The sequence below is a fragment of the Pongo pygmaeus genome, chromosome 4, assembly GCF_028885625.2.
Source record: "Pongo pygmaeus isolate AG05252 chromosome 4, NHGRI_mPonPyg2-v2.0_pri, whole genome shotgun sequence".
NCBI lineage: Eukaryota > Metazoa > Chordata > Mammalia > Primates > Hominidae > Pongo > Pongo pygmaeus.
In genome coordinates, this window is record NC_072377.2 from 132,104,476 (window position 1) to 132,546,894 (window position 442,419).

The window sequence follows — 442,419 nt, forward strand, 5'->3', positions numbered from 1 at the left end:
TGGACAAGCCAGCGCAAATGACAATTGCTAGCAATATAAGTACTTTTGAAATTACATTATGGTTGAATATGACCAAATACAAAATGGTAAAGACACTTGAATACATAGGTACTTAGTCAATCATTTAAGATGAAATCCTAGTAGCAAAAACTCACCTAGCAAAGCATCACAAGAAACTCCACTGGAAACAATGATGAAGGCTTCACAATTTCTAATTACACCGTGAAATGATTTTTTATTTAGATCTTCACAGAATATGCTTCTGCTTGCAATGCATCAGATTTGTTTTCATTATGTAAATAGCAACCTTTGAAAGGAAAATAGCCAGTGCTATCACCAGCCACTATGTTTGAATTGTACCAATTACTCAAATCATGGTGGATTTGAATTAGTTCTCTTTGTGTTTATGAAAACATGCTTGTAGAATTGAAGTTTTCTTTCCCATTATTTATCAGTAAGAAGAAAGCTCAAGTATTTTAGAGTAACAGTATAATTCCCTATGATTGGCCAACAGACAACATTAAGCTATTTTGATACGCAAATGAATGTAGAAAATATTTCTGGATATTTGATATTTTCAATTTAAATGGTAGGATTGTGCATAAAAGTTGATATTGTGCTTTATTCACAACAGACGTGATTATCTCTTCTACCTCCCACCCCCACCCCGACCCTCCAGAGAGTACCGAACAAATATTAGAGCTGAGTAGAAGTTCCTGCAAAATGAAAATATGCCTCTCCCATTCACACCATGTTTCAGAGCCTTCACCCCTCAGATTTCAACAGCTGACTTCTAACTCTGCCGGTGAAGACTTGAGGCAAATAGGAACGTAGAGCTACCCCCATTTCCTTCTGTCTTTGACAGAAGTAGACTGTAAGGCAATACTGCAAGATATTTTCCTAAAAAATGTCCATGGGAACCCAAGAAATCAGTTGCATCTTCCAGATGAATATTCCCTCCTGATGTTCCTCTTGACATGCTGGTGACCTATTCTTTGCTGGCAAGGTGGGGTTCTTAAAGGGCTTGAACTTGCTCCCATTATCCTGAAGGACATGCTGAGTATTTTGGAAAGCTCAGCCATGCACGGTAAGAGAGTGATAATGTTTTCCTGTGGACATTTTATAGATGGAATCATACAACTTTCAGTCTATTTAGGGTGCTCTTATTTTAACAAGTGGAGAAAGTGGGACCCATGAGATGACTTGCTTAGGGTAACTTTGCCCCATGGCCAGTGTAAGAATGCAGATCTCTAGGATCCTTATACCACTTTGCCTCCCATAGGTCACAACCAAAGGGCCCAGGAGTCTTCAAGCAACTCTCAATCCTCTTTTCTCAGTAGGAGATTGCACTGCCTTGAACCATTTATTTCCAAAATTGTATAAAATTTTTTGCAAATTGCAGCGCGTTTGCATTCTGGTTGTAATGTAGCTTGAAACTCAGAAATAGTCTTCCTAAAATAAAGGAACTCAATATCCTTAAAGTAGCAAAGCATTGATTGCCTTATTTGTTGTTGCCTCCTGCAGTGCAACATCACTGAGAGGGAGTATGGAGCTGTCTCTTGGTTCCACACTAATTAGAATACAGTTTTGAGACATGATTTTATAATGGAAAACACAAACATGGAAAATATTGATGAAAATTTCTTCTTTAAATCAAGTGGTAATGATTTTTGGACTTTTAAGTGAGACAATTTATCCTAACCTCCAACCAGTCTCTGACCCAGTGCTATGCTGAGTTTGGAGCCACCTGTTATGCAACATTTTAACTCAAGAGAAAATTCAACTGTGTAAGGGGTGGGAGTGGGTAGCAAGGGACTGAGGGGACTCAGCTGCCCACTTGTTGAGTTAGCGCTCTTGCTACACGGTGGCCACTTTGAGACTCATGTTAGCCTGAAAACTCTTTAAATCCATGCAAGAATGTGAACAGGCTAATTTTTTTGGAGAACACTGACTATAGGTCTGGGTTTTTTGATTAGTTTGTTTGTGTATTGTTTTTTGTGAGGAGCTTTCTCTGTCTGCTCTCAGGAAGGCACCAGGCTTGTGTTGTCCTCAGAGAAGAATGAAGAAGCAGAAACATTAAGCAATGTTTACACCTTGTGGGGTCCCAGTAGTCTAACACTTACACCTCATTAGAAATGTTGCTGCTTTTTAAAAGTCTTGATTCTACATGCGTCCAGCAAAGGGGTTGGTGAAGATCAGAGTGGGTAAAAGAAACATTTCAGACACACTATCCGGTCAGAAGAAAGCAATGAAACAATAAAAGATGGCACACGAGAAACAGAAAAGACACACAAAAACAGTCTCTGATTAGCAATCTATTCTTGAATATTGAAGTAGGTCAGAAGCATGAAGAAGAGCCACCTAAATAAGTTTTCTCTAAGGATCTCAGACCCAAAGAATAGTTGCCTGATTATGGAGATCAAGCTCCCTCCCTGCCACCCACCTTTCATACTCACCTAGGCCACACTTCCTCTTCATCTACAGGAACATTTCTGCAGACCAGAGAGACAATTCTCAGACTCCAAATCTGATGCAGTCTCTTTCAATGTCTCCATTGAAAGAGACATCCACCATCTCCACTCACTGAGAAAAGAATGTCATTGCTCTTCCAGAGGCCCCTATCAAACTTTGAGTTACATTGAGACCCACCATGGTTCTTTCATTTTTTGTTTTTTTCCATGACACAGCCTCCAGAGGTCCTAAGGACATGCGCCGCTGGTTCTTTATTTTAGACACTGCAGAAGAGCGAGAAGTGGGCAAAAATGTTTTCAATGTTATCTTTGTCTTCTTGAGTAAATAATTTAACCTCCTCACATCTTGTCTCTGTGGCTATAAAATTACAGTGATAATATTATGTGTCCTGGGATGGTATGGCTCCTGTGAGGTACTGGCTGTAGTAACTGATCCATTAGGGATGGAGCCAGGACACGGGAGTGCATCTGGAAGTGTCAGACTGTGCCCCTGCCCATTAGGAAAGATCTAGAGTTCTGGAGTGGCATGAGAAGAGCAACACGCTAAATAGACAGCTGTATTGTGCTGAGCTAGAAAGGAGACAAGATGTAACCTGAAACAGGATGCAGTATACCAGAGGCTAATGAAACTAGGTAAATTAAGGCACCACAAGCCAACATGAGGCTAGAAGCAAAGAGAAGGCAAGGAGGCTGAAGCAGGAGGTTCAAGCAAGTGTGGGTGGAAATGGAGCAAAGACTGGAAGATATTGTTGGTGTAGGATGAAGCTCATGTATGCTGAGATGGGGAACAGTTATGCTAAAGAAAGGTTATCTTGGGGACATAATCTATGAAGAGTCATTCTGTAAAGGGTAACACTCTAGTTAAATGTAGTTGTAGACTGTGTCATTGCTTGACAGTATTCCATGTTCCTTCCTAGGGAAAGATTATACTACTTAGCCTTTTAAATACAGAAGTGGTCATGAGATTTGCTTTGTCCAGTGCAATTTGAGCCACTGGTAGAGTCCTTAAGAGCCAGTACATGCTTTGCCATGCCCTCTTTTCTCTCTGCCTCCTCATCTGGTAGAATCCAACCTCTCTATCTGGGTCTTGGAATAAAGATGATGGTGACATAGGAGCAGAGTCCCTGAATGATCTTTCATGAATAAGTAGCAGGAAATAAACTTTTGTGGCTAGGTGTGGTGGCTCACACCTGTAATCCCAGCACTTTGGGAAGCCAAGGCGGGCAGATCACCTGAGGTTGAGAGTTTGAGATGAGCCTGGCCAACATGGTAAAACCCCGTTTCTACCAAAAATACAAAAATTAGCTGAGTGAGGCAGCACACACCTATAATCCCAGCTACTGGGGAGGCTTAGGCATGAGAATTGCTTGAACCATGGAGGTGAAGTTTGCAGTGAGCCAAGATTGTGCCACTGCACTCCAGCCTGGGTGACAGAGTGAGACTCTGTCTCAAAAAATAAACTTTTGTTATTTTTTGCCACTGAAAAATATTTTTTTTAAATCATAGCATTATTTAGCCTATCTTGTCTGACACAAATGAAGATTGCTAGTTGGAAGCTAATAATTAATGGTTAAGCCAGTTTACACTTATTTTACTATGACAGGCAAAGTATAGGAACGATGTTGCAAGAGAAAACAACTGGAAAGAACTCCAATTGCTTTGATTGTTTACAATGATTTGTATCAGAGAGTGAAGTCTGTGGATAAATGTGCTACCTCTCCTAAAATCATAATCACTCAAGTGAAAAATAAATTAATAAAAAACTCAGCTTCCTTTATGCTTATATATCTTACAGCCTAACTGGAAGTCAAAAGAATTACACACAGGCACACACACACATTTCACTGGATAAAAACCTGTAAAAGGTCAAATTCTTTTCTAAATTCATTTTTTATTGAGATAAAATACATAAAACTTATCACTCTTACTATTTTTAGGTATATTGTTCAGCGGTAAAAATTCATTTATATATATTTTTTTCCTTCTTCCCTCCCCTCTCTCTTTCTTGGCCTCTGGTAACCACCAATCTACTTTCTATCTTGATGAGATACATGTTTTTAACTCCTACATATGAGTGACAACATGAGATATTTGACTTTTTGTGCTTGGTTTATTTCACTTAGCATAATGGCTTCTAGTTCCATTCAAGTTGCTGCAAATGATAGGATTTCCATCTTTTTTTATGGTTCAATAATATTTCATCGTGTATATATACAGTATTTTCTTTATCCATTCATCTGTTGATGAGCACTTAGGTTGACTCCATATTTTGGCTATTTTGAATAGCGCTGCAATAAACATCAAAATGCAATTCTCTCTTTGATATATTGATTTTCTTTCTTTTAAATATATATCCAGCAGCGGAATTGCTGGATTGCACAATAGTTCTATTTTTAGTATGTTGAGGAACCTCTACATAGTTCTCCAATGCGGCTGTACTAATTCACATTCCCATGAACAGTGTATGAGGGTTCCCCTTTCTCCACATCCTAGCCAGCATCTGTTATTGCCAGACTCAAACAAGACAAGGATGCCCACCTTCACTGCTATTATTCAATATAATAATGAAAGTCTTAGCCAGAACAATTAAGCAAGAGAGAAATACAGGGCATCCAAATTGGAAAGGGAGAAGTAAAATTAGCGTTGTTTACAGAAAACATGATCTTATACTTAGAAAAACCTAAAGACTCCACCAGAAGAGCTGTTAGAATTGATAAACAAATCCAATAAAGTTGCAGGATACAAAATCAACACACAAAACTCAGTAGCATTTATATATGCCAATAGCAAATCATTTGAAAAAGAAATCAAGAAAACAACCCCATTTACAATAGCTACAAAAATTATAAAACACCTAGGAATCAATCTAACCAAAGAAGTAAAAGATCTATAATTGGAAAACTATAAACCTCTGATGAAAGAAATAGAAGAGAGGACACCGAAAAAATGGAAAGATATTGCATTCTCCTGGATTGGAATAATTAATATTGTCAAAATGGCAATACTACATGAAGCAATTTATAGATTAAATTCCATCCCTATCAAAATACCAATGACATTCTTCACAGAAAAAGTAAAAATAATTCCAAAACTTACATGGAACCAGAGAAGACCCAAATAACCAAAATAATCCTGAGCAAAAAGAACAAGGGTATCACACTACCTGACTTAAAAATTTACTACAAAGCTATAGTAACTAAGAGAGCATGGTACTGGCATAAAAAGAGATTCATAGACCAATGAAACAGAATTGAGAACCCAGATATAAATCCATACATTTACAACCAACTCATCTTCTACAAAGCTGCCAAGAACATACAATGGAGAAAGGATAGTCTTTTTAATTTATGGTGCTGGTAAAACTGGATAATTATATGCATAAGAATGAAACTTGACCTCTACCCCTCACCACACACAAAAATCAAATCGAAATAGATTAAAGACATGAAAAAAACTGAGGAAATTCTTTAAGAGTTTTTTTGCATAAGGCCCCAAAAGCACAGGCAATCAAAGGAAAAATAGACAATTGGGATTACACCAAGCTAAAAAGCTTCTGCACAGCAAAGGATACAATCAACAAAATGAAGAGACGACCCACAGAAAGAGAGAAAATATTTGCAAACTACCCATCAAACAAGGGATTAATAACCAGAATATGTAAGAAACTCAAGCAACTCAGTTGCAAAAAAACCAAACAGTCTGATTTAAAAATAGGAAAAATTTAAGCAGATATTTCTTAAAAGAGGATATACAAATGGCTAATAGGCATATGAAAAAATGCTCAGCATCACTTATCAGAGTGCCCAATTCTTGCCATTATAAGAGTTCAGTTTCTAAGAATACCAAAGGTACAAGGTTGATGAGTTTTGTTATTGTGATTGTGGTATTAATATTAATATTAATATTAGTTTACTGTTGCTTTTGCAGTGTTAGATATCAGAAAGACATAAAAACAGGAGTTGACTGAAATTGCAAAAATACGTTCTACTCTTTGTTGTATTTGCTTTCCTGAGCCACATAGTCAATACTTGAAGGGAAACGCCTTGGAGAAATTTATTGTTTTGAGGGTGATGGGACTACAGAATAAGGAAGGTTAAAAAAGAGATGCAAGAAACTATACCAGACAGAGAGACAAGTTGTAGATTCCATCCCTGGAGGGAAACCAAAACAGAGCCCTAGAAGTCAGAGAGACAGCTCATCTCAGGGCATAGAGGCCAATTCTTGAAGGCAGGGCCAGGGAAAAGGTGACCATTTAATGATGAATGGCCCAGTCTGCCATCCTGACTTGACCTGGGAGAGTGGGCATGTGTGGGCAACCATGGAGAGATTTTTCTTCATCCTTTTCCCATTTGCAAACAACTTTTCTTGGATTACACATTAGTAATTCATAGTTCACTAAATATCATATTGGCATTTGATCCAATCCCCAACAATATTCATAATATGCAGCTTGAATCTCAGGGCTATTGGCAATACCTAATGTTCATTTTTCTCAATTGACCCAACATCCACTTTTGAATTAAGAAAAATGTTGCAAACAAAAGCAAGGACCCTTCCTAAAAGCAGTGCAGAAGGACATTCTCATGAGAATGAAAAAAAAAAAAATGGAAGCAAGACTTGGCTAATATCTGCTCTATGTCAGGTTATTTTAAAAGTGTTATTCTTGAGCATTTCAAATGAAGAGTTGCTTTTTTCACAAGCTCTTTGAAAATTGTTCCTGAATTGTATCCAGTTGCTATTAATTTACCAGCCAGCTTTTTCACCTTTGTGTTAGTAAATAACACTGAACATATTGAAGTATATGCTATTGCATTTGTCTATGTACAATTGCTGCAAAAATAAATTAATAAGGGACACAGTTTTTTTAGATTAAATATGTGTAGTGTTTCAGCCAAACAATCATTCTAAAAGGATTTTATTTTTCAAAATTTGAAAACAAGTACATCCAGCCTTTTATTAGACTATCAATGAAAAAATTACATGATTTTTACATAAATACATAATTACAGAATATCACATAATAAACATAATAAACGTGATATTCTGCTACAACTAATGACATATAATCTACTACATAGCTTTCTTCAAACATTTCTGAAATGTAATGGGGTATAAATATATACACACATAAATCACATAAATAAATGAAAAAATAAATAATTAAATAGAAGTTAGCTATATAAGTGAATAAATAGCTAACACATATAAAAACAGATCATGCCTACCTGCTATGGAAAAACCAGGGCAGTAGTTTAGATTTTATTGCACTGCATGTGATTACAATAAATTGCATCTTAAGTGTACATAATATGCTTGAGGAGAACCAAGAAAGATTAGCTTTACTTATATGCAAAGCAGACCATAATGAGGGAAGACTCTGAATGTTCTAGAAGCCCCCTGTCCTCAAAGAATCATCCTCCTTTGGTGTTGGTACCTAAGATGCTATTATATGAGATTTGTTGCCTTGGTTAAGGGCGAGGTTTTATTTTTTAATGGTTTGCCCACACTATATTGATAATTTTTGCAAAGTAAATTGCACATAGTTAGCCAACATGTGCATGGTTAAACAATCAAATTGCATAAAAGGGTTTGTAATGAAAAGCAGCAAACCTGTGCACTGTCCTCATCTTGAAGGTCTAAACACAGGGAGAAGGAATTTTAACAGTTGCTCTTTTTAATTCTCTTGTTGTTTTCTTAGTAATAGATATTGACATCATTCCTGCTTATCTTATCAATGCTGACAATCTCCATGACGTTCTTACAATCATAACTGGTAATTTAGCTCAATCTTGCCACCACCTGTCCCAGCAGCTATATCAGGACTCCTGACCCACTGGCTGCCTCCACAGCCTTGGAATGTGATGGGTCATTCATTTGTCCATGGAGCTTCCACCTCTCCCTAATTTAGCCTCATTTCTCCTTCCTGACTATAGTCTTTCCAGCTGGGCAGTCACTCTCTTCAGCTGGAGCTGCCTCGGCATGTTTTCTAAGCTCTGTCTCCATTCAGCATTCCTCCATTCGCTTTCCCTTTCCCAGAAATAGACTAAGCTTGTCTCTGCCTCTTGTTCTATTCTGTTGTCTTCCTCCTATGTGCTTTATGCCAGTCATTCTTTACTACCACTTTAGTGGAAGGAAACAAACAGAGGGAGAAAGGAAGGGAAGAAGAGAAGATATATGTATTTTGAATGGGAATTCCAGGCAGAGGTTCTTAATGCAGGGCATGTATATTTTTCTAATGGTGGGTCCATGGATGAAATCAGTTTTCACGGAAGTCTGTGATATTCGAAAGGCTCTTTCCCCACACAGTTAAACTGCTTATAGTAGCCAAATAATCAAAAAGGGGAAAAAATCATTTACTTTATAATTTTTCAAAGCGTGGACTTCATATGCCCTACATCATCAATCACATAGGTTTCTTATTCCAAATACAGGTTCTTGGCCTTACTGAGAAATTACCCGGGCCTAACTGCCCTCCTCACTGCCTCCAGGCTAAATATTCATGCTTAACAAGCTCATAAGGTAATTTAATATTATAGATAACAGAAATACAGGTGATATATAATATTCACATACTTACTATACATAAATATGTAATATATATTATTTACAGGCAAAATTATAGATGATAGGCCTCCTATCAAAGTTTGGAAGAGATAGATATAACCTTAATAGCTGCCTATTTTAATAATATATTACACAACTGAAACTCTTGATTGTTCCCACTGAAATTTTGAAATATCTGTAAAGTTAAATATTTTTGCAAGCAGCATTTAAGAGCATCATCTATAAGATGTAGCATCGAGGGGGCTGAAATTTGCATTCAATGCCCATATATCACAACTTCTGTTTATTGCCACTTCCTCAAACTCCTTTCCACCACTCTACAAGTATAAATATCAGAAATGGAAATCGGGTTTCCATGATTTTTTTTAAACAAGCATTTTTTAACTGCTTCATATGATATTTTTCTCCTCCGGGTGTTTTCAAAATTGATTTATCGGTGGAAATATTTTCAGTTCCAGAATTGTGTTAGGTATTAAAGTCGGGCTAACAGGTCAGTTATTCCCAGGTACCTTCTATTTCATTTTCTCAATTATCCTAATGTTCTAAGCTGCTCAATCCTCAAACTGTCCATGCAGTAGTTTCCTTTCTAAAATGTAGCTGTTGAACAGAGAAAGAACAGTTCCAAAATGACAGCATAAAAATACAGAGGAATGATTTGTATAAAACTCTAATTGGCACTTTGTATGACATTTTAAAGGCATTAAGTATTTCAAACCCATTAAGAAAATTGTTATTATTGTACAAGTCACTTTAAAAGAATAAATTTACCCACCAGGCTGTTAAAGCCAAAGTATTTCTTTTGAACAGTGAATAATCCATAATGATGTCCTTATACTTTTATACTGTAATTAGAATTAATAACTTAAATGTTGCAAATATTGCTTCTAAATAGAACTACTGCTGTGTATTTTGTGAAGCTGCTCCTTCTTAGGGTTGGAGATCAGCTTTTTGGCAGCATGATTCATCTGCTGGCTATATGCTTTATTGTTCTTACTTATACAGGAAAGGATGAACAAAATTTTATAGGGCAATCTATAATCCTCACAAGTATTAAATTCTGTCAGTGTTTTTTTTCTTGCACATATATTTCCACTTCGTTGCAGCATTCTCATCTTCATTTTGAGTGCTTCTCTATTCTAGATGTATCAGCTACTAATTGAGCATTTAGCATTAAAACAGATGTGATATATACAGAAATGCATTCAAGAAAAGATCAAACCAGGAGGCTGCCAATCTGCAGTTGGACTTTAACCTGCTTGCTTTTAATAGCTCTTAAATATAGATCCCAATGTATAGGCTTGATGTGAATATCATTAAACCTTTCCCACTGTTCCCTTAAGCTTTGAATGTTCACCGATCTGTGAAGATAGCTGAATGGATAAATAAACTTAGACCTGGCAAATTAGAAAGATTTTAGAAATAGAGCTAATCTTGACTTTTTTTTTTTAAAGCAAAGCTTTATTTTGCCTGATATATTTATTTTTTAAAACAAGAAGACAGAAATAAAGATAACACACATAAACTGACTAGCACTTTTTTAAAATGAATTAAAAAGTGGCGGGGTTATTAACATGTATCCTAGCCTGCTTGTCTTTCCACCTTCATTTCTCATTTGCTGGTAGTTGCATGAATTTTATTTGGCCTGAACCCCAGAGTGCAAAAGAGAGGCGATGAAGAGAGAAGGCACCAAGGGAGAGGGGCCTAAGGGCTGAGATATACGTTCCTGCCACTCACTTTAATCCATGTATTCTTTATCTGAACCTTCCTTTCAGTGAGTGTTCAGCTGTGTTCAATGTTGCCAAAAAGCAAGGAAGATGAACACTAAAAGGACTCTTTGGCTTAAGGCAACCAGAAGCCACTAGTGACCTTGTGAAATCAGGTCGTGTAGAAAGGTGAGGACACAGTTCAGACGTCTGCTGGGTGAGCCATGAAGCGGGAGGTTGGGAAGGTTAGGAATTGGAATTTAGCGGAAGTGGGCCAGTCTGTCAAGAAGCTCAGCAACCATCGCTAGAAGTGGAGCTCCTCAGGGCCCTGTTTACCAAGGAATCTCCTAGAGTTGTTCAGTGCACAACCTGAACAAACAGAAGCCAGGACCTAGTATTCGTGTTGTTTATTCTTTGCAACACCTAACACAGAACATATCTGACATTGAGAGCTAATGAATGATCCCTGGATAAGTGAAAGAAAGAACATACACAAAGGAGGGAAGAAAAGATTTTTACGAAGAGTCTATTGATAAGAACCATGTTTATATTTTGAAGGTTATATAGAATTTTTGTTCAATTTTATTTTGAGAATTAGGCAGAGTTAGAAAGAAACACAGTAATAATGATAATACAGCCTTGTACTGGCGTGAAGACTGATGGCTTATAGAGTCCTTTTTTCAGATTCATTATCTATTTCTTCATGGAAAAGTGCATCATAGGACATTCAGGAAAGAATTGCAAATTAAAGAACATTAAAGGTGCGGCTTGAAATAAAAATGTAGAAGAAGTTTTTAAAGTAGATTTCTAACTAATATTAACTCATGATGTTGTGTAACTAAAGAGAAAGACTAAATTACACCCAGAGTGGCCCTGGATCAGAATGGATAAGTAGAAGCACTGCATATATAGGCATTTATACATCATAAAATCATCCTGTTTCATCACAATTCCATGTGTATCTGAGCTGTGTACAGCTCGGGGTAGTAGTCTAGGCTTCCTATTTAAGGTTGCACCAGAGAGCAGAAATTTTAAGAATTCAGAGAAGAGATATAAAGATTATTAAAGACGAAAGAAATAGGATCTACTATAAAATGTTCAAATGGAACTTTGGTAAACCCTTATTCATTGTTTTAGAATTCACGATGAGTCACATAATATATCTGCATAAGGGGAAGGGCTGATTTTAATAATTTCAATTATAATTATCTTTAAGAAGAGAGGTTTAAATTTGGCTCCAAGCATAACACCAGATCTTCATCAAATACTCTTTGGTTTATCTAGTTCGGCCTCCCTGAAAGGAAAGGGCATTCTAACAAAATTTTGGAGTGGTTAGTGCCTGACTTTTTGCAGCAAGGACAGAATGAAAAGAAATGCGCCAACCCATTTAGACTAAGTAAGCAGCAGAGGAGTTCGTTTAAACAGAAAAAGTTATGGAATCTACTTCCCTGGAGAGTTTTTAAAATAGGCCAGGCACTCATCTCTCTGGGATGGTTTCAGCCTGCAGAGTAGCTAGCGGACAGCCCCAGGCCTTTTCAGGTTCCCTTCTACCTCTACCAGTGTGTAGGCTAAACAATATCCGAGAAGGCCTCTTTGGCAGGGCAAGCTACAGTCACCCAGGCTCATGTCTAACTATGATATTTTCTCACCGCATGGAATGATAATTATAGGAAGGAGGGTGAGGTCGGAAAGATTCCTCAACCACACTCTGTTGGCATTGCCAAAACAGGCACTCCCTCTGCCAGCATTGACTAAATGCAAGAGGGATGCCAGTTAGTACAGGATAATCGTGCTCGGTTGGATTTCATGTGTCCCGTTGTCTTACGGTGTGTGGTATGTGTGTGTCTGAAAACAGGGTAAGTAAAATGAATTGGAAAGAAAATTCAGTTAAAAATTAGGAAAACAAATGGGGAAAGAACCTGCATATTGTCTTGAGGTTAGACTCTAAATCAAGCATTCGATCCTAACATTTAGCATTTGATTTGAAAGGTTCCTTTTGGGTCAGAGGCCTATCCTATCCAGGATTGCGGTCTGTTGTGAGCAGATGGGGTTTCCCTCTTAGAAAATGAGCTTGGTTCCAGTTTCCTAGAGCCTTTGGGTAATGGCCGGTTGCTCACAAGAGCTGAGGAGACAGCATAGCTGACAGGCACAGTCAGAGGCAGCTTTAAATATCACGCACCCCATCATTTGGTGGGTAGGTGTGTTGTCGCTAACTGTGCTGCCACTTCAACAAAGAAAGTGGTGAGTTGCCAAAAAACAAGCATGCTCCATCTTAAGCATTAGGCTGAATTCTTTTTAGAGAAGTGTTTTTTTAATGAAGAATTTTATCCTAAAATATTTTCCAAATTTACTTATCCAACGAAAGTAATTTAAGCATTGTAGCAAGTAACTAGAATCTGCAGAATGAGAACAACTTTCTCTCACAAAAATCAATCTTCTTTATTCATCAAGTGGTCTCTGGGGCCCTGTGTGGGGTGGGGACTTTGCCAATGCCACGATTATGCAGGCTGCTCAGAGAGACACTGGACCTGGCAACCTACTGCCCAGCTAATTTACAACCAGGTGACAGGTGGTGAAACTATGATTTTGATCTTTTTAAATGGTTCTTTCCTTCCCATAAATGCTGCTTTTTGGAAAGGTCACTTTAGTTTTCTTTAGGAAAATGAGCCTTTTCTTCCTCTCCCGAATGCTAAGTTGATGCCCTTCCCCAGAAGTCTTCTTATTAATTGAGTTGGCCTGAAGGTCATCAACTATAATCAATATGAAGAGTTGCTGCAAGGTGCTAATTGACACTCCCAAAGAGGAATAGTGTCAACAATCAATAAAGAGGACAGAGCACTGGTAGATTTATGGCTTTGATTTTGAAAAGGTGTAGGAATGCCCTGTGATGTTTCCCCACCCCCCCCAACCCCGTACTCCTTTTGAATGTTAATGCTTTCTTGAAGATGATTTCAGACACACTGCTAGGATACTGCCTCTACTCGCTGAAGCAGAATCCTCTGAAGAGTTGCTGAGGCAGAACTGAAATCATGGCTCACCTCAAAGAAGCAGCAGTATTGGCCGTTAATGATGCCTCACACAGAAAGACGGTGCTCCTTTAACTCGGGGTTTTAATGGGAAGTTTCTAAGCCTGAAAAAACAGCTTTAGACCTGGGGTGTGCCATCAGCTGCCTTGCAGCTACCACTGTCTACTGCTTTCACACAGCGTGGTCGGGAAGAATGGAAACTAAAGAGGCTCGTAACTACCTGTAACTGTTCCACCAGGATACGGATCAAATGTTTGTTCAGCCAGAGCCAGGTACTTGACCCAACCTGTATCTTTGACGGGCTAATTAAATGCTTTTCTCTAACTTTACAATGGATGCATGAGCAATCATCGCATACATGCCTTTCGGATCATAGTTCTGAATTTAGATCTAGCTGTTAGATAAGTCTAATTAAACAGTTGCTAGATAAAGTTAAGAAGAGAGGGGGTAAAATGTAATGATGCCTTTATTTTTAAAGCATGGTTAAGTTTATAATGTTATTGATACTGGATAAAGAAGTAGTAAAACAGGCTTTTTTTTCTTCCCTAAGCTGCAGTAATTTATATCTGAAAGCTGTTTGCTCATTATCGTATTTTTTTTTCAGTCACCTAAAACGTCCAACCTTCCAAAATGTAACAAGGATGTTCTGATTTGTTTACAAAGGATCACAACTCAACCACTCGTATTGACAGCGTTGACTGTCCCTGGCTGATAAGCTGTGTGCAGCACTAGCCTTTTGAGGTATCAGCAAGTAGCCGTTTTCACTATGAAACACACAAAGAAAGACAAAGAAAACCAGGTGGAACAGTAGGGCTTATTATTTGAAGTAAAAAGTTCCAGTTTGCTAAGGGTGCCTTCTGATACCACCGATTCCTGACTAGGCACCCTCATGGTGTTTTCTGATGTTCGCAGCTAGGCAGTAGCCTTGCCCTGCAGTCCCTTAAAAATTCCTCAAGCAGATATTAGGAGGAAGATGAAGATGGGGAAGAAGTAAAGCTGAGATTGGGGCTGAGGCTGAAGAGAAAGGTCTGCTGACCCAGAGCTTACAAGCAGCAGTGAGTTGAGAATAACAGGGTCCACTCCCAGCCCAAGCAGACGTTTCTGCAGGCTGACTTTGCAGGAACAAGCAGAGAACAGACTTCCCAGTGCAGCAGTGGGGGCTGGCAACAGTTCTGAAACTGCCTGTTGACATCTGTAGCTGAAGATGTCATGTTTATAAAATCATTGTTCGTAGGCTTTCTAGTAGACTTGAGTCTATGTTTTGAGAGTATAAAATAATATTTACCCTTAGCTCCCCTTTGAATTTTGAAGCATCAGGGCTATTGTATTGGAACAGGAGGGCTGTACTTGGAAAAAAATATATAGATGTTGCCGTGTATTTATATGAGCCAAAAACAAGGGGAGTGGGAGGATTTAACATCTGTGAAACACCTAGAAAGAGCCAGGAACTCTTTACCCGAAGTTCTTTGCTGGTAAACAAGAGGGCCATGAATTCTTTGAATTTATATGAAATATTTTGTATCTTTGTGTGTATATCCTGAATGCAAGTTACTGTTCACTAGAATAATACACAGAATTTCTAAAAGATTTGTAGGGGAATAATATTTGCTTATGTGGTGATTCCGTTGCTTAGATAACGAGGTGGCTTATACAGATGGCTCACAGTTGTGGTGGGAATGGATAATAGGATCATTTGGGAGATTTACACATCTAGGGTGGGTGAGTGGGTTGGAGAATGAAATGTACTTTGAGAGACTACAGTTATACAAACAGGAATGCAGCCCAGGCTTCCTTTAGTGCTAAAAGTAGAGAGGGATTCTATTTAGGCTCAGTATCAGGATGTGTATTACTTGAATCATTCAAAGCCTTGTTAACATTTCCACAGTTAACTTCAGAACTGTTGCAGAATAATGCAGCATTTTGAGTAAATTTGTCTCTGTCAGTCTCTGCAAATTCAGTCCTGCCTAGCTAGACAATTCCGTTCTGTTAAAGTCTAAAGATTGGTCTCACTAGTCTGCCAGATAAATATAAATAAGGTTCATAGTATATCTTTGCAGGATAAAGTGTCCTGTCTATCACACGTGAATGGAAACTGGACAAGCCCACGAGTGTCCTTGCTCAATGGATGGGCTATTTTGACACCTACTTTTGAAACCACATCAAGTCACGTAACTAGGTTTCTGATCCAGAAGTTTTAAAAATTAGGTACTGCAATTATGCGGTTTAGGAGTATTTGAAATACAGACAGCATTGCTTCACTGCGCCCTATAGGCCATTAACACCTGAGGGATAACACCTTCAATTCATTCCAACATGCCAGTGAAAAACTTGGGATCTAACATCCTTTGGCGGTGGGGTGGTAGGGGGTGGTGCTACCTTTTTGGTAACTGATTTTTGTAATTCTGGGCAGTTTATTTATAATTTTCATGCCTTAGTGTGCTTGATCACATAATAGAAATGAAAAATAAACATCATTTTGCACAAAAATGGTGTAAAAAGAAAACACTCATTCATCCCCACCTATTTATCAAACCCCTACTATGTGCCAGGCAGGACTACACAGGTACTGCAACTATTAATATGATCATTGCACCCTATTGCAAAAGGGTGGGCTCTTGAGTTGATGACCTGTACAATCAAGTCCCTGTGTGTGGCTCCACAGAACAAGGTGTCCAATGCACTTAAGTAATTCTGTCACTGTCACTTAAAAAAAAAAAGAAAAGAAACATGTCATTGCTCTAAGATATATTTTCTTCAGAGAAAGTATTTTTTCCTTACTGTGAAATTGTATAATGAGATGCTAATGAAATAAAATGTCCAAGGGATCCAAGCCTGAGAAGGGTACATGTTGACATTAATAGTTTTCGTGTAAGACATTTGGATTCAGGATATTTTAAATGGCTGCCCTTCCCCACCAAAAAGTAGATTAGGTAAGAAAGAATTGACCTCTTAAATAAAAGGGTAACTGTCGATCTCTGGCTGATTTTTATATTTCAGATTCCACCCATCAACACGGAGGCCAAGGAAAATTTAATGAGCCAAATAACTTATGGCTCTTCAAATTACAAGATCTGTGGGTTTTAAAGTGTCATTGTGACTTGAACTAGCTGTGGTTCTTTCAAACAAGACTTACTTCAAATGTGATGATCCAGCACCTCAGTCCGGCTTGATGACTTCTGCTTTTGTTTTTCCTCTCTGCATCAGTTAGCTGGCACCTCGGATTTTGAATTCAGTTCCCTGCACTGTAAGGGGTTGAAGATTTGATTTAACCTATATTTAAAGAGGCAATGATCCCAGAACAGCAAATAATTCCTCAAGGAGCTTATTGTATAATAAGGAGGAGATAAACACTGTCAAGACTTGCACTGTAATCAGTGCTGCCACAGAGTACAGGTGATGTCTCTGGAGATGGAGTAAAAAACACCCCATCCTTGGTGAAGGGAGACAAAGAAGGCCCCACCGAGAAGGGGGTATTCGGTGTGAACCCTAAGGGAGGGAGAGATGGAAAGAAGGAGAGGAAAGATGCTTGCCTCATAGTGCTTGCCTCCTCTCCTCTCCACAGATGGAAAGAAGGAGAGGAGGCAAGTATTATGAGGTAGGAAACCTGGAGGCGTTAGAGCACAGCAGGTATTGGATCAAGCTGAAAAACAGACAAAATGAGGACATTCTCCACGGGTGTCCACAGATTCAGTTACGTGGAAGTTTATTCTGATCAACACGTTGGCCATTTTACTGAGAACTAAATGTGATTTGGTGTTGGCTCCTTTCTAAACTTATAAAAATAAAACTCAGATCTTAAAAATTCCATTGTCAGCATAGGTCCTAATCTGTGGTCCAGAAAACATCTGGGCATCAGGCCCACAAGGGGGTTAATGGGCTGTGGACACTGGGATGCAAAGGTTTTCTGAGGGGAAGAGTGGTGAGATCTGGGCTTAAAAAGATGAATCGAGATGCAGTGTGTAGGAAGTATGGGCAAGGGATGAGGTACGCCACTTTGAAAATTACTAAAACTAAAGCAAGTGGCTAAGAGTGTGAATGACCCTGGCTGCAATGACTGCGCCCACTGGGCTTCATAAGTAATTATGGGTATCTTCTGTGTTTGTCAGTATCGCAAGGGAGCTTGACTCGAGCAAGGGAATGTATTATATGACTTTTGAAAAGGGTATCTTTTAATTAAGGTTTTCTTTAATTTTTCAGTATTAAAATTAGACTTTATCTCCGGAGCACCCACAAATGGACCTGACAAAGGGAAGACACAGATGTACTGCATGATGAGGAAAGCCTATCAGGATTAAAATATGGCTGTGAGTAACTGTGGTCTTTCTTTATACTTAAAATAGCTGCCATGTGTTATTATGAAGGCTTCTGATGGTGGTATCAAAATCCTTTGAAATAATAGACTTGCACAGATTTCCCTGGTCATCTAAAAGAAAGATGTCATTGTTCAGTTAAAAGCAACCTTGCACATTTTCTAAGAATCATTTTTACCAAAAAGGGACATTTTACTGCGAGACAGACATTTAAAAAATTTACATGTCTTGAGATATTTTTGTATTGTGGTAGCAAAATGATTACATTTATTTCTTTTTCTCCACCTTATAATAGCTGATGCTTCCTTCAACTTATACATGCTGTTGGAGCTTTCTAAATTGGTAAATTATTGATTAGCTGATTGCAGGTTTAAAATCAAGCAGACTCTTCCAGGGATTTCAATCAGTCCTGGGCAAAATTGTGAATTAGTCAGCATTGGTTTCTGGATCTCTTTATCCCTTTAGCAACCACTTCCTGATTGTCTCTACCCACCATCCCTCATCCCTTCCCTAGGGCTCTCCAGTGGGCCCCCTGTTCACACCGCCATGCCTGTCTTCCTGTCCTGTCCAGGAGTCCCTCATTCCCAGCAAGGTCTTCCTTCAATCACCTTTCTACTTACCACACTTTCCCCTCCTTCAGGTGGGAACAGTCCTCACAAATTCCTGCTAGCACATTAATGTGCCACTTTCCTAGGTAAAATATTGCAATTTAATAGGAGACGTTGACACTTTGACCAAAAGCAGTTATTTTTATAGGAACTTGGGCACCACAGTGTGCTGGGGGAGGAGAGGTTTACAACTCCCAATGTGCTACAGAGTTTTAAAAATTCTTTCACCTCTATTTGCTCATAATTTGGTATATCAGGAAAGGTTTGGTGATGAAGACATTGGAGAATACACATATTTATATTTTAGGAGGCTTCTCAATGCAAAGAGGGCTAACCTTTCCTTTGTACCTTGCCTTTTAATCAGTAGAGGATGGTAAAACTTCAAATTAAAACTGATTTTAAAAATCATTCTAACACTTGGCATCCTTGTGCAGAATCTGAGTCCCAGAGTCATTCCTAGGGTGATTGAAGAGGCAGATATGGCAGATAATCTGAATCAGGATGACTAAGTTATTTGCTGGAGTTTCTGGAATGGTTGCCTACCACTGCAGCCCCCAAATGAATGGTTTGCTTGCTCTAAATCCTGGGTTGTGGGTGAAGCCTAGAAAGTATGAGAGTTGATCCAGGAGAGAAGGATTTGACATTTTCCCTGTATGGAAGAGAAGGCTGGGGAAGACTACTCCTGGGGTCACAATGTTGCTCATCAAGTGGAGACCCCCGGTGGGATGGGAGGGACTGAGCAAGATATCACCGTCCTAGTCAGCCTTCTTGTGCTGAGGAGGTCATTCTCAAGGACTCAAAAGGTTCTCTATCTAGTTCTTACCTGATTTTTTGGATTTCACAGATCCAGAAATCCTTACGTCAGTTATACAGTTAATGGTCTTTTCTGTTCTTACATTTCCTTTTTGGATTATGTGGTGTTTTCCTAAAGAACTTTCTGAAAATGGCCAGGCATGGTGGCTCATGCCTGTAATCCCAGCACTTTGGGAGGCTGAGGTGGGCGGATCACCTGAGGTCAGGAGTTCAAGACCAGCCTGACCAACATGGAGAAACCCCGTCTCTACTAAAAAATACAAAATTAGCTGGGCATGGTGGTGCATGCCTGTAATCCCAGCTACTAGGGAGGCTGAGGCAGGAGAATCACTTGAACCTGGGAAGCGGAGGTTGCGGTGAGCTGAGATCGCGCCATTGCCCTCCACCTTGGGCAACAAGAGCAAAACTCCGTCTCAAAATAAAAAAAAGAACTTTCTGAAAATGCATACCTGTCTCAGCTCTGTTGAGAATGGACAAAGAACAGGACTCTGGCCTCATTTGGACTGGATGGAAAAAGGACACAGAATGAGATTCTGATAATCCCTAAAGGAGAGCAGGAATCAAAGTGAGAGGATCCTCAGTAGGATATGAAAAAGCAAGGAGTATGTCAGGGATGGACTCAGCATCTGCTCCTCTGTCATCAGTGGGCTTTCCTTTGGCCCAGCCCTTGGAGAATTTTATATTTCGTATGATTAAGTATAGTTTGAATATTTTTGGTGGACACAGGTGGCCCTGGTCTGATGTGCTGAGGAGACCTGCATTGGAGGCTCTGGCCTCCCTTCCTGCCCCTCCCTTCCTGGCCCACAAGGAATTAATACCCAAGGCTAGGAGGGTGCTTAGAAACAAGCAAACCAAAACAAAACCCAGTGCATTAATATCCTCTGAATTCCTAAAGAGCTTATTTATTAAAAATGCAGTCAAATTTTTATCCCTATCTTACTTCCAAACAAACATGAATTATAAATGAGTTTTGCAACTTTTATAGCCTTTAAAAAAATTCAAAGTGATAGAGCTGCAAAAATGATGCATTACCCAACTGGTAACTCCTTCCCCCCAGATCCTGGCTGTGATCCCCCTTATAAATTGTTTTTTAAACTGTAATTTTATCAACTTTGAAGTGTCAATATAATGCAAACTGTTATGCTATGATTACTAATGCTGTACTTGAAGGCAATGATTATAGGTTAACTGAAGAAACATTGTATGGATGCTTTAGGTCACATATTCTATTTTTATTTGGTTATTTTCATTGAGCAAAATTTATTTTGTGTCCATGTTAATTTCCATAGCTAATTACTGTGCTCTGTAATTTTTATTATAAATAAATTCATAATAAATATTATTTAATGTTCTATATAGTAGTGTCTAATGTATATACTTTTATTTACAATGTGATTTAAGTAGATTTAGTTCAGTATCTGAAGCTTTTAATGACCTCTGTGTATACTTGTCATGTATATACTTGTATATTTATATGGTAATATGCACTTGTATATTTATACAGTAATATCTACATATCTAAGTTTTTCCACCAGTAAAATTAAAATAGTGTTAGCTTGTCCTTTTCCTTCTCTTCCTCTCTACTGAATAGTCTTAAATAGTAGGAAGCCACTCTAAGGAAAACTGTCCTTTTGAAAATATGCATCGATCAATTCCTTTCTCTTGGCTTAATTCTCTAGGTGCTTCCCAGGGTCAAGTATTGAATCTGGTCTTTGTTTTCTGAGGAAAAAAGTAAAAGCAGCAGTAACTTGATAGTTTGGGAGACTGAGATACCTCCGTTCTCCCTTGGCTCAGGCAGTAGAAAGGAAAGGAGACGCAGCATAGCTCCCTTAGTTGTGTCTTAGGTGAAGCAACACTTGGCTTTGTTGTTTTTCTTTTTTGTATACTTTTCAAAGGGTTTTCACAGCTCTTCATCCTTATTACAGCACCATGAAAGATGCAGGCATTGCTACTTGCATTTTTACAGCTTGGTGACCTCTCCAAGGTCCCACACCTATTTTGCAGTAGAGCGGAGCCCGGAGCCCAGAACTCAATGCTCCTGGAGAAGGTTTCTATTTTCAGCACCTTTTCCAGCCTCAGTTTCCTTGCACTGGGGCTAAAGAGATCCCTGCTTTCATGAAGCTTGCAGTAAAGTGGCTAACGTGTTTCAAGTTTAGCCACTGTGCTGACACATAGCTGAGGCTCCCTCAATGGCGCTATCATAAGAACAATGTGAGAGTAATATTAGTGGAGCAGAGCTGGAGGAGACTTGGCAGGGGAGGCTGGGTTCAGATGTCAAGTTGACAGTACACCCTGAGGTCAATATTACTGTGCACATTTCTCATCTTCTGTATTATAGTTGTATTCCCTGTCCATCCCTCCTAGCCCCAGGTGGCTCTTCTGAGAACAAACTGGTAATTTCATGCAAGAGTAAAATATCTTTCCCGATAATTATACAGAATTGAGCATCTCTGGTGAAAAAGAAAGCTGGTTTACAGATTTCTTTTTCTGTCTGAAAAATATGACTGTGAACCTAAAAAAATAAGGCTGCTATTTTATAGGTATTCCTTTCCCTTTCTTTTTCCCTGCAGATAACTCAGCCTCTCCAGAGTGCAGCCACCATGACCTCCGCAGATTGATGATGGAAGAAAAGAAAACCAGGATATCCTGTGCTCTGGCTTCCCTGGACCATGGATGGAGGACAGCCCATCCCTTCATCCCTAGTGCCGCTTGGGAACGTATCAGCAGATTCTAGCATGTCCCTGGAGCAGAAAACGACATTCGTTTTTGTGATTTTGTTGTTTATTTTCTTGGGCATTCTCATTGTCCGGTGCTTCCGGATTCTTTTGGATCCATATCGAAGCATGCCAACCTCTACCTGGGCTGATGGACTTGAAGGCCTGGAGAAAGGGCAGTTCGACCATGCCCTTGCTTAGGAGGGATGGCGTGGGATCTCCTCCTGAGGAGATGAAGTGCTTTGTGTCTTGGCGAGGATTCCCTTTATTTAGTGTTCTCAACAAATCAAATTTAAACAATATTTGGTCCCAGGACCATAATCCATTATTCCATAAATATGCAGTTGAGTTAAAGACATTTGAGGATGATGGAAATGGACATTTATATAACTAATCCAACATAAGAAGGTTTAAATTTTTATGTTTGCTCAATGAATGAGTACTCTTAAAATTGTGTGATTGTGAAACCAAGAGCATTAATACTGACATAGATTTGCTATCAAACAAAACACCACCTGATCTGACTAAAGAATAAAAGACTAGAAAGGATCTCATATGAATCTGGTGACAAGGCCAGGAAGAGATTTCCTTGCTCTAATTATGTCTATATTTGTTTTATTTCATGGACACCTATCTGGGTCCTGAGCAGAATGAGGAAGATTGTGCTGAATGGACCCAAAGTAGTTCCTTGTTTTCTCCTAAAGCAGGGAGCATTGGGAAGCAATGGGAAAGCTTAAAAGAGATGATTCTGTCCTTGGTGAATGTGAATGAGAATAGCGTTTTGTTTTTCAAGTAAAACTTAATTCAAAGGCTACAGAGTTTTAAAAACTATTTACCAAGCCAACTACATTATATGTATTCATATTAATAACATGTATAGAGGTAGCTATACATTACTTGAATTTACATGTTACACAAATGATTTAAATAATAGGTTGCAAGTGCAGCTTCAAGTTTTTTTTTTAATGAAAAGTTAATTGTTTAGAGGAGAAGACTTTTATAGTCTTCAGAGGAATGTGTATTTATGATTGTATATAGTCACCAAATAAAACTTTTCAAGAAACAGAAATGCTTCCTCTCTTATTTCACCAGAACAAATGCACTGAGGGTGCTACCTGGTATTGAGTGCTGAGGCTTAACATTTTTCCAAGAGAGGAGAAAAGAGCTAACAGCATGAAAGCTCATCTAATTCATCCCTCTCCCATTTCAAGAAGAGCTCCTATAAATTGTCCTGCACAGATAAAACCGATAGTTTTTAAGACCACCAAAAAGGGAGATGTAAATACCTCTTATTCCAACTTTTGTTGGAAGAAAAAGCTTGTATCTAAACCAACCCTGCAGATAACTCAGCCTAAACCAACCCTGTTAGGCTGCATTTATAATCTATGTCTTCTAGTTTTCTCCTCAGCTAGCCATTACCTTTTTTAATTAAAAAAGCACACTTCTTTAACCTATTAATTATGAGATTTTCTTTTTCTTTCAAATGTACTGTGTCATGTGTGTCCTCATTAATTTTTTTGTATTTTTGTTGGAGTCTATTCAAACCCACTCATGTATTTATGGAGCTCCTGCTTTGAGCCTGGAATTGCTAGCACTAGAAAGACAGAAAATAGACAGGGCCAGTTCTTAATGTTGAATACTTTTCTACCTTGTTGGATGGAGAACACATTTAAAAAGGCTTATAACTGAATCATTGTTCAAATGACTAACATGGACCTGATGGTTCCCACATCATCAGAATCAACTGGGGAGGTTAATATGTGTGCTAATTTTTATTATTTTTTTACTTTCTATTTTTTTTATTTTTTTTAAGAGATGGGGTCTTGCTCTTTCACCCACTGGAGTGCAGTGGCACAATAGCTAATTTTCATTATAAAAGTTGTACATCATCATGGTAAAAAATTTATTATACAATATGGAAAAATATAAACAGCACTGGTCAAAATTCTACCAGCTTAGGTCACCCTAACTCCTAACTCCAATTTTTCCTGGGTAGTTTATTGACAATGGACATTATTACAGCCTTTCGTCCCTACGGGTTGATTCTGTAGAGTTGGGTTAGTAAACAAATGCTCGAAGACATAAAACATGAGGAAAGATGAATGTAGCCAAAATAATTAAGGAAATGTCTAGGAGACAATGGCTCAGGTATAATTGTGCACGTTTCAGTGCTTGGCATAAAGTTTAATGCAATGTAAGTTATTATTATGAAATAAATTAGATCTTGACCTGAGAGGATGGAGGTAGTTTAGATATGTGTAAAGGAAAGGAAGAGGGAAAACCATAGAATAAGGAAACAGAGGTACGGGTGTGGGGCCCGAAGGCAGGAGTGCAGCCTGGCTGGAGTAGAGAGTTGGAGGGGCAGCTGCAACTCCTATGTGAAGGACAAAGGCAGAGCTGGACCTCAGAGGATCCTAAACGGAAAAATCAAGGGTGGGAGTCACCGTAGATTCACGAGGAAAAAAATGAACTAAGGAGTGGTGTGTCAGTTCCAGCTTCCGCGCCCTTCCTCAGGGCAACACTAGGATCCGCTTCTGTAGTGGGAGCACACTGAAATAGCCACCTGCCCCCTTAGAGGCCTTTGAGCACGGGCATTGCCCACAAGCGCCACAGGGCCTCCCAAAGCCTGCCCTTCTTTCACTCCTCCCTTTATTTCCCACTCTATTTTTGTTTTCCCTTCTCAGATTACTGCTCCTTGTTCAACCTCCCCTCACTGGCTCTCCTGCCTCCTCACTTGTCCAGAGCAAGAGTACCATAACAAGTGAAAGAACACTTTGGGCTATTCACAGTAAATTGATCCCCCCTGTAAGAAGTGCTAACTCTCTGTTTTAATTACTCTGGGCTTCTTGGGGTGAACAACTTATTCTCAAAAGGTCACATAAGCCCTCTCTTTCCCGGCTTTCTGGCTAAAGGAGTTACAGGGCAGCACTTTGCCTATCTTACAAGATATTTACAATGAGTGCAGCTGGCCTTTATGGAGTATATCTGCATCCCAGGATGGGGGGAAGAAACCCTGGACTTTCCCAAGGTCACTCTGTAGAATAGACCTGCCTTTTGATTCAGAAAAATGTGCAACCTCATTCTTAGCCTGAGCTTGGAATCACAACCCTATGTTTTATTCCCCCAGAGATCCCAAGTTCTAGATAAACATTTCTCCCTCCAAGAGACCTTTTAAAATATTTTAAACACTGTGTAAAGCAAGTTTAACTTAGGTGCGAAGGAGCCTAATTTGACTCTGCTGTTAAATTAATAAACATTTCAAGACAGGCAATTCTTTTGCTATTTTTAAGGGTTAAGGCTGAGGCAAAATAAACAATTTTAGGAGGCAAAAGTTAGATAGAGCAGATGTTTATGCATGCAGAAAAAATATGTATTCAAGTTCCTTTTTTATTGGATTCATTGAACAGTGTTTTACTGAAACACTGAAGTTTTTATTTGGAGATGGAGTGTCGCTGTGTCACCCAGGGTGGAGTGCAGTGGCGGAATCTCGGCTCACTGCAAGCTCCGCCTCCCAGGTTCACGCCATTCTCCTGCCTCAGCCTCCCGAGTGGCTGGGACTACAGGAGCCCGCCACCATGCCCGGCTAATTTTTTATATTTTTAGTAGAGACGAGGTTTCACCATTTTAGCCAGGATGGTCTCGATTTCCTGACCTCATGATCCACCCACCTCAGCCTCCCAAAGTGCTGGGATTACAGGCGTGAGCCACCAAGCCCGACCTGAAGCTTTTTGTAATGTGAACATACTGATAAATTTGGTACAATGAGAAATTTCACTTGTTCACCATAAATTATTTTTTTAAAAAAGCCTAATTGTTTCAAGATGTCAACTTTCAGAATTGACATGTAAAATATATTGAAACATGGTTTTTTCAATAAATTTTATAAGCCCAAAAACATTGAATAAAACCTAAGATATGATTTGTGAGATGTGTGTCGACCAAGACAAATTATATAGGATGGGTGTCTCAGTTATTGATTAATCCAAAAGTTGTAGAGTTGAGCCATGATCTCCAGAAAGTACCCAAATGACTATATGTGTGTATGCAATCCAGGCTCCAACTGGCCTACGCCAGAAGAGATTTTTTTGTTTTGTTTTGAGATGAAAAAGGAGAACCCTCTAAGCTTTGTTTGTACTTCCCATTTCTAACAAAAATAACTGAATTATTTTCAGAGAGGGGTCTACTCTGAGGACATGAGGCCTCCCCATCTGGCATCTTGCTCTGGTCAGGTGAACCAAGCCCAATACTTTAGCCAGTCTTTAGTCCTTTCCAAGGTCATGTTTTTATAATAAAGTTCCCTGCTGCATTTAGTACAGTGGAAATTTTGCCTTCAGTTTCCTGCTATAAACTATACTCATGTCTTTTTCTAAAGCACCACAAGATCCTCTTAGATCCCTCCATCCCATAGCCTTTCTCAATATCCTGATTGATGTTTCTCTACTTTCTGTGCTTCAGAGTAAGAGAAATTCCCTTTAAACTATCTTTTCAAAGAGATTTCCACCCTTATTCTCTTCTAGGCCCTATGACCAGCCCTAGAGCACCAAACTTATGCCAGCTTTTAAGAAAGAGGCTCTTCCTGGGTTCTTTGGAGTTTGAAAAGCTGGAAAGAAACATTGCTGTCATCTATTTCAACCTGCTCATTTTACATATAAAGAAACAGAGAAGCAGAGAGGTCATATGGCATGACCATAGCCACTTCTCCACCCACTGGTTGTAGCTGTAGCATCTTACATATGTGGTGTGCAGATGAGTTCAAACAGAAGGGCCAGTTGATATAACCATAAATAAAAATATCCATTTGTTAATTGACATGAAAGTTACAATAATATTAAATAGTCTCTTTTGGCAGGGAGTGGGGAAGACATATTTTGTTTCTGAAAAAATTCCTATGGATGATGTATTTTCCTTTGGAATATTCTGAAGCTTCAGTTTAAGTGTCCGGGCAACGAGAAGTATTTCCAGTCAGATTGTAGAGAATGCCTTAACAAAGATTCTGTTTCTCAAAACACAGGATAATCAATCTAGGATAAAGAATCAAAGTTTCTTTTTTTGTTTTTCTTTTTAATTTCCAAGTAGACTTTTGAGCTGTTTTTCTTAGCTGAAGAAGCTCGACAAGGGAGATTACAACATAAGTTTATAAAGGCTCTGGATACTGCTCTATCTACGGCTTATCAAAGAATTATCTGGATCCTCTTGGGACATAGATGTGACTTCAGAAAATATACAATTAAGTATTTCAAGTTTGAAAGTACACTTTATCCTTTTCTGTCCTGTCTTTTTTCCTGGTTACTTCACTTCTTTTTTTCCCTCTACTTTCTGATGACTGGAGTGCTGGAAGAAGTTTAATATAACCACTACATTCACTGCTTCTCTGGTATATTAATATTTTCCTCAATAGTCAACAACAAGTGGCTGCCTGGTTTCTTCCTTAACATGTCTAATGTCTTAAAGTGTCCATCCCATTTTTAGCTTGTTCAGTTGTTTATAAAATATCTCTTTATCAACCCCAAATTTGTCTTTCTGTAATTTTTGCCAGTTGAATCTTGTTTTGTCTTCTGGAGTGACAGAGATTTCTAATACTTGTTAACATGACAAGTCTCAAGTTATAGTTATTGTTGAAAGTCACACTCCATGGATCATTGTTGTTTCCGCATGTCTTTCCAGCAGAGGCACTGACAACATTTTGTTTTTTTCAAAGAGATGTGTTTAGAGGTAGTATCTCCCTTTCCCTAAAAAAATGGCTGGGCAGGTTTGCTTGCAGCCCATTATGAAAGACTGGGTTTTCCTAAGCTCAGAGTTCCCCTCCTGTAATGCAGCCCATTGTGTGTGCAAGCACCATCTGGCTTTTTTTTGTGTTGCCCTGTGGGAACTGGAGCTTAAGGAATTGGCACAGGAAAATGCTGATACTCAGTGTTGTGATTGCTGTAAATGATAAACTGTCCTTTGCCTCTGACCCAGAGGTCTTGTGTCTTCTGCCAGCATCCATGAAACTGTGGCAAACTAGTTATCCTACAAGTAGGGTAAAATCTCAGATCCTTCATTGTTCTTGACGGTTATCATATTCCCCCAGGATAAACAATTCCAGCAACTTCAACCACCCTATATAATTTTCACGTGCTTTGAATTATCTCTTATCCTTATCAAAAATTCTGGATGCTCTTCAGTTTGACCATCTCCTTGGTCCCTAGAAAGGAAAATAATAGTTCATAGGTAGTCTGACTAAAATGAGGGGAATCAAATTATCACTTGCTTTGTTTTGAAAACCACATGACATTTTATACCTGACTCCCTCATTATCATATTCATTGCAGTCTCCATCTTTGTATCACCTGCAAATTGGCTCAGCAAGCCTTCTATTTATTTATCCACATTAATGATAAAATTTTGAACATATCTGAGCCAGAGAGAGAGAGAGTCCTGGGCCTTGCCACATAGATTTCAATGCACATAAGAAGTCAATTGGCAGCAGTATTTGTTAGCAACTGCTCCCGTGGAAAGCTCCATGGAGGTGCTCCATGGAGATGTTCAAGGAGGGCGAGGCTATGAAGCATGATGACTTATACAAGTCATGCAGTGAAGCTTCAAAAGGAAACCACCACCAAAGTGATACTTGTGTAGCTTCCAGAGCTCAGCTAAAATGTCATGGATTCAAATGGGCAAGTGGAAGTCAACACTGAGTAGCGACAAGGGACTCTGAACACATTGTCTAGGACTTAAAATTCACTGGCACTGAAAAGACTTTTGGCTACACCTCCACGTCTCTGCCCAGCACGGTAACAGTTTATACATAATCTTGCCTTATTTGCCTGAGGAAAACTTTTCCTGGAAGGGATTATCAGTTATTTATTCACCAGCTAGAGATAGCACAGGGTAGTGAAAGAGTGCATGCCTGGGACTCTGGCAACCTGGGTTCATTACTGTTTCCATAGGGAGTTAGCTTAGAGGCTTTTGAAAATCACTTAATTTTGGCCAGGTGCGGTGGCTCACGCCTGTAATCCCAGCACTTTGGGAAGCCGAGGCGAGCAGATACCCGAGGTCAGAAGCTCGAGACCAGTCTGGCCAACATGGTGAAACCTGTCTCTACTGAAAACACAAAAATTAGCTGGGCATGGTGGTGGATCCGTGTAATCCCAGATACTCGAGAGGCTGAGGCAAGAGAAATGCTTGAACATGGGAGGCAGAAGTTGCAGTGAGCCAAGATAGCACCAATGCCCCCTAGCCTGGAGTCTGAGGTGGACAGACTCCATCTCAAACAAACAAACAAACAAACAAAGAAAAACATTTAATTTCTCTGGGCCTCATTTTTTTTCATTTGTAAATTAAGTTTGGGCTAATCTCTAAATTCTGTTTTGCTTCCTAATAAACACTTATAGCTGGAATTTTGGGAACAATTTGCTGAATACCAATATGAAAGAGGCTTGAAGAACTTGGATAGTAAACCCCAGGTCACATGGTCCATGTGAAGCAAAGTAGGAATTTGAATTCAGTTTGCCATGAATGCCTTCCTATCTACAAAATAGAACCAGGCTTCAAGCAAATAGAAAAAACTATAGGAATAAGGAAAATTCTAGAAATAGAAATAAGGTTTTCCAGGAAACACTAAATTGCATTAACATTCTGCTGAAGTTATTATTGGCGTTTTTATGAAACCTCCAGGAAAAGAGGATTTATTAGCTAAAAAGTAGCTTTTGACAGGGCTGTGAGGTTGTTCAGTATACAACTTTGTTTTGTTTTGGATAGATACTTATCCTGTTTGCATTTAGCCTCCAACTTTCACAATTTCTGTGACCTTTGGAAAATTAATTTTTTTATACCTCATTTCCTCATCTGTGAAATGGACATGGTATGAATAGCATCTGCTCCACACAGGTTTTTACGAGAACTAAATGGGAAGGTTAGAATAGTATCTAATAAGCTTGTAATAAATATTGGCTCTATAAATATTACATTGCAGGAGATATTTTTTACATGGGTAGCTTGCTGAAATCCTAAATTATTTAAATATGTGCCAAAGCACAAAACTCTGGAATTAAATATTAGACTAATAAGTGTAAACTTTATAAAATTTTTCTTTATGATTGTTTCATTTATTTTTCCAAATTCAGAATATAATAAAGAAAATGTTTAGTTAGAGTGAAGATTAATTTGAGCTCTGTGCTTGAAATAAAAGCTTTATCTTTGGAACTAGCACAGACCTCTAGGCATTGAGAGAACAAGTTTCTCTTTTTCATTCCCAGAAGTGCTCTTTCATCATACATATTTTTTTCTTTATATGAGCCAACTTTCAAAATATTTGGAAGAAGAAAGGATTCATTCTCAGGTTTCTCATCATTGCTTTGCTGGTGACCTTGGGAAAGTCAATTAAATTCTTTCATGTTTTTCATAACATGGAAATAATAAGTGAGACTATTCAGCACATAAATCAATGATTTGGGAGTGCTTAAAATCCTGCAAAAATATTCAATACCAAAATATTACTATTTGAAAATAACGAATTTCTGTTTGTGTTCCAAAAACAAAATAATCACATATTTTATTGATAAAGGAAGGTACATTGCACATGTGACAAATGCTATTTCCTAGTCCCCAGTTAACATATTCAATGCTGAAACATGGAGGATTTATTGTGGATGTTCTGTAGCAGTGTAATCCTTGCCCCTTGCCAGCCTGCCTCCCCCTCTAAGATAAGTAGAGGCTTTTGCAGCTATTTTTAGTTTGAAATTAGATTTAAATAGGGAAAACATTAATCTTGTGATTACCCTCCTCACAGAATTCCAAGCCTGAGCTTTCACAGAGGTCACACTGTTCCTTAGAGTGATCTGTAACTGAAGTTTCAAAGAATACCCAGCTAGTGAGTCCAGGAATGAAACTGTGTGTTTATTTAAATATCTCACCAAGGAGGGCAAAATATGAGAATGATATGTCCTCTAACATTTGCAAAGAAATCTTTGGCAATAAATCCCAATGACTCTTTGGAATTGGATAGCTCTGCTCAGTATGTTGGACAGATTTACAGGATATCAGGTTATGGAGCACAGCTTTTGGTGATGATATTTCTATGGAAACAAGACCTCTGGGGAGATGTCTACAATTTATGTACCCTACAGGACATCTCTGGGAGGTCAAGTGGAGTAGGCCCTGTGGTCAGCTGCCATCTTGCCCTAGCTCCTCTTCTTAGGGTAACTTTCCTCTTTGGCCCTAGAAAAGACCTGCCTGGTTTCTTGGATTGTTCTATATTACCGAATCATTATTTTGTTCTGTATTACCGAATCATTCTTTGCTTACCTTTGTGGATAATTAGAATTTAAGAGGTGAAGTTTTCTGAATACTGCCAGGCCTTATGTTTTATTTATTAATTAATTCATTCTGAACATGCAATATTGAGTGTCCATTGTGTATCAGGCACTGTATAAGATCCTCATTAGCTTTACAAAGAGAAAAAACAGAGTACCTACTCTCAAGGAGTGTACATTCTAGTTGGGGAGCAGAAAAGGTTCTGCTTCTATGAATACTTATTGACTCCTTAGTAACTTTTGAAGAAGCTAACATTTTGATAAAATTTTGCTCGAGATGCCATTTAAGTTTGGTTTGCATTTTACCTTCTAGAAACAAAATTATCGTTAATTTTTCAGTGAATATGATTTTAAAGCATTTCATAGAATTTAGTAAAATATGATATATGAGTAAATGTTACTGAAATATGTTAATGTTTTGAATGAGTTCTTCAGATTCTAGAACTGCTCAAAGTTTCATTTCTGAAAATGGGTTTAAGGCAGATTTAGAGAAAATGCTTGGATTTAAGTCAAATAAAGAATCTTAAGTTATAGAAAGACAAATTAAATATGTTAAGTTATGACTAGAAACAGTTATCTGGGTAACTGAGACACCTTCTTTCCCAGGAATCAGTGCTAACGTCTGTATGTGGAGAGAGGTTGATATTCAGATCAATTGATCTATGAACAGTATCCATACTGCCCAAAACTTCTGAGGATAGAAATTATTTGTAATCATCCTTAATGACCTTATATTTCCTAGCCAACACACTGCCTTGCATATAATAAACATTCAACAATTATTTGCTGCATAGCATTGAAGTGAATTGAATTAAGTCAAATGTCTAAGTATCTGCTTATCCCCATGACTACTAACCACTGGCTGTGATAAACTTTCTTGGTTTGACTCTTAATATTGAAAACACAAGGGCCTGTTCCTGACTTTTTCTTTCTACCCTCTGTGTCTCATTAAAAAAATTACTAGTAGGCCCACTGTGAGTGAATTTTGTTTTTGTGTGTGGATTTTCCTTAGGACTAATTTCATTTGGGGCTGAGCTTTTCCTTCTAACCCTCCCTCAAGTCCTATGTAAACAACATATTTAAAAATAGAAATGTATTGATTTTTTTAAAAGATGATCCCATATATGAGGTATATAAAATTACTGCTTTTAAAAAGTCGCTGCCTCTCCCTCATCCAGCTTGAAATAGCATTTAGTATAATAAACATTTACTTAATAAACATACTGGAACAGAAGAATTGGGTGATAGATTATTTTGTTTAAACATCCACTGGCAAACAGTAACCAACTCTTTTTCAAGTTAACTAGACTGGGTCTTTTTGGCTGGAAGCCTCTCTTCACTCAGCTGAAATGGCACTCTGCATGTTTTAAGGAGATACATGGATTTCCAAACTTAATTTTAAATCCCTAATACTCAGTCTCTGCTATAATTCACTAATTCTCTTCTTGTTAAAAGACAGGCTTAAAGAGGAGGAGTGAAATTATTTTTAAAAAATCAATAGCAAACTTCGAGATGTGTGTGGAAGCTTTTTGTTCAAGGGAATCAGAATGGATTGCATGTTTGTTTTCACGTTTTCATGCATCCATTTTCTAATATTATAGATTTAGTAGCCAAGGTCTAAATTGATACATCTTTTTCCTTTGTTTAATAATTTATTTGACAAAAAGGCATAGAGAGTTTCCTGTGTGGAAGGCATCTTCTCAGTGGACACACACTGCTCAGATAGCATCATCACCTTCACTTAACCTATTTACGATCCAAGACAAGAGCTAAGGATCACAAACATCTAGCTGGTTACAGACTGAGTGTGGGCAAATAGGCTGAGCGGTAGGTCACTGCTGGTTGGACACTGTGGAGGAAGTGCCATTTATCTTAGATCCTGAAGAACAGGAGGAATTCTAACATGCAAAATCAGAAGAAAAGAAGAAAAATGTATTATGTGGTGAAAAAGTACAGGACTGGAAAGTAGCAGATCTGGGTTCTGGCTTCTGTCAGAAATTGATTTCAGGAGCTCTAGGACCTCAAGCTTCTCATTTATAAAATGAAGAATTGGACTAGATGATCTCCAACTTATTTTCCAGTTCTACCATTCTGTGACTACATGGCACTTCCAGCGAGGGGAATGACCGAGCAAAGGTATAGATTTAGTATGAATGGTAATGGATGAACAGTAATCATGATGAGCTGGTATGTAGGGCTCATGATGAAGAAAATAATAGTAGGCTTTGGTTCTGAATATCAAAGTGAGATTACCTGGAAAAATATTAATGATCATAACAAGATCTAATATTAAAACAGTATTTCGATTGTAGTTTGGAAAAGCAAAACCTTTTAGTTTGCTTTACCCATCTTCTGACACTCAGAAAATAGTACTGAATGGCCAGATACTTGCATGAAGTTTTGTTGCTCTTCTTGTTGTATATCCAGTTGCTCCAATTAATTGCTTCAGGAAAGTTTGGTGATTTCTTGCTCTTCTCAGAGAGAAACCAGTCCCAATGGTGGGTAAAATTTAGATATTTGGGATGTTTAAGAAACAATGATATCAATCTTGGCATCTCAGAGGAGGAGCTAAGGCCTTCTGGGGGCATCAGAAACCTTTCTTTCTAGCCTGTTTGTTATATAGGTTGCTGGTTTTTGTCAACAAGTTGGTGGTTTTGGAAATACATGAAAGAAGATGTACTATTTCAGGTTATAAAATCCTTGTGAAGGACATCTTTTTCTGAGCCAGGCTTAGTCAAGTCAAAGTCACTGGGAGGTGCCATGAGACACCCTCACCACACACACACACACACACACACACACACACACACACACACACACACACACGAAAAGTAAAGTTCTTCCAGCTAAACAGAGCTTCATCTTGTTGTGCATTTCTTTGCCGTCCTAAAGCATCATAGCTCCTATATGAAGAGCAAGGAGTAGCGGGCTGCAACAGTTTGGACTTTATTTGAAGGACAGGGAGGAGTAATTGTTTTTGTTTTTTTATTTTTGAGTAGAGAGTGGTTTTATTTGAATCTTTCATTAGTAAGGTTGATTTGGAGACAGAATACAGTTTGGATGAGACAAATTGGAGTAGGGAGATTGTATAGGCAGAGAAATCTGCTAGGATGTATTATAAGAAGCTTGAAATAGATAATAATAGAAAGACTAGAATGGAAGAAATTTTTTAAATGTTGAGAAGGAAGACTAGAATGATATAGAACAATGCTGTCCAGTAGAAATATAAAGCAATCTACATATGTAATCTAAACTTTCTGATGACCACATTAAAACAAGACAAAAATACATGGGAGAAATTAATTCTAATAATGTATTTTATTCAACTCAGTCATTTCAACATGTAACCAATTTTTAAAAAATATTAGTGAGATATTTTATATTCATGCTTTTTGTACCAAGTTTTCAAAACTTGGTGTGCACTTTGCACTTACAGGTCTCAATTTAGACTAGCCAGATTGTAAGTGCTCAGTAGACACATGTGGTTAGTTGCTACCATATTGTTCTACACAGCTCTAGAATGATGACAAATTGTATGAATTGGACTAGAAGAAGGGGAGGGAGAATATGAGGGATTGAGTTTAAAGGGAGAAGAAGAGTACCTCCTTTATTAAAACTGGAAATATCAGAAGATGCATATGATTGAGGAAGAGAGTGGGGATGGAGGATGAGCAAGTAATGATTCCATCATTTTGACTTAAAAGGGCCAGTAAAACACCTGTTGGGGGATATGTGGCAGGCAACCATTAAGGTAGGGTTATTCAGCATGGAAGACAGAACTCAAAATGGAGATAGAGCCTTGGGAGCTGGTTCTAAGAGCATGAACATCAGAAATGGTGATATTCAATGTGGTTACAAGTGCAGAGGTAAGGAGAGAGAAGAAAGCCTTGAGCAACCCTGAAAGTGGAGGGTTCAAGGAAGAAGGCAATTTGGTGAAGGAGAAAGGGTCACAGTCGAAGGCTGGGAGGAGAGCCAGTTCTGGCAGTGCCTGAGTGAAGGATTATTGAGCTGGAGTCTACCCAGGATTAGGAAGGCACATAAGGCAGGAGAAAAATGGAAGCACGAGAAGAAAGTTATGGTAAAAAAGGGGTGTTTCAAGTTTGAATTTCATTCTGCCATTAGCTAACTAGATAACTTTAGAGAAATGACTCCATCTTTCTAAATCTTTGTTTTCTAATTGTAATAACAAAATAATAGACTCTAATACATACTACTTGATTATTCTCCTATATGCCAGACACTTTGTTAAGTGCTTTAAGACCATTATTTCATTTCATTTTTGTAAAAAACATTGTACAATATATTTTAGGGGTTATGCTGAGATAGGATATTATTAGATGATAATACAATCAAGGCACCTATTTTTAACTTATCTTAGACAACTTGCTTCCTAATGAAGCTCTTATGAAGTAGACAGATACATAAGGGACATGAAAAATAGCAAGTGTGGTACCCTTTACATTTTCTGGGTTCTGTCTTGAATCCCAACTTAAGCCTCTAATAAAAAGGCTGAAATGCATGAGCCTTTTCATTCCTCCTTGGGAGACCATGACTCAGCTCACCACCCAGCAGTTTAAAGGAGACATGCCAAAGACAGACACACTCATATGCATTTTCTTTCTTTTTATGAGACAGAGTCTCATTCTGTCACTTAGGCTGGAGTGCAGTCGCATGATCACAGCTCACTATAACCTTGACCTCCCAGGCTGGGCTCATGTGACCCGCCTTAGTCTCCATAGCAGCTGGAACCACAGGTGCACACCACCTCACCTGGCTTTTTTTTTTTTTTTTTTTTTTGTAGAGACGAAGTCCTACTGTGTTCCTCAGGCTGGTCTTGAACTCCTGGGTGCAAGCAATCCTCCTACCTCAGCCTCCCAAAGTGCTGGGCTTACAGGCATGAGCTATGGCACCCAGCCCATGCATCCAACTTTCTTGTGCACAGTGACCTACCACTAGTAAAAATGGCTCAATAAATTACTTGGTCTCTAACCAAACATGTTAGTTGAGGGTGTAAACAGGAGTGATGGCGGAGGGGTGGATAAATTAAATACTCTCTGACTTTTCTTTGAGGGCTCCAGGAAGTTTTCTTGTCCCTATTTTATGAGAAAATTGAGGCCTGAAGAACTTCCTGGAGACTTTTGGAGTGGCAGAACTCAGATTCAAAAGCAGGCCTGACTGATTCCTAAGGCTCTTAATAATTGAACAAACTTAGAACTAGCATTCTACATTTCTGCAAGTATTTTATTAGAAAGTAGGATTCTCACCAATTTATTTTGACTTCTAAAGTCATATTATTTATATTACACTTCACTGTCTTTTTTTGTTATTGCTAACTTCATTTCTACAAGGCAAATTAGTTATATTGCACTGACATGGGAGAAAACATAGGCAGAGGGTGTCAAGGGAAATAATATTTGCACAGTTATTTGGAACTAATGTTATTACCTAGCTGCCTTCTTGGTCTAGTTTTGATTTTAATTATTTTATCTCACATTTCAAATACATATATATATACACACACACACACATACATATATACATACATACATACGTATATACATACATATATACACATATATATGTATTTGAAATGTGAGATAAATGTAAAATATATTTGTATATATATTTTATACCTCATAAATTCAGGAAATTTTGCATTTATTTTATATATATGAAATTTTCTATACATACTATATATACATATTACACACACACACACACACACACACACACACACACACACACAGATCTAGTTTACATATATTTCTCCCAAGATCAACATCATTTCTGTCAACTTAGCCACATACTTTCTTAGGCTGTGGAGGCAAATGAACCTCAGAACACCAGGTTATTATATTAGGTTTGCTCCTAATGTCAACTTTCTCTTTTCAATTTGACCTAAACTGTTAGGTGAGGATCTAAAAAATGATTAAGATTGGGGAGGGATAATAGTTCAGGCTTTTGGTACAGGCTAACCTTGATCATTTTTGTCTTGTGTTTGAAATAAACCTCCCATCATTTAATTCAGACCTCACCATCCATATCTTCTTAAACAGATTATTTGTCATCTAGAATCTGAGCTTAAAATGCCTTTGGTTTCTTCAAGCCAATACCAGCCAACTTTTTGTGTAAGTGGCCAATTTAGAAATCTAAGCTACAATTTTCATTCAGTCATAGCAAAATAGTCATTATTTGTACAGTGCTTTCTAAATACAAGGTCTTGTATATGCTGTTCATGAATTAATTTATTTAATTTTCGTAGTATTCTGTGAGTTAGATGCTATAACTATTCTTACTTTATTGAAAGTAAATCTAAGCAGAGGACATTTAGGTTACTTGCTCAAGATCATACAACCAGTAAATTGGAGAGCTGGGATTCAAGACAATGTGGCTTTAAATGCTAAGCTATGTTATATTTCAAACAGAGGACGTGAATGCCTGGAATGCACAGCAACATTCTAAAAATTTTAGTCCCCAATTACAATTTTGTAATCAAAATGACAAGCTAATTGGAAACTTGGTTATTTCCATCTATTAATATTTATTTATTTAGCATCCATGACATGGCAAAGCAGGAGAGGATATGGTAATGCATAATGATAACACGAAGTCCTTGCCTTTGAGTCATCTAGTTGGGAAGATGAAACTGCCACATGGAATATTCAGAGAGCAATAAAAGCGTGTAGTTAAATGCTGAGTCATGTGGTGTATTAAGACATGTACTAGAAGAGCATGGAGAAGAAGAAGATTGCAAAAGACCAGTGGTCAGGAAAAGACTTGTAGAGTCCCTAACATTTAAGATAGGGAGAAACAGGGTGAGGAGAGAGGCTATAAGGAGACCCTGGCAAGATGAGTAAGATGAAGGTGACTGGAATATCAGAGAGTGGAATGAACATGGTATGGTTTCTATATTCTTCATTCCCTTGGTTCTCTTCTCTCTCTCTATGCACATACATACATGCATGCATATTTGTGCTGTATATGAGTATATATAGATATACCTCACAGATTTATAATGTTTGTTTTGCACCAGTATTAAAATGTCTCTGATAAACTCAGAAACATGATGGGTGTGATGGTTAATACTGACTGTCAATTTGATGGGATTAAATAATACAAAGTATTAATCCTGGGTGTGTCTGTGTGGGTTTTGCCAAAAGAGATTAACATTTGAGTCAGTAGTCTAGGGAAGGCAGATCCACCCTTAATCTGGTGGGCACAATCTAATCAGCTTCCAGTGAATATAAAGCAGGCAGAAAAATGTGAAATGGAGGGAAGGACCTAGGCTTCCAGCCTACATCTTTCTCCTGTGCTGGATGCTTCCTGCCCTCAAACATCATACTCCAACTTCTTCAGTTTTGGGACTCCCGTTGGCTTTCCTTGCTTCTCAGCTTGCAGACAGCCTATTGTGGGACCTTGTGATCATGTGAAACTCAATCTTAGTAACCTTCCATATCTATCTATCTATCTATCTATCTATCTATCTATCTATCTGTCTGTCTGTCTATCTATCTATCTATCTATCTATCTATCTATCTATCTATCTATCTCCTATTAGTTCTGTCCCTCTAAGAGAACCCTGACTAATACAGATTTTGGTACCAGAAGTGGTTCTAGAGGAACAGAATATTAACAATGGAGTTCTTTCACTGGTTTTGGGGTTTCTGGAGTTGGCTGCTTCATGATTAGACTCAAAAATGCTAAGTACTCTACTTTTAATAGTATGGAGAACACTGATAGTCCTTGGCATGAGCTGTTTAGGGAGTTATGCAAAATAAATGCATTTGACACTCTTGATTCACTGCTCATGAGAGGCAAGGAGTTTAGTGACTCTATACATAATACCTTTGACCATATGTGGAGAACCAAGGAACATAATGAAGCTGGTTGGTTGCCCCTAAATTCAGTGGACAAAGTGATGAAAGAAAATTATGAACTCAAGGATTCTGTCTCCCGGCTTCAGAAGCAGATATTGAACCTCAAATCTGCTAGGATTGCCCTGACTAAGAGTCTTATCTCCTGTAGAAAGAGAACTGAAATTGTGAACAAACAGACGCAAGCTCTTGTCATGCTAGTGGCTGACCTGCAACAGAAGATGCATGCACAGCCTCGCCAGGTGTCTATTGTTAAATGAAGGTATTGATTGGAAAAGAATAGGCCCCTGAAACTTGGAATGGGGATGTGTTGTTAAATGAAGGCATTGATTGGAAAAGCATGGGGCCCTGAAACTTGGAATGGGGATGTGTTGGAGGACCCTGATGAAGCTGAGGACACTGAGTTTGTAAACTCTGATGAAGTTTTTTTGCCAGAAGAAACAGCTTCCCCTTCCCCAGTAGTGGCAACATCCTCTCTATGATCCATGTTGCCATCAGCCTATCCACCTTTGTCTGAAGAGATAAACCCTGTGCTGCCTGAGGCAACAGTGATGGCCTCCTATTAGGCAGTTGCCAGGCAAGATAATGTTGATTCTCCTCAGGAGCCACCCCCAACACCTCTGTTTGCTTCTAGGCCTATAACTAGACTAGAGTTCCAGTGGACCCCTAGAGGTGAGGTTGAGAGTATGACCCGTTAGGAGGTGCGCTATACTCAAAAAGAACTGTTTGAGTTCTCTGATTTATATAAATAGCAATATGGAGAACAGGCATGGGAATGGATATAAAGGATGTGGGTTAATGGTGGAAGGAACATAGAGTTGGATCAGGCTGAATTTATTGATTTGGGCCCACTAAGTAAGGACTCTGCTTTTAGTGTTGCAGCTTGGGGAGTTAAAAAAGGTTCTAATCATTTATTTGCTTGGTTCACTAAAATATGGATTAAAAGATGGCCCACTGTGAGTGAGCTGGAAATGTCTCATCTCGCTTGGTTTAATGTAGAGGAAGAAATCCAAAGATTTAGGGAGATTGGGATGGTGGCATGGACTAGTCATGTTAGACCTACTAATCCCAGCTGGGAGGGCCCAGAAGATATACCCTTGACCAGGTATACCAGTTGCAAAATAGATTTGTTAGGGCAGCACCTGAATCTGAAGAGCCCTGTAATTTCTCTTCTCCATATGTCAGATCTAACAGTGGGATCCTCAGTGACTCAACTACAAAATTTAAATACAATGGCAACAGTTGGATCCTGAGGTGGCAGGGGCCAAGTGGCAGCACTCAACAATCAAAGGCAAGGTGAGAGTAGCTACCATAATGGACAGCAGAGGCAAAGTGGCAATCAGAATAGTCTGACTCATGTAGAGCTCTGGCACTGGATAACTAGTTTCTAGAAGTGAAATTGATAGGAAGACTACTGCATTCCTACTTAAATTACACAAACAGAAAACTTCTAGGTTGAATGGACAAAAGACTAATTTGAATTACAAAAATAGAGAATCACGGCCCCTCAATTAATTTCCAACTTGAGCCAGTTTACTGACCCAGAACCCCTTGAATGAAGGGGAGACCAGGACCCCTTGAGGAAGGACCCCACTGCATTACCAACAATTTATGTGGTGAATCTTACTCCCATTCTTCCCCAAGGAGACCTCTGGCCTTTTACCAGGGTAACTGTGCCTTGGGAAAAGGGAAGTGATCAGACACTTTGGGGACTACTGGACACTGGCTCTGAGCTGGCGTTGATTCCAGGGGACCCAAAATGTCACTGTGGTCCTCCAATTAAAAAAGGGGCTTATAGAGGTCAGGTAATTGATGGAGTTTTAGGTCAGGAGTGGGTCCCTGGATTCATCCTGTGGTAATTTCCCCAGTGCCAGAATGCATAATTGCCATAGACATACTTAGCAGCTGACAGAACCCCCACACTGGCTCCCTGACTGATAGAGTGAGGGCTATTATGGTGGGAAAAGCCAAATGGAAGTCATTAGAGCTGCCTCTACCTAGAAAAATAGTAAATCAAAAACAATATCGCATCCCTGGAGGGATTGCAGAGATTAGTACCACCATAAAGGGTTTGAAAGACACAGGGGTAGTGATTCCCACCACATCTCTGTTCAACTCTCCCATTGAGCCTGTGCAGAAGACAGATGGATCTTGGAGAATGACAGTGGATTATTGTAAGCTTAACCAAGTGGTGACTCCAATTGCAGCTGTTGTACCAGATGTGATTTCATTGCTTGAGCAAATTAACACATTTCCTGGTACCTGGTATGCAGCCACTGGCTTGGCCAGTGCCTTTTTCTCCATCTCTATCCATAAGGCCCACAAGAAGCAATTTGACTTCAACTGGCAAGGCCAGCAATATACCTTTACTGTCCTACCTCAGGGGCTATCAAATTTCCAGCTTTGCATCATAATCTTATTTGGAGAGATCTTGATTGCTTTTTGCTTTCACAAGATATCACACTAGTCCATTACATTGATGACATTATGCTGATTGGATCTGGTGAGCAAGAAGTAGCAAACACACTGGACTTATTGGTGAGACATTTGCGTGCCAGAGGATGGGAAATTAATCTGACTAAAATTCAGAGAACTTCTACCTCAGTAAAATTTCTAGGGTTCCAGTGGTGTGGGGCCTGTCGAGATATTCCTTCTAAGGTAAAGGATAAGTTCCTGCATTTGGCCCCTCCTATAACCAAGAAAGAGGCATAATGCCTAGTGGGCCTATTTGGATTTTGGAGGCAACACATCCCTCATTTGGGTGTGTTACTCCAGCCCATTTATTGAGTGACCCAAAAGGCTTCGAGTTTTGAGTGGGGACCAGAACAGGTGAAGGCTCTGCAACAAGTCCAGGCTGTTGTGCAAGCTGCTCTGCCACTTGGGCCATACAACCCAGAAGATCCAGTGGTGCTTGATGTGTCAGTGGCAAATAGGGATGCTGTTTGGATCCTTTGGCAGGCCCCCATAAGTGAATCACAATGGAGGCCTCTATGCTTTTGGAGCAAGTCCCTGCCATCTTCTGCAGATAACTACTCTCCTTTTGAGAGACAGCTCTTGGCCTGTTATTGGACTTTGGTGGAAACTGAGCTTTTGACCATGGGTCGTCCAGTCACCATGTGACCTGAACTGCCTGCCTATGATCAACTGGGTGCTTTCTGACCCATCTAGCCATAAAATGAGCTATGCACAGCAGTATTCCATCCTCAGATGGAAGTAGTATCTACGTGATCAGGCTCGAGCAGGTCCTAAAGGCATGAGTAAGTTACATGAGAAAGTGACTCAAATGCCCATTGTCTCTACTCCTGCTACCCTGCCTTCTGTCCCCCAGCCTGCACCGATGACCTCATGGGGAGTTCCCTATAATCAGTTGACAGAGGAAGAGAAGACTAGGGCCTGGTTCACAAATAGTTCTGCATGATATGCACACACCATCTGAAAGTGGACAGTTGCAGCACTACAGCCCCTTTCTAGGACTTCCCTGAAGGACAGCAGTGAAGGGAAATCTTGCCAGTGGTCAGAACTTTGAGCAGTGCACCTGGTTGTGCACGTTGCATGGAAGGAGAAATGGCCAGATGTGTGATTATATGCTGATTCATGGGCTGTAGCCAATGGTTTGGCTGGATGGTCAGGAACTTGGAAGAAGCATGATTGGGAAATCGGTGACAAAGAAGTCTGGGGAAGAGGTATGTGGATGGACCTCTCTGAGTGGTCAAAAACTGTGAAGATATTTGTATCCCATGTAAGTGACCTCAGCAGAGGAGGATTTTAATAATCAAGTGGATAGGATGATCCTGAGTGTGGACACCACTCAGCCTCTTTCCCCAGCCACCCCTGTCATCACTGAATGGGCCCATGAACAAAGTCGCCATGGTGGCAGGGATGGAGGTTACGCATGGGCTCAGCAACATGGACTTCCACTCACGAAGGCTGACCTGGCTATGGCCACTGCTGAGTGCCCAATTTGCCAGCAGCAGAGACCAACACTGAGCCCTCGATAAGGCACCATTCCTTGGGGTGATCAGCCAGCTGCTTGGTAGCAGGTTGATTATATTGGACCTCCTCTATCATGGAAAGGGCAGAGGTTTGGCCTTACTGGAATAGACACCTACTCTGGATATGGGTTTGCCTATCCTGCACGCAACACTTTTGCCAAGACTACCATCCATGGACTCAAAGAATGCCTTATCCACCATCATGGTATTCCACCCAGCATTGCCTCTGATCAAGGCACTCACTTTTTGCCTAAAGAAGTGTGGCAATGGGCTCATGCTCATGGAATTCACTGGTCTTACCATGTTCCCCATCATCCTGAAGCAGCTGGATTGATAGAAAGGTGGAATGGCATTTTGAAGTCACAATGCCAACTAGGTAACAATACTTTGCAGGGCCGGAGCGAAGTTCTCCGGAAGACCATGTATGGTCTGAATCACTGTCCAATATATGGTACTATTTCTCCCACAGCTAGGATTCACAGGTCCAGGAATCAAGGGGTGGAAGTGGCACCACTCACCATCACCCCTAGTGATCCACTAGCAAAATTTTTTCTTCCTGTTCCCATGACATTATGTTCTGCTGGCCTAGCAGTCTTAATTCCAGAGGGAGGAATGCTGCCACCAGGAGATGCAACAATGATTCCATTAAACTGGAAGTTAAGATTGCCACCTGGACACTTTGGGCTCCTCCTGCCTTTAAGTCAACAGGCTAAGAAGGGAGTTACAGTGTTGGTTGGGATGACTGACCCAGACTATCAAGATGAAATCAGTATACTACTCCACAACAGAAGAAAGGAAGAGTATGCATGGAATACAGGAGATCCATTAGGGTGTCTCTTAATATTACCATGCCCTGTGATTAAGGTAAATGGGAAACTACAACAGCACAATCCAGGCATGACTCCAAATGGATCAGACCTCTCAGGAATGAAGATTTGGGTCACTCCACCAGGAGAAAAACCATGACCTGCTGAGGTGCTTGATGAAGGCAAAGGGAATACAGAATGGGTAGTAGAAGAAGGTAGTCATCAATACCAGCTACCACCACGTGAACCAGCTGCAGAAATGAGGACTGTAACTGTCATGACTATTTCCTTCTTTTGTTAAAAACATGTTTGTGCATGTAAACACTTGTACTAAGAAAATATCTTCATTTTATTTCCTTTTCATTTATCATGTAACATAAGATTTATTGATGTCATATCAGCATTTAAGTACTGTTAACTGTTAACTATATGTAATAGTATTTGGATTAGGGATTGGTGCGTTTCCAGTTGCAAGAAGGACAGTTGGATTATGTTAGGTATAATTATGACCACATTATTGCCTTTATTTGAATATTATGTATGTGTATGGGTTCACATACACATACACATATGTATGTGTATGGGTTCACACTGAGTCAGTGTGCTGGGGAAGGCAGATCCACCCTTAATCTGGTGGGCACAATCTAATCAGCTTCCAGAGACTATAAAGCGGCAGGAAAATATGTAAAAAAGAGATATGGGCCTAGCCTCCCAGACTACATCTTTCTCCATGCTGTATGCTTCCTGCCCTCGAACATCAGACTCCAAGTTCTTCAGTTTGGGGACTTGGACTGGTTCTCCTTGCTCCTCAGCTTGCAGACAGCCTATTGTGGGACCTTGTGATTGCACATATATATGTGTATACATATGTGTGTGTATATATGGTGTATATATATATCCTATTAGTTTTGTCCCATAAAAGAATGCTGACTAATACAGTGGGTTACTGGGAGATGGCAGTTGATAACTTCTAAATCTGCAATGGCTCACCTGTAAGAGAGAAATGAGATAATGGGTATCCTTCAACCATATCCTGCAATACTACCCTCCTTTCAGAAATCAAGGACAAGTCAATACTTATACCAGAAAGATATTTTTATTAAAAAAAAAAAACTCTCTGTATATGGTAAAATTGATTGTGTTTTGATTGACACCACATTTACTCTTGTACACATTTTTGGTTTTATCATTGCTGTAGGCAATAGAGAGGAAATTGCTCTGTAATATTATCCCTCTGTGTTTGATAATAAAATCCAAGAAAAATAAAGTCTTCCTCCTGTACAGTGAGTTAGGTGATTGAGATGAAAATTCCCAGTTTTATGGGTAGGTAGAGTTGTGAATCATGGGTGCTGTTACCAGAAAAAGCTACATTTTTAAGACCAGGATAGGAAATTCTTACATAAAATTCTCCCGTCTTAGGCAGCCTTGATTATATGAAACAAAGAAACCAAAATTCCTGTTTTTTTAAAAAAAAAGTTTTGAGACATAGTAAATTGGTTTTTATTTGACACAAGATTTTTTTACAACTGATAAAAAAATTTCTTCAATATAATTCTTATTTACCCCAAAACTGTAATCCACCGACTTGACTTAATAGCTATCTCTTTTTCGGGCTGGGCGCGGTGGCTCATGCCTGTAATCCCAGCACTTTGGGAGGTTGAGACGGGTGGATCACGAGGTCAGGAGATCGAGACCATCCTGGCTAACATGGTGAAACCCCATCTGTACTAAAAATACAAAAAAAAAAAAAAAAACAGCCGGGCGTGGTGGTGGGCACCTGTAGTACCAGCTACTCAGGAGGCTGAGGCAAGAGAATGGCGTGAACCCGGGAGGTGGAGCTTGCAGTGAGCTGAGATCACGCCACTGCACTCCAGCCTGAGTGACAGAGTGAGACTCCACCTCGAAAAAAAAAATCTATTTTTTTCATGTCAGTTGAGTATAATATTCTTGTTCTATTTTTGTATCCTTAATAACCCACTTTGAGCAATTAGTGGAGGAAAAACCATATCTGTATTCTGCACTCAATGGGGCCATTTATATTTGGACATCATCATATCTGGTAGTTCACAGACAGTTGAACCAGATGGTAAAATTGATTCTCTTCTTATTTCTTTTACAAAATTCATCACAATCTTATAGATATTACAATAAGCCTCAGTGATAATGTTGATCTTGATTTCATCAACAGGAGGTACATTTGTATGTAAGTCTGTGTGTCTGTGTGTGCAACCAAAATGGCAGCCTCTTGGAGTAATTACATATTCTCTAGATTCCTAGAGTCGCTTTTCCTTTAGTATTGAAGCAAAAAAATTATTCAATTATCTTCTTACATATTATTGGAAACCTAGCATATTTTCCCATAGCTACGTTGATTCCTGTTGAGTTTGATCAGTGGGGGGATGTCACTTGCATTTTTTCTGATCGCTTCTGACTTCTAATTCTTGCTCTACTGAATTATAAAGTTATTCTCAACCTTTCACTTCCTATCTGTAAGGCCATATTTCACTGTGCTTTACACTGCCCAAACTGTTTACTACTAAAGTCCTCTGAGTCTAGAATATGTGCACAGCAGACTTTCCTGAAGGACTTGGGGGATTAAAGGAGAATTATATAAAATAGGCAACATATTTGATGTAATCTAACCTTCTGTGTTAGACAGCGTTGGTCTTAAAAGTCACTTAATCATTCTCATTGCAGTTAATCATCATTGGTTATATATTTGACTTTGCCTTCAGCTTATTGCCATGCTGTTGGACTTCCCTTTCTTCCTTCAACTCTTTTCCCTCTCTCTTCAGCTTGCTAATCTCTAACCCCAAATTCCTGTTCATTTCTTCTATAGAATAGTTTATTCATATCCTTGAGTAGAAGAATATTAACAAGAATGGCTATACTCGGCTTTGCTCTGAAGTTCTTTTCTCTGTTGCCAGAATACCCCTTGATATAATTTATATGGTCAACTCATAACCTAAAAATGTTTTTCTAAAGAATGATACATACTAAAAATATTATAGAATAAATGATATGTCTGGGGCTTGCTTGAAAATAATCTGAGGGAGAAGAATGGGTAAACATAGAGGTGAAATGATATTGACTATGGGTTGTTTTGTTAATATTGTTGTGCTATATCAATATTGACCATAAGTGTTGAAGCTGGGTGATAGGTGCATGGGGGTCCATTATATTTGTTTACTTTACTTTTGTATATACTTAAAATACTCTATAATAACAAGCTAAATTTTTTTCTACTATGTATTGTAATACATAGTATATGTTCTATAAATAATAATAGATAATTATGTAGATAATTACTATAAGCCAACGTAAGAGATTAATAGACTAAAACTCAGGGTAAAAGCAAATATTGGAAGGGAGGCAAACTTAAGGGTACATTGAAAAAATTGTAAGGAGAGATGCAATGATAACAAATATATTTGTTAGCTTCCAGGGCACAAAAAATTACCAAAACTTAGTGGCTAAAAACATCAGACATTCATTATCCCAAAGTTGTGGGTCAGGAATCAGGGCAAAGTTTAAGTGGATTTCTCAGGATCAAGATGCTTTGCAAGGGTGTCATGAAGTTGTTGGCTGGAGCACCAATCATACGAGGCTGGGCTAGATGAATATCCACTTCCACAAACACACTTATGTAATTCTTGGCAGGTCTCAGATCCTCGCTGGCTGTTGTCCAAAGACATCATTTTCTTGTTCACATGGTTCTCTCCATAGGGAAACTCTACAACATGGGAGAGATTTCCCTTAAAGAGTGATTGAGAGAGCAACTCCAGGTAGAAGCCACAGTCTTTTTGTAATCTAATCTCAGGTGACAGACCATTGCTTCTTCTATATTCTATTTTTTAGAAGTATGTCAATAAGTTAGGAGGAGGGTATCATTTGGGGCCATGTTAGAGGGTGCCTACCATAGTCTGGACTTTGGGCTCCAATAATTTACATTTCTCTCACATTCCAAATACATTCATTCCCTCCCAAGGTCCCCAAAGTCTCATGTCATTATAGCATCAGCTCAAAGTCCAGGATCTCATCAACTAAGTCAGATCTGGGTATGGATGAGATTTCTCAGGGTTAGTTCCAAAGTTCAGCTCCTTATATGGAGTTTCTCTTACTATAGAGACCTGTGAAAATAGAAATCCAGGTTCTCTGCTTCTCACACATCGATATACAATGGTGAAACAGGTATAGGATAAACACTATAAATATTCCTTCAAAAACAGGGAAAATAGAGGGGGTGGGCACAAAGGAGTCTCTGATCCATAACAATTCTGAAATCTAACTGGGCAAATGTTGGAAATTCCTTAATTAGGTCTTAAGGCCTAGCAATAATTCTCTATGGCTGTTGGCTCTGCCCTCTGGAATTATACTGTCAGCCCAGGCTCCTATCAATATACTACCAGCTGGATGCCTTAAACAACAGAAATTTATTTTCCCACACTTCTGGAGGCCAGAAGTCCAGGATCAAGGTGTCAGCAAGGAGGTCTTTCTTCCTGGCTTGCAGATGGCTGCCTCCTCACTGTGTCCTCACATGGTCTTTCCTCTGTGTGTGTGCAGAGAAAGAGGGGAGAGAGAGCGAGAGAGAGCACATGCATGAGAGGGAGATAAGACCAGTACAGCATGAACATAGAGATTAGAGGAACAATTTTATATATTATTTTATATATTATTCATACCAATCATCATAATAATTTCCCAGGATGCCTTTCTTGTAGGTGAAGGTAAAGCCACTAAAAATTCCACTGGATAAATCAAAATCATGTTGTCTAGCACTTAAAGAATTATATAATTATACTATTATTCGATTATATTTTTTATCTAATACAACCTTGATTTTGTTAATATTTCATCTACTCATTTATTCAACAAACTATTGTTAACCACTTACTAATTGCTAGGTATTGAGGTTACAATGGTTTCCACCTTAAACGAGCTAGCAAATTTTAGTTTCTAATTCTATACGGTGATTTAATTTTCTATGTAAGAAAGTACCTTAACTGAAATAATTTTTTCAGGCTTTTGGTAGACTTCCTAAATTGTTCCATTTTTGTAAATAGTTAGAAAAAATAATTTTTTCATGAACATGTTTAAAAGCTAGAAGAACAATTGAAATTTTCTAAATATATGAATATTTTTAAATTTAGATTTTAAATACGTATTGGCTTTTTCACATCTGGCAGAGAAGATACTTGTGGTTTACAGTGAAACAGGTAGCTCAATGATTTATACTCTTTAAAGGTGACTGTCCCTATGGAAGACTCAATAAGAGAAGGAATGATGCTCAGAAATCCCCTGGCTTGCTGTCGCCTGAATCAAGAGCTACATTTTAATATTAGTGCTTGGAAGATAAACACTGCAGCCTCCAAGGGAGATGATCCTCACTGGGTATCAAATGACCCCAAGTGGGAGAACAGAAAAACGACTCAGCTGTTTACAAGCAGAGTAAGTAAATATTTACGCTAGAAATGTACACATTTGCTATAATAACATCACCCCTACTCAGCCGCCCCAATAGATAAATAGATATTTTAGATTCCTCCCAGGAATATGGCATTCGTGGGATATTATTTTAAGTTATGTAGCTTTTGGTGGGATGTTAAAGAGGATTTCTGTACAGACAAATATACTACATACCTGATAATTCCTTGGATAATTTAACAGAGCCCCAGCCAATGTTCTTTGTGGTCAGAGGCCATCACTTGACTAGCCTAAAATATCACCAACAAGTCTCTTCTAGTCAGCATGCTCTACTCTTCTAATGCCTGGTACAGGGAGGTGTTCTGCCCCACTGGGAGAATATTACTCAATATTAGGAATGACCTGATATCCTACATTCATTTTGACAAATGAAATATTGTCCTAGAGTCCTTTTGCAGTTCCATCTTCCAGGCCATTACTGAAGGCATAGTGTTCAGAAACCCAATTACCTTTTTTTTTTCCCCTTTGCTAGAAATGCCACACACATTGCCAATTTTCCTTCCAAAATTCAGAAGTGATACAACACTTAAAATGGATTTCTGTGTAGAAAGTGGTAGAGCCTAGCAGCTCAGCATTTTTTCACTTAAAAGTTGAAAATTGTATTTTCAAATAGTCTTCGTATTAGAGGAGACTTTTGTAAGCTTGCTTTGATTCTTTGCCTTTGATTCTTTGAATACTGAGTTGTCTTGGTTGGGATATTTTAGTTTGTTTAGTAAAGCCCACATTATCATTTTCTCGGTGTAGGGAAAAGTCTTAGTTAATTAAGCCACATCCATGAATTGGATCCATTTCAATTATTTTTGAGATGTGATGCAATAGCAAATGTTCTTTAGAAAAATAACATACGAGTCATAATCGAATTCTAAACCACCTGAAACATAACTAAGTGAATGAGGAAAATATGCCACTGGAAAGAAGCTGAAAAGTAGAAAAATTTTTCTTGAGTTTATAATTACTATAGACTCTTTGGCATGAAGTATTGAACAAGTTACAAGAGCCTCAGTATGGCTAAGAATCTTTGTTTCACTGTAGCCTCATAAGAACAAAGGAGAGATTCCTAATTCACACGTGATGTTGTTCTTCATTTCTCGTGTTGTTTTTTTTTATAACTACCAGCAGTTTCTTTCAACCAGGTTAAAAAACAAAAAAACAGGTTCACTTTTGCCAGATATCTTAGAATGAAGAAAACCACAGTGCAAGTCAGGCAAAATGAGAAATCTTGAATAACCATTTTTCATTGTGTAAGTTGCTGTGAGATTCTCTGGTTTTTATAATAAACAGTACATACAATGAATGGAAGAGAAAATACCAAGTGTCTCAGAATTCCATCTCAGAAACTGTAAAATGAGAAAAAAAAAACCCTCTAAAAACTCTCCTAATATATCTCTCAGGACTGGAAGAACTATAACTATTTTAGGCCTGCCCTTCTGACCCCACTTTCTTTCTAGCAAGTCAACAGAATTCAATAATCAAATGCTTCAAATGATGCCAAAAGGTCTGACATAATACCCAAGCACAGTTATTGGAGTTACAGCTGGGGAGAGGCAGAAACCATAGGTGGGTCTTTGTTGAGTCTAGGTCTGATACAAAAACCAGAGAAAAACCATAAAAGCATCAAGCTAAGAAGACAATTGTATGTTTGGCCTTCCTGTAGAGACAATGGCAGGACTATTAGACTTCTGCATTGTTTCAAAGTGAGTTCCTGGATTTCCTGTATCATAATTTCCCTTTCTGAGACTTTCAGAGCCACCTATATTCAAGGACAAGGCACCATGTAAAAACAAGATTTAATTAGGGACCCAGGAGGTGGTGAAGATTTAGTATTACCCAATCAAATTAAATATTATTCTGTAGCTTTTTATTTTCTTACAACTTAGCAAAGTTACTCGAATATAAATAAATCTAATGGAGAATAAGCCCAAGTGATTAACTCAATAGTGGCAAATGCTATGACCTTCTCAGAGAGCCCTTGGTTTTCCACTTTTGTCTGAATCCATTTTAAGAAGAATTAAATTCAAAAATAATGTGGAAAATTGTTTGATCCAGTGTGCAAAAATTCAGGATTCTTTCAGAAAGAATAAAATTGTGCCATATGTCTAAGAATTTACAGAAAACTATTTAAAGTTCTAAGTGTCCATTGTGGAATAGCTAGGAAAGCAATGGGGTCTAGTTCTGGTTTCATTCATTCACTCATTCACTGTCTCACCCATTTATTCTTTCCATAAATATTCATTGAGAACTACTATATGCTAGGAACTGTACTAGGCACTAGTGATACAATGTTGATCAAAATCAGATTTTGTTCTCCAAAGTTTATTAGTCTAGAGAGGAGGAGGTATATGTTTCTAAATAATTGCTATATTATAGATTCAAAAGGAATATGATGCTATGGGTGTAGACCTCAACCAATCTAGGCATCTAGGAAGGGTTCCTTGAAGAAGCAGGATTTAAGCTTTGATCTAAAGGATGAGTAGGAAGAGTTCATTATGTGAAGAAGGAAGGACATTCACTTAGAGGGAACAGCATATACAAAACTCATGGGGAAGCAGAGAGCACAGTATTTTGGAGACATTAAAGCCAGTGTTCCTAGGGACAACAACATCCTAAAAGCCATGAGTAAACTAAGTGTCTAGATCTTGGTTTCTAAATATCACTTTTTACTAAAAAGAGACAGTACGCCTCAGAGAAAAGGCCAAATTTTCCAGGACATCTTGATGTATCAGAAAGTAAGAAAGTGCTGAAAGAATAAAGGGACTCGGAACTTGTCAAAATAACACTGAAGCAACTCCAAGAGGTTCCTTTTGGCCAAATTTCTGACAATTTGAGTACCAAAATAAATGATGATAGCAATAGATTATAAAACATGGGATAAAATAATAAACCATGAGTCTATGTTGATCAAATTACTAGGCATGAATAAATTAAAAATTTGATAACAAATAGGATATTCACATAGTCTCAAATTACTTTCCCACAAATACTTGTCAATTACACAGAAAAAAATAATACTTTACAATGGAGAACCTTGGCAAACACCACCTTAACAAAGTTAACATCATTAGTATTGGTACAAAATGAAATTGTGTGCCATTTTATAGTAATCAGTGAGAAGAAAACAGATCATTTCTCTAGCATTCCTACAAAAGTATGCAACTATCATGAAGGAAAATCAGAACAATCTAAATTGAAGGAAATTCTCCAGAATAATTGGCTTGTAATCATCAAGTTTCAAGGTCCTGAAAGTCAAGGGATTCTATGAGTAACTTGTCCTAGTTGAAGGAGACTAACCAAACAGGATAAGTGACTCCAAAATGGAGCTTTGGCTCTAAAGGAAATTATTTGAGTACTTTGTGAAAGTTGACTGAGTTCTGAGAGATGAAATGACTTTAATTTCCTGATTTTGATGGTTGAATTTTAATTATGTAGGGGAATGCCCTTGTTTAGGAAAAAAAATGCATTGAAGTATTTAGAGGTGATGGTATATCATGTCATCAATGTGTGCACCCAAATGGTTCCTGAAAAAAAAATTACATGTACTATACTTGGAAGCTTCCTAGAAGTTTGAGATTGTTTCAAAATAAAAAATAAATCAATTAATTAAAAAAAAAGGCCAGTGTGGCTAGAAACCTTAGACTTCAGTTTCCACATTGGGACAATAAAGAAGGGAGCTGAACTCCGTGAATCTCAGATCCAGTTGTACTGTAGTGTGCTAACTAGTCCCCAGGAATGACATACAAAGGGAAAAAAATGTGCATTACTTTTCTATTGCTATGTAACAAAATACCCCAAATTTGGTAGGCCAGAAGTTTGGGATGGCCTGAGTTTTCTGGTGAAGGCTGAAATCAAGTTGTCGGCTTGAAGCCCCCACCTTCTTGCTGGCTGCCATCTGGGGACAGCTCTCAGCTCCTAGGGATTGTCCTCAGGTCCTTCCCTTATAGCTCCCTCTATCCCAGCAACAGAGAGCCTTCCTTACATCAAATCTCTCTCACATTTTAAATTTTCTCTTTCTCATCTGTTACTGTCTGCAGTAACTCTCTGCTTTTAAGGGCCTTGTATGATTAGGTTAGGCCAGCTAGATAATTTTTCCATCTTAATGGATTAGTAACCTTGATTATGTCTGCAATATCCCTTTTGCCATATTATATAACAGAATCATAGGAGGAACAGCAGTGGGAAATATTGTGGGGGCCCTCACAGAATTCTGCCTATGACAAAATAGTTGAGAAAAATGAATTTGGGTCTGTTATCAATCAATATACGTAAAGAAAAAAAGAGTATAAAACTCTGCTTCTCTGATTCATGAATTGAGGGTTGGGGAATTCTAGACTGTGGTCTCTGAGACATCGTCAGCAGTGAAGTTCTTTGATTTGTCTTTATTAGGCTGTAAGAGCAGGCACAGACTGTTTCTGATTTACTGTTGCATTGCTAGCACTTAGCCCAATGCCTTGAACCTAGTGGATGCTCCAAAATGAGAGTATAAAGAATAAATAATAAGAGAATAATTACATATAGCAACCAAAAATTTATTTTCTTGTTTGACTAATCAAAATCTTCAATGCCGGTCCCTCAGTGAATTATTCTTCCCGAATAGCCAGGTTAAGAAGAAATCTGACAGTTAATTTCCAGTTCCATTTTGATAGATAATATTTGTGTGTATATAGAATTCTGGAGGGATTTTTTTTAAGTAAATGTAATTTTCCAAGACTTGGAACATATCCATTTATCAATAGAAGAGGAAAATACATTGAGCGTGAAAGGATCTTATGATGCTATATTGTTCCAATTAACAGATATAATAATGAAAGCTTGAAACATTCCTATATGAGGGTATAGGAGGAAATCATTTTAAAGATTATTTTGGAAATAGCTTTATTGCTTTTTAATATTATGAAATGTGAATATGCTCAAGATAAAAAATTGGAAAATAAAGAAGGTATAAAGAAAATAAAGATAAGTTGTTATCCACAAGTCAAAGATAATCGTTCTTAATATTTTGATAGATATCTTTTCACACATTTTCCTCTGCACCTATGGGTGTCAACACACCAGCATATACACATGCAGTTCTATATAGATAGTTTGCTCCTTTCATTTAAAAATATATCAAGATATATTTTCATGATAATAAACATGATCATTTTTAACAGCAACAAGATATTTTATTTTATAGTTGTCATAACATATTTTATTTAGCCAATCCTTCCTGATATACTACTAAATAATTACCAATTTTTCTAGCAGTATACATATAACTTCAATGAACATTCTTGTACATCAATCTTTGAACTTTGGCTTAATTATTTCTGTAAAATAAATATCTAAAAGTGCTATTGACAAGTCAAAGAGTATGCGAATCTTAATATTTTCAGATTGCCCTCAGAAATGTTTAACCACATAAGTAGATTATGAAGTACCTGTTTACCCTTGCCAACAATAGATATTATCAACTAAATGTTTAATGTTTGACACATGAAAATGATATATTGTTTTAATTTGTATTTCTTTTTATATAGTATTTTACATCTTTATTTCTCTTTTGAGTTTTAAAAAATATTTTAAGGTGAGGTTTTTAAATAGCTCTTAGACATTATTTTTTCTTATTACTTTGCTGGAAACTATAGTTTTACCATTTTAAAATATTTGTCATTTTCTACATCATTTTCAAGTGCATCAGTGTGGTGGGCAACCTCTAAAATGGCGCCCAAGGATCTTAACCACCTGATATTCACAACCTTCTGTAGTCTCCTGACCTTGAGTATCAGCCAGTCCTGTGATTTGCTTCTTTGTACAGCCAGCATAATATGGAAAAGGGAATGGAATGTTGCTTCTGTGATTAGATTATAAAATCTCATGACTTCTATCTTGTTAGCAGATTCTCTCTGTTGCCTTCTTAGTTTGCATGCTCTGATGAAACAACTTGCCATGTCAGACAGACCCTCCTGGCAAGGAAGTGAAGGTAGCCTCTGGCCAAGAGCCAGCAAGGAATGGTCAACAGCCCATGAGGAAATGATTTCTACCAACAACCATGTGGTCATATAAGTGGATCCTTCCCCAATTGTGTCTTCAGATGAGACCCTAGGTCTGGCTAACACCTTGATTACAACCATTGCCATACTCATTCTTGCCACACCAATTCCATTCTTGCCATACCCATTCTATTATTCCAATATCTCCAATGTTTACAATGTAAAGTTTCCGATGTACAGAAATGTGACTCTAGCTTTTATTTTATAGTATATGGATTAAGTATTTGTGTTGAAATTTCATATTACGAGTTATTATATATTGTATGGCAATTGGGCGATTTCAGTGTAACCAAATGGAAATTTGGTCTTAACGTCTGTTTAGTTTTGACAAAGAAAGATGATAAAAGCTCTTGTAGATGAGCTGTAAGTTTCTTAGTCTGATAGGTGGTGTTGGAAGAAGAATAAATAATTATATTTACTTAGCATCTTCTGTAATGAGATTTTGTTTGCCTTATTAATTACCTGATGTATTTGATGTTATTTGTGTCTTGTTTTTGTTAAAGAGCTTATTGGGTATACACTCAACATTTTACTCTTCAGCTAGCACTGAGGTTTTTAAGGACACTCCTGTTTTGATTTCCTGATAAACATTGGAAATTTTATAACAATTTATTTGCATATACTTGTATTTATATATATTTGAGAATATGCTTACTATGTGTCCTGACTCATCTAGATTCTGTTAAAAATAAAAGATAAATATCTTACTTTTTAATTCTGGCATGCATAATTCCCCTGGGAAATGTTCCCTGGGAGGGCTGGGAATTATATAAAGGCACCTCCATTTTGTCTTGAGAGGATTTGAGAGCACCTCAGTTTCCTCGCCTAGAATAACAACAGTTGTCTCTCAGCAGTTCTGTATTAATGTGGGTGAAAGTAGTTAAAGATTTAAGCCATTTTATGAACATAAGGGAATTATCCATGAATGTCTTATTTGGCCTTCTGCTTATAAGGCATTGTCAGGGACCTAGAAATTGTAATTTAGGGAAAAAGGAGAAAGCCTCTCTTGCTTCCCACATTACCTTCACCTCCTTTACTCCTTGACTCCTGCCTTCACCACATTAAATATCACCTCAAGAGATTCCTTTGAGAAAAGGAGAGTAACATTATTTTCTTTTCATTTAAATGTCCATTATTCCAAGAGATAGAGCTAAAATTTAATAACACCTTATTGGGATTTTATTCATACATTCACTAAGTGTAAGTTTCCACATTTTCACAAAATATTGAATTCAGTAGTGAACAAAACAGATTCATGGTTTTATCTACCATATACTTAGCTATTTCTATTTTATTCTCATATAAAGGAGGTTGACAACACAGGAATTTGAAAGGTGTAAGTTAGTGGTAGACTGAAGTGGGTCAGGGGGAGAACCCAAAATAAATAGATGGATGGAAAAGAGGAAATAGATCACCTCATTCGCAGTTGTACCCTAATCAAGCCACTTTTGAGTAACCACAAACTTTGTTCTAAACAAAAGAGATTATTTGCTTCCCTTCTGGCCCAAAGTCAGATTCTTCTTCCTAGTATGAACTTTCAGCACTTTATTTTGATTAGTTAAGAGAAGTCCAAAAATCCATGCTAAATATCAAGAGAATTCTTAGCCTTGGCAATTCAAAAAAGTTAAAACTTATGATGTTTCCCATAGAGGAGTTAAGAAATTAATCTACTTTTCCTAAGTACAGAGAAAAAACCTGTCTTCAATGCAAACTTCAACACTACATCTCAGGAAGAAGATGGGGACTGACCCACTTAGAGCATCTCCAGTCCTCATTACAGAACACTAAAGTAGTAAGATGATAATTTAACATAAGAAAACTGCCTTCCTGAATTTTCCTTGAGAAGTGATTAAAATGTAAGAGTGGACAACTCAGGGCTTCACTTCTACCTTCTCCATTTGATGACTATCAGAATGACCAGATATGCCATGCATGGTGATGGAGAACAAGAACCATAGTTTGAAATCAGAACAATGGGATTCCATGCAGCACTGGTCCCTATTAAATCTCTTCGAATCTCAGTTTTCTCATTAGTAAAAATCTCAGCAGGATTGTTTTGAAATTCATTGATAAAAAGTATGAAAAGAGTTGCTGTACACATTACCTTTGTGATTTTTCTTGTGTCATGTGTGTAAGTTCCAGAACATTCTAAAAGAAGCAGCACGATTTAGTTATTCAAACACAGATACTGTGACAGAAATTTAACTCTGCCACTCATAAGCAGCATGAAGAATTTAAATCTTCATTCCATTCCTTCAGGGTACATCCAAAGATATGCCTACACAAGGGATCCCTGGAAAGCATTTTTCAATTGACATAAAATTTTTAAAAAGACTTTGAAGTTCATCACGTAAATTTTAAATATTAAAAGAATTCAACTAAAATATTTTTTTCTAAAAATATATTTTCTTTCATCTACCACACAGAAAAACACCAGCCAGTCTTGTTATATAAATGACACCCTTTTAATTAATATGAGTTTTAAGAGAAGCAAACCCTTGAATTATTATTGTTGAATTAAGTTGCCATGTCCCTTGCAGTAACAGAAAGTGACTGCAAAAAAAGGTGAAGTTTGAGGTAATATTACTATCTGTTGCTGAAAAGATGTGAGGCAGTGGGATGAAAGGAAGAGGGAATCATAGCCACTTCTCTAGTTCCCAGAAGGATATATTGTGGTCATTAGGCTTCTCTGACATATTTAGTGGATGAACTTGAGTGCCCTCTTTTATGATCTATGATAGCCAACATATATTTGGAGCGATGGGAGTGTGTAGGCAATAGATTTATAGCACAGAGATAAAAAGTATGAATTTTAGCTTCAAAAAGACCTATATTTGAATCTTAGTCATTCTGGTTCCTGGCTGTGGGATCTTAAAAAAATTATTAAATTTCTGTAAGTATCATCTTCATATGAGATGGAGTAATAATCATAACAATTGTTACCAGAGTTGTGAGAATTAAATGGAATAATATAAATAGAACACTAAATCTTGTACTTTATGAGAGCTCAATAAATAGGAACTCTACATATATTGCTATTTTCCATGTGCTCTTAAATTGTGTATAAAAATTGAGATGTAGTCATATATTTTAATGATATTCCTAAGTTTCTGAGCCCATTCATCCTCATATTCAATACACGTATATTTCTCATTTAAAGCGTCATTTTTCTTATACTTTCTTTTGTAATATAGATGTAGTCCTGATAAACTAAATCAATGTTTTGTAAACCAAATTATATTTGGTGATGAGGGGTAAGTATTACACTAGAGAAACATATTCTTTTAAAGGAATAATTTTCAAATGTATTAAAATACATATTCTTTTGAAAATCTGATGATAGCTACGTACCTGTTTTCTACCCAAATGCACAAATCCTTACATGCAACAAACTTTATATATAATTAAAGGGATATATGGACCTTCCCTACAATTTTTAAGAAATTTTTAATGAAGTGGCTAAGCATTTGAGCCAATAGTTCAACCATTATTTACCTGTATAAAGTCAAATGTATGTATGGTAACTTTTAATGAAGTACCTCACATTAACTCTAATGTTTAATTCCATCTGAAAGATTTCATATGTCACAATGTTTGCTAATAAAATTATTTTTAGCCTAGGTTTATTAACTATGCTGTACCTAGCAGTTTCATATCCAGCAAATAAACTGTCACCGGAGAACCATTAATATTAGTGTCAGGTGGAAATACCAAATTACACAATCTGATTAATTACTTTTCTTTTATGTTTCTTCTGTACCAAAGAGCCAGAAAACATTTTTTTTTTCTAGAACAGTTCTTTTAAAACTGTATATTTTCAGTAAACATCTTTTAGAAATTTCTATAAAGTATTTATTCTCCCAGCATATCAAGATCTAACAGGCATTTGAATCTTAAAATGAGTCAGCAAGGTGGTAAGTTTACAACTAAACACTCAGCTTCACTCCAACACTCGATATTGTATTAAAGTTAATGCAACATGGTGTTCTAGTATTTAAAAAATCAAATTATTAATAGACTGCAAAGACTTCCCTGCAGCAAAATTTGGTATTTCCTTTAATAAGAATAAATCCCAGTGACACCTTCTGAATCTGAATTTAAAGATCTGTTTCAGAAGATATGAGATCGTAAGGAAATGTAGTTTAGCTATTAGATAACCTTTAAAATTTCACTTATGAAGTTGAACATTTACCGGGGATAACCTAGGTTACCATCTCATTTGCAATTTGATCTCCATTATGTCTCCAAAATTCAACTAAGAGAGCCCAATTGTTGGCTTCACCTTTTTTTTTTTAACTATGAGATTTTGATAATCCGTTATCTGTGATACCTTATTGCAAGATTTACCTTCATTTGTTTGCTTTAATGTCATTAGGTAAATCAAGAGGCACATAAAAGCAGTTCCCATCATGGTGCTGAGAAACAACCTACGCTGGCAGTTGGTTGGGTTGTTGATCTGGTGCATCTGACATGTGTAAAATGACAGCAGGATCACTCAGGGAATTCAATATACCCACACACAGAAGCCAAATATGTCAGCTTATTTTGGGAACCACTCTATCATGAAGATGCATTTGTTCTTGGAGCAGCCTCAGAAAGCCTCTTCTTTATCCAACTGTCTCTTGATTAAAGAAACAGCCAATGTATACTACATAAAGAATGGTTTTTCTCTGGAAAAGTTGTCTTATAGTCAATATTTTTCTTATTGCAAGGAAGATATTTTATTGCTAAATATTTGTTAATTGTCTGTTTTGGTAGCACAGAATGAAAGATGGTTCCTGGAAGGCTTGTCATAGTCATCTGATAAATCACAAATAGTAAATCCTTGTAATAACGTATATGACATTTTTATCATATAAACAATATGCTTCTGAAGCACGATGTATGGCAATGTATCTGCTGTTTGTTTAAAATGTTAGTTTTTTATTCTTTATACTTGTAGCATAGTTCACCAAAAATTATTTAGCAACTAAAATTTAAAAATTAATTCAAATGCTATTGTGTTTTTATTAGAACATTTCAATAAAAGCAAATAATACTATATTAATTGTGACTAAAAATTAAGAATGATATGTGTTAGGGGACTAAACCATGCTTTTCCTCTTTCATTCCCTTGAATTATTTTCTTTACTTTACCTATAATTTCTACCCTATCTTGGGATTTGCTGTTCATGTAGCTTCTCTTGCTAATTCTATCCAGAATAGCCAAAATAATACTTTATAAATGATAAGTGACAAATATGATATATTGAAAGTATGCGAGTACCTCTGTCTTATTAGTTTCTGGGACTTGACACTACTGAATTGCTTTTAGATTCAGCAAGGATTTCACAAAACTCACAGAAAAATAAAATAATCATCAACATCTCGCAAGGACAAGCAATGCTTCACTGGTTGAGATGTGTCAGGTAGGTTTGGAGCATTTTTTCTCTGTGTGATATAGATTTAATGTTTCTAATTAAAACCAAGAACTGTGACAAAACTGTTTGCCTTTTTGAGCTTGTCTACTGAAAAAAAATACTTCTTTTTTGTTTCTAACCTGCCACACGTTAAACCTCTCCAAGATCAAATTGTTCTTTCCTTACATTGCAGTTAACAATTCATTTTCTCCCCAAAATTAAAACTACAAATACAACATTTCTCTATACTTTCTAGTTGTTTGAGATAAACTTAATTTTGAATAGTTTCCATACGTTTTTTATGAGGCAAATACTGTTGAGTTTTGAAATGGGCAGTTTCTAGGAGGAATTATTTCTCCACCATTTTTGGCATTAACCACACTGATAGTGCATGATGATTAATACTTCTAGAATGGCGACACATTCCCTGCATTGAATAAGTACAGATGGTGCTGATTGTTTTTCCTACTTGTCATTGACTTTTAACTCACATTCACATTGAGTCCCAAAGTGTTATCCTCTTGGTGAAGAATAATGATGAAGATGTGACCTCCAGGTTAAAGATGTGACTTGTCAGTCGTTTTCAGACTCTGGCATTCAGAGCTGAGAACTCTTTTCCTGCTGCTCAGTGGCTTGGTATTAGCACTTTGTAAAGGCAAGATATGTACCTTTATTGCATCCCTGTTCTCTCTAGTCTCTACCTCAACTCTGAATCTCCAATCTCTCCTTCCTTGTTCTATGGGCTTCAGGAAGGGTTCCAGAAACCTCTTAAATTCCTTTTCATTTGTGCAAACACCACCCACATGCACACACATACACACACATATTCAGTGCTTAGTGGAGTGCCCAACACAAACTATTAACAAAGTTCGGTAAATTGCTGATAAAATAAAAGAATAACCAATGAAATTAATTACATTGAAATATGAAGGAAGGTTCCAGTGAATTTTGGAGTTGGATGAAAACGTTTGTTTTGTTGCTGATTCTATCAAGGTAAATATAAAGAAAGATTCATTATTTGAGGGAATAGAGAGATTAATGTGGATACCATTTATAAGTTAAATGCATTAATAGACATTAACATCTCAAAATAATTCCTAAGCTACAACTACAAGGTGATTGGTAATTTTCTGAAAGTAATATAATTATTACATTGTGAAAATAAATTATATATATAAAACTAGTTACTGTTTATTAAGTTTAAAGTTTTGTCTACGAAAGTGATTCTGAAATTATTTTTCAGATTAAAATCTTAACTGTTCTTCTCACCCTTTCTTTAACTTTTTGTTTTCCTTACTGGTACATTATACCTCATTAAGAAAGAATAGAAATAAAGAAAGAGAGAAACAACTGTAATTGTTGCAAAGTAAATTAATCTTAATGAATATTTTTCTAGTCTAGATAATATCAAAAAGATGTAAAACGTATATATGTCAACACCTTATATTAGTAAGATATGAACGTTATTATTTCTATGGTTGAGAAATGAGAAATGTATGTGAATTACATACAAATTATATGCAAATATATACCTGCATTGGATAGTGTTAGAGCTCCCATACAGATTTCACCCTTCCCCACTATGTAGTAACCCTGGAATTTGAGTGGGATTGATCCCACTGACAGCTCTAAGGGTGAGTTCTGATGGATCCTTTCTCATTGTCACAGTGATTGGTTTGGGGTGGGCATATCTTTCAGATGGAAGCCAGTCAACATGTCCTCAGTCGTAGTGATTACCTATTGAAGATCAGTCAATTAGAATAAAACGTAAGACTTCTGTTCTAAGGTCATGGAAAGCAACTCTGTCTCTATCTCTGGCCATGAACAAAGTCATCTGTAGTCCCAGTTCTGCTGGCAGCCACTCCATGCCCGCAAGGAAAGCCAGCCCTCAGAAGAAGCCACACTGTTTATGGAAAGATACCACATGCTGATAATATCAATGATTAACCTTGAAGTACCTTTAACTTCTGGACTTTATAGGCACATGAGCCAGCAAATTCCCTTATGAGTTAACTACTATTAGTCACCTTTTCTGTTACTTGTAGCTGAAAATATCCTTCACAGAACAACAGCCATCAAAACATCTTCATCCATTTGACAAAAAGCCATGAGAAAATCCTGGAAGATGATTTTTGGGAAATGTCTTCTTAGGATTCCCTACTGTCTTGTTTGTTTTTACTTATTTGAGACAAGATTCTTTATTGAAAGTATATGAAAATGATTTTTAAATGAAATATTTAGATGAATTACATTTAATTTTACAGCTAATAAATTTATAAGAAATGTTATTGGAGTCATAACTAGGGACATAAAGAACATGGATTCCACAAAACCTAGAGTAGCAAAGCATTAGAAAAGACATGAAGAATATTTTAAAACATACTGACAGCAGAAACAACCTGGAAGACATTTCTCGGTGAGGATAGCAGCCTAACAAATATGTCTTGAAACCATGACTGTTTTGAACCATGCCTATCTCTAATGGCTTGCATTGTGATAGGCATGAGACAATGATAAATGTTTCCAAATAAGTGATCTACTCTCAAGAAGTGAATGTTATAAAGAAAAGTAAATCAATCCTAGGAAAACCATAATTAGGTACTCACCAACACAGTAGTAACATTTTAAGGAAAACAGTGTATATAAGCAAAAGAATGAATAGAGATTGTGCTGTAAGTTGAACAATTGTTTCCTGGGTAAAAATCAAGAATAATACGAAAAATATAAGTATGTAAACTAGGCATTTATTGGTAGAAAGTAATAGGAAGCAATTCTGACTACAAAAGAAAAAAGGAATTGATTGTTGGCGTATTGGGGCTCATGGAATCAGGAGAAGGCTGAGTTAGGTTCAGAAACGAGCAGAAACCAAGACCACTCCAGAGACTAAGAAGCAAGACTTATAACAGGAATAGTTAGGTCAGAATGCTGCTGTTTAAGGACAAGATAGAGGTTGGTGGTGGCCAAATGAAAGGTGTTTCGGAAGAGTCTATGGATACTCGATTGGAGAAGATTGAAGAGAGAATGGAAAAACAAGCCACTCTTCTGAAGAAGTTTTCACAAAAGGGAGCATAGAAAAAGATGAGGTCAAGGGAGGTTTGTTTGTCTTTAAATGGTGCTACTTGAGCATGTTTCTGTGATGACGGGACCGAATCACCGGCTGCAACACATTTCCCTGCAAGCGCCCCAAAGCTGGTTCCTTCTCATCTTTCACATCTCTGCTCTATGTCACCTCCTGGTCCTAGTCTTACGACATCGTTTTATTTTCTCGATAGCGCTTGTGTCTGTCTGTAATTATCTTCTGTATTTGTTTGGTTGCCCTCTACCAACTAAAGTACGAAATTCATGAGAGCAGCAACTTTGTCCTGCTTATCACTGTCATATAAGCATCCAGAACAGTGTCTGTCGCAAAGCTGAACCTTAATAAATATTTGTGGGATAAATTAAAAAACAGATAACTAGAATTTCAACTATTTCTTTCCTTCTTATGTTAACTGTTTGAGATTCAAAGACCCAGGATCCAGTTGCTGATGAGCCAAGTTCAACGCTGTATAGTCCTTTGTCTGGACAGGGTCTGCACCCCCTTAGGTTATTTAATGGGGGCTAGCTAGGTAACTGAGTTTACTGTCAGTCCAAAGCCAACTATGAGGGGGAAGAGGCCATTCTCACAGGAAAATCAAATACTGCTAGGAATCTCCAAATGACAATTGCTCAACGCAGTAAAGCACAGTAAGGAGGGAGAAGAAATGTTCATTTCTTGCCACAAACAAGCCAGAAATGAAAAGTTTACATTCCGGCTGATCCATTAACACCTGTCAGTTTCATCCCTAGGTTTCCCCCCAAAAAATTTTAGGACCAAAGGGACAGACCAGTCTGTCTGCTTACACAGATAAACATCCCTCTTCATTAAAACAGGCTGGGAGTCTGGAGATAATTAGACCCACTGTGTCAAGCAATCAGCAACACAGGGAAGAGGTTAGAAAAACAATGACAAGTGACCTGGCTAATTCTTAAGAGAAACAGAGGAAAGCCTTTGCAATCAGTTGAAAGACTTTTTGGTTGTTGTGGCTCATGGCCTGATCTGCACTTGTTTGTGTGCTGTTACTTTGGTTTCTCTGTCACTTTCGCCCTTCCTCTTGTCCTCCCCTAGCACAGACACACTCACCTAGACTCTCAGACACGGGCACAGTCACCATGTGTTCATCAAAATGAAAACATAGTGAACTTTCCGAGGTCAAATTTCGGAAGGGCAGTCATTTTTCTCTGCAAGATTCTACCTCCCCAGGAGGAAAACCTAGGAAGTGCTCCTGTTTGTTTTTATTTGCTTTTTTTTTTTTTTCCAGTGCTTGGGATCTGTTAAGTTAGAAGATCTTTTTGGAAATCCCAAACGTGCTTCATCAATTTTTTCCAATAAGACGTTAGTAGCTACTAGAATGATAGCGTGATAAGATAATGAGCTCCACGAGGGCAGGAACAGTATCGATTTCATTCGTGCCGAGCACCTTGCCTAGCACAAAGTGAGTTTTCAATAAATATTTGGTGAATAAACAAATCAATACATAAATGAAAGAGTGAGCGGACAGATGAAGCCGAAGGGCTATTTTCCAAGCAGAGGCTCCAAAGACCACTGCAGCTTTCTCTGCTCTCCTCAGCCACACCACTTCATTGTGAATCTATTACCACTTCTGTCTTGCCCTTTTCTCATTGCAATGTTCTCCCTTCCATTCTCCTTTCTGATCCTATTGATATTTACTCACCTAAGTTAGATAAGACATCCTGATAAGCACGAGCCATGGAACATATAAAATATGCATATTCTTAAGATTCCTCCTTGTTATATATGCATTATATGATTTCTGATTCTAAGAAAAGATATGTTTTTGATAGGCTACAAGGTAAGTTTTCAAATTGTACGTAATAATCTACAAGATCCCCAATGAGCTTACAGCATTTTTTCAATTTAAAACAATGTTAGTGGTGGAAGTGTCAATGATTTATATGTATTTCTAGAAGTTTTGTTATAATACCTCTCAGTTTTCTTTACATTTAGAGGGGGAAAATGTAGTTTTTCTAAACTAAATCTCAACTTTTTAAAATAAAATCATTTGAGTGACTTTCATAAGTACTTTTCCTTAATTATAAAAGAACAATACCATTAATTTTATTAGTTAGCATGCTTAGAATTCTGTAGGTCAATATGCCTTTAAAGACCCAGCCAAATTCCTCAGCACCACCTTCTGAAATCCTTCCCATGCAGTATTTTTTTAAAGGAGAAATGGGACTGGAAAAGTCACTTTGTTTTTCAAGGACTTTCTGAAAGTGCTTTTGTACTAGCCATATCTCTCCACCTCTCTTTTTGATCAGCTAGATGTATGATAAGATTAATAACCATTACAAATAATTAGTGCCTACAGTGCCTTTCACCAGCCATTATTGAGATGACTTTTCTTTTATAAAATATTATGACTACAACTACACAGTGAACATCTAGACATTCCTCTAAAATGCACTAAAGTGTAATCTACTCTGTGGGTTTTTTTTTTTTTTTATGAGATGAGCTAAAGAAACAGAACAAAATGTTAGAGCTAGAAGGGAGGACAGAAATAGTTCAAGTGGTTCTTTCTTTTCTTTTCTTTTTTTTTTTTTTGAGACAGAGTCTTGCTCTGTCACCCAGGCTGGAGTACAGTGGCGCCATCTTGGCTTACTGCAAGCTCCGCCTCCCGGGTTCACACCATTCTCCTGCCTCAGCCGCCTGAGTAGCTGGGACTACAGGCGCCCGCCACCACACCCGGCTAATTTGGTTCTTTCTTAAAGTAACAAATCCAAAGCATAGAGAGGTAAGATGATTTCTGATCCCCAACAGGCTGCTAACTACATGCAAGGCCAATTGCCCAATCCTTGCCTTTCCACAACTACCCATTAAGTGTTGGCTTTTCTATCCAGAACAACTGCTCAGTAGTTCTTAATTTTATTCATAGGGTTGTTTTTACCAAGGGGCTGGATCACTTGAAGTTTTGTTGAAGAAGTAAATGCTAATTATACTCTTTAATAGATCAGTCTTAAGTATTCATTCCTATTACTATTGTAGTTACTTGCTCTATAATGCTATAACCCTAGAAACAAATTCTGTGATTAGAAACATTGCTGTCATGCCAATCTAATTTATTTTAGGATGAGCAGTGTGACTTGGTTGGGTGAGTCCAGGACATTCAGACCAAAATCCAGGAGTGATTCTGAGCTGTGGACTGCAGGGATCCTACCTGTACTTCCCTTCAGAGCAGAAAGTGAAGTGGATACAGGTTCACCTGGGTCTACAAATGCATCCAGGGAGAGATACAGCAACTAGCTAGGAAAAAGTAGCTGGCGTCTTTGGACAAGCAACAGGGAAGATGGAGCAGCAGTTGCAGGTGAACAGTGAGCAAACTATCAGCTAATCAGGCACAATGAATCACTTGTGCAATCTTGTGTTAGGAAAGAAGCTTTCATGAGAATATGGCCGGGTGGGGTCTTCTGTCTGGGGCCGGTGGGTCCCAGGGAAAGCAGTTCATCACAATAAGGGGTTGGTCTGTGGTGAAACCACTGATTGCCTGTAAAACAATGCATTTCTGGGTGTGCACCCCTCTCAGACAGCAGTGTGGCTGTTTCCTTAACATTGGTTCTGGATGTAAACATGCCTTGGTTTGAGCAGGAAACCACTGTTTCTGTTCCACTTTGAATGAGTTTTCCAGAAATGATGACTATGTGGTGATTCTTCACCTATTCTCATGCCTGGATCTGATTTGTGAGATGTTTTGAGAGGTTACTGCGGCTTTGTAACCGAGATTTTTTTCTTTGGGAAGTTAACTGTCTTTTCCACAGCCATTGTGGTAGCCTAGCAACAAGGGACAGCAGAGCAATAGCAGGGATTCTAAAACTCTAAAGAATGATGCCCGTTGACGTCTGTCCCAGGGACAGGGGCTCACAGTGGGTCTGGCTTGAGATGGGACAATGCTATAGCAAGAAATCTGTGGTCTCAGAGTCTGACACCCCAGAGAGAAGCAGGTGAGTTCCCAGCTCCTCTCATCCCAAAATAATTCATGGGAATTTCTGGGTAAAGTAGCTTTCACTCAGTACTTCAAAGAAAATCTTTCTTTAAAGTCTGGGGAATAATAGCAGACAAACTTTTTATCCTTTCCTGGAGAGTGACCCCTTTCTTTGAAAGCTGCTGTCTTCTCAGATCATAGGGCATGGCCTGACACACAGTAGGGGTTCAATAAATATTTGTTGAACAAATAAATTGTCCCTTACTTGGTCTTCTAAAAATCACACACTCACCCCACCCCAGCCATTTTACTGATGTGGGAAGGGGGAGGGTATGAAGCCAGCCTTCTTTCAGTTGAAATGAAATGTTATCTTCACTACTCTCTCGCCAAGAGATGCACACACAAAACGCTGGGTCATTCCTCCTCTACATGTTCCCCACATAAAAACCTAGATCAGTGTTGGCTAGAAATATGGAAGTACAGTTCACTTTTCTAATTGATCTGCATTTAATTACTAGAAATTTTGCATGTTGACACCATACTCATTTCCCTTTCAAATGTGGAAATATCTTCCATTTACAATTTTCTTTTAAATCTTGAGTGAGAGGTGGCCACATCTCTGTAGCAGGAGCTACATCCTATAAGGCAGTATCCTTGTGGGATGTTCACATGCAACCATGGTTCTGCTTTTTAAAGTTTTTGTTTGTTTGTTTGTTTTTGAGACAGAGTCTCACTCTGTCATCCAGGCTGGAGTGTAATGGAGCGATCTTGGCTCACTGCAACTTCTGCCTCCCGGGTTCAAGTGATTCTCCCACTTCAGCCTCCTGAGTAGCTGGGATTACAGGCATCTGCCATCATGCCCAGCTAATTTTTGTATTTTTGTAGAGACAGGGTTTCACCATGTTGGCCAGGCTGGTCTTGAGCTCCTGACCTCAGGTGATCCACCCACCTTGGCCTCCCAAAGTGCTGGGATTATAGGCATGAGCCACCGTGCCTGGCCTGCTTCGTTAAGTTTTAAAACGTATTTTCCTTATGTGAATGTGCGAGCCTTGTTCTTATTTGCTTTTCATCTTGGGTCTATGGTCTGTGGATGATATGAGAAATTCACAAATCTAAGATTTTATGTAAAATGTTGTTTATTTGTGCAAAGGATTCCATAAGCCTCAACAATTAAATAATCTGTGGGAGGGAGTAAGTCTTTATCCATTTATTAAAGCTAATGAAATTTAGCAAACACTCATTTTCTTTTATTTTCCCAGAACAAGTGGCTAAAGAGATAACATATCAATATGTAGACAATTGGGGAGTTGAACATAAAGTTACCAAATGGAGGGAAAATGCCCGTGATGAACAACTTTCAAATGAATAGCCCAGTGTACAATCAGCAGAAAAAACAAGTGAAAAGCAGGACTTTGCTCTCTCTGTAAATTATTGTTAGTATTTTTTACTCCTGGTGTATGGAGCTGAGTGTTCTGTGCAGGTAGAAAGCCAGGCTTTTGAGGCAGGAGACAGGGGAGTGTCACGCTATTCTTGTTAATCTGTAGGTGACTTCAGTTCAGCTTCTTCACTTCTAAGCAGGAACAAACTGGTCCCATGTGTCTTGTTTGCCATCCCTTCTCCTTTCCCTTCCACTTTTCTCTTCTCGTGCCCTTGAGACAGACCTTCTCCACAGTTTACATAAACTGAATGGGAACTTGCTCCTATGTTGTCTAAGTAAGGGAGAGTCAGGCCCTGAATGCAGTTAATCTAAGGAACAAAACAGAGTTTTCCCAGGAAATCCTGTCCTATAAAAATTAAGTTCTCAATAGCTGTATTTCCTAACCAATTTTATTAAAATCATTTAGGCCAGGCGCGGTGGCTCACGCCTATAATCCCAGCACTTTGGGAGGCCGAGGCGGGCGTATCACAAGGTCAAGAGGTCGAGACCATCCTGGCTAACACGGTGAAGCCCCGTCTCTATTAAACAAAATACAAAAAATAGCTGGGCGTGGTGGCAGGCATCTGTAGTCCCAGCTACTCGGGAGGCTGAGGCAGGAGAATGGCGTGAACCCTGGAGGTGGAGCTTGCAGTGAGCTGAGATCACAACACTGCACTCCAGCCTGGACGACAGAGCGAGACTCCGTCTAAAATAAATAAATAAATAAATAAATAAATAAATAAATAAATAAATCATTTATTCACCCAGACTAATTGGTGACTAGTCCTCTAATTTGACATAAAGCATGAAGTATAAAGTTTAGAAAGCAGATAGAAAGACATTTCATTTAAAGGAAGGAAATTTCAAAGGTCTTATAACGCACTGAGAAAAATGCCATATCATTACGCTCTGCCAATAAAAATTTAAAGAAGTTTTTCCAGGTTTCCAGTGAACCCTGAAGTAAGAAAACAATGCAATAAAAACAGACTTTATAAACACATTTGTTAATTATATTTTATCTTTATCTCAAAGCTAATAGGCTTTCTAAAGCTTTCTTCCCTCCTTAATTATTGTACAACATGACTTCTCCTGTGTATGCTGGGTTACCATGGTTACTCTGAGGCCATGACTCATGACCTTTAAATATAATTGTCAGGCAGCCAAAGCTCTCATTTTTAAATCACCAGTTTTGTTTCAGGCATTATTATTTAAAAGTAGTCTCAAAATTGTACTTTCTGTGATGCATTTGTGGCACATCTGAGTATGCACATAAGGGTATTGCACACACGTATTTTGTTTTGTTTGATTTCATTCGGTGACTGAATATGACTTTCTTGCCCAGCATAAAAAACAAACGAAGCACAGTCCTTGTCCTCTATGAGAGTGTCACTGAGAAATGCAAAACACAGGTAGACAAATAATCACATACATCATGAACCATAATAAGGGCTGCAAGAGGTGGATGTCCAAAACCTGCTTGTGGAATACAAAGGCAAGAAATACTTCTGACCAGTAGGGTCAGAGGGCCTTCAGGGAGAGGCAGCATTTGAGTTATGGTGTAAAGAAATGTAAGATTTCAACAAGCAGAGAAGAGAGTATGAGTGTTCTGGCCAGAGGAAACAACTAAGAAAATGATAAACACACATTGTGGACTATTAGGCTGTACAGTTGAGGGAAAACAACTGTTTTGTGAGTTTCACTGATAGAAGATGAAATTCGTTAGAGGGCTCAGTTTATTAAGATCCTTTAAAGCCATTTGTTGGTTTGTCCAGCAACTGTGATGACCAAGAGTTTGTTTTCCATTTCATGATAAAGAGGTGTTGTCAAGTAGAAAGTACCAAAATACTGTTTTTTTGCTGATATGGGTGTCGTGCGAGAAAAGCAATTACATCTCTTAGAGCCCCAGTGTCTCCTTCCACTAAGTGAGAACTTAATTAATTTTGTTCAGTAGTCACTGATTACTTTGTGAACATTTGTAAATGGTTTCAAATTTTTTGAAAAGTGAGTAAAAGAGAGAAATGTGCACAGAAATATGGAAATAAAACAATGTATTCATGAGGAAGATAGTGGGATAGAAAATAATAAAAGTACCTTGGGATTCAAAAGTAAGGCTTTATTGGCTGGGCGCAGTAGCTCACGCCTGTAATCCCAGCACTTTGGGAAGCCAAGGTGGGTGGATCACGAGATTAAGAGATCGAGACCATCCTGGCCAAAATGGTGAAACCGTGTCTCTACCAAAAATACAAAAATTAGCTAGGCATGGTGGCATGCACCTGTAATCCCAGTTACTCGGGAGGCTGAGGCGGGAGAATCACTTGAACACGGGAAGTGGAGGCAGTGAGCCGAGATTGTGCCACTGCACTCCGGCCTGGGCGACAGAGCAAGACTCCATCTCAGAAAAAAAAAAAAAAAAAGTAAGGCTTTATTGATTGACAACAATAGAAAGGAATCTATTACATCTATGAGGTTTATTAGATAATTCATTTATTTATTCAACAAATATTTGTTGACCACCCTATCCTTCTTCAAGATGCTGAGGGTAGAGTAACAAAAACAACAGAAAAAATTTCCTGTCTTCAAGGAGTTTACATTTTCAGATGGGAGATGACACAAAAAATATAATAAATAAGCAAACTATATAGTATGTTAGAATGTGATAAGTATCACAGAGAAAATAGTATGGTGATGAGGTGAGGGGTTAAATTTTAAATGAGATACATATGGTAGGTCCCACTGAGGTGGTGACATTTGAGCAAAGACGAGAAGGAAGGATGAGTAAGCCAAGTGGATAGACTTAAAGTATCCAGGGCCCTTGGATGTGCTGGGAACTGAGTGAAGAAAGTATTTCAGAGAGAGTGATAAGTCATGTCAAAAGCTGTTAAGGTGAATTGTGTAAAATAATCACTGGGTATAGGAATGCAGAGATCTTTGGTGAATTGGACAAGTGCAGTTTCTGTGGAGTGGTACTAGTAGTGGTACTAGTCTAATTGCAGTGGCTTTAGCAAAAAAGAAAGAAAACTAGAAGGGAAGGAATTGGAGACAGTGAGAATATCATTTTGCTGTAATCTGAATAGCAAAAGAGGTCAGTATAATCAAGTGGAAACTAAAGCGGTAAGAAGGCTCTAGGCATGATAAATAACATGTTTATAAGCTAATGAAAATGATCCAGGAGATAGAGAGAGAAGAGAGAGGGAGAGAGAACAGTGTAGGAGACAAAGAATTCTCCATGTCTGCTGATTCTTAGGAGGTTATGCTTTCCTCTCCCCACTTTTTTTTTTTTTTAGTTGAAATACAGGATTGTTCAGGTTTTCAGAACAGATTGTACTGTTCAGACTACTTATTCTCAAGAGAACCTTTAAAGGCTATTTTATCTTCTGCGAGTAAAGTTTACATTCCATTATTTTTATTTCCCTTAGAAATGTCCAGAAATTGACATTTGGAGGAAATACTTTAGAAAATTTATTTTAAATGTTACAGTGTAATGATCTATTCATTGTAGGTGCGGGGGGGTGTGTGCGCACATGAGTGCCTGAAATAAAATTTTGGAATTCTAAACGTTTACTTTTTTTCAGCATGACGTCTGGAAGTTTAGAGTCAGATACACAACAAGAAAACAAAGTATCGGTAAGAAATGAAGTTTGTATGAATTCTTATTTAAAAAATCATTATAGGTAATGAAACTAACTTCTTTAATTAATATTGAGGTTTTCTTGATATTGTTTAGTTTTCACATTTTGCTAGTAAAGATTTTAGAAATAAAACATAGAAAATTGTTTTCCAAGTAGAAGATTGATGTAAAGTGGGGTGGAGTGGTAACTATGGGATATTACTGGGGCTTTGGAAAAGTTAGGTGTGATGTGGCACGGCCTTTCTTATTTTGACATGTAATAAATGCCACACTGCTCTCTGTGGCCCTAAAATACTATAGACATCCTGGGCTATTTTTGAAGTGTCAGCTTGTGTATGAGGAAATCCTGGAATTCACACATGAATGATACACACTGGGTACAACACAGTATTTGGTTTAGCTAGACTTAGGTTTAAATCACAGTCTATTCCAGATATATCTAGTTTTATTCTCTTTGAAGTCGCTGTGACCCTTGAAGGCTTCTTACACCATGAGCTCCATTATGTCTTGGGAAAGCTGGGTCCTTTCTACCTGAGCACCACTTGGTCCCTCCCTAGGCCTGCAGTGAAACTGTGGGTTGCTGAGAGGTGCTGGAGCTAGGTGATGGGTATACAGAAGATCATTATACCAATTCTCTACTTTTATGTAAGTTTGAGGATTTTTCTTTAAAAAGAAAAGAATTAGCTATCTCTATTTCCCTCAATCTCCTTCATTCAGGTTGAAGACCCTCTGGACTCCACCATAGATATTTCTGGAACAATCTTTTCAGCTCTAATATAGAGGCACTGTAGTATGGAGAAAAATTACAGACTAGGAATCAAGACTTGGGATGAGGCCAAAATTTGCCATCTCTAACCTTTGTGGTGATAGCCAAGTCATTTAAACTCTCCAAGCTTTACTTTTCATCTGTAGAATAAAGATAATGAGACTTAACTAGTCTACTTCAAATAAGATTTTTGGGATGTGAAAATGGTTAAGTGCCTGAGAGTGTACAGGAGCATGGTTATTCGGAATTGATAGCATTCCACTGGGCTTCCCTGTGGGCCAGGGGACTTTGTTCTTTAATTTCTCTATTTCTTTCTGGATTCAGCAGTTCTGTCCTACCACTCCCTTGCAATCCCAGCATCACTAGCTGTATTAGTTCGTTCTCACACCACTATAAAGAAATACCTGAGACTGGGTAATTTATAAAGAAAAGACATTTAATTGGCTCACGGTTCTGCAGGCTGTATGGGAAGCGTAGTGGCTTCGGCTTCTGCTTCTGGGGAGGCCTTAGGAAGCTTCCAATTATGGCAGAAGGCAAAGGGGTGATGAGGCATCTCGCACAGTGGGAGCAGGAGCAAGAGAGAGAGAGAGAGGGCCAATGCTACACACTTTTTAGCAACCAAATCTCCTGAAAACTCGCTCACCATCATGAGAACAGCACCAAGGCACCAAGGGGATGGTGCTAAACCGTTCATGAGAAACTGCCTCCATGATCCAATCACCTTCCACCAGGCGTCCTCCTCTGACACTGGGAATTATAATTCAACATGAGATTTGGACAGGGACACAGATCCAAACCTTATCACCAGCTAAGAATAATTGATTCTTTTGTGAGTGATATATCTAGAACCTCACTTCTGTACAATTATTTTTGATTATAAAATGTTAACATCTCTCTTCTCAGTGTAGTTCATTTTACCTGATCCTAGACAAACGGGACATAGCTCTCAAATTTATAATAATTTTCAGAAAGAGAGTTTCTCTTGAAGAAATATTAGCCAAAGGCAAATCAAATTAGTTTGGTTTCAATTAAAAATGTATTTTCTAACTCTAGTGATAATTTAATCTTATGTTGCTTTTTTTTCAGCTAAGAAAACCTGATAGTGAAGTTTTGCTTCATTTAATGGAGCTGTTTATGATACTGTTGCCCAAAGAGTGTCCCTCACTGAACCATATGAAAACAATTTTTCTCTGGTTGGTGGGGACCCTTGAATTTGGGACATGGGAATCTTCAGGGCATCAATTTCTACTTAACTGCCCTGTCTTCTAAGGATGCTAATCAATCAGCACCCTGGAGGTAACCCTCTCATGGGCGGTATCTACACTGAAAAGGACAAGGTGTCAATTACCTACTACCTTTATGATTTCTGCCAAGGGCTTCAATTAGCTTCCTGGAGTTCAGAATCCTTCCCCTTCCAATTTACATTGGGCAAGCTTGGGATCCCTGGGGCTTGAAGGAACTGGTTGTGCTTCAGTTTCTGATTTTTTAAAAAATATTTCTAAAGAAATACATTTAGCTGGAGGGAGTTGGGATTAGAGACCTCAAAGTGGTGGGGATATCCATGATTACTGCTGCCTCCTTCCACAACACAGTCTCTTTTAAGTCATGGAACTCACAGAGCACAGAACTCAGCAGAATGGATTCTGCTGTGAACCATGAGGAACCAAATTGCAGGTGGATCTCAGTTGCCTCTTTTAAATAACTGCTTTTAGTTTTGGTCGAGAAGACAGAGATGAGAAAATCTTTTCATGAAGACTTCTTGACCACCAAGCAGAATTAACCCTGCTCTCTCTGCCTTTGTGTCTTGGTGGTTCTTTATTTGCCTTTACTGCACTATTCTCTGAATCTACTTTGACTTTTGAACTCTGTTGGTAAACTGTGCATTCCTAGAGAAAGGACTGAGCTTTATTAGTCTCTGGGACAAAATTTCAGACATCAAAATGGCTCTCAATCGATATCATTTGAAATAAAACAGACTAAGCTCCAGGCGTAGTAGCAGGTGATTGAAATTCCCTATCCCTCTGAATCCGTAGAGCAGCCCATGAGGGTGGTGTCTGGCATCATCATTGTTATATTGATCATTTTCTTCCTATTGTTATAATTACCAATTTAGAAATTAAGAAATTGAGATTCGGGGAGATTCAAGGAGGTCCAGATGTTAGGTGATCAAAGAATATGTGTTTACTTTATCGGAGGAACCTGACGGGATAATCCAGTAAGACTTTGTTTAAATCCACTGTCAGGTGCCAGGTAGTCCCCATTTATCTCAACCCTATCTATTCCTTGGGCCTGCTGGAGAATTAGAATGTTATTTAAACTATTGCTTTTGCTGCATTTTAACATCTTCTGACAGAATAGCTAGTGCATATAAATTATCTCATTTGAAACTGTTTAAGAAATAAAAATTCTATCGCAAGAAGGGTTGGCCTAAATAGGACCAGGACTGCTCCCTCTGAACTATTTCTGAGAATCTAGACACATAGAAATGAGCAATGTAAACATATAATGTCATTGGTTATGTGGAGTGGCACATCTAAAAGTAAGACTATGGGTATGAATTCATTAGCTCTAGAATATATATGAAGTATTTTACTCAGTGTGCAAAACTAGGCTTATTATAAAATCCCATAAGCCCTTTAGCTTTCAAGTAGTAATTTAGTGATGACTTTATTAAAGAATCTCTATTTTAAGTGCCAAAGATATGAAAGCACTTTTTGGTTTTTAATTTGTAAGATCAAATAATAGCCAACTATATAGGAAATCAGCTTTACAAAGTGACCTTAAAGTAGCTAAAAGATATTATATTTGATAAGTTGGAGAAAGCAAGCAGTGTCTTAGTTGTGTCAAATTATATAAATTCTGTTCTTCTTTTAATATTTAGTGTAATATGCTATTAGTTTTGCTGGAAGCATACATTTGGTCATATTTCTGGTATCTATAAATTTTAACATTCTAAGATGACTTTCAAAAGATTCTTTGATGAGCAAACTTTCAAATTGTTAGTGAATCAAGGTTATCAATACATCATTTGTGTTTTAAATAAGTGATTTAAAGGAGATATCACTGTTTATTGTTAAGATGAGAACAATATAAAATTGTATATGTATCTATATTTAAATAAAGATTTGTTGCTGTTCTGGGAAATAGGTTTTTTTTTTACCACTCTAATAGGTAAGAAATTACATCTCAAAACTCTTTGTTTTGCCTCTCCTTTCCTTCTCTCTCTTTCAGCTTTACTAAGACATAATTGACACATTTAAAGTATACAAGTTGATGAGTTTTGATACCATGTGAAGCTACCACCACAATCAGGATAATGAGCCTATCTACCACCCTCAAAAGTTACTCATGCGCCTTAGGAATTCCCCCACCTGCCTCTCCCCACCTGCCCACACCCCTCAAGCATTTCCTTGAGATTTTTATAAATGGAGACATACAGAATGTACCCTTTTTTACTGCTTTCTTTCACTTAGAAAAATTGTTTTGAAATTTATCCATGTTGTAGTGTATATCAATAACTCATTTTTATTGCAGAATAGTTTCCCATTGTATAGGAGGTACCAATTTGTTTATCCCTGCTACAAATTGGATACGGTTTGTTTGTCCCCATCAAATCTCATCTTGAACTTTGATCTCCAGTGTTAGAGGGAGTTCTAATGGAAGGTGTTTGGGTCATGGGGGTGGGTCCCTCATGAATAGATTAACATCCTCCCTTGGGAGTGAGTTCTCAATAAGCTGATTGTTAAAAAGAGTCTGGCATCTGCCTGCGTTGTCTCCTTGCTTCCTCTCTCACCCTATGATATCTGCACATTCCTGCTCCTTCTACCATTAGTGGAAGCAGTCTGAGATCCTCCAGAAACTAAGCAGATGCTGACACCATGCTTCTTGTACAGCCTACAGATCCATCAGCCAAATAAACCTCTTTTCTTTTCAAATTACCCAGCCTCAGATATTCTTTTATAGCAACACACAACAGACTAAGACAATTCTTTGTCTGTTGACTGACATTTAAATTATTTCCAGTTTTAGGCTCTGAAAAATAAGGCTTCTATGAATATTCATGCATGAGTCTTTGTATAGACATATGCTTTCTTTTCTCTTGGGAAAATACACAAGAGTGGAATGGTAGAGTCATATGGTAGGTGTACTTTTAACTTTTAAAAAACCTGCTAAACTGCTTTCCAAAGTCGTTGTATCATTTAACATCCCCACCAGCAATGCATGAAAATTTTAGTTCATCTACATTCTTTGCAACCCTATGAAGTTCAGCCTTTAAAATTTTAGTCATTCTGTGGCTGGGTACAGTGGCTCACGCCTGTAATCCCAGCACTTTGGGAGGCCGAGGTGGGCAGATCACCTGTGGTCGGGAGTTCGAGACCAGCCTGACCAACATGGAGAAATGCTGTCTCTACTAAAAATAAAAAATTAGCCGGGCATGGTGGTGCATGCCTGTAATCCCAGCTACTCAGGAGACTGAGGCAGGAGAATCACTTGAACCCGGGAGGTGGAGGTTGCGGTGAGCTGAGATCACACCATTGGACTCCAGCCTGGGCAACAACAGCGAAACTCCGTCTCAAAAAAAAAAAAAAAAAAAATTTAGTCATTCTAATAGGTTTAGTTATAACTCATTGTGGTTTTAATTTGCATTTCCTTAATACCTAATGGTGTTGAGCAACTTTTCACTTGCTTATTTGCCATCCTTCAATCTTATTTAGTGAAGTATTTATTCAAGCAAGCCTTTTGTCCATTTTCAAATTGTGTCAGTTTCTTATTTGATAATGAGTGTTTAAAAAAATATAATTTGGATGTAAGGAATTTTTCATATATATTTTGCAAGTATTTTCTCCTGTCTGTACGTGGTCTTGGAATTCTCTTAGTAATGTCTGTAGATGAATGGAAGTTTTTTATTTTGATGATATCTAATTTATCAATTTGTATTTTCATGGACCACGCTTTTGACATCTGATCTAAAAAAAATCTTTGCCCAAGGTTACAAATATTTCTCCTAATTTTTATTCTAGGAATGTTATACTTTTAGGGATTTTTTCCTGTTGTTTTCATCTTTTAAAAGTAATTGACACATAATAATTGTATATATTTATGGGGTACAGTGTGATGTTTTAATATGTGTATGTAATGTGTAGTGATCAAATTAGGATAATTAGCATATCTATTACCTCAGACATCTATAATTTCTTTGCTAAGAACATTAAAAAACCTCTTTTCTAGCTATTTTGAAATATACAAATGTATTATTGTTAACTGTAGTTACTCTGCTTTGCAGTGGAACACTAGAACTTATTCCTCCTATCTAGCTATAACTTTGTATTTAACCCCCTATACCACCATCTTCCCAATCTTCTTCAACCTCTGGTAACCCCTATTTTACCCTCTATTTCTATGAAATCGATTTTTTTAGATTCCACATATAAGTAAGATTATGCAGTATTTGTCTTTCTGTGTCTGGCTTATTTCACTTATCATGATGTCCTCCAGGTCCACCTATGTTACTGCATATGACATAATTTCAGTCTTTTTTGTGGCTGAATAGTATTCTATTGTGTAAATAGATCACATTTTCTTTAGTCACTCATCCATTGATGGACAATTAGTTGGAGTTCATATCTTTGCTATTGTGAATAGTGCTGCAATAAACATGAGTGTGCAGATATCTCTTTGACATACTAATTTCATTTCCTTTGGATATAGACCCAGTAGTGGGGCTATTGGATCATAGGGTAGTTTATTTATTTATTTTTAGACAGAATCTCACTCTGTCACCCAGGCTGGAGTGCAGTGGTATAGTCTTGGCTCACTACAACCTCTGCCTCCCAGATTGAAGTGATCCTCCTGCCTTAGCCTCCTGAGTACCTGGGACTACAGGCACATGCCACCATGCCTGCATAATTTTTATACTTTTTTTTAAGTAGAGATAGGGTTTCAACTCCTGACTTCAAGTGATCCATCTGCCTTGGCTTCCCAGATTGCTGGGATTACAGGCATGAGCCACTGCGCCTGGCCAGTAGTTCTATTTTTAATTTTTAAGGCACCTCCCTACTCTTTTCCACAGTGGTTGTACTAATTTACATTCTCACCAACAATGTATAAGAATCTCCCATTTTCCCTGCTCTCACTGACATTCATTATTTTTTGTCTTTTCAATAATATCCATTCTAAGTAGGGTGAGATGATATCTTATTGTGGTTTTGATTTGCATTTTCCCAATTAGTGAAGTTGAGCATTTAAAAAATATACGTGTTAGCAATTTGTCTTTTGAGAAATGTCTGTTTAGGTCTTTTGCCCATTTATAATCAAATTATTAGGTTTTTTTTGCTATTGAGTTGTTCAGGATCCTTATATATTCTGGTTATTAACACCTTGTCAGATGCATACTTTGTGAATATTTTCTCCCATTCTGTAGGTTGTTTCTTCACTGTATTGATTACTTCCTTTGCAATACAGAAGCTTTTCAAATTGATGTAATCCCATTTGTCTAATTTTGCTTTTGTTACACGTGCTTTTGAGGTCTTATTTAAAAAATCCTCAACCATACCAGTCTCACAAAGCGTTTTCCCTATATTTTATTCTAGTGGTTTCATAGTTTCAGGTTTACATTTAAGTCTTTAATACATTTTGAGTTGATTTCTGTAAGTTGGAAGAGATAGGAGACTAGTTTCATTCTTCTGCATGTGGATGTCCAGTTTTTCCAGCACCACTTATTGAAGAGACAGTCCTTTCTTCAGTGTGTATTATTGGCAACTTTGTTGAAGCTCAGTTGGCTGTAAATGTGTGGATTTCTGTATTTTATGCCAGTGGCATGCTGTTTTGTTTACCATTGCTTTGCAGTATATTTGGAAGTAAGGTAGTGTGCCTCTAGCTTGGTTCTATTGATCAAGATTGCTTTGGCTATTTGGAGTCTTTTGTGGTTCCATACCAATTTCAGGATTGTTTTTCTGTTTCTGTGAAGGATACCATTGGTATTTTGATAGGGATTGCATTTAATCTGTAAATTTCTTTGGATAGTGAAGACATTTTAACAATATTAATATATGTCCATGAACATGAGAAATCTTTCCATTTATTTGTGTACCCATTTCTTTGATCAATGTTTTGTAATTTTTATTGTAAAGATCTGTTTTTGTGTAAAGTCTTTGAAATTTCATATACAAAAGATCATGTCATCTGTAAACAGGAACAATGTGATTTCCTCCTTTACAGTTTGAAGGCCCTGTATTTCTTTCTACTGCCTAATTGCTCTGGCTAGATCTTCCAGTACTATGTTGAATAAAATTAGGAAAAGTGGGCATCCTTTTCTTGTGATTTTAGTAAAAATGTTTTCAACTTTTCTCCATTCAGTATGATATTAGATATGGCTTTGTCATATATGGTCTTTATTGTGCTGAGGCACATTCCTTCTATACCAAATTTGTTGAGAGTTTTTATCACGAAGGGATGTTGCATTTCATCAAATGCTTTTTTTTTTTTGCATCTGTTGAAATGATCATATGTTTTTGGCCTTCATTCTGTTGATGTAATGAATAATGTTTATTGATTTGTGAATGTTGAACTCTCCTTGTATCCCTGGTATGAATCCCACTTAATCATGATGAATAGTCTTTTTGATGTGCTATTGGATTGGATTTGCTAGCATTTTGTTGAGGATTTATGCCTCTATATTCATCGGGAATACTGGCCTGTAGTTTTCTTGTTTGTTGTGTCCTTGCCTAGTTTTGTATCAGGGTAATGCTCACTTCATAGACTGAGTTAGGAAGAATTCTCTTCACTTTTGTTTGGAATAGCTTAAGATATTAGTTCTTTAAATGTTTGGTAGATTTCAGCAGTGAAGCTGTCAGGTCCTGAGCTTTTCTTTGATGGGAGATTTTTATTACTGATTCAATCTTCTTATTTGTTGTTGGTCAGTCCAGGTTTACTATTTCTTCATGTTTTACTCTTGATAGGTTGTATGTGTCCAGGAAGTTCCTCTTTTTATATTTAGGTCTATAATCTCTCTAGAAATTTCCCTCAGCTGAGGGAGCTCCAATTTACCACAATTACCTGCCCCACCTCCTTCTTCATAGGATTAACCTTCATTCAGTGACTTCTGATGCAGGGCCATAAGATGTGACCTCCTTGCTTTGATTAGGAACAGTTTTGAAGGGATATCCCAGCTCCATATCTCCCCTTGGAATTGGCTGAAGCCTCTGTTGTATTTTTCCTTCTCTCCTTACTTTATAGGGGCCATCTCCAATAAGCCTTCTGCAGCCAAATCTCTCTTTCAGACTCGGTTTCCTGGAACCCGAACCTCATACAATCACAAGTATCAGAATAAATCATAACCTAATGAATGAGGTTGTGTGAATAGAAATTACTAAGAAATATTAAACAGCCATAGTGTTATCACTGAAGGCAAGACAAAAAAATATGAATAGAAACTGTCATTGTAACTGACAGCCTTTTAGAGAAATCTTTCTTAATATATAAAAGAAATTAAATGAATATCTGCTTGCAAACTTCAGGGAAGTAAAATATTTTATTTAACAAATCATTGCAATGTTCATATATTCAATTTTAAGAATTTACTTTTTGCCACAAAAGGACACAAATAGTATGTAAATTGAATCTTTATTTCTAGATTCTTCTGCTAAGGGTAAGTAATGTTATTTTCCCAGATCTTATTTATCCACATTATAATCTCCTGTTCCCATTCTGTTCCCTGCCCCTATGTAACTATATTCACCCAGTTTAAATAGTGTAGCCTAAATTCTCTGCAGAAAAAAGCTTCTGAAGATTTCGGCTAAAGCAGTGCATAGAAAGGTAGTAGTAATAGTACCCTTGTCATTGGGATTTTTTTTTTTTGCCTGATATCAAGAAAGATCAAAATTTCAATTAATTTTATTTAATTTGATTATCATTAATTTTTTGAATGTTATCTGCTGCAATTGACTAAATTCTTAATATTTTATTTACCTTAATAATTTATTTCTCCTTCATAAAACCCATTAAAGTTGGGAAGCTGAAGGTCTCTAGGAAACTCTCTGGATGGACTCTTCACCTGGGAATGCATTTCTGCAATCTGGGCAGCAATGGGTAGGAGGGGGAAAATTGTCATTGTGAGGGCTCTATCCAGAAGTTACACATATAACTTCTGTACTCCTTCATCAGCCAAAGAAGTCACATAGTCCCAAACAACTTCAGGCTTGTGGAAGTAAAATCATATTATGTGCCTGGGAAAAGTTTTAGAACTATCTTATGACCAGAAAATTATAGCAATATAAAGCTAGAGAAAAACAAAAACAAAAAACAAAACAAACAAAACAAAACAAAACAAAAACACAGAATTAAACCTAAGAAGGAAGCATTATCTCCAGATAATTTAACTTGAGAGCAGAGGCCATAAAAAAGATCTTAGTGATTTAAAATGAGGTTGGCCAAATATCTGGGAAGTGTCCTTTAGAAAATGATCCTTCACAAACAACTGGGCAAGATGACCAATTTCATTTTTAATTTATTTGATAGTGCAAATGTATAAGAAAAAAAAGGTCCTGTCTTCATGCAAATGTGTTCTTTTAATTTTTTTAAATGTCAACAGACAAAGAAATTTAGAAAACATGTGGCACTGAAACAGATTGTTTACAGAAAGAATGTTTTTCAGAATTTCCCCAAGAGGCACCAGTGGTGCAAAGAACCTCTATAAATGGAAGCATTTGAGTGTCTCCAAATTTGTTTCATCAGATACCCATGACATTTTCTTCTCCATTTGGCTCCTTCAAATGGCAAAAAGTTCCTAACAACTGGCATAATTTGAGGAAAGCATACTAATTTGTGCTGTGTAGTGCTGGCACATTTTATTCTCTATGAGGGTGTTGAGGAGTTTGTATGTATAGAAGGAAGGGAATTTGGTAATGTGAAAAAAGGAGAGAAATATATATCCTTAGAGTTTAAGGGTTACTCTGTACTAACATTTTGAATAAAATCAGATTTTATGCGCAATTTGCTCATCCTCTGGAAACTGAATGTTTAGATCAGGGAAGACTGGGCAAGGGGAAGCAAGTTTTGAGGATCATCTTGTTAAAAATATTTAAAAATTTTTAATTGTTATGGGTACACAGTAGGTGTATATATCTATGGGGTACATGAGATGAAATATTTTGATACAGGCATAAATATGTAATAATCACAACAGGATAAATGGGTACCCATCACCTCAAGCTTTTATATTTTGTGTTACAAACAATCCAATTATACTCTTTTAGTTATTTTTAAATGTACAATAAGTTATTGTTGACTGTACTCACCCTGTTGTGCTGTCAAATACTAGATCTTATTCATTATCTCTAACTACATTTTTGTACCCATTAACCATCCTCACTTCCCCACACAGACCCCTTCCAGCTTCTGTTAGCCATCCTTCCACTTTTTATCTCCATGGATTCAATTGTTTTAATTTTTAGCTCCCAAAAACGAGTGATAGCATGCAAAGTTTGTCCTTCTTGACAGGTTTATTTAACTTAACATAATGTCCTCCAGTTTCATCCATATTGTTGAAAAGGACAGGATATCGTTCTTTTATATGGCTGACTAGTACACCATTGTGTACATCTACCACATTTTCTTTTTCTATTCATCCATTGATGGACACTTAGACTGCTTCCAAATCCTGGCTATTGTGACTAGTGCTGCAGTAAAAATGGGAGTGCAGGTATCTCTTCAATATGCTTGTTTCCTTTATATATATATATACACCAAGCAGTGGGATTGCTGAATCATGTGGTAGCTCTATTTTTAGTTTTTTTGAGAAACCTCCTGTGTTAGTCCATTCTCACGTTGCTCTAAAGAACTACCTGAGACTGGGTAATTTATAAAGAAAAAAGGATGAACTGGCTCAGTGTTCTGCTCATGGTTCTACAGAAAGCATGGCTGGGAGGCCTCAGAAAACTTATAATCATGGTGGAAGTTGAAGAAGGAGGCACGTCTCGCATGGCCAGATTAGGAGGAAGAGAGGGGGGAGGTGACACATGCTTTTTAAACAACCAGATCTCATGAGAACTCACTCACTATCATAAGAACAGCAAGGGGGATGTCCAACCCCCTGATCCAGTCATTTCCCACCAGACTCTTCCTCCAACATTGTGGATCACAATTCAACATGAGATTTGTGCTGGGACACAAACTCAGACCATATCATTTCACCCTCACCCTCCCAAATCTCAGGTCCTTCTCACATTGCAAAATACAATCAACCTTTCTCAACAATCTCCCAAGTCTTAAATCATTTCAGCATTAATTCAAAAGTCTACAGTCCAAAGTATCTTCTGAGACAAGATAAGTCCCTTCTGCCTATGAGTATGTAAAATCAAAACCAGTTAGTTACTTCCAAGATACAATGGGGGTACTGGCATTGGGTAAATACTCCTATTCTAAAAGGGAAAAATCAGCCCAAACAAAGGGGCTAAAGGCCCCCATGCAAGTCCAAAACTCAGCAGGGCAGTCATTAAATCTTAAAGCTCCAAAATGATTTCCTTTGACTCCATGTTTCACATCCTGGAAACACTGATGAAATGGGCAGAATCCCAAGGCCTTAGGTAGCTCTGCCCCTGTGGTTCTGCAGGGGACAGCCCCCATGGCTGCTTTCATGGGCTGGCATTGAGTGTGCCTGCAGCTTTTCCAGGTGCATGGTGCAAGCTGTTGGTGGATCTACCATGCTGGAGTCTGGAGGATGGTGGCTCTCTTCAAACAGCTCCACTAGGCAGTGCCCCAGTGGGAACTCTGTATGTAGGCTCCAACCCCATATTTCTCCTCCACACTGCCCTAGTAGAGGTTCTCCATGAGGGCTTTGGCCCTGCAGCAGACTTCTGCCTGGACATCTAGGCCTTTCCATACATTCTCTGAAATCTAGGCAGAGGCTCCTAAGCCTCAACTCTCACATTCTGCACCCACAGGCTTAACACCACATGGAAGCCTCCAAGGCTTACAACTTGTACCCTCTGAAACAACAGGCTGAGCTGTATCTTGGGACCTTTAAGATACAGATCTTAAGATGGCTGGGACTGGAGTGGCTATAATGCATGGCGCCATGTCCTGAGGCTGTACAGAGCAGCAGGACCTTGGGCCTGACCACAAAACCATTCTTCCTTCCTTGACCTCCAGGCCTATGATGTGAGGGGCTGACATGAAGTTCTCTGAAATGTCTTCGAGGTCTTTTCCCCATTATCTTGACTACCAACATTTGGCTCCTCTTTACATATGCAAATTTCTGTAGCTGGCTTGAATTTCTCCCCAGAAAACGGGTTTTTCTTTTCTACTATGTGGCTGGGCTGCAAATTTTCCAAACTTTTACACTCTGCTTCCCTTTTAGATATTAGTTTCAGTTTCAGATCATTTCTTTGCTCATGCATATGACCATATGATATTAGAACCAGCCAGCACATATCTTGAATGCTTTGCTGCTTAGAAGTTTCTTCCACCAGATACCCTAAATCATCTCTCTCATGTTCAACATTCCACATATTCCCAGAGCAGAGGCAAAATGCCTCCAGCTTCTTTGCTAACACATAACAAAAGTGACCTTACTCCAGTTCTCAAAAAGTTCCTTATCTCCATCTGAGACCACCTCAGCCTGACTTCATTGTCTATATCACTATCAGGATTTTAGTCACAACCATTCAACAAGTCTCTAGGAGTTCCAAACTTTCCCTCATCTTTCTGTCTTCTTCTGAGCCCTCCAAACTCTTCCAACCTATGCCCATTACTGAGTCCCAAAGCTGCTTCCACATTTTCAGGTATCTTTATAGCAATACCCCACTCCCAGTATCAATTTTCTGTATTAGTCCATTCTTGAATTGGTATAAAGAACTACCTGAGACTGAGTAATTTATAGATAAAAGAGGTTTGATTGGCTCATGGTTCCACAAGCTGTACAGGAAGCATGGCTGTGGAGGCCTCAGGAAACTTGCAATCATGGTACAAGGCAAAGGAGAAGGAGGCATGTCTCACATGGCTGGAGCAGGAGGAAGAGAGAAAGGGGGGAGGTGCCACACACTTTTAAACAACCAGATCTCGTGAGAACCCACTCATTATCATGCGAACTGCAAAGGGGAGTAAGCCCCAATGATCCAGTGACCCCCCCCACTAGGCTCCTCCTCCAACATTGGGGATTACAATTCAACATGAGATTTGGGTGGGGATACAAATTCAAACCATATCACCTCCATACTGTTCTTTATAGTAGCTGTACTAATTTACATTTCCACCAACAGTGTATGAGGGTTCCCTTTTCTCCACATCCCTGCCAGCATTTGTCATTGCCTGTCTTTTGGATAAAGGCCATTTTAACTGGGGTGAGATGATATCTCATGTAGTTTTGATTTGCGTTTCTCTGATGATCAGTGATGTCAAGCACTTCTTCATATGGCTGTTTGCCATTTGTATGTCTTCTTTTGAGGAACGTCTATTAGGATCTTTTGCCATTTTTAATTAGAGGATTAGTTTTTTTTACTATTGTTTGAGCTCCTTATGTATCCTGGCTATGAATCCCTTGTCAGATGGGTAGTTTCCAAATATTTTCTCCCATTTGTGGGTTGTTTCTTCACTTTGTTGATTATTTCCTTTGCTATACAGAAGCTTTTTAACTTCATGTGATCCCATTTGTCAATTTTTGCTTTGGTTCCCTGTGCTTATGGAATATTACTCAAGAAATATTTCCCCAGAACAATGTCCTGGAGAGTTTCCTCAATGTTTTATTTTAGTAGGTTCATAGTTGAGGTCTTAGATTTAAGTCTTTCATCCATTTTGATTTGATTTTTGTATATGGCGAAACATAGGGGTCTAGTTTCATTCTCCATATGGATATCCAGTTTTCCCATCATCATTTATTGAAGAGACTGTCCCTTCTCCAATGTATGTTCTTGGCACCTTTGTAAAAAATGAGTTTACTGTAGATGTATAAATTTATTTCTGGGTTCTCTATTTTGCTCCATTGATCTGTTTTCATTTTTGTGCCAGTATCATGCTGTTTTGGTTACTATAGCTCTGTGGTATAATTTGAAGTCAGGTAATGTGATTCCTCCAGTTTTGTTCTTTTTGCTCAGGGTATTTTTGGCTATTCTGGGTCTTTTATGGTTCCATACAAACTTGGATTTTTTTTTAAATTCCGAGAAGAATTTCATTGGCATTTTGTTAGATATTGCATTGAATCTGTACGTTGCTTTGGGCAGTATGGACATTTTAAAAATATTTATTCTTCTAGACCATGAACATGGAATGTTGTTTCCTTCTTTTGGTATCCTCTTCAATTTCTTGCATTAATGTTTTATAGTTCTCATTGTAGAAATCTTTCATTTATTTGGCTAAGTTTATTCCTGGGTATTTTATTTTATTTTTATCTCTTGTAAATGGAATTACTTTCTTGATTTCTTTTTCAGGTTGTTTGCTGTTGGCATATAGAAATGTTACTGATTTTTGTATGTTGGTTTTGTATTCTACAACTTTACTAAATTTGTTTATCTGTTCTAATAGCTATTTTTTATGAAGTCTTTAGGTTTTTCCAAACATAAGATCATATTATCTGTAAACAAGGGTAATTTGACTTCTTTCTTTCCAATTTGGATGCTCTCTATTTCATTCTCATCTCACTGCTCTAGGTAGGAGTTCTGGTACTACGTTGAATAACAGTGGTGAAAATGGAGAGACCATCAAAATTAATCAGTCTGACTTTGAAAGCACACTTCAATTGCTATGATCTGAAGAAAATTACTTTTCGAAACTGTTTAAAATTTCCTTAAGAGAAGATATCCTTCGAAGGAGTTAGGACAGTTGCTCAATCTAGCCTTTCCCTTTGACAGGTTTTCTCTGGATACTTGGGGAAGTTGGCAGAGAGTGCAGGTGGCAGCAGGGTAAATAGCACAAGGATGCAGCCTCTCAGGAAGAAAGTCTGACCTCTGGCTGCCCTCGGTCTCACCAGGCAGATTGCATAACATCAGCTTATTTTGATAGTTTTGTTAAACTGAAATTTGCTGCTGGAAATAATAGCCCCAGGTCTTCATGTCAATAGCTAAACTGTTTATGTTAGATCGGGTATCAGAGTCCATTGGTTATTTTGAAATACGTTAAAATATTTCAATCAATGTGGTGTACTATCTGTACTTAGGTTCAGAGAAATGGAGGGTTTTTCTAAGTTTGATTAGAGCTTGCTTCTTCAAGAAGTTGATTGAATGAGGTTTTGCATTAACACAGAAAGATGACAAGATAATTTGGATTCTGAAAATTCTGTATCTCATAAGAAAATTTATCACTTACCATTTTTTCAACTCATTTAAGAAGCATTTCCAAATACTCAAAGTAAGAGATTGAAAAATATTTATAATGTTTATTACAGTGTAATATCCTTCATATATTAAGGTCTTGCCTCAAATGCCTAAGGAGAATGCTATAAATTCTAGAACAACCTGCTTTTTCTAGGGCCTATTTCTACCTGCGCTTTGTGATCACTCATCATGTAATGCTCAAATCCAAATGTACTAAATGGTTGGAATTGGTTTGTGGTTTAAAAAAAAGTCTAGGCCGGGCACGGTGGCTCCTGCCTGTAATCCCAGCACTTTTGGAGGCTGAGGCGGGTGGATTATGAGGTCAACAGATCAAGATTGTCCTGGCCAACATGGGGAAACCCCGTCTCTACTAAAAATACAAAAATTAGCTGGGTGTGATGGCACGCACCTGTAGTCCCAGCTACCAGGGAGGCTGAGGCAGCAGAATCGCTTGAACCTGGGAGGCGGAGGTTGCAGTTAGCCGAGATAGTGCTACTGCACTCCAGCCTGGTGACAGAGTGAGACTCCGTCTCAAAAAAAAAAAAAAAAAAAAAAAAGAGAGGAAAAAAAGAAAAGTCTAGTGCCTGCAAGGTAAGTTTCAAATATTCAAGTACTTACCCCTATACATACTAGGAAAATAGTATCATCATTCACCATCTCAACTGAAGAAATCCATCTAAATTTTTTTTATTTTTTAAGTCATTTTTCAAATAATTTACAGAAGGATAATGGCATAATAGAAAAACTGATTAGAAATTTTAATAAAAGTTAAACATAGCAAAACTCTTTATATCAAATTAAAAATTTGGCACACAAACATTATAAAAGATAAAAGAATATTGCCATATATTCAGTTAGCAAAAGAGGAAAGTCCAAATTCTTATTGCAAAATATGGTGTGATACAGTCCGTCCTGTATGAAGTACTCTATTTTCTTTATTTTCCATGGAGACAGGTTGTTTACTCATTGATTCATGAATTTGAGGAAATTTGTTAACGTTTGTAGGAAATCATGATCTAAAGATTCATAGTCTGTTTCACTTACATGATTGATTCCATCATCAACATTAGTGTGTAAAGTAGCACTGTCCAGCAGAAATATATTTCATGTTATATATGTAATTAAGAAGTTTCTAGTAGCCAAATTGAAAATTTTAAACAGGTGAAATTAAATTTGAATAATACATTTTATTTAATTTTGCATATTCAAAGTATTATCATTTCAACATAGAATTGATATAAAAATATTAATAAGATATCTGACATTCCCATTTATTGTACTAAAGCTTCAAAATCAGTGTGTATTTTATACTTAAAACACATCTCAAGTCAAACTAACCATATTTTAAGTACCCAAATGTCACATGTAGTTAGTTGCTACCCTATGGGACAGTGCTGGTCCAGAGAGCTTGCTGTAGCTCTTTGTATTTGTTTTCTGATTTGTCTAAGAATTGTGAAATGTCTCCCTCTGTCAGTTTTCTTCTGTTTGGTCATTATAGATGGAAAAAGAAAAAATCAGTATTCTCAACTGTGTTCAATGAAAGCTAAAAACATACCATACACATGGTGTCTCCTCTTCTATACCATCTTGAAAGATGATGCAATACTTTTGGCAACACAGTATAAAATTGAAAGATGATTATTAATTTCACTATCGTATTTGTCTTTCTAGTAGGTTCCATTTTTTTTCTCTTTAGTCTTTTTTTAAGTCATAGTTGAAAATAATTGATGAATAAGAAAAAAATAATTCCTAGTATAACAAAATAGCAAAATGTTTAAAATGTTAGAAAAAGAAGATTACTAAGATCTCACAATATATCTTAGCTTTATAAAAGGCTCAATGGACTTGTGTGATAATTGCAAGATAGAATAAATTTTATTTTAAAATAAATATATGTTATCTTTGTTCTTTGTAAGACTACTAAGAAATAATAAAATTCACAAAATATCAATTTTTACAGATAGAACTGCTCAAAAAAAGAAACAAAACTATAATTGAGTCCAGTGAACTCCTATGGTATATGGAGGGTTAAATTGCATTAATTAAACAACATGTCAGGGAAAACTTCAGGGACACATTTATTTTTTAGTCCCCCTTTTCTTCTCCATAAGCTTTCATCTCATAGGACTTTTCCCAAGTTTTCTCCTCAAAAATTCTTTGAAAACCTTTCTCTATTAGCCCCAGTCCACACTCTCTTCATCTCAAAAGCCCCAAAGAACCTGTCTAATAAGAAAGTCACCCAGGGAAGGGGCAGCAGCCATCACTGCAGCTCCAGTCTGCCATTTTCTCCTGTGGGTGCTGGGGAGGCTGGGCAGTTTGGGCCCAGGAGGAATTCCCCACAGCACAGCACAGCACAGCGGCTGTGGCAGATCATGACCAGACTGCCTCTTGAGGATGGACTTAGACCCATCCTTCCTCACTGGTCAGGGCCTCCTTGTGGGAATTTCAGCCATTCTGGCCAGGGGTTTATGGACAGAGCTCTGATCTCCCTAGGATGAAACCCTGGGGTAAAGGGATCTGCAGACTTAGTCTTTCCCCTTGCTGGCTCTGAGGACTCCAGGCAGTCTGGACGAGTGGGATTCCTCCCACACAGTGCACTTCCTCCACCAAGGGGCCGCCAGAGTGCTTCATTAAGCAAGTCTTTGATCCCATGCCTCCTGATTGGGTGAGACTCTACAACAGTGGTTGCCAGACACCTTATACAGGAGCATTCCTGCTGGCATCTGGTTGGTGCCCCTCTGGGACAGAGCTCCCAGAGGAAGAAGTGGACAGCCATCTTTGCTGTTGTGCAGCCTCCTCTGGTGACACCTCCAAGTGTGGGAGGGACCCTGACAAATAGGGTCTGGAATGGACCCTCAGCAAACCATAGCAACCCTACGGAAGAGGGGCCTGACTGTTAAAAGAAAAACAGGCTGGGAATGGTGGCTCACGCCTGTAATCCCAACACTTTGGGAGGCCACAAGGTGGACGATCTTCTGAGATCGGGAGTTCGAGACCAGCCTTACCAACATGGAGAAACCCCATCTCTACTAAAAATACAAGATTAGCCGGGCATGGTGGTGCATGCCTGTAATCCCAGCTACTCAAGAGGCTGAAGCAGGAGAATCACTTGAACCCAGGAGGCGGAGGTTGCGGTGAGCTGAGATCATGCCATTGCACTTCAGCCTGGGCAACAAGAGAGAAACTCCATCTAAAAAAAGAAAAGAAAAGAAAAACAAACAAACAGAAAGCAACAACAGCGTCAACAAAAAGTCCCCACACAAACCCCATCCAAAAGTCAGCAGCCTCAAAGATCAAAAATACATAAACTCATGCTGAAAACTCAAAAAGCCAGAGTGCCTCTTCTGCTCCAGATGATCACAACACCTCTCCAGCAAGGGAACAGAACTGGGCTGAGGCTGAGATGGATAAACTGACAGAAGTAGGCCTCAGAAGGTGGGTAATAATGAACTTTGCTGAACTGAAGGAGCATGTTCCAACCCAATGCAAAGAAGCTAAGAACCACAATAAAACACTATAGGAGCTGTTAACCCGAATAACCAGTTTAGAGAAGAAAATAAATGACCTGATGGAGCTGAAAAACACAACATGAGAACTTCACAATGCAACCACAAGTATCTACAGCCAAATAGACCAGGTAGAGAAAATAATTTCAGAGCTAAAAGACTATCTTGCTGAAATAATACAGGCAAACAAGATTAGAGAAAAATGAAAGAAAAGAAACAAACAAAACCTCTGAGGACTATGGGATTATGTAAAAGGACCAAATCTACAACTGATTGGGGTACCTGAAAGAGATGGGGAGAACAAAACCAAGTTGGAAAACATACTTCAAGATATCATCCAGGAGAACTTCCCCAACCTAGCAAGACACACCAACATTCAAAGTGAGGAAATCCAGAGAACCCCAGTAAGGTACTCCATGAAAAGGTCAACCCCAAGACACATAATCATCAGATTCTCCAAGGTCAAAATGAAGGAAAAAAATGTTAAGGGCAGCCAGAGAGAAAGGCCATGTCACCTACAAAGGGAAGCCCATCAGACTAACAGAGGACCTCTCAGTGAAAACCTTGCAAGCCAGAAAAGACTGGGGGGACAATATTCAACATTCTTAAAGAAAAGAATTTCCAAACTAGAATTTTATATCCAGCCAAACTAAGCTTCATAAGCAAAGAGGAAATAAAATCCTTTTCAGACAAGCGAATGCTGAGGGAATTTGTCATCACAAATCCTGCTTTGCAGGAGCTCCTGAAGGAAGCACTAAATATGGAAAAGAAAATCCATTACCAGCCACTACAAAAACACACTGAAGTACAAAGACCAATGACACTATGAAGCAACTACATTAACAAGTCTGCAAAATAACCAGCTAGCATAATGGTGACAGGATGAAATTCACACATAACAATATTAACCTTAAATGTAAATAGGGTAAGTGCCCCAATTAAAAGACACAGAATGGCAAGCTGAATAAAGAGTCAAGACCCATCAGTGTGTTGTATTCAGGAGAACCATCTCATGTGCAAAGACACACATAGGCTCTAAATAAAAGGATGGAGAAAAACTTACCAAGCAAATGCAAAGTAGAAAAAAACACAAATTGCAATCCTAGTTTCTTTTTTTCTTTTTTTTTGGAGATGGAGTCTGGCTCTGTCACCCAGGCTGGAGTGCAGTGGCATGATCTCAGCTCACTGCAGTCTCTGCCTTCTGAGTTCAAGCAATTCTCCTGACTTAGCCTCCCGAGTAGCTGGGACTACAGGCGCATGCCACCACGCCTGGCTAATTTTTGTAGTTTTAGTAGAGACAGGGTTTCACCATGTTGGCCAGGCTGTTTTCAAACTCCTAACACCAGATAATCAGCCCACCTCAGCCTCCCAAAGTGCTGGGAATACAGGCATGAGCCACTGAAACTGGCTGCAATCCTAGTTTCTGACAAAACAGACCTTAAGCCAACAAAGATCAAAAAAGACAAAGAAGGGCATTACATAATGGTAAAGGGTTTAATTCAACAACAAGAGCTAACTATCCTAAATATATATGCACCCAATGCAGGAGCACCTAGATTCATAAAGCAAATTCATAGATACCTTCAAAGAGACATAGACTCCCACACAATAATAGTGGGAGACTTTAAGACCACACTGTCCATATTAGACAGATCACAGATAGTAGTGACAGAACACTGACAAAGATATTCAGGACTTGAATTCAGCTCTGAATCCAGTGGACCTGATATATATCTGCAGAACTCTCCATGTCAAAACAACAGAATATACATTCTTCTTGTGGTCACATGGCACTTACTCTAAAATCAATCACATAATTGGAAGTAAAACACTCCTCAGCAAATGCAAACGAACTGAAATCATAACAAACAGTCTCCCAGACCACAGCACAATCAAATTAGAACTCAAGATTAGGAAACTCACTCAGAACCACACAACTATGTGAAAATTGAACTACCTGCTCCTGAATGACTCCTGGGTAAATAATAAAATCAAGGCAGAAATCAAGAAGTTCTTTGAAACCAATGATAACAAAGAATCAATGTACCAGAATCTCTGGGATGAAGCTACAGCAGTGTTAAGAGGGAAATTTCCAGCACTAAATGCCCACATCAAAAAAGATTAGAAAGATCTCAAATCGACATCCTAATATCACAACTAAAAGAACTAGAGAACCAAGAGCAAATAACCCCCAAAGCTAGGAAAAGACAAGAAATAACCAAAATCAAATTGGAACTGAAGAAGATAGAGACACAAAAAACCCTTCCAAAAATCAATTAATCCGGGACCTGCTTTTATGAAAAAATGAATAAAATAGATAGACCAAAAGCTAGACTAATAAAGAAGAAAAGAGAGAGGAATCAAACAGACACAATTAAAAATGATAAAGGAGATATTACCACTCACCCCACAGAATATACAAACAACCATCAGAGAATACTATAAACACCTCTATGCAAATAAACTAGAAAATCTAGAAGAAATGGATAAGTTCCTGGACATATACATCCTCCCAAGACTGAACCAATAAGAAGTTGATATCTGAATGGACCAATTACAAGTTCTGAAATTGAGGCAGTAATAAATGGCCTACCAACAAAAAGAAGCCTAGGACCAGACACTTTTATAGCTGAATTCTACCAGAGGTACAAAGAGGAGCTGGTACCATTTATTCTGAAACTATTCCAAACAATTGAAAAGGAGAGACTCCTCCCTATCTCATTTTATGAGGCCAACATTATCCTGATACCAAAACCTGGCAGAGATACAACAAAAAAAACTTCAGGCCAATATCCCTAATGAACACTGATGCAAAAATCCTCAATAAAATACTGGCAAACTGAATCCAGCAGCACATCAAAAAGCTTATTCACTGCGATCAAGTCAGCTTCATCCCCAGGATGAAGGCTGGTTCACCATATGCAAATCAATAAATGTAATTCATTACATAAACAGAACTAAAGACAAAAACTACATGATTACCTCAATAGAAGCAGAAAAGGCCTTCAAAAAATTTCAACATCACTTTATGTTAAAAACTCTCAATAAATTAGGTATTGATGGAACATACCTCAAAATAATAAGAGCCATTTATGACAAATCCACAGCCAATATCATACTGAATGGGCAAAAGCTAGAAGCATTCCCTTGAAAACAGGCCAAGACGAGGATGCTCTCTCTCACCACTCCTATTCAACATAGTATTGGAAGTTTTGGCCAGGGCAATCAGGCAAGAAAAGGAATAAAGCACATTCGAATAGAAAGGGAGGAAGCCAAACTGTCTCTATTTGCAGATGACATGATCCTATATCCAGAAAATCCCACCATCTCAGCCTCAAAGCTTCTTAAGCTGATAAGCAACTTCAGCAAAATCTCAGGATACAAAATCAATATGCAAAAATCACAAGCATTCCTATACACCAATGATAGACAAGCAGAGAGCCAAATCATGAATGAATGAACTGTTCACAATTGCTAGAAAGAGAATAAAACACCCAGGAATACAGCTAACAAGGGGAGTGAAGGACCTCTTCAAGAAGAACTACAAACTACTGCTTGAGGAAATCAGAGAGGACACAAACAAATGGAAAAACATTCCATGCTCACAGATAGGAAGAATCAATATCGTAACAATGGCCATACTACCCAAAGTAATTTATAGATTCAATGCTATTCCTATTAAAATACCATTGACATTCTTCACAGAACTAGAAAAAAACTACTTTAGAATTCATACAGAACCAAAAAAGAGCCTGTATAGCCAAGACAATTTTAAGCAAACAGAGCAAAGCTGGAGGCATTATGCTACCCAATTTTAAACTATACTACAAGGCTACAGTAACCAAAACAGCATTGTACTGGTACAAAAACAGACACATAGACCAATGGAACAGAATAGAGAACTCAGAAATGACTACGACCATCTGATCTTTGACAAACCTGACAAAAATAAGCAATGAGGAAAGGATTCCCTGTTTAATAAATGGTGCTGGAGAACTGGCTAGCCATATGCAGAAAATTGAAACTGGATGCCTTCCTTATACCATATACAAAAATTATCTCAAGATGGATTAAAGACTTAAGTGTAAAACCCAAAACTATAACTTCCCAAACAGAAAATCTAGGCAATAGCATTCAGGACACAGGCTGTGGCAAAGATTTAATGACTAAAACATCAACAACAAAAATAAAAAATTGACAAATGGGATCTAATTAAACTAAAGAGCTTCTGCATACCAAAGAAACTGTCATTAGGGTGAACAGACAACCTACAGAATGGGAGAAAATTTTTGCAATCTATTCATCTGACAAAGGTCTAATATCCAGAATCTGCAAGGAACTTAAAGAAATGTACAAGAAAAAAAAAACCATTAAAAAGTGGGCAAAAGACATGAACAGACATTTCTCAAAAGAAGACATTTATGTGGCCAAGAAACATATGGAAAAAAGCTCAACACCACTGATCATTAGAGAAATGAAAATCAAAACCACAATGAGATACCATCTCACACCAGTCAGAATGGCAGTTATTAAAAAGTCAAGAAACAACAGATGCTGGCAATGCTATGGAGAAAAAGAAATACTTTTACACTGTTTGCGGGAATGTAAATTAGTTCAACCATTGTGGAAGACGGTGTGGCAATTCCTCAAAGACATATAACAAGAAATACCATTTGACCCAGCAATCCCATTACTAGGTATATACCCAGAGGAATATAAATCATTCTATTATAAAGATATATGCACACATATGTTCATTGCAGCACTATTCACAATAGCAAAGACATGGAATCAACCCAAATGTCCATCAATGATAGACTGGATAAAGAAAATGTGGTACATATAACCATGGAGTACTATGCAGTCATAAAAAGGAATGAGATCTTGTCCTTTGCAGGAACATGGATGGAGCTGGAAGCCATTATCCTCAGCAAACTAATGCAGGAACAGAAAACCAAACACCACATGTTCTCACTTACAAGTGGGAGCTGAATGAAGAGAACACATGAACACAGGGAGGGGAATAACACACACTGGGGCCTGTAGGGGTGAGGGTGGCAGGAGGAAGGAGAGCATCAGGGTAAATAGCTAATGCATGTGGGGCTTAATACTGAGGTGATGGGTTGATAGATGCAGCAAATCACCATGGCACACATTTACCTTTGCAACAAACCTGCACATCCCACACATGTACCCTGGAACTTAAAATAAAATAATACAATTTTTAAAAAAGAAGGTAAAGGAAGAGAAGAAATGGAGCAGATCAAGTAAAAATTCTCTTTAGCTGGCAGGGGAGGATGCAAGGCTGTGCCCTCCCCACTTGCATTTTTAAATTTTTGCTCTTCGTTTATGCATAACTATGTGCATTTTCTAACAAGGAGTAACCAGGCTAGGAGGTATATTCACATAAAGCCAAGAGTTTCTGGTCCTTACAATCAACTCCCAGACTCTCTCCTAGGCTGGGAACTCCCAGAAGCTAGACCATAGGAATATAAAACCTACAGCTTGAAGAGAGAATTTTCTTTTTACTTGCTACTGTGGACCAGCTGTTATACTAAGTAAAATTCCTGAATTACCCCATTTCATCATCACAGCAAACCCTGGAGTTATCATCTCCTCCATTTTTATAGATGAGGAAATGGGGGCTCAGAATAATTAAATTACTCTCTTAAAGTCACACAAACAATAAATATAACTACATCAAGGACCTTGCATCAGTCAGATTCATATCTGAAATCAACAGAACCCATACTAGTTAGGATTCAGGGGGGGAAGAATTATTGGAAAATATTAGATATTTCAGAGGTTCTTTAGGAGAGCCAGAGAATCAACCTTGGAGGCTACACTCAATTATCTTGCAGATTCTGAGGACAAACCTGTTACTGCTGCCACCAGACCTATAACCTGTCACTTTCCCTGAATCTGAGATATTATTTCTAAGTCTTCTGTCACTGTATCCTCTGAAAACAGAATGGCCCTGTCCACCAAGCCAGATTCCACGCTGTTTGGTACCTTTTTCATTTCATTCTCATCCACACTGAAGTTTCATGCTGATGTGTCTGACTTGGTGGAGTCTACGTCTCCTGACTACACCTTGGCTGTGAAGAATGCTTGGGAAGGAGCTCCTGGCTTTTAACTTTGAAAGATAGGATTTATGGGATGGGAAATTCTCCAAACAGAGAAAGACACTGGGCAGTCAAAACAGCTTGCCAAATGGCCAGTGCAGAGGTCAAGTTGAATGAGGTACAATGGTCTTCTCATTTCACAGACGGGAAAACTGAGGCCCACTGAGTAGCTACAGTTAGCTGTACTATGCTTTCTTCTCCAATATTTTTGCCATGCCTCTTAGAAGCATTTTGACTGCAAGACCTTAAAAGAAGTGGAAATTCACAGCCAAAGTGAGCCTTTCTATCTGTCTTCTGTGCCTTATCATATTGGAATGTACTATGGAAATTGTTCCTAAACTTTTATCTGATATGAAAGGATGCATAACACATTTCTCCTTCAGATCTTGGTAAAGAACGGAGTCTGTGCAAATGCCAGTCTGGGAGGAAATAAAAGGGTTTCTCATGAAAAAGGTTTCTATGAAACTTCAAGTTCAACGAAGGATTTCCTTGCTAGGTTTTGGAAATAGCATTGCTAGAATATTGAAGTTCTTATCATTGTAATTAATTTTTTAAATTTTTTAAAAATTTACCTATTTAGAATCAAACTCTTTAGTAGAAAAAAATTACCTCCAGTCTGAACACTGTCAATCATAAAACATTTGCTGTTGATTTTACACAGTATAGCAAAATTTATACAACAAAACTAACTTTGAAAAGCCACAATCAACTTGGGCAATGAAATGTCATCAATTCTATCACTTTACTCATGAGCTGACTTGAAAGTCCTACAGGCATGTGCATTTCCTAAAACACTAAAATTCAGTTGGAGAATGAAAACATAATTGGTCAACATGCCAAAGTACTCAAAATCTAAACTCATGCATGATGAGTGAGAAAATAAATAATCCTGTCACACAAAAAAAGTACCATCTTTACAAATGGCAAACGTATTTGCAGTATTTTATATCCCACTTAACTGAAAATTTTATTTAAAAACAAATAGGGTTTTTTTTATTTTGTTGTTGTTGTTGTTGTTGTCATCATTGTTGTTGAGACAGGTTCTTGCTCTATCATCCAAGCGGGAGTGCGGTGGCGTAATCTCGGCTCACTGAGCCTCCACTTCCCAGGATCAAGCAATCCTTCAGCCTCAGCTTCCCAAGTAGCTGGGACTGCAGGCACACACCACCACCACCTGCTAATTATTTTTATTTTTTTGCAGAGACGAGGTCTCACCATGTTGCACAGGCTGATCTTGAACTCCTGGGCTCGAGAGATCTGTCCATCTTAGCCTCCCAAAATGCTGGGATTGCAGTCATGAGCCAGCACACCCAGACTGTAATTTATTTTTGAATAAAAATTAAAGGTGGCTAGCATGTGATATTCCCTCTAAATAAGGATTGCTTAATGTGGGCCACATGAATGGTATTGAGAAGGGTGCTTAAACACCCTGAAAGCTTATACAAAATTATGTGCATGTGTGCTTACTCTATGTGTGTGCAAGCTGTGCACATACTTTTTTTTGATAAGAGAATTCACAGATGTTATCAGGTGTTCAATGGAGTCTCTGTTGCTCATAAATCAAAATGATAGAGGGCTATTTTAGGTCACAGAACAGATTCTGTAACATATGTAATGTAATATGAACTCGAATTCAGGACTCCTGTAGCCCAGATCCTATTTTGCTGTTAACTTTAATTTAAACCATGGAAGATATCCATCTTTTGCAAGGTCCTTTTTCTCCTCTGATGCTGTTTACACAAGGTCTCTAAGAGCCTATAAAGCAATGTTACTAGAGATAGACCTGGAATATTTGAAAACAGATTAGAACTGCCTCTTACCACCTTCTAACATCTACCAGAATCTTCATCAAAGAGGAAGGAACAAAGCCCTAAAGCACAAAGCAGTATATTAGGAGTGAGCATAAAAATGTTAAATTAACCACCAAACTTGTGACATTCTTTTCATTTTTACATAAACCTAATCCCAAGATTTCTGTATTGGAGAGAAATTCTAGACTGAGACTCCTGGTGAGCGTATTAACCACGTCTGCCTTGTTACTCCTTATTTCCCTGTTGCCTAGTATAGTGCCTGGCAAATAGTGAGCCTTCGATAAATATTTTTTGAACTTAAATGAATTGAATTGCTTTGAGCTGAATAAGAGTTGGCATGTTAAGAGTTTTGGGTCAGCCATTATTTAAAGTTATTTATGAAGCTATCAAATGTCACATGGTCATTTCTCTTTAACTTCCATGCCAACAACCTTTTTATAAATTAAAATCTGAGTCAACAATTTCTTTCCAATATCTTTTTCTTTTATTCTATCAGTGATGCTATAGAAATGGACAGGTAGTTAAATCTTTCACTGGGTGAAAGGTTGACCTTTAGGAATGTGTTTATTTCTAAAAAAAATAGTATCCCGGAAACTTGCTAAGGCAGATAAATTGATATAGAATACAGGTGCATCTTGGACTAGGTCCAGGGGAATTCAGGGACCCTAGTTCTGCAAAGGCCACCTGATAAAACATTCAATTCACAATTTAGCAGAGATCATTTAGATAGGAGGTCTCTATACTTAGATTTCATAAACCAGTAAGAATTTTCACACCCAAAATAATTAGGGTTAGTTCTCATAGGGCTGCCAACTTTTCAATTTTTTTCAAGACACTAAAACACAGTAATTTCCATGTACCACCATCATTTGTTAAAGAAATATCCTCTTAACACCAAAGAAAGCAGAATGATTATAATCTCAGAATAAATGACAGTCTTCAAAGTGGAATCAATTTGGCTTCATGAAAAATTCACAATGTTCTCTTTAAAAGTTTGCCTTGTCCTTTTGTTGCTGACTGGCACAAATGTTATCACAAACCAACACTGATCTATGGGGTGGCATTTGGGAACCACTAATATAATTAAACCCCTTTGGGCTGAGGTTTCTTTGTTTCCTCCTCCCTATCCACTCTCCACCCTTCCCAACTCATCTTTTCAGGGAACGCTGATCTCGCTGGACATTTATTTGGGTTCTCTTGCCCTCTGGCTTGATGAGTTCAGCCCAAGAGAGACACAGACAGGAGAACAGGGGATGAGAGGAGAGAAGGTCAGGCTATTTACTCCGCTGGTTTGTTTCCCCTCCCCGCTTCCCTTCAACCACCACGACTGCCTAGACATAGTTGGCTGTGGCTGTGTTCCTCTCCTCAAGCTTTCTTTCTAGACTTGTCAGTTTTGCTCTTCCCCTACCTCTTCAGGTCAAGATAAGGCAAAGGACACCCGTACTTCCAGGAAATGCTTCACCAACCTTTGTTGGTTCCTTTAATCTTACCCACACCTTCTAAATCATCCCTTCATTTAACTCTCCTCGATTTCTGCATTGGAGTAGCCATCTATTTCCTCCTGTCTTGATCAATACATTCTTCATTTAAAGATGAAAATGTTGAGACACAGACAAATGAAGTAGCTGGTCCAAAGTCACATGGTCACTTAGAATCAAGTCAGATATAGACCATGCCTTCCAGATTACAAGCAGAGTGCTCCTTAGGCTGTGCTCATCCAGGCCACCATCCTCCCAGGGCCACCACCTGCTCAGCCATATAGATGGGCATTTCAACAACTAGTTGTAGTTTGTGCACATTTCTAATTTAAATATCTTCTTAGGTGACTATTGAGGCAAACCCAAACACACAGGAATACTGTTTTCACTGGAGTGGATTAGAACCAGGAAAATCGAGTTTTTAAATGTTTGCCTAAGTAGAAATGGGCAATTTAGTATAAGAAACTATTGCAGGGCCAGGCGCAGTGGCTCACGCCTGGTGGATCACGAGGTCAGGAGATCGAGACCATCTTGGCTTAACACGGTGAAATCCCGTCTCTGCTAAAAAAAATACAAAAAAATTAGCCAGGCATGGTGGCGGGCGCCTGTAGTCCCAGCTACTCGGGAGGCTGAGGCAGAAGAATGGCGTGAACCCAGGAGGCTGAGCTTGCAGTGAGCCGAGGTTGCGCCACTGCACTCCAGCCTGGACCACAGAGCGAGACTCCGTCTCAAAAAAAAAAAAGGAAAAAAAAAAAAGAAACTATTGCAAACGCTAAACACAAAAGAACATGAGAATGATGAAATTACCACTGTGACATGAATTCTGATCATGAAAGGGGAGCGGGGAGAGATAAAATAAATGTGCTCAGGGTGAGGAGCTGAGGCATGGGTGGTAGGTGGGGGAGAAGATGATCAGCGGGGGAAAGACTTGAATCTGCATGAGAAAATGAGTAGGTTGCAGAAGGGTAAGGAAGAATAGGGTGATAGGTGCCTGTCAAGCAGAAGGAGAGAGGAATGGACAGCAGTAATGAATAGATATCAAACAGGATATTTGTAAAATGTGTTTATCTGGCAGGAAGTTACCACTGAGCAGGGGCTGCTGCTGGAACCCTGACATATTAGAAGCCTCAGATTTTAGAGACACTGAATTCTCCAAAACTGACCTATGTCAAAATGCTTTTCCACAAAGGTGAAATTTGCCATAACCACACTTTTATTTAAAAATCTTGCTCTTAAATAAATGCACATGCACATATTTAATACATTAACTGTTCTTAATTACAAACTTGACTGAATTTCCCACTGCTGTTTGGCCACTTGCTGTTACAAAAGTGTCCCCATGGGTATTTTCTTTTACTTGGGTTTTAAAATAAGCTAGAGAGTCTTAATACCAAATTATTCTCTTTAAAGGGATTGGGATAATGGAATTATTAACATTTATTGAGCACTTCTTCTGTCAAAGCATTTACCTGCTTTACCTCATTCAATTCTTAAAACAACCCTACCATCACTCAACCTCGTGACCACATTCTTGCCCTCATCTGCACAGTCTGGCCCCTGACCATGGCAAGCAGAGCTTCTCTGTGGCTCTGATCCCTGTCAATGTCCCAGGTCAGATGCATAAAAAGTATTGCTCAAAGAAGTCACTCTTATAGCCTCTCAGCATGAAGGACTGCTTGTTCTGGTACAGCCACCTTCCTTGACTGCCAAGCCTTTAATCAATCAACAATTATTTATCAGGCTCCTACTTACTGTTCAGCAAAGTCCTGTCTGACTTCCACAGACAGGAACCTTTCTAGATACCGCACATGAAGTTGGATCAGTCAGAAAGCTTGAGCCAGTCCTTAAGGGTCAAAGAGTTTGTACAGCTGTCATTTTAGGACAGAGAAATAAAGGCTTAACAGCAAGGTAGAGGATAATGAGAAGGTACTGAAATAGATTAAGAAATCAAGAAATATAAAATTAGAAAATAATATGCAAATTTTCCTTTAAATTATCCAGTGAGAAACCTTTGCAACCAAAATGAAGTCTACTCTTACAATGTCATATAAGATTTGTTCAGTTAGTAAACTATCAACCTCAACATCCATGCATAATAATAGTCAGGTGTCTTTACTGTAATCAAATAGTTTATTGAATTTTTAGTGTTATTTAGTATCATTTTAGATGGATCATCTTGGTTACATTAGGTATCTGTATTTAGATAACTTTATATTTAGGTAGACAATTTTAAGACAAAAAGGAGAAATTAACAATGAGAATTATTATTAAATTGTTGGAATTTACCATTTGGAAATCCATACACAGGTTCAATTCCCAAACACCTATATATTGCCTATATTTTCATCATTTTGATGTCATGTAATAGACTGTTAACTAGTATAATTCACTTGCAACTACTTTAACCACTGAGAGTATTCATTTTCATTATTAATACAAATTGCATGTGTCCACACGTACCTGGAAGTAAAATAAAATTAATAATGGAAGTCCTATCTTTCTGCCCTTCTGCCATTGCACCTTGCAAAATTGGGACAATGATTGAGCACATCTAACATTTTTAGTCTTTGAAATCACATATCCACCTCCCAAACCTCTATCTTTATGTGTTTACTTATTTTTGAAATTGTTCTTGACTTGATTTTTGTTTGCCTTTTTTCTGTTAATGGGGTTACCTCCTATTTAAAAAGTGCTTGCTTTTGTATAAGCTCTTTCCCTTAAGGGAGTGGGAGAAGCTGAAAGGCAGGTCAGAGAGCAGGGTGTGCTCACTGCAGCTGGAGTGAAGGGGTAAAAAACTGACTGCATTCTCCACGGTTTGCTCAGGTCTTTCCCTATCCTAAAACACATGACAATTTCCTAAATTTGTCTGTATGAAAAGTCCTGTGTTATTTAATAACAGTCCTTGGTTATGCCTGTTTCATCTGGCTTTGACTCGTAATGCTTTTATCTTATGGAAATGTTTGTTCTTCTTAGCTGGGGAAATTTTGGGTGTTTGGAGAAGGTCTGGAGATATGGATTAGACAATCTTGCTGAGTCTACTCATACAAATTTTAAAAACTTCCTCTTGAGATCAAACATTCAACAAGAAAAATTTCCCTGGAAATAGCATTCTAGATCAGGGATTCACAATCTTTTAAAAATAGTCTGGCCTCGTGACAATTCCCCATTTCTGCATATAATGTCTTACAACATGTATTCATCTCTAAGTGTAAATACACAAGAATTTTGTTTAAAGCCTTTTTTTTTTGAGAATTTTTGAACCCATTTTTGAAATTACTGGAACCATCAGGGATCCAAGGACAATTGGTTCACTTCCTAGTATCACCATTCCAGCTTAAGCTATTCCTCCCCTAATGGCAAACTTTTGAGGGTGAGTATGCACCTGTAGTGGCAGAACTTGACTGTGGAGCCAGGCTGTTGGTGACATAGCAATGTTTTCTTGCCCCTCATCCCATAGAATTCTGTTTATATCAGGGGCTAGTGGCAGAGACTCAAGGTTCAATGTATAGTATGAACAATTACAGAAACTGAGTGAATGCTATATTTTTATGCCTGGTTCCATTTACCACCAGATGGCTCTATTGTATCATCAGGAAATGCACACATGTAAAATCAGTGGTCTCATAAGCCACAGGGAAAAAAATAAAGCAGAAGTTAGACCTTTAAGGTATGTAGGAATGCAGTTCATTCTTTATGGGGTTAATTGGAAGCAGCTGCAGCAGGAGTATTCACAAGAAAACAGGACACACCCACAGCCAAGCTGTAGGAAGGTCATCATCCTAGCATGTACAAGGTTTTCCAACTTTTCATATTTCTTTGTAATTATTAAGTATCACAATAGCAAAAGAGTAGGTAGGAAGTGCTGTAGTCTCACAAAGGCCTGTACCTGGTGTTTTCATACCAATTTTGCATACTCTTCAGCTTGTAGCTGAGAAAAAGTAACTTTAGAAACATTTTGAGTCCAGGCGCAGTGGCTCACACCCGCAATCCCAGCACTTTGGGAGGCTGAGGCAGGCAGATCATGAGGTCAGGATTTCAAGACTAGCCTGGCCAACATGGGGAATCCACGTCTCTACTAAAAATATAAAAATTAGCCGGGCGTGGTGGCGCGTGCCTGTAATCTCCAGAGGCTGAGACAGGAGAATCGCTTGAACCCAGGAGGTAGAGGTTGCAGTGAGCCAAGATCGCTCCCTTGCACTTGGCCTGGGCAACAAGAGCAAAACTCTGCCTGGAAAAAAAAAAAGGAAAAGAAAAATTTTGCGAGGCAGAGTCTACACATCTGCTAATTTAAGTCATATTAGCCAGGCTCTGGGGAAGAATGATCTGATTCTAAAACGTGGTATCTTTGCTTTAATGACATATGCTGAGAAGGTGAAGATCAGAGGAAACAGGGTTTCTCTGAGTTCAGTTGACTCTGTTCCTACTGTTAGGTGAATGTTAAAAACATAGGCATTCTAGGTGACATCTTCCATCAGGAGTGTGAAATTTTAATCCTAACCTTTTGAAGTAATAATAAAAGTTTCAAAGTAATCAAATTCCAATGACAGTTATTTAATCTAACTTTCTAAAGCTGTTCTTTGTCATCATTTATTTTTTACTCTTTTTACATTCTATATTTTACATAAAACTATTGTTAAAACACTTTGCTGTTTTATTTCCATGTTAAGAAAAGGGGAGGATTTGTGTGAGTTTATCAAGCCTATCATTAGTCCATAAGATTGTTTGAGATGCGCTCAAACTATCCATGTCAAAAAGTAATACTTGATTTTTTTTTTTAAAGAAAGTGTCCCTGGATACTGGACAGATGGCGTTTACCTTGGCCCAACTTGAGTCCTTGGAGATTTGCCTGAAAGAAGCAGAAGAAAAGGCTAAAGCTTTATCTGAGCAGGTAACACCTGTCATGGGAACTGGAAACAAATGTTCCTCAGGGTGCGGCATGGCAAGTGTAAATGTAAACACACGTTTTAACCTCTGCCTCTACTGATACACACACACACATACACACACACGCATACACATTGCAGTTATGCCCCCCCACCCCACACACACACAGCATTCCATTCATTTTAGACATAACAGTGCTTACTTTAGTCTGTATGGACCTTTTCAGCGTTTAAAACTTTTTTCATCTTTATATTTTATTTGACTTTCATTCACCACAGGCCATGAGTTAGGCAAACCTTTTTTAACTAAGTGGTTTTCCTGAATAAGCAAAGCATATTTGCATTATAAACAGATAAGCTCAAAGATAAAATAAAGCCTATTGGAGCCATGCAGAAGTAATTTTCTTTTATTTTTAGGAAACTTTACTTGGAAGAGAGTTGTTCAAATATTGACATCCCTCTTGGGTTTTTGAAACTTACAGAAGCAAAGCAGCAGGTGATAAGTGGAGCCTGGCCTGCCCCAGATAGCCTGGACACCTTATAGGTGCTTTGCATGTACAGCAGTTCCATGATTTCAGAGGCAGTGGCTGTGGGTATAAGTAAAGCTCAGACCAGGGCTGGAACATTTCCCAATAAGATTATACTTTGCAAATAGTGCAAGTATTGTTGCCTTTCCTCCTGGTCAGAGAGGCTTGGCCCCATGGGACAAACTGCTTGGAGTCTGGGTCCCCAAGTGCTCTCTTTTGGTGACAGTCAGTGAAGGGAAAAGGATGGAGGAGGCCCTGCAATGTTAGAAATGTTTATTAATTTCTTCTGGATTGATACATTTAGATAAAAGTATATTTTAGATACATTGAAAAAAGAATTTTAAGATACTTTTAATAAAGGTAGTCTCTCTGTATAGTAAAACCTAATTGCATCAGAATTTTAGCAGAAACTAAGGAGGAAAGGTGCTTGTGTTATGAGAAAAAGTATAATTAATATATAATTTAGTGATACACACACAAATGCCCTTCATTTCTTTTTCAGCTTACCAAAAAAGGTGCATCCCTTACTTTGGCATGTATTTATTGTTTACTGACTAAATGCAATTGATGCAAGCGGTCACAGGGGACTTGTGTCAATTAATAAAAATGTGTTGCCCTTTTGGAAAAGTTTCCATCTCAGCCTCAAGCCATAGCTCTAGCCTGCCAACTGTTGTTTTTTTTTTTTTTTCTAAAATAAACAAAAACAAGCCTTGAACTGTGGCAAAATTCAGAATCACCAAGAACATGATAAACATAAGGTACCATTTCAAAGCAAAAAAAAAAAAAAAACCTAAGAATTTCAGAGTCTCCAAATTGGGAAAGATTTTTCAATGGATAACTAAAAAAGGGCACCCATGTTGGGATTAGGTTACACTAAGAAGGTATATAAGATTTTTTTGGGGTAATCAAATGGCTTTTAATGATTTCTCATTTGAATCAGTGAGATTCAATTCACTCATAAAAGTACCCATTCCCGCACTTTGGGAGGCTGAGGCGGGTGGGTCACAAGGTCAAGAGATCGAGACCATCCTGGCTAACACGGCGAAAGCCCGTTTCTACTAAAAGTACAAAAAAATTAGCCCGGCGTGGTGGCAGGCACCTGTAGTCCCAGCTACTTGGGAGGCTGAGGCAGGAGAATGGTGTGAACCCGGGAGGCGGAGCTCGCAGTGAGCCGAGATCGCGCCACTGCACTCCAGCCTGGGCGACAGAGCCAGACTCTGTCTCAAAGAAAAAAAAAAAAGTACCCATTCCTTTTGTTCTTGATGAAATATTTTTATCCAGTGCAAATGTAACCACCCAGTGGGTTCACCTTGCCCGCTGCCTAGACAGAATCGATTTATCAAGACAGGGGAATTACAATGGAGAAAGAGTAAATCACAGAGCCGCAGAGTCGGCTGTGCAGGAGACTGGGGTTTTATTATTACTCAAATCAGTCTCCCTGAGCATTCAGGGATCAGAGTTTTTAAAGATAATTTGACGGGGAGGGGCCCGGGAAGTGGGGAGTGCTGGTTGGTCGGGTTGGAGATGGAATCATAGGGGCTCGAAGTTAGGTTTTCTTAATGTCTTCTGTTCCTGGGTGCGATGGCAGAACTGGTTAGGGCAGATTACCGTCTGAGTGGTGTCAGCTGATCCATTGAGTGCAGGGTCTGCAAAATATCTGAAACACTGATCTTAAGCTTTACAATAGTGATGTTATCCCCAGGAGCAATTTGGGGAGGTTCAGCCACAGGCTGCATGACCCCTAAATTGTAATTTCTAATCTTGTAGCTAATTTGGTAGTTCTGCAAGGGCAGATTGGACCCCAGGCAAGAACGGGGTCTTTTCGGGAAAGGGCTGTTATCAATTTTGTTTCAGAGTCAAACCATGAACTGAATTCCTTCCCAAAGTTAGTTCGGCCTGTGCCCAGGAATGAACAAGGACAGCTTAAGGGTTAGAAGCAAGATAGAGTCGGTTAGGTCTTATTTCTTTCACTGTCATAATTTCCTCAGTTATAATTTACAAAGGCGGTTTCACAAATAGCTCCTAATACTTAAGATTCTTAGCTGGATGATCTCTTTGTATAATACCAAACAATTAGATGTATTTGTTTTTTCAGTAATATAGCAGATTAAATATATAAAATGGAAACTGGATTTCACTTAACTTTTTTGTACCTACCATAAGTAAGGTGCTGGTTAGGTATTTTGTGGGAAAGACATATAAGCCAGAGCTTCTCTACCCAAGTAGCTCACAGACAATAGAAAAATTGGAAGACATGGAGAATGAAAATAGATGTTTATATGATTCCAAGATAAACTGCACAATAGCATTAAGTTGCAGGATCTGTACGTGTTAATTGTACTAAAGGATAGTTCTTGAAGTTGCCAAATTTGCATAACCAAGTGAGTTTAATTGGAAGTTGGCCATAGTTTGAGAAAAGGGAGAGTATGATGTGTAAAAGCACATTGCAGGCATTTCAATATTACATGTTTAATTAACTTGAGCATTTTATGACATCTGGCTGTCTTCATTGTTACTGTTGAGAGGGGTCAATCAACACTGTTGTCAGAGGATTTAATCCTGAGATTTTTGCTTTCTCCAGTGTTTGAGTCTAGTCTTTTCCTTGAAGAGATAAAAACTTTAAGAACAGTCCTCTGTGCCCTATTTTAAAATTTAAGTCGACATTAAAAACATATGGATGAGAGGATAGGGAAAGGGGAGAAACTGATATCTCGTAAGAATGTTCTTGAGAATATTTCAGAATAGAACACCTGTCTCAAACAATCAAACATTTGTCCACTGGGTGCCACTGCCTTCCTTACCAGGCCATGCCACTAAGGGATTGCAGTAAGACTGTGTTTAGTGTTAAAGACAAGGATTACACACACACACACTCTCTCTCTCTCTCTCTCAATCTGTGTGTGTTTGAAGGAATATTTTTGCCTGCTATACACGTTAAGCCTTTTTCTAAATGTCATTAATTTAGGATTTGTCACAAGGATGTTGGGAATGCTAGCTTGCCTTTACTGGTAACCCAAAATATGGGCTGGCCCGGTGAAGTAGAATGAGGTGGGGAGTGTGGAAGAAATGACAAGAACCAAGATTTGTGCTGAAACAAAGCAGTGGAAGCTTGCAGTATTATCAAACAATGGATCCTGCCTTTGAGAAAAGGGTTAGTCTCATGTTATTCAAGACCTTGTCTCTTAGCTTTGCCTCAGAGAACATAGAATTAACTCAGAATAGAAAGTATAGGTGCCTAGAGTTGTTACCTGCATTAATCATCTGTTGGTCCTGGTCCTCAATTTATGCAAACTGGGCATTTCTAAGGTCTCCTTCAGCAAGGTCCACTGTTAACAAAGAAAAAAATCAGAAATAGCCAACAAATAAGAAGGTTGTGGCCGCTTCCTCTGATGAGGTCACACAGTCAACAGAATTCTTTGTTGGGCTTCACTTTAGCTTACAATTATTCTTTATTTCTCTGCAGCCAAGTCGTTAACGTCAAAATAAAAGAAATATGAGATCAGGATAACTTGCAATTAAGACTTATAATCTGGGTTAGTCAGGGCTTTGAGAAATAACTGCACCAATTCAGCCAAAGTAGAGTGAGAAAGTGTCATTCGGCTCCAACTTCTAACCTGGGTTATAATGATCAACCACTCAACATATTACCAAGTTTTGCTTAAGAAAATACTTTATTATATTTCCCATAGGTTAAGATCAGGTGGGAGGAAAACTAAATGCCTGGATGTTGGGTAATAGATAAAGAAAAAGGGTGAAATAAGAAAGGGAGAAAAGCTGTTAGGAATGTGAAAGAAAGATGAAAAGTAAAAGCGTTTCTAGAGAAGCCCATAAAAAAAAAGTCTTTTCATGTGTGCTGGCTTCTATCACCAGTGAATATAAGACGACAAGGAAAGGGACTCTGGTGGACTGCTGTTTATGACCATACACAAGCAAATAGACCATACAGCTTTTGGCTGAAACAAAAGATAGTGTCAAGAAAACCCATACTTTTGCAATGAAGTCTGGATCCAGATGCATGCCAACGTAGAGCTTATGAGGTAACATTCCCTTTGGCAGCAGAGTTAGCCCAGAGTCTCTCCCATTTATCAATGGCTTCTGGTTCCCAGCTCCAGGTATCAGATCACGGAGAGCCCAGGCTTTGTTCCTGCTCCACTATTTGCTAGCTTTATGGCCTTGGGCAATTCACCTTGTCTCCCCAGCTACAGTTGTCTTATCTAGGAGGGTGTAAGCATGCTAGTTACATAGGGCTATTGTGAGGCTGTTATTAAATGGGATAAGTATCTGTCCCTCTGTCCCTTTGTGGGTATTATGGCTGAGTGTTTCTGTCCCCTCGCCAAAAAGAAAAAAATCATATATTGAAACCTAATCCTCAATATGATAGTATGTGGTGGTGGGATCTTTGGTGGATGATAAGTTCTTGAGGGCACTGCCTCAGGAATGGGACTAGTGTCCTTATAAAAGAGGCTCAAGGGAGCTCCCTCACCCCTTCCACCATGTGAGGACAGAGCAAGAAGCTGCCATCTGTGAACCAGGAAGCAGACCCTCATAAGACACCAGATCTGTTGGTGCCTTGATCTTGGACTGCTCAGCCTCTAGAATTTGAAGAAAGAAAGAAATTCCCATTGTTTATATGCTAGCCAGTTCATGGTATTTTGTTATAGCAGCCCAAATGAACTAAGACAGTAGGTTCTCAAAAATATCTGTTTATTTTCACTCCTACCAGTGGTCATAGCAGAACTGTGTAGTTCTCTTTACGCCTTCAGCCACATAAATTAACGAGTCCCAACCTACCGCAAAAGTCTTTCTTTCTCACACACACACACACTGCCCTGCTACCCAAGCTCTCTTGTCCTAACTTGGCTGGCTTTTCTACTATCCAGTTTTCTCTTCTACTCTTTCTCATCTGTTCATCTGGTAAAGGGATTTTAGTTCTTTAACCTTGTCTTTCCTTTCTGCTTCATCTCTTGGAGCTTCTGTCTGTTTCTGCCCATTATCTGATTTTGTACAGACTGGGAGCTGTTTTCCTTGGCAAGCTGGGGCAGGGAGGGTGTCAGGAGGTGAATCCAGTAAGAACTATGTAGTAAGAATTCATTTCATATGTTTTCTGGGTACCATACCTAGCAAAATATAGTTACATATGAGAAAACTTTGTAAAGTTCATGGAAAAATGGAATTAAACAATAAGAATAAAAAATATAAATTTTATTTTTCAACATAAGCTTCATCAAGTTCAAGACACTTTTGAAGTGATGATACCAGCCCTTTAGTCCACCTTGAAGAACTGAGGGTCCTGGGGATTTAACCATTTCAATACAGTGTTTTTTTACATCATTAACTAAAGAAAAATAAGTGCCCTTTAAAGGTTTTTTAAGACTAGGAAACAAAAATAAGGCAGAAGCGGCCAAATCAGTACTGTAAGGAAGATGCCTAATGATTTCCCACGGAAACTCTTGCAAAGTTGCCCTTTTTGATGAGAGGTGTGGGTTAGCATCTGGTACTGAAGCGAGATGAGGTAAGTTTCAAAACTTTGCATTTATAACAAGTTCCCATTTTGCTTCAGTACCAGATGCTAACCCAGACCTTCAGGCCGAGGTTCTTTTTCACCCTTGTCCTGCATTCTCCAGCTGCATGGCTAACACGGTGCAACCCCATCTCTGCTAAAAAATACAAAAAATTTGCCGGGCATGGTGGCAGGCTGAGATCGCGCCACTGCACTCCAGCCTGGGTGACAGAGCGAGACTCTGTCTCAAAAAAGAAAAAAAAAAAAGGAAAGATTGAGAAAGAATGACGAAATAATATTGCTCCAAGAGCCCCGTGTTATAGTTTGCAGAGATAATCTCAGCAAGACAGAAAACCAAGTCTCAAGTTAGCAGAAGATGGCAAGAGCTGAACTCTAAGATACCCCTCCTTGTTGGAGTCGTATGATGAGACTCCTGGAATGTAAGAGGTGGGGATAAATTACCTGTAATCTATATTTGAAGAAAGAAAATATTATGTGTATGTTGTCAGAATGAACAAGAAAGTTAAAGGAAATTCAAGAGGAGGCAAAAACGCAAAAGAAACATTCCATTCTGAAAAAGACTTGTATCTATTCTGACTGGTTCCCCAACATCCTGCTCCCCTTCAGGCCCATTCTGGCTTATTGCAAGAACCTAATTTGGGGCATTTGTGGCTTTGCACGCTGTTCAAAGTCAAGATCAAGCCAAGTTTAGTTTCTTTGTTGTTTTTTCTGTTTGTTTGTTTTTGTTGGCCAGCACTCATTTGTTCATTTAATAATTGTTTATTGAGGATTCACTATATGCCAGGTACTATATCTAGAAGTGGGAACACAGCAGTAAACAAGATTGATAAGATCCCTGACTCATGGAGCTGACATTCTACTGGAGGACACAGACAGCAAACAAATAAACATTGAAAATACATAGAGCTTCAGATGGTGTTAAATACTTTGCTGGGCCACACTAAAGGGTACCTGTGGGACTATGCTTAAACTTAAATCCACTGGGAAGTCTGGTTCCTGAGAATAACCTTGTGGGCCCTTGTCCTTGAGAAGCTGGTGACTGTAGCTCTATGTGCATGTGTATGTGCATGTGTGTGTGTGTTGGAGTGTGTGTGTTATTCCTGTTGTTTTTGATATTAAACAATAAAACCTAAGGCCAAATTATTGCTCTAGGTTAGATCAAGGTTCTTGGGGCTCAGGTTTTCTCTTCAAGATGGCATTTTCAAAGAAACGGAAGGATTTTAACAGTTTACTTTCTCTTGAGAGTTTCAACTATTTTGCTAATATTTACCCTAAATTCTTCAGGTATATTTTTGTGTATTGTTATAAAGCTTGGACTAGAAACAACACGCCACAAAAAAAATCTGATAAGTTACGTTTAACTCTAATCAGCAAGAAATTATGAATCATTTTATGCCTAAGGCCCTAACAAAGCTCCCATTATTTTCTCTTAGTACATCTTAGTGTCCAGTCTATCTTTTCTTTATGTTTAGGAATAGAAGGAACAAAGATACGAGCAAATTTTTGATACTGAATTTGTGTATTGAGTGGCTAAAAGTAATCTGATGCATACTGAGATTGTCCAAAAAATGCTCTGTTATTTTTTTCATTGTTTATATGCAACAGTGGATCTTTTGATGTCAAGTTTATTTGAAATAAACAATGTGCCCTTGGTAGGAGTATTCATTTCTGCAAATGCTCAGAAATTATGCTTCACATGCCAATCTGAAATCATGAGTTTTGTGAATGAGTTTTTGTTTTCAGAACTATTTTGAAGTGTACTTTAATGCCATAAAATCACAAGCAGTCTGTTTGACCCGAAATGAGTTCCTTATCAACATGAAACCTAGTTATCAGGAACTTCATTAAACAATTTGGCTAGCCAGAGTTCTGATTGATTTTACAGCAGACAACTTCCCTCCTTATTAAAAAGCAAAACAAAATCCAACAACTTCTCATTTAAGCAGATGTTCATCTTCATCTTGTTACTGGGTTGTTGGCATAAATTGGTAGCCTCAGAGAATGCAAGGAAAAAAATAGAAGCTGGTGAAGAGATGGTGTTGTTTTGAACAGAGTCAAACACAATGACAAATCGGCTTCTGTAGTATATTGTTGTTGCAGGCGGGATGTGTGGATTGTTGGCCTGTTACGTAACTAAAGACTTCCTCTTGCTTGTAAATGTCAAGATCAAACAGAGGTCAGTTTTAAATAGCTGACCGATGCTAATAAATGTGACTTTCTTGTCTTGGAAAAAGCAAAAATCCTCATGCCTTAAGAGTCATGGCTCTGCTGTTAGGAGGAGGTGTCTTTGTGTATGGGCTTAACCTGTATTTTGTTTATGAGATTTTCTTTGAGATGGTAAATGAACTTTCCCTTTGCTTATTGTCTACAAATAAATTAGTAAGTTAGGTATATGCTTTTGTTCAATTATTCATTTAATAAATATTTATTGAGTTTATACTATGAGCTAGGCATTCTATTTGGTACTCCTGTGAATTTTAGCTATGTATTTCTCCAAACAGTCCTGGAAAATTGTATATGCCATTTTGCAAATGATGAAAGCTCTTTTGTGGGCTTGCAGCCCTCTTGTCTGCTCCTTCTATAGACTCTCCTTGGTGATCTGACTTTAGGGTACACAATCTGCTGAAAAGCCTGAAGTCCTCACTATTAGTCCAGGTCTTCCCTGACTTCAGACCTAATTATGTATACTGAACAGCTCCACCAAGGTTCTCACAGACAACTCAAACTCTCCATCTCCGTCTCCAAAATTCAACTTACCTGCTTCTTGCCCCAAACCTGTTCCTTCTTCCACATTCCCTAGGCCAGTGATCAGTGCCACCAGCCACCCTGTGCTGCTTTGATTCTTTCCTTTTCCTCATGCCTCATATGCAGTCAATTGCTGAGTACTACAGGTGATGACTCCTAAATCACTCTTGAATCCATCTTTTTTTCTCTATCTCCACTATCATCATTTTTGTCCAGGCCACCTTCTGCAGTGCCTCTCCTGACTTTACCTTCATTATGGCCCTTGTTTAATGACTCCTCAACACTACACCAGAATGAAGGTTCTATAACAAAGATCTCATATTTCTCAACTTTAAATCTTAAATTAGCCTGATTTCACTGTCAGGGTCAAATCTATCCTCTAACAGATCTTACAATGCCATTTATGATCCGACCACCTGCTTGTTTCTCCAGCTTTACCTTACACCACTCCCTGTATACCACTATTAAACACTACTTTCAGTTCTTTAAAGGTATCATATCCTCTCTCACCTTTCTAATCTAGAAAAAGCAAAGGCCTCATTTCTTAGAGTCAAATTATCATTAATACACCCCTTTCCCTCTGCTTCTGCCTAGAATGTCTCTGCTAACTTTCTCCACTTCCTCTTATCGCCTTCCTCATTATCCAAAGAACCCCAAGAGACTTCTTTTCAGATCCTCAGTTAGATGCCATTCCCTCCAAAATGCATTTCTTCTTTCAAGTTTGGGTTAGATGTCCTTAGGTGCTTTCATAATCTCTCTCCCACCTCCCACTGATAATAATTGCTTGTCTGTGTCTCCCACTACACCATATAACACATGGAAGAAGCTCAGACAGTAACTCCTCTGAGGTCCTAAGTCAAATTAGAATTCATTACTTGTCCGTTTTCTGTCAAACCTCATGTTTTTTCCATTATACACTTGGAGTTGACCCCTACGCAAGGAGGGCCATTGAAGGAGGCACATTCAGATCTGTGCTCAAGAGAGAAAACAATGAGGGACTGAGAAGGACAGATTTGAGAGACCAAAGCCAGGCATATCAATGTGTAGGCTCTTATAAAAATCCAGTTTGGAAATGATAAAGGCCTAAATTATTGGTGGAGAGAAGACAGAGACAAGATATATTTATGAGTTGGATTTGGTGATTAATTAAATGTAGAAGTTGAAGGGAAAGTAGGATTCAAGACTGATCCCAAGTTTCAGGTGACTATGTAACCTGTGGTTACCCAACTATCTTATGTTAGAATCATTAGATGTTAAAAATGATTCATTTCTTATGGACAACTCCATGCAGGCTCAATTTACCACTTATGCTATAGATTCTTCATCCAAGTTTTGGGTGATTTTAATTTCCTTTATTAGATCTTCTGAATCTTGCAATCCTTGGATATTATGTCAGATCCTTTAACTCAGGGGTGTCTAATCTTTTGGCTTCTCTTGGCCACATTGGAAGAAGAAGAATTGTCTTGGGGCACACATAAAATACACTAACACTAAGGATAGCTGATGAGCTAAAAAAAAAATTCACAAAAGACCTCATACTGTTTTAAGAAAGTTTACCAATGTGTATTGGGCCATATTCAATGCCATCCTGGGCCACATGTGGCCCACGGGCTGCAGGTTGGACAGCTTGTTTTAAGCCATTTCCTGGAAATAGGTTTTCTTCTATTTTTCAGTCCCTGGAGTTTCAGGGAGAAAATTTTGGAAGACTATGTGTTTTGTATATGAAGATCTCATTTATTAGCCTGAGAAAGTGTTTAATGTTGAAGTCTGGAGTTATACCAATGCAAATCTCTTGAGGTTATTGAATGAGTGTATAGTGACATGCAGTGGTCTAGTACAGAGGTCTTCAAAATTTTGTCCAGGAGGTCCCTTGGAGGTTGCAAACACTCTTAAATGATCTTTAAAGTTAAAAGATTTGGATAATAATTAAAATTATTTGGATAATAATACTAATAGGTTTTTAATCTTTTCTACTATCATTCTTTTATGAGTAGAGGACAGTTTTCCAGATTCTACATGACAGAATGTATGCAGAAGCAGACATGAAAGTCCCAATGTCCTTTATTAAACCACACATTAAGGAAATATGCAAAATGTAAAACAATACCACTTTTTTACTGTTTCCTTTTTGTTTAGTTTTGAAAGAGTTATTTTTAATTAAAATATATTTTTGTGTTAGCATATACTGAGTTTATTTTTAAACAAATTAATAAAAGCACTTTTAAATTTCTAAGTTTTGCTTTCTGATACAATAAATATCAGCAGATATAGCCCATATAAACAAAAGCTTTTTAAAGTCCCCAGTAATTTTTAGAGGTGTAAAAACGTCCTGAGTATCAAAAGTTTACAAACTGCTGATTTATGACTCTGTAGAGTGTAATTCAAGGAGTGCAGCCTGTTTGGGAATATGAATCACGTTGGAAACCACCATTACATAAAATAGATATTAAATTGACATAATTTTATTAATAAACAAAATAATAAATGCTAAACAGACCTCCAAAGAGGGGAGCTTCATCAGTGGCTGGTAACTGTAACTGTTGGTCTCTCTATCACTGAACAGAAAAGGTCCTTCAATTAGTAGGAGGATATCAATGAAATGAACATGTTCCCTATTCATATTTCCACAAGACCGTGAATGAAAAAGGAATTGTCCATATTATGGAGACTCTTCGTTTTCTTCCTGATCCCCAGTATTTGTGCGTCTAAGCTCCCTGAGCCTGTTTTGTTTTTCCCTGCTCACTGAAATTCTTCCTCCACTGCCTGTTGTCAGCTTCTTAAGCCTATTTTCACAATATGCCCTATGTTAACCCATCCCACTCACTTATGCCCTATGTTGACACTGCATTTCTGATTCTGACGGGATGATTTTAAATTTATAGCACACCCAGGCAGATAAATGCCTTTTTCAGAATTGTTTAAGGGAGGAAAGGGTAAGGGCTTCTCTCTGGTTTTGCCTAAGATGGAGAGCAGTCTTGGTGTCAGTGGTCTGAGTCTGATCTGCTCAATCAAGGAAAAATACCTCCAGGGAGTGTTCTTTAACATGGTGAGCAGCAGAGAGGCATTTGTTGAGAATGACTGATTACACAGAGTATAATGTGCAGGCAAATATAGAAAAAAAAATTCTAGAGAGGATATATAATGGGTTATGAAATCAATCAATCAAATTCAAATTCAATTTCCTCTCTAAGGAACTGGTAAACAAAACAAAACAAAAACCTGTTACCTAATATTAAATAAGGGAGCAGTTCTAACCTTTTCTAGATTTTAATTTCAGGCCATGGGACTTCTGTGGATTCTATTCTATTCTTGTCCTACCCCATCCAAGATGTCTACTTCTACTTCAAAGTCCATTATTATCTGTGTATGTGCTTATGTCCTGTGTAAAAAAAAAAAAAAAAAAAAAAAACTACGAACTCTAAAGTTTCACTTACCCGAACTACCTCGAATATGTTGTCTCAGGTTGTTTCCCTTAGTAACACAATGGACTGCTGCATCATCCTGCCACTTTGAGTGTGTGGTGTCCTTGTCCACCCCCACTTCCCATCTCTATTCCTTTGTTCTCATCTTGAGTATTCTGTGTTTTCTTTGGAACCCACACACTCTCTAAAGAAGCAGTAAGTTGAATTGGGATTCCATTCTGGTGGGAACAATCACTTCCTGCTTTAAAATTCATCTGGGAACAGTTGCCTTCCTCATTCAGAGTAGGGGACTCTATTTGCTAACCTCAGGGACTTTCCCTGAAGTTGCCTAATTTTTGTTTCCAGAAGCCTAAATCCATCAAAGAGACTAATAAGGCCTTGAGAGAAAGGGAGACTCCTGAGACAGACTCAAAGATAGCAGAGTGCCTTTTCCCCATACTGGAAAGTAGAGAGTCAGCTCACTGAGTCACACCAGCATGGGAAGCCTGTACCCTGTTCCATGAAAATGCTCTGAGAATGTGCCAGTTAGAGGGAGTGTTGTATCCTAGGAATGTGTCCCAGGCCCCTGTGAAATGTCAGCTACCCTGTAGGATCTAGGATTCCACACAAGGGTTTCTGGTGGGACGAGAAAGGTATTGCCAGTGCCCTGAAGATATATAGGGTTCCCAGATGGGTAAACTACCCTGGGGAGAGAAGATCTTCAAGAATGGTTGTGTAACTAGAGGTGAGGACTTAACGTTGAAATAAATAAGATTTATAGAAAGTAAAAAATGTGCTATTTTTTGTACACTTGGATTTGTGGATTGAGAGCTGTCTGCTTTGCAGTAGCTCTATTTCTGCGTAATTACTTTATGTCCAATCTCATGTTGACTTTAATTTCTTAGAACCCAATATTATTGCTTTTTGACCTTTACATTTAATGATTGCCCTTTATATCCAAGTCAATGATTGATTGCCTCACCTTTCCCATGTCTTTTCATTTCTCTCTGGTATTCTTATCTATTCTTAAGGCCTAGAGAACTTTTTTGAAGCTTAAAGGAAACTTAGGAATCTCTTTGCCTGCATCCCTAACTTTATATTTCTATTATTGATTGACCTGTTGGTAAATATTTCTATTTTCACTTGGAGTTTAAATGATCCTTTGTTAAGGCTTACTAAATGATCCTTTATTAAGGATCATTTTCCCCAAAATAATGTGAGGGTGTTATGGTTTAAATTTTATGTCAACCCCCCAATTAATTTGTTGAAGTTCTAACTCCCAGTACCCTAGAACATGACTTTATCTTTTAAAAGGGTCATTGCACATGTAAGTAGTAAAGATAAGGTTGGCAGGGCGCGGTGGCTCACTCCTGTAATCCCAGCACTTTGGGAGGCCGAGGTGGGCGGATCACAAGTTGAGGAGTTTCAGACCAGCCTGGCCAACATGGTGAAACCCCGTCTCTACTAAAAATACAAAAATTAGCCATGCGTGGTGGCACATGCCTGTAATCCCAGCTACTTGGGAGGCTGAGGCAGGAGAATCGCTTGAATTCAGGAGGCAGAGGTTGCAATGAGCCAAGATCCCACCACTGCACTCCAGCCTGGGTGACAGAGAGAGACTCCATCTCAAAAAAAAAAAAAAAAATAAGGGCATACTGGAGTAGGATGGGCCCTAATCTAATCTGATTGGTGTCCTTATGAAAAATGAAAATTTGGGCACACTCATATAGGGAGAAAGCCATGTGAACCTGAAAGCAGAGACCAAAGTGATGCTTCTGCAAGCAAATGAATGCCAGAGATTGCCAGCAAACCATTAGAAGCTAGGAGAGGGGCTGGAATAGATTCTCCCTCACAGCCCTCAGAAGGAGCCATCCCTGCTGACACTTTGATCTCAGAATTGCAGCCTCTGGAACTGTGAGATAATAAATTTTTGTTGTTTAAGCCACCCAGTTTGTGGTACTCTTTTATGGCAGCCATAGCAGACAAACACAGGAGATAATTATGCTTCTAAGTAGACCCTTGGAGGTCTCTTTTATGTGCGTAAACCTAGAAATGACTACAAAAGCTACTAAAGGCAAAACGTATTAATAAACATAAAAGTCTCTTCTGTCTAGCATGGGGTTAAGATGAAGATTTTGTTGTTTGTTTAACTCCTAAAATTGAAATGAGACTAAACCCATTCTGTGAGCTAAATCTACACTCAGATATAGGGCTTCCTGCCCAATCCACAGGTAGGATAGGTAATTTTTAAAGTGCTTGCCTCTGTTACTTACTGCCAGGAAATTTCCTAATTTGTGTTACTAATCCAGTTCAGCTTGCAAAGCATTTAGCACAAGAGAACGCTTTGTTTTTAAATTAAGTCCCTCCTTTCTCTGTAGCATGAGCTCTACAAGGTCTGGCAAAGCTTAATTTGTTTTTCAGTGGTTTTTGAGTGACAGTGGAGAACTATTCTGCAATATTAATTGCTGTATGTAAATGTGTGGGTTGTGGAGGAGAAAATTTTGGAGAACAGACAATAAGAAGAGATAAATAGGAAATTCACATTACTTAAAGGAGTGGTTTTAATAATTGCACCAAGTGATGGATTGGGTGAATGGTGAGAAAAAGAGAAGTCTTTTATCTTTGTGGCTTAAACATATGAATGGATGGTGCCATGTATTGAAAGAAGGAAGTCTGGGGAAGGAACATTGTGAGGAGTTCATTTTGAACACATTAATTCTGATTTGCCTAGTATACATTCAAATGACAATATCAAATAGGTTGTTGGATTTTGTGTGTGTGTGTGTGTGTGTGTGTGTGTGTGTCTGAAGCTGAGTGGTTGTACATTTGAAAATTGGGAGTCATAAATATGTGATTGGCATTTAAACTGTGGTACCTAATGAGATTACTTAGAGAAAGAGTATAGATAAAGCAGAGAGGAGTGCCCAGGAACAAATCCTCAGATCTCAATATGTAGATTTGAAGAGGAGGAAAATCCGGCCAATGAAACTGAGAATCTGAAAGAAATCCAGAGAATTCTGTCCTAGAAACAGAAAGAGGAGAGTGTTTCAAGGGGCATGAGGTGCTCAAATGTGTAATATTTTATTGTGAGGTTGAATAAGGTGCCCAGAAAATTGTATATGGCATTTGGTAAAATGAGGATCAGAGGAAACCTTGACAAGATCCATTTCAATAACGTAGTGGAGGGCAGAAGCCAGATTGGAAGAGGGGTTGGGAGAGGAATGTAATTTAGGTTGCTGGCAGCCCTCTTCCCAGTTACTGGAAAATTTTTTCCATAGTGAGAGAAAGATATAGAGATAGAGATAGAAATGGAGAGAGGGAGGGAGGAAGAGAGAGAGATTGAGAGAGAATGGGCAAAGAGCCAATGGTAGAGTGAGAGATTTCTAAAACTCTAATTTGAGATTTAGGTTCTAGGGATGCCTCTACTTCCCAGTTAAATGAACCAATTTATTTTTTATTTTGTTTAGAGACTGGACCCCACTCTTTTGCCCAGGCTAGAGTGCAGTGGCATGATCATAGCTCAGTGTAGCCTTGAATGCCTGAGCTTAAATGACCCTCCCACCTCAGCCTCCCAGGTAGCTGACATTACAGGTGCAAGCCACCAAACCTAGCTCAGTTATCTTTTTAACCTAAACATATTTGCACTGAGTTTCTATAATATAACTGCAGTGACCTTGACAAATAAATAAATTGGTGACATACCTGAAACTGGAATTTAGTACAATTCCCCCCAAAGGAATTCTCGGTAGCTCTTTTCTTGGCTATGGCCATGGAAGTAAAGGACAAAGAAAGCTCTCAGAGGTCAGAAACAGTCAAATTGTTCAGCTACCTCCACTCACTGCACTGCCAGGACAGTGAGACCTTTCTATCTCTGACTAATAGAATGTGCAAATAGAATTTGTGATGGCTGGTGACAACTGTAAGTGATTTCCGCTTGCTCCTGATTGTCCTGTTTTTCTGTATATTGGGCATATTAGGGATGGTACATTATTTATTTAATTTTAGATGCTATATCATGACAATTCTCATCTGGATCTGATTCAGGAGGGAATGCACATAGTTTGGAGATCTGAATGTAGAGCTAAAGGCAGTAACTTGATATAATTTTGGCTTGTTTCCTTTTGAGAGGGAGTAAATGCATTATAGGATTAACATAGAATAGATGCATTATATTATGCAGGAACATTTTAGGAAATGCATATTATGTATAGGTATAAGGGTTTAATTGTGCTGAACACCCACGGGGCAAGGGTGGACTGTAATTGGCTTCCGTTTTTATGTCTGCTTTATTTGGAGAATGGCTCCTTTCTCACTCCGATCTTTTAATAATTCTATGGCTGGAAATCACAGTATTCCTGGCTAGAGGGAATGATTTTGAACACAAGATCTAGGTCCTTTCAATTATATTAGCTTATTTTCTTGACCATAAAAATTGATTCAGGAGAGGCTATATGATCTAATAGAGTCTTTTTTCAATTTCTACTGGTAGATGAAGTGCCTTACTACTAAGGCCATGAAACTGGAAGTCTATAGGTGCCATTTTTCCTACTGTGTGAAGATAGCTTGTCTGCACTGGGAAATAACAAGGCAAACACATAGGAGCAGCACTAAGATTTGGAGGTAGGAAGAGACAGAATACTGTGACCTTGTTTGAGTTTGTGGAATCTAGTTTATGTGAAACAATACCTATTTCTGACTCCTTACTTATATAAGCCAATAATTTTTATGTGCCTTTTTAAAAGAGTTCAATTACAAAAAATGACAACAGTATGAGATGATTGTTTTACGAAGTTTTGGAAAAGAAGCAAAAGTATGGGATGATAATGGAGAGGGAGGCAATGGAGAGTTCAGTGGACACCTTTCATTCATGGAAATGTCTATGTCATGTTTATATGCTGATTGGAATCTTTCAGAAAGAGTAAACTAGAAAATGCAGAAGTGGATTGGGGGGTAGGGTACAGAAATTACAGGAGCAAAGGCTTTGTGACAGGTAGGCATGATAGGAGTCAAAGCCAAGTGCAGTGGCTGGCCTTTGATAAGCAGAAGAATATCATCTCTATTTGTTCAGTAAGAATGCTTTCCTCTTCAAATAACAGAATCCCAATTAAAGTAATGTAATAATGTTGCAGGACTTTCCCTTAGTTCAGCTAAAGATAGGGTCCTTGTCCCATGGCCAGGAAGGTTTAGGCTCACAGGTTTGAAGGGTGAATACAGCAGGGTTTTATTGATTGAAAAGGAAAAAAATGGGAAGCAGGGACTCTCCGCGAGGCCAGAGTTCCCATTGGTGTGCTTCCCGCCTTGCGTTTGAATCCCAGGTTCCACACAGGAAGAGGAGGGGCAAGCTCCTGCCTGCTGCAAATGGTGTGAACTGTGTGGCTCGGCCCCACTGTGCATTCCTTCCACTGCGCATTCCTTCCACTGCGCATTCCTTCCACTGCGCAGGCCAGTTGAAGTTTTGCCAGGCACCCCTTCCTACCTGGCTGTTTTAATAATGCCAGCTATCATCTTATATAACAATATGTCTATAGGTGGGCCAGTTTCACAGCTGGTTAATTCAGTGGTTCAAGAATGTCACCAAGGGCCAGGTGCAGTGGCTTACACCTGTAATCCCAGCACTTCAGGAGGCCAAGGCGGGTAGATCACTTGAGATCAGGAGTTCAAGACCAGCCTGACCTACATGGTGAAATCCCATCTCTACTAAAAATACAATGTTAGCCAGGCGTGGTGATGCACACTGTAATCCCAGCTACTCTGGAGGCTGGAGCAGGAGAATCACTTGAACCTGTGTTGGGGGGGTGCGGATGTTGAGGTGAGCCAAGATCACACCACTGCATTTTAGCCTGGATGACAGAGTGAGACTCTGTCACCAAAAAAAAAAAAAAAAAAAAAAAAAAGTCACCAAGATCCTTTGCTCTACCCTCTCTATTTGTTGGTTGTGTCATACTTGCAAGTTATCAGCAGTAATTCCAAGCAATAAGCAGCCAAAACTACATCCTAATAAAAAGAGATGTGCTTCTTCCTGTGCATCTTTTTAAAAATCTGGTAAAAATCCTCCTCAAGCTCCGGGGGCCTCTATATATTGCATGCCCATGTCAGAAATGATCTCTTATACTGGAAATGAAACAAACATGACTGATTTAGTTCAATCATGATTCATGTCTCAGGGCTGGACAAGGCCAAGCTCTCCTGAACACATGGATGCTAGCTAATCCAAGTTGGGTTTTGGTTAGCAAGAGATAAAAGGGGAAAAAAACTCATGGGAAATAGATGATCAGTATCTGCTACAGTAAGGTTTATAGATTAACTGGTGGGAAGGTGAGGGAGTGGCTATCTGGCAGCTTCTATTTTGGGTGGGTAGAATTTTTGAAGAGAGGGGAAGTATGAAATGATATTTGAGGAGAAAGTTGAGGGCAATAAATAGCTACCTCACAGAAGAGAAAAGTCAGTTTACTAGGAGAAAAATGTAGTGGTATTTTTATTTCAGGGTATTGTGGAGTACCGACCTGAGGTTTGTATTTATTAATTTAAAATGAAACCAGTGAATCCAATTTTGTGATGTTTTTTCTGGCAACATTCAATGAGTAGATGTAATGCTAACAATTTTCTAAACCTAAGAAAATCATTCATTTTCTATTTTTAATGGGGGTAAAATTCACAGAACTTATAATTCATCATTTTGAAATATACAATTCTGTCACATTTAGTGCATTCCCAATATTGTGCAACCAACTCTCTCAAGTTTCAACGCTTTTTCATCACCCCAGAAGAACACTTTATGCCCATTAAGTAATCACTCCTCGTACCCTCTTTCTCTCATCCCTTGACAATCACTAATCTGTTTTCTGCCTTTATGGATTTGTTTATTCTGGATATTTCAGATGAAAGGATTTATCTAATATGACCTTTTGTATCTGGCTTTTTGCACTTAACAAAATGTTTTTGAAGTTTATCCAAGTTACAGCAAGTATAAGTACTTTATTCCTTTTTACGCCTGAATAGTATTCCATTGTGTGTATATAATGCAATTTGTTTATCCACTCATCTGTTGATGGACATTTGGTTTCCAACTTTTAGCTATTATGAATAAATATTTGTATGCCATATTTTGTGGGTGTAAGTGTTCTTTTTTTTTGTTATATATGTACAAGTAGAATTGCTAGATCACATGGTAATTCTGTTTAACTTTTTGATCGGTCACCAATTATTTTCCACATTGCCTGTAACATATTACATTCTTACCAGCAATGTACAAGGGCTTCCATTTCTCCATATCCTCAGCAACACCTTTTATTTTCCATTTGAAAAATTATAGTCGTAATAGTAGGTATGAAGTAGAATCTCACTGTGGTTTTGATTTGTACTACCTTAACGACTAAAGGTGTTGAACATCTTTTCATGTGCTTCTTGGCCATTTGTGTGTCTTCTTTAGAGAAATGTCTACTCAAGTCCTTTGCCCAGTTTTCAATTGGGTGGTTTGTCTTTTTGTTGCTGAATTATGAGTTCTTTATATATTCTGCATACTAAACCTTTATCATATATACGATTTGCAAATAGTTTCTCACATCTTGTAAGTTGTCTTTTCATTTTCTTGATTATATTCTTTGCTACACAAGTTCTTAATTTTGGCCAAGTCAAATTTAACTATTTTTAACATTTTTGTTTGTGTTTTTGCTGTCAAAGAACCCATTGCTTAATTCAAGATCATGAAGATTTACCCCAGTGTTTTCTGTTAACAGATTTACAGTTTGTGCTTACATATTTAGGTCGTTGATCTAGTTTAACATCATTTTTGTTTATGAAGTAACATAGGGGTCAAACTTCAAGCTCTTGCATGTTGGTTATCCATTTGTGCCAGCACCATTTGTTGAAGATCCTCTTCTTTGACTATTAAACTGTCTTGGCACCATTGTCAAAAATCAATTAGCCATAGATCTTTGGGTTGATTTCTGAACTCTCAGTTCTATTTCAGTGGTCTATGTGTCAATCCTTATTCCATTCAGATACTATTTGGATTACTGTAGCTTTGTAGTAAGTTTTGAAATTGGGAAGTGTGAGTCTTCCAACTTTTCTTCTTTTACAAGATACCATAGGCTGTTCTGGATCCTTCGAGATTTCATATGAATTTTGAGGACTGACTCTCTTATTCTGAAAAAAAGAAGCCATCGTAATTTTAATAGAGATTGCATTAAATCTGTAGGTTGCTTTGAGGCATATTGCCATCTTCATAATATTAAGACTTTTAATCCATGAACATGAGACATCTTTCCATGTATTTAGTTTTTCTTTAATTTCTTTCCATAACATTTTGAGTTTGCATTGTACCAGTGTTTCCCTTCCTTCGTTAAATTTATTCCTAGGTAGTTTATTCCTCTGGATCGATTGTGAATGGAAGTATTTTATTTCCTTTTCAGATTGCTCATTTCTGGTTGTATAAATCATGCCTTTTTTTCCCTGTATTTCTGATACTTTGACATCTGAGGCCTTGGTGACCCTGGTTACACTACCCCTCCCTCCCAGGGCTAGCCAATTCCTAGAAATAGCAAATAACTTGCCTGGGAGCATTCCTTTCATATGGAAAGTAACCAGTCTAAAGCCCACACCCCCATTACCTCCTCTACTGGGTTCTCAAGCTCAGGGCCACAATTCTTCTGCCCAAATCACCCCAAGTTTTGGTACCACACAACTAGGGATAAGCCCCTATGTTCCAGAGTTTGCTGAAATTTTTCAAACTAGCCAATCCAATGCTTGCCTACCTTGACTTATTTGTCCCTTCTTAAGGAAACCACAAGGGCTCTTGCGCATGTTTTCCCCTTTCTCCCTCTGCCTCCTGACCAACTCCAGTGCTTTTCTGTGTGCCCCCTGTGGTGTAGCATGCTACCTCCTCTTGGGAACTGAGTGACAGACTACCTTTTCAGTGGCAATCATCTCCTGATTTCTTAGCGTCATCACACCTGAATAATAATAAAACCTACACTTTAAAACACTGGTGTATAGAAATATAAACTGACTTTTGTGTGTTTATCTTTGATGTGGTTTGGCTGTTTCTCCACCCAAATCTCATCTTGATTTGTAGCTCCCATAATTCCCACATGTTGTGGGAGGGATCTGGTAGGAGATAATTGAATTATGAGGGCAGTTCCCCCATACTGTCATTATGGTAGTGAATAAATCTCATGAGATCTGATGGTTTTATAAATGGGAGTTTCCCTGTACAAGCTTTCTTTTTGCTGGCTGCCATGTAAAATGTCCCTTTGCTCTTCCTTCATCTTCTGCCATGATTGTGAGGCCTCCCCAGCCATGTGGAATTGTGAGTCTATGAAACCTCTTTTCTTCATAAATTACCCAGTCTGGGGTATGTCTTTATTAGCAGCATGAATACAGACCAATACAGTAAATTGCTACCATTAGTTACTTGCTGCTGTAAAGATACCCAAAAGTTTAAAAGCAACTTTAGAACTGGGTAATGGGCAGAGGTTGGAACAGTTTGGAGGGTTGAGAAGAAGATAGGAAAATGTGAGAAAGTTTAGAACTTCCTAGAGACTTGAATGGCTTTGACAAAAATGCTAACAATTATATCTAGGCTGAGGTGGTCTCAGACGGAGATAAGAAACTTGTTGGGAACTGAAGCAAAGGTTGCTCTTTTTATGCTTTAGCAAAGAGACTGGTGGCATTTTGCCCCTGCCCTAGAGACTTTTGGTACTTTGAACTTGAGAGAAATAATTTAGGGTATCTAGCAGAAGAAATTTCTAAGCAGCAAAGTGTTAAAGAGCTGGCTTGGGTGCTGTTGTTAAAAGCATTCAGTTTTATAAGGAAATCAGAGCATAAAAGTTCAGAAAATTTGTAGCCTGACAATGCGACAGAAAAGAAAAACCCATTTTCTGAGAAGAAATTCAATCAGGCTGTAGAAATTTGCATAAGTAATGAGGAGCCAAATGTTAATCATCAAGATGATGGGGAAGATGTCTCCAGGGCATATCCAAGGTCTTCACGGCAGACCCTTCCATCACAGGCATAGAGGCCTGGGAGGAAAAAATGGTTTCATGGACTGGGCCCATGGTCCCTCTGCTGTATGCAGTATAGGGACTTGGTGCCCTGCATTCCAGCCACTCCAGTCATGGCTAAAAGGGGCCAAGGTACAGTTCAGGCTGTAGCTTCAGAGGGTGCAAGCTCCAAGCCTTGGCAGCTTCCACATGGTGTTGAGCCTGCACGTGCAGAGAAGTCAAGAATTGAGGTTTGGAAACTTCCACCTAGGTTTCAGAGGATGTATGGAAATGTCTGGATGTCCAGGAAGAAGTTTGCTGCAGGGGCAGTGCCCTCATGGAGAACCTCTGCTAGGACAGCACAGAAGGAAAATGTGGGGTGGGAGCCCCCACACAGAGTCTTCAGTGGGGCACTGCCTAGTGGAAATGTGAGAAGAGGGCCACTGTCCTCCAGACCCCTGAATGGTAGATCCACTGACAGCTTACACCCTGTGCCTGGAAAAGCCACAGTCAATGCCAGCCTATAAAAGCAGCCATGAGGGAGGCTGTATCCTGCAAAGCCACAGCGGCAAAGCTACCCAAGACCATGGGAACCCACCTCTTTCATTAGCATGACCTGGATGTGAGACATGGATTCAAAGGAGATCATTTTGGAGCTTGAAGATTTGATTGCCCTGCTGGATTTCAGATTTGCCTGGGACTTTTAGCCCTTCCGGTTGGGCCAATTTCTCCCATTTGGAATGGGTGTATTTATCGAATGCTTGTACATCCCTTGTATCTAGGAAGTAACTAACTTGCTTTTGATTTTACAGGCTCATAGGCAAGAGAGACTTTCCTTGTCTGAGATGAGACTTTGGACTGTGGACTTTTGAGTTAATGCTGAAATGAGTTAAGACTTTTGGGGACTGTTGGGAAGGCATGACTGGTTTTGGAATGTGAGGACATGAGATGTGGGAAGATCCAGGGGTGGAATGATATGGTTTGACTGTGTCCCCACCCAAATCTCATCTTGAATTGTAACTCCCATCAGTCTCACATGTTGTGGGAGGAAGCCAGTGGGAGATAATTGAATCATAGGGGCCATTTCCCCCATACTGTTCTCGTGATAGAGAATAAGTCACAAGAGATCTGATGGCTTTATAAATAAGAGTTCTCTTGCACAAGCTCTCTTTTTGCCAGCTGCCATGTAAGACATTCCTTTGCTCTTCCTTCATCTTCTGCCATGATTATGAGGCCTCTCAAGCCACGTGGAACTGTGAGTACATGAAACCTCCTTTTTTTACAAATTATCCAGTCTCGAGTATGTCTTTATTAGCAGCAAGAGAACAGACTAATAAAATCTTATACTCTGCAACTTTACCAAATTCATTTATTAGCTTGTGTGTGTGTGTGTGTGTGTGTGTGTGTGTTGTTTGGAATTTTTCTTAAAATAGAATTATGTCATTTTCAAATACAGATAGGTGAACTTCTTTGTTTCCAATGTGGATGTCTTATTTATTCATATCATAGCTCTAGCTAGGACTTTCAGTACAAGGTTGAGTAACAGTGGTGAAAGTAGACATCCTTGTCTTGTTCCTGATCTTACCAGAAAAGCTTTCTGTCTTCCACCATTGAGTATAATGTTAGCTGTGGAATATTCATAAATGTCTTTTATCATGTTGAGGAAGTTTCCTTTTCTTTTCCTACTTTGATGAATATTTTTATCATGGAAGAGTGTTGGATTTTGTCAATTTTTTTGCACCTGAATTGACCATGTAGTATTTTTCCTCTATTCTGTCAATGTGATCTATTGCACCAATCCATTTTTAGATGTTGAACCACTCTTGTACATCTGAGATTAATCCCACTTTGTCATGGAGTATAATATTTTTACTGTGCTGTTGGATTCTGTTTGCTAGTATTTTGTTGAGGATTTCTGTATCTATATTCATAAAGGATATTAGGCTATAGTTTTCCTGTACTATTTTGTCTGACTTTAGTATTAGAGTAACATATTAGGAAGAATTTCCTTCTCTTCTGTATTTTGGAGGGACTTGAGTAGTATTAGTGTCAGTGTTAATCCTTGTTGAAATGTGTAATATACCAGTGAAACCAACTGGTTCTGGGCTTTTCTTTGTTGGGAGTTTTGTTTCTTTTCTTTTCTTTTTTTTTAAAAAATGGATTCAATCTCTTTAATTGTTGTAGGTCAATTGACATTTTCTATTTCTTCTTGAGTCAGTTTTAGTAATTCATGGTTTCTAGGAATTTATTCAGTTCATCTAAATTATCTAATTTGTTGGCACTCATTTGTTCATACTAGTATCTTAGAATCCTTTTATTTCTGTAAATTTGGAAGTATTGGTTCCACTTTCATTTCTGATTCTAGTTATTTACATCTTCTGCTGCTTTTCTTAGCAACGTAGCTAAATATTTATCAACTTTGTTGATTATTTCAAGGAACCAATATTTGCTTTTATTCATTATCTCTGTTTTTTTATTCTCTAGCTTGTCATCTCTGCTTTAACCTTTATTATATCCTTCCTTTTGTTGGCTTGTTGATGTGACATCTTTTTCATTTTGTAATGTAGGCATTTTCAGCTATAAACTTTCCTCTGCATCACATAAGTTTTTTTTCTATATATATATAGATAGATTTTATATGTGCATATATAAACAAATAAACATATATGAGGATCTATGTAAAATTTTTTTTTTTGAGATGGAGTCTCGCTCTGTCACCCAGGCTGGAGTGCAGTGGTGTGATCTCGGCTCACTGCAAGCTCTGCCTCCCAGGTTCATGCCATTCTCCTCCCTCAGCCTCCCAAGTAGCTGGGACTACAGGCGCCCACCACCACACCTGGCTAATTTTTTGTATTTTTAGTAGAGATGGGGTTTCACCATGTTAGCCGGGATGGTCTCGATCTCCTTACCCTGTGATCCACCCGCCTCAGCCTCCCAAAGTGCTGGGATTACAGGTGTGAGCCACCACACCTGGCCTGGATCTATGTAAAATTATATAACATCACCAATGCAGAACCCATGCATAAAATAAGTAAGTTGTCATCAACCTGAGACTGATGTTCAATTAGTAACTTCTTTTTTCTTCTCAGTCTCCTTTGTTCTTTTTTTAAAAAATGTTTTTATTTTTCCATAGGTTATTGGGGTACAGGTGGTGTTTGGTTACACGAGTAAGTTCTTTAGTGGTGATTTTTGAGATTTTGGTGCACCCATCACTCGAGCAGTATACACTGCACCCTATTTGTAATCTTTTATCCCTCACCCCCCTCCCACCCTTTCCCCTAAGTCCCCAAAGTCCACTGTATCATTCTTATACTTTTGCATCCTCATAGCTTAGCTCCCACATATCAGTGAGAACATATGAGGTTTGGTTTTCCATTTCTGAGTTACTTCACTTAGAATAATAGCCTCCAATCTCATCCAGGTTGCTGCAAATGCCATTAATTCATTCCTTTTTATGGCTGAGTAGTATTCCATCATATGTATCTATATTTATCTATATATATATACATATACACACACATATATACACACACACATATGTATACACACACACACACATATATATATATCACAGTTTCTTTATCCACTCGTTGATTGATGAGCATTTGGGTTGGTTCCACAATTTTGCAATTGTGAATTGTGCTGCTATAAACTAGCATGTGCAAGTATCTTTTTCGTACAATGACTTATTTTCCTCTGGGTAAATATCCAGTAGTGGGATTTCTGGATCAAATGGTAGAACTAAAAAGTTCTACTTTTAGTTCTTTAAAGAATCTTCACACTGTTTTCCATAGTGGTTGTACTAATTTACATTCCCACCAGCAGTGTAGAAGTGCTCCCTGATCGCTGCATCCATGCCAACATCTATTGCTTTTTTTTTTATTTTTTGATTATGGCAATTCTTGCAGGAGTAGGGTGATGTTGCATTGTGGTTTTGATTTGCATTTTCCTGATCATCAGTGATGTTGAGCATTTTTTCATTTATTTGTTGGCCATTTGTATATCTCATTTTCAGAATCGTCTATTCATGTCTTTAGCCCACTTCTTGATGGGATTGCTTGTTTTTTTCTTGCTGATTTGTTTGAGTTTGTTGTAGATTCTAGATATTAGTCCTTTGTCAGATGTATAGATTGTGAAGATTTTCTCCCACTCTGTGGATTGCCTGCTTACTTTGCTGACTGTTCCTTTTGCCGTGCAATAGCTCTTTAGTTTAATTAAGTCCCAGCTATTTATCTTTGTTTTTATTGCATTTGCTTTTGGGTTCTTGGTCATGAAATCCTTGCCTAGGCTAATGTCTAGAAGGGTTTTTCCAATGTTATCTTCTAAAATTTTTATAGTTTCGGGAAAGCACATAAGATTTAAATCCTTAATCCATCTTGAGTTGATTTTTGTATAAGGTAAGAGATGAAGATCTAGTTTCATTCTCCTACATGTGGCTAGCCATTTATCCCAGCACCGTTTGTTAAAAAGGGTGTCCTTTCCCTACTTTATGTTTTTGTTTGCTTTGTCAAAGATCAGTTGGCTGTAAGCATTTGGGTTTATTTCTGGGCTCTCTATTCTGTTCCATTGGTCTATGTGCCTATTTTTATACTAGTACTGTGCTATTTTGGTGACTATGGCCTTATAGTATAGTTTGAAATTAGGTAATGTGATGCCTCCAAATTTGTTCTTTTTGTTTAGTCTTGTTTTGGATATGGAGGATCTTCCTTGGTTCTACATGAATTTTAGAATGTTTTTTTCTAATTCTGTGAAGAATGATGGTGGTATTTTGATGGGAATTGTGTTGAATTTGTAGATTGCTTTTAGCAATATGGTCATTTTCACAATATTGATTCTACCCATCCATGAGTATGGGGTGTGTTTCCATTTTTTTGTGTTGTCTATGATTTCTTTCAGCAGTGTTTTGTAGTTTTCCTTGTGCATGTCTTTCACCTCCTTGGTTATGTATATTCCTAAGTATTTCTTTTTTTTTTTTTTTTTTGCAGCTATTGTAAAAGGGGTTGAGATCTTGATTTGATTCTCCACTTGGTTGCTGTTGGTGTATAGAAGAGCTACTGATTTGTGTACACTAATTTTGTATCCAGGAGCTTTGCTGAATTCTTTTATCAATTGTAGGAGCTTTCTGGAGGTGTCTTTAGGGTTTTCAAGGTAAACAATCATATCATCAGCAAACAGTGACAATTTGACTCCTCTTTACTGATTTAGATGCCCTTTATTTCTTTCTCTTGTCTGATTGCCCTGGTTAGGACTTCCATTACTATGCTGAAGAGGAGTGGTGAGAGTGGGCATCCTTACCTAGTTCCAGTTCTCAGAGAATATGCTTTCAACTTTTCACCATTCAGTATTATGTTGGCTGTGGGTTTGTCATCTTTTATTACATTGAGGTATATCCCTTGTATGCTGATTTTGGTGAGAGTTTTAATAATAAATGGATGCTGGATTTTGTCAAATGCTTTTTATGCATTTATTGAGATAATCATGTGATTTTTGTTTTCAATTGTGTTTTTGTGGTGCATCACATTTACTGACTTGCATATGTTAAATCATCCCTGGTATGAAATCCACTTGATCATGGTGGGTTATCTTTTTGATATGGTGTTGGATTTGGTTAGCTAGTATTTTGTTAAGGATTTTAGCATCTATGTTCATCAGGGATATCGGTCTGTAGTTTTCTTTTTTGGATATATCCTTTCCTGGTTTTGGTATTAGGGTGATGTTGGCATCATAGGATGATTTAGGGAGGGTTCTTTCTTTCTCTATCTTGTGGCATAGTGTCAATAGGATTTGTACCAATTCTTCTTTGAATGTCTGGTAAAATTCTGCTGTAAATCCATCTGGTCCTGGACTTTTTTTTTGTTGGTAATTTTTAAATTACCATTTCAATCTTGCTGCTTGTTATTGGTCTATTTAGGGTATCTAATTCTTCTGATTTAAGCTAGGAGGGTTGTATCTTTCCAGGAATTCATCCATCTCTTCTAGGTTTTTTAGTCTGTGTGTAAAGATGTACACAATAGCCTTGAATGATCTTTTGTATTTCTGTGGTGTCAGCTGTAATATCTCCCATTTTGTTTCTTATTGAGGTTATTTGGATTTTCTCTTTTCTTGGTTAATCTTGCTAATGATGTATCAATTTTATTTATCTTTTCAAATAATCAGCTTTTTGTTTAATTTCTCTTTTGTATTTTTTGTTTGTTTGTTTCAATTTCATTTAGTTCTGCTCTGATCTTTGTTATTTCCTTTCTTCTGCTGGGTTTGGGTTTAATTTGTTCTTGTTTCACTAGTTCCTTGAGGTGTGACCGTAGATTGTCAGTTTGTGCTCTGTGAGTCTTTTTGATGCAGGGTTTTAGGGCTATGAACTTTCCTCCTAGCATTGCCTTTGGTGTATCCTAGAGGTGGGTTTTTTTTTTTTTAAGACGGAGTCTCACTCTGTCACCCAGGCTGGAGTTCAGTGGCACGATCTTGGCTCACTACAACCTCTGCCTCCTGGGTTCAAGTGATTCTTCTGCCTCAGCCTCCTGAGTATCTGGGACTACAGGCACATGCCACCACGGCCTGCTAATTTTTGTGTTTTTAGTAAAGACCATGTTTCACCATCTTGGCAAGGATGGTCTCGAACTCCTGACCTTGTGATCCACCCTCCTCAGCCTCCCAAAGTTCTGGGATTACAGGCATGAGCCACTGCACCCGGCATCCCAGAGATTTTGATAGGTTGTGTCACTATTGTTGTTCACTTTGAAGAATTGTTTAAATTTCCATCTTGATTTCATTTTTGATCCAATGATCATTCAGGATCGGATTATTTAATTTTCTTGTATTTGCACGATTTTGAAGGTTTCTTTTGGAGTTGATTTTCAGTTTTATTCCACTGTGGTCTGAGAGAGTGCTTAATATGATTTCAATTTTCTTAAATTTATTAAGGCTTATTTTGTGGCCTATTATATGGTCTATCTTGGAGAAAGTTCCATGAGCTGTTGAATAGAATGTGTATTCTGTGGTCGTTGGGTGGAATTTTGTATATGTATCTGTTAAGTCTATTTGTTCCAAGGTATAGCTTAAATCCATTGTTTGTTGTTGTTGTTGTTGACTTTCTGTCTTGATGACCTGTCTAGTGCTGTCAGTGGAGTACTGAAGTCCCCTACTACTATTGTATTGCTGTCTATCTCATTTCTTAGGTCTATAAGTAATTGTTTTATAAATTTGGGAGCTCCAGTGTTAGGTGCGTATATATTTAGGATTGTGATACTTTCCTGTTGGACAAGGCCTTTTACCATCATATAATGTCCCTCTCTGTGTTTTTTAACTGCTGTTGCTTTAAAGTTCATTTCGTCTGATGTAAGAATAGCTACTTCTGCTCGTTTTTGGTGTCCATTCACATGAAATGCCTTTTTCCACCCCTTTACCTTAAGTTTATGAGAGTCCTTATGTGTTAGGTGAGTCTCTTGAAGGCGGAAGATAGTTGGTTGGTGAATTCTTATCCATTCTATTGTTCTGTGTCTTTTAAGTGGAGCAATATGGGCATTTACATTCAATGTTAGTATTGAGATGTGAGGCACCATTCAATTAGAAATCCTTTAATTTTCTTTATTTTCACGCATTAAAAATGAAACACACTGAACAAATGGTTTTTCATAGCAGATTACACATGGGTCCATTCAGACTTGCTCTCAAAGTGCTGCCAAAATGACAAGTGCTGCCAATAAAACAGCTGCTAATTGGGGAGCCCATGTCTTGATTTAAATGCAGTAGCTTGCAGCCTTCAGCATGGGAGGTTCGGTCTTCTCTGTTCTTAAATTAGGGTAAATGGCATGGGTGTCCATATTTACAGACTTGAAATGTATCTATCCTGAGCAGTTCCAATGTTAATCTGAGACCAGCTGATGGGAGTCTTGGTCTCAGCTTTAAAAAGGGAGGTACAATGGTGGCAGGCTGGCTGCTATAAACTTGAGTTGTTTCCATTCTTGCCAACATGAACTATTTGTTGTGGGACACACAGTCAGACCCTTTCTAGAGGGTTAAGCCAAGTAACTGTAGGTGTGCTTTTCACCATCAACTTGCTCCAAATATTCTTTCTCAATTAGAATGTCAATGCATTTCTTGATCAGGGACCCGGGGTTTGAACCTGGAGGATAGCTGAGTGAGGGCCTCATCAATTAACTGCTGGTGTTTTAGAACTTTCCTCATCTTCATGATTCTCATGATAGCCATCTGAATCAGTAGTTTGCAGTCTTCCTCAATATTTTTGTGTGTGGTTTCTTGTTCCTGCTTCTGTTCAGTTTCATTGGCACATTGATGTTAACCCTTAATTTCTAATTTTTATAACCAAGATATAATTTTATTAAGGTATCTGTCTTCAATTCCACCTCATCAGCATTTGCATTTTCATCTTCCAAGACCAATAACTTCAACTTTAATAAAATCTGTAGGACTTATGCCAAAATGTCCATTTTAATTTGAGTGCTATCAGTCAGCTGCTGTACAGTGTAGGCATCTTCTGTGTTGTACTGAAGCAGGATTGCCATCTGGAATGTGGATGCCCGCAAAGTATATCTGTTTGTAAAGCAGTTAGTTACCAATTCTCCCTTAGACAACTGATATAACCATGTCAATTTTCAGCCACTGTGACGGCTGGCATAGAAAGCTGTGAATTGCCAATAACTACATTCCAACCCTAAGGGAAGGCAAACACACAAGACTGCTCAAAGGGCCAGGACCCAGAGCTCAGCACCTGAATGCTGAAATCCCAGTCTAGGGGTTCTGAATTTGTCAGGTGATTTTTCAATTGCTCATTCAGATCTTTGCTCACACCAGTGTCTTTAAACATCCACTGAAGTTTAGAGGTATACTCGAAACCACAAGCTTGCTTTAACTTAGAGAACATGCTGGCTTCAGCATTGTCACTCACTGCCTTCCCTTAGAGTTGGAACGTAGTTATCAGCAGTTCACAGCTTTCTATGCCGGACGTCACAGTGGCTGAAAATTGACATGGTTACTGGCATCATCACTCGCATCATCGCTGTTCTGGTGGATGAGCCTCTTGGCCAGCATTTTTGCATAGAACTTCTGAAGCACATCTTTGTCCTCTATGTACTTGAAGACAACCATTATATGATTGAGTGTATCTTCTAGTTCTGCCTCATCTGTGTTCTTGGAACTTTTCTTCAAGAACGAGTCACAGTATTGAGCCAATGACTCATGGGATTTACTGGATGAATAGGCCATCTTGGTAACCGCATTGTTGTTTATGAAGCAACCACAACCTTGTCAAGAGTAGCCACAAAGCCAGTGTCATTGTTAAATGCAGACATTACCAAGGCAATGCATTTTTTATGAACATCAAGCACCGTCTGTACATACATTTTGGGGTCATTTAAAGCAGCTTCTCCACACTTTTCAATAGCTAAAAGACCCTGATTATGAATGTGTGTCTCCAGCGGTTTTTTCAATTCTCCTAGGTCATTCTGGATTCTAGATACAAGATTATACACGTATTCCAAATCTTTATTTCTGCCAGCATCCAATAAATTCTGAAGTTCTGTGTGGAAAATTTCCAAGTGTTTTTCAATGAGGACTTGCTCACATATCCTTGCTAATTCATCTTGTGTGCCTTCATGAAGGTAAACCTGAACTCTTCATTGTTCCTGAAGCACACAAGCCTCTGCCTTATTCATATATTCAGTAACTGGGTTCTGCTGCAAGAATTCAGTACTCTCTTTGACATAAAATCTCTCTGTGACAGAAAAAAAGAGATTCAAACGATTCTTTGTACACTGTTAATGTAGGACCCTTTGCAAATGCATCATCTTTATTCAGCTCCAATTCCATGTAACACTGTACAACTCCACTCACAGTTTTGTATTGATGGTTTCACCATTTCCTTCCTTTTTGATCAGCTTTGAAACAGAATTTCTCACCTGTTTATTCAGTGGCCTAAATAGTCTCTCCAAGTCACCAAAGCAAGGGAATAGATTTCACATATTCCTTTCGTCCTTTGTCACATTCACAGTGAACCCAATGTCTACTGAGGTAGGCACAAATTCCATTCAGCACTTTGCTTGAAAATCAGTAATCTTCCCATTGTTGAGTGTAGAATTTCAATACACTCTTGTCCATCAAATCTTCTCCATGCTTAAGAAGACTTGTCAAATAATTATTCAAAAATTACTTAAGTTGTTTGTATAATTCCAGGCCGACAAACTGAGCTCCTTCAGGTGTCTGTCCCTTTTTTGACTTAGAAACTCTGGCTCCTCATGCTTGGTTTGACTGGTGTACACTAGCACACTAGTTATGAACATGAGTGTGGAGCTCCATGTGTCTGGACCTGGTCATGCTGTGCCACACATGCACCTGCTGGATGGTGGCTCTGAGGTCATCCCAGATCTGGTCCAAGCCAATCTGCTTCAGGCCATGGGAGTTCTGGCTCTGGGTTTATGACATCGTGAGGGATATTCTAAAGCTGTCCAGTGCAGCAATCCTTATTCAAATAGCTAGTTCTCCATTAGATAAAAATATGCAGTACCATTCCAAATTTATTCACAGCAGTTTGGAAAGAATGTCCTTTAAGTGTAGAGAGTGAAATATATTGCAGGCAAACACACATCTCCATGGTACCCAAAAGGCTCCCCTGATGCCTCCACCTGGTCACCAGGCCTAGGCCTTCGCAAAACCACCATCCCACCAAGGTCTGGCTGCATCTCTCAGCCACTGGGCTGCCCTGCCTGGAGTTGCATGTGACATGGCGCCTACCTGCTCCTCACCTGCTAGCCCAGCCCTCCTCCTCCTGCTGCCACCACCTCATCCCATAAGTTTTTGTATGCTATGTTTTGTCTTCATTTGTTTATAAATATTTTTTAATTTGCCTTGTGACTTTTTTCTTTGTCCCACTGGTTGTTTAAGAGTGTGTTATTTCTGTGTATGTGAAAATTTTTCAATTTTCCTTCTGTTATTGATTTTTAGCTTTATTCTCTATTGTTGTGAGAGAAGATACTTTAAATGATTTTATTCCTTCTAAATTTATTGAGAATTATTTTTATGAACCAAATTATAGCCTATCCTGGAGAATGTTTCATGTGCACTTGAAAAAAATGTATATTTTTCTGTTGTTTTGTGGATTGTTCTATCTGTCATACTATGTCTGTTATGTCTAGTTGGCTTATAGTGTAATTCAAGTCCACTTTCTTATTGTTTTTCTGTGTAGATATTATATCCATTTCGAAACTCGAATATTGAACTTTGAGAGGTCAAGGCAGGCAGATCACTTGAGGTGAGGAGTTTGAGACCAACCTGGCCAACATGGCAAAACCTCATCTCTTCTAAAAATACAAAAATTTGATGGGCATCATAATGCATGCCTGTAATCCCAGCTACTTGGAAGGCTGAGACAGGAGAACCTCTTGAACCTGGGAGGCGGAGGTTACAGTGAGCCAAGATCACACCACTGCACTCCAGCCTGGGCGACAGAGTGAGACTCCACCTCCAAAAAAAAAAAAAACAAAAAAAGTGGAATATTGAAGTCTCCAACTATTCTCACAAAAGTGTCTACTTCTTCTGTAAATTCTATCAATAGTTGCTTCATGTATTTTGTGACTCTGTTGTTTGGTGCATTTATGTGTATAATTTTATATCTCCTTGACAAATTGCCGCTTTTATCAATATGCAATGTATTCCTTTCACTTTTATAAAAATTTTTGACAACATCTATGTGACTATGTGACTATGCATATAGTCACATTAGCTGTCTTTAGGCTACAATTCACATGCAACATCTTTTTTCATTCTTTTACTTCCACCCTATTTGTTTCTTTGAGTCTAAAGTGAGTTTCTTATAATCAGCATATAATTGGATCACACTTTAAAATTTATTCTGCTAGTTTCTGTCTTTAATTGGGAGTCAAAGCCACTTAAATTAAAATATTACTAATAATAAAGAATATACTTCTGCCACATTGCTTTTCATTTTCTATATATTTTATGTCCTTTTTATTCCTCAATTCCTCCAATACTATCTTCTTTTGTGTTTGATTGATATTTTCTAGTGTTCCATTTTGATTCTGTATCTTTTGCAGTTATTTGCTCCTAGAATGTGTATGTTAGTATGCTTAATAGTGTCCTGTAGGCCTCTTAGGTTCTGTTTATTTCTCTTCATTGTTCTTTCTTTCTGCTATTCAGACTGGGTAATTCCAATTGCTGTATTGCTATGGACTGAATATTTACACCTCCTCCAATTCATATGTTGAATTCCTAATTTTTAATGTGATGGTATTTGGAGGGGGTACATTTAGGAAATAATTAGGGTCATGAGGTTGGAATCCTCATGATGGAATTATTGCCCTTATAAGAAGAGAAGGAGATAAGAGCTCTACTTTTCTCCATCATGTGAGGATATAGCAAAAAAATGGGGCTGTCTGTAAAACAGAAAGAGGGGCCTCACAAGACACTGAATATTTTGTCACTTTGGTCTTGGACTTCTGAGACTCCAGAATTGTAAGAAATATTTTTTCTTTAAATCACCAAGCATATGATATTTGTTATAGAAATCTGAACTGACTAAAATAAATTGGTAACAAGAAGTGGGATGCTACTGTAACGTATACCTTAAAATGAGTTTTGAGCTTCATGCTTTAAAAAGCAGATATTTCCATGAAGGGGCTGCTGAAGACAATCTGGTGAGGCCTGACCAAAATAGGAGAACTGGAGAGAAATCCTCCCTCTTCTTCAAGAAGACATAAATAATCATGAGCAGAATGTTGATGGAAATCTGATCAGTAAAGGCCATTTTGATGAGGTTTTAGATGGAAAAGAGGAACATGTCATTGGAATTCAGAGGAAAGCAATCCTTGTTGTAATGTGGCAAAGAACCTGGCTAAATTATCTTTGCATTCTAGTGTTTTGCAGAAGATAGAACTTGTGAGTGATAAAAGTGGATATTTAGCTGAAGATGTTTCTAAGCAAAGTGTTGAGAATACCAAGGGTGTGGCCAAGCAATTGTTTGTTAAGGAGATTGGTATGGGTGTGAAACATGGACCTAATCAGTACTCCACCAAGAACACTGCCAGTCTGAACTGAAGGAGATGAAGGTGGGGGGAAATGAAGAAAGTTTCTCAGACTTCTTAGAGGCTACAGGACATTATGATAAAGCTATTCAGTAGTCTTGTGCTGTTCTAGAAGATGGGGGAAATAGCCCAAAAGACAGTTCAGAGATTATCAGGGACATCATCTCAGCTTCAACAGGCCAAATATCCTCCAACTAAAGCCATGATGGTGAGGTCACCTGAAGCCATGAGAGCACAACCCTACCTGGAAGAAATTTGAAACCAAGATCCTCATGTGGTAGAGCCCTTGGGGTTTAGCTTCTCTCTGACAGAACCCTGGAGGAGAGATCACCATTCTGCAGAGCCTTTGGGCATAACCCCCATGCAGTAGGGCTGGGTGGGCACAAGCCCTGCTCAACCTAGCCACAGCATGGGTGGATCTCTGCCAAGCTGTGGGGGTGACACTTCCACTCCAGTGGTCCTGGAGGGCAGATTATCAAACCAAAAAGGATTATTCTAGATTATTCTTGAGCATTAAAGTCTAGTGGAATTTGCCGTGATAGGTTTTGGATGTATGCGGGACTCATCACCCCTTCTTCCTTCTTTCATTTTTCTCCATTCTGGAATGGGAATATCTATCTTATGCCTGTACCATCCTGTATTTTGGTGCTTGGGGGCCATTTTGCGGTATGTTTTGTACTGATATATCATAGTTGTACATATTTTGGGTACATATAATATTTTGATATATGTATACAATGTATAATGATCAAATCAGGGTAATCGGGACATCCAACACTCAAACATCATCTTTTTTTGTATTAGAACATTAATATTTTTCTTCCAGTTATATTGATACACAATAAATTATTGTTAACCATAATTTTCTTACTGTACTAATGAGTACTCGAACTTATTTCTCCTATCTAACTACTTTTGTACCGTTAACCAGCTTCTCATTATCCTCTCCTATTCCTTTTTCTTCCCAGCCTCTGGTAACTACCATTCTACTCTCTACTTATATAACATCCACTTTTTTAGCTCCCAGATAGAAGTGAAAACATATTAGGCATTCTGCCTAAATTCACATTTAATTATGGGTTAGGAAACAAGGCATCAACATAAATAAGAGGAGATTCAAGTTAACAACTGCAAGATATCAGAGCTGAATTTTTAAGCTCTGAGAAACTTGGGCATAGCTTCCTTTTTACTGCTTTTTAAATGTTTATTAATGAAAACTGCTTGTTTTTACAGCATAGAAAAAGAAAGCTCAGCCTAATTTAGTTTCACGTATTTGCTTACAAAAAAGAAAGTAGAAATGCATCCATTCTTTAAATGACCAATTTCTATATATTGTAATTAGCCACCTTTGCTGAAATATATAGTTTACATGATGTTGGAAAGCTGATATTCTACGTATGATACCTTATGAAGACCAGGACTCTGTCTCCTCCACCTGTGGTCCTAACAGGTTTGGAAGGAGAAGATCATTTAAAGAGAATGAACAACATTCGTCTGAAAAATTGTGTACAGCAAAATAACAATTGTCATATTATAAATTTGAAGCTCTGCAAATCTACTCAGAAAATTCAACTTTCAATATTTACTCCAATGTCCAATAAAAGAATACAATAAAGTTATTGCAATATATTAAAAGTCAAAGAAAGATAAACTATATCTATTGTACCATATTGTTGCAGTCAAGAAAGGGTACTGATATATTTTGGAATTATATTTAAGTAACACTTAAAGTGATTTGAACATCACAGAAGATGACAAAATAAGAAGTTCTAGGAATTGGTCCTGTCACAAAAATAACTACTGAACTGGCAAGAACTGTCAGAACCAATCATTTCAGAACTCTGGAGTGTAGCAGGACAATTTCAGCTTCCAGAGAAATGCTTGATGAAGAAAGATACTGGAATACAAGGAAATTCCTGTCAGGTCACTGGCTGCAGAAATATTGTAATAGAGACTTCAGTAACCATACATGATAAGGAATATAGTCTTTGCAACATTAGTTGAAAAAGTCATTGAACAAATGGATGATTGCAGTCTTCAACAAGTAGCAACAACAAACCTTGGGATAGGAGGAGAATCTGATTTCTAGAATTATGAAATTATAATATATAAAATGTTAAATTCTCAGCAAAATATTACAAATCTTACAATGTAAAGTATGGCCCATTCATAAGAAAAAGAAGACACTGACAGAAACCATTCTTCAGGAAGCCCAGAGAGCAAATTCCAGACTTACTGGAGAAATGAATATGTTCAAAGAGGTGAAAGAAACCATGTGCAAAGAAGTAAGGAAAATCAGGAGAATGATGTATGAGCAAGTTGGGAATATACATAAGGAGACAGAAATTATAAGAAGGAACTGGTGGCTTATGCCTGTAATCCCAGCACTTTGGGAGGCCAAGTTTGGTGGATTGCTTAAGCTCAGGAATTTGAGACAAGCCTGGGCAAAAAAGTGAGATTCTGTCTGTATTAGTCCATTCTCACACTGCTAATAAAGACATATCTGAGACTGGGTAATTTATAAAGGAAAGAGGTTTCATTGACTCACAGTTCAACATGCCTACGAGGCCTCAGGAAACTTACAATTATTGTGGAAGGGGAAGCAAACATATCCTTCTTCACATGGCAGCAGCAAGGAGATGTGCCGAGCAAAAGGGGAGAAAGTCCCTCAAAAACCATCAGATCTTGTGAGAACTCACTCACTATCATGAAAACAGCAGTGTAGGGGTAACCACCCCATGGTTCAATTACCTCCCACAGGGTGCCTCCAATGACACATGTGGATTATAGGAACTAAAATTTAAGATAAGATTTGGGTGGGGACACAATCAAACCATATCACCATCTCATATATATATACATATGTATAAAAATTAGTTGGATGTGGTGGTGTGCAGCTGTAGTCTCAGCTACCCAGGAAGATGAGATGGGAGGATGGCTTGAGCCCAGTAGATAGAGGTTGCAATAAGCTGATATTGTGCTGTTGCACTCCAGCTTGGGTGACAGAGCCAGACCCTATCTCAAAAAAGAGGCAGAAGCAGAAAAGGAGGAGAAGGAAAAGGAGAGGAGAAAGACAAGAAAGAGGAGGAAGAGAGGAAGAAGAAGAAGAAGGAGAAGAAGAAGAAGAGGAAGAAGAAGAAGAAGAAGGAGGAGGAGGAGAAGGAGGAGGAGCAGGAGGAGGAGGAGGAGCAGGAGGAGGAGGAGGAGGAGGAGAAGGAGAATAAGAATACAAATTGTGGAGTTGAAAAGCACAATGGCTAAAAGAAAAATATTCACTAGAAGGGTTCAATAGCGGATATAAGCTGGCAGATAAAACAATCACCAAACTTGAAGACAGATGTCTTAGTCATTTCAAGCTACTATAACAAAATATAGCATAGATTGGGTGGCTACCTATTGGGTACTATGCTCACTACCTGGGTGATGGAACCATTCATACCCCAAACCTCAGCATCATGCAATATACCCATGTAACAAATATGTACATATACTTTCTGAATCTAAAAAAAAAGTTGAAATTATTTTTAAAATCCTATCATAGGCACTAAGGTTATAGAGTCAGTGAGTTGTGGAATTAAGACTAAAGCATAGATATCCTGATTCTAAGTCAACATTTCTTAGAATTAAGCTGAACATGAGCTAAATATATCTGAGTCAAAGAGATATTCAGTAAGAAACTAGTTACAAAAGGAGAGGAAATAAGGGGTTAGTGTCTATATAAAAGGAAGCAAGATGGTGGGTTAGAGAGAATTCTAAGGTATTAGAAAAAAGTTTCCTTTGAGTGTATAAGTTAAGATCCTGAGAAATATTGCTGAAGTCCACATGGTAAGGAAAAAAACATCACAGGCCTCATTGTGGCAGGCAGCCTGAGTTAGGATTTGGATATGATATAAAATCAGGAATGGAGGCAGACAAATGAGGGCCCAAATGTAACCTCTTCTTCTTAGCTTTGGAATCTTACACAAGTTAATTCACCACTAAAGCATTTAGTTTCTCAATCTTTACAATGAAGATAACAAAAAATATAAAGAAAATTGCTGATAGGATTTTGAGCAATGACGTAAGGTAACATTTATATATGTGGCACCCAGCAGAATACCTAGTATACTGTATCTACCAAATATATGTTAGTTTCTGCTGTTTTTCATAAACTTTTCTTACTTTTGGTCAAGAGCATGGAATCTTGGAACCAAACAGCATATTCGTAGAATACTTTTGGCAACAGGTAATAGAAAACTCAACTCCTTAAACAATAAAGGAATTTATTGGCTCACTAAGTGCAAGTTGTAAGGTAGGGTATGCTTCAAGATTGGTTAATAAAGCACTTTAATAATGTCATCAAGAACTTAAGTTTTTTCTGTTGTTTACTCTTCCTTTCTGAGTATGCCTGGTTTCCTGATGTCTGTGGGATGGCTGTAGTAGCATTCGCGTCTGGTCGGTGACAGAGGGTGCTTCTCCAAATCACTCTCCAATTCTGTGCAGTGTGAGTAACCCAAATTAGGTCACATCTCCTTATACGATAACTGTTGCTACAGGAAAGCCAGGCTCTGATTAGTTTATGCTTTGATTCCTGAACCAATCAGCAGCAAAGAGAATAGAATTGTCATGATGACCAGGGCCTACTTTGGAGCTGGGGTCAAATTTGGGTGTAGGGAGTCAAACCTGATATCCACTACTGAAAACTTGAACTCCAGAACTTACTTGCTATGTCCTTTGATAAGTCATATAATTTTGTTGAAACTCAACTTCTTTATCTGCAAAATGGGAGCTATAATAGAATGAACCTTCAGGATGTTTTGAAGATAAATTGAGATACTAAAATAAACTTGAAAACAGAAGGCTCTGCAGACTGTCTGACATGTAGTAAGTGCCCAAGAAATGTTAACTATTATTAATATTATTTATTCACCTATATAGTTTTGCATTATATAATAGCTATTTTTAAATGATCTGACTTTCTGGCTAAAGTATGAGTTCTTTGAGGCTGTGAACAATATTGTTTTCATTTTTTAATCTACAAATTCTTACATATAATAAATGTCCAACTTATTTCTTTAACAAATGAGTGAATAAATGATGTCTTTTGAGTGAATGAATAAAGGCTTTCAAACAATAGAAGGTAGATTTAAAAGAAAGACAATAAAATGGTAACGATGGATCACATAACAAACAGGATATGGGAATAAAATGGGCCCAACTGAGAGAGATTATATTTGAGAAAAAAATAATTCCAGACATAGAGAGGAGTTTTCTCTGAACATTAGAGTGGTTATAGGAAATGAACAAATCAAATATAGTTTGAATTCAGGGTATGCAGCTCATAAAGATTATGATGTCTTCAGATATTTTGTTTTTGTTTTACAATTTGATAAATAGGCCGAACACAGTGGCTTACACCTGTAACCCCAGCACTTTGGGAGGCCAAGGTGGGCGGATCACTTGAGCTCAGGAGGTCAAGACCAGCCTGGGCAATATGGTGAAAACCCATCTCAAAAATACAAAGAATTAGCCAGGCGTGGTGGTGTGAGCCTGTAGTCCCACCTACTCAGGAGATTGAGGTGGGAGGACCCCTTGAGCCCCAGAGGCGAAGGTTGCAGTGAGCAGCGATCGCGCCATTGCATTCCAACTTGGGTGACAAGGTGAGACTCTATCTCAAAAAAAAAAATTTTTTTTGATAAATATTTAGATAAAACCCAGAATAACACCTACTGTGATCTAGAAGAGGTAGAAGAATAATTATAATGAGAGCTGCTAGATGCTTGATATGTTCCAGGCATTGTTCTAAGTGTCTCTGTTGTTTAAACTCATGTAATCCTCAAAACCAACTGTTGAGATAAATAGTATTCTTTTCATCCCCATCGCTATTTACAGATTAAAAAACTCAAGCTCAGGTAGGTTGAGTAACTTGCTGAGATCACACAGATAGTAAACAGCAAAATTGAGATTTTTTTTTTTAAGACAGAGTTTCACTCTGTTCCCCAGGCTGGAGTGCAATGGCACGATTTTGGCTCATTGCAACCTCCGCCTCCTCGGTTCAAGTGATTCTCCTGCCTCAGCCTCCCTAGTAGCTGGGACTACAGGCACCTGCCACCAAGCCTGGCTAATTTTTGTACAAAATTGAGATTTTTTTTAACCCAAAGGATAAAGACACTAGACTCCTCGGCTTTAACCATTACGCTATACTGTGTCTCTAATAAAATAGAAGGGTAGGCAGAGAAGCCAGACTACAATCCCAAACCACCATGCACTCAGGAGTTAAACACGTGTTGGTGATCATGAGGAGCACTGCAGGTCTCCAAGGCCACCAAGAGCCAAAAGGCATGGCCAGCAGTTTGTAACATCTGTGTTCCCTCTAGCCCTTATTTTGCACTTTGTTAATCTGTGGCACATAACACAATGGCTGTGGAGGAGGCAACTGAACAAACATTTGTCTAGTGAATGAGTGTGTGGCTGGATGGTTCGGTGCCGGTATGTATGATGTGCTCACAGTATATATGATATGCCAGTATATCTGATGGGCCAGTATAGATAATGTGCTTATTTCCTTGGCAGACTGACCTGCTTCCACATTTGGTAGATTGTCTTTAAAAATTTAAGGACAATTAAGTTTTCTCAAGATGGGACAAGTTGCCTTGCAATAACATTCAGAGTAATGCAAAAGAAATGTAGAGATAATCCATGCTTCAGAGAATACCCTGGGAGTTGCAGTGAATACAGAATTGTGTGTCCCTTTCCAGGGAGTCTTTCAGGACTGTTGCTGACCTACAGAAAAAAAGCACAATAGCAGTCAGAATGAAAGGAGAAGCTAGTACAGGCACTCTCCAAGGGAATTAGAGACTAAGGACTATCAAACTACCACTTTCCTCAAGAGGAATCTACAAACAGTCAAACAAAAACAAAGTCATTGCTAGGAATTTTTTGGTTGTGGCTTAGCATAGATCTGCCTTTGATCAGACTTTAACTTGAAATTCCTGCATATACCCCAGTTCTATGCACCCTGATGCTTCTGTGGCGAACATTCAAGGGAGTCAGAACTCTCACTCTTTCTAGATTGCTGTAGCCCCGCAAGAGTTAAGTTTCAAGGACCATATATAAGCCAGAATACAAGTTTCAGATTCAGCTTTACAAATAAAGTGCAATCTTGAAACACAGTGAAGATGAGTGTTGAGATCTTTGCATTCAAAATTTCTCTATTTCTAGTATTTCTATATTCTCCATTGTAACTATGTGATTTCATCTCTTGCTTAGAAAGATCTTAGTTATAAACAATAAATAAAATCAATTTTTCCTTCTTTCTCTATGCTAATTTATCATCTGTGAGGAATGCTCCAGAAGCTATTTTCATATTTAATAGATACTAGTGGAAGATAAATTATTTGTAAGTTGTATTTTTAAAAGGAGCTTTTAAAATACCACTGTACTTACATACTCTTATAAAGAAAATATCTTTAGCTTTCAGTCTCTGAAGGAACAAAATCAAAACTGCTTGAACAAGTATCCCGGCTGGAGGAAAAACTGGAGGCTGTGGCCCACAAGGAAGCCAGTGGGGAACCATATGAAAAAATGGTTCTTGTGAAAGACCAGGTATGTTGTACAACAAAGTCATCTTTATTTTAAAAGTTACCTAATTTTATATGAACTGACAATCCTGGGAAGCCATTTCAGTCTGGATTAAAAGTCCGTATTTTTAAGTTCACAATGGTAAATAACAATATTTGTATTTGCTAAAAGTAATTTTATTCCCTGGCAAATATTGAGATAAAATTTATTTTGCTAGTAGTAGTTTTAAAGTTTGTTTGATATGTAACCTTTTGAATAATATTAGCTGAATATTCTATTTATTTTATAAATGGTATTGACTGTACAAATGTCTCTTAGTTGTTAATGTTGGAGTGTTTCTTTCTGTGGAGTAAAACAAGAGGCTCATAACATTTGGCATATGTTTTTTAATCAATTACATTATAAGAAATGATTAATCTCTGAATATCTGAGCATTAAAATATATATCATTATGTAAATTTACCTCTTGTTCAATCCAAAGTGTTTGTATCTGCTTTTGGAATATATGGATATGCTTTCATGTGAAGGTATATATATATATATATATATATATATATATATTTTTATATTTATATATATATTTCTCTATATATTTTTATATTTATATATTTATATATATTTCTATATATATTTGTATATATATATTTATATATTTATATATTTATATATATTTATATATTTATATATATTTATATATTTATATATTTATATATTTATATATATTTATATATTTATATATATTTATATATTTATATATTCATATATTTATATATTTTTATATATTTATATATATTTTATATATTTATATATTTATATATTTATATATATTTTTATATATTTATATATTTATATATATTTATATATATTTTTATATATTTATATATATTTATATATATTTATATATTTATATGTATTTATATATATTTATATATATTTACATATTTATATGTATTTATATATTTATATATATTTACATATTTATATGTATTTATATATTTATATATATTTATATATTTATATATATTTATATATTTATACATATATATTTATATATTTATATATTTATATATATTTATATATTTATATATATTTATATATTTATATATATTTATATATTTATATATTTATATATATATTTATATATTTTTATATATTTATATATATTTATATATATTTATATATTTTTATATATTTATATATATTTATATATTTTTATATATTTATATATATTTAAATATATTTTTATATATTTATATATATTTATATATATTTTTATATATATTTATATATATTTATATATATATTCATATATATTTATATATTTATATATATTTTTATATATTTATAGATTTATATATATTTATATATATTTATATATATTTTTATATATATTTATATATATTTATATATTGATATATATTTATATATATTTATATATTTATATATATTTATATATATTTATATATTTATATATATTTATATATATTTATATATTTATATATATTTATATATATTTATATATTTATATATATTTATATATATTTATATATTTATATATTTATATATTTATATATTTATATATATTTATATATTTATATATTTATATATTTATATATTTATATATATTTATATATATTTATATATTTATATATATTTATATATTTATATGTATATTTATATATATTTTTATATATTTATATATATTTATATATTTATATGTATATTTATATATATTTATATATATTTATATGTATATTTATATATATTTATATGTATATTCATATATATTTATATATTTATATGTATATTCATATATATTTATATATTTATATGTATATTCATATATTTATATATATTTATATGTATATTCATATATATTCATATGTATATTTATATATTTATATATATTTATATGTATATTTATATATATTCATATGTATATTTATATATTTATATGTATATTTATATATATTTATATATATTTGTATGTATATTTATATATATTTACATATATTCATATGTATATTTATATATTTATATATTTATATGATATAGGGAATATATATATTTATACATATATTTATATATTTATATATACATATTTATATGATATAGGGGCATTTGCATTAACCGTAGCACATCAAGCTAACATTATCTTACTCAGGCATATCCTAGTTCTTAATATATTTGTGTGTTTTTTTTTTGGGTTGTTTCATAGAATGGAAGAGAAATAGGAATGGGGGGAAGATTTCTCCAATGATGATATTCAAAACGTGTAGCTGAAATAATGCTGCCATTCACAAGATTTGAAAACTGATACACATTTATGTCTGCAATACGTTGAGTATGTAAAAGAAAGAGTTACATACTTAGTTTCTAAACTTTTCTCCTTTTCAGTGCATCCAGAAATTGCAAGCTGAAGTAAAAGCTTCCCAGGAGCAACTTATAGCCCAGGTAAGTGTTTTCCTCCTTTTTTCATCCCTTTATTTATGTCATTGTTAGCTTGGAAATGAACAGAACATGGAAAGAAGTTATAAATGAGTTTTGTCTGGAGCAAACCAAATCACAAGGCTAAAAATGAGTATTTTTACTGTGTCTACACAGTTTATTTTCATACATAAAATTCTGATTTTTGTGGATGACAAAAATTCCAAAGTGAGCTCTTATGTATAATCAGATGGTCTAATCAGGTGCTATCAGGAGAAGAGAACTGGAAACTTAGGACAGAAGGATGAAGAAGCCAGCCTAGTTGGGTGAGTAGGTGGAAGTGGAGAGATGTGGTAATTATTGACCCATCAGATAAAGGTCTAGAGCAGTGCTTCTTAAACTTTACTGTATTTAATCACCTGATAGCTTCTTAAAACAAATTGCTCAGATTCTGTTTCCTGCATGCCTAGGGTGGGGCCTGAAAATTTGCACTTTTGGGTGATTCTAGATTCAGACAATGCTGATGCTGCCAGTCTTCAGGACACACGTTAAGTAACATTATTTTTTATACAGACATATATATTACATATATTTAATATATATTATATATATTATGTATATATATAAATATATATATTCACTCTGCCCCAGTCTTATGATTTTAGGCAAGTGACCATATAAAACAATCAGACTACATAGTTGCCCATTTTCTCCTGCAAGTACTCACCTGAGAGAGACCCCATGAATTTCTATAGCAAATTTCGTTTACACACTAGCCTATGTTTGCTCTATGAACAACACATGAACATCTCCTGCCACAATACCCTGTGTGTCCATGACCATAAATCTGTTACCCTGCCACTATTCCTTCCCAAGGATCTGAACAACCCAAATGCCTTAGACATCTCCTCAAAGACTTGATTGCCATCCTTTTGGTCATCTTTTTCACCCACATCTTGGCTGCTGTGGAATGACTTCTTGATTGAAGACACTGACCAGTCATGCTAATGGCCAATCTTAACTACACCAGGCCCCTCAGACAGACCTGAGACCTATGAAGTTGCCCTCCAAAAGGCTGCAAGATAATACATTCTGGTGACCATTCCTTTGGGGTTTGGAATGAACTGACTTGGGTAAAATATTGGTAATTGTCCCCATTTTTGTGCTAGAGAAGAGAAAAGCTAATCTGCTGTGGCAGTTAGCAGAGCTTTTAACTCTAAATTCAGAATCTTTTTTGGGCTTGTATGCTCAATTGTCCAATATTGAAAATGACTAAGGCTTGCATTTGTAGCACTGTGACATATTTAGACAGAAATATGTCTCATTAGCCAGTATTTTGTTGCAGATGCCTTTCCCCTGGTCTCCCCCTGAGGGTGCCAGATAATGACTATTGTCAGAGGATGTCCCGTCATGACAATTTGATACCCACAGTCATTCACATGGAAGAGGCTTTTAGCTCAGGATTTTATATGGAGGGTAAATGTATTCACTAAGGCTCAGATATTAGCTTCCAGCATCTCTTTGTGAAAAACAGATGAAAAAACCATAGTTCCTGGTGCCTTAGGGAAATTCCTATGGTATCTTCTTTCACTGCCTAGTTACTATGGATGCTATTCCTGTACCATGCTGTTACTGCTTGAGACTTGTCTGAACTAGAATTGCTTCCCTGTATTAGGGTATTGATACCAATGACTGAGATTTCTCATACGTAATTGTCCAACATTCAGGTTTCAATACAACAGTGTATTCATGAAAGTTTTGCTTCAATATGTCAAGAAAAACTTAAATGAAAGCAGTATTAACAATAGTATTTATTGAAAGTGGATTACGTATTCTCTATGTGGAAGATATTTCACATATCTATTTTAAATCTCAACACAACCCAGCAAGGTAGTCATTAATTTTCAGAAAGAAAATGGAATCTGAAAAAGATTAGATCACTCGTCACACTCTGAAACCCATGATTTTGCTATTACAACTTGCTGTCTCTCCAAATTATATTCTCTATGTGCCATTTGAGGTATCAAATGGTGTTTATAAAGGTTCTATCTCCAACCTCCTTTTCTCTTTCTGTTCACTTTTGGTGATTCAGCAGTTCATAATGCTTCAACTCTCACTCCCATGCAAACAACCTGCTTTCTCCCACAGCAAGTTCCTTCTATCTTAAGCCTCCCCTGATTAGAGATCCGTAGTGTTTTAATGAGCATTTCTTAGAACATTGTCCCTGAAAAAAATATTCCATAGGATGCTAAGAGGTATTCTGAAAAAAAAATAAACAACAAAAAGTAGGGAGACTGTTGGAAACAAAGTTAAATGGGTTTATTTCCTGCAAGGGTTATCCATGTACAATCTCCAAGAACAGGCTGTTGTCAGTCATTTTTCCAAAAGAGTTTGATTATGAATGGTGATTTGTAACACACAGGTTTAGAGATGGCTGGTACATGGCATCAAACTGAAGTATTCTGGTTCTTAAATATGACCTGAATATCTTTCTGACACCTCAGGCTAAGAATATACAAAACCAAATTTATCATCTTCTGTTATTATCTCTTAAATATGTTTCTCTATGCGTATCCCACAGCCATGGTGGATAATATCACACTACTGTTATTTTTTCTAGATTCAAACTACAAAGCAGTTTTAAAATCCTACCTCTCTCTGCCTCTGTCCTACTTTGGTTAATTGTCAGGCCCTGAATATGTTTCTACAAGTTATCTCACTTCCATGTCTTCTATTCCATTATACTGCCACTTGTCTAGCTCTTTTTAATCATCTTATATTTTAATTATTGTAACTGCCCCCAAATTGTTAACATATGTGAGTGAATTCAGAGCCTCCCACAACCCCACTCCCTGTTACAAAGTAGCCCACTTGCTCTGACACCATCAAGCCCTATTGAGAGAAGAGAGAGGATAAAAATCTGTGTGTAAAGATTTGGAGTGGGTGCAGAAAACCAAACAGAGCCAAAGTATAACACTCACAGGGTGAGTGTGATCTGCTGGAGTGGCAGAGAAGAGAAAGGGGATTTAAAAACCAGGGTGATAGGAATGGAACACTGAAGATGGGGTGAGGGTTCTTCTGGAATAAGAGATGAGAGTTCTGAGGATGCTGAAGATTAGGAAATAACTTTAAGTATTAATAAGAGTTGCCTGGCAAAATATATACCTGAACCCCTTTAAGTGAGAGTCCCATGGAAAGTTTGGAATTTCTGTTTGGAGTGTGCCTCCTTAATGTAACACCTGTGGGACCTGACCTCTATAATAGTCTCCTGGTTTCCGTGCCTCCATCCTGAGTGAAGTTTCCAAAGCATAGTCCCTGCCCCTCATCTTCTCTTCTCCCTCGCTCCCCTCTCTGCCTCACACTGAGCCTACTACTAGAATGGAGCTGCTGTCTTTCTTTACACATCCAGTATTATTTGATGTTCTGTGATTTTGCTCACAGTATTCTCTTAAACTGGAATATCCTTCTCTCTTCTCTTCATTCAAATAACTCTTTTCTGTCCTTGCAAGACTCAAGTTAGGTACCAACTTCTCCCTTAGTCCCCAGATTACTTTCTGTGGGTCCCCACAGCCTCCTTTAGATCCATCTATTTGAGCTGTTAAAGTAAACATTGTAGACAAATTAAATTTACCAGAGTTCATTTGAGCAAAGAATGATTCCTGAATTGGGTAGAAATCAGAACCAGAAGAGGTTGAGAGAGCTCCATCCAGCAGCATGAGTAGCAAGCTTTTATAGGCAAAACACAGAAGCAAAGTAAAGACATTATCTGTTGGCTACCTAAGTTAGGTGTTTGCCTTATTTGGGTGTGGTTGGATCAGTTGGGTGCCTGTGATTGGCTGAAGCTCAGCTGTTTGTGACTGGCTGAAACCCAACTATCTGTTACAAAAAATATACTCCTAAGTTAGGTTTCAGTTTGTTAAGTAGGAACGCAAAATAGGGAGAGAACTTCAGGCCAATGGCCTCCTGCTTATTTAACAGAGCTCAATATACTACGCTTTGTTGACATTATCTGTTTATGTATCCGTCACCCACTGGACTCTAAGGACATTGAAGGCAACACTAAGAATGTGTCTCTGAATGCACTACACCCAGTACAGGGCTGGGTGCATTGTAGCTGCTCAATACATTTTGCTGAATTGCATTGAATTTTACTCTGATCATGTCATTTCCTTAGTTCCAAAGCCTTGAGTGAGACATTGCTTGTCCATTATCCTAGAATAAAGTCTAACCTCTTGACCATGGCATTTATCATGCTGACAATGGGGACCTGACCCCCTTTCCTGCCTCATCTCCACCTCCATCTGTGACCCCCAAATGCACCCGGCATCCCTGCCCTAGCAGCTTTGCTTGTAGCTCCTTGCTACCCTGAATACCTGTCCCTGCCATTGAGTTTGCCAGACTTTCCCCATTCTTTATCAAGACTGTTTTTTCCACGAAGTTCTCCCTAACAATCCAGAAGTAATCTCTCCTTTTTTGGTGCGTTCACAGTACTTCTCTGCACCTCTTTTCAGTCATTTGTCACACTATGCCCCACAAGAGAATGATCTGATGCAGCCTCTTTCTCAAGACTGCAAGTTCCTGGAGGAAGTATGTCTGTTTATCTTTATTCCTCCCACAGTATCTGGCTCAATGTCTTGTACAGATTTTATTGAAATGAATTGTTAAAATGGCTAAATTAAAAATAAAATTATTTTGGCATTTGTAGAAGCATCCTTTATATATCAGGGAAAATCACTTTATGACAAAGGATTGTATTCCGTGAAGATGTCAATATTACATCAGGCATTAATTTAATGAGGCTGACCCTTTCACGATATAACATGCAAGTGACAAAAGGTAAGGATCTCTTAGAGTGGAAACTGAAGGAAAAAATAGCAGAGAAAGAAAACACAGTTGCTGGAAATTCCTATTTCACGTGAACTAAAAAGAGTTTCTAAAGGAAACATGGTCTTAACATGAAAATTAACAACGTAATGTCTTGGTTTGCTTTTATTCAGAGTTCACTGCTCTAGAACTCAATAGTTGAATAATATTATTGTTTAATTAAATTGATAGCTATGAAATGGAGAGGAGATGAAAGCCTTAACATTTCAGAGTTATCGTTTGCTAATACTTTGAAGATTAAATTCTCATCCCATGAAATTTACTGTGCCTAGTCACAACTTATACTTCTAAAGAAATTATTAAGGGTTACCCCTCCCAGTACACATGTGAGCACCCAGCCTGAGCCACCACCGGGCTGAGCTGCCCTGGGCATCTTTATCACTCTCTCCCATGATTACTTATCCGCTTAAAGACGTACGTGGGATAAAACAAATATTTGAAATGAATGTTTATAATTACTTAAAGATATCTGTTCTTATTAGGGCAATTTGAGTCAGGACTAGGTATCTTAATAAAAAAATCCTTTTAAAATTAATGCCTTCCAAATTATGGAATCCATATGTTGCCTATGTTTAGTATTGGCAGGTATAAGTGCTCAGCCCCATCTGTTCACTCCTTCATCGATGACCTGAATATCTGCAGTACTCCAGATGTCTGCCTCCCCTCTTTACCTCCATCCCAATGGCCATCCCATCTCTCAGTTTCCAGCCACCCACAAGACCTGACCAGGACCAAAAGCTCTATAATATTCAATGGGTTTATTTCAAAATGGAAATCTGGGTAATTGGGTGGTAGGCACTCAAGTATGATGTTATTCTCTATACTGTCCTGTATGTTTGATACATTTCATAATAAACTAAACAGTTAAAAACATCCAGATGAAGGAATCCTTCAAATGAATCGTACAGCATGCTTAAAAGTGTAGGACAGATGAGTGAATTTTGGAAACCAGAAGATACTGAACCACTGAGGCCTGGAAGTTCAGGGTGAGGAACTCAGGGCATGGGAGACACCCAGGACGGGGGTCTCCCAAAATGCCGGTTTAACTTCCTTTCCTCCTCTAAAGAAGCTGTAAACTGCCATTTTACTTTCTAAATCAAGAATCTACAAGAGCGGACCGCTCCCTCCTAGAATTCCAGGCCCTCTGCTAATTAATTGACTTGTTCTTACCATAACAGAGGACATGGCCTGTTTCCTTGGGTTTGGTTCTGTTTTGTTTTGCTGCCTAAGCATCCACTGACACACCTTTGGCAATAATACCCAGATATTCTCTACAATTGCATCTCTCCCATTATGTGCAATCTTCCAGGGCCTGTCATTCAAAGAACTCTGTCAGCTACTAGCTGAGGGGTGGACATGTGCCAACTGGACTCTTTCTCCAGGGACTCAGCACATTAAATTCAGGTGAGGAAAGAGAGAAAAGACAGTTGGAGCTGGTACACTCTACCAGGGATGCCCAGGCATCATGGTGAAGTAGCTTATGCTGCGTGAACCAGAACTGTCCTAGATCCTCTCCATTTCTGAATCTGTTTCCTATTGATTTTAGGAGGTACCCCCAAACCCTCCAATAAATTCTCTTTTTCTTTAAGCTAGCCAGAATCAGAGTCAGTTGTTTATAACTGAGAACCCATCATTCTTCTTTTATCCCAGTTGTTCTCAAAATGTGGCTTCTGAACCAGAAACACTAGCATCACCTAGGACTTTGAAATGCAGATTTTGAGGATTCATCTCATTCTGCTAAAATCAGAAACTCTGGGAAAAGGATGCAGAGTTTTAAAAGTCCTGTAGGTGACTGTGATGGTAGTAACATCTGAGGTGTACTGCACTGTCCAGTGAAGCCCCTAGCACTTCCAGCATAGACCCTTACTTTCTGACCAGGACATTGTCCCAGACCAGCATCTCACAGATGAGGCTGGCCTCACGGGCCTCATGCTCCTTGTGCTGGGATACCTCTCCGGCCTAATTCCTAGTGCCGTGCCGGGGATTGAGACATGGAGACATGCTGCAGCACACAATACGTGTCTGTTCAACTGATGAGTCAAGTGAGAACGATCTTCCTGCCCTCCCTCTCCCAACCCCACACTTCTATGTGCTCTAGAAGCGTCACTTCATTCCTGATGCTTGTCATGACTAATTCTACTGTAAAGTGACAGCAGTTAATCACACCTTAGAGTCACATAACAATATATAGCTTCCTAAATGCTCCCACCCACATCATGTCACTTATATTTCACAATAATCCTATGAAGTAGATATCACTCCCCCTCCTCGATCAGCAGAAGAAAGTGAGAGTCAAAGACACAAAGATCCCTGCTCACAGCAAATAGCTGGTATGTAGCACAGCAGACTTGCATGTAGATGTTCTGACTGTAAAGCTCCTGTTTTTAAAGCTGAATTTCACTTCTAAGTCAGATTTTTTGCTGCATATGTATGCCAATGCACAGATGCCAGCTGTGGCAATAAATTAATTTTAATGATCTTTTAACTTTATTGTTAAAATATCATATGGCAGACTCAGACCACATGGCAGAGTTAATCAGTGGTTATAATAGAGTTCTACCTGTGCCAATGAGGAATAGAGAAATTCCTTTCCTGCGGGCCATTCTCTTAGTGCCACATGTACATTAATCTAAATGGAAAATTCCTCAGTGATTATTTATGACCAGAACCAGGTGGTACTGAATGATTGCATGTGAGATAAATCTAGGAAATATTTTTGTTGCATGTGTTCATTATATTAAAATGAGCACCTCTCTGTATCCCACCTTCTTTGGTTAGATTATCTGCACTGGATGATTATTTAGCCCCTCATTTTAACCCTTTATGTCGTTACCCCATGGCTCATCTTTCCCATGCTGAATCTGGAAAGGTTGAATATCATAGAAGAATAGCAGAAGCTTTCAAATTCCATTAGTGGGTCTTGCTGCCAAGCTTCTCTGTGCGCTCAGAAGAGGAGGGGGTCTGAGCTCTCTTCACATCAGCAGGTTGCTCCTAACCTAGATAGAATCGGCACTCTCTGAACTATGATCCACTAACAGATCCTGCCCAGTTAGACGTGGTTAAAAAGCTAATCTGTAATGCATTGAGGCAATATTCAAAGTGAAACTTTGGAGCCCCACCAGGATATTATCTTTTCTTTTCCCCACCAAATAGCCAATGCACAATAAATTGCTCTAGAAGTCACTAATTAGTTGTTGGCTTTACTAGTGAGGACACACTGAGGGGCAGAGACCTAAAGTTTGAGTTGGGTTCATTACACCACACAAGGACCCTGGCTGGCACCCAGGAGGCTTATTTTCCCCTTTCTGATCAGATCTAAGTACTGTTTCCTCATTTTCTACAGATGATGAATAAGTTTAAACTGAACAACCGCCTGTACCAATTCCTGCTATCCCCCCGTCCCCAGCTATCCTTGCACATGTCTAGTCTTTGCTTAGCTATTTGATTGGACACAGAGGGTAGACATTTTTTATAAATACCTATTAGCTAACCATGCATTTCTTCAAACATGTATTTCAGTTTCTTACTTAATAAGCTTAGACTTCTCGTATCAATAATCTATCAAAGGAATATACAGATTTTAGAGGTTCTCATATTCAAATACAGATCATCATTACAATCCCTATTTACTTGTTGAAAAATCGGATGGGAACAATGTAAGAGAGTCTCAGCTCTTCCCCACTCTGATCCTGAGCCACATTTCCCTATATAAACCTCCAGCCATCGAGGCTCACCCAGAACTCACCCTTTACTATTACTGTAAGAATCTAATAGAAATCATATTTTTATTGTTCTTAAAAATTTAAATTACTTTAAGAAGACTGAGAGGCATACCTCTTCATTATAGAGAGCAGAAAGATGAGCTATTTATGCGAATCATGAGGGATTTTAAAAGGCCTCTGGTCCTGCTGCCTAATCCCTGCCAGAGAGGAAGACAGCATTGGGGAGTGAGACACTGGGCTAGACCCCAGCTCTGGTACCATCTGTGGACCTGGCAAAGGTTACTCTACTTCTGTTCCTCCTGTCAGTAGAAAGAAGCTGACATTACTTAGCCCCATAGGGTTTTTTGGAGGTTATGTAAAGTTGTGAAGTGAGATAATTCACATGAAGTGGTTAGCAGAGTGCCCAGAACATAGTATGAGTTCAATAAATCTATTAACAGGTTATTCTAAAATCGAGTTATCCCTTACAGTAACTGTTCCCCAGTTTATGAGATTATAGTTTATAATTCTATAGAATAAGGCACCTCATGTTAGCTGCCTATTTATTTTATAGACAATACTAGGAAGTTAATTAATTAAAGACAAAATTGCTTTCTGAAGAGAATCCTGTCATGTCCTGTCAGGTCAGTACTTTCTTGGCACATTTCTTTCCATGGTCAACGTCTTCTTAAGCCTTTCCCAGAGCTATCTGCTTGTCATTTAATTGTCTGTTTCTTTCTTTATCCGCCATTAGATTATAAGCTTCTTGGGGGTAGAGCCTGGGTCTAGTTCACTATGCCTTCTGAGTACTAGATTGTCAATAAGTATTTGTTCAGTCAATCAGTTGTTCAATCAATCCTTCAGTCAATCAACAGATGAGTGGATAAATGAATGTGGTAGTTCTTCAATTCAAGAAATATCAAGAAAATCATTTCCAAAAGATTTCTGTTCTACCCCTAACCCAGCTGGCCATTTCTACCAGAGAGCTCTGTGCTTCACTCCACTCCTGGGCTGATCAGGAGTTGACATTTTAGCTCAATGCTTAGCTTTAAAAAGCTTAGGTGAAAAGAAGCAGGACTATCTAAATATAGCCCTTATTTTCAGATATATAACTTACAATCCTTCCTGAATTAAGTGAGATCAGCAGAGAGCCACATTCCTAGACTTCACCAAGGTGCCCTAGAGCTACTTTATTGAGTAGCAGGCAGAAGGGGGTAGTCTGATGTTCATGACGTACTGTGGGAGGATTTTATAAGAAACTGCCCTGTGAAGCTTATTACTGTGTTTACTGTCAGGTTATTATTGAGGACATTTATTATTCTATTAGGTAGTATGCCTTCCTTCACCAGTAATGTTGCTGCTTCCACTGAGCGCTGGGCTTGATTTTATTCCATGGATGCGTTTTTGTTTTTATAAATGGTTATTTTGACCATCAGAAAGACTACAGCCAACTTTTGCCTTACCTCTAACAAGTGAGTATTTTATGTTAGGGCATGAATTATGTGAACCTTCCCTCTTGCCCCATTTTACTTCTCTGCCCTTAAATTGTCTTTATCACATCTTTTGAGTTCTTATTTTAGTGGCTTCTCACTTAGTCTATCTACCTTTTTTTTCAAGCTACACTAAATCCTTTCTGAAATGTACAGTCTCGAAGTAAATCAATGAATCCTAAGGGAAGTAGTCAGATCCATATTGGCCCTAAGTGGTTCTTCCAGAGTCAGTTCCATGGACTGTGGATTCAGTTACATAATTCTCACTTAAAACCCTCAGTGGCTGCCCATAGGTCTCCTGACACTCTCCCCCTACCCTCTACTGCTAGTTGACAGCCAGTGATGGTGCTCATTTGAGGACTTGGAATTCACTAGGAATTCCTCTAAGTTCAGGCCTCCATCCCTTTGCAGAGTGAGTCTTTCCCTCTGCTTCATCCACTACTTACTTTCAACACCTGGCACTTATCTCCCCTAAAGGACAAGCCTTTCTGGACTTCTCAGTGAGAAGCCAACCTCTCCTTGTGCATATTCCATGGATCTCTTTTTTAGCCTTTATTCTACTCCATTAGTTGAGTTCCCCAGGTTCTGGGACTTGGCTTTATTCACATACAGTTCTTGACACACAGGAGGTGCTCAGTAAATACCTTGTTCAGTGAATGAGAATGGAGTAAATGAGAGAATGTATAAATGCCATATACCTGGATTTAATGTTGATTTTTAAAAATGAGCAAAGCAACAACAGTTAAGTGTATCTCTCTATAGCAAATCATCCAGAAAAGATACTAAGAGATTTATTTGTAATTTTATCTTATTTTCAAAAAGGAAGAAACAAAATCAAATAAAAATTTGCATCTCAATGGGATATAGCCTGTTACTTTAGGAATGTTAAACTTTTGCTGTTCTCTTCATACAATTTCACACTGTTATTAAATATTAACTATAATGTTTAATTTAACCATATTTATTTATTTATACTCTATTTAATTTCAAAAAGGATCTGAGATTGTTTATAAGACACAAATGTGTGAAATAGTTGAATTTTTAAAAAGCACTTAAAGAGCGATAATTGAGAGTATATATTTAAATAAAATAGAAATATCGGGAAAAAAATAGAATACGCATGTGTGAGTTCTAACATCCCATGCAATATAGTTGAAACATAAATATGGCTTTTATCTTTCTAACAGCCAAAGGCAGATCAAGGAAAATGATCAAATAAATAATTAGTGTGTTGGGGGGATTCTATGGGATGCTACTATTTATTTCTATTGAGTTAACCCTAAAATGAGATTCTATGTTGAATTTTGTATAGGGAATATTGAAAGACATAGTGGGGGGAAAACTCATGAACAATATTAGACCAGCAAATGTAATAATTGGTTTTATTTGGCTGTTTCTGTAATTTCCATCAAAAGAAGCCAAGGACATAACATGTAAATAGTTAAAGTAATCTTTCCTTATTGTAATTCTAGGCTAGCTAGTATTGCATATAGTTTTAATCCCCAGCTATTTATGATAATCCAGCTGGCAAAGTCAACTGCAGTCGAAGGCCAAGTAAGTAATGTAGAAGAGGGAAGATGGCCAGAACCAGTCATATGGGTCTGGAGGGTGCCTGACTCACATAAAAAGGAGAATAAAGCCCAAGATCGCTGATTTTTCAGACAATGAAAATCCATATTTTTGGTGTGAAATCTTCTCATTTGTAAATGTTTTCAACTGATTTGAATAAAATAGATTGCTCTGTGTGGCAAACAAAATACATTTATTCATAGCCTAAATATGAGCCTTACACTGGATTTTACATTCAGGCTGCTATTTTCTTACATCTGTTCTACAATTTGAAAGATGTTCTTCAAAAAAGGACAGGAATAAGTGAGAGAGTATTAGGTTTTGTGGTGGTTGTTTCAGCCACTTTAAGTTTGCTAGTTAGATAATGCTAGCTTTTGTAACAAATAGATCCCAGAATTTCAGTGCTTACCACAATAGAAGTTCATTTCTTTCTCATTCAAATAACAGTCCATTGTGGGACTTGCTGGTGGGCAGACTCTGCCCATTCATTGTTATTTAGTGTCATTCTGTGATAAAAACTGTTGGAGCCTCTGCTGTGCTCAGCATGTAGGATCCAAGGTCATTTTGGGGTCATCTCTATCCCAATTGGCCAAAAGAGAAGAGATTGTTGAGATGTGGGCTTGGAAAATTTCTAATTGGTCATACCTGGAAGTGGTACTTTGGTTAGAACTCAGTCATGAGACCACATTAATTACAAGGAATGCTAAAAAGGGTAGTCTAGCTGTATACCCAGAAAGGAGAGGGGAATATGGATTTTTGTTAAGCAGCCCTAACATAAAATACTCACTTGTTAGAGGTAAGGCAGAAGTTGGCTGTAGTCTTTCTGATGGTCAAAATAACCATTTATAAAAACAAAAACGCATCCATGGAATAAAATCAAGCCCAGCGCTCAGTGGAAGCAGCAGCATTACTGGTGAAGGAAGGCATACTACCTAATAGAATAATAAATGTCCTCAATAATAACCTGACAGTAAACACAGTAATAAGCTTCACAGGGCAGTTTCTTATAAAATCAAATCTGACTCAGGCTCCGTGTGTCATTGTTAGCAGAAAGTTCAGTTTCAGTCATTTGGGAGGAAGGGTGGTCCTCTCTCCTTCCTGGGATTTGCAGAAGTACCCCAGCAACTTTACTTGCCAAAAGTTGGGGCCACTAACTTCTAGTGGGTTGTGACTTTCCTTCCCTCTGCTCCATGTCCATGCCTAAAGGCCCATTCAGAGCCTTGTGGCTCTTTTTATTCAGTGCTAAGCTTTAACAGAGGGTTTATGGCAGCTACTGGTCTATATACAACACTCAGCATCAGGCCTCTCTACATATAATTGCCTATTTCAGGTCTTATTACCCAAAGGACCTGTGTACAAGTGCAGTACGCTCTCTGCTGTCTTAAGAACCCCCAATACTTAATCTGCTCTAAATTCTGAAGCAACTTCTTCCCCTTAGGTTTTTCTACTTCCTTTTCTTTTTCAAAGTATCAATCTCCATTCCCTCCCTTGTTGGGGCATTTTCAGGTTGTTTTATTAATGAGACCAGGTTTCCCAACCAAAGGCTTTCCAGATGCTTAAACTCTACTACAAAAGTTAATTTCCTCTCCTTGCATGGGAGTTGGGGGTAGTGTTGGTAATGTAGTAGCAGCAATTCCTCTTTATGAAGAAGTTAATGTTTTTAGGCTGAACTTATTTGAAACTCAAGGGACTTTTTTTTTAGAGGGTTGTGTACTTAGTAATGCTTAGATGGGAAGGCTTAAACAGAAATGCTTAGACAGAAATATGTGCTTAGTTGAGTCAAAATGTGATATATTTTTATTTATTTTGTTTGCAAATGTGAAGAAATACTAAAATTATTAGGTAAAATAAAATCAAAGCTGTAAGCGTTAGTTACTAGCACTGAAATTGACTTTGCCTATTCTTTCACCTGTTAGATATCTTTTACTCCCCAGTGATAAGTTTATTATCATCAGATTTACCAGGTGGTAACATACATAAGAGGAAATGTGAGTACCTACACCAATAATCACGATATGTGATAGAGTCATTGGCAAGGTCTGAGAAGAAAAGGGAGACTCAATAAATGCCTGTCTCTCCTCTCCCCAGCCTCTCCTCACACTATCTACATCCTCCATACACACTGCTCCCTGCCCCAGTAAATTGGATGAGTTGACTAAATAAGAAATTCTTGAGTATAAATTGCATGTATAGAACATTTTCCCCTCTGAACATTCAAGACAGATTGCTTGGATTTAGAGCCCAGCTCTACCAGTTACTAGCTGCGTGTCTTTGAGTAGATTGCTTGATCCTTCTGAGGCTTAATTTCCACGACTGCAAAACGGGGATACTAAAGGTATCTAGCTCACAGATTTGTCATGAGGATTAAATGTGTTAATTTTTATAAAATCCTTAGACTGGTACCTACAACACAATCAATTTTATGTAAGTGCTTGCTAAACAATAAAACAAAACAAAAAATAAAACAACAAAACCAGCATACATTTCCATGTTTTGCTCAATGGTAAGTTTTAACCACATTCTTTGTGAGAGAATGTTCTGAATGTTCAGCATCGTGATTATCTGTAAAATGGAATAATGGTAGAACCTACCTCAACAGGATTATTGTGAGAATTAAGTGGGATGACACTGGTGGAGAACTGAAAGTGGTCCTGGGGTATAGCCAGCCCTCATTAATGTTGATGATGATTATCAGTGCATCGGTGCTGCTGCCATTGTTGCCTTGTCCTGACCCTCATTTGCTATATATGCTTTGACATTTATCCAACTGTTTAAAAGCATATATTTTTTGGTACCAAATTCCATTTTATTGATTTTAACTCTTAATTATTTCACTGTCTTCAAAAAAACTACATGTCCCTGTTGTTGAGCCCAAGATATTACTCACTCATTCTTTCTGTGCACGAGGAGAGCATGTAGGAGACCGTTTTGTTTCCGCCAAAGGAGGAATTAGTATGGGGCGTTTCTGCTCACCTTCACTTGAGTAAGAACACAGTGATTGCTTTAGGCAGAGGTCAATGCCATGGGGAATGGAAAACTACTGCCTACGAGTTTTGCAACTGAAAAAGACAGTCTTTGATGTTTCAAGGCAATTCTGACCACACTCTTTTTCCTCCAGCTTTGCTGCCCTAACCTTTACTTTCTCAGCTTCCTGGAGAATGCCCTCCTACCTGTTTCTCTCTAACTCTTGCTTGACCCCATAACCAAATGCCCCAACTGAGAATTTTTATGATGCATATTTCCTGTGCTCAATGCTAAATCAAATGCAGCTTATTTTACCGGTTTCTTTGACATTCATTTTTGGGTGCATGTTCCTGGAGACATTTGTGTCCCTTTAGAGTGGGAGCCCGTGCAGGGCGGAGAAGGGCCTGATGGCACACACCATTCCATGAGACCCTTTTGACGTTACTCTTCACCTTCCTCATTGCGGGGGCCCAGGATGGGACTTAAACTGTCCCTATTTCATTATTTTGTTCTTTTTCTGCTTTAGCCTTTCCACTCTCAAATTCTCTTGTCAGGAATTCCTCTAGAAGCACTCTCAAGCAAATTGAATGAAAAAACTCAGAATTTTTGAAAATTTAAACAAGTAAATTTTTGTAGTTTCCTAAAAATCACTGAGGATATCAATACCCTCTTTTGCAAAATAAAAAAGGAAGTTGTTTCTAGCTTTAAGTTTTGTTTAAAATTTAAGTAACTGCTTATGTGCAGATGTTTATCATTTGTAGTGTTTCAAATATAAATAATTCTATGTTTTGCCCAATCTCTTCCCTTTCTTTTATGTGCCATTTACTGAGGGCTGACATAAATCCCACTGGGAGACTACAGAGAGTAAAAAGCAACCTGGAAGAGTTTGCTTGAGCCTTTATGACTGCAAAGTTTTGTCATAGTCTCAGATTCTGTAACAATAATCAGTGACCATATTTAAAAAAATGATTCAGACAGACTTGTTCAAGCAGGTGTGATTTCTGCAAGAAGGATAGCCAGGTCAGAGTCCACAAATGGTTTAAATATGAGTCATCTTAAAAAACAAAGAAAAACTAAAATAATAACTCTACACCTCTTAAACTTTTTCCATTAAAAACTCATGACAATATTGTGTTATAGGAACTAAGAAGGACCTGAGCTTCTCATAGAAAGGATACCAGTAAATCACAAAATCCAAGAAGAGGCAAAGGAACGCAAAACCAAAATAAATAGTTATTAATTATTCATACTTCAACTATTTTTACTGATCCTAACAAGCCAGTTTCTCATCCTTCAGGCTTAGTGGGTGCAGGGAGCCTTGGTTGTGAATTGCTATTGTCTGTCCTCACATAAGAACTGGTTTAGAGGAAGGATTAAAAGGAAAAGCAGGAGGAGGTTTGGAGAGTCAAACAGGGAGGCTGCTTCAAGAGTAGGGGAGAATGCAGAGGGCAGTAAGGGCGGGAGTGGGAGCAGGAACAATGTGAACAGTGAGACTGGAAGTTCAGCAGAGGGAATAGTCGGAAATCAGAATAGGAGGCGTTACTCTTCTTTGTGGAATTGCTAATGAGAATACAGCTAAATGTTTGCATTAAGCATTAAAAACAAGTTATGTCCAGTTTGAGCCATGAGCATGTTTCCCCCTCAATGCTTTTCCACGCATAAAACACACCTTCCCCAGAGTGTGGAGCTCAGGAGGTAACCAAAGTAACCAAAGAACTCTGCCATGGTAACCCTTGCAAGGCTGCCATGTTGAGTTAAAGTCATCGTTGTGGATAAAAGCTTCACTGAATGGAAATGGAGGATTGAGATTTTAGCCTAAACAGTAGCATGTTTAATGCTTATAAACATGTAGTTTTTAGTTAATTGGAATAGCTAAAAGCTTAGTTGGAAAAAGACTCATTAACATCTTGGGAGATCTTTCCATGACTTCTCCAAAATTGTGTTGCCCGAGGAATTTACTTTGCCTTTCAGCCCTGGATCTTAGAATAAGAATTTAGACTTTAGAACGACTTCCCAGCAAAGCAATCCCTTGCTGGTCAGTTTCAAGTCTGACATGTTTGGAAATTTGTGCCAGTGAAATTCTAGCTGTACAGCTCCCACTGTTCTCCCATTCATGTCCTACGTACCTGTGTTGTCTTAAACATTGTTGACGGTAAACAGTTGTTTTCAACATCTTCAGTATGACGAATTTTTAAAAATATATTTTAATTAGTTTTCACTGATGGGTTTTTGTTTATTTTTATTTTCAAGACAGTATGTGTTGGGAAAATTTCTAGCCTCAAAATATAATTCTTTGCACCTCTCATGAATAAATATTATGACAGAAAGATCTCTCTCTTTTAGCAATGACCATGTGTAGCCTTAAAAATGCTCAGTAGTAAGACTCTAGGCTGGTGTTTCTGTGTCTGAAACTGTAGGTTCATAGGCATATTTTCAGATCTATGTGGTGTATTAAAATACTGTGTGACCTGGGAGCTATTGTACACATCAACTTTAACATATTTTAGAAAGAGTCAATGGATATTTGTGTGCCATTTTCTGTTGACTCCCACGTAGCAGAACAAACTAAATCTGAGGAAGATGGTGAAACGTCAGAACAGCAAGTAAAATCCTTCCTCTCTCTTGCTGGATTTAATTTAGGAGCAAGTGATCAAAGAGACTGAAAACCTGGAATCTTGAAGCTGGGTCTGTCCAGTGGCACATTTGGGGATGATAGGGGTTGGGGAAATCAGGTTTTACATGATTTCTATAAATTCACAGAGTTCCTGCATGGAATCTACCTTCAGCTTCACAGAAACAGTCTTCTCTAAGCCTTCCAGATTGCCTACAGGAGTCTAAGGAGTTTCTTTAAAGAGAGATGTATGGGCCGGCTACAGCGGTTCACAACTGTAAACCCAGCACTTTGGGAGGCCGAGACGGGTGGGTCACGAGGTCAGGAGATCAAAACCATCCTGGCTAACAAGTGAAACCCCGTCTCTACTAAAAATACAAAAAAATTAGCCGGGCATGGTGGCAGGCACCTGTAGTCCCAGCTACTTGGGAGGCTGAGGCAGGAGAATGGCGTGAACCCCGCAGGTGGAGCTTGCAGTGAGAGGAGGTTGCACCATTGCACTCCAGCCTGGACAACAGAGCAAGACTCTGTCTCAAAGAAAATAAATAAAAATAAAAGAGAGAGATGTACAAGAAAGAGAATTTGTCAAAATCAATGATTGATTATATTTGGGATCAGGTGTTATTAAATATACAGTATGTATATAAAAAGTATAAAAATTGCATATTTTGTCTCTAAAAGGTTTCATCCATCATTGGTTAGATAAAGCTATTAGACAATGTACTTTAAATAAGTTGAGGTACATTAATATGTGTTAGAGAAAGGTAATGAGGAAGGGAGGGGCTTATGATGGACTAGGCAAAGAAATCATGATTCAGAGTTAGTGTTCTGGAGAGAGTGACTTAGAAATCAACATACTGTTGTGTGGATAAATATTTTATAATTAGCGTTAAACATTACAAAGGGTTCAAATTGCATCAGTAAAGCTTTTTAGAGGGAATTTGCTCATTGAGCCAAGAAAAGAGGGGATTTTCTGCAAAGGAGGCAGACAGAGATTTGCTAGGACCCTAAAGCTAATAAGCAAATTTGGGATAAGCTTGTACTTAGTTTAGCTTTAGTGGGGCTTCTAAGGTAGAGTCCTGTGATATCTGTCATGTTCTTGTTTTACAGAAATACCAATTTAAGCAGAATAGGTATTAAGTGAAGGCCATGGCTAACTCTCATTCTCCAGGAGAGCTAGAGAACCAGACTTGGAAATGGAAGCTGAAACAATGGTCAAATCACACCATAGAACTTCCCCAGGTAGCCTCCCACTGCTGTATAGTTCTAGCTGGTACCACTGGCTCTGGGCACTGGAAGCCTCCAGTAGAACTTTTGCTTCTAAACAGGGTGTTTCTGCTGTGAACAGAGGGCACATAGCAGCTATTCTTATCTGAATTCTGGCATATATGTTTCAAGCCTGCACTGAGGATGCGAGGGAGGCTTCTGCTTTGAGAAGGTGAGGTCTCAAGGTGGGGAAATAACCAAGCTTAGGAAATGTGTTCATAGATGGTTGGCAGGCAAAAAGAATGGTATAGTTCCATCACACCCAGTAAGTTTGTGGTTCTCAGATAAAAGAAAATCAAGGCAAGTTCAACTGTAGGCTGGAAAAATACTAGAGTTCTTAATGATTGACTTATTCCATGCTATTTGTTTCTTTAAACCTTGTCCTTCAATATATCTGGATTTAAATTTGTCAAACAAAGGTGATAATGTAATATTATTGTTATTCATATTGTTAACATTTTTCTTATGAATCATAATTGATTGGATGCTGTGATAGTCTTTCTTTTCCACCTATTACTGGGTGCAATGTCACACCTGTTGGCAGTTGGTGGATTGCAGGTACAGTGCCTTGGAGGAAATAGTGACACCCTAATAAAGTGATTCTCAAATTTAGTGAGTCTTAGATTCACCTGAAAGGCCTATCTAAAATACAGGTAGAAGAGTTAAAATATGACCCAGCAATTCTCTTCCTAGGTATATACTGCAGAGAATGGAAATAAGTCCACACAAAAACTTGTACAAAAATGATCATGGAAACATTATTTACAATAGCAAAAAACTTGTAACAACTCAAATGTCCAGCAATTGATGAATGGATAAACAAAATGTAAAATATTCAACTAATGGAATATTATTTATCCATAAAAAAGGAATTCTGGTTCATATACAACATGGACAAACATTGGAAATACTGTGTTAAGTGAAAGAAGCCAAAAACAAAACTCCACATATTGTATGATTCCATTGATTGAAAATGTCCAGAATAGGTACTGGTTGCCATTGGCCTGAGGGGGTGAGATGGATAAGGAGTGAGGGAGTGACTGCTAATGGATATGAATTTATTTTTGTGTTTATGAAATGTTCTGGAATTCGTAGTGATAGTTGCACAACTTTGTGAATATGCTAATATTGCTGAATTGTGCACTTTAAAAGGATGACTATTATATCTCAATAAAAAATAAAAATGAAAACAGATTCTTGAATTATTTCCCAAAAAATCTAAATGCATATCTAGGATGAGGGCTGGAAACATGTATTTTTATTTGGATGCAGCTGATCTCTGAACCACGCTTTTAGAAACATTGCATCTAGTCCTTACATGTGTAAATCTCCTAAGCTATGACATTGTAGAAGTATTCATACAAATCCACAATTCTTCAAAGTTCATGACCTTGCTTTAGAAAATATCCATAAAAATAGTACAAATTACTATCAGAAGAGTCTTCAGAATAAAGTATATGAAAAAACCCACCATGGCTTTTTCCCAAATCACTGCTCTAAAATCAATGGGCTTAGTGATTTTTAATCAACATGATATTTACATTTTTTTTGCTTATAACCTCCTTGCACTCTGGAATAAATAAATTGCTACCTCTTAATGTCACTTGATAAGAGTCTAAAATACTTGAATTTGAATATATAAATCCATTAATTTAGCAAAATTTTAACATCAGTCTTATGCATTGGGTTGACATACTAAAGACTGAGTCTCTAGGACTTTGTCATCTAATGCAGACGTTTTCAACCTTGGCCACCATTGAAGTCAACTGGGAAACATTTTTCTAAATAATGAATCCTGGGTTCTACTCCTAGACATCCAAAATTCTATTGATTTGGAGTACAAACAAGACATGGGGACTTTTAACATTTCCTCAAGTCATTCTAATGTGCAACCAAAGTTTGGAATCGCTGCTATCAAGAAGAGATTACATAGAGACCCCATACATAGGTCTTATAGCACATTATAACAAGTGGAATGATCGTGGCTGCCAAAAATTACTATGAGAATTCAGAGGAACCATCCCTAACCCAGAGTGGAGCTGGAGACTGCTCAGAGAAGCCATCATGTATGTCAGTGATACCTGAGCTGAGTATTAAATTAGGGAGAGGAACTGTCCAAGGGAAGATGGTGGTGGAAGTGATGTAGGCAGAGGAAGTAGCCTGTACAAAGGCAAGGAGAGTTGAAAGAGCCTGGATGTTAGCTAGGGGAAAGGGCTGGTAAGGAAAATTCCAAAAGGCATGTCACATGTTTTATAGCTGGCTACAGCCATTGGAAGTTTCCTCAGAAACCAACTTGAGTTGGCAATGCTGGAACTTTCAGGTCATGACATCTTCTTGCTTTGTTTCATTTGAGGAAAGGCAACAATTCCTTAATACCCCACATAATGGACTCATAGTAGAAAAAGAAAACCTAGCAGTGCTGGGCTTTTCCTGTGAGATTATTAACTGTTGAAAGGGATCCTAGCATTCATTATTTGTAAACTGTTTCATACATATCTACCCATATCCATTTCAATGTCACTTTTCCAGAAGTCCCTGAAGCCCATGGCTCCAGATAAAGACCCCCTACTATCCCTAAATTAAGCCACCATTGAAAGCGAGGAGGGTACACACTAAGGCAACTACTAGGAAGCGTGCTAACAACGACTTTCCCTCAAGAGTTGCCTGCTTCTTTCTTATCCCCAAAAGAACTGCGGGGGTTGGGTAGTCACCATATAATTATGTCAACAAACTCTGCTCTAGGTTCCTGACCCTGTATTCTTACTCTCTCCCCAGTCAGATTGCCATACAAATACAGGCTGTTCTCAGGTAGGGTAAATAACCATGTTATTTCCACAGGAATATTTGAGATTGTAGGGAGGTTGCCTTTATCTGGCAGGGTGGAGTCAGTGATATGATAATATATGTTATCTTTTTTGAGTCTGGGTGGTCACTTCCATCATGTGATTTTAAAGACCTAAAATGAAAGAAGTTTACATCTTAGCAAACATTTAATGCCACAGTGAAAGTTAGCATGGGAGCCAAACCCTCTGATGGTTGTTTCTTTTCTTTACTTCTAAAATGAATCTATTTTATAGATTGCATCATAGTTTCTGAAATCCTTTCATGAAGAAGTTTGCTCTTTCCTTAGACCACCACCACGATCCCTATAAAACAATTTACAGGGAGACTCAATAGCAGGTCCAAGGTTAGAGAATCATCTTTGTCATACTTTAGGCAGAAGGAGGTTTAGACTCCTGCTCCTCTGCACAAATGAATAGTCCATGGTCTATAAGGTGCTTGCACTTGCACAGGCAGCCTTAGTTTCCATTCTCAGGGATTATCTTTATCCTTGTTTGTTTTCACAAAGTATTTTAAAGCACGCATGCACACACACTTTCTCACACACGTACATCTCTAATATTGAAACTTAACCTTAGCATTTCATCTTCATACTCTTACTGATTGTGTTATTTTAAATGTTCTTATTTTGAGCAGATAATGCTGTGAATTTTGTGTGTGAGACTGAATGATTTCCCTTAGAACTTTTTCTGTACATCTATCACATTTCATTCTTATTACATTTCTAAATAGGTTATTCTTTAAAACAATTTTACTCAGCCTTTGCTCTGCAACCACAAAATATAGCCAATGAATATTTGGCCAGAAGGTCAATAATATAAAGGCATATAAATTTTAAAATGTCGGTTGGGTGTGGTGGCTCACGCCTGTAATCCTAGCACTTTGGGAGGCCGAGGCGGGTGGATCACCTGGGGTCAGGAGTTCGAGACCAGCCTAACCAACATGGAGAAACCTCGCCTCTACTAAAAATACAAAATGAACTGGGCATGGTGGCACATGCCTGTAATCCCAGCTACTCAGGAAGGCTGAGGCAGTAGAATCGCTTGAACCCATGATGCGGAGGTTGAGGTAAGCTGAAATCACACCATTGCACTCCAGCCTGGGCAACAGAGTGAGACTCCGTCTCAAAAAATATATGTATCTAAAATAAATAAATAAATAAATAAATTTTAAAATGTCTTCCTTCTCCTTCCTACTTTCTCACTCCCTATGTTAACGATACATACTTTCTATACTCTATAACATAGAAAAACACATATATACATGTTATTTCAAGTTGATTTTTTGTTTTTACAAAAATGTGATCTTCTATATGTATTACTTTTCAAATATATGTATCATCTGTTTATCAGTTAGTCGTAGACATACTTATGACTTTAAATGATATAATCATAAACTAGTGAAATGTCTACCAAGGATTAATTTAATCTAAATATATTTTAATATAAAAATGTCTCATTAAGTTCGAGATCTCACTTTCCATCTTCCCATACTCTCTGGTCTCCATCTAGCTAGTCCTTTTCAAACATCTTTTTTTCCCTCCCATCCCTATAGTATCCAAACACTACATGTACACACACACATATACACACACACTGGAAGCTCAGGTAGGCAGAATTCATAGTAACATTTAGTGATGACTAACAGCTAGTGGTGTGCTGGTAAATGTTTAACAACTAGCTTTGGTGGAAGGGTGGATGATTTATAGTGTTTGCCTATTTCTGTGGTTTAAATGCATCCTTTCGACATGGCCTTTTTTGAGCTACTGATGTTAGATCAACCAGTTCACATTTCCTGAAATTTTAACAACTGGCTTTCACAAATCTAAATGAGCTGGCTTCAGGCTGCCACTGACAGAGGTTATGTTGTCAACAATAGAAGGTGCTATGATTTATATAAAGTATCCTGTGGTTGGTGGAGAAACTCATCTAGGGAACAGCCTCTTTTTCAGGAAATCCAAAAAGTCATCTCAACCCTCTGCCTTGATCCAAGGTTGACAAGAGATTGGAGAATTCAACTTTCTAAGGATCCCATGAGTCCCTTTTAAATACTTTAGGGATCTTAATGTAGCTCCCAATCTGGCAACTAGGCTTTTGTGAACTTTATGGGCTTATCTCCATTTTACCAATGTTGAAGCTAAGAGTTTGCCCAGGCATCCTGCAGGAAATCTTAAAGCCCAGCTCAGAACCTATTGTCCCTGGCATCTGGAATTCAGAGTTATAGAAAAAAAGGGAACGTGGGAGATCAAGTACCTCTTCAGGTGGTCCTTAGACCCAATGATGTTTGAAGATCCTTTCCTAGTAGGTGACTATTTCTTCCATGGCAGCATAACTATAACTGCCATAAAGACCCTGAGATAGAAGGTGGTACCCAGAAAGTGTGGAACAGAAGGGCTAACATAACATCCAGCCAACTATGAATCTTCCCACACAACTGAATTATGAAGTTAACTGTAAATATCTCACAAGCTCTATTGGCTCAAAAAGTTAAATCAAGGGACAATAAAGGGAAGATTTAAAGAAATTAAAATGTAAACACAGATTAGTAACTACTGAACTCTGGCATTTTCCTCAGCTACTTTTAATCAGTTGTCTTCATGCTTTTTGCCTAAGAAACAGGAACTTGCCACTGCAACTCCAGGGACAACATTCTGGGCTTCGTAGGTCCCTGCCTTAGATACGTAATCAGAAAACACTGAAAACTGTTTGCCCTTCTCAGAGCGAAGGGCCTTTCACATTGTCCCTTCATACACTCTTGAGGCTCAGGACCATGGCTGCTTTCAGGCTGTGTCCTCTGAAGAAAGCCTTTTCTATTTCTCATCCCTTTGGGGGTTCAATCTGCCCATGGGTCTTAGGAAACAGAGAGATTAGAAACAGTTAACAGCATTGCTTAAAACCTCATTCATTCCTTTCTAAAATATTTACAGGATGCGTATGGCAGGACATAGCAGTAAGCAAAATAGACTAAATCTCTATCCTCAAGGAACTTATGTCCTAGTGGGGTAAAAAAAAAGACAAAATAAGCAAATAAACTTGTAAATATATGAAATATCAGATGGTTAAAGGGCTAAAAACAAAAAGAAAAACAGACTATGTAAAGGGGCAGGGGTTCTGGGAGAGGATGTGCAATTCTTTGCCATGACGTGGTCAGGAAGTCCTCACTGGTGAGTGGATGTCAGAGCAGGGATGTTCAGGGAGTCAGGAAGAGAGCTGTAGGAGCAACTGTGGAAGGATGCTCCCTCAAAGGCTCTAGGAAGGACAAAGATCATTCCTTTACAGGTCTTAGGAAAGATTTCAGGGCACAGGTCTCTGCAGACTATGATTTCCAAAGGATAACGGATAAAATGGCCCTCAAGCATGAAGTGCTGTTGCTGCAGGGTTGGAGGTTCTGCCCAAGTCCTCAGGCCCCTGAGGCCCAGTGAATGACACCTAGTTTCAGGGTTAGACCATGTCTGCCTTGTAGGCTGGATATCTTCTTGTGGTTCCAAGCTCTTAAGGCAAGGTTTCCAGGGAGAGAAAGAACCAGGGCCCTCTCAACGCTCCTCAAGAAATGCCCCAAATCCAGAAAAACACCACATTACTCTCTGATGAAGATAACCCTGCCTATCAGCTCTGCATCGCAAGAGGGCAACCCAGGCAAACCTGCTACTCCCCAAAAGCGTCTCTCATGGGGTTTTATTGATTTGTGCTTCTCCTCTGAGTACTTGCTGACAGCAATAGTGCAGCGACAGTAATCTCATTGTACAGGTGTCTCTCCCACACTTTGTACGGGTCAAGTCTGTCTTTTCAAATCTGTGGGCACAGGTGATGTTGACAGAGCCTGGAGCTGTTTACAACACGCCTCTTTCCTCTACCATCTGCCCAGGTCTTGGGTCAGAGAGAATCCCTCTGCTTTTGATTGTTGAGTGCCAGGTTGATCCATTTGCCCTTGGGATCATCAGAAGTCTCCATTATGCCACATGAGTGGGTGTCACATTTTAATAGATTCTTGACATATTCTTCTCTCACCACTGATTTTACTTATTCAATTTCCCACACTGAAGACTATTTTATTAATGAACTACCCTTTCTCCACCTATGAATTAAAGGTGGCTAAACTCTACTAGGCCAGCTTTCCCCTGTGCCAGCCAATAAATTTCTATTTTCAAGCCTTGTTGGAGTTTCTGCCTTATATCTAAAAAACCATTCAACAGGTGGGACTGTTCTCGTTGGAAAGAGTTGTCCTCAAAGCTTCATTCCCTCTCTAACCTCCAGAGTCACCCTAGGGTCACCCTGAGAGTCCTTCTTGTAGGCCTCAAAGAGGTCAAAGGATTTTCCTTAGTGCCTCTCTACAATCGTGTTTCAGAAGTGTTATTAAAATCGGTGAAAGGCTTTCTGTTCCAACTGTGCCTACACAAAAGAATCATTATGGATTGGACCTTTAGTTGCCAACTGACCAATTTTTTCTTTGCTGATGGAAATCATGGGCTTTTCCAAAATGTGCAGTCCTCATGTCACCTAGCACAACAGGCCAACCAGAGGCCACATCAGCTGTGTGTGCACCTCCCCCCAATAGCAAGGTTTCTAATCATGACGCACACCCAGGAAAGAAATGAGAGCAAACTAATGAACGGCCAAAAACTTCTATTACTACTGCTTGCCCTTAGGGAAATATTAGGCCTAAAGGAGCCTATCTTCAAGGACAGGATGAAGGTTAAAAGATGTGCTTCCCTTAAGAAAACAATTAGCAGCTGTGCTAGGGTTTCCTTGAGACACTAACAATAATATCAACAACTTCTTTCTTAGCCATTAGAAAGGAAAGAAAAAGGATAGCGAGAATAATATAACCTTTAGTTTTGATTGAGAAAGGTACCGGAATTGCTCAATGTCCCATGAAATCCATTTGAATGGATCCTGTTTAAGCGTGCCAGCTGGAGGGAATATTATTTATAAAAGCAACAGGCAACATTCAGTAAGGAAACAGAACCTGTGAAATAATGTGGAAAAATTTTATTTCCAAACTTCCATTCTTAATGCTTTTCTCACTGGGGGTTTATATAAATTAAACAGATTTTGTTTGAGTGTTTCCAAAACTCCCCAAATGTTTCACTGAATGGAGTGCTTTCTGAGCGCTTTTCACATGGAATTTCACAGACCCAAGGACGGAGATACAGCTGGGAAGATTTTGAATATCATTAAATTTAGAAATTGCCTCATAGATCAAGATGAAGTCAGAATCTCTGTTTAAAAATCCATTGTGATTGCTGGAGCATGGGAGCCCTGTGGGCTGTGTAGGCTGTAGGATCACCTCAGCACGCCTTGCCTTCTCTCCTCAGGCTCCTGAGGGTCTCTCTGTCTTAGAAAAGAGAATATTTAGGAAGTGACAGAGTTCCTTATGAAGTAGCCTATTTTTCACCTCCTGTGCTAAGATAAATGAGGTTGTGTTGGTGACAAATACTTGAATCCAAACATGCTTGTTTCGAGAGAAGCAATGAAAGGGATTAAAAGTTTTTAATATGCGAGAAGACTAGGTTGGTAGTTGTTCAAGCACACGAGCTTCATCTTTAAGATAATCTGGATACCTAAACTGGAATACCACAATAGCGCTGTCAAACATTTTGACCAGATTTTGATACTCTTAGAAAACAAAAAACTAAGGTATCTTCATCAAGTGTTTTCTTGAAGAGTTTTGAGGAGTATTGACTAAGAATGGATAGTCACTTAGAAAAGGTTTGAGAATAGCATTTACTTATTTTCTAATCTATTAAAACACATTAATATAAAAGCACATCACCCACAATGGCATAGAGTAACAATTCAGAGACACAGTCTAGAAGCTAACAAGTTGTATTAGTGGTATCTGTCTTAGATCATCAAGAGTACAACTTTTGAAATATGACTTAGAGCTAAAACTCTGAGTAGAAATATCTCCTCATCAGTCATAAATGGTGACTTTCAGGTCAGCAGGAACCTTAGAGACCATTTTGTTCAAAGTTGGTGCAAGACTGGAACCTCTCAGCAGCATCCCAGTACTTCAAGGACAGCCTACTATGCTCCATCAGGAATTTCTCCAGTTCTTAGAGGTTTATATCCCTCCATTTATGGCATGAGTGGCTGAAGCTGTCTCCTGGACATGACACTTGGGTTTTCCAGAAAGGTCCACACCCCTAGGTGCTTCTGGGAGGTTCCTCCTGACAGGTCTCTAACTGCTCCAAACATATACATTCTTCCTTTTATTTATAGCCAATGATGTACATTTCATGTACAATCTATAAATTCACTTTATGGAGGGCCAAAGATTTTTACTAGTTAAATAGAAGATGAATGATTATAGATTATTAATATTTGAGGCTCATCAACTAAACTTAGCCATGTTGTTAAAATTTAAGGAAGAAGATATTCCGTAAGAAGATATTCCATATTTAATGCAATGCTTGGCAGTACTAGTAAGCTACTTCTACGAACATGAACAAGTAGTTGATTTTTGGTTTTTAATTGTTGCGTTTTTTGGGTTTAAATTATAAATGAATGTTACTTTAGCTTTATCATTTTTGATTTAATTTGTTGAGAATTATTTGGTCATTTATTGAGGGTCATTAGGTTAAACATTATTTGGATATTTGGTTGATGAGTATTAGCATTAATAGTATAAGCTCAAACTGCAAATCGTTTATTTTTTTCTTCTAAGTTGTCATGGGGTTCTTTTTCAATTGGAAAGGCAGAATGAATCAGAGAGATGGATTAGAACCATAAAAAAATGTTCCACATCACTAATATCAGAGAAATGCAAATTAAAACCACAGTGAGATACCATCTCACACGAATCAGGATGGCTATGGTTAAAAAAGTCAAAAAAACAACAGATGCTGGCGAGGCTGCAAAGGAAAAGGAAAACTTATACTCTGTTAGTGAAAATGTAAATTCATTCGGCCTCTGTGGAAAGCAGTTTGGAGATTTCTCAAAGAACTTAAAACAGAGCTACCATTTGACCCAGCAATGCCGTTATTGGGTATACATATCCGAAAGAAAACCAATCTTTCTACTGAGAAAACACATGTGGGTTCATCACAGCACTATTCACAATAGCAAAGACATGGAATCAACCCATCAACGGTGGACTGGATAAAGAAAATGTGCTGGAGGCCATTATCCTAAGTGAATTAATGCAGGAATAGAAAACCAAACACCACATGTTCTCACTTTTAAGTGGAGGCTACTAGATGGGAGAAGGAGAGAGGGGGGCAAGGGTTGAAAAACTATTGGGTACTATGCTCAGTGATGGGATCATTCATATCCCAAACCTCAGCATCATGTAATATACCCAGGTAACAAACCTGCACATGTACCCCCTCAAGCTAAAATAAAAGTTGAAAAAAATAATAATAAAATAAAAATATTTTTTAAAAAGAAATAAATCATTTTACTGGAGAACAAGAATAAAGACCATCTCTCAAGCTTCTCCACCTCCAATGTTCTGACCATGCCTTGGTGATAAGTTTAATAGAGTAATTTTTTAAAAGAGGAACAATGTTTTCATCAGTGTACTTTTCTCCAGATATTTTGAAATCAAATAGTAAAACTTGTGTGTATATTTATTTTTAAAATATGACAAATCAAGATAATATGGAAATGCTGAATGGATCATGATTTGTGTAGTGGATGAATTATGTCACCTATAGAGGCCTGCGTTCCCAAATGTGGTGGAAGTGAGACATTTGTAGGGCTGTCTGGGCCAGCTCTGCAGAATTAAAAAATTACACAAAGTAGGGAAAATTCCCAAAAAGCTGAACCTTTTTCAGAGAAGTCAATTTGTCCTTCATTGATTTGAGGAAGAGTAAAAGGAGTAAAGGCTTCTCAGTAAGCACCAAGTACCCATTTGGTCTGTCTAGATATTAGATCTTGGTAGCAAACTTCAAAGGGCAGTTTCTAGTGCTTTTTTCCAGCATCTGCTTTTCTTGGGCCACACAAAATATCCACCGTGTCCTTCGGGAATAAAGCCTGAAAGAAAAAGAACAGATCTCAGTTGTTTAGAAAATTAGCTTATTTTTATTATTCTGATGGTGAATGATTAGCCGAAAGTCTTGGAAATGTCTGATTTTAAAGATCTTGTAATTTATACTGGCATGGTTTATGGTGTCTTTAAATACGGAACCAATCTGTTCTTAAATATTTAATTAGTGTAAAAGAATTGGGTGTGGGCTGCGGAAGAATGCCTTGTGCTGTCTATTGTCATTAACTCAGCAGTTCTCCCCTGCCCAGACACAGCTGTGCAATGTGCAAGGGCTGTCCTGAAATAACTGGATCAACATATAAATGTCAAAACAATAAACTAATGCTTCCCTTCAACTTGATCATTTGGTCAAATGCTAACTTCCAACTCCTCTGGCGCAGTCTCACCAGTACCTAGACAGAAAAATGAGAGGTATATACCTCAACTCTACCCATGTAAAATCCTTTACCAAGGTCAGCAATTTGCTACCCATTATTTGCTAAGAATTTTTTTTTTCCTTTGAGACTGAGGCTCACTCTTGTTTCCCAGACTGGAGTGCAGTGGCACGATCTCTGCTCACTGCAACCTCTGCCTCCCAGGTTCAAGCGATTCTCCTGCCTCAGCCTCCTGAGTAGCTGGGATTACAGGCACCTGCCACCATGCCCGGCTAATTTTCATATTTTTAGTAGAGACAGGGTTTCACCATGTTGGCCAGGCTGGTCTCAAACTCCTGACCTCAGGTGATCTGCTCATCTCAGCTTCCCGAAGTGCTGAGATTATAGGCATGAGCCACTGCGCCCGGCAATTTGCTAAGAATTTGAAGACTTGACTCCACGATTCATTTTTCAGTCTTCACCCAATCATTTCAAGAAATTTAAAGCATCCTTCAAGTTCTATATATGTGGTCTTGAGAAAATGTTAAGCTTCTCCTGAGTCATTAGAAACCTGAGGAAAAAATGCATCACACCTTAGAGTCATCTGGTAGACTACTAACGAAAAGACAAAAGAGGTTCATTAGAAGTAGTATGATCTTTGTTTGCCAATTACTATTTTCCTGTTCATTTAATAAATACTTAGCCATCATCTGTTATGAGCCAGGCTCTGTGCACACATAGTGACAAACAACATGAAGATGATTGCCTGTGTCTCTTCCGGTACTTTCAGACCAGTGGAGGACACCATCAAATTAACAGACATTTGCAAGGCAGAGTGTAGCATGCTAAGACAGGGTAAATATGCATCTTTGTGACAACATCTGGGAATAGCCCCTAATTGAGCCTGAGAGCAGGTGGGAAGGTCTCTCCGAAGAAATGACATATAAGTGGAAATATGAAGTGCCCATAGGAATCCAGGTGAGAATATCAAGGAGAAGAGTATTATATTTAGTCCCTTGAAAAGGAATAAGGGCATTTCTTGGAACAGAAAGTTGCCCAGAAATAAGGGTAAGGAGGTAGGCATTGCCAAGAGCAGTTGGTAGCCATCAGGTGATTTTAGATATAGTCAGATTTATATTACAGAAACAGACTGGGAGCAATGTGGAGAGAGGATTGGAGAGCATGGGCCAAGGTTAGCTACTGCAGCAAACCTGGTTGGGGGCAGATATTGGCTCTCCTTTGGAAAGAGGTAACGAGGATAGACATGGAAGCCATGATGGGTGGGATGGTGAGAGATGGGAGATGTCTAGAGGGAGAACCCGGTATGCTGCTCCAAGAGCTTGGGCCAGAGAGTGGAAGGTGGCAGCAGTCATGGAGAGGGGGGAGTCTGTTGAGGAGCAGGCTGGGGAGTAAGCTGAATTGATTTTGAACACACTGCCTTTTGGAATATCTAAGTACATGTGGTGGTCAAGAGTAAGTTGAAAATGCAGATCTGAAAAAGAATGCAAACAGGATTGGATACTGTTTTAAATACAAGTCAAGGAAACAAATGGGAAATTTTGATCCTCTTTTATATGTTTTCCTAGAATTATTTTTTGGTAATTAACTTTATAAATGTCCTTTGGAATCTTCAAAGGGGAAAATATCATCTCCCACCTTTGTCTTTCAAATATCTATGACAGCAGTATAATTTCTAATGAGCTTGTTTATTTTTAACATTATTCCTGGGAATCAAAGAGAAAAGAATAGCAGGGAATAAAAGAAATTGCTATAGGAGGAGCTAGGCGAAGAACACCTACACCATGAAATATAGTTTTAATATACAAAAAATGAAATAGTTCCAATCTCATAAAATATTTGCAAAGAAAATTAGATGCATGAAGAAGTACAACACTTAGTGGGCTTTTATTGGTCTATTTTTTAAAGGTTACTTAATTCTCAGTTTACTAATTTCCAGAATTAGTGTTTTTGTGTCTTTGTTGATTTTTATGGAGTCAATTAAATACAGCTCAGGGACGTGGCAGTATCTTTCCCCAACTGTAGCCCCCACAACTGTTACTAATAACAACACAAACACAGACAAAGGATCTTTAACAAATGAGAATAACATACCGGTGGCTTGAGTAGAGTCGTGAAGGAAAAAATGTACTCTATTTTTTAATAAATTATCCATTTTCCCAAAAATTTGCATTGTGAAATGGAATGAAAAATAAAACATGAACTCATATTTATTACCTACTTTTTATTCATTCTAAATTTATTTTCTAAGACTTAGAACTGTTTTTAAAACAGTCTACATTGTCAGGTCATGATACACCTTATATAGCAAAGGGGGAAAAACAGTGCAAGGCTTACATGCAAAAGATACACAGATGCCTTTCGCAGTCTCAAAAAAAAATCAAGGATTCCTGTAGAACGCGTGTGTGTTTTTCTGGTTGATTTTTAGTCAAGAGTTTGGTAGATACATTCTTGCCCTGACCAGGCTTCTAAGGTCGGTGGTTTCCATTTATTTTTGTAGAGACTGAAGAAAAGGAATGACTACCCTGTGTGTTAGTCCGTGAGGGCTGCCATAACAACATGCCACAGACTGGGCGACTTAAACAATGGAAATGTATTTGCTTATCATTATGCAAGCTGGAAGTCCACGATCAAGCTTCCAGGAGCTTTGGCCTCTCTCCTTGGCTTGCAGGCTTCTTGCTGCACCCTTATATGATCTTCCCTGTGTACATGGGCATGTCTAGTGCCTAAATTTCCTCTTCTTCGAAGGACACCAGTCAGACTGGGTTAGGGCCCGCTCTAAAGATCTCATTTTAGCTTAAATATCTCTTTAAAGACTTTATGCCCAAATATGGTTACATTCTGAGGTACAGAGGGATAGGACATCAATATGTGAATTTGTGAGGTGGGGGACACAATTTGGCCCACAACATTCTCTTGCCTCAAGTTAGCATGCAGGAGATCAAGAACAACACTAAAGGTTTTTGAGAAAAAAAAAAAAAAAGGAAAGTTTCCTTCTACCTCTATGACTTTATAATCTACAAATGAACTAAAAAACGAATAAAACTACTCTTCTTTATGAAAAAGTGAAAATTTAAATTTATCTAAACACACAATGTTACACCACATCTTAAGGACACATTTTGGCAACCTATGGAAATCCTAACTGAGTATCTGTTAATGCTCTGTTTTCAGCAAACTCACCTAGCAAGCTTAGCAAAGAGGCAAACCTCCAGGGCTGGCGAGTTATTTATGGTTAATTCTGAGGGATGCCACTTCTAAATTTGTACAAGTTGCAGCTCAGCTCATGTTTTCTGTAAATAAGTACTGGAGACATTCTAATTCCAGTTGAGTTAGGAGGTTAAGCCCTAAAAACAAATTTTTCTCCTTAAATACTGTGTCTTCTATCTTGAAGATTTTGTATTCTTATCCTATTAAAAATCAAGAAAAGCTATATTTTTTAAGTTTATAAGATTTTGGCATTAATTGTAGTAAAAATTAAACATTTAAAATCAAGTCTGTAATCATCATAAGAATAAATTGTGCTTTAAAATCTTCAAAATCGTCAAAACTGTGTGTGTGCGTGTGTATATGTGTGCATGTGTGTGTGTGCGTGTGTGTGCGTGTGCATGCACATCTCCAATCATTGAATTAACAACCCATGTTGCATATTGGGCATTTTTATAGTCTGAGCTTTCTCACATTACTTTCTTCCCAACAAAATTCAATGCCTATATTGTGTGTGTGTGTTTTTTAAGTAGTTCTTATTAGAAAATAATCACATAATTCCAATAAGGAAACAACTTATGGAGGTATTAATCACTGGTTATGGCATACTTATTTAAAGTCTTGGAAATAAACAAAATGAATACATACAGGTAATCTCTAATGATAGAAATTCAACTATTGTAGCATATTCAAATTCATTAATATAAACATAATTAAAAATACACTTGAAAGTATACATACACACATACGTACACACATACATATTACATATTATGATTAACATATGATCTTTAAATATTACAATTTACATTATGAAAACTTAGAAAAAATACATAATAAGAATATTATGTCAAAAAATCTTGTGAAATAAAACAATTTGATACAAGGAAAATCATAACATTAATTGCAAGTTTTTTAAAACTGTAAATAAGTTAAATTGCTAATTTAAAAATGCAAGATAAAAATAGCATAGTAAATTAAAATAAATAGAAGGAATTAAATAATTAAAGGAATAGAAAAAAATATGAACCCTGGCACATCAATTTTTAAAAAAGAAAAAGAAAAAGAACAACCCAGTAGAAAAATAAGCAAAGTTATGAGAAAGCAAAAGTTACAAATAAAACTGAATAGCTAGTAAATATATATGAAAATATCTTTAATCTCACCAGTATTGAGGAAAACAGAAATTAGTACAGTGAGGTATAATTTCACACTCATCTGATTGGATAAAATAGAAGAGGCTTCAATACTAGAGAACAAGTGAAAAATAGGAAGTCTTGCAAAATGCTGATAAGAGTTTACATTGGCAGAATCACTCTAGAGCCATGAGGCAAACTCTGATTTGGATGAAAATGCACGTGTCCTCTATCTGTGCAATCCCATTTCTGTGTATGTAACCTGAAGAAACTCCTGCACCAGGAGAATCGCTGCAAAATTATCTAGACGGTATAATCACATTAATGTGAAAATTTTTAAAGATATATGATAAGGGGATAAAACACACCTGTGATAAAGGCATATGTAAAAGAATCGGTGGAACAAAATAGAGTAACAACTTTTTTTAAAAACACAGAAAAAATTAGAAAATTCAGAATAGTGATTGCCTCTGGCGGGAAAAAAAAAAAGGGAAAACAGAACCAAGGATTAGAACAAAGTGGATATCAAACTTAGTAAATAAATATGACACACACACATGCATACATGTATATTTAACATATAAGTTACCAATAAGAGCTGAACCAAATCACCAAAACCCAGACTATATATTTATATATTGTTCATGTTCACATTTAGCTAAAAATCAAACAAAACAAAAATTCCCTGGAGCATGGGTATCTTTAAATTATGTTACATGTGTCAGCAAGTCCTGTCTACTGTGGGTTATCTTGGGGCTTCAATCTCCTAAATATTGAAACTGTAGCCAGAATAGCTAACCTTTTCAAGCAATTATAATATTCTCCACTAAGCCAAAGAAAGGAGTTATTCTGCAGGCTGATAGAATTTGAGGGAAAAATTTAATCGTGGCCACATTAAAAGGCTTAGCCCTCTTCTAAAAGATGATCTTATTCTTAGGTTATTATCTGTGTAGCTCTTATTCAGAAAATATAGCTTGGAGCAAAACTCAAGTGTTAACATTCTTAGAACTCCTTCTTTCTCATTTCACAGTCCTGCCTTATTCTTTTTCACTAATGGGTTGATAATAGATAATCAGCTAATTAATTCTCCTATGGCATATAATTTCTACCTCTACTCTATCATTTTTATTGTTTGAATTATTTTATTAAAATTGCATCTTGTCAGAATTATTTTATGTGTTCATCACTTTCAAAATTATTTAGGCTTTTAATTCACTGTCCTATTGTCCAATGGTGGGCACATGCAGAGCTCACTAAATAAATACTGATTTGAACTTCTTTGAATGATCTCTTCTGGTCTCTGTTTATATTACATTATAAATATAAAATAGTAAACTCCTTGAGAGCAAGGACATTATGTTCCATGTATCCTCCTTATACTACATGCCATCATACATAGAGCAATTGCTTCATATTATTTGAATGATTGTTTAGGTAGAAGGATAATATATTTTTTTGTTTTCTTTACCAAAGCAAAGCTGTATTTCTATTAATCTTCAGAGGGTACCTGTGCTTGAAAGCTAGTATTTCTTTGCAGATGACCTGTTTGTGCTCCTAGAATTAATAAACCTATGAATAGAAAACCTATATTTTCTAGATTTGCAAGATCAGATCACTGCAGTTAGCAATAAGTGTTAGAATAAGCTGTATAAAAAACAATTCAGTTAAATTTTCTGTCTCAGAAAAGTCTCAATTTTTAATCTAGACAGAGAACTTGAAAATTTCTCTTCTACCATACACCAGAAAATTTACACAATGTTTACCGTGCATCCACAATTAAGTGACAATTAGAGATCAGCTTAAGAAAATGGAAATCATAATGATGAAAGGTAAGATAATATGCCATCCCAAAATACGCCACTTTGACATAAGAATTATTTTGAGCTGAGGGCAACTGAGCTACAAAAAGGCCTCTCTTCCCTCTTCCTATTTGTCTAAAAGCAGGACATAAATTGGTAAAGGTGTTCTTACTCCCCTCTCTGCCCAAATGTCAGAAGTTAATCACCAGAGATGTGCCTAGACCCTTATCAGCCCAGAGATGGCACTAGAGGAATCTACAAAACAGACTACTGACAAGCCCTTATCATTCATTAGTTCCCCCATATATTAACCTTCCCACAATCTGTTGCCCTAGAAACTCAAAGTCCTTTTCCTTTGTCTCGTCACTTGTCTAAAAAATTTATTGTTCTTTTGTTAAACTATACAAGCTCAAATTCTAACCACTCCTTTGAGTTACTCATCAACTGAATACTCCCATGCACGGTGTATGGATGGACATGTAAGTAAACTGCTTTTCTCGTTAATCTGTCTCTTGCCAATCTAATTTATAGAGCCCCAATCAATGAACCTAAGATGAGTGGAGGAAAAAATAACAATAACAAAAGCAAAACTTTAATATCAATTACAGTGCTTAGACAAACTTTAGAAGACATAAAAATGTGTTTTATAGTATTACATGCGGTATTCATAGTATCTTTGCAGGCAAGAATTTCAAGTTGAAAAATAAGCCAAAATTCTCACCAGCAGAATTTTTTAAAGGGAGCAACTGTTGCGTGCAAACACTAGTCTCTTGGGCGCAGTCAAACAATACCTTCCCCTAGGGTCAGCTGCTAATTGTTAAACTCTCCAGCGAATAGTAAAACAGCTGTGAGTGTCTTGAATATGCAAAAACATTATCATCTAATGAGTGAAGAATATGTGATTGTGCAATAATAAAAAGGGCTCAGTGTGTTAAGTGTGCCAGTAGCACAAATGGGCCAGTGTGTGTGTGTGTGTATATATATATATATTTATATATATTTTTTTTTTACAAAGCAGAGAAAAGCAGATTTTTAAGTTATTGGTAAACTTGACATGAAAATATTAAAATGAAATTGTTCCAAAACATTTTCTTTCTCTTCAGCCAGTCTATCAACTGTCTCAGAAAGCATAAGCAACTAGAGAAAAGAAATAAAAGTAATGATCATGTCTTTAAATCCTATTTAAGCTAAAAGGCAGGATGAAAAGAAAATTATTTAAACTTAAGTTCTTTCTACTTGGTTCTATGGTATGTATTAGGTATAGATAAACTGCATCAAATTTTACAGGAAATTTAGATTCTCAAATAAATGTTATATTTATTGAAATTAAAATATTAAGGATAAAATTGGTCCAGTTTACACATCAGGAAACACTCCATATGGTTCAGCAGTCAGCACAAAATCTGAAAGATTTCCCAAATTCACTCTGATATTTTTCAATTTTCTCAGCATGTTCCTTTTGCCCAGTTTCTAAATTCCCAATCAACTTTCACAGTCTTCTCTGAGGATGCACACAGTGTTTTCTTCCTTTGCATGCTGGATGTCTCTTTTGGCCCTACTCAAATGGCACTTTGGTTTATGGTGATTCTGGAAATATCTCTCTCCCTCTATTAGAATGTGCATAGGTTTGTTTTCTCACTACTGTAAAGACATACTCAACACTGGGTAATTTATAAAGGAAAGAGGTTTAATTGACTCACAGTTCTGCATGGCTGGGGAGGCCTCAGGAAACTTAGAATCATGGTGGAAGGGGAAGCAAGCATGTCTTACATGGTGGCAGGCAAGAGAGAAAGTGTGTGTGAAGTGAAGAGGGAAGAGTCCCTTATAAAACCATCAGATCTTGTGAGCACTCACTCACTATCACAAGAACAGCATGGGAGAAACCGCCCCCATGATCAAATCACCTCCCACCAGGTCTCTTCCTCAACACCTGGGGATTACAATTCAAGATGAGATTTAGGTGGAGAAACAAAGCCTAACCATATCATTCCAATCCTAGCACCTCCCAAATTTCATGTCCTCACATTTCAAAACCAATCATGCCTTCCCAACAGTCCCTCAAAGTCTTAACTAATTTCAGCACTGAGTCAAAAGTCCAAGTCTCAAGTTTCACCTTAAATAAGGCAAGTCCCTTCTGCCTAGGAACCTGTAAAATCAAAAGCAAGTTAGTTACTTCCAAGAAACAATGGGGGTACAGGCTTTGGATAAATGCTCCCATTCCAAATGGGATAAATTGGCCAAAATGAAGAGGTTACATGCCCCATGCAAGTCCAAAATCCAGCAGGGCAGTCAAATCTTAAAGCTCCAAAATGATCTTCTTTGACTCCATGTCTCACATCCAGGCCACACTGATACAAGAGGTGGGCTCTCATGGCATTGGGCAGCTCCACCCCTGTGCCTTTGCAGGGTACAGCTTCCCTGCCCCGGCTGCTTTCATAGGCTGACCTTGAGTGTCTGTAGCTTTTCCAGGTGCAAGGTGCAAGCTGTCAGTGGATCTAGTGTTCTGGGGTCTGGTGGCCCTCTTCTCACAGCTCCACTAGGCAGTGCCCCAGTGAGGACTCTGTATGGGGGCTCCAACCCCACATTTCCCCTTTGCACTGCCCTAGCAGAGATTCTCCACAAGGACCTCACCCCTGAAACAGACTTCTGCCTGGACATCCAGGCATTTTCATACCTCCTCTGAAATCTAAGCAGAAGTTCCCAAACCTTAATTTTTGACTTCTGTGCACCTGCAGGCTCAACACCATGTGGAAGCCACCAAGGCTTGAGGATAGGACCCGCTGAAGCAATGGTCTTAGCTGTATGTTGGCCCCTTTTAGCTACTGCTGGGATGCAGGGTACCAAGTCCCAAGGCTGCATAGAGCAGCAGAGGGCCCCTGGACCAGGCCCACAAAACCATTTTTCCCTCCTAGGCCTTGGGTCTGTGATGGCAGGGGCTGCTATGAAGGTCTCTGACACGCCCTGGAGACATTTTCCCCATTGTCTTGGTAATAACATTTGGCTCCTTGTTACTTATGCAACTTTCTGCAACTTATTAAATTCCTCCTCAGAAAGTGGGCTTTTCTTTTCTACTGTACGGTCATGCTGCAAATTTTCTAAACCTTTATACTCTGCTTTCCTTTTAAACATAAGTTCCAATTTCAGATCATCTCTCTCAAGATGAAAGTTCCACAGATCTCTAGAACAGGGGTAAAATGCCACCAATCTCTTTGCTAAGCATAACAAGAGTGCCTTTGTTTCATTTCCCAAGGAGTTCCTCATCTCCATCTGAGACCACCTCAGCCTGGACTTCGTTTTCCACATCATTATCAGCATTTTGGTAAAAGCCATTCATAAGTCTCTAGGAAGCTCCACACTTCCCCACATCGTCCTGTCTTCTTCTGAGCCCTTCAAACTGTTCCATCCTCTGCCTGTTACCCAGTTCCAAAATCGCCTCTACATTTTTGGGTATCTTTATCACAGTACGCTACTCTCTGAGGTACCAAATTACTGTATTAGTCCTTTTTCACACTGCTATAAACACATACACAAGACTGGATAACTTATAAAGAAAACAGGTTTAATTAGTCACAGTTCTACATGGCTGGGGAGGCCTCAGGAAACTTACAATCATGGTGGAAGAGGAAGCAGGCACAGCTTATATAGTGGCAGGTGAGACAGAAGTGCAAGCAGGGGAAATGTCAGATGTTTGCAAAACCATCAGATGTTGTGAGAACTCACTCACTATCATAAGAACAGCACGGAGGAAACCACTCCCATGATCCAATCACCTCCCACCAGGTCTCTCCCTCAACACCTGGGGATTATGATTCAATATGAGATTTGAGTGGGGACACAAAGCCTAACCATATCAGAATGTAAACACTTTATGCACAGGGATTACACTTTATTATGGGCAAGAGCCACCTGGAAATTGGCACCATTTGTCTCAAAACAAATCTTCATTATTTTGTACTGATGAATAAGAATTAGACCAGATTCTGGCTAATTCAATGGCTCATGCCTGTAATCCCAGCACTTTGAGAGGTCGAAGTGGGCGGATCATGAGGTCAGGAGATGGAGACCATCCTCGCCAACATGGTGAAACCTCATCTCTACTAAAATACAAAAAATTAGCCAGGCGTGATGGTGCACGCCTGTAGTCCCAGCTACTCAGGAGGCTGAGGCAAGGGAATTGCTTGAACCCAGGAGGCGGAGGTTGCAGTGAGCTGAGATTGCACCACTGCACTCCTGCACTCCAGCCTGGTGATAAAGCAAGACTCCATCTCAAAAAAAAAAAAAAAAAAAAAGAATTAGGCCAGAGTCCATAACATAGATTCTGAAATGTGAACTCTCTATTAAGTATTGGTTATGCAAAGAGACGTTATCTACCCAATTCTCAACCCCGCATGGGTAAGCAATCCTGTTCAGTCTTCTTTCATCTCCCTGACTCCTACAATGCCTTCAAACTTTGCTTCAATTTGTAGCCTCTGGGAAAGCAAGAAGCCTAGTTTCTACAGCACCTAGCACAATGTCACATATAGTTGGCATGAGTATTAATAAGGACATAACAAGAATAATGTATTTTTGTTTCACTTAGAGAAAATTATAGTCATCGTCACTTAAAGAGTTCTAAATTGTTCAACTGAAAATGGAAAGATGTTATTAAAGACTTTTAATTGATGATACTGATAAAATAATACCTCTTAGTCTTCAGGGGACATTAATTTTCAAGATGCATTTTAATTATATTAGTAAACATGTATGTACTCAGGAAATAAAAGCCACAATTGACAGTGTTTATTTTCTGAAGGTGGAATCAGTACAGAATGTCTTTCTGAGGATAGGTGGATGGGTTGTCAAGAATGTGCAGTCTTCCTATGGTCTCTCTGAAACTTCCTTTTCTTAGGTCCACTGAAACCTTTTTTAAAGACTGAGTTCTGCTACGATGGTTACTTGTACATTTCACCTCCTTGTTGCCAGTACTGAGAAGAGGTGAAAAAGAAAATGAGGCTCAGAAGATCAAGAGCGCTAAAAATGTACACATCAGATTGCCTAGATCCCAATTTCCATATTCACTCTTTCTGTGTATCCCACACTCTCTCCTCAACACTGTGAAAGCAGCATCCTGTGTGTATTCTGTACTTCCGTGGCGTGACCAGAACTGGTAGGCAGCAAAGACTGTCGCTAGGGTGACTCAGCCTCAAACACACTGACAGCCTGGGCCTCTTCCCGTGAGATTAAATCCCCTCCCAAGGAGGCTGAACAATGCCAAGTAGCAGCTCCACAGGAAGCTGTTATTCTCTTTAGGTAAATGGTTTTCACCTGAACCCTGGATTTTTCAGACACTTAAGACTCACAGGTCTTCTTCCATATGGAAGGTATACACTCTTAATTCTCTTGATAAACTGAGAAAGGCCTGATAACTTAAAAATAAGTATAAACAGTTCTTGGAATGCTAAGGTAATAACAAGGCTACCTATTACACGTGCTTAAGGTGAAAAACTGGAAACAAACTAAGTGTTAAATTACAGTACAACTCCACAAGACGAAGTAGATGACCATTCAAAGTCATGTTCTCACAGAACATATAATAGCAAGAGGAAACGGTCATCATTCAGTGTTAAGTGAAAAGAGAGGGATACATAACCACATCACTACAAATGCTATATTAGTGTGCTACAAATGTTATAAAGTATGTTTTAATGTACATAAGAAAACAAAAGCCAGGAAGAAAATACACCAAAATGTTAGCAATAGTAATCTTAGTAGAATTTCAGGTGATTTATAATTCTTTCTTAAATTTTCTATTTTTAAAGTTTTTATAATGAATACAGGTCAACTTTTAAATCACAAAATAAAAATAATCACTGGTTTTTAATATAAAAAATTTGAATATTTTTATAAAGATATAATTATGGAGAAAAGTGGCAAGTACAATTACACCACATTGCAGGGAAGTGGTAAAGGGACTGGGCTCTGGAATGACTGTACAGCCTCATGACCTTAGGTTAACTTCTCAGAGCTGTGTATCCTTGCCAATTGAATAGGGATACTGTATTTCATCAAACTAAGATTCTATGGATTGTAAGATATATATGTGTATATATATATGTATATATGTGTATATATGTGTGTGTATATGTATATATGTGTATATATATATATATGATCCTTTTATGTACAAATAAGGGTTTTTAAAAATACTGCCAATACTCCATCTTAAGGCAAATTCTTATTTCAGAGATATGAAAAAAATGCATCAGAGCCTCAAAGAACTATGGTAATATTTGCACCTACTTCATAAAGTTTTGCGAGAATTAAATAAAACAATCTATGTAAAGTTCTCAAAAGAGCATATGACACTTAATAAACACTTAACAAATGTGAGCCATTATTGCAGACTCACTTAGGATGGCTAGCAAAGACCCTGAGGGTGAAGGTTGATGTTTCAATTTGAGAGGTCTGAGGGTGGCTGTCATGAAAACCTGAAGCCAGAGTCCCCTACCCTTGCTGGCTAGGAATGAGAGCCACAAGTAGAAAATACAGCCGTTGTTTTAGAAAGCAACATTACATAGGATTCTTGGACTTGACATTCTTAAATAACTGGGTAAGAAGTTAAATGTATACAGTCGAGAAAGAAAAAGAGGAAATGAAGACAGTTTGAGGTTGGCTTAAGTTTTATAATCGTCAAATTATCTCTGTATCCCTAATATTTATTGAGTAACCACAGGACACACAGAGCCCTGTTTGTTGCATGGGTGGAGTAGAAATAAAGCTTCAAAGAAAAAAAGCACATTTGCAGTCTTTTTTCTTAGAACATTCCAAACAAGTAAACAAAATAAAGACATACATATAGGAAAACATGCAATGTATGTGCCTATAATAGTATACATAAATGTCAATAGAACAGAATAAAGAGAAGTACAAAAATGAAGGTGTGCTAAAATTATTTTATTAAATTATTAATTAATTTATTAAATTGTTATTTCACATTTTTTGAGCTGCAGTAAGACTCTAGGAAGTTAAGCACTTTCTGAAAAAGACCTATTGTGACTAAATGTAAAATATTCATCATTATCTAGGCTTAAGAGCAAGACTAGTGAAAGAGAAAGAGTTACTAGAAGCATTAAAAAGCAATATGTTTCATCATATTGCTCACTTAAGGGTTAAATCTATCATGTTTTTGATTAGTCACATATAAAGTTTCTACCAAATATTTATCATGTGAGTTTTTAAGTTCGATGAATGTAAAAGCACTGGCATAGGCTTCAGCTAGGAAGTGAAGTAAAAATGTTGACCAAGTGGGAGAAATCTGGCAAAAGAAGTCAACCAGAACCCTGACCATTGAGCCTTTTCAGGTTTTGTATAGAAATAAGACGTGACCTGGAAATGGCCCCAAAAATTGAAATACTCTACAGTGCCAGGAACCACATCATGTCAAATGAAGGGGAAAAGGAACTGTTAGCAGAAAGATATTTCTTCAGTTTGTATGTGCCCTTAAGAGGCAAATTAGTATTAGAATGTGGAGCAACAGCTATAGTGGAGTCTGAAATACACTTTTAGCTTATGGTGAATTTTGAGGCTCAAGAGAACAAAGCACATAATTTTGGAGTATATTATAACCTGGAAGAGCTGAGCCCTTCAAATTTGTCCTCTGAGTTCCCAAAGTACATTACTTTCTCTCAGGGGAAAGATTCATCAATGTGCATCAGATGGGGTTGAAGGGAGTGACTGATATTCAACATTTTGTGTGGGTGTTGATTTGCAAACAAGGAGTGATTTTTTAAACTAGCATCTGTGTTTGCCAATTTTTTTTTAAATCTTGGTTTTCATTTTAGAACAAAATCTTGCATGTTTTCATAAAATGGTAGATTTCTTTGAATACTAGAATGAAAGAGGCTTCATCCGTCTCCTAGTCTGCATTATTCCATGCAACCCCTCTGGAGCAAGAAAGGCATGTTGAGGTCCTAGAGTGGGGAGGCCCTGTGGTCCATGCTGAGCTGCTTCTTAACATATACTCACCCTTGACGACACTGTCTTAGAACAAAAGGAGTTGTCCAACGTGTGTATGGGTGGCTCCCATGGTCATGAGCCATGACCCAAGCCTTGGGTCACCAGCCCAACGAGTGATCAGTAAGCATGCCTTGGTATGGGGGCAGTTTTAATCTTTGGACCAGAGGGAACAGCTCTTATTTCTACAGGGGCCAGGCAGGTTGTGTAAATGAGTTCAGTGAAGCTGCGGTGAAAACTCTACTGAGCAAGTGCAATGATGAATGTTGACTATTGCTTGGCCTCAATGAGGACAGAAAAGGGAGTGACAGAGGCTGTGATGACCCAGAGAAGGCAGGCTCTGTTTTAAAGGGGGAGCCACCACTTAGCTCCCATTGGTTTTTGTGAGGAAAATGGGCCCAGGTACCACTTAGCTCCCATTGGTTTTTGTGAGGAAAATGGGCCCAGGTGCCAGCTCCTCTGAATTTTCTAGCAGAGCTGGCTTCAAGGGCATGCATCCCCTGCAGTGCCCCAGGGGCAGCACTCAGAAGGACCCACACCTGGTTTGATGCTCTGCTGTCCCCATCTTGAAATTCTTTTTTAGTATTATTATTTTTAATTTTTCTAGAGACAGGTCTCACTTTGTGGCTTAGCTTGGAGTGCAGTGGTACTATCATAGCTCACTGCTAACTCAACTTCCTGTTTTCAAGGGATCCTCCTAGGAGCCTCAGCCTCTAAGTAGCTGGGATGACAGGTGTGAACCACCATGCCCAGCTAATTTTTTAATTGTTTGTAAAGATGTGGTTTTGCCATCTTCCCCAGGCTGATCTTGACATCCTGGGCTCAAGCAATCCTCCCACCTTGGCCTTCCAAAGTGCTGGGATTACAGGCATGAGCTACTGTGCCCGGCCAAAATTCTTAATAATTTTTGAACAAAAGGTACCTGGGCTTTTCATTTTGCACTGGATTTCAAAAATGATGTAGCCAGTCCTACTTTCAAAAGCAGTTATACATGTGTAATTTTCTACAAAATGTTCTGATTTTTAAATATTGGCAACTAATTGAATCTTTTGAAATGTAGTGAATGCTACACATCTGCAAGCTAACTAGTCTGGAGTTGGCCAACATGTTCACCCCTCTAGATTGCCTCAGTGATTATACTAGAATCGATAGCTTAGATGCAGCCTGGCTAATCCCCTAATTCTCTGGATGAGGAAACAATCAAAAGAAATGAAAATGGAAATAGAGACTGTCACTTACAACTTTCACTATACAGGTCCTGCTGGGAGCAGCCTTCCTTGACATAGTGCCTTATGGCAAAAAGTGCAACGAATTGGAGTTTCATGGCATCTGTGATAGTGTACACTTTCTGCTTCATCACCTTAATTTCCTGGGATGTATTTTAGTCAAGTTTTTTTTTTTTTTTTTGAGACGGAGTCTTGCTCAGACACCCAGGCGGGAGTGCAGTGGCACGATCTTGGCTCACTGCAAGCTCCGCCTCCCGGGTTCTCGCCATTCTCCTGCCTCAGCCTCCTGAGTAGCTGGGATTACAGGTGCCCGCCATCATGCCCGGCTAATTTTTTTTTTTTTTTTTTTTTGTATTTTTAGTAGAGACGAGGTTTCACCATGTTAGCCAGGATGATCTCAATCTCCTGACCTCATGATCCACCCACCTCAGCCTCCCAAAGTGCTGGGATTACAGGCGTGAGCCACCGCAGCTGGCCAAAAGTTTTTTTGTTTTAATCTCTTACTGACTTCAATTTTTTGCCAGGGATTTAAGTCATTGTTGATTTTATTATCATTTACACAGTAATTATCCAAGAATAACTCTTTTTTTTTTTTTTTTTTGAGACAGAATCTTGCTCAGTCACCCAGGCTGGAGTGCAGTGGTATGATCTTGGCTTACTACAAACACCACCTCCCAGGTTCAAGTGCTTCTCCTGCCTCAGCCTCCCGAGTAGCTGGGATTACAGGCATGCGCTACCATGCCTGGCTAATTTTTGTATTTTTAGTAAAGGCGGGATTTCCTCATATTGGCCAGGCTGGTCCGGAACTCCTGACCTCAGGTGATCCGCCTGGCTGGGCCTCCCAAAGTGCTAGAATTACAAGCATGAGCCACCTCGCCCAGCCCCAAGAATAACTCTTGACTTAGCCAGAGGCAAGAAATGCATTACCAGATCCTACCCAAGGTCTGCAGGTTTTCGTGTAGGCGATTTCTTTCTTTTCCCCTTCCTTCATGCCATCAGCTTTGATAACATTCTATGTGATGTAAGAAGGGAGAAAAGTAGCTTAAACAAATGTAAAACCATATTCTAGTTTAACTGTTTTAATCTTCTTTATATTAGCACATTAGAAAGGTGTGCATTCCTGGGTTACTAGACATTATATGGACTGGCTATTTTTATAGATTTTAATTTGTGTTGAACCTATCCCTATAAAAAATGTAAAATAAACAACATCATCCCTTTTCAAGAGTCTGCCAGTGTATATTTCTTTGCCTTTATGCCCCCATTTTTGTGTCTTTCTCCTTGCCCTGTTCCATGGCATCTCATAAGACAGGAAACATCTTGCAAGCCATCAGTAATTGAATATGTGCTTTGACAGATCCTGCAGCAGGCAATGAATACATTTCTCATAGTGAAAATTTATACCTGAAGCTGTGCTAGCTTAATCATTTCATCCCTGTTTGCCTCAAAGTCTAATTTCCAAAGTAGATTAAACTTCTTAATGAGGCAACAGGATTTAGAGACAATTTAGTTAAAAGATATTGTGATGGATAACACAGGTGATTTCAGAAATGGATTTGACAAAGACTACAAAGCCAACCATCACAATAATAGAGCTGAGTAGAATAGAGCCCGAGTTCTAGACAGATTCAGGGTTTGGTTTAACTTAAGCAATTTTTCTTTGGAATGCTCACCCCTGCCTTTGACGGTGTCTGCTTCTGCCCAGGTCACTCTGAGTGACCTGGTGAATCTTTCTCATCCAGCACTAGGCTGGATTTCCCTCTGGCAGAGACAAAGGGTGAGGAGACAGGGCTGTGTGGCGGATGAGTGAGATATTTTGGGGACACAGCAGGATGTGGATGGTGTGGCTGCTCTTTGTGCATTCACAGTGGCAGCCTGCTGAGCAGCCCAGCCAACAGTGCCCTGTCTTTGCTCTTTTGTTGTTTCGTACCATGTGGTGCCAGCAATATTCTGGCAGCTGACACCGTCAGCAGGTGTCCCTAAAATACCAAGAAACCCTGGGGAGACAGGGGGAGGAAATAATGTCCGAAGCCACACAGGGCCTTGTGCCACCATTTCAGCGGAATTGACTTTTGTTAATTGTTTATTATTTTTTTAAACCAAAGGGCGCCACCCTTCTCTTTGTGGTTCTTTGAAGATAGCAAGATTGCACTGCTAGTCTCTGTTCTTAAGAAGGGTCATGTGTGGAAGAACAAATAACCCTGAGATACTAAGAGGGAGCTGGATGGACTTGAAAAAGCAGCATGTGGAATAAAACAAGTAAACACCACCATCTAAGAAAAGCAAGAAAGATGCAGTTTTTATTTTAATAAATGGCTGTTATTAGCCAAGAAGCCATGTTCTTGCCTCCATGTCAGTCATGGAGATTGGAGCTGTCTGGAGGAGAGTCAGGGAGTGAGTGGGATGCTGCTAGTAGAAATAGTGAGAGTGGGCCGCCCTTTCAAGACGTGGCCATGAATGAGAGCACGGGGTGAGAGCTTGAAGGGCATGTGCAGTAAGAAGGTGGTTCTTTTGTTGATTTGTTTGTATGAAAGGAAAGTCTTAAGCATATTTATAGCTGTGAATAGTACTGAGGAGAGAGTTGAAGTAATAGGATGAGGAAACCACATGGGACAGACTTGACCGATCTCAGGGAGGTGGCGTTTGAGATCATTTTGCAAGCCCCTTAGTGAACAAATAAGACAAGTGAGGCTCAGAGGAAAAACAAACAAACACAGTTTACTGATTTATTTGAAAAATGTGTCATCAAGCAAATCATTTCAATGTATTTGCTAGTTTCCCATGTGAATTTTGTCATAAATGAAGATTCTATTGCTGAGCAAGACCTTGGGTTTAAATAGATGATAGACAGAAACAACAGAATGCAATTTAAAAAAAAAGCTGTAACTCTTACTTTAGCATGAAAAAATTATGCTGAGTCAAGAGGGACATGTATGTGCTATACATATTAATGGTACCTCACTGTACCCAAGGAGTAAGATATCATTCCTGTGTATCATAAATTTGTCCTGAAATTAATATTCTAACTACTTTCAGTAGAATGTAACCTTTATAAAAGCCAGCACTTTGTCTTTCCTGCAATGGTCTCCCCTGAATCTAGAATAGGGCCTATATAAGTAGCATTCAATAATAAAAGAATATTTGTTTGGCCGGGCTTGGTGGCTCACTCCTATAATCCCAGCACTTTGGCAGGCCGAGGCAGGTGGATCACGAGGTCAGGAGTTCGAGACCAGCCTGGCCAACATGGTGAAACTCCATCTCTATTAAAAATACAAAAATTAGCCAGCGGAGGTGGTGCGTGCCTGTAGTCCCAGCTACTCGGGAGGCTGAGGCAGAAGAATTGCTTGAACCCGGGAGGCGGAGGTTACAGTGAGCCAAGATCGTGCCACTGCACTCCAGCCTGGGCGACAGAGAAAGACTCGGTCTCAAAAAAAAAAAAATTGTTAAATGAATGAATACATGAAACAAGGCTGAATCTTCTCCTTGTCCTCTTATAGGCATCTAAATGTTAAAATTGGACTTATTTTGCACCCATTTTCACCCCACACACCCCTTACGCCCACAAAAGCCTATTATCTTTCTTTGTATTGCCTATTTTGTTTTTATTTTTATTTTGAGAAGGAGTTTCATTCTTGTCACCTAGGCTGGCATGCAATGGCAGGATTTCGGCTCACCGCAACCTCCACCTCCCAGGTTCAAGTGATTGTCATGCCTCAGCCTCCCGAGCAGCTGGGATTACAGGCACTCACCACCACGCCTGGTTAATTTTTGTATTTTTAGTAGAAACAGGGTTTCATCATGTTGGCCAGGCTAGTCTCGAACTCCTGGCCTCCAGTGATCCACTCACCTCAGCCTCCAAAAGTGCTGCGATTACTGGCATGAGCCACCGCGCTTGGCCATAGTGCCTATTTTAATCAAAGATGTTTCCATTCACCTAGTCAATAAAGCAAAAAAAACCAGGGAAACATCAGTGATTCCTCCCTTGTCCCCATTTCTAGAACTAATGGGTTCCCACATTCTATCAATTCTATCTTGGAAAAAGGTCGATTAATTTTTTCCCTGCTCAGCATTTCCTCAGTCCCCCTCTTGTGCAAGCCTTCATCATCTCTCAACTGGTCCCATGTTTATTTTCCCCATCAATCCAGTGTTATTTCCAAATGTCCATCCAATGGTTAAAAGTATGACTCATGATTTTCTACAAAACAAATTTCCATGGTGCAACCTTTAAGAGTTTGCACAATCTCATCTCTTGCTATGCTTTGTGTTTCATTACTTTCCACCATGCACTTTTGCCCATTCGAGGTGGACCCATACTTGCACAGTCTCATGCCATTTCTCATGCTGTTTCCTCTGTTTAGAATATCCTTGCCTCCTAGCCATCTGATAAAATCAAAATTATTTTTCACATCTTTCCTCCATTATTAACTCATCTTCCAAGGAGCTTCTTCCCTTGAAATTCACATAGTGGATAGTCCGTTATATTTTTGCTGCAGACAGTATTTCTTTTAAAGACCAATCTGTTTTCAAAAGATATGGAACTTTATGATAGAAGGTGAAGAGAAAATAGCCAATTTAATGTTTAAACCCAGTATGTCCATATTTATTGGACAGAAAATATAAACTGATAAGATGTTTAACTTCCCTCATAACTAAAGTAAGTCAAAATAGCTATATGTCATTTTGTACGTTTCTGATTGGCAAAATATAAAAGTTTTATTTAAAAAACAGGACTAGTTCGAGATCAGCCTGACCAACATGGTGAAACTCTGTCTCTACTAAAAATACAAAAATTACCAGGCGTGGTGGCGGGCGCCTGTAATCCTAGCTACTCAGAAGGCTGAGGCAGGAGAATCACTTGAACCTGGGAGGTGGAGGTTGCAGTGAGCCAAGATTGCACCACTGCACTCCAGCCTGGGCAATGGAGTGAGACTCCATCTTAAATAAATAAATAAATAAATACTCACTGCAATCTCCACCTCCCGGATTCAAGCTATTCTACTGCCTCAGCTTCCCAAACAGCTGGGATTACTGGTGCCCGCCACCACACCTGGCTAATTTTTGTATTTTCAGTAGAGACAGGATTTCACCATGTTGGGCAGGCTGGTCTTCAAACTCCTGACCTCAAGTGATTTGCCTGCCTCAGCCTCCCAAAGTGCTGGGATTACAGCGATTTTTTTTTTTTAATCTCTATGTTTAGTAACCAAACTCTTGAGTGGCTGCAGTTTTCTTATCATTACTGCTCCTAAGCATGGCCCTGGTTCTCTCTTATGGTTGCAGTCTGTGAAGCATTTCTGTGTCCTCCTGGAGTCAGTGCCATAGTAAACCCTTCATGTGGTCACACAGGCTCAGTCCTTTTATTCAGAGGGTCATAAAATGACTTCACAACAGATGGAACACAGAGGGATTTAGCCATTGCCCAACTTGAGAGTGAACTTGGAACTTCCTCCTTCCCTGGGCCTGTTTGCATTTCTGTACTTTTATTTTCTTGGTCTGAGTTTACCTGATATCCGTTGGCTATCCAATTCCCGACCTTACTTCTAGCCTTTGTATTTTCTTCCTGGAGAGCCTGGGTAGCTTTCCTTATTGAAGCCAGTCCAACAATAGCAATTAAGAGCTCAGGCCGGATAACTCTTCAGGGATTCAAAACCCATCTCTGCCACTTACTAGATGTGACTTCTCACCTAAACTCTGCCACTCACCTTGGCCTATCTTCTGTGCCTTGGTTTCCTCTACTGCAAAATAAAAAGGCTAATAAGAGTCTCTACCCCATAAAATTCTTATTGTGTTCTTATGAGTTAATATATGGAAAGTGCTTAGAATAGTATCTGACATGCAGAAAGTACTGAATAAGGATTAGCTCTCACTATTACCTCAGAGACACTTAGGTCATTCTGGGAAGAAAAGGCAGTATCCATTATTTAAATTTGAAAAGACACTAGTTATGTAAATTTTACATTGAAGATAAACTATATAAAAGGAGCAGTTTGCCACCTACTCAGAAAGAAAGGCTTCTGTGTAAACATTAGAAATCCTGTCTATATAGTCAGGTGTGGTGGCTCATACCTGTAATTCCAGCATTTTGGGAGGCTGAGGCGGGCAGATCACTTGAAGTCAAGTTTGAGACCAGCCTGGCCAATGTAGTGAAACTCCATCTCTACTAAAAATACACAAATTAGCAGGGCGTGGTGACAGGTGCCTATAATCCCAGCTACTCGGGAGGCTGAGGTGGGAGAATCAATTGAATCCCAGAGGCAGAGGTTGCAGTGAGCTGAGGTCGCAAGCCACTGCACTCCAGCCTAGGCGACAGAGTGAGACTCTGTCTCAAAAAAAAAAAAAAAAAGGATATTCAATTTACTTGAAATTAGTAAGCCTAGACTGCCTTATTCTCCCCAGTTCTACAGCCAGGATTCCCACCTCCTCAGCACTCCCAACTTAGCAGCCCACAAGCCACAGGGGCTGGAGGCTGACTTCAACTGGCCACTCTGATCTAGGGTGATATCCAGAGGTCTGTCCAGCCTGGCTCACCTCTGTTCAAAAGAATGTCTGGAAGATAGCCTCAGGAATTCCAGAATGTAGAAAGAGTTGGCTCTTCTGGAAAAAAAGAGTGATTTCATCGACCCTGAGAGAACCTTCCTCCACTGCCTACAAGTACCTAAATACCATCATTAGAGGTTCATATTTTTGGCCTTAGGCTCCTACAGCCTGTAAAAGAAATTGAAATGTTGCCAAATGAGTAATTTATACTTGACTTAGGTTAGAGATTTGTAAGGCTCATAAAGAAGTGGAGAGAGATACAAGACCGAGGAAGCAGAAACAAATCTTCAACTTCTCAGTAATACCTTTTCCTAAAGCCAGTCCTGTTTCCTAAACTAAATCAAGACTTACAGCTCAGGATCCAGCCTGAGAAAATTTTTTTGTGAAGAAGAATCTCTCAGGATAGGACTCAGAAAATCCAAATAAGACCTTTCAAGTCTTTAGTGAAAACAAGATCAATTGCATTTATTATACCTACCAGACTTCTGTACTTACTCAGATCCACACTTGGAGAATTACAACAACAAAAGAAATAAAAGAGGATTTATCTGCCTTTTCTGATAACATCTGCTAACTGACTGTAAAGCAATAGTAGTTTATGCCTTTAAGGCTGGTTGTAAAATAAAGGCCTTACGGATTATAGAGCTTGGGATCAGTGCTGCCGCCTGAATCTGTAGCTTCTTTGCATGTGGTTTCATGATCACACTTAATCCCCTTATCTCTGGCAGGTGTAGAGCCACCAGGAACGTCGCATATATTTGGACAAGGGCACCCAGCTCAGGGGCAAGTGGGGACTAAAATTCAGCTACATTCTGCTGGTCTAACTGAGCGCCTTGACTCAGGAAAGGATATCCCCAGAGAAAGAGTAATTTTTAAAAATTCTCTTAAAGGTACTCCCAGGGCTAATGCACAAGAATGCATCTATCTGAATGGGCATCTTTTGCTGATTCTCACAAAGGTACTCCATGGTGTGCAGTAGGCATCTTGGTGGATATTTTAGCTTCCCAGAATTTGGAACCTCTTACCTATAATAAGGAAATTTTCCATTCTATAGGTCTTCCAGGAAAGCAGAGCCCACCATATAAGAAAGCCAACATCCCTTGCAGCCTGGATGAAAGAATATGATCAGTCAGATGTACATTCCCTGCACTGAGAGTTGAGAGTTTGAGATGTACAGGAAAGGGCAGGGAGAATTTCTTGGGGCACTAGCAAATTTTGGTTCCCAAAGCAGCAGAGGGCCAGGTGCGGTGGCTCATGCCTGTAATCCCGGCAATTTGGGAGGCCGAGGAGGGCAAATCACCTGAGCTCAGGAGTTCAAGACCAGCTTGGCCAACATGGCGAAACCCTGTAACTACTAAAAATACAAAAATTAGCCAGGCATGGTGGCAGGCGCCTGTAATCCCAACTACTCTGGAGGCTGAGGCAGAAGAATCGCTTGAACCCGTGAGGTGGAGGTTGCGGTGAGCTGAGGTCGCACCACTGCACTCCAGCCTGGGTGACAAAGAGAGACTCCATCTCGAAAAACAACAACAACAACAACAAACAAACAAAGCATCAGAAGCAGAGGTTGCAGGAGCAACAAGAAGCACCTGTCCCTGGTGCCACCATGGAGGCTTTGCAATCTGGGCCACCTGAGACTCTAGTTCTGCTGAAGGATTGGGTGCTTGTCCTGGCTTCTGCAAATCTCCCTTGTCTTTGGCCTGTTTTCCGATCTCATTCCCCAAATTTCTCAGCAGTAAATTATTTTTATTAAATTGGTGTCTATGATTTACAACTAAGAACCCTGAGCAGGGATTAGGAAATTATTCTAAAATGTTATCAGACAGGCCAATTCAGCTTCCTACCACCATGCAAACCTGTGTACCTACTTCTTCGAGACCAACATTCACCTAGCTTTGGGTCAAGTCCTCTCCCACTATCTCAGGAATCTTGGAATATCAACTATTTATGATATTTAATATCAACTATTCATATATCAACTATTCATGTCTTTCCTGTTTTTTTTTGTTGTTGTTGTTTTGTTTTTTCAGATGGAGTCTTGCTCTGTCACCCAAGCTGGAGTGCTGTGGCATGATCTCAGCTCACTGCAACCTCCACCACCCAGGTTCAAGCAATTCATCTGCCTCAGCTTCCTGAGTAGGTGGAATTACAGGTGCACGCCACCACATCTGGCTAATTTTTGTATTTTCAGCAGAGACGGGATTTCACCATGTTGGTCAGGCTGGTCTCGAACTCCCGACCTCGTGATCTGCCCACCTTGGCCTCCCAAAGTGCTGGGATTACAGGCGTGAACCACCATGCCCGGCCTCTTTCTTGTATTTTTAAATTTCTCCTTCTAACTAGATTCTTCCTGTCAACACTTGAACATGGTTACATCCCCCCCAGTTAAGAAAAATGACTTACATTGAGCCCACACATCTGTCTAGCTATTGCTCTGTTTCAGAGTTTACCAACTGGTTTGCCAGAATACTGTGTGTTCCAAGAATGGGTAGTAGGTGTTCTGTGATATATTGAGGGTTGTAAATATTTATGGTAATGAAAAATTAAACCAGTTTTATAACCATTCAAAACTTAACAGTTAAAATTAAACGTGAACACTAGTTTTATGGTCCCCTCTCTGCTGAAGTCAATAATTCTTATTTTGTGCTCAAAATGTTTTCCATGATACCAACCCCAGAGAGCAAACACTAGTGGCTATCACACGTGCCTCCTCTCCTTGACTTGCCCTTCAATTATTCTCGTCAGTCTGGCTTAGTCACAGTTCATCCTGTTGAAGTTATATGTAAAATAGTGCTTGATTTTCATTTGATTGAATTTACTCACATTTTCACAATTTTTTTCTTTATGCATAAAGCATATGTTTGATTATTACCTTGTTTTTACATGATAGACAGGAGAAAAGGTGGGTGTAGCCCTTAAGGGGAGTACCTGTTCAGCCTGTGGAAGAGAGTCCTCTGCAATATTTTCTCACATGGGGGAAGTATTGGCTGTTATGTGAAACACACAGTCACATTTACACACTCTGAGGGGTCAGGATAGCCTTCAGAGCCACAAACTTCTGTGGCATTCACCCAGATGTCTCCATCTCATGTTTTGGGGTCCCAGGTTGTCCCAACCAGAGCCTCGGCTGAGCCCTCTGTTGTCTTTGAAGCTTAGCAACCCTGATTATAAAACTCTGAATTTGCTCCTCACTGAAGCTATTCTCCCATAACAGGAGGGAAGAGACACTTTGTAAGCTACTAAAGATGCCTGGTGGTCCTCACACTTAGTTCTTAACTGTTTGGCAACTATCATCAGTTACCCATTATTCTCTGTAGGCTTCATCACAGCAAGCCAGTTCATTGTTTTTAATTGCTGCTATCCCTGGCCCGGTGCGGTGGCTCACACCTGTAATCCCAGCACTTTGGGAGGCTGAGGTGGGCAGATCACGAGGTCAGGAGATGGAGACCACCCTGGCTAACACAGTGAAACCCTGTCTCTACTGAAAAATACAAAAAATTAGCCAGGTGTGGTGGTGGGCGCCTGTAGTCCCAGCTACTTGGGAGGCTGAGGCAGGAGAAAGGCGTGAACCCAGGAGGCAGAGCTTGAAGTGAGCCGAGATAGCACCACTGCACTCCAGCCTGGGCAACAGAGCAAGACTCCATCTCAAAAAAAAAAAAAAAAAATGCTGCTATCCCCATGCTGAAAGAGTCTGAATCTTTGCACCAACCCAGATGTTTACCGTCCACCAGACTATTCTACCAAGTTAACACCAGTGGAAGTTTCAGCAACTGGACTACCACCTCATTCCAGGGACTATCTATGCCCCATATGCTACCCAGAATGGGATCCTCAGTATCCTTTAGAAACATTATTTTCCATATATATAATAATTAAAAAACGTTAAAATTCTTCCCTTTCTCAAACACATACCCCTTTCCGAACTAAGCAGTCTTAACAAGTTGTCTACGCTTCCTAACTACATTTGCTAAATTCAGCCACCTTTTTTTAATTTCACAATTTTTATAGATAATACATTCCTAGTGTACAACATTCAAAGCATCAAAAGCACCTGGAGGCTGGGTGTGGTGGCTCATGCCTGTAATCCCGAAACTTTGGGAGGTTGATTCAGGCAGATCACCTGAAGTCGGGAGTTTGAGATCAGCCTGGCCAACATGGTGAAATCCTGTCTCTACTAAAAATACAAAAATTATCCGGATGTGGTGATAGGCACCTGTAATCCCAGCTACTCTGGAGGTTGAGGCAGAAGAATTGCTTGAACTTGGGAGGCAGAGGTTGCAGTGAGCCGAGATCACATCACTGCACTTCAGCCTGGGTAACAGAGTGGAACTCCGTCTCAAAAAACAAACAAACAAACAAACAAAAAAAACATCTGGAGTGAGAATTCTCCCTCTCAACCCTTCCCTCAGCCCCATAGTCCTTCTTAGAGTTAACTGTTGTTTGCAGGTGTTGTGTACTTCCAAAGATGTCTGCTTATGTGTTTATGCACCACTCGCTTTTCATCCCATCCTTTCAATGACTCTATTCCCAGCTCCCCAAAGGCACCATGGCACCTTCATCATGAAACCATTTAAACCTTTATTGAATTTGACCACTCAGCAGCCTGCAGCACTGTTGATCACACCCTTCTAGAAACACTATTCCTTTGGGTTCCAGGTCATAACACTCTCTTGATTCCTTCCTCCAAACCCCCATCCTTCCATTCATTCTCTGTCTTAGCAGGCTCATCCTTCTTGATCCTTCATTAAATCCTTGAGTTCCTCACAGCTCAATCCTATGCATTTTTTCTCTTTTCACTCTCTGGTGTTTCCAGAGACAATCTCTTCAATTAAATGCCTTCATTTACCCTTATCTGCAGATGACTTCCTGATTTGTACAGTAGTACCCCCTTATTCATGGTTGTGCCTTCTGCAGTTTTGGTTACCCACAGTAGAGTACAATAAGATAATTTTAAGAGAGTCCACAGTCACATAATTTTTATTACAATATACTGTTATAATTTTTCTATTTTATTATTAATAGTTAATCTCTCACTGTGCCTAATTTATAAGTAAAACTCTATCATAGGTGTGTATGTATAGTATAGGAAAAAACATACTAAAATATCTATAGCGTTCAGTTTCAGGCATCCACTGGGGGTTTTGGAAAGTATCCCCTGCAAATAAGGGGTGACTCCTGCATATCTAACCTAGACCTCCTTGACCGAGCACCACACTCATAGCCAAATTCCAAGTCACATACACGCATACCTCAGAGATACTGCAGGTTTGATTCCATACCACCACAGTAAAGTAAATAATGCAATAAAGTGAGTCACAGTAATTTTTTTGGTTTCCCAGTGCATATAGAAGTTACTTTTACACTATTCTATCACTTATTAAGTGTGCAATAGCTTTATGGCTTTATGACTATTGCACACTTAATAAACTATAGAATAGTGTAAACATAACTTTTATAACAATGTAAACATAACTTTTGAGCCTAACTTTTATAACAACCTTTATAACTTTTATAACAAAAACAATGTATATATCTTAATTTAAAAATAATTTGTTGCTAAACAATGTTAACAATTATCCGAGGCTTCAGCAAGTGGTAATCTTTTTGCTGGTGGAGGGCCTTGCCTCAGTGTTGATGGCTGCTGATTGGTCAGGGTGGTGGTGGTGGATGTTTGCTGCACTGATTGACTCTTGCTTTCATGAAAGATTCTGTAGTATGCCACACTATTTAATAGCATGTTTCCCATAGCAGAACTTCTTTCAAAACTGGAGTCAATCCTCTCAAACCCTGCCACTGCTGTATCATCTAAGTTTATGTAATATTCTAAATTCTACTTTGTCATTTCCACAATGTTCACAAAATCTTTCTCATCCACAAGGAGCAACTCATTCATTCAAGTTTTATCATGAGATTGCAGGAATTCAGTCACATCTTCAATCTCCATTTCTAATTCTACTTATCTTACTACTTGCACCACATCTGCAGTTACTTCCTCTGTTGGAGTCTTGAACCCATCAAAGTCGTCCTTGAGGGTTGGAATCAATTTCTTCCAAACTCTTGCTAATGTTGATATTTTGACCTTCTCCTATGAATCACAAGTGTTCTTAATTAGTCTAGAATGGTCAATCCTTTCCAGAAGGCCTTCAATTTACTTTGCCCAGATCTATCAGAAGAATCACCATCTATGGAATCTATAGCCTGACAAAATGTATTTCTTAAATATTAAGTCAAAATTACTTCTTGATCCATGTACTGAAGAATGGATGTTATGTGAGTAGGCATGAGAACAAAATTAATCTTGTGCATCTCTATCAGAGCTCTTGGGTGACTAGGTGCATTCTCAATAAGCAGTAATATTCTGAAAGGGATCTTTCTTTCTGAGCAGTAGGTCTCAACAGTGTTCCTAAAATATCAAGTAAAGCATGCTGTAAACAGATGAACCAGACTTTGTCCTTCCATTTATAGAGCACAGGCAGAGTAGATTTAGCATAATTCTTAAGGACCCTAGGATTTTTGGAATAATAAATGAGAAAGTTATCAGCTGTAGTTAGCCCTTCACAAGAGAGTGAGCCTGCCCCTTGAAGCTTTGAATCCAGGCATTGATTTCTCCTCTCTAGATATGAAAGTCCTAGATGGCATCTTCTTCCAGTGGAAGGCTGTGTTGTCACCATTGAAAATCTGTTGTTTAGTGTAGCCACTTTAATCAATGATCTTACCTAGATCTTCTGGATAACTTCCTACAGCTTCTACCTCAGCAATTGCTGCTTCACCTTACACTTTCATGTTATGGAGACAGCTTCGTTCCTTAAACCTCGTGTATTAATCTTTACTAGCTTCCAACTTTTCCTCTGCAGCTTTCTTACTCTCTCAACCTTCCTAGAATTGAAGAACATTAGGACCTTGCTTTGGATTAGACTTTGGCTTAAGGAAATGTTGTGGCTGGTTTGGTCTTTTATCTAGACCACTCACATTTTCTCCATATCAGCAACAGGGTTGGTTTGCTTTTTTATTCATGTGTTCACTGGAGTAGCACTTTCAGTTTCCTTCAAGGACATTTCCTTTGCACTCACAACTTAGCTAACTCTATGGTGCAAGAGGCCTAGCTTTCAGCTTATCTTGGCTTTCAACATGCCTTCCCCACTAAGCTTAATCATTTCTGGCTTTTGATTTAAAGCAAGAGACCTGCAGCTCTTCATTTTACTTGAACACTTAGAGCCATTGTAGGGTTATTGATTGATGTAATTTCAATATTCTTGTGTCTCAGGGAATAGGGAAATCCAAAGAGATGGAGAGATATGGGAAAACAGAGATGGTTGGTTGGAGCATCAGAACACACACACTATTAACACCAATTATGTTTGGTGTCTTATATGGGTACAGTTTGTGGTGCCCCAAAACAATAACAATAGTAATATCAAAGATCACTGATCATAGATCACCATAACAGATATAGTAATGATGAAAAGTTTGAAATATTGCAAGAATTACCAAGATGTGACAAAGTTAGCACATGCTGCTGGAAAGGGCACTGATAGACTTGCTTGACATAAGATTGCCACACACTTTCAATTTGTGAAAAATGTGGTGTCTGAGAAGAGCAATAAAGTAAAGCATAATAAAATAAAATATGCCTGCATTCTCATGGAAATCTCAAAAGCCTCTCGAATAATTCAACATTCTTCAAATAGAGCTACATCTCCATGATACCAACAATAACACCCCACCTCACATGGAAACTTTTACCCACCTTACATCAGTGATCCTTATATAGGGTTACTCAACTCAGTATGTACCATTATAGTCCTTCCAGTTGTAAGCTGAAAACTGGGACTCATCCTGAATACCTCCCTCAACTTTCCCACCCTTATCCAAACCAGCACCAAACCCTGTTAATGTTAACTCTCTAGATCCTCCTTCTGTCAGCTTCTGCCATCATTACTCTGGTCTCATCATAACATGACTAAGTTATTGAATTAATTTCCTACCTGGTGTTCCTGGATTCATTCTGTCCTACTTAAATTTATTCTCTACATTGAAACCAGCGTGTATTAGGGTTCTCCAGAGAAATACAACCAATAGGATATATATACATACATACATATTTTATATATATGAGAGAGACAGAGAGAGATTTATGTTAAAAAATTGGCTCACATGACTGTAGGGGCTGCCAAGTTTGAAAGCTGTAGGGCTGGCCGGTAAACTGTGAATGCAGGCAAATTAGTTGATGTAGTTTTCAGTTCTAAATCTGCAGGATGGGCCAGCAGGCCGGAAACTCAGGCAGGGTTTCTAGGTTGCTTTATTGAGGCATGATTGCTTCTTCTTCAGAAATCTTCATTCTTTGCTTCTAAGGCCTTCAAAGAATTGCATGGAGCCCATCCACATTATTAAGGGTAACATGTTGTATTTAAAGTCAACTGATTATAAATGTTAATCATACCCACAAATACCTTCACAGCACATCTATGCTAGTGTTTGACCAAACAACTGGGCACTATAGCCTGGCCAATTTGACACATAAAGTTAACCGTCATGCAGGGTGACAGTTCTAAGTCTCCATTTGCTTATATGCATAATGGGAATAGCAATAATATCTATTTCACAGGGCTGTTGTTTGTGTAAATGAGTTAATATATATGAAACACCTAGAACAATACCTAGCCCACAGCATGCACTAAATGTTAACCACTATAAATATTAATAATATAAATCTGATCCTATCGACCACCTGCATAAATCATTACAATCACCTCCCATTGCTTTTAACCTCACACACCAGGCTTCTGTCTGTCTTTGCGGACTCCCACTCTCTCTGCCCGAGGCCCTCTGGATTTCATCCAGGCGCTGGTGCTCACCATTTCTCTTTCCATTGCAAGACCTTTACACACAGTGTTTCCTCTGCCTTAATGCTCTTTTCTCCCTGCATTACCTAATTAATGCCTCTTATCCCTAAGATTCCCTTCAACTGTGAAAATCTTTCCTAACTTCCTTAATGAGGTCACTTTTCTTATCATAAGCTCTCAGAATGCCATGTGTCATTCCCTCATAATACTTGTCACAGTTGGCAACTGACTGCATCTGTGTGATTATTTTAAGTCTGTTTCCATAACTAGACTCTAAATACCATAAAGCCGGAGATTATGACTGTCTTGCTTATCCCAGTATTCCCTGGGTTGCTAAGTTTGTCTGCGATAAACAAATAATGGCTTCATACATCGCTGCATGAGGCATTTACCCACTCATAGCACCAACTTACAAAGAACAAAGAGAAGCAAGGCCCAGTCACTGTGTGAACTCATATGACCATTTCACAGCTAGAAAAATGGAAGAAAGGGACAAAATCAAGTACACAATTTGCAGCTGTACTCAGAAAAAAGGAGCCAGCTAATATTTCATAAGGCAAGAAAAACAGTACAATAAAATCACATTAAATCATGATCAAGGTGCTCAAATCCTTTGACACTTTTGTGTGCTTATTAAAAAAAACACACTGTCACATAAAAATTGTGTTGAGTATAGAAGTACTAAATTAAACAATGAATCATGAAGCTCTATCTGGAGCATTTGTCTGTTCACAAACACTGCCAGTGTCCTCATGGAGCTTATATTCTTGTGACTACTAATGTTCCCAACTGCCTTTTTCCTTACTTTGAAGAAATATCTATCCCTTGAGGAGAAATCCATTAGTTATTTTGTGCCTGAGATGTTTACGTAGACAAACTCTAAATTGTAGAATAAGCTATAATTCATAGCTTACCTTTAATTCTTTTCTTAAGCATTAACGAACATGTTTTGTTAGTATTTGTTAAATAATAAAACATGTTTGTTAATATTTAACTCAACTTTCTGAGAGGGTCTTCTCCAGTCTAATGTCTCTATGGTCAGACCCAGGAATCTGTATTTTAATTAGTTCCCCATGTGATTCTTATGTGTCCTTATGCTGGAGAACTGCTTCTAGGATTCTGGAATCTGGCTGTGCAATAGAATCACCTAGGAAGTTTCTCCCAAATACAGATAACTTAAGTTCCACCTCAGCTCTGGTGAATCAATCTCTAGGAACAGGACCCAGGATGTTCATTTTAAAGTTTTTTTTTTGTTTTTAAACCAGAACTCAATGTAATTTTTAAATCTGAGGAACCGTGCCTTCCTTCATTTCCAAAAATTTGCCCACCATTTTTATTTCAAATATAGCTGCTCTCCCATTCTCTCTTCTTTTTCTCTGGAAAGCACATTAGATTTTGTCGAAGATTCCCTTCTCTACTCCATGTCTCTTAAATGTCCTTCCATATTTTTCATCTGTTCATTTCTGTGGATTCTCACAATTTTCCCCACATCATCTACCAATTTACTAAGTCTCTTGTCGGCTATGTCTATTCTATGGTTTTACACATACGTATTTCCATTATTATAGTTTTTTACATTTTTACTTGATTCTTTTTCATGACCAAGTCTTTTTGCCTTCTTTTTATCTCATGTGGTTCCTTACCTAGACAATGCTATTTATCAACCTCTAGTTTTGTGCATACTGGAATGACTTCCTCCTTGTACCCCTTTCTTCCTAACCTGCCTAACTTCTTAGTACTTCAAGACTCAGCTCAGGTAATATCTCCTCTAGTAAACCTTCCTTGAACCCCAGTCTCGCCTCTGTGCTCCCAGAACACTCCACATAAATCCTGTCACAAAACATTATAATGAAAATTTATTATATATCTATTTCCCCCACAAGACAAAAGCTCCAAAAGAAAAGGATTATGCTTATTTCCTTTTGCTTTATTTGCCCAGCATCTGGCTTACAGTCTGGCATATAGTACATACTCAATAAATGTTTGTTGAATGGAACTAAATTATTGAGAATCACAGAAAAACAAGCTCTTTCTAATGAGCTGTATCCTCTCTTAAAATTTTCTCTGCTTTGGAAAATTTAACCTGGTGAGAAAAACATGCAAGTCTTAAGCTAAAAAGTTTTTTAGTAGGTTATGTACTTGGAAAATTGGGATCAGTCCAACAGAAATGTTCAATTCTTGCTAAATGCCCACTTGACATTCCCAGGTTAAATACCACTTCTAGTAGAACATTCCTTATTTAATTTATAGGTTTTCTCCCACTTACTCTATCATAAAAGATAGCAATAAAAGTCCCATCAAGAAATAAAGAGAGCTATTGAGAAAAGTAATAGAGAAGTGACTAGATGCAATATTTCTTTCCTTAAAAATATGTACAGTGTGATGCCAGTTTGGGACAGAAGGAATAAACAGAAACCATGCAAATAATCAAAGTCTGTCTAGTAACTATACTTCCCATTAAGCCTTTTCAAATAACACATCAAGATTCCTTCTTTTCATACATTAGAATAACAGAATACTTCAAGATCCCATAAGACTTTTTCCCCCATAATGGACAAAAATTAGATTAGCCAGCAAAAATCCCTGAGAGATTTTATACCACAAAAATGACCAGTTTTCTCTTTCTGTTATAGGATGTGTGTTTGTGTGTTAAGTAGACACAGGGATTAGAAAGGATTTAAAGTATTTTAAGAAGCATGGGTTACTTTTTTTTTTTTTTTTTTTTTTTTTTTTTGGACAGCGTTTTGCTTTTGCTGCCCAGCCTGGAATGCAATGGCGCAATCCCGGCTCACTACAACCTTCACCTTTCGGGTTCAAGCAATTCTCCTGCCTCAGCCTCCCAAGTAGCTGGGATTACAGGCATGAGCCACCATGCCCAACTAATTTTGTATTTTTAGTAGAGGTAGGGTTTCTCCATGTTGGTCAGGCTGGTTTTGAACTCCCGACCTCAGGTAATCCGCCCGCCTCTGCCATCCAAAGTGCTGAGATTATAGGCATGAGCCACTGCGCCTGGTCCATCTTGGGTAGCTTTCGAAATAAAAATAAACTATAATTTTAAGCTAAAAAAAAAAAAAAATTCCTGGCCAGGCACAGTGGCTCATGCCTGTAATCCCAGCAGTTTGGGAGGCTGAGGTGGGCAGATCACCTGAGATCAGGAGTTCGAGACCAGCCCAGCCAACGCAGCAAAGCCCCGTCTCTACTGAAAATACAAAAATTAGCGAGGCATGGTGACAGGCACCTGTAATCCCAGCTACTCGGGAGGCTGAGGCATGAGAATTTCTTGAACCTGAGAGGTGGAGGTTGCGGTGAGCTGAGATTGTGACACTACACTCCAACCTGGCAACAAAGCGAGACTCCGTCTCAAAAAAAAAAAAAAAATTTTATGCTTTTTATTCTCTCTGTTCCACACCTCACTTTGAACATTTGACGCTCAAAGCATTTAAACCATATGAGTTAATTCATGTGTATTAAACCCTGAGGTGGTTTAAAAAATTCCATTTGGCATTCGGAGAAAGTGAACATCAAGGCACTTGCCTCAGATTACTCTGTTGTTGATGGAGTTAGGAAAAGGACTTAGATTTTTTCCTGCTAGATTTCTTTGAAGCCTATGAAAGTCATTGAAATAACTGAAAAATGCACTGAGTGTGAAAACAGGTATGGAAACATTTTTAGTTGTTTTGATCTGCAAGGAGTTTTAAGGGAGTTGTGAGTGGGAAATAAGAATCAGAAGGACTGGGGTTTTTTCCTCCAAGTCAGAGACAGAGGGAGTGCTGGAGCATTGAATGACTTGGTGCAGTTTGATACTTTGATTACTATTTTTTCATATCTACCTTAAGAAAGGAAACTGCTACACTCCACAAATTCCTTAACTGCACTGCAATATTTATAATTTCAAAAACCTGCAATTCCTTTGCTTCAACAAATCTCTTTCTCTCTCAAGCTGAAACTGGCCTTCTACAGAAAAATGACAGGCATGTTACATGGACCAAGTTCTCATGGGAACCTCCCCATCTGCAACATTCTGGAATTACTGCCATCCCTACTTCCCCCAACACACTCATGCTGGCCTCAGTGCCCTCACGGATACAAGCATACACATGCCCACAAGGACACGCACAGCTTTTGTGGCCAGCACCTGCCTGTTACCTAAGATACTCTTCCAGTTGACAGTTGATCTTTATAGTTGTATATATCAGAACCAACCAGAAAGCCTGAAAGCCAAATTACAGTCTCATGCCCAAACTTCCCCAAACTCTGACTGAGAAGGATTAAAGAGAATCTAGAGCATGCATATTTTTAAGAAACTCTTCAGATAGATCTGATGTGCAAATCCCAAACTATAGAACAATAGGGGAAACCTTAGCACCCCTTTTTCAAAAGAGTAGAAGATTGAAAGAAGCTCACCACTGAATTAGCTTATCTGATGGCAATTTCTTTTCTAACAGCCCCTGAATATTTATCATAAGTTTTCCTATTTCTTACACTAATGCATTGAGTTTTCCTATTTCTTATACTAATGCTTTGAGTGATGTCTGCTGGATGACTTCAGGCCTGGCTCTATCTGTCATTGAGGCTTTGCATTTCCCAATAAAAGCATTGTAAGTCACAGTGACAGTAGTATAGACTGTTCCTTCATTAAAAAAAAAAAAAAAAAAAAAAAAAAAGAGGAGGAAGGCTGCAAGTGAGACACAAAAGGAAAGCTTAACTTACAAATCTGTGATAGAAATTGTACTACCAGAACCATATAATAAGATCTGAGATGGCTTCAAAATGTCTTCCCACTTTGAGGCCTATGTGCCTCTTTGGCAACAAAAACAAAAAGTAAGTATTTTTGAGAAGAGAGAATGAAATTTATAATTAAAAGGTAAAAAGTTTCAGTTAATTTGGAAAAGGCAAGTATTGTAATTATTGTGCTACCATGATCACTACCTCAAGAAATGTCTTCTGCACAGTAACCAAGAGCTGGAAACAACCCAAGTGTTTATCCATGGATGAATGAAGAAACAATATGTATACATACCATGGAATAGTATTCAGCTTTAAAGAGGAAGGAAATTCTGACACATAGTACAACATAAATAAAGTGCTAGATTTGTAATGGAATTAGAGAAGATGCCTTGCTGGAGAGTAAATTATAATGAGGACATCATGCTAAGTTAAATAAGTCAATCTCAAAATGAATACTGTGTGATTCCACTTATATGAGATACCTAGAAGAGTCAAATACATAGAACTAGAAACTAGAATTTTAGTTGCCGGAGGCTGGAAGGAGGAAGAAACAGGTAGTTGTTGTCTAATGGGTATTGGACAGTTTTGCAAGATGAAAACTTTCTGGAAATTGGTTGCATAACAATGTGCCTATGTGTAACACTACCGAACTGTACACTTAGAAATGGTTAAAATTAAGATGGTAAATTTTATGTTATGCATTTTCAAATCACAATTAAAAAGAAAAAAAAGTCTTCCAGTTGAAAAGTCAAATTCCTTTGTGACTCAGAGTAACTGACATTGTCAGTTTAGATAAGGCACTCTAAAACTGAAATTAGAGCAAGTAGAGGTCATTTCAACTTTGATGCATAATATCTGAGCAAAATTAAGGAGCATATTATTTATCTATTTGTTCTTTTAAACAGTCAAAATATATGTATTTGTTGTGCATCTCCTGAGCTTTAGTTTTACAGAAGCTTGGCCGGCCTTGGGTCAGCCTCACTCTTACCTAGAAGAAATCAGAGTCAATCCAGGGTGTACCAAGGATATATTTCTGGGCACCAAACATTTTCATATCTGAGTGGTCTTGTTTCAGGTCATTGTCACTCCCACTATTACAAATGATGATCAGAAAGTTTGAATTCAAAACATAACTGATTAAATATGACTCACTTCAGTTTTCTGGGTCAGGACCATAGCAGGAAACTCACCATTTATCTACATTGGGAAATCCTCAAACTCCTGTTTATTAACAACTCATATGATTATTCCTAAATTTTACATTCTCAGACTCTGGGAAGTTGTGACACCACAAGTTACTAGTGAGAGATGAGGCAAGTGGTTTTAAGCCGAATCCACAAGTTCCCTCCCTACCTGTTATCCGTGCATATCTCCCAGAGATGAGCATGTGTTGATGGAAACAGGCTTAGAGGGCTACCAGATAGGATACTGAGATCTACTTAAAGATCCTTGCTTGGGAGTTCAGCTTCATGTGCTGTCTTTTCTGTGCTAGATTTGTAATGGAATTAATTAAGACATCTTGCTGGTGAGTAAATTAACAAGGTAGTCCCTGAATCCAACAAAACTAAAGAATAATCTGTATGTGATGATTTGTTTTAGAGCAAGGACATTTGTTTAGGCTTGTTAAAATATGCAATATGAAACTTACTAATATCTCCATAGTAAAAGTTCACATCACCACCACACCTTTCCCTCTCTCTCTGTTTACATGCTATTTACAAGTATCAAGTGCTTCTTTTATTGGGTCATGTGTTGGCAACCTAACCTTGCATACATATAACCCAATTCACTTGCAACATCACACTCTGAAGTTAAACTTATATGCTAAGGACTATTAAAAATAACCATATATAATGACCGGGCGCGGTGGCTCACTCCTGTAACCCCAGCACTTTGGGAGGCCGAGGTGGGCGGATCACGAGGTCAGGAGATTAAGGCCATCCTGGCTAACACAGTGAAACCCCGTCTCTGTTAAAAATACAGAAAATTGGCCAGGCGTGGTGGCACGTGCCTGTAGTCCCAGCTACTTGGGAGGCTGAAGCAGGAGAATCACTTAACCCGGGAGGCGGAGGTTGCAGTAAGCCAAGATCAGGACACTGCACTCCAGCCTGGGAGACAGAGCGAGATGCCGACTCAAATTAAAAAAAAAATAACAACTATATATAAATCTAAATATTCTTGTCTCTCCACCAATGAAACATGGCTTCATAACATGAATAAAAAGCTTCTCTAAATAGGGGAGAAGGATAAAACAAAAAAAGTAACTAAAATCACAGCTGAAATGTTGAGTATGAGAAATTAAACTTGATTTAGAGTGCAAATACTGCTTGAAGTTCAGACCATTTCCCCAGGTGCTCAACTACTTCCACAGAGCAGGACTGACACCTTTAAGTAAAGAAGTTTTCAGCTGTAGCAGACTATTGCTATTTTTTCCATCACCTTTCAAGGTTTAGGGTGTAGGTTGCCCTAGTGGTCAAGGACAGGAGCTTCAGGAAAGCTGAAGGGAGAGGTTAAGCTAATGATTGTCAGACTGTTAGACTCTAAGGTTTTAACTCAGAAAAACAAGGAGTGATTTTGTTTCAGTATTGGAAACATGGTTTTCTTATCATCAAATGGACAAAGACTACAGTGTCATCCATACTAGATCAGATATCTTCAGTACACATTTATAAAATTGTATGAATGTGGACAGAATTGGGAGGGACTATAAAATATGTTTGCAATGAGACCCCCAAAGTGACCTTGTCTTGTAGCTATCGGGCAAATGAACTTGAAGGTAGTTTAGCTTTGATCACTGGGTTATAGCTATTGTTGTCAAGATCACATGCTTGTAATTTATTTGCAGATCAACTCCTTTCTTTGCTTTGTGCCTATAGTACCCTGAGGAACTTGGTTTCTCTAAATAAAGAACAGGATAGAATTGTAGTGGCACTTGCTGTCCCCTCTGAGCTTTTTTTTATATATGGTGCAGCCTGTGTTACAGCAGATAACTGAGAAGAGGAAAATCAAGAACAGAGAGCTTTCAGGGTAGAAATAACAACTAAACTGTTGAACGCTATCTGTGGTTCTAGATAAAAATAGTTGTTCTCAGCATGTGCAGACCATATAGCATCAGTTGTGCAGCTCAGCAATGCTACGTGGTTCTGAGTACCCCAAGGAAAAAAACCCTCTGCTTCATCAACTTATTCTAACTTCTTACATTGCCCAGTCAGTTTGATATTCTAGTGAATATTACCTTTCAAGTAAATGAGTCAAAAAGGAAAACCACATCTTGAGCCAGGAGCCAAGTTTGATGCTTTAATTTTTAGTAATTTCTCTATATGCGTTTAAATGTCCTTAGTCAAATTAACTATCACACATTGCTTCTAATGAAGTCAGTGGAAAATTTTACATTTTCTTAGGAAAAAACTTAGTTTGAGATTCTTGCCTCTATAGTACTATTTTTTGTTTGTTTCCAGACTCATACTAGATGAAAGCAATGGAAAAATTAGAGAACTGACTCATTTAATTGCAGCTATATAATATTCAACTTACAGATAATACTGTGAAGTCATGTGCTCACGATTCATTGCCAACAATCAATTACTTTCTCAGAAGTTTTACTTATAAAGAATAAAGATTCTAAAGTATTAATATCAGTAATATTATTAACTAATACCATGCAACTCAGCAATTTTCAAAACATTCACCTACATACTCCTTTGCTTTTAACACGGAAAACATGTTTATATGAGATCACGTCCATTTTACATTAAACCTAGACATTTCTTCTATAAATGTCTAAATTAACTCTGTCACAAGAAAGCTGCAGTTTTTTAAAAATATTGTATTTTATGGGAAAATAATACATAACACAGAAAACCTCCCACTTGGCTGTTTTCTCTAATTTCTCCTGTACAGTATGTGAAGCTATTTCATGCTGTTATAAGCATCATTTCTCCTCTTATGATAATTTTCCTTTTCTCTACTTTGGTTTCTTTATCATTTGTAAGTTGTTTTAAGGCCAGCTCTTGTACTTCACTGAACCTGTATCCCATGTAATTTCACTGCTTTCAGGGCAGAGTGGGGTTTGTAAAGGAGAAGAATAGTCATTGGGAAAGTTAATTTAATTAGGTTTTCCTTACTACACCAAAAACTCTAAAGGTGAATTAAGTACCTTGGTGCTTCAATACCTCAATTTTCCAGTCCTTGAACACATGCCTGTGCTTTCTGATCCCAGATAAGTCACAGATGGCCAATAGCTATCAATTTTCTTCCGGAAGACAGCTTCAGTCAAGTTCAAAGGGCGTGCTGGACACAGAAAAAGTAAAGTATCTGACCGATTATAAAGTTATTGCTCTTCATTATTTTTGTAATCATGTCAGAAGAGCTTAGCAGCACTTTCACTGAGCAGGTATGGGAATTCTTTTCCACCACTTGTAAATTCTATCCTCTCTGGTTTCTGTGCTCTTCTACCCACGTCACTTCTTACAGATGTTTGCCAATGATATTATACCAACAACTGTAGAGGTGGGGCTGAGAAACTGAAATTGCTTCATATATAGCTTTGGCTCTTTGGGCGCTTTCTGTCCCCAAGGGGAATTGGACTGGAAAACAGCTTCCTGCCAGGCACTGCTAGGTGTGACAGTGCACTTCTCTGTCTGTTCTCAGGGTGTGATTTGAGATTGTAAGACCAAGGAGATCTTGCTTTACCAGATCTCCTCTTTGGTGTACGTTTTCTCTTCGCATGACCTGCTTGAGCTCTCAGTTTTTTCTTTGCTATGCTCAGCCGGTAATACGAAAAATTATTTATTGTATGATAGCTTCTTTCTTTCTCAAAAATCTTGATTATCAACTTCATTGATGTTTACTGGGTAAAAAGATGCAGCAGCATTACCCAAAGAAAAGAACCTGCAAGTAGAACCTCCTTAATCTCAGAAATGGGTTGGAATATGGCATATAGCATAATGCTCTGTGAAAACAGGTTTGCTAGTAGACATTGATCCAGCTTTTTTTTTCTTTTTCTTTTTTTTTCAAGTTAGCAAGATCTTAGTTGCCTAGACCGTTCTATCAACTTCCTGGACCTTTCTCCCTGTCTACGTATACTACATAAAGGGGCCTGAGCCCAGTCTTCACTGGCTCTCTGTAAAGGGGGCGTTAAGTGAAGGCTGTCTGCCAAAAAGTCCCGCTGCTTCTGATACTAGAACCTTACACTTAAAAAATCTTAGGTCCCACTGCAGATTCCCATGACATAGCCATCCCACTGCTCTTCAGTTCTTATGGCCAAGGAGCAGCATAATATGGGGTCAGGGAAGGGGGCAATAAGACAAGTAATCAGAAAATCTGGCTCTGAGTTTTGCTTCTTGGAGCTTTATATTAATGAATTTGGTAAATTATTTCATTTTCTCTGTTTCTACTTCTCCATCTTCAAAACGCTGGACAGTTTGTCCTCTAAGAGGGCATCCAATTCTGTGTCATCCAAGATTTGATGATTCCATCTGACTCTAATTCATACTCAGTGGTGAAGTCCATGTCTGTAAGACTTCCTGGTCAGAGGTTAGACACTGCTTTCCCTTGCTTTAAAATAGATCTATAGAATCTGAAATGCCTTGGCCAGGTGTGATGGCTAATGCCTGCAATCCCTGCACTTGGGGAGGCCAAGGCAGGCAGATCACTTGAGGTCAGAAGTTCGAAACCAGTCTGGTCAACATGACGAAACCCAGTCTCTACCAAAAAATACAAAAATTAGCTGGGCGTGGCGGTGGGCGCCTGTAGTCATGGAGCAAGACTCTGTCAAAAAAAAAAAGAGAGAATCTGAAATGCCCTCTTATCAAAACTCCCCACAATGTAGGACACTGGGTAAGACACTGAGGCATGCACAGCATAGTGATAGAAGGCAAAGTCTGGCGATAGACCGCAGAGATTTAAATTGTGACTCACCATTTCACTTTGGGCAAGATACTTAAAACTTTTCTGTGTCTCAGTATTTGCACCTAAAAATAGGATACATAATACTTCTCCTTCATTGGCTTGCTACAAAAATGAAATGAGGCTGGGCACGCTGGCTCATGCCTGTAATCGCAGAACTTTGGGAGGCCGAGGCAGGTGGATCATCTGAAGTCAGGAGTTCGAGACCAGCCTGGCCAACATGGTGAAACCCCATCTCTACTAAAAATACAAAAAATTTGCTGTGCCTGGTGGCATGTGCCTGTAGTCCCAGCTACTTGGGAGGTTGAGGCAGGAGAATCACTTGAACCTGGGAGGTGGAGGTTGCAGTGAGCTGAGATTACACCACTGCATTCCACCCTGGGCAATAAGAGCAAAACTCCATCTCAGAAAAATAAAATAAAATAAAATAAAATAAAATAAATAAAATAAGCTAGTACATATAAAGTTCTCAGAATGATGCCTGGCATATTGTAGGTGGCCAATAACTGTTAGCACCTCTCTGGAACACTCCCAGCAATGGCCTGTCTACCACATGCAGGGGAGGGAAGAGCACCGTATTTTAGGGCAAAACATTCCAATTTTTGGACAACTCTACCACTAGAAAGTTCTATCTTATCACTGGAATTCATCCCAAGTGTAAGGTTATCCCTTTATCTTGTATTAATTTGAAGTTTCTCTTAAATAAACACTTATACAGGCATCCTGGAAAGCAGAACATCTATTGTCAAATGCCACTTCTGTATCTAATAACTATTTATCCTACAGAGGGAAAGAACTGAGACTTTCCTCCAACTATAGGCAAATTCTTCCCTTATAGTGAGTCAGGTTATTTGTTGAATTACTGGGATTTCATTTTCTTTTTATTATAAATCCCAAACCTTGGGTTTCAGGAGTAACTAAAATATATTTCTATAGCATTTTGCAACATAAAATAAGATGAGTCGGGACTCAGATGGGAGGGCTACTGCAAAGAACTGAAAGGTGTTAGCTTTAATTTCCAAGATCTGACTCTCTTGGCTATCAAGCACCTACAAATGGTCATGTGGGGTCAGGCTCTGGATCAAGGTTAGGGTGAGTCCTAAGGGTTTGTGTATCAGCTAGCTCCCCAGAACTTTATCAAATTAAATAAGAAAAAGCTATGTCTTCCACTTGTGATTGTTTTTCATTCGAGGCATTTGTAAGAAAAGTTCTTCTGATCCATTCTTTGTCACTTTAGATGACTCAACAGAACGGTCACAATAACAAGAATCAATTCTGGATACTCCAAGGAAAGATACTAAAGGGAAAGAACAATACCTGGCTCAGAGTGCCCTTAGCTGGGTTCATCAAATCTTCCCTTTATTTCCTAGGTTCTCTAGAGATATCTTGGCAACTCATGCAATAAATGCCATCACACTTCACCAGCACACTTCAATGCCAAATTTTTATAACCAAGCTGTCACATTGCCTTTCTAGGTTACCTTTAAGTAACTTAAAAAAAACAAAAAAACTAATGGTGCTATTGATTAGTGCAGACTCATGTTGTCATTGGAAAGAAAAATCAACATCTGGAAATAAAAAGACCTTGATTCAAGTCCATTTAGCTGTACTCACTGTACAACAAGGATTAGGTCCAGCTGAACTCTGGCAGCTCAACTTTCTTGTCTACACAGAGAGATACTAACACGGATGACAGGTTTCATCAATGGGCAGTGGCTGCTGAAAGTGTGACTAAATGATTGTGAATCCAGGGGTGCAACACAGGGTTAAAGAATCCCCAAATCAAAGGCCTGCCATGAACTGAAAAAGAACATACATGACACATATTTGACATCCCTAGACTTTAAAATATTCTCCTGAGGGTATATAAATACAAAACATGTAAAATTGACTTTTAAAGACAAGTTGTATCCAAATTCTATCACTATTTGTAAGTTTCATTACTATTATTGATTGGCTATTAGAAGAGAAATGCAAGGAAGAACCTGTGTATACCTTCTGTATTGAAACCAAATTCTCTTTTATGTCTTCAGTAGCAAGCATTTTCCTAGTGGGCCACTGAAGACAAAACCCCTTTGTTATACAGGCTCTCTAAGTGAAGGAGGCTGGGATGGACAGAATAAACTTCAGACAAAGTGGGAGGAAGCTCTGCCCTGGCAGGCCCAAGAGAGAGCTGCCGTGAGGAGCAAGAGGCAGTGCCTTGGAGTGCTCCTCACATTATTACACGCAGGCAGCCACTGACTTTGCCTAGGCACCGGGCCAGCTCTGGCAGGAGATTGAATCAAGGCTATTTGCATGTCTGTTTTCAGAACATTAAGTTTTGTCTACCCATCCAAAGTGAGGAGGAGATCAATGCAATCATGCAGAAAACTTAATTTCTAAAAAAGAAGAAGAAATGAAACGTCTTGCTTTCAATTAAGTATAAATTTTATTTTCTGTAAAGTATGATAGCTCCCATTTTATTTTCTGTAACGTTTCAATTCTTCACTAAAACACTAAAGTATCCTTACAGAAAGTGCTTAGAAAAGATATTTTAGTGTTTTAGTGAAGAGTTGAAAATTTCTCTTATGTGTTTTAAGAGTAATGACAAAACCAGAAAGATATAACTACTACACGGCATAGTGTCAGGTACTGTCATTTCTATGTTATGTCCTTGGATCCCCACAGTAGTCCTATGACATGAATCTAAGGCTTAGAAATGTCATGGGCCAGGCAATTGGGTAATTGCCACAGTTTAAAGTATGTGGAAATACCCAGAAATTTTAAACAGTGCTGGCAACTTCGTGTTGATGCTCTTCTATGAATAGTTCCCTGGTTATATCTAATTCTCATTAACTTGGAATAATGCAAGCCATTCAGCAATATGATACGAATAGATATTTCCTTTTCAAAACATTGCACAAATACATGATTTCCTCCCTCTTTCCACCCGGTAGGAGAAGTAGGAAAAGAGCACGGTAATAGGAATTTACCTCCAAGTTATAAAGCCTTCCTATCCTTTCAGTAATCACCAAAGAGAGTTCCTAGTTACTAAGGAGACCATAACAGACTGCATTAGATTCAAGTATGACATTTGGGTTGCCTGGCTAGTGAATGCCAAACAGCAAGGAAAATATTATTGTTGCTGAAATCATTTGATGTCTATGACTAATAAAAAACATGTTGGCAAATTGAATTGTTTGAAATGCCCAAAGGGCTTGGTTAAAGCTATGAATTAATAGCAAAGAGCAGTTCTTTCTGGAGAAAAGAAAAAAATAGATGAAGATGTTGAACTATTTTTAAATCTATCCGAGTAATCAAAAGGTCTCAAAAGAAACGTTAGACAGCCAATCTAAGTCTTTTATCCAATTTTTAATTTAAATTTAATTTTCTCCTCCCTTATAGCTAAATAATAAAGTGATATTTTTATTCACATTATCCTTGAATTCTAAGAGGCGCACAGGCTTTCTTAGCCTTCTTGTCTAGCTTCTCACAAATACCAGAATTATCTTTAAAGTATACCAACTGTACCAACCCTGGAGGCTTTGAGGGCTGAGATGTCCATTTACTCATGTGCTGTGCCCCTTGGGGAGCTGGAGAAAGCCAGAAGTGGAAAGAGTTGAGGGAAACCCAACTTCCAGTGACCTCGCAACCTAAGTCCCACAGGTCACCAAGGGCCTGCCTGAAGATGTCCATCCAGTCCCTCCTTGATCTTTCCCAGAGCAGGAGGTCTTTGCCAGGATGCATCCTATCCTGTTCTGGATGCAGCTCTGATTGTTGGAGGGTTCTTTCTCATGTTGTGCCAACATCTGCCTCCTCATGGTTTCTACCCATTGTTCTTCATGTTATCTTGAGAACAACATTGTTTGACTCAGCTTCCTCTCCTTTTGAATAGTCTCTTAGGTAACTAAAGTCAACCGCCATGACTGCCCTGTATACCGTAATGTCTTCTCCAAACTAAATAGTCTCAATGTCTTTCTCAGATTATAAGGTAAATATACAAATATATAATAGTAAGAAGAGACAGAACATATAATCACCATAAAAGACAGACAGCAAAGTGGTCTGGTAATTGAATATTTTTTTAAAAAGAGTTAAAATTTGTACCTAGAAAGGTGAAATTCTTAACTGATATTGAGAACCCCTGGGTCTGTCCACTGAGTTCCTGCATTCTATCCATCAAATTATTCCATCAAAATGAAAATGTAGCTTGGTAAGACTTTTTCTTAGTGACAGACACCATGCCAGCTCCTAGTGACTGTTCATTAAGTCTCACCTCACTGCATTTATTTTTTCTTGTGTTTATTTACTGTCAATGCATACTTTGAGAAAAGTTTCTGGAAAAATACATATCTGCATGTGAATAGTTGTGCCGTGATTTGAGAATCTGAATACCATTTATTAAGAATTAAAGGAGGGGCAATGTAAGGAAGATAAATCTTCAGTTCTTTCTCCCCCTAATATCTTATAATGAAAAATTGCAAACATACAAAAAAGTTGAAGTAATTATATAGTAAACACCCATGTAACTCAAAAACTAGATTCTACAGTGAATATTTTACTATCTTCAATTTATCACATTATCTATTGTTTCTCTATCAAACTGTCTTATTTATGCATTTCAGTGCAACTTGCTCTCATCAGCACACCTAGTCCTTAACATTTCAGCATACATATCATTGTTAGTTCTTTTTGGACACTTTCTAGCACTCCCTTCACAATCTCTCTTGCCTCATTTTCCGTCATTCTCTCCACTTTCTCAATTTTCATTTCTGTGCCGTTCCTCCTACTCTATATCTCCAAAGTTCTAAATTGTAAACAGAAAGTGTAGAAATTTGAGCATGGAACAGTATTGAAGTGGAAAAGGTCAATGGTGACCATCCAGGACCTCACAAGGTGCTGTCACCACAGGCCTGGGATAGATGAGATCCTCATGAACAAGTTGACCCAAACCAACTCACAAGAGACAGAGGTATATATTAAAATGCCAACTTAATAATTGAAAAACACAGCTGTCCAGCTGTCAAATACCCAGACATATTTCTCGGTCAGCTTGGTCTTTCCTGAACTAATCTACATGACTGGCCAAATTATGAAGGCTTTTAGGGAATAGAGGCTCAGAAGAAGGGAATTCGTTAGAAGGTCTTCATGACTTGGAGGCAGAGGCTTTATCAGCCTTCGTGTTTCAACAGCTGGCCAGCATCGTGTCTGACACCCAGAGGATGCATTCTAATAATTAGTGCCACCTCTTTACAAGTACTGCCATGAAAACCAGGCCTCTGTGTTGTGACTCAGGGTAACTCTCACCTGGATTGTGCTGGCTGAACCTTGCCTAATTCTACCCTTTAACTCCTCTTAAAGAAGTTCCATGACTACCATTCTCCTTCGAGTAACACATTTCTTTTAGCCGTGTTTATGCCATGAACTAAGCTTTAGTGAAGTCCTGATCTTCCTGTTTGGGATCTAGAAGATAACCTGATCTGGGTGACCTCCCAAAGGTTTAGATCTCATAAATCATCCGGATGATGTATGTAGTTGTACTGGCAACAAAGCAAAAAGTGAAATGAGATGTCTTTGAAATGAGAGGCCTGTTTCTGTTTAAGACCATTTTTGATAAATTGATTTTACTGGTGTTACTCTCAAAGAGGAGAGTGGTTCCCTACTGCCTGAGTATAGTGCCTTCAGAGGCCAGGGAAGAACATGATCTTACCTAGTGAGCAGAAACCATCCCTTCCCTATCTCAAGATTTATGTCTGATAAGAAATGTTAGTAGATTATTTTCCCGGCTTCCTAATTACCAGCCCACAAAGACTTGGCAAGGTGAGCTCTTCAATGGAAAGGTAGCTATACAAAAGCAACACGAAAGTGCAAATGCAACACCTTTCACAACAGACACCTTCTCCAAAGTTGCAGATAAATCCAATTTTAATGAATCAAATCTACTCTGAAACCCTAAAAGGAACTTTCGAGTCATGAAGTCTTGAGGTGAATCCTTTGGTTATGTAACAAGTTCCTAATGCATTTCTCCCAAAGATTTAGATCTCATAAGTCAAATTATTTTAGAGCAAGTCATTCCTGTTCACTACTACTTAAAAACCATTCTTATGCTTAACGCTTTCTTACCCTTGACACTTTCCCCGTATGGATCCCATACTAAATATCAGAAAACACCAGCATTTGGTGGTCGCATCAGACACTTTAGAGTGTATTTGAAAGCAAACCATTATAGTGTTGAGGAGGAAATGACTTAGAATCAAGGCTCTATTTCACATGAGTCTACTTACAGATGGGAAAAAAAATCTGATACTAGTAGGCATTTGTACCTCGGTGGCAAATGCCAACTGGCAGTAGAGTTCTTCTAATTGCCTCTATTATAAGCTACAGGGTTCTGACCCAGATAAAAACTCTTCAAGAGTGTAAAAGATACTATGATGTAGAGAGTGGGCTTTTTTTGTTGAGGGTTCAAACACTCTGACAGGAGCACATACACTGTTTCACAAACCTCAAACAGGACTAAATCTAGATAAACAGGGAGTGTTTCATCTAAGCAGGCTTCAAAGGCAGTGTTTGTTCAGACGTCATTCATTCCTTTTATTTCTTTGATGCGTCTGTCCCTAGTGATGGTAACTCTTATTTATTTATTTATTTTTTTTAAGAAACTAAAGCATGAAAAGAAAGTGAAAAAGCTACAAACTGATTTGGCAACAGCTAAGCAAGAGGCTGCCATCACAGTTCTGGAACTCAATGAGAAGATAAAGACTCTATATGAAGGAAAGCCAGCCCCTAGAGGTCAGTATCACCACGTGACAGATCCACACTGGCCCATCATCTGGGTGATGTATGTAGTTGTATTGGCAACGAAGCAAAAAAAACGAGGCCACAGGCCTGGTCTGACCTCTGTGTGGCACCAATAGAGACAGCACATGAACTACTAACTCCGGGCTGGATTCACTTTCACCTTGAGAGGGGCAGGGAATGAATAAGCGGTTTGCTCATTAAGGGAAAGTCTGTGAGGCTGAAGAACTAGACTGAAATAGATCTGAGAAGTGTCACTGGACAAGCTGGGTGGTAGTAGGGGGAGGGCAGGGCGTAAGAAGGAAGGCCGGCGCCTGCAGGGACTGAGCTCTGGAGTGAGACAGAGCTGTCTGAAAGCACAGGCTGACAGACTAGGGCACGGGGAAGAGAAGAGAATCTTTTTTTTTTTTTTTTTTTTTAACCAATAGGCAAATGAACCAGAAACAAGCAGAGAAGGCTGGCTGGAGATGAAATCTGGGTAGTTCAGAAAATTGTTAATAGCCACATTGGTTCTGACTTTTTAAAAAAAGACTTCTCCAGCTAATAAATTATAAACACACCATTATGCAACAAACAAGCAAACAACAAACAAAAAAACCCCAAATCTCAGACTGTTATTTTAGCAAGAATACTAGTTAACATTTAATACAGTACTATGGGCCAGGTATTTTGCTAAGCATTCCATCTCTATTTAATTCTAAGAATAACCTCTAAGGTAAGTGCATTTAAGAATTCCCTAAGAATAATCAGAGGCTTAGAGATGTTCATTACCTTGCCACTACACAAGCAATACTTGGAGAGTCAGCCTCTAGAGCAGCCGCTGACCGTACCCTAGTGTGCCTTTCCCAGCTTTGGGAGACTCAGGGCATTCCCTCTGCTATGTCACAGAATCAAACTTCATTCCTGCCTGGTGAATCTCTTGCAATGCTGTGGTTCCCTGGGAAAAAATGTCTTCCTTTGATGTGTGCCACTCTTGCAAAGCCAGGAACATGCCATTGTTCTTACTCTGGCTTTCTTTATTACTCATAAGTAATTGTGGAAAAAGAGGAGCAATGCGGAATCAAATGGAGGAGGAGGAAGCAGGTGATGTGGTGGTTTCAGAAAGGGGGACACTCCCAGCACCCTGACTATATGGTAAAGCTTTTCATATGAATTTGATTTTCATTTTCAATTTTGTATAGTGCTTTCCCAGGATTCAAATGCCATGTAACATTGTGAACTTGAAACACAGTTTTTTCTTTCAATAAAACAACATAAAGGCAGTTTGTAAATTTGCTTTTACCACCATGAAACCTAAAAGAATAAAATCCATTACAGAATATTATCCATTTAAAAGTCCTTATTCTGAGGCATTAGCCAGATTTTCCACTGGTTTCATTAGAAGAAACTGACAATGATTGTAGAGCACATTGGAGAAAGTTCCCCAGCTCGCTTAAGAGAAGCTTTCAACTTTTCAATTGCATTTTAAACCCGGTGCAAAAAAAATTATATATATATATATAATCGCAAAGTCTCTAATTCTTATTAGTTTCATTTTTTTCAACATTATTTACTGTCTAATGACAATTTTGTCTCTTGGATATTTTGATAGGGCAAAATTTAAATAATACTGAGGGACTAGGACTCTAATGGCTTGGGAGAGGGAAGAAAACATTAAATCTTACCCTTTTTTTGCCCGTTATTCTCTTTATTTTTGTGTGTGTTTTTTTTTAAACCACCTGTAGAGAAAAACATTGGTATTTATGAACAGATGCAAATTTAAAATTTAAATAAAGCCAGTCATTGTAAGATCCATTATGGATCAAAACAGTGATTTTCTTTTGGAGCTACATGTTGCTTCTCTTATTTAGTGGGGACACTAAGTCAGTCAACTGACATGTAGCACTAAGATCCTAAATCAAATATTTGCACATTCTTGCTCTTTCACAGGCCCCTTGCAGCCTCACCCACGTTCAATAGTCCGGGAGATGGTCAAGGCCATGGTGGTCCCAGAATAATATTAACTGGCATTCTCAGAAAGCTTGGTCACCTTGGCCTCTGAATTCACTTCACAATAAAGTCTGAAAAGATGTCCAGTAACTTTAACACACAATGACCCCTATTTAATCACAGGACAATTAGGGCCGGCCCACCCCCACACACACATATTTCTGGACCTAGAACACCACTGCTCCCTTGATTATCTTGTAAAATGTTTGTTTTGTGTTCTCAGACCTCTGTTTGCAAATGAAAGATGCTCCAGTCTTAACAGCTTAAGGAGAAAGGGTGATTTACCGGCACATGTAAACAAACCAAGAGAGAGCATTGCACTAGCCTTACAGTCAGATGGATTCCAATCTAAAGTACCATCAGGAAACTCTGTGTCACTCATCTCTGCTTCTCTCTGCATTGAGACTTGATTCTCTCAGGCTAGATTTCAGAAGAGAATGGAAATATGGCCACAAGCAGCTATGGGCTGCCCTCCTTATCATATAATCTCCAGGGAAGAAAGAAAGCATTTTTCCACTAGCTCTAGTTGGAAAGTGCAAGAAAGAACTCAGTCCTAGCTTAGGCTGGGTACCCATCTGTGGATATGAACCAATCTTTGTGGCCAGGGCTGAGGAAATAAGGTTGGACAAACTGTGGTCATGTCCCCACCACTGGGTGGCAGGGTAGAGGGAGTAAACGTGGGGAAGGAGAATGCTTCAGCTGGCAGCTCCCACCAAAAGCACAGAGCTGGATTAGGAGAAATCCACTTTCTTAAAGGAATATCTCACTACTGGAAAGGAGTGATAGGCAAAACCAATATCTCCTAGCCAGGCGTGGTGAAGCATCCCTGTAATCCCAGCTACTTGGGAGGCTGAGGCATGAGAATTGCTAGAACCTGGGAGGCAGAGGTTGCAGTGAGCTGAGATCGTGCCACTGCACTCCAGTCTTGGTGAAAGAGCAAGACTCTGTCTCAAACAATAAAATGAAAATAAATTTAAAAAAAAACAAAACATGTCCAATACACCTTCAGCTAGTGGTCAAGTTAAAATATAATATAGGCTGGGCACGGTGGCTCACACCTGTAATCCCAGCACTTTGGGAGGCCAAGGTGGATGGATCGCCTGAGGTCAGGAGTTCGAGACCAGCCTGGCTAACGTGGGGAAACCCCATCTCTACTAAAAATACAAAAACTAGATGGATATGGTGGTGGGCACCTGTAATCCCAGCTACAGGATTACAGAGGCTGAGGCAGGAGAATCACTTGAACCTGGGAGGCAGAGGTTGCAGTGAGCCGAGATTGCACCACTGCACTCCAGCCTGGGTGACAGAGCGAGACTCGATCTCAAAAAATAAAATAAAATATAGATACATACATATAGTGTAATACTTAATGAGCAACCCATACCATGGGTATTTGTACTTTAAAAGTCGATTCTTCTCAATGAACAAAAGACCTTCATGATCAATGAACAAAAGACCTTCATGATCTAAGAAATAAATCTCCAGTGGTATAATTTCAGACTCCATAATAAATATTTCAGACCCCATAATAAATACAGAGTGAACCACTTTGGAAAGGAGTCCCCTTCTAGCCTTCAGTAAGTGATACATGGTCACCTACTCAGAAGGCTTGCTTTGTTGTAACAATTATATGGCAAGAAGGGAAAAAAAGTGTTGATTCTAAGTGACATTTGTTACCTAGATTAATATTCAGCTATTTCTCTGTTATAGTTACAAACTGATGCTTACAGTTCTAACAAGCAGATTAATGAAATGTTTCCAAATCAATTAGAGCTCTTTTTCACCTCTGTGTGATTTTTCCCTGTTTGGTTCATTTTCTAAGCAGTCTATAGGTCGTTCAGGTCTGCCATTCAGGTCTTCTGATCAGAGGGATCAGAGGGATGTTCCAGAATATTAGGAATATTTTTAGGCATATTCATATTCAAATTAATGATACAGTGTGCTACCAAACTTCTTTCTTTTTAAAAACATAAACACAGTAAATTATTTCATTCGCAGGGTGCTTAAATTACCTCCAAGGAAATAAACGATTTAAGTCGATGGAAAGTTCAGCTGAAAAGAAAAGCCCCTTTATTACAAAACTGGCACAGCAGGAAACTTACTTACAGCCTGAGTGTGTTTGTTGATTTTACTTTGTTCAAATAATCACAACCCAAGGCGGATTCCTTCCATCATTTCCACACCTGAAATGCTTACAGATCTATTTAGCAGAACTCAGTTAAACACCTATTGTATCCCTTCAAAGCTTGAGTCCACCTTTTGGTATACTTCAGTATGCAGGAACCTAAGGTTAAATTTTAAAACAATCCTTGTGGCCGGTCGTGGTGGCTCACACCTGTAATCCCAGCACTTTGGGAGGCCGAGGCGGGCAGATCATCTGAGGTCAGGAGTTCAAGACCAGCCCGGCCAACATGGTGAAACCCCATCTCCACTAAAAATACAAAAATTAACTGGGTGTGGTGGTGGGCGCCTGTAATCCCAGCTACTCGGGAGGCTGAGGCAGGAGAATTGCTTGAACCTGGGAGGCGGAGTTTGCAATGAGCCGAGACCACACTATTGCACTCCAGCCTGGATGACAGAGAGAAATTCCATCTATCACACACACACAAAAACCAACAACCATCCTTGTTTCCTTTGGCTTAAAAGGACAGTTACTTTGCAAAAGACCTTATTGACTGTGTCCTGTTGTTGCTGCATGAGTATTTACTCGATCTGATGAAAATGCCTGCCTTTGACCAGAATATCAGGAACTTGGTTTATAGATTTCAAGCTAGCATACTTAAGGGAATGCATCCTTCTGAACTTTTTTTTTTCTTTTTTTTTTTTCCTCTCTGAATACACACAGCTACCAAATAAGGTGTCTAGCCTACACATGCATGTCCCCATTATCCCAATGAATGTCCTGGCAACTCTAAAGTTATCTCTTTGTTCCACTCCCATTAAGGAGGTACTCCCCAGGTAATGCTGGTACATCCCAGGGTAGACTTATCCAAGACTCAACGTCTGAATCGAGCCAGCTACACTTTTGAGGGGAAGCCTGTAATAGGATTGACATTTTAGTGATTTTTCAGTGACACATAACTTTTTAAACACTAGACAACTTATCCCATTTATTATAAGTATCAGACTATTGCTGTCCTACATTCTTGAGAAAGTCCGGAAATACATTTCTTTGCCAACACCCCAGAGCCAATTCTCGTTAATATTTTAAAGTGTATCTTTTATCATGATGCCCACCCCTAGGCACTCAGCTCAAACCTTCTCTCTCTTGCAATATTCTTTTTACCTCTCCACCTGCAAACTTCCTCAGGATCAAAGTTCCTATGGCAACTAGGTGTTAGGAAAAGGGGGATTTGGAGGTTATAAAAATGTTCTGGAATTAGATATAGCAATAGTTGCACGGTATTTTTAATATAGTAAAGCCACTGAACTGTACACTTTAAAATGGTTAATGTGGTGAATTTTGTTATGTGAACTTTATCTCCATTAGAAAATAAAAAAACAGTGATTAAAGCAATCCTCACTAACACTGACTAACAACCCTGTCAAGTGGAAGTGTATTTTAAAGAACGTGCTTTGGGCCTAAATAAAATCTTGAGTTGGCAGCATTCCAAGCATTTAGACAGAGGTCATGTTAATATTTATTGGAATAAGACTAGGCTTGAATAGTTGTCCACTTGTGTGTAGGTCTGTTGAACAATGTCACCTTTTCCTCTTCTAATTTCTGCCAGCCTAGCTCTTTCAAAGCTGTTATTCCCCAGACTAGCAACCAATTATTTGACCAAGAGTTCTACAGGTAACCTTCTTTCACCACTGAAAACAGATATTTGTTTTACCAGTCTACCTAGGGTTTTCTAAGAAAGTAACTAGTCTGGTCTTGGAATTTCGCTGTTTCACATGCTGGGACTTCGTCAAAAACCACTGCTCACCATCATCAGACTTTATGGAGCTCAGGTTGATATGTAGTCAAAAGCACAAACAGTGTTTTTGCACTCTCTGCTCCCTACTCTCTATTATGTCCAACGGTGCTATTGCCCTGACAGAAAATGACGAGAACTTATGAAAACAAAAGGCAGAGATGTCTCCTCCAAGGAATCATTATCCCACCATTTGCAGGAAGGAATTTACTTTTACGGCACTACCACTGAATTTTCAGATACAGAAGCTACACCAAGATGGGATATTTTACATTTAGACCAACACACACCAGCAATTAACAGCAGGAAAAAATAAGAAAGCATAGGAGTGATCAGTTAAAGGTGTACTTTTTAAATATGATAAATTCCTAAGGAGTTTTGATATTTGCCTAAAGAAATAGCTTATATTTAACTAAAAAGTTAAATGTTAAAAAATCTATAGGTCTCATTCAGAGATTGCTTGTTAGTTATCTCTTCCTTTGTCCACTGAAAGTATTTTCCTGAAATAGAGCCACTATATCCCTAAACCAAAATCTTCTTCCTGATTTCAGAAGTTCCCGCAAGGATAAGCATCTGTTTCAGGAGTCCCTGCAGAGCTTAGAGATTTATTACACAGAAGATCCCAGGAAATGTTACTTCTTCCATCTGGAGGCTGTGGCCTAATTCAATATGTACAAATTTAGTGTGATTGTGATTTTCAAAATGTCATTTTAGAGACCTATAGGCTTAAATAGCACTCAAGTTAAAAACTAAGCATTGATCAGGACTTTGTTGGTTGCAAGTGACAGAAACCAAAATGAAACCAGTTGAAGCAGGAAAGGGATGTATGAGCCACTCAGGCTGGTAAGGAGGCTGAACGGCAGGCTTTCTAGACTGCTCCCATGGCCCCTCCTTGCCTATTGACCCCACGTGGACTACTGCAGGCACAGAAAGGGAAAGGGTCCCTTGGCTGTCCAGGCTTAACAGTCTATAGTGAACATTTGTTGTTTCTACTCAGAACCACTTCCCCCTTCTTTCAGTAACAGAGGCATGATTTCTGTTACTGAAAGAAGAGTCCGAGGCAGGCGGATCACAAGGTCAAGAGATTGAGACCATCCTAGCTAACACAGTGAAACCGTGTCTCTACTAAAAATACAAAAAAATTAGCCAGGCGTGGTGGCGGGCACCTGTAGTCCCAGCTACTCAGGAGGCTGAGGCAGGAGAATGGCGTGAACCTGGAAGGTGGAGCTTGCAGCGAGCCAAGATCGCGCCACTGCACTCCAGCCTGGGCGACAGAGCAAGACTCCGTCTCAAAAAAAAAAAAAAAAAAGGAAGAGGGAAGAGACTGCCTTTCAAAAAAAAAATACAGAAAGTTATCTTATATCATTAACATAAATTCTTTTTTTTCCTTAGGTAGTTAGCACTGGCTTATAGTACTTGCAATCAAGGAACATTAATTCATACCCAACTTCAGGTAACAGAGCTTCCTTCTCACAGTCTACAAAGAAATCTCAGAGAAGGAATTTGATTTCCCTGCTCATATCACTTTCTTACTCCTTAGATCAATTACTGCAGCCAAGGCAATGGGATATTATCCTGGACCACACCTGAGTCATGTGCCAGAGGTAAAGGGCTAGGGAGTGTTATCAGATAAAAGAAGATGGGGAAGCTTTCTGGATAGAAGACAAAATACACCTCTCACTGTGCCCTCTAACCTGTTTTAGTTAAACCTTATAAACTTGGAGAAGAGAACCATCCACTGTTTTATCTTGTCAGGAAAGTACAAAATTTCTCTTCTTTTTTCTCCCTATCATTTTTACACTACTTATTTAGGTCCTTCCTTTGCGAGAGGTCTGGAAATCTATTTATTTTGTAATTAACAAAGGGCAAAAAGATCTACCCTGAAATTTTTGGTTGGGGTCCAGTGTTTTCTAACTACACCAGCTGTGGGAATTCAATGATGTCAAAGTCCCCTCCCTCCTTTGTTTATAAGACTAATTTTGGAATTATACCATTATCAGGAAATGGTGTTCCCTTCCTTCTGTCCATTCCTTAGGAATGGTACTTTTTGTTGGTTTGTTTAAAAAGAAAAGTCTTCTTGCCTCTGTATCCAGAGAGGTTGGATGAAGGGCAAGCACCAGCTAAATGTCAGACAAAGCACGAGGGAGTTGGAGCTTGATCAATTTCAAAGGTTTCATTCTTAGCTACAGAGACTGCTCTGATTACCTGAAGGACATGTACTGCTTGGGAATGCTGCTAAATAGCTCAGACTGGAGCTGGGGAGGAAGATACTTCCTTCCAGGATATTTGCAGAACAGTCTTGGGCACTCCTTTGTCAAACATCAGCAGATGGACATCAATTTGTCAACATAAGCTGAATTGGAGACTTTGGGGTTGCAAACAATTGGCAGCCAGCTGTCAATAGTGGAGCAGCTGTCCCTGGTATCAACCACTTGTTGACAAAGTAGAAAAAGTGAATGGTGTTCTCTCCTGTAGCTCCCCAGAAACCTCACTACTATTTTATTTAGTAACTCAGTGTTTCCGGATAGGAGGTTAAGGATAGAGATTAGCTACATTAGTCATATGAATACATTTGGAGGAAAGAGTAGATACTTCTAGGGAGCTTGAGCTTATCAAATCAAATTTAGAAAGGATGCACAAAACCAAATCCTGCTGGACAAGCAGGAGACTTCTGTTTGAAGGCACAGGATTTATTTCTGGCCAGTGGGATAATGTTATATGTATCTAATATGTATATTAGACATGTACCTCTGTGCATTATGGTAATCTATGTGCATATGGTAATTTACTATGGTATTCTAAAGATACACTGGCTTGGACCAGATTACCCTACTATGCCTCTAAATTCCTCAATTAAATAAAGCCATAATTTGATATTTGCCAAAGAACATATGATTAAAAAGAAGAAATGTAAGAGGAACAGCATTCATTGTTCCTTAGTTGCCTCGTATGCAGTTGGATCCCAGAAAAAGTGTATTATTAACTCAGGCAAGCATAAGAAACAGGTCTGGCAAGACTGAAAATGTTACTGCTCTTCTGCACATGCTTTTCTTAATCCCAGAAACTGTGGCTATAAATGTCCCCGACTCCGCAATTTTCCACTAAGACCTGGAAGTCCTGCCATGCCAAGCTATCATCTGAATCTGGGCACACCAATAGAGCATCTGCTCCATAAAGATGGTCAAGACATGTTCCACGGGCTACTTTTTTCCCTGGCTTTCCTGGTAAATAAGGAAGGAGCCCCATTCCTATTCTAGAGAACTTTGAATAGAACTTGGCAAACAAAGGAAGGAGGAGCCCTCAGTCACAGACTGAACTTGTATTATTATACAGTTGACCCTTGAACAGCATAGGTTTGAATTGTGCTGGTCCACTTATACCCAGATTTCCTTCTGCCTCTGCCACTCCTGAGATGGCAAGACCACCCCTCCTCTTCCTCGTCCTCCTCAGATGCTGAGGATGAAGATCTTGGATCCATTTTTCTACTTAATGGATACTAAATATGTTTTCTCTTCCTTGTAATTTTCTGAATAACATTTTCTTTTCTCTAGATTACTGTGTTATAAGAATACAGTATATGTACATATAACACATAAAATTTGTGTTAAACAGCTGTTTATGTTATCAGTAAAGCTTCTAGTCAACAGCAGGCTGTTAGTAGTTCAGTTCAGTTTTGGGGTGTCAAAAGTTATATGTGAATTTTTAACTGTGCAGGAGGTCAGCAACCTTAACCCCTGTGTTGTTCAAGGGTCAACTGTAAATTGATTGATTGTAACTCAAAAAGGTAGTTTGCTGAGGCCAAGGAAATGAAAGGATGCAAAGAGAGATGGCAAGATAAATACATGTATGCTTCAGGAATGAAAGAAAGCAAGAATTGTTACCAGTCCTCAAAGGCAGAACAAGTACTTACAAGACAGATCAAGGGGATAAAACTTAGCTCTATAGAATCTCTACGTTATAATCTATATTACCTTAACTCTTAAAAAGGCTGGGTATGGTGGCTTACACCTATAATCCCAGCACTTTGGGAGGCAGGCTGATCACTTGAGGTAGGGAGTTTGAGACCAGCCTGGCCAATAGGGGGAAACCTTATCTCTACCAAAAAATACAAAATTTAACTGGGTGTGGTGGTGCATGCCTGTAATCCCAGCTACTCTGGAGGCTGAGGCATGAGGATCACTTGAATCCGGGAGACGGAGGTGGCAGTGAGCCGAGATCGCGCCACTGCACTCCAGCCTGGGTGACAGAGAGAGAGTCTGTCTCAAAAAAAAAAAAAATCCCCAAATGTATAAGGCAATAGGATGGCAAAATTCTTTATCACACTAGGCTGTCTATAATGGGATTCTGACTTCAGGGAAATGTGTCATCCTCTAAGTTGACTCACAATACATCAACCTATTTGAAAAACAATGCCTTCCAGTCCCTTTGTCTCAGCTGACCAGAACAATTTTGATGGCTCTTCAGAGTAAATAGGTTTTTGTAACTTTGGATGAGTGCCAAAACCTCTGGAAAATTTCTGACAAAATGTAGTTAATTTTCAATATGCTTTTATTTCATTGTTGTAAGGTTTTGCCACAACCAGACATTATTCATTTTCATTTTAAATTATGTATAACATTAATTAATTCATAATTTTTATTTACTTTTTTTTTTTTTTTTGAGACGGAGTTTTGCTCTGTCATCCAGGCTGGAGTGCAGTGGCACGATCTCAGCTCACTGCAAGCTCCACCTCCTGGGTTCATGCCATTCTCCTGCCTCAGCCTCCCAAGTAGCTGGGACTACAGGCGCCCGCCACCATGCCGGCTAATTTTTTGTATATTTAGTAGAGACAGGCCTTCACCATGTTGGCCAGGATGGTCTTGATCTCTTGACCTCGTGATCCACCCGCCTCGGCCTCCCAAAGTGCTGGGATTACAGGTGCGAGCCACTGCACCCTGCCTTATTTACTATTTTTTAAAGATTAGCAAGCTTTCAACATGAGAACTCCTTTAAAATACATATTATTAATTTTCAATTTTTAATACCTTATATATGTATTGTGATCATATTGTTAGATCTAAAAGTCAGGACAGCTGGGTGCAGTGGCTCCCACCTGTAATCCCAGCACATTGGGAGGCCAAGGTGCATAGATCACTTGATGTCAGGAATTCGAGACCAGCCTGGCCAACATGGTGAAACCCCGCCTCTACCAAAAATACAAAAATTAGCCAGGCATGGTGGTTGGTGCATGTAGTCCCAGCTACTCGGGAGGCTGAGGCAGGAGAATCACTTGAACCTGGGAGACAGTGGTTGCAGTGAGCCGAGATCGCGCCACTGCACTCCAGCCTTGACAACAAAGTGAGACTCTGGCTCAAAAAGAAAAAGTGAGGACATCTCTTGACATAAATTCTGATGTATAAATTTACATTCATACTCAAAGATATTTGAAATCAGGACCATGCTCCTGAATACTAGATCTAGTATCACTATACTTCTAATTCAAATAGGATTGCATGAGAAAATGGAAATGTCACGTTTATTGAACTGTTCTTATTTATGGATGTTAACCACTAAGTGTCACGTAGTCATAGAAGCAAAAGTTAGAACTGAACATACTAACTTTTAATAGAATGTACTTAGCTCCACAAATCTAAGAGATTGTCAAAGAAATTGAGGGAAATACACAGCTGACTACTCTGAATGTGAGAATCAGTGCTTAGTTTTATTAATTGTAGCAGAAGACAGTATTTAAACCAGACCTTATATAATCCATCTATCTTGATGCTATAAACAAAATTTCCAGATACAAGGGGCTAATCTTTTCTTTTTCATAGCCATAACTTTTCCTTGTAAGTCCCGAGAGAGTCAATAATTGAATTTCAGAAAAGATGACCTTCTTTTGAGGTTGTTTTTGATCTGAAGCCAAAGGGAGGTAATTTATTTAGCAGAAGCTGTGGATTCTAAACAAAGATACATATGTGGAAATAATGGCAAACAAAATAAATTACCTTAATTTATTCATCAATAAAGCAGTATCAAGATGGTAAGAATTCACATCAGAATAAATGCTCATGGGAATGGAAACTGGTTTGAAGTTTTCTTTTTCCCTTTTTCATGAGCACATGCTGCTGAATGCTTTTATTTCTATTATATAAAAAAGCTTTCATCCTTTGAAAACATTCCTGAAGAAAACTGATAGATCTACAAGTCTTCTGTTGCCTCAATTATATCAGCTTTCCTTTTGGTTAATCTAAGGCAATAAATAAGTAAATACTCTTATCCCTTTTAAATGACTGATTTATCATGCATATTTCTTTTTCTTTCCTTTTCTTTTCTTTCTTTCTTTTTTTTTTTTTTTTTTTTTTGAGACAGAGTCTTGCACTGTTCCCCAGGCTGGAGTGCAATGGCACCATCTCAGCTCACTGCAAACTCTGCCTCCCAGGTTCAAGCAATTCTCCTGCCTCAGCCTCCCCAGTAGCTGGGCTTACAGGAGCTCACCACCACACCCTGCTAATTTTTGAATTTTTAGTAGAGACAGGGTTTCACCATGTTGGCCAGGCTGGTCTCCAACTCCTGACCTCAAATGATCTGCCCCTTGGCCTCCCAAAATGCTGCGATTACAGGTGTGACCCACCACGCCGGGCCCATATGTCTATTTCTGTCTTGGTTAAATTTTATTTATATTATTCCTGGATTTATTACATGCATCCATTATAGTAAACACTCTTTTAAAATTAAGTGCTTATGAAAATTAAGCAAGAGTGAAAAAAATCTTGATTGAACTTCGAATCAAGGAAGGGGAAAACAAAATAAATCAATATACTAAAGAATTAAAATCCACATGAAATAAGCAAAATCCAAACCTAACTGAAATGTAAGGCCAGTGGCAGTGGATCACCCCTGTAATCCCCGCACTTTGGGAGACCGATGTGGGCAGATCACCTGAGGCCAGGAGCTCGAGACCAGCCTGACCAACATGGTGAAACCCCATCTCTACTAAAAATACAAAATTAGCCAGGCATGGTGGTACGTGCCTGTAATCCCAGCTACTTGGGAGGCTGAGGCAAGTGGAGGTTGCGGTGAGCTGAGATCGCGCCGTTGCACTCCAGCCTGAGTAAAAAGAGTGAAACTCTGTCTCAAAGAAAAAAAAAAAAAAGAAATGTGATAGTAGTAGCTCCAGCCATTATGGAACTACAGGGAATTCTCCCTCAAGTCATCACTCTGCTCCATACCTGCAGGCGTCACATTATTTCCTCTTTCTAGATTGTCCTAACCCTTACTCCCACCCCATCTGCTTTGTCTTCAGATCTTTCTTAAAGGAAGTCTTTTGTGACTGTCTCCATCACCACTACCACCTCCCACCCTTTTCCTGGCCTTCTCATGAGTTATACACCCATAAACCTTGTGCATATGACAATCAGAATATCTATTATAGATATCTTTTTGCTTTGCTTTTCATTTTTTATCAATGTACTGTAGGTTTCTTGAAGAGAAACAAAGATGATGTCTTATTTCTCTTTGTATTCATGGCCTATCTCAGTACCTGATGCTTGATAGTCATAAGATGTTGGCTAGATGGATATTGAATAAACCTTAATGGAATGTGTCTTTGTGTACTATTGTTTAATATGTTTATTAATTGTGAAGTGACAAAGAGAATTTGCTTATGAAGTGAAAACATGTAAAGGGACCTGAGTGGCAGATTTACCAGGGAATAGATTGTATTTTCAGATTGCCAGTGATATTCATGGGATCCCTAGACAGCTGCCGGCTCCCAGGTTTAAGAATATTATCAAATCCTGAGATTGGTTTGGAAGATTGAAACCGCTTTTCCAAAGATTATGACAGCCAGAGAAATCTAGTGTGGTTGACTCCATCTTGCTTTTAGCCTCATAGGCTGGCATTCTTGCTCATTCCTGGATGTAGGCCAAGCTAATCATGGCCTGCAGGCTGCATGCAGCAGCCCAGGATGGTTTTGAATGTGGCCCAATACAAGTTCATAAACTTTCTTAAAACTATGATACTTTTTTGCAATTTTCTTTTTCTTTTCTTTTTCTTTTTTTTTTTTTTTTGGCTAATCAGCTATTGCTAGTGTTAGTGTATTTTATGTGTGGCCCAAGACAATTCTTCCAGTGTGGCCCAAGGAAGCCAAAAGATTGGACACTTCTGGTTTAACTTGAAAGCAAGGATGATAATAGCCCCTCCCTAGAACTGATCCCTTCCTCATTCCTGGACTGAAACCATCTTTGTAAGACTAATGAAAGACCACAAGATTAGGATTATGTGAGGGACCTGCCTTTCTATAATCTCTTGCCGCTCAGGAGTCATGTGACTAGAAGTCACAAGACTTGTGACTATCCCAGTTGCCCCTGTAGATAACATCACTATTATAAAACCTATGATTGGCCTTTTGAGATGTTTTACAGGTTTTTGCATTCTGGCAACCAACTAACCCCACCTGGATGCATGATTCATGACTCAACTGGTCCTGTGACCCCCACCTAGAGGCAGACTCAGCACACAAGGACCACTTTCCATACCCCTTTGATTTTACCCCCAACCAATCAGCAGCATCTATTCTCTAGCCCCACTGCCTACCAAATTATCCATAAAAACCCTAGCCTCTGAGTTCCTGGGAAGGCTGATTTGAGTAATAACTCTTCTGTGTGGCTAGCCTAGCACTAATTAAACTCTTTCTTTACTGAAATACCACAGTCTCAGTGAATTGGCTTTGTGCGGTGGGCAGAAAGAACTCATCAGGTGACCACATTATTAGACTGATTTTGACTTATCTTTAACTGTGTTATGTTATGACTTTTCATTTCACTAGCTCAACTCATATATAGATGGCACATGTATTTAGAGGGCTTGTAATCTAGAGCTCAGTGTTCAAATCAGAGCTTTGTCACTAAGTTGGCCAATCCTGTAAAACTGAACTGAACATTAATTCCAAAGTCCTTTCTATTCTACCCTTTTTTTTTTTTTTTTTTTGAGACAGAGTTTCGCTCTTGTCGCCCAGGCTGGAGTGCAGTGGCATGCTCTCGGCCCACTGCAGCTTCCGCCTCTTGGGTTCAAGTGATTCTCCTGCCTCAGCCTCCCAAGTAGCTGGGATTACAGGTATCCACCACCACACCAAGCTAATTTTTGTATTTTTAGCAGAGCGAGGTTTTACCATGTTGGCCAGGCTGGTCTTGAACTCCTGACCTCAGGTGATCCACTCACCTCAGCCTCCCAAAGTGCTAGGATTACAGGCATGAGCCACCATGCCCAACCTCTATTCTACTCTTTAAATTGGTTGGCCTCCCTACCCCAGTTGGCACACTGGGCCAGCACCTGGCCCCTGTATTGACATGCCTATCCCTTCAGCCACTTTGAACCTGTCCATTCTGCACACCTCTTTCTGAACTCTTCCTGACCTCCTCTGGCCATGCCACTGGTCAACAGTTTTATAATTTTTTTTTTTTGGATCCAATATTCAAGGTAACTTTTCTGGTTCTTACTGCAGTCCTTAACTAATCAATATGTCCCTTGATGGACGTTTGCTTCCAGCTGTTTTAGGTAATACCCTGCCCAATTCTGGTCTAGGCCTTAGCATTGTCTCCTATGTGGTCTGACATTCCCACCAAATTGATCTGGATCTCACAGATAGGAAGATCTCTTGTCCATGTATGGTGGCTCACACTTGTAATCCCAGCACTGTGGGAGGCCAAGCTGGAGGATGGCTAGAGCTCAAGAATTTGAGACCAGACTAGGCAGGATAGTGAGACCCCATTTCTACAAAAATTAAAAAAAAAATAGCTGGGTGTGGTGGTGCATGCTTGTAGTTTCAGCTACTCAGGAGGCTGAAATGGGAGAATCACTTGAGCCTGGGTGGTCCAGGCTACAGTGAGATGTGATTTTGTGACTTTCCCAGTTGCTCCTGTAGATAAGCATCACTATTGTAAAACCTAAGATTGGTGTTTTGAGATGCCACTACACTCCAGCCTGGGCAACAGAATGACAGTGAGAGACCCTGTATTAAAAAAAAAAAAAAGGCTTAGGAATTTAACCTTCATTGGTCTGGCTCAAGTCCACTGTTGCTTACCTTCATCTAGCCGTCTAGAGCTTTGTTATCTAATCTCTAGTCCTTCGCAGATAGTCTCATAATTTCTTTTCTTTAACCAACTCAGTGCTTTACACTTAAAACAGGTTAATTATGTAGGAAGACAGCTTTGGGAACATCATTTTCATAGTCAAAAATTCTTTCACGGATTCCCATTGCCTGTGAAATAAAATTTATATATTTTAGCCTGACATTCAGGGCCCTCTATGAACTGGCCTCAACATTTATTTCTAGATTTATTTCTTAAAACTTTCTTTCTTATACTCATATTCCCTGTCTCCATCATTTGCCCGACAAAACATCTGGTGGAAGTTATCTATCTCTGTTCTCCACTGCTACCTGGTTGATTTCACTTTGTTTGCATGGTTATAGATCTCAGATGAACATATAATTTTGCTCAGCAAAGCAGCCATGATTTTTTCCCCATAGATTGCTTTCTCACTATTCTGTACCCTCACACTTCTCTTCAAACTTCTCTCTTCATCCCCTATATGTACACCCAGGAAAATGGCCTCACTTGTTTGTTTGTTTTGAGACAGAGTCTTGCTCTGTCGCCCAGGCTGGAGTGTAGTGGCGCGATCTCGGCTCACTGCAACCTCAGCATCCCGGGTTCAAGCAGTTCTCCTTGTCTCAGCCTCCAGAGTAGCTGGGATTACAGGTGCCTGCCACCACTCCTGGCTAAATTTTGTATTTTTTAGTAGAGACAGGGTTTTGCCATGTTGGCCGGGCTGGTCTTGAACTCCTGACCTCAGGTGATCTGCCTGCCTTGGCCTCCCAAACTGCTAGGATTACAGGTGTGCACCACTGTGCCCAGCCAAAGATGACCTTACTTATGACTCATTGAGAGCACACAAGCCATCCGTGAGGGATTCTTATCTTTTATCTTTCCACTACCAAATCTAAATTCTTGCTTCTTCACTTGTGTTCTCCTGATTGCTTTTTGTTAGAGTGGAAAAAGGTCCCTCCTCCCATTCAAGGTCTGTCGCTCCACCTGGTGCTCCAGACTCATCATTCTCATCTTTCCAGTGATGTACGTATTTGCCTCATCTCATGCATGCATCATATACTCCTCTTTACTAGCTCATTACTATCTGCATAGGAACACGTTGGTATTTCACATCTCTGTAAAAACTTCCTTTGATGCCTCATTTCTCAGTCTCTTTGTCCCACTCTCACCTTAGAATAAGGTCAACGTATTGAAAAGATTATCTCCACGCACTATCTTCACTTCTTTACCTCCCTCTCATTTGCTGTTTAATCCACCACATTCTGGTTCTTTCTACTCCATCTAGATGATGCTATTCAACTAACAGTGCTCTTATTTATGGCATTTACTATCTTTTAGCTTACCTAACAATTTTTGTCCATTTCTTCCCATTGGACCACAAGCTCTTCGAGGGTATATATTACGTCTTCAGCACATTTGTATCCTCCCACAGTACCCAGTACTGCTGCCTTGCATAAATACAGGCAGAAAACTTTGGGTTTTTATCAGAGTACTATTAACAGGAATGAAAATGAAAGATGTGCAAATTACTAAGTCTAAAAAAAGCCAAGAGGCCATAAAGAATGTTGGTTACAATAATTATCATTTAAAGATTGTTACATGCTTATGTCATAATCAAATTGTAAATTATCTGATGCTATCATATACTTGGAGCAGTGGACAAAGCCCTAAAATTAGAGACTAAACGTCATGGAAACACATGATTTCAAAAGAAAAGGTAGACAATCCTGAGACAATTAAGGTGCTGTTGTTTGTTGTTTTGTTACCATGTAATTCTGATTACATGAGAAAGATTAACTCCTGGATGGAACTAGCAGAACAGAAAAATACAGATGTAGTTATTTCTAAATTTATAGAGAAATTGGTTTAGTATCTCAGATGCTGACATTAGTTCAACTGTAGCATGGATTCAAAGTGCCTTTAAAAAATCTATGTGAACTCAAAATGTGTTTCCATTATAATCAGAAGTGTGTATGTACATTTCAGGTATGTAGATGATGTGGAAGAAATTTTAAATTTTATCTTTGTGAGCTCTAATAGTTTACTTGGCAACTGGCAGTGCAGTCCTCTGACATCATTTTCTCATTGTTGACTAGTTTTATGAAGATGTGGCATTGTTCTAGAAAGAAATTGAATAATTATGAATTTAAATAAAGTACTCAGAAATTTGTGTTATAGTTGGCCAAATGTGCAAATAAAGATTTTATTTTATTTTTAATGCAAGAGCTGGTTAAATAGAAACACATAGCTCAGGGTTAGGAAGAGAAACAGTATAGAGTAGGTTTGTATGAAAATAAAAGAACAGAGAAAATAATGCTCTCCATTGTCTCGAGTGACACAGAATTGGCAGTAATCCAAATACCACAGGAGACAAGATTAATATTAAGTATATCTGTCAACATCCTGTTTGAAAATCTCAGCCAGGATCGGAGATATCTGAAAACATCCAAAGGGGGTTTCGCCTAAGAATGAGTCATAGTCTCCATAGCAGAAAGCCCTAAAATATCAGTATCGGGTGTTAGAAGTCAAGCAGACCTTAGCGATCATCTTGTCCAATCCCGTGTTTTACAGATGAGAAAACTGGGGTCCAGACAACCCTCTCTCCACCCAGCTACACTGGCTGGCACCAGGAAGTAATGAACAGAATATGGATTTGGAACTATACAGAATTAGGACCAGATCCCAGCTCAGTCACTCAGACAAGTCCTTTACTATTTCTGAGCCTCAATTTCCTCAACTTTAACATGAGAATCAAAATAGCTACTTTGCAAGGTGGTTGTGAGATTGGGAGCAATGCACATATAAAGCTTCTGACACATAGAGAATCAACAAATGCTAGGTCTTATTGCCCATAGTCCTGGGATTAGTAACAGAACAAGGACACCCACTGCAATCCAAGTGTGTTCTCACTACGCCTTTAGAGATCCCCAGTCAGTAGACCTCTTCCAAAAAGAGGGGAAGGGGAGGAGTTATTACACTCTTCTATAAACACGTAGGCCTTTGATAATCTGGAAATATCAAATGAGCCAGCATCGTATAAAACGCCAACTGGAACTTACTAACTTTTCCAGAACATCAACATGACAAAGGATAGTTTAACATAAGGGGCAGAAATCTGATAAACATTTATAAATACAGCCCAACGAACCTTTCTGAACTGAATCTTTCATACTTAAGCATGTGTGGGGATGGGGTGTCAATGTTGCATATATGTATACCAAACCAGGTTTTGTAAGTTATACAATGGCCTATTTTTAAAAATTCAGCAATAACACATTAATTTATCTAACATTTAAGACAGACCTCCTGTATCGAAAATAAAAGTTGAAATTAAAGAAAAAAAAATTTCATGCCAAATTAAAACTTTGGGAAAAAAAAATCCAAACCTTTAAAGATTGAATGAATTATAGCAAAAAGATAAAGGAAAATTGCTTAAGCCTTTGCGGTTTGTAAAAGAGTGAGACAAAGCTGCAATGTTTATTTGTTCTAATTACCTATCTCCATTGCAGGTGTATATGACATGGATATACAGGCCCTACTACTTAAAGGATAGACTTAATGACTCATGGGCAACCTGATTACTCAGATACTTTAGTCCTGTCTAATTTTTTTTTTTTTTTTTTTTTGAGACGGAGTCTTGCTCTGTCACCTAGGCTGGAGTGCAGTGGCATGATCTTGGCTCACTGCAAGCTCTGCCTCCCAGGTTCAGGCTAGGAGATCATGGTATTCGGTTCCCCTCCATTCAAAGAATGAAAATTTCCCACTTGTAGCTCCTGATTCTTTTCATTTTTTTCATTTTTTTTTTTTTTTTTTGAGATGGAGTTTCACTCTTGTTGCCCAGGCTGGAGTGCAATGGTGCGAACTCGGCTCACCACAACCTCCACCCCCCGGGTTCAAGCGATTCTCCTGCCTCAGCCTCCTGAGCAGCTGGGGCTACAGGTGTGCACCACCATACCTAGCTAATTGGGGTTTTTTTTGGATTTTTAGTAGAGACGTGGTTTCTCCATGTTGGTCAGGCTGGTCTCGAACTCCTGACCTCAGATGATCCACCCGCCTCGGCCTCCTGAAGTGTTGGGATTACAGGCGTGATCCACCATGCCCAGCTGATTCTTTTCATTTTCTGGGTTTCCTGTTTTGCGGTTTATTAAAGAAAAACCCAAAGAAGATATAATGACTGGTATAGTACAAAGGACCAATTCCATAAATATAATTGCTCAATCAGAATGTTTTTATAATGGTGACTAGGTTACTAGTATAGAGTATCTCCTACAGACTCTACTGACTTTGCTCTTCCTTCTAAATAATGCTTTCTTTGAATTAAAAAACATTTCCTTTATGGAGCAAATGTACCAAAAGTTTTTATAGCTTTAGCTTAAAACTGCAGGTCAGCTTTTCTTTTAAAAAATCTCTCTTTTTTTTTTTTTTTTAAAAAAAAGGTTTTATCATCTTCTATGCCTTTTAAATAGACTTTTAGTATAACCAGACAAGCAAAATAAATAGCTACACAGTAGTTTCCTCATATATGACTGTTATTTGATTCCATCTAACGAACTAGATATTATATCCTACATTATATCAGAATCACTTTATTTTACCTAAGGCAATTTTAAAGTGAAAATTTCTATATTCAGCCCCCCAAAAATAAAAATCAACAACAAAAAATCCGTCTCTTATAGGAAAGAGGGATATGCCAAAAAGGGATATGACGTCTGTTCACAATTAATTCATATGGAAACACTGCAAAAGTAGCACCAGATAAAGGGAAAAGTAAGTTCATTGGAGCATTGAGTTGGATTCACAGTAGGATATTTTTGAAGGTGAAAGTTAAGGCTCTCGGGTTGTAAGTTCTTATGACAGAGCAATTCTTGATGTAAAAGTAGGCTTATCTAACCAGGCCACTTTTAGAGGAGGATTTTTAATATTATTCAATGGAAAAGAATCTTGTGTATATATGGAATAATGCAATTTTAGAAAAAGTGCATACATAGTATTTTGGGTTGTTTTTTTTTTTTCATTTTTCCTCTTAGGAATTAGCCTTTAGAGAAGATTCTCATTTTTTTCTTTTAAAATTTTGCATTACAATAGGTGTTCTACTTTATGAAAGCACTTTTGAAAAAAATCATTTGAGAATGTGAAAATATTTAAGAATGTTTCAACTTCTCATGTAGTTTACTTCAAAACTAACCTTTATAATATTAGACTATAAGTTATGCTGCAGAAGTAATTAATTGACCTGATTCTATTCAGTAATTAAGACTCTCCCGGGTATCAAATGAGAAGCTTAACATACTGGGCAGTATAACAGTAATCATTGTGAAAGTGCTCACTTTGGCTTTATGATTAACATAGGAACTTAAGAACTGCTTAGCTTAAACACTTGCTAGAGTATATTTAATAGGGCCTGAAAGAGACCTTAATGTGGTCCAATTTTTTTTTTTTTTTTTTTTTTGAGACGGAGTTTTGCTCTTGTTGCCCAGGCTTGAGTGCAATGATGCAATCTCCATTCACAGCAACCTCCACCTCCTGGGTTCAAGTGATTCTCCTGCCTCAGACCCTCGAGTAGCTGGGATTATAGGCACCCACCGACACACATGGCTAATTTCTGTATTTTTAGTAGACAGGGAGTTTCCCATGTTGGCCAGGCTGGTCTTGAACTCCTGGCCTCAAGTGATCCGCCCACCTCAGCCTCCGAAAGTGCTGGGATTACAAGCGTGAGCCACCGAGCCCAGCCCAAACGTCTGTTAATAGAGGAGAGGAGCTGGTTTAGTTCCTTGATTCAGAGTTTCCTATATAATAGAAAGCTTGTTTGTAGGTGTAGTAATTTTTTAAAAGGAAAAAGAAAAACTGAAATCATGCCCTACTTTTAGCAGTGGTCCTGTTTTGCAGGTGTGAGGAGGAGGGAGGAGGAAGGGAGAGGTGGAATACAAGAGAAGGAGCTGAGCATGAACACAAAAGAGCATGCAAGAAGGTTTTTTGACTCCATGAAATGCCGAGATGTGGACAAAACAGCCTTCCAGGGAGCTGGTTCCCATCCCTGCATGGTACCCTTCATGCTCAGCAGTGTCCTACAGTGAAGGGTTGGGCGAGAGAGGGATGGAGAAAGACAGAGGTTACTGTGATTGAGATGGTTCAAGGGTAAATCCATAGTAATTCTGAACTTAGGACAAAAGTATGGTGTTCTAAGTAACCCCTGTGGCTCTAAGGCACACAAGTCATATCTAATGAGGACAGATTTTCACTGTGAACAAGGGTCCCTAACCTCAGTTTTGCCTTTTCTGTGGCACCTACTCTGGCTCCAGGGCAGTGGTTACAGCGAGAGTGGGTTTCTTTGAGTCAACTAGCTGTTTAGGAAGAAAATACGTTTTATGAATGAGGAATGACTCACAGACACGTTTTGAAATTTAGTTTCATAAGTTATAGAATGCTGCTAATTTTAAACTCCAGAGCAAAAGTTAGAAACTACATCTTTATTTCTCTGTTTTGCATTTTTGGGGGGAGTGAAGAGGGGGAGCTTCTTTTCAATAAAGCGAAAGAAATGATCTAATACAGAGGAGAAAAGAGGACCAAACAGGCACCATTCTCTATACAGACATTTGTCTGAGGAGAGAAATGTGTTCAAGAAAAGCAGTGGAAAGGTTAAGGGACCATCCAAAGAGAGACCCAAGCCCTGCTCTGAGGCTGCTGACCAAGCTCCTCATCAGTCTGGACAATGCACATGTTGGCAGAAGAGGAAATGTTTGGAGAGTTTCTGGAACAACATGCGGGCTGGCTTAATCATAAAGTCTCAGGGTTGGCAAGCCAGAGGGCCTGCTCTTGAACTTAAAGAACATAAACACAGCCTCTCAACTGCCAGCCATAAAAGTAAACCATCGTCACACTGCACCAAAAAAAAAAAAAGAATTGATTTGATGAGAAAAAAAGAAAAAAAGATCTTAAACAGCTGTCCATTCAAACCAAATCACCCAGCAGTGAATCTGCTGATTCTAAGCTCATTTGTGGGCTTGTGGCAGCCTCATGGAGATGCAAACCTGATCTTAATCTGGCAGGACCAGACTCAAAATTTTATTGTGTTTTCAAAATCACAGCAAGTTCTCAAAACAACCTGCATGTTTATCTTCGAATATTTACCCAAATACCCTGAATGTACAGCTGTCCCATAGGAATGGCAACGGGCATCACAAGGGAACACAGGTCCTGATTTCTGTGTGGGACCTCAGGTGTCCTCTGTGGTTGCCTCAAGTTTGTTTCCCCTGACGCTTAACTAATACCTTCAGATTCCCAAAGAAAACTGCCAAGCTGATTCCAAAAGTCCCTCCCTTCACCAGTGTTTAACATCCTGTGTAGATTTAACCACCACTGATCGGACACATGTTAACACTTACTTTGAATATCTAGCGTTCAGGAGAAAGAGTGTAGAGTGGAAAAAATCAGAAAAACTAGGATCAAATCCCAGCTTTGCTAATCCTAGTATTTGGGCTATGCCTCAGTTTTCTCATTGCCTTAAGACTGGAATAGCGTTACAAAGTTTTGTTGAAAAAAAATATGGAAATCCCCAGCACCACAGGTGCTCCTTCCTTTTCCTGGAGGTGTCTGTTCCTCTTAGAGATGCTACACCTTTAAAGCAGGGTAGCATCCTAAACTCAGATGTACATGGAAAACAGAATTGGGTTGATTCTATTAACTATAAGAAAGTCAGTAAGGCCAGTGCAGATTCAAGGAGATAGGATGAGATTCCACCTGTTAATGGGATGTGGCAAGTTCACATTCCGAAAAACATGTGAGACGGGACATAGTACTGTGGTCTTGGGAAATATGACCTGCCATCCATGGTTTGCCATATAACCCAATTTTGAAGGTCAGAAGCTGAAAATAGCCTGTTGGTGTTTTCTTTGTGATAAATTCCAATTTCTCTGTAGCCAGATGCTTAAATGAGACTAGCACAAATGATTTTTTATTCAAAAAGACAGAAGAGAAAAGTCTATTAAACATTATAAAACATGATCACAAATGTACCTCTAATTAAATTAAATTGACAATGTTCCTGAGCCATGACCTCATGGATAGAGTGGCTTGGCTTCCTAAAAGCCTAGGTAATAAGTAAGGGGGATATGGCAAACTCTCCTATTGAATTAGCTTTTCTTAAAAATTCTTTTTTATTAAAGCAGTACTGTATAAAAGTTGCTATGTTCTATCAGAATCTATTTGAGTGAAAAATAAATAAACACAGTTACTGTGTGCCTCAGGTCTTACTAAACAGTCCCTCTTCTGAAGAAAAGACCAATTTGAGAAAAAAATTAACATTTGGGTTCAGAATAAAACTTTTTTCCCCTGGAGAATACATATTCTGGTTAAAAAAAGTTTAAGTCTGTATAAGTTGTTTTTTAAGCAGAAATATAAATTAGTCAAAACAGTGGGACATGACTTAAATTATAATCAATTTTATTCCATGTAACACAATTGGATATCTACTTACAGTAAACAAAAAAGATGAACTCTTTCTTTTTATGAAGTTTATATGATGAAATTCATTCCACATTGTTTCACTGAAATATTCTTAAGAAATTAAACTGTTTTGTTAAATCATGACATTGCTAGGTAATATCCTAAAAAAATTATTCCTAAATAATAATCATCAATGATTTGCAGTTATTTTGAATCAACCTAGGGTGGAAAAAAAGTAATGATTAGGCAGTTATTACCAAACCTCTTTTTCATTTGTATTTTCATTTGTATATATGAGGGGGAGGAGCACCTTGTAAAAACTATATTCACATCCCTACAGGATTTGACTGGTTTAGAAAAGTAAAAAAATATAGTTTAAAAACAAATAGAGAAATTCAGAGAGTCATTAGATATGAAAAGCAAACATAATTAAAAATAAAATTAATTAAATCATCCCTGAGGGATGGAGAGAAGGGAAGATGGTTATTTTTGTACTCGCTTCAGGGAAAGCCTAACGGAAAAGTATGGCATCCAAGAATCTTCTCTTCCTGCTCCCAATCAGTCAGGGCTTCTTTACCATTCATCTCTTTCCATTCCACACATGTTTGAAGGTTCATCTATATTTTAAAGGCTGCTGGTCCTCCCTATATTTTATAGGCTGCTGCTAGTATTATTTTATACTAGTTTTTACAGTCCAAATACTATTTTGTATTCTGTGACTTTATTTTGTATTCTGCAACTTTATTTTGTATTCTGCAACTTTAATAAGATCTTTTAAATTTCAGTACTACAGGGATCCCAAATAAATCCCAAGTAAATTGTGATGAATAAATTGTGTATGTAAGACAGTAATTGTTGAGGAACACAAATCTTTCTTCTAATAATAATAACCACAGGCCGGACATGGTGGCTCACGCCTGTAATCCCAGCACTTTGGGAGGCTAAGGCAGGTGGATCATCTGAGGTCAGGAGTTCAAGACCAGCCTGGCCAACATGGTGAAACCCTGTCTCTACTAAAAAATACAAAAATTAGCCAGGCATGGTGGTGCATGCCTGTAATCCCAGCTACTAGGGAGGCTGAGGCAGGAGAATCGCTTAAACCTGAGATGGGGAGGTTGCAGTGAGTCGACATCCTGCCCCTGCACTCCAGCTTGGCCTGGGTGATAGAGTGAGACTCCATCTCAAAATAATAATAATAAAAAAATAAAATAAGAACCACATAATCTAGAGAGAACATAACAACAGGAAGCTATAAAAGTTTCTTTTTTCCATTCTTGAATCTGGGTCCTGACATTCACAACATGTTTGTTAAAGAAAACAGAACAAAATGAACAAACAAGCAAAAAACCAAAAAAACTTCCTGCTCTCTTTTAGTTTAGGGAATGCTCTTTAACTAACATAAACGTTCCTTACTTGATCATCACCCCCGGTTTTCACATACCTCCTATCTGCATGCATTCATGAGACGTATGTCATACTTGGCAGTGAAAGTCAAGAGATGAATCTGATGTTGGGCTAGCCTTCAGCCTAGGATTCAACAACTTGCATGACTATAAAGTGCGAAGTAAAAGCCCAGAAGGATTGCTGACTGCCATAGCTACAGAAAATTTTCTGGGTTCATGTGCATCATAGAGTAACCTCCTGGGCAATTAGCAGTGGTATTTTTAAAAACAATGACACCAGTTACTCTGGGCAGGTAGAGCTTGTGAAGTACCCTAGTGCTTCAGCAATGGCTTTGAGAGTGTAGGTCAAAATTCTTAATTGCCTGGAGTTGTTCTGGAGCATGTGAGCTTAACTTTATTGTGTCTATCAGTCAACACTCATGTGGTTGCAAGTGTCAGGAACCCAGATTATACTCGCTTAAACAAAAAAGGGAATGTATAGGCTTTTTTATTAAAAATCTCAGGCATGGCAAGTTCCAGATGCTCGGAGAGGATCAATGGGAGTCAGGAGTCCATCTGTCTCCCAACCCTGATTTCCTCTCTAATGGTTCAACTTTCCAGCATGCTCTTCCATTGCTGTAAAGAGGCAGACACCAGCAGCTCCACACTTGCAGTGTACATGGTTAGTAACCCCAGCAGGATAAGAACTCCTCTTTTAGAACAATCCTGTCTAAGTTCTGTAATTCATTCTTTTGGAGGAATTTTTTTTTTTTTTAGATGCAGTTTTGCTCTTGTCACCCAGGCTGGAGTGCAATGGCGCAATCTTGGCACACTGCAACCTCTGCCTCCCAGGTTCACGTGATTCTCCTGCCTCAGCCTCCTGAGTAGCTGGGATTATAGTCACCCGGCACCACACTCAGCTAATTTTTGTATTTTTAGTAGAGACGGGGTTTTGCCATGTTTGCCAGGCTGGTCTCAAACTCATGACTTCAGGTGATTCGCCCACCTTGGCCTCCCAAAGTGCTGGGATTACAGGGGTGGGCCACCGCACCCAGTCTTTGAGGAATTTTTTGAATGAATCATTATAGCTGGATGATGAAAAGTTTTGGAAGGATATGTTTGGTTCGTGCAGGCATGAGTGGAGCCTCCAATAATGTCAACTGCTCCCAAATCATATAGCCTGGGAACAGAAAAGGGGAGATTACCAAACAAAAAATAGCTGTTCATTACAAATACAAATGTTAAAAGCTTGGTCTGAAGTCCAATTTTAGGTGACCCAAATTTGAGCCAATAATTTTTAAAAAGAAATAAAATCCAAAGAAATGAAAGGTTTTATTGAAAACTGTTTTGTTCAAGGTGGCAGCCAGTTATTGACATTAAATTTAAAGGAGAGTGAATTTCATCATGACAAAAAGTGGCTGTTACAGGTAAAATAATGACCCTCCCCCAAAAGACGTCTTTACCTAAATCCTGGAACCTGTGAATATGTTCACGAACTTTGCAGATGTGGTTAGGTTAAGGATCTTGAGATGGGGAAATTATCCAGGTGGGCCCAGTGTAATCACCTGAGTCCTTAAAAGCAGAGAACCTTTCCTGCCTGTGATCAGAGAGAGATGTGATAGATTATGAAGGGCCAGAGAGATGCAGCATTACTGTCTTTGAGGATAGAGAAAGGGAGCCACGAACCAAGAAATATGGACAGCCTCTGGAAAATGGGAAAGGCAAGAAACAGATTCTAACCTAAAGCCTCCAAAAAGAAGACAGCCTTACCATAACCTTGATTTTAGCCCAGCAAGACCTCTGTTTGGACTTCCAACCTCCAGAGCTGAAAGGTAATGAATGTGTGTTGTTTAAGCTGCTGTTTGTGGTCATTTGTTAGAGCAGCAATAATAAAGTAATACACAAGCTATTCCTGCACCTTCATACATTCTGTAGCCTAAATTCTTAGCACATGGTTTGTACAGACCACTTAGAACTGCTCCGACTGAAAAGCCTCATTTTGGCAGAGACCTTTTTTTTTTTTTTTTTTCTGAGACTGAGTCTCCCTCTGTTGCCCAGGCTGGAATGAAGTGGCACGATCTCGGCTCACTGCAGCCTCCACCTCCTGGGTTCAAGCCATTCTCCTGCCTTAGCCCCTGAGTAGCCAGGATTACTGGCGCCTGCCACCACACCCAACTAATTTTTGTATTTTTAGTAGAGAAGGGGTATCACTATGTTGGCCAGGCTGATCTCAAACTCCTGACCTCAGGTGATCTGCCTGCCTCATCCTCCCAAAGTGCTGGGATTACAGGTGTGAGCCACCGCACTTGGCCTGGCAGAGACATTTAATGCTCACTGAATATATCCTCATCACCCGCCTTTCCCAGTCTCTGTGTAGTTAAGTAGGGTTGTGTGGTTTTCTCTGACCAGTGGATTGTGAGTTTAGGTAACAAATGTCACCTTCCAGGCTCAGACAATGAAAAGCCTCTGTGCAACCGTTTGGCTTGTTCTTTCCCCACCTGGGCAAATTGGAAGACTCATGTTGAGGTAGTTGCTGCTACTAGATGCAAATATCCTGAATCCCTGGGCTTTTGCTGAAAAGGAGCTACCTGGAGGACCACTGGGGGTACAGCAGATTTTGCATGAGTGAAAAATAAATTTTTATGTCTTAAGCCACTGAAGTTTACAGATTGATTTGTTTCTGTAGACTAACTTAGTTTATCCTGATGAGTTAGAATAATGCTACCTCAGGAGACAAAAGGTTCAACCTTTCAAGTTTAATGTGAAAACTATTTTCTAATTCAGTCTCTCTTATTAATCTATGAAGTTGTGTCTTTAGGCTTCGGATTCCCTCTATGCATAATAAGGAGATATGCAATTTTATATAGCACTTGGAAAAATATTGAATATTATTTAAGTGACTATTCCCTTTATTTGTGGTGTTTACATCATATAATGATGAATTTTAATTTAGAAAACAAAAAAGTTTTGCATTTTATTAAAAAGTAATACTTTTTCTGTCATTGACTGGTAATGCTGATGCAGATACCATGCTTTCATGTCAAGTTCACAATTTATGTGATGAAAATTGCCCTTTTTCAAAATATTTCACGTTTAAGACCTTTGACAAGATACTAATAAACTTTAGCAAAAGAGCATACTTACAGCTATCAAAAGGTGTGACTGACATGAAAAGTAAACTCACAGCCTATGTTTCTTTTCTAAGAGAATTGGAATGCAAAAAAAAAGTAAGCCAAAAGCAATGGCTTAGTATTTTCCACTTAATCATCCAAGGTGAGAATCACAGCTCAAAAAAAAAAGCAGCAATTACCCATTTTCACTTCTTTATTTGATGGATGAGAAAACTGAGAATTGCAGAAATTAACTAATTTATGCCAGGTAGCCAATAGGGAGAGAGATATCATTCCTGAGGGAAAATCTAAGTGCAGGTAGAAAGCAGCAATTTTGTTAAAGGCAAGCTGGATTTGCCTGATCAAAAATCACTTCTCTTTTTTATAACGGTTTTTTTATTGTGGTAAAATATATATAACATATAATTCACATTTTGACCATTTTCAAGTGTACAATACAGTGGCATTAAGTACATTCATGTTGTTGTGCAACCATCACCGCCACCATCCACCTCCACAACTTTTCCTTCTCTCAAACTGAAACCCTGTGCCCACTGAACAATAACTTCTCTCCCCCGCCTGCAGGTAACCACCATTCTGCTTTCTGTCTCTATGAATTTCACTATTCTAGGTACCTCCTACACAATATTTGTCCTTTTGTATCTGGTTTATTTCACTTAGGAAATGTTAAGGTACATCCATGTTGTAGCATGTATCAGAATTGCATTATTTTAAAGACTGAATAGTTTTCCATTGTGTGTATATACCACATTTTGTTTAGCCAATCATCTGTCAATGGACATTAGGGTTGTTTCTACCTTTTGGCTACTGTGAATAATATTGTTATGAGCACAGGTGTACAAACATCTATTTGAGGCTAGGTGCAGTGGCTCACACCTGTAATCCCAGCACTCTGAGAGGCTGAGGTGGGTGGATCACTTGAGCCCATGAGTTCGAGACCAGCCTGGGCAACATGGGGAAACCTCGACTCTACAAAATATACAAAAATTAGCTAGGCATGGTGGCACGTGTCTGTGGTCCCAGCTACTTGGGAGGCTGAGGCAGGAGGATCACCTGAGCTTGGGAGTTAGAGGCTGTAGTGAGCCATGACCACACCACTGCACTGCAGCCTGGGCAACAGAGTAAGATCCTGTCTCCAAAAAAACCCCAACAAAAACAAATATCTATTTGAGTTCCTCCTTTCAATTCTTTTGGGTACACAGCTAGAAGTGAAATTTCTAGGTCACATGGTTGTTCTGTTTAATTTTTGAGGAGCTGGCACATCATTTTTCACAGCTGCTGAACCATTTTACATTCTTATCAGCAGTGCACCAGGATTCAAATTTTCTCTACATGTTTGCTAACAATTGATATTTTGAGGGTTCTTTGGTTTTTGTTTTTTTGTTTGGTTGGGTTTTTTTTCACAATAGCCATCCTAACAGGTGTGAAGTGTTAGCTCATTTTGGTTTTGAAAAAAACCACATCTTTATACTACTGAAAAGCTCTACCACTACCTTGTTTGAATTTGGAAAAAGTTACGAGTCATATCTGTGAACAAAGTCCAACAAACCCACAAGTTAGCCATAATTTTAGTGTCTACAGAGACTAAACAAATAAATAAGAGCAGAACAAAAAATAAATAAAATAATTCATTTATATAGGGGTATTTTTTTCAAATTTTATGTTTTAAAACAAACTGAAGTGTTTTATTTTACCTAACTTAAAACTTCAGATTTGGGTTATAAAGTTATCTCAAGTAATTTACATTGAAAAAAATTTTGCATATTACAATTCTTCAGTTATTGTGATCCAATATTAATATCAATTATAGTAATTTTAGATATAAAAAACTATTCCAATTATTTATTTCCTTTCTCAACAGACAGACCAATATAAATAGATGTTAAAGTCTGACATCTATTTCAAAGTTTTGCTTTTAAAATAAATGTTAAAGTCTGACATCTATTTCAAAGGTTTTGCTTTATCTTAATCAGCTATTTCAAGTAATTAACGACTTTTGCCTCGATTTTACTTCAAAACGGTTTAAATTTTCATTATATCTGTCTATTACCAGTGGCTGAAACTGGTAGAAGTAATGTAGCTCACATAACAAGATTTATTATTTATCAAAAATTAAGTCATCAAAAATCTTTGGTATGCTGGTGACTCTTCTCTCAAAAGAAAACCTACAAAAATCTTTAGCTGCTTTGTAAAATTAGTTGAATCCATATGAACTGTCAATCCAGATATTTAATCTGATAACCCAGAGCACTCTGCCTATCTAGACCAAATAGAAATGGTGCATAAACTCTCTAAATCATAATCAGGTTGTAATAAACAGGCAGTGTATTTGTGAAGGAAGGAAGATTATTGCCTACTCAGGGTTAGTACTTTCTAAGACTACAACCACAATTTAATGGTTTTGGATAAACCATTAAAGAATGGCTTAATGTCATCATCGTGCTCACCTGTAGAGGACCCATCTCTTCTGATGTCTCGTCTTATACACACACTGACCACACACATCTCACAGCTTGTTCAGCACTGGGACAGCTAACTTCATGCTTTTTTTCGTTTCCAGATAGATGATTATTTTGGAGGGGGAAGTGCTCAAAACTGCTAATAATCCAAACACATTTATTTCCCCGGTCATATAACTTAACAGCTCTTTGATATGGGACAAATCAGTTTCTCCCCTTAGGAATTTAGAGGTCTACAGGTTCTTACTCAGAACTAAATGAAATACAATTATATGAACCGGGTTTTTCTAAATCTTAATTTTCAAAGAAGTGTAAAGGGGTATTATTCTTAAAGTAATACTACAAGTCATTCTTTCACTTTCCCAAAACAGAATAAAAACCTCAAACAAATTAGATTAGAAATAAAGTTTAACATCACTTCTTTATGCTAAAATATAATCATGTTGGCGTTGTCACATGCTCAAGAAAAACTTAAAACTATTATATTTGTACCTGAGTTGAATTTTTATACTGGTAGAACACTAATATTTTGAAATATCCTCTGATATAATTTATAGACTTGGTAATTTTATTTTATTTTTATTTCTCCCTCGCATTTCCTTTTGTCATTAAGTGTAAACCTTGTGGGAGGCTGAGGGTTACTCCTCAGGGTAGGGAAGAGTAAACACTGCATAGTACAAAGAATAACTGTTCAACTTTGGCATTCAAGTTGAGATTTTTAAGCTCTACAGGGAAATAATAGTTGTGAAAATCAGGTTTTGAGAAGAAAAAATGATTTTCTCAGACTCTCAAAATCATGTCTTCATAGGTTGAGTTGCACAAAATTTTTAACATTCAACCATTTTTTGACCAATGAAATGTAACTTTATTATTGTTCAATTTATAGTGTATATCAAGAACTCAAGCTTGGAGAATTGGCCCTAGATTACAGCATGAAGAAGAAAGGGAGGTCATGTGATGTGATATAAAGAAAATGCTTACCTTTTTGTTGCTAGAAGGAGGAGCCAAAGAGAGAATAGGGAGAAAGGTCTGTGAAGGCAGACACAAGATCAACCCCTGGGCGAGAGCAGTGGACAGGGAGATACACACCCAGGTGGGTTTGGGGCCAATTTCACTGCCTCACCACACAGAGCCTGAGGACTTTTCAAGGCCCTTCACAATACCTTATGTTGACTAGCCACAAGTAGGAGCACTTTTGGTTCCAAACTGCAAGGACCGAGTTACCCTAAATGGGCAAGTTTAAGTTCACTTCTTCCCCTTGCTACTATGCAAGAATAGATCAATAAAAAGAAGAAATCAATTAAATTTTGAGGTATTCCATACTAGATTTAGACAAAAATGTTCTTCAGAATGGGTTGCATTTAGGAAGAAAACAAACTTTTTCTATTTTTAACATGTTTGCTACTTTTTAACTTGCTACCTAATTTGCAGTCTTTTGTGTCCTTAGTATACAATAGTTCCAATATCAACAGCTGTAAAGTGACACAATTCATTCATTGTCACATTGTTAGTTAATGGAAAAAAAAACTATAAGCAACTTTCATATTTTCTGAGCTTGGTCCAGGGCACTTTCTAATAGCGTTACTTTATTTTTAAGCTTTAGTTATAAAGTGCTAAGACAACGATGCACCGAAGTTTACGGGACTAATGATAAATTCTTCTTTTTACAATTTTCTGGTCAAGATAGATGCATAGAAGTGTTCAAAGCTTGACAGAATGGTTTATATATATATTTTAATTCTTAAGGGAGGCCACAATCTCAATTCATCTGTACAATGGCTTTTATTGCCTCTTCTATGAAAAGGAATCAATATAAGGATCAAATTTCCGTATTTTCAAAATGTGCTCATTTTAATTTGGCACAGTTTCTTCATTTCCTCTGTGGATGCCAAGAAAAGCACCTGTGTGAAAAAGGCTTATGTTAAACTTTGACAAAACAGGCCAAGTGCCTATAAGAAGATGAAAACAATCAGAATGTGTTGCAAAGAAAAGTTGACCTTTCTGAGCCTCCAAAGCCTCAGATTTGCATCTCCTGCATGAAGCTAGAGGCTAGACTCTTCCTGTCTTATTTATTATCTGAAAATAATATGTGCCTTTATGGCTGTCAAGATGATGAATGTAAAATCCTCTATTTATCAACCTTTAAACAAGATCACTGCTTGGTGGGTCCTTCGAAGCTTTTGGCATCTTCACTAAATAAAAATTGCAAAAGCTCAACACACAAGAATGGGTGGCAGCTCTTTAGACTGGCTTCTTAAGTAAATTAATTGATACAAAGAATTCAGGTCCAGATAAAACCAAAGTGGCTGGCTTTCTCAGATTTGTGGGTTAGTGCATCCATCTTTACTAGCAAGTGATTGGTGCAATATAAAAGGAAACTTCCAGCTGTGCTCATAAATGGTTGGGTGTGTAGTTAGGGAAATCCATACAACCATAAACTCCCAGTGTTGAGTTAGTAATTGTTCAGAACTGAATAAATATGTAGAAGTGTAAATAACTGAATGTAGCACAATTCCCCAAAAAGTCCCATTGTTTCCCCGCTGCAGTAAACACGGAGATTTCTTTTCCCATGCAGGAGCCTCAGGAAAGGTGGTATCCAGTAGTAAGTAGAGGACCCCTGACTCTCCAGATCACAGTAGTTCACATGACCCCATACACAGGCTAACAGCAGTGTCCTGCCAAAGTATAACCCATGGGGAATAGGCCTTTGAGGTTGTTTAAAAGTGGCAGACTGTGAGAGAGAAGCATATTTCCTTTCTGGGAGCCTAATTTAGCTGGAAAATGAAGATAGGCAGAATGTGAGTTTCCTGCAGCTTCGTGCATTGTGTAATTTTATTAGACATAAAAAAACTTCCTCTGAATGACTTATATTAACCAATTGAGATGTTTACTTTTATGTAAAATGTGACCTTCAAACTATGTAAACAATATCATCCAATAAGAACACAAAATATTAATAGCTACCTAAAATGCCCATCACGATCAGTCTAATTATCAAATTCTGTAATGGAAATTGCTTTCTTTAATTTCACAAGGCATGCATTGAGTCCCACAATATGTGTATGTATGTCAACAAATATTTGTGGAACATCCGTTGTGGGCCATAAAATTGTTCAAGCCCTGGAGACGTGAAAACAGGTAATACAGTGTCTCTAACCCCAAGGAATTTTCATGCCAGAGAGAGGAACAGACATGTAGACAGGCAAACACAAAGATTAATGTGGGGTGTTATGATGGCTGAAGAGAAGCTGGGAGCTAAACCTGCTGTTGGTATATAAGTCTCTGAAATCCTCATGGCTCTGGAGACATTACCAGTTACTTGTAATACTAATGGACAAATCCTGCATCCTCTTCTATGAAGTGATCACAAGAAGCTGAAAAAGCGTGTATTATATTCTTCTCAGCACCATAAGTTCATGCACTCTATAATTTAGATCTATTTATTGATAGATATAGATATACAAAGAGACAATTTTTCCTTCTAGGTCCATAAAGGGGTACAGTAAACTTACTAAACAATGTACAGTAAACTTGAAAAAGAGAGTGACAGATAATACAACAATTCTCTATCTTTTGCCTTATACCACTTTTTTTTTTTTTGTACAGACAAGGTGGTGTTACTCTGTCACCCAGGCTGGAATGCGGTGGTGTAATCATAGCTCCCTGCAGCCTTGAACTTCTGGGCTCAAGCAATCCTCTCACCTCTGTCTCCTCAGTAGCTGGGACTACAGGCAGCACACCACCATGCCCAGATAATTGTTTTTGGGTTTTTTTTAAGTTCTTTACTCACTTATCTCCCACCTCTCACCAAATTCTTTTTTTTTAGTTGGAATTTTGCTCTGTCGCCCAGTCTGGAGTGCTGTGGTGCAATCTCGGCTCACTGCAACCTCTGCCTCCCGGGTTCAAGCGATTCTCCTGCCTCAGCCTCCCGAGCATCTGGGACTACAAGCTCACGTCACCATGCCCAGCTAATTGTTTTTTTTTTTTTTTTTTTTTTTGTATTTTTACTAGAGACAGGGTTTCATCATATTGGCCAGGCTGGTCTCAAACTCCTGACCTCATGATCCACCCACCTCAGCCTCCCAAAGTGCTGGGATTACAGGTGTGAGCAACTGCTCCCGTCCCAAAAAAAAATTTTTGTCAGGAAACAAGGAAACAACATTAAGCAAGGAAACGTTACTGACAGTATATTCAGGCTATTTTTTCCAGTAGCCTCCCCTTAAAGCATAAATTATGAGTCCTCATTAACAGAGTACAACAATGGGTTGTATAGCTGTTTTCCTTATCTCTAGTGAGAATAGGTTCCTGGGTTTAGCAAAAAAAAAAAAAAAAAAAAAAAGCTGCACTTTACACTTTTTTTTTTTTAACTGTAATGTTTAGAGGTTATACTAAAGATGTTTAGAGCTTACTCTGGGAAGCCAAGGGCTTCTGCATTTGCAGACATCACAGGAGAACACCAAGCCTCTGTGATAGTGGGAGGTTTCTCGGCAAGGGAGGCAGCCTCTTATCACAGGTGGATTCCTTGTGGTGATAAGAAGGTGTTCATTGGAGCTATTATATCCAAAAGACACAGGATTACCTGGGGAGGAGGAACTCTTCACTCTCTGCTTAGATATTTGAAGCAACTGGAAATTTCCGCTATAGGTTCTCTCTTCCATTCAACTCTCAATGAGTTCCACAATGCTTCCAATGAAACTTCCTATGGCTTGCTGTATATACCACAAAACCAGGCTTATACCTAATCATAGAATAAAACACTGTCAGTTCCACATTGCTCTACCCTTCACCATGTTAATTAGGGTGGGTGACACTGTAGGTGTGTTCTGCACTGGCCCTGATCAACACATGGTCCCATCATCAAAAGTCAAACTGTCCAAAAGTTTTCCATGCCATACTGACAGCTAGCTGTATTGTTTAGCCATAGAGGAACTGTTCTGGTTCATATGTGAACTTTCTAGAGATAGCATGATTCAAGGACAAGACAGATGGTTTTGGGGTCAAGCAGATAGGAACTTAAGTCCCAGCTCCATAATTTTTCAGCTGTGACCTGGGGTAATTCTGCAAAAGCATGTATTATGATGCCTAGTCTACAGACCAAGAAACTAAAGCCCAGAGAAGCTCCAGTAACACAATAAGAAAAGGAAGATCTAGGAAGAATTCAAATGCAAATGCCACTTTACCATATTTTCCAAAAGATTGTGTCTTCTCCTCCCTGGGCTTTGAATGTTCCACTTGTTCAGATTACCATCTGTGATAAACCTACGTTTACCTCTTCATTGTTGGCCACCTTAGTAACTAAGTGGTTCTACATCTTGAGGCCTCACTGACCACCAAAGAGAAAGAAAATATCCTGAGTATCCTGGAAAAGGGATTTTTAGGTTCAATTCTACCTAGACTGCTGCTTTTTATTACTAATGGAAGTGAGATCAGATTTTTAAACCCAGCTGCAGTTACTGTGGTTAAAGCTGATGTGGAGGTCAAGTCTATTTGAAAATTTTAAAACATATGAAAAGACATTTAGAATCCCTGGAGATAAAGAGGAAAGAGCCTTAGAAGAATTTTCTCCTGGACATCTCTGGAGATCTTAGGAATAGTTAACAAGAATAGGTCTTTTAGATTGGGATCTGTTGTCAACTTCCTGAGATAAAACCAGATGAACTGCCTGAAGACAGGATAGGTCTTCCAACCAGTAGTTCATGAATAATAGAACATGTGCTGGAGTTAATAAGCTTGGCAAGACCCAAACATCTTGATTTCTTGACTTACCCCATGTGGAGGTAGATGGAAAAAGCAATCAAGAACAGGGATGAAGGAATACATAGCTATGCCTAACAATTTGAGTTTGCTTTGACTGGTATTTTATGGTATATTTGTATGAATGTGAATAAAAATGGAGAGGGGGGTAGAAATTAAAATAATGGGGAGAAAGGCAGAATTATGATAACTTGGTAAATAGTCCAAAACCAAAATAACTGCTCCTTGGAAATTATAGCAGAGAGAATGAGTAGGAGGAAAGACTGATCTAGTGATAATGAATGTCATGGAGAAAATAAGGCTCACATTTTTTGGATGTGGAGAGCTGATTGGTTCAGGATGTTTGTAATGGAGAAACTCGCATTCTTGCTTAATAAATCTTGCCTTGCAGAGCTACATATGAAAATTTCTTCTATACTGTCTGCCCTGACTAGTATGTCTATAATGTCTTAACTGAAGCTTGGGGGCCAAATATGTTTCAGAATGTGGACTTTTTAAGATGTGAAAAGTAACCCAGGTATGGTCTGGGACAATATTGTAGTATCAAATATAATAATATTTACACCAATGTATAAATACTATAAATAGCCTCCCATCAGTTCATATCAGATTTTGCTGCCAAATGAATTGAGATTAGGTCAGGTCAGATTTTGCCACCAGATGACCTATGAAAAACTTAAATTTTCCAGAGAATTTAAAAAATAGAACTATGAGATTGTGAACCTGTACAAATGGAAACTTTTACTTGACTATTCTACTAAACAAAAATATCAGTTGATTTACAGGAAGATGGAAGACTTTGATTTGGGCAACGTGCTTGGAAATAGGGTACAGACAATAATAACAGTAGTTAACATTTCTTGAGCAATTACTATGTCACAGCACTATTCTAAGAGCTTAACATGAATTAACCCACTTGAGCCTCTTACAACATTATGAGATATATTGATGTACTGATGGGCCGACTGACACATGAATAAAGTGAGGCACAGAAAGTTTATGTAACTCTGCCAAATGCATACAACAATCAATGGGAAGGGTCCAAGTTTGAACATGAATTGATTCCTTCCCTGACTATTAATATCATAATTTTATGTTCTACACAAGGAAAATAGGACTTATGTGTCATTCAGATTACATTATTCCTGACAATAGAAAACTAAGGGATATATTTTACATTTTCAGTTAGTATTATGCAGGCATAACTCAGAGATATTGCAGGCTGAGTTCCCGGGAACCAGAATAAAGTGAATATTGCAATAAAGTGAGTCACACAATATTTTTGGTTTTCCAATACCTATAAAAGTTATGTTTACACTATACTGTAGTTTATCAAGTGTGCAACAACATGTTTAAAAAACAATGCACATACCTTAATTTTAAAATACTTTGTAGCTAAAAAGGGCTAACAATCATCTGAGCCTTCAGCAAATCCTAATCTTTTTGCTGATAGAGCAACCTGCTGCCCGCGGGCCACATACAGCCCAGGACAGTTCTGAAGGCAGCCCAACAAAACTTCGTAAACTTTCTTTTTTTTTTTTTCTGAGATGGAGCCTCACTCTGTCGCCCAGGCTGGAGTGCAGTGGCGCAATCTCTGCTCCCTGCAGCCTCTGCCTCCCGGGTTCAAGCAATTCTCCTGCCTCAGCCTCCCGAGTAGCTGGGACTACAGGCATGCACCGCCATGACCAGCTAATTTTTTGTATTTTGAGTAGAGACAGGGTTTCACCATGTTGGCCAGGTTGGTCTTGATTTCCTGACCTCGTGATCCACCCGCCTGGGCTTCCCAAAGTGCTGGGATTATAGGCGTGAGCCACTGCACCCAGCAATATTTCGTAAACTTTCTTAAAACATCATGAGATTTCTTTTGTAATTTTTTTTTTTAGCTCATCAGCTATTGTTAGTGTATTTTATGTGTGGCTCAAGACAATTCTTCTTCCAATGTGGCCTAAGGAGGCCAAAAGATTGGATCCCCCTATGACAGAGGGTCTTACCTGGAGGTTGATGGCTGCTGACTGATAAAGGTGGTGGCGGCTGAAGGTCTGGGGGGCTGTGGCAATTTTTTAAACTAAGACAAGAATAAAGTTAGCTGCATTGATTAACTCTTTCTTTCATGAAGCTTTTCTCTGTAGCATGTGATGCGGTTTGGTAGCATTTTACTCACAGTAGAAACTTTCAAAATTGAAGTTGGTCCTCTCAGAAACTGCCACTAATTTATCAACCAAGCTTATGAAATATTCTAAATCATTTGTTGTTATTTCAACAAGGTTCACAACATCTTCACCAGGAATAGATTCTATTTCAATAAAACACTTTCTCTGCTTATCCGCAAGAAGCAACTCCTCATCCATTGAGGTTTTATCGTGAGATTGCATGATACACACCTTTAGTCTCCATTTCTAATTCTAGTTCTCTTGTTATTTCCACCATTTCTGCAGTTATTTCTCCACTGAAGTCTTAAACCCCTCAAAGACATTCATGAGGGTTGGAATCAACTTCCTCTATACTGTTGGTAATATTGATAATTTGACTTCATTCCACAAATCATGAATGTTCTTTATGGCATCTGGAATGGTGAATTCTTTCCAGAAGGTTTTCAATTTACTTTGCCCAGATCTATCAGAAGAATCATTATCTATGGAAGCTATAACCTTACAAAATGTATTTCTTAAATAATAAGACTTAAAAGTCAAAATCACTCCTTGAGCCACGGGCTGAAGAATAGATGTTACATTAGCAGGCATGAAAACAACATTAATCTCCTTGTACATCTCTATCAAAACTTTTGGGTGACCAGGTACATTGTCAATAAGCAGTAATATTTTGAAAATAATATTTTTCTCTGAGTAGAGATCCCAGTAGTAAGTTTGAAATATTCAGAAAGCCATGCTATAATCTGATGTGCTGTTATTCAGGCTTTATTGTTCCATTTCTAGAGCACAGGCAGAGTAGATTTAGCATCATTCTTAAGGACCCTAGGATTTTGGAATGGTAAATGCACATCGTGTTTAACTTAATGTTATCAGTTGTATTAGCTCATAACAAGAGTCATCTTGCCCTTTGAAGCCAGGCATTGATTTCTCCTCTCTAGCTATGAAAGTCCTAGATGGCATCTTCTTCCAATAGAAGGCTGTTTTGTTGCCATTGAAAACCTGTTGTTTAGTGTAGCCACCTCCATTAGTTACCTTAGCTAGATCTTCTGGATAACTTGCTGCAGCTTCTCTATCGGCACTTTCTGTTTCAGTTTTCACTTTTGTGTTATGGAAACGGCTTCTTTCTTTAATCCTCATGAACCAACCTCTGCTAGCTTCCAGCTTTTCTACTTCAGCTTCCTCACCTCTCTCAGCCTTCACTGAATTGAAGAGAGTCAGGGTCTTGCTCTGATTTGCCTTTGGCTTAAAGGAATGTTGTGGCTGGTTTGTACTTCTATCCAGACACTAAAACTTTCTCCATATCAGCAATAAGGCTGTTTTCTTTTCTTATCATTTATGTTTTCACTGAATAGCACTTTCATTTCCCTTCAAGAACTTTTCTTTGCATTCACAACTTGGCTAACCGGCGCAAGGAGCCTAACCTTTGGCCTACCTTGGCTTTCAGCATGCCTTCCTCACTAAGCTTAACCTTTTCTAGCTTTTGATTTAAAGTGAAAGACATGTAACTCTTCCTTTTACTTGAACACTTAAAAGCCACTTAAGGGTTATCAAATCGCCTAATTTTAATATTGTTGTGTCTCAGGAAATAGAGAGGCCAGAGAAGAGGGAGAAAGATGGGGAAATGCTCAGTGAGTGGAGCAGTAAAAACCCACATACTACTTATAGATTAAGTTTCCTGTCTTATATGGGTGCAGTTCATGGCACCCCAAAACAATTACAACAGTAACATCAAAGATCATCGATCGCAGAACACCATAAAAGATATAATAATAATGAAAGAGTTTGAAACATTATGAGAATTACCTAAATGTGACATAGAGACACGAAGTGAGCACGTGCTGTTGAAAAAATGGCATTAAAACCAGGCATGGTGGCTCACACCTGTAATCCCAGCACTTTGGGAGGCTTAGGCGGGTGGATCACTTGAGCCCAGGTGTTGGAGACTAACCTGGGCAATATAGTGAGACCTCGTCTCTACAGAATAAAATTAGCTGTGTGTGGTGATAGGCACCTGTAGTCCCAGCTATTTGGGAGGCTGAGGTGGGAGGATCACCTGAGTCCAGGAGGTCTAGGCTGCCATGAGCTGAGATCGCACCACTGCATTCCAGTCTGGGCGACAGAGCAAGACCCTGTCTCAAAAGCAAAAAACAAAACAGAACAAACTCAATGGCATTGGTATACTTACCCAATGCAGGGTTGCCAGACACCTTCAATTTGTAAAAAAAAAAAAAAAAAAAAGCAGTATCTACAAAGTACAATAAAATGAAGTCCAATTAAATGAGATATGCCCCTATCTTTCAAGATGCTTGCTTTTATCATGGAGTGTCCTTTTCTATTTGAGAACAACTGAAGTTTTGTACATTGAAGCTGAGTAAATTAGCAGATTATTGACACAAACCATGTCAGCATGAGCAACATAAGAAGAATCAAGCATTTGCAATTCTCCTTGAGAGTAGGGACTGGTTTTTAGTCATTGTTTTATCCCCAAGGCCTAACTTAGAGGTTTGTATATATTACACACTCTATGGGATGAATGAATGTGTCCCAACCTCAAAAAAGCCCCAAAATGAAGGAGTCCCATTCAAACATGCTAATTTGCATTACTCTATTTACACTTTTCTCTTGGTTAATGTTAATCCATTAGGTTTTAGTAAATCAAACTTTTATATTGCTTCATATTTATATAAAAGTGTAGCATTGATGAGGAGGGGGCAGTTAACAGCTTTGCATTTGGTTGAATGTATTATTTTAGCTGGTCCCTCCTGACTCCTACTCATGCTTATATGTGTGTGTGTATATATGTCTGTGTGTATGTGTGTGTGTCTCTGTTTGTCTCTCTGTGTGTATATATGTATGTGTATGTGTGTGTATATATGTGTGTGTACATGTGCATGCATGTTTGTGTATGTGTGTATATGTTTGTGTATGTGTGTATATGTGTGTCTCTGTGTGTATATATGTGTATATATGTGTGTGTCTGTGTGTATATATGTGTGTGTGCATGTTTGTATACGTGCATATGTATATATGTGTGTGTATGTGTATATGTGTGTGTGTATATATGTGTGTGTGTGTACCTATGCACATGTAATATGTAACGTCTCCATATTAGATCAGGCCTTATTCCAGTAGCTCTCGGAAAATGATGCAGCTTATCCAGTTTGACCACTCTGGATACTTGACTGCCAGAGTCAGGTGCTTTCACCTGGTTCCCATGACTATCTCTGACAATATCTGAAGAGTTCTTTGACTCAGAACTTTGTCAAGATGATAAAGGTGAGAATCCCTTTATCATACCACAGGACAAACTACAGAGAATTTTTTAAGTTACCTTAAAAAAATATGTACTTATAGTATTAATGTCCAATATTTATTAATTAAGAAATCTGTGAATAAGAAAAAAAACTCCTTCCAGAACCCATCCATATTTTGCAACACTGCCATCGTTCTGCAGGATCCATGGCTCCCGGCTTCTCCTGTTCTGTCTCAGTTTCAGACCATAATGGTAGAGTCACTCTCTTGTCTCAGTGCTTCGGTACTCAAAGCAGATTCTCAGTATCTCTATCTGCGGTTGTGCAAAAGGCTTTCCTCAGAGCATGGCGTTGTTCTCACAGAGCTTCTACAGCAAACTGGACTTTGCTACTCCATAGGAAAGTGCTAAGACTTCAGAGTGTCACTCTTTTCCAAAGCATCCTCTCCAAAATCACCAGATGACTGCTCCTTCCTGTAGCTTTTCCCTCTGCTGTTCTATCTCACAAGATATCACTCTCCATCTCTCTCTGTGTCCCTCTGTCCCTCTATCTGCTCTGTACTACAGTGGATAGATGCACTATTTTGACAGAGAATGCCACTTTCAGGTAAGGTAAGACCAGGTAAAGGATTGCCCCTGGGCTAGCAGCCACTCACTCTCTGTTACTTTCTGTGGCACATCATTATACTTCCTCTCTGGTTATTCTTGGACCCTACAGACATATGTCTATACATGCAGAGATACACACACCTGCACTCCTACACCATCCTTGCAGAGAGAAGAGAATTTGAGAATTTAAGATGTCCTGTTTGCTTTTCACACATTTCTTACACCAGTTGTTAACATAGAACCATTTTAGAAATAGTTATTTTTCAGTTTTAATTAAAACTCTAACTTGCCAACATTCTTATTTTACCCATTTGAGAGATTTGTGCTCACACACAAATACATAATTCTGTGATTTATCATGAATAGATAAATCAAAAAAATTATCTAAAAATATAAACCCCAGAATTAACATTTCATTGATTTATCATCATCAGTGATGATGATCATCATTATGATCATCAATCATCATAATTTCTAGGAAGCTAAAAAGAACTGAAGAGGTTTTTTTTTGTTTTTTTTTTTGTTTTTTTTTTTGAGATGGAGTTTTTGCTCTGTTGCCCAGGCTGGAGTGCAGTGGTGCAATCTCGAGTCACTGCAACCTCTGCCTTCCCGGGTTCAAGCAATTCTCTGCAAATTCGACTCCTGAATAGCGGGGATTACAGGTGCTTGCCACCACACCCGGCTAATTTTTGTATTTTTAGTAGAGATGAGGTTTCACCATGTTGGCCAGGCTTGTCTCAAACTCTTGACCTCAGGTGATCCACCCACCTTGGCCTCCTAAAGTGCTAGGATTACAGGCATGAGCCACCGCGCCCGGCTGCTAAAGAGGTATTAATAAGTTATTTTTGCTCACTTTTGGTCCTTTTTCTCTTTAAGAAAGGACTGGCGGCTGGGAGTGGTGGCTCATGCCTGTAATCCCAGCACTTTGGGAGGCTGAGGTGGGGGGATAACTTGAGCCCAGGAGTTTGAGATCAGCCTGGTCAACAGGGTGAAACCCTATTTCTCCAAAAAGACAAAAATTAGCCAGGCATGGTGGTGTGCACCTGTAGTCCCAGCTACCTGGGAGGCTGAGGAAGGTGAGGCTGCAGTGAGTCGTGCTTGTACCACTACACTCCAGCCTGGGCAGCAGAGTGAGAGTCTGTTGGAAAGGAAAGGAGAAAGGAGGAAGGAGGAAGCGGGAAAGGAGGAAAGGAAAGGAAAAGAAAGGAAAGGAGAAAGGAGAGGAAAGGAAAAGAGAAAGGAGAGGAGAGGAAAGGAGAAAAGAAAAGAAAGGAAAAAAGGAAAGAGAGAGAGAAAGAAAGAGAGTAGTGGAGGAAGGAAGGGAAGGAAGGGAAAGAAGGAAGAGTAGGAAGGTAAGGAAAGAAAAGGAAGGAAAGGAAAAAAGACTGACAAGGTAGTTAAGTAGTTTGGGGGTCACGATGACATTAGTATACTAAATAAACCACTCCAACCCATCCACCTGCTAAAGAAGTCACTCATAATCACCATCATTGCCTCCAATTTAACTCAACAAGAATTTAGCACTTACCATGTACTCACTATCTGGCAACATAGATGCAGAGTGAGTTGTTATACAAGGCATAAGAAGCTTAAATGTCAACATGTGCATTAACAATAGAATGCATTATGTTAAGTATTAAAATAGTCTAGAATAAATGCTCAGAAGTCCAAAGTCCCTAATACAATCATAGAATTGTAGAGTCAGGGAAGTCTTTCATCAATTATACGGATTAACATTTTTCTTTTGTAAATGAAGAGACTGACACACACGGAAGGGCTGATTTGTCCAAGATTTTAGGGAATTACTATAGTGGCCATCCATGTGAGTGTAGGCTCCGAACCTCCCCTTGCTTGTTTTGGGAGCTGCCTTCTCTCTCCATACTGGGTCACGTAATTCATTCCTTGGCTCTCAGATGGTATTAATTTGCCTGAGAGTATATCTTAGAATATATAAATAATTTTTTAAACTTTGTGATGTATGTGGTAGCCATGCTGGAAATGCTGACACTTCTGTCATTAAACATCGTCGTGCACTAAAAAGTACATGCGACTAAAAATATTTCTGCCTATTTTGTTTGATGTTAAAAGTCTCTTCAAATGATAAATATGAAAGCCAATATGGACCTCAACGAATTGGATTCTGTGTTAGTTCTCTAGCCAAAAAATAGTTGATTAAATTTCCTTAATATCAACATGTTACAATGAATAACTTCTTAATCTTTGTCAAAATCAATAAACTGCATGTGAAACAACCAGCTTCTTATTCTGCTTATAATTTTGATACCATTGTGACTTTCCCTAGATTTTTCCATAAATTTGATTTTTATGACTTGCTTCATTTTAAGCTATCTTCTAGATAACATTATTTAATTTTTTAAAACTCTTACTAAGAAAATGACTACAAAATGAGACTTGTAATAATGGGGAGGGGCCTCTATTATTTATTTATTTATGTATTATTTCATTCACACGTCTTCCTGATTTCCTTTCATTTCTGTTATAAATCTCAATGCTTAAGTACATTGCAATGTTGAAAGTTTAAACATGGCCAGGCATGGTGGCTCATGCCTGTAATCCCAGCACTTTGGGAGGCCAAGGCAGAAGGATCGCTTGAGCACAGGAGTTCAGAACTAGCCCTAGGCAACATGGCAAAACCCCATCTCTACATAAAAATACAAAAAGTTAGCCTGGTGTGGTGGCACACACTTGTAGTCCCAGCTACCCAGGAGGCTGAAGTAGGAGGACCACCTGAGCCCAGGAGGTAGAGGCTGAAGTGAGCTGGGATCACACATCACACTACTGCACTCCAGCCTGGGCAATAGGGTGAAACCCTGTCTTAAACAAACAAACAAAGCAAGGAGGAAAGAAAGCTTAAACATCAATTGCATAGCTCACTCACTTATTCAGAGATGAGCCTTGTCATCTAAATGAACCAGTGGGCTGTGGGGAGTATTTGTTGAAGCTAGTGGGAAAGACAAGCTGCCTGTTTTTCTGTAGTAAATAAATACAGGTAGAAACATTCTTTGACACTAGACAGAAAAGAGAATTCTCTCTAGAAGATAATGGCAGCCATCTGAGTACCAGAATAGTATCAGGCTTAGGAAGAAGCCGGCACTGTAAAGGGAGAGCAAAGAGACCAAAAGAAGCCACATTTTCAGTTACATTATTGAGGCCACTAGTTCAAGACTTGCCTGAAGCTATCTCTGGAGCCAATACATTTTCTTTATTAGTTAAGCCAGTTAGAGTTGGGCTTTCAGGTTGTTGAACAAAAACAGTAGTAAATGATACACTATTATTGAAATTTGGTATAAAGAAAAGTTTTGTTCATTGTGGCAGACCCTATTAGTCACCTACACAAAAGATACTGTCCTTCCTTGTGAATGGAACTCCAATTTTATTCATAGTTCATTCATACAGTATTTTAGAGGTCCTCCCCCACCCATTTCAGAATGCTAATTTTCATTAGTCTTTTTTTTTTTTTTTTTTTTTCTTGAGACGGAGTCTTGCTCTGCCTCCCAGGCTGGAGTACAGTGGTGCCATCTTTGCTCACTACTAGCTCCGCCTCCCGGGTTCACACCATTCTCCTGCCTCAGCCTCCCGAGTAGCTGGGACTACAGGTGCCCGCCACCACGCCCGGCTAATTTTTTGTATTTTTAGTAGAGACGGGGTTTCACCGTGTTAGCCAGGATGGTCTGGATCTTCTGACCTTGTGATCCGCCCACTTCGACTCGCCAAAGTGCTGGGATTACAGGCGTGAGCCTCCGCGCCCGGCCTTTTCATTAGTCTTAACCAATCATGGCTGTGATTTTTTTTTCTTTGTCAAGGGCTGCTTTAGGAATATGATGGACATACACGCACAAAAATATGAGGTAAATTCTGTTGCAAGCATCACGGAAGTTTTCCTAACTTTTAAAAAGATGAAACAAGACGGGACTTTCTCTTCCAACTTTCAGACAATGCCTTGTGAAGAATGCAGCCACCTTGCAGATAGAAAGGAGAAACAAAAGAATCCCAGAGAAGCCAACCTGGCTCCCCAGAGCTACCAAATGAGCTCACCCTGGAATTCCCCCAGGTTTCACCTTAGGTACAATAATAAACTTCCCATTGTATAGGTTGCTGATAGTCACATATCCTGTTATTTGAAGCTGGATCACTCTGACCAATATATTCACAGACAATATTGATTCTTTGAGGTTAATCTCAAGTAAAATATTACCTTACTTAGTTGGTTAAAGCTAATCTGAGTCCTAAAGAGGAAACAAGTACTTTCACCATTTTTGGCACACTTTGTCATTTGATGGTTTAAGTGGTTTGAAGAACTGAAGTGACCAATTAATACATAATGCAGATTAAATTTAAATAATTTCTATATCTTAAGCCTGAGATGAAATGGAAAGTTGGCCTGCTGAAAATGAATGTGTGCCCTAAGCCTTTGTTTATCCAGGTGGTTAGAACCAGAAAACACTGGGAGGGTCATCTTGGGAAGCAGCCAGAACAAATGCCCACAAGTCTTAGTGGTAACTGTGCTGCCAATTCCTAAGATTCTTAGCATTTGCTAGATCAGAAATTAATAATAGATGGAAACAAAAAAGAATGAGACAACTGGCCTGTTGTTTTATCTTTTAAAGCCAGGAATATTCCATAAACAATTGAGAAGTGATTAGCATATGACCCCCAAGGGTATGTTGTGACTCCAGATCAGTAGGAGATGCTAATGGGACAAGACTTCCATGGACTTACATATTTACCTGATAGTAGAGGCAGGATGGAGTGATGTGGTTGAAAAGTGGCCTGCATGTTTCAGACCTATCTGAACAATGGATAGGTGCTGCGATGTATACAAAGATTCTGGTGGTATCATTCATAATAGTAGCAATAAGAGGCAAATATTTACTCTGTTCTGGTGTAATTGCTGAACAAGTTCTTAGTAAAATGACATGGAGTAGGTGCTCTGTAAATGTTTATCTTTCCCCACTTTCCTTTTATCCTCCTCTTTCCTCCTATCTCACAAATACAGAGGAGGAAGCTATGGAAAAAAAAAATCATAGCCATGGAAGTTTTTGACATCTCTAAAAATTATGTTATTTTTCTATTATGATTTATGTACAATACATCTCAAATATATACAACAAAACTTATATACAACAACAACAGAAGCATTTTGCTGAGTATTCCATCTGTCCTCTAGACAATTTTTTATGCCGCTCTAAAGTGCCTTGGATTTGAGTCTAACCTGAAAATAACTCTATTACCATTAGCTTTAATAATGTTCTCAAGGAATATAACTTACCTGATAAAGTAGGTAACTATTGGAAAAAACACCTATGAAAATTAATATTTATAATAGAATATCAGAAGATTTCCTAAACTAAAAAAAGCTTGTTTGAGTCCCCTCTTGGAGAATTTCTCTATAACTTTTGAATTATCTTTTGTAATTTCAAGATGGAATTGTATCTTGATATGAAAAAAATAAAATCAAGCTGATAAAATTGGAATGGCATTCCACAAGGAGGAGGAATCGAAAGACGAGTATTCCACAAGCTGTCCTCAAGAACAGGGCATTTTTATGCTGCCAAGTTAGCTTAGCAGACACATCCCTGTCCCTCAGCCCATCCTTGAGTCAATTTTTTACTGTTGTTTTATTACAGTAAAATTTAAACTAAAAGCAAGTAGCACAAAGTAAAAGTGAAAGAAAGTTGATAAAAATAAAGTTAGATATGATTGTTCATCTTGGAGAAGATTGATAAGCAGTCATTGCTTTTGTAAGTTCTTCCTCTCAAGTGTGCAAGGGCCCTCCCACTTCGACATTATTTTTACCCACTTCAACTCTGCTGTTGCTTCTCGTTCGCTTAAGCTGCTTTCATGGCTCTCTCTCTAAAACCTACTTTTCCCTTGGCATCTTCTGAACTGAACCCTGTAGTTTCCAACAATAAATGTCCAAGTGCTCAGACATGTCACTACAAAGCCCATTTGTATTATCTTAATACAAGAAAAGCTTCAGCCAAATTAAATTTAAAGGCGTTTAATTGAGCAATGAATGATTCGCGAATCAGGCAGCCCCCAGAATCACAGCAGATTCACAGAGACTCCAGTGCAGCCACGTGGTGGAAGACTTGTAGACAAAAAAGGGAAATGGGGCATGCAGAAATTTGAAGTGAGGTACAGAACAGCAGGATTGGTTACAGCTCTGCCTTTGCCTTATTTGAACACAGTTTGAACAGTCAGCAATGTATGAGTGGTTGAAGTTCTGCCGCTGCAATTGGCCAAGACTCAGCTATTGTTACAGGTGCATACTCCTAAGTTAGGTTTTCAATTTTTGTCTACCTATTAAGCTAGGTTGCAGTTTGTCCACAAGGACTCAAATATAGAAGTATGGAGTCCTCAGGCCACATTTAGTTCGCTTTAACAATCTGATAAGTGACTCCTCATCAGCTTGTTACTTCCTTATGGCTATTATATCTCCTAAAGTGACTTAAACTGAGGAGGAAACATGGGGTTTGGACACGTCCTTGATAAACTAGTACCCCATAGAGATTGAGAACGTATTTTGTGAAAGAGAATTATAAGGATGTGGAGGTGAAGGAAGTTGCAGGAGCATGTTGCATGAGCTAACCGGGGTGGAGATAATAAGACAAACTTAAAAGGTATTTAGAAGTTTAATTCAACAGAACTTTGTGAAAAGACAGATGAAAGAGCATGGGGGTAAAGGAGAAACTGGGTATGAGATAAGCTTCAGAGGTTAGATAATGAGTTCAGTTTTTGGCACATTATGTCTGAGGTGCTTATAAGATATCTCAGTAGGAGTTCAGAGTCTAGAGCTCAGGTCCGACCTACAGTTGTAAATTTGGCATTATTCATACGAATATATTGCAACCAAGTCTACAGGAGGGAATGAAATGACCTATAGAGAGGGAAAAGAAAGTTTAAGACCACGAGTTTAAGAATTTCCATGCAGTAATTACTCTGAGGAAAAGCTCACAGGGGACCAAAGGAGTAGGCAGAAAGTTTGGAGAAAAAGAGTGTCCTGTTACCAAAATGAAGGGGAGAGTGCTCTGAGGAAGACTGTCAACAGGGCAAATGTTTAGAGGTTAAGTAGATGAACCTGAAGCAAATCCATTGGATTTGGTGACATTGGTAACCTCAGTAAGGCAAAGTTTAGTAAGGTCCTTTTGAAAACAAAAATTAGATTGTAATAGGCTCTCATGAGAAAAATACAGCAGTCCCTTTTTATGCATGGTTTTGCTTTCTTCGGTCTCTGTTACCAGAAGTAAACCATGGTCTGAAAGTAGGTGAGTATAGTACAAGAAGATACTGAGAGAGATAGAGATCACGTTCACATAACTCTTATTACAGTATATTGTTATAATTGTTCTATTTTACTATTAGTTACTTTCGTTAATCTCTTATTGTGCCTCATTTATAAATTAAACTTTTTCATAGGTATGTGTGTGCAGGAGGAAAACATAGTATATATGAGATTTGGTACTATCTGTGGTTTCAGGCATCCACGGGGGGTCTTGGAACTATCCCCCGAGAATGAGTAGGGACTACTGTAGAGGAAAGAGGGTGAGTACAGACAACTCATCCAAGAGCTTTGACTGTGAGGGTGAGAAGAGTGACAGATTAATAGCTGAAAAGGCATTAAGTAGCTTAAGAATTTTATTTCCTATTTAAAATGGTAGCAATTAAATGTTTAAATGTTCATGGCTTGGAGCCAGTAGAAAGATTAACATTTACAAAGAAGAGGGAACTATAATGGTTTAAAATTCCAGAGGAGGCAGGAGGGTCTGTAATCCAGATCTCTCTGGATGTCTGGAAACCCTCAGTTGCCCTTAGTTGAAATCCAAGTCCACTGGTGACATTGCACTAAATGAGATTTCTGGCTCTCCTATAATGGATAGATTTTCTTCATTATTCAGATGTTCTTTGGTTTTTTTCCCTTCTCTATTCACTTCCTGTTGCTGCTATGACAAATTATAGTATAATAATAGCTTAAAATGACACAAACTTGTGATCTTATAGTTTTTTTTTTGTTTGTTTTTTTTTTGAGACAGAGTCTCACTCTGAGTGAAGTGGCACAATCTTGGCTCACTGCAGCCTTCACCTCCCGGATTCAAGCGATTCTCCTGCCTCAGCCTCCTGAGTGCCTGGGATTACAGGCACCCACCACTATGCCTGGCTAATTTCTGTATGTTTAGTAGAGATGGGGTTTTACCATGATCCGCCTGCTTCAGCCTCCCAAAGTGCTGGGATTACAGGCCTGAGCGACCATGCCTGGCTGATGATCTTTTATAGTTCTTATAGATGGAGGTCGAAAGTCCAACAGGTGTCACCTGACTAAAATCAAAGTGTGAACAGGATTGTGTTCTTTTTTATAAGTTCTAGAGGAACATATCTTTCTTTGCATTTTCCATCTTCTTTAGGCCACTTACATTCCTTGGCTTGTAGCCCCTGTCTCTGTGTTCAGAGCCAGCATTGTGACATTTTCAGATATTTTTCTTTGACTCTGACCCCCTACTTCCCTTTTATCATCCTTGTGATTACATTGGGTCCACCCAGATAATCCAAGACAATTTTCCCATCTCAAAATTCTTAATCACATCTGCAAAGTCTCTTCGGTCATATAAAGCAACATATTCAAAGGTTTTGGGGATATCTTAGGGGGATATTATTCTGGACATCTTTGTGGACAGGCAGTCATTATTCTGCCTACCACACTTCCCTATTTCTAAAGTACTCTTCCAAGCTTGCTGAGAATTATAGATGGAGCTTCCCCTGCTCTACATTTTATATAAGTGAAAATCTCAATAACATATTTTAGCCATGTTATTCTTTTTTTTTTTTTTTTTTTTGTAAGACGGAGTCTCTCTCTGTCGCCCAGGCTGGAGTGCAGTGGCATGATCTTGGCTCACTGCAGCCTCTGCCTCCCAGCTTCAAGCAATTCTCCTGCCTCAGCCTCCTGAGTAGCTGGGACTACAGGCACCCACCACCATGCCCGGCTAGTTTTTGTATTTTTAGTAGAGACAGGGTTTCACCATGCTGGCCAGGCTGGTCTCAAACTCCTGACCTTGTGATCCACCCACCTCGGCCTCCCAAAGTGCTGGGATTACAGGCGTGAGCCACCGCGCCCGCCTCAGCCATGTTATTCTTAAATGATAGAGGGGCCACCACTCAGAGAATATGTTCTGAGAATTGTGTGATGATCCCACTTGGCTGGTACCAGTAGCATTTGATTTCATCGTTTTTAGTATTCAGGACAAAATAAATGAACAGCAAAAATAAGTTCTGTGTGAACCTGTCGCTGCCGTAGTATCTTTTGCAGTTTATTATGTCTTATGCACACATTTTAAAGCTCCGGCCAAAAGACACTGACTTCAGACCTAGCACCATATCTAGGGGGCTAGGAAAAGAAAGACTCCTCTGCAGGTCAGTAGTGCTGTCTCACTGTCATCCCAAGGCTGATCAAAAGAAAGAAAATGAGAGATGGGATGAAATTTTAAAAAGCGAAGGGGCTATGTGTAGAGATGTATAGTTGCACATGTCAGTCAAAATTTGGTACAATAAAAGATTGCATTCGAGTGTCCCGTCATCAGGGACATTTAATAGCAATGTCAAGTCAGCTAAATCAAAATAACTTGTACCTCCTCGGTACAAAGCCCATTCCTGTGCACAGTTTAAACAAGTAAAATCCTGATAAACAATAGCAATGGATCCTTTATCCCGTCTTTCTCAAAAATTTTTTTCAGTCATTATCAAATAGCCCTAACAATACTATTATTACTACAGCATTGTTTTGTTTCTCAATGCTACACAACACTAGAAACTGTCATATCTTTTTAAAATTAAGGCAAACAAATTATCTAAGTAGGCATCCCTTATTTCATAAGGAGGTATCCTTAACTAACCCTTCTGCACCACCAGGAAGAAAAACTTGAAAAAGTCCCACATTTGACACTAGTGCAACATGCAGTCCAAAAGACGGAAAATGGCCTGGTGCAGTGGCTCACACCTGTAATCCCAACACTTTAGGAGGCCAAGGCAGGCAAATCACTTGAGGTCAGGAGTTCGAGACCAGCCTGACTGACATGATAAAATCCCATCTCTACTAAAAATACAAAATTAGCCAGGTGTGGTGGCACGTGCCCATACTCCCAGCTACTCTGGAGGCTGATGCAGGAGAATCACTTGATCCCTGGAGGCGGAGGTTACAGTGAGCCGAGATTATGCCACTGCACTCCAGCCTGGGTGACAGAGTGAGACTCCATCTCAAACTAAACTAAACTAAACTAAACTAAAATAAAAAGATGTAAAATCATCTTTACTTTTGTACCTTCAATTGACTTTGAGTCCATACTGATTCATTTTCAGATGAGCATAGAAGCAGTGCTTCATCTATTGTCTTCTATCTTTCTTCCATTCATTCAATCTCATGGTCTCCCCCTCCTGGAATTTCCTGACCTCCCACCAGTGTCCATTTTTACCTTGTGGCTTCTGGCCAGGCTGCCGGTCACTGCATTCCATCCATTATTCTCTTCAAAGAAGCTAGAGTTATGGGAGGAGACTTCAGGTCCTACTCATAGGAGGAAGTAAGAGAGATTCCAGAAACCCTTTCTTCTGCTCAGATTGACTTCCTCTTGGCATAACTCAGGTACATGGTTATGCTAACAGTCTTCTCAACCTTACCAAGAACCCCTTCTGTAAAATACTCTGATGTGGCCTGAGACCCTGCAGTGGGTGGGAAGGAACTCTGCCCCAGAAAGGAACTGATGAGCTAAGTAAGTTAGCCTAGGTTGTCCTACCCTCAACCCTAATGGAACACTTTGCCCTACTGGAGAGTAGACAGAAGACGGGATACACACTGCACTCTGCTCACCAGCCAATGTCTGGCCACTGGGGCCTACCCCCACCATTCACAGGCCTATATTCATTTTGTGGCGTCATCTTTGAGACATCATCACTTGCTTTTCCACACAAACGACCAACACCCTGCCACCCTTTCCTGTGCTAGCAAAGATGTGTATGCACACATCTTTCTGTGATACTGTTCTTATCAGTCTTCTTGCTGCTGACTCCAGCAAGCTCCAGGAATAAGGGCCTGGATTCGGATTCTCAGGAGGGGGGGATTCACTTCCTCCCTGCATGGTGGTGGTAACTGTTAAACTTCTATGGAAGCTGGGAGTCACTGTGCTTCGAACCCAAAGTCCAATCTCTTCCTTCCTCTCCCTCTGGCTCACCCTCTCTTTCCCACCCACTACCCATAGGAAGGAAAAGAGAGTCTAAGGAAATAGATCTATTCATCCACTGAAACAGAAATGGAAGCAAAAACAAAAACAAACCCATGAACACTCATCATTTTTTCTGTATGTTCTGGAGATAATTTAGCCAAATTGGAACTGGCAAGATATTGTTGGGATGTAAGCTAATTAAAGCAGGGGGGCTGGGTTGCAAGGACTATGGATGCATTCAGTCAGTCAGTAACATTTAAAGGCAGAGCTTTGTCAAGTAGCCAGCACAATAGATGTGCTCTCCCTCCTCCAGCTGTGCATATTGCAGCCTTGTCAAAAATAGGCTTGCCTGGTGATTTCTGGCCTACCTGTTAGGATTTAGTCAAATCTTGGTTCACCATAAATATTGCAGGTCAGCAGGAATTCACTTGTAGAAAACTGGCTGATCATCAGATTTCCTTGGGAAGCTCTGTAAAAATATAGATTCCCAGGCATCCTTCTAGATTCGCTCAAGCAGAATTTCAAGGATGAGGTCTTGGATTCTCCGTATTAACAGAGATTTCCCAGTGCCAGACTTGGGGAACCATTTTTATAGCTTATAGAAATCTAAATCCTGGATTGGGAAGACATCTAGGGGACCAATTTTTCTAACTTTCTGTTTTCTATCAAAAAAGAAAGTAGGCTGGGCACGGTGGCTCACACCTATAATCCCAGCACTTTGGGAGGCCGAGGCAAGTGGATCACGAGGTCAGGAGATCGAGACCATCCTGGCCAATGTGGCGAAACCCTGTCTCTACTAAAATACAAAAAAAATTAGCAGGGAGTGGTGGTGCACGCCTGTAGTCCCACCTACTCGGCAGGCTGAGGCAGGGGAATCGCTTGAACCTGGGAGGCAGAGATTGCAGTGAGCCGAGATCATGCCACTGCACTCCAGCCTGGGCAACAGAGTGAGACTCCGTCTCAAAAAAAAAAAAAAAAAAAGTAAACTCAGTGATGTTACATGCAATGACAACAGTTTGTTGTGGTTTTTTTGAGACGAGGTTTCACTCTTGTTGCCCAGGCTGGAGTGCAATGGCACGATCTTGGATCACTGCAACCTCTGCCTTTCAAGTTCAAGCGATTCTCCCACCTCAGCCTCTTGAGTAGCTGGGATTACAGGCATGCGCCACCACGCCCAGCTAATTTTGTATTTTTAGTAGAGATAGGGTTTCTCCATGTTGGTCAGGCTGGTCTCAAACTCCCAACTTCAGGTGATCCTCCCACCTCGGCCTCCTAAAGTGCTGGGATTACAGGCATGAGCCACCGTGCCCAGCCACCAGTTTATTTTTTCTAATGCAGTAGTGAAAGCATTATTTGAAGAAAAAAATACTCCTGGGAGGGAACATATGATATTGTTGTATCCACCCTAATGATACAGCAATTGTAACCTTTGGACTGATGCTTTCTTAGATGATTTGTGTTATATATGCACTTAACTTTCATTTATTTATTCACTTGACAAATGACCGTCACTACAATCCATGCACTATTTTGGGCACAGGGGATACAGTACTGAACAAAACAATAAAAAAGCTCTGCTTTCATGGAGCTTTCATTCCACTAGGGGAGAGCGACTGCAAACAAGATAAAAACCAGATCTAGAATAGTCAGATACAGCATGTCAGTAAAAGCAAGGCAGAAAACATGGATATGAAGTGTTCAGCAATGGGGCTTGGGTTGAAATTGTAGGTAAGATGGCCAGGGAATGCTTCATTGTGTAAAGGTGACTTTGGAGGGTTGAAGACCTGAAGGAACTGAGAGAGCTAGCCATGTATGCCTCAGGTACACAATTGTGCAGGCAGAGGAAATAGTAAATGCAAAGGCCCTGGGACAAGAACATGCCAGGCCTGGTAGAACAGCAATGAGAATTGTGGAAATGTAGCAGAGGAAATGTTGCATTTACTCTGGAGAGGAGGAAGGAGGAATAGGTTACGTGCTATCGAAGTAAAGAGGTCCCAGATCACATAGGGCCTTGAAGATCAGTGTGAGGCTTTGGTCTGCATGAGATGAAAAGTCGCTGGAGGATTGTAGGCGAGAGTGTCAAGACCTGACTTATATTTTAATGGGACCTCTCTGTGCAGAGTTGAAACCAGCCTAAAGTAGCAGAAGCAGGGTGACCAGAGAAGAGGCTATTGCAATACTTAAATACTAGGCGAGAGGGAATTACCACTTAAATAAATGATGAGCATGGGCACTGGAGTGAGTATATGCCTCAGAGTGAGCATAAGAAGTAAGATAGGAATCTGTATTTCTCTTGGTCTGCTTAGCTCCCACACACCTCTCATCGTGAGAGCATCTAATTGCCACAGGAGTGATGCTAGTGGTTAGAGACAAGGGTTTTTCATTCATTCTACATGTTCACTAAACAGTAAACAAGTCCTAGAAGTGTCTTCATCAGCCAGGCCCCTCACTCTGGTCTGGAGACTGGTGGAGTACTAGGGTCTGAATGTTTGTGGTCCTCCAAAATACGTATGTTGACATCCAGTCCCCAGTGGGTTGCTATTGAAAGGTAAAGGTCTTTAGGAGGTGACAAGGTCATAAGGGCAGAGCCCTCATGAATGGGAGTAATGCTTTATAAAAGAATCTTGAGGGAGCCTATTGGCTTTTCCACCATATAAGGACACAGCTGGGAGGCACCATCTATGAGGAATGGGTCCTTACTAGACAATGAACGTGCCGGCACTTTGATCGTCAACTTCCCAGTCTCCAGAACAATGAGAAATAAAATTCTGTTGTTTATAAACTAAGGCAGCCTAAGCAGACTAAGATATGCAGGCACCACAACTCCTCAAGGCCCAGATGAGCAGTAAGCAACAACTGCTTCCTACATGGTCTCTCTTGCCTCTTGTTTTCCTTTTCACTGGGTGTTCTACAGGCTCTCTGATCCACTGCTCTCAGGAGCACTACCCCATGTCATTCAGGCCGCAGCCCTTCCATCACGATCTCAACTAAGTATTTGCTGCCTTCTAAGTCACTTACTAAAACAGACAGATCTTCTTAAACTCTCAGGTTTGGGCCTGTTGCTAGATGAAAACATACATTCCCTCCACCGTGCCACTACATTTCGAATTTTTCCTCTAAAATATAACTATTATAAGACTGATCTTCATTATATTATCAAAAATTCCTGGCTAATATTATATACTACATTTTAATTCTTTTTAGTGACCAAACCTCTTTGCCAACCAATTGTATTCTTATAATGCTGCTTGTTTTTTCCAAATCAATTAACACATGCCTACTTCAGATGGATCCTAAATGTTGACAGCGTTAGTGGAAGGAAATTGAAGTACTTTTGAAGTCAGTCATTTGGCACTATAGAGATTGGTCTCTTTACAAGTAAAAACATTAAAAGGGGAGGACAGATGAAACTTCAAGACATAGGACTAATTTGATTTTCAAAAAGAAAAATAATTGTACTACAATACAAAAAAATAAGTGAATCATTTATTTCAGAAAATAGCCATTTGCAAACGTTCACTGTAAAAATCTAGACAAGGAGAGAAAACCTAAAAAGTTTTGTTTAGGTTTGTTAATTTAAGTGGGAGGGATATATTTCTAAAGAATATGTCCTAAAGCTGTGCCACTGTGCAAGTCCAAGTATGGCAAGAGATGACCCTGGACTCTGTGGTGGTTGCTGACAAATAATACACAGCTTTCAAAACCAGCCCCGTAGTGACTCAGAGTAATGGGCATTTGTACAGAGGAGGAAGCTGACATTGTCTTTTAGTCCAAACAGCAATCCTGGGTGGCTCTGGTGGAATGAGGTATTTAATCACCTCACCGGTGATCCTTGTTGAGTCTTTCTTGTTGAGTAAATACTTGGCAGCCTTAGTCATTAGCTTGAAAGGCAGAGGGAAAAGTAAACTTTCACCAGTGAGTACCCAGCTGAGGTATTTGTTTAGGCTAATCCCGAATGCCCTTTAGGGCCTAACTTAGTGCTGCCCCTCCCCTACTCCACTGTGAAGCTGCAGCTGTGGGAGCCAACATTTTATCTTATTTATTCTCTATGTGCAGGTTCCCAAACATAATTATTGGATGAATGAATGAACAAGAAGTTGACTGTGGAGGATACTTGGGATCTGGCTAGCAACAAGTATATTTCCCATTGTTAGAGGTAGTTGGGTCAGAAATTAGATCAGTGCTTCTCAGCATTTCTCTGTTTAACACATACTTTTTGGTGGCACTCATAAAGAAATCAAAAGGGGAACATCCCTTTTTAGCAAGAAGTATTTAGAAAATCTAAAAGAACTCTTCCTCCTATTCATTGGGTCACTTTTCAGTCCTTTATCACTGTTTACAGAAAAGTGTTAACATCTTGGACTCGTGAAGCAATGTTTTCACATATTCTAGGTATGTTGACCTAATATGAAACCACTCCTTCTTGCTCTGATTAGCAACAAGTGATGCCCTACTGTTTTCCCAGTCTATGTATGGCAGCATTCCCTCTGTCAGGTCTCTCTGTAAGTGTGCAGCTGCAGTGATCACAAAATTCAGATTTTTAACTCATTGATTACAATTGGCAGCCAACCTCTGAAGAGCTGGAGGGACACCAGTGACTGGGAGCCACTTGCTTAGAAAATTATCAAAGAGAGGCCAGCCATGGAGGCTCACACCTGTAATCCTAGCACTTTGGGAGGCCGAGGCAGGTGGATCACCTGAGGTTGGGAGTTTGAGACCACCCTGGTCAACATGGAGAAATCCCGTCTCTACTAAAAATACAAAATTATCCGAGCGTGGTGGTGCTTGCCTGTAATCCCAGCCACTCAAGAGGCTGAGGCAGGAGAATCGCTTGAACCCGGGAGGCAGAGGTTGTGGTGAGCCAAGATTGCGCCATCGCCCTCCAGCCTGGGCAACAAGAGTGAAACTCCGTTTCAAAAAAAGAAAAGAAAAGAAAATTATCAAAGAGATGTTACAGAAATAATTCCTATACTGGTAGCAGGTGAGACTAGATCACCCCAAAAATGTAGTCAACAGTCAGTCTCTTAAGGTACTCCTTCAACTACAGTCGCCTCTATTGTTATCTATTTAGCTATTATTAGTCATTTTTGATGTAACTCTCACATGTCACTTTTCTCAGAGCATGAAGGTTTTGAGGGTATGAAGAACAGGAAGCTGGAAACGGCCAAAGGCAAGGTCATATTTTCTTCTGGGCCTTTGGTCTTTCAAGGCTGACATAGAAAAGTGAATACAGCCTGGGTCAGCCGAAGGTGGAATGCTGGGACTGCCTCTCCTCTCACTAAATCTTTCTAACCCTGCCCAACTCCCACCGGCCATCCCTTATAGTCTTTTTGCGAGAACCGTAAACCCTCATTCTCAGTCCTGACTTACATCTATTTTAAGTCATAGAAGAAAGAGGGAAAATGATGAAAAATGATGTATGACTGTAAAAACCCCTGCAGTAGTGGCGAAAGTGATGAGTTTATACCCTCACTGTTGCTAATCAGGGTTTTCCTCCGTCTCACATAGAAGAGCCTTTCTTGTTGCAATCTCTGGGTTTCCTGGATCCTGTGGGTGTGGGGTTAAGGCTGAGATGATCTGGTCAGATAACAGCACCTCCAGGCTTCAGGGAGCACCGCCTTGGCAAGACTGTCTGAGCTGCCAGCAGAAGCCTATGAGGGACCACAGGTGTGTGAAGTGTGGGACATGTAGAGCTGTCAGGACTTTGGGGACACACATCACTTCCTGTTACAGATGAGGGAGACTAGATGGGGGAGAGGAGTGAGATGGTTAGTGGTAGAGTCTAGAAAACTCACTGGGGGTGGCCTTGGGCACTTTCCAATACAAATAGGACTTGAGGCTCTTGAAGTCCCCCACTTTGCTAAACAGTTTTAAACACTTTTGTTAGTTGTAATGTGTTTAGAAATGGAACAAAATATTTGTGCTTTATATGTGTAAAGAGACTAGTAGTAAAATATACTTGTATGAGAATTTTTTTTTATTTTTAGTATGTCTTTAGGTTGTCTATTAGCATTTTCATTTAATACATGAGAACAATACAATGGGAATCCTCATGCCATCTCTCTTTTTTTCAGCATCTACTCTACCGCTTTTCTGACTGTCCTCTTCTTGTGCTATGGACTGAATTATGTCCCCATCAAAATTTCTGTGTTGAAGCCCTAGCCCCCGACTAGATGGCATTTGGAGATGGGGCCTGTGGGAAATAATTAGGCTTGGATGGGGTCATGAGAGTGGGCCTTTCATGATGCAGCCAGTGCCCTTATAAGAAGAGATATGAGAGAGTTTTTAGTCTCTTTCTTTCTGCCATGTGAGGACGCAGCATAAAGGTGGCCAGGAAGAGAGTCCTCACCAGAACCTGACCATCCTGACACCCTGATCTGAGACTTCCAGCCCCCAGAACTATAAAAAATAAATGTTTCTTGTTTAAGCCACCCCATCTGTAGTACTTTGTGATAGCAGCCCAAGCTGCCTAGACACTCACTTCTCCTCTCATTTTCTTTCCACCTTCTCCCTGTAATACTCTCTTCCAGAAGGAGGATGTGGTCCTAGTGACCGTGACTGCCTATACAATGCCGCTTCACTGCATTTTTGCTGCTGTATCATTAGAGCTGGGTGAACTCTACCTATACTGCATTGTCTAAAAATGTTTTGACCACTTTGACCAGGGGTGACACTAAACTCCTTTCTTCATTGTACAAATCCGTTGAAAATAACTCATTCTAAAAGCAGAGGAAAAACTGAGGAGAGACAAGATGAAAGGAGAAGTCAAAGAGGAAGAAGATGTGAGACAGGCACAGTGAGGTTCCAATGCACCCCCCTCCACCCCTGCTCCCCGCTGAGGCCCTGCATCCCCCACTGTTCACTGTTCTTCTCCTCAGCATCTTCCCTGGCCACTTTGCCGCCATTTTCCTTCTCCCACTCCTGATGAAACTCACTTCAACTCGTCTGAATCAGTTTCTTATGTAGTTTAAGGAGTAGCTTAGGGACTGAGAGAATCATTACTGTCAGTCACGGATAGAAAAGCCTGCTACCTGGGTACCTACACACCTGCTTAAGGTGGGGCAGCTTTGCTGTGGTAGTGCATTCAGGCAAGAAATCACCCATTCCCCAGCAAATAAAATTAATTGGCAGTCATCACTTTTTGCCAAACTTTGATTTCCATTACTCCATCCTCTGGGGTAACAGAAAAATAATCTGTATGCCAATGCTTGAGGACCAGAGATCCTCCCTCTCAAATAATATCTGTGCAGGTTAACTAGAGCCATCTCCAGGTAACACATCCACCTGGGTTTCAGAGAGTGCTCATCTGGAAGGAAATGCTAGCCCAGCATTATCCAACAGAAATATAATGGGAGCCACAAATGCAAGCCATGTATTTTAAATTTTCTAGGAGCCACATTTTTAAAAACATAAAAATAAGTCAGTTAAATTATTTTAAAAATACATTTTCTTTAACACAATGTATTCTAAATATTATCATTTTAATGCATAAGCAATATAGAAAATTTGAAGTATTTAACATTTTTTTAAACTAAATCTCCCAGTCAAATGTGTATTTTACATTAAAGCACATCTCTATTCAGACTAGCCACATTCCATTGCTTAATGGTCACATGTGACTAGTGACTACTGTATTGGACAGCACAGCTCCAGCCAAATGAAAGGAAAGGTGAGTCCCTGAAACATCAGGAGACGAGGAAGGCCTCCTGCCATATGGACTCCTTCTCCTGGGCTGGAAAGCACAGGCTTATCGCAGAGCAATGAACTAAATGCTCTCTTGAAATTTGAGCTGTTTTCCCATTGCTTGTTAACTTATGAAAGGTACTCAAACCAACATCTTTTTTTTTTTTTTTTGAGATGGAGTCTCACACTGTCGCCCAGGCTGGAATGCTGTGGCACAATCTCAGCTCACTGCAACCTCCAACTCCCAGGTTGAAGTGATTCTCGAGCCTCAGCCTCCCGAGTAGCTGGGATTACAGGTGTGTACCGCCACACCGGGCTAATATTTGTATTTTTAGTAGAGATGAGATTTCACCATTTGGCCAGGCTGGTCTTAAACTCCTGACCTCAAGTAATCCACCTGCTTCAGCCTCCCAAAGTGCTGGGATTATAGGCGTGAGCCACCGTGCCCCACCTTCAAACCAACATCTTAAATATTATTGTTATAATGTTAAATATTCTAACAGAAATTCAGAACAAAAATTTCCCCAGGGATTCTTAAATGTTAGTAAAGTGCTAATAATTTCTAAGAGCAGAGAATAGCCTGATGTCTCCTCTTATCACTTTTGTGAAGCCAAAAACACCCTGCCCACTGTGCAATAAGCTGCCAAAGATTTTACCCCTTGATCCCTTGGGAACATGATGACTGCCAATTAATTTTATTTGTTGAGAAATGGGTTATTTTTACGGATTTTTTTTTTTTTTTTTGGCCTGCATGCACTACTACAGCAAAGCTGGTCCATTTTCAGCAGGTGTGTAAGTACCTAATAGCAGCAGCTTTTGTATCTGAGACTGACAGTACTGTTTCTCTCAGGTGAAGCTGTGAGATTTGTTTTCACTGGGAATCTCATAAATGCAGGACCTCAATTGTAACAACCTACCGTGGAGACCACGTGTCAGGTTCATTCATACATGCCATTAGCTCCATTAGTGCTGAAATGATATCCAAGCCTTTGATATCTCTTCCTACTTACACCTAAGTCTGCCTTTTATATAGCTCAGAGACATTTAATGCTGGAAATTTCGAGAGTGGTGGGGTACTGCTAAAGGCTAGTAAGATGGACTTGAGTTTAAGGAGCTGCATTTTTTGATGGCCTAGAGAGGTGTGTTTTCAAAGACTCCTTATGGCCACTCATCTTTTATCTCTTTGTGGAACCTCTCTCTGTCCTTTCTTACTCAGGCCTTTATCCTCATCTGAGGGGTTAACTGATAGAAATTGATAAAGGATAAGCTTTCAGGTCCAAGAGGTATCTGTGATTTTATTAAGAAGTGCCAAAAAGACTTCAGGCCTAAAAAAAATGAATCTGTATGGGAAATACCATGCTAATAGAGTTTTCCTGGATCACCTCAAATTGCACCCTTGCCGACTCTAAAGCTGACTTGGGTTAAGAAACTAGTCTTTCCTCATCATCACTTTCCCCAGAAAGGGCAATGGCAACCTTTTATTTATTTATTTATTTATTTATTTATTTATTTATAGACAGAGTCTCGCTCTGTCGCCCAGGCTGGAGTGCAGTAGCATGATCTCGGCTCACTGCAACCTCTGCCTCCTGGGTTCACGCCATTCTCCTGCCTCAGCCTCCCGAGTAGCTGGGACTACAGGTGCCTGCCACCACGCCTGGCTAATTTTTTTGTATTTTTAGTAGGGACAGGGTTTCACCATGTTAGCCAGGATGGTCTCGATCTCCTGACCTCGTGATCCGTCCGCCTCGGCCTCAAAAAGTGCTGGGATTACAGGCATGAGCCACTGCGTCCGGCCCTCATTTTTTATTTTCAATTGAATTAAAATTCAAATCAAAGCATAATTCTACTTGATAATAGCTCTTGTGAAAGATTCTTAGGGAAAAGAATAACATGAACGTTGGGATGGCCTTTGTTTGTAGACTGGATTTTCATGAATTATTCCCATGGTTAACTGAAAGTTCAATGCATATAAACAAGAGTTGGCAAGGGCTGATTCTGTACACTCTCAAGAGGCTCCCAAGTTTTGTTTTGTTTCTTTTTTCATGAACACCCAGAATCTTTTCTCTCACTGGATCCAGATTTTATTCTCAGGGTATCTAACCAGATGATGCAACATCTGTGCTCTCTTTTAAGAACGTGAGAAATGAAGCTTTTTCATTTTTCCTGTCTTCGACTTCTGGGAAATCTATTCAAAACTGCTCAGACTTTCTTTTTCTTGTTTGCTTTAGAAGACAGCTCGCTGGAAGGGTTCTGTGGAGGTCTCCCACCTGTGGAAGAAGGTGATAGAAAAATTAGCCTGATAATGGAACTGTCGACCCAGGTTTCCCTTCAGACTGAGAGAATTACTCAGCTGAAAGAAGTTTTGGAGGAAAAGGAAAGGAAGATTCAGCAGCTGGAAGCTGAGCGGAGTCCCCATCCTCCCCAAGAGGTCAAGGACCCTCCAGGATGTTTACCAGAAGCCCCAGTTTTCTCTGCTCATGACGTCCCTCCTGTGGTCTCTGATGAGAATTTGTAAAGATTCCCAGTAAGAAAACAATAAAAGTTTATTGTGTCATCCAGGTAAAGTCCGATCCCAAATAGCCTCCTAGGTGACAAATTCAAGTTCAAGTTCATGTGTTTGAATGTATACTGTAATGTTCATATTGGAAGGAAACAAAATAAAGGAAATGTTCAAGAGCAAACACTGAATGTTTCCCCTTTGGACAGCAATAGTCACGTAAACCACACAGCTGTAGAATACTATGTTTTTAGACATTCCTGGTAGCAGTGGGGGAGGGAAGAAAACAAAACTAGACAGATGGTGAAAGAACTTAGCATTATCCTCTTACCAGAGATTTGTCACACTGCAAGGGAGGGGTGGCACCGACCCCGTTTAGTATGCAGCTCTATTGTGAACAGAAAGCTGTCGCGGAGGGCCAGCTTCAAACTGGTGAATGCGCGGGTACTAAAGAGTAGGAGCTAAAGAGCAGGAGCCGTCAGCAGAGTAAATAGCCATGAGGTCTGTCCTTTCATGTCCTCAGGAGTTTATTCCTTTATGGCATGCATTTTATTAACATTAGCAAGGATAGAAAGGAAATAAAACTAAAGCAATAAAAAAACTAAAAATGGGTGAATCAAAGATGCGTTCCTTTGGGAAAAGTGTCCTGGTACAGCAGCTCCCTGGGAAAACACACAACACTGATTTTTCCCTTTGGAACAAGACTAAAACCAAAGCAAAATACAATCTTCTGTTATGATTGTACCAATGAGCTGTGAACAGTGCAAAACACTGGCAGGAATAATGGAGAATGAGCAATGGAAAGCTGCCCTGTAATTAATAGAATAAAAGAAATCGGATCATATTCCTCTTCCACTCAACCCCCTCAAATAAACTATTTCCCACTCAAAGGGAGCAGCTAGGCACTAACTGTGAGAAAGACTTCGGTCCTTAGTTCTTACTGTTCTGGTACAGCATGACTCAGGCAAACAGCTCTAGCTCTCTCATGAGTATGACTGTAATGCTAGTTCTCGATTTAATTCAACCAGTTCAACAAATCCTCATCAAATACTCTTCTATCTGGAAGGCACAATTATAGATGTTAGAAATCACAGCAAACATGAGAATCACAATTTTCACCATCCAGAAGTTCATAGACACACAAGGATCTCCTTAAAGTAAGGCCGATTGTATTGAGAGATGGGAAATGGGAGAAGGGAAGTGAGTGAACGTGGGGTAAACCTGATCAGCATCGCTTCAGCAGAGGTTCTCAGATACACTGAGCATGAGTAATCAGCAAGAATGTATATTCCTGGCCTCTAGTTTAGGGCCCAGGAATATGCATTTTAATAAACACATGTGGTATTCCTGATGAATTTATTCCAGAAACTACATTTAGGCCACATTGGCTTAGGGATGGCTTCCAGCAGACCTATTATACTTTTGCTCCCAGACTAATAGACGATCCCCAGAAGGAGATTTCTCCTTGAAATCTGGGATGAGTCTTCTACTCTATTTACCTATTGCATAATCTGATTATGGATCCCAACTATGTACAAAACAGAGTTTCCAAATATGATTTTTCAAAAACAAAAAAGGAATTAATTGAGTTCTTGACTCACATAAGATGACTTGTTGATATTTACTCCAGAGGTTCACTACCCCATCACCAAAAAACACCAAAAAAAATGGGTCCTATCAGTAGCCTCTGTTTTCAACCAGAGCAAGAAATTTCCCATATTTGTATTTAACCTTAGTTTTGCCTACAATGGCTACAAGTATGTACAGGTGCAGTTCTATATCAGAAATGAAACCAACTCACTGATCATGAATATACACTACCCCAGAAAGTAGTTAAAAGTACCTCCTTATCTTTTCCATAGGGTGTACTTCAGTCCCTACAGAATCCACCTCAGAAATCCCTTCTCGCTGGTCCCTCCTTTTTCTCACCTCCCCAAAACCCATGATTTCCCTGATCTTTTCTATTTCTCTGGCCTAGGTGTCCCTGTTGCAGTCATGAAGGGCTCATTGCCCCTGACACTGTAGTGAGACTGAGGGTTAGCATGTTCTTACTGTGTATTTGTAGGAGAAAGCTTTAAATCCTTCCCTTTGTTAAGAGTGGACCATCTGCAAGACAAACTGTCATCTCCACAATTTTGCTGTTATTATGCTAATCAAGTTTCCATCTCTTTATTTTACCAAAGATTGTCTTAATCTCATGGGATATTGGGAATGAGATATCCCAGTCTCACTATAGGAAAGTAGAGAGAGAGAGAGAGAGAGAGAGAGAAATTTTCATCACATTCCAGATAGCAGTGTGTTAACTTCTAGATCAGTTTCCCCTGGCTAATGCCATGAGTAGCCCTCAGTATGAAAGCAGCCTTACAGTTGAGATAAAGTAACAGGCAGAGCAGGAGCTGCTATTAATAATTAATTGAGCCTATCACCTCTAAATATCCGAGGACCAGCCACCAAAGAAGAAAGCATCAGGGGTCATATTACCCTGCAAAACCATCTTTACAAGAAGCTGATCTTGACTCAGGTCTAGGTTACTGCCAAATTAGAAGTGGGGAGGAAATTTGGCCCAAAGGTATGAATAGACTACTCTCTGTTAGGGACATCTTGGTAACAAGAAATTTTTAAGTATCCAGGGTTGGAGGAGAGGGGATGGGAGGAGTGTTATTGGCCTCTGAGAAATTTATTCTTTTCCTTTATTTGTTTATTAATTTAACATCATTTAGAGACAGGGTCTCACTCCATGGCCCAGACTAGAGTGCAGTGGCGCGATCATAGCTCACTGCAGCCTCAACCTCCTGGGTTCAGGCAATCTTCCTGTCTCACCCTCCAGAGTAGCAGGGGCCACAGGCATGAGCCACCACACTCAGCTAATTGTTTTAGTTTATTATAGAGACTGGGTCTTGGAATGTTACCTAGGCTGGTCTCGAACTCCTGGCCTCGAGCAATCCTCCTGCCTTAGCCTTCCTAAGCTCTAGGATTACAGGCATGAGCCACTGTGCCCAACCTGAGAAATTCAAAAGTGGAAAAATTCATGTTCCCAGCCGAATCTCTTTGTGATTGTACGCCCCAAAGTTCATTTCTATGTTCTGCCAAACCTCTAGAGAATTGAGTAGTAAACTTCAAATTGTGCTAAATACCTGGTTCAGACGAACTGAAAATCAGATTATAGCCTACACTGTAAACACAAATCTCATTTTCTTAGAGCAAATCGGGTTGCTGAGGCAGTTCACACTGATCATTAAAATATTGCGTATAAATATAACAAAACAATTAATATGCTAATGATCCTATTTTTTAATGAAAATTCAGCAAATCATCAGGTAATATATCTGATTCAAAGATAACTGAAAATCCAGGAAATAAGGTGCTTAACAAGAGTAACACAAGCCATTCTCTAATAGTATAAAAACATTTACAGAACTATATACATAGTTTTAAATCTCCTTTTTCACCTGGCATGAACTTTTCGCAGACAGAAAGTTAAATATGTAACATTTCTAACCAATTTAGGTAAATGTCGGATTTAACAATTTAGTTTCATTATTATATTACTGGACTTCCAAATACTTTCATGGAAAGCTGAAATCATAGCAATAAACTTGTTAAAAATTAGCAGAAAAGCAAGCCATTGGAGTAACTGGCCCAGGGGTTTCTCTAGTATTCAGTTCAGCAAAAGGAGATAAACTATAGTACTTTCTAAGTGCATTTCTGGAAAAGAATGAATCTAATCCAATTCTAATTATCTCCTATACTCTCTCTGCTTATTTCAAAATCCAATCATTTTCTTCTATATTACACTGAAATAAATAATTTTTGGTTTAATGCAATAAAAAGAGAATTGTTGATAAATGTTATACGGTTAAGTAAAAATAATGTTTATTTGGCAATTATCAAGTATAGGAACTGCAAAGACAAAACTACTCTAAAAGGGTTTTTTAAACATTTTAAAAAGACTTAGGAAACCAAATGTTTGAGATTCAAAGCTTGATTCTCATAATTTGAAATTAAACAACAAGAAAGAACAGACAAATTACAAAGAAATAATTATTATTTCTCCATGGTTTTACAACAAAATTTTTTATTAAGATTTCCCACACACAAGAGAACTTTCCTGCTAAAAGAGGAGAATCGAGCTCAAGTAGGAAATAACCTTTTTAAAATAGAAGAACAAGTACACTGGGACAAAGTTCACAGCAAAAGACAGGCCTCGCCATGAAATTTCCCACACCTAATGAAATTAGGACTTTTATGGTAAAACAAAACAAAACAAAAAACAGTTCTTATTTTCAGTTTCCCAAAGAAATCATTTTCAAAGCCAGACACTCTCCCTCTCCCCACCCTCCACCCTCCACCCTCAAGTAAGCCTTGGTGTCTGTTGTTCCTTTCTTTGTGTTCACACGGACTCAAGGTTTAGCTCCCACTTATAAGTGAGTTTAGATCACTTATGAGTGAGAACAAGTATTTGGTTTTCTTTTCCCTGACATTAATCTGCTTACGATTATGGCCTCCAGCTTCATCTATGTTGTTGCAAAGGAAAGGAGCTCATTCTTTTCTATGGCTATAGTATTCCGTGGTATATATGTACTATATTTTCTTTATCCAGTCTACCATTGATGGGCATTTAGGTTGATTCCATGACTTTGCTATTGTGAATAGTGCCGCAATGAACATATGTGTGCATGTGTCTTGTGGCAGAACGATTTATATTCCTTTGGGTATATGCTCAGTAATGGGATTGCTAGGTCAAATGGTACTCTGTTTTAAGTTCTTTGAGAAATCGCCACACTGCTTTCCACAATGGCTGAACTAAGTTACATGACCACCAGCAGCACATAAGCATTCCCTTTTCTCTGCAACCTTACCAGCATGTCTTATTTTTTTGACTTTTTTTTGTTTTCTTTTTTTTGAGACAGAGTCTCACTCTGTCGCCCAGGCGGGAGTGCAGTGGCGCCATCTCGGCAAGCTCTGCCTCCTGGGTTCTCGCCATTCTCCTGCCTCAGCCTCCCAAGTGGCTGGGATTACAGGCGCTCGCCACCATGCCCGGCTAATTTTGTGTATTTCTTAGTAGAGACGGGGTTTCACCATGTTAGCCAGGATGGTCTCGATCTCCTAACCTCGTGATCCGCCCACCTCAGCCTCCCAAAGTGCTGGGATTACAGGCGTGAGCCACCATGTCCAGCTTTTTTTGACTTTTTAATAATAGCCATTCTGACTGACGTAAGATTGTATATTATTGTGATTTGGATTTGCATTTCTCTAATGATTAGAGATGTTGAGCATTTTTTCATGTTTGTTGGCCACATGTATATCTTCTTTTGAAAAGTGTTCATCCCCTTTGCCCACTTTTTAATGGAGTTGTTTGTTGTTTTCTTGGTAATTTGTTTAAGTTCCTTATAAATTCTGGATATTAGACCTTTGTAGGATGCATATTTGGCCAATTTTTTCTCCTCTTCTGTAGGTTGTCTGTTTATTCTGCTGATAGTTTCCTTTGCTGTGCAGAAGCTCTTTAGTTTAATTTGGTCCCATTTGTCAATTTTTGTTTTTGTTGGAATTGCTTTTGGTGTCTTTGCCACGAAATCTTTGCCCCGAACTGTATCCAGAATGGTGTTTAAAAAGGTTATCTTGCAGGGTTTTTATAGTTTTAGGTCTTAACATTTAAGTCTTTAATCCATCTTGAGTTTATTTTTGTATATGGTGTAAGGACAGGGTCCGGTTTCAATCTTCTGCATATGGCTACCTAGTTATCCCACCCAGACATTTTTTGAATATAGCTAGTGTCCCACCATTTTTTGAGTACAGCTTCCTTTTCCCATTGCTTGTTTTGTAAACTTTGTCAAAGGGCAGATGGTTGTAGGTTTGTGGCAGTATTTCCAGGTTCTCTATTCTGTTCCATTGGTCTATGTGTCTGTTTTTGTGCCAGTACCATGCTATTTTCATTACTGTATCCTTGTAGCGTAGTTTGAAGTCAGGTAATGTGATGTCTCCAGCTTTGTTCTTTTTGCTTAGAATTGCCTTATCTATTTGAGCTCTTTTTTGGTTCTGTATGAATTTTAAAATAGTTTTTATTTCTAATTTCATGAAGAATATCATTGGTAGTTTAATAGGATTAGCAATGATTCTCTAAATTGCTTTGGGCAGTATGGTTATTTTAGCAATATTGATTCTTCCCATTCATGAGCATGGAATGTTTTTCTATTTGTTTGTGTCATCTCTGATTTCTTTGAACAGTGTTTTATAATTTTCATTGTAGAGATCTTTCATCCCTCTGTATCTAGTTGTATTCCTAGATATTTTATTTCTTTTTTGGCTATTGTGAATGGGATTGTGTTCTTGATTTGGCTCTCAGTTTGGATGTTGTTGGTGTACAGAAATGCATAAATGATTTTTGTACATTGATTTTGTATCCTGAAACTTTGCTGAAGTTGTTTAGCGGATCTAGAAGCTTTTGCAGAGACTATGGGGTTTTCTAGGTATAGAATCATATCATCTGCAAACAGAGATAGTTTGACTTCTTCTCTTCCTATTTGGTTGCCTTTTCTTTCTTTCCCTGGACTGAGTGCTCTGGCTAGGATTTCCAGTACTATGTTGAATAGGAGTGGTGACAGAGTACATCCTTGTGTTGTTCCAGTTTTCTAGGGGAATGCTTCCTGCTTTTGCCTATTCAGCATGGTATTGTACATTTTCAATAACATGAGCTTGTGGCAGGATGACATTTAATTATCTGACCATTTCCATCTCTATGGTTTACTATTGTTTTTTGTTTAACAAAGAATGACCCTTAGTGCACAATTCCAATAGTACCCAATCTTTCTGTTCTTGGATGGGAAAATCACATGGCATGTGGTCTAATAACTCTTTAATCCATTTTCCTAAATGTCACAAATAAGCTTCACCAACAGTTCATTACCTGATATCACCCTTTTCATATAGCATGATGATATCACAGGCAATGGATGATAGCAGAATGGAAGAGAAAGAACTAGCCCTAAACCAGCCCTTTGTCATATGAGGTCCAAGCAATGATAACAGTGAGTTATCATTAAAAGAAAAATGCTGATAATATAATCTTTGGCCTTGTAATAAAAAAGTGTGCCTTATTGCCTAGCTCCTACTGAAATACAGTTGGTGTGGTGATAGTGAAAGGAACAACAAATACCCATCGTGGATGCCCACTATCTTGTTCCAGACCTGCATTTACTAACCATCAGCTATATATATATATAGGAATGTAACTAATATTTACACAGCAATTTACAGTTACTTAAAACATTTCAAATAGATTATTGTATTTGATCATCATGAGAAGGTTTTAGCTAGATAACTAGTCCTAACTTATAAAAAGAAAATGCCAGAACCAGGATCTGTAGCCCCCAGGCCAGTATACATTTCATCACTCACCACTCCTGTGCAGTTAGACAACAAAGATATTTATTGCTTATACCCCCTTTCTCAAGTCAGCCTCCATCCCATTTATAAGAAAAACAGTTTTCCATGGGTATCTGCTTTCTCATGCTTGCTCCTCTATAGGGGTCCAAAAAGTGGTCCAGATTCAACTGACCAATTGTTTGGTTCAGCACAGAACAGTGTTTTGTTTTTTGTTTGCTCATTTTGTTTTATTTTGTTTTGTTTTAAAGTAAATTCTTTTAAGAAGGGTAGGGGCTGCACTCTACAGTTTGCTCCAGGTTCCACCATTTCCTGTTGGTTTATGCAGTGCTGCTTAAGGCATTTGTCTTGCCTGCCTTGTCCTATAGGTGTGTAAACCCTGCCTGAAATACTCTCAATTGTGTATACCAGGTCTGATTTAGTATGCTGTGGTTGTGAACTTTTGATTTATAGTCTAAAATAAACATTCAAAATGAGTGCATTACATCCTACATTTAACATTAATACATATTTCCAAATGTATAATAAAGAAGGAAAAGAAAATCTAAAGAAAGTTACTAAGAGCCCACTGCCTCATTCTCATGACTTCAAGACAGCTTATAAATCTTTCTTTTTCAATCTGTTTTGCATGCGGTGGGGAATTCTGATAGCAAAATGTCATTTTATCCACATCACTAGCATAAGTAAATAGGTAAGTGATTACTACCAGAACCAGCATTTTCTGAAGGCAGGAGACCCACATATAGACATTCTACTCACTTGATCTTCAAACTTCCCTTTAAGGTCAGTGGCCTGATCTCACAGACTTCAACTATATGTCCTAGAACCTGGGTTATTCAAGCCTAAATGACACCCTCTGTGGGATACCAGAAGTCCTATAAAAATCTGTATTTAGGAGGAAATGTTCTCAATACACGCTACTTTACAGACTGCTTAGTATCTCAATCTGTACATCTGCACTCAGATATATGGTGACTTCCATCTTGAGAAGTAGGTATTTGCATTCTCATAATTAAATGACCATTTTTGTGACTTTCTAATATAAAGGAAGGCATCTCCAAAGATGAATTAAAGTCATAACTCTAGAAATCCAGCTGCTGATAACTCATATGAAAGTTTTGTATGTCTTTTTGTTTGTTTGTTTGTTTTTTGTTTGTTTGTTTTGAGACAGGATCTCACTCTGTCACCCAGGCTGGAGGGCGGTGGTACAAGCATAGCTCACTGCAGCCTTGAACCTCTGGCCTCAAGCAGTCCTCCCACTTCAGCCTCCCTGGTAGCTAGGACCACAGCCATATGCCATCACACCTGGCTAATTTTTTAATTTTTTGCAGAGATGGGGTTTCAATTTATTGCCTAGCCTGGTCTTGAACTCCCTGAAGCAATCCTTTTGCCTTGGCCTCCCCAAAGCACTGGGATTACAGCTGTGAGCCACCAAGCCTGGATTCATATGAGAGTATTTAAGCTAAAACAAAGTCTCTTTCTCTGCCATACCATCCTCTACTATTCAAAGACTTACAGAGCAGTACCACTATAAGCTGAAGTATAAATCTTCTCATCACACTGTCATTTTTGTTAAAATTATCTATCAGAGTATATATTCACTCATTCACTCAAGAAAGTTACTGAACACTTATTCTGAGCTTGTACATATCATATGCTCTAGCAATCATGTCAGATGTCTAGATTTAGCCCAAAATTTTACATAGAATAATATAGTTTCTTATTACTGCCGCAGAGATGTTTACTATACCTTTTAAGCTTATTAAATAGTGGGTTCAAGAAATGGCTGGTAAAAAGAAATCAGGAGAAGGAGAGGTTTTCTATGCTATAGTTTCTCTTACAAATATATTTGAAATTGATTAGAAGGAACTTTTTTAAAAATTCCCCATGCTCTGGACCTTCTGGAGAGGATGAATTCTACTTTGTAGGGGCAGATAGTCTTCAGAGAGCCAGGTCATTTATCATCTTCAGTAGATTGCAGATTCAGGCACTCAGATGAAGGTCTAGGGCTTCAGTCTGCAGATTCAGATTTCTGAAGGAAGGTCTAGGGATACAGAAGAGCAGTGGCTTCCTTTCTTCTCTACCTGACCTCCAGCGTAGCAAAGATGCCAAGAATTTAAATTAATCCGATTATCCTCTGGGAGTTACCCAATCATACTATTTTGCCATAGAAACTTAGACCCATTCCATGAGGTTATTCTCTAAATTTCTGGTTGCTACATACTTTAATAAACTGAGATTCTGAAGACAGAATTTATTTTTTCCTTCTTGGTGTTTGCTCTGCAGTTGTGAAATATAGCAGTTATCTTGTAAAGATGTCAGAGTGCCTGTGAGTCAGGAGCTCAGGCTGTGGAAGGGCTAACTATAATGGAGGGAGTTGTTTCAAGCATCAGAGCATAGTGATGCTTGCCTGAGACCCCATCCAATACTGAAATTCAATAGGCCCCTAGAGTGATGTATAATTTGAGAGAGCTTATTCCCATCTGCTACTTTTTCAGCAAGAACTAGAGAACTCAATGTTTACTGAGAAAAAGGAATTAAATTTTTAAAAGAGAGCCTGTGTCTATAAGTAAATTTCCTTTTTAGTAATTAAAATTGGAAAATAAAATAGTTGCATTACAAACCAAATGCATGGAAAAAATCTTCCAGGGAATCAACCCCAAGAAACATCTGTTCTCATCAGTACTAGTAATAACACTTAATAGGTTGGGATATTTGTGATTTTTTCCCCATAGGGAAATGTGTGGTAAATCTGTAAGTCATAAGTCCCAGCAAACAAACAAACATTCTACTGATTTAGTGAGCTCTCTACAGAGTAAATCCATGGATGAAATGAGATATGTTACATTACAATCGAGATATAAGTTTTTTTTTCTTTGTACTACAATAGTTGTCCTATATGTTTGATTCGACTAGAGTTTTTCCAGATGTCTTAAGTAGGCACGATTAACTGTAATAGCTAAAGACTAAACAGGAAACTACTGATCTGAACTTCTTTAGCACTTCACCCAGATAAACGAAAAGAGAGAGTTAAAATTTTTGTATTATTTCCAGCCAGCACTGAGGCAGTGAAGTTTTGTTATGAGTCTGGTGAAAATTACCCCAGAATAAGGTTGATTAGAACTTCCCTTAAAGTGAGATAACTTGGGAAAGCACACCCATATTGTGTCTTACACCAATCAGATGCTCATAGATGCTTCTTCCTTCTCTTCTGGTGACCAAAGTTATGGTGGAGTATAGTGGCTTCACAAAATAAACAACTGAATTGTCCTCCCTGTCAGAGAGCATTTTATAAGAGTCTTCATTCTGTTCCATTTCTTTGAAAGAGTTCTACAGAATCACAGTGGGTTAGATAATAAAATGGCACTGATACACCTTTCAGCCTGAAAATAATCCACACATGATTAAGGAACTAACATTAAAAATTCATTGAGGGCCAGGCACAGTGGCTCATACCTGTAATCTCAGCACTGTGGGAGGCCGAGGTGGGCAGATCGCTTGAGCCCAGGAATTTGAGACCAGCCTTGGCAACATGGTAAAACCCCATCGCAACAAAAAATACACAAATTAGCCAGATGTGTACCTGTTGTCCCAGCTACTTGGGAGACTGAGGTGGGAAGATCACTTAGGCCCAGGAGGTGAAGGTTGTAAGGACAAAAACAAAAATTTGAAATCTTGCAATACTTTTTCATCTCCAGTGGTAGATTTTTTTTTTTCTTTGAGAATGGGTATCACTATGTCATCCGGGCTGGAGTGCAGTTGTTCAATCACGGCTCACTGCAGCCTCGATCTCCTGGGCTCAAGGCATCCTCCCACCTCAGTCTCCCAAGTAGCTGGGACTACAGGTGTGTACCAGTGCTCCTGGCATTTTGTTTTGTTTTGTTTTAATTTATTGTAGAGACAGGGTCTCAGTATGTTGCCTAGGCTGCTCTCAAACTCCCAGGCTCAAACTATCCACCTGCTTGGCCTCCAAAAATGCTGGCATTGCAGGTATGAGCCACCATGCTTGGCCAACAGTAGATTTTAATAAGTTGTGAGTATAGAATGTAATACCTAAAGTAATCACTTAACAAAAGCTATACAAAGAAATACACTTTAAAAATGGTATAGTGAATCAAAATTGAATTAAAAAAATATTCAAATAACACAAAAAAAGACAGAAAAAAGAAAACAGAGAAAAAGAAGAGCAAACAGAAAATAAGAAACAAAATGGAGACTTAAACCCTGTAATAGCAGTGGTTACATGTAAATGTAAATGGCCTAAATACACAGATTAAAACATAGATAATGGTAGACTAGACAAAACTATATATCAAACTATATAATGTTCAATATATAGTTTTAAGAAACTCATTTCAAAAATAACAACATAGACTGATTAAAATTTTTTAAATAAAAAGACATGCATTATGCAAACAGTGATCAAAGGAAAGCAAGGGTGGCTCTATTAACAAGAGATAAAATAGGCTTCAGAGGAATCAAAATCACTAGCATGAGAGAGGAACATTATACTATGATTTTAAAAAAGTCAATCGACCAACAACACGTAGCAATGCTGAATGTATATACACCAAACAGACCTGCAAAACACGTGAAACGAAATCTGATCAAACTAAAAGGAAAAATAAACAAATCCAAAATTATAGCTGAAGATTTCAACACCCCTCTTTCAACAATTGATGGAACAACTAGACAGAAAATCAGCAAGGATATAGAACTTAATGGCACTATTAATCACTAGAATCTAATCAACGTTTATAGAACACTCCACTCAACTAAAGAAGAATACACATTCTTCTTCTTTTTTTTTTTTTTTTGACAAGGGGCCTCGCTCTGTCGCCCAGGTTGGAGTGCAGTGGCACGATCTCAGCTCACTGCAACCTCCGCCTCCCGGATTCAAGCGATTCTCCTGCCTCAGCCTCCTGAGTAGCTGGGAATAGAGGCGCACGCCACCACACCCAGCTAATTTTTGTAGTTTTAGTAGAGGCAGGTTTCACCATGTTGGCCAGGATGGTCTTGATCTTTTGACCTCATGATCCACCTATCTCGGCCTCCCAAAGTGCTGGGATTACAGGTGTGAGCCACTGCACCCGGCCATAATACACATTCTTCTTATGTGCCCATGGAACATATACCAAGATAAACCATATTTTGGGCCATAAAACAATCGCAAAAAATTTAAAAGAACTGAAATCATATAGATAGTGTTCTCTGACCACTATGGGATTAAACTAGAAATAAATTAAAGAACAATAATAGGAAAATCTCCAACTTGGAAGCTAAACAATATACGTAAGCCATGGGATAAAGAAGTCCCAAGAAAAACTTTAAAAGTACATTGAGCTAAATGAAAATGAAAATATTACTATTAAAATTTGTGGGACATTTCTATAGCAGTGCTGAATAGAAGTTTATAGCCTCAAATGAAATATTATAAATGAGGAAAAGTCTCAAATCAATAGTTAAGGTTTCTTCTAAAGAAACTAGAAAAAGAGGAGCAAAATCAACCCAAAGCAAGCAGATGGTATGAAATAATAAAAAGAAGAGAAGTCAATTAAATAGAAAACAATAAAACAATAAAGAAAATCAATGAAAAAAAGACCTAGGATTTTTTAAAAAATCAATATAATTGACAATTTCCACAAGACTGACAAGAAAGAAGACACAATATGCAATATCAGTAACAGGGGATATCAGTATGAACACCAAAGGATAATATGAGAATACTAGAAACAAGTCTATAAATCTAAATTTGACAATTTAGATGAAATGGACCAATTCCTCAAAAAATATGAATTACCACAACTCAGCCAATAATGAAATAGACCATCTGAGTAGACCTATAAATATTAAGGAAACTGGTTTAATCATTTGAGATCTCAAGAAAAGAAATCTCCAGGCCCATATATATATGTGTGTGTATATCTACTATAGAAAGACAGAGGGAATTTATTTTAAGGAATTGACTGATATGGTTGCAGAGGTTGGCAAACCCAAAATCTGTAAGGTAGGCCAGCATATTACAGACCCAGGGAAGAGTCGATGTTGCAGTTTGTGTCCAAAGGTAGTCTGTTGATAGAATTCTCCTCCTTCATAGGGGGTTGGATGAGGTTCACTCATATTATGGAGGGTAATCTGCTTTACCTGATGTCTGCAGATTTACATGCTACTATCGTCTAAAGAGTACATTCATAAAAACATCTAGAATAATGTTTGACCAAATATCTGGTTACCGTAGGCTAGGCTTGTCAAATTGACACATGAAATTAACCATCTCAAGGAGGGAACACTTTTCAATTTATTATATAAAGCTAGTATTGCCTTGATAACAAAACCAGACAAAGAACATTAAGGCCAATATAGCTCAAAATATAGGCTCAAAAAATTCTGTAAAATAAAAACATATGGTATTCAACAATAATGAAGAATAATTATAGACCATGACCAAGTGGAGTTTATTCCAGAGATACAAGTCTGGTGCAATATGCTAAATTCAATCAGTGTAATCTACCATTTTAACAGGCTAAAAAAATTACATGACCATATCAATTGATAAAAACACTTGACAAAATTCAGTATCTATAACTAAGAACTCTCAGACAAATAGAGATAGAAGGAAACTTAATCAACTTATTCTCTTACAAAGTACTTACTCTCTTCATGGAGAGCATTTATAAAAAAAACTTATAAGTATCATTATACTCAATAATGAAAGACCAATTGCTTTCCTTCTAAGATTGGGAACAAAGCAAGAATTTCCAGTCTCACCATTCTTATTCAACATAATGCTGGAAATCACAGCCAGTGCAATAAGGCAAGAAAAGAAAGGAAAAGGAATACAGGTTGGAAAAGAAGAAATAAAACTGTCCCTCTTTGAAAAGTTGTAGAAAATCCCAAGTATCAAAAACAAAAACAAAAACAAAACAAAACCAAAAAAAACAAGCCTTCTAGGACTAATAAATGAGTTCAGCAAGGTCTCGGGATACAAGATAAAAATACAACAATTAACTGTATTTTTATATAGTAGCAATGAACATGTAATTAAAAACACCAAAATAAAAAATGCATTATCATTATAATCACTTTTTACAAAAATGTCTTAGGTGTAAATCTAACAAAACACAGAGGACTTGTAGCGTGAAAATTGTAAAATGCTAATTTAAAAAATCAAAGAAGGTCTAAATAAATGGAGATAAATACTGTCTTTATAGATTAGTAGACTCAATATAGTGACACTCTCCCCAAATTAATATACAGGTTCAATACAATTCCAGTCAAATCCCAGCCATTTTTTTTTTACCTATTTAAAAGATTATTCTAAAATCTATATGTGAAGGCAAAGGTACTAGAATAGCTAGACACTCTTAAAATATTTGAAATAATGTGGAGAACTTTCCAAAGTGAATGTAGTTATGAAATCACACATCCAAGAAGCTCAGAGTATTCCAAGCAGAATAATAAATTAAAAAATCAATAAATAACCCACACATATTTATGCATATTATATTGAAGTGAAAAAACGCAGAGACAAAGAGAAAGTCTTGAATAAGGACACAGGAGGAAAAAATACCTTACCTATAGAGGAACAAGGGAAATCACCAACCTAGAATTTTATATCAGCAAAATTATTCTTCAAAAGTGAAGAAGAAATAAAGACTTTCTCAGAAAAGCAAAATTATAGAAATAGAGGACAGATTAGGGGTTGCCACCTGTAAGTGCTGGAGAGGGAAGCAGGTATGTTTATAAAAGGGCAACATGGGCCAGGCGCGGTGGCTCATGCCTGTAATCCCAGCACTTTGAGAGGCTGAGGCAGGTGGATCATGAGGTCAGGAGTTCGAGACCAGCCTGGCCAATATGGTGAAACCCCGTCTGTACTAAAAATACAAAAATTAGCTGGACATGGTGGCACGTACCTGTAGTCCCAGCTACTCGAGAGGCTGAGGCAGAATCGCTTGAACCCGAGAGGTGAGGTTGCAGTGAGCCAAGGTCACGCCACTGCACTCCAGCCTGAGCAACAGAGCAAGATTCCATCTGGAAAAAAAAAAAAAAGGGCAACATGAAGTTCCTTCTGTTGACGGAAATGTTCTATACCTTGACAATATCCTGGCTGTGGTTTACATTGTTTTGTAAACTGTTACCACTAGGGAATACTGGGTAAATGGTACCTGGATCTCTCTGTATTATTTCTTACTGCAAGTGAATCGACGATTATCTCAAATATAAAATTTAGTAGAAAAAAAAACTCAGCCTGTTACGAATTGTTTTTATGTAGCCTCCTCCTGGGGTTGACACTAATAAGCTGTGAGAGAATGTAAGCAGATGGCACCCCTGCAGCAGTGGGCAGCAGGTGTCCATATCTGTGTCAGGCCCATGCTGGCCTCCTGCTCCAGGTGTGACTCATCCTATCTGGTCCTGGGCAGAGACAAAGTGTGGTGCTTATTCCCATGGTGGCTGGAGGAGCTGCAGACCTTGGCCTGGCTCCCATGTAGCATCTTGGCATCCATCTGCTAGCAGGTAGCTTCAACCCCCTGCTAACAATGCAACATCTCATTCCTGCCACAACAAGACCTATGTAGCACAGTGGTTCTCCTCAGTTTGGATCAGTGACCTGCTCTAGGGGCTTGGGGAACTTTTCACATGCCTTTGCCCACAACTTCAAGAGCACATAAAACTGAGGAGACTCTTTCTGGCCCTCTCCTGCCTAGATCCACTGTGCCACCAGTTCTCATCTATACCTGTCAGCTGCCATATCAGGGTGGCATGGGAGAAGGGATCATTTCCCTGAGAATTGCTATTGCCTAGTTCAAACCATGGTTATAAGCTTCACTCTATTTTCCAAAATGCACACGCAGAAAGGGTTCCATCATATTCCCATTTCCCAGATTTGACCATAAGAGAAACTAGTTCTATAAGGATGCTTCTGATTTTTTTCTGTCTTCCTTCTAAACCAGCAGTTTTGAACTTAAGAATCAAGACTATGCTACCTTTGTTATTCCAGTTGCATAGCATCTTTCTTTCCCCAGGGCAATGTGCAAGTTATGTCTAACTTCTCTGGGCTGAAGGGAAACAGCCTTAGGTAAGTAAGTGAAGAGAAAAGATTTAAAGAGCTTGGCAATGAGAATAAAGTACATAAATGCATACATGGGTTGGGGGAGGTTATGTGCCTACAGTTAAGTATCTGTGTTGTACCGTGCATATTAGCAATGCCCCCATATGGCTCTGGCTGCTGGGCTTCTGTTACTGATGCTGCATACAATTTGTCTTTTAATGATAATGCAGTCCTATTGCATTAAGACTCAAGACTCAAGAGTCTCTTTGAAAATGCTTATTGATGTGAATGCCTTCATTTTTCTTAAAGAAAAAGGAAGAAACACATGCGAGCAAAGAAGCATTAAGAGGAAAACCTTGAACAAAAACCCTGAGAAAAAATTAATGATTTGTAATCCCTTGTCTTAGTTTTATCCTTACAATAAAGCTTTCCTTTTCCCTTCCTCTGTGCTGTCTTCCAACTTCCTGATACCTTTCACTGCATGCTGAACCTCAGTTTCCATGTGGGCCCTTTGTGGTGCCTCCCCACTATGCACACAAAGGTCCTTTTCAAAAACTCAGGCAATATACTTGTTTGGTACTAACCAGCTGCTTACTAAGTCACCTCACATCCTGGTGCACAGAGCACTATAGATAATTAACATTGTGAATTCTCCGTAAAAATCCGAGCCAACGTAATGTTGGTCAAAGATTTCAAACACAAGAAAATCCTTTGTGTGAACAGGAAACTGGTTTGCGTACTTACTGTTAACTAGACAAACAACTTGTAAGTGAATTGCATTTGTTCTCTTGGCAGCCCTGTTTGTATAAAGAGGCTTAGCTGGAAGATTAAAACAAATTCTCTTAAAATATTGCACTGTAAAACCATACACCTGCCCAGAGTTCAAAGACTATGGTCTGATATGTTGTACAAGCATCAGGAAACTTTGACATGGGAAAGAGTTTATAGTCGCATAGCTAGACATCTAAGGCAAATTCCCCTAAGTCCAAGGTTTTTCAAGCTGGCAATGTGAAAGGAGAAAGCCAGACTCATCCACTTCCTGAAGAAAGGCTAGGTGGAATGATAGCAAGCAGTACTCAGGGAGCTTCCAAAGTCCTGTGGATGAGGGAAACTGATGACTACCGAAAGGCAGGCAAAACATGAAGCCACTCAGGTATGCTATGACAGAAGACAATTTAGGATTTTGTTAATTCCAGTAATTATTATGATTATGAAAAAAAGCTTCTTCCTAGCCTATATGGTGATTATCCTTTAGTTTCTATTGAAGATTATGGGCTGAGGGAAATAGAAGTATATAGAAAACATAAGAAGTTTTAGAGAAGCAACAAGGCTGTTCAAGCTTTCATGCAGGCTGAACCTTTCTGGGAAACTACCCACACACCAGATAATATTAATATAACCCAGGTGTGCAGTAGGTGAAGCAGGGAGAGGCCCATTCATCTAGGTGTTAAAAAAATAACTGCTGTTTTTATTACTACCTGTAATTTTCAAATTAATGACCTAATGCTGCACAGGATAAATAGACCACCTCATAGAGGATAGTTGAATTTATTTTTTTAACCCAAAGCAGGAAATGCTCTTGCTGGGCTCTGTCCCTCTCCTGAAGCTGCTCTGGGCACCCTGCCAAGGATTGCTCACCAGGCTCCTATTTTCCTTTTTTGATCTCATCCAATCCGTTTACCTTATGCTCTCACTTTTTTTTTTCTTATTTCTCTCTTTTATATACCTCCTGCACGTTAGGTAATAGAGGCAAACTGCATTTCCTGTCTGCATGCTTAAAGCAGGGAAAGATTAGCTTGGACAGATGTAAAAAGCAGTTGCTAGTTTTGCCTTTAAAGACACAAGGATATGTAAAAATCCTTTAAAAGTGAGACTAGACTGCACATCCATAAGCCTCTGGGGTGACTGTGTCTCTTTTAGATAAAACAAATGGTTTTGGGGAACTTAAGCTATCCATGTGGATCCTTCCTATGTGGGCTCAATGCCAGTGAGTACCCCCACTCCATGGGAATTCATAGAATGCCCAGTGGCAGTCTTCAATCTCTGGTCCCTTGCAGAACAAGGTACCCAGTCTCCTGTTAAATTAGGCTCTGTTTCTTTCACTGAAAGAATTATGTCTTTATTATATACTTTCCAGAGAAACCTTTCTTTACAAAACTCCAAAGTTTAAGCCTCTTAGCATTTTCTCATCAGTTTTAGCAGACATTTCAAACCAACTAGACTCAGAGACACATTCATTATTCCGTCTGTCTCTCAAGCTCCCCTTCTCTTCAAATGGCTGTTCTACTTCTGGGTAACTGATTTAATTTTGTAAGTCCAGCTACAATCCCCTTAATAAATTCCATGAAAGCTACATAGAATGCCACCTGTTGGAGTTTGCTTTCATTGTAGAAGAAACTTTGCACCATATGAGCTGCTCTCCAGGAAGCACCCTTTACATCCATCACATTGCTTACTCTTTCATTTCCTGCTATTTCAGCTGGCAGTGGTGCACCCATGTTCAATTTCTGATTGCACCACTTCTTAGCTGTGTAACATTGAGGAGAGTCCTTTAAGCCTTGGTTTCTGGCTCAGGACCATGCCAAATACAGTATTATCTGGTCTTCCTTTCTGGATTTTCCCTTGGAGCCAGAGGCCATTTCCACCTAAACTGAAAAAGACAAAGCATTGCCATGCAACTAACAAAGAATTGATGCCTGTTCCTTGACCCTCCCTTTATAAGATTTCCTATTTCCTGCTGCAGCTGCTGAAATTAGGGATTCACTGACTTGAACAGTTGATATGGACTCATTTTTTATCTTCCTGTGATGCCCACAACACATACACACACACACACACACACACACGTATATATAGAAAGAGAGATTGAGAGAGAGAGAATTACTTAACAAGCAGTGATGAAAACTTAAGACATGTTTGTTGTATGAATGAACCTTACTTAGTGGAAACTTGAAAGGGTAAAACTTTTTAAAAACTAAGATGGACATGCCTAGACCCACAAATGTGTTATTTAGCAAAGCACTTTGAAACACCAAAGTAGCACACCACAATTACCAGCTAACTTCACCGAAAAGATTTAGGGTTTTGAACAGGAATGTTCCATAGACCATTAGGTTTCCCTGTCAATACTGTTCAATAATGAATCCAGAGAGTCCTGATTTTTCAAGTTGAAGAAAGGCCAACTTGTCTTGTCTGTGACACTTATCAGGTGTTTCCTGAATGTCATGTGCCAAAGTCTATTTTTATGCAGGCCCAGAAGTCTTTTGTTGTTACAGCAAAGAATCATAGACCAAAATCCCAGATACAAACTGATTTAGAAAACACTGAAAGTATAAAAACTGAGAGTAACAGTAGCTATCTCATATGGTCATGGTGAAGATTAAATGAGATCATATGTTATATACTCAGCAGAGAGCCTAGTAAGCACTCAGCAAATGTTAATAACCATTGTTATTTTTATCAAAGTGTAGAATAGCATTTTCAAATTTCACAGAGACTACAACTAAGCTGAAATATGCAACTCTGCTTATAAATATGTACTAATGACAAGTGCTGTCTTTTAATATCCTATGATCATAAAACATCTGTCTTGGTAGGGATCCCTAGAAATAGGTCCTGAGTCAGGGAATTGGATGCCTATGAATTACTGAGAGAGTCCTCATCAGGAAAAACCTGTAACGGGGAGATGAAAGTAAGACTAGAGAGGGATAAAAGAGCAAGGATGTGGTCTCAGACAAAACCTAGCCTTGCCTTGATCCATAGGAAGGCTCTGGGGCTTAAATCATACAGCGTTGTTGCCTATTGAGGATCAGCCTTTTATACTCCCACATCCATGAGCCATTTGCTGTGAGCTGCACCTCCTTCCTCCCACATGAAAGATGAGGGCATAATCTCTAGGGCAAGGCAGTCCCCTTCAGCACAGGGTAATTCTTCAAAAGTGGAGAGGTGTATTTGTTAGCTTGGGCTGCCATAGCAAAATAGCACACACTGGGTGGCTCTATTTCCTCACGGTTCTGAGAATAGAAGTCCCAGATCAAGGTCCAGCACAGGTGGTTTCTTATGAGGGCCCAATTCCTGGCTGGCAGGTTGCTGCCTTCTTGCTGTGTCCTCACATGGCAGAGAGAGAAAGAAAAAAAATTCTCTTTCTCTCCATATAAACTCACAGCCTTATTGGGTTAGGACCCAACCTCTATGATCTCATTTAACCTTAATTACCTCCTGAAAACTCTATATCCAGATACAGTAAATTTGGGGATTAGGGATTCACCATACAAACTTTGAGGTGACACAAGTCAGTTCATAGCCAGAGGCATCTGTGACCCTTTGGCAGTCAACACTCATAGCAACTGAGGCATGTGTACAAAGGCCAGGTATGATAGATTGTTTGCAAAAAGATGGCAATTCTTCTTTCTGTATGCACGACCCTTTCAATATGACTTTGCAACTCCCTCACTACTCTTTGTACCTGGACTGGCTTTACGAATTATTTCGACCAACAAAATGCAGAAGTGACATTGTACCACTTCTAATCTTAGAGCTCAAAAGGCTTGCTTCCACTTGCTCTCTTGCAGCTTGGACGCCACCACATGAATAAAGCTGGGTTGTCCTGCTGGATAAGAGGCATCATCCTGGCCAGTAGCAAGCCAGCCAATGACCAAACACATGAATATAACAGCTAGCCTCCAGTCAATCCTCAAGCTGACCACAGACACATGAGTGAGCCCAGCAGAGATTAGCCAAGCCTGGCTGGATCAGCAGAACTACCCGGCTGACTGGTAAATTTGGGAGCAATAATAAATGGTAGCTGTGTTAAGCTACTAAGCTTGGGGCATGGAAGGGGCCTGTTAAACAGCAATAAATAACTGATACACACAATAAAGTGAACCTGGACAGAAAAATGGAGTTAATACAGGTCACCAAGCATCTTAAAGAAATAATTCATGAAATTCCTACGTTTTTCTCAGGGGAGCTTCTTTAAGGAGTAGCTAATTCTATGACTTTTAAAAATAATATAAAAACTTAATCTGTCATCGGCAGACATACTCTTCTCAGTAAATATTGAATCAAATTCCCAGAGTCTAGTTCAATTACTGTCTAGCCTCAAGGATACATATCTAGATTTAAAACCAATCTTGGTCTAAGGACATTGATCTCACCTCAGCTTTCTTTCTATACCGCAGTCCACAGGAGGTATAGAAGCAAAACACTGTACCCAGAAAAAGAATTTTGGGGCTTATGAACTGGCTTTTCCATTTTGTATTTGTATAACTTGGCAAAGAACCTGTCTGAATCAATTTCCTCATATGTCAAATAAGGATAATATTCTATAACTACAAGAAAATTATCAAAAGGCTCAAATGAAATACCAGTGTAAAAGTCTAGATAAGGTGAGAAATGTTAGACAAACATGAGTGAATTTGAGGGGACTTAATGTGTATATCCTTGGAGACTCTGGGATGAAAAGATAACCAGGAGTTCTTGTTGTATAAAGGTTCTGATACTTCCTGAGATAAATGTAAAGTGGATTTTGAGAAACATGCTCAAAGTTTGAGCCTTTGAGATAAAGGTGGTCCCCAAGTTCTTACCTTGAAGTAGAAGACATCTGACATGTGCCTCAGCAAGAGACTCTAATCATGAAGCAGAAAAAAGCATGTTTGGGGCATAGCTCAGTATACTTCTGACCTGATTTGAGACATCTGTTCTAAATCCTTCAACAGAGGGAACAATAAAAAGGAAAAGTCCTGGTTATATATTGAAGTCCTAAACAAAGAGTTGGCTTTCCGGTTCACATTGGCTAACTGAATACAAAAGTTTACTGTGGGGGAAAGAAATCCCATTAAGATGACAGAAAGCCACATATACTTACACATAAAAAGTGAATCCGTAATAGAGTGGGAAATTTGAAAGTGACGCCACCAATCAAATTTCTAGAGGATATGGAGTCATTCAGACTAGATTGAAAGTGGAAACTAAGAAAGCTGAGGAAGCCACAATCTCATATAGAAGAAACAGAAGGTCAAACAGAGTGTGTTTTCCCAACTGTGCCCCAAAATAATCCAAAGAGCAGAACCAGTGGGAACTAGGGGAAAGAGCAGGATGAAGACCGTTAGTAAGGTGACTAATTAAAGGATTTCAAAACATTTACATCAGTGTCCACCCATGTCCCTGATGTCATGCAGAGAGTGGCTACTTCTTAGAGCTACAGACTCCAGATTCAAGCCATGAGAACACCTCTTTAAAGTGAAAGTTGGGGCATAGAAAATTCCAGAGTAGCTGAGGCTGGAGAAGTAGAGCAGTACTACAACCTATGGTTACTGTGAGGGACTGGAGCTCTTGGCATTAGTGATCTCATTCATACTTTCCCTACATAAGCTCCCAGGGCTCCTATAATCAGAACCTGTTTCTGTGTCACATAAGCAGTGAATTTTTTTTTAATTTTTGAGACAGAGTCTTGCTCTGTCACCCAGGCTGGAGTGCAATGGCGCGATCTTGGCTCACTCCAATCTCCACCTCCCGGGTTCAAGCGATTCTCCTGCCTCAGCCTCCCTAGTAGCTGGGATTACAGGTGCACACCACCATCCTTCGCTAATTTTTTGTATTTTTAGTAGAGATGGGGTTTCCCCATGTTGGCCAGGCTGATCTTGAACTCCTGTCCTCAGGTGATCCACCCGCCTCGACCTCCCAAGGTGCTGGGATTACAGTGATAAGCCACCACACCCAGCCTAAGAGCAGTGATTTTCATTCAGGCTAGGATTCACATCTACAGCTAAGAACAGATAACTAGAATATCTAAATATTTGAGGAAAATCAACCATAAATATATCAACTATAATAACAATAACAACAACAAAGTTCTAAACTCAACAAGTAGAAAAATTAACCCCTGGGGAAATACCAAATCCAAGAAAATGAAAGAAAACTACAAAGGAATATAAACACAAGAAATTAAATAAAACTTTCAAAATAAGAATAATTTCCTCAGATTGGTTTGAAGAGATACTGTGTTCAAAAGAAAATAATATATTGTAGTGAAAAAGCAACAAGGGAGATCTCCAAAGTAAAAAATATGATCACCATCTATTGGCGGCTCAAATAGAAAAATGTACACAGCTAAAGAGTCAAATAGGCAGAAAATAGAGCCAAGTGATTCTCCTACTATGTAGTCCAGAAGGACAAAGAAGTGAAAAATGTAGGGGAAAACCTAAAGAAAATGAGGAAGAGACCCAGAAGAATATTCATCCACTTATTAGGCATTCTAAAAAACAGAAGAGAGGGGATGAAGGAGAAGAAATAAAAATAATAATAGAGTAAAATATCCTCATCCTTCAGATGAAAAACCTCAAATTAAAAACAAAAACAAAACCCACTAGGCTTATCTTGATGAAATTTTTGGAAACAAACAATAAAGAGACTATCCTAAAATACTTCACAGAAACAAAGGATATACCAATAGGAAACAGAATCAGATTAACATTGAACTTCTTATCTGCAAATACAGTTGCTAGAAAACAAAGGGACAATATCATTACAATACTGGGGAAAGGCCATTTTGAATCTAGAATTCTATACCTAGCCAAACTCTCACTAAAAGATAAGAACAAGGTAAAGATTTGGGGAGCGTGTCCTTACTCAGAAAAGGTACCATTAAAAAAAAGAAAACTTTTCTAAAAGATTTTATATATATATAAAAATACATTTTACCTAATACACATTAAGAGAACAGTATACTCCACAGTAAGAGAATATATACATTCTTCTTAAGATCCATAGAATATTTACAAAAATTGACCACATACCTATGCCTACCCAAACACACACATTCACACACATGCTCTTGATAAATTGCAAAATGCAGAATTTATTTTAGCAATAATTTTCTAACTCCAATGAATAATAAATTAACAACGAAAGGGGAGCAAAAATTATTCCATTTGCTTGAAAATTGTTAAACATCTTTCTATAATAAATCATAAGTAAAGTCAAAAGTAAAAACTGTATAAACAAATTGGAGCTGAAAGACAAGGAGAACAAGATTTATAGGATGTGGTCAAAGCAATGAAACGGAAGAGTTCCCTGATTCCCCTTGCAGGGCGTGCGACGGGGTGTGGCTCACCTGTTCAGTAGCCCCCTCTGCTGAAACCCCTTGCGAGAGGTGGAGCACGCAGATGGGCAAGTGCAGAGGCCGGGGTGAGGGCTTTGGGCTCTGGCCCTGCGGTAGCGTCTAGAGGTGGGTGCCTGCAACCCCAGTGTTACAAAGCTCTTTCAGCTTGGCCACCACAGATGGCTGGAGTGTTAACCAGCTCAATGGACCTTCTGCTTTTTCACAAGGGCAAAGGACCACAGGACAGCTTTCTGTATTCTGAGCTCTTTTCCAGAATCCAGGAAAAATCGGGTCACACACGGACTTAAAGGATGAATGCGAGGTTTTATTGAGTGGTGGAAATGGCTTTCAGCAGGATGGATGGGGAGCTGGAAGGGTGGGGATGGATGAAGTGGGAAGGTGATCTTCCCCTGGAGTTGGGCCTCCCAGGGGCTGGACTCCGCTCTGACTGCCCCCAGCCAAACATCTCTCGGTGTCCAGACGTCCCTCCTCTTCTCTCTTTCTCTGCTACGTTGTTGTTGTTTTGCCGTCAGTCGGCTTGCCTCCTATCTCCTCACCTGCTGGTATGCTCTGGAGGTTGGGGTTTGGGTTTATATGGGGGCAGGACAGGGGGCGTGGCGGGTCAAAAGGCAACTTTTTGGGCCCCAAACAGAAATGCCTCTTCTCATTTAGGGCCGCGGGTATCCAGGCTTGAGGGTGGGGCCTTAGCGAGGGAACCGCCCTCTTCTACTCAGTATTTCTGTCTCCTGTTCGTGTCAGCGACACGGAAGAAAATCCATTCCTAAAAACATTTATAAGAGAACAATAAAATTGAAAACTAAGTATTTGTGAAACCACCTTTGCAAAAATCATTATCAGTGAGAAAATTATGACAGTGAAAGAGATCGGAGCTAAATGCTTTTGTAAAGCTCATGGAAAGCCATCAGGCTTGGGGAAAGAGAGGAGCCTGAATCCCGCTAAGGTCCAGACATGAACGATTGTTAGGCGGTATTCCAGAGGTTTTAAGACATGCAACTTCCCCACTTACTCCTACAAATAACACCACTACTTGAGATTGGCCTTTTGAGATATCTTTTCAAGTTTCTTTGCATGTCTGACACCCATGACTCCACTTGGGATCCCCAAAGCCTGCTCCCGTGGCCCCACCCAAACGTGGCTCAGCAAGCAGAAGGACAGCTTCGACCCCCTATGAATTCATCTCTGCCTCAACCAATCAGCTGCAAGTCCAGCCACCCTCACCCTTTCCCCACAAAATGCCTTTGAAATACTTTTAACCTAAAGGCTTTGGAGGAGAATGATTTGAGTACTAACTCCATCTCCCACATGGTGTGGCTGGTCTCGTGTCTATTAAACTATTTCTCTACTACAATGCCATGGTCTTTCTTTGTGCAGCGGGCAGGAAAAACCCCTCGGGCAGTTACATTTCAACTAAGAAGATTAATAAAGGAAAATAAATACAAATAAGAATAAAAGAAGATAACTATAAAATAGAAAACTAAAAGATTAATAAAGCTTTGATTAATAAAACAAACCAATATTGTCTTTTTAAAAGACAAATAAGTGAGTCAAATCTTCAGCAAATATTAAAACAGGGAAGAAGTCAGCACTTCTGTAAAAACAGGCACAGAGGAACAATCAGGATCTTATAAGCTGAATTATGAGGCCTGAACTATATTTATTCTGAAGGCCAGGGGGAGCTGTTCTAGGGATTTCTGAGGAAAGGAATGGCCATGGTCAGATCTGTGGTTTTGGGAGCAATCCCTCTTGTAGATATGGGGAAGGAAGAGAGGAGAATCAAGTTAGAGATACCAGCAAGCAGGCTTTGCAAGAGCCCAAATAAAGGAGTGGCAGCAGGGATAGAAGGCATGAGAAGGATTCAAGAGGTGTTTATAGTGAATAAAATATAGGCTTTGGTGACTAATTGAATGGCAGGAGTAAGGAAAACAGAAGAAAAGCAGATCTGGAGGGTAAAGATGAGTTCACATTTGAACATGTTGAAACAGAATTATCCCTAAGTCATCCAGATAGAGATGGAACATGGGCTTCAGACATTCAGATAGGCAGCTTGGAGGAAGCCTGGATTAGATACCTAAATTTGGGTTTTATCTGGGTCTAAGATTAATTAATGGCAGATCCAAGGATATGCCACTTTGGATCAGTTTGTAGTGTCATATTGAAGACACATGTTCAGAAGGACTGTGCGGCCAAGTCAAGGATGGGCAGGAATGAGTACCAGGACAAATCAGCAATACATGCCATGGGCCTAAGCCAGAGGTGCAGTGGCAGGCAGGCAGCACATTGCCTGACTCTGTCATAAACAGTTGAACTCATGGTCCAGTTTGCCCCCCAAACAGCATGTAGCATATGAAGAAAACCATGATCAAGAGGAATCCAGTGACTCACCAATATTTAAGAAGAAGATAAAACAGGGTTTGTTACTTAGGGTAAGTTCAGCAATTTTTGTCAACCTAGGTTTTTAAGCATTTCACCCTTTTCACAAGGAGTCACAATGTTTTGCCCAGGTTGTACCTGTAAAGTAATGATGCAATTTGAAAGCTACGTGTATCAATTGACTTCACTGCTTCCCAATTTTTATTAATACAGAATTCCTATCCATTGTCTCTTGCCTTTAACTGAAGCCTCTTATGTTTGAGATCTAGTAACTATGGTCCTAAACTAATATCCAAAACAAATACTCTCTTTGGCTATCCTTAATACACTGCATTGATTTTTTTCTCCTTTCAATAAAGACAGAAATAGCCTGCCATCCTTATTAAATTTAAATTAGATTAAAAATATATGTACTAATGCTGAGTTCTTAGGGATAAGATGGCCTAAATCAGAAGTCAGAGAAAACTTTCATAAATATCTAGAACATAAAGTCGACCTGACCATTATAGTATTCCAGAGTCTTAATATGTGGCTCATGAATGAGAAACTATTTTGATTGTATTATGCTGTCCTAAGAAAGGCTTTGTGCTAGAAGTCAGCATGTGTTTTAGTTTGCAATGTGTCAGTAACTGCTGTGAAACTTTGAGTTAGGTAATTGGTTGCTGGGGTGACCAACTTATTCCCAGTTGCCTGGGACTTTTCCAGTTGTAGCACTGAAAGTGCTGCATCCCAGGAAACCTCTTACTTAGCTCAGAGCAAACCAGCATAATTGGTTGGTCACCATATTGGTTGATATCTCTGAACCTTAATTTCCTCATTTGTAAAATGGGATAACTGAATTAAATAATCTGTAAAATCCCAGTCGGCTCTAAAATTCTAGAGACAAACAAATACATGCAAAAAGGTGGCTCCTTGCATAATAAAATTTTTCCTGCAAGAAAAGGCCAACTGTTCAAATATACTGCCTCCGTTACATAGCATAGTACTTTAAATCCCGGAGATTTAATCTCACAAGATTACACAAGTGGGTCACGCCCTGACTAACACAGTAAGATTAACATTTTTCAGGGATCTAAAGCTAGGGGAAACTAGGAAACAAGCGAGCAAGTGGCACTGCCTGGGCCAGATGAATGCCCCATTTTGGGACTAAGAAACTTCCGCTTCACAGTTCTGCCCATCCTGGCCTGGCCAACATCAGATCCCTTTCCTTTTATTTGGTAGCCATCAACAACAAAGGTCCTGAATAGAGATCAGCCTCCAATCAGAATGAAAGCAGGGCTTTGTGAAGCCATGAATACAATATGCAGTGACCTGGTTTGTATAGGGTTGGTCAAAATAAAAGGGAATCTTTCTTCAGCAGAGACCAAGTGGTTGCTTATCTCTAGGACTCCCAATGTGAAGTCACTCAGAAAAATAGCAGGTCCCAAAGAGTGTATGTAGTTGTTTGCACTGCCCTGCTTCTTTCTATCAAAACTCACTGTCAGACAATTTTCAACTGCTTCTGAGACACAAGCAGTTCTCAATAGGGCCATCTGAGTTTTACTAGTATCATCTCTCTGAAAGACATTTTACAGCACCAAAAGAAAACTGACTTGTCATGTTCTGATAAAGTTTGTTAAATCTAAAAATGTTTTCTATAGGAAAATAATAAAGGAAAACTAAATGTGGAGCATTAGGAGTCCATGTTCATGCTTCACAGACACTGACTTGTTGAGCCATCTTAATCACTGACAGTTGAGTCAGATGCTCTTAGCTGAAATTCTCTGACAGAAAAACAAAGGCTATAGTGTTTTTTCAAGGAACTGAATTGTGGTTAAAATATCTGGAAAAGTGCAGGTGAATATCTTTAAAAGAATGGGAGATGGATTCCCAGATGCATCTAGTTCCAGGAAGAGAAGAACATAATTTAATAATTAGCATCTAGTACATTAAAATTTTAATATATGGAAGACAGAAGCTAACGATCCTTTTTCTATAGAGAACCAAATAGAAAGTAGGTTTAAATTTATCATGTTTCTCTCCTGCTTAAACATAGCCTCCTACATCCCACACAACAAATTCCAAGTTCCTTGGACCAGTTATATTCAAGATTTGCCACTGTTTATTCCACCCCAGATTTCCAAACTTATCTCCCATTTCTGAACTGAAAGCTTGCTCTCTAACCATTCTCTACTAACCATCATTTCCCAAGTACCCATGAGCCTTTCCACCTCAATGCCTCACTCGTACCGTGCCTTCAACCTGGCCTGCCCTCCCCACTTTTATCTTTCTCTTGGTATCATATTTATCCTCCAGTCTCTAACCCTTCATAAAATTTTTCCTGAGTGTTCCAGACTACACTGATTTCTCCTGCTTCTGAATTCTTACAGCATATATTGTCAAGTACTTATATTAGGCACTTAATAACTACTGTGTTAGCTATTTTTTCACACACATGTCTTGTCCCAACTAGATGCTTACAGCCTTGAGGGCAGTGCTTTTTATACCACGCATTCTCCTACAATGTTATTAAATTGAACAGTACAATTTACTGAGTTCTGAATTAGGTCACAAGAACATGCCCTTCCCCGGAGATTAGGAGACTTGCTCATTGGCCTGAAACAATTTAAAAGAAGAATAATTGAAGCTGGAGGGATAATAATAGACTCTAGAGGATAATAATAGAAAACAGATAGATAATAATAGATGATAATAATACACTCCAGAAGGATTCTAAAAGTCTAAAATCAGATGCAACTGACAAGCCACTTGTCCTAGGCCAAGCAGAAAATAGGATGGAAAATGTGGCAATAGCCATTGACTGAGGTGTGAAAATATTTAACCAAGTAATCAATTGGGTTATAGTTATTATGTCAAACACTGATTCAGAAGTATTATATTATTAACTTTTTGTAGTGAATTGACTTAGTCAACTAGTATTAAAGAATGATCAGACTCAGAGGTCTACTGCAAATCAAGCCAAAGCTAGAGTAAGTTCAATTTCCTCCTTTCTCTTTCTTCTTATTAAATTTATCTCCACAAGAGACTGTGTTTTGGCAGAATATTGGGTGTATTTACAGCAAACCTGAGGGAAAATTAGAATCTGCATCAAATTTCAAATGATGAAATTTGCTCAGTGACTACTGTCAAATTTTAGTTAAGACATGAAGACATGAGGAATATGAGAGAGACCAAAGTTTAGAAATGAGCCTTCTCAATACTCTGGTAGCTCATATGAGATATGTTGTTCCTTCAGAGCCCCTTCGGGATGCCAGATGTCTTGCTTTCTCTCTGCCTTTCTTCCTCTATTTTTTGGTATCTCATCTTCTACAAGATATCTAGAGCTGTGCTTCTAGGCAAAAGTAAATGTAATATGCAAGCCATGCCAAATGTAAAACAGTTACCATTGAGAAAGCATTTTTCCAAAGGAGAGGAACTAGCTTATCAGTAGGAAGTAATTACTTTTAAGACAGCACAGTTGATTAAATTTTGTAAAATTGCTGGACCTATGTATGAGAGAGTATAGAGAAACTTGGAGTTCATAGGACTCTAGAACAACTTCTCTGGTATGGTTCCAAAAATCAATTTCTAATCGTTCTTCTGATAGTTAAAATGTCCACAATCTTAGACTAGGTCTAGGTCAGCCATACCTACATAAAAATTCCTATGGAAAAAGAAATGGTGTTTCAGTCATATCATTGCCCACAATCAGACAATTCTACCACCATTTAACACATTTGTTTTCAGGAGCTCCATATTCTTCCATTCCATCAGCCGTCCTCTGACCCTGAATTCCTTCCTTCTCAGGATAGACTTATGTCTGCCCATTTCTGTGGTGGTCTTTCTGACATCTGAGATTCCACCACCTGTCCTATTACTTTGTCGCCCTTTTCAATACCCAACTCTACACTAACCCATTCTCCCTACTTCTCTGATAGGGAGCCATTGCAGATGTCTGGCCAGTGAACCAAAGGGTCACCTTAGAAATCACTGCCCTTAATTTCTGATCTATAGTCCTTACCCTCCCTCATCTCTTGCAGACTTCCACAGCCATCCATGATCCTCAAACTCCCAGCTAAATCAATGCTTCTCTCAGTCTTTGCAGCAACTTCTCCTATACTTTACTCACATGAGAAAAAGCCATAGACATAGACTGGGAGAGACTATTCGCATAAATATTTCTAATTTAGAGTTTGTGTCTATAATATATAAAGTATTCATAAAGTCAATAAAAAGATATATAAGTCCATTGGGATTTTTTTGTTTGTTTTTCTTTTCTTCTTCTTTTTCAGAAGACAGGCTCTCTCTGTCATCCACGCAGGAATGCAGTGGTGCCATCATAGCTCACTGCAGCCTCAAACTCCTGGGCTCAAGTGATTCTCCCACCTTAGCCTCCCAAATAGCTGGGACTACAGGTACATGACCGGTTATTTATTTATTTATTTATTTAGGCATATACAGACTCTTGATTGCTCAAGCTTGTCTCAAATTCCTGGCTCTAAGAGATCCTCCCACTTGGACCTCCCAAAGTGTTGGGATTACAGGCATGGCCACCATACCCAGCCCATAAATCCATTTTTAAAAGACAAAAGTTTGACCAGATACTACACAAAAGAAGATATGCAAATAGGGAATGAGAACATGAAAAGGTGCTCAAAATCATTAATCATTAAATAAATATAAAGTACAAACTATAATGGGACACCTTGTCACACCCACTCAAAATAAATAGAATAAAAAAGACTGGCATAACTGGTGGTAGGAATGTAAATTAATATAGCCATTATGGAAAACAGTATGGAGGTTCCTCAGAAAACATAAAATAGAATTACCATATGATTCAGCATTCTGCTTTTGGGCATATATCCAAAGGAATTGAAATCAGTGTGTTAAAGAGGTATCTGCACTCCCATATTCATTGGAGTATTATTTGCAATATCTAAAATATGGAAGCAACCTAGGTATCCATCATCAGATAAATGAATTTTTAAAAGGTGGTGTATATGCACCATGGAATACTATGCAACCTCAAAAAAGGAGGAAATTCTGTCATTTGGGACAACATGGATGAATCTGGAGGACATTGTGCTAAGTAAATAAGCCAGGCACAGAAAGACAAATACCACATGATCTCACTCATATGTGGAATCTAAAAAAGTTGAACTCATAGAAGCTGAGAGTAGAATGGTGGTCACCAGGGGCTAATTCCATTAGACCAGAGGAATAAGCTTTAGTCACTTATTTCACACAATGTTGATTATAATAATGTGTTTTATATTTCAAAATTGCTAAAAGAATAGAGTTTTAATGTTTTTACCACAAAAATGCTAAGTATGTGAGGTGATGAATTTGTTAATCAGCTTGATTTAATTATTCCACAAGGTAAACATGCTGCATATCAAAATACCAGGTCATACACCATAAATATATACAATAATTACTTGTCAATTAAAAATAAAGTTTAATATAAAAAGGCTAGAATACAAAATATTGGTGAGAATGTAGAACAACTAGAATTCTCAAATGTTGCTAATGGGAATATAAATACTGTTTTGAAGAATGTTTTGGCAGTTTCTTATAAAGTTAAATAGAAACCTATTCTATGACCCAGGAATCCCATTCAAGGTCCTCACCCAAGAGAATTGGGGAAAAAAATTGTCCACAAAAAGACTTGTATAAGAAAACTTTATTACAGTAGTTAAAGCCTAGAAACAGCCCAAATGTCCATCAATAACTGAATGGATAAACAAATTGTGGTATAGCTATACAATGGATCCTACTCAGAATTAAAAAGAAACAAACTATTGATATACGCAATAATATGGATGAATCTCAAAAATAATATTTAGAGGAAAAAACCAGAAAGTACTTACTATCTGATTCCACGTATATGAAGACCAAGAACAAGCAAACCTAATCCACAGTGAGAGAAATAAGGTTCTCTGGTATTAGGAAAGGAAATAATTGGCTGGAGGAGCAAAGGAAACATTCTGGGATGATGGAAGCATTATCTGTCTTAACAGAAGTGTAGATGCCATAACTGTATGCATTTGTCAAAATTCACTAAACAAAATTTAACATCTACCAATTTTATTATATGTAAATTATACCTCTTTTTTTTTTTTTTTTTTTTTTGACAGAGTCTTGCTCTGTCACCCTGGCTGGAGTGCAGTGGCTCGATCTCTGCTCACTGCAACCTCCGCCTCCCAGGTCAAGCGATTCTCCTGCCTCAGCCTCCTGAGTAGCTGGGATAATAGGCACTCACCACCACGCCCAGCTAATTTTTATATTTTTAGTAGAGACAGGGTTTCACCATGTTGGCCAGGCTGGTCTTGAACTCCTGACCTCAGGTGATCTGCCCACCTCGGCCTCCCAAAGTGCTGGGATTACAGGCTTGAGCCACCGCGCCCAGCTTATAACTCTATTTAAATAAATAAATCAATCAAAAGTAGAAAAAAGTGAAAATGTGTGTATGTCTATATATTCCTCAAAAAATTGCATCTGGGTTTTATTTGTAGAATATCTTACATTCAGTGGTTCACACTGTATAGGTACTTTATAAAGCTTGATAAATTGTTGATTTCAAGGTATACTCTTACAAACTAAACTGTTTCAGTCTTCAAAAAGGATTTATTGGGGAGTGTAGCATTGCTATGTTTGAAAGCATCAATATTCAAGTCAAGAAATGAACTTTTCTTTTTCTTTGTAGTCATTGAAGGCTAGTAAAAACCAAGCCACTTGAAGAAACAAGTAAATGTTAAGCTCTGGGATGACCTAGCCATGTTCATCTGTTCACTTACGGTGTTTCTAATGCCCAGCACATAGCTGAATGCCTTGTAGGCATTTAATGTTTATGGAATAAATGAACAAGTCAGGATGGGTAGAAAAGAGAAGACAATAGGGTTATTAGAAAAGAAAAAAAAGGTATGATTCCTAAAGATAGTTACTCTGCAATAAAATAATTAATATTAGACCTGTAATTATATTATATTGACCATATTATGAATTTTGCATCACTGTGACCTCCTAAATATGTTATAGAAGGAAGTGAGTGCTAGATAATAGGAACGGTGTTGGATTAGCCATGCCTGAATAATTCAAAGTTGATTTTAGGCATCCAGGACTGAGACAGGAATAATAGAAAGATCTTTAGAATTTTTTCTTAATAAATTAATGGGGAGGAGCCAAGATGGCCGAATAGGAACAGCTCCGGTCTACAGTTCCCAGCGTGAGCGACGCAGAAGACGGGTGATTTCTGCATTTCCATCTGAGGTACTGGGTTCATCTCACTAGGGAGTGCCAGACAGTGGGCGCAGGTCAGTGGGTGCGCGCACCGTGAGCGAGCCAAAGAAGGGCAAGGCATTGCCTCACTCAGGAAGCGCAAGGGGTCAGGGAGTTCCCTTTCCTAGTCAAAGAAAGGGGTGACAGACGGCACCTGGAAAATTGGGTCACTCCCACCCAAATACTGCGCTTTTCTGACGGGCTTAAAAAACGGCGCACCAGGAGATTATATCCCGCACCTGGCTCAGAGGGTCCTACGCCCACGGAGTCTCGCTGATTGCTAGCACAGCAGTCTGAGATCAAACTGCAAGGCAGCAGCAAGGCTGGGGGAGGGGTGCCTGCCATTGCCTGGGCTTGCTTAGGTAAACAAAGCAGCCAGGAAGATCGAACTGGGTGGATCCCACCACAGCTCAAGGAGGCCTGTCTGCCTCTGTAGGCTCCACCTCTGGGGGCAGGGCACAGACAAACAAAAAGAAAGCAGTAACCTCTGCAGACTTAAATGTCCTTGTCTGACAGCTTTGAAGAGAGCAGTGGTTCTCCCAGCACGTAGCTGGAGATCTGAGAACCAGCAGACTGCCTCCTCAAGTGGGTCCCTGACCCCTGACCCCCGAGCAGCCTAACTGGGAGGCACCCCCAAGCAGGGGCAGACTGACACCTCACACGGCCGGCCGGGTACTCCAACAGACCTGCAGCTGAGGGTCCTGTCTGTTAGAAGGAAAAGTAACAAACAGAAAGGACATCCACACCAAAAACCCATCTGTACATCACCATCATCAAAGACCAAAAGTAGATAAAACCACAAAGATGGGGAAAAAACAGTGCAGTAAAACTGGAAACTCTAAAAAGCAGAGTACCTCTCCTCCTCCAAAGGAACGCAGTTCCTCACCAGCAACGGAACAAAGCTGGACGGAGAATGACTTTGACGAGCTGAGAGAAGAAGGCTTCAGAAGATCAAATTACTCCGAGCTATGGGAGGATATTCAGACCAAAGGCAAAGAAGTTGAAAACTTTGAAAAAAATTTAGAAGAATGTATAACTAGAATAACCAATACAGAGAAGTGCTTAAAGGAGCTGATGGAGCTGAAAACCAAGGCTCGAGAACTACGTGAAAAATGCAGAAGCCTCAGGAGCTGATGAGATCAACTGGAAGAAAGGGTATCAGCGATGGAAGATGAAATGAATGAAATGAAGCGAGAAGGGAAGTTTAGAGAAAAAAGAATAAAAAGAAACGAGCAAAGCCTCCAAGAAATATGGGACTATCTGAAAAGACCAAATCTACGTCTGATTGGTGTACCTGAAAGTGACGGGGAGAATGGAACCAAGTTGGAAAACACTCTGCAGGATATTATCCAGGAGAACTTCCCCAATCTCGCAAGGCAGGCCAACATCCAGATTCAGGAAATACAGAGAATGCCACAAAGATACTCCTCGAGAAGAGCAACTCCAAGACATAATTGTCAGATTCACCAAAGTTGAAATGAAGGAAAAAATGTTAAGTGCAGCCAGAGAGAAAGGTCAGGTTACCATCAAAGGGAAGCCCATCAGACTAACAGCGGATCTCTTGGCAGAAACCCTACAAGCCAGAAGAGAGTGGGGGCCAATATTCAACATTCTTAAACAAAAGAATTTTCAACCCAGAATTTCATATCCAGCCAAACTAAGCTTCATAAGTGAAGGAGAAATAAAATACTTTACCGACAAGCAAATGCTGAGAGATTTTGTCACCACCAGTCCTGCCCTAAAAGAGCTCCTGAAGGAAGCGCTAAACATGGAAAGGAACAACCGGTACCAGCCGCTGCAAAATCATGCCAAAATGTAAAGACCATCCAGACTAGGAAGAGACTGTATCAACTAATGAGCAAAATAACCAGCTAACATCATAATCACAGGATCAAATTCACACATAACAATATTAACTTTAAATGTAAATGGACTAAATGCTCCAATTAAAAGACACAGACTGGCAAATTGGATAAAGAGTGAAGACCCATCAGTGTGCTGTATTCAGGAAACCCGTCTCACGTGCAGAGACACACAGAGGCTCAAAATAAAAGGATGGAGGAAGATCTACCAAGCAAATGGAAAGTAAAAAAAGGCAGGGGTTGCAATCCTAGTCTCTGATAAAACAGACTTTAAACCACCAAAGATCAAAAGAGACAAAGAAGGCCATTACATAATGGTAAAGGGATCAATTCAACAAGAAGAGCTAACTATCCTAAATATATATGCACCCAATACAGGAGCACCCAGATTCATAAAGCAACTCCTGAGTGACCTACAAAGAGACTTAGATTCCCACACATTAATAATGGGAGACTTTAACACCCCACCGTCAACATTAGACAGATCAACGAGACAGAAAGTCAACAAGGATACCCAGGAATTGAACTCACCTCTGCACCAAGCAGACCTAATAGACATCTACAGAACTCTCCACCCCAAATCAACAGAATATACATTTTTTTCAGCACCACACCACACCTATTCCAAAATTGACCACATACTTGGAAGTAAAGCTCTCCTCAGTAAACGTAAAAGAACAAAAATTATAACAAACTATCTCTCAGATCACAATGCAATCAAGCTAGAACTCAGGATTAAGAATCTCACTCAAAACTGCTCAACTACATGGAAATTGAACAACCTGCTCCTGAATGACTACTGGGTACATAACGAAATGAAGGCAGAAATAAAGATGTTCTTTGATACCAATGAGAACCAAGACACAACATACCAGAATCTCTGGGATGCATTCAAAGCAGTGTGTAGAGGGAAATCTATAGCACTAAACGCCCCTAAGAGAAAGCAGGAAAGATCCAAAATTGACACCATAACATCACAATTAAAAGAACTAGAAAAGCAAGAGCAAACACATTCAAAAGCTAGCAGAAGGCAAGAAATAACTAAAATCAGAGCAGAACTGAAGGAAATAGAGACACAAAAAACCCTTCAAAAAATTAATGAATCCAGGAGCTGGTTTTTTGAAAGGATCAACAAAATTGATAGACCACTAGCAAGACTAATGAAGAAAAAAAGAGAGAAGAATCAAATAGATGCAATAAAAAATGATAAAGGGGATATCACCACCAATCCCACAGAAATACAAACTACCATCAGAGAATACTACAAACACCTCTACGCATATAAACTAGAAAATCTAGAAGAAATGGATAAATTCCTCGACACATACACTCTTCCAAGACTAAACCAGGAAGAAGTTGAATCCCTGAATAGATCAATAACAGGATCTGAAATTGTGGCAATAATCAATAGCTTACCAACCAAAAAGAGTCCAGGACCAGATGGATTCACAGCCGAATTCTACCAGAGGTACAAGGAGGAACTGGTACCATTCCTTCTGAAACTATTCCAATCAATAGAAAAAGAGAGAATCCTCCCTAACTCATTTTATGAGGCCAGCATCATCCTGATACCAAAGCCAGGCAGAGACACAACCAAAAAAGAGAATTTTAGACCAATATCCTTGATGAACATTGATGCAAAAATCCTCAATAAAATACTGGCAAACCGAATCCAGCAGCACATCAAAAAGCTTATCCACCATGATCAAGTGGGCTTCATCCCTGGGATGCAAGGCTGGTTCAATATACGCAAATCAATAAATGTAATCCAGCATATAAACAGAACCAAAGACAAAAACCACATGATTATCTCAATAGATGCAGAAAAGGCCTTTGACAAAATTCAATAACCCTTCATGCTAAAAACTCTCAATAAATTAGGTATTGATGGGACACATCTCAAAATAATAAGAGCTATCTATGACAAACCCACAGCCAATATCATACTGAATGGGCAAAAACTGGAAGCATTCCCTTTGAAAACTGGCACAAGACAGGGATGCCCTCTCTCACCACTCCTATTCAACATAGTGTTGGAAGTTCTGGCCAGGGCAATTAGGCAGGAGAAGGAAATAATGGGTATTCAATTAGGAAAAGAGGAAGTCAAATTGTCCCTGTTTGCAGACGACATGATTGTATATCTAGAAAACCCCATTGTCTCAGCCCCAAATCTCCTTAAGCTGATGAGCAACTTCAGCAAAGACTCAGGATACAAAATCAATACACAAAAATCACAAGCATTCTTATACACCAACAACAGACAGAGAGCCAAATCATGAGTGAACTCCCATTCACAATTGCTTCAAAGAGAATAAAATACCTAGGAATCCAACTTAGAAGGGACGTGAACAACCTCTTCAAGGAGAACTACAAACCACTGCTCAAGGAAATAAAAGAGGATACAAACAAATGGAAGAACATTCCATGCTCATGGGTAGGAAGAATCAATATTGTGAAAATGGCCATACTGCCCAAGGTAATTTACAGATTCAATGCCATCCCCATCAAGCTACCAATGACTTTCTTCACAGAATTGGAAAAAACTACTTTAAAGTTCATATGGAACCAAAAAAGAGCCCACATCGCCAAGTCAATCCTAAGCCAAAAGAACAAAGCTGGAGGCATCACGCTACCTGACTTCAAACTATACTACAAGGCTACAGTAACCAAAACAGCATGGTACTGGTACCAAAACAGAGATATAGATCAATGGAACAGAACAGAGCCCTCAGACATAATGCCGCATATCTACAACTATCTGATCTTTGACAAACCTGAGAAAAACAAGCAATGGGGAAAGGATTCCCTATTTAATAAATGGTGCTGGGAAAACTGGCTAGCCATATGTAGAAAGCTGAAACTGGATCCCTTCCTTACATGTTATGCAAAAATCAATTGAAGATGGATTAAAGACTTAAACGTCAGACCTAAAACCATAAAAACCGTAGAAGAAAACCTAGGCATTACCATTCAGGACATAGGCATGGGCAAGGACTTCATGTCTAAAACACCAAAAGCAATGGCAACAAAAGCCAAAATTGACAAATGGGATCTAATTAAACTAAAGAGCTTCTGCACAGCAAAAGAAACTACCATCAGAGTGAACAGGCAACCTACAAAACGGGAGAAAATTTTCGCAACCTACTCATCTGACAAAGGGCTAATATCCAGAATCTACAATGAACTCAAACAAATTTACAAGAAAAAAACAAACAACCCCATCAAAAAGTGGGCAAAGGACATGAACAGACACTTCTCAAAAGAAGACATTTATGCAGCCAAAAAACACATGAAAAAATGCTCACCATCACTGGCCATCAGAGAAATGCAAATCAAAACCACAATGAGATACCATCTCACACCAGTTAGAATGGCAATCATTAAAAAGTCAGGAAACAACAGGTGCTGGAGAGGATGTGGAGAAACAGGAACACTTTTACACTGTTGGTGGGACTGTAAACTAGTTCAACCATTGTGGAAGTCAGTGTGGCGATTCCTCAGGGATCTACAACTAGAAATACCATTTAACCCAGCCATCCCATTACTGGGTATATACCCAAAGGACTATAAATCATGCTGCTATAAAGACACATGCACATGTATGTTTATTGCGGCTCTCTTCACAATAGTAAAGACTTGGAACCAACCCAAATGTCCAACAATGATAGACTGGATTAAGAAAATGTGGCACATATACACCATGGAATACTATGCAGCTATAAAAAATGATGAGTTCATGTCCTTTGTAGGGACATGGATGAAACTGGAAATCATCATTCTCAGTAAACTATCACAAGAACAAAAAACCAAACACCGCATATTCTCACTCATAGGTGGGAATTGAACAATGAGAACACATGGACACAGGAAGGGGAACATCACACTCTGGGGACTGTTGTGGGGTGCAGGGAGGGGGGAGGGATAGCATTGGGAGATATACCTAATGCTAGATGACGAGTTAGTGGGTGCAGTGCACCAGCATGGCACATGTATACATATGTAACTAACCTGCACATTGTGCACATGTACCCTAAAACCTAAAGTATAATAATAATAAATAAATAAATAAATAAAAATAAAATAATATGATCCAAAAAATAAATTAATTAATGTTTATTTTTCAATTGACACATAATTTCACATATTTATGGGGTACAGTGTGTTGTTTCAATGTCTGTATATGTTGTTTAATGATCAAATCAGGGTAATAACCATATTTTTCACCATAAACATTTATCATTTCTTAGTGGTGATAATATTAAAAATGTCTTCTGGCTAACTTGAAATATACACTACATCGTGCTTTGCTATAGTCACCCTTCTGTGTACTAGAACACTAGAACTAACTCTTCCTTTCCAACTGCAACCTAAATGCCCACTGATAGGTGGATGGCACATGGATGAACCTGGAGGACAGTATGTGAAGTGAAATAAGCCAGGTACGGAAAAACAAACATCAAATGATCTCACTCATATGTGGAATCTAAAAAAATTTATTTCATGGAAGGAAAGGTAGAACAGTGGCTACCAGAGGCTGGGGAGGGTAGGAGAGAGAGGGGACCAGAAGAGGCTGGTCAACAAGTTCAAAGTTACACTTAGAATTCTTATTAAGCTTGATAATCATATTATGAAGGTTCGGGGTTCATAATTTAGTCTGCTATCATCCACACAGAAAACATGTTAGGTCACCTATAAATTATACTACAATATTCTCTCGAGTTATTATGGTACGTTATTCTAACTAAAGGCAAACGTATTTTACTTTGTCTGGGATCTACCAAGATCTTCAGGGCTGGGACGTGTTACCGGTGGAGGGTGTCCAGGCTCTTGGCATTTTGAACAAAGAATTGGACAAAACGCACCAACAAAGAAAGGAAACAATAAGGCAACAAAAGCAGAGATTTATTGAAAATGAAAGTACACTCCACAGGGTGGGAGCAGGCCTGAGCATAGGGGCTCAAGAGCCCAGTTACAGAATTTTCTGGGGCTTAAATACCCTCTAGAGGCTTCCATTGGTTACTTGTTGTATGTCCTATGTAAATAAGAGGCTAAAGTGAAGTTGCAAAGTCATTTATTAGTGTATGCCCTATGTAAATGAAGAGGCTATTTCCTGTCATAGCTGATGTGTTTCCCTTTGATTTCGTTCTAGGAAGTCCTTAGGTTCCCTGCCTCCAGGCCCTATTCTCCTGCCTCAGAAGCACAGACCTCATTTTGCTACACCCCAATCTGTATCAAATTATCTCAAAGAGCATTCCAGTTTTTAAGAAAAGTTTTCAGAGAAAAATTCTTTTAAATAAACTCTATAATAAAAATCTCTTGCATTTAACATTGGCAGAGTGAAGAAGGGGTATCTCTAAACCTGTCATTCTGAGAAATTATTGTATAAACATATTAGTAAGACAGAAAAAAGGAAGAAGACTGGAGCAGAATTCAATGGAGTGGAAATTAAAATAGCAGGAATAGGAAAAAAGATAAATAAAGACAAGAATAAAAGAAGATGACGGACAAAAGGAAGACATGCGAAGTAGCCATGGAAATGAGATACAAACACAGCCAACATCCGTCCTCATACGGCTACTTACTATGGCCCTGCAGGAGGCAGAAAGAGAGAAGACAAATAGGACTTCATGTTTGTTTTATCTTTAAACTCCTATTCCTAAATCTAGCCTTATTAACCCTTGTTTTAAGGGGAAAACATTTTACTAAAGGCCTTCTTTCCATTGTTCGAATCTTCAAGACATTTTACAGAAATGAAGCAATGCTGCTAAACTTTTGGGTGACAGTAGGAAAGGAAACAAGAATGCAAGGGAGAGCTTATTTCCCAGTCTAGGGAACTTTGCTTCAGTTCTGGCTGAGTGTCCAGTTTCGGATGTAACATTTTTTTCTGAATGTAGACTTCATCATGCTGGTAGTTCAGAACAATACACTGTAAGCAGTAGTGGCAGCTCCTGAGCTCCAGCTCTCAGGACTCTGCTGCAGGTGCTTTAACAGGCATTTCCCTTCCTCCCTCCTTCCCTTCCTTCTTTCCTTCCTTCCTTCTTTCCTTCCTTCCCTCCTTCCTCCCTTACCCCCTCACTCCTTCCCTTCCTTCCTTCTTTCTTTTTTTAAATTAAAGCTTATTTTCAAAAATACTTTCCACTGCAAGGCTCAGCTGGGGTGAAGATAAGACCCAGAGGCAGAGACACAGGTGCCTCCACTCTTCCAGTGAGCTTCCTAAGGCCTGCCTCACTGATCCCCACTTCACTTCTTTCCCAATGCCTCCCTTCCTCTTCAGTCCCGAAAAGGATCTGATGTTGCATTCAAGGAAAACGTTCAAAGGCATTTCAATCCCATTTCGGATGACACTCCTTTTTTTCTGTAAAAGATACTTTAAGCTTCATATGTACATTTTTTAAAACACAAGTGTTCGTAAAATCTGAGTCCTTAGTAATGCTTAATTCTAATCCTTCCTTCTCAATAAAAATTCTGAAAAGGCTGCCTTCCCTAACCTCACAACAGCTACACATTACCAACAGTGTTTCATACTATTTAATTAGGCTTTGTTTCAGCATCCACAACACCTTAGTCAATTTGGTGTTTATTTCATATCCACAAATGCCAGAATTATCTCAGAGTATTTAACACGCATGCTGAAATATCTGCAAGGGAATGTTTTACCTGCAGAGGAACAGTCAGTACAAATGCAGTACATTTTCATCCTCTATGCCCTAGGGTGAATCTTCTTGTTCAGGCTTTTTCCCTCTCCACTATGCTTGAAAAGAAGAGAGCAGAGCATTGTGTTGCCTATCCAAAAATGGGGACAGAGCTTCAGGTTAAATGGGTGGAGGAAAAGGTAAACTATTACTGAATGCCCACTATGTACAAGACATTGATGCTAGGTGTTTTATCTATATTTTAAAATTTAATCCTCACAGTTCCCTCATGAGGTAAATATAATTATTTCTATTTTCCAGATGATGGAACTGGAGCAGAGAGAGGGTACATGTTAGGCAGTTAAGAGTTCTATCAGATTCCATTACACTACCTACTTCTTCACTTCATCGGATTATTCATATCAAACCCAAACAAGTAGCTACGACAACCCTAGGAGGACCTAAATCTGGTCCTACCTTGGTTGGTGATTTCACAAAGGTTATGACAATGAGCAGGTAGCCCCTTCCTCTTCTGAGTAGAGTGAGGTCACAGTGCAGGCATACCACCTGAATCATCTGTGTGCCAAGGTCACCAAGGACACAGGCATTGGGGTTAGATAGCTGTTTAGGTCCCAGTTGGCTATGTGACCTTGGGGTTGTTTGTGCATTTATTCATTCATGCATGCATGCACACTTCAGTCTGCAAGTATTTATTGAGCGCCTATTATGTGCCAACCATTCTAGATTTTGAGAAAACAGCAGTAAACAAAACAAATTAGGCCATCAGAGTCTACATAGTCAGGGAATGTAAAACATTATGCCTCTACTTTCTTCCTGTGTGAAGTGGATGTAATAGAACTGCGCTCATGAGGTTGTGCTAAAGATTAACTAAGTTAATCTGGGATTTTTTTTTAACTTTAAAATGAAAATCTTTATCTCTAGTACAAATTGAGCTAAAATCAATATAGGTGATAACAGCGGGACTTTTTGTGTATAGAAATGGGGTGAGAAGGAACAATTGTCCCCCAAAGTGCCAGGGGTTATTTCCTGTCACATTTAGTTGAGAGGAGAAGTCTCTAATGTGAGCTGCTAGGCTACCACTCATTTAAGTGCTAATGGAAATGTCAGGCTGAATTGAGGGTCTCATTTTCCTGCAAATTTCAGTGTGCAAAGTAGTCCTCGGGTTTATTTCTGCCTGGTACAGAAAATAAAGGAAAGTACAGGTGTTACAGTAATTATTTTAAATAACCCAAGCTTAAGCTTAAGAGAGAGTGCTTATCTATAATACCTTTTGAAAATCTGACATTTTTTTTCTCTCTCTCTTTTTTGGAAAGCTGGAGCAGTATCTAATCTGCTTTCTAAGGTTCAAGAGCTAATAGGAGTGCACAGATTTGATTGGTGAATGGCTTCCTACCCATTCCGAGGACTTTCTAGACTCTACAGGTCATGGGTGCCAATACAGACAGCACCAGGAGAGTACAGGGGTCAGCCCAAGTTTCAATAATCAACTTCCTGAAATTAAGGGGGAAGACAGGGAAGACAGGTAAGAAATGAGACATAGCTATAAAAAGCTTAATCATCTGCCCAGCATCTCAGGTAATAAATACATCTCCGAGGCAGTGACCCCAGATCTCTCCCTTTGATTGTAGACTTTGGAACTTTAAAAATCATAAATTTTGTTCACTTCATTTCTGAGAATACTTTGTGGTGTTCTCGATTAAGGGGAAAAAAGCTCATTCCATTTCAAACCTATTCATTAGAATTTTAAAAAGAAAGAAAGAAAAACAAAGTCTTTCATTTAGCCCATGCCTTAAATAAATATTTATTTGCTGATCTATCTTTGGTTCAGGGTTAGCAAGACAGTCTGGTGGTTATGGTTTTTGATACAAGTTTCAGTTTGGTATAAATTCCTGCCCAAGAGGTATAAAAAGACACAGAAGTGAAGTGAAATCAAAATAAAGACAATGAGGAAGAACAGAAAGGGATTCTTTTGGAGACATTTTGTAGCAAACATACCTAATAATGATAATCTTGGTTATAATTTAATAGTTATATGATGCTTCCATTCACTGAATACCCTTTATTCTTACACAAAATAATGTGCCATGACTTCCCTACCTCTTCAAGAATCGACAGGGCAGAGCCACGAGCTTCAGATAGTTTTCTGAGTCTGTAGGCCAGCCCCTCCAAAGGGGTAGAAAACGTCTGGCAGTAGTTTGTGGAGGCCTGCAAGCCTGCCTCATAAAAGGGGCTCTTAGGGTTCAGTTTAGCTGATCTCTTTTGACTATGCAAGAAACAGTTACTAGTTTCTTGGCTGGAAATCAATGCTATATTGATTTTCAACCTATCGGTTTTCTGAATTACATGGGGGTGGTTCATGGGAATAAGCTGGCTGGGCTATCTCAGCTGACTTCCATGAACATTAACTGCATGTCACTTGTACGTGAATCTGGATACCAAGTGGGCAGGTCCTTTGGTAGAAAAACTAAAAATCACTGGATGTTTCTGTATGTATGTGTGTGACAGCACTACCTAGCTGTCTCTGCCAATGTTCTCCAAGAATTATTCCAGGATTTTTTTTAAAGTTTAAAAGCTAGAAAAATATTGAATACAAAAATCCTATGAGGCAGGTTTAACTTAAGCTGTGACTCTGCCCATAGATGGAAATTTTGAGTACACAATAGAAATTAAACACAAATAACTAATATTTACTCAAGAAAAGTATACTCACATATTTGCCAAGGGTGAAAAATAAAGATGTGATTTTTCCTACTAAGTAGGAAGGCATCATAGATTTTGCAGAATGACCTTTATAGATCAGAATCATGGAGGGCAACAACCAGGCTAAGTCACAAAATAGACTTCGAGTCTTCTGTCCCTGAGTAGACTTGATCCAATATCACTAATGAGAAAGCACTGATCCCAGCTTTGAAGATGGCAATCTAGCTCCAGGGTCTAACTCCAACTGTTGCATACAGAAGAGGTTCTATAGTGTCACAAGATCTGAGTTGGAGTCCTGACTCTGTGATTTTGGATATGCCACTGAGCCTCTCTGAAGGTAAAATTAGATCTTGTAATGGAGAGATTCTTACGTGCCAGGTGCCCCAGTCAGCCCAAATCAGAATTCAGGGTCTAGCTAAGCTTAGAAACTGGAAGATATGGTGATTCCTGAGTCTATTTTATGAATTTATTTGCATACAAGTAAGAGGTAGTTAAGTTATAAATCTGAACAGAAATGTAGATTGGGAGGGAGAAAGAAAATAGGCTTATAGAGAAAATTATGTCTAATCTCCAGCCTGAAGCCTATGGGCCAAAAGGTTGAAGGCCGAAGTTAAAGGGACTCTTTTACTCCAAATTTTATAAGGGCTGAGACCCTCACGTGGGCATGTGTGAAAACACATAGGACATTCCAGAAATACCTAGAGTGAATGGGGAAAGAAGAAGGAGGGCGTCAGGATGCTCAGCAGCAATGTTTGCAGAGGATCTGAGCCAAGGAAATTGGGATAAAGATGTTAACATGACTTTGTTCTCCCATACATAAAAGACCATTTAATCTTCATGACAACATGAGGAAATAAATATCATTATCCCTCCTTACTCCATTTCTGGGTTTCAGAAGGTAGATAGATAAAGTTAACGCTGTTAACTGTGCATAACAGGATTTGAGTTTTTCCTGTAAGTAGATCATACTGTTTTTAAGCACTAAATTCTGTTCATTTGCCTACTTGCAGCTATAAAATTCTTAAAGAAAAAAACAAGACAGACAACTGAAAGGGATGCTCAAATTGTTTTAGATACAGGATAATTAACAGTGTCAAAAAGAGAATGAGCAGGGATTGGGTTTGAGAACAACCTAGGCATAAATCAGGAAGCTCAAATTTTTATACTTTCTGCATCAACACTTTTCTTTCTTAGACTCACATGAAAACAGAGTGGAAATACTGAGAGGGAGATCTCTCTCAGTGCCCTTGCAGAGCTCAAACACTTTCTTATCTAACTCTGATTTACTTGGGTTGCATGGAAATTACTGAGCTTGGCTTGATCACTGATGGTTCTGGCATTTCACATTGGAGACTTAAGCCATTTTGGCCAATGCCTTGGTTTGCCTTGGAGTAACACGCTAAGCAGCTCTCTCAACAAGCAGTTTCAATTATTTTTAGTAATTATTTTAACCTTAGATTGTAAAGAAAAACCTCAACAAGGGTGAGACACTCTCTAGCAGTTTTAATTTTACTTAAGGTCATGTCTGAGATATCTGGATTTCTTCAATTCTGAATGGAACTACACAAATCTTGCCTTTCTCAGAAGGAATTTCAGTCATTTATCAAGAGCAGAGAGTTCTTTTCATGTTTTGGAAATATAGCTTATGTTCCGAGGGGCCAGGATCACTTTTCCTGCAGTGTGGGGCCAGCTCTACCTAGGGAATCATTAAGCCTATTTGATTTAGAAAAATATGCATATAATTGACTCAAAAGATAGTCTTTATATTTATGCAGCTCTTCTTATTTATTTATTTTACATCCATTTCCACAAAGTGCTTTCATATTATTTTCTCACTTGATTCTCACCAATTCTCTGTGGTTTTGGAAGGTCAAATAACACTGTACTCCTTTACAGATAAGGAAACTTGAGCCCAAGAAAGCTTACTTGATATGTTGAAGGTCTTAAGGGTAACCGATGGCAGAGGTATTATGACTCCTTATTCTTTGCACTCATCTATGAGTGTTCCATTTACTTACTGCTGTGTAACAAACAACTCCAAACTGTTCATACATTCAGAGCATCAGGAATTTAGACAGGACACGGTGGAAATGGCCTATGCCTTCCCCTCGAGGTCTGGGGCCTCAGCTAGGAAGAATAGATGATGACCAGGCTTAAAGAAGACTCACATGTCTGGTGCCTGAGCAAGGATGACTACAACACCAGCTGCAGCTATAAACCAGAACACCTACATGAGGCCTCTCCATGTGGCTTGGGCCTCTCCCAGCATGTCATCTGCATTCTGACGAGCACTTCCAAAAGGGAGCATCCAGAAGGGAAGTGCTCTAGAGAACTAGGCAGGAGATGAATGGCCTCAGATGTCACACAGAAACCCTGCTGCTGTATTCTCTTGGCTACAAGTGAGTCAGTAAGCCCAGATTCAATGGAAGATGACTCTTGGTGGAAGAGTGGCAGGGTCACATTTAGAAGAGTATTTGTGATGGCAGATGCTATTGTGGACATCTTTGAAAAATGTCATCTCCCACTATAAGCACAAATATATTTCCTGCACAAATAACAGGGAAATAAAAAAAATAATCTAAACTAGGGCTTTAAATGGTTATGAAAAAACTAGACAAATAGTAAGAGCTTTCCTACACACCAACAATAATAGGTACGAAAATAAAGTGGAGCCCCTGGCACAGTGGCTCACACCTATAATCCCAGCACTTTGGGAGGCTGAGGCAGGTGGATTGCTTAAGCCCAAGAGTTCAGGACCAGTGCCTGGGCAATATGGTGAAACCCTGTCTCTACAGAACATACAAAAATTAACCGGTCATGGTGGCATATGCCTGTAGTCCCAGCTACTTGAGAGGCTGAGGTGGAAGGATCACATGAGCCAGGGAGGTCAAGGATGCAGTGAGCTGTGACTGCACTACTGCACTCCAAGCTGGTGACAAAGCAAGACTCTGTCATGAAAACTTAAAAAAATGCAAAAAAGGTGGAAAAAAATCCCATTTACATCAGTACTACAAAATATAAAATAATTTAGAAAAAAAGTTTAAAAATTACATGGGCACATATGAAGAAATCATCAAATGTTCTGAAAGATTTTTTTAAAAGAAATGAAGATATATATTATGTTTCTTAAAAATGTCCTTTCCAACCAATGCCATACATCAGTGTTATTTCTGCTCCAAATGTAACTCAGTTCCAAGAAAAAAATTCCAACATAGAGATATGTGAATTTAATAATATTAATGTAAAGTTCATCAAGAAGAATAAAATTATTAGAATAGTCAATAGCCTTATTAAATAAAGAATAAAGAAATATAAAACATAACAGATATTAAAATCTTATAAAGCTTCTATAATTTAAATAAAGACACTGCTGGTATTAAATTGGATAATCATGTGCCTGAGACCAGGTTTCACCTCTCGTCCCAGTATAATTATAATTCTTTTTACCCTCAAATTGTCCTGTTTTGGATGATAAATTATATGGCCACCCTACAATTAATCATATATATGTGACTGTACTCCCTCCCCAAACTCTACTTAAAAGGCAATAATTTTAAAAATATTAGTCAAAAGGTCCAAGAGAAGAGATGGACTGATGGATGGATGAATGGATGGATGGATGGATGGATGGATGGATGGATACATAAGTAGGTGGATATGAAGAGAAGTAGATGAATGGATATGTAGATGGCTAGATATATATAAAATAAATAGACTGATCATTCAGCCAACAACTAACTGGGAAAAAAGAGAATCAAAGAGTGAAATGTGTGTTGTGGTGAGAATCAAAGTTTGGTGTGATGACCAAGAGTAACTTTGGCTATTTCTGGCTGAAAGTTTTCTTTGAAAACATTAAATTTAAATTGATATTTGAATGGCAAGAAGGAGCAAGTCCTTCAAAGAGTTGGAAGGAACACTTTCTATTAAGGGAAATTAATTAGTGCAAAGGCCATAAACTAAGATTAAATTTAGCTTGTTTGAGAAACTTAAATACTTACGTAGCTGAAGCATAGTACCCATCTAAGATGAAGTCTGAGAGGTAGGTCAGACCATTTAGGATCTGTAAAATAGAGTAAGTTAGAGTAAGAAAGCAAGCTGGAGCAAGGAGTTTGGATTTTATCCTAAATGAAATGTGAATTAATTAAAGAATTTTAAACAGAGTAATATCTCATAAATATTTTTTAATAAGAAAGGTATGGACAATGAATTGTGGAGAGTCAAGAGTGGAAGCTGGCAGATCAGTTATGAGGCTATTGCAGTGGTCTTGGCAAGAGAAAATAGTGTCTTAGGCAAGAACGACAGAAAGAAGAGTGAAGTGTTTGAATTAGGAAGGAAAATTTGACAGGGCTTGCGGAAGGCATAAGGCAAAAGACTGACAGATGTTGCTGTATGGAAAGATAAATCTTACATATCAAATAGACCATAAACAAAGTTAACAGTTAAAAAATAAATGAAGAAAAATGTGTAATATATATAACAAACGATTAAAATAAAATATATTACGTATATTAAAAAATGTCAGAAATACATTTTAAAAGCTATAAATGAATAAGAAAAAGACAAACAACCCAATAGAAAAATGCGCAGTGATATAAAGAGATAATTTACAGAACAAAATACAAATAAAATAGCATGTACAAAGACATTCAACCCTGTCAAGAAACGAAGAGTTACAAAATAAAATAATAAATCACTTTAATCTTTTTCACTGGAAAAATTAAAGACGTAAAATTTAAAATATAATAAAAGAAAAATATATGTTTAAATATTTTGTATTGGTTGAGAGTAATAATGGGAATATAAATGAATATGGAAATTTGGAGGGCAGTGTGTCTACATCTATCAAGTTTTTTAATTGACTGTGAAATTCTCCCAGGATTTATTCGAAAGATACACTTTCATTATTTATTAATTATTTTTATTATTTATTATTTATTTTTAGACAGAGTCTTATTCCATCACCCAGGCTGGAATGCAGTGGCGCAATCTCCGCCCACTACAACTTCTGCCTCCTGGCTTCAAGCAATTCTCCCACCTCAGCCTCCCGAGTAGCTGGAACTACAGACACGCACCACCACACCTAGCTAATTTTTGTAATTTTAGTAGAGACAGGATTTTGCCATGTTGGCCAGGCTGGTCTCAAACTCCTGACCTCAAGTGACCCACCAGCTTCTGCCTTCCAAAGTGTTGGGATTACAGGCGTGAGCCACCTCACCCAAGCTAGAGATATAATTTCAAACGTGTACATGAAGATATATACAAGAATGCTCATTGCAAGGGTATTTGTAATGGAAAAAAAAAAGAAAACCATCTATTTGCCCATTTTTCGTGACAATCACCCCAAGAAATATAATGGAAATACCGTGAAGAATTTTTAAAGAGTAACATTGATACATAGGGACTTACTCAGAAATATCTCTATGACTTTTTAGAAGTAAAAAATCAAGTCAAACAATATAAGGAGTTTGGTTTTCTTTATATGGAGAAAACTGAAACTATATGTGAATGTGAACGTAAGTAGATTCAGAGTAATATCTTCAATGTCTTAAAATTTTAACAGTGGTTCCACAGTAGGGTAGGAAGTTAACTGACCTGACTTAGGGGAAGGCTGATGGATGAAGAAGCACTTTTGCTTTTTATGCTACACACATCTTCATTGTTTGAATGTTTATAGCACATATTTTTGTATTACTTGAGTAATTCTCTATATTGGATTTCAAATCCAATATATTTGGATTTCAAAAAGTGAACAAATGAAACTCAGATTATGTTGGCAGTCGTAGAAGGGGCTTCAATCATAAACAGTTGTGAAACTTTTGGTGGTAATTTGAATTTAATAAATCTTTACTGAACAGAGCTTGCAAGAGTACAGTTCAATGTGGAGTCTGGTCAAATGGCATTTAAAACACTAAAGGAAGTGCTCCAAGAAGGGAGAGTCCAAGGCCTTGGTGGGGTAGAAAGAACAAGGCAAAGGCTTGAATTTGTAATATCTTTGAGTTTTTTTCATTTCCCTTATCCATAAAATGAAGTATTGGCCAAAGCAGCATTTCAAACTATTTTTTGGGGGGTGGGGGTGGGGGCAAGGAACAGAACACTTTTGTATTCCCAAAATGAAATCTTATGAAAATCTCACTATTTACAACTGATAAAAGCAGTATTTCTCTGGTTAAAAGAGGTCAAAAGCCAGAGCTCTACCAGCTCTGCTCCTTGGGCAATACTGCAGCCTTCCTCAGGGTGTCCCAGGGGAACCCGAGGCCATGGAGAACACTTCTCAAAAACTTCCAGCCTGGATCATTTCTAAAGCCTTTTCTACTCTAAAATACATAATTCTCATTTACAGAAGTAACTCAAGAAAGTCAGCCTCAGTAAGTGTAGAGTATGGTTAGAATTCAACTGAGGAGAAGCAAAGAGGAGCAGCATTTATTACACTATTTACATGTGCTACACATTGTTTAAGCCATTTTAATACCTTACTTTGTTTAATGCTCACAACCATCCAGTATTTTTAGCTCCATACAGGGAGGAAACAAGGAGATAAGGAGATTTCCAGAGGTCACACAGTAAGTACTGAGCAAATTCTGACAGATTTGCCTAATTGGAAAGGTCACACTGGGTAGGCCTAGAGCACAGTGTCCTATTAGGGGTAAGGGGATACAACAGTAGTACTTCTGGGGGCTGATGGGGAGGGTGGTGGAGGACACCAGGAGAGGGTGGGTGGGAAGACTTCCAATACCAGCTCCTTCCAATACCAATACCAGCTGTTTCCCAGCTTTGTCAGGGACTATGCCTTCTTACAGTCTATTTGGGGAGCTAAGACTGTCACATGTGGAACAAATTAAGGAAAACATAGGCAGCATGTAATTAGCTGTTTAACCACATGGTATATTCTAGAATTTGAGGAGCTTTGAGGTTTTTTTGTTTTGTTTTTTCAGAAATGATTATAAATTTGCACTACTCTTGTTCTATCCTCTCCAGATACCTGGTTGTGGTCAGTGTCTGTGGTCAAGGCAATGCAATGCACATCCAGCACCCCTGAGCAAGATATGCTCAAACACATGTACGCTACAATGTTCCCATAACATCTGCCTCCATAGCATCAGCAACTGACCTAAATGCCTGCCTTAATGGGCAGGGCTTTTTTGCATGCTAGATGTCCAGAATGCTTGCTGTCCCTACTTGTAATTTACCATTGCAGTTGTTATTTACATTATTTTCCAAGTAACCAATTCATAGAACAGCCAGACAAGAGCTGAGTCATCTTGGAAGAGAGCCCAAAAATCTCCCCTGCACAGCAAGCTTTACAAAAAGATCATCCTTTGTGGAATGCAAACAAAATGGCCTCCACAATTTATTAATGTTCCCAAGAGCTGTGATTATGAATCCAGACATTTTAACAATGTTGAATCTAATTATGCCAGGTGAACAGAGTATCTATCACAAGTTACTCCAAACCATCCAGAGGTACAATGTAAGCCTCTTGTTTTTACAGGTTCTTCTGTCAAATCTAACTGAGAGCATTTTGTCTTTTGAGCTAGACTAAGGTTAGACAAGATTTACACTGAAGGCAGCCACAGCAATCAATGACTGATGCTTAGACTAAGCCAGGATGCATATGTTTCAGAGTCATCACATTCTCCAATTTTAAGAAGAATAAAATATTGGTATATTCCCAATTCAACACATTTAATTCAACTGCTGTTTGTTTTAAAAGGAAATTTAAAACAATAACAAAGAAGGAATTCACCAATGCTAATTCTATAACACTAAAAAAAATTTCTTTTTTTTAAATTGTACTTTAATTTCTGGGGTACATGTGCCGAACGTGCAGGTTTGTTACATACGTATACATGTGCCATGGTGGTTTGCTGCACCCATCAACGCGTCACCCTACATTAGGTATTTCTCCCAATGCTATCCCTTCTCTAGTCCCCCCACCCCCCGACAGGCCCTGGTGAGTGATGTTCATCTCACTGTGTCCATGTGTTGTCATAGTTCAACTCCCACTTATGAGTGAGAACATGTGGTGTTTGGTTTTCTGTTCTTGTGTTAGTTTGCTGAGAATGATGGTTTCTAGCTTCATCCATGTCCCTGCAAAGGACATGAACTCATCCTTTTTTATGGCTGCATAGTATTCCATGGTGTATATGTGCTACATTTTCTTTATCCAGTCTATCATTGATGGACATTTGGGTTGGCTCCAAGTCTTTACTATTGTGAACAGTGCCACAATAAACATACATTTGCATGTGTCTTTATAGTAGAATGATTTATAATCCTTTGGGTAAATACCCAGTAATGGGATTGCTGGGTCAAATGGTATTTCTGGCTCTAGGTCCTTGAGGAATCGCCACACTGTCTTCCACAATGGTTGAACTAATTTACACTCCCACCAACAGTGTAAAAGCATTCCTATTTCTCCACATCCTCTCCAGCATCTGTTGCTTCCTGACTTTTTAATGATCATCATTCTAATAGAATAGGAATCTCAAAAGAGATTTGCATCTCTCTATTGACCAGTGATGATGAGGTTTTTTTCATATGTTTGTTGGCTGCATAAATGTCTTCTTTTGAGAAGTGTCTGTTCATATCCTTTGCCCACTTTTTGATGGGGTCGTTTTTTTCTTGTGAATTTGTTTCAGTTCTTTGTAGATTCTGGATATTAGCCCATGTCAGATGGATAGATTGCAAAAATTTTCTCCCATTCTGTAGGTTGCCTGTTCACTCTGATGATAATTCCTTTTGCTGTGCAGAAGCTCTTTAGTTTAATTAGATCCCATTTGTCAATTTTGGCTTTTGGTGCCATTGCTTTTGGTGATTTAGGCATGAAGTCTTTGCCCGTGCCTATGTCCTGAATGGTATTGCCTAGGTTTTCTTCTAGGATTTGTATGGTTTTGGGTCTTATGTTTAAGTCTTCAATCCATCTTAAGTTAATTTTTGTATAAGGTGTAAGGAAGGGGTCCAGTTTCAGTTTTCTGCATATGGCTAGCTAGTTTTCCCAATACCATTTATTAAGTAGGGAATCCTTTCCCTATTGCTTGTTTCTTTCAGGTTTGTCAAAGATCAGAGGGTTGTAGATGTGTGGTGTTATTTCTGAGGCCTCTGCTCTGTTCCATTGGTCTATATATCTGTTTGGTACCAGTACCATGCTGTTTTGGTTACTGTATAGCCTTGTAGTATAGTTTGAAGTCAGGTAGCATAATGCCTCCAGCTTTGTTCTTTTTGCTTAGGATCGTCTTGGCTCTGCGGGCTCTTTTTTGGTTCCATATGAAGTTTAAAGTAGTTTTTTCCAATTCTGTGAAGAAATTCAATAGTAGCTTGATGGGGATAGTACTGAATCTATAAATTACTTTGGGCAGTATGGCCATTTTCACGATATTGATTCTTCCTATCCACGAGCATGGAATGTTTTTCCATTTATTTGTGTCCTTTCTTATTTGTTTGAGCAGCAGTTTGTAGTTCTCCTTGAAGAGGTCCTTCACATCCCTTGTAAGTTGTATTCCATTCATAGGTATTTTATTCTCTTTGTAGTAATTGTGAATGGGAGTTCACTCATGATTTGGCTCTCTGTTTGTCTGTCATTGGTGTATGGGAATGCTTGTGATTTTTGCACATTGATTTTGTGTCCTGCGACTTTGCTGACGTTTCCTATCAGCTTAAGAAGATTTGGGGCTGAGACTATGGGGTTTTCTAAATATACAATCATGTCATCTGCAAACAGAGACAATTTGACTTCTTCTTTTCCTATTTGAACACCCTTTATTTCTTTCTCTTGTCTGATTGCCCTAGCCAGAACTTCCAATACTATGTTAAATAGGAGTGATGAGAGACGGCATCCTTGTCTTGTGCCGGTTTTCAAAGGGAATGCTTCCAGTTTTCGCCCATTCAGTATAATATTGGCTGTGGGTTTGTCATAAATAGCTCTTAGTATTTTGAGCTTTCCAGAGCTCCCTCAATATCTAGTTTATTGAGTTTTTAGGATGAAGGACTGTTGAATTTTGTCGAAGGCCTTTTCTGCATCTATTGAGATAATGATGTGGTTTTTTGTTATTGGTTCCGTTTATGTGACAGATTACATTTATTGATTTGCGTATGTTGAACCAGCCTTGCATCCCAGGTATGAAGCCAACTTGTTTGTGGTGGATAAGCTTTTTCATGTGCTGCTGGATTTGGTTTGCCAGTATTTCATTTAGGATTTTCACATTGATGTTCAATTCATCAGGGATATTGGCCTGAAATTTTCTTTTTTTGTTGTGTCTCTGCCAGGTTTTGGTATCAGGATGATGCTGGCCTCATAAAATGAGTTAGGGAGGATTCCCTCTTTTTCTACTGTTTGGAATAGTTTCAGAAGGAATGGTACCAGCTGCTCTTTATACCTCTGGTAGAATTCGGCTGTGAATCCGTCTGGTCCTGGACTTTTTTTGTTGGTAGGCTGTTAATTACTGCCTCAATTTCAGAACTTGTTATTGGTCTATTCAGGGATTTGACTTCTATGCAAATAAACTAGAAAATCTAGAAGAAATGGATAAATTCCTGACAAAATTTCAATCTTACTATTACTTAATACAAGTAACACCAGCAGTTTTGGAGAGAAACAACAGATGTAGAAGTTGAAATTTTTTAAATTCAAAACAGCAGATGGGGAATGTTTTATTCATACATGCATTCCCCATGACCAGTATGACCTTGCATGCAGTTGGTGCTCAATAAATGTTGATTATATAAAGAAAGAAAATCTAGTTATGGGACTTTGTGTGATCAGTATAATATCCATTTTTGTTTGAAGACAAACTTTAATTTTTTTTCTGTTCTCCTTCGGTGAATGGTATTTGATTTTTCTTTTGATGTTAAAACGTTAGTAGGCTCTTATCCATTGTAGTAGAAGGTCCACCATACATTACATTTCTATTTCTCTTTCCTCTCTAATGAAAAAAGTTTTTAATAACTGAACATCCTAGATTCCCTTGTTTATGAGTGGAGTTCTGGTACAATTATTCTTAGTGTCCTTTCAAAAATATCACAATTTAGGAAACAAACAAACTATAATCTAAGTCATCTAGAAAAGTGCCACAAAATCACCAATCACCTTTATCTCACTGAAGATTATACCCTGGGGACAGTAACCCTTCCCAAACAAAAGAAGAGTAGCTGTCAGTACCCTGGAATCACTTCTGAATCCTTTTCAGAAGATAAAACACTTTTGAGTTACTGAAAGTATTCATCCTCAGAAGACAGTTGAACAAGCCTTCTCAATATGAACGAAATCAAACTGAGTGGATCCTGAAGGAGAGAAGGGAGATGTTGTTTTGGGTCTATGAGTGGACAAATATCAGGCCAGACCAATCCAGCAAACCTGGGACCTGTTAATGTGCTGTATAGGAAAGAGCCAAGCAAGTTTAGTGTTGGTGGGGTGGTAATGGACTCCCTCTAAGGACCCCTTTGGCTTAGGCAGGGTCTAGATCAGCCTAAACCATAGAACCATCACAGCTATGGCACACACCACTTGTCTTGAGAGCAGTCATCAATAGTGACATCCCGTGACAGCCAGAGGCAACGGGAATTGATCAGACTCAATTTCTCTCTTTGCTTGTATATGAAAGTCAGGCTTCTAACTCTCCCTTGTCCCCAGTCTTTGGACTACGTAAATTCCTAGTGTTCTTAGAGACCTGAAAGACACACACACACACACACACACACACACACACACAACAGGTGAGACTAAAAAGATTGTTTGAAATGAATAAAATAATGGTGGAATTAATTTCATACTAAGTTTGTGGAGGAATTCACACAAGACAGACAAAAAGAATAAAATTTAATGGGCAACAAGCAATTTTAGTTAAGATTTTGGGAAGAACGTCTTGAATATACACAGAATGTCCACACCTGGAGTTGTTTAAGACCCCAAGTGGCTTGCAGTCAAATGCACACATGATCTACTTGGGCCCCAGGGTCAGGCAATGACTAGGGTCTTCCACTTCTAAGCAACTCACTGTAAGTTAGCTCTGGAGCTTGATTAAAAAAAGACTAGAGGGAAAACTTTTCTTTGTCTATAGAAAAATCTAGGCTCACGAAAAATGTAATCGATGCTTAGACACTTTGGGACACTGACATGGTTATAGAGCTTATCATTGTTTTGAAAACTGTCTGAAACAGTTTTCTATACACAGAGGTATTATCAGAATGGCTGCCAGAAAAACTAAGACAGTGGATACTGAAAGCCAACCTAACAGTGCCAATGGGAATAAAGACCTCCTGTTTTCATCACTTGTCATACAACGAGATCTCTTTAGAGACATCATGAGATTCAAGGAAGAAGAACGTAAAGAATACATAAAAACCAAGAGCACTCAGGAATTTGTGGAAATTATGGAAATGATGCATGTAAAGAAGACTGATAAGAACAAAGAAAGAAAGGCAAGGTAAAATTATATAAGGAACACAAAGACGATAAAAAGAACATAAAAGTTACCCCAAACATGGCGTATGCTTTGTTAAGACTACTGAGATTACACTAAGATTTTAGGGGGAAATTCCTCAAAACAAAAGGATGGCCAAGAGATGTGAATGTGTTTACATTAGAAGAAAATAATGAATAAGACCCTAAGTGTAGAATTAACTTTCCTTTCACCTTTTAGGTACAAGGCCAGCATGTGCACAGCTCAGTGTTTACATTTACACTTATGTAATGTGTGAGGTGGCACACTGAGTGACCCATGCAAACAGTCACAGATTAATTTTGTTGATGAGTAATTCAACAGCTCCACAAGATGGCACATAGGAATTTTTCACTGCTTATAGACTGGGCCAGCCCCTCTATTCCATGAAGTGTAAAATCATTTATTTGTGAGGAGTTTGGGACCTCAAAGGGAAAACTGCAGATGGAATCTCCAAGTTCGAAAGGGCTCATTGCTGCCAATTATAAAGGACTTCTATTATTGGCTATTTGGTGGTGGGGTGTCAATTTTTAAAACTGGATTTACTGATAACTACGGAGCATAAAGTTTCTGTTCTAATTTCTCTGGGATTTGATCAGTGGTTTCCCAGTTTTGAAACAGAAGTAGGTTCTTTGCAAAACTGTATTTGCGTCAAGTTCTGATTTTGGAAATAAAAAACTCCCAGTGAGAATGTTATTATTGATCTAATTAATCATAATTTAAGAATTGCTTTCAGTAATACTTAATATAGAATGAATCATTTAATTAACAGCCAAGCAAAAGAGCTTGTAGAATTTCACTCTACTCATTACTCCTCCACCCCAATCCTGTGAATTGATTTGGTTGTTAAATACAGTTGCGAAACATATTTGCAAGAACTAAACAAACTCAAACACATAAAGGACATGTTTAGCATCCGGTCAGGTATGAAAAAGTAACTCTTGTATTATAGAACAGAAGACAAAAAGAATAATTGTGAATTAATCCAAGTAAACAGGACGTGCTGTCATATCAATTTAAAATCAAACACAAGGATCTGGCAATCTGAATCAGGAAAGAAAACAAGCGAAAGCTTTCCTCAGCCAGTACTCAAGAAGAATGCCAGCCCTGGTGGACACGTGTCAAGAGAATTTAGTGAGGCCTCATTGTTGCACACATCTTCACTTCTCTTTCCCCCTAGTTAAGGCTTTACTCTGTGACATTAGCAAAGATATTTTCATTCATTCAACAAATGCGTATTGATGTATACACTGAGCCAGATTCCTAGCACACTGTACTCAATGCCTTTGTTGCCTGTAAACTACAAATATCCTTGCTTGCCTCAATTTAGCAAAATATATAGAAAGAATATTTGACAATGAGACAAAAAGATTCAGTTCTAGTTCATGTTCTATTACTTATTAAATATGTTACCAAAGGCAAGTATGGCCGAATACAAGCTCTTATAATTATAAGCAATGATAAATATTGGGCAAGTTGCTGTATGAAGGCTGTCTTGGTCTCTTAAATCCCAGACTGGCAGATGTCAAAAACAGTTTCGTCAGGGAAATGGATGATTGGTAATTCCATTTCCCCCTTTGCTTTACTCCCCACAGAATTTCAGTGAACATTCAAAATAGGAAAGGTATCTCAGAACCCAGGATGTATGCTATAATACACAGAGATTATTTAGAATATTCACAGGAGCATGTGTTCTATCTTCCCTACTTTCAAGCAAATTAATTTGAGACCTAGATTCCAGAGACATGTGTATCACGTGAGCCTACAAAGAGCCATGAATTGACACTTCGCTCAGAAGAAGCTAATCAGAGTAACTGTTCTGTCTTCCTTGTACCACTTTCCTCCTTCCACTCAAAACAGACCCCGGTCCCGCCCAAAGCCTCAGGGATTCACATATGACTCAGACTGGGCCAATTATAATACCTTACCCCCTCTCCTTGGCAATGATGGGCACACAGTCCAAGCCAGGCCTGTTGTGTCACATAATCAGAAATCCATAAGATGGTGAGTCTGGAGCTGCTAGTGGCCAAGTCCCTAGCACGTGAGGAGACCTGGTCTGGAAGAATTAGGGCAACACTCTGCTTCTCTAGCAGATGACAGAAAGAGAATACTGATGGAATGTGAACTCCTAGTTTTAGTCTTCTGAAGACCTCTCGAGGGTCATTGCTCACATCTTCTTTCAGTTCTAATAAATCTCCTTTTTTGGGTAAGCTAATTTGGATTGGTTTCTGTTACCAATGTAATGACTGATGCATAGAAAAGGTCAGAAATACTCACCTTTTTTTTTGTTTTTGCATTAATGCTTGCTATAAGAATGCCTGGAACTGGGAAAGTGGCCAGAATGGAGATTCAAGGCCACAATATCTGGCTCTTGTGGAGAGAAGAAGAATGCAGATTTATTGAGAGGACAGTGGTAGCATGAGAAGAATGAGCTTGGGGTCCTCTGGCCAAGGTCTGAGAGGCCCCCAAAGCTATGCCATACTGACTTTCGAGCAACAATTATAGTATTGGAGGCATAATAGGATACTCATCCTGGCACTGCAACCAAGTTTTTCACTTTGAGCCATTCATATAACCTTTCCAGGGCTGGTTTTCATCTATAAAATAAGAGTCTCAGACTGCAAAGTGCTGTACTTCTTGAAGCTCTCGTGAAAACTGACTTTAAACTTAACAAAAAATAACTGTGAGAAAGAGTGGACAGGGAGAAATTTAGGTGAAAATAGTTGATTGAGACTATATTTATTTTTAATAATAATAACACCAATAATAACTAAAATATAGCATAACTTTATGGAAGGCACTGTTTTATATGTAGTACATTTGTTAACTCATTTAATCATCACTTCACACCAAGAGATAGATACTTTTATTATTCCCATTTTAAAGTTGAAGAAGCCAAGGCACAGATGAGTCTAATAACTTTCCCAACACTACCCAATTAGCATGCCAGACATAGGAACCTAACGCATGCAATCATTGTCCAAAATCCTTGCTCTTAATAACTATGCTACACATCTGCTGTTAAGTGTACCTGCTTCTCTGCCTGGCACATGTTGGCAGATGAATATAAAGTGTCCTCTGTGAAGGCATTGATAACAACCAAGTGATGCACTTTTCAAAGTCATGGTGCGAGCGGTGAAGATACCTGTCCATGGGACAAGATAGCTTCTGTTGGGATATTTTGCAGCCATACTCCCAAGCACACACCCCTTTTTGTCCCACTCTGGCTAGAATTCTTGGAGCATTATGTGCAAGGGTTAAGTACATTTTGTTAAAGGTAGGACAATCCTTGTGTAATTTCCTTGGCAACTGGATTATACTAAGTAGACTGGTTTATGACAAGTACTTCTACCTCATGCCAATGAGAAAATTGTCAGAAATAAACTGTTGGAAACAAAGAAGAATAGAGAAGTAGAATATGTTCACCAAAAACACTTACTTGTTTCTTTGTCATGTGTTAAATGAAGTCATTACTTACTCTCTCTCATCAGGGACCTAAGTAAAAACTGTCCTTTCAATCATGACTTTCTTAGCCCCCAGAAAGTTGGCAGAAATGGCTTCTGTAATTAGCAACTATGATTTGAAAATGTCCATATGATTAGGTTTATTGAAGACTATGTATTAATCAAATTAGAATTTAGATTAGAGCAAAATTTTGATAAATAGCTTCACTATCCCTTTAAGTAAGAATCAGATTTTCCTACATTAACTCTATTGTAAAGAATTATGTTGCTAGAGTCAAACTCGGTTTAATAAAGCCACTCCCTCATTGGAATGCTGAGATCAAGTTTATTAATCCATACCAGCAGAGCTTATCTAAGCAATGGAAAAGACCATTGTAATTGTTATCTACCATGTGGTTTTATAAACCAGCTGAAGTTTAGCAATCTGCACTTTCATTGTCCAGTGGCTTCAAAGATCTAAGGAACAAAATGGCTTAAAGGTTAGTTTAGCCTATATCATGACAATTGCCAGGGTTTGGAAAATTTGTATTAAAGGACTGCGAATAGCTCTCATGCGATCAGAACAATAGCTGTGGAAAAAAACTATTAGGTCATTGCATCTACCGATCCCCCTGTCAGTTCTAGAGAAGCAATTAGAGCTTTGGTTGCTCCGGTATTGCTTCTCTGTGTGCAGAGAGAAAGCTTTAACTCCTTGTGGTGTAGCCAGGCTGGCTCTGGTGAAAGATAACGGAGTGCTGCTCATCCAGCCTCATCCACACAGGAGAAGCTGCCCAAGCTGAATCCTGGACTGAGTCCATTGGTGTGCTCGAATATGGATCTTATAGTTCTTAGTCCAGAGCTGTTTATTTTGCAGATCTTTCCCCCTGTGGAATGCAGCAGCTCCAAGAGCAACACCTCACCAAGCCCTGAGAAGACAAAAACACTCCACAGAGGGGATGGTCTGTTGTGTTCGGCCCACAGAAGAGCCCTGTCTGCTTGAAGCAGACATTCTCTAGTGGCACCAGGACACAGGTGCATGTCCTCACTTGCCATATGACTTTTGAATGATTTGCATAAGCTATAAAACTGGAGTGGATGTAATGCTCTCTAAACAGAAATATAGCTTTTTTAAAATAAAGACTGTACTAGAGGTTTGAGGGAGCCTCTACAGTGAAGATAATCCTAATGTCAAACAGAGATTGGGTAAGCCAGAAAATGAGGGTTTGGAGTGACCAAAAGGATTTACCCTCAGTCCTGTCTAGAAAATTAGCTAATAAAAGCTGAATTGAAAAGATGACTCCTTTCTGCTTCTCCTGACAGTTTGGGCAGTTGAGACTGATTCAGAGATAATAGACTGGAAATAAATTTCTGACTTTAGGCCCCAAATTAGATGGGTTTCAGAGCAGTCTGCATTCCAGTTCAAATATTATAGCAGAAACCTAAAGAGAGATTTGGGGGTTTTATTTTGAACTTGTTGACAGCTTACTTTTTAATTTTTTTAATAATTATTCAAAAATTTCTATAGCCCAACATAGACTATAAACTCCTTGAGGGTTAGGATTGGCTCACTTTTTCCTCTCTTGGGGGACATACTGTTTTGGAATAGTCCCCATAGCTACTACTGTAGCTGGTCTCTAAGATGGTCCCCAAAGATCACTGCCTCCTGTTATTCACACACTTGAATAGTCTTTTCCTACAATGTTCCAAGGTTGGTTTGTGCAAGCAACAGAATACAGAATACAGAATACAGAAGTGATGAGATGTCACTTCTAGGATTAGATTATAAAAGACTGTGGCTTCTGTTCAGGTTTTCTCTCTCTCTCTCTCTCTGTTTCATCACTGACTCTGGGAGAGAGCAATGTGCCATGTTTGAGCAGTCTTATGTAGAGGTTCTCATGGCAAGAACCTGCCAGCCTACCAACAGCCAATGAGAAACTGAGGCCCACCATCAACTATGGGAGTGAGCTTAGTAGACTCTCTAACCTCAGTCAAGCCTTGACATGCCTGCAGCCCTAGCCAACAGTTGGACAGCATCCTCATCAGAGGCCCTGAGCTGGAACCACCCAGTTAAGCTGCTCCTGGGTTCCAAAATAAATTGATATGTTTTAGGGTAACTTTGTTATGCAGCAACAGACATAAATAGCTGATGAATAGTCCATTAGGTTACCAATTTTTCTCAGTGGCCCTTGATCTAAATACTCCTCTCTAGTTAACCCCGGACCAGAACTGTCTTCCTTGCTTCCTGGATAAGATAATATGGCCTTTTCTAGTTTGATGACTTCTAATTTCAGTTGAAGCTGAGTCATGCTCACATAATTTGCTTTTGGTTGGTTCCCCTGCTGCCTGAGCCACCTGAGATGCCCCCACTGCATGTCCATTTCTTCATGCATTCAACAAATACTTAGTGAGTGTCATTGTTCTAGGAGCTATGGCTGCAGCAGTGAACAAAACTCAAGGCCCTTGCATCTAGCATACTCTCCTGATAAGCTGTATTTCCTGAAGTACGGTGCTGTCCTTTGGACCTCTTCTACCAGCTATCTGGGCTCCGAATCCCTATCTAAGCGCATGTTTATGGAGACCCACCAATAGTTAGCCTTTTCAAAGTAAGCCTGAAAGACATTCTTATCATTTATAACAACTCTTAATAATTACTGATAGTCATTTAGCCTATAAGAAAGGCAATTGCATAACTCCATGGTCCTGGTTATAAAAACATGGATACATTCAGTAGAGGTAGGAATTTGCCACACATGTCTTGCTTCCCACTAATGTCAACCTTCCATGGCATTTAACAATGTTCTTCACACCATGTAGTTTTAATAAATCACATTTTATCAGTTGATAAACATTCTAATGTCACATTTCCCATCCAACATCCAACTAAACCATGCAGATCAGTAATATACAACCAATTCACTTAAATCTGAACTATAAATATTGTCTAAAATGCATATATAATAATGTTTCAATGCCTCAGATATTTTTTTCACCCCCTTCAGTCATCTTTATTCTAACACAAACTCTAAGCTGGTGGAAAATCCATGTTTCCTAGGTCACCACAGCCGGAGAATAAATATATAGTCAAAACAATGATCACAAAACAATATTTCCTGACTCAGCTTCTTTTTCTGCTAAGAAGTATGAGGCTTCTCAAGAACTTCTTCCTCTGTGTTCCACAAACTAATGTTCTTGGTGACCCCCTACTAGTGCTTCTCTTCTCCTGTCCTTTTTATAGGGTAATATTTCCTCTTACTGAGGACATCAAAGGCAGCAGCCACCACCCGTGTCTAGCTGAGAGTGCAATACTTGCAGCCAAGTCCATCATCTACTGAAGTTTCTAGTCCACTTTCTGGCAAAGTTACTGAACCTGTTACATGTATATACCAGGGATTAGTCTGAGTATTAAGGATTAATTTGAGGGGCAAGACACAGTGTCACCCCTTTTCTATAGTATTGGTCAAACTCCTTCTTTCCAGGAATAAAATTTTGCTCAGAAGACTCATGAACACAACATACTCCTTACCTCCTCTGCAAATTTTTCAGATTTGTTTATATGTACCTAAAGGTTGGGTGAATTTGGTTTACTCTTAAGCTAAGACATTTGATTTAAGGGTATCCTAGGAAAATCAGTCTGGGAGCCAGGTTAACCTGTGACTATTTATGAAAGGCTAGAAGGCCTAAACTGGATAAATTTTAATTAATTAATTCATCCCATGTCAATTTATTGACGAAAACCTGTTTCCTGCCTTCAACATTTTCATTTCAGTTTTTACATTTTCAATCAGAGCCAGTGAGGTTTATCACCTTATCCACTCAATAAGGTTAGTTTTTAGAAAGCCTTTGAATTACAACATGACAAGTTCAGCCCATTATAAAGAGGAAAGAGGAAAATCTTTTTTTTTTTTTTTTTTTTTTTTTTGAGATGGAGTCTTACTCTGTTAGATTTAGAGACACTAGATTTTTTTTTTTTTAGCTGCTAGGAATGAAATTATTTCATTGGTGTTATGTTCAGCTGTGATTTTAAAACAACAAAAATAGTCCTTTTTGTGTGGTTCAGAAAGTAAGGGGGTTTTAACTGAGCAGGTAAGATTGCAAACTCAAGCTGCAGTCACAGCTTTTTCTTTTGTCTTTCACCCCACTTATTCATTATTTGGATGTGTGCTGTTTCTTCCCTCAAGGTTACATTTTATAAGACAAGTTTGTTTTTTACAAACATAAATTTTGGATTAAATACACTAGAAGATAAAATAAATATATTAAGATAATTAGTTGAAATATATAACCCAGAGCTGTGAAAAAGAAGATTCTGGGAACAGAACCAAAATGGAGGTGAACATAGTATTTCAACCAGACTAAAAAAATAAACATAAAAATCAGATATATATCCTGGTCCTATGTTATGTGACAACTGGATAAGATGACCAATTCTGCATTTTCTTTTCCTTCCAATAGTTTATAAAAGGATCATCTGTAATCCCTACACCGTATTGACCTGAAATTTGTCTTTGTCGAAACTAGTCCTTATAGGCTCAAAATATTTCCTGACTGATGAACATATACATTCATTTTATGTAATGAAATAAATACATTCAGAAGTATAGAAAAATAGAAATAATAAATCTTGAAAAGGGAAGAATTTTAAAATGCATAGTAATTGCATTAATTTCAAGGTGGGGGAAAGGGTTATTTTTGTTTTCTTCTTTATACCTTTCATCACTACAGATATAATTTTCTATAACAAATATTTTGCATTTAAGGGAAGTTTAAAAATAAAAAGGAGGAGGAAGGAAGATGGAAGATGATAACTGCCTGGACCCCATATGTGCATTTTTCCCTTTCCTTTGGTAGAACACTGTGCTAACTAGCTTACTTCACACTAGTTTACTTAAGCCCTCTCATCCACCTGATAAGGCTGTACATTCTGTGTGAGTGTCTTGAATGGCACACATCTAGGTGCCAGGGATGACTATGCAGACTGTTCTCTTGGTCTATATAATAACAGTAACCACAAACAACCAGTGGTCACAGTTATTTCCATTAGTAGAAGGTAACAGTCACCTATAGAATATAGTAAGCAGAATTTGGATTTAAGTCTGCTTCTTTTTAAGAAAGGAGGGTCAAAATGCCAGAATGGACCATGGTAAAAGGAAAGCAATATTCAAAGATATTCAAAATTGAATTTGAATAGTCAAGCAATATTCAAAAATGTCTTCTCCAGAATGTGAAGTTTTTGATAGGTTTTTCTGTGAATAAAGATTTATATATTGCTTTACAGAACATTTCCATTTTTATATTATATTTTATCTTTGAACTATGGGCTCAGAATATAGTCCCATGGTTCACTAGTCTTATTTCCATTCCTCCAAACAGGAAGGAAAAAATTGAGCCATTGAATGCCTGTGGGAAGAGACAAAAAAAAGTCTATACCAATTTGCAATTAGGTGATTAACACAAGAGCCAGTGGTAACAAGCAATGTGTTTTTATTCCAAACATCTTTGCTACAAATTGCGGTTAAAAGCTTCACCCTGAATTTTCTTTTTGTCTTTTGACTGTAGGGTGATGATATAAGGTAATAGCACAGTAACTGCAGAATGTTGCATGTTATTTCATGCAAGCCATTTAGTAACTACGTCAGGTAACCACACAAAAAACCCTTTTAATTACAAGATAGGATAGCTTGCATTACCCAGCTGCATTCTTTCTGGTTAGCCTTGACCTATCGGTTCATTGCTAAAGCTTCCATTTGTCCCAGGTTGTGCTTCACCAGCTGCCAAGGGCTACACTGACTCTGGTTGAGTGCTCCTGAAGCTTGAGACATCACCACGTGGGGATGCCCTCTCTGGTCTCTCCATACATGGACTAATGGCTTGGCTATGATTGCTGCTTGGATCTGCTCAGTTCTGGTTAGCAACACTTGAAAGATTCTTCTTGTCCTGGATTCTATGAAAAAAGTGAAAAGTATAATTGTCGATGACTCAGCCCACACTGAGGAATAAATTAAATAGAGCTTCCTTAACAGCTACTTTAAGCAAATATATGCAAACATATATTCACTGTAAGTAATTAACAGTCTGGAGTTATTCCCTTTCAGCACTCCTTCTAATTTTTCCTCCTTAGAAAATGGTGACTCAGTTAGCTATATGTAGCTAAGAATAATATACCCGCAGTGACCTTACTTGTGTCCTCTTTTTTCATCATCCTGGTTTACATGTTATCTACTGATATTCCTCCATTTTTGTGTAGTTCCACTTTCTACTTAAGTACGTGTCAGGGCTGTTATTTCATTTAGCAAGTTTGGCATGCTAATTTGCAATGCATATTCAGTATTTTTATGCTAATTGATCAAAATTCAATTTCAAAATATACATAATGAATTGTATTTATAACTCTAGCTATTGTTATTCCTAATTTGCTATGGAATATATACTGAAACACTGAGAGACACTCTCTCAAGTCCTCTGTAAAATATTTGCTTTTGTGAAGATTCCCTTTTCTGGCACCCTGGCTTTTGACAGTATGAGAATGACTGACTTCCAGGCTAAATGCTACTATGGAGGAGAGACTAGATCCTGTTGTGCAGAAATTGGATCACTTTATCCAGTGCTTTCTCCAGCTGCAACTACTGGAGGCCTGTTGCTTGACTATTTCGTGGTGGCTTATTTGTGGGCTACGACTGTTATGTCTAAAGGAAATCATGACTTTCCCCCCATGGGATTTACAGGTATGAGCAGTGACAGAAAGTCTAAGTGGAACTTTTACATCACCATTAGAATAGGCCTATTTTATCTGAAAATTGCATCTAGAAGTTTTTCAGGTTAAAATATTTCACACTGGAGAGAAATATCAATGTGGTGTTTCTGGCCTCCAAAATGTTTCAATTCTTCTTGTTTTTGTAATGGCTCGTTGATAGCAATATTCTGCCATGGGTCCTGAGTGAAACTGACAGCCCAACATGCCTCTCTTACTCCATCTCATCTTCAGCACCAACTCTTCCCAGAGGGGTTCTTTTCTGACCTTCCTGTTTTGATCAATACTCCACCCTCTTCCAAAACAGACCTGAACCTAGAGAGTCTTCCTTAACTTCTAGACCCCACACACAGTATCAGGTAATAAAATCCTGTAGTTTTAGAACCATAAAGACAGGAAAGATATATTCAATTTTAAAATATCTAGTTTAAATTATATATTTACCCATAAAACCACATGGGTTTCTTTGCTTTGGCTGGTCTTTTTTTTGACAGAATCTTGCTCTGTAACCCAGGCTGGAGTACAGTGGTGCAATCTCGGCTCACTGCAATCTCTGCCTCCTGGTTTCAAGCAATTCTCATGCCTCAGCCACCCAAGTAGCTGGGATTACAGGTGTGCACCACCAAGCCCAGCTAATTTTTGTATTTTTAGTAGAGATGAGGTTTCACCATGTTGGCCAGGTTGGTCTCGAACATCTGACCTCAAGTGATCCACCCGCCTCGGCCTCCCAAAGTGCTGGGATAACAGGCATGAGCCACCGTGCCCGGCCTGAAATTATTTTATATCAGTATGGTAACATGTATTGTCTAAGGATTATTAAAACATTACAATGTCTTTTGATAGCATCAGAAGAATACCTGAAACATGAATGTAGATCAGACTTAAATTTAAAATGTTGATCATGTGACTGATCTTGGATATGGGCATAATAACAAGGATCTGATACACAAAGCAGCAAAATATTTTAAAATTTCCACTCCTTTGTTCAAGTTTGGTGCTTATCATTACCACAACCAGGATAGTGCTGTGACTTTTTTTTTTAATATTTGATGATTATGAACTGTTAGTTACAACCTAGATTTGTGTCATAATGGGAAAAATACTAATCTCAAATGGAACATGTTTATCTTTGTTTAGTTAAATATAGTTTGCTTCATAAACCAAATCTTTTGGATCACGGAATCACAGTTGGTGGTAAGATTGGGAATCACCACTACAGCCTACCTACAAAAATAGCTCTTACCTCCATAGCCTCTACTCTATTCCAACTGCAAATGCCCTGGTTTATTCCTTCCTTTCCTCTTACTTGGGCTGTTATAAAAAGCTTCTAACTAGGCTTCCATTATTTTCTCTTTCTTGATTATATTCATTGCTACTCAATCAATTAATCCTGCTCAAAACATTTTAATACATCTCTATTGACATCCTAAGTATAAACTTCCTTACCCTGGCTTTAAGCCCTCTGAAATACAACTGCAACCTGTATCCTAAGCCTTAACTTTCATTACTGCTTCACAAAATGCCTGTGTCAATACAGATGTACTAACTCCTACTATTAATCATGGCAATTAGACATAGGTTCTGAATTGTTGACTCCATGGGTCCAAATTTTGACTCTGCCAATAATCAGCTCTATGACTTCAAGTCCATTCTTTAACCTCTCTGAAACTTAATCTCCTCATTGGCAAAATTGAGATAACTCAAAAAGTTAGTTGTTTGTCATTACTATTATTATTATTTAAAGTACCCTTCAGTTTCCTGCTTCTCAAATTTGCTCATTTTCTTTCGTTTTGCTGAACATTCTCCACTCCTTTTTAATCTCTCTAAAGCAGTGGTTCTCCAAGAGTTGTCTTTGAAAAAGCAGTAACAGAATCACCTAAGAACTTGTTAGAAATGTAAATTCTGGGCCCCACTCCAGACGTATTAAATAAAAAATGTTGAGTATGGGGCCTAGCAATCTGTGTTTTAACAAGTCTTCCAGGTAATTCTGATGCACACTAAACTTTGAGAATCAAGACCAATCTCAAATGCTGCCATCTAAAATTCTTTTTCTTTCTTTCTCTTTCCTTCCTTCCTTCCTTCCTTCCTCCTTCCTTCCCTCCCTCCCTCCCTCCCTCCCTCCCTCCCTCCCTCCCTCCCTCCTTCCTTCCTTCCTTTCTTTCTTTCTTTCTTTCTTTCTTTCTTTCTTTCTTTCTTTCTTTCTTTCTTTCTTTCTTTCTTTCTTTCTTTCTTTCTTTCTTTCTGTCTCTCTCTCTCTCTCTCTCTCTCTCTTTCTCTTCTTTCTTTTTTTATTTTGAGACAGGGTCTCGCTCTGGCTCTGTCACCTAGGCTGGAGTACAGTAGTACCATCTCGGCTTACTGCAACCCCTGCCTCCAAGACTCAAGTGATATTCCTGCCTCAGCCTCCCAAGGAGCTGGGATCACAGGCATGTGCCAACACACAGCTAATTTTTGTATTTTTAGTAGAGACAGCGTTTTTCCATGTTGGCCAAGCTGGTCTCGAACTCCTGGCCTCAAGTGATCTGCCCACCTCAGCTTCCCTAAGTGTTGGGATTACAGGTGTGAGCCATTGCACCTGGCCTAAAATTATTTCTTATCCTTCCAAGGGCACCTGATCTCTTTCCTGACTAAAACATTTTGAGCAGCACTTTGTACCACACCTTGGCATTTCTGCTTTACCTTAACCATATGTGTATATTCATCTTATTCCTTCTTTACTTTTGCCAAATTGTTAACACTTTGCAAGAAGGAACTCTGCTTACTAATCTTCCACTAGGAATCAGGGCTTGACAAAGTGTCCTTCAAATATTTGTTTGATTACATTGGAATGAAAGAATTTGTGGTACTTAAAGTACTAGAGAATAAATAACTAGAAAGAAAACTTTCTTTTTAATATCAATTAAAAATTTCCATTCTGGAAAATTCAACAGCAAAATGGACTGGATGCTTCAAGTTCTTAACTAGCAGAGTTTCAAGAAAGGCAAAGGAGTTAAAGCTCCATCCTTATAATCATCTCTTCATTCTTTGGTTCTGTAGTGTGAGCCCTTTTTTTAAACATAACTTCCTGAATGCATAATGTTGGACGGGAAATGTAATATCAAGAATTGAGGCAAAATGTATGTGTAAGGCTGATGGTTCTGTAAAAGTTCTTTCTATTTTATCTGCCTATAAAAGGTATACACAATGCTATTTGTGCTTCCCATTTTGCTTAAGTAACTTTGAACTCAGAAAGGAATCCAAGCTTGGCCCATTAAATTGAAAATCCAGTAAAAATAACACAGTCTCTTTCTTTCTAACTGGATAGAGTCTATCATATACAAAAGGAAATTTAAAAATATGATTTTCTTAAACATCATTCACTAATTAGTACTAATAAGCAATGTTTTAAAAGAAGGTAAAAAGAAGGAACTAGTGGCTACTTAGATGTCTTCAAATCATGTGTGCACAGTGCGTGTGTGTCTGTATATATATTAATGTATGTGTGTGTGTGTGTATATACATATATATATAACAACACATATATACCAGAGACGAACTAAAAATAGAAAATACACACGTACATATGTACACTAATGAGATCTTTATTTTTAATTAGTTGGATGCTTGATATTGTCCAACTGATAGTTGGGTAGTAGTTGAACACAGCTTTATTTTCAAGCAGTTGTTAAGTTAGTGTGACTTGCAGTGATGAAAAAGGAATTCACTGTCATTGGGTTTCTTTTGAGGCAGTGGTTTGTCTGTACTACTTACTTTGCTTGGAGACAACCTTTAATTCTCCACAACTTTAATAAATTGATATGCAGGCTGAACTCATAGATAACAGAAAGATGTCACCCTCTTCTAACTATATCTATCAGAAGATTGTTGACTTTTATTATTTTTTTGCCTTTGGCAGAGAGTCATGTGCTTGCTGCCTTGTCAGATGTAAGGCAAAGGTTTATGAAACAAAATACAGTTAGTGACTTAAAAATTCTACTGTCTTTTAAACTTTTCCATAACAGTAGCATCTACTTATTTTATTTACTGAATATGTGAGAAAAAACAATACCCATGTTAACGACAGAATGCTAAAGCAGCAGCTGCTTTGCAGGTAAAGTCCAATCAATACAGCTTCTAACAGGTATTTTTTCCCTCTATTTCTAAGGCCCTCAGCTTTACAGATTACTTCCAGAAGGAACTAGAAAGAGATCTCTTGGAGAAATTCTAAGACACTCCTGAAATGTTCTGGGAAAACTCTACTTGCTGTGGCTGGCTATGGAATAAGATAACAGCAGAGATTTCAGAGACACTGCACGAGTCACAAAATAAATAATCAGCACACAGAATTCTATTCACCTGCTAGTAAAGGCCAAACAGAAACAATTCCAGAACCCATACCTTTATGATAAGTAGACTCAGTTAAAAAGAAAAAAAAAAGAGAAGATGATTATAAAATAAAAAGAAGAGAGATTTCTTTTGGAAAAGGGCTCTAGAAAAAATGCAAGCTCCAATAAGAAATACAGATTATAAGAGCAAGCAGGGATGAACGTTGAAAACATTATGGTAAATGAAGTGATATGAGCCTGACACAAGAACAAATATTGTGGGATTCCATTTATATGCGGTACCTAGAATTGGCAAATTCTTGGAGACAGAAAGTAGGATTGAGGTTACCAGGGGCCATAGAGAGTGGAGAATGGGAAGTTATTATTTAATGAGTACAGAGTTTCTGTTTTGGATGATGAAATAGTTCTGAAAATGGATAGCATAGCCTTGTAAATATACTTAATAACATTCAATTATACACTTTCAAAAGGTTAAAAGAATAAGCTTTATGTTACATATATTTTATACACTTTCAAAAGGTTAAAAGAATAAGCTTTATGATACATATATTTTGCCACAATTTTAAAAATATAATGTAAACAAATGAAAAAAAGCAAGTAAGGAGACCTTGTGATAGAAAGTCCCTCTGATACTAACATGTTATGAACTTACAGAAAAGACAAAAAAAGTTTTCAGAAGAACTAAAAACAGAAGAAATACATTGGATCCTCATCTGCAAGAATTATACTATGTTACCCATACAGAAAAACAACAGAAGATCAAAAAATAGAACAGAAAGCCAGCTAGCACTGAGCAGTGATATTTTTGAAAAGGGAGGTGATCATAAGTAGGACCAATTCTAATAATATCCTGTCCATTTACAATGTTTTTATAAAAGTTATTGTATTCTGTAGACCACCATCCTTACCTATGAAGAAGAAAAAAGGTAAAAAACAAGCCATTTACTGATAAAACAGCTGGCCAGAGAGGAAGACTGATTCTTTACCACGAAGTTTAGAGATACTGAGTTGCAGCATAAAGGGTGAATGTATTTAAAGCTTCATAAAGAAAGGAAGGGCCGAGCGTGGTGGCTCACGCCCGTAATCCCAGCACTTTGGAAGGGCAAGGCAGGTGGATTGCCTGAGGTCAGGAGTTCGAGATCAGCCAGGCCAACATGATGAAACCCCATCTGTACTAAAAATACAAAAATTAGCTGGGCATGGTGGCGGACGCATGTAATCCTAGATACTTGGGAGGCTGAGGCAGGAGAATCGCTTGAACCTGGGAGGCGGAGATTGCAGTGAGCTGAGATCATGCCATTGCACTCCAGCCTGGGCAACAGAGTGGGACTCTATCTCAGAAGGAAAAAAAAAAAAAGAGAGAGAGAGAGAAAGGAAGAAGACAAAATTAGAAAATCTGGCTCTATAAGGTAATGCCCAACACTTGAGCTTCTGTGATTTTGTGATTCAGAGATCTTTGGAAACATTTTAAACACTCAGCATCTAGCAGTAAAAAGTGGTTAGTAAGTGTACCCCTGGAATACAGAAAATGATCTATATTTGTTAATAAACAACTATTTAAAAATCCTTCTATTGTATATATTAAAGCAGCATTTCTTCAAGATGTAGCAATAGCATCTCTAGGGAACTAGTTAGAAATGCACATTAGTGGGCCCCACCCCAGACCTGCTGAATCAGAAACTCTGAGAGTGGGGTCAGCAATCTGTGCTTTTACAAACCAACCCCCCAAGTGACTGATGCCAGCCAAAGTTTGAGAGGCATTGTTTTTAGGATGGAAATCAGCAGAGAGGCAGTTAGCAGGCCCAGCAGGTGGTTAACCAGACTGCACTGACCCAAGGGAGAATCATAGGCAGGCCTCTTGCTGGAGGGAGCTGCTCCTGAAGAAAGGAACATTGCTGAAGCCCTCAAGGGAGGACTTTCTTCTCCTTTTCCAGGAGGATTTCTTATTTGACTGGGGTGCTACTTGTCTGTTGCTAGTGTTAGTAAACTAGGGTTTTAGAGAAATCTGGAAAATAATTCTTCTCAGGAGACAGCATGAAGACTCCTCCTGCTTTCAGAGCACCTGCTCCCTAGCCTCTTCCTCCACATTTCTTCATATTGGAATATATTTGCAATTTATTATGTCAATTTCCTCAAATCTTTCAGAATGTATGCTCATCTTACCATTACCAAGAAGACCTCTCAAGTTAAGCCTGCCTGATATCACTATACAAATATTCTACAATAAAAGGATTTAGCTGGAGATTTCAGGAGCCCCATTAGATGTGTGTGTGTGTGTTCTTTTAATCTTTGTTCTTCTTTCCGTCATGGAGTATCTGGCAACAAGGTCCATATATAAATTAGCAGCAAAACCATCTGTTTATACTTAGATTAAGGTTATGAAACCCCATTAACCTCAATATGCTGTCAAATGTGACTAATTGGTTTTTTTAAATCCGTGAACATATATATATATTAAAATCCATGGGCATATGTTTCTTTTATAACATCATCCAGGTTGATGAATATTGACGTTTCTTTGTGCCAAGTCTTATCATCTTTTTCTAACTAGACTGAGAGCCTAATTTAGTTCTACAACCTTAAGCCCATGATCTGCCCCTCAGCACTGACACCTGCCTGTTCCCTTTTCAGGTGTATAACTAGCATTCAAAAAGAACAAGATCCAGCACTCTTTCTTTGTCCAGGCCCTGTTTCCTAAACCATCATGTATCCTACCTTATTTCCCAACCTCTTGCACTGTGATCTTACCACTTCTCTGCAGCCTCATACCTGTTTCCAACCGGACATTGATGCTACTTTTCCTTCTATAATTTGCACTGGTCTCTTGAATTATGTGTACTTCTGGAAGCCCCTAGTAAAAACTGCACAGGATTCAGGAAACAGCACATCAAGCTAGGATTTCCAGCAGTCTCTTCAAAGAAAGCTGGGTAAACTGAACCATATTTAGAATTACACCACTAAAAAGTGTTTAATAGAGGTTTACCAAATAGTTTTGTTTTTCCTCCAAAACCAAAAACACACATATTCACTCTGTGCCAGTGCTTGCTGATGCCTTAATGCTAAATGTAACTTACCAGCCACCTAACCAAGAATCAGTGATTATAGGATTTATTCCTATCGGAAGAGATAGTACACAACTCTAATTAGACCTTTTTAAAAAAATGTCTTGGAGGAGGATTTTTGAACCAATGAAATTTAGAAGAGAGAAAACATAATTTCTAAAACTTTGATAAAGAGACATTATAAGTCATGAAAATATGCATTGACTCTTAGAGTAAGGGTTTCAAGGAAATAAGGTAGCCTAATAAAGAGGATTAGCTGGGGAGCCAAATGGAAAATTTAATACACTTTTTTCTCCCTCCTATGTTATTTTCGCTTAATTTTCTTGGAATCTATGTTTATGAAAGAAATAGAGGTTTGATTTGCAACAGGAATATTTTACTGTCTCCATTACTGAGGGTAGGCACCAACACTTTAGCTCCACGTATCAGTAAAATTGCCAAAGTTTGAGTAGTTCTGTTCAATTCAATAGTAACAACAACAACAATAATGACTGGATAAAGCTAAGCAAACTGCAGTAACCAAAAAAAAAAAAAAAAAATCCCCAAGTCATAGTGGCATAACATAATCAAATTTTATTCATGTTCATACAAAGTCCAATACAGTCTAGGAGCTCTCCTGAGAAGTTCCCATTTGATAATGACTCAACAATGCAATTTCCTTGCATATTGTAGCTACACCATAGCCAAGGTTCCTGCTGCAGAGGTGGAAAGAGATGCAGAAAATACACTGGCATTTAACTGTCCTGGCCCAGAAATGCTAATTTCTCTTCATATTTCATTGGCTAGAGCTACTCACATGACACTAACCCAACTGCTAGGTAGGCTGGAAAGTATAGAAGAGCACCAGAATATCTGGCGAGCCCTAAGAGTCTTTCCCACAAGTAGTGCTGATATATTGATTAATGCTGTCTATATTCCAAGAACTGTGCTAATTAATTTATGTGCATTATCTAGGATCCTCAAAACAACCTTTCAAGATAAGTGTTAATAATTTCACTTTATAAATGAATAAACCAAGGCTCACAAAAATTAACTAATTTACATGTAATTTACACGTATTCTTCTTTCTATCATGGAGTGTCTGGGAACAAGGTCCATATAGAAGTTCTCCGATTCCCACAGAAACTTTTAAAGGTTTGTATTAGCTTTGGTTTACAATTGAGCCTCATAAACATAAACTAATTTTCCAAAAGTCAAAGGGCAAAAGTAGGATTTGAACCCTGGAAAGACTCTATCTTTTTACTTCTCCACATGCTGTGTACCAAGTGTACTGCTAGGCTCTGGGGATACCACAAACAAAAGGAAACATGGGGAGGGGAAAGAGAGAGGCCTTATTTCTACTAAATGACATCAGATACTGCTATAGCAGCACCATGCTCTGGTGCCCCAAGGGAATGTTCACACCTGGACCAGGGATATAAAGAACATTATTTCCAAAGTCAAAAAGACCAGGCACTTGGTCAGAGTTAGGTTTTCCTTAAAGTGAATAGAGTTTTAGGTTCAGAATCCACAGACAAAAATCCATAATTTTACACAATGAATCATGAGTTGTAGAAATAAAATAAACCTTTTGTAAACAACTAAGAACAAATTTGTATCAATCATGCTAGAGAAAAGTTTATTCTATTCTCTTTATAGAAAATGATATAAAATTTAAAAATTGTTGACATGTAAAGAGGTAAAGAGCTTACATCACAAAATACTGGGAAAAGGACAGTTTAATTTCAGGAAGTTAATTTAATTTGTGGTATTTGTCAGCTCTTTTAAACTTGTGTGTGTGATTTCTTTTTCTATGTATGTATCACTATCATACCTACTTTGTGTTCTTTTTCTTAGAGAGTCCTCTCCCACCCCCAATTATGTAAGGTCCAGGTCCCCCTAAACCAGGATTCACCCTTGCACTACCACATACTGGCAGGTAAAATGCTCATCTCACTGACCTAGCAGAATTTAATTTTAATTTTAATTTTATTTTATTTTAAGTTTCAGGGTACATGTGCAGGATGTGCAGGTTTGTTACATAGAATTGGTGTAAAATTTGAAAACCATGAAAAAATAAAACAATAAAGGATCTAGATGCCAATAATGTGGTTAGTTAACATGTTGACCATTTCAAAGCAAAATAAGTTTTTGATGTTTTAAACTATTCATGGCAAGATATAAGTATTTAATCTGCAAAGACGTGGATTTGAAAATTCAGCTGCCAAATGTAAAGAACAGATTCGTAGATTATTATTAATAATATCTCCATAAATATTATATTTATCAATAATGGGTACTATTCAACTTTAAAAGACACCTATGGCTCAGTTAGGCCAGGGAATAAAGATACTTGGATAAAAGTAGTGTTTATAAAATGAAGAAAGGGGCCCTTCTGATCCACTTTAGAATGAAACACTCTAAAGTCTCTAGGGAGAATTAGAGTTTCTGTCTGGCAGAAAATGAAGTCGCCCTCTTGTTAGTAGATACAGGATACATTTAATCACCAAGATACAAAAGGAAATTTGATAGTGCCCAGAAAAAAAATGCAATGCTAATGATTTGAAGTTTAATAAATAATGTTAATGCTTATGCTCAATAAATGCCTGATGGACTTTTCTTTTAAAAAATTTGCTACTATAGTCAACATTTTCAAAAATTCTACTTGGAAAACAGAAATAGCATTTCTCATACTGAATGTCTTTAATAGCATGAAGAGGAAAACGAGACTAAAATAAGACATTGTCTTTATCAGTTTTTATCAGACTACCTAAAACATGTTACGGAGTTTAACTCGGTAGCCCTTACAATCCAGATGATTTTGAAATATACCACTGTTCTTTAACTGGGTAGCCTGTGGCCCAAAGAGATGAATCGATTTGTTGGAGGTAAGTAGTAAATACACTACAAAAATAAAGGTGAGGAGGAGGGGAGGAGAAGCTAAAATCTTGAGCACAAACTCCGAACACAAACTTAAGAAATTCCAGTAAGTTTCTTAAAATAAATTATTCTATTTCTTCTCAGGAAGACACTAAGACCCTGTTTTCAATAAACTAGGATAGCTCCAGAAATAATTTAGTGGTCAATCTGAGAGTCATTTAGATCGATCTAATTATATTCCAGTGGCTCTAAATACACTGGGAACTATGGATAATTCTGAAGAATTTAATTCACAGAGAAAGTATAGAACCACAAATCAATAGAGAATGTGTTATGATAGAAAATCCTTCTCATATAAAAATAGTTCTGTTCACACTTTGTACCTCCTCTAAATTCTACTTCACTCAAATTCTGGGAAACCAAAAAAAAAAAAAAAAAAAAAAATTCTAAAACTAGATGGATAAGATCCCAGAATTTTTTTTTTTTTAATCTGGAAAGGATTTTAAAGATCATCTCTTTAGCTTTCAACTCTCTTGTTCTACAGACCCTGAATGTTTAAATGACTTGTCTGAAATAGTCATTTAGATAGAGGCAGAACTAGGACCAGAAACCAAATCTCTCCACTCCTACTACCACAAGACTGTCAAAAATCACACTGCCTCTTCCCAAACCTTTCCCACTCCCAAAAAAAGATTTTTTTTAAAAAAGTCTTACAGTGGATAATCACATTAAAAAAGAATCTGAGGGTATATGAGTAGAATTCCTAAGAGTTTAGATTTTTAAGAAAATTTTTATTAAGATAAAACTAATATTCCCAAGAGACAGACATTGGGAACACTATTTGGCTTTAAGGTTAGGAGTGGTGATAGCAAAGGAGCAAAATAGAAAGGTAAAGGCAGGGAGAAACTGTGCAGAACTATACACTCAGTAACCCTATTGTGAGCCATATGCTGGATGCTGAGGAAAAGGAAATGAAAAGCTTTGAAATGCAGCTGTCCTACTTCCTGCTATTTCCATTTGAACCAAACTATTTTTTCCACCAGGATCCAACACATGTGCAGTGACACATGGAAACAGGGTGAGCTCATGAACACAGGGGAATAGTGTCCAGCATTCCCAGCACAGCACCCTGGAAGCACACGACCACTCCCAACCTCCACCCCAATGGATGGTAAACGTGGAAGAAGACCTATTGATGGAAAAACCCACTTTGGAGCAGAAAAGGAAAGCCAAAAAATAGCTCAGGCACCTGGCTGCCATTTATGAATAATGCCAGCAGACAAAAAACATTAGATCTAAAACCATCTTAGTTCGAAAAGATCTTTATTCATTCAAATCATGGCAAGAAACTCCTTCAGGAACACAGGAGATAGTGGTACCAAAAACAGATAACCACGCAAACTATGCAAACTTGGAAAAGTGCATTGCTCCATCAAAGTTCATTAAGTAGGTCTTAATATTTTAGCAAAAGAAAATCTTCCATCTGAACACAGGGCATGACAAAGCTCATTTCACACAATGGAAGGAAGGCTTTTTTTCTTGTTTCATGTTTGTGTGTTTCTGACACTGCAGTATTAACATTTTAAATTGAATCTTTAAATGATTTTCCTGATGTCAACAACATTATTGGGAAGGCCAAGCTCAGTAGATGACCTTAACTGAGGCGGTTACAGCATTGTTCCCGGTAATTCGGCTTTGTGATATATCCTTCTTCTCCTAGGTATTAAGGTCTGGTTTGAATTAAAGTCCGCAGCATACTCACAGCTGTGGGAGTAACTGAAAGGACTTGTTTTCATCTGATGGCCAAAAGACTTTCTTGTAACATACAGTTTGTACATTTAATTACTTACTTGTTGGGCATTTATTGACCCTCTACACACCTGATGCCAAGCACTGTGCTAGGTATAGATACAAATCCTGACCTAGTTTCAAGCCCTATTTTTGCTGAGTAATTACATTTCAGTGGAGCATGATATTTAACCCCCCTGAGCTTGTTTCCTCTTAGGTTTATTGTAAAAACTGAAAGATAATTTATGTAAAATACTCAATACATTATGGTTTTAAGATGACAGTTTCTGCCTTTGAATAGCTCGATTTGAAAATGACATGTACATGAATAACCAAAATGTAATATGCTATTTGCTACAGCAGAAGGTGTACTCTATAAGACAGTACAGAGAAAGGAGTGGCTAATTTTGTCTGGAGTGGGGCTGGGAGAAGGTCATCAATGAAGTGTCAGAAAGAAGGTAACCTTGACAGATGAGTAAAGAGGGGAAGAGAGAGACATTTAGAAAAGTTAAGATTAAATCTCCCAGGTCTCCTGGTAGCAGCAGAAAAGTTCACCCTCTCAGGCCACTGATGCTCCCTTTCTTGGAAGTTGAAAGTTGCGCACATTTCTAGCTTTGCCCCACACTGCCTGGCCCTGTTGGCATTTCCAAAAAGCATTCTTCCGAGGTGACTGATCCTTCCAAGGAAGTAGCTTAGGAAAAAGATAAGATAAAATCGGCAGATGAGTCATAGAGGAACTGAGGGAGAGGGTGGGGAGGACACCATTGGATAAATCTAGAGTTAAAAAATAAAATAGTTAAGATCACATAATACACTCAGGGTGCTTAGGACTTAGTATGTGTTCTACTAGTTTTCTAATAGAAAAAACTATCGGTTAAAAAAAAAAAAAAACCTATTCGCCAAAATGTTAAGAGTGTCTGTTTCTTCTAACATGTAAGGAAAGTATTCTACAGTGACAGACAAAGCAATAAGTATATCACTAATGAAGCAGTGATCTAGTATGGAAGTGGCAAATAGAAGAAGCCACTGCCCCCTCCCCTCCCTTTCCTCCCCCTAGGCAGGCATTATAAATCAACGATGGCACACTTTCCTTTTGATACTGGAAGCAACCTCTGATTCTTGGTCTTTATTGTCATCCCTGAACTAGTAGCCCTATAAAGAACATGCTGAAAACACAGTGAACATGATATTGTGCCCACAGAAAGATCAGCATTGCAGTCTCATTGGTCTGATTAAGAGAATCATATAAACTCTCAAATTTCAACTTGATTCTAGATATTTACTGTGAAATGAGGCTGAGACACAGACACAGTGTTGAATATTATGGACTGGTTTACTCAACATTTATGCCAACTCTCTTCTAGGATGCAGAAGCTGGAAAGCTAAAAAACATCTCTTGGGCCTTTTACATTCAGGTTTTAGGTTTCAATTCAGAAGGACTTGCATGAAGAGAAAGGTAGAGTTCAACGTACATATTCCTAGAAAGGTCTGTGCTGGAGGCAGCATTGTCTCATGGTCAGCCGCAGTAACCCAGGCTTCCTGATCCAGGGTCTTCCTGGCCCTGGTGGAGGAGGTGGCAGCAGCTCACCCGGATGCTCAGTTCTCTAATAAGGTTTGAGAGTCATTCCTGGAAGCTCAACCTAGACCCTGTTTCTTCAGCTCCCTCTGTCACAATGATTTCACAAACCTCTTAATAGCCAAATATCTTTCAGCTTAAACAGGCCAGACTCTTATCTAAAACTGAACTCTGGCTATAACAAACATGAAAAACTGCTGTAGACCATATTCACTGGAAAAAATAATTTGGCAAAAATAGTTCTAATGGCATGGATATTTTAGGTAAAGCTCATATTATTGTAGCTTCAGCTGTTAACTCCCTATGAAAATAAATTCAAAATCTATATTTGTATCTCCAAATTCTGACCTTATCTGCCCTCCCATATCTTAAATTGCTTCTTAAACTTCTACACTTGGGTTTTCTGCCATCACCAATAAGTCATATATCAATAATTTTTTCAATCTTCCCTTTCATTATCCTGGTCACCTGGGCTCAAAACTTCAGCATAATCTCACTTCTCTCTTTGTCCTTTACCAAACCCTAACAATTCTTTTTTTGCATAATCTCTCTTTCCCATTAGCACTATCATCAATCTAGTTCAGCCTTTTCTAAACTTGTGCTTGCTCTAGTGTAATATTCTCCTGTCTGGTTTCCCCTGTTTTTAGTATCTCCTAATCGCTTTGGCCCACAAATTTTTCCTAGCTATGGCACCCAAATTAGCATTCCTAAAAATCATTCTCATTTTGACACTTCCTGCTCAAGTATTTTAAGACTTCCTATACCCCAAATATAAAATTCAAAAAATTTAGCTTGGCGCTCAAGGCTTCCACAGTCTGACTGCCAACTATCCATCCAAAATTACTTCCCATTACTTCCCTTCTTAAGCACTATAGCCAACTACAGCCAAACTTGCTTCCTCACGTTCTCATTACTTACTGAAATACTATTCTGAAGAATCGTGTCTTGTACACCATTTTTCCTTCCTTCATTGCTCCTTACTCTCTTCTCTACATTTCATGTAATATGAATGGAAAATCATAAACCTCCTCCATTACAAGGCAAAAAGGGGAGTGAAGTCTCCAGAGCTATCTGAATGACAGATAGAAAGAATTTACTAAATTGGAAAATAAAATTTTAGATTATTTTATTGTTTCAGTCAACTGACTATCAGACATATGTTTTATTTGGATTTTGGGAGAGTTGCAACTTCTTGTTAGTCTTATGGTTCTCCAGGTGGAAAGGAGACCAACATACTATTCAAATGGACTAACATCATGAAATTATTTACACTGGATGACAGATAATACCACTGGCTTATGTAACTGACTTTTTTGGTGCATATAATTGTGAATAAAGCCAGATAAGAACTTGGTTAACTTCAGCCAGTTGAGACATCCATGCAGATGATCAGCTGGATAAAACTCTCTATCGCCACTGTATATTTTTTTTTCTGTGACAATTTTAGAATCTGCTTCAGGAATGCATTGTTCATTTTATCTATCTCATCAGATAGCCTCAACTCTACTTGAAAAACAATGGACTGTTTTTCTTTCTTCTTTTCAACCTTTCTCCTGTCCTGCAGTGTGCCTGCACTAGCAGGTAAAAGGATTCTCTTCCAGGTATGCAGCATCCTGACACACATCACCTCTCCCCTCTCCCTGCTCTGCCAGTGTACTTTTCCACTTGAGGGCTCTGGCACAGTAGACCAAGTGATGCATCTGAATTCACGCTTGCTGATTATGGTCTTAGGCTTATTTTGCTCATCTCGTTTGCTACGTCCATATCACATAAGGGATGGATGTTTAAGGCTTCAGTGTTATTTTTGGCTTCCCTGCCTATTTTCACTTGTCAAAACCTGAGAAGCTCCCATAATGTTTTCCTGTTAACCAGCTCTTCCATGGATAGTTAGTCTGGATGTTTCTCTTCATCTTCTCTTCATACCTCCCATGTCCAGTTCATAGAACTCTAGACCAGGCAAATATATATTCTTCTCCATTCTAATAAGATGTGTGCCACCGGTAGCCTAAAATTCATCTTCCTATTAATGACAACCATGATTCAGAGACTTCCCATTGTTGGTCCCATCTTGGTAACGTTTTAAATACTTTTAAATACTTATTGCTCATTTGAAGTCACAGAAGTTAACTGGAAAAGGTGAATGACAATGCTTCAAGTCTGTCTGGGATTTTTCCCCCCTAGGACCTTATTGCCCAAATATCCTCCAGAATCCCTTCCTTTCCCAACAAATGGGCTCAACAAGTCTTTTTAGGCTTTCCAAGCCAACTGTTGTGCTGGGGAAAGACAAGAAATAGGTCACACCAAATCTGCATATAGCCACATACAGGGATTCACTTTCTATTCTCCTGACTCAACTGTCAGTTCTCTTTCACCATGCTGGAATCCTGTATTTCCTGGTTTTCTTGTTTGCTTAATTTTCTACAAGAACTTTGCATTCTCTTTCTTTTTTTCTTTGTTTCATTCCCCAAGTCTCTTCACAATCTGCTCAAGCTAGATTGCATTTAGTTCCTACATGTCTGGTTCTTCCCTCTGGCAAGAAGATAAACAGTACTTTCTCTGTCTCCCCGTTAGCCCCATTCCTCTTCAATCTAGGATTGAAATCTGAAATGGAATCCTCACCCTTTGTGACTTCTCTCCACAAATGCCTTTCTCAAAAAAAAAAGGTTAATCATACATTTCTCTGCCCAAAGAAGCTGATAGCTGCTCTCATTGTATTTCATTCACCTATTTTTGGAAAATGTAGACACTTTTGAAACTAAAAAATGAGGGTCTTTGAGACCTTCATAAATGTAAAACATGCCTGTCTTTCATCTTGTAAACTATAATGATCAAAAGCTTAGATTTCATCACTCATCGGGCCTGGCCAGGTACCCCTTTTATATGTTCTCAGGGGGCCCTATACCTTTCTTTTATTGCCATCTTCAGTGTTATTCTCAATCATTTGTGTGATTATCTGCTAAACAATTGAATTCTTAACCCTGCACCTACCATTACCCTCCAATTTGCTACTTGCTATCCAAAATATGAATGGAAGGCAGTGGGTTTCACAAGCACCACAGTGAATATTCAGCAGTATATGGAGAGATAACATTTCAACCCACAGCAAAGGCAGACAAGAATGAAGATGCACTGTAGGCATCTGCTCTGAATGCAGATGGGCTGACAGCCTGCAGGCACCACAGAAAGCAAAAGAAAGAACTTCTGCTGGTACTGCAGAGTCACTGCAGAAGATTATAAACATGCCAGAACCTCCTGAGCAACGGAGCCACAAGAGATATCTCAGTGGAAAAGGCTGTTTGGCTTCAACTCTAATAACCTGAACATGATGGAGGGCAATTAGCCTCAAGCTGTGGCCTCCACCAGGGCTTGCAGCAGGTGTGCCTTCCTCCTGTAGTCCAGAGCAGCCCCATACTGCTTCACCACCCATGCACCCCACTTCTCCAGGAAGAATCAAGTTTCTCCTCTTCTCCCTCAAACTGTAACACACTAAATATTTTTTCTCCTGATCACATATCAATTTGTTGTGGCTTCTTATAAACCCCTTTTGTGCTTGTTCTTAGGTCATGGAAATCAAGAGTAGAACAAATAACGAAGTGCTCTAGGACAAAAGAGAACTGAATTCTAATCCACTGTGCAAATTTGAAGAATTTAAATAGCATTATCACTCTGCTATGACCTGGCTTTTGTCTTGAGCAAGTCACATTGCTGGGCCTGTTTCTTCAGCTGTTAAACAAAGGAGCCATCTGCTTCAGGGTTAGGTTGGGCTGCGTTTTCAGCTAGGGTAGACGCTCTAGGACAGAGTTGGTCAAATTGGGTTTGTAACCATTTGGTTGATCATAAAACCAATGTTTGTAATGGATTGGAATACTTAAGAATACATTGCACAGAACAAGAGTATTTGTCTATAAACTTTTGTTGTATCTGTGAGTTGGGCGTTAAACATATTTCTTATTGTTAATAGAACTGAAATGTTTTTAAAACTCTGAGCTACAAATATAGAGAGACAGAAAATAGATTAGTGGTTTTGTAGGGCTAGAAGTAGGAATGGGGAGTGACTGTAAATTGACTTAAAATTTTTTTTAAGGTGATGGAAATGTTATAAAATTAGATTGTGGTGGTAGTTGGACACCTCTGTAAATAGACTAGAATTTATTAAATTGGGCATTTAAAATGGATGAATTTTATGGCATTAAATTACATCCTAATAAAGCTGTTTGAAAACAAAGCAAAATACTGCTCTACAGGGCAGTGAATTTGCTTCAGGGCATCTATGGACTCTTCAAAAGTATATCATAAATTTTATTTTTCTGGGAAAGAGAACATAGCTTTTATTAGATTCTCAAAGGGATCTAAGACCCATAAAACTTTTCAAGAACCACTAGATTAAACTGTCAATTTCCTCCTACCACTAAAATTCTATGACTCTAAAATTCTAAAGTTTATTTCTTCAAAATTAAAATGATTAAAAAAAATTTCATTTCCAAAGCACTTGTAAGAATCTGTTTATTTATCCAGTGACCTGAGTGTATTGGCTCACATGTGTTAACATATTTTAAGAAATAAATCACTGTGCAAATTGGAAGTATTTGAATAGCACTATCATTATTTGATTATATATTTATATATTTTATTATATTTATCTGCATTTGGTTTATATCCACAGGGTTTTTAATCATAGATACATCTGTAATTTATATGCCAATTACATATGATAATGTTATTTGTACCTCCAATTTTTTTTCTCATATTGGTCATCCCTAATTCCAGGTGTGGTAGAGCTCACAGATCATGCACAATCTTCTCACTATGTGCAGGCCCTTTGGTAGCAAACACAAAAGAAAATCAAGAGATATAAAGAGATCATACAAAAGGAATTTTGTATATCTTCTGTAAACAGAAAGACAGATTGGAAATTTGTAAGCAAAGTTGCAATATGGAAATAGGAAAAGGCATTTCTGAATAAGGGGGATGTTTATTCAAGACGTTGTGTTAGGTCCTTATGTATGGGCAATGAGCTATCAGCCAACTACAATTACTAGGTTATGAATTCTTGGATGGGAAGGAATATGCCTACTTTGTCTAACAATGCTAAAAAACAGGCTATATGTACATGGCAAGTGATTAGTGTCTGTTGGTAATAACCAAAGGGATGGATACAATCTAATTATCTATCGAGAGGGGACGGGTCAAATAAATTGATATTTTCAAACCTTTATAATAATGAGGTATGTTTACATGTGCTTTTAGAAAGTGATCTCCAGAATATATTATTATATGAAAAAAAGCAAAGTTTAGTTTATCCCCTTTAAAATAGTAAAAAAGAAAAATAAGGAGATTTTATATATAATATTTCTAGAAGAATTCAGGATATCTGTTTATGGTGAATGTCCTAAGGAGTAGGACAGAATTACTGGTGGGAAGGAGAATTGCTTTTCATTGTATACCTTTTTATCCCTTTTGAATCTTTTAATTTATAAGTTCATTAATTTTTCATTTAAAATATTTAAAAAACAGTATTACAGAAAGTAATTCTCTATCACTATGCATTCAGCTCTTTAACATACCAAATCCCATTTAATATAAACAACAACTCATCTTATGGATGAATACATGAAGGCTCAGAGACCACAAGTGACTTATATAAGGTCACACAGCTAGACAGTAAATAGCGTATTTAATAGTTGACCCAAATCCTTGGGCTTCCTATTCACCGATGCTTTTCCCACAACTCTACAGACCAAGTGCATATGGATATAAAACCGTAGTACATTTCAACATAGTTCAGTCAGGTCAATTCGGTTCTCAAGCATGCTGGTTTTGCTACAGATGACAGGTCAAGCTTAAAAGTACTACATGATATTTTTCCACATGGCTCCTGCTCCTTCTAGTCCTTATAATTCTTTCCTAAGGGGGCCCAACTTCTTCATTTACCTGGCTCTTATCTCTGGCTTCCAGCTTATACATTACTTTTTTCCCATAGCTGTAATTAGCCCCTGAACTCCCGTCATCTTGGATCTTCCATGCTACATTCATTATTCCCTTCCAATATCTTTTATTCCTTTTTTTAAATTGAACTCTTAGCTTCTACCTATTTCCATTTCTTTTTTTCCAGGTACTAAGTTATCTCTCCTTTATTTTATACAACTTCCTATCTTCCTACCTACTCCCAAATTAATAAATCCCAATTAATCAATTAACTCCCAATTAATCAATTATCTCCTAATTAATCAATCTCTGCTAAGAGTTCCTTACCCCTCCACTGAGCATGGCTACTTTGATCCTTTTACCCCAAACATAAGTATTTATAATATTTTTATACCTTTGTATAGTATCCATTTTATAATTTTACCATATTCTTTAATAGCGACTCAACTGCACTTCTCTGATATTAAGACCATGGATAATGTAACTCAAGAGTACGTTTTTTTCATACCAACAATTCCATGGTTGGCAGTGTCCAAGTGGTTAAAAGCATGTCTCTAAAATTAATCAAACCTAGGTTTGAGTCCTAGTTCTGTCATTTAATAATTGTGTGAGCTTGGGAAATTTTCTAAGTCTTATCTGCTTCCCTATTTGTAAAATGAGGAGAGGAATACTTATTTTATAGGTTTCCCATGATAATTGTGTGGATAATGCAAGCAAAGTGCTGCAGATGTTAGTGGACTCAATGTAAGTAGCAAGTAAATACCCGTCGTCTTAGACTCACTACTGCATCAGCTCTCCACAAACCTTGCAAAACAAATCTTTTCCTTCTCCAAGACCCATCCCACCCACCTCTCAGCCTCAACACTACCTCAACACATCATCTGTGTTGAAACCAAGAAAATCTCATCATGCCACTTACACTAAGGGATTCATAGGAAAAATACCAAATATGCATCCTTTGGCACAGAATATTTTGTGCCTTACCCTTTTTGGAGTAAGCTATAAAATTTCCTCTAAGTCATAAAACTCTAGATTTTAATCTCAAACATTTTCTTTTTGGAAACGATTAAAGTCTCTTTGTGCTGCATTAGAATTCACAAAAAAGCTATCCAGTGTCCATTTACATTAATTATACTGGTGATTGACTGTGGCTATGCCAGAGAATGTATTCCAGGCTCAAGTTCTATTTTTCGACGACTATTCTGAGGATCATCAGACACCTGTCCGATGCAGCAGCTGGAATATTTAAGCATCACAGTGCTTTTAAAATAGCAGACAATTGCTGTGGCTGCAAGAAAAAGAAAAATAAATTAATTAAAATAAAATAGCAGATAAGCCAAACCACAAAGACATATTTTAAACCGGGGGTTTTAACACTGAACACCCTGATTTCAATTTTTTCAATGCTATCTAAATAGAAGATATTATAATCCAAGATAGTACAAGCCTATGGCTCCAAGCAAAGTCAGATGGAGAAAAAAGTAGATTTGGTTAAAGATAAATGAAAAGAAAAATTTCTTCCTCACCTCTACACCTTGACTGTAGTTCCTGGAATCAAATCAGAACGGAGGTAGGCTCCCTACAAGCCCCATTGGAATGGATCAGGGAAATTGTGAAAAACTCTAAGGGACCAACAAGTCTTTTGCACTGGAAGGAATCTTCAGAGATTTTCCTGACCCTAGTCTAACTCCAGTCCCCTTGTTTTACCAAACAGGAAACTGAGGATTAGAAAGATGAACTGACAGTCCCAACATGAATTCTAAAGATTGTCAGAGGAATCATGATAATAGTGAGATTCAAAATAATATACCTTCTATTTCTCACCCAGTGCTAGGTGATGAAGGCTGGGTATGCAGTATAATTGGTCTAAGTGAGCATGGTAACCCATTGGGTTACCAAATCAGGAATAAGCATGTGACCTAGTATCAATCAAACAAATATAAGGGAAATTTCTATGGGGATTTCTGGAAGGAATTTTGATCCTTAATAAAAAAAGAAACAGTGAGGACTATATCTTCTTCTGGTTGTGAATGCATAACTCTGAAGATGAAGTTCCTGGAGCTATCATAGGTGTACTGCAAACTTGCCTTAGACAAACCTTAGAAAGAAAATCAAACCACTGAGGGTGGCAGAAGGGAAAGATACAAAGAGCAATGGTCACTGAGAGTACTCTTGAATTGCTGCACCCAAGTAGAATAATTGCTAAATTTACTAAAAATTATTGAATTGTGCACTTTCAATGGGAAAAAACTATGGCATGCAAATTATACCTCCAGAAAGTGTAAAAAGCAAACATTTGATGAATTATTTAAATACCTAAATCATTTAGTAAAGGATTTGACGTAAACAACTGGTCTACCCAGTACCAAACAAGATATAAGGATGCAAATATATTCCTTTAGGTGGATTAACAGATGAGTTGTTCTGACTGAAAAATTATTAAGTTAAGTCTAAAGTGAATAAAAGAAGAGAAAAAGGGTACTAAAATGTCAAAACAAGAAGCAATCATTGACAGCTACATTTTAGGAAATATATTCTAATATCTGAGGCAGAACCTCAACTGGGTTTGGACAAAAAAGAAGTATTTGGGGTAAAACAAAAAAGTGTTTAGCATATTCTGACAGTGGAAAAAAATTCGGGAAGTGCAATTGTTAAGGGTTAGGTTGAGTGTTTCAGTTTGTGCTCAGAAAGGGCTATTTATAGTTATTTAGGTTTCAAATTAATATTCAGATATTTTTAAAGGTAAGATTTTCTTAAACCTTTGAGGTCAACATCCAAATCTTTCACTTAAAAAATCTAATATTTTTGTATAAAATAAGAATAATCACTTTAAGATGTTCTTTTATTGTTGTTTTTAACTGAACATGAGTTCAAGTAACTCATGTTGAACAGATTACAATCATGTAAGTAATTCTGTTTAAATACTTAATTACACTTTGCTACATTTTAAATTATAAATTTAATAGATTTGATTTTTTGCAAGCATTTCAAATGTCTGCACAGGTACACCTATACCCTAAAAAGTAAGGCCTTCCACAGCTCCTTCATCATTTCTATAGAGCTAATAAATTATATCTATGAAAATATGAATCACGATTGTTCATAAATATTCCGAAACTGATTTTAATAAATTATTCAAATTCTCTTATACTTTTCTTTCCACTTAAGTCACATATCTAAACCAAATACATATTTCAAATGAAAGTGACATGTGTAATCTCTTAGATTAAATAACACATACACATATTTCCCTAATGATTGTGTAAAATGTTCTTATATAAAAGCCTAAGTATCATGGGTTTCATTTATTTCATTGCATCCATTTTAATTCTAAACCTTCCTGAGTTTCAAGAGATTTACTTAGTGAAGGAGATTTACCATCTCAAGTATTAACAGAATGAAGTTATTCAATCAAAGTTCTAAGATCTTGATAGTTATTTATTGTTCAGAAATTTAAGACCAGAGAGTGGAATTTGAAATCTATACTTCCATGATTCTTCCAGAATCACAAAATAGATTGCAGCTATTTTATACAAACTGTGTCAGCAAGTCTATGCAGCTCACAAACCAATTTTAATCACCTAACTGGGATAGCTAGAATTCTGCATCTTTACCATGACTGCAATTAACTTCCTTCACGCTCTGACTTGATTCCATTAATTTCCTTACTGTCTGATAGGACTCTGCAAAATTTCTGCATTCTTTTAGTCCTGATTGGATTTTGTATGCCTCTCATACTTTGGTCTGACTCTAGACATACTCATAATCCTTTTAATGACACACTTGACTTTGCATTGGATCTGGTCCACAGTGTCTTCTATCCTTTAACAGAGTTTTTTGTCAAGGATCAGGTGCCAAAGAAGAAAGTTTGTGAGGTCACGAAACTGATGCCCAGATCATTACTTTCATGATGGAAGGTGATCTATAGTGTTGGAATGGTTAGAATGGAAGCCAAGCAGGGAATAAGTGCAAGGTGGTCAAGAAAGACTCACTGGGTGAAGTAATACTAGTGGCCTGATAGAGGAGTAGAGAAGACAGAAGCTATAAGAATGTGGTCCTAAAGGAAAAATGGCTCCATTTACTCTCTGGGAAATTTATGATGATAAAATCCAGGGTTAATGCCATGCCCATATGTGGAAAATATGTTGGGAAAGTGAACCTGTGCAAAATTAGAGAGTGAAAGATCTCAAAGTGGAGAAGCCTAAAATGTACTAATGTAGATGTAAAAGGCATTAGGGTTGATGGCAAAGGTAAAATGAAGAAAGAAATTTGATCCAAGAGCTCCAGCCATCTACTAAGAGAACCCCATGCCAAAAAATCCTATTCAACTAACATTTTGGACGGTCCAAGGATGTGCGAGCAACAAGCCAGCTACCTCTTCATTTTAAGCCACATATGGTATATCAAAAATTTCTACTGGTGACAAGAACTGAAATAATACAGTTTCTTTAGAGCTGGTAGTGATAATGAAATTTGATCTGTGGCAACTTTAAACATAGTGTTTTTGAAAATAAAGGTTTGAAAAAGTGATAAAAATGTGTTATTGTACTACACTGAGCTAATCTCATCTTTATTTAAAATCATACTCCAAGGTTGGTCTACATTGCCTTCTATATGCTTGCAAATGTTTCTGAATTGGACGGCCTGTGATTCAAATAGAAAAAGTGAAATGTAAGAAGCCAGAAAACTTATTGCTCATAAATTTCCTTAAAGGAAAGAAGAGGAAGAAATGTTGGCACTCAGCTTGTTTCCCTAAATGGTGAATGGCTTCATCATCCCACCCCTAATTCAAGTGCTTAGAAATTTAGCAGAACAATTGATGACAAATTTGTCTTGATCTTTGCCAGAGATATGAAAATTTTAGTTACAAATAGGATTGCCATATTTATCAAATAAATATTCAAAATACTCAGATAAATTTGAATTTCAGATAAGTAACAATTTTGGTAGAAGTATTTAACCAAATATTGCAATAATGCATGGGACATCCTTATACTAAAAAGTTATTTATTGTTTATTTGAAATTCAAATTTAACTGAACATGCTGAATTTTATCTGGCAACATTATGTTTTAAAGTGAGTAGAGTTTAGTGACTTGAAATTAAAAAGCAATGAACCAGAGGCTGTATGACAAATATAGCTCGTAAGGGTAATAACTTTACCCAAGACTCCAATCTCCTTCCATTACCTATCCCATGCTCCCATCCCTGTAATATTTTTTAAATTTTCAAATTTTAAGTTTTAGTCCAATTTTTACATAGGGATAGTCAAGTGAGTAGCAATTTTGAAAACCAGCTTGACTCTTAACAGAAAATCAGTCCTTCTCCCAGTCAGAAAGCATTCTAGATTTAAAAGCTTCATTTATTTATGTCAACATTTTTAGCTAATAAGAAAATAAGCACAGTTTATACATAGTTGTTACAGTCTACTAAATCAGCTAAAACCTTGCCTGTTTAATAACTAATATACATGTCATATAAATGAAAATAAGTAACAGATTACTGACTTCACATTGTTTTTTTCTATGATTATACTTTTAAGTTTTAGGGTACATGTGCACAATGTGCAGGTTACACATGTATACAAGTGCCATGTTGGTGTGCTGCACCCATTAACTCATCATTTAACATTAGGTATATCTCCTAATGCTATCCCTCCCCACTCCCCCCACCCCACAACAGGCCCCGGTGTGTGATGTTCCCCTTTCTGTGTCCATGTGTTCTCATTGTTCAATTCTCACCTATGAGTGAGAACATGCGGTGTTTGGTTTTTTGTTCTTGCGATAGTTTGCTGAGAATGATGGTTTCCAGCTTCATCCATGTCCCTACAAAGGACATGAACTCATCATTTTTTATGGCTGCATAGTATTCCATGGTGTATATGTGCCACATTTTCTTAATCCAGTCTATCATTGTTGGACATTTGGGTTGGTTCCAAGTCTTTGCTATTGTGAATAGTGCCACAATAAACATGTATGTGTCTTTATAGCAGCATGATTTATAATCCTTTGGGTATATACCCAGTAATGGGATGGCTGGGTCAAATGGTATTTCTAGTTCTAGATCCCTGAGGAATCGCCACACTGACTTCTACAATGGTTGAACTAGTTTACAGTCCCACCAAACAGTGTAAAAGTGTTCCTATTTCTGCACATCCTCTCCAGCACCTGTTTTTTCCTGACTTTTTAATGATTGCCATTCTAACTGGTGTGAGATGGTATCTCATTGTGGTTTTGATTTGCATTTGTCTGATGGCCAGTGATGATGAGCATTTTTTCATGTGTCTTTTGACCGCAAAAATGTCTTCTTTTGAGAAGTGTCTGTTCATATCCTTCGCCCACTTTTTGATGGGGTTGCTTTTTTCTTGTAAATTTGTTTGAGTTCATTGTAGATTCTGGATATTAGCCCTTTGTCAGATGAGTAGATTGCAAAAATTTTCTCCCATTCTGTAGGTTATCTGTTCACTCTGATGGTAGTTTCTTTTGCTGTGCAGAAGCTCTTTAGTTTAATTAGATCCCATTTGTCAATTTTGGCTTTTGTTGCCATTGCTTTTGGTGTTTTAGACATGAAGTCCTTGCCCATGCCTATGTCCCGAATGGTATTGCCTAGGTTTTCTTCTAGGGTTTTTATGGTTTCAGGTCTAACATTTAAGTCTTTAATCCATCGTGAATTAATTTTTGTATAAGGTGTAAGGAAGGGATCCAGTTTCAGCTTTCTACATATGGCTAGCCAGTTTTCCCAGCACCATTTATTAAATAGGGAATCGTTTCCCCATTTCTTGTTTTTCTCAGGTTTGTCAAAGATCAGATGGTTGTAGATATGCGGCATTATTTCTGAGGGCTCTGTTCTGTTCCATTGGTCTATATCTCTGTTTTGGTACCAGTACCATGCTGTTTTGGTTACTGTAGCCTTGTAGTATAGTTTGACTGACTTCACATTGTTAAGTGAAATTTTAACAAAAAGTGATCAATTTGTCGTATGTTGGTAATAAAAAGTCATCCTCATTAAATATCAAATGTGTGAGAATAAATGAAATTCCTGGAGAAGGAAGTGAAGAGAAGACAGAATATCCATGGTATCAGTACAGACAGGGAGAGGAAAGAAAGAAAAGGTGAGCAAATGAATGCCTCCCAAGGTGTAGTGGGCAGAATAATTACCTCCCCAAAATTGTCCATGGCCTACTCCTGGAACCTGTGAATATGTTACCTTATATGGCAAAAGGAATTTTCAAGATCTGAATAAGGCCAGGCACAGTGGCTCACATCTGTAATCCCAGAACTTTGGGAGGCCAAAGTGGGAGGATTGCATGAGCCCAGGAGTTCAAGACTTGCCTGGACAACAAAGGAAGACCCTGACTCTCCATATAAATAAAATTTAAATAAATAAATAAAAATATGTGAATAAATTTAAGAATCTTGAGACAGGGAAATTATCCTGGATTATCCAGGTGGGCTCAATCTAATCACCTGAGTCTTTAAAAGTGGAGAACCTTTCCTGGCTGTATAGAACCAGAGAGATAGCAGCATAAGAAGGACTAGACCCACTGTTACTGGCTTTGAAGATGGAGGAAGGGGCCATGAACTGATATGGTTAGGCTTTGCGTTCCCACCCACATCTCATCTTGAATTGTAATCCCCATAATCCTCACATGTGAAGTGAGAGATCAGGTGGCACTAATTGAATCATGGGGGTGGTTTCCCCCATGCTGTTCTCATGATAGTGAGTGAGTTCTCATGAAATCTGATGGTTTTATAAGTGGCTCTTCCTTCTTCGCTTGGCACTTCTTCCTGCTGCCTTGTGAAGAAGGTACCTTGCTTCCCCTTTGCCTTCCACAATGATCGCAAGTTTCCTGAGGCTTCCCCAGCCATGCTGAACTGTGGGTCAATTAAACCTCTTTCCTTTATAAGTTACCCAGTCTCAGGCAGTACTTTATAGCAGTATGAAAATGGATTAATACATGAACCGAGGAATATAAACTTCTAGAAAATGAGGGAAAAAAATGGATTCTCCTCTACAGAGGAACTAGAAAGTTCCTAGAAAGGAACTCACTGCTGCCAACACCTTGCTTTTAGCTCAATGAGACCTATGTTCTGGCTTCTGGCCTGTAGAACCAATTATAATAAATTTGTGCTGTTTTAAGCCATTGTTTGTGGTAATTTGTTAAAGCAGCAATAAAAACCAATACATAAGATTTGACTGTTTTTAATTAAAACACATACAATTTTAGAGTGAGCATTTTCCCAGGAAAGGTCTCAGTGTTGGGACCTCTACAAGGATATAAAAGGATTTTCTCTTGATACCTGCCTGTGAATTTGCATGCTAACTCCCACCCTATCCCCTCATATTCACCCCTGAAATTTACAGAGAGTTTCTAGGGATTGTCAAGATGTTGGCTACTCCACATGCAAAATAATGAAGTTGGACCCTTATCTTATACACAAAAATCAACTCAAAATGGATTAAAGGCTTAAGCATAGACCTGAAACCATGAAACTTCTAGAATAAAATAGGGAAAAAGCTCCTTGATAGTGGCCTTGGCAATGATTTTTTGGATACGAAAAGCTCAGGCTACAAAAGCAAAAATAAACAAGACAAACTACATCAAACTAAACAATCAGCAAGATGAAAAGATAACCTACAGAGTGGGAGAAAATGTCTGTGAACCATATGTCTGATAAGTGGTTAATATCCAAAATATGTCCGGGTGCGGTGGCTCATGCCTGTAATCCCAGCACTTTGGGAGGCCGACGCAGGCAGATCACGAGGTCAGGAGATTGAGACCATCCTGGCTAACATGGTGAAACCCCATCTCTACTAAAAAATAGAAAAAATTAGCCGGGCGTGGTGGCGGGTGCCTGTAGTCCCAGCTAGGGAGGCTGAGGCAGGAGAATGGCGTGAACCCGGGAGGCGGAGCTTGCAGTGAGCCAAGTTCGTGCCACTGCACTCCAGCCTGGGCCACAGAGTGAGATTCTGTCTCAAAAACAAAAACAAAACAAAACAAAACGAAAAAATATAGATATCTAAAATATATATGAAATTCACACAATAGCCAAAAAAATCTGAATAATCCAATTTTAAAATGGGCAAAGGACCTGAATAAACATTTCTCCAAAGACTAAAAATGTCCAACAGGTGTATGAAAAGGTGCTCAACATCACTAATCATCAGGGAAATACAAATCAAAACCACAGGGAGATACTACCTCACAATTGTTAGGATGGGTCTGTAGTCCTAACTACTCAGGAGCTAAGGTGAAAGGATCATTTGAGCCCAGGATTTGAGGCTGCAGTGACCTATGTATGATCACTCCAGCCTGGGTGACAGAGTGAGACCCTGTCTCAAAAAAAAAAAAAAAAAAAAAAAGAAGGAAAAGAAAATATTAATGTTCTATTGTAGAACCCTTAAAAGGACCTTAAAGATGAACCAATTCAACATCACTCATTTACTACATAAATGCCTTTTTCAAATTCTTCATGTGACAGAAAAATGAGTTGAGATAACAAAATGAAGGCAGAATTGTTAATCTGATAACAGTAGTATGAATAATTCAACAAAAGCAAGGAATTTTTGTACTGATGCATTGACTCATTTACAAAGCTAGAAGGAACTCGTCTGTTGTTTGTAAAATTTTTCTTTTTAGAGAAAACCCACCAAGCAATAGAGTGAACATTTAGCACCTTAATCTTAGATGATGAATTCGTTAAAGAATTTAATGGAAGGCTATTAAATAATTTGCATTCACTAGCAGAATACAGCAGTATGGTGACAAAAATCTATCAGACTTAAAATTAAATGTGGTACATTTGCTAAAAAGAGTGATCATGTAATCTAAAAGCAAGTCTAGAAATTAGCTGGTTAACATTACGTGTTTTTCAATATTTTGAATTTTTCTCTTTATAAATGGTTTCAGCATAGTTTTTAAAAAGAGGTCCCAATTACTAGCGTTCCTATACACCACCAACAGCCAAACCAAGAGCCAAATCAGAAAGGCAGTCCCATTCACAATTGCCACAAAAAAAGAATAAAATACCTAGGAATATAGCTAACCATGGAGGTGAAAGATCTCTGCAATAAGAATTACAAAATACTGCTCAAATAAATCACAGAAGACACAAACAAATGGAAAAACATCCCATCCTCATGGATAGGAAGAATAAATATAATCAAAATGGCTATACTGCCCAAAACATTTACAGATTCAATGCTATTCCTATCAAACTACCAATGACATTCTTCACAGAACTAGAATAAACTATTTTAAAACTCATATGGAACCAAAGAATAGCCTGAATAACCAAGGTAATACTAAACAAAAAGAACAAAGCCGAAGTCATCATGTTACCTGACTTCAAACTATATTGCAAGACTACAGTGACCAAAATAGCATGGTACTGGTACAAAAACAGGCACACAGACCAATGGAACAGAATAGAGAGCCCAGAACTAAGGCAGCACATCTATGATCATCTGATCTTCACAAAGCTGACAAAAATAAGCAATGGGGAAAAGATGCCTTATTCAACAAATGGTTCTGGGAAAACTGGCTAGCCATATGCAGAAGATTGGAGCTGACCCTTTCCTTAGACCATATACAAAAATTAACTCAAGATGAATTAAAAACTTAAGTGCAAAACCCAAAACTATAAAAACCCTGGAAGACAACCTAGGCAATACCATCCTGGACATAGGAACAAGCAAAGATTTCATGACAAAGATACCAAAAGCAATCGCAACAAAAGGAAAAATTGACAAGCAGGATCTAATTAAACTTAAGAGCTTCTGTGCAGCAAAAGAAGCTATCAACAGAGTAAACAGTCAACCTACAGAATGCAAGAAAACACTTGCAAACTTTGCAGTTGACAAAGGTCTAATATCTAGCATCTATAAGGAACTTAAACAAATTTATAAGAGGAAAACAAATAACCACATTAAAAAGTGGGCAAAGGACATGAAGAGACACTTCTCAAAAGAAGACATACATGCGGCCAAAAAGCATATAAAAAAAAAGCTCAACATCACTATCATTAGAGAAATGCAAATCAAAACCACAACGAGATACCATCTCACACCAGTCAAAATGGCTATTACTAAAATGTCAAAAAAAAAAAAACAAACAAAAAAGATGCTGGCAAGATTATGGAGAAAAGGGAACACTTATACACTGTTGGTGGGAATGTACATTAGTTCAACCATTGTGGAAAGCAGTATGGTGATTCCTCAAAGAGCTAAAAGCAGAACCACCATTTGGCCCAATAATCTCATCACTGGATATATACCCAGAGGAACAGAAATCATTCTACCATACAGACACATGTACACGAACGTTCACTGCAGCACTATTCACAATAGCAAAGATGTGGAATCAACCTAAATGCCCATCAATGACAGACTGGATAAAGAAAATGTGGTACATATACACTATGGAATGCTATGCAGCCATAAAAAAGAACAAGATCATGTGTTTTGTGGGATCATGGATAGAGCTGGAGGCTATCATCCTTAGCAAACTAATGCAGGAACAGAAAACCAAATACCACATGTTCTCACGTATAAGTGGGATAGAAATGATAAGAATTTATGAACACAACGTAGGAAACAACAGACACTGGGGTCTACTTGAGGGGGTAAGGTGGGAGGAGAGAGAGGAGCAGAAAATGTAACTATTGGGTACTGAGCTTAATACCTGGGTGATGAAATAATATGTACAACAAACCCCCGTGACATGTGTTTACCTATGTAGCAAACCTTTACATGTACTCCCAAACCTAAAATAAAAAGAAAATAAAGTTCCCAAAACTTTATTTCTCTCTAGCTTCTTCTCCAAGAGCAAGTGATTAAATCATGACAATGTTTCTAACTATGAATGTCACACATAAAATATGATACCAATTGAAAGTATATAGCTTGCAAGTACATCTGGGAATTATAGAAACACAGACAGCTCATCAGTGTTAATTCAGGCATGCTTTTAAACAATGTTCTGTCTACATATTTGGGTTTTCTGATTACCTAACTTTCCTTTCTTGTCTATATTTCTCAACAGAGATTTTTAGTTTATCTTAGAGTATTCATCATGGCTCAACTTATAATTTCAAGCGAAGTATGATTCAGAATGCCCTCGATTTTTAGCCCTTCACAGCCTTTGGTTATCTACACGTTACCTGTTCTGATGTCCACATCAGTATGCTAAAGTTAGGAGACTGTGATACTATATTCCAAAGATTTTCCTCAGAAAAATGAAGACAGCTGTTGGCTAATCAGTCTGAAGTGCTTGTCTTTTGCTTATAAATCAGGTGCTCCTTAAGTTATAGTTCTTTCTTTCCTTATCTGTATTCATTCAGCAGCTGATGAAACTGTGCTATTATCTTCCAAATAATCTGGCATTTTCTCTGCAGAAGTGTAAAATCAATATAAATCAGCTGAGAATTAAGGAAAGTGGTAATAAAAATCCTGAGGCAAAGTTAAAAAATTGTAAGTTTTCTGATGCATGATTCTGATTTAGATTAGTTTTCAGGTACTGTTTGAGGGTCAAGAAAGAATACATAAACTGATGATGATCTGGGTAAAATCTGTAAAAAATAGAAACTTGGTGTTGATATAAAAAGATGTTAACTGTATTTATTATACAACATAAACATCAACACATACCCGACAATGGAAGAATGCTCTGTAGCTAAAGCCAATGAAGAGAGAAATTTGGTAGATGATAGATAGACAGACTGCACTGATTCTATGAGCCCCCAGGATTTTGTATTCCCTTGAGATGGCTCAGTGCCTGGGCAGCAGCTGGTGGAGAAAGGTCAGAGTGAGCTGCACCATAAATCAATGGTACAGAGAGGCAGGATGAGTGGCTGGGCAGAAGCGGGGGAGGGAGGAACTTAATAGGAATAAAAAGAGGAATAGGTTTTGAGATGGCCAGTTAATGGTTACTGAACCTGAAAAATAGCACTGCAGGTTGCAGAAATGGCTAACGTCAAAACTTTGCATTATAATGAAATCTAGCTCAACCTTAGAAGGTTTTTACTTCTACAGTTTCTAATAATCTGAATAAAGTTTCTTAAAATGCCACATTTATTCTCCAAAAGTTTAAGCATTGGTAAATTCAGAGGGCATACTAGTAGGGTTTGTAAAACAAACAAAGAAAACCCACAAAAATATTATTTTAGTAATAAATTTGCAGACTTGTTCATTATTTAACTTATGCCATGTATAACTCTGAGTTGTAACTTCTGGCTCTATATCTGAATTCTCATCAAGTATAAAATAATCATACTGAATCCCAAAACTCATTTCAGAGAGATGTATGGTTATAATTTTTTTTAACATCAATAAAGATCCTCTTCAAATTCCCACTAAAATTAAACCATAAGTGCTACCATTTCTAGGCTTTATAGTTTTTAAAGCAAAAAACAAAAGAAAAAGAAGGGATATTTACCTGAGTATACCAAATAAACAAATATTTTTAAACATTTGTTTAAATTGTAACTTTAGCATATTGTAATTTAGAGGAAAATATCCCAGAAATGTTTTAGCCTAATTCTCCTCATAGTACAGATAAGACAGTCATGCACATTGCGACCCTGGGTGCCCAAAGTCACACTACAAATTAAGGTCACAGGCAGAAAATTGAATCTAGGTCTCCTACTTTCTGGTCCATCTTCCTTTCTTCACCAGAAAAAAATAATTTTAAAAATGTATAAAGACTATCATGGTAAGATATTAGAAGAATGCTTCAGCAATGATGTTACATTTTATCCAAGTCAATGTTCAGTATGAGTAGAATATAATCAAAATTAGGGAGAAGATAGAACAGTCAGGAAACGTGCTGGTATGGTTATCATATCTTCATAGTGTGTGTTCGTAAAACTTAGGAAAAAACCCTGGGATTCAGCTGCCCAGATATATTTAAAGAAATATGGTTGTTCTACAAGTTTTCTTTCAAGTAATAATAGAAAAAAATAGCATCAGTTTTGCTACTGTTGTAGGAGTAGTAGAATTAACAGAAATTCATCAATTGCCTCATTTTTTTTCTAGTGAAAGGAGATGGCCAGCATTCAAGAATTTGCAGAGGCTACTACAAGGAAGTGCAGATTCTTCTCACAATTGTTTCTTTTCTCCTGTCCAGGAGAATTCAGCATTGCTTAAGCATATTTGCCCCAGGGTCTAGATGACAACTGATTGGAGTGATGTTTGCCCTTTGCTTTTCAGACTTGATTAAAATGACTAGTGGAATGAATGTGTGCTGTGGTTGATAGTCTTCTAAATTTGATAAAGAAAACTATAATTATATCCAATCTTACCTGATGTTTTAAACAAAATATTTACAGTGTGCAATGAAGATATCTTTGTCCTTTATATGACCTGTAAGATGGCTTAGAAATTATAGCTTAACTGGATGCCTTGATATGATTAAATATATATTTAGTTAACTACCTAAGAACTTGCATGACAAAAATGAAAATGTAAGCCTGTGTTTTTTTTTATCCTCCCTAAGAATCACTTATGTCTGAATGTGTATACAATTTTTAAAGTAATGCTTGTTAGAAACATAAAAATAAGAAAAGATACTGTATTTTATTTTCACAGAAAAGTTCTTCTATAATTTTAAATAGATACAATATGTAGGGGACTCATCCAACTCTGTATCAGAAAGGAGACTGAAGAAACTGGAATACAAAATGCATCTGTTTATCCTGTTTTCAAATATAGTCAAAATTGAGATCTTTTATGTAGATTTTAATCATCTTTAGTATTTTAAATTCTTCCTTAAATTTATCTTTATAGCACAAATCTCTCTTGCCATGATTTGGATCCAATTCCCATTTTTCACCTTTAACAGAGGTAAATCAGTGGGTAGTGTCTAAAATACGTGATAACCTTCAATTGAAAAGCAACCATCAGTTTACAAATATTTTGTATTTTTAAGGATGGATCTGCTTCTATTGAAATTGAGAATGCAGGTGAAGGCTCAGGACTGTCACTCTGTTTACAGACCGAGGTATGGATAGCTCTCTCTCATGCTTCTTTATTTTTATAGTACCCAATGATAATCACTAATTACTAATAATAACTACTTTATTATCATTTCCAACTATTCCTTTATTGAATGAAATGCAGATGGGTGGTGAGGTGTGGAGGTAATTAACACTCTCACATGAAAGTCCAAAGGTAGTCAAACATGACTGCCATTTAAATCCCATTGTCCAGAAGGGAATTACTTGGCCATACCCAGCTGCAAAGAAGGCTAAGAAACATAGCTTTGATATGGGGCAGCCATGTACCCAGATGGACACCGGGACTTTGTTAATACAGACTAAGTGGAAAATGGATTTGGGGGAGCTACTAGCAGTTTCCATTACACTCCACTCCACACATTTTAACATTGTATTAATAATCAAATCCATTGTGCCTGGGTTAATCTCATATGGACCTTCATTGTTTTCAAACTTCTGAATTATATTTCATGCAGAGAAAAAAGAAATTGGTGTCAAGGACAATACAGAAGAAAAAAATTCTAAGCATCAAGTTACCAAGAATTTATAATTAGACAAGCTCATAGTATATTTTAGAAGTGAAGAAAAGTATGACAAATTGATTGAACTATAGGAAAATCTCTTAATTTAACTAAGAGCTTGGCTCTGATCCTTTTGTCAGTGACTTGTGCAGGATCTCAAAATCATATTAAGTGCGGCATTAAAGAGATAGGGCTCAGTCACAAACTTAGCTTTGTTTAGGAATTCTAAACACGGCCAGACCACTTCAAAGTGCTTCACAAAAGATGTACAATTACTTAAAAAACTAATGCAATCTGTGGTCCCAAGATAAGGATTGAAAGCAGAAGGAAACAAGTGAGTCATTACAACTATTGGCTTCTATTTTTGATGAGATAAAGGAATTGCCTGCTTGAGTTCTAGCTGCTTCCTATGTGAATATGCACAAAGAATGTAGGTGTGGTAAATAAAACAGAAGAAGCTATTTTAATACATTTTAATAATATTTTGCATGTAGTTTTAGACTGGGTTCATTTGATACAATCTGACCTTCAAAATAATTACATAGTAAATTTTTAAAAATTTAAACAGACAATTCTTATTTTTGCTAAAATAAGTTCTTGATTTGGTGGCCGCTAAACTCCTATTTGCATTCTATGTCATATGACTTAAATTATCTATAATTAATCTTTCAATATTTAAATATTTTCTTTTTCTTTTTGGCCAGGGCTATTGGTCATATAATAATGAACACTTCCAGGCTTTGGGGCTTTGTATAGCAGTTAGGGAAAAAATATATATAAAGATGAATCTTTTTTCTTCCTTCAAAATTTTGTGCCTTTCTGATTTACTGTAGCCTGGAGCAGAAGGTCACTGTCTGATCCTCAAACTTCTGATTGTTCACATCTTCATTTTGCTGCTACTGATAGACTCGACTTCCTGGTCTTTGTACATTTTGACTTAACTCTTTGTGTCTTTTGTGAGCATAACACACAAACCTGGAGGAATGTTTTAAAAAGATGACTAATAGCTGGGCGTGGTGGCTCATGCCTGTAATCCCAGCACTTTGGGAGGCCGAGATGGGTGGATCAGAAGATCAGGAGATCGAGACCATCCTGGCTAACACGGTGAAACTCCATCTCTACTAAAAATACAAAAAATTAACCGGGCATGTTGGCGGGCACCTGTAGTCCCAGCTACTTGGGAGGCTGAGGCAGGAGGATGGCGTGAACCCGGGAGGCGGAGCTTGCAGTGAGCCAAGATCGCACCACTGCACTCCAGCCTGGGTGACAGAGTGAGACTCTGTCCCCCCCAAAAAAATAAAAAAATAAAAAAAGATGACTAATAGTCAGAATGGTAAACACATATCTGGGATTTCCAATAAAGATATCCTGTGACAAATTTAATTTAATTTTAAACTAGGAATCTCTACCAGCACCTAGCAAATACATTGGACAATGAGGGTTAATAGACAGGAATGACAAGTGCTATACTGCTGAATTTTATCAATACCTAACATTTTTTGAGCATTTACTAATGTATGGACACTGTTACACATATCTTATCCATTTGCTAATTAAATCCTCATAACAATCTATAAGGCAGGAATCATTTTCTTCCCAATTTTACTAATAAAGTAGCTGCATCACAAAGAGCTCAAGAATTTGCCCAACATCACACAATCAGGATGTAGCAGATGGGAAATACCAACATACGCAGTCTCATCCTGGAACCCAGGCTCTTGCTTAGCACAGGGATCCATCTTCCTCTTTTGTTCATGACCTAAGCCATAGCTGCAAAAGGATATTTCTCCTAAAATAATTGAAGACACATTGGAACCACTTGTAAGTTCTGTAATTATATTTGAATAACATTTGTGTTGCTATTTCCTTCTCTGATAATTATCCTCTATTCTCCTTCCATCTGTATGGCTGTAATAGAAACATCCATATGACCCTGTCTTCTAGACCATAGTTTATTGAACCATGAGTGGGCATCTGACTCAAGATGAGCCACTGAGATCTCTTCCAGGCTATATGGTGTAGGTAGAGGTTTCAGTTTTCATCTATCTTCTTGAAGAGCAAAAATATAAACTTGGGCCGGGAGCAGTGGCTCATACCTGTAATCTCAGCACTTTGGGAGGCTGAGGCGGGAGGATTACTTGAGCTCAGGAGTTCAAGACCAGCCTGGGCAACATGGCAAAACCCCATCTCTACCCAAAATACAAAAAATTAGCCAGGCGTGGTCGTGCATGCCTGTAGTCCCAGGTAATCAGGAAGCTGAGATGGGAGGATCACTTAAGCTTGGGAGGCAGAGGCTGAAGTGAGCCGGGGTCATGCCACTGCATTCCAGCCTGGGTGACTCCATCTCAAAAAAAAGTAAACTTGGAAGCTGGTAGCAGTGGCCATTTACTACCGTACTACATGGACCAGGTAAAAGAGAAAGCTGGTCTGCAGTAAAAGAATAAGCAACCCTTCCCTGGTTTACTACAGGAGACAGATTACATAACTGTCCTCAATTCTTTATTCCCCTTCCTGTATGCCACTCCCTTAACAATATGACTGCAGGTCTTCCCAACAAGAGGTGGAGCCAGTGGCCCATTGCTTAGATCTGGGCTGGACTTGTGACTTGGCAAAAGTGACAGAGTAACAGTTTCAAGTCTTAATCACAAGCTTTTCATATTTACAATTTTTATCTTTGACCCATCTTCTCCCTAAGAACATGCTTGGCTAGCTTGCTGGAAGGATAAGAAGCATAGCTATGGTGCCACAGCCAAGATCATCCTAAAAAGCCAGGAGATAGCTGACCCACCAACTGACTAAAGAGACAAAGAGATGCCCCCCTGAGATCATCCAAGCCTAGTCCAGATGAGCAGAACTGCCCAGCCAACCCACAGACTTGTGAAAGATAGTAAATTGTGGTTTTTATAAGGGTGGCTTGTAATGCAGCATTAGCTAACCAGTTACCTGCAGTTTTCCCATCCATTAAGATACTAGAGGCCTAGATATGTTGCAGTAGCAGGTTTCCATAACTCACACTTATAGTCTTTTAATAAATTTTCCATTTGTCTTAAGTTTTCTTAGTTGGGTTTCTGTTACATGCAACCATAAGAATCCTAAGTGATGTGAGTTTTATAAGATCTGAGAATAACAAGAACAGCATCTCACTTTTACAGAGTCCTGTAAGAGGTAACCAGTTTAATAACAGTGTATTAAAAAGAGATACACCATGAGATTTGCTCTGACTGCTTCAACATGTTTGGGGCTGGATCTCTACTTCTGTTTTGTTGGTGGTGATACTGGCAGATTTTTTTTTTTTTTTTTGAGACGGAGTCTCAATCTGTTGCCCAGGCTGGAGTGCAGTGGCGCGATCTCAGCTCATTGCAAGCTCTGCCTCCTGGGTTTCCGCCATTCTCCTGCCTCAGCCTCCCAAGTAGCTGGGACTACAGGTGCCCGCCACCATGCCTGGCTAATTTTTTTCTATTTTTAGTAGAGACAGGGTTTCACTGTGTTAGCCAGGATGGTCTCGATCTCCTGACCTCGTGATCCACAAATGCCACTAATATATAAATATGTTTACATTGCAACAACTTAAAAGTCTACATATGCCTCAAGGATTAAAATGGAAAAGTTCCCCTTTCCTATTCCCAACCTATAGTAAAGACCCTCCTCAGAGGAACCAGAGTTAATAGCTGAGACAGCTAATAAGGAGCAAGAACTTTAAACTTGTACCTTTACTGAAACTTGGACAATTGAAACCTGGATGGAGAAGATAAGAACCTACATAATTGTCAAAGGAGCGAACTGGATTTTACTGTTGTTTGTTTTGCAGTTATTGGATCTGCTTTTAGGGCAGATTGTTGCTTGTTTGACCTGAAAATCCTCCATAGGCCATTTAATGATGTAAGTATTACACTAATCTCTCACCTGGATAGATGTTGGAGATGGTGAGCCCCCAAAACTTGAGTGTTTTAGCACAAAGAGGTTCACACAGAAGGCTGGCTGTATGGGTAAACTAAGTGTTCTTATTGTATGACAAGTACTAGTCTCTTCGAGATAAATGTTTTATTGTATATATTTAGCTTAAGATCTCACTGTCTTAAAAATGTCACTTGTTCTTATAAATAAACATTCATGTTTGTTTGCAGGATTGCTGATAGGGAACTGAGTTCTAAGAAGCTAAAGGAGAGTCATGGCACATGGCAATGCTGTTTTGAGGCCTGCAAGATATTTGCCAGCTTTCTAAGCACCATGAGAACCTTCACACAGGCAGGGGACACCACCAACAATGGTGATGATGAGGTTCCTTCAGGAACCACAATAGTAAACATGGACTCAGAGGAGCCAGGGCAGGGAGGAAAGAAGGGGATAGATACCTGTTAGAGATCAGGATAGATAGACTACACAACAATTGGAAATAATCTGGGTGTCAAATATTCATACAAGCCTAGTTTTTAGTTATACACTGTTAAAGCTTGCAATATACCAGCTACAGTTTATGTAAGTATACACCAAAAGAAATATTTGGAAGGATATACAGCAGAACTTATACAAAGGATCTCTGAATAATAGCATCAAGAGTTCTTATAATTCTTGTACTTTTGGCTTCATGTATTTTCTAATTTCTTGTAGTGTACATGTACTAGTTGTATAACTTTTTAACAATTAAAAATTATCCCAAAGGGGAGAAATAAAAGAATGTATATCACATTTCCCTTAAGATAAACATCTGCTTTGATTTATGCTTATGATTGTTTTTAAAGAGCATGTGAAAGCATCTTTTGATTTTTTAGAATATCTTTAGTTAAAATGTAATTTTCTTTCCTTGGTGACCTGATTATTTGGAGCAGCAGTACTTCGGTGTGTACCGATAATTTGGTAACATGTCTTTTATAGTCACTACTGGGGCTTGGTTTATATGTTCTTAGGGATACAATGATAGGGGTGTGATTAGAGAACTTATCTAAAAGTAAATAGGTCTGCAGGCCACTGAAGTTACTTGTTTGGTCCTGTTTGCTACATATTCAATATCCCTCTAGGTTTCTGGAGTTCTGTGGAGTCGTAACAGGAAGAATAAAGAAGGCATCTGTGTCTTCCTATGTTCCCTAATAGAAGAACATATATCCATGGAATCTTAAGGTTGGACTTTCTTATTTAAGTGCATAGGGTGGCCAAATATCTAGATTCATAAGAACAGTCCCCAATTTTAGATACTGTCAGGCCATTTGTCTTGAAAAATAAAGTTTAAAAGGAGAGGCTTTAGACTTTAAATGTGTGAATTGTATAATACATGAATTATCTCTCAATAAACCTGTTTTTTTTAAAAAAAGGGGATACTGGTCAGGTTCCAAGATGGTGGAATAGGAACAGCTCCAGTCTGCAGCTCCCAGCAAGATCGACGCAGAAGACGGGTGATTTCTGCATTTCCAACTGAGGCACCTGGTTCGTCTCATTGGGACTGGTTGGACAGTGGGTGCAGCCCATGGAGGGCAAGTTGAAGGAGGGCAGGGCATTGCCTCACCCGGGAAACACAAGGGGTCGGGGGATTTCCCTTTCCTAGCTAAGGGAGGCCATGACAGACTGTACCTGGAGAAACGGTACACTCCTGACCAAATACTGCTCTTTTCCCATGGTTTCAGCAACTGGTAGACCAGGAGATACCCTCCCATGCCTGGCTTGGCGCATCCCACACCCATGGAGTCTTGCTCACTGCTAGCGCAGCAGTCTGAGATCAACCTGCTATGCTGCAGCTTGACAGTGGGAGGGGTGTCCACCATTGCTGAGGCTTGAGTAGCTCACAGGGTAAACAAAGTGGCTGGGAAGCTCAAATTTGGCGGAGTCCACCGCAGCTCAGCAAGGACTACTGTCTCTCTAGATTCCACCTCTGGGGGCAGAGCATAGCACAACTAAAGGCAGCAGGCAGCTTCTGCAGATTGAAATGTCCCTGTCAGACAGCTCTGAAGAGAGCAGTGGTGCTCCCAGCATGGCGTTCGAGCTCCGAGAACAGACATACTGCCTCCTCAAGTGGGTCCCTGACCTCATGTATACTGACTGGAAGACACCTCCCAGTAAGGGACAACAGACACCTCAAACAGGCGGGTGCCCCTCTGGGATGAAGCTTCCAGAGGAAGGATCAGGCAGCAATATTTGCTGTTCTGCAGCCTCTGCTGCTGATACCCAGGCAAACAGGGTCTGGAGTGGACCTCCAGCAAACTCCAACAGACCTGCAGCTGAGGGGCCTGACTGTTAGAAGGAAAACTAACAAAGAGAAAGGAAAAGCATCAATATCAACAAAAAGGACATCCACACCAAAACCCCATCTGTAGGTCACCAATATCAAAGACCAAAGGTAGATAAAACCACAAAGATAGGGAGAAACCAGAGGAGAAAAGCGGAAAATTCCAAAAACCAGAGTGCCTCTTCTCCAAAGGACTGCAGCTCCTCACCAGCAAGGGAACAAAACTGATGGAGAATGAGTTTGACGAGTTGACAAAAGTAGGCTTCAGAAGGTCAGTAATAACAGATTTCTCCAAGCTAAAGGAGCATGTTCTAACCCATCACGAAGAAGCTAAAAACCTTGAAAAAAGGTTAGATGAATGGCTAACTAGAATAAACAGTGTAGAGAAGACCTTAAATGACCTAATATAGCTGCAAACTACAGCACGAGAACTTCATGATGAATGCACAAGCTTCAATAGCCGATTCAATCAAGTGGAAGAAAGGGTATCACTGATTGAAGATCATATTAATGAAATAAAGCAAGAGACAAGATTAGAGAAAAAAGAGTGAAAAGAAATGAACAAAGCCTCCAAGAAATATGGGACTATGTGAAAAAACCACATATACATTTGACTGGTGTACCGGAAAGTAATGGGGAGAATGGAACCAAGTTAGAAAACACTCTTCAGGACATTATGCAGGAGAACTTCCCTAACCTAGCAAGGCAGGCCAACATTCAAATTCAGGAAACACAGAGAATGCCACAAAGATACTCTCGAGAAGAGTAACCCCAAGACACATAATTGTCAGATTCACCAAAGTTGAAATGAAGAAAAAATTTTAAGGGCAGCCAGAGAGAAAGGTCAGGTTACCCACAAAGGAAAGCCCATCAGACTAATAGTGGATCTCTTGGCAGAAACCCTACAAGCCAGAAGAGAGTGGGGGCCAATATTCAACATTCTTAAAGAAAAGAATTCTCAACCCAGAATCTCATATCCAGCCAAACTAAGCTTCATAAGTGAAGGAGAAATAAAATCCTTTACAGACAAGCAAATGCTGAGAGATTTTGTCACCACAAGGCCTGCCTTACAAGAGCTCCTGAAGGAAGCACTAAACATGGAAAGGAACAACCAGTACCAGCCACTGCAAAAACATGTCAAATTGTAAAGACCATCGATGCTATGAAGAAACTCCATCAATTAATGGGCAAAATAACCAGCTAACATCATAATGACAGGATCAAATTCACACATAACAATATTAACCATAAAAGTAAATGGGCTAAATGCCCCAATTAAAAGACACAGACTGGCAAATTGGATAAAGAGTCAAGACCCATCGATGTGCTGTATTCAGGAGACCCATCTCATGTGCAAAGATGCACGTAAGCTAAAAATAAAGGGATGGAGGAAGATCTACCAAGCAAATGGAAAACAAAAAAAAAGCAGGGGTTGCAATCCTAGTCTCTGATAAAACAGACTTTAAACCAACAAAGATCAAAAGAGACAAAGAAGGCCACTACAAAATAGTAAAGGGATCAATTCAGCAAGAAGAGCTATCTTAAATATATATGCACCCAATACAGGAGCACCCAGATTTGTAAAGCAAGCCCTTAGAGACCTACAAAGAGACTTAGACTCCCACAAAATAATAATGGGAGACTTTAACACCCCACTGTCAATATTAGACAGATCAAACAGACAGAAGGTTAACAAGTATATCCAAAACTTGAACTCATCTCTGGAACAAGCAGACCTAACAGACATCTACAGAACCCTACACCCCAAATCAACAGAATATACATTCTTCTCAGCACCATATCACACTTATTCTAAAATTGACCACATAGTGGGAAGTAAAACACTCCTCAGCAAATGTAAACGAACAGAAATCACAACAGACTGTATCTCAGACCACAGTGCAATCAAATTAGAACTCAGGATTAATAAACTGACTCAAAACCACATAACTACATGGAAACTGAACAACCTGCTCCTGAATGACTACTGGGTAAATAATGAAATGAAGGCAGAAATAAAGATGTTCTTTGAAGCCAATAAAAACAAAGCCACAATGTATCAGAATCTCTGCGACACATTTAAAGCAGTGTATAGAGGGAAATTTGTGGCACTAAATGTCCACAAGAGAAAGCAGAAAAGATCTAAAATTGACACCCTAACATCACAATTAAAAGAACTAGAGAAGCAAGAGCAAACAAATTCAAAAGCTAGCAGAAGGCAAGAAACAACTAAGATCAGAGCAGAACTGAAGGAGATAGAGACACAAAAAACCCTTCAAAAAATTAATGAATCCAGGAGCTGGTTTTTGAAAAGATCAACAAAATAGACCGCTAGCAAGACTAATAAAGAAGAAAAGAGAAGAATCAAATAGACACAATAAAAAATGATAAAGGGGATATCACCACCGATCCCACAGAAACACAAACTACCATCAGAGAATACTATAAACACCTCTATGAAAATAAACTAGAAAATCTAGAAGAAATGGATAAATTCCTGGACACATACATCCTCCCAAGACTAAAGCAGGAAGAAGTAGAATCTCTGAATAGATCAATAACAGGCTTTGAAATTGAGGCAATAATTAATAACCTACCAACCAAAAAAAGTCCAGGACCAGATGGATTCACAGCCGAATTCTACCAGAGGTACAAAGAACAGCTGGTACCATTCCTTCTGAAACTATTCCGAACAACAGAAAAAGACGGAATCCTCCCTAACTCATTTTATGAGGTCAGCATCATCCTGATACCAAAGCCTGGTACAGACACAACAAAAAAATAATTTTAGGCCAATATCCCTGATGAACATCGATGTGAAAATCCTCAATAAAATACTGGCAAACCGAATCAAGCAGCACATCAAAAAGCTTATCCACCATGATCAAGTCAGCTTCATCATTGGGATGCAAGGCTGGTTCAACATACACAAATCAATAAACGTAATCAATCACATAACAAGGACCAATGACAAAAACCACATGATTATCTGACGCAGAAAAGGCCTTTGACAAAATTCAACAACGCTTCATGCTAAAAACTCTCAATAAACTAGGTATTGATGGAATGTATCTCAAAATAATAAGAACTATTTATGACAAACCCACAACCAATATTATACTGAATGAGCAAAAACTGGAAGCATTCCCTTTGAAAACTGGCACAAGACAAGAATGCCCTCTTTCACCACTCCTATTCAATGTAGTGTTGGAAGTTCTGGCTAGGGAAATCAGGCAAGAGAAAGGAATAAAGGGTATTCCATTAGGAAAAGAGGAAGTCAAACTGTCTCTGTTTGCAGATAACATGATTGTATATTTAGAACACCCCATCGTCTCAGCCCAAAATCTCCCTAAGCTGATAGGAAACTTCAGCAAAGTCTCAGGATACAAAATCAATGTGCAAAAATCACAAGCATTCCTATACACCAATTATAGACAGACAGCCAAATCATGAGTGAACTCCCATTAACAATTACTACAAAGAGAATAAAATACCTAGGAATCCAACTTACAAGGGATGTGAAGGACGTCTTCAAGGAGAACTACAAACCACTGCTCAACGAAATAAAAGAGGAAACAAACAAATGGAAGAACATTCCATGCTCATAGATAGGAAGAATCAATATCGTGAAAATGGCCATACTGCCCAAGGTATTTTATAGATTCGATGCTATCTCCATTAGGCTACCATTGACTTTCTTCACAGAACTGGAAAAAACTGCTTTAAAGTTCATATGGAACCAAAAAGAGCCCGCAGAGCCAAGACAATCCTAAGCAAAAAGAACAAAGCTGGAGGCATCATGCTACCTGACTTCAAACTATACTACAAGGCTACAGTAACCAAAACAACATGGTACTGGTACCAAAACAGATATATAGCCAAATGGAACAGAACAGAGGCCTCAGAAATAACATCACACATTTACAACTAATCTTTGACAAACCTGACAAAAACAAGCAATTGGGAAAAGATTCTCTGTTTAATAAATGGTGCTGGGAAAACTGGCTAGCCATATGTAGAAAGCTAAAACTGGATCCCTTCCTTACACTGCATATAAAAATTAACTCAAGATGGATTAAAGACTTAAATGTAATACCTAACACCATAAAAACCCTAGAAGAAAACCTATGCAATACCATTCAGGACATAGGGAGGGGCAAAGACTTCATGACTAAAACACCAAAAGCAATGTCAAGAAAAGCCAAAATAGAAAAATGGGATCTAATTAAACTAAACAGCTTCTGCACAGCAAAAGAAACTATCATCAGAGTGAACAGGCAACCTACAGAATGGGAGAAAATTTTTGCAATCTACCCAATTGACAAAGGGGTAATATCCAGAATCTACAAAGAACTGAAATAAATTTACAAGAAGAAAACAAACAACCCCATGAAAAAGTGGGCAAAGGATATGAACAGACACTTCTCAAAAGAAGACATTTATGCAGCCAACAAACATACGAAGAAATGCTCATCATCACTGGTCGTCAGAGAAATGCAAATGAAAACCACAATGAGATACCATCCCATGCCAGTTAGAATGGCGATCATTAAAAAGTCAGGAAACAACAGATGCTGGAGAGGATGTGGAGAAATAGGAACGCTTTTACACTGTTGGTGATGGTGTAAATTAGTTCAAACATTGTGGAAGACAGTATGGAGATTCCTCAAGGATCTAGAACCAGAAATACCGTTTGTCCCAGTGATCCCATTACTGGATATATACCCAAGGATTATAAATCATGCTGCTATAAAGACACATGCACACATATGTTGACTGCAGTACTATTCACAATAGCAAAGATGTGGAACCAACCCAAATGTCCATCAATGATAGACTGGATTAAGAAAATGTGGCACATATACACCATGGAATACTATGCAGCCATAAAAAATGATGAGTTCATGTCCTTTGCAGGGACCTGGATGAAGCTGGAAACCATCATTCTAAGCAACCTATCACAAGGACAGAAAACCAAACACCGCATGTTCTCACTCATGGACACAGGGAGGGGAACATCACACACGGGAACCTGTCGGGGGTTAGGGGGCTTGGGGAGGGATACCATTAGGAGAATTACCTAATGTAAATGACAAGTTGATGGGTGCAGCAAAGCAACATGGCACATGTATACCTATGTAACAAACCTGCACGTTGTGCACATGTGCCCTAGAACTTAAAGTATAATAAAAGGTAATAAAAATAAATAAGTAAAATAAAATAAAAAGAAGGGGATACAACACAGGGGTGACATATTAGTACAATAAAGAAAGCATATTGCCCTGAGCTCAATAATTAATTGTTGAATGAATGAATGAACAATAGCCTGAATACAGATAAATATTCAATTGACCTGTTTTTGTTTAAAGTAGTCTCTGTGCTCAAACTGTAAAATTAGAGTTGATTTGTAAGATTACTGTGAATATCAAGAAGAAAAATAATAGAGTTCTAAAGATGCAAATACATCTCAAGTTATAAGAAAAATTTTTAATATCTGATGATGGTATATGTGGGATCCTACCCCTAAGATGACCTCCAATGATTCCCACCTCTTAGTATTCACATCCTATGTAATCCCTCCCACATTAAATTAGGGTTGATCTGTGCAACTAACAGAAAATGGCCGAAGTGATGGTTTGTCACTCCCAAGACTAGGCCATAAAAGGCAGTGTATCTTCTGCTCCATCCCCTCTTCTCTCTCAGATAATTTGTTCTGGGGGAAGCCCAGCTCCTGTGCCATGAGCAACCCCATAGAGATGCCCATGTTGTAAAGAAATGAGCCTTTCTTTTAACAGCCAAATGAGTGAGCTTTGAAGCCTTCAGAGGACTGCAGCCACAGCTGACAGCTTAACTGCAATTTTATGAAAGACTCTGAGCCAGAACCACCCAGTTAACTCCCTCCTGGATTCCTGACCATGAGAAACTGTGTGTGATAAATGTCGGTTGTCACATAAGCTGCTAAATTTGGGGGCAATTTGTTATGCAGTCTTAGATAACTATTACAGTAGAGAATAGGAGAACTGACAAAATGTAGAGATTCCAGTCTCATGTAACAATGTAGGCATTTCTAGAAAACAGAAAACCAGTGAAATTCTATAACACCTGATTTGCCTTAGGCCTTCTACCCTATTAATTCCTTTCCCTCCACAAGTTTTTAATGTGCTTGACTGGAAGATTTTACTCTCCGGTGGAAACACTTCTAGTTGTATAATGAGTGTCCATAGAAAATTCAGATTTACTTTAAGTTGGTTATGATTTATTCTCTGTAAAAATTAATGTCCTTTTCTTAAACACTAGAATTACTTTTCCTATAATAACCATAAAATTTATTATGTGAGAAAGATGATGTTACACAGAAGTAAGTTTAGTTGAGAACAATCAACAAATTTTAAGACCTTTTTCTATCATATAATTTTCTATTATGGTTTTGGGGGAGGGATAGCATTAGGAGATATACCTAATGTAAATGACCAGTTAATGGGTGCAGCACACCAACATGGCACATGTATACATATGTAACAAGCCTGCATGTTGTGCACATGTACCCTAGAACTTAAAGTATAATAAAATACATATACATATAAAAAAAGAAAATAGATAATTTTCCAGTTGAATCAAACTAGAGTGCTTTTGGCAGATGATATCTCTTTTGTAGATCTGCAGTTCAAAAACACGGGAAGGAGTTACAGCCCACTGTCAGATAAAGCAAATTTAATCTTAGAAAAAACTATCCTCACTAATGAATGAACCAAAAAGAATTTCCTTTTACTAGTTTAACTGTGTCAATTTATTGCAACAAATATCTCCAAATAAGAATGAGTATAAGTGATGAGAATGTAATAGTATTTACAGGTTGTTTGTCCATCCTCTCCTTTACTTCTGAACAGCCTCTCCTGATCACTTGCATGGCCATAGGTTAAAACGTGGCAGCCATGTTCATCAAACATCAGCCCTTGGACCCAGTTGATTGTGCCAAGGTGAACATCTGATAACTCCGAAAATTTGGAATAGTGAGTGGGGAAGGGAGCTAAGAAAGGATTGGGATTGATTTTGTTTTTCTCAGGATAACTGGACCTATGACATATAAACTTGGCAGTCTTGGCCATGTTTTCATCAATGTAGTAAGAAGCAGAGGAAAACTGTTGGTTAAGGGTAAGGGAATGAATCAGAAATGCAGAGAGGAGCATACATAGAAGTCAAGAGAATGTTTCCAGCTCCATCTTTGTCCTTTGATTCCTCAAGATATTCCTGTGTTTTTCTAACATATTTGTTAAGCTCAAGGGGGTTTCTGTTGCTTGAAAATAAGAGTTTTATCTAATAAAGAAATAACATAGTGCTATATCCTAAAGGGTTAGTTAAGAAATTGGGAAAGATTTGACTATACAGCTATTCATCAAAGCACTGGAAATACTCTAAACATTCAACAGTAAAGGACTAGTACATCCATTATGTGCCCAATATCAATCATATTATAGGACAATATTAGGGTAGGATTATACGTATATAGTAGACGTTACGAAAAAAGCAAGTTTGGGAAGGTTATTTCCTAACCTTCCCAAATGATACCATTTATGTTTTAAATTATTTATATATAGGCATACCAAATAATTATAGTATCATGTAAACAAAAATGTCAACAGTGGTTCTCTCTGATAGAATTGCAAAACATTTTATTCCCTCCTTTTAAAAAAGATCTCATGGCTATCATATCTGGTTTCAATGGATATTAAGCAATGGATGAGTTCTCTGTTGTTTTTAAACTTTTATATCTTTTAGTTTTGCTTACTCAACTTGCAGACTGACAAATATTCCATATATTATTTTAATTTTCTTTTTGGTGTGAATCTTTATTTGTCCTGATTTTTTCTTGTTCCTCATCTTGGTGCCTATGTAGTATTTGTTCTTAATGCACAAGAAATCCAAGTTCCTTATTGATAAAAAAAGTTAAAAAGCAACAGGGAACTCATCCATCGCTTAATATCAATTGAAACCAGATATGATAGTCATGAGAATGTGAAACAAGAAAAAAACTTCCGTAAATTATAGTTTGATTGTCACAGTTATATTATGTGGATAAACAAAAGGTTTATAACAAGGCATTAAATAAACAATATTTAGTTTATAAGGCTTATTCATTCTCCGGGCAGCTAGTCACTGTCTCAAATTTCATTCATATAGTAACTGTTTAATCCAAAGTGAAAGTCCAACAGATAATAAACACACCCTGGAAGGATAATGGATGCTAAAATCTAAACACACTATGATAAAATGTCATCTATATTTAAAGTAGATGGCTAAAAATAACCAGAAAGAAAATATTCAATGGAAAAAGTAGAAAATGACCAGATTGCATATTGAAAACATTTTTGCAGAAACAGATTGTCTAAACCAGAAGTCCCCAACCTTTTTGGCACCAGGAACCTGTTTCATTGAAAACAATTTTTCCATGACAGGAGGGGTGGGGGATGGTTTCAGGATGAAACTGTTCCACCTCAGATCATTAGGCATTAGATTCTCACAAGGAGCGTACAACCTAGATCCCTCATATGCAAAGTTCACAACAGGGTTCACACTCTTATGAGAATCTAATGCCACTGCTGATCTGACAGGAGCCAAGCTCAGGCAGTAATGCTTACTCGCCCCCACTCACCTCCTGCTGTGTGGCCCAGTTCCTAACAGGCCACGGACCAGCAGGGGGTTGGGGACTCCCAGTTCAGATCAAGGGTTCGCAGCCTGGGGGTTGGGGATCTAAACCATGATTTATTCAAATATAAAAAAATCAAATTCAAACTCTCTCTCTAAATACCTGCTTGGCATCTCACCCCCTAACCTGTTTTATACCAAAAAACTTCAATCACAAGATGGGGTTGGCAGTATTTCAGAAATGCTTTTCAGCAGTACAACAACCTTTTTTTAGAAACTAGGATTAGCTTAACACAAATATGGGTATGTAAAAGTAGGCACTGAGTTATGCAATATTTATTCAAGTGGAATTCTTCCAATATTTTCTGAAGAGAGCTACTTTTCAATAGTGCTGTTCTGTGGACCAACATCTTAGAGAAGAGTGTTCATCTTTTTTAAAAATAAGTGTTCTTAAGTATAAAAAATGCATAAGTGTGTAAAAGTAAGACACATATTAGATTTTCTATGTAATCGATGATTAATTTCAGCAAATTTTATTTGAAAATTTTAAAACTGGGATTTTTTTCTATGAAAGTTCTCTCCATTAGTTTTTTTTTCCATTTTATAAATCCTGACAAAAATTACCATACTCGGATCTACATGCTTCTAACTTTTCTCCTTTAGTTCATTACTAACAAGCTTGTTACTTGTCAAGAGTGAACTATCTCCCTCTGCATTCGTCTGCTCAGTGAACCATCTCCATTACTGTCTCCATCTCTTCACTGTCTATTCTCTATTTCCGTCTTGAGCCTCTTCAGTCTGTTCTCTGACCTGATGGTGGAATGGAACTGTATGTTCTTCCCGCTCATCCACCATTACACATAGCTCTAAACTTGTCTGTTTTCCTGAGTGCTCAGTAGCTGTCCTTTCTTTTTCCTCTGGACTTCTGAAATCTGACCATTGTCTGAAATTCAGTCTATAGCCCATTGGCCATCTCTTCATAAAGTCTTCTTTCTCAAGAACTCATTCATGGCCTGCCATGGTGGTTCACACCCGTAATCCCAGCATCTTAGGAGGCTGAGATGGGAAGACCACTTGAGCCAAGGCATTCAAGATCAGGCTGGGCGACATAGGGAGACTCTATCTCTACAATGTTTTTTTAAAAAAAATTAGCCAAGAGTGGTGGCACGTATCTGTGGTCCTAGCTACTCAGGAGGCTGACGTGGGAGGATCGTTTGAGCCCTAGAGGTCAAGGCTGCTGTGAGCTGTGATCATGCTACTGAACTCACTTCTCAAAGAAAAAAAAAGAACTCATTCATCTTCAAGATTTCAACTCTCACTTGATTCCTGCATCTTAGCTCCAATTGCCTACTGGGCATCCCACTAAAGTTATGGCCTCATCTAGGATAGAACTCATTATTGGACCATCTGAGCAGATTATTGTCAGTCTTCATTGTTTCATTACTAAGTCCTATCATTCTTATATTGATTCTTTTTTTTTTTTTTTTTTTTTTGAGACAGAGTCTCGCTCTGTTGCCCAGGCTGGAGTGCAGTGGCACAATCTTGGCTCACTGCAAGCTCCGCCTCCCAGGTTCACTCCTGCCTCAGCCTCCCAAGTAGCTGGGACTACAGGCGCCTGCCACCATGCCCGGCTAATTTATGTATTTTTTCGTAGAGACGGGGTTTCGCCTTGTTAGCCAGGATGGTCTCGGTCTCCTGACCTCGTGATCTGCCTGCCTTGGACTCCCAAAGTGCTGGGATTACAGGCGTGAGCCACTGTGCCTGGCCTCTTATATTGATTCTGTCTCTCAAATCTATCTTTTCACTTCTCTTTGCAATTACTGTTCTTAGGCTATGGCTTCATTATCACATTGATTTCTCCCTCCCCTGGTCTGACATTAGTCTTTCAAAATAAGGCTAAGACATAGGTTTGCATATTGGTAGTTTATTTGGGCAATAATCCCAAGAAGCATAACTGACATAAGAGAGTAGGACACAGAAGGAGGGACAATGAGTTCAAAAATGCCTTATTGAATTGGCCACCACTATGGGTAACTGATGCTAGGTCTCACCAGGATCTTATAATGAGTCTTATGAAATGCATCTCAGAAAATCCACCTGAGGTGAAAAGAAAAAATATTTAATTATGAGTTCTTGGCCTCCATTGATTAAAGATGACCCTACTGGCAATACCTCCCCTGCACTTCCTGATTGCACATGCGTGTGTCTGAGCAGTTCTTCTGGCCTCCACCATGGCATTAGAGAAGTTCTGCACAGGCAAGAGACAAGCAAATAAAAAACAAAGACATGGGAAGTTGTAGGTAAATGTTTGGGGCTTAGGTGACTGTTGTCCAGTTGTATCAACAAGATGCTGGTCCAAACCTATTATAGCAGCTTCTAGAGCAAGACATGGCAGAAAGAGGACTTGACTGGTTCATAAAAGGCATATAATACACCTTTTATTTAGTTTGTTGTGTGGGTCTCTTGTTTCTTCAGTAGGACTCTAAATGTCTCAGTAACATATATCCATTCAGTAGAATTAAGACACTTGCTAAACGAATCATTCAATCATTCACATTCAATTTTCTCATGATGTTAAAATCTTAAATATTTCCAGTTCTATTTTCTCAATAAATTGACTAATTTAGTAAAATTCATGTCATATAGTTAACTCTCTGGAATTTTACCAACAACTACCACCAGCCCTCCCTGGATCTGCTCCCAGTATTGATGTCAAAGCATTCCCACCCACTATTATTAAAGCTTATATTTTGAACTCTTTTCTCCTGATTATATTGTGTTTCGTGTTTCTATTACATCATTTTCCTCAAGACCATGGAACCTCTGTGTAGGAAGTTTGACCAGTTTAGCAACACAGTCACTGGCTAAAAAAAATAAAGAAGGTGAATGGACTATCTAAGTTTGGAACACTGGGCTCATTAGCCCTCACAAGTCCAGCCATCTAAGCTAGACTATGTTTTGAAATCTTCCATCCGTAGATTAAGATCAAATTGTTCCAGTAACTTAAGGTTGCTTTTCATTACATTTACCTATCTTTACACCCTACAGCTTAGACAGACATTTTTTTTTTTTGCATTCTCTTCTCTAATCTATTCCATCAAGATAGTTTGGAAAAACTGTAGCAATTCATATTAGTTCAGGTTAGATGATGACACTCAGGCTGTGTTTATGTCCTACATGCAAATAGTGTTTATTTTGAGAATGTTCTAAAAATCCGAAGGGGAAAACAAATTCACCTTCTTTATCCTTTGGGTACAATATAACATCCACAGAATTTATCAAGCTCTTTACTTATCATCAGGGGTTTTCAAATGTTGAAGATAAAGTTTTCAGAATACCTCCCTTAAAGGAAATTTGGGGAGTTATTTAGACCTAAAATAAATGCCCTTATTGTTTTTAAAGACACTAGGAAAAAAGTTAGAGAATTTGAAAAATATACTCATTCATTTAACAAATACTCACTAAGCATTCTATTGTGAAAAAGAATATAAGTCCTTGTTTATCACTTTAAAAAATCTTTATTTTCCCACTTATAGAACATTAAATACATTTTCTGCAAAACAAACAAACTAAAAACTTGGAAAATATAAAAGCCCCTTTAATCACACCACTCAAAGGAATACTGTTAACCTCCAATGGATGTCTCCATTGCTTCTTCAGTAGAATCCCCTCAAAAATGTTTTCATGGGTTGAAAACATTAAAAAGAGTCTCTATTTGGGTAGGCTCATTTCTAGGTAGTGAGATTGTATCTTACTCTTCATGGTATCAACCCCAAGAGCTGACACATACTATGTGCTAATAAAAATGTTTAGGGGGTAGTTCATCAGTCTTATTAGAAATCAGACAAAATCAAAATATATTACCGAATGAACTCAATTCCCCATAGTACCTGCTGTGAAGCAGGACATTTAGAATGCTTAGTCTCATTAACTAATTCTAATTACAAGTAGATGTGCACCAATCTTGAATAGAGTTTCTCTATGTTTACCACAAGATGATAAACTTTGGTGTTTTATTAGGAATGATATTTAGTGGCACAGGCAAGAAAAGTCCATCCTTATCTGGTTATTGAAAATCAGGAATATGCTATCATTTGGAGCACAAATGGCAGCAACAGTCTAAAATTCTCTGCACCACTTTGTTTCACACCAACCAGAGGAATAAGGCAGACTGACTGACAACTGTCAGTAACTCGTTTTTCACATATGACAAAAGGTGACTAAACTGATAAAATTATCATTTCAATGTTCTTGCCAGAAGGCTCAAGTAATTAGCAAAACTAACCAGCAAAAAAAGAGAGCAAAGCCCACTGTTTTTCTTATGTTTGGAAATTACATAAGTACGTTCCTTCAAAAATAAAGGTTTTCCAGCCGATATCTGTATGCTGGATATAAATAATTAGCCTGTTTTAATATGGAATTTTCCCTTTTATTTTTAGTATTAGAAGGGAGATTCTAATAAATCTATGAGGAGGAGTATCACCCCTTATTTGTAACCTCAGGACATAAAACAAATATTTCCGACCCCTTTCAAAGTGTGGAGATGGGTCCCATATTTGTAAAACTAAGTTCTTTTTACCCTTAAGGAAATGAAACCAGCTTTTAGTCTGCCAATGTTTTTGCTACAGTTTTAATATGCAGTCAAACTTTATTATGAAAGCAGAGAGCAGATATTTGGAGCTGAGAGATAAAAAAAGTAACATGTCTAGCATGGGAGACCTGGGGAAAATGGATGGTGGTGCCATTTACTGAAACGGCAAAGGCAGAAAAGCAGGTTTGGGGAAGCTGGAGAGGAGTTCTGTGTGGCTCCTTGGTGTCTGTGGTAACAGAATTCAATCTTGGTTGAGTCTGTGGCACTGGTTTGTTTAACTGAGCTTCTGCCTTGGTCCTGTTTTTCATTCTATTCCGATACCCCAAGAGAAATGAATCTTGCCTCACCTTTGCCAGGCCTCCTTACTGGGCTCTTGCCTCACCTCTCCCCTTGAATAGCAGGCCAGTAGGGACAGGCCATCCAGGTGTCACTTCTAATCAGGCTTTCAAGGTTAGCTACCTGCCTTACCTAGAGTTCATGGGACCCTTTTATGTCAAACTCTCTGTGCTAAGATATGGATCATCAGTCATTCAGAAGTCAGGCCCCTTCCTGACTTCTCTGTCTTGTGAACAATTGGCTTTATCCCAGTGAGTTCTGAGCGAGACAGTTGTTCAATTAAGAGAACAGATTTTTCAGACTCTTCATCTGTTAGCTGGAGAAAATAAGGTACTACTGGACAAATGGTTAGTTGTGTATAATACGTGAATCTAGGAATAATCATCAGGCTCTTGAAGACCTCAACAAGCAAGGAAATATATGCTTGTTAGCTTCAGTGGTCTTCAAGAAGAGGCTCTGCAGTTTTAAGTATGTATCTCAAAGCTTGAAAAGGCTTTTTTTTTTTTTTCCAAAATAAGCCCTAAAATTATAAGTATGGAGTTAGAGTCACCATGCATATTTGAATTGTACAGTGAACCACTGGGATAATTCAGGCTAACTGAGTCCATAACCTCTTAATTATCTTTGACAGTTTAGAAAAATTCGTGCTTCCTATCCTGAATTACCCAGGTAATTACAGTTGTAAACCTTACCTACTGTCTTTTATTGTAAATGATGTTCTAATTTGAGTTGGCACTCTTTTAAATGACATTTTAGGGTTCAACTTCTTTCCTAGGAGATAGAGAAAACTTAAGAAAAAGGTCTTCTAGAACCCCAAGTCTTGAAATAGCTGCCAGTAAACCAGGAACAAATTCCACATCAAAAAGAGCCTGAAGTTCATCTCTATTCTGATACACATAGTCACAATTCTAATTTTCTAGTATAAAAAACTTAATCAAATGAGGAAATATCCTGGTTTTAAAATGAATTGATGATTTAATTAAAAATATTAAAATTTTTTATAATAATCATATTTCCCAAGGCTGCCAAACTAGTTCCTTCTTCCATATTGTGCCAAGCTATTTGGCCAGCTAGATGGACAGCGATCTCATTTTATTCAAGTATACTACAGAATCAGTGAGTGGTTTTCAGCTCTAAATTTACTCCCTCTGGTGATCCTGCTCATTATAAACTTACTAGCCTTCAGGGAATGGTATTAAATATTTTCCTCTTTTGGCAACTTAGTCTCTGAATTCAAAATCGAATGATGCTTTCATGTCAAATGACCAATTCAAGTGTTTTTTAAATGTATTTTCATAAGATGCAGCATGTATTTTTAGCAACTAGTAAATAATTATATCAATATACCAATTGTTTAAATCATAATGAAACACTGACAAATAAAATAGCAATTACTGATATAAAATGGGGAAATAATTAGCCTGTTTTTTACTCTTCTGCATTTGTACAGAGAACATTTAAGTAACAGTTTTCCCAAGCAAAGTAAACCGAATATTTATCTGGTGGATTTAGGCAGCAGAACACAACACAGAGAGTTTTCATGTTTCAAGAAGTTACATACCTCCTGCAAGCAATATAACCTAATATCCAAATTATCTTAGTCAATTTGAGCTTCTATAACAAAGTACTATAAACTGGGTGACATAAACAATAGAAATTTATTTCTCACAGTTCTGGAGACTGAAGTCTGAGATCAGAGTGCTAAAATGATGAGGGACTGGTGAGGGTCCTCCTCTGGTTGCAGAATGCCAGCTTCTAGTTGTACCCTCATATGGCAGAAAGACAGCTAGCTAGCTCTCTGGTCTCTTCTTTTAAGAGCACTAATCCCACTCATGAGGGCTCCACTGTCCAAAGGCCCTTCCACCAACTACTATCACATTGGGATTATAGTTTCAACATATGAAATTTGGGAAGCACACATTCACTCCATTGCACAAATCTTCTGACCCATCCTAAACTTATTAGGATTTTTCTCATTCCAGTTACAGAAATCTCATATGAAAGTCCATGACATTATTAAGTAGCAAAAAATGATGATATCCATCCATAAGATTCATTTTCCCCACTGGCCCTTAGTGGCCCTTTAAATACTAAACATTTATAAACAATTAATGACATGAGAGGATTCCACAAGCAAAGATTTCACTTTTTTGTTTCACCTCTGATAGGCAAAAAGCCAAATGAGGTGAAACGGATATAGGTTTAAAAAGAGACTTGAGTGACATCCCAGGGTATTGAAAGGGAATGAAGAGAAACAGGAAAGGTAGAAACAGATCTCAGCAGTTGTTAATTTTCTTGAGTTGCTCAAATTATTTAGGACAACTGCAATGAATTCTAAGTCAACAGTCAGGAAGAAACTGATTTGGAAAAGTTGATGGGGAGTTTAATTGAATATGAGAAAAAGCAATGAATCAGCACTTGGGTAATTGCATAGGAAATGCTGACCCAGGAATTAAGCAGACTGGCTGATCTGTAAAATGGATCAATGTTAGAAATAAAAATCACCATAATTTCCCATCTGCTACTGGCATCAAGGTAGAAAGACGAGTTTTCAAATAATAATAAAAGCAAATATTTATGGAGTGCTAACTTAACAGTTTTGCCATATTACCTTAGTTATTTTCACAACAACCTGTGGGGACTCACTGAGACCCCCAGAGTTGATATAAAGATTATTCTAAAGACATTTGAAATTCAACAGATGCAGAAAAAAGCCTTCTCAGAACTTACCTTATCTCCCTAAATGCAGAAACTACTGGGAGTGAGGCTGCCATAAATCTCCTCTTCTGGAGAATTTTACTGGCTAGAAAGAAGACAGAGAAGAACCACTTGCACCTGCATAAACAAACATTATCACAAACTTTCTTCTTTTTCATTTCTTCCCCTAAATACTCATTTGTTCTTCCCTACATAGAAGGCTTTACTCCCCCTTTCTTCTCCCCCATTAAGTAACCGCTCCCCTATTACGTTAGGTATATAAACCCCCATCTTTAGTTGTTTAGAGTCACATTTTTCTGTGTGCTCCTGCGTGAATAAAAATCTATGTTTTGTCTAAGTTTAATTCCCAGGCCCTCAAGAACTGAACCTAAGAGGGTAGAGGAAAAGATTTTCCTAACAAACATTACTTACAAAGGTAAGTAATTTCATCTTCATTATAAACATGAGAAAACTTAGACTCAAAGAAGTTATAAAATTTGCCCAAGTTCATTAAACCAGAGGAATGAGGATTCAAATGCAGGTTAGGCTAGGCACGGTGGCTCACACCTATAATCCCAGCAGTTTGTGAGGCCAAGGCAGACAGATCACATGAGGCTAGCCTGGCCAACATGGCAAAACCCTGTCCCTACTAAAAATACAAAAATTAGCTGGGTGTGGTGGCACATGCCTGTAATCCCAGCTACTCTGGAGGCTGAGGCACAAGAATCGCTTCAACCCAGAAGGCAGAGGTTGCAGTGAGCCAAGATCACACCACTGCACTCCAGTATGGGAGACAGAGCAATACCCTGTCGCAAAACAAAACAAAACAACAACAAAAAACACATGCAAGCTATATTATCCCAGAGTCTACACTAGTATCACTTCATTAAATTGTTCTTACATCATCTAGAGGCTTTAGCAGCCCATGCAAATGGGCAGATCTTAAAAGTGATTCTTCTTAGTCCTTACCATCAGGTGTCCTAATTCTGAATGTTTTGGTATTTACCAGGAGGGACATTATCTGGGTGACTGCAAAGTTTACCCAAATTATTTGGTGAAAGCAAAGATAAATGAAGCATTTGACTTTATTTTACTTCCTTCACAAGCCAGTTTCTAAGGTTGGTATGTTTAATTCATTGGAAAAAATTTCTTACATACAACTGAAAACTGACTCAAGGTGAAAGAATCCAGCATGAGTAAGACTTGTAGTTTCTCAGTCAGTAATGAGGAAATTGAACAGGCAATAACCAGGACATATACCAACCAGAAACCAATGCCGTTGAACTCCCAGACATGTTCCAACTTTGCACAGCTGAAGAAACAGCCACTGAACAGTCATTACTAGCAGCCATGAAGGAAGAAGACAGCCAGCCAAACTCATGGCGAATCGACTGCAGTTCAAAGGATATGTATTAAAGGAGTAAGCTGGGGATGCAGGTGACAGGGAAGTAGGATGGGGGTGTAAAGGTAAAAAGAACGTCTCTGTGATAGACACAGACAGGAAAGCAAGCACTGAAGTAGGCAGCACCACAGAGCTGTGTTAAAGACACCAAGACAAATATTACTACCTCTGTCCAGTTAAAATAATCGAGATGAATTAACATGCATAGATTTCCTGGACATTTTTGAGAAAAAAAAACAAGATATAAAACAATACGTGTAACATTTTTGCTTTTAAAAATCCACAAAATGGTATATATTTCCCAGGGATATACACATATAAATGTCCATCTATATTTCCACAATAAAAAGACTGGAACCATACCATGGAAATAAACAGAGACCACCCAAAATGAGAACAATCAGAGGCTATTTATTCATTGCTTACTAAAACAAGGGAGTCAAACACCATCACTTGTGTTTGGCAGATACTCACAGGCAGCCAAAGCAGAAATGAAAAGCTTTATAGTGAAAAGAGGGAACATTCACAAATGCTACAATTGGAAACTTGGTTTTGGAAGCTAGAGGTGGATAATTACAAGTGAGCCATCTTATGTGATTGGTTTGGGGAGTACATTTGGCTTTGTCTGGTTGGTCCTGAGTTAAAAGCTGACAGTCATTGACCAAGCACTGACACTTCAGAAACAACTGTGTCAGAGCTTGTGGTTTGGCTTCCCAGGCTGGTTGCTGCAGAGGTTGTGTGTCCGAGTTCTACTGACATATGTGGTCTGGTCCTTGTCCATTTGTATATTTAGTCTATCAGTATGCACCAAACTAACATTAGTGGTTACTACTGGCAACATGGGAAGGGATAGGGTCAGCAAATAATTTCATATTTTGTAATTCTAAATTTGTTTGTAAGGAGAATATATTCACTCATTTTTTTTACTTGTATAATTTTGTAAAATTCTGAAGCAAAATGGCAGAAGATTGATAGCTATCATTCCTAATCCTCACAACACTGCAAGATGGGTTGTATTCTTATTTTACAGTGGAGGAAAGTGAGGCACTAACAGGTTAACCTGCTCAAGACCACATAGTTGATAAATAGCAAATGGAATTTAATTCCAGGCATATCTGATCCTAAAAGTTACTTTTCACTATGCCATGCTGCTGCTTACAAATGTATAGTTATACTAACATTAAAAGAGAGAATGGGCTGGGCATGGTGGCTCATCCCTGTAATCCCAGCTCTTTGGGAGGCTGAGACAGGAGGATCACTTGAGCTTGAGACCAGCCTGGGCAACAAAGTGAGATCCTGTCTCTACAAAAAATTTTTTAAAATTAGCTGGGTGTAGTGGTGCATGCCTGTGGTCCCAGGTACTTGGGAGACTGAGGCAGGGGGATCACTTGAGCCTGCAGTAAGCCATGTTCACCTCACTGTACTCCAGCCTGGGTGACAGAGCAAGACCCTGTCTAAAAAAAAAAGATCAGGTGTGGTGGCTCACGCCTGTAATCCCAGCACTTTGGGAGGCCAAGGCAGGCGGATCATGAGGTCAGGAGATCCAGACCATCCTGGCTAACACAGTGAAACCCCATCTCTACTAAAAAATACAAAAAATTAGCCAGGGGTGGTGGCGGGTGCCTGTAGTCCCAGCTACTTGGGAGGCTGAGACAGGAGAATGGCATGAACCCAGGAGGCAGAGCTTGCAGTGAGCTGAGATCGTGTCACTGCACTCCAGCCTGGGCAACAGAGCAAGACCCTGTCTCAAAAAAAAAAAAAAAAAAAAGAGAATGGCCATTTTTACTCCTCACAAAGCGTGAGCATAACATATTGGATTAACCCCACATTAGCATCTATTAGTACAATATTAGCATCTATCTACTAAAATGGTGTTAGAACTCAGAAATGGCTGTTGCCATTGCAAGTTGAGTTATCTGAAGTTACAGAACTTGACACATGACATCACATGACAGTCCTGCCTGAATTCTGATACTTCCAGAAGGGTAGCTTTGGCTTTTGAGAAAGAGATAGCATTTAAAATGTAGTTATAACTAATGAGAAAGTAGGTTATCTTTCAGAAAATTCCTTGTAGAGCACCATCTATCACCTATATTGTTGATAATGGTGTTGGCCAATTTCTAATCTAGGAAATGCTAATGAATCAATTTCCTATGGGTTTAAAGCAGTTGTGTGAACCAGCTGACTGTTTTTCATGTGGTAATGTAGCTAACTTAACTTTGATTACCTTGGTGATCAAGAACTGGTAAAGGTACCTCTTAGTTAAGAAGGACCAACCAATTGTTGCAGGATTAAACTCTTCTCTTTAAAATCTTTAACTGGAACCACAGGTTGTAATGATCTGTAATTTAAAAAACAACAGTTTTTATGTTGGGTAACTACAAAACTCACATGGAAAAACAGATTAATATCTATAAATATTTTTGCTATTTACTGCCCTAAATATTACCTCCATGATTTACATAGTAACTCAGTGCTTCTCAACACTGAAACAGCACATTAAAATCACCTGGAGAGCTTAAACAATACTATCAATGCCCTCCTCCCTTCCTCTAAGACTCTGATTTAATTGGTCTAGGGAAGGTCTCTGCATCAGTATTTTTGAAAAGATCACTACTTGATTCTATAAGGCAGCCTAAGTTGAAAAGCACTGCTATAGATGAAGATGATAAAATGAAAAGGACTTCATGATGCGGTTCAGTTTGTTTACCAGCATCCATCCCTTTGGAGAATCATTATTTCCTATGCTATGAGGTCCTGGTGAGGCTGACCCTGACTTTTCTCATCCATAGCGAGTCCTCGTAGGGAGCACATGACCCAGTTCAGAGTAATGCTTTGTATATGTTGATGCTATATAATTAGATACACATATATTTTATACCCTCATGGTGGCTTAGTATTTTTGTCATTATGAAGCATACATTTTATTTTTACAAATGCTTTTACCTTATAGTTTGCTGCTATGGTTTGAATGTCCCTGCCAAAACTCATTTGAAATTTAATTGCCATTGTGAAACTGCCTTTGCAAAAATTATAACTGAGAGAATTATGACAGTGAAAGAGATCTGATCTAACCAACACCATCTTGCCTTTAACCTCAAACTGCCCTTGATCATTCCTGGGTGTAGGCCAAGCTAACTTTGGGATAAATTTAATTTATAGTTTAAATGAAAATAACACTTCCCCAAAACTAAACCACCTTTATAAAACTAATGAAAGGCCAGCAGATTAGGAAGATGAGAGGGGCCCGAATCCTGCTAAAATACAGGTATAAATGATTACCAGCCATTATTCCAGAAGTCATGAAATTTGTTAACTTCTTCGATTATTCCTGTATTGATTTTCTGAGATGTCTTTTCAGGCTTTTGCACTTCTGACTACCAGATAGCCCCATCTGGACCTGCAATTCTGGATTCAACCAGTCCTATGGCCCCCACACAGAAGCAGACACAGTGCAGGAGGGCTGTTTTCCACACCCCTATGATTGCATCCCCAACCAATCAGCATTTCCTAATCCCTAAACCCCTGCCTGTCAAACTATCCTCAAATAGCCTCCGAATTTTCAGGGAGGCTGATTTAAGTAATAATAAAATTCCTGTCTCCTGTTTAGCTTGATCTAACATGTATTAAACTATTACAATTCCCATGTCTTGATAATAGGCTCTATCTGGACAGTGGGTAAAATGAACCCATTGGGTAGTTACAATTGTAATAGTATTAAGAAGTGGAGTCTTTAAGAGGCGATTAGGTCAAGAGGGCAGAGCCCTTATGAATAGATCAAAGCCATTATGATGGGAGTGGGTTAGTTATCACCGGAGTGGGTTCCTGATAAAAGGACGAATTTGGCCAGATTTCCTCTCTGTCTGGAGTCTCACAATTTAAACATCATGCTTGTAAACAGTACAGCATTGACTTTGTCACTTAATGAAGTATTTTCTTCTTTTACATTTAATGTAATTACTGATACATTTGTATTTAAATCTACCATTTTATGAAGTGCTTTCTGTTTATATTGTCTTCCTTTCTTGTTTTCTTTTTGGATGCAATTTTAATTGCATTTTGCCCTCTGAATTATCTTGAAGTTATATAAAAATCACTTAGGAAGATACTACTGTTTCTTATTATCTAATTAATTTTGCAGTCATATTTTATTTTCAAGCAGACGTGCAACAATACATGTTTCATTTTAATATAGTCATGAGAAAAGCATGTTTGAAAAGCAAGCCATTATAATTTTGAGAGAAGTTCTGGGGAAATTCCTGGGGGAGGAGAATAGTCATTTGATCCCATGATCTACATTAGAGGCCGGCAACCTATATCCCATGAACAAAATATAACCCAAAGACTGGTTTCAGATGGCCTGTAAGCTAAGAAAGGGCTTTACATTTTTAAAGGGTTGAAAAAAAATTAAAGAAACATATGTGACAGAGACCATGTATTATCGATCTGGCCCTGTACAGAAAAAGTTTGCTGATGACTATCCTATATGATCTTGCCAAGACCTGTAAAGGTCTGAGAGTTTTACCCTACTTGCAGACTAATAAATTAGCTTGCTACAGTTTCATGGATGCTAGTGGGAGACAGGATAATCCAGTGTAAGAAACAAAGGACTTTGTTATTTACAGCAATAGCAGTCATCAGAACATCAGCATTAGTACCAATTCCTTATGCCCCAATTTCCACCAGGTAATAAGAAGAGAGCCAGGTGACACCAGCATGCACGGCAGCTGTGTTACAGGAGAGGATAATGAGCTTAGGGCACTCAAATCTTTTATAATGGACAGTAAGCACACCTGCTCTTTGCTCTGCAGGGAGACATTATCTCAATCTTCCAAGGCTGTTCGCTATTACAAGTTACAAATATTTAAGAAAAGATAGTTTGGAACAAAGTCAATGCCTCTGATTACAAGATATAGAGAAACACAAGAGAATCATGGAGCACTGTGATCCCATAATCTAAATTTGTATCTATAGCAGCCTTCAGATTTTATGATAGTTATATCATTTCAAAAGTTCATCTGAGCCAAGTGCTAAAGTATTTTCAATATTATCTTAAAGAGTGGAGGAAATAATAGTTACATCACCCCATAGGGATTTCTAAAGGCAGTTTAAAATCTTAACGTTTAAAAAATTATTATTCAGCTATTTAAAAAATTCTGATACGCAGAAGGATTGATTTATGGTATGGGCCAGGTAAGTGATAACTTACTCTATAGTCATCTTCTAACTAATTTGGTAACGACATTTTCTTTGGTGGATGCATAAACTATATCATGTTCTATAAAATTTTATTACTACAGTCCAAAATGTTTTAAAATTATCCCAGAATTTGGCTAGGCGCAGTGTACAGTTGGCTGTAATCCCAACACTTCGGGAGGCCGAGGCAGGTGGATCACCTGAGGTCAGGGGTTCGAGATCAGCTTGGCCAACATGGTGAAACCCCATCTCTATTAAAAATACAAAAATTAGCCTGGTGTGGTGGCACATGCCTGTAGTTCCAACTACTCAGGAGGCTGAGGATGGAGAATCACTTGAACCTGGGAGGTGGAGGTTGCAGCGAGAAAAGATAGCGCCACTGCACTGCAGCCTGGACAACAGAGCGAGACTCTATCTCAAATAATAGTAATAATAAATAAATAAATAAATAAATAATCAATCCCAGAATTTAATAAGAAATACACATTTTACAGAAGAAACTTAAACACTTTAAGGACATTTTAAAATGTATTGATTTAACAAGTATTATAGTTGATATTTAACATCTAGAAGCAGAGCTCGCTAAGCAGTTTTCTCGCAGCATTATAAATGGAACAGTGTTTCTAAAAATTATGACTTTTTAAAAAATAATTCTTTTACAAGATAAATGTTTACAAGGATGTAAACTATGTAACATTTAGTTAAATATTTAACAAGCTGCTTCTATTAGAAACAGTAAGCTGTAAAATTGAGAATCTTTGAGAAAATTTAGATCATCTTTAAATGTCAGATATGGGACAGTTAGCAGAATTCTCTAATACGAAACCTTTTTAACCCTAGAAACTCAAAGTATGAAATCCAGTCAGAACTGATCTGATGTTGCTTTAATATAGGCCTGAGCTGAAGAGCTCTGGAGAAAGCAAGATTACTTTGGGGACAATATGGAATCTCTTGTGTCCAACTAAGTATGGTCTAGTAGCTTTGAGTTTCTAGCCTACTGAACAAAAGCTGCAGCTAAGATCTGATGTTCCACTACATAATTTTACTGAGTAATTTTAACATAACTTTATAACATATAGGAAGGAAGAATATAAACTTAAAAAGTCTTGCATGATTAGTTGCTCTTCACTACTTAGTGTTTCTATTTAGATTTGTTCAGTCTCTTTACTATAGTTTGGGTTAAACTAGAAGTCATTTTAGCTGAGGACTAAGTATGGACTAGGTTCGTGTGGATATATATTCATATACTAACTCATTTAGACATCCTTAAGTGTTTTGATAAAATCATACTTTAACTGTTCTATTAAAATATCTATTATATGCTTTCCAAGGCAAATACAGAATATAGAAAAAGTCCATATAAATCAATTTCATTTCATTTCATTTATCACATGCCGACATTTAACCAAATAAATTTTATAGAGATGCTGGAACATCTGCTAGTCTCTGATAGGGTGTTTTAGGTGAGGTGAGGACCAGCAGTTTTAAGGAAGGTTGGAGAAAAGGATTACTTTATGTCTGGTAAGATAATGTTCTTTACTAATAAAACTTTCCCACCTATTGACTTTTAGGACGCCTGAAGGAAAAAGGAAATAGGAATCATTTAAATGTTAAACACATTGTTAAACACATTTTTTTGACAACCCAAACTCATTAGATTTATCATATTCATCTGTCTACAGTGATTTTTTTTTCCTAGGTGTGTTTTCACAGACTTCTTTGAAAAAAAGAAAGAAAACAGGCTGAGTTATATGTGAACTAAATTTACCTATCACTATACATTTACAAGACAAATGGCAACACAGGAAATGGGCTTCTAAGCAATTTGGAAATTATATATAACCTGAAAGTCACGAAGAAGATTAAAATTTATGCACAAAAAGTTATAAACAAAATATAAAAATTAACCACAAAATGGGAAAAATATTTGCAACACATAATAGACAAAAACATTAATTTATTTAATTTACAAGTTTTACAAATCACTAAAAAAATGCGACTTAGTAGAAAAATAGGCAAAAGATATTAACAGGCAGTTGACAGAGAAAGAAAAACAAATGAAATCATGCTCAACTTCACTCATAATTAAATAAATGCAAACTAAAATAAGTTATATTTTTCAACTATGAGAGCAGTAAAGATAAAATATTCTGACAACACACAATGTTGGCAAGTAGCAGTTGTTAGAAATGTAAATTAAAACAACTTTTTAGGGGGCAATTTTGCCATATGCATCAAAATTAAGAATGCTTGTACTGTTTCAACTGTAATTTTATAGCTAGGAATTTAAATGAATAAACTCTCAAAAATTGCAAGGTTCATTTTCCAGTGTACTCACTAATCTATTACTGGTAATAACAAAAAATGGAAAATAATCTAAATCTCCATCAGTCTGCCTGAATAAATTATTATATACCCAATCAATTCAATATTATTTAGCATTGAGCAGAAAGAATCATACATGGTGTTAAAAAGTGAATAAAAACACATGTGCATTATGATCCATTTATTTATATGAAGAAATATATATAATTTTTTTCAGGAAACAAAAGAAACAATGAGGCAGCTAAAACAGATCTTTAGGGAGAGGAATCAGTACACTTCATTTTTCATTTTATGTCTTTATGCCTGATTTAAACTTTTATTTTGCCACATATATGTAAAAAATTTGTACATATATAACATATTTTAAATAATAGTTATTATAGTGCTGTTAAATAATATTTTAGAGAAAAGAAACCACACGGATAATTGTTCATAGGCCCAGTCATTCAATATGTATGGTATAGAATTCATATTATCCACATTGAGATACCTTTTCAAAACAATGACTGCAAAAAAATGGGTTTCCATTTTTTAGATGTTATTTTTAAATTCATTTCATAATAAAATCCAATACCATAGTATAACTCATTTTTTTCCCTTTCTCCAGAAACTTTAAGCAAATACTTGAAGTTATAGTAAAGAATCTTAAAATAATACCATTCTTGGTTCAACCACTTGGGGAAACAGTGTGTCCTTATCTATTGAAGGCGAAGCTATACATACTCCATTAACCAGCAATACTGTACTAAATATACACCCTAGAGAGAAATCTACTCATATATTCACCATGGCGTGTGTATACAAATGTTCACAGCAGAGTGTTTATAATAGCAAAAAACAAAAGCTAACCTCGAAACTACTAAAATAGTAATTAACATTAGAATGGCTATATTAATTATGGTATTATCTATACAATGGTATATCTATACAAAGAATCATCCTTAGGCTTGCAGAACAAATTTTAAGGTTTGGGCATTTATAATTCAAAAATAAAGTACAAAGAAGCTGAATATGGAACTGTGTCCAAACCATCATAATAAAAATTAGTACCAGTACAGAGAAGAGATTCTATATTTAGATTAGAAGATGGAACTTCTAATTACTTCTTCATTATTAAACCTTTAATATTCATTCCTAAATTAGATTCAGCCATTCCTTTTCAAGAACATTACATTTCCTGATACATTTCATAAATTGCAAATGCTCTTAAACAATCAGACTAATATATCCTTCCTATCATCATTATTCATATTCACCTATCCTCACAGAAAGAAACCTCTAAGAGACGAAAAAAAAAAAGTATAAGAAGCATGTCAAGAGGCTAAAAACCACTACTTAACAAAACAATTTTTTTTCTTTTTCTTTTTTCTTCTTTGAGATGGAGTCTCACTCTGTTGCCAGGCTGGAGTGCAGTGACATGATCTCGGCTCACTGCAACCTCCGCGTACTGGGTTCAAGTGATTCTCCTGCCTCAGCCTCCCAAGTGGCTGGGATTACAGGCGTGCGCCACCACACCCGGCTAATTTTTGTATTTTTAGTAAAGACGGGGTTTCACCATGTTTGCCAGAATGGTCTTGATCTCTTGACCTCGTGATCCACCTGCCTCGGCCTCCCAAAGTGCTGGAATTATAGGCGTGAGCCACCACGCCCAGCCTTTTGTTTTCTGAGATGGGGTCTCACTCCATCACCCAGGCTGGAGGGCAGTGGCATGATCTTGGCTCACTAAAATCTCAAAATCTCTGCCTCCTGGGATCAATGAGTTCTCCCACCTCAGCCTCCCAAATAGCTGAGACAACAGGCGTGTGCCACCATGCACGGCTAATTTTTGTATTTTTTGCAGAGTTGGGGTTTCACCCTGTTGCGCAGGCTGGTCTCGAACGCCTGAGCTCAAGAGATCCTGCCGCCTCAGCCTCCCAAAGTGCTACGATTACAGGTGTGAGACACCAAGTGATAGGGTTTGGCAATTCTCATCTTGAATTGTAGGTCCCATAACTCCCCCATGTTGTGGAAGGGACACGGTGGAAGATAATTGAATCACGGGGGCAGTTTCCCCTGTACTGTTCCCCTGTTAGTGAATAAGTCTTACGAGATCTGATGTGTTTATAAGGGGAAACGCCTTTCACTTGGCTCTTATTCTTGTTTGCCACCATGTAAGACATACCTCTTGCCTTCCACCATGATTGTGAGGCCTCCCCAGCCACGTGGAACTGTGAGTCCATTCAACCTCTTTTTATTTATAAAGTACCCAGTCTCAGGTATACCTTTATCAGCAGTGTAAAAATGAACTGATACACCATGCCTGGCCAAAACCGAAATCTTCTTAACTCATGTTCCACATTTAAATATATGGTAGCAGTGGTGAAGGAGAGTGAAGATAAGTTTTGAATTGTTATTGTATACATGCACACACAGGTACACAGCACACACAAACCATTTTGTAAGGGGAACATTTCTTTTAAATCGTAGCCATATGTTAATTTTCACTTAATATTTGTAGGAACATTTTCAGTTACATGTTCAACATAATACCATTTTAATACTAGTATTAAAAATGTTTTATAACCTTTTATAACACAGGAAAACACAGGTTTCTACCAATGGGCAGAACTTGTCATCACGGGGGATTCCAGTAAAAGACTATTTCCCAATCTGCTATGTACAGCTGACTGCCTAACTTTGGACCAATAAGATTTGGTGTGTGTGTATGGTAGGAAGTTGTTTTCTCCTCTCTAGGTTTTCCTTCTCACTGATGAGATAATAGCAACAAATAAAGGCTCCCATCTTTAATTCAGATAAAGAAGCCTCCTGATGAGAATGACAGAGCTGCCTGGCCAGCTTCAGACAGGTTATTTCTAGATTGCTGTCTGAGTAAAACAGAAATGTCTGTTATTTCAGCACTGAAATTTGAAGGTATTGTTATAGAAAATTTTAACATAAAAGTCTAAATACTCGGTTAAATTATTTGTAGGAAATAGTTGAATCATTGTCATTAGTCAAGGCAAAAATCTTTGTCATAAGAATTAGGGGATAAAAACAAAATCTTAAAAATATGTACACATGAATTTTTATGTATATGCTCATGTGACATTAAAGGTCTCTCCAGGCATTACATCAGCGGTCCCCAACCTTTTTGGCACCAGGGACCATTTTCTTCCATGGACTGGGGTGGTGAGGGTGGATGACTTTGGGATGATTCAAGGACATTACATTTATTGTGCACTTTATTTCTATTATTACTACATTGTAATATATAGTGAAATAATTATACAACTCACCACAACATAGAATCAGTGGGAGCCCTGAACTTGTTTTTCTGTAACTAGATGGTCCTAGCTGGGGGTGTTGGGAGACAGTCACAGGTCATCAGGCATTAGATTCTCATAAGGAGCACGCAACCTAGATGCTTCACATGCACAGTTCACAATAGGGTTCATGCTCCTATAAGAATCTAATGCCCCTGCTGATCTGACAGGAGATGGAGCTCAGGCAGTAATGCGAGTGATGGGGAGTGGCTGTAAATACAGATGAAGCTTCCCTTGCTTGCCCACTTCTCATCTCCTGCTGTGCAGCCTGGTTCCTAATGGTACTGTTCTGTGGCCCAGGGGTTGGGGACTCCTGCATTACATCAAAGTAAAAATCACACACACACAAAGACCAAGATACTTACAGTAATAAATTTTCTCAATAGTTGAATGTCAACACTATGATAAACAAAACTGCAATGCAACTAACTGGAGAAAACCAATTTAGTTTAGGGTTTTTGTCCATAATACATGAAAAAGCTCTTAAAATGGGTAAAATGACAAAGAACATTGTATCAATACAGATTTTTGGTTGCAAGCCACAGAAACCAAGACTCTGGTTAACTTAGATGAAGTGAATTACTGTAAGAGTATGGGAAAGTTAAAAGAAAGAAGAAACAGATGCAGAAAGGACAACGGAAGTAGTTCCAGAGGGTGCTGGTGGCAGGAACTACCATACTGTCTTCCCTGAGTACTGCCACTGGAATGGACAGTTCCTTAGAAACAGACTGAGGTGGCACAGAGATGGCATAGAGAAAGCACAGAGAAATGGCATAGAGAAAGTTTGATGGAGAGTGCTCTCAGGAGACACAACTATAAGGAAATGAGGAAGGCAGGATTGGGCAGAGGAAGAAGCAGACTCACAGTGAGGATGCAGCTGAAGCCTCAGTCCATCCTACAGGGTGTTCTTTGAGGTAGTGGCTCTTTAGAATTGTCCCAAATACAGTCAATGCCCTTTATATTGACCATCAGTTAGTTAGTGGCCTTGGGTTTTCCTCAGGCAAGGCAGCTGCCCAGGGAGGGAGGAAGTGAGATATAAGCAACTAAGAGCCCCACAAATGGACTTACTTTTCTGACTTTGCATCACACCACCCAAAATTCCAAACACTTAGGAGAGCCAGACTGGCACATGTGGTCATACGTTCACAATTTGGCTGGGGCAGGCAAGCTCTTCTATTATGTCCTTCCAAAACTACACAAACAAAACAAAACCCAAACAAAAACAAGAAAAATTTGTATGCTATCACCACAACAAGACAGAATGGAAACCACGGAATGGAAACCCCACTTCTAGGATACAGTAATGGTCTTCTATAGATATCAATGGGCAACTCAGAAATAAAAATATATAAATGATTAAGAAACTTTAAAAACTATAACCTCACTAGAAGTCAATGATCTGCAAATTAAACTTCTTTTTTTTTTTTTTTTGCTAATCAGATTGACAAAGATTAAGAAGAAAGATTTTACTCAGACTTTATAAGGGTGGTGGAAGGCAGGAATTCAAACACAATGTTGACAGAAGGATAAACTGATAATAACCTTTCTGAAAATCAATTTTGATATGTATGCCGAAAGTTTTAAAAATATACATACCCTGCTATTTCACTTCTAAGAATTTATCCTAAGGAAATACTCAATTAAGAAAGATATGTGCACAAAGATGTCCAATGCTCTTATTTATAAATGAAATAAACAGGGTTCAAAAATAGGTGATAGATTCAGTAAATTATGATAAATCTACATGATGCAATATTATGAAGCCATTAGAAATCATGCAATTGCAAGATACCCATTTTCATATATGGAGAAATGTTCACATTACTGGTTTTAAAAACTACAAAACATAACATAAATCATTTTGTAATACCATAAACAGGAAAATGTTATTTCAGGGTGATGGCATTATAAGTGTTACTTCCTTTTGCTTTTTTCTATGACTTCTACATTAATTATGTATTACTTTATAATTAGAGATATTATAAATAATAAATATCTACTTGACTTCTTATAGATATTAAATTCTTGATATATATCCTATTATATATCAAGAATTATATATTATAGTATATCAATAATTATATAATATGGAATATATATCAATAATTTAATATCTATCTATATTATATAATATATATTAAGAATTTTATGTCTTTAGAAATTGGTTACAATTCAACCAGGCATGGTGGATGTCTCAGCATGTAATCCCAGCACTTTAGGAGGTCAAGGCAGGTAGATCACTTGAAGTCAGGAGTTTGAGACCAGCCTGGCCAACACGGTAAAACTCCATCTCTACTAAAAATACAAAAATTAACCAGGCCTGTTCGTGAGCACCTGTAATCCCAGCTACTTGGGAGGTTGAGACAGGAGAATCACTTGAACCCGGGAGGCGGAGGTTGCAGTGAGCTGAGATCATGCCACTGCACTCCAGCCTGGACAACAGAGAGAAACTCAGTCTCAAAAAAAAAAAAAAAAAAGAAATTGGTTACAATTGAGGTGGAATTTTAGTTCAAATCTCTTAAAAAACAAGAAACATTTCTTGACTAATCAGAAGAGCTGATACTCAGGGCCATATTCAAAGTCGGCTGGTACTTCAGTTTTAAATGAAAACAATTACATGAACTGTAATAACCTGCCTTTACCTTCATACTCATGTTTTTAAAAACTGCAATATTGAACCTAATAGTTTTGGCCCACATTTAAAGGAAGATTAAATTACTTGGAAAGGGCCCAGAGGAAAGTAATAAAAATAATTACATACTTAGAAATTTGGTCCTATAATGACATGCAAGAGGAAATCATTTAGAAAATAAAACTGAAAATAACCTTACACCTTTTTTTTTTTAATCTACAAAATTTAATTACTAGATTTTACCCATGGAATAAGGAAATTTCAGGAAACCTTATTCCACCATAACTACTTTTGAAAAATAACAGATGCTAAGGCAATTATTTGAATATGCCAGCCTACCCAGCATATTTTTCTTCATAATCTTTTTTTTATTTACAATTGTTTTTTTTTTCTTTTTATGATGATGATGATGATGATGATTATTATTATTATTATTATACTTTAGGCTCTATGGTACATGTGCGCAACGTGCAGGTAAGTTACATATGTATACATGTGCCATGCTGGTGCGCTGCACCCACTAACTCGTCATCTAGCATTAGGTATATCTCCCAGTGCTATCCCTCCCCCCTCCCCCCACCCCACAACAGTCCCCGAAGTGTGATGTTCCCCTTCATCATTCTCAGTAAACTATCGCAAGAACAAAAAAACCAAACACCGCATATTCTCACTCATAGGTGGGAATTGAACAATGAGAACACATGGTCACAGGAAGGGGAACCTTACACTTTTATGGGTTACCATAACCTCTGAAGAATGGGACAAAAAGCCAAAGAACTGAATTATAATGAGAATAATTTAATTTAGTCATTAGGAAGAACATCTTATTCCTCAATAAGTATTTCAGTGATTATTAATGTCCAATGCTATGGCATAAGGACTTGTAACCACTAGGATGTGTTACTAGAAATTATTTTCTTAAAACAAAAGTGTCAAAGGTAGAACACTGTGCAAAGTAGGGGCTTATTACATAACCCTTTAAGATCTTTTCCACATTTATGATTTTTACAAAATTTCAGGCATCTGGAATAATTATAAAAACATATCTTATTTTTATGGCTTTTTAAAAGTGAAAATGGATTAATCATTAAGAAATATAAGAGGATAAAAATATTAGAGATTTTTCATTAACATTGAGGAAAATATAAGTATACAATTAGTTAGGAAATGCATTATATTATTTGACTCCATAAAAGGGAAGCAATTAAACTAATTATTAAGATATGAGTACATGTGTGTTAAGTGTCAGTATTTGTATTTTAAATCTCTTTTTTTAAAGTATAGTGCAATGTAGTGAATGCAGAGAAAATGTTCCTATAACATATTTGTACAGATTTTTTTTTAAGACAGGAGTCTTGCTATGTTGTCCAGGCTGGTCTTGAACTCTGGGGCTGAAGCGATACTCCTGGCTCAGCCTCCCTAGTAGCTGGGACTACAGGCACACACCAACTTACCAGTAACACATTAGTTTTAAGGGGCTCAGATGAAGGAAAAAAAAATGGGTTTAAGATGAGTAAAAAAGAATCATCCTTTGTCTGGGCTTGTTCCATCTTCCAAATATGTAGCAGCAACATAATGACACTAAAAACTGCCCTAAAAATCTGTAACAGAAAAAAAAAATAGCTTACATGCTACTCAAAAAATTACCTAAATACTTCTCAAAATCAAAACAAAAAGCAAAGTAAAAAATAAAACAGGACATACTTGCAAGAAAAGATATGACCTAAAGGTTGTATCTTAGCCCTGTTTGTTTTTTCAATAAAATATTAAGTTTTAAGCATTTATTTAATGTTAACATACATTAGGCCTTACCATATTATCAGGCACTATTCTAAGTACCTTACGAATAGTACTTTATGTAATCCTCATAGCTCCACAAGTATGAGGGTGTGGTGGCTCACGCCTGTAATCCTAGCACTTTGGAAGGCTGACTGCTTAAGTCCAGGAGTTCAAGACCAGCTTAGGCAACATGGCCATACCCTGTCTCTACAAAAAACAAAAAAATTAGCCGGACATGGTGGCTTGCACCTGCGGTCCCAGCTACTCAGGAGGCTGAGGTGGGAGGATCACTTGAGCCTAGGAGATCAAGGCTGCAGTGAGCTGTGATCTTACCACTGCACTCCAGACTGGGTACAGAGCGAGACTCTGTCTAAAAAAAAAAAAAAGCTACCATTGTTATACCCCATTTTATAAATTAGGAAACTGAGGCACAGAGGTCACACTAGGCCAAGATCACGCAACAAATAGCGGAGCTGATGGAGCTGATGGAGCTGAGATTCAAATCCAGGCAGTCTGGTGCTGGAGTCCATGTGTGTAATCACTAAGCTATTATATACAAGTAATTCCTTCAAATATTAATATTTGATAACAATTTTGAACTTTGAAGTTTGCAAGTATCCACAGCCTGTATAGTTAGAAGTACAAAAGTAATCACAAATAACTTTTCTAATACAGATTTTAAATTGGAAAAGATTTCCTTGAATAGCTTTACAACAAATACATGTGTAGACAAAAGTAGGGATAAGAAAGAAAGACTGTTTTTTAAATGCATTTGTCATGAATTTACTACCTGGGTAAGCAAAAAACTTGAGCTGTCTCTTTTGAAAGATATAATTTACAAGTATGAATTTGTATATTGTCTAGAGGAAAAGCACAGTACAATTTCAATTAATGTTTAATTCTATGACTAAAATCTTTATAATATTTTTAATTAAGGAAGAGGGTGACTGGGACTTAGGTAAGAAAGCAAAATTATAACAGTTACTACATAACAAGATTTTTTTTTTTTTTTTTTTTTTTTTTTTTTTACATAAACAAGCTTTGTTTCTTACAAAAAAAAACAAGCTTTTTTTTTTTTGGATACAGAGTCTCACTCTGTCGCCCAGGCTACAGCGTAGTGCTGCAGTCTCGGCTCAATGCGGCCTCTGCCTCCCGGGTTCAAGCAATTCTCATGTCTCAGCCTCCCTAGTAGCTGGGATTACAGACACACAACACTACACCCAGCTAATTTTTGTATTTTTAGTAGAGACAGGGTTTCCCCATGTTGGCCAGGCTGATCTCAAACTCCTGACCTCATCTGATCCGCCTGCCTCGGCCTCCCAAAGTGCTGGGATTATAGGCATGAGCTACTGTGCTAGACCTATAAAAAAGCTTCTTTAGGGTAACTTTTTTTTTTTTTCTGTAATAGAATAATCATATTATTTCTGAAGGGAAATACCATTTACTCAATTTGTACTCTGAATGCCATCTAATAAAACAGCAAAGCCACAACCATGCAGAATGTCAGCACAGCATGTCTAACTAAAACTCACTATAAGAAAAAAAAGGAAAAGGGAGCTGATTTCAAAGGTTCTACATGGCTTTGCACTTCACATGTTCTGATGCTGCAGATATGAGAAGTTGTAGGTCTAACATAATTTATATCTTCTTTTAGGATACTTTGCCATTTGTGAATTGAGAAGTTTGGAATAACAACTACGCAAGTCACTTCTAATCCTAAAATTCCAACTACATGAAATAAATATTATTAAGTACTCAGACACACACAATGTCAAAGGCTGGCCTTGTGGCAAAAAGGAAATACAGCAAAGTCAGTCAGGTTCCCACCATGGCACTGACAGCAAGTCTGTTCTCAAGGTTAGTCTCTAAACTGACACCTGGTAAGTCTGACAATGAAATATTTGCCAACAATTAAGTAAAGGAGATCTCTCCTGATAAATTTTTCGTAAGTTTCACATAATACATTTTGATATTTCCTGGAATGTTTGTGGCCCTCCCCTCACTGCATTGCTCCCTCATTTTGTTGGCTAATACATGTTACTAAAGTCAATATATATTCAACTCATTTTTCTCTGCCTCTTGGCCCAATTTAACACAGCTGATGTTTTCAAATGCCTTCATCTGATTTTCTTCTCACCTCTTAGGCCACCTGCCCTTTGTAGGTCTTTTATGTTCTCACTAATGTTGGAATTACTTATTTTTTCCTTAACCAAGTTTTTCTTCTGTAAAATGGATGTAATCTTATGATTTTCTTCATAGTGTTGCGAGAATTCAGTAAGATTATGAATGTATAGATTTTGGCACAGTATCCAAGACATAAATTCTCTATAAAGGTTAACTACTATTACTACTATCAACTCACGGCTAGATTAGTGAAACTGTGTCCTGCCTTTCCATGCTTACTCTTCCTCTTCTCCGCTCTTCTGATCATAATATAACTAGTTTTATTTTTATTTATTTATTTTTTGAGACAGCGTCTCACTCTGTCGCCCAGGCTGGGTGCTGTGGCGCAATCTTAGCTCACTACAACCTCCACCTCAAGTGATCCTCCCACCTCAGCATCCCAGGGAGCTGGGAATACAGGTGTGTGCCACTACGCCCCGCTAATTTTTGTGGGGTTTTTTTTGGTAGAGATGGGGTTTCATTATTGTTGTCCAGGCTGGTCTCGAACTCCCGAGCTCAAGCCATATACCCGCCTTGGCCTCCCAAGTGCTGGGATTACAGGTTTGAGCCAACTTGCCAGGCCTAGAGAGTTTTAATAAGCACAAATCTAATTATGTGCCCCTCAGTCTATCTAGAAACCCAATAATACTTTTATAGGGCTTTTAGAATACAGACACATCTCTTACTACTTTTGCCCCCAATCCCTCCCTATGCCTTAACCAAACTGATTTCAAGCTTCTTGCTTCTTTGATAGTCCCTGCTCACTCCATGAGGGCATTTGTCCACAATATTTCCCTTGTTTGAAACCCTCTAGTGACAGTTTGGTCCTAATTTTCCTTTAGACCTTTGCTAAAAAGTCACTTCTGTCTTGACTAAGTCTGACCTATTTTGCATTTTCCTTATACTACGTTCCTATCTCCTAGAACTTCTGTCTGCAGTTACAAATTTATGAGTGACTACTATTTATTATTACTACACATTTGTGTGTTTCTTCCAACAGACATCTCAGACTAAGCTCCTGATATTCATCCCACCCAAACCTGTTCCTTTAACCTCGTTTGCCATCTCAGAAAATAGCAATACTATTCTTCCAGTTGCTCAGATCAAAACCCTTGGACTCTCACACTTCACATCCATCAGCAAATTCTATTGTGTCCCCATAATTCAACTACTTTTCCCCATTTCCACTGCTACCCACTGTGGTCAAAGCACTACCATCACTTCCTGGATTGCTGTAATACCTCTTAACACATCTCCTCGCTTCTTTGACCCAACCATTTATCCCTTGCCTACCTACATGACAGCCAGATGAATCCTTTAAAAATGGCAGATGTCATTCCTCCACTGAAACCTTCCAACAACTTGCCATCTGCCAAGGACTGTTGTGTACCCTGCCAAATTAATATATTGAAGCCCTAATCCTCTCCTCACTCCTATGTAACTGTATTAGAGACAGTGCTTTTAAGGAGGTAATTAAGGTTAAATGAGGTCATCAGGGTAAAGCCCTGATTCCACAGAACTGGCGCCCTTATAAAAAAAGAAAAAGACAACGCTCTATCATCTGAGGAGACACTGAGAAGGTACTGTCTGCAAGCCAAAAAGAAAACCCAAACATGATCATGCTGGCATTCTGATCTCAGACTTCCAGCCTGCAGAACTGTGAGAAAATATATTTCTACTGTTTGAGCCACCCAATCTATGTATTTTGTTATGGCAGCCTGAGCTGACTAACACACCATTCTACTCAAAGTCAAGTATGTCTAACAGCCAAAAAAGTTCCTAAACATTCTGATCTACTACGTCCCATATCCTAAGCTCTCTGATGTAATTGCCTTTGATTCTTCCCATCTCTTAAGCAAGTTCCAGCCAAACTGGCTTACATGCAATTCCGTGAGCATGCTAGGCATGCTCCTGCCTTTGGGTCTTTGGTTTCCCTCTGCTTCAGACACTTTTTTTCCCAAGAACTCACATCACTCACTTACTCACTCAAATATCACCTTCTCAGTGAGGCCATCCTATGGAAAATTTTATGATCCCTATTTCACACAAATATCCCATTTCCCTTTCCTTAGTACACACTGCTTGGATGCTATGTATTTTACCTATTTATCTTGTCTATTGTTTCTCTTTCTCACTAGAAAGAACTCCATGAGAGATGGGATTGTCCGTTTTGCTCACTGCTATATCCCGTAAATACAGAGTAGCTCATAGTAGCTGTTCAGTATTTATTCAACTAAATGAATGTTGAATTCCAATAGTGGCAGAATTCGTTGTGGAGCTGAAAAGTACTGCACAGATCAACTACTAATGCAGCAATTCCCTAGTAGAAAACTGCATTGCTTGAAGGACCACCTCATTTTTCTGGCCTCCTCTGGTTATTATTAAAGCTCAAAAGGAGCTTTAAAAATCCTGATGCAACAGCTGTTTTTCCCTCTCACCGTCTTTAAAAATAGAGATAATAAAATGGCTGAAAAGTTGTCAAGTTCAAATAAGATCATGTTTATGAAAATTTTTTGAAAATTGCCTGGTTGCAGCTTTTACTTACAGCATTTTCAAACAGTTCTGCCAACTCTGTGGCTCTTTCATCACGTTTCAAGTGTTCAGCAAACGATGGTGTTCGTCTCTATAAAGTCAAGTTTAAAAATACAAGGGCTGGGCGCGGTGGCTCATGCCTGTGATCCCAGCACTTGGAGAGGCTGAGGCGGGCGGATCACGAGGTCAGGAGATCCAGACCATCCTGGCTAACACGGTGAAACCCCGTCTCTACTAAAAATACAAAAAATTAGCCGGGCGTGGTGGCGGGCGCCTGTAGTCCCAACTACTCAGGAGGCTGAGGCAGGAGGATAATGGCGTGAACCGAAGAGGCGGAGTTTGCAGTGAGACGAGATCGCGCCCCTGCACTACAGCTTGGGCGACAGAGCGAGACTCCGTCTCAAAAAAAAAAAAAAAAAAAAAAACAAACAAACAAACAAACAAAAAAACCCCAAACAAAAAATAAATAAAGTACATAAATAAAAACCAAGTGATTGGAGGACGCCATTCATTGATTTTACTTAGGACTTTGGGCATAATCTAGGTTTAAAAATTTCTGCTGCTAAGAAAGTGGGAACACAGTTATATTCCCTTACATTTTACCGAAAAGAAACTAGACCTGCAGAGGAGTACCTTTCTATTTCTATATAAGCAGAGGAATTTTGCACAACCCAAATCACGCAGAAACCTCCTGGTAAGGACTCCATGGGTAGTTATTGCCGGCATTGTATTCTGAGAGATGAGCTTCATATCACTTTTGGAAATGCCTTAAATTAAAACTCGTCTTGAAACAACATGACGTCTCAACGAGACTCCCTTCTCACCTTGGAACATCTGCTTTTAAAATAAAGGTGTCATCAGAAGTGTGTAAACACCCACTGCATCACAACTGGAATTAATCT

At 38.4% G+C, this 442,419-nt stretch overlaps 2 protein-coding genes and 1 pseudogene across 6 annotated transcripts; 2 read left to right on the plus strand and 1 right to left on the minus strand.

Moving 5' to 3' along the window:
• Positions 1-13,707: 13,707 nt before the first annotated feature.
• Positions 13,708-23,274, plus strand: CTXN3 (cortexin 3). Of its 4 annotated transcripts, XM_054488474.1 has the most exons (5): positions 13,708-14,036; positions 14,369-14,505; positions 16,762-17,008; positions 17,962-18,068; positions 22,066-23,244. In XM_054488474.1, exon 5 carries the CDS (start codon positions 22,165-22,167, stop codon positions 22,408-22,410), a length of 246 nt encoding a protein of 81 aa, XP_054344449.1. In that variant the 5' UTR covers positions 13,708-14,036; positions 14,369-14,505; positions 16,762-17,008; positions 17,962-18,068; positions 22,066-22,164; the 3' UTR covers positions 22,411-23,244. The 4 variants fall into 4 exon arrangements, with proteins under 4 accessions (XP_054344449.1, XP_054344451.1, XP_054344450.1 ...); XM_054488476.1 differs by lacking the exon at positions 16,762-17,008; XM_054488475.1 differs by lacking the exon at positions 14,369-14,505.
• Positions 23,275-66,826: 43,552 nt separating this feature from the next.
• CCDC192 (coiled-coil domain containing 192) lies at positions 66,827-294,824 on the plus strand. 2 transcript variants are annotated; one of them, XM_054488027.1, is made up of 7 exons: positions 66,827-66,917; positions 73,092-73,143; positions 106,916-107,023; positions 149,694-149,825; positions 152,199-152,255; positions 229,922-230,054; positions 294,368-294,726. In XM_054488027.1, the coding sequence occupies exons 2-7, from the start codon at positions 73,093-73,095 to the stop codon at positions 294,652-294,654; spliced, it is 768 nt and encodes a 255-aa protein (XP_054344002.1). In that variant the 5' UTR covers positions 66,827-66,917; position 73,092; the 3' UTR covers positions 294,655-294,726. The 2 variants fall into 2 exon arrangements, with proteins under 2 accessions (XP_054344002.1, XP_054344001.1); XM_054488026.1 differs by lacking the exon at positions 66,827-66,917 and adding an exon at positions 67,954-68,121 and having other exon boundaries at positions 294,368-294,824.
• On the minus strand, positions 137,205-139,626 carry LOC129036628 (cullin-1-like; annotated as a pseudogene).
• Positions 294,825-442,419: the final 147,595 nt, after the last annotated feature.

Excerpts from the sequence above, each read along its gene's own strand:
- CTXN3 (XM_054488477.1), top strand. The coding sequence starts at position 22,165 with ATGGATGGAGGACAGCCCATCCCTTCATCCCTAGTGCCGCTTGGGAAC.
- CCDC192 (XM_054488026.1), top strand. The coding sequence starts at position 68,003 with ATGATGCCCGTTGACGTCTGTCCCAGGGACAGGGGCTCACAGTGGGTC. Across the intron at positions 107,024-149,693 it reads CTAAAGCTTTATCTGAGCAG|CTTTCAGTCTCTGAAGGAAC; the intron begins GTAACACCTGTC and ends AAATATCTTTAG. Across the intron at positions 149,826-152,198 it reads TGGTTCTTGTGAAAGACCAG|TGCATCCAGAAATTGCAAGC; the intron begins GTATGTTGTACA and ends TCTCCTTTTCAG.